At 42.9% G+C, this 569,500-nt stretch overlaps 1 protein-coding gene across 2 annotated transcripts; it reads right to left on the reverse strand.

Moving 5' to 3' along the window:
- Positions 1 to 3,109: 3,109 nt before the first annotated feature.
- Positions 3,110 to 482,820, reverse strand: SLC35F1 (solute carrier family 35 member F1). Of its 2 annotated transcripts, none has more exons than XM_033939223.1 (8): positions 482,257 to 482,820; positions 199,641 to 199,816; positions 100,550 to 100,677; positions 80,116 to 80,275; positions 75,533 to 75,692; positions 72,863 to 72,915; positions 51,121 to 51,275; positions 3,110 to 3,933 (listed from the first exon to the last, which is right to left on the reverse strand). In XM_033939223.1, the coding sequence occupies exons 1-8, from the start codon at positions 482,364 to 482,366 to the stop codon at positions 3,709 to 3,711; spliced, it is 1,167 nt and encodes a 388-aa protein (XP_033795114.1). In that variant the 5' UTR covers positions 482,367 to 482,820; the 3' UTR covers positions 3,110 to 3,708. The 2 variants fall into 2 exon arrangements, with proteins under 2 accessions (XP_033795114.1, XP_033795115.1); XM_033939224.1 differs by lacking the exon at positions 3,110 to 3,933 and adding an exon at positions 31,148 to 31,275.
- Positions 482,821 to 569,500: the final 86,680 nt, after the last annotated feature.

Consider the following 569,500-nt stretch of genomic DNA (forward strand, 5'->3'; position numbering starts at 1 on the left):
ACCTAGAAACAGGGCTGAAGTGGGAAGTTATAAAATTCGCTGACAACACAAAACTTTTTAGTGGGGTTAGAAATAAAGAGGACTGTGAAGATTTACAAAGGGACCTGAACAAACTGGGAGAGTGGGCAAATAAATGGCAGATGAAGTTTAATGTAGAGAAATGTAAAGTCTTGCATGTAGGAAACAGAAACCCGACGTACTGCTATACGATGGGAGGGCTAGTAATGGGTGAAAGTAGCCTAGAGAAGGACTTAGGGGTACTGGTAGACAAAACAATGAAGCCGTCGGCACAGTACGCAGTGGCCTCTAAGAAGGTGAACAGAATGCCAGGTATTATTATTATTGTTGGGAGAAAGCAATCTTGAGAGAGACTTGGGTGTGCTGGTGGATGCATCACTGAAGCCATCTGCACAGTGCGCAGCGGCCTCAAAAAAAGCCAACAGAATGCTGGGCATCATAAAGAGGGGCATAACTACCAGGACGCGGGAAGTCATCATGCCACTGTATCGAGCGATGGTGCGTCCGCATCTGGAATACTGCCGTACCTCAAGAAAGACATGGAGGTACTTGAGAGAGTCCAAAGGAGAGCAACGAAACTGGTAAGAGGGCTGGAACACTACCCATATGCTGAGAGGTTGGATAGGCTGGGGCTCTTCTCTCTGGAAAAAAGGAGGCTCAGGGGTGATATGATAGAGACCTTCAAGATCATGAGGGGCATAGAGAGGGTGGATAGGGACAGATTCTTCAGGCTGAAGGGGACAACAGGTACGAGGGGGCATTCGGAGAAACTGAAGGGAGATAGGTTCAAAACGAATGCAAGGAAGTTTTTTTTCACCCAGAGGGTCGTGGACACTTGGAATGCGCTACCGGAGGAAGTGATCAGGCAGAGTACGGTACAGGGATTCAAACAGAGACTGGATGGATTCCTGAGGGATAAAGGGATTGTAGGATACTGAGAAAGCTAACCAGAAAATAAATGTAGAAACCCAACCAGGTCGTGCAGGTGCAAGACCGGAGGGCTAGGACTTTGATAGGAAGATAGGACTCAATTAGGAAACCAAGGAGGCATGGGGGCCCCTTCTGGTGATTAGACAGGTCGTGACCTGTTTGGGCCGCCGCGGGAGCGGACTGCTGGGCAGGATGGACCTATGGTCTGACCCAGCGGAGGCACTGCTTATGTTCTTATGTTCTTAGGTATTACAACCAGAACGAAAGACATTATCCTGCCGTTGTATCAGGTGATGGTGTGCCCGCATCTGTAGTAGTGCGTCCAATATTGGTCGCCATACCTTAAAAAGGATATGGCGATACTCAAGAGGTTTCAGAGGAGAGCGACGTGACTGATAAAGGGTATGAAAAACCTTTCATATGTGGAAAGATTAGAGAAACTGGGGCTCTTTTCCCTGGAAAAGCAGAGGCTTAGAGGGGACTTGATAGAGACTTACAAGATCATGAAGGGCATGGAGAAAGTAGAGAGGGACAGATTTTTCAAACTTTTGAAAATTACAAGAATGAGAGGGCATTTGTAAAAATTAAGAGGAGACAGATTCAGAACCAATGCTAGGAAGTTCTTCTTCACCCAAAGGGTGGTGGACACCTGGAATGCGCTTCTAGAGGGTGTGATAAGACAGAGAACGCTACTGGGTTTCAAGAAGGGATTGGATGATTTCCTGAAGGAAAAGGGGGTTGAAGGGTACAGACAGAGGATACTATACAGGTCCTGCACCTGATGGGCCGCCACATGAGCGGACTGCTGGGCGTGATGGACCCCTGGTCTGACCCAGCAGAGGCACTGCTTATGTTCTAAGTACATAAGAACATAAGACCAATGGTCCATCAAGCCTAGTAGCCCGTTCTCATGGTGGCCAATCCAGATCACTAGTAACTGTCTTTATCTACTAAGTCTAATCCAGAGAGTGAATTACAGATACTTTAAGTGCTGTTCCATGCAGGAACCTAACCCTATTTTCCCAATAGGATCCACTGTTCACTTTCCACGGTTTTGAGGTGGAACATGTACTGCTGGAACCTAACTTCTATTTTCTCATAAACTCAACATTTCATTGTTTGTGATTTCATGGTTCGCAAACATTTTCGGGAACCGTACTACCACGAATAATGAGAATGGACTGTAACACAAAAATATTCAAAATCATTAAAATAGTATATAATTGCAACATTTTTCAGAAGGATCTCGTAAGACTAGTAGACTGGGCATCTAAATGGCAGACGAAGGTTTATCTCAGCAAGTGCAAAGTGTTGCACATAGAGGCAAAGAATTCCAACGACGGGTTCAAAATGCTGTGTTCTGAGTTCATCACCCAAAAAAAGACGTTGTAGTCATTGCAGATTGCATGTTAAATTTTCATCCCAGCATCAGTATAAGGATTATTCAAAATGGATGGAAAGCAAAATTAAAAATATCACTATGCCTCTGTATATAATCACATATTTAATATTGAATACAGTTCTGGTTATCCCATCTCAAAAGGGTTAAATTGGAACTAGAAAAGGTTTATAGCAGTGTTTTCCAAATCAGCCTTGGAGTACCCCCTTGAAAGTCAGGTTTTCAAGGAGATCCACAATAAATATTCATGAAAGACATTTGCATATAATGGAAGAAAGACTAAAAAGGTTAGGGCTCTTCAGCTTGGAAAAGAGAGGGCTGAGGGGAGATATGATTGAAGTCTATCAAATCCTGAGTGGAGTAGAATGGGTAGAAGTGGATCAATTTTTTACTCCGTCAAAAATTACAAAGACTAGAGGACACTTGATGAAGTTACAGGGAAATACTTTTAAAACCAATAGGAAGAAATTTTTTTTCACTCAGAGAATAGTTTCATGGCTCCACATCATTCTCTTCTTCACCATCTGAGGGCTTTTCAGCGACCCCTCATAAAAGAAGGAAATGGATTTGGTGGTAGAATATAAAAAATTAAATTATTTCTCTATACATGATGAGGGGTTAAAGAAGTCACTATGCTGTAAAACCTTCAGAAAACCAAGGGTACATGCAATAAAATTAATGAAGAAAGCTAATAGGATCATAATTGTTACTTATAAGAAAAAACAAAATAGCTTACTATATATCAATTATGCCTACAATAGAGAACTGATAACTACAACTTTTATCCTTCCACTCCCCATTCTGCTTTACAGTAAGGAATGCTTTTGAGGCGGTGATCAATTACTACAGTTGAATGTGTCATTTTCAGAACAAGATGATGACCAAAAGAGGTAATTTTGGAAGACAAGTGTAGAAAAGACAAGATATCTGTGAGCAAAGAAATTGTTCTGTGTGATCAAATAAATCAGTGGGACCGTCCAGGAGGACGTACTTTGAACATAAAACAAACATGCATAATGTACTGGAAAAATATTGCATGGTAAATGCAAAATTAAGCTTTGGAGGTAATTTCAGCTTCTTTTGAATATATCATTGCATCTACTTTGAGAGCGTTTCATACGGGGTGCAACTTACTAAACACGCCAACACATTTCCAAGATGTAAGATGGAGGACTGACAGCTTTCTGACATCTCTTTCCAAGGGCTTCAAGGCTTGTGTGCACCCAGCTTCGTATATTTTGTTCCCTTCCATTTGCTAGAGTACTTGATAAATACCTTTCCTTGTGTACAGTACAGTACAATACAGAGATAACAGACACACAAACACCACTGCATCCTCAGTAGATGGAAGATGACTCCATTTAGGCAACTCGGACATGAGGCTCCTCTTCTGTCTCCTGGCCAAGGCTGGTGTATGTTACTGAGGGTTCCAGCTGTCCTGAGGCTGGCAAGTCTGCAATAGGTCCTGATGGATTGCGAAACTGCTTGTATACACGAGGATCCTGGGCGACGTACGTAGAAGTGGAGAAATAGAGGACTAGTCCAACAAGGATAGTGAAGAATGACAGCAGATAAAGACCTGAAAACTAAGCACATCCAAAATAAAAATTATTAAGCTCACCAGACTTAGATGATTATTTTTTGATCACACGAATCAGTACATTTAAGCATACAGAATTTGTTTTACGCCCGCTGTGGTGCATGAAAATTTTTATAACTCCCATTTTTTAACACTTCCATCAATTCTTTGGTCATTAATTAGCTGGTTATGTGCTAAGGGATGAAGATAAAGTCAAAATTCCAGGTCCTGTCATAGTTTATTTGTAAAAAAGCGCATTTGGCCATTTCAGAGCAAAAACTAGTCTCCTTTCAGCCCCATAAAAACAAAGACTTTTGGATCAATGTTCTGCCACAATGGTGAGCATTTTTTTTTTTAATGTTAGCCACAGTAGTATAAAAATATCCAGATATTTAGCATGACTATGTGGATTATGGTCAACACTGAATATTCAGATAAAGCAGTCCAATAAATATTCAAATAATACAGTCAGCGCTGAAACTTACCTGAATAGTGGCAATATTTGGTCCCTTATCTAGAAAACTTATCTGGAAACTTTGTAGCCTTTTCTGTCCTAAGTTATCTGGATGCATTATCTAGATATCCCCCCTCATTCGATAAAAGGATGCCTAGAGTTAGATGCCAGTTGTGCATGTATGTTACAGAACAAAAAGCATGTATGTACATATTCCCCTGGATTCTATAAAGAGTGCTCAAATTTGCTTGCCCAAATTTACCCTGAGAAAGCCACACAACTAAGTTGGGTAACGAGCCAATTAACATCACTACGAGTGCTAATCTTCAATTATTGATGTCAATTGGCATCAGTTTAGATTTGCACACACATCTTGGTACATGCTATTCTATAAAACTGATTGTCCAGATCCCATAGTGTGCAACCCACAATGGGGCGTGGCCGTGGGAGGGGCATGGTGTTCTGAAAATTTATACTCAGTACTACAGAATATCATAGATGTGCACCCAAACTGGGCACCTGGTTTCAGCAGATATAAGTTCTGGTGCCCAAATCTGGAACTGGGAATTGGCATTATGTGCTAATCTATAAAGAGTGTTCAACCTGGAGGACCCTTTATAGAACAATGCTGGGGTCAATTTTTTCAAGCACCCAAATTTGGGTGCCATTTAGTAAATCTGATCCATAAAGTACACTTATGCATCTGGATGTGAGCTGTGTGCTCAGTGGTATTCTTTAAGATACACATACAGATGTTTTAAGGGGGGATTCAACAAAGAGCACTAAGGGCTCCTTTTATGAAGGTGCGCTAGTGTTTTTAGCACCTGCTCAAGAGGAGGTGGAAGCGGCTAGCGCGCGAGGCATTTTAGCATGCGCTATTTCGAATGTTAAGGCCCTAATGCGCCTTCGTAAAAGGAGCCCTAAGTGCATTAGCACACGTTAGCCACTAAAGACACCCATTATTTTCCTATAGGCATCTTTTGTGGTTAGCATGTGCTAATGTGATTGTACCCGCTAATGCGTTAGTGCATGCAAATGTGCTTAGCGCTCTTTGTTAAATTGACCCCTTGGTGCATCAATGTAAGGGTGCATTCACGAGGATGGGCATAAGTAGGGCCATAGTTTATGTATATAACTTAGAAAATACTAAGACCTCCTTTAACAAAACTGCGACATCAGTTTCTAGTGTGGGGAGCAGTGCTGAATGGCCCGCACTGCTCCCGATACTCATTGAGTTCCTATGAGCGTTGGGAGAAGCGCAGGCCATTCAGTGCGGCTCCCTGTGCTAGAATCTGCTATCGCAGTTTCGTAAAAGAGGGGGTAAGTTTCCCACTAAAGAGCCACATTTAGGCACTAACATTTTTGCCAGCCATACACTTGGGGCTCCTTTTACTAAGGTGTGCTAGCATTTTTAGCGCACGCACAAAATTACCGCATGCTACACCGTGTGGTACGCTTCTAGAATAATGCCAGCTCAATGTTGGCGTTAAGGTCTAGCATGAGCTATTCCGCACATTAAGGCCCTAAAGCACCTTAGTAAAAGGAGCCCTTGGTGTAAGTAGGCACACCTAAATGTAGGCATATTGTTGCTGATTTATACGAGAATTCTAGAACAGAAATCATGTACACAATGACCATTATTCTGTAGAATAGGCACACTATCCACTTACTTTTGGAGCCTCATTCTGGTGCCCACTTATAGAATTGCCCCCATAGTGGACTGGATATTACCACTATCTGGATTAATTCCCTGGCTCTGCCCCAGCACTCTTTGGATAGTGCCAAGGAGTAAGGACATTCAGAGGCACTATCCAAATATTGCCTCTGAATATATCAGTCAGTAGCTCTTCTTTGGACAGCAGACGCCCTAAATGGATAAGTTCTTTTGATTACTGGATCCTAGAGCAATGGAGCACTTTTTTGTTGCAGGTGCCAAATAAATCAACCTTTGGCCCCACCCACTAGCTTTCTAGATACTGATGCTTTGTTGGACAAAATGCTGGTGGGGACATGGCCCCAGTGGCTCACCCATTCTGCTGCCTATAGCCCATTTCAGTTTACATTCATCAGTATCTGCAATGTCTTTATCTAATTAATTATGCCGTCAAGTATTCATTTGTGGTCTAAAATTCTGTGTTCCGATTTCACGCACATCTTAAAACTTTAAAGAAAGACAAAAGCTGGTTAGTTTATACTGTGCTACACAATGTAACATGCACTTCAGCACACAAGGCATGTCAGGTTTCAAATCATACTGAGAAAAAGCATATTTTAGTATTCAGCTTAACATTAGAAAGCAGATCACATTCTAAAATTAAGTGATCAATTCTTTGATATCTCTCTTGCTTTGTCAGAATTTGTTCTTTGGAAATCCGATTCCAAAAGCCTAGCATCTCTTGACACCCCTAAGGGCATCTCTCTGCTTTGAATAAGAAAGAGGAAGCGTGAATCAAACCTTTCTGGAAGATACTGCTTTCCTGTGCTATCCCGCTGTAGCTCTTTCTTCTTAAAGTATGAAGATTAATACAGTTAAAACAAAAAATCTGTCTGGCTATATTATCTGTTTTTACACTTTTGTAACCCTTGTTCTTCTAACTAAAAGACCTCTTGGGGCTTTCTTTCTAAGCGGGGCTGACACTGTTGTTTTCAGAAGCCTATGCAAACATAGCTTCAGAAGTAGGCAGTGGCTCAAGGTCATCTGATGCCTGAGGCAAGGGTTGAGGTGGTATACCCCCAAAGGAGTAGGAGCTGGGTTCATATTACCTAAAATTCATAAGAATGCTGAACGCCCTCCAGGGCGTCCTATTTGTGTCCTCAAGAAATTCTCTTTCAGAAAGGATTTGTAAATATATGGATGGTTGTCTACGGCCTCTGGTACCCCTTGCTACCTCCTACATTAGAGATACGACCCAATTTCTGAATATGTTGGATCACTGGCAAGGGATTTTGAAAGATACTTTGCTGGTAACACTGGATGTGCAATCTTTATATACCTCGATCCCATTAGATGAAGCCTATACAACAGTAGAGGCAGCTCTTGAAAATCGTAGGCGCCCCATGGCAGTACCTAAGGAATTTTTGATGCAGTTGGTTGATTAGTCCTTCACAACAATTCTTTCATTTTTGATGACAAATGGTTTCTTCAATTAAGAGGAGTCGCGATGGGTGCGTCGTTTGCCCCTTCAATAGCTAACATCTTTATGACGGCGTTTGAGACCAGATTTGTGTACACCAGCAGCAAATTTCAGGCTGTACGTCGCTGGGTGAGGTACATAGATGACATTTTTGTCATTTGGTCTGGCAACCAGTAAGAACTATGTGAGTTTGTACAGGAATTGAACAGTTAACACCCTACTATTAGATTTGATTATACTATGGATAAACACTGTATAACATTTCCGGATGTAAAAGTGACCGTAGGCGAAGAAGGTTTTTTGCCCTCCATATTTGTAAAACCCACTGACCGTAATACTCTGTTGTCTTTTGAGAGTATGTATCCGAGTCATGTGAAGACAAGTATCCCTTTTTCTCAATTTATGTTACCGTCGGATATGTGACTCCACTGAAACATATAAAAATGCTTCTGTGAATTTGAAGAGTAAGCTGGAAGAGTGGGGCTTTCCAAAATCCGCTGTATATAAAGCATATATAAGAGCCTTATACAATGACCGTGATGCTTTACTACGTGAAAAGTGGAGGTGGAAAATACTGCTCAGTGTATCTTGAAATTCAGCAGCTCCTCTAACTTGCTGGCTGAAACAATACATAAACATCTGTCTTTGTTTGAAGTCCACCCGGTGCTTTTGCAAATTCAATGCCAGATGGTTTTTTTCAAGAAATAAGAATATCGCTGATATGGTCAGCAAATCTGACGTGTGGTCTCTTCACATAACTAATATTCAAGAAAGAGGGCATAAAAAATGTTTCGTTTGCGGGGTGATGAAAGAAAGCAAAGAGTTCTACTGGGCTAGAACTGGGTTCCGTTGGAAACTGAATAAGAGCACCTCATGTGAGTCAATGGGGTAATTTATATTGTGAGATGCCCCTGTGATAGGATCTATGTGGGGCAAACATCAAGAGTTTTTAAAACCCACTTGATAGAACATCGGTCATGCATTAAAAATAAAAAAGTGAAGCTCCAATGGTACAATACTGTATGAATGTAGGGCATGCTTTTGAAGACCTAAAATGTCTGGTTCTAGAACATCTATCTATGGGTATGAGAGGGGGGATCTGAAGAAAAAGTTGAGACAAAGGGAGCAATTCTGGATATATACTATGCTGTGTATGGTATGTGTGTATTAAGTCCTTTTCTCCTGAAGAAACGGAATGGAGTGAAACAAGGCTCTTATGGAGGAAGGGACTTGTTTTGAATATTTTGGCTTCTTGCCAGAAGTACAGATGGAAGCTGCACATGAGCCTGGGGACTGAGGGTTTTGTTTAAGAAGATGTGTTCCCTCGGTGGTTTGAAGCCTTCTAGGGATTTGTGAACTTTGAATTTGTTTGTTTAAAGAGAGACGCTGGAGATTTGCTGTGTGAAAACTTTGTTTCTATTGAGGTCCCGGGACTGAGCAGCTAAGTACTTGGATTGTCTGTGTGTTTGTTTTGTTAAATGTTTGTTCTTTGTATTACCACACCCTTAGACACTGGGAGTTTACTGCTTTTGGTTTGATTTTGTCTCTAAAGCTAGCAAAACCTTGGGGTGGAATTTTTTTCCTGGGTAAGTGCTGGCTGTAAGAGGAGCCGATGATTATAGCTGGGCCTGTAGCTCTGAGGCTCGTTTTGGATAAAAGGATTGTTTAACTTGGGTGAAGTCTACTCTCCAGAGTGTCTAAGTTATTTTGTCAGAGTAGGTTTTTGAAGAAATATTTTCTTACATTACTCCTGAGCCTATCACCTCTTAACATCACCCTATTCCCTTTTCTTCAGGAGTTTTCCTTCATTTGAAAAGACTCACTTCAGAGTTATTTTCGAAGAATTCTAATGTAAATGAGTTGATTTTTTCAACAGTTTCTTCATCCAAGAGTAAGGCGTTGTTTAGTCGCCAAGAAGGAGATTCATTACGTGGAGCCGAAATAGAAATATATAAAGAAATGGCAGCATGGTCCGTAAGGGAGATTGGATGTATACTAGTATTAGTAAGGTCATGAATGAGAGAGGAGGATATAAGAAAGAAATCAATTCTCGAGTATGTATTATGTGGTGGTGAAAAATGTGAATATTCTAAACTAAACTAAACTAAACTAAACCTTAGGTTTGTATACCGCACCATCTCCGCGTGCGCAGAGCTCGGCACGGTTTACAGAGGTTGAAAGGAAAGGAACTACAAAGAAAGGATATAGGAGAGGGACTGAGGAGATAGAGGGGGACAGGATACTAGAGCACGGGAGGTGATTAGATTTTTGAAAAGAGCCAAGTTTTCAAGTGTTTGCGGAAGGATTGGAAGGAGCTAGAATTTCTGAGCGGGGATGAAAGGTTGTTCCAGAGTTCTGTGGTTCTAAAGGGGAGGGATGTTCCAAGTTTTCCTGCGCGGGATATACCTTTTATAGAAGGGAAAGATAGTTTCAGTTTTTGGGAGGATCTAGTCGAGAGCGGGTTTGAGGAATTCCAGAAGAGTGGGATAACGGGAGGGAGGACGCCATGTAGAATCTTGAAGGCTATGCAGGCACATTTATAGAGGACTCTGGAGTATACTGGGAGCCAATGAAGCTTGAAGAGGAGTGGGGAAACGTGGTCGAACTTGCCTTTTGCGAAAATAAGCTTGGCTGCGGCGTTCTGAATTAGCTGAAGTCTATGGAGGTTTTTCTTAGTTAGGCTTATATAGATGGAGTTGCAGTAGTCCAGTCTAGAGAGGATGGTGGATTGGACGAGAATGGCGAAATGAGAATGATGAAAGCAGGATCTTACTTTCCTCAACATATGGAGGCTAAAGAAGCATTTTTTTACCAGGGAGTTGAGGTGATCGTTGAAGGAGAGAGAGGAATCTAAGATGATGCCTAGGACTTTGCTTGAAAACTCAAGCTGAAGAGTGGGGCCGGAAGGTAGAGGGATGGAGGTGGGTAAATGGTCTGAGATTGGGCCGAGCCAAAGTAGTTTGGTTTTGGACTCATTCAGTTTCATTTGTACAGATTGGGCCCAGGATTGGAGGTTCGTAATACATGTGGAGATGTTCTCAGCGAGGTTCGAGAGGTTCGAGTCGGTTTCGAGGAGGATGAGGATGTCATCAGCGTAGGAGTAGAGAGTTTCTAGGGGGGATAAATGAAGGAGTTTCAGAGAGGACATGTAGATGTTGAAAAGGATAGGGGAGAGGGGTGAGCCTTGCGGGACTCCACATTTTGGCTTCACCTTTCGGGTGAAGTAGTCGCCAAGGATCTACAAGGGAGAAAGCATCTTTTAGGGCCTGTAGAGCTGTGAAAGACTTGGTCTTGGATGGTTTACAGGAAGAAGATCTATCAATATACAAGTCTTGGATTTGGTTAAAATCTCCACCCAATATCAGAGAACAAGAACTGAATTCAATTAGCGCTAGTTGAATGTCTCTAAAAAAATCCGGGTGATCTTTAACCGGGCCATAAATATTGAGAAGAACAAAGTCTATTGAGTGCAACGCAGCATGTACCAGACACCATCTTCCCTCCGTGTCTGTTTTAATTGAATGAATAATGGGAGAGAGTTTATCTTTAAGAAAAATTGAAACACCATTTTTCTTTTGATAAGTCGCAGGGGAGTATATATGAGCAGAGTATCCCTTTAGTTGAAATTTCGTGGCGGCAGCAGATGGGAGGTGGGTTTCTTGTAATAAAATTACGTCTGGATGTTTATTGGACACATAATTGGATATCTTTTTTCTTTTAATGGGATGATTCAGGCCATTCACATTAAAGGAAAAAACATGTAGGTCAGCCATAATATATGATTTGCGTTGGAGAGATATGCAGTATATCACATTTGTCGAGAGAAGATAACTGATATATTAGTAAGATAAGGTAGACACTCCTGTCTAATAAGATCTAAAGATCCTGAAGTTTGTCCTTCCATAATCTGGGAAGCTTATAAAGCAACCCTTAGAGGTGAATTGATAAAAATTGCCTCTTGGAAAAAAAAACAGTCCATGAAAAAAGAAAAAGAATTAGAAAACGCTATTAAAACATTAGAAATACAACATATGTCTAATCACTTACATGACCCAACTATTCTCCAACATATCCAAAAACTTAAATATAATACTTTAGTTTCATGCACAGCCAGACGAGATATCTTCATTTCCAATTCTGGTCACTATATGGGGGATAATCTTATGGGTCGTCCACTGGCCAGATACCTTAAAATTAAATCCAAAAGATTACATATCACATCTATCCAAAATTCATTAGGACAATTAGTCAAAACCAGATCTTCAATTTCTTCTCAATTTGAAAATTTTTATACTTCATTATATAAATCTGAAGTTGCGGCTCCTGAATCAGATATAGACTCTTTTCTTTCCTCCTTATCTCACCCGACCATATCGGAGCCTGTTAAATTGGAACTAGATTCTCCGATAACCATAACAGAAATAGAAACTGCTATATCTTCCCTACCGACTGGAAAAGCCCCAGGTCCGGATGGTTTTACTAACGAATTTTATAAACTATTTCGAAACATCTTAGCTGCTCATCTCCTTACATACTATGATTTCCTCCACTCCTCTCCAGATAAACAATTTAATTTCACAGAAGCCACCATCGTTGTAATCCCTAAACCTGACAGAGACGCTACCTTGGTCAAAAACTTCCGTCCCATCTCTCTCCTTAACTTAGATTATAAAATAATGGCAAAGTTACTTGCATTAAGACTCACCAAAGTGATTCCACATCTTATACACAAAGACCAAACGGGATTTATTAAACAAAGATATATAGGAGATAACCTACGACTTTTTCACCACATCAATGCTCATGCTAAAACATTGACAGACCCAATAATAGGCCTAGCTATAGACGCTGAAAAAGCCTTTGATCGAGTGGAGTGGTCTTTTCTTTTCAGTGTCCTAAAATGGTATAACTTTGGATCATTTTTCATGAAATGGATAAAAACATTATATCATAGTCCTAATGCTCGTATTCTAATTAATAACTCTTTATCCAATAAATTTCCCCTTCACAGAGGCACTAGACAGGGCTGTCCTCTCTCACCACTATTGTTCAATTTAGTGTTGGAGCCTCTTCTCTCTGCTATTCGACAATGCCCGCTAATTAATGGTATTCCCTCCTCTGATCGAGACTTCAAACTAGCAGCATATGCTGATGATGTATTAATTTTTCTAAGGAACCCTCAATCTTCTCTCCCTCATCTTATACATATCATCAAACAATATTCTAACTTCTCAGGATATTCTGTAAATTGGGAGAAATCAGAAATCTTTCCTCTGAACAATAACATTCTTCAATCAGACTTGGCTAATTTTCCATTCACATGGTCAAATGAAGCTGTGAAATATTTAGGGATTTTAATACACAAAGATCCAGTCTTTGCTCAAGATCTTAATATATCCAAAATCAAAAATTTAGTTCTTAACACTACATCTAGGTGGTCTCCACTTTATTTGTCTTGGTGGGGTAGAATAGCATCCATCAAAATGACCCTAGCACCTCAAATTAATTACATCCTCTCAATGCTTCCTCTTTTATGCCAGAAATCATTTTTCCATTGGCTAAATAAGAAGCTATCTGAATTTATATGGAACAAGAAAAAACCTCGAATTGCTCTAGCCAAGCTGAAGGCCTCTAAAATTAATGGTGGTCTTAACTTTCCAGATTTCTACCACTACTATATTGCTTCATTAACTAAATATGGAGCTTACTGGGTCAATGACTCCTTCTCTCAAGACCCTCCTAATTGGTATGAAATGGAATGTTTTCTATGCAAACCTTTACACATCTCTTGCCTATTAACGATATCAATACCCAGACATTTGAGAAAATACTCTCTTTTGAATTCAATGTAGCATGCTCTCCATCATTTAGATAAAATAGCTGATATCTCAATTAGTGTTAGCCCACTCATGTCCCTTTGGAATAATCCCAATATCTAAAACCAAGGCAAATCCCTTTCATGGAAACGGTGGCAACGGACAGGTATATGGTTTGTTCATCAATTATATACTCTTAATAAACTAATCCCTTTTGATATACTTTGCTCCACATACCTACTAACATCCTCTGCTTATTCACAATGGATCATACTCAGTGAAATACTGTCTTCTGTACAGATACAATATGACTTCATATCTTCTAAAAATACTATTTACCATTGGTCTTTACGGTCTCTATCAAAAGGGAAAGCGATATCTTTTTTTTATAATATTCTAAGAGACCAATCCTTCACTTTCTCATATCATGCTATGAAACACTGGGATAATATAATAACCATTCCACTTTCTGACATTGACTGGGAACTCTTTTGGTCTTCAACAAACCGCCCACTTTTATCTTCTAGAGTTTCACAATCAATGCTCTTTGTAATGTGGAATGCAATATGGACCCCATTTCGTATGTGGAAAGCCAAATTAAAACAAGATTCTATCTGCTGGAACTGTTTGAAAGAGGAAGGAACTCTTGATCATATGTTCTTCCATTGTACTCTGGTCCGTTCTTTTTGGTCCAAAATCTGGAATACCATACAATCTATCACCAACTGCTCAGAAGAGATTTCTATGGACATTATAATCCTTCGATCTCAACACCCCTGTTTCGCGCAATCAAATTGTCCTCCTAAACTCATTGATACCATGTTTGTGACTGCTCTCATGCATATTCTGAAAAATTGGAAATTATCTTCGTTATTAGATTATACTTTTTGGTGGAACTCTCTATGTATGTACCACAGATTTGAATCATATGCATATGAAAATAAAATTTCACTCCGTAAATCCATGAATTGGAAAAACAAAAAATCACCCTGGTCATTTTTAGATTCATATGTACATTCTACTATGTAGACACTCCTGTCTTCTCCTCTCTTTAAAAATTTTTTTTTTTTTTCTTTCTCTTCTTTTTTCCTCTCTCTTTCAATTTTTACTTTGTCCTATTTCACTTTCTATTGTCATACATCACCACAAACAAATCCAATACTCTGAGCTTTTCTTAATAATATGGGCCTTTATAAATAACTGTATATTAATGCAAAATGTTATACTACTTTTATGTATTTGAATTGCTCCTTGTATTTTTTAAAATACTGAATAAAAAATTTATTGAACTAAAAAAAAAAAAATAAAAAAATGAAAAGACTCACTTCCTATATATTAACGGCACAGAGATATTTAAACATCTCTATCATATCTCCCCTCTCCCACCATTCCTCCAAAGTATACAGATTGAGATCTTTAAGTCTGTCTCCCATATGATTTATGACAAAGGCCACTAACCAATTCTGTAGCAGCCCTCTGGACCGATTCCATCCTATTTATATCTTTTTGCAGTCTCCAAAATTGCACACAGTATTCCAAACGGAGCATCACCAGAGACTTATACAATGCAATTATCACCTCTCTTTTTCTACTGGCCATTCCTCTCCTTTTGCACCCAAGCATCTTCCTGGTTTTGACCTATTTAGGCAGCTTATGCCTGCCATTGACCTCACTTAAACTGCCACATCTAAATTTTGGCATGCTAAAGTGGCTTTGTGCTTGTATTCTATAATGGGTTAGGTGTGCCTTAATGCCATTATAGAATTAGTGATAAGCTCACTTCTTTACTGTGCCTACATTTAGGTGCCACTTTTGAGAATTGTCCTTATGTACTTGGGGTGGGGGAGAGGGAGGGAAGTTCAGAGAAATGGCTAAAATAAACGTAACTGCTTCATGGCCTAATTGGGTGATTGTACAAATCTGTGTGATACAGTCATCCTCACAGGTTCGGAAGGTCACCTGCTGATAAAGTCTTTAGTCAAAATGCGATTATGCAAATCAATCACAAAGTGCCAGTGATTTTCTGTGTCTTCCCTGGTGAGTTACTTTACTGAATGGCTCATTGTGCTGGGTGAAAAGAGGAAATCTGATGAGGAAGTGAATAAGCGGTACACTGGTCTTATTGTTCTGTGAAGGGGTCTGGAGCCAGTGTTTCTGCCTGTTATCAGCATCACCACTGAGGGTCAAATTGCTCAGTATTCAAGGCAAGATGGAACAAAACTGACAATTCCATTCAAAGAAAGAAACTTATTCACGAGCTTTCACTGGAATTATACAGAAAAGAAACTGAGAAATCACAAAATGTGGTTTTGTATAATCTTTTAATGATATTATTTTGAAAAATGATAATTTTTTTAAGATTGTGTTTGTTCATTTTGAAAACTAGAAAAATCAAAGAGATACTATGCAGGAGTAAAGAAATGAACTAAAAATTAATGCAAAGCCTATGATTAAAGAGCATTTAACTTGCTTTATACTTTACAAAGGGCTGAAGCATATCACTTTAGCGACATAATTGCATGATGATTATGGTTATATCCACGTTTGAATTAATTTACAAATTTGCATTTTGAAATAAGGCTGTTCAAAATTGATATTCTTTCATTTAAAGTTACAAGACAAATATCAATCACAAATAGCTCCAATCTTTTATCTCCCTTATAACATAGAATAACTTTGTTTAAGTCATTTTAGGTGGGGATATAGACATTTAAGTCTACCTGTTTACAACTACAGAGATATTTTATAAAAGGCTGGGAAAGAATTGAGTCTTGTATAAAATATACAGAATGATGCTGAAGATATATATCATCTGGTATAAAGGCTTTTTATTTTAGAAACACAGGTTGAAAAAAGGAATGCACAAGGAGGGATTGGGGGAGGATATGCATTTCCTCTCCCTCCTCCCCACATTAGGCATCACACCTTTGCTGGTGGGGATGCCAAAGACCTGCCAGTCAAAGAGATCCAGTCCCAAAGCTGCCTCCTTCCTCCATGTGCTGCCTCAAGACCGAGAAAATCAGTGAAGTAGGTGCCTCTAGCTGCTAATGGGAACAGGGCTTTTACCCATTGAGCCACAGCAGCTTCCACTAATGTCTTTCTTCTCCACATATGATATGATAGCTTAGGGATCTGCTAAACTATGATCTTCTCAGGTATTTTCACCTTCACATGGCTAGGATCACTAAGCTCTCATGGTAGGAACCCACATAACTGAAAGGAAGCAACTGTGGCTTAATGGGTAAAAGCCCTGTGTTCATGTTCCAGAGATCATGGGTTTAAATCACAGCTCCTACCCCCTCACTGTGCTGGATCAGGAACATGCGGCTGGTCCGTTGAACCTTTTAAAGGTTCAGAAAAGGGGAGGGGCTTACCACTGAAGAGAGTATGGGTATGTCCAGATCACCTCTTTTGTAATCTGCCTAGAACCACAAGGTATTGGCAGAATAAAAGACACTAAGACACTAAGTCAAGCTGATGCCGTACTCATCATTTCTTTCTCCTCCAGATCATATACCTTTGATTAAACATGTATCTTGTAATACTCCTGGAAATGTCCGGATTACATTTTATGTAATCTGCCTAGAACTGCAAGGTAATGGTGGAATAAAAACCACTAATGTAATGCTCCTAGATTCAGAGTCTGTATCCTTTCTACCACAAAAGGATACAGGATGGAATTGGTGTGCACTAAATGCTATTGTACCCATTTTATATCAACAGGCTTCTTAGCCTTCAGTGCCCAATAAGCTTTACTAAACGGACCCCACAGTTTCTTTATTTTATTTTTTTTTTTAATCTTTATTGATTTTCCAAACCAACAACACTGCAACAAACAATTAGATGTACATATAATAAATCCAGATAAAACACCTTCATCTTTCATCAACCATGAGCAATCACTTTTACCCCCTCCCACCCACCCAAATGACTAAATAAGAAAACATAAATATATATATATATATATATATTTCTTCAATAACATCTATAAAAGTCAAAGATATCTCCAGCCCTCCCACCTAACCCTTGGATGTGTAAGTTATACCCAGTCAATTATTGTTGATAAAGTTAGTCAATGGACCCCATGTTAGCTGAAATAACTTAGTAATACCCCTTTGATCAGTAATCATTTTTTACAACCTATAACAAAGGCATAATGAGTGCCACCAAAAACTAAAATTCAAGCGATCAAAGTTTTTCCAATTTTTTGTGATCATTTGGATGGCTATCCCAGTCATAATTCCTAACAATCTATTTTTATGTCTATCTATTGGTGGCTTAGGGGATAATAGTGTCCCACAGATTACTGTTACATAAGATAACAGAATCATAGTCTCACAAATCAAATTAATGTGTCCCCATATTGACTTCCAAAAATTGAGTATCAAAGGACAATAGAACAGCAGATGATCCAGCGTCCCTATATCAAGATGACAGTGCCAACATCTATTAGATTTTGAACTATCTAGCTTTTGAAATCTTACCGGGGTCCAAAAATTCCTATGTAACTAAAACAATCCAAGTTTGTCTCATAGATGCTGATGCCATACATCTCATCCTCCAAGTCCAAATCCGTGGCCACTGAGACATAGAAATCTTCTGCTTTATCTCAATGCTCCAAATGTCTTTAAGACTAGTTTTTGGTTTCTTATTCATATATCCAGATATTGATTTATACCACTGGGTGGCCTGATGTCCTAGGAAATCCGTCTGGAAGCATAGAACCCGCAAACTATACTGATTTTTTAGATTTCGCCAGTCAGGGAACCCCTTCTGAATGGCTTGCTTCAACTGCAACCACTTATATACTTGAGACTTTTTGATACAAAATGTTTGTTGCAGTTGTGAAAAATCAAGCATTTTCCCATTTGATACAACATCATCTAGTGTGCGTATACCTGCCTGCATCCAGTCTTTCCAGAAGAGCCTAGACTCGCCAATTTGAAGCTTGGAGTTTAGCCATAAGGATTGATAAGTGGATTTCTCTACTGGAATATCTGTTAAGTTGTTAATAAATTTCAAGGTTTTCCAGGTGTCCAATAAAATACTGTTGTCCTTAACATAACTGGGTAACTTGATACTCAACACATGAAACAACCGTAATGGGGACATAAGTTGCCACTCTAGGTATAGCGAATCAGGGAGATGTTACATGAGCTCAGGAAGGATCCAATACATACCCTGATGTAGTATATAGGCCTGATGGTACCTATACAAATTTGAGAAATGTACTCCACCCACCACAATTGTTTTTTGTAAAGATACTAAAGCAATTCGAGCAGTTTTACCCAGCCAAATAAATTTAGGAAGAATACTATTTAATCTCTTATAAAAGGACCCCTGAAAATAAACTGGCAACATATCCATTTGGTAGCAAACTACCGGCAAAATCATCATCTTAACTATTTGGACTCTCCCCCACCAAGAAAGATGTAATGGGTTCCATTGCTCACACATTTCTGAGACCTTTTGCAATAAGGATTTTTCATTTACTCTCATTGTGTCTTTCAGCGTTTTTTGAATCCAAATACCTAAATATTTTATACCCTCATTTTTCCAAAGAAAAGGGAATGAATCATAAAGCCCTTTTGCGCAATGTACGTTTAAAGAAAGAACCTGAGATTTACTCCAATTTATTTTATATCCAGAAAATTTCCCAAATCTGTCAATCAAATCTAGTAAATGTGGAATGGTAGATTCAGGATTCCTCAAATGAAGCAAAATATCATCTGCATAAGCAGAGACCTTATATTCCCGACCTGCATAAGGAATACCCTGTAACTCCTTTGCCTGTTGAATAGCCAATAGCAAGGGTTCCAGAACAATATCAAACAGCAAGAGAGATAATGGACACCCTTGTCTAACTCCCCTCTCCAGACAAAAATATTCAGAGAAAGTATTATTAATGTACAATCTGGCAGAAGAGGAACTATACAAGGTTTGAGTCGGGCAGACTGCAGAGGGTCGGAGTAAAGGGTCAATATTCTGACTGGCGGGGAGTCACGAGCAGTGTACCACAGGGGTCGGTGCTGGGGCCATTACTCTTTAACATATTTATCAATGACCTGGAAAAGGAGGCAAAGTGCGAGGTTATAAAATTTGCAGACGATACCAAACTGTGCGGCAGAGTTAGGACCAGGGAGGAGTGTGAGGACCTACAAAGAGACCTGGACAAGTTAGAAGACTGGGCAAACAAATGGCAAATGCGCTTTAACGTGGACAAATGCAAGGTCATGCATATAGGGAAAAAGAACCCGTTGTTCAACTACAAATTGGGGGGGGGTATTGTTGGGAGACAGCAGACTTGAGAGAGACTTGGGTGTGCTGGTGGATGCATCACTGAAGCCATCTGCACAGTGCGCAGCAGCCTCGAAAAAAGCCAACAGGATGCTGGGCATCATAAAGAGGGGCATAACAACCAGAACACGGGAAGTCATCATGCCATTGTATCGAGCGATGGTGCGTCCACATCTGGAATACTGCGTTCAGTATTGGTCGCCGCACCTCAAGAAGGACATGGCGGTACTTGAGAGAGTCCAGAGGAGAGCAACGAAAATGGTAAAAGGGCTGGAACACTGCCCATACGCCGAGAGGTTGGATAGGCTGGGGCTCTTCTCTCTGGAAAAGAGGAGGCTCAGGGGAGATATGATAGAGACCTTCAAGATCATGAGGGGCATAGAGAGGGTGGATAGGGACAGATTCTTCAGACTGAAGGGGACAACAGGTACGAGGGGGCATTCGGAGAAACTGAAGGGAGATAGATTCAAAACAAACGCAAGGAAGTTTTTTTTCACCCAAAGGGTCGTGGACACTTGGAATGCGCTACCAGAGGAAGTGATCAGGCAGAGTACGGTACAGGGATTCAAACAAGGATTGGACGGATTCCTGAAGGATAAAGGGATCATGGGATACTGAGGGAGGAGCTGGGATGTAACACAAGTATAGAAAGCTAATCAGGTAATGAGTATAGAAACCAAACCAGGTCATGCATGTGCAAGACCGGAGGGTTAGGACTTCGATAGGAAGACAGGACTTAAATGAGAAACCAAGGTGGCAAGGGAGCCCCTTCTGGTGATACAGACAGGTTGTGACCTGATTGGGCCGCCGCGGGAGCGGACTGCTGGGCAGGATGGACCTGTGGTCTGACCCGGCAGAGGCACTGCTTATGTTCTTATGTTCTTATGAGTCATTTGTATAAATCCGGAACCAATACCAAACCAATCCATTGCTTGATACATAAAGGTCCATTCTACACAATCAAAGGCCTTCTCTGCATCTAAAGATACAAGAGAAGGCTGGATCTTCCATGGCTTTTGTTAAATATAATATATGAAGAGCCAGTCTAGTGTTGTTTGAAGAATGTCTTTGAGCAATGAACCCCGTTTGGTGCATACCAATCATATAAGGGAGGGCCTTGGCTAAGCGTAAAGCCAATAACTTAGCCAGGAGTTTACCATCTACATCAGGGGTGTCAAAGTCCCTCCTCGAGGGCTGCAATCCAGTCGGGTTTTCAGGATTTCCCCAATGAATATGCATGAGATCTATTTGCATGCATTGCTTTCATTGTATGCTAATAGATCTCATGCATATTCATTGGGGAAATCCTGAAAACCTGACTGGATTGCGGCCCTCGAGGAAGGACTTTGACACCCCTGATCTACATCAATCAAAGAAATAGGCCTGTAATTTGAAATCAACATGGGATCTTTATTTGGCTTTGGTAAAACAATCGTTAGAGATTCTGCCATAGTACCTGAAATGCAACCTTTAGTTAGTTGAGCCTGATATAAATTAAAAGATGAGTTAATAGGATATTTTGGAATGATTTGTAAAACTCTACAGTGAAACCATCACCACCTGGAGCGGATCCAACTCCAAGGCACTTCAATGCTGTTTGAAACTCTTTCAATGATATAGGCGCCTCAAGATTTCCTTTTATATGCACAGGAATTTTTGGTCCAACCTTTTGGCTTCCCTGGGCCTCATTGGTTGAAAATTTTTTTTCTGGGGCTGCACAAACACTAACATTAGACAATGAGGAAAAAAAAAGGTTGAGCAGGTCCCAAATCTGCAATCACTAATATAGAAGATGTATGTACCTAATAATAAACCTTCATTAAAGGGACACTGTGGAGAGGAACCCCAAAAAGCAGTAATACCCTGACTGAGTGAACCTCCACGTACACTGCTGACAGTGGGAGCAGCCACAAGCTTCCGCATCCCCACTCTGATGAGCAAGGATACGCGCTCCTGGTTCTCCCATTCACTTCTATTACAGCTACAGTGAGCCTCTTCAGAGGTGAGCCTCATCAGAGCGGGGATGCTGGAACAGCTGTCAGCAGCGCACGTGGAGGATCGTTTAATCAGGGTAAATATTACTGATTTTTTGGGCCTCCCACTTTGAGCTTAGATTCCCTCAAAATGAATATCTCCCCTGCTGTAGCTAGTAGGGATCCCCAAACCTCACCAACTGACAGCCACCTCCTCCCCGTCCAACTTCCCAAGTTCTGCAGCTGGTAGCAATATTGCAGAGTTGTTGCCTTCCCTCCCTCCCCCTCATCTTGGCTTTCATGCATGCATGAAAGCAGGGGCAGCCTGAGGATATTGCCATTGGCTTCAAAGCTTGGAGATTTTGAGTTGCCAGACTGGAGGAAAATGTCTTCAGTTGGCAGGGCTTGGGAATCCCTGCTAGCTCAAGTATTTATAAATTGCACTCAGGCAGGGAAAAAGTTTGGTGCCCATCCACTAATTTTGGGCTCCAGCCCCTCCCCCAAATCAGCTATATATTACTACGCCACTGAATACAAAAATAATTGTGATGCACATATCCCAAAGCTAACATATTCCAATTAATTAATTCAAAATAAAACAATTTTTTCTACCATGTTGTCTGGATGTTTTGTTTTTCCATCATCTTGGTCCCAGTTTCTCTTTCTGATTTTCTTCATCTTCAACTAATTCTCTTTCCAATGTCTGCTGTCCATTTTTTTCTCCTCTTCTGTCGTTCTATTTCTTTCTTATGCCTATCTCCAAAGTATTAATTTTTCCCTTTCAGCTTTCTTAACTTTTTCTTTTCTTTTTTGCCTCTGTTCACTCAAATCTTGCCTTCTTTCTCACCCTTCTTCTTTTTAAATGTTCAGCTACCTCTCAATTCTCCATCTTCTCTCAGTCCCTAGCTCTTCCATTTCCCAGCCTCCTATTTCCTGCTATCTACTCCCCATTACCACATTTCTACCACTGTACTCACTGCTCTCTCACTCATATTGTCATCTTCATTTTGACCTCGTCCACATGGTTCACCACTTTCAGAATCCTCTCCCTCTCTCCACTGGTCAGGCTATAATTCCCTGTCCCTTTCTTTCCATCCCCTAGCATCATCTTATCCCAGCTCTCTTCTCTCCTGCCCTCCCATAGTTCCATCTCTCCTCCTCTATCTTCATGGTCCAACATTTTGCTCCCTCTCTTTTCTGTTTTTCTTCTTCTCTCCCCCTTGATGCTGAACAATGAAATGGAGAAAAAAAAGAGAGATGCTGCATCTCTCTGCCTTCCATCCACAGGCCTAATATTTTCCTTCTCTTTCATCCCTAGATCCAACTTCTCTTTCTTTCTCTTCCCAACTGCCCCCATCCCATCTCTCCCCCTGCCTGCCTGCCTCCCTTCCCCAGGTCCACTATTTATTCTTTTAATACACTCCCCCCCAAAAAAACATCCAGGAGGCTTCCTCGGCCCAGCATGTTCTCCCTCTTCTTTCTGCGCCCATGCATCTCTACCTCACTCCTCTCCCACCACCATGTCCAATAATTCTCTCTCTGTCTCCGTCCCTCCTCTCTCTGCCCAACAGTTCTCTGCTTTCTTTATCTCCCCAATTGCACCATCTCTTTCCCTCTCTCAGACACCCAATTCTCCCTTTCTGTTCTCTCTCTCACCTCTGCATCTCTTTCCCTCACTCCCTCCATTCTTCCATCTTGTGGCTCATGCTTCCCTCTATCTTTCCCTTCATGCTGTGTCCTAAGTTCATGCCCCTCCCTCCTTCCTTCCATCATTTTTTCTAAGTTTGTGCTCCCTCCCTCTCAAGTCTTCTCAAGTCTCAAGCCTTTCTCCCTTCTGGGCAGGTCAATATTAATTCTTCGAGGGCCCCTAGGCACACAAGTACACTGGGCCCCCTGGCCCCGTTCCCTCTTTTCAGTGTCTACTCACAGCTTGCCACCCCTTTCCTTCACTCCTCCACTATCTCATTAACTCTATCTTCTTCCCCAATCCAGCATATGCCACCCCCCCATCCAGCATGTGGGAAAGCAGCAGTGGTGAGGAGGTGAGGGCCCCTCACCTCCTCACCGCTACTTTCCCATATGTGCCTGATGCTGACGGCAGAAGTTCTCCCCACTTCCATCATTTGCCCCCTTCTCTCTCTCTTCTCTCCATTTCCATCATGTGCACCCTTCTCCAATCCCCCCTTCCATCATCTGCTCCCTTCTCTCTCCCTTCTCCTTGTGGGGCCTGGTACCCCTGATAGATGGTGAGAATGGTGTAGGATGGTGGTAGTTCTCTGGGATTCCCAGTGGTCCGAGGCCATGCCCAAGGGTTCAGCAGGAGGTGGAGTACAGTCAGAGCCCAGCAGCCAAGGAGCGACAGTCGGACAAAAGCCCAGGAGGACAAACCCCAACAACCCTAGTAAGTGAGGAACCCTGCTTCCTACAGCTTTCCTAATGCAGAAAATACAAAACATCTTAATACCTCACCCACTGCCAAACCTTAACTGTCTCCCTCAACACACTGCCAACACCTATCAGGCCTCTACCCCCCACCCCCCTCACAGGCAGACAGAGAACAAAAAAGATCACTGAGCAGCTCCAGAGTCCAGAGCAATTCATCTTCTACTCCCAAAAGTTATCCAACTTTCACTCTGCAAAAGCATCTCTTATCTTACCGGCTCCCTGTCTCTCTGCCTTCATCTTTCTCCTCCTGGGTAAGAGCTTTCGACAATTCATTTTTGAAGGCTCCAGTGGCTGCAGACACTCTCTCATCCCAAGGCCCCTCCCATGGGGACTTCACTGATTAAATTCCTGTTCTTTTATTATGTTCAGCCCTGTCATTTCACAAGTCAAATTACTTCTTTCTCTCCCTTTATTTTTCTTTCTTTCTTCCTCTTTTTTTTTTCCTTTTAAGAAAAGCAGTAACATGCAGGCCTGAAGGGAGGATACAAGAGTTTAAGCACAGATAATGCAGTAGGCTACGATGAGCCGATCCCGCACTGCGCCGGGCCCGTAGACCCTGCGAGGGTTCCCAAATCTGAATTCACAGCGTATTAACAGGGCTCATTTGCTCCGGCTAGATCCAAGCCACACGAGGATCCATGTGTCCCAGGAAGGAGAGAGAAAAGAAGTGGGGGTGGGACAGACCCCCGCATTCCCTCCATTAGAACTCACACCCTAAGTGGCAGCCAGAGTAGTTTTTCTTTTCATGTGCTCTCAGTAAGAGCCATAATCGGCAGACACTACTTGCGGAAACGAGGAATAATGCCAGACTATATTTTCAGGGAAGTGGGCAAAGGAACAAGAGAAAGGGGTAGTGCTGGACAAGAATGATGGACTAGACTAGGGAAAGTGCTGGATCGGGGAGAGGACAGGAGAAAGAGAAGGAAACTAATTCTGTCAGAAGATAGATTAAGAAAGAGTCTGATGCTACAAATGGGAAAAGGGGGCTAATATTGAGGCTGGATGTTGAGTCGGGAGAAAGGTCTCATGACTTAGCTAGAAGGATGAGAGAAGGGGGCTGATTCTGGCAGATGGAGAAGGAGGAGATGAAGAAGAAGGAGATGGGAGAAGAGGGCTGGGGCATGGAGAAGAGGGTCTGATGGTGGCAGATGCTGGGACTGGTGGTTGAGCTGGAAGAAGGGTCTAATCAGGGCACAAGTCCACTGGGTCCCCTGCCATACGGTAGTTCTGGGCCACGGGTGTTTACCGTCTTACCGGTTCACTCCTCCGTCTTGCAGTGTTTGCTCAAAGCCGCGGGCAGCAGCTCCCACGCGCCTCCCGTGGCTGATCTGGAAGTGTTCCCTCCCCCCCCTTACAACACCACTGCTTGTAGCCTCAAACCAGACCTCAGACCTCTACTTCTAGAGCTTCCTCTCTTTTGAAAAAAAGGCTTGTTTGCTTTGTAAGAGTTTGTATCATATCTCCTCTACCCCTCCTGTCACCCCATCAAAGAAATCAGTCAGATTCATTTGGTACACTCTGCCTCTGGTAAAACCCTGTTGCTTTGGATCTTGCAACTCACTAGACTTTGAAAAGCAACTCCCTATCCTTTCCTTCAGTAGCCTGGATAGTGGACTTTGTTATACTTGAGACATGGTGGGACTGGTGCAACACAGCAGAAAGAGAGTTTGCATAGAGGTGGGGCCTTGAGAGCTAGCTCTCTCTTCACCCAATAAAGTCAGTATCTCACACTGTGGCCCGGATTCTGTATAGGATGCCTGGGAAGGGCGTCCTAAACAAAATCGGGCCTAGGCCCACCAAAAATCAACCCGATTCTATAACCGACGTCCATGTTACAGACGCCGGTTATAGAACCGGGTTACTTTAAATGCGGACACTATACTTATCACGGCAAAGGATCTCCCTGCTGTGATAAGTATAGCGGCTATGGCTGCCAGTGCCCCAAGCCCCATACAATTGTGGTAGGAGGTGAGCCCAACCCATCCTGCCTGATGACCGCCCCCCACGTACGATCACGGCAGGACGGAGCCCAACCCCTCCTCCCAATGACCACCCACCCTTTCCCGAAGATCGCTGGCAGGAGGGTGCCCAATCCCTCCTGCCAGACCCCCCCAATGAACCCTCCATCCCTGAACCCCCCCAATGAAATGCCCCAACCCCTCTCCCTGGACCCCACAATGAAACCTCCCACTCCCCCTCCCCTGAACCCCTCTGGGCTCACCGAGCAAGTTGGCTGGCCAGTTGGGTCCTTGCACTGGCCGGCAAGCCCACCTCTCCCCTGCCCAACCCACAGGAGCCTAGGGACTAATTGACCCAGGTGCCTAAGGCCCCTCTTATGGGCATGACCTTAGGTACATGGGCCGACATGGTAAGCGTAGGGCTGCCTAGGTTTGCCTAAGGCTACCGCCTAGCCTTAGGCGAGCTTAGGCAGGCTTGCGGGCCTCCCTAGTCTCCCGGAGGCACCTTCAATATAGGTGGCATACTTGGGAAGCATTTAAAAAAAAAAAAAAATGTGTCCCGATTGGCTGATGCCTACAGCTGCCTACAATCAGGATGCAGTTTACAGAATCCGGGCCTGTATGCCTATGTATGTCTAGTGTGTGCGGATCCCTCCAGTTGCCAGTGCTACAATGATAATTGTAATAATAATAATTTCATTCTTATTGCACACCTCACCAACCACTTTGCCCAGTTTTGATAAATGCAGTTGAAAGTTGCTATGTCTTATTAGTTTACACAACAGCCAACAAAGAGAGAGAGGTACAAACAGAACAAAAAAAGGCAACAGAGATGTCCTAATCACATGCAAGCTTTATTGTTAAAAAGTCCCAACAAGGATCCAAGTTTCGGCATCAATGATGCCTTCATCAGGGGACACTAAAAACATAAGATCAATGAACATATATAAACATGGCATGAACATAAATAAACATGGCAATAAGGAGACAGTTAATAAGACACAAAAGATAAAATGTTACAATACAAAAACATAAAGGAAATGTAAAACAAAGGACCAAAGGGAACCTTATGAGCATGTTATCTCCCTCTACCTTTCCCCCAACCCTGCCTAAGCAGCTTACAAAAATATCTATGGGTGTCTGTGTGCTAAAGGATTTATTTTAAAAGGACTCTGTACAAAAATCCCTTATTTATCAATGAAAGTAGCTCCCTGTTTCCAGTGGTAAAATACCAAACACAAAATTGTAACAAGCCTTGGACAAGCAAAGAACATTGATAAATGCCTCCCTTTTCCTTAAAAGGCTATGTTTATGTCAGAAAACCTATTACAACACATATTATTAGGAGCAATATTCATTACAGCAACATATTGAAAGAAATCCACCATCCCCCAACGTATGATGAATGGCTACAACAAATACAGTATATAAAATATTGCTATGGTGAAACTTACTTGGACTTAGCAATGATACTTTATTATATTTAATTTTATATTTGCCTCTTTCTTCAGTACTTAGAAAGATAAAGGTCAGCTCTATTAATATGGCCTACATTTTTATTTAGTTAATTCGATTTATATCCCGTCCTCCCCAAGGAGCTCAGAAGAGGTTACATGGTAACATACAGTACATAACAGTTAGCAAACGAGACATGTAACAATTAACAGCAAGAAACGGAAGACTAAGGCAATATGGGTACAGAGAGATGCATCTAGTTCAATTGTTCTGGATTAGCATCAGTAGTGGTGTGCTGGCAGTAGTTACACTTCTCCCTCCATATTCGCGGTTTCAGCAATCGCGGTTTCAATTATTCGTGGTTTTTAGCTTGCTGGCTCCTCCCCCAAATTACATTAGCTTGCATAGAGAAATCGCTGATTCCCAGCACTTTCTTCACCAGGCCAGATCTCCCACCATGTTATTCGCAGTTTCACCATATTCACGATGGTTTTTTTAAAAACAGAAAACAGCGAATAACACGCAGCTCCTGATTGGATAAGGCCCGACTTAGTGCAGGAAGAGGCGGTCGGAGCATACCGAGAGTGATTTCCTGCACTTGCGGCGCTCTGACTGCTCTCCTTCTGCCCTCTCCCTCTTCAGGCTCCCCCATGAAAAACCGTATTCGCGGTTTTTCGAGATTCGCAGGGATTCCTGGAACAGAACCCCCCCCCCCCCGAATATCGGGGGAGTACTGTATTATAATTTGTGCACAGGTGGGGCCCATGATGGTGCACAGCAAGGCTTGAGAGAGAGCCCGCTTTAATATGTTAAGCCAGGAACACTGGTAGTCAGTGTACCACAGCTTTCACTATCGCACTGAGGCCTCACATTTATATATATATTTATATATTATTGTTCCCCTTATTTGGGGGTTTCAGTAGTTTTTTTGCAGTGCTACCTCCTTTTTTCAGTTTATATCTGGAGATTTTTGTGTTTTCCTTAGTTCCTTAGTACCCCTTTGGGTACTTGATATTTAGTTTCCACAAATATTCAGCCCCACTTGATATCTGTCAATGGAATATATTTAAATGATGACATAGTGTTTGTATACTGATCCTATCATACCCTGCTTCTCTGCCAGAAATGTAATGTAACAATTATTATCAGGGTGAGGTGAGGAGTGGGGTTAAGGGAACCTGAGACTGCAACTGGGATTAGGTTGTCAAGTGGCTCCAAATGTGCTGGATAGGGATGATTTAATCCTGGGTTTACCCCACTATGGACAGACTTCTATGGTTTCAAACAGACTTCTATGGTCTCTGTCCCGCAAATGGCGAGAGACTGAAAGAAGATTAGCGAAATTTAGCATAGGGAACTGAGGCCGATGCCGGACAGACTCCCACAATCTGTATCCTGCAAAAGGTGTGAGAATGAAAGAAGATTAGCCAAATCCAGCATGAGGGAACTGAGGCTAATGCAAGACAGACCTCTATGGTCTGTGTCTAACAAAAGGCGAGAGACAGGTCAAGTTTTGACAACTCTAGTGTGTTAGATCATTTTATTGTCACATAATGCGAGTGGAGGTGCTGTGCATTTTAGGGGGGAGGGGAGACATCTCAACTAGTAAGTTGAATACTTGGGGTCTTCGTTATAAGCAAGTATCATCCCCATCATGTCTGGTTGCCTAAATGGTTGGCATGGTGGTGACTGGGGCCTGCACAGTGGCAGGCACGGCTCTGGCCACCTTTTTGGGCAGACCGGATGGACTATGCAGGTCTTTCTCTGCCATCATTTACTTTGTTACTTGCATGGACCTATCATCTGGAATTTAACTGAGAAATCAAACCTGCAAGTTCCTGAATGCAGTGGGTCAGCCTAAGATTAGATCAACCCTGCTGAGCCAATCTAGATCCTATTGGCAAGCCTATGTGCATTCCTCACTTGAAAGAACCCATACGCATTTGGTATGTGTATCATTGCCACAGCAGCAGACACACACATGCATGTGCACATGCTGTTCTCAATCCTACAAGGGATTTATAATGCTCTTTTTAATATATTGTAATAAAAAATGTAGAATCGTTGTGGCATAATTTTGAAAGCTTTTAAATTTTTTTTTGTGTGTACAATTTTCATTTTTTGGTGAATAATTCCCATGGGTTGAGAGTGCATGTCCAGGAAGTAATCTTCACTTTTCTGCTATGTGCAGAAACATAAAATCCAACTTTCATTACTTTAAAACTGTAATCCGCATAAGAAGAACCAGCATGAAGAGATGCTGACAATGGGGGAGAGATAAATGTTACAGGGCCTGCAATATGGGGGGGGGGGGGTGGGGAGGGGAGACTGGGAACTGAATGGCATGTTTTTTTCCAGGCAAAAGTAATTATACAGAGGTAGCAGGATATTTGACAAGAATGAATAGGTCAGAAACATCCTTCCCAGGTAGTTATCAGTAAATTTAAGCTCTATCTTTTTTTGCAAGTCTAGTTGAGAACAAACGGGGAGCCAGAAACCAGAGCTTGTGCTGGTTTGATCTGTCTTGCAACAAGAGTATACAGTATTGCAAATACATATAATTTCTGACTTGGGTGGGCAACAGAGAAACGGACGAAAACCGGTGCTTAACACAGTAATGGAGGAGTTACATTTCCTGGGTCAGAGACCTCTGGCATGGGATGTACTTCTCCTGTCTGTGTCTTGTACACCTTGTGTGTTATGTCTTTTGTGTGCTGCCTGTAAGTTTGTGCCTCATATTAGAACAGTAGTTTAAATTTGTCTCTTCTTCTTTTTTATATAACTTTCTCTAACTTTTCTTAGTTTGTATGAGTGTGCCAACTGAATAAAGTGGAATACTAGCTATAATATCATGGTATGGTGTGAGTGTTCTTTCCTTGGTATTACTGGTCAGGGGTAAGTAAGCATGTAGGGAAGGTAGCCCCCATAACTGCAAGTCCTCTGGGGCCTGCCTAAGTCCCTTACAGGGTGCACCTATAGATTAAGAAAGGGTTGCATGAGAAAAAGAGGGAGAAAATGGACAGGAAGAACTAGTGAGCAATAGGATATTGCTAAAAAAAAAATCCCACTCTATCTGAAAATCCTACAAAACATGCTACTAGCCTATTAATTATAGACAAAATGGAGGGGGAGGAAAAGCCTCAGAAAAACACTGGGGTTACAAAATAGTTCATATCCAGTACCTTTGTTTTCAGTCATAGGCATAAAAACCTCCTTCCTCCAAATTTTGAATACTTTAAATTTTTTCAATTTTTTTTCTTAAAAAAATCCTCTTAAAATACTAAATATTACATCATTGTTCTTATGCATAGTTTTTTCTTTTCAAAGTATCTCAACGTCTCTTTAATAATTAAGCTGTAGAATCCCAGTTTCTTTCAAGTCAACTTTCTCAAATTCACTCAAAAAAAATAGGTGAAAAGTTATCTGGAATCTGATGTGTTCATAGAATCAAATCTGTTGATCAGATGACAACAGTTTGCATATTTGTACTTAAAAATAATTTATTTGTCTTTGTTCCCTATTTACTCAATCTTAAACGCAATTATTTCTGTTAACCATTTACTCAATCTTAATCTCAACGTCTTTCTAATATTTAAGCTATAACGTCCCAATCTTTTTTAGTCAACTTTCTCAAATCAGCTTAAAAACAGTGAGAACTTATCTGAAATCTGCTGTATTTGTAGAGTTAGGTCTGTCGATCAGATGACATCTATCAAATCGATCGCAGAAAGACCATCAGCACTTCTGTGACCTTAGTTGTCCTTAAGCGCCTCTGTAGTTGGAAGAATGGCACCATTGCTGGAGGCGCCTCCATTTTCTTTAATGAGAAAATAATTGATTTTAAATGATGTGCCAATTACCATGCCGATTAAAATCAATTAAGCCAATTAAGTTAGGCAGCGGTTAGGCTCCTACTGCCACTTAACTTAGTATGCCATTTGTAGATCTGGGCCTATGTGTATTGCCTCAAATGTGGGAGACTGAGTGTGTGATAAATCCCAGAAACAAAAAGCTTTTTTTTCTTACGGAACCGTACTAATTGCATGAAAAGTCAAGTGATTTATAGGATTTGATGCCCATGCCAGTTGTGGTACATAGGGCAAACTAAGAGACAAATTAAATTACGAATAGCAGAACATTTAAGCAATATTCGCAACAATCATTTGCAAGCTCCATTGATGGAACATTGGGAATAAGCTCACCATGGTATTCAGGATCTCACGTTTGTGGTATTATTACAAGTAAATACCCCCAGAGGGGGTGACATCTCCAAGATCCTTTGGAGAAAAGAATAGAGGTTCATCTATGAATGGAATATGGTCACTTCCAATGGACTGAATAGAGAAGTTGAATGGGGCAACATTCATTAACATTTTGAGTATGACGTCAAGCTGTTCTTGACGTAGGGGCTACATTTTAAATTGCAGGTCTAGTCCATATGTGTTGGCGTTTTACACACAGTGAAAGCCCGTTAGATCTTGGAGAGGAGTCCCATCAACTGCTGCTATAAGCATTTTTCAAGTAAGAGTATGAGACTGTATTTATATTTGTACATTTAAATGCTTTGATTTTTGATTAGAATAAGAGTTTGGTTATAGTCACATTTTTAAAGATTTTTAATATGAGGCTGAAAAAGTTTGCACAATTCAGATTTTTGAACAGCTGGGAAACAGGTTTTTGAGTACTTTGACATGGACCTTAAGACAATTTCTGGTCTATGCATCCTGTGACATTAAGAAGAAATCTGCATCCATGATAGTACCTGGTCTCTAATATTCAGATACGTGATTTTTGCATGTTTATCATGTAATATTTTGAGAAGATTTTGATGACTCAATATGACACATAAGTGATGTTAACATAAGGCTTGGTGCAATAATAAGATCATAAGTTTCATTGTGTGGTTAGAATGACTAAATTCTGAGCATCGTATATTCACTTTTATATAGTGATTAAGTTATTGTCATCGCCAAGATTTTTTTTTTTTTTAAATTTTCATATATTAGGGAGATATTTTACATTATTTTGTGACCCTTATTGTGTGTTTTGGTCCAAAACACACAATAAGGGTCACAAAATAATGTAAAATATCTCCCTAATATATGAAAATTTTAAAAAAGAACATATAAACTGACTAATTTAAGGAGTAGAGATTACACTGTTTGAAGGATGCTTAATAAGTTGCTTACCAAATATATTTCATAAAGTTAATGCTCTACTGTTCTAATATAAGTTGTAAACTGTTGAATGGCTTAGCCAGTCTTGCTAATAGAGATTTAAAAAAAAAAATTTGGGGAGAGGAAAATCCCACTTACTACCACATTTTTTCCCCAGGTGGAGGTAATGGGCACCAAGCATACAAGGGACCAATGGAGTCTGCCTGAGGGAGACTCCTGCCATGTTGGACCCAGACCTAGGGATGCTCACAAGGGGGCATTATAGAAGGATTTTAGAGAAGATACATAGCTAAGGCAAGGAATTCAGTGAAAAGCAGAAGAGCGAAAGTGCATGTATGTGAGTTGGAGAAGCTCCGAACTGCATGATTAAATTTAAGGTTGCATGCTAAATTTAGACAAAGGCAGAAAAGAGCTGAGAGAGCAAACAGCATGAAAAAGATGAAAAAATCAGAGACAAAAAAAGAGGTCAAAATGTTGCTTTACCAAAGAGAATGTTGGCTTGCAATCTAATAAATGCCAGAAGTAGGAGTGCACCTTTTTGCTCAGGCTTGTTCTCATTTGCTTTGATCATTCACATTTTGGGTCCCTTCATCGAGTGGCACCCCTGTTATTATGTATACAATGTTCTATTCTCTAATGCTTCCATTTCTGAAATGTCAATAACGTGCTACTACAGGGCTGTTTCCATGCATCTTAAATATGCAAATCCACCAAAATTGCCAAATCAGTGTACACCAGGGCACCAACAGCTACAAACATCCAGCATTGTCTTTTACTTATAATCAGATCTATTCTAATCAACAATTCAGGTACTCAACTCTAATTTCACTCTGTTCACTTTTTATTGTACTGGTATATTTACCTTTGAACATTGATTCAACCAGCACCATGTCTTCTATTAATAATATTCCTGTGTGCTGGGGCAATCGTCCCCCTAAATATAATTCTTTAACATATCGACAACCGTGCCTGTTGGAAATTCCTACCTCATTCTCTCCCTCTAACCCTGCTACACTAAACACCACTTCAATTAATTCTTCAAATCTGCTCTTAAGAAACAAAAATTTATAGCTCGGCCTTATTAATGCAAGATCTCTTAAGAATAAGTACCACCTTTTAAAAGACTCAATTCTTCAACAGGGTCTACACATACTTTTTATTACCGAAACTTGGCTTTCCGAAGGCGAAGAAGCTTATCTCTCTTATTGCTGTCCTGATAACTATGATTATCCCTGTAACCATCGCATAAATCGTAAAGGCGGTGGTCTAGCTGCCATATTTAATACTAATCTCATTAATCTTATTGATCATTCAAAAGGAAACAATATTATCGAATATCTTCACCTTAAACTAAACGCAAAAATTGACCTTAACTTCTTATTACTATACGTCCCTCCACCAGTAGGGCAAAATAAAATAACGTTACTTCAGGATTTAATTTTTGACTTCTGCTCAACTTCATCGTTTCCTCTGATCTTAGGTGATTTCAATATTCATTTTGATAAGCATTCTGATACTAACACCCAGGATTTATTAAGCATTCTTCAACCTTTAAACTTGCATCCCATTATAGCTGGTCCGACTCATTCGGCTAATCACACTTTAGACATGATATTCTCTCCCAAATCTCATTACTTTGAATGTTCTGTTCCAATAGTCACGCCAGTTCCTTGGTCCGATCACTATTTTAGATCTGTTATTCTTCAGTTTTCTAAATCAATAACGCACAAAACTCAACCAGAATCCAAGCTTATTTCATACCGTGATTTTTCCAAATTAGATTCCAATGATATCTTACCATTTTTTGATTTACCCTCTATCAACGCTACATCTAATTCAATTGAGGACCAATTGCGCATTTGGAATTCTTCTCTTCAACTTCTTTTAGACTGTAAAGTTCCCTCAATTTCTAAATCCATATCTTTACGTAGAACTACCAATCCATGGTATACAGCTGAACTCCACCTCATTAAAAAGCAGCTTCGCTCCCTTGAAAGAAAATGGCGACACACTAAATCTTCAATAAGCCTCCAAAATTTTAAAGAAAAGGCAGCTATTTACAAAACAAAAATCAATCAGGCAAAAACTCAATTTTATTCAGATAAAATTGACAAAGCAAGAAACCCTGCCACCTTGTACAATATTTTAAAGTCCATCTCACCACAGAATAAAAATAAAAATATGACATCTCCTCAGACAATTTCTCTGAACGCACAAGACATAGCCGATGCCCTTAATCAAAAAATCAAAAACATCCGAAACACATTTCTCCCCAATACAACTAACAGCGCCACTAGTATACACCACACTGAACTCGTTCCAACAGCTAAATGTTCAAACTTTAAACTCCCTTCTCTGAATGACATCGAAACACTTTTCTCTCAAATTAACTTAAAAAGCTCTGGATCTGAAATTTTTCCTCCCTTTTACATAAAATTTTTTTTCCAACAGTTAGGACCCATTATCCACTCAATCATCTTAAAGAGCTTGGTTACTTCTTCAGTCCCTACATCGTGGAAAACTGCTGTCATTACTCCTTTACTTAAAGATTATAAAATCAGTAATAGTGACCCCACTAACTACCGACCAATTGCAAACATCCCTTTTTTAGCCAAATTGACTGAAAAATTAATATTTAACCAAGTATCTGATTTCATCGAAACAACAAACGTCCTGCACCCTAACCAAACAGGCTTCCGTAAATGTCATAATACTGAATATTCCATGATTGGTTTAACAAATAATATCCATTACTTTCTAGATCATCACAAATCAGTCGCTCTTTTCTCATTAGATATATCTGCTGCATTTGATACAGTTGATCATGATCTCCTACTTAGTCGACTTGAATCAATAGGCATTTGTGATCAAGTCCTCGGCTGGTTCACTTCATACCTTACTAATCGTATTTCTTTAGTTAGATTCAATAATGAATACTCCAATCCTTATTCCACATCCTTTGGTATCCCTCAAGGATCAATTTTATCGCCACTTTTATTTAATATTTTTCTCTCTCCATTGTTGAGTCTCTGTCAGTCAGTCGGTTTCACCTCTTTTTCATACGCAGATGATATCCAACTAATGCACCCCTTTGACCCCGAAAACCAGGAAGACATATTGTCTATAAATAAAAAACTTGATCTAGTACATAATTGGCTTAACATGAATAAATTAGCATTAAATATCAAGAAAACAAAAATCCTAATTTTTAACTGGAAAAACGACATAACTCTTAAAATGCCATTCGTCCTTAATAACAATACTATAGAAATTGTCCACAATCTAAAAATTTTGGGAGTTATAATCGATGATAAATTGATTTTTCACGAACATATCAATAATATAGTTAAATCTTGCTTTTATAAACTGCGGCTAATAAGATCAATCACCAAATTTTTGGAGCCTAAATCACACAATATTCTGATCCATTCATTAGTCATAACTAAAATCGATTATTGTAATTCCCTATTACTTAACATCTCTCAAAAAGAAAAGCGACGTCTTCAAATTATTCAAAACACCGCCATTAAATTGATTTATAATGCAAAGAAATTTGATCACGTTACGCCCCTATTTATCGATGCTCACTGGCTTCCTATAAGCCACCGTATTTTATACAAGGTATTGCTGCTTATTTTTAAAACTTTAGTTCATAACGAGCCTCAGTTTATATCAAGAATGTTAATTCCTTACAATCTCATTCATTCACTGAGATCATCCTCCCAAAACTTATTAGTTATACCCTCCCTTAAAACAATAGGAATAAGAAGAGCAGACATGTTTTCTGTCATGGGCCCACAATGGTAGAACTCTCTACTACAACATATTACAATTGAAAGAGATTTGCATTCTTTTAAAAAATCTTTGAAAACTCACCTTTTTAAAGACGCTTTTAATACTCAATATTAAATAATCTTTTCTTAGTATTTTAATTTTTTAACTAAACCCTTTCCCTTATGTTTTTTCCCGTATTTGTTTTTCTATTTAAAACAGATATAATCTTTGCCCTTTTTTCCCTCCATTTCAAGTTTGTCTTGTCTTAAAACTGATGTTACTGAGTTTTAATTTGTATCTCCATATTTTATGTTTTTTACTTATGTACATCGCTTTGTAAACAGATTTAGCGATAAATCAAATATTAATAAACCTTGAACCTTGAACCTTACATGGAACGATGGCTTCTCCTGCAGCCTGCCGGATCATTCTGGTTCACAAATGAACCAAAGCTATGTTAAAACGTACTATGCATGTTCATAAAAGCAATTAATAAATCCCAATAAATAAGCAAATTAAAATCCCCAAAACTATTACAATATTTTTTAAACAAAGAATTATAAACCTATATAAGGTTTTAAGCTACTGATGAATCTCTGCATGAATGGTATCTTTAACATAGCTTTGGATACCATCTAGAGCAGAGGTAGGGAACTCCGGTCCTCGAGAGCTGTATTCCAGTCAGGTTTTCAGGATTTCCCAATGAATATGCATTGAAAGCAGTGCATGCAAATAGATCTCATGCATATTCACTGGGGAAATCCTGAAAACCCGACTGGAATACGGCTCTCGAGGACTGGAGTTCCCTACCCCTGATCTAGAGAGTGTGGTGCAGTGTTACAGTTACAGCTCAGCACTCCGAGGTTGTGGGTTCAAACCCCATGCTGCTTCTTGTGACCCTGGGCAAGTCACATAATCCTCCACTGCCCCAGATATATTAGATAGATTGTGAGCCTACTGGGACAGATAAGAAAAATTGCTTGAGTACCTGTATGTAAACTGCTTTGAATGTGGTTGTGTAACTACAAAAAGGCAACATACAAGTCTCTATCCCCTATTTGTCAGATGCTCATCATTCAACACAGCAGCAGTTCCTACATAAATATATAAAAAAATCTAATTTTGAAGTATGTAGCAGCTGAGAACTGGAACTAATTCCCCTATTGGTTTTTTTTTGTTTTTTAAAAGTCTGTTAAATGCAAAATTGAAGCACCAGGTGTATCTCTCTCTCTTCTCATTGCTTACAGAGGTTGTGCTACCACCTGGGAAACAAACCTAACAGGAAAGGCTGTGAACAAAGAGGAGAAACTGCTGCAGCTGTGAGTTGTGCATTCTCAGAGCTTGTTGTAACTGAAACTTGACCCATTCTTTAATTTAAAAAAAAAACAAAAAAAAACCAAACAGAGAGAAAATGTTTCATTTCCATTTCTCCTCTTGCTAGTTTATAGGCATTTATTTTATACAAGACATTTTGCAAGCGTTTTGTGGGCCTCTGAGAAGTCAATCCTTAGTTTAACTCTTGATTGAGTTTGAAGAATTCCTCCTTCTAAATCAGGATTTCACATATTCAATAGGCCCGATTACAAGGTACTGACTCTGGGTATCTAATGGTAAGCTGCTATATTTATATCTCCAAAGAGACCTATAGTAGCAAATTATGGCAGTGTAACTGCATTACGTTTTATCCATTTTTCCTCATTCCATGTTTTTGTTTTTAGGGGGTACTTATCAAGGAAGGCAGGCTTGTATCATATCTTGAGTTACCACAGGAGTTACCAACCTGTAGTACCTCAATACTGCATATTGACCCCCTCCCAAATCAAATGCCCCAATAGCTCCTCTATTCATAACACTCTCAACCTGAAGGGCTCCCAAGTGATGAACCTTCCCTTGGAAGCTTCCCTCCTACATCAGACGACACCCCCCCACCCTGCCGAACCCTTACCCTTTTGAAGGCACCCTCCAGGCCTATGTTTATAAAATTCCTGGTCCCTAGTGGCTCAGGCAGTATCAATCTCCATTGCTTCTGTTCTTACAGGTGCCATCATCCAAAGTGGAGCCAGTGCCCTCCAGTAGTAGTCTCATAGTACTACTGCTTGGAATTAGAGAGTTGCGCGGGGACAGAAATCCCATCCGTCCCTGTCAGAATCTCCTCTGTCCCCTCCTGTCCCCACGAGGAATCGCTTCCATCCCTGCCCGTTCCTATGAGGAATTCCCTCCATCCCCACCCGATCCCGTGAGGAATCTCCTCTGTCCCCGCCCATCCCCCCATAAAAGTTATCTGTCCCCATAAAAAGCAGCGATTACGTCTGACAGTTTTTATATATATATTCTTTTAAGTCTTAGTTTATTTAAACCAACAACAACAAAAAAAATACAATATAAACAAATAACAGTGAAAAGAAATAAGAGATGCATACATCATCAGAAATAATTAGAATAGACATTAGGTCATGTGACTGTAGGGTCGACCATTTCTTGTTAAAATAAATAAGAGAGTTGGATTTTTTGGCAATATAAAGCTCATATCTGTAGAACAAACAAATCTGGTTCCACCATCTAGCATATGTAACTTGTGAGAGGTCCTTCTAAGATCCACAAATGGTTTTTAATGCAGCAATGAGTAAAGAATCAAAACCATTTAATGCAGAATTGAGAGAGGCACTTTTCAGGACAATGGTTGCATAAGAGAAATGTGCCAAAACTGAACTGGAAACCTCAAAACAAACTCAGCAAGTACTTAATTTTTGTACTAAACATAATGGGTGGTATAACCATGAGACAGGGCTGGGCCTCCCACTTTGAGCTTAGCCCCCCTCAAAATGAACATTTCCCTTGCTGTAGCTGTTGGGACATTTTGGCTTTCTATCACCTTGGTCCCAGTTTCTGCTTTTGTCTATCTTCTACTAATTCTCTTTCCAGGTCTTGGGAATCCAGGTTCCATCTCTGTGGGAGTCCCGTGAGTCTGGGGGGATCCCCAAGGGAGTCCCATGAGCCTGGGGGGGATCTCCGCGGGAGTCCCGTAGACCTGGGGGGATCCCCACGGGAGTCCTGCAATCCCCGTTCCCGTGCAGACCTCTACTTGGAATCATGTTTCTATAGATGTCCTTGTACTTTTTCCTGCTGGTTCCATGCAGAGCCCTGTTTGTGTACTTGTGTTCCTTTTAAACTGCTGGTGGTCAGGCTCCAGGGTATATGAATACTGTAGTACCTTGTATGGGCCAGCATGTCTATCATATCTAGTGGGTATGCTTAGAATAGTACTGCCTGGCCAAAGACCATCAGAGAAAGGGATCCAGAATCTTGGAATGCTCCTTTATTGGACATGGGTCAAAGTTCTTCATATGCATAGGTGATAGCAATGCCTATTCCCCTCCCATGTGAATGCATCCTTGCATTACACGCTATGCCACTTACACACATCCTTGTAGAATAGCAGGCAGTCACTTTGCTACCACTTAACGTTGTGTAAATGTACATTTACCCCCAAAAGTGCAGGTGGTCTGTACATTGTGTAAATAGGGAACCTAGTTATACAACTCTAAAGATGGAAGTCTTTTGAACCCAAACTGAAGCCGAGGAACAGTTAGAGATGAAAGCCTCTGTATCCCTACAGAAATCCACATGGACATCCTGTGCTTCCACTGTGCTTTTCTTTCAATACTGCATAATTGTAAAGATATCATGACAGGTTCTTTACATACACTTAGGAATCACTGCACGCGGTAACTGATGCCCTACAGAAAGAAAACTCAAAACACATATACAAAGGCCAGTCAATTACTGACTGATCTAAGAAAGGTGGATGCTTGAGGCCCTGTCCTTCAATGTACTGAGCTTATATTTTAACCTGATTTACTGGTTTATAAGTGAGAATTTAGGGCTGTTGCCCAGGCAAAGGCATGCTATTAGCCAGACTATGAAAATTAAAAACTTTTTATAAAGTGCAAGGATACTCAATGCTCGTAAGATCTCAGAAAGCAGAACGTGTACTTTCCACTATAGCATATCATTTAAAATGCTTAGCTAGTGTCATAGGTGAAAACTTAATAAAGCCGTGACTGGGTTTCCTGGTGCCAAATTTAATAAGTATGCAGAGAATAGCAAAGAACCAGGGACTGCTGTAAAGTTCTCAGCCCAACCAACAAAGCTGGAAAGTCTCCATCGAGGTGGCGTGGTAAGTGTCATAGAGAGGGGGGGGGGGGTTGTGGACTGCCCCAAGCACTATCTTCAAGGGGGCACTGGCACCGGTGCATCTCCTCCTCTCCTCCCATCCCCCATGTATTTCATTAAATGTTCGCTGGTGCAAGCAGTATCTTCCACCCAGTATCGGCACTCTTTTGATATCACATCCTGGTCACAGGACCAGAATGTGACGGCAGAAGGGAGCTAATGCCGGTGCAAGCAGTGGGTGGAATATGCTGCTCGTGCTGGCGAACATTTCAAAAGGTACGTGGGGGTGGAAGCGCCCAAGCAGTGGGGAAGAGTGGGTAGGCTCTTAAGTGGAGGGCAAGAGTAGGTGGAGGGGGCAAAGGGCACCACTGCCCCGGGAACCAACTCCCTTGCTACGCCACTGCCCTTAGTCATTCTGCATTTTTCCAACAGAACCAAAAAAAGTGGAAAATCACTGGACCAAGTCTATAGCCCTCGATGGAGACTGCCCCAACTTTGTTGGTTGGGCTGAGAACTTTTTAGCGGCTCCTAGACCTTGGATATTTAATACTGGGCCATTTCAGGTTTGGCATCTTGGCGCACAGATAGAACTGGCGCTCAGTGCATGTCAATGATGCATCACAGAGATACCAAGAATTGCCCCCTAAGTTTGTACCTGAGGCAAATGAGGATTAAGTGAAACCCTGAATGAGAAACACGGCTAAAAACACAATCTGCATTTCAGTAAATGAGAACGAGGCCTCTAACTTGGACTGGTTTTACGAACTAAAGATGCTCTTCTTCCTGTATCGTGACACTTAACAACTGTGACAATTCACACACTGCCTTCACCGTTCATCTTTGCAGGACTATACCTGGTGGTTTCAAATTAAAGGAGCCGGGATGGAAGATGGCATGCCACACTTTCTTAACAGAATAAGGCGACTACTTGATAACAAGACATTATATTCAGATTCTGGCTTCCTACCAAAAGAGGGATCAGTCCTGCCAATTTTGTAGAGCAATAGAGGCATATGCTGGAGATGCCAAGCTGGTGGCTTGTTTATAATGCTGGCAGCAATGAACAGCAAAATAGTATATGTTGTTGCTGCTATCAAAGATGAAAAATTGATAAAAACACTATAAATGCAGATCCATCCATCTGGAAATACAATATGATGAATTTCTTGCACGTGAAGCTGAAAAAGCATGTTTAACTTATGATCCATGGTTTTCTTCTTCTTCTTTTTGTTTTTAATCATAATTGACCGGAGAATTGAGCTGCAAATGAAATGAATCGGTATGTTTGAAGGCTGTGAATGATCGTATGGTAGATCACAAATTGGTATTAAATCTTGCTAAAACAGATATGATGTTGATTGGAAGGAGTGCAGATCTGTTGTGACCCCAAAATATTGTAGTAAATTATAAGAATCTTTTGATACGTAAAAAAAATGAAAATTATAGGGGTCTGTTAGATTCAACCTTGAGCACGAAAGATCAGATATTGGCAGTGATTAAATTGCTTTTTATCACATGCTTTTATTGAATAGACTTTGCGAAGACGCCTTAAGAAAGAGACACGAAGGAAGGACAACAACTTAATTTAACTTAATTTAACAAACTCAGACGGTTGGTAGGGACAAAGGCAAGGAAACTAATTGGAGGAGGACTTGCTGATACTTATTGGTGCAGAGGGACAATACATATAGCACATATACAGCAGGCAGCTTCGTGGAGGAACAGGTTATGAGCAACCACGGAAACCAGAAGATGTGCTTTCCGGTCTTCTGCACCGGCTGCAGTATATATGAGTACCTCCCCTTGGGGACTTCGGCATACATTTGCAGCCAGTGCAGGGAGCTGGAAAGCCTGAAACAGCAAGTCTGGCTGCTGGAGGGAACAGTGAAGGAACTGGAAGAACTGCTCAACAATAAAGAGGCAAATCACGCACAGGGGAGGTCGATTGAGGAGTCTAGCAATAGTGTGGTGATTCAAGAATTGGAGAGATACATCGAAGAAGCCCACCATCAGATTGTGGAGACCTTGGGGCTTGAGAGCAGCATCCGAATAACCCAAGATGGAGGAGGATTTGAAGAAGAAAGGGGAATCAATCCAATCGGCACAGAAGACAGACCATCTGAGGATATGATGCAGATGACAGAAGATATGACTTACGCCGAGGATACAGACTTAAGACCCCCAAGGAACCTCCAACTAAAGAAGGTTGGGATTATAATCGGAGATTCTATAATAAGAAATGTGGACAGCCACATTGCGGGAGGAAGAGAAGATAGAATGGTTACCTGCCTGCCTGGAGCAAGAGTGAAGGATGTGGCCAGCAGGATCACCAGGATTTTAGATGGAGCAGGAGGAAAGGATACAGCTGTGCTTATCCATGTAGGAACCAACGATGTTTGCAGGCGGAAGTATGACAGGGAAGATATGAAAGACCAGCTTCGCTCACTGGGACGGAAGCTGAAGGTTAGGGAGGTGAAGGTGGCTTTCTCGGAAATTCTTCCGGTTCCGAGAGCGGACGAAAGGAGACAGGATGAACTGAGAGCTGTGAACGTCTGGATGAGGCATTGGTGTAAGGAGGAGGGATTCGACTTCGTGCGAAACTGGACAACATTCTGGGGAAAAAGCAGGCTCTATAGAAAGGATGGGCTACACCTCGCAAAGCAGGGAGCGAGGGTCCTGGCTGAGAATATAAAGAAGTCCATTGAGAAGGCTTTAAACTAAAGTTCGGGGGAGAGCCGACAGTCGACAACCGGTCGATGGCACGGACACCAGGATATCCTGTTGAGGTAACTCCAAGCAATCACTCTGATATACGGCAAGAACCGGAGGATACTTCAAAAACCGATGAAGAAGATCAAATGGATACAAAAAAGGATGTGAGGGCATGTAAATCCAGTAAATTAGTGCAGTTTAAATGTATGTACACCAATGCCAGAAGCTTAGGAAACAAAATGGGCGAGCTGGAAGAATTAGCAAGTAGAGAACAACTCGATATCATAGGAATAACAGAAACATGGTGGAATGAAGAGAATAAATGGGACACGGCATTGAAAGGATATAAACTATATAGAAAAGATAGGATTGGGCAAAAAAGGGGGGGGGGTATTGCCCTGTATGTCCAAGAAGACATAGAGTTGGTTAGTGAAGGAGATACAGAAGTAAATGGTAAACTAGAATCACTCTGGATAAAGATTCCAGGACGAAAAGAAGCAGATACACGAATTGGTCTTTATTATAGACCTCCGGGACAGACCGAGGAAACAGACATTGAAATGATGGAGGAAATTACTCAGAGAAGTAAATCGGGAAATACAACGATCATGGGGGACTTCAACTTTCCGGGGATTAACTGGGAATTGGCAACGTCAAACTGCGGTAGGGAGTTAAAATTCCTTGAAATGTTAAGTGATTGCTTCCTTGAACAAATGGTAAGAGATTCGACAAGAGGAAATGCAATCCTGGATTTGGTCATAAATGGCATTGCTGGAAGAGCAGCAAATGTAGAAGTTACGGCCCCTCTAGGGACTAGCGATCACAATATGATCAATTTTACCATTGGCAACGGAAAAGAGAAACCAATCAAGACTAAAACCACGACCTTCAACTACAAAAAAGGAAATTATAACAGCATGAGAACCTTGGTTAGAAAATGGCTAAAGAAGGGCATAGCAGACATCCAAACAGTTGAACAAGCATGGTCTCTACTGAAGAACACCATCATAGAAGCACAGAATCTATACATTCCAAAAATAACCAAAGGAAGGAGTAAAAAGAAAAATGGTGAACCAGCTTGGTTATCCAAAGAGGTAAAAGATGCAGTGAGGGAGAAGAGGAACTCGTTTAAAATATGGAAACAAGAAAAAACGATGGAAGCCTGGAACTGTCACAAAATTGACCAAAAAAAGTGTCACAAAGTGGTAAGAGACGCTAAAAAAGTCTACGAGGAGAAGATAGCGCAAGAGGACAAAAACTTCAAGCCCTTTTTTAGATATATAAAGGGAAAGAAACCAGCTAGAGAGGCGGTAGGACCTCTCGATGATCATGGAAAGAAAGGGTCAATTAAAGATGATAAACAGGTTGTTGACAGGTTAAACACATTCTTTGCCTCAGTCTTCACCGAGGAGGACACTTCAATAATGCCGGCCATAGGGAAGATATTCACAGGGGCTACAGAGGAAAACCTAACAACAGTGAAGGTGACGTTGGACATGATTTACTCCCAGATTGACAAATTAAAAAGCGACAAATCCCCTGGACCGGATGGAATTCACCCGAGAGTATTAAAAGAACTTAAGGAGGAAATTGGCGAACTATTACTAATAGTGGCTAACATGTCAATTAGAACTGGACAAATACCAGAAGACTGGAGGATAGCAAATGTCATCCCAATTTTCAAAAAGGGATCAAGAGGGGATCCAGGAAACTACTGACCTGTGAGCCTCACATCGGTTCCAGGGAAAATAGTTGAAAGAGAACATCGTATATCCGGGTCTCCAAAAAGGAGTACCTAAATGGGCCGCCGCGTGTGCGGATCGCCGGACTAGATGGACCTCGGTCTGATCCGGTGAGGGCGTTTCTTATGTTCTTATTTTTGGGTGGTGGTACAGACCACCAAAGTTGGATTATTGCAATGCACCTTACTTGGGAATAGCATCCTCACATAGTAAAGCTCTACAGATGATTCAAAATGCTGTTTCGCTACTTGTTCTGTTTTTCTGCTTTCTTCCCTACTGGTTGTATGTTCAATTCGCAATTGCTAATAAAGACATATATAAAAAATAAATAAATAAAAAATATGCTGCGGCATGTTTGATATGGAGCGGGAATAAATTTGAGTATGTACAGTAACTTCTTGGTTGGAAAAACTTCATTGGTTGCCTGTAAAAGTTCAAATTGTTTTAAAAATTCTTGTGTTGGTCTTTAAAGTGATTCACTATAACATTCCTTGGTATTTGACCCAAGTGATGACACTCTATCAGCCTCTCAAAGCTTTGAGGTCAGAGGGAGTAATGCCATTATCAACAAATGAGATTTTACATGAAAACACGAGAGCATCTGTAGTCTTAATAGCAGGGGTGTCATTATGGGGGAAGGGGTAAAACACGGACCTTACGGACATCGTGGATCTAAAACTGCACGTCCTTAAAAATCCGAGGTCCGTGCATTGACAAGTCCGCCTTCGCTTTCCCTGCAGCTCAGCTCAGGCCCCCGGCTCCCTCGCGGACCTCACAGATCTGAACTGCATGTCACATCCTTAAAAATCCGAGGTCCGCGCCACTTTTAGTCTCTGGCTCTGACAGAGCTCTATGACAATTTAACTCTGACGGATCCTAGCATAGGGAGGGAAAAGCATTAGGATCCGTCAGAGTTAAATTGTCATAGAGCTCTGTCAGAGCCAGAGACTAAAAGTTGTGCGGACCTCGGATTTTTAAGGATGTGACGTGCAGTTCAAATCCGCAAGGTCCGTGAGGTCCACGTTTTACCCCTTCCCTCATTATGGAATCAATTGACAGGACCATTAAGAGTACTTTCGGATCTCCAGAAATTGAAGAAGATATTGAAAACTTCTTTGTTCATGGAGGCTTTTAACTGAATGAATAGCAATATTTTAATGAGGACATGAGACTAGTTTATATTGCATGTATGTTTTTATTATTATGATTCTATCCTGTAAACTGCTTAGGTTTAAGCTGGCCATTTATATAATAAATAAATATTTGCAACAGTAATTCAAGAACAGTTATATTCAGGTACAGTAGGTATTTCCCTGTCTCCAGAGAACTTGCAGTCTAGTTATGTACCTCGGACAATGACTTGCCCAAGGTCACCAGAAGTAATAATGAGATTGAATCCTGGCTTCCCTGGTTCTCAGTCCAGTGGCATAGTAAGGGGAAGGGCAGTCCGCCCTGGGCACCGTCTTCGTGAGGGCACAGGCACCCGTCCTCCTCTCCACCCCCTTGCTCCTCCCCCGCCCCCTCACTTCCACACATGCACGCCCACTTCCCTTCCTCCGTAACGCTCCTGGTGTGAGCAGCAACCTCCAACCTGCTGTCACGCCAGCGTCAGCTCTTCCTCTGACCTCACTTCCTGGGGACCTGCGCCTAGGAAATGACGTCGGAGGAAGAGCTGACGGTGGCATGACAGCAGGTTGGGGGTTGCCAGGAACATTACAGATGCATGGGGAAAGGGAAGCGGCGCACGTGCGGCAGGAGGGAGCGGAGAAGAAGGCAGGGGAGGGGCGCCACCGCCTCAGGTGCCTCTCACCCTCGCTACACCACTGTCTCAGTCCACTGCTCTAAACACTAGTCTACTCCTCCGCTTGTGTTAGCTACTACATTGTTGGGAAGTAAATTCATTCAGAAATGTGGTGCAGTGGTGGGGAGAGTGTGGCGCAGTGGTTAAAGCTGCAGCCTCAGCACCCTGGGGTTGTGGGTTCAAACCCAAGCTGCTCTTTGTGACCCTGGGCAAGTCACTTAATCCCCCATTGCCCCAGGTACATTAGATAGAGTGTGAGCCCGCAGGGACAGACAGGTTAAAATGCTTGAGTACCTGAATAAATTCATGTAAACCGTTCTGAGCTCTCCTGGGAGAACGGTATAGAAAATTGAATAAATACAAAATAAAATGTACAAAGGAAACTAATAGTGACAATGCTAAATAATTTAGGGCCCCCCTTTTACTAAGCTACATTAGGTGCTAACATGGCCTAACAGAGCTTGAAATGGCATACCACTGGACAAGCTCAGGGGTTCTGCGGCAACAGCCAAATCTGCATGAACTAACTCGCATGTTATTTTTTGGGGAAGGGGTGTGTCTAGGGGGTGAAGAGTGGGCATTCCTGTGCTAACCAGTTAGCACAGCTACATTAGTGCATGCTAACTGGTTAGTGCATGAGCATTACCATCTACAAAATAAAAAACGCTGTAATTTTTTAAATAATATTAGTGCATGGCCATTAATACAAAAAAAAAAAATACCAAAAGGCCATTTTTGTGGCTGTGATAAAAATGGTCTTAGTGCACAGGAAAGGACCATATAAAGGTGCATTAAGGCCACTTTTTACTCAGTTTCATGCTGATTTCTTCCAGGAGTTCAATGCATGGCACATATGAGGATTCATGCTCCTACATTTGGGGTCCTTTTAACTAAGCTACAGTATGAAATGGCCTTAGCGCATCCCTAGAAATAAATTATTCAGAATGGGAGAGCCAGGATTAACAATCAAGTTCTGATAGTTGGTGGAAATGCCCATATCAAATCACAAAACAATAGAGTAAAGGGATAATGGAAATGCAACACACCAGAATATATAACAAAATCTGAATAGAAATCTGTAATGTAATGTAATGGCCAATCTTCTGAACACGTGATTGCCCTACTGAATAGACCAATCTCAGCTCATTGCTTTCATTCTCAAGACTGGACGTTACATAGGGCCCCCTTTACAAAGCTGCAGTAGTGTGTCTTGGCTAATGTGACCATATGTTCCGTTTTGAACGGGACCATCCCGTTTTTAGATAGATAGTCCCGTTGTCCTCAAGCACAGCTTCGGGACGCCAAAATGTTCAGTTTTCAGAAAGAAAGCAGGACTGAGCACCCTTCCTGCTCCCAACTTTTTGGTGCCGAGGGGTGTGGGCCACGCCAGGAGGGGGGCGAGGGCGAGGGAGGGCCGTGCCGGTTGGGGGATGGGGTGGCCCGTGCTGCATGCATGCAGCATTTTTTTTATCACTGATGGCAGGAGGGAGTTGGTATCCCTCCTGCTTTTTTCTCTGGGGTGGGGTTGGGGGGTAGGTGCGGCAGAGCAGAGTAGGCAGGAGAGATCGGGGCTTTTGGGGGGGGTGTCGGGCAGATATCTCTTGCCTGCTCATGGACTCTCCTGCTCTCTGCCGTCGTTCCCTGCAGTACAAGCCCGCTTTAAAACCACAGGCTTGCGCTGCAGGGAACGGTGGCAGAGAGCAGGAGAGTCCGGGGGCAGGCAAGAGAGATCTGAGCTGGGCTGAGCCCTGAGAGCAGTGACAGGAGGCTGCTTCTCCTGTCATTACTGTCAGGGTGTGCACATGAGCGGGGATCGCTCTGGCCGTGGGTAGGGGGCGTGCTAACGACCGTCCCCATTTGCATGGAGGCCTTTACTGAATCAGTCGGCAAGCATGCAAACAGAAACGGATCGCACACGGTTTAGAGGTTTAGTGAATTCTGGCCTTAGTATGTCCATTTAAGCACACCAATGCCATGTGCTGAGTGTCAATTCTATCACAGCATCTGTGCACCAAGAAGCCATTATAGTATGCTAGTATAAGCCTGAATTGGCACACTAAACTAAACTAAAGCTTAACTTTGTATACCAAGTCATCATTCTGAGAAAGCTCGACTTGGTTTACAGCAGCTAAATAAACAGAGAATGATTTACAAATGATAAATAGAAGATAATAGCAAAATTTCAAAAGAATTAATTTTCAAAATGTTTGGCAAATAGAGTAGTTTTAAAAAATTTACAGAAAAATTGAAATGAACTGGAACTACTTAAAAAAGGGGAGAGTTTAAAGACCAAAGATTGACTGAAGATCTTGACACACTTAAATGTAGGTGTCTGTTCTGTTTCCATATTGATGGAAGCAGGTTGCTTGAAAGTTTTGTGCAAAGTATAAATTGCCTGTGTCTTTAAAAAATGAGATTTTGCCCTTGGACTACAAGATTTGTGTAATATTGTAGTTCTCTGTAATATGCTCCTTCAGAGCACATGTACAGCTCCCTATGGATTATGGGATGCTTCCTTTTGGTTGCTTGCCTTCTAAGCATGCTGGGCTAGCAGCCTCCCTGCATCATTTCTTCACTGAGATCATGGCAGAAGTAGATCTCTGATTTAGCCAGTGCATGCCTGCCAAACCCACTGCCATCCCATTAAGTCTTTTCCCATTTTCCTTCCTATTCCTATTGTAAACCACAGCATTACCTCCCAGTTCCCTGAACCCAGAGTACGCTGGTTGAGAGAGGACCCCTGTAGCAGATGCTACAATACTTTCCAAACAGCAGAACTGTTATACTCTCCTTGTTCTCAGTTACTATATTAAAGAAGATTTGCTTAAGAACTGAAAGGCCATTCTGGTGATTTTATATGCCTGGAGCACTGGGTTTAACCTGCCTAATAATCCCATGGGTAAATTCAGAAAGGAGATAAGACTTGCTAAAACATTACCGCTCTAAATGTGCATGCCAAGGTGAACCATGCAAAGCACATAACTAATAATATTATATAAGCTAAATGCGTCAGTTGGAGACATGCTCATAGCCCGCCCATGCATATCCCCCTTGCAGCTACACCCTAAAGCACAAGCTTAACCTTATACAATAGTGCATGGTACACTTACTCATTGGCATCTCTGATGCACATACATGGCATGTAAATGTAGGTGCCATGTCATACATCCACTGTAGTACATAGATCTCACTTAAAGATTGTCAAGCTAATCAAGTCTGGTGTCCCTTACCAAAGGTATTAAAAACTTTGAATTCCTATTATTCTTTTCAGAAACGTTTGAAGACATATTTGTTTAAAAATATTTACTGTATATACTCAAATATAAACAATGATTTTTGGGCCAAAAAAAATGGCCCAAAAATGGTAGTCTCGGTTTATATTCAAGTCAGAGCTGACCCGTTCCCCTTCCCAAATCTCCCTCCCCCTCTCTGGTGTACCTTTTAAATCCCTGGTAGTCCAGTGGTGGGCCGAAACAGCAGGGATTCCTCCCACCTCCTGTCCCAGCCAATTCTAAGAATTTTTATCTCTTTCCCACCTCCCCACATATCTTTAGAATCCCTGATGGTCCAGCGGTGAACCCCGGCCGTGAACTTGCAGCAGCAAATCAGCTAGCAGCTCTGCATGGGCAGGAGCGAAGGAAGGTCGCTCATGCCGTGGTTCACCGCTGGACCACCAGGGATTCTAAAGGTATGCGGGGGAGACGGGAGGGAGGTAAAAATTCTTAGAATCGGCTGGGACATGAGGTGGGAAGGATCCCCGCAGTTCCGACCTACCACTGGACCACCAGGGATTTAAAAGGTACACCAGCTGTTCTGGCTCACCGCTGGGCCATCAAGACTGGCCCAGTGGAGGCATTGGGAGGGAGGGGGTACAGGCTACAGAAGGCATTGGGAGGGAGGGGGGACAGGGGACAGAACTTGGCAGGGCAGGGTGCAGAGACTGGTAGGGCAGGCAAGGGAGTGAGGTGGCTGGATGCAGAGCCTGGCAGAGCAGGGAAGTAGTGGGAACAGGGTGAAGAGCCTGGCAGAGCAAGGCAAGGCACGGTACTTGAATATTAACTCCCCGGTTTATATTCAAGCCAACCTTTATTCCTCCTTTTTTTTGGGGGGGGAAGGTTACCTCGGTTTATATTCGGGCCGGTTTATATTCGAGTATATATGGTACTGTAATTTAGTTTTTATTTTATATATATATAGCATTTCTTTTTGTACATTCATTCATTTTGTGATTTGCTTTGAAACTTATAGGGAGTTGTTAGCTACAAATGATCATCTTATCCTACCTTGTAATGGAAGAGCAGTAGCCCGCAGAATATGACATAGAGGTCTGCTGTTAGCAGGGAGAGGATGACCGCTGTGGCGCTGGTTTTCTTGATGACTACTGGTGCAAAGCTGTAGAGGCCAAACATACAGGCACAGGAGCCAACATAAAGCAACCCTGAAGGAAGAGAAGAAAAGAATGAGAGGACAATAGAGAAGAAGGTTGAAGGATGCGGATTTAGCTCACATTTTTTCAGTAGTAGTTCAAGGTGAGTTACTAGGCTTCTGCTAGGTACTTGTGGTCTGAATTGGCCACTGTGGAAACAAGATACTGGTAGATTGGTAGATTTTCTGCATAATATCCGTGGGACTTGACACTGGGGCATAGTTGTTTTGAATCAAATCTTTTTCTGTTGACTCTTGCTATGCTATTGCTAAACCTTAATGTTAAATGTTCTTTTTATCATTTGGGCTATGCTTTATTCCAGTGTCTCCAAACTTTTTCAAGCCCCGGTACACTACACTCGTGGCCACGTCTGCAGGGCCTCCTTGGATGTGCAGATGTTGACTCAATGATGTAATGTGCATATGTGATGTCATCATGTCAACATTTATGCATGAGCGGAGGCCCTCCAGACGAGACCTTGAGCTTGCTGACCCTGAAATTACTATGCCAGTGGGGAGAAGGGGGGTTGGTTGAGGAGAGGCACTGGCAAGGTGGAGGGTTGGACAATTTACCTCACCAGCCCGTGCTAAAAACCTCTAGCGTCATTTAGTAAAACCCAGCATTAGTTCTGTATGATAAATAAACTGTTAAACTCATATCCAATACTGAGCCATTTACATTTCTATTGTCGAATTTGAGAATTAATGAGATAAGGCTCAGCATGAAGTCCAATGTATCATACATTTCAGGTTCTAATATTCTAAATAATCATAATAGCTCACTACCATAATCAACTATCACCACCATAATGACCACAATTGATTTTTGAAACAAAGTCCTCAGTGAATTGTAATTTATGAATCAAAGACGAAAGTAACATACAGTACACAATACAAGTTGATGACTAAGGACCAGTTAGCTCAACCTGTCTGCTCAATTTTCCCCATCTATTTTCTTTAGCTAGGAATATCTGCCAGTTGCCAATGGTACAAATTTCACTATCTACAGGATGTCACTCTATCCAAATCAATTTTACTGTAACCCTACTTGAAACGTCTCCCATTTTTTGGTATAAAACATTTATCATGCAAAGATACCTTTAACTTGCCAACATGCAAAATTTATTGAAGGAAGCAGGAATAAGATTAAAGAGAATCCATTGAATATGATTTGAAAGAATACATGAATGATCATTACGAAGGGTGACAATGAAAGCAATGTTAAGTATATTCCTTCCCATTCTATTTCTCTTTTATTGGGATTTAATATTGTTTCTTTTTTTCCTCACCATTCTTGGAATTTTGTTATTTAATAAAAATATAATTGTTTACTCAGGTAATTTAGCTAGATTGTGAGCCTTAGGGACAGATAGGGAAGTCTTAGATCTGTAATATGCTTAAGCGGTATATCAAATATTAATAAAACATAAACATATATTTAAAAGTCACCTTTGGAAACACATACTGATAAAATGGCAACTGGGCTATGGATAGCAGTAAATGATTTTTCAAGATAAAGTGTGTGCAATTCCTACCTTCTTAAAATATACCATGATACATAAAAGGGCATTTTTGATAGGATGTCTAAATCCGACTTTGAATGTTTCCACAAGGCCATCCAAAAGTCAGGTTGGGAAAACAATCATTTTCAAAACCGCAAGACATCTATCTTTGGTTTTGTTTTTTGTTTTTTTATTCTTTATTCATTTTCAAATTTACTATAAGTGTAACAATATATCCAAACAAATTAACAATAAATATAACACTTAATAATCATCAATGGTACAAATAATATGCTTTTATCTCCCACCCTTCCCACCCTTTCTTATCATATAATCAATAGCTTATACAATATGTAACAATAAATTTACCCTCCCCTCCCCCCCAATCAAACTTGTAAATTTAAGGGAAAAAAAATATAATGAATGTGCATGAGAGAGATTTGCCTGCACTGCCTTCTTGGTATGCAAATCTCTCTCATGCATGTTCATTGCGGATATCCAGAAAACCTGGCCTGCCAGTAGGGCAGCCCTGTCTTAGGACATCTATCTTTTTCATACATTTTCGAAAATCAAAATGTTCCAATGAAAAACATACAAAATGAGCCCATTTGGATGTGAGAGGGGCCAGCATTTGAATTGACTGGCCACACAGACATGCCAACATAGCAGTGGGGCATCTTAGGGGGCACTGCTGTGAATTTTACATAAAGGGTCACAGAAGGAACAGAAGACAATGCCTTTGCAAGTCCAAAGCAAGAAACACTAACACCGGGAGTAACAAAGAGACAAGGCAGACCACGATTCTTAATGGGCTGAATTTATTAAATGATGACTCAACAAAAATTGCATTTCGGCCGAAAGGCCTGCATCAGGAGCCTAAACACATAAAATCAAACATAATAATAAAAAAATATATTAATAAAATAATAACAGAAATATCTAATCAAACATAGTAAAAGGCAAGTAACCTAAGAGAAGAATGGTATATCTTAGCAAAAACACATAAAAACAAATTATCTTTAAACATATAAAAATAGAAACTAGTAAAAATAAGTGTCTTATATGAAAATGTGACTGACTGCACACAGTACGTCTTAATACATAATACAAAATAATAATGATATAAGGAAAGATTATACATTAAAAATATGGCTGTATATAAAAAATATGGCCTAAGGTCAGTTAAAAAAAAAGAAGAAAAATGATATCACAAATACTAGTATCTGGTACACTATGGGCTCCTTTTACAAAGGTGCGCTAGCGTTTTTAGCGCAAGCACAAGATTGGCACGCGCTAGCAAAAAAATTACTGCCTGCTTAAAAGGTGGTGGCTAGCGCGCGTGGCATTTTAGCGTGCTCTAAGCTCGCGCTAAAACCGCTAGTGCACCTTTGTAAAAGGAGCCCTATAATTGAGATCAAACTATAGCACTGTGCGATACCATTGAATCTAATGTGAAAATAGAAAAGTATATAAAATCCATAGAGAAAAAAGTGGTAAATACAAATTAATACCCACAAACAGGAAAATAGAAAGGGAAGAGTGAAATTAGGCAACAAATATGAGGGATAACCAGAGTAAGAGGAACTTGCAAAATCATCCAAACAACGGAATGACAAAAGAAAAAGTTATTATGCAGATAAAAAAATGTTATTCGTATAAAATGAATTGTGTACAAGAGCATTGGTATATATGGGGTCATGGTTTTGCCAGGTGCAAACAGAAGTGAATATTAAAATATGAATACAGAAAATGAAACTAATAGTATCAGCATGCCTACCAACAAGAAATTACTGCCTTGCTTACCTCTAGAAACAACTTATGAAAAATATGTGTGCACCATAAGCTCAAACATTAAACACAGCACTGCTATAAACAAAGTGCTAAAAGTTGTTTTGGAGGCGGGGAAAAACTTGTTGAAATGACGTCATTGTTAACAACTTTATACATACACGACAACAAACAATAACCCTGGATATGAAATGAAAATAAATCGTGGTCATACGCTAGCTTCTTGTGGTGTATGACAACAAGGAAGGTTAAGGCAAGGAGGAAAAAATGGAAAAGGTACCTGGTGCATTGTTATAGAAGTCAAACTAGAGTAGTTTGTGAAATCATGAAACACATGGGTGTGTTGTGTAAATGACCAAACTTACAAACCCCTTTATCAAGACAAGTCAGAGGCCCCCAGCGCAGGCCAGCATGGTAAACACCATGCATCGGAACCCCCACCCTGACATCTAGGGGGCGGGAGGGGGTCAGTGACCACTGGGGGAATGCGGTGGAGTAATGCCTTCATGTATCCAGTGGTCATCTGGTCAATTTGGGTATCTTTTTGACCCTTATGTGCTTTTAAAAGAGGTCTAACTCCGAACATCCTAATGACACCCTGGATGTCTTCAAAAAGGTTTCATTATCCCTGCAAGATGTCCAAGTCCCAAGGCCGCCATAATCCCACCCAAAACACGCCTCTAACACGTTCTCTTAGGATTTAGATGCACTGGATAATGCCATCTTTTAGACTTTTTCTTTTTTGAAAATAAGCCCCATAATTACTAAAGGGGTCACACAGCTAACACTTATTATTTGTCATAGATTAGATCGTAAACTCTATCGAGAAGTGATTGTCTCTTACATGTTTAATATACAGTGCTGTGTACGCTTGTCCCCCTGTTTTACTGTATTGACAATTTTAAATTCCAGTTGCATTTTCACTTTTCTGACTACTTTCCCAGTATCTCTTAGCTTTCCCAAATATTATTGCCCATCTTCCTCTCTTTGTGATACATTTATTCATTTTTCAGGGTACCTTACTGTGTTATTTAAGGAGGCATGGGCTACGTACATATTTATATCTGTGAATGACCATTTTCTATACAATTAAGTGACATCCTTTATTTCAATTATCTCTTCGTTTTGTTTAAATTCCCTTCCACTTGACATTTTTGTGTATTTGGTATTGCAAAGTTTGCAGTTTGATGACTTATTAATGGATAAATTTAGCTACTGGCTTTCTATTGTTACAAAAGAAGCATAAACTGTCAGGCTTTTCACGGCTTTAAAGCAATCTTGTGCTGAAGATCTGATTTGTAAGTGCTGACCAAATAATAAACACTGACATCCTTCTGCTCTTTTAAAGCTATCCTATGTTTTAAACACAGCAGTCTCATATTAATGTCCAGGCTCACTGACAGGGAGCATTCACTCGAATATATCTTGCCCGCAGCTGACAAAGAAAAATAGGATTGGAAATTGGTATAAGGATCTCTGTGGTCTTTCCGTTAGTTATTACTCCGTAAGTTTTAATTTCCCAGCTGGAGACATATGTAACAGCTTTCATTTGGGGTTTTCTTTGTGTAAAGCCTGTTTCACTTTATATTATTTTGTCACCATGGGAAGCTCCAGATGACTTACAAAGATTAGTAACCAATGAAATTGCATTTAAAATTTACCTCCCCTCCAATACCACTGTGTTCTATTTCTTTCTACACATTTACTTAAAGATGTCCTTAAAAAAATTCAAGTGTGCAATTGTTTCTTAAATGGCCCAAAGCTGTTGTTGTTCTAATGGAAAAGTATTCCATAATTTAGTCCCTAAACAGCAAAGCATTTGCAAATCAGTTCATGTAGATTTTAGTTTTTTGCTGGTACTCTTAAAAACTCCTGTTGTGAAGAACTTAATTTTCTCAGCGGCATATAAGTTACCAATCCTCTTAATTCCTATTTAATCAGTTAGCAATAAACACAGGACGCAAGATCTTAAATGTTACTCTTTGTTCAATCGGCTACCAATTAAAATCTATTAAAATAGACGGAATATTGCCATAGCTGTTTTTATTCATTAACAAGTGAACTGCTGTATTTTGTGCAAATTAATGTTTCTTTATTTGATACTTAGGAAGTCCATAGTATAAAGCTGTACAATAATCTTACCTTAACCTTAATATAATACAAGTGGAAAAGGGCTTTTATAGAAATTTCTTGCCTGTACACATGTGTAAGTATATGCTCCAAAAACATCACACAAATTTGACATATTCTATGTGGTGATGGCTCAGAGGACGTAGTTTGGAAGGAGCAGGGGCAGAGTTGTGATATACTTTACAAAATATGTGAATACATAGACAGTTTTTCCTATTGAAAATAATAGAAACTGGATTAATCCATTCCTGGGTCCCACAAACTCAAATTTTAACAGTAAATACACTGGATTTTAAGGTAAAATATTAACAAATATTCCAAAGCAGCATTCAGATTCTGGGACAGAAACACACACATACAATGTGCAGGGTGTTTGGATTCCAAAGCAAAGTTCGGATTCTGGGACAGAAACACACACATACAATGTGCAGGGCAATCGGATTCCAAAGCAGAGTTCGGACTCTGGGGCAAAATTTACTACAAAAAAAGTTCTGATTCCAAAGCATTCAAGTTCTGGGGTGTTCAGATTCCGAGGTACCACTGTATGTGCACACACATTTACATCTTCTTCAGAGCAGAAGTAAATTTGTGCACTGCTGGCCTAGTTTTGGGTCCTCATTTTATAAAGATGCCCTGGTGTCTATGTTGTCTTTATGAGGGTCTGCTGAAAAGTTCTCAGCCCAACTAACAAAGTTGAGGCAGTCTCCATTGAGGGCTATACACTTAGGGCAAGATTCTCAAAAGTTTAATGCCGTCGCTAAACTGTTTTCTGGCGATTTAGTCAGTATGCAGTTTAGCGGCAGATTATCAAAAGGGATTAAGAACATAAGAACATAAGCAGTGCCTCCGCCGGGTCAGACCATAGGTCCATCCTGCCCGGCAGTCCGCTCCCGCAGCGGCCCAAACAGGTCACGACCTGTCTGAATCACCAGAAGGGGCTCCCTTGCTACCTTGGTTTCTCATTGAAGTCCTATCTTCCCATCGAAGTCCTAACCCTCCGGTCTTGCACATACACGACCTGGTTGGGTTTCGATACTTATTACCTGGTTAGCTTTCTATACTTGTGTTACATCCCAGCTCCTCCCTCAGTATCCCACGATCCTTTTATCCCTCAGGAATCCGTCCAATCCCTGTTTGAATCCCTGTACCGTACTCTGCCTGATCACTTCCTCCGGTAGCGCATTCCAAGTGTCCACGACCCTTTGGGTGAAAAAAAACTTCCTTGCATTTGTTTTGAACCTATCTCCCTTCAGTTTCTCCGAATGCCCCCTCGTACTTGTTGTCCCCTTCAGTCTGAAGAATCTGTCCCTATCCACCCTCTCTATGCCCCTCATGATCTTGAAGGTCTCTATCATATCTCCCCTGAGCCTCCTTTTTTCCAGAGAGAAGAGCCCCAGCCTATCCAACCTCTCGGCGTATGGGCAGTGTTCCAGCCCTTTTACCAGTTTCGTTGCTCTCCTTTGGACTCTCTCAAGTACCGCCATGTCCTTCTTGAGGTGCGGCGACCAATACTGAACGCAGTATTCCAGATGTGGACGCACCATCGCTCGATACAATGGCATGATGACTTCCCGCGTCCTGGTTGTTATGCCCCTCTTTATGATGCCCAGCATCCTGTTGGCTTTTTTCGAGGCTGCTGCGCACTGTGCAGATGGCTTCAGTGATGCATCCACCAGCACACCCAAGTCTCTCTCAAGTCTGCTGTCTCCCAACAATGCCCCCCCCAATTTGTAGTTGAACAACGGGTTCTTTTTCTCTATATGCATGACCTTGCATTTTTCCACGTTAAAGCGCATTTGCCATTTGTTTGCCCAGTCTTCCAGCTTGTCCAGGTCCCTTTGCAGGTCCTCACACTCCTCCCTGGACCTAACTCTGCCGCACAGTTTGGTATCGTCTGCAAATTTTATAACCTCGCACTTTGCCTCCTTTTCCAGGTCATTGATAAATATGTTGAAGAGTAACGGCCCCAGCACCGATCCCTGTGGCACACCGCTTGTGACTCCCCGCCAGTCAGAATATTGGCCCTTCACTCTGACCCTCTGCAGTCTACCCGACAACCAGTGCTTGATCCATCTGTGTACATCCCCTCCCACCCCGTGGTTCCACATCTTTCTAAGCAGCCTTTCATGTGGCACCTTGTAGAAAGCCTTTTGAAAATCGAGGTAAATGATGTCTATGGGTTCCCCATTGTCCACCCAACTGCTTATTCCCTCAAAGAAGTACAGAAGGTTCGTTAGGCACGACCTTCCCTTACAGAATCCATGCTGGCTTGTTCTCAGTAGGCCATTCCTCTCGATGTGCTCGCAAATGCCGTCCTTGATCATAGCTTCCACCATCTTCCCTATAATTGAAGTCAGGCTCACCGGCCTGTAGTTCCCGGGGTCACCCCTCGATCCCTTCTTGAAGATAGGTGTGACATTCGCCAATTTCCAGTCCTCTGGTACCTCACCAGTTTTCAAGGATAGGTTGCAAACATGCTGGATTGTGCCTGCTATTTCTTGTCTTAGTTCCTTCAGAACCCTTGGGTGGATCCCGTCCGGGCCCGGTGATTTACCGCATTTTAACCTATCTGTTTGAGGACATCCTCCTTACTTAACTCTATGTGCTCCAATTTTTCGGCCTGTTCCCCACTCATGAGCTCCTCTGAGTCCGGTATATTAGATGTGTCTTCGCTTGTGAAAACCGACGAGAAGAACGTGTTCAACCTCTCAGCTACCTCTTTATCCTCCTTAATCACTCCCTTCCTATCCCCATCGTCCAACGGCCCCACCTCCTCTCTCGCTGGTCGCTTCCCCTTTACGTAACTGAAGAATGCCTTGAAGTTTTTTGCCTCCCTGGCCAGCCCCTCTTCGTATTCCCCTTTTGCTTTTCTAACCTCTCGGTGGCATTCCTTTTGGCATTTCCTGTGCGCCTGGTGATTTTCCTCTGTTGGGTCCTTTTTCCATCTCCGGAAGAATACTTTTTTGTCATTTATTGACCTCTTTACTTCAGTTGACATCCAAACCGGGTCCTTTGATCGCTTGTTCTTGCAGCCTTTCCTGAAACTGGGGACGTACATTCTTTGTGCTTCCTGCAGGGTGACCCTGAATAGGGTCCAGGCGCTTCCCACAGTCTCCATCCTAAAGATGTTTCTGAGCTTCCTCCCCACCATTTCCCTCATAGCAACATAGTTCCCTTTCTTGAAGTTGAGCGCGTTGTGATCACTGTTGCCTAGTGGTCCTCCCACTTCTACCCCTCTTGCAGGCCCCCCTAATCCGTTTAGGATGAGGTCAAGAGTAGCACCCCCTCGCGTCGGTTCTTTGACTAGTTGCTCCATGAAGCAGTCCCTCACAGCTTCTACAAATCCTGTTTCCCTAGTGCAGTTGGAGTAACCCGTACTCCAGTCTATTCCCAGGTAGTTGAAGTCCCCCATCACTGTTACACTTCCAGTCCTGCATTCCTGTCTCAGTTCCACTTCCAAGTCGTGTCCGACTCCTTCTGGCGTACCAGGTGGGCGATAGTACAGCCCCAGTTTTATGCCTGCACCCTTGTTTCCCGGCAATTTGACCCATAGCGATTCCAGCCCCTCTGCCTTCGTTGCCATATCCATCCCGACCGAGTGGATAGAGTCCTTTATATATAGTGCTATGCCTCCCCCCTTCTTGTGTGTCCTGTCCCTCCTGTAGAGCTTGTACCCCGGCAGCGCCACATCCCAATGATTTTCCTCTGTCCACCAGGTTTCTGCAATTCCAATTATATCTAGGTCCTCCCCCTTGGCCACGACTTCTAGTTCACCCATCTTGGCCATGAGGCTTCTTGCATTTGCGTATAAGCACAGCAGGTCCCGTAGGTCCCGTCGTTTTTCCTCCACCTCTGCATTTACCTGGGCCACCTGCCCTTGGATTTCGGGCAGTTCTCCCGTTCCCTGTGCTTCTGCTTTGCCCTCAGCCTTTACCCTCTTAGCTTTCAGCTTCCCCACATTCCCGCCACCCCACTTCCCCGCTTTTCCTCTGGGTTTTCTAGCCCTACCGGCCCCCTCATGGGCTATCATCCCTTGAGCCTCTGTTTGATCCCCCTCGCCTTGTGGTACCTCTATATTGCCCTCAGCTTTTGCCCTCGTGTCACCCAGTCCCCCTGTGTCTCCATGCCCCTTAGTCTTCTCCCAGCAAGCTCCCTTTACCTGATGTTTCCCTCGCTGTCTGATCATAAGATCCTCCGGTCCCTCTGCTTCCTCCCTGCAGTCAGCCCGTTCAGCATCTGTTCTGGATACTGTTGTCCGAAGCGTCAACATCAGATCAGCTGTCGGCTTTCCCCCTCTCCTCAGTTTAAAGCCCTCTCGATCTCCTTCCTCACATTGGCTGCCAGTAGTCTAGTTCCCGCTGTGCTCAGGTGCAGGCCGTCCCGCTGGTAGAGCTTGCTCTTTCCCCAGAAGGACGTCCAGTTCCTCACAAAGTGGAAGCCCTCCTCCTGGCACCATCTCCTCAACCATGCATTCACAGCCTGGAGGTCTGCCTGCCTCTTTGCATCTGCTCTCGGTACAGGCAGGATCTCCGAGAATGCTATCCTCCGTGTGCTCCGCTTCAGCTTTCGTCCCAGGACCCTGAACTGGTCAGTCAGTGTGGCCATGCTGAAGTTCCTCCGGCTCACATCATTCGTTCCGACGTAGATTATTACCGCAGTCTCCTCTGTCTCTGCTCCGTCCAGGATCCTCTCGATCCTATCAGTGATGTCTCGTGTCTTGGCCCCTGGGAGACAAGTCACTAGCCGGTCCTCCCTTCCTCCAGCTACGTGACTGTCTACCTCTCTCAAGATCGAGTCTCCCACCACAATAGCAGATTTCCCTTTCCTCAGCAACCTCCTCTGCCTCAGGTCCGTATCCTTGGTGTAGTGCGGTGTCTCTCCCTCGGGGTCCCGGTGAGTTGCGGTCTCCTCCTCTTGCGTGGTTCCTCTGCTAGGTCCTTCCCCGGTGTCGCCTTGTGGATCCTGGGTCTCGTCTGCCGACATCCGTCTGTGCAGCTGCTGGTCCCATTCCTCCACCTTCATATAGGCTTCCTCGATGAATCTCTCGAGGTCCCTCACCTGGTCCACAATCGGGCCTGCTCCGTCTGTGTTCTGGGTTGACCAGCTCATCTCCTCTGTGGTGCGCAGTCCCTCCAGTCCCTCCAGTTCCTGGACCCTGACCCTCAATCTGCCGACCTCCATCCTCAGGCTTTCCAGTTCCTGACACCAACTGCATATGTACTCCCGCCTTCCCAAGGGGAGGTAGTCGTACATATTGCACTCTGTGCAGTATACCAGAAAGTACCTCTGGGATCCTGGGTCCTCCATCGTTCTCGTAAAGTGCTGGTGTGCTCCTGCTGATTGGAGCCTGTTATTTTGTTAGCTTCAGAATCCAACTGTCGTCACTGCAGGCGCTTCACAAAGGCGCGCCTTTGTCACGCGCCTTCGTTGGCGCGCCGAACGGCTGAGCACCGTTGGCGCTGTGCTCTTTTAAATGTTCCCTTTTGGTCAGGGAGAGGGGCGGAGCAGGGCTCCCACGCTGCCTCTCTTCGGGAACAATCTGGATACGCTGTCTCCCGCTGGTGGCCTGAAAGGGGGCCCGGCTGGCTGCTGTGCTCTTTTAAATGTTCCCTTTCGGTCAGGGAGAGGGGCGGAGCAGGGCTCCCACGCTGCCTCTCTTCGGGAACAATCTGGACACGCTGTCTCCCGCTGGTGGCCTGAAAGGGGGCCCGGCTGGCTGCTGTGCTCTTTTAGATGTTCCCTTTCAGTCAGGGAGAGGGGCGGAGCAGGGATCCCACGCTGCCTCTCTTTGGGAACAATCTGGATACGCTGTCTCCCGCTGGTGGCCTGAAAGGGGGCCCGGCTGGCTGCTGTGCTCTTTTAGATGTTCCCTTTCGGTCAGGGAGAGGGGCGGAGCAGGGCTCCCATGCTGCCTCTCTTCGGGAACAATCTGGATACGCTGTCTCCCGCTGGTGGCCTGAAAGGGGGCCCGGCTGGCTGCTGTGCTCTTTTAAATGTTCCCTTTCGGTCAGGGAGAGGGGCGGAGCAGGGCTCCCATGCTGCCTCTCTTCGGGAACAATCTGGATACGCTGTCTCCCGCTGGTGGCCTGAAAGGGGGCCCGGCTGGCTGCTGTGCTCTTTTAAATGTTCCCTTTCGGCCAGGGAGAGGGGCGGAGCAGGGCTCCCACGCTGCCTCTCTTCGGGAACAATCTGGATACGCTGTCTCCCGCTTCGTCTTTAGCGAGGTTTCTAGCAGTCTCTGACGCTGACATGCAAATGGGCTCTTCAACATTGAAATGTGGCCTCTGAATTCTTTTTAACAAATGCCAAGCCATTTTCAAAAAGCGGTATCGGCTTTTGGCGACAAACAAATGGAGTGACGGTCAGTGTCAGAGACTGCTAGAAAGCCCTGTGTTGTGATTCAGCGGAGAGATGCCCATTCTCTCTGCCGCATCACAACACCCCTTCCCCAAAATCCTGGCTGTGACCTCCTCCCCCTACAGCAAGAGAGATGCCCACTCTCTCCTGCTGCACTAAATTTATGAAATCATGCCGCGATCTGATCTGAATGCCCCCCCTCCCGGCAGCTGGAGAGACGCCCACTCTTTCCTGCTGTACTAAACTACCCTTCCACTCCCCCACTAGTAATGACCCCTCCCCCTTCTCTGCCACACCTCTTCCCTTACCTGGAAGGGGCCTTAAACAACTTGGTCCAATCAGAGCCTCAGACCCCTCCACAGATACATCGAAAAGGGTCTTAGGGTTCTGATTGGCCTGAATGCCTAAGGCCCCACCTATGAGGTGTCTGGGCCAATCAGAGCCTCAGGCCCTTCCCTGGTGCATCCCAAAATGCATTGGGGAGGGGAATACACATTTTAGATGATGCAGATGTCCACCTCCATCCGGCTCATCTGTTCAGGTAAGGGGGAGGGATGCGCAGAAGAGGGGGAAGGGGGATCACTACTAGTGGGAGAGTGGGAGGGTAGTTTAGTACAGCAGGAGAGAGTGGGCATCTCTCCTGCTGTCGGGAGGGGGGGGAGGGTTGTTAGTCAAGCCATGGCAGGATTTCTTTTATTTAGTGCAGCAGGATAGAGTATGCCTCTCTCCTGCTACAGGGGGGGGGGGGAGGAGGGGGCCCAGCCAGGATTTTAGGGTAGGGGTGTTGTGATGCAATGGAGAGAATGGGCATCTCTCCTGCTGCATCACAACACTGGGGCAGTGGGAGAGTGTGTTTTTGTTTTGTTTTTTTATGGGTTTTTTTCTGCATATGCGCCCATCAGCAATGGGCACATGCAAATGAAGGAAATCTTCACTGCTGTCTGCTGATCTTATTTATATGCTCCATTTTTAAAGAATGTCTCGGGTTTTTAGATTCAGTATCAAAATGGCTGCGTTAGCAGACCATCGCTTTTTAATGTGGGTTTTTGAAAATCCTGACCTTAGTCCAGCAATTTTCCACTTTTTTCGTTCTATATTTTTCCAACAGAATGAAAAAAGTGGAAAATTACTGGACTAATGGCCTCTTTTAGAAAGCCGCGCTAGCGGCTGCACTGTGCTAAAGGCCCCAAAGCCCACACAGATTTAAAGGGCTTTGGGGCTGTTGCCGCGTGGCAGCCGCTAGCACGGCTTTGTAAAAGAGGCCGTAAATGTATAGCCCTCAATGGAAACTGCACCAGCTTTGTCGGTTGGGCTGAGAACTTCTCAGCAACCCCTCATATAAACCAATCCACTTCATTCCCTACTATAAATAATGGAGACTTTCACAACAGGCCTAGAAATTATTTCAAATACCTGCAAGTTTTTACACACCAGCTTCTGTAAATATATTCATAAAGTACCCTATAATTGTGAAGCATATCAACACACAATCATTATAAAAATAAAACTTCACACTTTCATTTTAACTGAGGGATTTCCAAACCTGTCCTTAGGAACCTCAACCAGTCAGGTTTTTAGAATATCCACAATGAATATTCATGAGATTGATTTGCAAACCTATCCTGAAAACCAGGCTAGCTGGGGTTCCCCCAGAACAGGTTTGGGAATCCCTGTTTTAACTCCATACTTATTGTATTATATTGTTTTCCTTTTCTTTTGTCTTTTTTTTCTTTTGAAGAGAGAGCTGTAGTATTTCAAACTATTTGGATAGCAGACTGGAAGGCCAAAGCAGAAAGCCACGGGTAGTCCATGCATGAAGGTTAGCTTCTACAGTGAGCCTTATACCATGGCTTGCAGAAAGCTAAAGTATGTTTTATGCACACAGAACCTGCATGAAAATTGGGAGGAGCCTGCTGGATGCACGTGCACAAAGGTTTTGTGGTAAGCGCAGCTTCTTGTGTGCAAGTTGGAACAACAAAAGATATATCATGCATACATTGGTGCCTGATAATCTGCATATAAATAACAGACTCATAAAAATTTCTAGCACATAAAAATTTAGTGAGGTTCATATTTTTGCACAGGATAAATGCCGATGTGAGCTGATACTTTCATTTTTGTTCCGACATGCGCACAACCTCCATTACCTCCCATCTGCCTGCAGAGGAAGACAAAACTGGCAGTTCAATCGTAAAACCTGGCATTAAATCCTCTCCGCTAATCCATTTATGCTGTACCAGACCTGGCCAAAAAATTCTTGTATTGTCCAAACAGGAAAAGCTATTGTTTATATTTATTTGTGGGAAATTATAGAATTGTTTTTATTATGTTATGCTGTATTAGTTTATTTTTAAGTGTAAACCACTATGACATGATTTTATTTAGCAGTACATCAAACAATTTAGGGTCCCTTTTACTAAGGCGCGCTAGTGCGTCTTAGCGCGTGCTAAATGCTAACGCATCCATTATATCCTATGGATGTGTTAGCATGCATTAGCATTTAGCGCACACTAATTTTTAGCACGCGCTAAGATGCACTAGTGCGCCTTAGTAAAAGGGCCCCTAAATCAAATTAAACATTGAAACATGATGGCAGATAAAGGCCATATGGCCCATCCAGTCTGCCCATCCGCAGTAACTGTAATATAAACTGCAGTCATTTCTCTCCCGGAAGGTAGCACCTGTACCCAACCCCTCTGTACATTTCTGAACCATTAACAAATGTGTACAACCTCACAGATAAACTTGCTGAGGCTTTCTACATCGTACCCTGAATACTGCCACTATCTAAATTAGTTCTGAGACTGTCCTGATTCCACCCATTATCTGCACTGACACTATTTCCATAGTACTGAGGTGGTTTCTCTTGGGGTTAATTTCTCCAAATGGCTTAGTTTTACACATGTCATGACAGGAATGAATTTCATTTCTAAGCTAGGGCATGTGGAGTATGGTCATAGTCACTCAAATTTACTGCTGATGCTCATTGCACTGTGCCAAAGAGAGTTTGTTTCTTTAGTTCATAAGATGTAACAAGTATAGGTAACTTTGACAGGTGCACTTGGAAGTTGTTTTTGATCAAGACCGTGGCATCCAAAACGATGGGAAATATTTCTGTATCTTTCTGCCACATTTTCTTGGTCTTGGACTGCATTTCATGGTACTTGAGGATCTCTCCATGCGATTCACTGAATAATCACCTTTATACTCTATGCTGTTCTGGTGTTTTGCTCTTTTACCTCTATATCCGGTTTCTGACATCCAACTTTTTAACAGTTGGGACGGGGATGTCCCAGGTGATCATGACAGGTGATCAAGCTCTGAGAAAATACAGTGCTTGAAACAGAGAAAGTATTTATACTGATTATTTCCTTTCAAAGATTACCTAACCCCCAGTCACAGCCACTTGTGTTTTAAATCATTCAGATTGTTGTTAACCCCTGATGCGGGCACTTAAGTTAATTGATGAAAGGTGATAGAAACAGCAATAAACGGCGAGGTAGAAGCACCTACTGGTGTCTACTGGAATTGTGCCTACGTAGGCACTTTAGCCTGCCGAACACTAAAGTAGACATAGCCAACGCCGGAAGTGGCATTAGGCAGCTTAAAGCACCTACATATGTGCGATTCACACAATAATAATAATAATTTATTGTTTATATACCGCCAAAGCCAAGTTAGTTCGAGGTTTACAATAAAGAAGAGCTGGACATACAGCGAAAAAAAACAATGAAGTCTTTGAGTACAATTCAGTGCAGTGCAAAATAGAAGAGCTGGAACATACAGCGAAAAAACAGAAACAAGAAGGCTTTGTGTGCATGACTGTTTGTATAGAGTAAGGTAACATTGTAGGGACAGTTTGCAATAAGAGTGAATCAATAGGGAGCAGGTCGTACAGTGTGGGGTAAGTAGTGAAGGCTTTGGGAGATTTTGGTCAAAAGGGAGTAGGTCGAGGAGATTTACAAAGAAGGGTAGGTCATACAGTGTGGGAAAGCAGTGAAGACTTTAGGCATTCCTGGTCAAGAATCGGTTGAACAGGTTGGTTTTGATTAGTTTTCTGAAGTTGAGGTAGGATGAGAGTGTAGGATAAGATAAGCGCCAGAAATGTAGGCCCAGAAAACCCCACGCAATAACCATGCGCGTAATATCCGTGAGCGTGTTATACAATTTTTTTTACATTACCGATACCACATTCGGCGACACCCATACGGCAGAGACAGCATTTGCCGCCCCAATAATGCCGCCCCTGCCGTATGGGTAATGTTAAATGCCGCCCGACTTTTAGTTTTAAAGGATATTTTCACAGCAATGACTGTTTTCACCTTTACCCCAGTGACATTGGTAGAAATAAAACATTGCTGTACGCCAAAAGTATTCTGATAACAAGCGGTCATCATAAACGATGTTATAATATACAGTTGTGGGGTGCAGTAAATCTACGTACGCCAGTTTGCAGTAAAGACACCCTATTACATTTATTCCTTTAGCCCTTAGTTCTTTAGGCCGAAGTCGACCGGTCTTTCCATTCATCCCGGGTCTTTGTTAATCCTTCTACTGGTTTGGTCAGTGGGCCGACTTTATGAATGTAAGCGGCCCTATTCACCCGGTCGAACTCAAATTGCCCTGCTAGGATAGAGTTGAGACTAAGTTTTTCAATTCAGAAGTTTTTATTTGGCAGATTTTAATATTTAATCAGCGGTCCAGCGGGTTACTTATAGAACATTCAAATCCCCTTCACACAAATGGGGTGGCGGGAGGAGTTTCTAGTTAAATGAGGAGCATGCGTGGGTGCGCTACAAGGAAATTTTTTAATATAAATGCTTTGTTCCTGCGCGCTATACGTGTGGGCGCGTTATACACGTATTCGCGTTATATGCCTAAAAATACGGTACTCTACTTCCAAAAGTATCAAGCCTATAGAGTATTAAAACGCTGTAGTTGTGACTGCCTCTTCACTTGACAACAGTTTGGCCAGGGTGTTCATTTAAACTAAAGCCATCTCCAAATTTTTTAAATAAAATAAACTGCTATAAAAAGCAAATCTGACACTGTTGACCATATCTTATTCCAGTATGAGGCAACTAAAGAAAGAAGTTCTCTTTTTTGGCACAGTGCAATGAACATTAGCAGTAAATTTAAGCGACTAAGATCATACTCCACATGCCCTAGCTTAGAAATGAAATTCATGCCTGTGCAAAACTAGCCCATTTGGATAAATTACCCCCAAGAGAAACCACCTCGGTACTATGGAAATAACATAGGCTCTAAAGTTCCAATTCCTATTTTACATGACAAACAAATATTTCCTTTAGAGTTATCTAATATAGCTAATTTAACTGGAGTCCAATATGCCTTGTGCAATAAAAGGAAGGAAGATTGCATAAGATTAATTGTATAATGATGATATAGCTGATTGCCAAACTACTTTCATTCAATTTGGTATTTAATTCAGACTCACAAGAACACTAATTGTAATAACAAAATATAAATTCAAAATACAATCAAAATGTTATTAGCCAAGTGATGGGAATACCACATGAAAAACCATTTATATTCAGTGGAGAAAAAGACTCAACCATCAGCAATCATTTTGATTGTATTTTGAATTTATATTTTGTTATTACAATTAGTGTTCTTGTAGGTGGTTTTTTTCCTATTTTGAAAAACTACATTTGAAAATTTGTGGAGTTTTTTTGCCTATGATACAGAACAGGACTGGCTAAAAAAAACTCATTGGGTTGCCGTCCGTAGATTGCTGATGGTTGAGGCTTTTTCTTCACTGAATATAAATGGTTTTTCATGTGGTATTCCCACCACTTGGCTAATAATATTTTGATTGTATATTGAATTTAATTCAGACTCCCATATATCTTGAGTCCTTCTAGGCAATCCACATCTATTTAACTTAAACTGTTTGTACCACTTAGCTGCTGCACATTTACAGTTCACTAAAGAGGACCCTAGTGATATAAGCTCTGGTTGCACATCCTCAACCTTATTTTGCAGATGAGCAGATTTTATACAGTGTAACAGCTGAATCCGTCTAAATTGTTGTTGGATAGGAAGTTTATATTCCTCCACCAGATCAGAAAAGGGCACCCATTCTTGTTGATGTCTCAGTTGTCTAACTTGCCAAATTACCGCTCTATTCCATATTTTCCAGTCAATAGTTGCTCCTTGAATTTTATATACATAAGAACATAAGAAGTGCCATCCCCGGAACAGACCCAAGGTCCATCAAGTCCGGCGATCCACAAACGCGGAGGCCCCGCCATGTATATCCTGGCATAGTTTTAGTCCCCATATCACTCTGAGCTTCTCATAAGGAGAAGTGCATCTAGATTACCCTTACCCATGTCACTTTATGCCTCTCATAAGGAGATGTACATCTAACTTATCCTTAAATCCTAGAACGGTGGATTCCGCAATTACCTCTTCAGGGAGAGCATTCCAAGTGTCCACCACTCATTGCGTGAAGCAGAACTTCCTAATATTTGTCCTAAACTTGTCCCCCTTAGCTTCAGTCCATGTCCGTGTCACATTGGACATTGTAAATAATGCTTTTTCCTGCTCTATTTTGTTGATTCCTTTCAGTATTTTGAAATTATATCTTGAATTATTCAAAATTGGAGCCCATATAGAATCATTCCACTTAATATCAACAGTCTTTTCTATTTTGCGAATTGCTTCTCTGGTAGCTATTAACACAGGATTACTACTCATATCTCCTTTGACCACAACGAATGGTAATGTCCAAAGTGGGGTTCCAAAAGTTGCTTCTTCAAATTTAATCCGAGCCAGGATAGGATCCTGACACTACCCATTTAAAGCTTTGTCTAAGAATAAATGCCATATATTCATAGAAATTGGGAAGTTTACCCCTCTACTACCTTATCAGATAATTATTTTAGGTGAATATGGTCTTAAATCGACATTAAACCCGTATAATAAACAGCTACTTAAGAATTTAATTGTGATTGCCATCAAAACAATTCTAATTAATTGGAAAGACTCCTCTAAATTGGATTATAACATATGGTGGAATACGGTTTGTTTATATAGTAAATATGAGAAAATATATGCAATTAACCCCCTCTTCTACAAAGCCGTGTTAGCGGCTGCCGCACGAAAACAGCCCCGAAGGCCTTTAAATCTCTATGGGCTTCAGGGCTGTTACCGTGTGGCAGCCGCTAGCGCGGCTTTGTAGAAGAGGGGGTAAGTGTAGCAATATGAAGAAATTTAAAAAGATTTGGAAATGTTTATTGAATATGAAGGAGTAAAGTTTGTAATTTATTATTTTTTCATTATGTTATGACAACCCTGATATTTAGCTTATTTATATAGTCACTTTCTTAATTAGTTAGTTTGTATTAGTATTTTTATTATCATTTTATGATTCCATTTGTAATGATTGTATTAAACTCAATATATTTTGGAAAAATAAAATAAACTAAGAAAGGATTTGTGTTTCCCTTTTAAATAGTAGATACCAGATGATGTGAAACTGGTTAACTTTTTAATTAATGGCTTCTTTTATCGAGCAGCGATAGAACCTTTTACCACAGGCCAGTGAGGTAAATGCTCCAACGCTCATAGAAATTGAATGAGTGTTGGAGCATTTACCTCGTCGGCCCACAGTAAAAGGTTCTACCGCTGCTTGATAAAAGGAGTCCTATATTCCTAAATTTCAAACATTTCTGGTCTCAACAATAAGTCTAAGATTTAAATTAGATGAGTGACTGTGGGATCCTTTGAGATGTGCTTGCACAGTTTGCAGCTTGTCACACTGCAAAGATATGTGCCATTCTCTTCTTTATAGGTTTGTGTAGGAAGTTTCCTTTTTACCAGTTTCTGTTTTAGATTAGGTGGCTGATGGAAGGCTAGCACAGGTGGAAATGGGAATGAATCTACAAAAAACACCTTTTAGGTAAGGGGTCTTTTTTCATGGTTGAGAAAGAGAAGACTGAACTCAAACCATACAAGACTTCATGCTTGAGGCCTCAAATCCTCTAAACAATAAGACTGATGCTGGTCATATTGGAAATGAATTAGGGGCCCTTTTACTAAGCAGTGCTAAAAAGTGGCCTGTGCTATTCCTAGTATTCCTAGTGTGGGTCCTTCCCATGCACTAAAGCCTCTTTTAGTGTTGCTGAGAAATGGATGAATTTTCAATTTTGGCGATAACGACCACATGCTAATTTTCCCATTAGCACATGGCCATTAGCTTTTTTATAGGTGGTAAAGGTTCATGCAAAAGTCAAAGCTGAAAATCATAACATGGGATTAGAACTGACCACAAACAAGACAAAGTTCATGAACATGAAAAATGATGAAAATTTTGAGCTTGAAGGCAAAAGTTGTAAAGGATTCCAATCTCCTGGGTTCTTTTGTAAACAAAGAAACTGACAGGGAAGAAATACTCTGCAGAATAGCACTTGGTTTCTCATCAATGAAAGCTCTTGACAAAGTATTCAAAGGCAACGAAATAACACTCCAAACGAACATCAGATATGTCCACACACTCATTTTCTCAGTAGTCAATTACGGATACGAAAACTGGACATATTTGAGCTTTGGTGCTAAAGAAGGATTTTGTGTGCCATGGACTGCCAAAAGAACTAACAAATTGATTCCTGAAGAGATCAAAACGATTATGTCCTTGAAGCCCAAGTGACATCATCTTGTCGACATCCGTGCATGCGCAGAGGCCCATCTGGCTGCGTCCCGCCAGTGGAGGGATTTGGGAGGTGCGGGGAAAGGAGGAGAGACGTTGGCCAGGAGGGGAGTCATCTGCACTGGCTGACTTCTACAGCCTACTCTGCATCCCTGGACACACCCACATTGTGGATTTTATAGCATGTGGGTAGTGCTTGCACATGCAAAGCTACCATGGGATGCAAGAGTGTGCCCACAGTAGTGAATTTTAGTGTGTTATTGCTTACTGTACATTATTAAAGGGCCCTTTAGTTATTTCAGTTTGCCTATAGGTATTAGTCTCCTTTCATATGTTTTTGTTGGTCCTGTGACATCCACATCTTTTTTTTAAAAAAATCTGTATTAATTTTCAAAGCTAATAAAAAGTGCCATGAATTACATATACATTCATAACAAAATAAGCACTAAAATTCCATTAATAACAATGCGGAAAATAAATCTCTCTCCCCTCTCATCCATAAATTTAATCAAGAAATGAACCAGAAAGATATCCCACCCACCCCGTCCTGGATATGTATAAAATTAAACAACAAAAAAAAATTAAACAAAGACAACTATGTAAAATTAACAAAGGATGTCAACGGGCCCCAAACCAATTTAAATAATTTGCTATTCCCTAACATCTCTGCATTCATCTTTTCGTATTTGTAGCCTAAACAGAAACTGACCCCCCAAAATGGAAAGTTGAGGCGATCACAATTTTTCCAACTGTGACATCCACATCAAGCTGGGGGTTTTTTTTTCTCTTTTATGATTATACGAGCAACATTATGAGCAACAGTGTCTCTGTTTTGCACAGGATGCTTGCCTTAATATCTACTCCAGTCCCTTCTGTTAGTGCTAAAAAAATATTTATCCTTTAAGGCATTCCCTTGAAAGAATGAGCATGTTATTGTAATATATGTGGATAGCCCATTAATGCAAGAAATATGTATTAAGGCAGTAGGCGAACAACTAATGTAAGAAAGGTTATGAAGCATGCAATGTCGGTCCGTGATAGCCTGTAAAACTATAATTAACATGTGTTCAGTTAGCTGCTCCTTCTACGATGTCTACTTTGCAGGGTAGAGCCACAACATGTAACATTTGATATTAATACAAATCTTACCTATTTGCCAATCCCAAGGTACTCTTAGGAGCTCCTTGTGTTCCATTATGGCACTGGGGAAAAAAATGAAAAGACTGATAGGAAGGAATAAATGAAATGTCATTTCATGCACTGTTGCTTGTGAGGTAATATTCAATATTGACAGGCTACACAGTACCACATAGGGCCTGCAATTATTGATGTTCTTTGCAATAGGTGAAATGTCAAACCAAGACTCACCATGCAAATGCCAAATTATTATCCTGGATTTTTGTATTTATAGAATAAAGAGAAATAAAGAATATTTATTTTAAAAATGTATTCATACACCACCTAAACCTAAGCGGTTTACAAATGACCGTACATAATAAAAATCACAGATACAACAGAACACACAAAGAAATGTCTCTGTGACGTCATAAGCAATTAAACATCATTCTATCTCAAGATTACATAGGTAACAAAATCCTGGATCATTTTTTTTTTTTTAATTCAGTCTGTTAGCATGCAGAAAGACCATTCTACAACTTCACTCTTGCAAAAGCAACAGTAGAAGCACTGGTTACTATTGACATAACAGCATTTCTTTGACCAATATTTGCTATTAAGTAAAGGAAGTATTACTTAGATGGTGTATGATGCATTGTTAATGTTAAGGCACTACAATTGTTGTTTTTGTGCAAATCCAGACTGTGAAACCGTGGAAATGCGCATGTTAATTTCATGTTATGTAGTTATGTCATTAACCCCCTCTTTAAAAAAGCCATGGTAGAGGTTTCTACAGGGGGCCTGAGCACTACGGGTCGAATTCGGTATAGGATGCCCAGTCTCAGAAGCTGCCTAAGTGGCTTTTGAGAATCGCACATGGGCGTCCTAAAGAGAATCGCGTCTCTCCTCCATTTCACAGGTGCCGGTTAGAGAATTGGGTTGCCGCTGAGCTTATCATGGCAAGGGATCTCCCTGCTGCGATAAATTTAGCAGCAACCCATCCCCTCCACTGAAAACTACCGGCAGGAGGGATGCCCACATCTCCTGCTAGAACATCCCCCGAACATCGCCGGCAAGAGGGATGCCCATTGCCTCCTGCCAGAACCCCCCCCCCCGAACATCATGGGCATCCCCCCTGCCGGACCCTCCTCCACCCTCCCGGACCCCCCAGCACCTCTACCTTAAAATGTTGGCTGGCTGGACACATTCTTTCTGCCTCCAGCTGGCTGGCCCATCTTTTCACGAATGGCGGGCCTGCCCCTGCCCGGTGCATTGCGGGATGCAACGGAGAGGGGCCTTAGGCCCTGATTGGCCCAGGTGCTTAAGGCCTCTCCCATAGGAGGGGCCTTAGGCACCTGGGCCAACCGGAATCTTAGGCCCCATTTGCAGTGCATTCTAATATTCCAATTGGCCAGATCCCTTAGGGGAGGAGTTCAGAATTTTAAAGTGACACCCTTCTGCTGATTCATGACTAATGGGAAGAAACAGCTACTATACAGAATCCTATGTCTTTTATCTGAAAGAAGATTAACAAGGTAAGAACCTAATCTTTCATTATGGGTAAGTGTAAACCTCTATGCATACATACTATTACTATTCTATACATTTACACATATAAGGACACATGCAAATGGGGGTCACCTAATTTATATAATTTCCCATTTTATGTCATCAACATTAAAACCCCTGGAGAAAGCAATGAGAGATATGAGAAGGCATGTTTAACATCTGTGAGCTGTTAAAATTCTCCATGCTAACGGGTCCAAAATGAAAGAGCTGCTTAACAGGAAGGATTGCCTCCCTTCAACCTGCGTCCTAAGGCGATCCATATAGGACAACTGCACTCCTTCTCTCTCTACCTGAAGAAAAGACATTAAGGGAATCCCTCCCATCCTCAAACTCAAGAGTTCCCTCTGTAGTATCCCCATTCTTTTTACCTTCCCTCACATCTGACAGAGATCCCCTTGATCTTCCCTTTCTTTCCATCCTCTGCTACACAAAAGGTATTAAACCCACTATCCCCACTTCCTTTTATCCCAGACCCCCCTCAAAGGGTCCCAATGATCTATCTGACCCATTCTCCCTCCAATGTGGCTAATATCTATTCCACTGAATCCCCTTCTTCACTGAAAGAAGGGACCATGAAGCCCTCCCACCACCATTGCTGGCAGAAATGGTCACCCAGTTGGAAATGAAAGTGCCGTTGATTAATATGCTTGATATAAGGAGGGCTCCACAATCCATTCTGCTGGTGAAAAAGGATCTTTGGAGTGATGAGGGTCTATTCTTAAGAGGTATCACCTACAACTTGATTAGTGGCTCATATTTTCATCTAGAGCAGGGGTGTCAAAGTCCCTCCTCTAGGGCCGGAATCCAGTCGGGTTTTCTGGATTTCCCCAATGAATATGCATTGAAAGCAGTGCATGCAAATAGATCTCATGCAGATTCATTGGGGAAATCCTGAAAACCTGACTGGATTCTGGCCCTCGAGGACCGACTTTGACACCTGTGATCTAGAGATTAGCAAAAATACTATGAAATATTGAAAAGGACGTATTCATGAATTCAAAAGGACTGCTAGAGAGACTGTGACTCAAGATGGAAGCTTTACAAAGGCGTTTAGCAGGTTTATGGTGCCTGCAGAATGCAGGGTGACAGTGTTGTTGGAGAATGGGACTGAAAGTCACAGTTTCCTCAACTTACAGTTGGATCCCACTGAAGAAGGAGCCGAACAGTCCAATCATTCCCAAGAATTCCACCCGGCTCAGGTTCCTGACAATGTATTCTTCACAAACATTGCCAATGCCATACAGCGCGACTCGTGCCAGCATCAGCACATCCCCTATCACCTTTTTATTTGTTTCTGGGAACAAGGAAATTGGAAAAAAAAAATCAGAAACACAGTAAATGCTTCGTTATATGTCTGCTAGCCAAGAACCTGGAAACATGCCATCCTCGCTCTCTTTTTTTCCAAATTCTTAAGGCCTCTGTATGGTGAAAAACATACTATTGGATATATAAGCAATATTAGAGAGAAAATAGAGCTCAGAGGAACTGTAAATAGTCTGAAGACCAGAGTTTCAAGTGAAATGAGTTTAGTGTCTGAGGGAGGGAGTTAGCAAGGTGTGGTAAAAGGCAAGCTTTTACCACACCTGATTAACTCTGGGAGTCACCAATCTATAGTATAACACTGCTGCAGGTTGCTGACTACCATGGTAAATGAATAACACTGTTTTTGAGCCACCCTGCAAGCAGCATAATTATAACAGCCTGGACCCCAACCCCATGTAAAGCCCTCATAATCCCTAAAAATTAGACCCCCCCTCTTTCCAGAGACCCTTGTCAGTTCTTCCTGTGCCATCTGTCAAAATGGCATTCTTAGTGGTAGTCTCATGTAACTATCACTAAGGGTCATGTTTCCTTATAATGAAACCCCTAGACCACCAAGGAATGACAGTAATGGCACGAGGGTGTGGGGGGATCTTATGGAGGCTCTAAATGGAGAGGTCTGGATCAGGAAGGATTTTTAGCAAGGAGGAAACTGTTGATTGGAGGCAGAATCCTGGAGGTCATAGTTGTGAACATGAGGCCTAAAGTGCTGCACAGTAACAGGGCTTTCAGAAATCCCGCAGAGTCTATGGGGATCTCACGGGAATCTCCTCCAGACTCACAGGGATCCTGCGAGGATGGAAGGAGTTCCCCTGGGGCTCCCAGGGAAACCTATCTGCCTTTGTCCTCCTGAGCCCTGAACTCTCCTTTAAAATAGTAGTAGCAGCAGTACCGTATTTTCACGCATATAACGCGTGCGTTATACACGATTTTTACAAACCGTGCATAACCTTGCGCGTTATACGCGTGAGCGCATTTTACAATGTTTTTTTTACATAGTTCCCCCCCCCCCGACGTCTGATTCACCCCCCACGCAGGACCGATCGCACCCCCACCCCGAAGGACCGCTCGCACCCCCACAGCCTCCTCACCCCTCACCCCCATCATGGAGAAGCTCCTACCGTTCTCCTGCTGCTTCCTCTGCCGGCGATCCCGGCCCTTCTGTGAGCCCTGCTCTGAAATGCTTCCTCTTCCGGCGGTCCCGGCCCTTCTGTGAGCCCTGCGTCTGCGCTGACGTCAGAGAAAGGGCGGGACTGCTGGAAGAGGAAGCAGCGCAGACGCAGGGCTCACAGAAGGGCCGGGACCGCCAGAAGAGGAAGCATTTCAGAGCAGGGCTCACAGAAGGGCCGGGACCGCCGGCAGAGGAAGCAGCAGGAGAACGGTAGTAGCTTCTCCATGATGGGGGTGGGGTGGGGAGGCTGTGGGGGTGCGAGTGGTCCTTCGGGGTGGGGGTGCGAGCGGTCCTGCGGGGGGGGGGGTATGAATCGGACGTCGGGGGGTGGTGCGAGCGGTCCTGCAGGGTGAATCGGATGTCGGGGGGGGGGGCATCAGGCTTTCAGGGTGGGGACAGGACTTCAAGGGGGAGAGGAGAGTCGGGGCGGGCCAGAGGAGAGTCGGGGCGGCCAGAGGAAAGTTGGGGCGGGCGAAAGGAGAGTCGGGGGCGGGCGAAAGGAGAGTCGGGGTGGCCAGAGGAGAGTCGGGGCGGCCGAAAGGAGAGTCGGGCGGCAACAGGAGAGTCGGGGCGGCATGCGCGGTATACGGGTGTGCGCGGTATATAAAAATTTCTTTACATAAATTACAGTTTCCCGCGTGCTATACCCATGTGCGCGTTTTACACGGGTGTGCGGTATATGAGTGAAAATACGGTAGTTCCTCTTATATGTTTCCGGCAGCTACCCAAGGCTTCCCTCTGATGCAAAATGCATCAGAGGGAAGTCTTCCAAGTCAGTAGCAGGCTGCACGTTAGATGAACCACTGTCAGAAGCAAACAGACAGACATATTGTTTGGGCTTGGGGTGGGAGGGAAACAGAGATGCTGCACAGGCTGGAGCTGGAGCTAAGGGGGCAAATAATGCATCTTAAAGCCCTAATGCTGCTTCAAAACTTGTCCCCTGAGTCCTTAGTAGGAATCATACTTCATCCCAGAGCTCCTCTGATATGGCATGTACTAACCCACGAGAATGTTTGCAATTGTGTAATTTAGCTATAGGATGCAAATAATCTCATGGCTCATCTGCATTCTGTAGCTGGGTTGTGCAGAATTTTTTGTATATTGTCACAATAAGGAATTTCACAAGTTTCCAGGAGCTGCAAAGTATAAAACAAATGAGGAAAGACCTATTTGGCCCAAATTCAATGCCCTTCCCCAGGGTTTCACACATTCTGGTGAGCCAGAACCTCCCAGCCCAGTTATGGAGTATAGTGTAATAAAGTAAAAGGATCCCCCATGGCTGTATTGGGGGACCGCTGGTGGTTTTAGATTACCAATCCTGGCCCGATACTGGGCATAAATAGAAATGCTAACTCCAGAAGTTCTGTCCCACCCTTTAAAACAACAAAAACTCAGTTAGTCCCACCATCCATCCTCTCCCTCTCCCTACTACATTAGACCTGAATTCATCCAAGGGATCCAGGGGAGATTGCCGTGACAGTTCCCTCTATCAAAATGGCTGTTGCTTGTTCCTAGCTATTGCCTTTTGGTACTACCATGAGAAGTCAGACTAACAAATAAGGGAGCTCTCTTATTTGGCAATCCGACCTCTAGTGTTAGTCTAGTGATAGTACTATAAGATTACCACTAGGGATTAGCACACCCATTTTGACAGAGGGCTTGCCAAGGTAGGAGTAAGTGGAACTGTTCCTGGCCTTGCTTCTTCTGGACTCGGGTGAATTGGAAATCTGTGAATGTATAGTGGTGAGGCGTTCCTTCACCTTTTGTTGTGCTAATCTAAGGGGAGAAAATAGGAGTGGGATATCTGTTATAGATTTTTCCACTTATGATGTGCTAGGGCTAGGAAAGAGACTTTGTGGAGGCTGCTAAAGGGCGAAACAAAGGATTCTCTGCATTCTTATTTTCATAATTTTTTGCACTGATGCACTGCTTTACAAGAGTTTTCATCACAGCCTCTTATTAATGCTGGATGTAAATAACTTTCAAGTGAGGTGGATTTTGCACAAAGCATTACTATAAAGTGACTTCATAAATATGCCTCTCATGTGAGACCGACAAAAATGTCTGAAATTTCCAGTCATTTACTTTTTATACAGAGGCATTATTGTAAATTCACATTGCACTTTGGCACACAAGGCCTTAGAGTTCTTTGCTTTCATAAATTTTAAATTTTACCTATTTCCCTCATGAGAAGTAGGGTGGCAATTATGACTGAAGTGAACTTGTCCAGTCCATTTTCGCAGAAAAATTTTTAAAAAGTATTTTTGCCCATAACAGTTGGTAGTCAATAGCACTATCCATTGATAGATATTACTAGAATTATCTGAAATTGGGTTTTAGGCAGGATGTATATGTCTATTAAATAATTAAATACATAATTTCCCACCAAAAATCCTTTGATACAGCGTTTCATCATCGTGTCATGAGATGGTTTGTTTAATGCTCTTCATGTTTTACATCTCAAGTTGTTCATTGGGATATACTGATTATAACATACACTGCTTTAGGCATATTGCATTAGTGGCTTGTAGACAAATTTTGATTAGATTAGACATTATTTTTAAAGTTGCTGCATTGTAAATAGTCTTCTCCTTTCATAGGTACTGCAGCTGAAACTTGGGAATATTTTCAAACTGTTATATTGTCAATTTTGAATGTATTCTCAGTATTTTACAAATTTTGAATGATTCTTTATAAGTCATGATATGCAGAGCTGCCAAGGGGCTGACTGCCTATGTGGGAGATTTAGGGCCCACCTCACCTACAACTCCACCCAACTCCATCTAACCCCGCCTACAACTCCACTCAGCCCTGCCCACAGTGGCACAAGCGGTAGTCTCTCCTTCCGGCGGCAGCAGGAGATGACATTTTAGGAAGACCTGCCCCTGCTGCCCCTGGAAGGGGAATCTGCTTGGTGGGAGATCCTGACTCCTTGGTGGGAGCATGGGAGATGGCCCACAAAAGTGAGAGTCTCCCACTGAAAATGGGAGTTTTGGCAAGTTTAGATATGCTTAACTGAATCTGTGTGTGAGAATAATTCAGAAATGTTGCTGCACATGAGATTTTCAGATCACAGAGGTGTTTATTACAAAAGGGTGAATCCATGCAGTATCAAAAGCTTATGGTTGGATTATGCACAGATGAGTCGGATGAGAGGTAGCACAAATTTCATGAGATTCATTACCTGCAGGACCAGAAACTGCAGCACCAGCCTCAGAAGACTCACCCATTCCTTGCTGCCTTTCCATGAGGACATCAGCTCCTGTCATGCAGAAGACCCCCAAAATGCAGATCACAACTCCAATGAAGTGTACTGCCTTGTATCGCACCAGAAGGCAGAACCAGGATAGTATTATCACCACTGGGATAACAAAGCAGCCCAGGAGCTGGTGGGAGGGAAAAGCAGCATGCAAAATCAGTTGCATTGAAAACGATGTTTCTATTCAAAAAGGATGAGCCTAAAAACAGGAAAAATGTAGTTATTGTAGATTACTATTAGACATAGGCAGCGGAACGCTGCTTGGTTTGGGGGGGGGGTCCCAGGAGCTCCGCCCTAGCCCCGCTGAATCCTATGGTGCGGCCTCTCCCCAGCTCCCGACTCCTCCCGGCATTGTACTTTTAAACCTTCAGGCAGCATCAGTGAGCAGGCCTATCCCCGAAAGTAGAATGAAGTGCTCTGGGGAAGCTTGCTCACTGATGCTGTGTGGCAGCTGCCAGAAGATTTAAATTTAGAACACCAGGAAGCGGGTGGGAAGGCAGGCACCAATCGAGAGACCACCAATCTTTGGGGAGGCCCATCCAATTTTCTTTGCATCACTAGGCCCATTAGTGGGTGCTTTCAGTTTCTGGAAAACTTCCTTTCAAGTGAAATTGATTAAGCATACAGCATGAGGTGATAAGTATGGCAGCGTTTTTGGCATGTCAAATTTCTGCATCAATTTTTTGGCATGGAAAAGTGCTCTATCAGTTGCAAGGTGCCAAAATGGGGCAAATATGGCAGATCTGTGCAAAAATACACTTATGCACTCATTTAAAGAATAGTGCCTAAATGTTTCTGTATGGATATGCAAAGGGGGCATAGCCATGGGAAGGGTGTGGGTGGGTCTGGGGCGTTCCATTAAAATGCACACAGTGTTATGAAACAGCATGGATCCACACCCACTTACAGTTGGTGTAACTCCTCGCACCCAAAGTTGAGTGTGGATCTCAGCACTATACACTATAAAGAGATCCAATCCTGGAACACTCATCATAGAACACCCATCATAGAATACCATTCAGCACAGATTTTTCTCAGCAATGAATTTTGATCACAGTTTACTGAATCCAGCCCATTTATGTGCAATTTTTTGCTCCCTGCTGTTGCCCCAGGTCCACAGTATTTTTCTTCATTAAAAAAACCTGATTCTATTGCCAACTGGCTCTTTGATATATATTTAAACTGAGCCACTTTAAGTCTGAAGCCATTGTTTTGGGGGGGAATTGCATTCTATCATCCTCCTGCTCTCCAATTATCCTAATAGAATGGGCCGAAGGTTCACCAGCAGGAGGATGCTCAGTCTCTCTTGCTGATACTCCCCACCCCAACAAAGATTACACCCCAAACCCCCCAAGGCCACTACCACCAGGACCCCCCCATCCCCACCCAGACCCCCTAACCTGTTTTAGATGGCTGGCCTGAATGCTCCTGCCTGTGTCTGGCTGGCAGGCCCGCCTTCACTGGAATTGCAGGCTTGGCTCTTCCTGGTGCATCTTGGGATGTACCAGGGAGGGGCCTAAGGCCCCTGAATGGCCCAGGTGCTTAAGGCCCCTCCTGTTGGAAGGGCCTTAAGCACCTGGGCCAACCAGAATCTTAGGCCCATCTCCCAGTGCATTCTGGAATGCACTGGGAGTTGCCTAAGATTGCGATTGTCCAGATCCCTAAGGCCATCCCCCAATAGGAACCATAAACCAAGTGAAAATTAAATATGAATTTATAAAATAAAAAAGGAACAGTGACGATTGGATACTTAAAGCTCTAGGGCTATGAGAGTAATCGAGCCCTGAGTGGTATCACCAAGGACCTGAAGAATTGTGATTTGAGAGTTTCTACAGTTGAAAAAGTATATAAAGTTGAAGAGCTCTCTAGTAAATTGCTTAATCGGTGGTAAAATTGACTCCAATTATCCTTGGCATCCTGATAGCAATTAAGGAATCAGTACAGGTGTTGGGACTCTCTAATGATTATTAGCTAATTTTCAACATGCAGGTGTCTTAATTAGTGAGGAGCTCCTTAAATGCACTAGGAAAGGTTCACTAGTGCACTCATATGTTCAGCCTAAAGACCTCCACATGAATATCCATGCACTGATCTTAAACCAAATAGACTACTGCAATTCCTTATAAAATTATCTCAATTTAAATTCATTCAACTTATACAAAATACTGCAATCAAACTTCTATGTAGTGCCAAGCAACTCAGCCATGATATCACTCTTATTAGTGAGCAGCATTGGTTGCCAGTTTTATTTCATTCCTATTTTACATTTGTGATCCTTACTTATGGTACCATTTGCCAAACCACCAGTCTTCACTGTGGATCTTCTGACTCACTACACCTCTCCACAGATTCTTAGATTCTCACAGAATAACTTGCTCTTTATTCCTCATTTTTCAACAGCTAGACTAGAATCAACATGGCTTTCTGCCATTTTAATTTTTCTGGTCCTTTCTCTTTAGAAGGCTATGCCTCTGTATCTAAAGCTGGAATCCTCATTTCTACATTTTCAGACAGGTTGTAAAATGTGACTGATCTCATTTTCAGAGATGGAGGCTAATCTGGGAGAGAGTGATAACTTCTTTGTGTAGAACCTCAACTTTCTCTTCCCTCCTTCCTATATATATTCCCTACTTGTTATGGCTTATCTTTTTTTTGTATTATTAATCAGCATACTATAAATTGCCTTGATATGGCTATGTGGATGATATATCAAATTGTAATAAATTAAACTACCGTAAGCCTATCCTAGAGTACCTGCTAGGCAAACTGATTTTTAATATATCCACAATCAATATGCATGAGATAGATTGATCTACTCATAATGAAAGCAGGTCATGCAAATCTACCTCATGCATATTCACTGTGGATATCCTGAAAACGAGACTGGTTCAAGGATATCTCAAAACTGCTCCAAGAAACACTCTGTTTTAGAAAGCACAACAAAGATACCAGTGATTGCCAGATCACTATAACATCTAGAATTACATAGGTCCCAAGCATTCAGTCTGAGCAATAAGTCAAAGACATAGAAACAGAAAAAAAAAATTAAGGCAGATAAAGACCACACCAGTCTTCTTATCCATGTCATCTACTATCCCTTCTTCTCCATTAGAAATCCTATGTACTTATCGTAAGCTTTCTTGAATTTAGATACAGTCTTCAACTCTACCATCTTTACTGGTAGGCCATTCCAAGAATTCACCACCTTTCCAGAGCTTTTTTTTCCAGATGAAAGAAACTAACCTCTCTTGCTTTTCTTCCAAAGTATACCTATTGGGGTGTACATTCATGACTACACATTTTGATAAGTTTGGGATCCTATAAACTGAAGTGCACAAACAATTATATGTGGACTGCAAGAAATTCCTGGAGGATCTTGCAAGACTGGGCATCCAAATGGCAGACAAAACTTAGTGACATCATATGCAAAATGAGTCACCACTCAGGAAAAATATCTAGGTGTCATCATAGACAACACATTGAAATCTTCTGCTCATTGTTTGGCAGCATCCAAAAAGCAAGCAGAATGTTAAGAATTCTTAAGAAAGGAAGAGAGGATAAAATAATGCCATAATGCCCCTGTATTGCTCCATGATACTACTGCACCTTGAGTAGTGTATACAATTCTGGTCATCGCATTTCAAAAAAGATATAGGAGAATTAGAAAAGATACAGAGAAGGATGATTAAAATGATCAAGGGGATGGAAAGGCTAAATAGATTAGGGCTTTCATATTGGAGAAGAGATGGCTGAAGGGGGACATGATAATTCTATACAAAATCCTTAATGGAGTTGAATATGTAAAAGCCAAATTGAATGCTTACTCTTTCAAAAATATAATGACTAGAGTGCATGCTATGAAATTACAGATTTATTGTATTTATTTATTAGGATTTCTTTATCATATGTGTGAAGAAATTTACTCAAGGTAGTATACAGCAAGAAGAATCTGAACATAGGCGATAAGTGATTACAGGAGTACAAAATATTCAAATAGTAGTACACAATATAACATAGTACAGTATACTACTTCCAATGTCAACATAACACACATAACTAAGAGATGAGGTGGCAAGACTAAGGGCTCAGAGACATGAAGCTCTGTGGGGAACTTGTCTGTAGTACCTGAAGACTGGCCAATGTTCCGGGGGGAGGGGGTGTAGTCCTTCGGGGGAGTGTGCAACCTTCTAGTGAGGGTACAGGCCTTCAGAAGGGATAGGCAGGCCTTCAGGGGTGGGGTGTAGGCCTTCAGGGAGGAACATGCAGGCCTTCAGGGGTGGGGTGCAGGCTTTCAGGGGGACAGGCTGGTCTTCAGGGTGCAGGCCTTCAGGGGGGGACATGCAGGCCTTCAGGGGTGGGGTGCAGGCCTTCAGGGGTGGGGGTGTAGGCCTTCAGGGGGGTGCAGATGTTCAGGGAAGGGGGCCCTGGTGTAGAAGTACACGGAGGGAGGGAAGGAAGGGGGGGTCAAAGAGACATGCATATGCCGGACTTTGGGGGGAAGAAATAATGGGTCTAAAAACAGAGGAGAGGGAGAGAGATGGTGGACAATGGGATTTAGGAACAGAAAGGGAGAGATGGTGGACCCTGGGGTGGTGGGGAAGGAGGGAGAGATGCTGGATGAAAGGGTAGTTAAGAAAAGGCAGCTCTGTGGAGGGAGATGAAAAAAAGGAAAGATGCCAGACCTCTGGGGAAGAGAAGGGAAACGGATGGGGAGGACAGAGATGGCAGATGGATGGTTAGCATGGAGAAAGAAGAAAGAAGGAGACCCTGGCAAGCAAGTTATCAGAAGACAACCAGAGCCTGGGATCAACAAGATTTGAATAATGACCAGACAACAAAAGGTAGAAAAACTAATTGTATTTTCTGTTTTGTGATTACAATATGTCAGATTTGAAACGTGTATCCTGCCAGAGCTGGTGTTAGACCGCAAACGTGAGCTAGGATTTAACAGAGAGGAAAAGTCTTTTTTGTTTCTTTATTTTGTTTACACCACGGTGCCAGTGTGGTTAGGAGAGGGCAAAGGGGGTGAAGAGGCTATAAAAGGGGTGAAGAGACTATAAAATAAACCCACCAGGATGTTTTTAAAAAAACACCTAATTGGGCAGGAAAATTGAATCGAATTGAAAAATCAATTCAATAGGCTGAATCGAATCAAAATTTTTTTTACTAAATCGGGCAGCTCTACTCCAGAGCCTGAAAAAAACTGAAATGAATTGACCCCAAAGACAGCATTTCCAAATCATTTCCCTAATTTTTTTTTTTTTTTTCATAAAATGGCTCCATTCTTTTTTGTTCTCCTAAGATGTTATGTCAGATGTGTTACAGCCCCCTTTGCTTCCTTCAGGGCTATGAAAGTTTTCCCTCCAGTTTATCAAACATAACTGTGTTAAGCAAACCAACAGGACTGGCATTCTTTTAATGTTAATGTATCAAGATAGGTTGGAAATGCTTTTGTTTGTGTGTTGAATCCACTGCCCTGGAAGAAGGATTGGTAACTGAATATAATACTCCCCCGAAATTTGTGCGGGTTCCGTTCCAGGAACCCTCGCAAATCTTGAAAAACCGCGAATATGGTTTTTCATGGGGGAGACTGAAGAGGGCAGTGGGAGAGGCAGGAGAGAGCAGCCGGAGCACTGGCGAGTGGCAACACCACAATGTATTCTAGCTGCGGATGTAAGTTAAAAAAGCACAAAGGATATTACAAACAGCCTCTCAGATAGAGGTTATATTTCTCAACATTCTTAATACAGATTTCTAAACAGAGATATCAGACATGGAGTATGTCATATAAAATGAAAAAAAAAAATAAATCACTATGTCAGGCACAGTTTTCCAGCTGACTAGAGAATTGTCATTGTAAAACAAGCAGGGCTATATAGAGAGAGAGAGAGCACTGAAGTGATACACTGGAAAAGGCAGACAATTTGATCAGATATTGTCTATCAAAATGACAGGTCTGTCATGCTAATAATAAAATAGGAAGAATGGTTTACGTTCCCTTTCTCAGTCTTTAGCTCTATATGTAAATCAGCAAATGCCCTAGAAAAATGCACTCAGTCAAGGGGTCCCCTTTGAAATTACCATATTTTCACACATATAACGCGCGCGCTATACATGATTTTACAAACCGAGCATAACCATGCGCGTTATATGCGTGAGCGCGTTTTACAATTTGTTTTTTTACAAATTGTACAAATTTACTGATGTCAGAGAAGGGGCGGGACCGCGGCAGAGGAAGCAGCCCAGAGAAGGGGCGGGACCATGGCAGAGGAAGCAGCGCAGGGCTCACTGGCATTGCGAACCCACGGTAGGCTGCTTCTCCACCGCAAACGGTGCAGGGGGGCTGGGGGATGAATCGGATGTCGGGGGGGTGCGAGCGGTCCTTCAGGGTGGGGGGGCCAGCGGTCCTCCAGGGTGGGGGGCATCAGGCTTTCAGGGTGGGGCGGGCCTTCAAGGGGGGGGGACAGGACTTCAAGGGCAGGGCAGCGAGAGGAGAGTCGGGGCGGCAAGCAGCATGCGCGGTATACGCGTGTGCGCGCTATATGTCAATTTATTTACATAAATGTTGTTTTCCCGCGCGCTATACCCGTGTGCGTGTTTTACACGGGTGTGCATTATATGCGTGAAAATACGGTACATAGGGGAGAATTCACTAAAAATTACTGTTATTCAAGGTAAACCATTTTAAACATACGCAGTTGTGTTCTTTCTACTGACTAGTGTGTGAGAGAAAGCTCCTAATAATGCCAAGTACACAGTAATCTGTAGTGGCAGTGGATGTTAATAATGAAATGCAAATGAAGGATTAATCAACCCCTAACTAGTTATCACCCTGTTCACTAAACCACACACTAATTAGCAATTGCATATTATGGCTAAAAGATTTATCACCCACTCCAGATAGGTACTGATTGCATGCATTATAAAACACCTGCTGGCTGGAGGCAATTTGTGTAAGGAATGGAGGTGTTCTGACAAGGGAAAGACATTGGCACACTAGTATTTTCAAATAATTTTTTTTTTCTGTTATTTCTTTTCTTTTTTTTTTTTTTTTTTAATCTTTATTGATTTTCAAACTTTGACAGTGCAATACAATTAATTGAACATAAAATACTGCATAAAACGCACTATTAACTACACAAGTAATACATAAAACAATCATTTTCTCCCACCCTCCTCCCATTTATTAATACAATATGACATATGATGTGATTACAATATTATAATTAAGTAATTTTAATCCTCAAAATACATTTCCCTCCCCCCACCCACCCACCCTTAGATTTCCTTACACATTCAAATAAAAATTTTAATAAAATAAAATATTATTGAAAGAAACAATTAATGCAATGAAGGAAATGACTTATGAATAGGATTGTCAGTCAAATAAAACAACTCTCTATATCAATAAGATAAGATTTAGGGATCCTTTTATCAAGCCGCCCTAGCGGGGTTAGCCCGTCAGACATTTCATCACGCGCTAACCCCCGCGGCCAACTAAAAAAGTAACACCTGCTCAATGCAGGCGCTAGCGGCTAGCGCGGCAGGCGGTTTAACATGCGTTAAACCCCTACCGCAGCTTGATAAAAGGACCCCTTAATTCTTTCAAAAAGGCACCATTTGATCCCTTAATGTCTAAATATCGTGCGCATAAATTTGTGAAAACAGAGTTCTTGGGACAAGATCAATGACAAACTTGGGTCACCCCGGCACTTTGTCCATAACAATATTTGGTATACAACAGTGCTTATCTTGCCTGCTGCAGTGCATGAATGTTGCTTCTCACTATGGCGTCCTTTTATTAAGGCGCGCTAACCGATTTAGCAAGCGCTAAATGCTAAGGTGCCCATAGAATATAATGGATGCCTTAGCATTTAGCACACCTTAATAAAAGGACCCCTATATCAAACCTGATATCAACAACTGATATCTGCATCAGGTGGGATATATCTGAAGACTTCATTAAAAAGAAAGAGGCACGAGTTCTGGTGGGGGATGTCCGCCTCTTAAAAATGGAACTGAACAATCTCTCAAGAAAATCATCATACGACTGAGAGTCGTCCAAAATGCTGCAGTCCGTCTCATTTATGGCCTCAAGAAATCAGACCATGTAAGCCCATATTACAGAAAACTACACGGGCTGCCTGTGGAAGCAAAGGTCATTTTTAAGTTTGCTTGCCTTGGCTTCAAAACCATGACAGGTTCATCCCCAACCTGGGTTCGAACTCCCAGGCACAACTAATACACGCAGTACCTACTTGTTCGCTTTTCAATCCCTAAAGGGCTATACCTACAAGAGATACCTCAAAAGAACACTATCATTCCAAGCAGGCAAATGGAACAAATGTTTAACCAACTTCATCTCAAATGCACTCTCGTACCAAACGTTTAGGAAGTCAATAAAAACTTATCTCTTTGAGAAATTTCTCTGACCCCACTTCAACATGATGTATCTCGACCTGATGTATTTCCAAAACACTTCCAGATAAACCTGACTAAACTTAACACGCCAATGTAATTTCGAAAGTTCTCTGTAATGTCGCTGTCTGTTTACAGTCTCTTCCCTTATAAACCGCTTAGAACTGTTTGTGGTATGGCAGTATATAAAAATAAAGTTATTATTATTATTATTACTAAACCCTTTTCTGTAGCCAATTTTAAGTTGTTACTCCATTGTCTATAATGCAAATCACTCATTGCCATATCACAACACACATAATTTTAAAAATTGCAAAAAAACATTTCTGCATTTTGATACATGAATACAAAGCAAACTGTTCCAGTCAACTTCATTATTAAACTTGCATATAATTTATATCCAAAATTGTTCACATAAATTAAGATGATATTTATAAGATTACCATCCTATTTTCTCTTCTGAACTTGATTGATGATCCTCCAAATCAAAACTTCAAATGACTGAGTAAAAATTGATACAATGTTCTACCATAGGGCTTGTAGATTCTTGGGGCTTGAAATTCACACGGTTGGCAGCAAACCCGGAAATTCAATACTGGGCTGTATCTACTGAACACCATTGAATTTCCAGTTTGGTTTGGCCACTAGAAATATAGCGAGTTAAGCCGATGTTCATTGGCTGACCAGCTAATTTATAGTGGCCAAAGACAGACTTGCTATTTACATGGGTCTGTCTGGCCACTGAATTTAGCCTGTCAGCCCATGAATATTGACACTAACTGGCTATGTTGCATGACATAGCCAGTGACTGGGCTAGCTGCTGACCATGAATATTTAGCAGCTTTCTTCTAATGAATATTCATGATTAGGTGGTTAGTGCTATTCAATTGGCCAGGAGCTGTTCTTGGCTGGTTAAATAGCACTGAATATAGGGCAGTCAGAATTTAAATGACAGTGAAGTTCCACAGTGATCACTAAGCTAGAAGATTGCCATGCATGTTTTCTTTCATTGATATATGGATTCCTCAGGAAAGCAGATTTTGCCGACACACGGACAGTGTAGGGTTCTAGTGTACACCATTCAACAATGTGATATGCTACTTTACCCTTTTGGAATTTTAATAAATATATATGTTTTAATAATTTTTATGGTAGTTTCCTAGTGTCACCCAGATACTGAGTGACTTTTTCTTTTTAACTTTATTTAGTTTTTAATGCCAACAAAAAGTGCAATACAATTTACATACAAATAATAATAATCAAATAAGCACTTATAAACAATCAGAATCTATACAAAAGATTAAAATTCTCTCCCCCATCCATCGTTACCATCAGGAATAATACCAAAACAAAAGATATACCCCCCTCCCGCTCCCACTCCCCCTGGATGTAACTTTTTCTATCCCCTTTTCTTGAGTGAAGTTTCAGAAGCCATAAATGCATCTTTCTGAAGGTATGCCACACCGAGGTCTTGGTGTATGGACAAATCAGCATATAGATAACTACGAGTATTATTGACTTAGAGGTAGTTGTGCTATGACTTACAAGCGATTTGGTCAATAGGATGATGCCCTACAGATTCCATTTAAGTTTTGGCAAAAACACTACAATATCCTTACAGACCATATTGTGGAGGAGAATCTTCCAGCTTAAATTCAGGATTTTGAAATATTGCATGTAGTAAATAGTCCCAATATAAGAATCTCAAATATTAGCAATAAACTGACTTTCTTGAAAATAGAATGCACTGATAGAATATTGCAAAACTTACGAATTAGGCTTGCGATAGAGTTGCCTAGTGAAAATTGTGAGAAAACACAAATGAGCTTATCCTTCTTAGGAAGGAGCATTTTAATCAAGCAACAATGCATTATTAGCATACAAAGCACATCTATAAACAGTTTTGATCATCTTCAGAGGAAATCCTCTAACTAAAAAGAGTTGTATCAGCGCTATAGATTGCGTAACTGCAAATATTGACTCAAAAGCAAACTCTGTTACAGGCTCTGAGGATGAAGAGATTTAAATTGCAAGTCTCATGAGATTTGGCATCAATAGAGCCTTATGGTAATTAACTTGGGCTTATTTGGGCAGCTGTTTAATTTTATTATAGTGCTATTTCACAGGCTTTAATTTGTGATTAACTTTAATATGAGGTGCTATTAGTGATCAGATGGTGTAGAAGAGGCCTCATTGAATGTTGGTTGAGAGAGAGACAAATAGAAATGTCCAATTTCCTTTACTTTCATCCTTGTCAAGTTGGAAGACACCACTTAAATAATAACAGATGTCACTGTCTATTTATTTATTTAATTACATTTTTTCTATACCGCTTAAGAACTAAACGGTTTACATGAGTTAAAACAAACATAATAAAATCTTAAAATCAATAGGGGAGAAATATCTTTTCTTTTCTAGGGTCTTAGGCCCCCTCCCAAATATCCTGGGATGCACTTGGTGGGGCCTAAGACTCTGATTGGCCCAGGTACCTAAGGCCCTGCCCACAGGATGCACTGGGAAGGGGCCTAAGGCCACTCCTATTGATGAGCTCATTGTAATATGATTATCAAAGGCTGCTACAAACCATGGAAAGGGCCGCAATTTGCTGCTTTGTGCATCTATAGATGCAATACTTTATCACTAAACCTGTTAAAACTGACATCAGAGGAGGGGCGGGACCGCAGCAGAGGGACAACTCAGGAGGCCTATGGTAACCTGCAAGGATCGCTGAAGTACCCGCCATCCTTTCTGCAGGTTGCTTTCAGCAGAAATCAGGTAAAGAGAGGCGAAAGCCTTGGGGTTGGGCCATGAGGTGGGAAGTTCCCGAGCCATGACTCCAAGACCAGGAACACCCCTTTCATGGCTTGCATCCGGGGCGGACCTCCCCCCCCGCCCCCCCTTGGTACGCCGCTGCATCAGACAGCATGAGGGGGAAGGGGGGCGGCGCTCAATGAAGACTTCACTTCCTTTCTATCACATTCTCTTTTCACTAGCACAGAGGTCAAGACCCTTTCCCTGTTCACCTCCATCCACTCTGCAAATACAAAAACCCTTTTCTACTAGCCTCTAGAATCACCATCAACTGACCACAATGTGGTGCACCATGTGATGCACGGGGAGAGGCCCAAGACCCTTATTGGCTCAGGTGCCTCGGGCTCCTCCCTTGGGAGGGGCCCAAGGTGCCTGGACCAATCAGGGACTTCCTTAGGGAGTAGCCTAAGGAAGTCCCTGATTGGCTCAGGTGCCTCAGGCCCTTTCCAAGGGAGGAGCCCAAGGTGCCTGAGCCAGTCAGGGCCTTAGATCCCTCCCTGTGCATCATATAGTACACCAGGGTGGGGCCTAAGGCCCGCATTGTAGCGCAGGAGGCCTACAGAGCAGGCGGCGCTGAGCACCCCTCCTGATCTCAACTTTTTGAGGTATGGGGAGGGGAGGAGATGGTCGGGGAGCAGGGGATCAGGGTTGGTGGCAGAAGGGAGTGGGCATCCTTTCTGCCAGTTTTTTACAGGGGTGGGGGGAGGTATATGCAGGCAACCCTCCTGCTGTTTTGGTGTTTGTTTTTCAGGAAGCCGGCCGATGGCAGGAAGGAGTGGGCATCCCTCCTACCTTCTTTTTTTTTTTGGGGGGGGGCTGGGGGAGTCCGTCGCATTTGTCAGGGGGGCCAACGGTTGTTTGACAGGTCTGCCTGTCTTCATTTTTTTTTTTTATTGGGCAGATATCTTGTGTGTGTAACACACACAAAATATCTGTGCCATGGAAAAAAAAAAAGACAGGCAGACCTGTCAAAAAACCAGCAGACTGCAGCAGTCAGATTTTAAGATAGTAAAATCTGATTCAAAATAGCCAAGCAATTGTTAGTGAATCAATCGCTTGGCTATTTTGCATGGGATTTTACTAATTTTACTAATTTTACTAATTCTGTCTGTCTCTCTCCCTGGCCCCCTTTGTCTGTCTGTCTTTCTTTTTTTTCTGTCTCCCTGCCTGCTGTCTTTCATTCTTATGTGCTGCCTGCCTACCTTTCTGTCACTCTCCATGTCCCCCTTCTGTCTCCCCCAAAGCAAACCAAGATTGCTCCCTGACCCCCTTTCCCTATCCCCCCTCCCCCCACTTCCCTGTGCAGCAACAGCATTCCCCCCCTTCCCTGTGCAGCAGCATTCTTTCCTTTTCCTGTGCAGCAGCAGCATTCCCTCCTTCCCTGTGTAGCAGCAGCATTTCCTCCCCTTCCCTGTGTTGGATCGGATCGGATTGTTAATTGGGCGGTAGGCCGTTTAATGTAGTGAATCAGGTCGGGGTCGGGGAACAATCGAAAAACCAGTAAAACTGGTTTTGCGATCGTCGGTACAGGATCGGCAGGTTTAGTGAATCTAGGCCTTGGTGGTTGAGAAATGTATTAAGTTACTTTTGTTTAATATCAACATGTAAAAATGTATCCTGGAGTCATAAAATGCTCCTGATGTATTCTAGATTTCTCTTCTTCAGACCAAATATTAAGATTTAAAAATTTTTTAACCCTCTTTCCTTTTTTTAAAATATTATGGAGCTGATATTCAAAAGCAATTGACAGTATGCTTCTTAATGGATATGTGTCGGTAAGAAAGGTATTCAGCAGCCCTAACTGGATAGTGCTGCTGAATACTTTCTCTCACACCTCATTTAGCAAAAAGGCTGTCCTAATTTCATCTGGGTAGTTATCCTGTTAGCGGTCTGAATATAATCACTAACCAGATAGCACCACTTGTCAGCACTTATTCTAGGTATTCAGTTCCGTCTACCGTGTTTCCCCCAAAATAAGACAGTGTCATATATTCATTTTGGGCCCCAAAAACACACTAGGTCTTATTTTTTTCCATGTACAATGATCATCTCTCCCTTTCTCTTCTCCACCCCAATTCTTCCTCTTTCCTTTCTCTCCCCCACATGTGCAGCATCTTTCCTCTCCTCTCACCCCTCCCCTTGTGCCTTCCCTCGGCAGAATCTTTCTATCCTTCCCTCCCTCCCATCCCCCTGTGCAGCAGAACTCTTGCACTGTGCACAGCATCTTTCTATCCCTCCCTTCCATGCAGCAGGACCCTCGAGCAGCCCCCACCTCCTTCGCGCCTCCGAACCCCCTCCCATCCTTCCATCTCTCCCTCTCATCTGAATCCCTACATACCTCCCTGCAAAGAGCAGCGTTGGCAGCACTCTAAACAAGCTGCTTTGTGGCCTTCTCACGCCGGGGCCTTCTGTGTGCTGCGTTGCTGATGACATCATCAGTGATGCGGCAGAGGGAATGCCCTGGTGGGAGAAAGCTGCAAAGCAGCCTGTTTAGAGTGCTGCTGATGCTGCTCTTTGTAGGTCTCACGGTCGGAGGGGTTTGGACGAGAGGGAGAGGTGAAAAGATGAGAGGGTCAGCGGGGGTTTGGATGCACAGCGGGGGTGGAGGCAGGGGGAGGGGGGCAGGGTGAATCGTTGCTGCCGGCAAATCCAGGGACTAGGGCTTATTTTGGGGATAGGGCTTATATTAAGACCTAACCTGAAAATCATGCTAGGGCTTATTTTCGGGGTAGGTCTTATTTTCGGGAAAACACGGTATTATCCATATACTTGCACTAAACATCCAGCGGGTGAAATTAAAAACAAAACACTGACTAGCGCAGTGCAGGCTGAATATCAGAGGGATCAATTATGCTTACAGCGGAACAAATCACTACTGTTCCCTCTAAGCTGAGTGAGATTCCTCCACTTACAGTTCTAACAGTGGGGGGTGGGGAGGCACTGTGAGGGACAGGCAATGCCTGCAGGACTCTAGAGGATCTGCCTGTCCCTAGGGATTGAAAACACAATTTTGAAGCACCACTTCCCACTGGCAGAAATGCAGTTGGAGCACTCCTGCTCATCTTAGAGGGAACAGTGCAAACAACCACTTCCTATTCATATACCACCCCCCTTTTACAAAACCGCGATGGCAGTTTTTAGCTCAGGCTGGTGCGCTGAATGCTTTGCACTGCTCTCGACATTCATAGAATTCCTATGAGCGTCGGGAGCAGCGCAGAGCATTCAGTGTGCCGGCCTGCGCTAAAAACCGCTATTACAGTTTTGTAAAAGGGGGGGATAATGTTATATTCTTTGCTATTATTATAGTCATTTGGTATATTAAGGAACTCTTTCTATCTGCAGACACAGGTAATAAAAATTCATAACAATTATATTTCCCTTCAGATATTATTAATTTTTTTGACACGAAGTCTGAGGTATTAGCTTTTACATTTTGTGCGCCTTGCTGAATTTTCATTCCGTATTGGTCAGGATAGACTATTCAATTACAAATAAGAACTTTCAGCCAAATGAAAAAAATCTTGGTGATGCTAAGCTTATAATCTCTAAGCACTACAGGAGGATTAAATATTTAACCTGGTGTATGAGTAATGTAGAGATTCTCAATATTTGCCATTGTTAATTTTTCTACAGATATGACATTGCGGTTTATAACTGATTAATTTTCATTATAACCAAGGAAAGCTTTTAGGACAAGGCATGGCTGAGGGATTAGAATGTGAAGGTGGGACTTAAAAATAAAAATGCGAGTTGGTAAGCATTGACTTGTGAAAAATGAGAGGCAAACCAACATACCGGTAGAAGTATTTAAAGAATGACGGTAGGTGTGGGAGAAAGTGCTTATAAAAGCCTTGTAGAAGTGTCTGTAGAAAGGTACCACCTTAATTTCCTGTTTAGCAAAATATGGACAAAATAAATAAATACTAAAATAATGGAAATGCCCATAACATGTAGACAAAGGAGGTTTAAAAGTTAAAAGGGCAAATTCCATATTTTGTTTTATTTAGCAAAGAATTGAAGACATATTTATTCTCTACCTTTGACCAAGCTGCCTCTGATGGTTTGAATATTGGCCCCATTATGTCCAATATCTTGGTGAATACCCATCTGGGCAATAATGATCATCACATTGTATACGAGGGGTACAGAAAAGTTCTCAGTCCAGCCAAGAAGAGAATGATGCGGATATGGTTCAATCAATAATCTGAAACCATGTCAAAACACACAATTTCGTTTTTGCAAATTGATACTTAATGAAATAAGATAACACTCTTTTCAGCTACAGTGGCAAAATAACGCTCAGAATTTAGGAAGTTGGTTGGTTGAACTGAGAACTTTTCAGCATTCCCTTGCATAATTTGATGTAAGAGTTAAAACGGAGTGCATACATATAAAACTTAATTGTACTAGTACTATTACTACTATTAATTATTTCTATAGCGCTACCAGATGCACGCAACGCTGGAAGAAGAAAACAGTCCCTGCTCAAAAGAGCTTACCATCTAAACAGTCCTGGGTGTTCAGCATGATAACTTTGGTAAAATGGAGGGGCAGCCAAAGAAAGAGCTGATGAGATGGAAGGATATAAGATCAGTGGAGAATCTGTGGTTTAAACTGAAAAGAGCTATAAAATCAGCAACAGATTTTTATGTACAGAATGTAAGCAAGAGCAAGGGGAAAGGAGACCAATATGGTTCGCCAAACAAGTGGCTGACAAAGGCAAAAGAGATGGTGCTCATGAAATATTCAAGAGCAAAAGAAGAGGAACACAGAAGATATTACCTGATATAACTGAGAGAAGCAAAGAGATAAATACGGCTGGTAGATACACAGGCAAAAGAAGAAATGGCTAAAAGCATAAAGAATGGTGAAAATACTTTTTTCATTAATATTGGTGAACTTGATGATGATGATATGACATAAGGAATCGATATAGTGGCTTGCAGATTAATCTGTGGGCGAAGATTGGGTTGGGGGAAAGGGTTAATTAATATTAGCGGGAAGGTAGGAGAATGGATTGTTAGGCAAGTTAGGTAAGGGGAGGGGTGTGGAAGTAAGAGAAGCAGGGATAGGGTAGGTGAGAGAGAGTGAAGATTGGCTGGGGAAGGGGCTCTGGGATTGGATGATTTTGTGAGGAGAATTGGCGGGCAGTGGAGTATTAAGGGTTTGGAGGGAGTGTGGGAAGGTTAGGGTTGGTGAGGGAAAATTGTCCCGCCCTTCCCTTCCTTCCCTCTTTTTGGATCCTCTCTTGTAGGGTTGTTGTTTTTGGAGGGTGGGGTGGGGGAAGTAGGGTTGGTTGCAGTTTTGCTGGTGGAAAAAATTCTATGTTCGGGAAACAATTTTGGATCAGTGTGGCTATGCAACAGATTTGGTGATTAAACTTTGTTAACTGCTCATGTGCAATACCGCCATGGGTGGTGGCTGGACTCTGCGGCACTGCAAGTCTTGCCGAAAGGGAAGTGGGGAATGGGGGAGAATTTTGGAAGAGGAGCTAGTTCGACACCAAGTAATTCCAGAATTTTGAGAATAAGCTACAGTGTATTGGAAAATGTTATAAGTTGTTTTATTAAGGTTTGTTTTTAATGACAATAAAGCTGCGGCCCATTTTTGCCACTATATATGAGTTGGTGTATTTTGTGTGAACAATCTGAGCGAGGTGCGAATTCCAGTGTTAATAGTGCCAGAAGATGGTCCTCTAGTTCGGAAGGCACTCACCATGTTACTAGGGAAGAGCTGATCATCCAGCGTATGCCCGGTGGTTGTGAAGCTGACGGATCAAAGCTGCCAGGACGTCCCGTCGCTGATGTTGCTGGAGATCAGATATTCTCAACATAGGAACATGGAATGTACGAAGCATGAATCAAGGAAAATTGGAAATAGTTAAAGATCATATGAAAAACACAATTGATTTGATAGTGATCAGTGAACTCAAATGGACAGGACAGGGCCATTTTCAATCAACAAGCATTGGATCTGCAAGTTTGGTCATGAAACACACAGGAAAATGGTCATTCTCAATAATAAGCTTTCAAAGACAGAACTAAAGTACAATGTTATACGTGATAGAGTCATGTCAATCTGCTTATAGAAAAAGCCGATCAATGTCACCTTGATCCAAGCATATGCTCCAACAACAGAGGCGGAAGATGGTGATGTAGAATTGTTCTACAAACAACTTCAAAATGAAATAGATCAAATGCTGAAACAAGATCCACTGATCATTATGGGGGACTTCAATACAAAAGTAGGACTTACACCTGAAAAAGAAGTGATTGGAAAGCACAGCATAGGAGAAAGAAATGACACTGGTGATAACTTAGTACAGTTATGCAAAACAAACCAACTGTCAATCATGAATACACATTTCCAACACCACAAATGTAGCCAGTACACATGGACCTCTCCAAATGGCATGTATCGAAATCAAATTGATTACATCTGCATAAGACAGAGATGGAAATCTACACTTTTGACTGCAAGGACTAAACCAGGAGCTGATTGTGGAAGCAACCACGAGCATGCAAGATCAAAGTAAAGCTTTGCAAGAAGATCATTAGAAACTTCCCAAAATATGACATTGAAAATATTCCATCAGACTAGTGAAAAAACTAGACAACAGATTTGCCTGTCTTGATATATGAGATAAAGAGCCTGAAGAGGTATGGAATGACATCAAAACCATAATTAGTGATGAAGCTAAAAAAAAAAAACCTCCAGAAGAGAAAGAAAGCCAAGAAATCAACTTGGATCTCAGAAGAAACCAGAAAAATAGCAGAACAAAGAAGACAAGCAAAACTTTCCAGTGATAGAGAAAAAGTATTACAGATGAACCGAGAGTTTCAATGTCAAGTTTGGCAAGACAAAGAGCAATATCTTAAGGATATTTGTCAGAAAATTGAATTGGAACATGTAAATGGAAAAACCAGATTAGTGTATCAGAAGGTTAAGAGATTGTGGCAGAAATTCCAACCTTGACTAGGGATACTTAAAGATGCCAATGGAATGATATTGGATGATCCAGATAGCATTATAAAGAGATGGAAAGAATATACGGAAAATTTAGACAAAAAAGGCAATGAGGATAACATTGGGGAAATTGAACTGTAAATAGTAGTACTTGCAGGCCGGAAAGGGCCCAAGGCCTGTAGGTTTAAAAACAGCATTGTATGATTTCATGAGGTTTTTTTTTCTCTTTTGACCGTTGCTCTGGCTGACTTACGGCTTTAGCCAGCTCCACCTGAATTCTTATCAGTATTACCTGCTGAAACCTGGTAATGTCCGTTGGATGTTCTCTCTGACCATATTTGAACCTTTGTATGCTGATAACAACAGGCAAATGATTTGTGTTCGGACATGTGCTATCTTGTGTGTGTTTGAAAGATAAACATTGCATGTGAATGTCACTATAAAAGAAGCTATTCAATGTTGTTAAGCTCGTAGCTCGTCTACGGAACGAACACGCGCATTGCTCAGAAGCCCCTCATGTGGAAATGGCTTCATCCTGTTACTCCTAAACCTCTGACCTTTGCATGTCTATTCACTGGTGACCCCAGAGTATCTGCTTCCTTTAAGTCCAGCACTCCTACCTGGGTAACTTTAGCATAAACAACCTGACTCTTACAGTCCATTCCTCATGTTTCCACACAGCATTCTTCTCACTTCTTTTGCTCAGATTGATACATGGGACTCATGACCAGTGTATTACCTATTAATTAAATCAAACAACCCCCCCCCCCATCAATATAAGCCAAAATGACACTGAAGATATTATTTTATCTAAGGAAACAAGCCTCAGATCATGCTCTAAGATAACCAAGGCTGTTGCTTATTACTTTCAATCATCCTAAACACTGTGTTTGCTCTTGATGGATTTAAAGCCTTGACTTTATCTCATATCAGCTTGAGTGTTTTGGTTAGTTACAACAATAATACAGATGCATTAAGAGGGAATAAATGCATAACATTTATGATAATTTGGGCTGTATGATAGGGATGAGCGTACGACAAGAATTTTTGGCTTGCTCTTGGTTTGCTTAAGGTTTTCTTTTTTTGATTTGCAGACTTTGGTTCATTTCACACATTTGTTTTAATAGATTTTTTAAAAAAATGCACATTAAAACTTTTTAACATATGCTATCAATTTAATATTTATCATTTTGGAGCTTAATATACATTATATTGATTAACATGCACTATGGGGGGGTCTTTTTATTGATTGATTGATTTTTGTTATGAATTCATAATCCACATATAACCTAGGTAGCGTACAGGAAAACATACATAACATAATTAAAACATCCAAAAGCACTATATGCAAATCTTTAGTAAATAAAAAAAACCCTACATTTGTTAAGGTCACAGAAGTAATTTTATAACTTGGCACCACAATGGGGCACAATGAGCGCCATTCTATAACAGTACTTAGGTACCTAAGATATTACAAAATGCTAGCGTAAACCCACATTGACACATCAAAAGTCATGCATGATCATTTACACTATCATTTACACTGGTGTAAAACAAGTGCACCATGTAATGTGTGCAATTGATACTATTCTATAAGGTGCACAAATCACTTGGCACCATGCCCATGACCCATCCATGCTCTGCTCATTTCTATGCTCCCATGCAGTTATGTACCATAGCATTTACTCGCTATTTTATTTAATAGCATGTGGTACATTTTGGTGATATCTGAATATCAGGGCAACACTTATACACACAAGATGCGCATAAATGCACATGCAGGTATACAGGAAAAGGGCATATGAGATATCAAAACAGTCCGATCATAAAAGTGTAAATGCCCATGCCCATATATAGAACTGTCTGCCAAATGTGTACCAACAAAAGTTCATTCCTACTGAGTGATACATTTTGGATTCTAGCGCAATGTGATCTAGGTTGTCTTGAAGAGGGCTCATTGCTGCTGCTGGGAGCATCTATTATTTCCAAACACCAGCAGAGCAGCCAGAGGTGCCACAGTCCCACCACAGAGACACATTACTACTATACTGCTCCAATCCCAGTAGAAGTAAATTGGCACGATTAGGTCTAAAGTTGATGCTAGAGTCAGGGAAGCACCGTCAAATGAGTGGACAATCTGGAACCAAAAACAAATTAGAGAAAGTAGATAGACAAGCCAATCAATGAAAATATACAGAGTGCTCACCTGTATACTAGCGAGTGTGGTGTACTGGTAGGCTTTGACTGCCATGTAATTGGCCTCTATATCTGTTATCCCCAATATCAGGTACTTCCACCATCTTCTTTTCAAGATTGCCAACAAATTTTCTTCCCCTATGTTAAATTCAGAATAAAAAGCAAAAAGTCACTTTTAACGCTATCATGCATCGTACCACAGGACCTATACTGAGTACGAGTCACACTACAAAGGACATTTTATTATGTATGTATTTATTGCATATCTAAAATATTGTGTTTATATTTCCCATTTGTCTGTCTTTCCTTATGGCTATGATGCTGACACTGCAGCAAGAAATGAGGCAAGAGGACAAAAGAAGAGAAACAGAGAAAGGAAAGGAGTGGCAATGAAGCTGCTGAGGATACCCAGGCCCCAGTGGTGAAAGACACATAGGAGTTTGTGGCACAAAAAGAAATGTGGCAACCAGCAGAGAAAAAAGACCAGACTCTGCCAGAAGGTGTGCCAAAGGAAACAAGCAGCATGGCTGATGGGGAAGATCCTTTGAATTGATAACTGAAGAAACTAGCAGCCATGCATAAGCAGTCTTTGCATTGCCTATAGCAGCTAGCTTTTCGTGCTGCTGGCTGGCCCTGCACCGCTCCTTGTTAGGCTGCCGCAAGTTTTCACGGGATTCACGGTTCTCACGGCAGCCTATCAAAGGGCCGGCAGGCAGCACGAAAATCTCGCTGCTGCGTGCTGGCCCAGGTGCACCGCTGGCTACTACATTTACAATCTTCGGGAGGATTTCAGCGCGGGATACACGCTGGACCACTAGGGAACAGGTACATGAAGGAGGGAGGGTGGTAATTATTAGCGTCGACTGGGGCAGGGGACAGGAGGGTTTAAGTTAAGGGGAAGGGTTAATCTGCTGGCTGGGTTAGAGGGCAGCGGGGAGTATGGGACAATCAAGCCATTGTGACATCACTGATGAGGTTGGCTCTTTTTAGGGGGAAGAGGGTACAGGGAAGGAAGGTGGGACAGTGTTCAGAGCCTGGTAGGGAGGGGGGCTTGGTTCACAGCCTGGTAGGGAATGGGACTGAGTGCAGGGCAGGGAGGGAAGGGGGCTGGGTGCAGAACTTGGCAGGGAGGGGGGCTGAGTGCAGAAACTGGCAGGGCAGGACACTTGAATATTAAGCCACCCGACTTATATTTGAGTCAACCATTTTTCCTCCTTTTTTGGGGGGATGGGGGTCTCAACTTATATTCAGATCGACTTATATTTGAGTATATACGGTAAGCTGAATTGGAGAAGAGAAGGAGGATTGAGAGGGAGATGGGAGGAAGCTGAAAGTAGTCTAGGTCGGATGAAGAGAATGCCAGGGAGAGAGAGGAAGGAAGGAGAAAGGTCTGTGGAAAGGGAGAGGGAGGAAAGAGAGAGAGACTAGGAGAAATAAAAAAGGGAGGAAGAGAGAATTTGAGGGAGGGGGCGGAGAAAAGAGGAAACATGCAAGGCGTGCATTTCTTTTCACCTCCCCTGCCCAGGGTTACCAGATGTCCAGGAAAACCCAGGCATGTCCTCTTTTTAGAGAATTGTGCGGTGCCCAGAGGGATTTCCAAAACCTGTCAGTTTGTCCGGGTTTTGGAAGTACTCAAGCTTGGAGCTGCATCTGGAGGGCCCTCTGCGTGACATCATCACGTCGACATCTGCACATGTGCAAAGGCGGCCCTGAGCTCAGGGAGGTTCATGTGGGGGCAGGGCTGGGGCAGAACAGGGTGGGGCCAGGTGACCTCTTTTATTAAAGAGGAAATCTGGCAACCCTTGTCCCTACCACACAGACTCCTGAATAACCCCTCCCCACATACATATTCCTTACGAGATACAAGACTTAGATTGTGAGCCCACTAGGGACAGAAAAAGTACTTGCATATAATATATGTAAACTGCTTTGGCTGCACACACAGATAGGTGGTATATCAGATCCATGATCCTTTGCCCTTACCTCCCTCTAACTAACTTCACATATACAATCTTTATTTCTCTTCACACACTACAACCTCACCTGTCCCTTTCCCTCGGCCTTCATGCACATTTCCGAAGTCAAACAGTATATACAAATCATGGGGCTATAGAATGCACTCTTCCAAAGTTGTCGAGCAATTATAGACTTATTTTCAATTTCATTCATGCTACAAAATCTAGGTGATAAGATGGGAGCAGACAAGAGCCAATTATATGGGACATTTCTGATCGTGCAAATTATGAACCAAAAGGTAAAAAGGTCAGGATGAAAAGAGCATTAAAAAAAAGCTAAAAATACAATAGATGAATTTTGAGTATGTCAGCTTGGCTAAGTAATAACTAAAGAAAACCTATGCATATATGACAGGAGGATGTATATATGGGTGAGGTCTGGGTGAAATGTGGGTAGGGCTTACATAGGCATATATAGCTTTTTGGAGAGCTCTAAAAATATAGAGGGCTCATTTTCAAAAAATGCAGACATCCAAAAAACAGGCTCACCATAAATTATAAGGGGGTTATAGTAAGACACTGTATATATCTAGCACCCTTTATGTGAAGTTTACAGCAGTGCCTTTACAGCACTGCTCTGTTGGCATGTATGTGCGGCCAGTTCATTACAATGCTAACCCCTCCCATGTCTAAATGGTCTGGATTTGGACATTTTCAGCTTGGACGTCTTTGTGGTTAAAAATGGCCATAAAAGTTAGGTGTCCTAAGGTTGAACATCCTGATGGCCAAGATGTCCAAATAGGCAATTTTCAGAAAAAAATGTGACTATTCAGTGTTTTGATAATGGACATTTCTCCGCTCCTGACTTTGGACATCTTGCAGAAAACGTCTAAAGTTGGACTTAGATATCCTACCAAAAATCACCCTCTATCTGTTTAGGACTAGTTACACATGTCTTTATTGATTTCTGTTTAATTGTTGAGTAATATGGTATGGTAGCTGTGTTAGTCCACTTTTAAAGGTAATATGTAGAAATAAAGCAAAAAAGAAAACAAGATGATACCTTTTTTATTGAGTTAATATATTTTTTGATTAACTTTCAAAGGTAACCCTGATCTTAAGAAGTCCCTTGCTACAGCTCCATTCCAAAATACCTGGGGATCCCATCTTCTGAAATTTATCTCACACTGCAGACTTTTGGGTATGACTTATGTTCTATTCATCTTGTATTGTACTGATAGGTAATGTCATTCTTCTCTGGTTGGGCACTCCTGACAATCAGGTCTCTGCTGCTCCGATTCACCAAAATTGATTGATCCCTCAGGTCCTTTGGGAGTTGCCAATTCACATCAACAGTCCTAGGACTACAGAGAAGCTTACCAGAGGTTAGGCTAAAGCCAGCATTCCTCCTCCTGAGTATTACTTCTCCCTTAGCCCTTCCAAAGCTCCAGAGGTCACGTAATCAGTACTATAAGGGTTAGAGTGAGGTAAAAATTAATTAAAGTTTTGATAATTCTTTTGTAATTCGCCTTGAACTGCAAGGTACTGGCGGAATAGAAATCCCTAATGTAATGTAATGTAATATATTCAAATAATAAATTGCCATCTCTCACGAGTCCATGTCCCAATAAGTCTGTTCTCAAGCCAATAGTCCTTGGTTTTAGTCCTTTTCTAACTTTGCAAAAACACATATGCAAATTAGTCCATATGTGAATTTTCTCCTAGTTTTACCCCTGAGTTATCCAGGGGTTGTGTAAAGCAAGGCTTTTCATACCGAAAAATGGAACTCTATCACTCTAGTCTTCTTAAATCCTTCTTTGGAACTTCCCAGTTTTTCAACAGGTCCATAGGTACTTCCTTATCCCCTTGTGCTTCTCAGATCATCTTCTCTTCCTCTTTAGGTAATTCACAATGACCCTATCTTCTCTCTCACCCAATACCTCATGTTTCTTGGGCAGATGTTTAAGTGGTCTCTTCTCAAAGGTAAGGAGTCTAAAAGGAACTTAAGGTGGTATATTGAGAGCTGAAAGAGTTCTGGGGGTTATCCTCCCGGTAAGACTGTGACTCCCATCATCATCTTACCATGAGCTAAACCATCCTCATTATAGTACCTAGTAAATAACAGTCTCTTTCCAGTGCAATAGGAATGGTATTCTGAACCTTAGGGTACTCTATCCATTCTCATAAGCATCCCCGGGACCGGACGGCATCCACCTGAGGGTAATCAAGGAACTGAAAGGGGTTATAGCTGAACTGCTCCAACTAATAGCAAATCTGTCGATCAAATCAGGAAAGATTCCGGAAGACTGGAAAGTGGCGAATGTTACGCCGATCTTCAAGAAAGGTTTGAAGGGGGATCTGGGAAACTACAGACCGGTGAGTCTGACTTTGGTACCGGGAAAGATGGTAGAGGCGCTGATAAAGGACCGAATCATCGATCACCTTGACAGACACAAACTGATAAGAACCAGCCAGCACAGCTTTAGCAAAAGAAGATCTTGCTTGACAAACTTACTGCACTTCTTCGAAGGAATAAACAGACAGATAGATAAGGGTGACCCGGTCGACATCATATATCTAGGTTTTCAGAAGGCGTTCAACAAGGTTCCACATGAATGTATACTTCAAAAAATTTCGAGCCATGGAATCGAGGGTGATATACTCACGTGGATTAAAAACTGGTTGGCAGAGAGGAAACAAAGAGTGGGGGTGAATACTTGGACAATACTTGGACTGGAAAAGCATCACGAGTGGAGTGCCGCAGGGTTCGGTGCTTGCGCCTGTGCTCTTCAACATATTTATAAATGACTTAGAAATTGGCACGACGAGTGAGGTGATTAAATTTGCGCATGATACAAAGTTATTCAGAGTAGTGAGGACACAGAAGGATTGTGAAGACCTACAAAGAAACATAAATATGCTCGATGAATGGGCTGCAAAATGGCAAATGAGGTTCAACGTGGATAAGTGCAAAGTGATGCATGTCGGTAACCAAAATCATATGCACGAATACAGGATGTCCAGTGCTATACTCGGAGAGAGCCCCCAGGAAAGAGACTTGGGACTTGTAGACAAGTCAATAAAACCGTCCGCGCAATACGCAGCTGTGGCGAAAAGGGCGAACAGAATGCTAGGAATGATTAAGAAGGGGATCACGAACTGATCTGAAAAGGTTATCATGACGTTATACTGGGCCATGGTACGCCCCCACCTGGAATAATGCATCCAACACTGGTCGCCGTACATGAAAAAGGACATAGTACTACTCAAAAGGGTCCAGAGAAAAGTGATAAAACTGGTTAAGCGGCTGGTAATGCAATACATTGTTGACATACAATGAGAGGCTAGAGAAACTGGGCCTCTTCTTCCTTGAAAAGAGAAGACTGAGAAGGGACATGATCGAAACTTTCAATATATTGAAGGGAATTGACTTAGTAGAGACAGAGAGATTGTTCATCCTCTCCAAGGTGAAGAGAATGAGAGGGCACTCACTAAAGTTGGAAGGGAAAAGATTCTGTACAAACGTAAGGAAGTTCTTCTTCACCCAGAGAGTGGTGGAGGTCTGGAACGCTCTCTCGGTGCCTGTTATAGGGAAAAGCACCCTTCAGGGTTTCAAGACAAGGTTGGATAAATTCCTACTGGAACAGAACATACACAAGTAAGGCTAGACTCAAATAGGGCACTGGTCTTTGACCTAAGGGCCGCTGCATGAGCGGACTGCTGGGCACGATAGACCACTGTTCTGACACAGCAGCGGCAAATCTTTTGTTCTTATGTTCTTTCTGCAGAAAGTTGGATATGGCAGCACATGAGGATTACACTTTTGGATCCTCAGTACTGAAAGCAACTTATCTCTCCCATCCAGCACTTTGAGGACTGCTTAGGTACGTTCCTAAGGTTCAGCATACCATTTCTATTGCACTGGAAAAAGAGATTAAGTGGAGGAGTGTGTGGCGCAGTGGTTGAAGCTACAGCCTCAGCACCCTGGGGTTGTGGGTTCAAATCCAGCGCTGCTCCTTGTGATCCTGGGCAAGTCACTTAATCCTCCATAGCCCCAGGTACGTTAGATAGATTGTGAGCCCACCGGGACAATAGGGAAAATGCTTGAGTACCTGATTGTTAAACTGCTTAGATAACCTTGATAGGCGGTATATAAAAACCTAATAAACTTGAACTTGAAAACTTGAACTTGAATTAAGGTATTCAAAATAATTCTGGGGACCCTCTAGTGCAGGGCTTTTCAAAACTCTCCTTCAAGGAACACCATCCTAGTCGAATTTTCAGGATTACCAGAATGAATATGCATGAGACTGATCTGCATAAAGTGAATTTCTAAGATATGCAAATTAATCTCATGCATATTCTTTATGTTAATCCTGTAAATCAAACTGGTTTGGTATATCTACAGGAGAGTTGAAAAGCACAGCTCTAGTGAACCCCTTTTCTAATCTCTGAAGATTTTCGCCAGGCTTTTCCTCTGGGAAAAAAAAGCTCCTGATTTCACCTCTTTTTGGGAAGACCATCAGTTCTTATTCTCTCTGGTACACATCCTACAGGTTTCTCTGTTTCAATGTTTTACATCTCGCTATTAAATGTTCACCTAATAAGAGACACTTTTAACAATGACCATACTATTTACAGTCCCTGTAGCAGGAAGGCTAGGGGGGTCTCTACAAATGAAATGAGCCTTTTTATATATGAAGATTCTAATTTAAAAAAAAGTAGATGAAATGGTCAGTCTATTTTGTGACGAACTTGTAGTGCATTTCGGAGATTCACTGGTGTGCTACCAAACGCTATTTTTCCAGGCTTCTTTTTGTGATATTTTTCTTTTTACCTTTATTACCATGGACCCCTGATGAAGGTTGTCCGAAACACGGACCGTGTTGGGTCCCCTGTCTGGTAAAAGGTTTTTAGTTAAGATTTATTTGTCAAAATAAAATTTGCCTGCACCGTGTACAAGTCTGCAGTTTTGGTTTGTTTGCTCCAGTCTATTTTGCTTTAAGATAGAGCAAATCTTAATACCACATAAACCAAATTTTTTGAGCTGAAGCATAAAGTAGTGTGCAATCTTTTCACTTTGGGCTTATCTTTTTGCTGACGAGAGAAAGGTCAAGGTTCTTTAACATAAGATATGGATGCAGTTTTTATATTAATACACAAGACTACAATTCTGCAATCAGTCCCTTGCAATAGCTGCTTTTGAATGTGTAATTCTGGTACTCGGGAACAATAAGACTGAGATTGCACATAATTACAACAGGTACATTTTCACAAGGGCAGTCATCAATTTTCAATAGCCATTTTCTCTCTTGAAATATAAAAAGTAACCCAGTGGCTAAAGTATAACTGTAGTATTTGGGAGATTCTAAGTTTTTGCTAAAGAGCAGCTAGGACCATGAACAGACAAAAGGATGAGGTGAGCACTGCAAAGAACCTAGTGAGGTGCAGGGAAGAGACAGTAGGTAAAGGAAAGGGTATAGGTCCTAGGAAAAAATGCTGTGTCATTTGGATGTATTCTGAGCTGGAAATTTGCCTTGTGGGTTACCAGATTTTGCGTCTGGTAAAGGAAGACACGTGGCCCCGCCCTGTTCCGCCCTTAGGCCTGTCCCGTTCCGCCCCTATGTCTGCCTCATTCCACCCCCGGCCTGGCCCCGTTCCACCTCCCAACCCCAGCCCCATGCAAATCTCTTTGGACCGGGTATGGAATGCATCTACGTATGGGCAGATGCGACGTGATGACATTGCACAGATGCGTGCATACATGTGACATCACTGCGTAGCATCTGCGCTTGCGCAGATGCATGCCAGACTCGATCCCGATCTTACCAGCTTTTCAAAACCCGGACAGTCCTCTGAAAAGAGGACATGTTTAGGTAAATCCAGACGTCTGGCAACCCTATTCCTACTCCACCGTTGCATTGCAGCCACTACAAGAGAGACGATAGATGAAGAGTGATTTTTGCACCCCCATCTCCCTTGTGCAGATGCATTGCTCACAGGGCCCTTAGGACAGCCCTGCAGGCTCTGCCCCGACCACTGTTCCCTGTAAGCTGAGCAAGAGTCCTCTACCTACACTCCAGCCAGTGTGTGTATGGGGGGAGGGGGGGTGCTGTTTTACATTTCCCCCTCCGCATTCACAGTGATAGGGGAACAGCATGGCAGTGAATACAGAAAAACTGCGAATAACTTTTCATATCTTATTCACGGTTCTTCTGTAAAAAAAACCCCCACAAAACCGCGAATAACCTGACCTGCACGTGTAGCGATTTCCTCCGTACAATGCTGGGAGCATCGATTTTCCCTGTGAAATGCTGAGAGCAGCGATTTCCTGTGATGTAAATTTGGGGGTAGAGCCTGGGAACCAAAAACCACGAATAACCAAAACCGCAGTTAACGAAACCACGAATACGGAGGGGGAAGTGTACTATCACATTTTCAATAGTAAGGGACAGGCAAGTTCTGGTGGACCCCAAGGAACCTCTGTGTCCCTAATGATTGAAACCACAATATTAAAGCACCATTTGCCACCGGCAGCGATGTAGTTGAAGGATTCCCAATAAGCTTAGAAAGAACGGTGCCCTGACGATGCCCTCTTCTGCCTCAGAGGTGATATCATAGGTCTTCATTACTTATTCAAATGGGCTCTGGTGTTTGCTTTGTGGTGATGTGTGCTATCGCATGTAACTAAGCAGCACACCTTTGGAGCAGGCAGCCCTCCTGCCAATTTTTTTTCCTCACATGGGGGTGGGGGTGGGGTCGGCATCGCCAGAGGAAGTGGCCACAATCTGGTGCTTGATCCAGCTAAGATCATGTGGTATTGCATCCAATGGATGTAGTAAGGGGGGGGCAGGAGGCAGTCCGCCTCGGGAGATGTCTTGGGGGGGGGGGGAGGCACCAGCACTCCCCATTCTGTCCTGACCCCCCTGCTGCACGTGTGCGCCCCTTCTCTTCCCTCGTACCTCTTTAATTTTCCCGGTTTAAGCAGCATCACAAACGTGCTGCCCACATTGGTGTTGGCTCTCTATGAAGAAACCTAGGAAGAAACGTCAGAGGGAGAGCAGACACGACACAGGCAGCATGTTCATGATGCTGCTCAAGCCAGGAAAATTAAAGAGGTACAGGGGAAGGGAAGTGGGGGTGTGTGTACGGCAGAGTGGGTCAGGAAGGAGCGAGGCAGAGAGGGTGTTGGGCACCCTCCTGCCGGCAATCGGACAGGCGGCCACGGCCGCTATACTTATAGCGGCAGAGAAATCTCTTGCCACGATAAATATAGCAGCCGCGTCTACTCTAACCCGATTCTGTAACCGGCGTCTGTAACATGGACGCCGGTTACAGAATCGGGGTTTAGTGTAGGCCCGATTTATAGGACGCCTCTCCTGGGCCGTCCTATACAGAATCCGGGCCAAAAGGCCCATCACAAAGACAGGAATATGGACAGGCCATCTCTTTTGAAATAAATACGTAGAACAATAGAGTGCAATATACCCCCCCACACACCTTTTACAAAACCACGATAGCGGCTTTAGAACAGGCTGAAGCGCTGAATGCTCTGCACTGCTCTTGACACTCAAGTTTCTATGAGTGTCGGGAGCAGCGCAGAGCATTCAGCGTCCCGGCCTGTGTTTAAAATCACTATCGCGGTTTTGTAAAAAGGGAGCGATAGTTTGTGCTGTCCATTTCTTTTATATTTCTCATGATGATAAAAATGTTCAAGGTCGTTGATTGCAGCTGGAATGTCAGGTGGCTTTTGCCAGTAGGGAGTTTGTGTTGAAATTATTTGGCACCTGTTCATTTATTATACTAGGTATCTGTATTAGGAATTAGTGTTAGGGTTTCTTAGAAGTTTTTTTAAAACCTGTACTTTTGTAATACATTATCTGTTTTACTTTGCTGAATAAATATTGCCTTTCACATATTTCTAGCGCTCCATACGTTCTTTCGGTAGGTAACAAGAGAAATTTTGAGCTCTGAGATCAGTGATTAGGTGTGTTATACCTCAAAACAGTGGTCCGCATGGCACCAGGGCCGCATGCGACCACTGAAGTCCTCTATTGTGGCCCTCAAATTGTTGGTTGAAATGTTCTTCATATCTTGTTAATGCATTAATTTAAATCTTACCTACTTGACACAGTAACTGCAAAGAATCTCTTAACTGAAGCCCCCCTTTTATAATAATAATAATAATTTTATTTTTGTATGCCGCCCTACCGCAAAGTTCTAGGTGGTTCACGTACATTACTAACATTATACAATGAATGAATGAAAATACAAAACTCTAAATAGTACTAAAATTATACAGTAAAAGAATAAGATACGATTTGCTAAAATACAATAGAAATCCACAAGAACATTCTGGCTATAAGATCAATATAGAATTTGCCTTTCAATATTCTGGAACATCAGTTTACAAATTTATCAAATAGATCAGTTTTTAGTAATTTCCTAAAGGACATATAAGAGTAGGCATGGGAGATAATAGTACTTAGCCATTGGTCCATTTTATCAAGCTCTGTTAGGTTTTTAAAAAATCTTTAGCAGCTGCAGTAAAAGCTCTGATGCTCATAGAATTCTTATGAGCTTTGGAACTTAAACTGCAGTGGCCCACAATAAAAACAAACCCTAACATGGCTTAATAAAAGGGGGCCTGTGTTACTTAGGTGTCTTATTTATAGAATTTACTACTGTTGACAATCCAAAATAAAGTATTGGTTTTAAAAGTATTACTCTGTAACTTCATCAAGTCTCCCCTAGTCTTTGTAAATCTTGATGCAGTAAAACAATTGATCCACTGGTACCTGCTCTACACCACTTAGGATTTTGTAGACTTCAATCATATCTCGCTTCAGCCATCTCTTTTCCAAGCTGAAGAGCCCTAACCTCTCTAGTCTTTCCTCATTCAAGAGGAGTTCCATCCCCTTGGTCCCTCTTCTTTGAACGTTTTCTAATGCCGCTATATCTTTTTTGAGATAAGGAGACCAGAATTGAATGCAATACTCAAGGTGAAGTCGCATCATTGAGCGATACAGAGGCAATATAACATTCTTCGTCTTGTTAACCATTCCTTTTCTAATAATTCCTAACATCCTGTCTGCCTTCTTGCCTGCCACCATACATTGGGTGGAAGGCTTCAGTGTATTGTCTACAATGACACCCAGATCCTTTTCTTGAGCGGTGACCCCTAGCATCTGATAACTATGATTTGGATTATTCTTCCCATTTGTCCACATTAAATTTCATCTGCCATTTGGATGCCCAGTCTTCCAATTTCCTAAGGTCTTCCTGCAGTTTTTCACAGTCCGCAAATATAATCACTTCGCTTGTAGTTACAATTTCTAGATCATTTATAAATAAGTTAAATAGCACCGGTCTTTACGGCACACTACTATTTACTCTCCTCCATTGAGAAAAATGGCCATTGAACCCTACCCTCTGTTTTCTGTCCAATAACCAGTTCTTAATCCACAATTGAACTTTGCCTCCTATCCAATCACTCTAATTTTCTCAGGAGCCTCTCATGAGGAACTTTGTCAAAAGCCTTCTGAAATCTAGATACACTACATCAACTGGCTCACCTTTATCCACATGTTTATTCACACCTTCAAAGAAGTCAAGCAAATTAGTTAGGCAAGACCTCCCTTGGCTGAACCCATGCTGACTGTCTCATTAAATCATGTTTGTCTACATGCTCCACAATTTTATTTTTTATAATTGTTTCCACTATTTTGCCCGGCACCAAGGTTAGGCATACCAGTCTGTAATTTCCCCAATCTCCCCTGGAACCCTTTTTAAAAACTGGCGTAACATTGGCCACCCTCCAATCTTCAGGTACTACAGATGATTTTTATGACAGGTTACAGATCACTAACAAGAAGTGCCAGTATATGTGGAACAGCTTCCCTCACAAACCAGTGTATGTATGTCTTAAAGGTGAATAGCCCTTTTAACATGATTGCTTTTATGTTATTTTATATATCACTAGCTGATGCCCCGGCGTTGCACGGGTATTTAATTATAGCAATAACACTGTAAATGGATTCAAATAAAGATACTTTATAGTGGTGAATGAAATTATTTTTTTACAGCTTAATAAAAAGTACAATATTCAAATTATAATGTGAAATATTTGACAAAATGAATACAATACAACTAACGCAAAACGTGATTATAAACAACATTTTTAGTTTCACCTCCTGGAGCAAGAACATATAAATTCTTGGGTGAACCCAGCCTGGAGCAAGCAACATAGAGTTGTGGGCCGCGAGACCCCCAGAACATATCACCCCAGGTAGTGAGGGATCTGCATACCAAGTTTCGTTCAAATCAGTCAAGCCGTTTTTGAATTACTGTGAGAATGGCAGCTTTTTACATTTTTTCCATTGACATGAATGGGTGAAATCTGATTTTCTGTTTGTAGCTCCACCCACGTGTGCAGGTGGGCCGTGAGACCCCCAGAACATATCACCCCAGGTAGTGAGGGATCAGCATACCAAGTTTCGTTCAAATCGGTCAAGCCGTTTTTGAATTACAGTGAGAATGGCAGCTTTTTACATTTTTTCCATTGACATGAATGGGTGAAATCTGATTTTCTGTTTGTAGCTCCGCCCACGTGTGCAGGTGGGCTGCGAGACCCCCAGAACATATCACCCCAGGTAGTGAGGGATCTGCATACCAAGTTTCGTTCAAATCGGTCAAGCCGTTTTTGCGTGATCGCGGCACATACACACACACATACATACACACATACATACCTCCGATTTTATATATATAGATAAAACTATTGTTTTATCACTTTAAAAGTGGATTGTGTATTTTATGGGTGTTCTCAATCTCTGATTCCTTTGGTTTTCCTTTTTTCCATTTTCATTGTCTCTCACGATGTTACTTATTTCATGCTTCATATAATTTAAAACTAGTCTTTAAGCCCGTTACATTAACGGGTTCTAGAATAGATGTATCTGTCTGTCTTTATTTCTGTCTCTCTGTCTCCTTAGCCGCTGTCTGTCTGTCTTTCTTTCTGTCTGTCTCTCTCCCTGGCCCTCTGCCTATCTCTCTCTGCCCTCCCCGAGCAAACCAAGATTGCTGCCTGCCCCCCAGCACACCCCTCCCCCCAAAGCAGTCCCTTTTCCCTCTCCCCCCTCCACTTCTTTCTGTCTCTCTGTCTCTCTCCCTGGCCCCCTGCATATCTCTCTCTAGCCCTGTTTGTGGCACGGTGGGACGTATTGGGGGAAAAAGAGGAGCCGCGTTAAAGGGGGTTGGGGCACCGGAGAAGGGGCAGCTGAGGGACTACTTGTGAACAGTTCACAAGCGGTATTACTCCAGCAGCCCGGGAGCATCAGGCCATAAAGCCATGGCTTGATGCCGACTTCCAATCAGAGCTGGGTCCCCCTGTCTTCCAGGCTCCCCCACCCCCACCCCGGGTAAAGCCCCACCCATCCCCCATAAGGTCCAAGCTTTCTCACTTCCCCCAACTCCTATGGCAGCCCTTGCCTTCTCTAAGGGCAACCTTTGAAATAGTGGTAGTCTAGGGGAGTCTTCAGGTGCAAGCAATGCCCAGTCACTTGCGCAGTCTGCCACCAGCTGCAAAATAGTTCCCCTAGCATTAATCTTGCATGACTGCCATTAGGTGTGTTTCATTATATGGAAATATGACACCTAGTGGTAGTCATATGATCCTATTGCAAGGGGTACCATTTTGCAGCCAGCATGGGACTGGGCAAGAGTGGTTGGGCACCATTCCTGGCCCCAAACTTCCCAGACCAACATTGTTTTAAACTTAAGGTAACTCTTAGAGTGGGCAAAGGCTCTCTTAGGAGAGGGGGTGGGAGAGGAGGCTTAGACTTTGTAGGGGGTAGAAGTGGGCAGGATTTTACTTGTATGGAAGAGATTCAGCTGAGGGGGGTCCTTCTCAGTCGGCCCAGGAGTACTGGGCCACTGCTTAGCATGCTGATGCTCCCAAGCAGTGAAGTAACCCTAGCAAAAAGAAGGGGTTATTTTACCATCATATTTTAGACCTCATACAACTTGGATCTCTAATTAGAAAACGAAGGAAGTAAATTAAAGAGCTAAGGCCGGTACTGGATAGACCTGCACGGTCTGTGTCCCATATATGGTTATTTGGTGTAGGATGGGCTGGAGTGGGCATCAATGTGAACATGAGGATGTTGTTGGCAAGACTTTTCAGTAGATATCCTGCAAACAACAGCATCTTAGATAGGCTGAAGTGAGCTTGGACGGCAACTTCTGAATTTGAAACCTAGGACAATACCAGACTTTATACAGTCTACAGCCCAGAAGTATCAAAGAAGAGACAAGTTAATCAAATCATGTATTTTTTAAAATGAGTATCACTAAAGGGCAGACTGGATGAACCGTTCAGATCTTTATCTGCCGTCATTTACTACTTGTGGTGTATCAAGTTGCTTTAGGGTATTTGCATAATAATGCATCTCCTTAATACTTAACCAATCAGGCCCTAGGCTCCTGTGGGTTGGGCATAGGAGGGGTGGGCCCGCTTCATTTGGATGGAGGCGGGCCTGCTGGCTGGCCAACTTGCTCAGTGAGCCCTGGGGGGGGGGTCTGTGGAGGGGGTGGAGGCATTTCACTGGGGGGTTCGGGGATGGGGGTTCATTGGGGGGGGGTTAGGCACCCTCCTGCAGTGATCTTCGAGGGTGGGTGGGGGTCTTTCGGCAGGAGGGACTGGGCATCCCTCCTGCCTCGTTCATTTAGGGGGAGGGGGGGAGACTGGCGGCCGCTATACTAATCACAGCAGGGAGATAGATCTCTTGATGTGATTAAGTATAGTGGCCGCGTCTTCTTAAAATGAGGGCCAGAATTTTTCTGGCCTACATTGTAAGCGTCACCTGCTCTACTAGGGAGACGCATAGGGCTGCCTAGGTTCGCCTTAGGCAACCGCATAGTCTTAGGTGAGCTTAGGCGGACTTGCAGGCCTCCCTAGGCTCCAGGAGATGCCTTCAATATAGGCGGCCTGCTTGGGGAGCATTTTAAAAAAAACGTGCATCCAGATTAGTTGATTAGACAGCTGCAGGACGCCTACAGCTGTCTATAATCGGAACGCAGTTTACATAATCCAGGTCTTAGCGCTTAATGGCACTTATTTATAGAACTGTCTTTTTTATTCCACGATGAACTGCTATCACTCTCTAAAACACAGCAATCTAAGAAAAACAGGAGGATAAAAGTCATGCAAAAAATAAATATTTTCTTTTTCTACTATTATAAGAGTATGCACTTCAAATTCACAGAAAACAGATTTAATAAAAGCAACAGGATATGAGTACCTCCAACCAAAACCAAAGTTAAAGAAAAATATGTAAGATGAACCAGAAATGTGCTGTGGAGAAAGCCCGATACAACAGGAAGCAGGACAATGTGAATGTGAAACAAAATGGAAGGAGAGGTTTTGCTGAAACCATACCCCTGCTGAAAAAGATTTTCAGCACTCTGGACTCCTGAGGGAAGATTCTCAAAACTAAAATGTGCCTTTAACGTGCTCGCTAAACTGGTTCCAGTCGGTTTAGCATTAATGTATTTGAGCAGCAGATTATCAAAATGGCTTTCAGTGGTCTTTTCCGAGTTTCCTGCCATAATACTGCCATAAAAATGTAGAGCAACAAGATCATTAATATTAAAATGAGCACTCTGAGCAATTCTATATCATTGCTGAGTGATTCTCTAATCTCGTTATGCCACATTTGCCGCCAAAATCTGCCGACAGGTCTGAGCTGTCATAGTATTATAAAAACTTTAAAAAGAAAACATTACATTAGTGATTTCTATTCCGCCATTACCTTGTGGTTCAAGGCGGATTACATAGGATGTTAACTGGACATTTCCAGAGGAATTATAGAGTAGAGCAGGTTGCTTCAGGATATTGAGATGATTCCTGTGGTGATTAGTTTGTTTTCAAGGATTTCTTGAAACAGTTAAAAACATACCAAAAAATGACATGACTTTATGAAGAAAATACTCGTTCAAATAGCTTATATTGTCAACATAGCTTTCTGTTGCCCTGAAAGTCTCACCACACTCAGAGATGGCACATCCAAACACAGCTTCTCCATGGACTGTAAACTGCGTGACGACTGATAAAACTCTAACAAGGATTGAAGTATCAAAGGCCCGTCATACTTTAAAAGCTTAAAATTCAAGCACAGAACCTTAAAAATCAAGCATAGAATTGGCTGCAGATGCGTTCCTCTGGATTATTGTGGAGATTACTTTCGGACAACTACAAGATTGAACTTGATGGGCATCAGTTGTTGGGTTTTTTTATCAACCAAATCAATTATACCAAAAAATAAGTTCAGAATCTCCCTAAAGTTTAGTACCTTCAGGGTCAATACAGTGATCCTGTACATGGAACCCGGGGGTAGTCTTGGTGCTCATATAATGTCTAGATTTACAACCAACTTGTCAAATCAGTAATGATGAAAAGAGTGTTAAGAGAAGTTTTGTGACTCCCCCATATGTGACCCAGTGGCAGCACTTTCAGGTAATTTTGAAAGGTCATGACAATTTCACAGCAAACACTTATGAGCTGAAGAGCTGCAATAAAGCACTGCTGGTGTAAGAAAAAAAAAAGTTAAGGAACGTGATCTTTCTACACCAGGGGAGTCCAAACCTGGTCACAGTCAGGTTTTCAGGATTTCTCCAATGAATATGCATAAGAACTATTTGCATGCACTGTCTCCATTATATGTAAATTTATCTCAAGCCGGTACCCAATCCCTTGCAGCCTGCACTGGCTTTAATGCAAATGAAAAGTATGTTCAGGAATCTCAGAATTAAAACCCCACATGTACTACTACTATTAATTATTTCTATAGCGCTACCAGACGCACGCAGCGCTGTACAGAGTCACAAAGAGTAAGAAAACAGTCCCTGCTCAAAAGAGCTTACAATCTAAACAGGCACGACAGACAAATAGGATGTCATGGATGCAGTTAAGGGGAAGGGTTAATTGGCTGGCTGGGTTGGAGGGCAGAGGAGTAGGGTTAAGGATTGAAATCTACCTCCCTGATCTAAACCCATTCACTCTTTACTGTGGATAAAAGCAAACTGCATTTTTACAAAAATACGATACATGTTTACCTGTATAAAATCTTGACTCTGATCCCCCCTGTCGTACTGGTCCCCTTTCCAAAGGCAATCAAACTCAAAAAGAAGAAAGAAGAGAACTTCAGCCAGGCCCTGTTTCGCTCCAGGCTATTTCAAGAGCTCTGGCCTCTTTCCCCAAACAAACAGCGACTAACATTTTCATCCATGTAAGACTCACCAGTACCGTGAGATTGGGAACAGGACTCGCACTGAGCAACAACTGTGCATGAGCAACCTCGAGACATGTCACAACATGCACAGACTTGTTTCAACATGCTTGCTACGCTATTTCATACTCGGGTAGATAAATTATTGAACACCCTTCATATCTCTGAAACTCACTTAGAATATGCAGTACACAGGATTTTTCCATCATGACTTTTTCATAGTGGGTAAAAGTAGATGCCAGGGATATGCATTCATTAACGTACATTTTGTTCATTGGTGTGCCTTACAAATTAGTATGCATTAGGTCTACATTACATACAAGATGTATTAAAAAGTTTAAAATTTAGAGAAAATGTCTGAAAATGACCCAACAGTATTCATCTATGATGGATGAAACAGCTGCACATACACAGGGCAGGATTAATTCGTCGAGGGCCCCTAGGTACACAAGTACACTGGGCCCCCTGCCCTGCCCCGCCCTACCCCACCATGCGCCCAGGCGGAAACAGGAAGCTGCATCAGAGGGAAGCTTTGGGCAAGCAGCACCACTTGCACAATTACAGTTCCAGTTGCCTTTTTTACCTGCGTTGCTTGCTTGTCTTACTTTCTGCCGATGGGGGGGGGGGGCTGTGGGGCCCATGTTGCCGATTGGGGGGGGGGGGCATGTTGCCGATTGATGCTGGAGGGGCCCATCACCGTTTGGAAAAAACAATGTTGATGCCCTCCTTCATCAGGCCCCCCTGACCATTTCGGGCCCTAGGCACGTGCCTACTTGGCCTATTGGTTAATTCTGCCCTGCACATACAGGAGCAGCAGATGGTTTGGGTTAGCTTAGTTTAATCACTTGCTATACTGCCTTTCATTCCACATAGCAAAGTGGCTTACAACCAAATACGATAAAATCAACAATAAAAACAAGCAGCAATTTAGTCAATAATAATTAAAAAGCAACAGTTTGCAATCAAATTAAAAAATTAAAGCAGAGAGACAGAGAGAGAAAAACCAGAAGCAGCTGCTTTGGTCACTGGTAAGAGCGCACTGGTGTGTGCTATAACTATCAACCAATTCAGATCTCTGCTTCCCCCCCCCCCCCCCCCCAAATAACAAACCTGCACCTTACTGTGCTAAGCATGATTTATCGAAGCCTAGTGTTAATGCTGAGCTAATGTAATTCCCACTGCAAGACCTGTCCAAAGTGAAGTAATTTTCCAGACAAAAGCGTCTGTAGAATTCCATTGACCAAACAATGGCTGATTGCATTCCGGATGGGATCTGCCGCCTGTGTATGGCAATGTTTCTTTCATGTCAATAAAAACAAATATGGATTGGCACTTTCTGCACAATTGATCAAATACTGGCAGCCAATCACTATTTTTTCTCTAACTACTGGCCAGCAGAAAATTGGAATAGCGCTTGACAACAGATTATCAATTTTTATTCGGTTGAGTTATGATAAACATGCTTTACAAGGGCACTTAAGATCACTTAAGACGGCTGCAACCTCTGCAACACGCCCTGTTGATATTCCTTGAGATGGACACGGGAGAAGGAGTGTATATAAATGAGTTTTAGGTGTGCATCGATTAGAGCTAACTGGTGTGTGATGTCTTGCTTTGATTCAAAATATTCTGTGTGGTTCAGAAATATGATCCTGTTCCAGGCTCTCTGGACTGATTTGGAAGAAATATATAGGCAAATGAGGCAATAGTGGCTTTGGTCTTGCTGTTCACATAAAATCAAATGGGTTCATTGTGCACAGGCCAAGGCACGGATCAGACTGGGATAATGCAGCTTGCTGTGGGGAGCTGCATCTGCTACAGACTCTACATTCCTACACTGCCTGGCTCCGACATTGTTTTCTTCTGCTCATTAAAAAGAATTCAGTACATCTTTATATCTTTGGAATTTTTGTTTCACATCTTCCATGATGATTAGCTTAGTTTTAATACAGTTTCTAATAAGGACCTGTTTATCATGATAGCTGGCTGGATCTGTACCAGCATACTTGAAATAAATGATGAACAATGCTTTGACGAGACCACACATAGAAACAGTTGCCTAAACGTGGAAGGGTATTTGTTCATGACATCCCAGGGTGCACCGGGAAGGGTCCTAAGGCTCTGATTGCTCCAGGTGTGTGAGGCCCCTCCCATCTGACTCATCAGAGCCTTAGGTCAAGTTTCAAGTTTCAAGTTTATTAGGATTTTATATACCGCCTATCAAGGTTATCTAAGCGGTTTTACAATCAGGTACTCAAGCATTTTCCCTCTCTGTCCCGGTGGGCTCACAATCTAGCTAATGTACCTGGGGCTATGGAGGACTGAGTGACTTGCCCAGGGTCACAAGGAGTAGCACGGGGTTTGAACCCACAACCCCAGGGTGCTGAGGCTGTAGATCCAACCACTGCGCCACACACTCCTCCTGAGGTCCCTCTCAGTGCAGTGAAGAGGTGAGCTTCATGGCAGGACCTTCCGCTCCCAGGATAAAATACGCCTTTCGGCGGCACAGTAAGGGTGAGCGGCACCCGGGTGGCAGCGCCCTTCTCCGCCCTCTTCCCCAACCCCTGCCACGCACAACCAGGGCACACCCAGGGGATTTTTTAAGGCATCATGGGCGTAGTAATGGGGGTGTGGTCCACCCCGAGCATGGTCTTCCTAAGGGCATGGCACCCCTCCTGCCCCCCTTGCTCCTTGCCACACGCGCATGCCCCTTGTCTTCCCCCGTACCTTTTTAAGTTCACCGGCATGAGCAGCATGCCCACATCAGAATCGGCTCTCCCTTTGACATCATTTCCTAGGTACAGGTCCTGGAAGTGACATCACGGAGAGCGCTAATGCTGACACGGGCAGCAACCTCATGTCGGGGAAGTAAAAAAAGTACGGGGGAAGACAAGGGGCATGCGCGTGTGGCAAGGAGCAAGGGAGGCAGGAGGGGTGCCACGCCCTTAGGAAGATCATGCTCGGGGTGGACCGCACCCCCATTACTACACCCATGATGCCTTAAAACATCCCCTGGTTGTGCCCTTCAACTGCAAACCGCCAAACAATGTTCGTACTCCCACTTCATACTCCGCAGATCAGATCCCTTGAAGGACTCCTCAACTTTAGGAAAGCAATAAAAACATACCTCTTCACCTATCCCCCCCCTGCCCATGACCGATGGATTACAAAGAAATGTATACTGGTACTAGATCTTTGGTATGTGTCACATTAGGATAAAAACTTGTGCTGTAACTAAGGCAAATTGTAACCTGTTAATCGTATATTATGTATGTTAACCTGTAACCTGTTCTGAGCTCATTGGGGAGAACAGGGTAGAAAACGAATTAAATAAATAAATATTAAATGAAAAGAAGCAGAAAAACAAAAAAAATATGAAAATTAATGTTTTACTATTTGCAGGTAATAGGGTGTGTTCTGTCAAGAGAGTGCACACAGGGCCTGATTCTATGAATGGTGCGTAGGTTAGGCACCCTAATCATGGACGCCTAGCGGTTATTAGCGCAGGGAGCCATGTTGAATTCTGTGTGCTGCTCCCGACACTCATAGGGCCTCTTCTATTAAACTGCGCTAGCAGTTTCTAGTGCAGGGAGCCACGCTGAGTGGCTCGCGCTGCTCCCAACGTTCATAGAGTTCCTATGAGCGTCGGGAGCAGCATGGGCCATCCAGCGCGGTTCTCTGCACTAAAAACTGCTAGCACAGTTTAATAGAAGAGGGGGTATAGAGTTCCTATGGGCATCGGGAGCTGTGCAGAGCATTCATTGCGGCTCCCTGTGCTAATAACCGCTATCGCGGTTTAGTAAAATGGGGGGAAGGGGTAGTTCCGCACAGAACTAAATTGTTTTTAGTTGGATTAAATGGCATGGTAATTGACCATGCCATTAAAAAAAACATTATTTTAACGATCAGTTTAGGTTTTGTGTGGAATATCAAGCAACACCTAGCAATGGCTGAGTCGAAGCGCCTTGCAACACCTAACAATGCCTACCTGAAAAGTAGGTGTGGTTAGGAGCAGAAAAGAAGCATGGTTGACTTAGGCGCTGCTAGGCATCATAGTTAGGCACCAGTAAATTAAACATGGAAGGAAGGGCTGTGGCTCACTAGTTGAGCTGCTGCCTCTACACCTCATGACTCTGGGCAAGTCACTTAATCCTCAAGTGCCCGCCACTTTGAATGTCAGCTTTGAAATGGTCATTCGCGGTAGGCGGTTCGCGGTCCCGGTCATTCGCTTTGACATGCAGCTCCTGATTGGTAAGGCCCGACTTTAGTGCAGGAAGAGGCGGTCGTAGCATACAGCGAGTGATTTCCTTCACTCGCCGGCGCGCCGGCTGCTTTCTCCACTCTCCCCCACAAAAAACTGTATTCGTGGTTTTTCAAGATTCGCAGGGTTCCTGGAACGGAACCCCTGTGAATATCGGGGGAGTACTGTATACAAGTCCCCATTCCCTTTCCCTAATATACTGATTAGAGAATGACACAGGGACAAATTTTCCCATCCCGTCCCCACAAGTTTTGTCCCTGCCGCATTCCTGTAAGCTCTGCTTAACCGCACAAGCCTCAAACACTTATGATTTTAAAGTGCTTGAGGCTTGTGCAGATGAGGACAGAGCTTGCAGGAATGGGGCAGGGACAGGAAAAGAACTCACAGAGACGGGACAGGAAAATGTGTTCCTGCGGGGATGGGGAAAAATTTGTCCCCGTGACATTTTCTAATACTGGCACCTTACCACAGGGATGCCTAAGCGCTGTTAAGTGTGATTCTATAAGTAGACCAGCACCATTTATAGAATCAGGTCCACTGTCTGCAATGAGGGCAGCCATTGTGCATGTGTATGTAGTGTGCACTTTTTCAGAAAGTGTGCACCCTTTTTGCATCTAGAGTGACCTCTTTCAAAAGCATGCACATTCGACATTGCTCCCATGTCGAAAAAATGGGCACAAGAAAACAAATAAAATGAATATTCCTGGAAATGAAATGAAACAAAACTTTCCTGGCTGCCCATCCATAATGAAGATCAGTAGATATATTTATCGATTTATTTATTAACTTTAATTGCTCAGTGGAGATGAACTACCCCCTAAGGGCTTCTAGAGAGCTACTGATTCACACAGTTATTTTAAGGTCTTTTGCCATCTTTCTATACACTTTAGTTAGAAGATTTTCTTCAATAAACCCTGAACTACCCTACTAACTGGGTGTCAGAGAGTAGATCAGTTACTAGAGTTTTGGCCCAATGATTATTCTCACTCAAAACTACAAATGCTTGCTGAAGCTCCAATACATAATCAAAGCTTACATATAAAAAATTAATAAAACCTCTGCCGGTGACTCGTTTCACACAGAAAATCACAGCCCTGTGACTCAATAAAGTCACCAATGGTTTTATTTATTTTATTTTACCATGTATATCCTGCTATAAGCTAAAGCGGGCCACAATATAACATACATATCATGCAAATAAAACATATAACAAAATCTCATACAGAGGCGTGTCATTTGCTCAAATATCTAACTATCCAGAAAGCACAGTTACTTACCGTAACAGGTGTTATCCAGGGACAGCAGGCATACATTCTCACATGTGGGTGACGTCATCTACGGAGCCCCGATGCGGAAGCATTTTCAAGCAAACTTGATTGAAGATTTAAGTTTGCTCTGCTGCTCCACGCATGCGTGCCTTCCTGCTCCACTAGGGGGCGCATCCCCTCGTGGTCTCCAGTTCACTTAACTAGCCAAGAAGCCAACCTCGGGGAGGTGGGCGGGTTGTGAGAATATATGCCTGCTGTCCCTGGATAACACCTGTTACGGTAAGTAACTGTGCTTTATCCCAGGACAAGCAGGCATGATATTCTCACATGTGGGTGACCTCCAAGCTATCTGAAAAGGGATGGAGGGAAGTTGGCAATTTAAGCAAATAGATTTCGTAGAACCGATTGGCCGAACCGGCCATCGCTCCTGGACAGTGAGTCCAGACAGTAGTGGGAGGTGAAGGTATGAACCGAAGACCACGTGGCAGCCTTGCAGATTTCCTCAATAGGTGTGGACCTGAGGAATGCTACGGAGGCTGCCATCGCTCGGACCTTGTGTCCCATTACTCGACCATGCAGCGCGAGACCAGCCTGAGCGTAGCAAAAGGAGATGCAATCGGCCAACCAGTTGGACAAGGTGCGTTTGGAAACTGGGTGACCTAACCGGTTTGGGTCGAAGGACAAAAACAGTTGTGGGACTTTCCGATGTGACTGAGTGCGTTGGAGGTAAAAGGCCAACGCTCTCTTGCAGTCAAGAGTGTGGAGCGCCACTTCTCTGGGGTGAGAGTGGGGCTTGGGAAAAAACACAGGCAAGACAATGGACTGATTGAGATGAAAATCAGACACTACTTTAGGTAAGAACTTTGGATGGGTGCGGAGTACCACCTTGTCGTGATGGAATACCGTGAAGGGTGGGTCCGCTACCAGAGCTTGTAACTCACTAACCCGCCGGGCGGAAGTGAGCGCGAGCAGGAAAATCACCTTCCAAGTGAGGAGTTTTGGATGGCATTTGTCTAGGGGCTCAAATGGAGGTTACATTAGTTGAGCCAGAACCACGTTAAGGTCCCAAACCACCGGGGGGGGGGGGTTTGAGAGGGGGGGGGACGTTCAGAAGACCCTTCATGAAGCGAGAGACTAAGGGATGGAGCGAGAGGGCTTTCCCTTCCAGGGGCTGATGAAAGGCCGCAATCGCACTGAGGTGTACTCGAATGGAGTTGGTCTTTAGGCCGGAATGAGATAATTGAAGTAAATAGTCAAGGACCAGAGGGACGGGGACCGACACCGGGTCCTGGCTGTGGGAGGAGCACCAGGTTGAGAATCTGGTCCACTTTTGGGAGTAGCAGGTTCTCATCGAGGTCTTTCTAGAGGTCTCCAATATCTCCTTGACTGATTGAGACACAGGGAGAGCAGTCAGGGGGAGAGAAACCAAGCATTCAGATGAAGAGATTGAAGATTGGGATGTAACAGCGAACCCTGACCCTGTGATAGTAGAGAGAGAAACAGAGGCAGAGGCAGTGGATCTCTGACACTGAGTTGAAGTAGAAGGGAAAACCACGGCTGGCGTGGCCAGCGAGGGGCAATCAGGATCAGGGTGGCTTGTACTGTTTTCAGGTGGACAGGTAGGGGAATACCTGGAGGCCCTGGGAGCGTAAGCTTGCTGCGACCCGAGGTGACGATGCTAGGCCGAAGGGGAGGACACGGTATTGTAGGTGCCAGTCCCCTACCTGAAAACGCAAGAACTTGCGGTGAACGGGGTGCACTGGGACATGCATGTACGCCTCCTTCAAATCGAGGGAGCAGAGCCAGTCGCCCTCGTCGATCAGGGGGTAGAGGGTCGGTAGGGAAAGCATCCAAAATTTTTCCTGTACCAGAAATTTGTTGAGGCGTGTCAAGTCTAGTATTGGGCGTAGGTCTCCCGTTTTTTTCGGTACCAGGAAGTAACGGGAGTAGAAGCCCTTCCCCCGTTGGTCGGGGGGAACCTCCTCCACTGCTCTCAGGCGAAGCAGGTCTCGAGCTTCGGAGAGGAGTAGGGGTAGCTGCGTCCGGTTGGGAGGGCAATTCCTTGGGGGGTTGTCCGGAGGAATGGCCCGAAAGTTGAGAGAGTATCCTGATGAGATCACGCCAAGGACCCATGCGTCCGACGTGACTTGTTCCCAGCGAGGGTAAAAGGCTTTGAGGCGACCCCCGATGGGAAGGAGGCCTGGGACTATGGCGGAGGGGGCCCGCCCCCTTTCGCGTATCCCGTCAAAAGGACGGGGATGGTTTGGTAGTCGCAGGCGGTTGGGACTTGGGCATGGCCCGGTGGTGGGCTTGCGGACGCCTGGGTGGAGGCCGCGAGAAGGCAGGGGTGGATTTTTGTGGGTAGCGGTGCGGAGGGGCCCTGTACGGCCTGGACGCGGGCGGTTTAGGCTTTTGCCGGACGAGGGAGGCGAACGAGCGTTCGTGTTCGGAGAGGCGTTTTGTAGCCGCCTCGATAGTGTCATCGAACAGTTCTTTTCCCACGCAGGGGAGGTTAGCCAACCGGTCCTGCAAGTTGGGGTCCATGTCGACCAGGCGCAGCCAAGCTAGTCGGCGCATGGCGATAGCAAAGGCTGCCTCTCTGGAGGAAAGTTCGAAGCCATCGTATGCCGCGTGGAATAGATGGAGGCGCAGGTTGGAGAGGGACTCTAAAAGCAGGCCAAACGCTCCTTGCCGGGAGGCCGGTAGGTCAGTCTCAAAGGCTCTCAATAGTCCAATGAGGTGTTTGAGGTAGGATGTGAAGGTGAAAGTGTAGCTTTGCACCCTAGAGGCCATCATCGCATTTTGATATAGTCTCCTGCCGAACTTGTCCAGGGTTCGGCCTTCTCGGCCTGGGGGGACCGCAGCTGAGACCCGGGATGGGTGAGCCTTTTTCAAGGAGGATTCTACTAGCAGCGACTGGTGAGAGAGCTGTGGTTGTTCGAATCCCGGGTAGGGTACTGTGCGGTACTTGGCCTCCATTTTGGAGGGTACGGCTGTGACCATGTAGGGGGTCTCCAGGTTCCTGAAGAAGGCCTGTTTGAGTACCGGGTTAGGTGGTAAGCGAAGGGACTCTCTGGGCAGTGATGGCATATCCAGCTCCGCTAGGTACTCCTTAGAGTATCTGGAGTCGGACTGGAGGTCTAAGTCCAAAGCGTGGCCCATGTCCTGAACAAAGCGAGTGAAGGATGGGCGGGATGTTCCCGGGGCCCCGTGCGGGGTCGGTGAACGAGACCTCCGTCGGGTGGAGAAGGATGAGGAGGCTTCCCTCGAGTATCGAGGTTCCTGCTCCGATCCACGCTCCGAGACCGGGGAAGCACTGTGAGAGTGTTCCGGGGTCGTCGATCTTCGGCGTCTCGAGGAGCCCCTCGGAGACGATGCCGGGGTTTGGGGTACCGATCGATGTTGAATCGGTGACCTCGACCCGGACTCCCTCGGAGAATACCTGGAACCTCGGGTCGGGGTCCCGGTCCGAGAGGGAGTTCAGAGGATGCGCGGGTTGGAGAGTGATAACTCAGCCACCCTTAGTGGTCCCGTACGAGGTGTAGGAGAACGGCCTCGTAGAGTTGGTGAACCTCGGGCCTTCTTGGAGGTACGGCGGTTCGAGGTTTCTGTCGTTTTAGCACGACGTTTTGCCCCGCGGCGGTCTGTGGAGGGAGAGCGTCTGGGGCGCCTTGGCGAGGAGTCCGAGGAGGATGGGATGCGGCGAAGCTTGCGCACTTTTCCCCGAGGTTGCTCGATGCGAGGCTCAGGCTGGTCTGGCACCTGCGGGGTCGAGGTCGAGGCCGATTGTAACTGGGCCATTGCAGCGGACAGCTCCAACGAGATCATCGCTCGGAGTAGGTCCTGGAAGACGGGCACGGACAGCATCGAAGGCATGTCCACTGCCTCGGTGCACTCCACCGGGGGCGACCTCGTATCAGAGTATTCCCGTGTGGTGGAGGCACGGCCCGAAGGCTTGGAGGGCTTAGCCGAGGCTGTAAGCATGGGGCTTCCGCCATGCGTCGACGGTGTCCCCGAGGCTGGCTTCTTCTATGTTAAGGAACCTGAAGAAGGAAGAGGGGACTTACCCGGGGCCGAGGTTTTCTGCTGTCCCAAGGGCTTCGGATTCGGGTCTCGGGGCGATGCCGAGGTATTCGGGGCCGAGGTCAAGGCCGGGGCCGACCTCGAGGCCGAGGTAGAGGGTTGGTCCGGAGCAAAAAGGTCCGCCATGCGGGCTTTTCTTCGACGGAGGGCCCGGTTCTGAAAAGTAGCGCACTGGGGGCAGGAGTCGGTTGGATGAGCCGCCCCCAGGCAGAGGATGCACCGGCGATGCGGGTCTGTGATGGAAAGAAGCCGCTCACACCGGGTGCACTTTTTAAAGCCGGTCAAAGGCCGGGACATAGAATCGAAAGTAGCTGCGGCTCGAGTAGCCACGCGGCCACGGGGACCCGGAAGCCTCCGGGTCGTCAAAACGAAGCAGGAATCAAGTTGAAAAATAAAGAATTCGCGCACAGCGACTTAATCGAGAAAAAACAAGAAAAAATCGCGGTGCTAGAAGGCAGTTGGGGCAGAGCCTGAAAAACACGACTTCTAGGCTCAGCGGAAAATTTTGAACTGGAGACCACGAGGGGATGCACCCCCTAGTGGAGCAGGAAGGCATGCATGCGTGGAGCAGCAGAGCAAACTTAAATCTTCAATCAAGTTTGCTTGAAAATGCTTCCGCATCGGGGCTCCGTAGATGACATCACCCACATGTGAGAATATCATGCCTGCTTGTCCTGGGATAAAAGCTTTTACAAAGCAATAGGTCTTTGAACTTTTTCTGAACTGTTGAACATTTGAACAGACGCAGATATCCTTTTTTTAACTGAAATTTTATTGAAATTTTACAAATACAAAATTATAAAAATAAAACAAAACAATAAGCTGCAGATACCAAAATATACCTAATAATATGCAAAATATAGTATAGTTAATATACAAGTAAAGTTAATTAGGATTTACATGAGTCCTTAAATATTCATCAAGAGGTGTCCAAATTTTTGTGAATCTGGCTATGTTATTTTGTTTGAATGTTATTATTTCCTCATACTTTCTGATGACACAAAGTTGATTCCACCATTCGTAAAAATTAAGCCTAGAATTGCCTTTCCAATTGGAAACAATATGGTGGCTAGCTAAGGCAATCAGGAAATCAAATATTTTTTTATATAACGGTGGTATTGATATAGCTGACGCAGATATCCTAATAAATCATTCCACATTTTAACACCAGACAGAAACAACACACAGGAACAAGAAACAGAGGAAACATTTAACCACATAGTACTTTGGAACTTTAGCATAAATCCTCTGGTGAATTAGAGTTGAAACCTTAAACTTGACCCTGACCATCGCAGGTTGCTAGTGAAGTCCCTTCAACCCTGGCTTAACATTTCATTTATTCATTTCTTTCTTTGACTCTTCAAAAACCATTTTTCTTCAAAAAGGCATTTTAAAGGACCTGTTGCTGGCCATGTTTCACTGTAACACACGCTGCTTTGGGGTTTGGTCCTGTCAAATATGTGTCTCATAATCATTCTTAACAACTCTACTCCCGTCTTCATTCAAAACTGAATGGAATCAAAGAACCCACGCTTTTTAGATTTGACTACTTTAACTAAAGCGTTTGGGAGCAGGTCCAGAGATCAATTTGTTTGACCCCTTCAATCGGAAAGATGTCTCTCTGCTCCTGAATATCTCAGTACACCTACTGTCACTGCTTAGCAGGTAAAACGGATTTTCATCTGTGTTAACAGATTTTCTTAGCAGCAGAAGAATGCAAGTAAAATGGTAGCATGTAAGCAGCAGTTGTAAAGGAGGCACCTAAATGAGATATATGGGAAAAATGCTTGAGTACCTGAATGAATTCATGTAAACCGTTCTGAGCTCCCTTGGGAGAATGGTATAGAAAATTGAATAAATAAATAGACCTTTGTGTGAGAACAACTGTGCAGCATTAATAGATAAGAAGAAGGAGAAGTACCAATGGGGGAAAGGGGGACATTGACTGACAGGGAAAGAAAGAGAGAACGAGAGAGGTAGGTGGTGGGAGGAGGGGGTTGTTACTGGGGGAAAGGAGAGACAGCTGTGGAGGCAGAAGGGAGATAAAGAGGGCTGGTGGAGACAAAGCTTGAAACTGAGGGAAAGAAAGCCAGGAAGAAATGGTGGGGATGAACTGGGTCCCTGAATTTTGGGGAGATTAAGAAGAGACCTAAACAACCATGAAGACTGGGAACTTCCTTCCTAAGGGTTTATACATAACTGTAGCATTTGGATAAAATATTGAACAGTAATTCTAGTGTAAGAGAAAAGACACCACATAATCCCCCCAAATCTCCCTAAAATTTACCTTGAAGGGTAATCCTTGTTAGAAGGGTTATGGTGGAACTTATACTTTTTTCTGTACTTAGCAAAAGTTCTCTGCTATTCTGCAATACTAGAAGGAAATCACATCATGAATTTGCAAAATTAACAAATGTGGCGCTCCTATAGTGCCCTTCTAACTACACCTTCCTACTGTCACAAGATATAAGGTGACCCATGAGCGGAATCCTTGCCAGAAAAAGTGCGTTGAGGAATGGTTTTTTTTAGCATGTTATGGAAGAGTTTACATGTTACTCTAAGGATAAATATCTAGACTGTTCTATTACATGATGAGGAGAAGACACATAAACTTCATCATTTGGAGTCCCATCACTCACATATCTTAGTATCAACTTATTGTTTATAATAGTACTTCATTAGGTTTGTAGTTGTTCACTGATCTTCCGTAGCCAATAGCCAGTCTTGCCAGTAGGTCATTTGGGACAAATTCTATAAAGGATGCTTAAAGTTAGATGTCCAAAATATGGACATCCAACCACTTAGGCATCTAAATAAATTGAATAATAATCCCAATTAACGACTTTAACAAGCAATAATTGGAACTTAGACACACAAAGGCTGTGCACGATTCACAAAATAGGTATCCAGAATTTCATAGATACCCAGTGGTTAAAGGCACTTCTATCATCCGCAGGTCATGGGTTCAAATCCCCAGTATGGTCAGGTTTTCATGTGCTTTGATTGAGGAAGACAGAGGCCAAAGGTGTTTTTTTTGGAAAACAGCAGAGGAACTGGATAAGTGTTGAAGTTACATGTTTGATATTTATCCTAGAGAAATGACTGCTTATGAATCATGAGGATATAAGCTTGGGTTTTAATGGCTGAGTGTGTGGCACAGTGGTTAGAGCTACAGCCTTAGCACCCTGAGGTTGTGGGTTCAAATTTCTCACTGCTCCTTATGACCCTGGGCAAGTCTTAATCTCCTCATTGCACCCAGGTACACTAGATAAGAGTTTGAGCTCATCAGGGAGAAGGGAAATGTGATAAAGTAGCCAAATGTAAATACCACTTAGGATATAAGTGGTATATAAATAATTAAAAGTTAAATAAATATAATAGTGGTACTTGTTGGGGAGGAAGAGCCTGCCATTTTACTGCATACAATTTTAATGTTAAAAAAACAGCATAAATCACTGTTCTAATAATGTCATAACACTAAAATGCGATAATCTATAGACGTTGTCAGGATGTCTATGCAACACCTAAAAGGTGATTCTATCAAGCACGCCTAACTATATACCAGTAGATGCACTTAAATTCGCTGGACGCTGCTGAGTGCAATTCTCTATTGTGCATCTATGCATAGGAAAATTGAGCTCAGATTGTTCTCCCGGACTTCTAAATGACACCTAACCTTTACAGAATTTGCCCTTTTATGTCTAAGATTTGAGTGAGGGTTTATCAAGCCTTGGGCTTCATATTGGGATTAGACATTGTTCTACAGTATTTATGACTTAGTTCTTTAAGTGTTTAATTACTATTATACCAAATGCATGCCAGAAAGCTTTTCAGCAATGTAGATTTAGGTACACTGGCTATTTTTCTGTCCCTGGGAGGCTTGCAGTTGAAGTGTGTGCCTGAGGCAATGTCCAAGATCACAATGTTGCAGCTGAATTTGAACTAGGCTCCCCTGGTTCTCAGCCTGCTGCACTAACCAAAGCTGATATGCTGAAAGAGCTGCATTTTTACTTGTTTTAATATAATAAAAACTATGAAAGAATTATTCCTTGCACATTTCCCAAGGTGAAATATAGGCGTCATTATGATTGCTTGCTAAGAAAAGACCAGACTTGCTCGGAAACTATTAGCCCACAGATGGTCAACTTATGTCTCTAGTATACAGAAGTCATGTTTAGTCAATGCTGTGGAGTTAAACCTAATGAGATCCTGCTGTTCAAGTAATGGGCACCTGCTCTTTGCTTAATAGACTCCCTCCTTTACAAAGCCGCGCTAGCATTTTTAGTGCTGGCTGCTGCAGTAACAGCCCCGATGCTTATAGCATTCCTATGAGCATTTGAGCTGTTACAGCAGTGGCCAGTGCTAAAAACACTAGCACTTCTCTCAGATCTCTTCATTGGGATTGTCTAAGAGTAATTCTTTGTTACTGCAAAAAGCTTCTTTGTTGGCTAGGAAATGTATACTTTTATTGTGGCGGCAGGCAGAGGTGCCTACCATTACTATGTGGAAAAATGAACTATTTACCTTGTTAAGGTATGACCATTTGGATGTTAAGAATTGTGGGCCTGGTCGTTAAAGAAAGTTCCGGGCAGTTTGGGCTCCTGTCTGGGATAGCTTGTCCCATGGAGCCCGAAGTGCTCTGTTGAATTTTTGATTCTTTTGAGTTTTGAGTGCTGGTGAGATAGGGGGAGGGTGATTGGAGTGGGGGGACGGTTCTTGACCTATTTTTATTGGGTTCTTTTAGTCTCCGTGACTATCTTATCTTCAGTTCTGATAAGGTTGTGTACGTTTTCAGAGTGTTGTACCTTTTACTTTGTATACACATTTGTATTTAAAAAAATTTTTGAAAAAGAAAAAAAAACCCAACCCAAACACTAGCATGGCTGGTGTCAGGTCAAAAGCACGGTGTCAGGTCAAAAGCGCGCCGGGACAAAGGCGCGAGCAGACAACTGAGCGCAGCGCGGAGGCGCGTGCTGAAGAAAAAGACTGTTTTTAGGGGCTACGATGGGGGGGGGGGGAACCCTTCCACTTTACTTTATACAGATCACGCCGCATTGTGGGGGCATTGTGGGGGGTTTGGGGGTTGTAACCCCCCACATTTTACTGAAAACTTAACTTTTTCCCTGTTTTTAGGGAAAAAGTTACGTTTTCACTAAAATGTGGGGGGTTACAACCCCCAAACCCCCCACAACGCCGCCGCGATCTGTATTAAGTAAAGTGGGGGGTCTCCCCAACAAAAACCCCCGTTGCAGCCCCTAAAAACAGTCTTTTTCTTTGGGGCGCGCCTCCATCTTTCGCTCAGTTGTCGGCGCGCGCCTTTGTCTTCTACGTTACTATCTATGAACCAGCATGGCTTTGTAAAGGAGGGGGGAAAGTTAGTATCTTTAAGAGCAGAATTCAGAAGACCTGTATATACAGCAGACTGCCTGTTAGAGGAAGCGATGGAACATTTTTTCTACAATAAGACCTGTTTTAGGAATAATTGTCAATGGACACACGATAGAAAAAGCCTTTTTGGAAAAAAAAAAAGAAGCTTCCAGCCTATATAGTGAATAGAGGACTATGGTTGCTGTACTAGGCAGAACCAAAGGTTAACATTTAGGACTAACTTTTGAGAGCTATGCACCTTTCATTAGCTCAGTGCAAACTAAACTAGAAATTAAACTGCCAGAACACTAAAGTAAATTACAGCCTGTATTTGTTTTTTTGCAGCTGTTTTGAGTTTGCTTGACTGACATTTCAGCCATCTTGCTATGGCTTTCTTTAAGATGACTGAAACGGTCAAACAAACTCAGATGTGGCACCATCCAGTCAGCTGAAATAACCATGACACCAGCTGCAGATGCCTGAGAACCAACACAGCTGGTATTAGCATAGAGCAAACACATCACTAATAGCCTCTCTCCTTCCCATTCTTTGACTTTGCATTTCTTTACAGTTTTGCAAACAACCTTATCAACGTTGTAAGGATAGTCTGTGCTCAAGCCAGTCATGCATATTACAGCTGCTAGCCTCTAAGTCACTGTAAGGGTTAAAAACAAAGAGGAAACAACTGGGAAAATTATAGAAAACACTGAAACTTAAAAAATGATGTCCAGAAGGCCTTTCAGACATTTTAAAGCACATTTTTTCCAATTGGCTTTCTCAACTTAGAACAGAGTTTGGGACTGTGATCTGTGTTCTATTATTTTACTATTAGAATTGTTACTGTTGAGATATTTGCTATGATATTTTATGAAAAAGAAATTAACTTTTGTTCTTAATCTTTCCTTTTCTATTTTGAATGGAGTTCTTTTCTTGATGAATATGAATTGTGTATTGTAAACCGCTTAGATCCTTTTAGGCTGTTATGCGGTATTAAACTTCTTAATAAAATAACTTATCCGGAGGTGAAGATAATCAGTTTGAACAAAGTCAAGAATCAGCTTCTACAGACGGTGAGCATTTTTATACTCAGCAAAGGCTTTTAATTTTGGATAAACCAGCACAAGTGACTCTGGAGTCTTTATGGGACTTAATTACAAACTTTGCAAAGGCTACCAGTCCCAATTTCCAATATGTTGAAGCAAAATTGATTCAACATACTGAAGAGCTTAAGGCTTTAAAAGAGGATCTGACAGTTTCAAAATCCTCAGTTCAAAAGCTTGACCAGGACTTATTAACTAAACAAGTGCAACAGTCCCTTGTTAAGGATCAAGTGAATCTTAGGAAGAAGTTAGAAACACTTGAGAACAATGAGAGGAATACTAATTTGAGATTAATTAATTTCCCAAGATTAACGATGGTACCGTATTTTCTCGCATATAACGCGCACGTTATACGTGGTTTTTACAAACCGTGCATAACCTTGCGCGTTATACGCGTGAGCGCGTTGTACAAATTTTTTTTTACATAGTTCCCCTCCCGACGTCTGATTCACCCCACCCCCGCAGGAACGCTCTCACCCCCACCCCGAAGGACCGCTCGCACGCACCCGCACCCCCACCCCAAAGGACCGCTCGCACGCACTCCCACCCGCACCCCCACCCTGAAGGACCGCTCGCACCCCCACACCCTCCCAACCCCCCCCATCATGTAGAAGCTCCTACCGGTGTCCTGCTGCTTCCTCTTGGCGGTCCCGGCCCTTCTGTGAGCCTTGCGCCTGCGCTGCTTCCTCTTCCGGCGGTTCGCCCTTTCTCTAACGTCAAGACCTCTTGCCCCGCTGACTCCCCGACACGATCGGGGCAAGAGGGAGATCAAGCCCTCTTGCCCCAGCCAACCGCGGCACCCCCGACACGATCGGGGCAAGAGGGAGCTCAAGCCCTCTTGCCCCCCCGACACGATCGGGGCAAAAAGGAGCCCAAGCCCTCTTGCCCCGCCGTCACCCCAACTCCCCAACAATATCGGGCCAGGAGGGAGCCCAAACCCTCCTGGTCACGGCGACCCCCTACCCCCACCCTGCACTACATTACGGGCAGGAGGGATCCCAGGCCCTCCTGCCCTCGAAGCAAACCCCCCTCCCCCCCAATGACCACCCCCCCAAGAACCTCCGACCGCCCCCCCAGCCGACCCGCGACCCCCCTGGCCGACCCCCACGACACCCCCACCCCCCTTCCCCGTACCTTTGTGTAGTTGGCCGGACAGACGGGAGCCAAACCTGGCTGTCTGGCAGGCAGCCAACGACGTAATGAGGCCGGATTGGCCCATCCGACCCAAAGCTCCGCCTACTGGTGGGGCCTAAGGCGCCTGGGCCAATCAGAATAGGCATCAGGGTGGGGACAGGACTTCAAGGGGGAGAGCAGAGTCGGGGCGGGCGAAAGGAGAGTCGGGGTGGCCAGAGGAGAGTCGGGGCGGGCGAAAGGAGAGTCGGGCGGCGACGGGAGAGTCGGGCAGCCGGGCGCAGTATACGGGTGTGTGCGGTATATAAAAATTTCTATACATAAATTTGTGTTTTCCGCGTGCTATACCCGTGTGCGCGTTTTATACGGGTGCGCGTTATCTACATGAAAATACGGTAACTCCTAGGGAGATGCTTAGGAGATACAAGGTGGAAATCCTACAAATTCCAGAGGAAACATTGCCACCTTTTTCCCAAGTGTATTATTTGCCTAACAATGGAGGGAACCAACTACAGATTAAAATAACTGATCAAGCACCATTAAATGTATCAGAAATTTTGGAAACATCAGAGATATTGCTATACCATCTACAATGACATTAACAGTAGCTCTTTCAATTGATAAAATGTGGTTATTGAGGCTTTTCTTAAAAAAACAAACAGAAATAATTTCTTGGATGTAAAATTCAAATGTTTCCTGATCTTTCAAGGGAAACTCAAAAGCGTCGTAGAGAATTTCTTCGCCTGAGACCAGGAGTCACTTCACTGGGGGCAACATTTTATCTGAGACATCCTTGCAAGTGTGTTAAATATGTTTTCTTTGAACCCCAACAATTAAGTGCTTTTTTGGTAATGTCCCGGCTAGATGAAGGAAAATCAAGTGCTCAATAGTTATAGAAGCCGCTCCTACCTCAGCACTATCTGTAGTTTATCTTGCTATATTGTAATATTTTTTCCCTTTATTTTTCTTCTATGTGTAATCTTGGAATCCTAGGTTGAGGACTTGAGTGACTTAGTCAAATTTTTCTTAGTCTGTAATTTTTCTTTGTAAATTGTGTTAAGATGATTTACACTTTACGAAGTACTCAGACTAATTCACTTTCTGTACAAGTGTTTGTTTACTTGGTATGTAATAATAAAAACTTATAAATAAATAAAATAATAATAATAAACATAAACTATCAAGTAGCTTTTTCAAGGCCTGACAAAGAACGAGAGCAGTAGGAAATGGCTTCTGGTATTTTAACAGTCACATGTCCAAATAAACAGACAGGCAAGCTATCTGCAAGATCCAAGATTGGCTTATCACCAATCTGCTGTTTTGCTGCCTGTCCAAATTTATTTATCATATCAAAATATAGTGATAATAAACTTAAACTCCACTCTTTCTAACTGAGAGCACTATCCCCACGAAAGAAAAAGCCTCAGGTTTTGCTTTAGGCAGAGCCTGAATGCTCAAACCACCTCCACCCACATCATCGGCAAAAAAACTTTCGTAGGGGATGTGCAGTGCCACGGACTATATCGGTATAGGACTCAAAACAACTAACCTATGTACGGAACTAAGTGTTAGAAAAATGAAGCCAATGTTTCACTCAATGCCAATGTTGCAACTCAAAAAACAAACTGGAAAGTGAAAATTTACAAGCCCTGAAGAAACGGTCTTCACCGTGAAACGTTGGCCTCATTTTTCTACTCCCCCAGAGAGGGGCCTCTCTCTCTCTCATTCCTCACCCAACCTAGGACCAGCATCTCTCCCTCTTATCCCCTTCCAGTTCAGTCTCTCTCTCTCTCCAGACTGCCCCCTCTTGTAAAACCCACTAATGGTGATGTGATGCAATTATATTACAATCTAATTATTACAATTAAATATATGAGATATTACACTTCCCCCTCCCCATTCACGGTTTCTGCACTCGCGATTTCACATAATCGCAATTTTTTTCTGGGGAGGGGGAAAATTTTAAAAATCCATATTTTTTACCTCCCTGCCGCCTTCCCGGCCTTACCTAGTGGTCTAGCGAGAGACTACGGGAACTCAAAGCAGCCATTTCCTCATGGCGATCTGCACGGGGCAGGAGCGTAGGAAGATCGCTCCTGCCCCGAAAGCCCTCTAGACCACCAGGTAAGGCCGGAAGGCGGCAGGGAGGTGGGGGGTGGGTCAGAGCTGGATAATCGTGGTTTTTCGCCATTCGCGGTCCAGCTCTGCCCGTATCCCCCGCGAATAACGAGGGAGAAGTGTATAATCACGGTCAGGTGTTTCAATAGGTTTCCCCTTCAATACACACCAACATAAAAGTTAAACATTTAAATATCTGTATTTACTGTATTTGTTGCAACTAAAAAATCAATAACAACGAGGGTGAAATAAACTAGGAGTCCGTTTTCTTACAGGCCCAATTCTTGATTTTGCCAGACTTTTAGTTACACCTGATGGATCTTCTCTTCTTTCCATTATTCTGCTCTCAGGAGACCTTTTCCTTTCACTTAAGCATTCTTGACTGTAATGACCCGGTTCATTACACTTAAAGAATATATTGCTTCAGCTCTATTCCTTCTTCCTCACTCAGCTGGAGGTCTTCAGAAAATGAAGTCTGACAAGGAGCCTCACAGCTCTCCATCCTTTCGAGAGACATGGCCACATTCAGCAGTGCTGAAACCACTGGGCTGCTTTGCTCTTCATTATTTATTTATTTTTAGTATTTATATACCACTTATATCCTAAGTGGTTTACATTCAGGTACTGAAGCATTTTTCTCTATCTGACCTGGTGGGCTCACACTCTGTCTAATACACCTGGGGCAATAGGGGATTAAGTGACTTGGCCAGGGTTACAAGGAGCACCGTGGTACGTGGAGGAGCATAATCGAAAGGGACATTTAAGTCCGCTTACGTCCATCTCGCAAGTCGTCCAAAGTTCAAAAGAGCCTAAGACACATTTTCGAAACTTTTTTTTATTTTCCAACTTTTTTTTACTTTCGAAAATCGTCTAATTATACGTCCTGCCGATCTGATCGTCCAAGCTGCTAAATCGTCCATCTTTATACCACATTTCCGTCCAACTTTCCGTCCAAGTCCAAAACGCCTAGAACAAGCCCTGTTGGACGTGGGAGGAGTCTGCAAAGTGATGGACTGCACACCCAGACATGCCACCTAAAGAGTGCAGTACCTTACAGGGCAATGCTGTGAACTTCACAAAAAGGGTGCCATGGCTTCTCCTCACTGCAGCTCCCTTTTAGGTGACGGTGAGCCCCAAACCACCTCCAGAATCCCCTAGACCCACTTATCTACCACCCCAATAGCCCTTATGGCTGCAGGAGCCACTTATATGCCAGTAAAAAAGGGTTTTCGGGGTGTATAGGGGAGTGCACATGTTTAAGTATCAATGCAGTGATTACAGGGGCTTATGGGCATGAGCCCTACTCTCTATGGGTCCCTAACCCACCCCTAAGATGACTTAAGCTGCCTCTGGGCTGGACGAGTAGGCTTTCCTATGCCAGGCGGCCAGGTGATGATGGTCTGGAGGCTGAAATTTAAAGTTGTGAATAAAATTTTTATGGGGTGTGAGGGGGTTGGTGATCACTGGGGTAGTGTGTGGGGGTCTGTGTTATGTGATTGCAGTGCTTATCTGGTGAGTTTAGATGGGTATTTGTGACTTAGACCATGTTTTACATGGTCTATGTCACAACGTCCAAGTTCCGTCTAGGCTCTGTTGTTAAACTTTCGGTTATACATGCTGTACGACTAAGTCTAAGCCGGCCCACGTCCTGCCCAACTCCCGCCTTTGACACGCCTCCCGAAACGCCCCATTTAGCTTTGGATGTTGAGCGGCACTATGAAGGCCTAGGTCGTTTAGAAATACATCCAAAACCCGGTTTTATTATTGGCGCTTGGACGTTTTTGAGAAATGTTCACCCAAGTGCCAACTTAGGCTGGTTTTTGGACGTTTTTCTCTTTCGATTATGAGCCCCTGAGGCTGTAGCTCTAACCACCGCTCCACACTATATGAGGTTCCGGCCACAGGCACATTCACCTCTGATCAACCCCATCTCCTCTCCTCCATTGAAGAACCCTGAGAGGAAACTCCTCTAACACTGGTGCTTCATTCTCTTCTACCCATTTGACTGCAACCTGTAGCAAATCTGGGAAAACTACAGGTGCCTCTTCAATACATTTTTTCATCTTTCATGAGAAGCTCCTGAGAAAATTAAACAGTCATGGGATAGGTGGCAAAGTTCATTTGTGGATTAGGAACTGGTTATTGGATAGAAAACAGAGGATAGAGTTAAATGGTCATTTTTCTCAATGGAGGAGAGTAAACAGTGGAGTGCCGCAGGGATCTGTACTGGAACCGGTGCTATTTAACTTATTTATAAATGATCTGGAAATTGGAATGACGAGTGAGGTGATTAAATTTGCAGGTGACACTAAACTGTTCAAAGTTGTTAAAATGCTTGCAGATTGTGAAAAATTGCAGGCAGACCTTATGCATATCCAGGACGGGGTAGATGGGTGGGGGGATATCTTTTGGGTTTATTTCTTGATTAACTTGTTGGAAGTAAGGGATGGGATATTTTTCTTATGTATTGTTATTGATGGAATTTAAGTGCTTATGTTGATTATTAATGTTTGTAAAATTCATGGCATTTTGTATTCATTTTGAAAATTAATAAAGTTAAAAAAAAAAAAATTGGAACACTAGGCATCCAAGTGGCAAATGAAATTTAGGGCTCCTTTAGCGCACGCACTGGATTAGCACGTGCTATAGTGCGTGCTATCTGAAAATCTACTGCCTGCTCAAAAGGAGCCGGTAGCGGCTAGCGCGTGTGGCAATTTAGCGTGCGCTATTCCGCGCATTAAGGCCCTAGCGCAGCTTTGTAAAAGGAGCCCTTAATGGGGACAAATGCAAAGTGATGCACATTGGGAAGAATACCTCAAATTACAGTTACCAGATGCTAGGGTCTACCTTGGGGATTAGCGCCCAAGGAAAAGATCTGGGCGTCATTGTAGAAAATACGACCAAACCTTCTGCCCAATGTGCTGTGGCAGCCATAAAATGTAATGTAATGTAATGTAATTTATTTCTTATATACCGCTACATCCGTTAGGTTCTAAGCGGTTTACAGAAAATATACATTAAGATTAGAAATAAGAAAGGTACTTGAAAAATTCCCTTACTGTCCCGAAGGCTCACAATCTAACTAAAGTACCTGGAGGGTAATAGAGAAGTGAAAAGTAGAGTTAGAGGAAAAATAAAAATAAAATAAACATTTTAATAAGACAGCATTGATCTAAATACTTTGGAAGGTAGAAGAGAGGAGAGAAAGGAATAGAAGCAGAAGGGGGAGCCGTTGAACAGTAGAATTCTGGAGAAATTTAAATGATAGAAATAGAACAAAACAAAGACAAAAGGCAAAACAATAGATAAGATTAAAGATAAATCATAAGCTGGAAAGAAAAATAAAATAAAACTTTGTCTTCAATCCACGGTTTCAGCGTCAGTGATGAAGTGGAGCAAGTAAATTTAGGAGGAGCGATTGACGTTTCCAGAAAGGGCTTCTTCAGGGAAGAGACTTGGCCGACAGTCCCAGGATGCCTATGTCTCCTCCCCTGCGATGTTCTCCCATCCATGCATGCATCCATGCTAGGAATTATTTTAAAACGGATAATTAACAAGACTAAGATTGTTATAATGCCTCTGTATCGCTCTATGATGTGTCCTCACCTGGTGCTTTGTGCTCAATACTCATCTCCTTATCTCAAGAAAGATATAGCGGCACGAGAAAGGTTCAACAAAGAACAACCAAGATGATAATGGGGATGGAACTCCTCTCGTATCAGGAAAGACTAAAAAGGTTAGGACTCTTCAGCTTGGAAAAGAGAAGTCTGCCAAATCCTGAGTGTAGAATGAGTACAAGTGGATCAGTACTCCGCCCCAAATTCCAAAGACTAGGAGACACTTGATGAAGTTATAGGGTTTAAAACCAATAGGTGGAAATATGTATTTCACTCAGAGAATAGTTAAATTCTGGAACGCATTGCCAGAGGTTGTGGTAAGAGCAGATAGCGTAGTTGGTTTTAAGAAAGGTTTGGAGAATTTCCTGGAGGAAAAGTCCATAGTCTGTTATTGAGACAGACATGAGAGAAGCCATTGCTTGCCCTGGATTAGTAGCATGGAATTAGAGAATGATATGGGGAAAATTTCTGTCCCCGTCACTACCCCGTCCCCGGACCACCTTCCTCTTCACCGCCCTGTCCCCGCCGTCCCCTTCACTGCCCCGTCCCCATCTCTGCCATCCCCTTCACCGCCCCATCTCCGTCCCCACTCTCCCTTCCACCGCCCCGTCCCCGTCTTCAGCGTCTTCTCCTCTCCATCCCCCACCCCCACACCCTTCACGCGGTCCAGCAGCTCCCTCCCACCGGCCAGCCGTGCATTTCTCTCCCTCCCTCCCTCTTACCTTCTCTTGTGGAGAAACTGGCAATTTGTATAAGGCTATGCGCTGTATTACAGCTGAAGCCTTGAAGTCGCGTCGGGTTGCCTGCGAGAAAAGTCTCCTCTGATGCAACTGGAAACAGGAAGTTGCGTCAGAGGAGATTTTTCCAGCAGGCAACGCGACGCAATTTCAAGGCTCCGGCTGTAATACAGCTCATAGCCTTATAGAAATCGCCAGTTTCAACAAGAAAAGGTAAGGGAAAAGGAGGGAGGGAGCGAGATGCATGGCCGGCGGGAGAGAGGGAGTTGCTGGATCGAACGCTCGTTCACCGCGCGTGCTAACCATTCACGGGGCGGTGAATGGCCTTGTCCCCGATCTCGCGGTGACCTTTTTTTTTTTGGTCACCGTTTTGGCGGGTTACCCGCGGCTAGCCACAGGTAACAACCACCGTGTCATTCTCTACATGGAATATTACCACTCTTGGGGTTTTTTTGCCAGGATCGACCACCTTGAGGATGGGCTACTGGGCTTGATGGACCATTGGTCTGATCTAGTAAGGCTATTCTTATATTCTTATGCTACACAAATCCACTTTTCTCAGACCATTCACAACTCTTTTTTCAGGATCTTTTCTGTGTTTCCAGTATAGGAATTGTCACAAGCTACTATTTTGTTAGCTTGCCTTGTAAAGTATATGCACAATCTCTGATGGATTCTTTATATAATTGTTTACCGTCATAGAATTATTTTATCTTTCAGTGATAGGGACTTGATCCCTATATACTCGGGTCAACAATTCAAAGATGTCTTCTACAGCGCCAGAGTCAATGACTAACATAAATTTAACTGTCTCCTTCGCCTGTCCTTTCAAATGATCTTACATGATTTCTACCTAATTTTCAGGTGGAATCCTTAATTTTTAGAGCATCTTTAGTCTGTTTCATCCATTCTTCCACAGTTGGATCACCCTGTTTCACTGGTGTACCTGAAAAATCTGGAATTTTCTTATCTCTGGGTAAATATAAAGTTGCAACTTGTGTTGGAGCCACTGAATCTGAGCTCATCTCAGGTACTCTTACAATCTCCTGTGCTTTTCCAGCTAACTGGACTACCTTTTCCATGGGTTGGGCAAAAGCATACTTCTGCTCCTGGAATCGTTCTTCTTGAATCCTTAGCTTTTCATTTAAAGCTTCTAGTTCTGCTTTCAATTCTTCCACCCTATCTTCAGGGATCAGACCTAGACCAGAGATCGAGTGTTGTGCAAAACCTACAAAAAACTCAATTTAAGAATTCAAATTCCAGTTTGGGACGTAAGAATTCAAATCCTGTCACCGTGATGCCCAAAATGTAGAAACCAGTAGTGGTGATGTGATGCAATTACATTACAATTTAATTATTACAATTAAATGTATGAGATGTTATAATCATGGTCAGATGTTTCAATAGGTTTCCCCTTCAATACACACCAACACAGAGGTTAAATTTTTAAATATTTGTATTTATTTGTTGCAACTAAAAAAAAAACACAATACAATTGAGGGTGAAAGAAAACTAAATAGCTATGGGAAAAGTGGCCATAGTGCAAGGGAAAGACCTGTGTAAGAGGCGCACTAAGGCCCCTTTTTGCTGCAGTTTAGTAAAAGGACCCCTGTATCAGAAAACCATCAGATTATGGGAGCATACTTAGAGCTAGATTTACCCAAAGGAGTGTTGCATTAGTGTGCACCAACATGCATTATTTATGCAATGCAACTTATTTACAAAAAAAAATAAAAATACAATGGGATCCTTTAACAAAGTTGCATCAGGAAATGGGCTTATTGCATCCTGATGTGGGATTTGCTATTTTTAGCACAACCAGCAAAAAGGTCATTTTTGTACTCTGTTTAATTTCCAATCGTATGCTAATGTTTGGATTTTTTATTTTTTAAAAAATTGGAATTTTAATTTAGCCTTCAATCCATAACCCCTGTCCACTGTTTACCGCCCTAGCTAGCAGATTAACCATCTCCCATGACATCCTGTTTGTCTGTTTAGATTGTGAGCTATTTCAAGCAGGGACTGTCTCATTTGTGACTCTGTACAGCGCTGCGTACGTCTGCTAGTGCTCTAGAAATAATTTGTAGTAGTAGTATGTCCAACAATTGTTTTGATTAGATTTTGTTTAGACAAGGTAAATTAAATTAAAATATAAATGAAGAGCAAAGCTAATTTACCATTCATGTGTGATAAAATTTACACTGATTACATCATTATAGTTAGTGATAATATTCAAACCTCAAACAAACATGTTGTGCCTGTCAACTTAATACCAACTTTGTTCCAGGATTTCTAGAACCATAGATAAGTATTTGACACACTTTAGACATGGTCCTTGTGCCAATTCTACAGAAAGATCAATTTCAAATCAAGCCCTGTACGCAACTTCCCTGGTCTGATCACTTCCTTATTTCTTTCTCCCAGTTTATCAGGCCCTACACCAGGTGTGTCCAACCTGCGGCCCAAGGGCCGCATGTGGCCCCGTGAAGTATTCTGTGTGGCCCCGATCAAGGGCGATGCAGTGTTTTTCTCTGCTGCCCCCGGGTGTTTACCGTCTTGCCGGCTCCCTCCTCTGTCTTGCTGTAGTGTTTGCGCGTTTGTGCGGCCCCAGAAACATTTTTTTCGGCCAATGCGGCCCAGGGAAGCCAAAAGGTTGGACACCCCTGTCCTACACATTAAATTTTAGTCCCAAGATAATAAACTCTCCAGATTTTTCTAAATTAGACGATGTATCTATTTCTTCCCATTTTCAGTTAAAATTAGCAGAAATGTCCAAAGTTTCCATTGAGGATAAAGTGGCCGCATGGAATGCCGCCATAACTAGACTTTTAGATACCGTAGTTCCTAATGTTTCTTGCACTATTTCTCCACGTAAACAAAACAAAAATCAAAACCTGGTATAATTCTAACCTAATGCTAATCAAAAGACAACTACGTTCTCTTGAAAGAAAATGGCGACATAACAAAACTCTATATAACCTAAATAAATTCAAGGAACAAGGAAATTACAAATCCGAAATTAACAAATCAAAAAGAGAATTCTATACCAAACAAATAACAAAAGCAAAAAATACCTCTATGTTATATGCAATTGTAAGATCACTTACCACACAGAAGACAGAACAAAACCTGACAGCCTTACTACCTTCAGCTAAAGCTATTGCTTCTCACTTTATCAAAAAAATTCAAAAAATTAGAAGTTCTTTTCCACAAGCAAACATTACTAATACAATATCCACCCTTGTTTGCTCTGGGGAATCAAATAATTCATCCACATTCTTTAATTTTTCTCTATCTAAGGGCTCCTTTTACAAAGCCGTGCTAGCGGTTTTATCGCACGCACTGGATTAGTGCGTGCTAGCCGGAAATCTACTGCCTGCACAAAAGGAGGCAGTAGCGGCTAGCGCGTGCGACAATTTAGTTCGCACTATTCCACGCATTAAGGCCCTAGCGCGGCTTTGTAAAAGGTTTACCTTACCCATTCTTCAAGACCTTCAGAGAGACTTTGAATTCTCTAAATATAAAAGGGGCAAAGTCAGAAATACTTCCACCATCCTTATTGAAACGCTTTTTCTCATTCTATGGTCCAGACATTTTAGATCTGGTCCATACCAGCTTGTCAACAGGAATCGTCCCTAAATATGGAAAGAAGCAACTATTTATCCAATAATCAAAGACCGTAAATTCAGTACACTTGATGCCTCTAACTATCGTCCAATTGCTAATATACTGTTCCTGGCTAAACTCACTGAGAAAATTGTCTTTCGCCAAATATCAGATTTCATCGAACAAACAAATGTCTTGCATCCAAATCAGACTGGATTCCGCCAGCATCACTCCACTGAACTATCACTCATTGGATTGACCACTATGATCCTTTAACATCTTGATCACCATCACTCTGTCATCAGCATTTGATACAATAGATCATAAGCTTCTCCTGTCACGTTTGCAAGACATAGGAATCACAGACCAAGTTTTGGACTGGTTTTCTTCCTTTTTACTGATTGGTCCTCCAAAGTCGTCTTCAACACAACATTCTCAGATTCAATAACAACAGAATATGGAATTCCACAAGGTTCAATTTTGTCTCCTTTACTGTTTAATATTTTCCTAGCCCCTCTTTTAACCTTAGGACAATCTATCAGTTTCACAATGTTTGCGTAGGCAGATGACATTCAATTAGTTCATCCGATTGACTTAAACAATGCAAACAAAATAATTCTTATTAATCAAAAACTAGAAAAAAAATCAATGTTTGACTCGACTCACATATACTCTCTTTGAACGTCGATAAATCCAAACTTATGATTTTCTCCATCAAAGACGGACTCACCCTTCAAACTCCCCTTAAGTTCAAAACTCAATCTATCAAAGTGGTATCTTCATTAAAATTACTAGGAATCACGTTGATAGTAAACTAATATATCATCTACATATCAGCATAGTAGTCCAACTTTGCTTTTATCTATTGCGTATGATAAGATCTCCATCTAAACTATTAGAGCCTGCTTCTCTGAATATTTTGATTCACTCTCTTGTGATCTCATGTATTGATTACTGTAATGCCCTCTTTAAAGGCACAACAAAAAAAGAAATAAGAAGACTCCCAACTAGTACAAAATACTGCAGTGAAAATTTTATTTAATGCAAAATAATACGATCATGTCACCCCGTTTTTACATAAAGCTCACTGGTTGCCTATAGATCATAGAATCACCTATAAAATTCTTTTATTAACATTTAAAACCAGAGAAAATAATCAGCTTGAATTCATTAATAACCTACTTATCCCTTACAATCTTACAAGGACACTGCGATCTACAGTTCAAAACCTTCTTGTTATCCCATCATTGAAACATATAAATACATTAAGGTCCACAATTTTTTCTGTTAGCGCCCCTTCTCTTTGGAACAGTATTCCAAATTACTTACGCAAAAAATTTACACTAACAGACTTTAAGTCAAAATTAAAGACATTTCTCTTTCTCGACGCTTTTGATACCTAACTATCCTTTTAAGGAAAACCTAGCATTTAGAAGGAGTCGTAATACCTGTTCCCCTTCCTATTGTTCTTCTCCTTTACATGCTTTCTTTTTCTTTACATTCCTTCTTGGCTCTGTTTGTTAATTGTTTTGTTAGTTCATTAGTCCTTAAAAGCTAATATTTGCCCTAGTGGTGTTGTGTGTTTTTAAACTGTATTTTAGTTAGTAGATGGTTATAACATTTTTGTGCATTGCCTAGAAGGTTTGATTAGGTGGTATAAGAAATGTTAAATAAACTTGAAACTTTAAAACCAGTGAGTGTTTTTCAGTCCCAAAGTTCAATAAAATACAAAAAGTAGTCCCTCATTGGATTTCTGTTTCTGATGTACCTTAAAAAAAATTGTTACTTTGAGTTTTTGCCTCTTTGGCAAGTTTCTCTTCATATTACAGGGAAATACTTGTAAAACCAATAGGAGGAAATTTTTTTTCACTCAGAGAATAGTTAAGCTCTGGAACGCATTGCCAGAGGTTGTAGTAAGAGCAGATAGCGTAGCTGGTTTAAAGAAAGGTTTGGACAAGTTCCTGGAGGAAAAGTCCATAGCTTTTTGATATTGTTTTGGAACCTTTGTTGTTGGCTATTCAGCAGGCAAAGGAGATACAGGGAATTCCCAATGCAGGTCGAGATTATAAAGTTTAGGCTTATGCTGATGATATTTTGCTTCATTTGAAAAAACATGAAACAAACATTCCTCATTTACTGGAATTGATTGATTGTTTTGGAAAATTTTCCAGAAACAAGATAAATTGGAGTAAATCAGAGATTCTTCCATTGAATGTATATTGTGTAAAAGGTTTATTTGATCCATTCCCATTTCTTTGGAAGAAAGGATATAAAATATCTGGGTATAATGATTCAAAAACACATTGGAGGGCACAATGACAGAAAATGAAAAATCTTTATTGTTGAAAGTCAAAGAAATGTGTGAGCATTGGAACCCATTACATCTTTCTTGGTGGGGGGAGAGTCCAAACCATCAAAATGATGATTTTGCCTGCGGTTTGTTACCAAAAGAGTATGTTACTAATTTATTTTCAAAGTTCCTTTTATAAAAGACTGAATGGGATTCTTACAAAATTCCTTTGGCTGGGTAAAACTGCTAGAATAGCCTTAGTATCTTTGCAAAAATTGCAATTGGCAGGAGGGGTAAATTTTCCAAATTTCTACAGTATCACCAAGCCTTTATTTTGCATCAGGGTATGTATTGGATGCTTCCTGAACTCATGGAGAATCTGCTGGATTGGCTGATACTGGAAAGTCATCTTATGGCCCTATTACGTCTTTGAAATGCACAATATGCCCAAACGCTGAAAATATCTTACACTAATATCCTTATGCATCAAATACTACAACAACAGTCCTTCATGGTGTATTTAATACATTGTGTATCTATATTTAGTGTATAAGAAAGAGCCATTTGGTTACAATTGTCTATTACATCTTTGCCATATTTTGAGTATCAAGCTTCCTAGAAAATACAAGAACAGTAGTATTCTTCTTTCCACCTGGAATACATTAAAATTTCTTAATACTTTAACTCCTACTCCAATACAACAATCCACATGTCCATCCCTATGGTCAAACTCCAAGTTACAAATCGGCGAGTCTAAAATCCTCTGGAAACATTGGTTGCAGGGAGGCATACATACTTTAGATGATATAATTCAGAATGGGAAAATAGTAAATTTATTATAATTGCAACAATCGTTTGGTATTTCAAAATCTCAAGGTTATAAATGGTTGGAGTAGAAGCAGCGTGTCCACATTGTATACACCAGAGAAAATGGAAAAGTTTTGGTGTTCATGAGCGCTAGGAAGACGTGCTCCGTTTAAAGAATTATCTGCGGTAAATAAGTAATAATACTTAATGAAGAGTAATAGGATATATTCCTCTTCTAATCTCCTGATGAAGCTTCCAATAGAGTGAAACGGGGCTGCTCCATTGAGCATAAGAACATTAAGAGTGAATCTTAATAGCTTAAGAATCAGCCGTGACCAGCTAATACTGGTGAAGCTGACATCTGTGGCTTCTTATTGCAGCAATTGCCAGTATCAAAGCTACAAGCATACAGCACAAGCTAAGTACTATGCACCTTATTTAATTAATATTCTTTAAGTGATTGCAATTGTAAGAATATTTATATAGAGAAAAATACAAATTTTTTTTTTTACAAAGATAATAAGTAAGTAGGCAATTAAAGACCAGTGATAGTTTACATTAGGTCGTCTGGGCAAGATCATTCTAGAGCCCAGACAGCTGTGAACACTTGAGGTTTTTCAGCCTTAATAAAAGTATAAACTTGCACACTACATTTAGTTTTACAATGCGGGTTGGATATTTCTTTATATCCATCAATTTAAGGGATATTGGTCTTGACTTTATATCAAGAGGAGTGGTGTGCAGTTGAAACAGGCCGTTCAGAAAGGGTTCCCTGATTGGCGCAACTTAAAAAATCAGTATAGCTTGCCAGGGCTATGTTTCCAGACAGATTTGCAAGGGCACCAGGCCACCAAGTAGTACAAATTAATATCTGAATATTTGAATAAAAAACCTAAATCAAGCTTAAAAGACATTTGGAGCATTGAAATAAAGCAGCATATTTCTGCAAAGAACAGATTTGGACTTGGAGAATGAGATGTACAGCGTCAGCATCTATGAGACAAACTTGAGTTATTTTTGTTATATAGAATTTTTTGGACCCCCGTTCATTTACAAAAGTTGGATAGTTCAAGTCTAATAGATGTTGCCACTGTCATCTTGATGTAGGGACACTGGATCACTTGTTATTCTACTGTTCAAGTTTATCAAGTTTAATATAAATTTGATTGATCGCTTATTCAAAGTTCTAAGCGATGTACAAATCAGTAAAATTACAAAATTTTGGGGCAACAAAACAGACGACACAAACTAAATTTTGTAAGACACATTAAAAACTAATATTACGAACATATTAAAATAAAAGGAAAGAAAGGGAAGAGAAATACAAGTTGTTTGATAGTAAATAAGACATATATGGGAAACTACACTGGGAAGGGAGAGATCATGTACGTCAGAGAAGTAAAGAAATGCAATTGAAATAAGGCTACTAGTCAGGCTTTCTAATTATCAAATGCATCCTTAAAAAGAAAGCTTTTTAATTTGCTCTTAAATCTGTCCAAATCATGTTCTTCCCTTAAATAGATAGGGAGTGAGTTCCATGTTTGGGGGGCTGTGACAGAAAAAATGAATTGCCATACGTGGATACATGGAACGCGCTGCCGGAGGATGTGATAGGCAGAAGTACGCTACAGGGCTTCAAAGAAGGTCTGGACAGGTACCTGGAGGACAAAGGGATTGAGGGGTACAGATAGGAGTAGAGGTAAATTACAAAATTAGTCAGAGACCACTGTTCAGGCAGTGGGCCTGATTGGCCGCCACGGGAGTGGACCGCTGGGCAGGATGGACCTCTGGTCTGCCCCAGCGGAGGCAACTTCTTATGTTCTTAATGATTTTAAGTGAGGGGATTATTAATAAATGTTGATCGTTTGATCTCAATAATCTATTTGAGGTGTAGGGAATCAGTAATTTATAAATAAAAGCAGGAGTTTTGTATAGCAAAGATTTGAAGGTAAGCAAACTTAGTTTATACATTATACGGTGAGCTACTGGGAGCCAATGCGCTTTTTAAGGAGAGATGTCACGTGATCAAATTTCTTAGCTTTCGTTATAAGTTTAATAGAGGCATTTTGAATAATCTGTAAACGTCTGATTTCATTTTGGGCTATTCCCATTTTGGGCTGTCCATTGATACTCAACTTTTGGAAATCAATTTGGGGTAAAATTAACAGGATATTGGAGGCTTCTATGCCACTGTTGTATGACATTGTTTTATTTGGGACTTTATTGCAACCTAAGAGTCCAGTTGATACAAACAAAAACAGACTTCTTCTTATCATGACAGGGGTAGCGATGCAGTTAATAACGAGAAATTGGACTGATTGAACTTTAACTTTTGGTGGGAAACTTTATGTCAATATTATAGATTTGAAAGATGAATTCTGAACAATTGGGACAATAAAAAATGTAAAGATACATGTATTAACTGAATGTATCTTGTTTACCCTTTATATTTGATTTGAAAATTAAAAAAATTTAAACAGTAATACCAATTTTGTTCCATTCATTTTTCATATATAAACACACAATATAATCTTATTAACAACATATAATGGTTAACCACAAAATTAAATTACACAAAGCACACTGTATGCTTCTCAACATTCATTCATACCAGAACACCTGACATTGGTCACACACAACCCCCTATGCAAATTCAGGACCACAAACTAAGGGCTCCTTTTATCAAGGCGCGCTTCGGGGGTTAGCGCGTCGTACATTTCATCACGCGCTAACCCCCGCGGCAGCCTAAAATCCTAACGCCTCATCAATGGAGGCGTTAGGTACTAGAACGGCAGGCGGTTTAACGCGTGGTATTCCGCGTGTTAAACCGCTACCATGCCTTTGTAAAAGGACCCCTAAAAGTACTAATATACACAAATGAAACCCTAAGATGACAGACTCTACATGCAGTACAACAGCAGAGAAACTATTTTGTTCCTGAACAGTGCAAAATATAGACAGCGGATATAAATTCTCAAAACTGACACATTTGTCACTAAATTGAAAATAAAATCATATTCCCTCCCTTTGTTGTCTGGTGATTTTATTTTTCTGATCATCTTTTCCCAGTCTCTGGCTTCACTTCCTTCTCTCTGTGCTCTTAACTGTGTATCCAGGGCCTTCTTATGCATTTGCTGTTTTTCTCTCCTTCACTTTGGCATTAACTTTTAACATTAAACTTTCTTTTATTTTTATGCTTTGTTCTCAAAATCTACTTTTCCATGTCTTCCCTTCCCACCTTTCTGTGTATACCATCTCCTCCTCCTTTCTTCTTCCCTATTCCCAACTGTCCATTCGAAGGATTTCTTCTTTCTCTCTTCATTGCCACACCCATTGCTGTGCACCATCTCCTCTCTCTCTCTCTCTCGCCCCTTCCTCCTCCTATAGTCTACCAGATTTCTCCTTCTCTTCCCCCCTTCCTACTGTCTGGCATATCTCTCTCCCCTCCTTCTCTTCCATTCCCTGTTCTGTCATTACTCTCTCCTTCCCCTTCCAGTAGTCTGACATCTCTCTCTCCCTATTTCCATCACCTTTCTCCAGAATCTGACATCTCTCCCTTCTTTGAGTCATCTCTCCTCCCTCCCAGTGCAACATTTCTCCCTTTGCCCTCTCTACCACTATCATGTCCAACAAATCTCCCTCTTTCTTCCTTTCTCCATGTATACCATGTCTCTTTCCCTCCCTCTTCATGCACCTATGTCCCTCCATACAACTATGTCCAACAATCCTCTTTTTCTCTTTCCTCCCCCACCAGCAGCATCTCTCTTTCCCTCCATTTCTAACAATCCCTTTCTAACCCCCTTTCTATCCCGACCCCCTCCCAGCCCATGCCTCATCTGTCCTTCTCTGCCTTCCCAACCCTCAAGCCCAAGCGGCATCTATCCTTTCTTCCCTTCCAAACCTCCAGCCTGTGCGCATCTGTTCTTCCCTGCCTTCTCAACCCCCCAGCCCATGCAGCCCAGTCCTTCTTGCCTTCACTACCCCACCAGCCCATGCAGCATCTGTCCTTATCCGCCTTCCCAACTCCCTCCCAGCCTGTGCAGCACCTGTGCTTCCCTGTCTTCCCAAGCCCTCTTAGCCCAGGCAGCATATGTTTTTCCCTCCATTCCCAACCCCAATCTCAGTCCCACCCCACCCCTATCAGTGGGATTCTGTGGCACAATCTCTCCAGCTCCCGGCCCCCTCACCTACCACGTCCCTGGTCACCGTAATTTTAAATCTATGGGCAGCCTGCGGTAACAATGAAGTGAGCCTGCCATCATTGGCCTGCCATGGAAGTTGTCATTCTGCAGCATCCCACCTACACCTGAAGAGGAAGTCACTGCAGAATGACGATTTCCAGGGCAGGCTGACGACGGCAGGCTCACTTCGTTGCCACCACCGGCTGCCAGAAGATTTAAAACTATGGCGGCCGGGGAGGTGGTAGGTGGGGGGAGTTGGGAGAGCCATAACTGACTCTTCTAACTGCCAATTTTTGGGGAGGCCATGGCCCCTGTGCACCCCCCCTCTCATTTGGACATCCATGGTGGAAGCCACTGCTTGCCCTGGATTAGTAGCATAGAATATTGCTACTTTTGGGGGTTTTGCCCAGTGTTCCCTCTAAGCTGCGCTGGCATGCGCTGGCGCACAAAATATTACAACGCAGCGCACAAGTTCCTCGTCACAGCGCACACAGTGTAGAGCACAGTTCTTCAACCGCCGGTCCGCAGAAAATTCCTGCCGGTCCGCGCAGGGCCGGCAAGATGGACGTTGTTAAATTTCCTGCCCTGGTGGTTTTCGCGGAAATCTTCTGTTCCTCCCAGCCTCGGGCGATCAAGACAGGCTGCCGACGTCGGGCATTCCCTCTGAGTCTCGCCTATGCGGAAACAGGAAGTTGAAACAAAATAGGCGGGACTCAGAGAGGAAAGATCCCGACGTCTGCAGCCTGTCTTGATCGCTGCCCCTGCCGAGTCGCCGAAGAGGGCTGCGGGGAAGCTGCAAGTAGAAGGGAGATGGTCAGCGTGCGCGGTGGGGGGCAGCGTGTGGATTTGGGCCATCAGCAGCGTCTGTGCTGAAAGCCTGCCCACGTGCAAAATGCGGCGGATAGGGGCCTCCGGCTCGTCTTGGGCGGCAGGGCCTGCAGTGCAAAGCTGTTTTTGCCGGCTTGGGGGGGGGGGGGGTGTCACGAATGTGCAGGGAGCCTTCAACAGTGGCTGTCTCCTCTCCTAGCAGCTCTATACTTACCAGGGCAGTGATTCACTTTGGCAACTTCCCCTTTCCTCAGAGGCGGCAACGGACCCAAGGCTGCCTAAGGAAATCACTTCTGCAGGCAAGTACTGAGAGCTGCTGGAAGGACAGGAAGCCACTGTTGGAGGCTGGAAAGCTGATGGATAAAGGGAGAGCTGCTACTGCACCTGGAGGGAGGTAGAAAGAGAGATGCTGCTGGGAGGGGAAGAGGGAAAGGGATGGGAAGAGAGCTACTGTTGGATAGGGGGGAGGAGGGAAGGGAGAAGGAAGAAAGGAAGGAAACAGCTGGCAGGGAGATTAGAGGAGGGAAAGGGGAGAGACAGGAATGAGAAAGTAGAGAGAGATTGATGCTGGAAAGGGGGTCAGCAGAGAAATGAGAGAGGGATAAAGATGCTAGATCTGGTGTAGGAGAGATAAAAATGAAGAAAGCAGTGAAGCTGGAATGAATGATGTAAAAAGGAGAGAGGAAGCACAGGCTGGATGGAAAGGGGAGAGGGGCATAGAAAGAAGTCAGATACATATGGAAGGGGGAGAGGCCAGACAGTGGATGGAACGGGCAGACGCTGGAAGGAAGAGTGGAAAGAAGATGAAAGCAGAGACCACAAAAGGTAGAAAAAAATCATTTTATTTCTATTTTGTCATTACAATATGTCAGATTTGAAAATATATATCCTGCTAGAGACATAACTGGGGACTGCAAAGCCTAATACTATTCCTGTCATGTGTTGACTGCAGTATTCTGTTAGCATGATATTTCTGTGTAGCATTCTGTAATAATTTGGCTTGTTCAGTTTTCTTGATAGTAGAGGGGATATATGTGAAGGGGAGGGGAGACAGGGGTTTTGTTGGTCCTTGCTCTGAATATTTATATTTATAAAATGACAATTGTACAGAATATTGTTTCTTTTTATACTTTAATAAAATACGTTCAATATAAAATCATAACTGAGGCTTGTGCAGATGGGATCAGATGGTTTGTGGGGACGGAGCTTGCGGAGACTGGGTGAAAATGTGTTTTTATTTCGGTCTTAGTAGTTTGCCGGTCCACAAAATAATTATTTTATTTATGCCGGTCCACGGGTGTAAAAAGGTTGAAGAACACTGGACTAGAGTATGTCCCCATGAACCTACAAATCTTAAATTCAGTTCCATAACTGGCCTGGAACTTAAGCTGGCCTGATGCCTTGACAACATATTTATTTGGCTCATAACTTGCTGGCGCCCGATATTTTTAGCTCACAGTGAAAAAAGTTTGCTCACAACACCCGCCCGCTTAGAGGGAACACTGCGACCTGGGTTGGTCAGCATGAAGATGGGTTATTGGGCTTGACAAACCATCAGTCTGTTCTAATAAGGCTATTATTATGTTCTTCTTGCCACTAGGGATCCTGTATATCCCAAACTTTTTCAAACTCATTTACCATTTTTGCCTTCATCTCTTCCTCCAGGAGAGCATTCCAAGCATCCACCAGCTTTTCTGTGAAAAAATATTGCTATGTTTTGTTTTTGAGCCTAACCCTTTAAAACTTCATATTATGTCCACTAATTCTACAACTTTTTATTTTCCAAAGAGATGTTTCACAGAGCTTGTGTAATTTTATGAGTTTATCAAACTGGATGGTAAATCTCTTTCAATGAGATTCTCATATCCTTAGTCATGATATGATCAGCAATTTCATTTCTGTTATTATAGCTTTCATATCATCGCTTACTTAAGGCTAAGGTAAAGGAGTGAGTGATGCATATATAGTATATGGGAATAATATCACAATAGCTCTGGCATTTATGATTTGGCCATAAGTGACAAAATTCTTTCTTTCCATAAACACTAAAAACAAGGAAAAGCGACTGGGCTGTCACTCATTCAGATTTGAGACTGATCTAAACAGAAAATGACACAAAATATCAGGAAGAACAGACAATCAGAAAATAAATGTTGAATTATTTCACAGTGATGTGACTGTTAAATTGAAGAGAGTGAATTAAGATAGTATATCCTTTACAAGCAAAATCTTCTTCAGATTGAATGTAGGAACCAATTAAGGATGAACCCCTTCTCTTAAAGAAAAATGTTTGAACTACAGTCTACATTTTGGATGCAAAGTGTAAAATTTGCAGTGAGGATGGGATTAACACCCCCCCCCTTTTTTTTTACTGAGTTGAGGTAGAGGTTTCTACCAAGGCCCATAGCTCTAAATGCTCTGACACTCATTGAATTCCTATGAACGTTGTAGCTTAGTAAAAGAGGCCTTAAATGCGACTATGCTATTTTTTTAAGCTTCTACTCATTATGACAGGGGTTGCCATACAGCAGATTACGAATAACTGGAAAAATTAGGAGAGGCTGAATTATAGCTTTTGGTGGAACTCTTTGTGTTATGGATAATTGCCATGCAGCAGGAAAATTTTTTAAAAATTTCAAGTTGAGGGGGGCGCTGCTGAGCCCGCGTGAGGGAAGAGCTCCTGCACCAACATTTTATAACTTTTATTCCACTCGCGTTGAAAATCGATCCGGCTCGCTAAATCAACTGCACTGTGATCCTGCACGCTTCCTGTCTCAATTTCAACTCAGCATCCAAGTCGGCAATGTCGGACAAGAAGATTAACAAGAGACACAAGCCTGAGCCGTCTTCTCCCTCGAAGACGCCGCTCCCGGAAGCGCCGACAGTCAGCAACAGGGAGTTGCTCGACGAAATAAAAGAATTAAAGGGCTTGGTATCTGACACAAAATCAGATACAGAAGAAATTAATGAAAAACTCAGCTCTCTCACATCAGAATTTATGGCGATGCAAACACGTGCCACCTCTCTGGAGAACAAGATGGAGGTGAACACTAATAATATCACTGACCTCAGAAAACAGGCTCAGCGCATCACAGCACTGGAAAGGGAGCTGGAAGACAGCAATAATCGCTCCCGTAGGAGCAACTTTAGAATTCTTGGGCTATCGGAGGAAATCCCTGACCGCGACCTAATTAAGCATCTGACCACATGGATCCCGAAGTTCCTTGACCTTACCTTCACTCAAGATTTTGAAATAGAAAGGGCGCACCGCGTCCCTTCTCATCGCTCCTCCTCGGATCGCTTCCCTCGCCCGGTGGTGGTGAAGCTGCTTCGGTACCAGCAAGTAATCGACATCATGCAGCGTGCCAAGATACGTGCTCCTCTGAAACACGAGGGAGCCGCCATACTTTTCGTCCCCGACCTCAGCAAGACGACGGCCTACAAGCGAAAGCAACTTCTCTCATATCGCCCTCAGCTGAAGCAGCTTGCTGCTAGATATGGGCTCCTCTACCCTGCCAGAATGAGGGTGACCCTTAACAACACTACGAAAGATTTTCTCAACCCTGAGGATCTGGCTGCTTTTATTGAGCAACACTCTCCAACTCCCATCCACCAGGTTTGAAGTGTGCTGTGAATCACTATGCATGTTTTACCACCACTGACTGTAATGCACTACTGAAATCAAATGACACTTTTCGTAGCATGCTAATTCACTGAGTTAGTGCATGTTATGTGTGCTGCATTTCTTGACTCCCATACACCGACTCCTTGCCTGCTATTTTTCTGCTAATTGGACTCACTTTTAGCATGTTATTGCACTCTGCATGATTGTATTATATTGTGTGTTTACTGGCATGTTTCTCCCTCTCTTGTTTGCTGCGCACCTACTATTTTTCTCTTTATATGGCATGCTTATGATTGCATATATTATCACCTTAATAACAGTTACATGTGGTATCAGCTTCATTATTAGATGCCTTAATGTTTTATTTCTCTCAGAGTGGAATATTTCAACCATAAACTCCGTCTTTCTAGGTGCTTTCCCCCCTGCTGTTCTTTGATGTCTTTAAGCTGTTTCTCTCCACAGGTATTTTTAGTTTTGTGATGTCTTCATCACAGCGTCACCGTGTACTATACTACAAGAGGTTTTCTCTCTTCAAGAACATGATCCATATACAGAACTGGCGTAATGTTTCCTTATTTGTACATGGTCTCTATCCTCATGAGACAATATATGTATCTCGGATTGTATTTCTCCAATTCATAACAGCTCATGGCACTTAAAATTCTATCCATGAATGCTAAAGGATTAAATAATCAAATTAAAACAAAGAAATTACTATCATATACAGAAAGATTTAATCCGGACATAATCTTGCTTCAAGAGACCCATCTCGATGAATGTGCCTCTAAGAAATTATACTTACCCTGGGCTTTTCCCCCTTATTTTTCTCCTGCGATTGACAAGAAGGGTGGTGTACTAATTTTTATAAAGAAGCGACAAGGGCTAACTGTGCATTCCTCGTCCTCCGATTTACATGGCAGATGGGTAAGGGTTACCATTACCTGTGGTACAAATGCCTATGTTATATACAATATATATGCTCCCAATTCAGACAGTCCTGAATTCTTCCATGAAATCACAGCCTCTGTCCTTTCACACTCCAATGTACAAATAATCCTTGGGGGTGATTTTAACTTAGTTCCTGATCCTGAAAAAGATCGCAAATCGCAGGTGAGATATAAAAAATCAAGAGCTTGGCTTGCCCTGCAACAATTATATGCGGCATTGAACTTGTCTGATGTCTGGCGACTTCATCACCCTAATCACTCTGCATATACCTTTTTCTCCCATCCCCACTTATCCTATTCACGAATAGACTACTTCCTTATTAGTAATTCTTTAATATCTGAGGTGACGGAATCCACAATACACCCTATTACTATCTCGGATCATGCTGCAATCACCATGACTTTCAACATTTCGTTACCTGCAACAACACAAAAGCAATGGAGATTTAATTCGTCCCTCTTACAAGATTCTGGGTTCACTGAACACGTCAGATCAGCCATTAATGACTACTTTCTCCTTAATCTGCCTGAGCACACCTCGTGGAATTCCTGGTGGGATGCCTTCAAGGCATATATCAGAGGGCATATCATATCATACGCAGCTCATAAACACAAAAAACAGAGAGCTGAAATAAATCAAATGGAATTGGAAATTAAACGTCTGGAAGCTTTACATCAACAAACTCCCTCTGATTTGTCTCTCCTGCAACAGCTTGGCAAACTGAAATACCAGTTTAATACTACTCTGAGCAAATCTGCTGCACACACTGTTTTCCAGAAATCCACATCATACTTTGCTGAAAGTAATAAATGTGGCCATCTCCTAGCTGCTTCTTTGAAAAATAAAACAGAAAAATCGGATATAGCTAGCATTACTCTGGATGACTCGACTGTCCTCACGGATTCAATGGATATATCGCAGGCTTTCATGAAATACTATCGCACCCTATATACTTCAGAACTGGAGAATAATTGTTCTGCTTTCTCCTTTTTAGATGACTTGCCTAGACCCAGGTTAGAGTCAGCGGAGTCTGACACACTAGACTCACCTATCACCCTCGATGAACTCTCCAGAACACTTCATACGACGGCTCTCGGTAAAACCCCTGGCCCAGATGGGCTAACTGTAGAATTCTACAAGGAATTTCAGGATATAATATTACCCCATTACCTCAGGTATCTTGAACACCTACTCGTATCAGGTAACCCAAATGGCTCGTTCACTGAAGCCACCATTATTGTTCTACCAAAACCTGGCAAAGACACACAAAAGATCACCAATTATCGACCACTTTCCTTAATAAATGTGGACGCCAAGCTATATGCCAAACTTTTGGCTAGCAGAATTCAACAAATTATTACCAAACTCATTGACCCTGACCAACGTGGTTTCATCACTGGCCGCAGATCCTCAGATAATACTCATACCTTTACAACTATTATTTCTCTACTACATGGTACAACTTCTCTTTCTGACCATCCACTACTAGCTGTAGGTCTAGATTCTGAAAAGGCATTTGATAGAGTGGAGTGGCCTTTCCTCTTCAAAGTATTGCAATGTTTTGGATTTCCATTCACCTTCATTCAAAAAGTCAGATTGTTATATACGTCTCCCTCGACCAAGACATACATAAATGGTAAATTGTCCTCCTCATTTAATCCTAGCAGAGGAACTAGACAGGGTTGCCCTTTATCCCCTCTCTTATTTGATCTGGCTCTCGAACCTCTCCTTATTGCCATACGACACAACCTTGATATACAAGGTTTTCGTCACTTAAATCATGAAATAAAGATCTCAGCATATGCCGATGATATATTGTTATACATCTCACCCTCATCTCTTCACCCTTTACTGAACACGATTGAGAAATATTCCATGGAGTCTGGGTATAAACTTAATAAGAATAAATCTATAATCATGCCCCTTAACTGCCCAGACGTTAAATATGATGTGAGACAACTAGGTTTCGAATGGTCAGACACACATATGAAATATCTGGGAATCCTTTTTGGACCAACTCTAGAGGAAACTAATCAACTCAATGCTGATTTCCTGATAGCCTCTGTTAAACATCTAACTCAAACATGGTCCCCTCTCTCCCTCTCCTGGTGGGGCAGACTTGAAGCAATACGTATGGTTGTAGCACCTAAAATAATCTACGTCTTAAGTATGCTACCTTTCCTTCTCTCCAAACAAATATATAAACAAGTGGACTCCTTACTCTCTCAATATCTATGGAATAAGAAACACCCCCGGATTGCCTTATCCAAGTTGAAGACAGTTAGAGATAGAGGTGGTGTAAACTTTCCCCATTTTTTACAATATCACCAGGCCTTTTTAATCCAGCAATGGTCTTGTTCCTCTTCTGCTTCACCTCAAACTATTATGCCCGCCTGGGTCAAACTGGAGAGAGCCGTTTATGGGCGAATCAAAATTCAATGTATCGCTTGCCTCTCTCTCTCCAAGACTGAACGGAGGAACCCTATTCTAACTTCATTGAAAGAGGTCATATCCTCAATTGATAAATCCCTTCTTACTCCATGGTCTGCTACCAGCTTGATACCTTTATGGAATAACACTCAGCTAAAAATCCAAGACAAACCTATATCCTGGCCTATATGGCAAAGATGCGGAATTCACTTTATACAAGACATGCTGAACAAGAATGAGTGGCTATCATTCTCGGATCTGACTGATAAATTCCAATTACCTTCAAGCCAATACTTTTCCTGGATACAACTACGACACTGTATTTTGAGTTCCTTTCCTAACGTACTTTCCTTGCAGATGGTTCCAAGCCTCATCTCATACAACAACTCAATATCTGCGATGGGTGGCACAGCTTCACTATGGTACAAATTGCTTCAAACCATGGCCTCTTCTGACATCCCAAGCCCCACTGAGATTAAGTGGACTTATGACCTAAATCTTCCTTCGGATGCGATTGACTGGCGCATTGTGTGGCTTCAATTTTTTAAATCAATTAGGTCTGCATCCTTGCTCCAATCGATATATTTTTTACTCCACAGAGCTACGTGGACTCCTCTTTTATCACACAAAATTGATCCCTCTACATCACCTACCTGCTGGTCGTGTCATTCACAAACTGGCACTTTGTCACATCTCATATTCTTCTGCACATTACTTACTGACTACTGGTCTAGGGTTTGGTCCACGATATCAGATATATTTAGATACGTGAAAGGGAAAAAACCCGCAAAAGAGGCGGTGGGACCCCTGGACGACCAGGGAAGAAAAGGGTACATTAAGGAAGATAAACAAATTGCGGACAAACTAAATTCCTTCTTTGCGTCTGTCTTTACGGAGGAGGATACTGCAAAAATACCAGAGGCAATGAAAGTGTTTAATGGAGTAATAGAAGACAGCCTCACCACAGTTGAAGTGGAGTTGGACCAGATATACTACCAGATCGACAAACTTAAAAGTGACAAATCCCCTGGACCGGATGGAATTCATCCGAGAGTCTTAAAAGAATTGAAGATTGAAATCGGAGAGTTATTGCAAAAACTCACCAATCTGACAATCAGAACTGGACAGATACCAGATGACTGGAAGATAGCGAATGTCACGCCAATTTTCAAAAAAGGATCGAGAGGAGAACCGGGCAACTACAGACCAGTGAGCCTTACGTCTGTCCCTGGAAAGATGGTTGAAGCACTGATCAAGGATAGTATAGTCCGGCACCTAGATACACACGACTTGCTGAAACCCAGTCAACATGGGTTCAGGAAAGGGAAATCATGTTTAACGAATTTGCTTCAATTTTTTGAGACCGTGAACAAGCAAATTGATAGTGGAATGCCGGTGGACATAATTTATTTGGACTTCCAGAAAGCATTCGACAAAGTTCCGCATGAAAGACTTCTCAGGAAACTACAAAGCCATGGAATAGAGGGAGATATACAAAGGTGGATAGGCAAATGGCTGGAAAACAGGAAGCAGAGAGTGGGCATAAATGGGAAGTTCTCAGACTGGGAGAAAGTGACTAGTGGTGTGCCCCAGGGCTCGGTACTTGGGCCGATTCTATTTAATATATATATCAATGACCTGGAAGGCGAAATATCCAGTGAGATCATTAAGTTTGCAGACGACACAAAGCTATGCCGGGAAATCAGATCGCAGGAAGATAGCGAGGAACTCCAGAGCGACTTGTATCAGCTAGAGAAATGGGCAGAGCAATGGCAGATGAAGTTCAACGTGGAGAAATGCAAAGTAATGCATTTAGGTAGTAAGAATAAGGAACACGAGTATAGAATGTCAGGAGCAACTCTGGGTAAGAGCGAACAAGAAAAGGACCTGGGTGTACTGATAGATAGGACCCTGAAGCCGTCGGCACAATGTGCGGCAGCGGCAAAGAAAGCAAACAGAATGTTGGGCATGATAAAGAAAGGAATCACGAGTAGATCGGAGAAAGTCATAATGCCGCTTTATAGAGCAATGGTCAGACCACACTTGGAATACTGTGTACAACATTGGTCTCCCAACCTAAAGAAGGATATAAAACTGCTGGAGAGGGTGCAGAGACGAGCAACGAAACTAATAAGAGGTATGGAGAAATTGGAATATGAGGAACGACTCAAGAAACTAGGATTGTTCTCCCTTGAGAAGAGGAGGCTGCGAGGGGACATGATAGAGACGTTCAAAATACTGAAAGACATCGATAAAATAGAGCAGAAAAACAAATTATTTACATTGTCCAATGTGACACGGACAAGAGGACATGGTTTGAAGCTAAGGGGTGACAAGTCCAGGACAAATGTCAGGAAGTTCTGCTTTACGCAGCGAGTGGTGGACGCATGGAATGCTCTTCCACAGGAGGTTATTAAGGAATCCACTGTGCTAGGATTCAAAGGCAAATTAGATGCACATCTCCTTATGAGAGGCATAGAGGGATATGGGTGATTAGAACAATCAGGTGTATACCTGACTGGGCCTCCGCGTGTGCGGATCGCCGGACTCGATGGACCATGGGTCTGATCCGGAGATGGCAATTCTTATGTTCTTATGTTCTTATATTGGATATAGATGAACCACTTTCTTTCTCAATGATAATATGCATGGCCCAGGGATTACACAATCCATTAGACACACACTCCGCTAAATTGTTCATAATACTCATGGCATTAGCTATTCAAAATGTTCTTTATAATTGGAAAGATTTATCGAGAACTAATTATCACACTTGGTGGAACTCCATTTGCTTGACAGGAAAATATGAAAGGGTACTAGCCGAAAAGAACAACAGTCTGCAAATATATGAACGCATCTGGTCACCTCTTACCCGTTACTGTGAAGCCTCCAAGTAATCCAAATTCTTTAGCTTCAATATCTGATTGTCATTGCCTTTTCTTCTCCAAGATATTTATGTATAATAAACTGTTACTCCTTTATATCCATGTACAAATGACATTTTACATATGATATGTATGTACACGGTGAGATCTTCCCTGTTATCATTGTTCCATACATCTGTATGTTTTTTTCTTAAAACCAATAAAAAAATTTTTGAACATAAAAAAAAAAAAAATTTCAAGTTGTTTGGGAGCCATTAACATGATACTGTAAAAACTGAAATTACTGCATAGAATAAATATTATTTTTTTTTCCTTTTGTTCATACATGTCCAGGGTGGGGTGGGGAATGGGAATATTTTATGATTTCTTTTGCTTATGAGTAACTGTTGGGAATAAGGGAGGGGGGATATTTAATGCGAGTTAGAATTTGAAGATTTATTAAGTGATGTTAAAGTACAAATGATTGTATTATTTGTTACACTTATTGTGAGCTTTAAAAATGAATAAAGATTAATTAAAATATCTATTACAGGTGCCTATCTCTTCTTAATTTTATAGTTGGCATAGCTGCGAAAAACGTAAAAGGACAGGCACTTGTAAACTATCACTGATGCGTTTTATCTCTTCATGCATGTTTTGATGGCTATAATATTTATTTCTGGTTTATGAAACCTGTTTCTGTGCATAAAGAATTGCGTTGCTTGTAGGTGTGGCTCACTTGTAGAGTTGCTGCCTTTGCACCCAGAGGTTGTGAGATCAAATCCCAGTGCTGCTCCTTGTGACCCTGGGCAAGTCACTCAGTCCTCCAGTACCCACCACCTTTAATGTCAGCTTTGAATGCCAAAAATCAGTACAGGTAGTCCCCAAGTTACAGACACCCAACTTAAGTATGACTCATACTTAAGAACGCGGTTGCAGCTTCATTTGATTTCACTGAGCAATGTTTCCAGTGGCTTAGACTCCTACACTTCTACTGCGGTAGATTCAGAAATGATGCATGGCCACATTAAGAACAGTGTGTGGTTGTGCATGCTGTACCTTAGAGGAAACAATGGTAGGGACAGTTGACCCTTTTGTCAACTGGGAGCAGAGGTAAGGAGCAAGAATCTTAAAATCTACAAGTTCTGAGTTACATACGAATCTGACTTAAGAACAGCTTTAAAAATATAACTTGTTCTTAACCCGGGGAATGCCTGTATACAAGTCCCCATTCTCTTTTGGAAATTATTCTCTTAGGCTTGGATTGTGCAAATGGCACCATAAGTTAGTTGCTGGTAGGCATCTTGATCGTGCCTACCAGTGCTTAACTTAATCGACTTTAATTGATGCGGTATGAGTTCAGCAAGTTGTTTAAAACCAGTTAAAAACCCATTTTTAAAAAAGTAGGTGCTGCTAGGTGCCTCCTGGGATAGGTGCAGGAATTTTGTATGCACATAGTGGCGCCTAAGATCAAATTATGTATGATGAGGGGCAGAGATGACCCTAAGCACAGTTATGTGCGATTCTCCATTAAACTTAGGTGCCAAAAATATAGGCATTTAAAACCCTGGCCTACATTACTGGTGCCTAAACTTTTCTTAGGTGCCAATAGCCATGATTCTGCTAACAGTTCCTAAACATGGTTGACATGCAGCCGGCACTGTTTATGTAGGCGCCGGCCGCATAAGACGCCGTTAACAGAATCCAGGCCTTAGTGCTTTTTCTTATTATTACTAATTTTTCTTTTTTTAATAATGTGTTTGTTTTAAAAGAATATTACAAACAACACATTTTAACATCACTAAAGATGCTCATACACATATATGCATTTACACAAGATGCAAAAACATTTCCCATTGTTTTGGGTGTTATAGGTGTGATCAAAAAGAATTTCCAAACACATCTGGATAGGTTGGCTATGCATGTTATATCTTACGAAGTCCAGAAGGAAACTCTCTTTGCATGATGCAAATTTTATAGTGAGCGTACGCAGGAAGTTTGAGAGCCCAAAATCATATCCTGCATGCCCTGGCCTAGGAGTAAGGTTCATTCTTGTTATAGTTTGCACACAAGTAGCCCATTTGGAGAAATTGCCCCCAAGTGAGACTTGATCAAATAGCCAATAAAAAAAACACCCCACTTCCCAGCCTTAAATCCTCCTGAGCCTCAACTTTGTCTCATATTGCTTCTGAGACCTGCTCTTAGGGTACATCATATTTTCCTTATCATTCATAATGATCATAATCCACCAAACCCAACCCTATCTCCCCTTCACTTAACATACCTATCCTCTCTTCTGACTTTCTAACCTATATATTCAGCATCCTCAACTCCTTTTCTGTTTTTTTTCCCAGTATTTGACCTGTTCTTTAGTGACATATTTTTCCCTGAATTTATTTGAATCTGGGTGAGACATAAAACCACCCAATTTCTGATAAGCAGAAGGTGGCTTGTGGATTTTGTCTTAGGCTCAATTTGGATGACAAGAGGGGACATTTTCAATATGTCTAAATTTGAGTTTAGAAATGTTGAGAAAATGAGAAAAATGTCATTTTCAAAACTCACCATTTCCTAGATGTGTTTGCCTTCAGTACATCTATCTTTTTTGAACCATTTTTGAAAAAAAATAAAAAATAAAAAAAAATGCACAAATGAAAAATGCACAAAAAAAACAACCATTGGGAAGTAGGCGAGGCCAGCATTCTTCACTGCGTTGCATCTGCACATGTGCGGATGCCTAAGGTGACCATACGTCCTGTTTTGAACGGGACAGTCCTGTTTTCAGATCTCCTGTCCCGTTGTCCCCACACACAGCTTCAGGACGCCAAAATGTCCCGTTTTCAGGGACAGCGTCCCGAAGCTGTGCGCGGGGACAACGGGACAGGCGATCGCTTCCTGTCCCTCCCTGCCGCACCAAAAAAAAAAGCGTCCCTTCCGGCCCATTTTAAACTCCCCCACCCCCCTGGTCCACCGCCGCTGCTCCTCTGCTTACCTTCCTGCCTAATTGCGCCCAGAAGCCTTCTTCCCGATGTCAATTCTGACGTCGGAGAGGATGTTCAGGGCCAGCCAATCGCTGCTTGGCTGGCCCGAACGTCCTCTCCCACGTTAGAATTGACGTTGGGAAGAAGGCATCTGGGCGCAATTAGGCAGGAAGGTAAGCAGAGGAGCAGCGGCGGTGGACCGTGGGGGGGGGGATGGGGGGAGGGGGGAGAGTTAAAATTGGGGGGCGGGACTGATTATTAATAGATGTCCCGTTTTGATGAAAAAAATAAATGGTCACGTTACGGATGCCTCTTTTGACGTGATTTGCTTTTCAAGACCTGGACAAAGTGCTGGATTTTGGAAAAGCCGTCTGGACGCCCGGACATGCCCTCTAAAAAAGAAGACATGTCCAGGTAAATCTGAACGTCTGGTAATCCCACCTCTGACCTTTCTAGCTCCCTCATGACCTCTCTAGCTCCCAACTCCTCTGCCTACCTCCTCCCTGGGACCGGCTTCTGTAATTTAATCTTTGGCCAGCTGGCAACAGCAACAAGGTGAGCCTGCCATCACCAGCCTGTCCCAGAAGCCACCTCTCTGCAGTGACTTCCTGTTCCTGTGTAGGCATGACCTGCAGAGAGGTAACTTCCAGTTAGGCCGGCAGCAACAGGCTCACCTCGCTGCTGCTGCTGTCTGCCTGAAGATTAAATTACAACAGCTGGGCCCAAGGAGGAGGTAGGTGGGGGAGTCAGGACAGCTGGCTAAACTCTCAGGGCACCCGGACAATCCACTAAAGAAAGGACATGTCTGGATTTTCCCGGATGTCTGGTAAACCTAAACATATGTCAAATAGATGATTCACTCAGAAGAGGGAGAAAATGTTAGCAGGAGATCCTATTACTTATTCATAAAGTACTGTACTTTCTTAGCTTTTTATTCTTTCCAAATCAACATCATGTTGGGAAGAAATTATTCATAAAGAGTTTCAAATTTCTCTTTATCTGGAGTCAAACTTATTCTTTTCTTTCCTATTTTTAAATGGAGTTCTTTTCTTAATGAATGTGAAACCGCTTGGATCCTGTTTAGGCTGTTAAGCGGTATATAAAGTTCTTAATAAACATCAAAGATGTATTGAGTAGGAAAATGAGGCAGATTTGGACTGGAGGTTCCAGAGAAGCAAACTCCCCCCAGAAATTAGAAGAATGTGTTTGCAGGAAGAGGGAATTTCAGTTTCAGCAGCACCTACATGTTGAAACAAAGTAATTGGGGAATTGCTGCTTTCAAACTGCCCCCCCCCCCCACCTTTCTCTATGCTCCTGATTTCAGATACCCAGTGAGACAATAAAGATACATACAGACACACGTGTAAAGGGATGGGACTTGATAGACAGCTTTTCTCTGTGCAGTTACAATCAAAGTAGTTTACATTAGAGAATGACACGGTGACAAAATTCATCACCGTTCCCGTCCCCGCGGGTAACCGCGGGAAACCATCTTCATGTCATTCTTTAAGGAGAGAGGGAAGAATCAGAGTATAATTGGGCACAACCACTGACCCGCAAGCTTTGCTTTGAAGAATGCTAGTGTAGAAGGACTGAGGTTGAAATAGACACTAAAGAATGACAGTCTCCGGTATCCAGAGCAGATATTGTGATGTCATAATGCCTCATTCTACCAGTGCCTAAGAACCAATCACATCAGTGATGTCACAGTGGCTTCATTATCCTTGGCTCACATAAGAATCAGAGTATGAATGGGCTCAGCCACTGACCCACAAGCTTTGCTTTGAAGAACGCTGGTGTAGAAGGACTGAGGTTGAGATAGACACTAAAGAATGACAGTCTCTGGTATCCAGAGCAGATGTTGTGATGTCATAATGCCTCATTCTACCAGTGCCTAAGAACCAATCACATCAGTGATGTCACAGTGGCTTCATTCTCCTTGGCTCACATAAGAATCAGAGTATGAATGGGCTCAGCCACTGACCCGCAAGCTTTGCTTTGAAGAATGCTGGTGTAGAAGGACCGAGGTTGAAATAGACACTAGAAAATGACATGGGATTATTTCCTGCGGATATCTGTGGGGACGGGAATGGTGATGAATTTTGTCACCGTGTCATTCTCTAGTTTACATATTTTAGACATGTGCTTATTTTATACCTGGGACAATGAAGTGCTAAGTGACATGCCCAGAGTCACTGGGAGCTGCAGTGGGAGTCAAACTCACGATGGGCTAGATTCACTAAAGTCTACAAATCTATCCTATTCGTATCCTATCCGTTTCCAAGTCATTCTGGCTGACCGATTCAGTAAAGCTTGTCCGTGCAAATGATCAAATCATATACACGCCCCCATTTGCGCACACGTCTCGCTATAAAATCGACCGACACGTGTGCGCACTGTATCCTTGTTGGTTTTGAAGCACATAACGCATGCGCAAGCTCTTTAGGATTTCACTGTGTAGAAATGGGGCGGGGTTTAATCGCAGATGTCATTGGCGGGCTCCGAATGTGCCTACCGCAAATCATTGTTGTCGTAAAAAAGGTAATATAAGAAGTATTTTTTACTTTTCTTAAGTGCTGTTGCAAGCTGTATAAGCTGTGACCGTAGCATTTAGAAAAATTTGTTGGAGAGGTTTAAGGAGAAATAGCATCGGAGGTTTGTGAGCGAGCTGTGGAATTCAGGGTGCTAAGGCAGCTGCTTTAACTCTACCACTCCTAGAAACATAAGAGTGGTGCGCACACAGAATTATACACAGACAAATGGAATATGGAAATAGACATACAGAAACACAAACAATCTTATATAATTTCCTACTTACCACAAATCTAAATTTAGCAGCAAGGGTGCTAACTGCCAATAAAGGTACTTACTTTATTGGATTTTCTGATTATGTAATAGCTAACTGCTCAAATGTTTTGCTTTCATCCTGCCTTGATGTATTGCTGTATTACCGGTGCCTTTCATGTCATTTCAGGCCTTGTTCACATTTCTTCAATACTGCTAGGCTTAGGTAGTATAAATAGCTCTTCACTAATTACAGTGCTGTATAAGGCTTATGGTGATATCGATTTGAGCATTACAGCTGTCTTGTTCTGCTACTGGCACAATCTTAAAGATATATCAAAAAGGGAGATTTACGTCGCTCTGTCTTTTAATGATTATCTATTGTCTGATATGGAAAGGAATTAATTAAATATCAATCCTTACATTTTCTCTAGCACAGCCCAGGCTGGTATTACTGGCTTTTGAGACATGGAGCAGTGGGATGGCTGGTGTTGGGGGAAAGGAAGAAAATTAATTTAATAGTGAGAAGCCACCTCCCACTCTGCTGCTGACCAGGGGGTTAATTACACAAGGAGCAGCCTAGTTTTACAAAGGACCAACCTACTCAATGGGAGATTCAGAGTCGTCCCTCAGCCCGCCATGCCCATTGCTTTGCCCCAATCCACTCATTGCTCGTCCCCAACCCACCCATTGGTCCTACCCTGGCACAGCCGATTGGTGGCCAAAGGCAAACGGAGTTGCTTCCCCAAGCTGCGGCAGCAACTCAGGAAGACAACTCGGTGAGAGATCCCGGCCCATCGGCAGGAGGGCAGGAGAAGACCCGCAAAAGCAGAAGTCATCTCTGAAAACAGGGAACATGGTAGATCTAGTTTTAGGGGGAAGGAATACATGTAAATAGTGGTTTTCTAATCATGTTTGCCTGAGTAGCTGAAAAGTACACACCAAGTTTTGATGACTTGTACTTTGCCAGTGTGTATGTACATGGATAGAATTTGGGCAAAGCATATACCTGCATAAGTCACAGTATTCTATAATTAATGCACATGCCAGTTAGCATTGAGGCATGAGTATTTATAACAGCTATAGGGCAGGTGTAGGTGATCACACCTTAAATGTAGACAAAAAACAAAGGCACTGGTAATGTAAGTCAGGGATTTAAAGGCCTACATTGCTAGTGCCAAAGGGCATCAGAGATTCGTGTCTAGCGGCACCTAGTAACACCTAAGTCCATCACCACCGCTAAACAAGATTACTTCCTCATTAGCTGGTCCTGAAAGGAGCCTAGCGCTGCCTAATTTAATTTTATTTTTTTAAATCTTTATTGATTTTCAAACTTTGATAGTGCAATACAATTGGTAAATCATAAATACTGCATAGAACGCACTAATAACTATACAATTATTACATTAAACAATCATTTACTCCCATCCTCATCTTAATTATTAATACAATAATACATATGATGTGATTTCAATATTATAATGAAATAATTTAACTCCTCAATGTACATTTCCCTCCCCCCCCCCCACCCTCCCTGGATGTGTAAAGAATCTAATGAAAAGAGAAGAAACATGACCCTTGCTGTAATGCAACAAAAGTAGACTCTGGCTCGATTCACTAACTTTCTTCCAGACTCCATCTGCACCCAATCCAATCTGCGCATGCAAATGAGTAAAAAGGCATGTAAATTTCTTAAAGCATCAATTCATGAAACCATTTCGTCCAAACTAACTGGTCTTTCCAATCCAAAAAGTTTCGACTGCTGAGGACTAGTCGCTTTATATCCTCGTCGACTATTCCTGCCTAGCAACTGCCGCGTACATGTTAAGAACCCCATTAAAAATATATATCTACCCCGCAAAAAATCCAAAATATATCTAAACTTTAAATATATGTAAACTTTCATGTACATAAGCGTTAGAAATATTTTTTTATTTTTTTGGAATGCGCATAGCGAGTGCGGGAATGAATCTCGGATTTGTAATGTGCATGGCGAGAAAATCGCGGATTAACCCCGTGCTCTCCTTGCGCATTGTACATTTTATATATCAATGCCAAATTAAAAAAAAAAAATCAAAAATAACTTTTAAGGGCCAGATATCCCTCCCCCTTTCCTTCCAGCTAGATTGTTGCGTGCATCTGACGTCACGGGGTCACCTTTGGTTGCTTCGTGCTTCACGGCAGAAAGAGACGCACAGCCTTTTTAAAATGTAGAGATATCTTTTTCAATTCTAATGTAATGTGGTAGGGCGTTCCACCATTGAGGTCCCATCACAGTGAACATGTCTGATCTATGTGTTCCAATAATTTTTAGAGAAGGTACAGTAAGTAAATTTTGTCCAGATGAGCGAAGTGGTCATTGTGTATTGTGTGGGATTAAGTATCTAGATATAAATAAAGGTTCATTTGATTCTAGTGTTTTAAAAATGAGTAATATAATTTTGAATGTAATCCTGTGACCGATTGGTAGCCAGTGAGCATCCATTAGCAAAGGTGTAACATGGTCATATTTTCTTGCGTTAAATATTAGAACATAAGAACATAAGCAATGCCTCTGCTGGGTCAGACCAGAGGTCCATCGTGCCCAGCAGTCCGCACACGCGGTGGCCCAACAGGTCCAGGACCTGTGCAGTAATCCTCTATCTATACCCTTCTATCCCCTTTTCCAGCAGGAAATTGTCCAATCCTTTCTTAAACCCCTGTACTGTACTCTGCCCTATTACGCCCTCTGGAAGCGCATTCCAGGTGTCCACCACTCGTTGGGTAAAGAAGAACTTCCTAGCATTCGTTTTAAATCTGTCCCCTTTCAACTTTTCCAAGTGTCCTCTTGTTCTTTTATTTTTCAAAAGTTTGAAGAATCTGTCCTTCTCTACTCTCTCTATGCCCTTCATGATCTTATAAGTCTCTATCATATCCCCTCTAAGTCTCCTCTTCTCCAGGGAAAAAAGACCCAGTTTCTCCAATCTCTCAGCGTATGAGAGGTTTTCCATCCCTTTTATCAAGCGTGTCGCTCTCCTCTGAACCCTCTCGAGTAACGCCATATCCTTCCTAAGGTACGGAGACCAATATTGGACGCAGTATTCCAGATGCAGGCGCACCATCGCCCGATACAATGGCAGGATAACTTCTTTTGTCCTTGTTGTAATACCCTTCTTGATTATGCCTAGCATTCTATTTGCTTTCTTAGCGGCTGTTGCGCACTGTGCCGTCGGCTTCATTGTCATGTCCACCATTACCCCCAAGTCCCTTTCTTGGTTACTCTCATTCAATAATATCCCTCCCATCGTATAGTTGTACCTCGGGTTTCTGTTTCCAACATGCAATACTTTACATTTCTCAACGTTGAACTTCATCTGCCATCTCGCCGCCCATTCCCTCAATTTGTTCAAGTCCCTTTGCAATTCTTCACATTCCTCTTTAGTCCCAGCTCCACTAAATAGTTTTGTATCGTCCGCAAATTTTATTATCTCACACTTCGTGCCTGTTTCTAGATCATTTATGAATATATTAAATAGCAGCGGCCCGAGCCCTGAGCCCTGCGGAACACCACTCGTGACCCTCATCCAGTCCGAGTAGTGGCCTTTCACCCCCTACCCTCTGTTTCCTACCCGCCAACCAGTTTCTGATCCATCTATGTACGTCTCCATCCACTCCATGGTTCTTCAGTTTCCGGAGTAGACGTTCGTGAGGCACCTTGTCAAAGGCTTTTTGGAAATCAAGGTATATGATGTCTATGGGGTCTCCTCTGTCCATCCGTTTGTTAATTCCTTCGAAGAAGTGCAATAAATTCGTTAGGCACGATCTCCCCCTGCAGAAACCATGTTGGGTTGTTTTCAAAAGTTCGTTTCTTTCCAGATGTTCATCGATGTGTTCTTTAATCAGTGCTTCCGCCAGTTTCCCCGGAACCGAGGTCAAACTCACTGGTCTGTAGTTTCCCGGGTCACCTCTTGATCCCTTTTTAAAGATGGGCGTGACATTGGCTATCTTCCAATCCTCCGGGATCATGCCTGTTTTCAAGGATAGGTTGCAAATTTGATGGCCGTATTTTGTATTAGTTGTAATCTCCTTTTTTCTTTCTGTGTGATATTGAGAAGAAGGGCGTTACAGTAGTCAAGTGTAGATATTACTAATGAATGTATAAGTATCTTGATTGATGTTAAGCTGAGAAATTTGGCAATTGAGCGAATCATTCTTAATTTATAATAACACTTTTTAACTGTAATAGAAATGTGTTCATGATAATCCAATTTGTCGTCTATTGTTACTCCAAGGATTTTAACAGAGGAGACTAAGTTAAGTGGGATATTGTTAAGGATAAAAGGATTTGATAGAGTTAAGTCTTTTTTTCCAGGAAAATAACATTGATTTAGTTTTATTTATGTTTAGTGCTAATTTATTTGTATTAAGCCAGTTTTGTACTATTTCCAATTTATGATTAATGGATGTGATTTCAGTGTTATTTTCCGGATCCAAAGGATGAATAAGTTGAATATCGTCTGCATAGGAATATGGAATAAAACCTATGGACTGGCAGATAACTAATAAAGGAGAAAGAAAAATATTGAAAAGCAAAGGTGACAGTATAGATCCTTGGGGAATGCCGAATGAGGAGGAATAAGTTGCGGATTCATCGTTATTAAACCTGACTAAGGAATTACGGTTTGCAAGATATGAAGTGAACCAGGAAAGAACGTTCTCTGTTATACCTATTTCTTCTAGCCTATTTAAAAGCAAGTTGTGATCAATGGTATCAAAAGCAGCAGAGATGTCTAAAGAGAAAAGAATGACAGATTTATGGTGGTCTAAGAAGTATTGAATGTTTGTTGTTAGACCTATTAAAGAATACTCTGTGCTATGAAATTTTCGAAATCCTGTTTGATTAGGATGGAGTACGTTTGTGTTTTCTATAAAATCGGAAAGTTGATTAAAAACCAATTTTTCTGTTAATTTAGCTAAAAAAGGTATGTTGGCTATCGGACTATAATTGGATAATTCATTAATGCTAATTTTATGTTTTTTAAGTATGGGGGTGATGATTGCTGTCTTCCATTGAGATGGGACTGTGGCAGTAAGTAGACTAGTCTGAATAAGAGAATGACTGAAAGGTCCAAAATGTGAAAAATGTTTTTTTAGATAAAAAGGGGGAATGCTATTGGAACGAGAATTTTTTAGGTTAACTTTTTAAGAAGGAGTTCTATGTCTTGAATTGAAGGGGTTTTTAAGTTTGAACATTTTGCTATTGGTATAGATTTAATTTGATCAGAACCTAAAGAGTTGTTTGTTGTATTTGAAAGAAAAGAATTACGAATGTTGTTGATCTTTTGAACAAAAGTATCAGCTAGTTCTTGGGCTTTTAATGTAGATTTTTGGGTAGAATTGTTTATGTTGCTTTTTGGATCTATTGATTTTAAAATTTTATATAATGCGGAAGAGTTTTTAGCTTTATCAATTCTTTTGGAATAATAAGTTTTTTTTGCCTGATTAATTTTTATTTTATACAGTGTGACGTTATCCCTGTAGGTTTGAAGATTAACTGGTGTTTTATTATGTCGCCATTTCCGCTCCAAAGAACGCAATTGTTGTTTTATCAAATGGAGTTCTGCTGTGTACCAAGGGTTTATAATTTTACGAACAGAAACGGTTTTAGTTATTGGTGGGGTTTTATTATCTAGAAGAGATGAGAGAGATGTGTTCCAGGTACACAAACCGATGCCGGTCCACAAAATAATTCTTTTATTTCTGCCAGTCCATAGGTGTATAAAGGTTGAAGAACACTGGTCTAAGCGGTGTACAAAGTCAGGCCAATTAAAATCAAAAGGGAAGACAGACCAGTGTTTTTCAACTTTTTTACACCTATGGACTGGCAGAAATAAAATAATTATTCTGTGGACCAGCATCGGTCCGTGGACAGGCGGTTAAATAACACTGGGCTAAGTCGTGGGCCGAACCCCACCCATCTCTACCCAATCTCCCCCCCAGACCCCGCCCCCATAATAATACTAATTGCACCTTGCACGTCCCATGCCTCATCTGGAAGCCTTCCCTCTGACGTTGCAACATCAGAGAGAAGGCTTCTGGTTCAGGCACAGGATGCCCGTAGGAGCCACTGTCCGTGGCTTTGTGCACTGAATCAGTTAGGAAGAGGGAGCTGGCTCGAAGATAACACCGCATCGATTGCACCGTGGACCGGCGGTTGAAGAACACTGTTTTGGGCCTGATGCACATGTGGCCCTGTGGACCGGCAGGAAATTTCTGTGGACCGACACTGGTCCATGGACCAGTGGTTGAAGAACACTGCATTAGACAATAAGACTTAGATGACATAGAGGTTTAGGGGAGATGCCCTCCTGATGTAGCTCTGAGCAGAAGAACAGATTGAGAGAGCGAGGCTGGGGCATAACGGAGCAAGGCTGGGTGGAAATGGGTGGGTCCGGATTTTACAATAGTAAAATCTGGTAATCCTAACATTGACACCTGTATAGGAGCAGCTGCATTTCAGCCACAATTCCAGCTGCTTTTGTTCTGGTATTTTATTTTTTTTAAAGGCACCTACTTGGCCTCTTGACCTAGATGACCTATTAAGAAATTATTCTCCAAGGGGTCCTTTTATTTAGCTGCAGTAAGCGCTAGCACAAGCTTCTCGCATATTTAAAAAAGGCTTACCATAGGATATGCACTGGCATCTCGTGGTAAAACAAGCAATTTGTGCATGCACACCGGGTGCTAATTTTTTTTTTTTTTACTTTTTCTTAAAAAGGGCATGTTAGAGGTGGAGATTGGGCATGACAGTGCTAATCAGTTCGAGAGATACTGATTAATTAGTGTGGGGTTATTGCAGGGCCTTCAAAATTGGTAGCAGTAAGGTTGTTTAATGGCTGTGTGCTAATAACAAAATTAGCGCATGGCTATTAATTCAGAAACGGAGAAAAAAAATCAGCCATTTTCTTGCCATGGCAAATGTGGTCTTAGTGCACGGGAAAGACGCATAAGGAGTGTTCTAAGGCCATTTTGCTATAGCTTCAGTAAAAGGGCCCCCAATTGCATAATTTACTTTCTTTTTTTAAAGGACTTATTGAGTTAATTCCTAATTTTATGCACCAATCAACTAAGCTCCTCTGGGAAAGTCATAAATCAAGCCAGTCACATTTTGACTGCTGAAAACCTAGCTACTGAGGATCAGTTGCGGAATTCTGCTAAAGATAACCAGTTAAAATTAGGCAGATATCTTCCCCATTCAGCAGATTTCTGAAGAAAGACCCCTGTATGTAGAACATAATTGTGGATGAAACTGAAAGGAAAACCATCAGTGAACAATTTCAAAAGAAACAAAAGTCACAACAAAGAAGGCTGATATTTAAGACAAATGTAGCATCTGGTGTTGAACAACACTGAAGTGTTATAATGACATAATGATAAGACAGCAGCAGTCCTTTCTGAATCATTAAAGGGAACGCTTTGAAAGTATTTTCTATGTTTTTCTCCCCCACTTTATTTTTATGGAGATAGAGAAGTCATTACACAGAGATTCAGAGAATAGAAACAAAATTCAACTGCTTGGATTTCTTAGTCAAGAGAAGTTATGTTCTGCTTGTCTATCAATGTATGACAATAACTTAGGGGTTTATTTTTGTATTTTTTAAAATTCTTTATTAAATTGTCAAGGCTAATACAGAGTGCAGAAAATTATACATACATTAATAATCAGAATCAGCACTACAATCAATCAATAACAATACAAAATGAATTACCCCCTCCCTTCCAGTACATTCAATCAAGAAATAAAACAAAATAGATAACCCCCATCCTACCCTCCCACCCTTCCCTGGATGTGTGTATAGATCTAAAGAAAATTAAAGGTAAAAGACAACTATACTGAAGTAACAAAAGTCATTAATGGATCCCAAACTAATCTAAATAAATTATTATGCCACAACCTATCAGCGTTCATTTTCTCATACTTGTAACATGAACATAAATTCGCCCACCAAAAGGTAAAACTAAGCTGATCCCCCAATTTTTCCAATTGCGAGTAACAATTTGCATGGCAATCCCGGTCATGATAATGAAAAGTCGGCATTTATACCAGTCCAATAGGGGTTAGTGTGCAATAGTGTCCCACAGACGACTACATCATAGGTTAGTGGAATCAATGATTCCAATATGTTATTAATATGTCCCCATATCGATTTCCAAAAGTTGAGTATCAAAGGACAATAGAACAACAAATGATCCAGTGTCCCTATTTCAAGATGACAGTGACAGCATCTATTAGATTTTGAACTATCTAACTTTTTCAATCGAACTGGGGTCCAAAAAATTCAGTGTGACAAAAAAAAACAAAAACAGGTTTGTCTCATAGATGCTGACGCTGTACATCTCATCCTCCAAGTCCAAATCCGTGGCCATTGAGTAACTTAGGGGTATATTGATAACTGGATCCAGCACGATAGCTGAGTTAGGCAGTGAGATCCTAAGGATTGAAAATTTCTCTGCTGAGCCTCTAAGTTTAACTGCTCGCAGAGTGGATACTACAATAGGACAAATAGAAATTCCCCGTTTACCAGTATATTCAGGGTTCTGGAACCCTGACCCCCCTGAGCTATATATAGAGAGGTAGCCAGCTGCTTAGAGAAATTTTTTGCCAGCTCCCACCAACCTATTAACAAGAGAGAGACAGTCTCCTTACTCCATACTGGTTTTTTCCCCCCCCTTCTCGCTTCAACTGCTTTCTGTCTCCCTTTACACTGTTTCTCAAGCTGACAAAAAAACCAAACCTCTGAATCTTTCAAAACAGCCAATATAGTAGCTCTCTGCTCTTGGAAGTGGGAGGAGTTTACATAATGTACACACAGTTTCCATGGGAAAGTGTGGCTCACTGGTAGAGCTGCTTATGCACGTAGAGGTTGTGAGATCAAATCCCAGTGCTGCTCCTTGTAACCCTAGGTAAGTCACTTAATCCTCCAGTCTAGAGGTCTGGATTTTCCAGATGAAAAATCTGGTAACCCCACTCTAAGAGATCCCACATGCCTATCCCAGGCTTTCTTGAAATTAGACACAGCCTCTGTCTCTACCACCTCTACCGGGAGACTGTTCCATGCATCTACCACCCTTTCTGTACAAAAGTATTTCCTTAGATTGCTCCTGAGCCTATCCACCTCTTAACTTCATCCTGTGCCCTCTCATTCCAGAGCTTCCTTTCAAATAAAAGAGACTCGACTCATGTGCATTTACGCAATGTAGGTATTTAAACGTCTCTATCATATCTCCCCTCTCACACTTTTCCTCCAAAGTATACAGATTGAGATCTTTAAGTCTGTCCCAAAACGCCTTATGACGAAGACCACGCACCATTTTAGTAGCCTTCCTCTGGAAAAAAAACTCCATCCTTTTAATATCTTTTTGAAGGTGCGGCCTCCAAAATTGTACACAATATTCTAAATGAGGTCTCACCAGAGTCTTATACAGGAGCATCAATACCTCCTTTTTTCTACTAGCCATGCCTCTCCCTAGCATAAGTCTAGCTTTCGCTGTTACCTTTTCAACTTGTTTGGCCACCTTAAGATCATCACATACAATCACACCCAAGTCCCGCTCTTCCGTCATGCACATAAGTTCTTCACCCCCTAAACTGTACCGTTCCCAGGGCAGGATTAATTTGTTAAGGGCCCCTAGGCACACAGGTACACTGGGCCCCCTGCCCTGCCCCGCCCCACCATGTGCCCAGGCAGAACCAGGAAGCTGCATCAGAGGGAAGCTTTGGGCAAGCAGCACCACTTGCACAATTACAGTTCCCGTTGCCTTTCTTACCCACGTTGCTTGCTTGTCTTACTTTCCGTCGATGGGGGGGCTGTGTTGCCGATTGAGGTGGGGCCTGCATTGCCGATCGGGGGAGCCCGCGTTGCCGATCGATGCTGGAGGAGCACATTGCCGTTTCGAAAAAACAATGTTGATGCCCTCCTTCATCGGGCTCCCCTGACCATTTCGGGCCCTATGCACGTGCCTACTTGGCCTATTGGTTAATCCTGCCCTGACCATGCCCAAATGCATGACCTTGTACTCTTAGCATTAAATTTTAGCTGCCAAATTTCAGACCATTCTTCAAGCTTCGCCAGGTCTTTCTTCATGTTATTCACAGCATCCTGGGTGTGTACTCTATTGCAGATTATGGTATCATCCGCAAAGGAGCAAATCTTACCCGAAAGCCCTGCAGCAATATTGTTTATAAAAATGACGAGGCACACCACTAGTAACATCCCTTTCCTCAGAATGATCTCCATTGATCACTACCCTCTATCACCTTCCACTCAACCAGTTCTTGACCCAGCCTGTCATTTTGCGACCCATCCTGAGGGTACTAAGTTTATTTATTAGACGTCTGTGTAGAACACTGTCCAAGGCTTTGCTAAAATCTAAGTACACCATATCTAGCGCATTGGAAAGTTGGTCCTCAACCTGGCAGCTAGGCTTCAATGCTAAGAAATGTAAGGTCATGCACCTCGGAAGCAGAAATCCATGTAGGACGTACTTCTTGAACGGAGAAACTTTAACTAGGACTTCAGCAGAACGAGATTTAGGAGTAATCATCAGTGCAGACATGAAAATTGCCAATCAAGTGGAGAAGGCTTCATCTAAGGCAAGGCAGATATTGGGTTGTATCAATAGAAGTTTCGTCAGCCGAAAGCCTGAAGTCATAATGCCATTGTACAGGGCCATGGTGAGACCTCATCTGGAGTACTGTGTGCAATTCTGGAGGCCACATTACAGTAAAGCTGTGTGCAGAATTGAATTGGTTCAGCGGATGGCCACCAGGATGATCTCGGGGCTCAAGGGTCTCTCGTACGAAGAGAGACTGAACAAATTGCAGCTCTACACTCTCGAGGAATGTAGGGAGAGGGGAGACATGATCGAAACATTTAAGTACCTCACAGGACGTGTCAAAGTGGAAGATGATATTTTCTTTCTCAAGGGACCCTCGGCCACAAGAGGGCACCTGCTCAAACTCAGGGGTGGAAAATTTCATGGCGACACCAGAAAGTATTTCTTCACAGAGAGAGTGGTTGATCATTGGAACAAGCTTCCAGTGCAGGTGATCGAGGCAGACAGCGTGCCAGACTTTAAGAATAAATGGGATACCCATGTGGGATCCCTACGAGGGTCAAGATAAGAAAATTGAGTCATTAGGGCATAGACAGGGGGTGGGTAAGCAGAGTGGGCCGACTTGATGGGCTGTAGCCCTTTTCTGCCGTCATCTTCTATGTTTCTATATCCTCTATCCACTTCTCTGGTCACCCAGTCAAATAAATTGATCAGATTTGTCTGACAAGACCTACTGCTAGAGAATCCATGTTGCCTTTGGTCCTGTAATCCACATGATTCCAAAAACCTTACCATTCTCTATTTTAAAAGCGTTTCTATTAATTTGCTTACCACAGAAGTCAGACTTACCAGCCTGTAAATTCCCTAGTTCTTCCTTACTTCCACTTTTGTGAAAGGGGACCACATCCGCTGTTCAGGAAGAAAATGGTTTTTTTTCTATTTCTCTGGTGTTGTTCTGCTTTTATAGAGTCTAGCATTTTAGAGTTTCATTTGTTTAAATTAGTACTGTTAGTTTGTGATCCTGTATTTGTATAGGACTTATCTGTGTTCTACATGTGTGACCAAGGCCAGGTGTTCTGGTAGGAATGAATGTTGAGAAGCATACAGTGTAGTTTAATTTTGTGGTTAACCATTATGTATTGTTAATAAGTTTACATTGTGTGCATATATGAAAAAATGAATGGTAAAAATGGCATCACAATTAGTACTATTAGTATTATGGGACAGGGTCTGGGGCGGGGCTTTTGATCACCCCCAATCATTTTAAAAAGTTGGCTTCTATGGTGATACATCTGTCTCTTAGAGGCTTCTTTTGAGACCTAGAAGAGACATGGTCTCAGTTAATTTTCCATCACTTCTTTCTCTTTGGCCCACATTTCTCTTCTAGATTATGAACTCCCATCTACCTATCTTGACAGTTTCATAAGTCCCTCATCCATAGGCACAAAACATTTCCTTATATCCACATCATATACCCTTTTGTTCTGTTTCCTTCCTGAATCCCTTTTTTCTTTCTCTTTTATTCTATAGAGGTTATTATCCCTTTAGAAGGTAATATTATAACAAGGCACCACAAGTAGAAGCCTACAGAAGTGTTATGTTATAAAGAAAAGTAGATACTTATGTAAGTTGCCTAATATGCTTATACTGCAGGTGTAGACATTCACACCTCCCAGAGCAAGTGTTAATGTCCATGTCTACATTTTTGTAAGTTTGGGTGCAAATTATGGTGTTTTATAAGCCATGTCCCAAATTGTATATAAGGCGCCTAAAGTTATGCTTGGACATCGGTGAGTGTAGCCGATGTAACTTAATTAACTGCTTGGGCTAATCAGTGCCAATAATTGGCAATTAACCTCATAATTGATGATAAATGGGACTAATTAAAAGTTATATGTACAAATTAGAACGCGTGATTCTATAAAATGTATTCACCAGTTGCTGTGCATGAATTGAAAAGGGGAAATGGCCAGGGTGGCTCAGGAGTGTTCATAAAAGTTAGCTGCATTGTTATAGAATACACCTAATGCACATATAACTTAGATACAGTCATTTAGGCCTGGTTTTAACTGGCCTAAATGCCTACAGTAAATTATCTGTCACACACTGGCGCTAAGCACAGTTCTATAAAAGGTACCCGTAGCTCGTAGAATCGCACTAAGTGCCATTCTAGTCGGTGCTGTTTTAGGCGCCATATATAGAATATGGACCTATGAGGGCATTTGTGCATTCTGTTCATGCTCCACCCAAATTCCACTCATGTACATACCCACCAACAAAGTGTACGCCTTGATACCAAAGTGCATACTTTTTACTCAGAATTCTACAGTATAAGAGGTCATTTATGTGCGTGTATGACTATATACATTTAAGACTACCTCCTGACCCCCTCACAGATTAAATGCATAAAGCCAGATACTATGAAACACACTTGAGTATCTCGGTGGCATTTCTGAGGGTCTGGGTGACTAAAAATACTGTGAGGAGGTCAGGAGGTAGTCAGAGACGGACTACTTTCGAAGTATTAGATTCTATACTCTCTCATTATTATTGAAACACACTGTCCATTTAATTTATATACATTTAAGAACACAAGAACATAAGAATTGCCGCTGCTGGGTAAGACCAGTGGTCCATCGTGCCCAGCAGTCCGCTCCCGCGGTGGCCCTTAGGTCAAAGACCAGTGCCCTAACTGAGACTAGTCTTGCCTGCGTACGTTCCAGTTTAGCAGGAACTTGTCCAACTTTGTCTTGAATCTATGGAGGGTGTTTTCCTCTATAACAGCCTCTGGAAGAGCGTTCCAGTGTCCCACCACTCTCTGGGTGAAGAATAACTTCCTTACGTTTGGACGGAATCTATCCCCTTTCAACTTTAGAGAGTGCCCTCTCGTTCTCCCTACTTTGGAGAGGGTGAACAACCTCTCATTATCTGCTAAGTCTATTCCCTTCATTATCTTGAATGTTTTGATCATGTCCCCTCTCAGTGTCCTTTTTTCATCTTTTCTTTGGGGAAAGATTTTGTAGAATTACCTCTTTGTGTGTATATGCCTAGCACTAACTATCGTTATTAAGAGGGAATGACATTAGTGATGGATTTCTGTGACTCTGCCTCATGCATGCACCGACTATCTGTTCTCAGCCTAACTATTTTCTTTTTTCAGTGTTCTCAGCCCAACTATTTTCTTTTTTCAATGTGATGTTGCTTTTTATGGCAGTCAGTTCAGCAATTATTTGTTCTTTAACCAGCAGAGGCTATTGAATAAAGCCCTCTGTGATGAAATGAAATGATATTTTTAATACAATTTCAACATTCAAATGTATGAATTCCACAAATATAAAGTGTTTTACATGCTTAAACTTGAGTAACCAAACAAAGCAGGAATCAGAGCTTTACAAATAATCTACACTTCTCCCTCTGTATTCACGGTTTCAGCATTCGCGGTTTTGATTATTCACAGTTTTTAGCCTGCTGGCTCCTCCTCAAATTACATCAGCTTGCGTAGAGAAATTGCTGATTCCAAGGATTTACAAAAAAACCCCCACTGATTCCCAGCACTTTCTTCACCGTGTTTTGCCTCTCCTTCAGGAACAGGCCAGGTCTCCCACCATGTTATTCGCGGTTTCACCATATTCACGATAATTTTTAGTAGAAAACAGAGAATAACATATGAAAAAGTTATTCACAGTTTTTCTGTATTTGCGGTTCTGTTAATTCTCTATCATAGCGAATACGGAGGGAGATGTGTATTCCACAAAACTTACAGACAGCATCCTAACTGATGACCCACCTTAAAAAGCTTCCCTTAATACATAGGATCCCGTATAAGAAACTATTATACAGGGGAAAAAATTACAAATTGTGTTGTTAAACTTAATAGAGAGAAAGAATGGGACAAGTCTGTGCAAGACTTCTGTGGCAGGTGAAATATCATAATGCAGACAAATTACATTGCTGCTTCTCTAATGATCTCCGCATGAGCTCTCTGCTTTTGGCTATGGTCACATGAACACAGCCAGTGAAGCACTGAATACAATGGGGGCATTTTGGTATTTTTATCATCCTTAAGATGGTAATGAAGTAAATTGGAATAAAAGCAAGCATAAACTGCTGGTTTTGCAAACTGTTGATTACCAAGGAAACAGGACTTAGAAAAGCTCAAATATGACTATCCTTGTGAATAAGAGAAAATTAATAGGTGAAGATAATCAGTTATTTTAAGGACTTTTAACTTTTTATGCATCCTTTCTGATCAAAGTAAAAATTGCATTAAGTGATAAGACATGCAAAAGTGGCATTGTGAGACTTCTTTTCAGCCGAGGAACAAGTGCTCTGATATTGCAACTTGATCTGAGTAGTGCATTTGATTTGGTTGACCATGCTATTCTGCTGGAATGTTTGACATCCATCAGAATCTTAGGCCATGTTCTCAATTGGTTCCATGGGTTTCTGGGAAATAGATCTTATAAGGTGTTTAAGGACGATACCATCTCTTACGGTTGGGACAACCCCTGTGGGGTCCCACAGGGCTCCCCTTTGTCCCCTACCCTGTTCAACATCTACCTTGCCTCCCTAGGAAACCTCTTGCAGAGTCTAGGGCTCAAATTCTTCATCTACGTGGACGATATCACTATAGTCATTCCTCTATCCTGCTTTACATCAGAGCTGCTAAACTCTCTATCATCTATTGTAAATCAGGTCGAACTTTGGATGTCAGCGTTTCGTTTAAAGTTAAACCCAGAAAAAACTAAATTCTTCTTGGCAGCCCCAAATGACAAAATCAAGGAAACTACGCTACATATGAATGAGCTGGACTACTGTATTGAGCAATCCTTAAAAACACTAGGCGTCACTTTAGATAAGCATCTCACTTTGGAGAAACACTCCGACCTAGTATTTAAGAAAAGCATCTCGGTGCTCTGGAAACTCCGCACCATAAAAAAATACTTTGATGACGCCTCCTTTCGTCTGCTGGTACAATCTTCTATTCTGAGTGTCCTGGACTACTGTAATATCATATACTTAGGCGCCTTCAAGAAAATCACCAGGAAGTTGAGGTTGGTCCAAAATACTGCCGTCCATCTCATCTTTGGCTTGAAGAAATGGGAACACATAACCCCTTTCTACCACAAGCTGCACTGGCTGCCGTTTGAATCCAGAGTTCTATTTAAGTTCTCATGCATATGCTACAAAACAGTATTTGGATTATCTTTACCCTCACTTCAACCTGAGCCACAACAATAAGAGCTCCCGCAGAATAAACCTGTTCGCTTTTCCCTCACTAAAATCGTGCCACCTGAAAAGATTCTTTGAAAGAACCTTCTCCTTTCAAGCAGCTAAACTAAATTCATGGCTCGCCCAAATTATACTTGATGCCCCTTCATATCTCAGTTTTAGAAAGCACTTTAAAACTCAGCTATTCAACAGACCGAATCCTTAATCATCCCCCATGACCTCCCCCTCTCACCCTTCTAAGATTGTGGCTTGTTTACTTTCTCCTTATAGGCTCCTTCCTTATGGCGTGTATGCAGTTCTCCTTCTCTTAAACTGTATGCATGTACTTATTGTATCTTTTGCATGTATTTTGTTGCATGTACTTTCTGGTGCATGTACTACTGCATATACTTATGCATGTCCTTATTCCTTGTACTTATTGTACTCTTTGTACATATTGCATGTATTTTTTGCTCCCTTCACTTAAATTGTAGACGTATAACCAGCATGTTACTTTTATAATTGCTTTGCTCATTTTTGTTGTCAACTTCAACTGCACTGCTTCTACTGAATCTATCTGCTGTGAACCGCCTAGAACTCCCTGGGAATGGCGGTATACAAAATAAAAATTATTATTATTATTATGTAGAAGCTGATGAAGAAAAGGCCAAATTGCTTAACAAATATTTCTGTTCTGTGTTCACGGCTGAAGCGCCAGGAGTGGGACCGCAGAAGACAAACATGAATAGGGATGGAGGAGTAATAGACCCTGATCAATTTTCAGAGTGTTGTGTTCGTGAGGAGCTAGCTAAAATAAAGGTAGACAAAGCAATGGGGCTGGATGGTGTATATCCGAGGGTGCTGAAGAAACTTAGGGAAGTTCTGGTAGCTCAGCTGACTGACCTTTTCTTTGAGTCTCTAGAGTCGGGAGTGGTACCTAAGAAATGCAAGGTCATGCATTTGGGCTGCAAAAACCAGAGGGAACGGTACAGTTTAGGGGATGAAGAATTTATGTTCACGAAGGAAGAGCGGGACTTGGGTGTGATTGTATGGGATGATCTTAAGGTGGCCAAACAGGTTGACAAGGTGGCGGTGAAAGCTAGAAGGATACTAGGTTGCATAGGGAGAGGTGACCAAAGTGACAGGCTGGATCAGGAACTGGTTGAGTGGAAAGCGACAGAGGGTAGTGATCAATGGAGATCGCTTTGAGGAAAGGAATGTTACCAGTGGTGTGCCTCAAGCTTCTGTTCTTGGGCCTGTTCTTTTTAACATTTTTATAAATGATATTGCTGAAGGGTTGTCGGGTAAGATTTGCCTTTTTGTGGATGATACCAAAATCTGCAATAAAGTAGACACACCGGATGGTGTGAATAACATGAAGAAAGACCTGGTGAAGCTTGAAGAATGGTCTGAAATTTGGCAGCTAAAATTTAATGCTAAGAAATACAAGGTCATGCATTTAGGTTGCAAAAACCAGAAGGAATGGTTCAGTTAGGGGTGAAGAACTTATGTGCATGACGAAAGAGCGGGACTTGGGTGTGATTGTATGTGATGATCTTAAGGTGGCCAAACAGGTTGAAAAGGTGATGGCGAAAGCTAGAAGTTTGCTAGTTTGCATAGGGAGAGGTAGGGCCAGTAGGAAAAAGGAGGTATTGATGCCTCTGTATAAGACTCTGGTGAGACCTCATTTAGAATATTGTGTACAATTCTGGAGGCCGCACCTTCAAAAAAATATGAAAAGGTTGGAGTTGGTCCAGAAGAAGGCTACCAAAATGGTGTGTGGTCTTTGTGATAAGGTGTATGGGGACAGACTTAAAGATCTCAATCTGTATACTTTGGAGGAAAGGTGTGAGAGGGGAGATATGATAGAAACGTTTAATCGTTTAACATTTTTAATCTTGAGAAATGTTTAAATACCTATGTAATATAAATGTGTTTGAGTCGAGTCTCTTTCATTTGAAAGGAAACTCTGCAATGAAAAGGCATGGGATGAAGTTAAGAGGTGATAGGCTCTGGAGTAATCTGAGGAAATACTTTTTATGGAAAGGGTTGTAGATTCGTGGAAGAGACTCCCAGAAGAGGTGGTGGAAACGGAGACTGTACCTGAATTCAAGAGGGCCAGGGATAGACACGTGGGATCTCTCAGAGAGAGAAAGAAATAATGGTTACTGCGGATGGCAGACTAGATGGGCCATCATGTTTCTATGGAGATTGCAGTCAAGGAAGATCAAAATTAATCAATTCCTAAACCCCACCAATTTATATACCAATAATTCTCAAATTGTAAGTCGCCTTGAATCTTTTTTGGACAGAAATTTCAGTTTAGATTAGACTTACCAATGAATACATACCAGCAGAGTACAGAACCTGCTTGGCACAAGTTGAGAGCAAAACAGCCCTTGAGTAACCTTGTGTGCTGTTCTACTCACACACAGTGCATTGGGCAAGTCTGGTCACTCTAAAAGGTATAACCCTTTCCCAACTTACTGTGTTACATGCTATGAATGGCAATGTATTTTGTAACTTACCATAAACAATAATGTGTATAATTGTGAAACTGCAGCTGTGTTGATCCTGATACTGTAGTTGTGTAGAGGAGTGTGTGGCGCAGTGGTTGGATCTACAGCCTCAGCACCCTGGGGTTGTGGGTTCAAACCCCACGCTGCTCCTTGTGACCCTGGGCAAGTCACTTAATCCTCCATAGCCCCAGGTACGTTAGATAGATTGTGAGCCCACCGGGACAGAGAGGGAAAATGCTTGAGTACCTGATTGTAAAAACCGCTTAGATAACCTTGATAGGCGGTATATAAAATCCTAATAAACTTGAAACTTAAACTTGGAATACAGAATGTGTATCAGCTTTATCTCTTTCATCATCCCTGAAAATCCATACTATTTCTTCTTTTCTCTCTCTTCCTTCATCTATCCAGGGATGACACAAGAACTCTCTGCCTTACCCCAGGCTCTTCCCCCTCTAAGCACTATTCTCTTTCTCCCCTCCTTCACTCCTACAATCCCTTCAGATGAGTCCTGAGTCCTTGGATCACAGAGAGCCTCAAGCAAAGCTATGCCCAATTTAGCCAACCTCCTCCTATCTCATCCCAGATGTTGGATTGAAGATGGACAGGATTAGGTGGGTGAGGCTGGAGCAGATCCTGTAATACAAAGAATAATTCAGTTGTTCTGCTTCCTTCTCCAGTCATCATAATCTCTTAAAGCTGCCTGAAGGTAAGAGGCTGAATAAGTAATCAGTGAGGTCCCTACCCAGAGCCTTCCAGAATTTCCCTACAAGACCAACAATTAATACAAATTCCTGGTGTCTCTAGGTGAAACTAGGTGAGTTCCTAAGGACGATAAAGGGGAAAAAAAAATTATAATTAGTGCTCCACTTGAGGCCTCATCATAAGTTAGTTATTTTGTCCAAGCATGCTTAATACTGGTTTGGTACAAGTTTTATCCGGTAGTGAGGATTGATGCCCACTCTGCTTCTTTCTGTTCTAAGCTTCTCCTTCATCCTTTTTCAAGCATAATCATAGGTTGTTTGTGCATTACTAATAGTATTTATTACTGTATAGCACTACTAGACATACACAGCACTGTACAAGTCTCTGCTCAACAGACATACAGGAAAAATAAGGGATTATGGAGTTACATTTATTATGGGAATGATAAAAATAGCATGGGTTATAAACAGGTGAATAAGGAGTTAAAAACAACCTCAAAAGGTTAGCCTGGATTTGAATAGGACCAGGAAACAGAGCATTATATACCAACTCAGGAAATCTATTCCAGGTATATGGCAGCAGCACGATTGATGGAACAGAATCTTTAGAGGAGGGATAGATTCTGTACGAACGTAAGGAAGTTCTTCTTCATCCAGAGAGTGGTAGAAAACTGGAACGCTCTTCCGGAGTCTTTCATAGGGGAAAACACCCTCCAGGGATTCAAGATAAAGTTAGACAAGTTCCTGCTGAACCAGAATGTACACAGGTAAGGCTAGTCTCAGGGCGCTGGTCTTTGACCAGAGGGCCACTGCATGAGCGGACTGCTGGGCACGAAGGACCACGGGTCTGACCCAGCAGCGGTAATTCTTATGTTCTTATGAATGGGTTCTCTGGGAAGGGCTTAGAGAGAGATAGTGAGGAACTGCAAAATAAATGCACTTGTAATTCAGAAACAGAAGTTTGGCCTGTAAGTACAAATGGATAGGGAGTTGGATAGTCTTCTATTGTCCTATAAATTACAAAAGACTGAAAGATTTGCCAAATCCAGCATGGGAGAAGTAAGGCCAATGCCAGCAGACTTCTACGGTCTGTGTCCCACAAATGTCTACAGACAGTTGAAGCTTTGGTAACTCTAGTATTGTAGATCAGCTTATTGTCACTTGCTGTGAGTGACGATGCTGTGCAACTCAGGGGGAAGGAAAGACATATTGACATGGTTGGCCTGATGGAGACTTGATAACCAGTGTTTATGCATGAGTGACTAGGACATCGCACAGAGTTGCTGGCGTGGCTCTGCAACCCTGTTGGGCAGACTGGATGGAACATGCAGGTCTTTATCTGCCATAATTTACTGTGTTACTGTGTAGATGATCTTTTGTATCGTGAGCTGGAATGTATTCTTGACATCTCAAAAAAGATATAGTGGAAGTAGAAAAGGTTCAAAGAAGAGCAACCAAGATGATAAAAGGGATGGAACTCCTCTCATATGAAGAAAGACTAAAGAGGTTAGGATTCTTCAGCTTGGAAAAGAGATGGCTGATAGGAGATATGATTGAAGTCTACAAAATCCTGAAGGTGTAGAATGGGTACAAGTCGATCGACTTTTTACTCAATCAAAAATTATAAAGACTAGGGGACACTCGAAGTTACAGGGAAATATTTTTAAAACCAATAAGAGGAAATATTTTTTTCACTCAGAAGATAGTTACCTTATGTACCCAAATATTAACTGATATTTATGGGCCAAAAAAATGGCCCCAAAATGGGGGCCTCAGTTTATATTTGAGCCTCCTTTTTGATTATGGTGCTGTTTTCTTCCCCTCACCACCTGATGACCAGCACACTATTTTCCACCCCACCCCCAATGACCAGCACTGCTCTCCTCCACCCCCCTCCGATGACCAGCACTGTTGTCTCCCCCTCCGATGATTAGTACTGCTGCCTCCCTCCGATGACCAGTACTACTATCCCCCCCTGATGACTGGCATTGCTATCTTTCACCCCCCACCCCAATGACCAGCACTCCTATCCTCCACCCACTCCCCCTGACCTAGACCGACATCACACAGTTCCAGAATTCAGGAAACCAATGCTGACATTCTGTGCTGGTGAAGGACCTTGAGTGACTGTGTGTGTTCAAGGCCTGCTGGCTCCTGCCCTCTTTGGGATTCTCAAAGGGAGTCCAGCAAGCCTTGAGCATGCACAGATTCTCAAGGCTCTTCACTAACACGGAGCTTCGGCGTCGGCTTCCTGAGTCCCGGAACTGTGAGTGCGAAGTCGGTCTGGGGCAGGGAGGAGTGGGTAGTGAAGGACAAAAGTACCTAAGCTACTGTTCTTTGATTCTATAGCACTGCTGTGTCCTCCTCTGTACTGTGCTTTTGACGCGATCCACCCCCCCTTTAAAGCAACTTCCTGTTCCTGCTTGGGCGGACCACAGCAAAGGAATGATGCAGAGGAGGCCGTGGGCAGCACAAGAGAATTGCTCCCATGCCGGCAACCTCCTTTTAGTTTTCGTGGGAAGGGGTGCTCCAGAACTGTGTGTGTGTGGGGGGGGGGGGAACATTTGGTAGAAGCAGGGGGTGGGGAAGAAGGGAAAAAGAAGTGAGAGATGCTGAATGGAAAGGGCAGAGGAGAAGAAAGAGATGGTGCACATGGATGGAGGGAAGAGGGTGCATATGGATGGAGGGAAAGGGAAGAGATGGTGTACATGAATGGAAGGAAAGGGAAGAGATGGTACACAAGGATGGAGGGAAGGGGAAAAGAGGAAAGAGATGTTGCAAATGGAGCTTAACTATTCTCTAAGTGAAAAATATTTCCTCCTATTTCCTCCTATTGTAATTTCATCGAGTGTCCCCTAGTCTTTGTAAATCTTGATGCAGTAAAAATCCACTTGTACCCATTCTACACCACTCAGGATTTTGTAGAATTTGATCATATCTCCCCTCAGTCGTCTCTTTTCCAAGCTGAAGAGCCCTAACCTCTTTAGTCTTTCCTCATACGAGAGGAGTTCTATCCCCTTTATCTTCTTTGAACTTTTTCTAGTGCCGCTATGTCTTTTTGGAGATAAGGAGACCAGAACTGAATGCAATACTCAAGGTGAGGTCATACCATTGAGCGATACAGAGGCATTATAGCATTCTTAGTCTTGTCTTCTAATAATTCCTAGCATCTTATTTGCTTTCTTGGCCATCACCGCACATTGTGCGGGAGGTTTCAGCGTATTGTCCAAGATGACACCCAGATCTTTTTCTTGAGTGCTTATCCCCCAAGGTTGACCCTAGCATCCGGTAACTATGATTTGGATTATTCTTCCCAATGTGCACCGCTTTGCATTTGTCCACATTAAATTTCATCTGCCATTTGAACGCCTTGGATGCCCAGTCTTCCAATTTCCTAAAGTCTTCCTGCAGTTTTCACAGTACACATGCGTTTTAACAACTTTGAACAGACAGCTGCCTATCTCCCACTGAATATCAGCAGATAGCTGACTATGTGCAATTTGGCTGGCCAGAAACCATTCCTGGCCAGCCAAATACCACTAAATATTGGCCAGTTAAGATTTTGTACCTGAAGCAACAGAAGCTAAAGTGACTTCCCAATGTCAGAAGGACAAAGGTGTGAAGAACTGCAAGTTTAACTCTGGTTCTTCTAGTCCTCTGTCATTTGCTTTAACCACTAGACTACACCTCCTTCTGATGTGGTCATGAGTTCCATTATAAAAGATAACATCTCTCTCTTTCTGACTCAAGAAGTCATGCTGTGTCCAATCTATTCTACAGTTTGCAGGGGAGGGGGGTTGCTATTAGTGGAGCTCTGTAAGTGCCAACTGTGTGAATGGCATTGATGTGAATGGCATCTAACAATGGAAAGCTACAATGCTTAATGATTTACCTGTGGAAAAAAACAGTTCCAGAGATCCTGCTAATTAAAAATAAAATGGATTGCTGTCACTTCTTTCAGTTATAGGAGGCATGAACATTCATTCAGTGAGACTGCTTAAGTGATGAGTGATCAATACAATCCTATTGGAAACAACTAAGGCTGACTGTATAATGTAAATAATGCCATTCTCGCCATTTCTTGAAAATATATAGTAGCTAGACATGCCACAAATCATTAGAAAAGTAATCTAGGGTTTAAATCAAGGGGCAGGTGCTATACTAAAGCAACCAAAGCCCCCAACATTGGACCTCCCCGATTGCATGAATAATCCTCCACCCCAGTCCTGGAACCCCCTAGCAGCAACATTAACATCCCTATCCCTAGGGTTACAAGACGTCTGGATTTTCCCAGACATGTCCTCCTTTTCGAGGACATGTCCGGGGGTCTGGATGGCTTTTCAAAATCTGGCACTTTCTCCAGGTTTTGAAAAACTTTGCGTTAGGAAGGGGCATCCGTGCATGCGTGTACGCAATGTAGTGACATCACACGTGTGCGGATGCCCCTTCTTTCTGTCTGGGGGTGGGGTTGGGGGCGGGCCTGGGGGCATGGCCATGGGTCCAGATTTTCCTTCAGGAAAATCTGGTAACCCTAAATAGCCTATCCCTATATTTTTCCTGGTTCATCCCAGGGGTTTCCCTAGTGTCTAGTTGGTGCAATTCCTAGTCACTCTTGCCTGGTTACTGCCTGGGATCAAAATGGCACTTCTTGAGGAGTGGCCTAGTGGTTAGAGCAACTGCTGGACTCGGAGTTAGGGTTACCAGATGTCCGGATTCACCTGGACATGTCCTCTTTGTAGAGGTAACTTAAAGGACAAGCAAGTATTGAATGCATCTACCCTTGGGGGTGCATCTATCATATGTATGGACCTTCAGGCAGCAATCGGGTATATAACCAGTTGCTTAATGCTTCGTCGGTCCAACCTTTATTAGTTCAATGAATCACTCTCCTATTAATCTAAGTGCCATTTTTTTAGTGATGTATTTTTTTATATATATAAAACCTATCATTTTTTCAATAACAGACCTCTCCCGACATGCATGTTTCAAAAAAGAAACCTTTCTTCAGGGTCAAGGGAAATTGCAGCTCCCTCAAACCGTTTCCCTTGACCCTGAAGAAAGGTTTCATTTTTGAAACATGCATGTCGGGAGAAGTGAAGACAGCACAGGCTCACTATAAGCTAAGTGATGGTCTGTTATTGAAAAAATGATAGGTTTTATATATATAAAAAAATACATCACTAAAAAAATGGCACTTAGATTAATAGGAGAGTGATTCATTGAACTAATAAAGGTTGGACCGACGAAGCATTAAGCAACTGGTTATATACCCGATTGCTGCCTGAAGGTCCATACATATGATAGATGCACCCCCAAGGGTAGATGCATTCAATACTTGCTTGTCCTTTAAGTTAGTTGTATTAGACAAACCAGTATATGACTTGTTAAACTGAACAACAGTGGCTTGTTGATTACTCTTTGTAGAGGACCATCTGGTTGTCCGGATGTCTTTCTAACCTGTAAACAGTTTGTCCGGGTTTTCGGCTCGGGGCTGTATCTGGGAGGGCCTCCAAGCATGCGCAGATGTGATGCAATGACATCACATGCATGCATGCATACATGTATCATCATAGCGTTGCATCTGCGCATGCTCAGAAGCCCTCCCAGACACAGCCACAAACTTAAGAGGTGGGGCTGGAGCGGAACAGGGTGGGGCTGGGGTGGAATGGGGTGATGCTGGGGCGGGGGTCACATGTCCAGGTTTTTACTTCATGAAATCTGTTAACCCTACTGGAGGTGGAGTTGCCAGATGCATGCATATGCTATTAAAGTGTGTATGCTATTTGTGCCTGTGTCAGAGCAGGTGTAAATGTCTGCACCTAGTTTATAACATAGGTGCAACATATGTCCCAGTGTGCATTTGCCACCTATGAACCAGGAATGGAGGAGGAGTCCAATGGCTAGTGCAGTGAGCTGAGAGTCTGGGTAAATGGGTTCAATTCCCACTTCAACTTCTTGTGACCCCAGACAAGTCACTAAAACATCCTAATACGTTCTCTTGCTATTTCAAAGCTTGACTATTGCAATTCACTTTATAAAGATATTACACAAAAAGAAATGAGAAGCCTGCAAATTGTGCAAAATGCGGCAATTAAACTGATTGCAAAAGCAAAGAAATTCGACCGCGCAACACCACTCCTGATTAATGTACACTGCTTTTCAACTTCGTACAGGTTTACTTACAAGATACTTCTAACCTTTAAAGTGCGAGCATCCAATGACCCTGAATTTATAGATAGGCTTCTCATTCCTTATGCCCCATAAGATCACTGCAATCTAACATGCAACATCTGTTATCGATCCCTTCTTGAAGAAATATTAATACAATGCGCTCGAATATCTTTTCTGTAACAGCACCACAACTTTGGAACTCTATGCTGATTCATTTATGGGAAGAAAAATCTCTAGACCATTTCAAAGCTAATTTGATAAGTTTCTTATTGAAGGATACCTTTGACTTATAATGTTTAAATAGTGGATTTCTGTGCCTTCCTTCTATTCTTACTATAATTTTTTTCATTTACTTACCTTTATTGTTCTTCTGTCCTATAACTGATGTAGTTCCCCCTCTTTCGCTTTTTGTCCTTCAAGTCTGTGTGTTTGATTCATTTTAGTTTTTTTGTATGGGGACAAATGCAAAGTGATGCACATTGGGAAGAATAACCTGAATCACAATTACTGGATGCTAGGGTCCACCTTGGGGATTAGCGCCCAAGAAAAGGATCTGGGTATCATCGTAGCCAATACGATGAAACCTTCTGCCCAATGTGCGATGGTGGCCATAAAAGCAAAAAGGATGCTAGGAATTATTAAAAAAGGGATAGTTAACAAGACTAAGAATGTTATAATGCTGAAATTGGAAGAACTACGACCACCTAAATTTTCCTTTCTGGTGGGCAAATTTGTGCTTTAGCTATAGATATGAAAAAATGAATGCCGACAGTTTGGGGCACAGTAATTTATTTAAGCTGGTTTGGGGGCTTTTGACATCATATATTACTTCACTATAGTAGGACTTTGATTATGAGTCAGTTTTTATTTATTTTCATACACATCCAGGAAAGGGTGAGTGTGTGTGTGTGTGTGTGTGTGTGTGAGTGGCTATTTCTGTCCTAATTTGACTTTTGAGTTTGTCCATTAGGGGTGGGAGGAGGGTGGAAGGATAATTTTAATCTGAATAGGGTAAGGTTATTGGAATACATTACATTGCATTACATTAGTGATTTCTATTCCACCATTACCTTGAGGTTCAAGGCGGATTACACAAGAGTTGTCAGGTTACAAGAATTGTAACATTACATAAGAATTGTCGTAAGAATTACATAAGAATTGTCGAGAAGTTAAGAACATACATGTTGGGTAATTAGAAACATTTTAGATTAGATATGGGTGGAGTGTGTGGTAGGTGGAGTTTGAGAAGGAACTGTTCGTATTATGTATTTTTTGAAGAGTAGGGTTTTGGTTTCTTTTTTGAAGGTTTTGTAGTCTGTGGTTGAAGACAACAGATTGGTGATTTGTCTGTCTAGTTTAGCTGCTTTGGTGGCCATTAGGTTATCATATAATTTTCCTCGCTTAACATTTTTGGTTGGTGGGTATGTGAATAGTGAGTGGGTTCTCCTGTCCTGTTCTGTGTTTTATTGAATAATCATTGGTCGGGGGGGGAGAAAATGGTTGGTTATTCATATTTGTAAATTGAATGTGCTTTTATTGCTTATATTAACTTATTATATGATATATATTTGTGTACTGCACTTTTGAAGTTTAGAAAATCAATAAAGAATAAAAATTTTAAAATAAATGTTATAATGCCCCTGTATCACTCCAAGGTGTGACCTCATCTGGAGTATTGCATTCAATTTTGGTCTCCTTATCTCAAGAAAGATATAGCAGCACTAGAAAAGGTTCAAAGAAGAGCAACCAAGATGATAAGGGGATGGAACTCTTCTCGTATGAGGAAATAGTTAGGGCTCTTCAGCTTGGAAAAGAGACGGCTGAGGGAAGATATGACTGAAATCTACAAAATCCTGAGTGGAGTAGAACAGGTACAAGTGGATCAATTTTTCGCTCCATCAAAAATTACAAAAACTAGGGGACCCTCGATGAAGTTTGGCTGAACCTATTTAAAATGATTAGATACTTCTTCGACACTACAATCCATGTAGTTTTTACTTCATAGAGCACTATGGACGCCAATGTTATCTACTACAATTACAGTAACCCTACATTATCTAATTGTTGCTGGCCATGCAATGCACATCAAGGTACCTTAAAACTTATGCTATTTATTTGCCCCCAAGTCAATGATTATTTTTTTAGTTCAAAGAGTTTTATTGATTTTAACATACAGCAAAAATATAAATGTTAACAAGGCAAGATACAGACAAGCTGCAAAAAGAACAGATCATAGAATAATAATTATCAATGCAGTACAACAGACTTCAAAGACTTCAGCGGATCCAGAACACTGCGGCTAAGTTGATCTTCGCAAAAATCAAATTCGATCATGTTTCCCTGCTTCTGTCAAAACTTCACTGGCTTCCGGTGATTTCTAGGATTCACTTTAAATGTACCTGCCTAATTTTCAAGATCCTACATGGCATTCTTCCTCCCCTAATCCCACTATCCTGGAATTCTTCGAGACCTGACACTACCAGATCCTCCCACATACTTAAACTATCTTTCCCCTCGTTAAAAGGCGTCATGTATGCAGGTAAATTAGGGAAATCCCTTTTCTTCAAATTCACTGAGCTTTGGAATAACCTCCCTATCCCGCTGCGGAACCTAGGCTCATTCCAATTTTTCCGAAAGCTTCTGAAAACCTGGCTTTTCTCCAAAACGTAAAACTATCTATTTAAAATGTAAAGCTAGCTATCCTCTTCATAACCTTTAATTTCTTATTATGTTCTTCTCTCATTTATTGAATTACCTGTAAACCGTGTTGAGCTCTATCTTTATACAAACTTAAGGTTTAGTTTAGTTTAGGCCTATCAGGCAGGAGAGTATCAACACAACTCGCAGCCAACATCAGGCACAGTATCCAAAGCACAGAGTGACACTGGAGCTATACACCTAAAGGATGTAAGAGATGAGCCATAATGTGATGTATGACATTTGTTAATGATAGCTATAGTCCAAAAAAGTAGCTGAATGTCATCAGACCGTGTTACAACAAGATATAACTGGACTCCAGATTTTGGGGTAAGAGCTTATAGACTTGTGTTTGTTTTTTTTTGCAATGACCCTTTCATATTTTACTGTAAGGCACAGCATATTCCACCAGGTGATGTAGTGCACCTTAGATAAATCTTTCCAACAATGGAGGATATTTTTAAGGGCCAGGAAAATCTGGAATATAATATGTGACATCTTAAACATCCATGAACAACTTAATTTTACTATCATTATCACAGCATAGCAAGGGATTAGGGGGTGTTTTTACTAAGGCGTGCTAGTGCATCTTAGCACACGCTAAATGCTGACGCATGCTAACACGTCCATTATATCCCATGGACACATTGCCACGCGTTATCACTTAGAGCGTGTTAAAATGCACTAGTGCATCTTAGTAAAAGGACCCCTAAATCTCATATTAACATATACAAAGTTAAACTTCTTCATATTTTCCTTACGTTAGCAATCAAAACATTCTTCATTGCTGGAAAGATCTGTCAAAAGTCGAACGTAATTCTTGGTGAAATATCCTAAGCTTAACAGTCAAATACGAAAGAGTCATAGCTGAAAAATATAATGCTTTATTCTCTTTTCACAAAATATGGTCATCAATCCAGAACTACTGTGATTCAACATTTTCATTTATTTATACTGTCCATTCCAGGATTATTGAAGCGTACATCAAACTTTACTCTATTTTTCCTGTACAGCTTCACTGATTATATAGAAGTTATACTAATAATTTGATGTACATCTGTGTATGTTACTGTTAATGTTATTATTCATTGTTATTATAATTGCAAACTTTCAATAAAACTCATTGAACAGAAAAAAAAGAGAGATCCAGGAACATACCTGGATAATAATCATAAAATCAAAATCTTAGAACATAAACTCAACCTTGTTACCTGTTAAATCTAAAACAAAAAGATAACCTTTAATTGCCCTCCAAAATGCTTGATAGCACTTAATAGAAACATATAGAAACATAGAAGATGACAGCAGAAAAGGGCTATAGCCCATCAAGTCTGCCCACTCTACTGTCCCACCCCATTAAGTCAGAGTGTTGCTCGACCCACGTAGAGATCCCACGTGGATGTCCCATTTATTCTTAAAGTCGAGCACGCTAATGGCCTTGATCACCTGCACCGGTAGTTTGTTCCAGTGATCCACCACCCTTTCTGTAAAGAAATACTTCCTGGTGTCACCACCAAATCTCCCTCCTCTGAGCTTGAGCGGGTGCCCCCTTGTGACTGAAGGACCCTTAGGAAAGAATATGTCGTTTTCCACCTCGACGCGACCTGTGACGTACTTAAATGTCTCAATCATGTCACCCCTCTCCCTGCGCTCCTCTAGAGAGTAGAGCTGCAACTTGCCCAGTCTTTCCTCGTATGAGAGACCCTTGAGTCCGGAGACCATCCTAGTGGCCATTCGCTGGACTGACTCAGCTCGAAGTATATCTTTAAGGTAATGTGGCCTCCAGAATTGCACACAGTACTCCAGATGAGGTCTCACCATGGTTCTGTACAGTGGCATTATGACTTCAGGTTTACGGCTGACGAAGCTTCTATTGATACATCCCATCATACGCCTTGCCTTGGATGAGGCCTTCTCTACTTATTTGGCAGCCTTCATGTCCGCACTGATGATTACTCCCAAGTCCCGTTCTTCTGAGGTCGTAGCTAGTGTTTCTCCATTCAAGGTGTATGTTCTGCATGGATTTCTGCTGCCGAGATGCATCACCTTACACTTCTTTGCATTGAAGCCCAGCTGCCATGTTGAGGACCAGTTTTCCAACTTGATCAGATCCTGCGCCATACCAGGATACCCCATATGCTACGTGACAGATTATTCCATAGCTCAGGACCATACCCAATTATCATTCTCCATCTAGTAACCAGTTTTTGACAATTTGTTTTAGACAGTATCTTCAATTAAAGGACTAATTGATCAAAACCAGATAAGAAATTCCCCAGAAAATGACAAATCTTATCAAGCTCTTACCATATCATATTTATTTGTGGTTCAAACCAGCAAAAGTAAGTGAAAATACACATTTTGCAAAGGAAGGCAGCCTTAAAGTAATCTACTGTAAGGAAAATAAAACTGGCTTTTTGATTTTGTAGGTTTTCAAAATAAGTCATAGCATATTTTTCAAAGCCTTTTATTTACAAAAGCATGTATATACATACTAATTGTCTGAAAATTGCCCTCCCTCAATGTTTTCAAAGTTATGCTGTGTTTTACTAAGCTACGGTGGAAGTTTGTACCACGGCCCGGTGAGGTAACTGCTCTGATGCTCATAGTATGAGTGTCAGAGCAGTTACCTTGCCAGACTGTGGTAGAAACCTCTATCGCGGCTTAATAAAAGGAGCCCTTAATGTTAAATGCAAGAACCTCTAATACAGAGACAAAATTACTATGTAACTATTAGATACAGGTCACTAACAAGGGTGCTAATGCCATTAAAAATGTGATTTAATACTCCAAATCAATATACAAATTTCAGTAGTCTTCTAGTATTAACACGTACTAAAAATGGTTGATGGTTGACTAGGTTGACTATTTTTCCCTGTATACATCACAACTAGTTTCTAAGAAAAATGATATTTTCAAAACTTTCATGGCTTACCTTGCCTCACTGCCAGTGTGGTAGTGTAGACCAAAAATAAGAGGATATAGTTCAGGAAACCTTGAAAGAGAGGTGTGTTGGCCTGAAAATCCACTGTTAAATATTTGCTGGTAAGACTGATTCCACAGATAAGAAGAGACAGCACCTGGCCAAGAGCCACGGATAACAGCAGCTCCCTGAAAACAGAGAACAGAAAAATATTTTATTTCGTAGTTGGCCTCTAAAATAGAGCACTATATATTGAAAACATGTTCCTAATTATGCCATTCTCTGTATCTTTTATTGGGGGGGGGGGGAGGGGGGAAACACTACTAACGTACATGAATGTCTCTTGCTGTGCACTTGTCCTACATTAATATTCTTTTCTACACAGTTATCAGTTTTAACAAAATTAAGTACTCCAGCCAGAACATCTTATTGCCCCTTCCTAGGAATGACTGTACATTTTATTAGCAGCTCAATAATGCATAGATTCTCTGACATTTAGAGATACATCTGGGCACCCTCTTTTGAAAAACAAACACCCTGCTTAGAATATCTAATCTACCGTATTTTCACGCAAATAACGCGCACCCGTATAAAACACGCACACGGGTATAGCGCGCAGAAATCACGATGATATGTACAAAAACTTTGGTATACCGCGCTCACGGATATACCGCGCATGCTGCCCGACGCTCCTTTCGCCCGCCCTGACTTTCCGACTCTCCGTTCCCCCCCCCTGACTTCCGTGCACTGTCCCCCCTTGAAGGTCTGTCCCCATCCTGAAAGCCTGATGCCCCCCCCCCGACGTCCGATACATCCCTCCCCCCGAAGGACCGCCGACTCCCCAACAATATCGGGCCAAGAGGGAGCCCAAATCCTCCTGGCCACGGCGACCCCCTAACCCCACCCCGCACTACATTACGGGCAGGAGGGATCCCAGGCCCTCCTGCCCTCGACGCAAACCCCCCTCCCCCCAACGACTGCCCCCCCCAAGAACCCCCGACCGCCCCCCCAGCCGACCCGCGACCCCCCCTGGCGACCCCCACGACCCCCCCACCCCCCTTCCCCGTACCTTTGGTAGTTGGGCCAGAAGGGAGCCCAAACCCTCCTGGCCACGGCGACCCCCTAACCCCACCCCGCACTACATTACGGGCAGGAGGGATCCCAGGCCCTCCTGCCCTCGACGCAAACCCCCCTCCCCCCCAACGACCGCCCCCCCCAAGAACCTCCGACCGCTCCCCCAGCCGACCCGTGACCCCCCTGGCGACCCCCACGACCCCCCCACCCCCCTTCCCCGTACCTTTGGTAGTTGGCCGGACAGACGGGAGCCAAACCCGCCTGTCCGGCAGGCAGCCAACGAAGGAATGAGGCCGGATTGGCCCATCCATCCTAAAGCTCCGCCTACTGGTGGGGCCTAAGGCGCGTGGGCCAATCAGAATAGGCCCTGGAGCCTTAGGTCCCACCTGGGGGCGCGGCCTGAGGCACATGGTCGGGTTGGGCCCATGTGCCTCAGGCCGCGCCCCCAGGTGGGACCTAAGGCTCCAGGGCCTATTCTGATTGGCCCACGCGCCTTAGGCCCCACCAGTAGGCGGAGCTTTAGGATGGATGGGCCAATCCGGCCTCATTCCTTCGTTGGCTGCCTGCCGGACAGGCGGGTTTGGCTCCCGTCTGTCCGGCCAACTACCAAAGGTACGGAGAAGGGGGGTGGGGGGGTCGTGGGGGTCGCCAGGGGGATCGCGGGTCGGCTGGGGGGCGGTCGGAGGTTCTTGGGGGGGGGCGGTCGTTGGGGGGGAGGGGGGGTTGCGTCGAGGGCAGGAGGGCCTGGGATCCCTCCTGCCCGTAATGTAGTGCGGGGTGGGGTTAGGGGGTCGCCGTGGCCAGGAGGGTTTGGGCTCCCTTCTGGCCCGATATTGTCGGGAAGTCGGCGGTCCTTCGGGGTGGGGGTGCGAGTGGTCCTGCCGGGGGGGGGATGTATCGGCTGTCGGGGAGTCGGCCGGGCAAGAGGGCTTGGGCTCCCTCTTGCTCCGATCGTGGATGCGGGTGCGGGTGGGAGCGCGTGCGAGTGGTCGTTCGGGGTGGGGGTGCGAGTGGTCCTGCCGGGGGGGGGGGGATGTATCGGACGTCGGGGAGTCGGCCGGGCAAGAGGGCTTGGGCTCCCTCTTGCTCCGATCGTGGATGCGGGTGCGGGTGGGAGCGCGTGCGAGCGGTCGTTCGGGGTGGGGGTGCGAGCGGTCCTGCTGGGGGGGGTGAATCGGGCGTCGGGCGGGGTGGGAACTATGTTTTAAAACTTTTGTATACCGCGCTCACGCATATAACGCGCGAGGGGTATGCGTGGTAGGTAAAAACGCGTATAACGCGCGCGTTATATGCGTGAAAATACGGTAATCTAATCTTCTATTTCTGCGTTGCTCATAACTAGGTAGGCTCAAGGCGACTTATAGAGAGGGATGAGGAATGAGGGGGGGAGGGGAGGAAGAAGAGGAGGGGAGGAGTGGGGGAGAGAGAAGGGGAGGATACAGGTGATTAAGTGTCAAATAGCTGAGTTTTCAATTCCTTCTGGAATATGGTGTGGTTAGGTTCCGTTCTGATCGCTTCAGTAAGGTCATTCCAAGTTTTTACTCCAAGAAAGGTGAGCATGGAGTGGAAAATACGTTTGTATTGAAGATTTTTTGTGGAGGGGAGATTTAGAAGTATTCTGCTGAGGGTTCTCCGAGAGGTAGACCATACTTTGGAGAGGAGATGGCTGAGAGGAGCCGCAGAGTTTCCATAAAGTATACGGTGAATGATACATGAAGTTTTGAAGGTTATTCGTGATGGGATGGGTAGCCAGTGCAGTTGCCTGGTGAAGGCTGTAATCGAGTCATATTTTCGCAGGTTGAAGATTAATCTGACCGCTGTGTTTTGGATGAGTTGCATTTTGTGGATTAAAGCGGTGTTGAGTCCTATGTAGATGGAGTTGCAGTATTTTAAAATCAATCATCCTTATTCAGTCTGACACTGAAAGCTCTCCTTTGCATCTTATTCAAATCTTTGCAAAAGTAATCCTTGCAATGCATTGTTTCATTTTGAAATCTTACTACTTCCTCTTTATTATCCATTACTTCTTCACCTTTGCTCTTTACCATTTATCATATATGTAGAAATGTGATGAATAAAGGCAGTGAGGCACAGCAGTGAATGCTACAGCTCCTTTCATTACTGACTACTAGAGGAATTCCTCCCTGTAAGGAAAAGAACATTTAGAAATGAACTACTTTTGTAGTGGAAATGCACTGGCATGGCTTTTAGTATTATAGTTTGGTTATCCACATGGGTTGAAGACTTTTAAACAAAAAAAAAAAAATGAGAAGACAGCCTGTTTTGATCATTTAGCGTGAATGAAGATGGTGTTGATGTAAGGGAGAACCACAAAAAACTAGGAGAAACAACCCCATGCAGAGCAAAACTAAAAAAGAAATCAAGTGGGGAGTGGGACAGTACACACCAGAAACAAGAGGAAAGAACCCTGAAATGACAAGTTTCTTTACAGTGTTATTAATTTCAGTATTCCCCACCCATTGTTAACAGCTATCAGGCGCCAGCCAACCTTGAACCTCTGAGCTTCAAGTCGGAATGCATCTATCTTGCAGTCAAAGATATTCTGACTCTTTCAAGTCTGCTATCTTCTTGGTGGAGTCAGTGGTTTACCAAGGGAATGGCAGAGGGGGCAGTCTACCCCGGGTGCAGATCATAAGGGGATACTTTGGTCCCTTCCTCACACTACAGCAATCTTTGGCCTCCGGCAGTGTCAATCAGTTAAACACACTACCTTCAGCGGCCTGGAAGCTTTCCCTCTGCAGCATCCTGCCTCGGCAGGGACAGGAGGTTGAAGCAGAAGGAAAGTTTCCAGGGCCACAAAAGGTAGTGTGTTCTAACACCAAACTGGGGAAGGGAAGAAAAGAAAAAGGAAGAGAGAGATGTCAAAGCCATGTGGGGGGTGGGGGAGGGAAGAGAGAAGGGAGGGAGAGATGGAAGTGAAGGAAGCATAGATGCCAGACCTGAGGGGAAGAAATGAGAGGAGAGAGATGTTAAACCATGAGGGGGGGGGGAGGAAGAAGGAAGGGAGAAATGGAAGAGAAGGAGATAAAGATGACTAAGCATGGGGTAGGATGGGGTGGGAAGGAAGGAGTGGAGAGAGATGCCAGAGCATGACGAAGGGGGTAGAGACAGAGAAAGGAAAGAAGAGAGAAAAATGGACAGAGGGCTGAAGCTGGAATGAATCATATAAAAAGGAGAGAAGGGACACAGACTGGATTGATGGGGGCAGGTGGTAGATGGAAGGGGAAAAGGACAGACAATTTATTGAAAGCATAGAAAGAGGGCAGATGTCATAGGAAAGGGAGAGAGGGCAGACACAGGATGGAAAGGAGAGAGAGGGCAGATGCTGGATGGAAGGGGTAGAGAGAAAGGCTGAATAGTGAATGGAAGGGGTAGAGAAAGAGGGCAGATGCTGGATGGAAGGAAGAATATGAAGAGAAGATGAGGAAAGTAGAAATCAGAGATGACAAAGGCAGAAAAAAAAAATTTTTCTTTTTCCCTCTCCTTGCTTTAGTATAAAGTAGTATTGTAGCTATGTTTATAAAAAGAAAACAGGAATAAGGTAATCTTTTTATTGGACTAATTTCTTTATTAGAGATTTGGAAGAAAGTCCCCTTGAAGACAGATTCCATCTTGGAGACTAGCTTTAGATTCTGAGATTTTACTTCAGAGTCTGTTGAGATGATGGGTGAACAGCAAAATGCTCAACTCAATTTAAGTTGGGTTTGGGGGTTATTAATAATCAGGTTGCAACCTTGTAGGGCGTGGCTGCAGCTTATGTTAAATTCTTTGCTAATACATAAGAAATTTAAAGCTTTATAGGTCCAGGCTACGGTTTGCAACCTGAGGTTATTATATTTTCCTCAGTGCCATTTGCTATCCCCTAGAGAACTATTTTAAATGTACATTAAAGATGTTTTGAAGTAAGTTAATTGGAGAGATATTGGCATCTCTAAGATTTATTATATACCTAGAAATATTATTGTGGAGTCTGTGCAGGAGGAAGCGTTAGATGTATTGGCATCTAGGAGTGATTTTGATTTATCTGCATTTTTGGAATCGTCTGAAGATCTTATTACTTGCAGAATCAAGGGAAATAGCTTTTCCTACAGTGGGACCAACTGAGTAGTATCAGCTGCCTCTGTTTTTGAGAATGATGACTGGCACTGTGAATGTTAAGAAAAAATAGCTAAAAACTTATCTGTTCTGTCAGGCTTTTTCACATGTTTATGTTTATTAATACAGTCAAACCTCGGTTTCTGAGTAACGCGGTTGCAAGTCTTTTGCAAGACAAGCAAAACATTCTTGCAAATTGTGACTCGCAAACCGAGCGTTGACTCAATTTGGGAGCTACCCACCTCCCGAGAACCGGCATCACTTCCCCCCCCCACTCGTGAACGCCTCCCGTGTGAACTGGCACCCCCCACCTGCCTGAACAGAAGCCTTACCCCATCTGGCACCAGCATGCAGCCCACAGGACATGCCAGTGAATGAAGATCCTTGCTGTTGCCTGGGCCTTGAGCATCTGCGCATGCTCAAGGCCTTCTGGCTCTCGCTCTCTCTGAGAATCTCGGAGAGAGCGAGAGCCAGAAAGCCTTGAGCATGTGCAGATAATCAAGGCCCAGGCAACAGCAAGGATCTTCGTTTACCGGCACCGGCACGTCCTGGGGCTGCGTGCTGGTGCCAGATGGGGTAAAGCTTCTGTTTGGGCTGACAGGGGATGCCGTTTCTCAGGGGGGAGGAGAGGTGGAGCAGCGCCGCTGGCCTCGGGGAGTGGGGGTTGGTGGGAACGAATCAATCGAGTTTCCCTTACTTCCTACGGGGAAACTCGCTTTGATATACGAGTACAGTAATTTGGTTTATGAGAATGCTTCTGGAACGAATTATGCTCGTAAACCAAGGTTCCACTGTATTTGATATCCCGCTCCAGCATATCACAGATCTAAGTGGTTACAAACAAAATTAGGTATTATCTGTCCCGAAGGCTCGCAATCCAATACCTGAGTAACAACTATTGAAATAGTAAAGATCTAACAAAAGTCCTAGAATAGTGAGGGAAGGGTGTAATTTACATAGTACCATAAGAAATGAAAATAATAACAAAACAAATATAAGAAGAATAAAAGAAATAAAACAGGTGGATAAAATAAATGCCTGAGAAGAAAGAGGGATAATAGGTTAACAGAGGCGAGTAATGCAAAATTCAACATAAATAAACAAATATGATATTTTAAACTCAAAAATAAAATATAGTGTAGACAAAGAGCAAATGTAAAGGCTCAGTTCAATCCAGTAGAGAGACAATCATCCAATCTCCGAAGATGGGAGATCAGGCCGGCCAAAGATGATCATCTGATGCCAAGTCGTAGACTTCAGTGAACCGTCTAAGCTCCCAACAGACAGAATGGCGCACATCGGACCCTGAATTTTTCGATGTAAGCTGCATCCCAGGATGTATCATGCGGGACAAAGCGTTGTCATTTTAAAGAGGACTTCATCAGAGGTAAAAGTGAGTGGGCATTGCCGTTATGGAAATCGCATATGAGGGGATGCTGAAAAGTTCTCAGCCCAACCAAGAAGAGAATGACGTGGACATGGTTCAATCAATGATCTGAAACAATGTCAAAACATAGAATTTTGTTTCTGCAAATTGACACTTAACAAAATAACACTCTTTTCAGCTACAGTGGCAAAATGCTCAGAATTTAGGAAGTTGGTTGGGTGGGCTAAGAACTTTTCAGCACCCCCTCATAAGTAATAATTATCAGTTTATATACCCCAAGGCCGTAAATTTCTATGCGGTTTACAATAGTTTTTTTTTTTTTAAAAACCAATAAAAGAAGTTGAATAGAACTAAAAAAGTTAAAAGCTAATAATTAGAGATGCTATAATGATCAAAATAGTGCATAATAACATTTTTACGAATTAGTTGCCTAAATACTTTGAAAACTGATATGTTTTTAGATGTCTCCTATATTCCCCATAAGTGTCAGTAAGCAAAAGCAATTGTTCTAAATCCTTACCCCATAACGCTGCTTAATATGATAAAAGATTTTGATGATGTTATTTAAGTTTACATCCTCTAACAGGCAGAAAACCAAAATTCAGATGTGAGTTTCTCTTATGTCTGTTGGTTGCAAAAGAGAAAAGCTTAATTATATATTTGGGAGCTAAACCAAACAAAGCCTTAAAACAGAAGCAACCAAACTTAAATTTCACCCGCGCCTCCATTGGCAGCCAATGCAGTACTCGATAGGAGGGTGTTACGTAATCATATTTCTTCAACCTAAAAATCATCCTGACTACCGCATTTTGTACTATTCGCAATCGTTGCATATTCTTCTGGGAAATTGCCAAATAGGAAATATTGCAGTAATCAAGCTGGCTTAGTATAAGAGACTATACCAAAACTAAATGATGAAACATCAAAATACGTCCTAACGGACCAAAGCTTCCAAAGAGTAAAGAAACCCTTTCTGACCAAAAAGTCCACCTGGTTCTTCATAGTCAAACCCTGGTCCAGTATTATTCCTCAAACCTTAATGGTAGCTGAATTTATTTATATGCAATCATGTTTTAGTATCAAATGGGCACAGTGGAAGCTACAAAAAACTTCGTTTTTCTGAGTTAAGCTTCAGTCTAAGTTCAGTCATCCGGTTTTGTGACTTTGGCACAAACACTTATGTTATGTCAAAGGCTGATGTAAGTGCTCGCTTCTAACCATTGGCACTTAGGCACGTAACCCCTAGTATTCTAGAACATACACACCTAACTCCTAGGCATTGCCTGATCCATCCATATCCCTCCCGTATCCATGCCCACCTAGAAGTTGTGCACAATGGAATTGGCATGCACAACTTTTAGAATAGTGACTAAAAGCAGTTGCATGCAATTAATACCAGTTTAAACTAATAATTGGCTGTTAATCCAATTTAAAACCAATTATTACATTAAGTTCTGCAAGCAACTGCCCTTATTCAATAACTTGTGCACACAAATTCCAGCACTAGGGAAAGGCTGTGGCTCACCGGTTGAGCTGCTGTCTCTGCACCCAGAGGTTGTAAGATCAAATACTGGTGCTCCTAGTGATCCTAAGCAAGTCACTTAATTCTCCAGTGCCAAAAGCCACAAAAAGGTGGTATACAATTCCCTCATTTCCTAAATTTTGGCATGCATGATTATAGAATCTGGGATTTCTTAGATTTCATATAATGAGGACTGCCATGTTAGGGCCCAATAAGCATTTTGGGGAAAGTACGATATAATCAAAATCTATTTAGCCCACACTTTTTCAGCTTTAGCTCAAGATGAGTTACAATTATGTACATTAGATACTTTCCAGTCTCCACAAACCACAGGGTTTGTATCTGAAGCAATGGAAGATTAAGAAGCAGCAGTGGGACTGGAACCCTGCTGTTTAATCAGTGGCTGAGTGAGAGTAGGAGGCACCTGAGGCGGTGGCATCCCCCCATACCCTCCTCTCCACCCACTCCCCTGCACCCTCCTCTCTGCCCCCCTGCTCCTTCTGTGCCCCATGTCACACTCATGCCCTCACTTCTCACCCCTGTACCTCTTTAGATCTTCGTCAGTGTGAGCAGCTTCTCAAGCCTGCCACTCATGCTGGTTTTCCCTCTGATGTCACTTCCTGGTCCCGCGACCCAGAAGTGATTTCAGAGGGAGCCAGGCCATGCGAGCAGCAGGCTAGAGTAATTGCTCGTGCTGGCCAAGATTTTAGAGAGGTATTGGGGGGGAAGGGAGGGAGCTTCTCTACTCCTGTTTGTAGAAACAGAAACCTCTCAGATGCTACAACAACATAAGAACATAAGGATAGCCTTACTGGGTCAGACCAATGGTCCATCAAGCCCAGTAGCCCATTCTCACAGTGGCCAATCCAGGTCCCTAGTACCTGGTCCAAACCCAAGGAGTAGCAACATTCCATGCTACCGATCCAGGGCAAGCTGTGGCTTCCCCCATGTCTTTCTCAATTGCAGACTATGGACTTTTCCTCCAGGAATTTGTCCAAACCTTTCTTAAAAGCAGCTACGTTATCCGCTCTTACCACAACCTGGCAAAGCTCTCCCACATTTTGTGACAAAGGACTTTCAGATTTCTACTCACTAGAAGGTAAGAATATGCGGAGTCTGCTTTTCTGTTTTTGTTTTAAGTGTTGAGTCAAGTCTCCTTTCTTCATGCTTCTCTGATCAGGCATTTCATTGAGACAGCTTGTCAACTGCTGACAGCAGTGCAAATTTATTGCAGGCTTCAGCACTGACTGATAGAACTGACCAGGTGAGAAAATAAAAGGCTGTTCTTTTCATTTTGTTTGATTTAATAGAGTTGAAAAGTGCAACTTTTTTCAAACCTGTTTAATTTTATTTTGTATAAATAGAAACTTGGACGAAAGTGCTAGCTTCCACCTCATTTTGAAAGATCAAAGGGGGCACGTCCCTCTGCAGTGGCATTGCTGCTGTAGTGATAAGTGCCTCAAGACTCTGGATAGCCCAAAAGATTTGAGGGTCTCTTGAGAAATAATAGTGTTGATGCTTGGTTTAAATCTTTATTTAACAGTGAGGTCAAGCCTGGAAACCATAAACACTGAGTCTGTGTTATATTCTACATCAAGGCTATTTATTACTGCTACTACTATTTATTATTTCTATAGCGCTACCAGACGCACGCAACACTGAATATTAAACACGCAAGAGATGGTCCCTACTCTAAAGAGCTAATTATGACAGATACACTGGACAAAAAATGTGAATAGATAAAAGCAGTTTGGAAATAATGGAAGCGTTGCTGAAAGAAAGGATAGTGAAGAGAGGAAGTGACGTCATCTTGAAGTATGGCAGCTTAATTTTCGAGCTCTGTTGGGGCTTGAACTTTGCAATAATGAAATTATCTTCCGAGGCAGTTGGGGGACGCTCAAACGGCACTGCTCGATCATGAAGTGCATGGTGAGCAAGAAAAAACTTGAAAAGTTCCAGTTTCCAGGCACTGTGAGTGTGAAAACACGATCGCATGTGAGCAGCTCCCCGGTGGGCCCAGCCAAAATGGCACAGCAAACCTTGGCGGCTCAGGCCAGACAATCCACAGCACCTCCATCAGAGGGTGAGTTGCTTGCTGCAGGGAATGTGGAGCAGTGGTTCCGGGAGTTGAAAGTTGAGATGGTGGGAGTGAGAGCGGATGTAAAGGCAACACTAGCCGAGATTCAGGTGGAGGTGGGTGAGCTGGGGGGTTGTGTGGCGGCCTCTGAAGATCACATAGAGCACATGGCGACGACAGTGCAGGAGACAAACTGTGGTTGAATTGGCAGTAGCACAACTAGAGGATTTTCAATGCCAAGTAGAGGACAATCGTAAGGTGGACTCGGTGGCAGACGCATGGATGGCCATGAAAGACTTGGGCTGTGGAACAATACCAGATCAGAATGTGCAGCACTTACCAGCTACGGGTGCAGAGAAAGGTGGACAGTGGCAAAAAGTTTCCAGTGTGGCGAGTTTGAAGCCCGCACAGGCAGTCTGATCTGGTATGGTGTCTCTTGTCATCCTGCTGAATGTTTTACAGTTTATTTACATGGGTTACTTAGCAGCCTAGGAGGATCGAGTGTGGGTATTTTATTTTTGGTTTTTTGAGGGTGATGGGGAGGGTTGTGTGCTTGGAGTGAATGTGCTAGGGGGGGGGAGTGTGTGGAGGAACTGGTGGGGGGTACATGAGATGGGTTGGGAATGGTCTGCTAAGTACAGATGTGTTGTATTTATGCATATTTTATACCATGCTTTCTTTTTTAAAAGTGTTATTATGGGGTTTGATAGGAGAGCTGCTATGTGTGTTGGGGAGGGTAGCAGTGGTGGGTTTTGAGTGATTATGTGGATTAGTGGGTAATGAGCGTATGTTACATTTGGGGGTCAAGGGGTTTTGGGTGAATGTGGGGAAGGAGACTAAGGCTGACCCGAAAATGTCTGGATCAGTTTCATGGGGGGGGGGAGGGGGCAGAGAGGATGGGATAGATTCTGGGGACAGCAGAGGATGGGGTAGGGTGGGCGAGAGGTCGGGGAATTAGAGGTGATCATAGGTTCTTGGAATGTTAATGGGTTAAATAGTCTGTGCAAGAGGCGCATGGTTTTTCGGGAAATAATGCATATGAAATGGGATATTTGTCTATCACAAGAGATGCGGCCTTGTTGCAAAAGCCACAAATCTGACCATGCCTCCCCACTCCTTGCCAAACTTCACTGGCTCCCAATAATCTCCAGAATCCATTTCAAATGTTCCTGCCTGGCTTTCAAGATCATTCACGGAATCCTCCCTCCTCTTATACCACTGTCTTTCAACTCCTCCAGTCCCGACTCATCCAGAACTGCCCAAAGGCATAAACTAGCCTTCCCCTCTCCACGCGGCATCCACTATGCAGACAAATTGGGAAAATCCCTTCTCTTTAAAATCACAGGTCTTTGGAACGACCTCACCACCCCGTTGCGGAACCTGAGCTCCCTTCAGTTATTCCACAAACAACTGAAAACCTGGCTTTTCAGCAAATTGTAACTCTATCCTTTCCCCCTTTCTCTCCCCCCTTCTACACATAAGTTCATGTAATCCTTTTTCTTCTTCTCTGCCCACTATTTTAAGTTCTTGTAAACCGTGTCGAGCTCCATACTAGAGAATGACACGGTGACGGTTTACCCGCGGCCACCGCATTTAAGCCGCGGGTCACCGCCGAAAACGGGGAAGAAAACTAGCAGTCGCTGCGGTGACGGGGACAAGGCCATTCACCGACCGCGGAAACGGTGAACAGGTTTGTCCCCGCGGGCCAATGTACCCCCTTCTAGGAACCGCTATTTACCGCCCGACGCCCGATTCACCCCCCCTGCAGGACCGCTCGCACCCCCACCCCGAACGACCGCTCGCACGCGCTCCCACCCGCACCCGCGATCGGAGCAAGAGGGAGCCCAAGCCCTCTTGCCCGGCCGACTCCCCGACGTCCGATACATCCCCCCCCCGGCAGGACCACTCGCACCCCCACCCCGAAGGACCGCCGACTTCCCGACAATATCGGGCCAGAAGGGAGCCCAAACCCTCCTGGCCACGGCGACCCCCTAACCCCACCCCGCACTACATTACGGGCAGGAGGGATCCCAGGCCCTCCTGCCCTCGACGCAAACCCCCCCCCCCCCCAACGACCGCCCCCCCCAAGAACCTCCGACCGCCCCCCCCGCCGACCCGCGACCCCCCTGGCGACCCCCACGACCCCCCCCCCCCCCTTCCCCGTACCTTTGGTAGTTGGCCGGACAGACGGGAGCCAAACCCGCCTGTCCGGCAGGCAGCCAACGAAGGAATGAGGCCGGATTGGCCCATCCATCCTAAAGCTCCGCCTACTGGTGGGGCCTAAGGCGCGTGGGCCAATCAGAATAGGCCCTGGAGCCTTAGGTCCCACCTGGGGGCGCGGCCTGAGGCACATGGGCCCAACCCGACCATGTGCCTTAGGCCGCGCCCCCAGGTGGGACCTAAGGCTCCAGGGCCTATTCTGATTGGCCTACGCGCCTTAGGCCCCACCAGTAGGCGGAGCTTTAGGATGGATGGGCCAATCCGGCCTCATTCCTTCGTTGGCTGCCTGCCGGACAGGCGGTTTTGGCTCCCGTCTGTCCGGCCAACTACCAAAGGTACGGGGAAGGGGGGTGGGGGGGTCGTGGGGGTCGCCAGGGGGGTCGCGGGTCGGCTGGGGGGGGCGGTCGTTGGGGGGAGGGGGGTTTGTGTCGAGGGCAGGAGGGCTGCAGTGCAGAACATAAGCTTTTCATTAAGACAATCCTGGTTCGCTTTTCCAAGTTAAAACAATTAGAAAAATATTTCTGGAGTGCTGTAATAAATTAAAATTAATAGTGCTCAGAACCCCCAAGGTAACTTCAGGCATCATTTTGAAGCTGGGGGGGCGGTCGTTGGGGGGAGGGGGGTTTGCGTCGAGGGCAGGGGGGCCTGGGATCCCTCCTGCCCGTAATGTAGTGCGGGGTGGGGTTAGGGGGTCGCCGTGGCCAGGAGGATTTGGGCTCCCTCCTGGCCCGATATTGTTGGGGAGTCGGCGGTCCTTCGGGGGGAGGGATGTATCGGACGTCGGGGGGGGGGGGCATCAGGCTTTCAGGATGGGGACAGACCTTCAAGGGGGGACAGTGCAGGGAAGTCAGGGAATTTATATTAATTAATTTTTTCTCTGCGTGTTTTGTTTTTGTATAGTTATTAACTAATATTTAACTAAGTTTTAAAGTTTTAAAGAATGTTTCCTTTATACGTAAATAAAGAAAAGTGAATGGGATTGCAGTGGCGGTGACGGGGCGGTGAATGGGGTGGCAGTGGCGGTGACGGGGCGGTGAAGAGGATGGTGAGACGGGGACGGGGCGGTGACGGGGATGGTGAGACGGGGACGGGGCGGTGACGGGGATGGTGAGACGGGGACGGGGCGGTGACGGGGACCAATTTTTTCACCGTGTCATTCTCTACTCCATACTCATGGAGATGATGCGGTATATAAACTTAAGGTTTAGATTAGATTAGATTAGATGTAGGGCAGGGGTGCCCAACACGTCGATCGCGATCGACCGGTAGCTCAGGAAGGCAACGTGAGTCGATCGCAGAGCCCATCCCGGGCTCCTTGATAGACTCGTGTTGCCATCCCGAACTACCGGGCCTATCAGCCTTCCTCTCCCCGATGTCAAAGATGCCGACGCCGGGCATTAGGCTATTTTTGTCATTTGGGGGGGGGGGGGGGGAGCGTGGCAGCGGCAGCAGCAGCCTGAAAAAGAAATTATCCTGGCCGGGGTCGGTGTCATGCTCCGGAGCTTCTACAGCCTTCCTATCTCCCTCTCCCTTCTACCTGCTTCCGGCCACACCCCGGCTCTCTTCGGCAACTCAGCAGCAGCGATCGACACAAGCTTCTGACGTCGAGGCCTACCTTCTGCGAGTCCCGCTTGTTTCAACTTCCTTTTTCCACAAAGGCGGGACTCATAGAGGGAAGGCCTCGATGTTGGCAGCTTGTCTTGATCACTGCTGCTGACGAGTTGCTGAAGAGAGCCGCGGAGCAGGGGGGTGTTGCCAGATGCAGGAAGAAGGGAGAGGGCCAGATGCAGGACTCGTGGGTGAGGGAGGAGAAGAGAGAGAGAAAGAGAGAGGGGAGGGAAACAAAAGGAAATATTTCATACTGGGCTGGGCCAGAGTGGAGGGAGGGTGGAAAGATTCTGGCTACAGGGTGCAGTAACAAAGGAAAAGGGGGGAAAGCTGAAAATGGAGATAGTGACACAAAGAAGAGAGAGGGTAAGCAGGACCTACTGAATAAGGATAGATTTACAGAGGGGACATGAAGAGGAGGTGAAATAGAGACATAGAAGTAATGCTGAAAAAGTGTGTGTGTGGGGGGGGAGATAAAGACATTGAAAGGGCAAATGGTGAACATGGGGTAAAGACAAGCACAGAGACAAATGAAGATTCTGAAAAAGTGGTGAGAAAGGGATATAGTGAGATGGACACAAAGAAGGGTGATGCTGGAAAATAGGTGGAATGGTAATTCTGACAGACACAGAAGGGAAATGCTGGATCAAGGAGAGATGGGGCTCAGGCTGGATGGAATGAGGAGAAATGCCTTGTTTTCCCGGAACTTCCTCTCCTACGTCAGAATTGATGTCAGGGAGCAGAATGCTGGTCAGCGCAACGCTTCTGCAGGGAAAGCTTGGGACGGCGGTGGCTTGGGGGCTGTTCCCCGATGGCGGTGGCAGCAAACCGAGTGGCTTTGGGGAGGGCACGGAGAAAGAAAGAAAGAGGGCAGACAGGGAGACAGAAAGAAGGGGGAACAGGGAGACAGAAAGAAAAAGTTGGGGGAGAGAATGAGGTCTGGAGAAGAGGAAACATACAGGAGGCTGAAAGAAAGGAAGAAAGATTGGATGCACAGTCAGAAGAAGAAAGTGCAACCAGTGACTCATGAAATCACCAAACAGCAAAGGTAGGAAAAATGATTTTATTTTCAATTTAGTGATCAAAATGTGTCTGTTTTGAGAATTTATATCTGCTGTCTATATTTTGCACTATGGCTCCCTTTTACTAAACCGCAATAGCGTTTTTTAGCGCAGGGAGCCTATGAGCATTGAGAGCAGCACGAGGCATTCAGCTTAACTCCCTGTGCTAAAACCTACTATTGTGGTTTAGTAAAAAGGGAGGGGGTGTATTTGTCTATTTTTGTATTTTGTTACTGAGGTGACATTGCATAGAGTAATCTGCCGTGACCTCTTTGAAAAAACCCGGAATATGAATAATTAACATTTTCTCTGCCTTTCAGTGTGCTTTGTGTTTTTTTTTAATTTTATTGTTGGTAGATCATTTTGACTTACCGTATTTTCACGCAAATAACACGCACCCGTATAAAACGCGCACACGTGTATAGCGCGCAGAAATCACGATGATAAGCACAAAAACTTTGGTATAACGCGCTCACGATTATACCGCGCATGCTGCCCGACTCTCCGTTCACCCCCCTGACTTCCGTGCACTGCCCCGCCTCTCCGTGCGCTGTCCCGACTCTCCGTTCACCCCCCCTGACTTCCGTGCACTGCCCCGACTTTCCGTGCGCTGTCCCGACTCTCCGTTCACCCCCCCCTGACTTCCGTGCACTGCCCCGCCTCTCCGTGCGCTGTCCCGACTCTCCGTTCACCCCCCCTGACTTCCGTGCACTGCCCCGCCTCTCCGTGCGCGGTCCCGACTCTCCGTTCACCCCCCCCTGACTTCCGTGCACTGCCCCGACTTTCCGTGCGCTGTCCCGACTCTCCGTTCACCCCCCCTGACTTCCGTGCACTGCCCCGCCTCTCCGTGCGCTGTCCCGACTCTCCGTTCACCCCCCCTGACTTCCGTGCACTGCCCCGCCTCTCCGTGCGCTGTCCCGACTCTCCGTTCACCCCCCCCGACGTCCGATTCATCCCCCCCCCCCGGCAGGACCATTCGCACCCCCACCCCGAAGGACCGCCGACTCCCCGACAATATCGGGCCAGGAGGGAGCCCAAACCCTCCTGGCCACGGCGACCCCCTAACCCCACCCCGCACTACATTACGGGCAGGAGGGATCCCAGGCCCTCCTGCCCTCGACGCAAACCCCCCTCCCCCCCAACGACCGCCCCCCCCAAGAACCTCCGACCGCCCCCCCAGCCGACCCGCGACCCCCCTGGCGACCCCCACGACCCCCCCACCCCCCACCTTTGGTAGTTGGGCCAGAAGGGAGCCCAAACCCTCCTGGCCACGGCGACCCCCTAACCCCACCCCGCACTACATTACGGGCAGGAGGGATCCCAGGCCCTCCTGCCCTCGACGCAAACCCCCCTCCCCCCCAACGACCGTCCCCCCCCCCAAGAACCTCCGACCGCCCCCCCAGCCGACCCGCGACCCCCCTGGCGACCCCCACGACCCCCCCACCCCCCTTCCCCGTACCTTTGGAAGTTGGCCGGACAGACGGGAGCCAAACCCGCCTGTCCGGCAGGCAGCCAACGAAGGAATGAGGCCGGATTGGCCCATCCGTCCTAAAGCTCCGCCTACTGGTGGGGCCTAAGGCGCGTGGGCCAATCAGAATAGGCCCTGGAGCCTTAGGTCCCACCTGGGGGCGCGGCCTGAGGCACATGGTCGGGTTGGGCCCATGTGCCTCAGGCCGCGCCCCCAGGTGGGACCTAAGGCTCCAGGGCCTATTCTGATTGGCCCACGCGCCTTAGGCCCCACCAGTAGGCGGAGCTTTAGGACGGATGGGCCAATCCGGCCTCATTCCTTCGTTGGCTGCCTGCCGGACAGGCGGGTTTGGCTCCCGTCTGTCCGGCCAACTTCCAAAGGTACGGGGAAGGGGGGTGGGGGGGTCGTGGGGGTCGGCCAGGGGGGTCGCGGGTCGGCTGGGGGGGCGGTCGGAGGTTCTTGGGGGGGGGGGACGGTCGTTGGGGGGGAGGGGGGTTTGCGTCGAGGGCAGGAGGGCCTGGGATCCCTCCTGCCCGTAATGTAGTGCGGGGTGGGGTTAGGGGGTCGCCGTGGCCAGGAGGGTTTGGGCTCCCTTCTGGCCCGATATTGTCGGGAAGTCGGCGGTCCTTCGGGGTGGGGGTGCGAGTGGTCCTGCCGGGGGGGGGGGGATGTATCGGACGTCGGGGAGTCGGCCGGGCAAGAGGGCTTGGGCTCCCTCTTGCTCCGATCGTGGATGCGGGTGCGGGTGGGAGCGCGTGCGAGTGGTCGTTCGGGGTGGGGGTGCGAGTGGTCCTGCTGGGGGGGTGAATCGGGCGTCGGGCGGGGTGGGAACTATGTTTGAAAACTTTCGTATACCGCGCTCACGCATATAACGCGCGAGGGGTATGCGCGGTAGGTAAAAACGCGTATAACGCGCGCGTTATATGCGTGAAAATACGGTAGTCATTATAAAAGTAGCTCTCAAGCCCATAAAGTGTGGGCACCCCTGATGTAGGGAATTGCAAAGGGATAAAGAGGTAGAGAAGGTCAGGGACTACAGAGGAGATGACAGATAAATATTTCATGTTTTACAAATCGGTGTTGTTAAGATTTAAATGCAGGCAACATTTGAAAGGAGAGCTACACATTTCTAGTAATTATAAGTGCAACCTTATCTGATTTTTGTTTTTACACTTTCTGTGAGATCTTTTCATTCTGGATTGCATTTTCCTTAACCATCAATGAGGGGTAAAAAGAGAATGAAATATATGGAATTGTTATTTTCTTATCAGGCTACAAGAAAAGAAAAAGATTTGTATTATGTTATTATAGATTGATGATGATAACATCAGTTAAAGACATGTTTAGGAAATGTTTGCTGGAAAATGAATAGGTACTGGTGACTGCATTGCTAATATTAGCTGTTGTGAATTTTAGTTTTCATATTTGCAATTCCTGGTCTGTAACCAGCTTTCTTTATTGTTATCTAAAAGTTGATGGCTCAAAACTGAAGGGATTTCTAGTAACCATATTTTCGAGTTTCCCCAGTGGTCTCCTCCAAATAGGATCATTTTAAATAGTCTATTCAGCAGTCATGGCTTTGTTTCTGTGTTATACTGTCACAACACTGACATGTTGGCCTAGGGTCAATTAAGGCCTGAAGGGAAGCAGAGGTACATAGCTACTCAGGAACCTGATGAATAAAATTAATCACTATTCCAAGTTGGAACAAAGGTTACACAAGGTACCGAATAGGGATGAAATGAAGATTAAGAAAGAAATTTTCAAAATTGTATGGGCGGGGCAAAGAACGAGTCCTCAAATGGAAAGTGAACATATGTTTTTCTTTGAAAATTTTATCATGAAAAAGTACCTACAGAGATCTGCATCTTATTTTTCTGTAGATATGTTTCAGGCCAAAACAATTTGTGAAGTTTGGACATACATAAATATAAAACTATGGTCTGGAGCAATTAAAGAGGTAGTTCATTTGCAAATGCTGATACCATTAAGGGGGGAATTCATCAAGCAGCATTAGGGCCTTACCACATGCTAAGTGAATTAGCATGTGCTAAGTGCTATAAGCCTATTTTATACCTGTGGGCTTTTAGCATTTACACGTTACGGTGCTTAAAGGACCTAGGGCTAGATTCACTAATCTGCCCGATCGTGACTAATCCGTGTCCGATCCGGACAGGTCCGATGGATTCGTCAACCTTTAATAGTCAAATGGGGGCAATTGGAGGAACGCACGGATTGCTAGTGTGCAATCCTGACACATGCGCAGACCATCTAAGACCTGTCTGAGCCGTGACTTTTTTTTTTTAAACTTTACTTTTTAGCCCAGCGAGCCTGTGGTTTTAACACGCTTTAAACCCGTGGGTTAAAACTATGGGCTCGCTGTGTGGGGGAGGGTAGGAGAGATTTGGGGAGGGGGGACAGGCAGGAGAGATACAGGGATGAGCAGAGTGGCGATTCGGGAAAGAGCAGGGCGGAGATTCGGGGCAGAGCAGGCAGGAGAGACTTGGAGAGAGTAGGGCGGCGATTCAGGGTAGAGCAGGCAGGAGAGATCGGGGAAGAGCAGGGCAGTGATTCGGGGAAGAGCAGGCAAGAGAGATCAGGGAAGAGTATCAGGGCTGCAGGCAGCAGAGAGCAGGGTTTCAATGGAGCTGGAGAGTCAGAAAGACTTTTGCGACTGGTCCCCAACAGTCGCTTCTTGGTTTGATCGGCCAGCCCAGTCAGATCACGAAATTTGTTTTGTGAATTGGGTCCCTGTCTACTTTGCATGCGCGGATCAGAAGCGGATCACAGGAGAGGTTAGTGAATCAGGCCGGAGGGAAATTGGGTCGCAAAGGGGTTGCAAACTGAATGGTACATGATCGGTTTGCTTAGTGAATCTAGCCCCTAATGCTGCTTAATGAATCCCTACTCCCACACCTAATCCACATTATTTTACCATAGTATAATGGGACCTATTCACTAATAATCCATGTTAATGTCATTAATTCCTGTTATTTTACTGCAGGTCACATATTACACAGTAGAACTTAAATGTTAAAACTGTTAACATGAATTATTAGCAAATAGGTCTATTGTAATGGTTTTAATCCATATTAATTATGATAAATTGCATTTCAAACAGTGGAATTTATATGCTAATAATCCATATTAACACTGTTACAATGGACTTGTTTACTAATAACACTTATTCAGTGGTGTAGTAAGGAGGCTGGGGGCAGAGCACCCTGGGCACCATCTTGGTGGGGGTGCCAGCACCTCCCCACCCACTCATGCAACACTCGCACCCCCCATTCCCCACCCCACCTCTTTAAATCTTCACCAGCGCAAACAAATTTTCCAGCCTGCTGCGCACGCCAGCCTGGCTTCCCTCTGAGATCACTTCCATGTCACGGGCCAGGAAGTGATGTCAGAGGGAAAGCTAATGCTGGCGCAAGCAGGAGACCAGAGCAGCTGCTTGCGCTGGTGAAGATTTAAAAAGGTACCGGGGGATGGGAAGGAAGGAGGGTACAGTGCGGGAGGGTGTGGCATGGGAACAGGGAAGGAGTGGGGGGAAAAAAGGAGGTTATGGGGGACGCCACCACCCCGTGCACCTCCTACCCTACGCCAATGCCCATATTAATCCATGCTATTTTATTGCAGACTGGATGGGCCATTTGGCCTTTATCTGCCATCATGTTTCTATGTTCCTATGCTTCTAGGTCACATTTCACACAGGGGTCCTTTTACTAAACTACAGCAAGCACTAACATGTACTTACCGCAAGCTAAAGATCCCTACTGTGGGATGTGCTGAGGTGTCCTCCAGTAAATTTGCTAATTTGCGCATGCATACTAAATAATATAAAATAGCACAGACATTTTATGAAAATAAGACTTCATAATTATAATTTTTTCCTCCGCCGAGGACACAGAAACCAATACAGTTGATCTCTTAGTTATAGAATCCTGAGATGTTTCTATAAATTTTGCAAGATGAAGGTTATCTGGCGAGTTTATATTATCTATCCCATCTTCTTGAACTTTACTAGTGCCATGTGGAATATAATAAGCATGAAGGAATATAATAAGCATGAACAATATCCTTATCATCTAAAACCAAATGTAGCACATCTTTTACATATATTTTTTTTTAATTCCCTAGGAGAAAGAAAAAGAGTCACAGGACAATTTAGTAATCTCAAATTGATTGCCCTAGAAGCATTCTCAAGTGCCTCCAGTTGTAAATGAATCATCAAATTATCCTTCATAGAAGACACCTGTGCTAACTGACAATATTTAATTTGAGATTCTATTTTCCCAAGATTCTTCTCCACTTTAGTTATCCTGTATCCTGCTCAGTGAATTTAATTGAAGCTTCCTCTATAAATTTACTATAACATGATAAATGCTCTTATAATGTCTTATCTAACTTAGCTATAGCAATCATTATGTCTTTTAAAGAGATATTCTGTTCGCTTGAGGAAAGTTCATTAAAAAAATTATGTGAAAGAAACATGTGCCAGTACCTTAACTGTCCCGCTTACAGAAGTTTCCAACTGTTGAGATAAACCAGAAAAATGTTGATATTTTAATTGTTCATGTGAAGAAATTTGTTTCTCAGATCTTGTACTAGAAAGATTCAGTCTCTCACAAACAAGTTTCAGGGGTGGGGTAGGCCCCCCTGATGATAGGGAAGTTTTGGGGGAGGGGAGGACCCAGCTATCAATGGAACAATAGTAGAACTTAAATGTTTATCCATTGGTCTTTCAATCACCATCAGGGTCACCTTCCCCTTTAATATTCCCTTTCTTTTCCCCATTTATACTAAACGGAGTAGAGTCCCACGCTCCACCCTCTCAAGTGGCTCCGAAGGAGCTCCAAAGGGGAAGGTGTACTCTTAATGATATTGATCTAGTAATGACAAAATGGCCAGAAAAAACTGAATAAAATGAACATTTCTGGAAACAACACAGGAAATAAACAATTTCCAGCTCCCCAACCCCAATGGTAAATGAGTTTTGAAAACTGAAATGATAGCAAGCTCCAAGCCATGGAATGCATTAAGTTTTATTAATTAACAAAATATTGTACAGATTAGTTGAAATTGTTTCCCTTAAATTTATCAGTTTAATTGGGTAGGGTGGGGGGTATTTTATATGATAATGGAATATATGGTAGGGAGGGGTGGGAAGGGGGAGGGATAAGAATTTATGTAATATACAAATGATAGCCTGTAAGTGATGTATTTATTGTTAATGTGATTGAATATATATATACACTTAATGTAATTTTGAAAATGAATAAAGAATTAAAAAAAAAAAGTTTTATTAATATTTTGATATACTCTGTGTAAGTGGTGTACAATAAAACTATTTGAAGGAATTTCGGAAAAGAACTACAATATAGACAGGATAGGAAAGAAATCAAGGGGACGGGAGAAGAAGAAGCAAGGCAATAGGGTATGAGAAAACTCGAGGAAATCTTTAGCTGCCTCCTTTCCCTGTCGCTATGCTTCACTATTCCTGTTCAGAAATCCAAGGTTGCTTGCATCAGTTCCGCACAGAAAAAGGCAAGGAAACCAACGCTGAGCATGATCAGGCCAAGATGTAAGTGCAAACTGTGAGCATAAAGCCCAAAACTTCTGTCTTCATATTTGCTTCATTTGCAGAGTCTCTGAATCAGTTTATTTGCCCAGGCCTCCTAAGATCGAACGGAAAAAGTTCCAGCAGCCACACACAGAAACAATAACAACAATTTATTCTTTCCATAGAGCTACCAGGCGCACGCAGCTCTGTACATTGTACATGCAAGAGACGGTCCCTGCTCAGAAGAGCTTACAATCTAATTATGACAGACACACAGAGGGGGCTAAAAGGTGATAGGGGATTATTAAGGGAATGACAGATATGTTGGTTGGGTTAGCGTTTAAACGCAGCTTCAAATAAGTGGTTTTTTTTAGTCTGGCTTTGACATAGCAGTGGGAAAACATCGCCAATAGTAGCTTAGGAAGCTATGCTGCAACTCATGTGGCACTCCTTACCAGCATATATAAAGAACCCAGAAAAAATAAACGTAATTGTACTTGCAAATAGCACTCGTCTTTTAGATCGTCCAAGTGCCGATTTAGGCTGGTTTTTATACTTTTTTTATTTTTTTTTTTTTAATGAGCCCCATATTGTCTTCTTTTCTTTGTTTTCTTTTTATTACCTGGAAAATATGCCAAAAAATCACACAATTCTCATAGGTATCTGTTATAATGTAAGAATGCAGTCTGCCACCTTCACTATCTCATCAGTACATCATTGACTACTGAATTCATATTACCAGTCCTAGTTTTCCCTATTTTCAAGAGCCAATTAAAATGATATTGAACTGTTCTGTTCTGACTTGAGAACAAACAAACTCATTATCAGGTAGAAAAATGGTTTATACCAGTAATTACAATCTGAAAATGAATTGCTTTGGTTTGATAGGAATGGTAAGGATGGAACTAGGTTTCCCAGCCAAATAAATAAATAAAGCTCTGCTGGCTTTTTACATTTTTTTTCCTCTTTCCAGCTTCAACTCACTGAAGGTCTGAAACATCAGATTTGTAGTTGCTGACTTGAATGTAAATGGAAGCCCTCAGGAGTACATGAAAGTCAATGAGTTTGTACTAATGGCAGTACCTTTCCCTCCTCGCAGCAAATGCACTATTTTTTCAAGCCTGTCAAGAATCAGAACTTGACTGTCAGGACTGAGATTCAGGTTCAGAATCTGCTCTGGAGCAGCAGGTCTCAATCCAGTCCTGGAGGACAATCTAGACCAGGGATTGGCAACCTTTTTACAGCACAGAGTCAATTTATCCAAAATGTTTGACCCAAGATTTACAAAGAGCCACAAGGTGTAGCTTCTCTCCCCTCCACCCTTTCGGAGGTTTCTGCATCTCTCAATCCTTCCTCCCCTGCCCCCCTCCCCAACCCAAAGCCAAAGTTCTCTCCTTTCTCCAGACCCCAACCATTTAATCTCCCTCCCAACCCCATGGTCCCCCCCCCCACCCCGAACAAGGTATCTGGTGGTCCTGCAGGAGCCTTCTAAAATGGCTGCTCGTGGTACTACAGGAAATAACATGAACAGCTGCAAGAAGTCATGGAAGCTATTTTAGAAAGCCGCCGTGAGGAGGTAGGAGCGAGAGGGCCACACTCCTGCTACAAAGATCCCCGCTGGACCACCAGGTACCTCAGTAGGCCTGGGGGGATTGTGGTGTTGGGAGGGAGTTTAAAGGGTCAGGGCCTGGAAAGCTGCAGCCACATGCAAGATGAGCAGCAGGTTGCCAACCCCTGATCTAGATCTAGACAGTCGAGTTTTAGGAAAATCCACAGTGACTATGCATGAACTGCTTTTATGTACATTGAGAGCAATGCCTATAAATTAGGGGCTCTCAACCCAATCCTCAGGGCACACCTAGCCAGTCAGGTTTTCAGGATATCCACAATGACTATGCATGAGATAGATTTGCATACAATAGAATGTGTGCAGGCAGATTTATCAGATGCATATTCATTATGGATATCATGAAAACCAGGATAGACCGGTGTGTCTCGAGGACTACTACTACTATTGCTTATCACTTATATAGCGCTGAAAGGCGTATGCTGCTCTGTACATTTTGACATTTATAGACGGTCCCTGTTCGGAAGAGCTTCCAATCTAACTTGGACAGACAGATATGACATATAGGGTAGGGGAAGCAGAACCCAAAGGTAAGAGGCGTTGAGAACCTCTGCTGTAGACAGATCTTCAGGGCTGGATTAATGAATAGGCCCAGTAAGCATGTGTCTACGGCCCGAAATAGTCAGGGGGCCCGCTGAAAGATGACTTACCAATATGCCAATTTTTTTTTCAGATGGCAACGGGTCCCCACCCGACAACGACATCGGCCGCCCCCACCCCCACCCCCGGTATCGACAGATGGCAATGTGGCCTTCCGCCGACATCAAAGGCAACACGGCCAACGCAGTTCCAAGAAGGTTCCGTGATGAATGCATCTGCCGGTCCATCCCCCTCCTACGTCACTTCTTCTGGCAGATGCAGTCATTGTGGGATCTTCGTGGAGCTGAGCCGGCCATGTTTATCCAAGTTTTATCCAAGTTTATTAAATGATTTGATTAATCGCCTACTCTACATTCAAGGCGATGTACAAGATAAAACAAATAATTACAAACAAAGGTAAAATATTATATAAACATAGGTAAAATATTATATAAATGGACAATATTACAAAAAACAAACACAATTAAAAAAATTAAGTTGGTACTAATTATATCGAAACAATGGGAAAATTCATTAATGGTTACATTCTATATTAAATTCAAGATACAAAGGTAAACACATAAGGGGGGAGAAAAACAATTAAAAAAATAGATAAAAATAATAAAAGATCACAATGTTGCCATTGATGCAGGCGAAAGGCCGCGTTGCTGTCCGTTGATGCCGGGGGGGGGGACCGGCCAGCCGGTGTTGTCGTCATTGTTGGGTGGGGGCCCATTACCTGGGGGGCCCATTACCATTACTAGGGGGGCATTTCTGTTGCTGTGTGGAAAGGGTGGTAGAGGGAAAGAAAGGGGGCAGATGCTGATGGAATTGGTGTGCAGGGAATGGGGGAAGGATACTTGATGGAATTGGGTTGGAGGGAAAGAAAGGGGGCTGATGCTGATGGAATTGGTGTGCAGGGAAAGGGGGAAGACATAAGGGGGAAGGATACTAGATGGAATTGGGTTGGAGGGAATGAAAGGGGGCTGATGCTGATGGAAGGGGGGGAAGGGAGAGGAGAGAGTGAAATGCCAGACCATGGGGGTGTGGGTGTGAGAGAGGGAAGGGAAGAAGAGGAGAGGAGAGAGATGCCAGACCATTGAAGGAAGGAATGGAAGAAGATGGATGCCAAACCAAAGGGGGTGAAGGGAAAGATGGAAGGGCACAGTTTCTGGAAGTGGCACAGAAGGACAGAAGATGAAAGGAAGAGAGTGACAAGAAGATGAGGAGAGCAGAAACCAGAGAAGACAAAGGTAGAAAAAAAATTTCTATATATTTATTTTCTTGCTTTAGGGGACATTTATCGCTGTTTCTGTGGTGTTGCATTGTATGCAGAGTCCAGCTTCTTGGTTTTATTTAACCTTTGTCTACGTGTTTCTATTTTATCTCCCCTTTTATAAAACTGTAGAGCATTTTTAGTGCTAGCCGTGGCTAAAAACCATACCAGTTTTGTAAAAGGGGGAGAGGTTAGTTTGTGATTACATATTCCATACTAGGTGAAGGTGTTTTCTGTGTTCTGTTTGTATGAAAGACATGGTTTTTTGTTAGCGTTGACTAGCCTTGTTTGGAGAAATGCATCAGGCATGGTTCTTGGGAGCACCTTGAATTAATCTGATTTGAATCTCCTTATTTTCTGCCAATCTTCTTTTGTTTCATGTTGGATTCTTTGGTAGACTGCTTGCCTTGTTGTTTTGTTGCAAGTTAACATACATGGAGTGGAACGTACTAGAGGAGTTACAGATTTGGTTGTTTATACATATGGGTTACAGTTGGTTGATATAGAGTGAGGCAGTTGAGAGGTGTTGTAAACTTGGTTATTAATACAGACATATTTTGGATAGTATTACTGCTTTACAAATATTTGAACACTTTTATATATGCATGGAAAGGGTTCAGAGTTAAAGTCCTAGGTAAGTAGGTGGGAAGGGAAGGAAGGGGGATTTGTTCAGAGATGTTTGGGGGTTGCATAGAAGAAAAACTGTACACTGGTATGCTAATCTTTGTTTTGAATTTTTTTTTTTTTAAAAGAAATACAAGTGGGAATAAAGAAGTAAATAGATAAATGGGGGCAAGACATGGGCGGGGTAGGGGGCGGGGCATGGGCAGGGTAGGGGCGGGGAAGGGCCCGGGGGCCCAGTGTACTTGTGTGCCTAGGTGCCTTGGAAGAATTAATCCTGCCCTGCAGATCTTGGCACATTCTTTGTGGATATTGTGAAAAACAAGCTGGCTGAAGGATCCCCAAGGATCCATTGAGAGCTCCTGCCATATAACATCTTGCTGATATACTTGGTTTTTCTTACAGTGTAAGCAAGATGCAGTTCCCTCTCTATTTTTCATTCATTTATTTAATATAATGTCAGAAAATGTGTGCATGTACATTCACAGTTGGTACAACATATGGCATAGTGTTTTGTTCAGTTATGCCGGTGATTTTAAGCTGAGCTCAGAGTCCCCTGAGAAGGGAACATGTGCATCCTGAAGAATCTAAAATTTAGCACCTTTGGCAAAATATTCGAAGTTCATTTCATGAAAGATGTGATTTGCGTGTTCTCTTCAACCCTCCTTGGAATATTTTCTCTAATAGAAATGAAATCCTAAAGCAAAAGATATGTTATTTTAAAACTGCACAAGCAAACTGATTTGTAAGCTTTATGTAACTTTCTTACCCTTGTTACGCCTGACACTTAAATCTTATGCTGCTCATGGCTGGTACACATTTGAAGTTTCATGTGCAAGAAGGTAAAGTTAAATGTCACCATTTTAATGGATTTATACTGAAGCCATGGATCAAATCAATGTTAAATATATTTCTAGCTATATCACATTATTTGCTTCAGCTTCCCATATTTCAAGTGATAAAGGTCTGACAGTAGTTTTTCTCAAACTGAGGCATAGACCCTGTCAGCTGAGAGAACACAGGAAATGCCTCACACATACTAAGGAATAGCCTACTGGTTAGTGCATGGGGAAAGCAATCATCCACATCCCTTGACTTTGGGCAGGTCCATAAACCTTCCTTTGCCTCAGATACAAGAAGTAGTACATGCTTCTTAGCATTTAGCACACACTAATTCTGTTAATGCATGATAAGCTTTAGTATAAGGGCCCCCTTAGACTAAAATACATTAAAAATACAATAACAAAAGGTACAATCTATTAAAATCTCACAAAATTCTAGTTATTAATATAAAATAAAAGTAACCAGTCCTTTTACTAAGCTGCAGTAAAAAGTGGCCTTAGCAAGCCCTTCTGTGTTATTTTTCCTGTACATTTTGGGCCAAAATCTATAAATGGCGTCCCGATTGTAAGTGGCGATATGTGTCCTACTGCTGTCTAACCAGCTAATCAGTACGCATGTTGTTTGGTTTTTTTTTTAAACCCCGAGGCAGGTCACCTACACTGTAGGCATTTTCGCAAGCCTAGGGAGATGCGTAGAACCGTTTAAGCTCACCCAAGGAGGGTGGCCTAAGGGATCTGGCCAATTAGAGTCTTAGAGAACTCCCAGTGCATCCCAGAATGCACTGGGAGGCCTAAGATTCTGACTGGCCCAGTGGCGTAGCGATAGTGAGAAGCGCCTGTGGTGGTGGTGCCCCTCCCCCACCCTCTTCTCCATTCCCCCACTTCTTCCCCACCCCCTGCCATGAACACGCATCCCTTCCCTACCCATACCTCTTTTAATTTCCCAGGCATGAAATTTCAGCTCTCCCTCTGCCGTCACTTCCTAGGTGCGGGACCCGTAAGTAACATCAGAAGGAGAGCTGATGTTGGCGCGAGCAGAAGTTTGGAGTTGATGCTCGCACTGATGAAGAGATAGAGGTATGTGGGGGGAGTGAAGGTGCGCACACAGCAGGGGGGATGAATGGGAAGGAGCAGGGGAGCGGAGAGGAGGAGGAATTCAAGCACCCTCACCAAGATGGCGCCCAGGGCAGGCCGCCCCGCCCCCCCACCCCCTTACTACGCCACTGGTTCAGACTTTGTACATTCAAATAAATATTACTTATCTCTCCTTTTATCAAGCTGCGCTAGAGGTTTTTACAGCACCGGCTCATGCTAAAAATCTCTAGCTTGATAAAAGGGGCCCTTAATTTCTACATATCTTAACTGAGATTTGATGTAGGTAAGACTCGCTTTCAGCAGTTTCTGAAGATAGCTTTAGATTTAGCATGCAACGCTGCATAATTTGGTTACTTGTAGTTTGTAAAGTTTGAAAACATAATAATCTACCCCTAAAGTTAACATCTCTACCACAGCACTGTCACTAGCCAAATTTTCATCTGTCTGGAATCAAATTTTGCTCTCACTTTTTTAAACCACTGAAGAAAAAGAAAAATACAGCACGATCATGTTCTATGCTTCAAGGAAAGAACCTCTTCTTGAAGGTTTATTTTCTCATTAAGTGGGTTTTCCCCCCTTTTTTGTATGAGCAAATTGCTCGGCAATTAATAACTTCCAATGGTATTATCAAAGGGCATTGGATTAAAGGGGAGTTGTCCTGTTCAAAATTCAAAGCAGTATGTAGTCTGGGTAGATGAATGCTTCGTCTAGACCTAAAGCTACTCCTGAAATATTTCCAAACAAAATGAATTAATCCTTGCCCTTTTTCATGAAAGATAACTCACTAACATTTACTGATATTGGTACAAGTCTGAGGTAGAAAATGCCCTAAATTACATAATTAAGTTGAAAGATGACCAGAGGTCTGCTGGGTTCAGCTCAGTGGTTGTCTCTTAAGGGACTAGAGAGTAATTTGAATTAAAAGTAGCTGGTTAATATGTGTATCTTGACATTTTTAATGCCAGTGATAATCTTCTATTGAAAGCCCTAAGTGCTAAACTAATGAAATATAAATTAGAGCAGCATTACGGTGACTTCATTAAAATGAGTGTAGTCACTTACTATGTATCTTATTATTCCTTACACCATCAAGCCCAGACTATTTTTTTTTAATTTAAGTTTTTTATATACTGCCTATCAATGGAGGTTGTCTAAGTGGTTTACATTCAGGTACTCAAGCATTTTTTTTTTCCTATCTATCCCAGCAGGCTCACAATCTAGAAACAGAGAAATATAGAAACATGATGGCAGATAAAGGCCAAATGGCCCATCGTCTCCCCATCCGCAGTAACCATTACCTCTTTATCTCTCTAAGAAATCCCATGTGCTTATCCCACATCTTCTTGAATTCAGACACAGCCTCTGTCTCCACCACTTTTTCTGGGAGACTGTTCCAAGCATCTACCACCCTTTCTGTAAAAAAGTATTTCCTTAAATTACTCCAGAGCCTATCACCTCTTAACTTCATCCTATGCCCTCTCATTCCAGAGCTTCCTTTCAAATGAAAGAGACTCAACTCATGAGCATTTATGCTACATAGGTAATTAAATGTCTCTATCATATCTTTCCACTCCCATATTTCCTCTAAAGTATACATATTGAGATCTTTAAGTCTGTCCCTATATGCCTTATGATGAAGTCCATGCAACATTTTAGTAGCCTTCCTCTGGACGACTCCATCCTTTTTATATCTTTTTGAAGATGCGGCCTCCAGAATTGTACACAATATTCTAAATGAGGTCTCACCAGAGTCTTATACAGGGGCATCAATACCTCCTTTTTCCTACTGGCCATACCTCTCCGAATGCACCCTAGCATCCTTCTAGCTTTTGCCGTCATCTTTCCAACCTGTTTGGCCACCTTAAGATCATCACATACAATCATACTCAAGTCCCGTTCTTCTGTTGTGCACATAAGTTCTTCACTCCCTAAACTCTACCGTTCCTTCGGGTTTTTGCTGCCCAAATGCATAACCTTGCATTTCTTAGCATTAAATTTTAGCTGCCAAATTTCACACCATTATTTAAGCTTTCCCAGTTCTTTCTTCATGTTACTCACACCATCCAAAGTGCCTACTCTATTGCAGATTTTGGTATCATCCGCAACAAGGGATATCCTCTACCTGACAGCCCTTTAGCAATATTGCTGATAAAAATGATAAAAAGAACAGGCACAAGAACAGAACCTTGAGGCACACCACTGGTAACATCCCTTTCCTCAGAGCGATCTCCATTGACCACTACCCACTGTCATCTTTTACTTAACCAGTTCCTGACCCAGCACGTCACTTTGGGGCAGATACCAAGAGCAGTCAGTTTATTTATTAGATGTCTGTGTGCAACACTGTCAAAGGCTTTGCTAAAATCTAAATACACCTCATCTAGCGCACTCCCTCTACCCAATTCTCTGGTCACCCAGTCAACAAAATTGATCAGATTTGTCTGACAAGACCTACCTCTAATGAATCCATGTTGCCTCTGGTCCTGTAATCCACCAGATTCTAGAAACTTCACCATTATCTGTTTTAAAAGCATTTCCATTAATTTGCATACCACAGAAGTCAGACTTAAGAACATAAGAACATAAGAAATGCCATCTCCGGATCAGACCTTCGGTCCATCAAGTCCGGCGATCCGCACACGCGGAGGCCCTGGCAGGTGTACACCTGTCGTAATTTATAGTCCACCATATCCTTACATGCCTCTCTTAAGGAGATATGCATCTAGTTTGCTCTTGAAGCCTAGGACGGTCGATTCCGCAATAATCTCATCTGGGAGGGCATTCCAGGTGTCAACCACTCTCTGAGTGAAGCAGAACTTCCTGACATTAGTCCTGAACCTGTCCCCCCTTAGCTTCATTTCATGTCCTCTAGTCCGTGTCAAATTGGACAATGTAAATAATCTTCTCTGCTCTATTTTGTCGATTCCTTTCAGTATTTTGAAGGTCTCGATCATATCCCCACGCAGTCTCCTTTTCTCAAGGGAGAACAATCCTAGTGTTATAAGTCTGTCCTCGTATTCCAGTTTCTCCATACCCTTCACCAGTTTTGTTGCTCGTCTCTGCACCCTCTCCAGCAGTTTTATATCCTTCTTTAGGTAGGGAGACCAATGTTGGACGCAGTATTCCAAGTGTGGTCTGACCATTGCCCTATAAAGCGGCATTATAACTTTCTCCGATCTACTCGAGATTCCTTTCTTTATCATGCCCAACATTCTATTTGCCTTCTTTGCCGCTGCCGCGCATTGTGCTGACGGCTTCAGGGTCCTATCTATCATTACACCCAGGTCCTTTTCTTGTTCACTCTTCCCCAGAGTTGCACCTGACATTGTATACTCGTATTCCTTATTCTTATTGCCTAAATGCATTACCTTGCATTTCTCCACATTGAACTTCATCTGCCATTTCTCCGCCCATGTTTCTAACCGACACAAGTCGCTCTGGAGTTTCTCTCTATCCTCCTGCGATCTGATCGCCCGGCATAGTTTTGTATCGTCTGCAAACTTGATGATCTCACTGGATGTTCCTTCCTCCAGGTCATTGATATAAATATTAAAAAGGATCGGCCCAAGTACCGAGCCCTGGGGTACACCACTAGTCACTTTCTCCCAGTCGGAGAACTTCCCATTTATGCCCACTCTCTGCTTTCGGTTTTCCAGCCATTTGCCTATCCATCTTTGTATATCCCCCTCTATGCCATGGCTTTGTAGTTTCCTGAGAAGTCTTTCGTGTGGAACTTTGTCGAACGCTTTCTGGAAGTCCAAGTATATTATGTCCACCGGCTTCCCACTATCAATTTGCTCGTTCACGGTCTCAAAAAATTGGAGTAAATTCGTCAAACATGATTTCCCTTTCCTGAATCCATGTTGACTGGGTTTCATCAAGTCGTGTGCGTCCAAGTGCCGGACCATGCTATCCTTGATCAGTGCTTCAACCATCTTGCCGGGGACAGACGTAAGACTCACAGGTCTATAGTTGCCCGGTTCCCCTCTCGATCCTTTTTTGAAAATTGGGGTGACGTTCGCTATCCTCCAGTCATCCGGTATCTGTCCAGTTCTGATTGTCAGGTTTGCAAGTTTTTGCAATAACTCTCCGATTTCAACCTTCAATTCCTTTAAGACTCTCGGGTGAATTCCATCCGGTCCAGGGGATTTGTCACTTTTAAGTTTGTCGATCTGATAGTATATCTGGTCTAAGTCCACTTCAACTGTGGTGAGGCTGTCTTCTATTTCTCCTGCAAACACTTTCTCCGCTTCAGGTATTGTTGAGGTGTCCTCCTTCGTAAAGACGGACGCAAAGAAAGAATTTAGTTTGTCTGCGATTTGTTTATCTTCCTTGATGTACCCTTTTCTTCCCTGGTCGTCCAAGGGTCCGACTGCCTCTTTTGCAGGTTTTTTCCCTTTCACGTATCTAAAGAAGGGCTTGAAGTTTTTGGCCTCCTGGGCTATTTTTTCCTCATATTCCTGTTTTGCATCCCTCACCGCCTTGTGACATTTCTTCTGATCATCTTTATGTTTGTTCCAGGCTTCGGTTGTCTTTATGTATTTCCATTTTTTGAAAGAGTCCTTCTTTTCTTTTATGGCTTCCTTCACCTGTTTGGTAAGCCATGCCGGTTCTCTTTTGCTCTTTGATCTCCGATCTTTGGAAATCCTCGGAATGTAGAGATCTTGTGCTTCTGTGATAGTATTTTTCAGTAGGGACCATGCCTGATCTACCGTTTCAAGTTTGTCCACCTTCTTTTCGAGTCGTTTTTCTACCATGGCTCTCATGTGATCGTATTTACCCTTTTTAAAGTTCAAGGTGGTGGTTAAGGTTTTGGCATGTTTCCCTTTCCCGATGTCAAGTTTAAAGTTAATTACATTGTGATCACTCGTTCCCAGTGGAACCATGACTTCCACTTCTGTTATCGGTCCCGTGAGGCCATTTAGGACCAAGTCCAAGGTGGCGTTGCCTCTTGTCGGCTCTTTTACCATTTGTTCCAGGAAGCAATCCCCTAGCACCTCCAGGAACTTGGCCTCCTTGCCGCAGTTGGAGGTTGCTAGTTTCCAGTCTATCCCTGGGAAATTGAAGTCTCCCAATATAATTATATTGCCTGTCTTGCATTCTTGTTTGATTTCCTCCATCATTTCTGAGTCAGTTTCCTCCGCCTGTCCTGGGGGACGATAGTAAAGGCCAATTTTCGTATCTGCGCCATATTGACCAGGAATCTTGATCCAGAGTGACTCAAGCTTCTCTTTCATTTCTGTTGTAACCATTTCAACAGACTCTATTCCCTCCTTAACATATAGAGCAATACCTCCACCTTTCTGCCCTACTCGATCTCTTCTATACAGCTTGTATCCCTGTAGTACTGTGTCCCATTTGTTTTCTTCATTCCACCATGTTTCTGTTATGCGGATGATATCCAATATGTCATGTCTTGCTATTGTCTCTAGTTCCCCCATTTTGTTACCTAGACTTCTAGCATTCGTATACATACATCTAAGTTCCCTTCGCGTTACCTTTTTGGACCTTCTACTCTTGGCCGTCCCTGTAGTTTCAATTACGGTATCCTTTACTGCTCCTGTGTTATCACCCTTGTTTGCTGTGTGGTCGTCCCCTCCTGTGTCTGAATTGTCCCTTCCTGCTTTTTCTCCCTTATTTGCCATGAGGTCGTCTTCTCTTGTGTAGGAGTAGTTTTCCTTGGCTTCTTCGTCGGGGCATCCTGCTATCCGTGCCATCGACCGGTGGTCGACTGTCGGCTTTCCCCTATCTTTCAGTTTAAAGCCTTCTCGATTGCCTTCTTCATGTTGCCTGCCAAAACTCTTGCTCCTTCTTTGTTGAGGTGTAGTCCGTCCCTTCTGTAGTACTTGCTTTTTCCCCAGAACGCCGTCCAGTTGCGCACGAAGTCGAAGCCTTCTTCTTCGCACCATCGTCTCATCCAGGCGTTGATTACTTGCAATTCCCCTTGTCTCTTTCCATCCGCTCTTGGTACTGGGAGGATCTCAGAGAAGGCCACCTTCACCTCCCTGATCTTCAGTTTTCTTCCGAGTGAGCGGAGCTGGCCCTTCAGCTCTTCCCTGTCATACTTCCGCCCGCTCACATCATTTGTTCCCACGTGGATAAGCACAGCGGTGTCCTCTCCCCGTGCGCCATCTATGATCCTGGAGATCCTGTTTGTCACATCCTTCACTCTTGCTCCAGGCAGACAGGTGACGACTCTGTCCTCTCTTCCTCCTGCGGTGTGGCTGTCCACATGTCGTATAATGGAGTCGCCTACGATGATCCCCATCTTCTTTATTCGGGGATTCCTTGGGGGGCGTAGGTCCACGTCCTTGGAGTAGAGCCAGTCTTCTTCCTCCAATGATACTCTTGAAATTGTTTCCTGTTCTTTGGGTGGGGCGATGTCTTCCTGTGCTCTCACTATTCCAACTAATGTGCGGTTGTCTCCTACCTCGTCTTCGGTTTCTTCTGTGTTTGCATGGGTGTCTTCTCTCCTCACATCGGTTTCCTGAGTACAGTTTTCCAGCCCTGGGATCTCTACGTGGTGCTGATGAGCTTCCTCTATGAACATTTCTAGTTCCTTGACCTCGTCGTTTGGGCTGTACTCCACTAGCATCTTCTCCTGTGCTCGGATTCTGTCTTCGAGTTCCATCACTGTTCCTTCCAATAGTCTTACCTGACATTTCAAGCTATCCATCTCCATGCATCGATTGCAAATGTATGCCTGGATCCCCGAAGGGAGGTAGTCATACATATTGCAGCCGATACAGCTCACCTTCTGACTTCCTTGGGCTTCCATTTCTTGCTTCCCTTGTGTGTGCTTGTGTCCCTTTCCTGCTGCTTCCTTATGTTGCTTGCCTTGCTGTCTCTTTTGTGTGTGCTGTCTCCGCTCTACCTCACCTTGATTGTATGTGTGGGTTTGTTCCCTTGGCGTCTGTCTCTTCCTTACCTTTTGTGTTTGTCGCTTTCTTACCGTTCAGTCCTCCTCGGTGTTCTTGATAGTAGGTACTCGTCCCTTGCAAGGCCCTTCGCAAAGGCGCTCTCGCTAAGGCGAGCGCCTTTACCGCTCGCCTTCGCCGCGCGCCGAACGGCTGGGCGCCGTTGGCTCCGCCCCTATCAAGGGGGAGTCCGGCGCAGCCTCTGACGCGGTGGGGGTGGGCGGAGCGAACTCTCGCCGCTTCCCCGAGCCTACTGCTTCGTTTCTCGCCGCTTCCCCTGCTGTGCCTGGCCCGACGCTGCTCCTCTCTTTGGCCGGGACAACGGGAACCCTGGCGCTGGTCTCTTCCTCTCCTCTGCTCTCTTCTGCCGCGTGTGCCGCGCTGGCTCCTCCCCTATCAAGGGGGAGTCCGGCGCAGCCTCTGACACGGTGGGGGTGGGCGGAGCGAACTCTCGCCGCTTCCCCGAGCCTACTGCTTCGTTTCTCGCCGCTTCCCCTGCTGTGCCTGGCCCGACGCTGCTCCTCTCTTTGGCCGGGACAACGGGAACCCTGGCGCTGGTCTCTTCCTCTCCTCTGCTCTCTTCTGGCCTGTAATTCCCTATTTCTTCCTTACTTCCACTTTTGTGGAGAGGGGCCACATCCACCCTTCTCCAGTCCTCCAGTACCACTCCTGACTCTAGAGAAGCATTGAAAAGGTCAGACAGCGGAGCCACCAGAACTTCCCTAAGTTCCTTCAGCAACCTCAGATGTACACCATCCGGCCCCATCACTTTGTCTATCTTTAATTTAGTTAGCTCCTCATGAACACAATCCTCTGAAAATTGATTGAGGTCTAACACTTCACCATCCCTATTTGCACAAGCCTGTTACCTCACAGGTTCAGAGAACAGTTCCACTTTTTAAGGCACAAAGGAAAATACAGTTCTGTGTTACAGCTCTTCTCCTTCTTGTTTCACAATTGCCCTGTCCCAAACATAGGGTTAGGCGAGCCCACTGAGCTTATGGTCCAGCCTAACCAGATAGGGAACAATAGTCCACAAGTTCAATGTATTAGTGGCTTACTTCAGCCAAGCAGAGAACAATTCTCTTACTTAACAGTCTCTCTTCCACTCACTTGAACCACTCTGTTTCACTCAGCTTCCCAGGGCTCTGCCTTAGCACACAGCCAGGGAAAGCTGGAAGTCTCTCTCCCAGGGATATCTCTCTTGAGGAATGCTACGCTTCTGGGACCTCCCAAATGAATCACTCTAAGCTAGGCATATATCCTTCTCCCTGACTGAGTCCTGCCTCTCTGACTCAGCAGGGTGTTTGAATTAATTCTTTAATGAGTCTCAGCACTGAGCTGCAAAACTCAGTGCATTATGTGACAAGTAGTTCCCCCCACATCTGTCTATCACCCCCTGCAGCCCAGCAGGACAACTGCAGCCTTAGTAAGGTAAAACTCCTTAATCTTTCACACTCTGTTAGAGCAGTGGTTCTCAACCCTGTCCTGGAGGACCACCAGCCAGTTTGGTTTTCAGGATAGCACTAATGACTATACATGAGAAAGATTTCTATATAATGGAGGTGACAGGCATGCAAATCTGCCCTATGCATAGTCAGCATAGGGCTATCCTGAAAACCTGACTGGCTGGTGGTCCTCCAGGATTGGGAACCACTGTGTTAAAGAACAATCATCTCTCAGGCTAACATTCAACTTCAAAATTAGGCTATTCCTCCATATTATATGAGCAGTAGTATGACACCATGGGCCAGACTATTAGATTTAATGTTGTTCAATGTGTATAAATGATCTGCTCCATTAGCTAACATATCTAGGTGTCGGTCAACTTGAAAACAATAGTTTTCTACATTAGAACATAAGAATAGCCTTACTGGGTCAGACCAATGGTCCATCAAGCCCAGTAGCCTGTTTTCACGGTGGCCAATCCAGGTCACTAGTACCTGGCCAAAATCCAAGGAGTAGTAATATTCCATGCTACCGATACAGGGCAAGCAGTGGCTTCCCCCATGTCTTTCTCAATAACAGACTATGGACTTTTCCTCCAAAAACTTGTCCAAACCTTTCTTAAAACCAGCTACATTATCTGCACTTACTACATACTCTGGCACAATGATTAGACTTCAAAGATATTATTTATTTTCTCCGCCTCCTGACGCCCCTTGCAGCACCAACTTTTGTTTTATTACATCTCTCAGGGTGGCTCCATTGTTGCCAGGAGCCACCCCAGCTCAACCCAGACCAGTGGCTACAGGGGGGGGGGGCAGAAGGGAAGAGCATGGGAGATGAACTCTGCCTCCTGACGCCACTTGCAGTGCCAACTTTTGACTTCCTACTTTCTTCAGGGCAGTTCCGCTGCTGCAGTGAGTTACCCCAGCCCATCACTGTCCAGCTACTGCAGGGAAGGCAGAAGGGAAGAGCATAGGAGACGAACTCCGATGTCCTTTGCAGTGCTAACTTTTTGATTTGCATCATTCTTCTGGGCAGCTCCGTCATTGCCGGGAGCCGCCTCATCCCAATCTAGCCAAGCGCCTGCAGGGAGGCAGAAAGGAAGAGCGTGGGAGACAAGCTCCGCACCCCAACGCCCCCTTTGACGAACAAAACCAAATAGAGCTCAAACAGTCAGGAATTATAGGCAGCAACACAGACAAAACAACAAACAGACAATATACTCAGTCAAGACAACCCTCATGATGAAGCCCCCTCTTATTCTTATACTTCCTCTCCTATGCCTCTCCACCCTCACAGCCTTACACAACTTATTCCCCAACAATAACACCAATCCCCCATGGAACCACAAGCAACGAAGACCCAGTCCACCAGAAACTCAAAACCATTCGACGAAATACATTGGACAATCTCGGCATATTCTTCCCATACTCTGGAACAAACACAATCACAACAAACACCGAAAACAAACGAATCCTAAACCCCTCAACAACCCATTACCTACAAAATGCTCAACAAAACCTAAAAAAATCACCATCCCCTGCATATACATTAATGCTAGATCAGTGGTAAACAAGCTTTTCATCCTAAATGACCTTATCACATTCAATGACATTGCTCTGACATTCATCACAGAAACATGGCTGAAAGACCTCGAAAGCCCTGAACTCCCACACCTCTGCCCACAAGGTCACAACATTCTTCATCTTCCCAGAAAGCTCAAACGAGGAGGTGGCCTGGCAATAATCTACAAAAACCCATACACCATCGCTGAGACAGACTCAAGCTCCTAACCCGACCTAGAATACATCACCTGCAAGCTCGTAAGCAAGCATAACCTCGCACACAAGAACATCGGAATCCTCCTACTCTACAGACCCCCTAGCACCAATTCAGACTCCATCACAAAAACGATGGAAATAATAACAAACCTCACTTGCCAACATGACAAACTAATCATACTCGGTGACATCAACCTAACCCTTGAATCTTCAGAAAATAAAGAAGTCACTAAACACAAGTCTCTTATCGAGGACTGCCAAATCACAATCATACCTTCAGGCCCCACCCATGAAAAAGGCCATTCCCTTGACCTGTTTGCATCCTCTCCCCCTAACCTAGTCAGCAGGGCCAAGTGGTCCCCTGTCCCATGGACTGATCACTTTCTCCTAGAATTCTGCCTAAACCTAACTGACATAGACCTGAACTCCAAAGCCGCCAAAGACACAAGATGTGTCTGCAGGAAAACAAGACCTGATATCTTCTGGAACTTAGGGTCAAAATCACTCCCTCCTCCCACAAATAACACCATCTCAATGATAACCATCTGGAACAAAATCATAACCAAAACCCTGGATACTGTATCACCCCTCCACCCACGCATAATAAAATCAAACCGAACTTCACCCTGGTTTACGGAGTCCTTAAGACTAGACAAACAACTATGCAGATGTCTAGAGAGGAAATGGAGGAAAAACAAGACACCAGAACACAGAACATAGAACACAATGGAGAACAGCCATAAATAAATATAAGGACAATATATCTGAAACAAAGAAAAACTACTACGTCAGTAAAATAGGAGGCAAAACAACCGACAGCAAAAAATTGTTCCACCTAGTACAACAACTGACATCCTCCCTAACCAAGAATCTGCAACCCTCTCCAATAAAATTTCAGCCCAAGAACTAGCAGATTTCTTCCTCAACAAAGTCAAATTGGTCCAATCGGAAGTTGCTAAGACAGCCACAACAAACACTTCCCAACCCAACTATAGGTAATACACTGAACCCATAAAAGCTGACCAGATCTGGTCTTCATTCACCAACCTTTACATCCCCGACACCAATAGACTATTATCAAAACTAGCCTTACAAAGCAGCCCCCTTGAAAACTGTTCTCCATACCTTCTTTCTGCAGCTCCGCATCATATTATTAACTGGCTCACCAATCTACTAAATAGTTCCCTAAACCAAGGGCATCTACCCACAGAAATGGGCAAAATAGCCTTAAGCCCTATACCGAAAACAGCCCAAGCAGACCTCTCTATAGCATCCAACTACAGACCGATTGCTGGCATACCGATCCTCACTAAAATCCTTGAGTCCTGTGTCAGCAAGCAGCTAGGCTCATATATAGAGCAACACTTATGCCTCCATACATCCCAATATGGCTTCCGGAAAAAGCACAGCACCGAGCTCCTCATCATCACTCTAACCCAGGGGTCCCCAAAGTCCCTCCTTGAGGGCCGAATCCAGTCAGGTTTTCAGGATTTCCCCAATGAATATGCATTTAAAGCAGTGCATGCACATAGATCTCATGTATATTCATTGGGGAAATCCTGAAAACCCAACTGGATTCGGCCCTCAAGGAGGGACTTTGGGGACCCCTGCTCTAACCACTAAAATCAAACAGTTGCTAAGCTCGGGTCATCAGGCAATACTGCTTCAATTTGATATCCCTGCAGTCTTTGACTTAGTGGACCACCAATTACTCCTAACCAAACTCTCGGAAATCGGAATAACAGGTACTGTACTAAAATGGTTCGCCGACTTCCTACAAAATCGCGAATACCTGGTGAAAAGGCAACAATCATACTCCAACCTTTGGAAAGCCATTTGTTGCATCCCACAAGGCTCTCCATTATCCCCAATCCTACTCAATTTATTCATGAGCTCACTGGAACACATCAAAATGAAAGAAAAAACTGTACTATCATATGCCGATGACATTATCCTCCTCATCCCCATAATAAAAAACTATCCTAATATTGCTGAAAAAATCTCAAACAATATAGATAAAATTCAAACCTGGCAATGAACAACAAGCTGAAACTGACCACCAAGACCAAAGCCATTGGTTTCCGCACCGCACAACAGAATGTCATTTCTAAACTCATTCTTCCATCAGGCATCACTCTCATCATGGAAAAATCCACCAAGGTACTAGGCTGCATCTTAGACGATACTCTTACATTGGAACCACAGATTTCTAACCTTCGGAAAAGACCATCTATACTATGCGTCAACTGCGACTCACAAGACCATAATTCCACCCACACCATTTTGCTCTGATCATTCAGATAATGCTCCTACCTCAACTGGACTATTGCAACTCCGCCTACCTTGGCATCAACACTACTCTCATCTGCAAACTGCAACTCATCCAGAACACAGCCGTTAGACTAATCTACAAATTAAAGAAATTTGATTCATTCACAACGTTCATCAGGCAACTACATTGGCTCCCAATTTCATCCCGGATAATTTTCAAATCGTCATGAATCCTACACCAGATTCTATATGGAAACTCAGCAGCCCCTCTCATTCAACTATTCTCTACTGCTTGGTCGACATCAAAAAGAATCCTTAACAGAATCCAATTAAACCTTCCATATACAAAATACCTCCACTACAAACAAATTTTCCACTCTATGCTAACTTATCTGGGTGTAAAAATCTGGAATGACTTACCAGAAACCATCAGGAAAACAAACTACACTACTTTCAGAAAAAACCTGAAGACTCACCTCTTTGACAATTAACTGTCTTCAATTCTATATAGCACCCCCTACTTCTAGGTCCCTCCTTTATCTTCTCCATGCCCCCTTCCTCTTTGATCTGTCACCTTGAGCCTGTATAGGTATGCGCGACTCACAAATGGAAGATTAGATTAGATTAGATTAGAAATATTCAGATAGTGAATGGGAAAAGAATAAAATGTTTTTAGAAAAAAAGAGATGATGACAGGCCTACATGTGTGCTTCCTTATTCATCTAAATTGTATCATATTAGTAAAATAATTAGAAAGTACTGGCATATAGTGGGCATCCATCCACAACTAAACCAGTTACTGAGATTTACATTAGAGAATGATATGGTGACAAAATTCATCACCGTCCCCGTCCCTGCGGATAACAGCAGGAAAGAATCCCATGTCATTTTTTGTATCTATTTCAACCTCAGGTTGTTCTGCTCCAGCATTCTTCAAAGCAAAGCTTGAGGGTCATTGGTTGTGGCCATTCATACTCTGATTCTTCCCTCTCTCCTTAAAGAATAACATGAAGATGGTTTCCCGCGGTTATCCGTGGGGACAGGAACGGTGATGAATTTTGTCACCGTGTCATTCTCTAATTTACATATAAAAAGTGTTGCAATCTTAGAGAAATGTTAAAGGATTCAAAATATCAGTATGCATAATTCCCAGGTCACCACCAATGTGAGAGGTGTTTATTGTAAATATGCATTAGAAACTGCACTTCTTCTTATTCCAAATAATGATTAAATATTTCATTTGAAGGCTCGAACAGTTTGCAATAGTTCTGCGGTGGTATATTGCATAATATGCCTATGTGGGAACTATTATATTGGTCAAACGCAACACAAGATAAAAACTTGAATTGCTGAACATTTAAGCAACATTAGAACATGCAAAATAGATGCTCCATTGAGCCAGCATTGAATTTAACAAGGCCATTCATTATCAAAAATGAGTTTTGTGATATTACTACAGGTTAATTTGTTTGGGGAGAGATTAAGCATGTGTTTTGGTTTATACTTCAGTCATGGTGCATAGGCTTGTCATGCCGCTGGGGCTTGGGTGCAACTGTGAAGCTGAAAGCTATGCCGTCAGTAGTTTCACTACCAGCAAGGCCTCCCAAAGTGGACAGGTTCTGGACATGTCCGCTTTTTAGAGGGCATGTCCGGGTGTCCGGATGGCTTTTCAAAACCCGGCACTTTGTCTGGGTTTTGAAAAGCAGATCACATCAGATAACTCTGCCTTCAGAATCTTGGTACAATCCCTCGTATTAAGTCAACTCGACTACTGTAACATCGCCTACTTAGCAATCCCCCAAAAGAATATGCGACGATTACAACTAATGCAAAACACTGCGGTCAGACTAATCTTTGGTCTAAAGAAGTTCGATCACGTGACACCATACTTCAAACAGCTACACTGGCTGCCGATGGAAGCTCGTGTAAAGTTTAAGTTCGCCTGCCTCTGTTTTAAAGTTTTCTACGGTCTAACCCCTAAATACATCACTGACCTATTCTCCTTCTCAGCCAACAAACACAAGAGAAGCTCCCACTCGCACTTTGTTTCTCCCCCGGTTAGAGGATGCAAACTAAAAAAACACCAAGAGCATCTTCTCTCACATCAGGTTGCTCTATGGGGTAAAGACCTAGAACAACTCCTATTGCCCACCACTTATGAGGTATTCAGGAAACGCCTCAAAACTCACCTATTCCTGAAATACCTAGACAGCTGACCCACTTCCCTCCTTCCCCTCTCTTGCCCTTTCTCCCCATTGTTCCCACATCCCTTAAGTTAACTCAACTTGTACGTCAACTCAACTTGTACTCCACTAATCTTCTGTAAACCGCATAGAACTTAACGGTATTGTGGTATATAAACTGTTATTATTATTATTATCAGGAGGGGCATCCGCGCATGCATGGATGCAACATGGTGACATCACACACATGTGCGCGTACATGTGAAATCATTGTGTCGCATCCGCACTTGCGCAGATGCCCTCTCAACTGATGAGAACAGGCTGAGGGGGGCTAGGGGCGAGGCTGGAGCATGGTGTGGGCATAACAGGGCGGGGATTAATAGATTTAGGCAGGCTTGAAGCCCAACCTACTGGAATAACTGACTAACTCAATCCTCCTCATCCAGGCATAGGAGAACCCACTCACTTTTCACACACCCACCATCCAAAAATGTCAAACGAAAAAAACTATATGACAACCTAATAGCCACCAGAGTGCTAAACTGGACAGACAAATCACCATTCTGTTGTCATCGACCACAGACTACAAAACCTTCAAGAAAGATACTATAACCCTACTCTTCAAAAAATACATAACACGACCAGTTCCTACCTACACCCCACTTCTAATTACCCAACTAATGCTAAAATGCCTCTATTTACCCATCACTTACCACCTTAAGATCTTGACAACTCTTTGGTAATTCTTATTACCCAACATTTATCACCTTAAGATAACGACAATTCTTTGGTAATTCTTATGTGACTCTTATGACATCTCTTATGCTATTCCTGTAAATTTTTATGTAAACTTTTTATGTAATCTCTGAAAACATTTATATAATCCTCCTTGAACCACAAGGTATTGGCGGAATAGAAATCACTAATGTAATGTAATGTTTAAGGGTCTGGATTTTATGTAAGTAAAATCTGGTAACTCAATATTATCAAGTCACTAGGACTCGAACATGAGTCAATGGCACCTAACCTAACCTTTGGTTTATAAAGAACAACATTATAGTTATATGTGGAAGACAGTGTATCTGGATGGTCTAAATACATTACATTAAATTACATTACATTAGAGATTTCTATTCCGTCATTACCTTGCGGTTCAAGGCGGATTACAAAAGAGATAAAAAATGGTGGGTTACAATGGAAGAACATTTGTCCTTTCTAGAGAGGTAAAGAGTAAGTTATGTAGTTTCTGTGTGATGGGAAGAAGGAGGGAGGAAGGACGGTAAGTTTGAAGTTATGGCTGTTTCAGAAATTTCTTGAAGAGTATAGTTTTTATTTCTTTTCTAAATAGAGAAACTGAATGGCCCATTGTATGATATTATGCATTTGGATATCTTAGAAAATTTTAATGATTGTGAAGAGGGCTGTTCAATAGTTTTACCACATGGGGGCGATAAATCCTTTAAATTGAAAAATGTCACTGTGAGGAGTGTTATTTATTATGTTTGCCACTTGAGGGCGCTGAATCTGTTACTATATACCCTTTAAATCAGGGGTGTCCAACTTTTTGGTTTCCCTAGGCCGCATTGGCCGCAAAAAAATTTTCTGGGGCCGCACAAATGCGCAAACGCTGCAGTAAGACAGAGGAGAGAGCTGGCAAGACGGTAAACACCCGGGAGCAGCAGAGGAAAACACTACATCGCTCTCGACCGGGGCCGCAAAAAAATACTTCACGGGGCCACATGCGGCTCTGGGGCTGCAGGTTGGACACCCCTGCTTTAAATTATATTGAACTACTGTAGTATTGAAGTTTAGGCCCTCATTTACTATGCCGTGGTAGAGGTTTCTACCACAGCATGGGGTGCTAAATGCTCCAACGCTACTCGGAGCAGCTTCAGAGCATTTAGTGCTCCGGGCCATGGTAGATACCTCTACCGCGGCTCAGTAAAAGGGGGGTTAGTGAGTTGCAAGTAAAGAAACAGTTGCCTCTAGAGGCAGAAGAGTAAGAAAAATAAGCCACTGTGGGCTTTTATTGGCAGTTGGAGAAGATTTGAGGAGTTTGCAACCGATATGAAGCCTATATCTATATTTATACAATATTCACAATTATATTGAAGTTTATGTTTGGAATTTTGAGAGAGTAGATTAAATAAATAAAAAATGTAGGGTTAATAAATGCTATTTTAGAAAGTTTGGTCACAGTTTAAATGAACTCAGAACAATTGGGACACTATAAAAAATTTAATGAGACTTGGGGTCCATTAGCGAAATTTGTAAAAACTGATCAATAGTATAAGCCTTTAATTTCAGAATGAGTTTCACACACATCCAGGAAGGGTTGAAGGGAGGGAAGGGGGGGTGATATGTTCTTATATTATTATTTGTTAGATATAAGTGCTGTATATTGTACCAATTGTTTGTATATTCTATTGCACTTTCTTTTTTTTTTTTAAATTAATAAAGATATAAAAAAAAAAAAAATGTTTTAAATACTTTAGACATTACACCGCCTGATGAAGATTTTTGAAACTTGTGCTGAGTTGAGGAGGGAGAGAGTTTTAAAGAGGAGATTAACTATTTCAACTGATTAAAGAAGGATTTTAAAGTGTTTCAAGTGACCAGTTCACCATTTGATCATGGGTTTGGACATATCACAGCAACAGACATACAATATAAGTTTAATGGACAACTATAATTTTATCAAGGACAGCATTAATAAGTGAACTACAGGATAATGAAGGAATAATGCAGTGCCACTTACCCCCTCTTCTACGAAACCGCGCTAGCAGTTTTTAGTGCAGAGAGCCATGCTGAATGGCCTGCGCTGCTCCCGCTGCTCATAGGAACTCAATGAGCGTAGGGAGCAGTGCGGGCCATTCAGCGTGGCTCTCTGCGCTAAAAACTGCCAGCGCGGTTTCGTAGAAAAGGGGGTTAGTGTTTGGTAGGGTTATAAAAAAAGTATTGGTGCAAAATTACATAACCACTTTAAAATAATTGAAATACTGATGAATTTTATGTATGAAATATTTCTTGGGTGAGAATTCAAATAGTATATTTATTGAACACATGATTTATGGTTTTAAAACAAGAGGCATATGTATGAAAAGAGTAGTGTGATTGGATTTTAAAAGGTTGGTTATTTATTTGAATGTATTTTCATATATTTATATATATAAGTACCTTTATTTTTTATATACAAATTAAACTTATGTCATCAAGATAAAGGGCATTTTTATTTATTTATCATTTCAATACATCCAATATACATAGATGATAAAAAATACAAAATATAACATAACTTAGGGCTCCTTTTACTAAGGTGCGCTAGCGTTTTTAGCACACGCAGGAAATTACCTCGCGCTATGCTTCTAGAACTAACGCCAGCTCAATGGCAATGTAGCACGCGCTATTCCGCATGTTAAAGCCCTAACGCGGCTTAGTAAAAAGAGCCCTTACTCAATCAAGCTAAGCACAAAAGAACAGTATTATGCAATATATATCTTGTATAGTCCACAATCTGATGAGAAGGAAGCAAAAATAAAGAAACCCCTTGGGAAAAAGGGATTCAAATACAATGATAAAATAATAAATGAAGAAATAGAGCAGTCAATTAGATGTTTAACCTACTCATTTAATTAAACACCACACTAAATAACATGTTTCATTCTGGCTACGTCGAGAGTCCTTTACCCTCTAAGAAGAAACCTAATTGGGCAGGTTCAAAAAATATATATTTATTCCCTTGATATGAAACAAAACATTTACAAGGAAATCTCAATTGAAAAACTGCCCCCATGGAAATCACTTTTGGACGAAATAATACAAATTCTTTCCTTCTGGCTTGTGTCCATTTTGAGACATCTGGGAATATAAATAGATGACTTGTTTTAAATCCTATATAATAAAGCGCAAGCCGCGCATGCGCACTCAGACCTGCGTGATCTGTAATCCCTGATCCGTGATCTGTAAGTCCGTGGCCAGAGTGCGTATGCGGCGGCTAGACAAAGCAGGAGAAACAGTCTCGAGCGCTGTGGCCGACTCAGGATGGGAGGATGCGCCGCAGCAAAGTGCTGCACAGGTACTGGAGGGGGAGAGACATATCGCTTCTGCACATACCGGTACAAACCTCCCTCCAGCGTTGGCAGCCGCAGCACGTTAAACAGGCTGCTTCGTGACTTTCTCCTGCAGTTGAGTCCCTCTGCTGCATCACTAATGATGTCATCAATGACTCAACAGAGAGATTCAACGGCAGAAGAAAGCCGCGAACCAGCCTGTTTAGCACGCTGCGGCTGCCAACACTGGAGGGAGGTTTGTTATTAAAGTCATCTCGCCGGGAGGGTCGCAGAGTCAGCGGAGTTTGGGCTGGGAGGGGAGAGAAGTGTCTGCCTCGGGTGCTTCAGGCAGCAGCAGTGTTTACAATTCGCTGCTGTTGCGGCTTCAGGCCTTCCTCTCTGGCTGGTCCTGCCTACTTCCTGTTTTCATGAACACAGGACCAGCCAGAGAGGAATACCTGAAGCCAGCAACAGCAATGAATTGTGAATGCTGCTGTTGCCCGATGAAGTAGTTGAAGGAGGAAAGTGAGCAGAGGGGGAGAGAATGGCTTGGAGGGAAGAACAGATGGCAGGGCATGGAGGGAAGGAGGAACGTATACCAGACCAAGGGAAAAGGAAAGAGGAGATGGAGAGAGGCCATATGGGACAGAGAGAGAGGGGGCGGACACTGGATGGAAAGAGAAGAGAGGGCAGTGAATGGAAGGGGCAACATAGAGGGTGAAAAGTATTCTAGCACCCATTAATGTAACGGGCTTAATGATTAGTTATAATATAATTTCAACAGCATTTCTTTATCCTGTAGAAATACAAGAGAGACTAACAATGTCGCCCGCCCCTGTATTTCAATATCAGAAGATTGCAATATAGCAGAAACATCCAATTGTGTACTTTCAGCTACTAAAGCTTTTGCATTTGTTTTAAATAGTAAATTCTCTGTATTGGGGGGAGACTTGATTCCGAAACCTTTAAGACTGTTAACATAAAGTTCTTTAAAAGTTCCTGTGGAGACATAAACCTAGCTATCAGAAAATTAAGAATCCTCAAATTCAAATTTTTTGTTGGTTTTCTAGGTTTTCAATCTTCCTTAAGAACATCATTTTATCAGTCATTTGTTTAGTAACCAAGTTTTTTGTCTCAGTTGTTAGCTTCTCTAATTTATTCAAATCCACCTTCTGCTGTTGAACAGAAGTCTTTAAAAGACTTATCCTAGAGGTTGAGTTTAAGGTAATAGTAACAAAGTTTGTGCATACTGAGTGTAAGTTCTCAATCGCAGACCAGATAGAATCCAAGGTTACTGCCTGTGGTCTCACAAGCAGCTTGAGGGGGGAGATAGTTGCCAGATTTTCTTTGGCTTCTTCACCGGAGAGTGAACTCCGGGCTCCAACGACCTCACCACCGCTGGTTCCCACTGGCTCCATGGTCCCAAAATGCAACGGCTCCAACTCAGGAGTTGACGTTGTTGAAATCACTTCCGGGTCTACTTCAGCTGCAGGGATCTGGAATTCATTGATTCTTTTTGTAATGGTCAATCCTATTTTGCCTTTAAAAATCTCCTTAAAATAACTTTATTTCAACAGCATTATGGACTGATCAGTTGATTTGCTGCTCTATTGTAAGGAAGCTATCTTAAAATAACTCTATGGACTGATGAATTGATCATAAACTAATGATAGACAATTGGTTATCAAAGTTTAATTTAATGTAGGCATCCTACCACCGTCTGGCAGCCAATTGGGTAGCATATTTTAAAAAATAAAAATAAATCCCTGAGGCAGGACACCTACACTGTAAGCATTTGTCGGGGGTCTAGGGAGATAAGTAGGGACACATAAGCTCACCCAAGACTGTGCGTGGGCATGGTTTTGCTCCGAAGTGGTCTTGGATGAGTGTAAGGGGACCTAGGTGTCTCCCTAAGGCCACAACACAAACCTGAAATGTAGGCCAGCAAAATGCTGACCTACATTTCAAAAGTTAAAAGTAGACACAGCCGGCTGAGCTGATCATAGTAAGGGAATCCCTGATCAGCTGAACTGGCAGGACTTCCCGAAGCCGCACTTCAGAGAGTCCTGCCAACTCAGTTGATCGGGGGAAAATACCCCTGCCGCAATCAGCTGAACCGGCTACAGCAGAAGACCCCCCCAACATGTACCCCCAAAATCAGCAGGAGGGATGCCAACCCTCATGAACCCCTGATACCCCCTTAATTGTAGCCCGGAAGGATGGACGCCCACTCCCTCCTGCCGCCAGACCCTTTAATTCCCTGAACCCTCCAAAGACTGGCAGGAGAGATACCCACTCCCTCCTGCTGACACGCTCCCTGCACCTCTGACACCATCTCCTGAATCCCCAACACCCCCTCAACTGCCGACAGCCCCCAAGTCCCCAACAACCCCCAACCACTAACAGCCCCCAAACCTCAACACCCCTGACATCCCCAAACCTCAACATCCTCCTAACACCCCTAAGCCACCCCCAACAACCCCCACCCCCATACCTTTTTGAAGAAAGTCTGGCTGGAGGGATGCCTACTCTTCAAAATGGCAGGCCTTCCTCTTCCTGGTGCATCCTGGGATGCACAGAAGGTTAATCTACTGAAACAAACAACCATCTAATTCAATGGTAATAATTCAAAATGAAGGAAAATATCTCAGAATTGCCACTCCCAGGATAATAATGATATTGTCCAAAAGGGAATTGTGGCATGTGGTATCTTTCATTGATCAAAAAACCTTCATTATTATTTATATATATGTGTTTGACTTAATTCGTCACTAATCACAAAAATTTATTAAATGTTACCATTCCAATGATAGCAAATATATATTTGAAACAGAAATAAATTATTTTTGTATTTTTTAATTACATAGAACTGTGCAAAAAAGCCTAAAGTGCAAACATGCCTCACTCAAAACTATGCCAATAGCATTTTTATAAAGTGGCTAGTGCAAACCTAGCCTACTTATGCAAACAGGCTGTGCAAAAATGCAAGATGAAACATCAAAGAGAGCCTAATGATGGCACTTATCTTTAAAACTTGATGTAACATGCAACGGCAGATAAATTTCACCGTGGTGTCCCGTGTATCATGTCCAACGGGAACCCGTTTTGCCACGGTCAAGCGGCTTCTTCAGGGTTTCTTTGATAAACGGGTTATATCGTAAACATTCCAGGCTGTTGTTTCAGTAGATTAACCTTCTGCGGATCTAGTTTATAGTGGTTAATCTTTTCTCCTGTTTTCGTACTATTTTTGATGCAGCCTAAGGCCCTGATGTGTTCAGATGCCTAAGACTCCTTCCATAGAAGGGGTCTTAGGCACATGGGCCTATCAGAGCCATAGCCTACTTCCTGGTGCATCTTGGGATGCAATGGGCGTGGTCTAAGACTCCAATTGGTATGATAAAAAAATACAGTGAATATTTAAATTTTAAAAATGTATTACAATAAAAGACACATTGCCATTAATCCCCTTCAAAATACTCCCCCTCACTTTAAACACACTTATCCCATTATTCTTGCCACTTTCTGAAGCAGTTCTGGAAGTCCTTTCGTATCTTTAGTTGCGCTGTTGTGGCTGCCTCAGTGTCCTGAATCAAATCAAAATGTTTACCTTTCATGGTCATTTTGACTTTGAAGAAGAGCCAGAAGCCGCACGATGCCAGATCCAGTGAATACAGTGGATGAGGACACACCATAATGTTTTCATTTGACTGAATTTGCTATACCAGAAGCGATGTGTGACACAGTATATTATCATGATGGAGATGAAACCGTTTGTCCATTTCTCAGATTGCACTCACTCACCTTGTGTTCAAATCTGTTGTTAAAATATTTTGAACTGAACCATAACAGATGTTCAGATCCTCAAAAGTTTCCCTAATGGTCAATCACCCGTTTGATCAAATCATTTTGCTTACTTTTCCAACATTCTTTTGATTTTATGATGTTGAAGGACATCCAGAACTCTCCTCGTCTTCAATCGATTCACAACCATTACGAAATCGCTCAAACCACTTGTAAACCATCTTCTTGGTCACTGCAAATCATTTTGCTTACTTTTCCAACATTCTTTTGATTTTATGATGTTGAAGGACATCCAGAACTCTCCTCGTCTTCAATCGATTCACAACCATTACGAAATCGCTCAAACCACTTGTAAACCATCTTCTTGGTCACTGCAGCGTCACCATAAACTAATTTTAACATTTTGTGTGTTTCTTTAGCACTTTGTTGCATTTGAAACAAAATTTCATGTTTGTGGTCCATGATTTACGGCACACTTTAAAACATACCTTCTCTCAACTGTAGCTCACAACTGACTGACTCGACCAAACAAGTTGGAACTTGTCACACACACACTTACTAAGGTTTGAAGATCCCTGCCTTTCCATTGGATGGCGCTCGGCAGCAGCATTCACAGTATTTTTTTTTATCACACCTTGTATGTTGACTATAAAATCTTTCAATAGTTTTGTGTCATCTGCAATTTAATCACCTCACTCAGTGATCCCATTTCCAGGTTATATACTGTATAAATATGTTAAGCCCTGATCCCAGTACAGATTCTAGAAAAATTAGACACACTATATAGAATCATGCTTAGTGTCACCTAAGTGACATTAGTCATCTTAGGTGGCCTAACTTTTAGGTACACTTCTCCCTCCGTATTAAGAAAACCGCAAATACAGAAAAACCGTGAATAACTTTTTCATATGTTATTCGCTGTTTTCTATTAAAAACCATTGTGAATATGGTGAAACCGCGAATAACATGGTGGGAGACCTAACCTGTTCCTGAAGGAAAGGCCAAACACGGTGAAGAAAGTGCTGGGAATCAGCGATTTTCTCTGTAAATGCTTAGAATCAGCAATTTCTCTATGCAAGCTGATGGAATTTGGTGGGAGGAGCCAGCAAGCTAAAAACCGTGAATAATCGAAACCGCAAATGCTGAAACCGTGAATATGGAGGGAGAAGTGTATACCCTACTTATGGCAGGATTTTACATTACATTACATTAGGGATTTCTATTCCGCCTGTGCCTTGCGGTTCTAGGCGGATTACAATATAGAAGATATCTGGGCAATTCCAGTAGAATTACATTTCAGGATAAGAGTAAGTTACAGGAACAGTAAAGAATTATGATACTTCAATTTCACAGAAGATAATACATATCACAGAAGGTAATACATATCAACTGAATCAAGTTAAATCGGGTGTAGTGTAAAAGAGTTACAGTACATTCTAGATCACAGACAAAGAGATACTATAAGTGGGTGTTTCCAAAGGCGTTGATTGGGAACTCATTGGGTGGTGGTTAGAGTGATGGGAGATATTTTTTGAACAGTAGTGTTTTTATTACTTTACGGAACTCTTTTATGTCTGTTGTTTTGGTCAGTAGTTTTGAGATGTCAGAGTATATTTTAGCTGCCTGTGTCCCCAGAAGGTTGTCGTAAAGTTTCTTACGACGAGTACCGTTGAGAGGTGGGTAGGTGACAAGGTTCTGTGTTCTCCTTCTTCTGGGTGAGAGGTAGTAGTGAAAACGGTTGTTTAGGTAACTGGGTGCCGTGCCGTGGGTTACTTTGAAAATGAGACAGTAGAGTTTGAATTGTGTTCTTGCTTTTATTGGTAGCCAGTGAGATTCTAAGTATGCATTGGTAATGTGGTCGTGTTTGCTGAGTGAGTATATGAGTCTGAGGGCTGTGTTCTGGATGGTCTGTAGTTTTTTTATTGTGTTGGTAGGGCAAGGTAAGTAAAGGCTGTTGCAGTAGTCTACAATACTTAGCACAAGGGATTGGACAATGATCCTGAATTGGTCTTTATTAAAGAATTTTCTGATTTTTCTTAGATTTCGCATTGTGAAGAATGCTTTTTGGGTGATTTTATGGATTTGTGTTTGCATTGTGCAGCATCTGTCTAAATGTATACCTAGGATTTTGAGGGAGCTCTGTATTGGGTACTTGATTGAGTTTACTTCCAGTTCTGTTAGGGATGGTTTTTTGTCCTTCTCTAGTAGTAGGAATTTAGTTTTGTCTGAGTTCAGCTTCAACTTATGATTTGTCATCCATTTTTCTACTGTTTCCAATGTAGTTTTCAGGCGTCCTGTGGAGATTGGGTTGTGGATGTCGAATGGAAGGAGGATGGTTATGTCGTCCGCATAGCTGAAAGAAGTAATGTTTAGGGCGTCCAGGGTGGTGCCTAGGGAAGCTATGAATAGGTTGAAAAGTGTGGGAGAGAGGGGAGAGCCTTGTGGTACTCCGCATGGGTTGGTCCATGGTTCAGATAGAATGTCTTTTGATTTGACTCTGTATGTTCTAGTTTTAAGGAAGCCTTGGAACCAGTTGTGAACTTTACCTGAAATTCCTATTGCGTCTAGTATCTGGAGAAGTATGGAGTGGTCCACTAGATCGAATGCAGCTGAGAGATCAAATTGGATGATTAGCAGTCTGTTTCCTTGGCTGAGGTGTCTTCGAGCTATGTCTAGTAAAGATACCAGGAGAGTTTCTGTACTGTGGTTGGTTCTGAATCCGGATTGGGATGGATGTAGGATGTTGTGGGCTTCTAGGTACATGGACAGTTGTTGTGCTACTAGCCCTTCTATTATTTTGACGTATGTTGGGATAGAGGCGATTGGTCTGTAATTTGATGGGTTATTTATTAGACCTTTGGGGTCTTTCAGTATAGGCGTAATTATGATTTCACAGAGGTCTGGTGGGAACTGGCCTTCCCTGAGTGTGGTTTGCAGCCATAGCGTGTAGCTAGCTTTGAAGTTGGTGGAAGCTGTTGCTAGTAGGTATGGTGGGCAGTTGTTCAGATCACATGAGGATTTGCAATATTTTTTGTAGAGCCTGTCCAGTTCAGACCACTGGGTTGTAGGGAAGTCGGTCCAGGACCTGTCTGCTGATATGGCTTCATCTGTTGTGGGTTTTATTAGAATCTCGTCTATGTTGTTTTGTGAGTTATTGAATGTTGTTCTGATTGAGATGATTTTATTTTTGAAGTGGTCTGCTAATTGAGAGGCTGTAGGTGTTGGGTTTCCCTGGGTGGCTAGACATGGTTTGGTGTCAGTAAGGTTTCTTACTAGGTTGAAAAGTTTTTTTGTGTCTGGTTTGTCGGTGCCTATGAGGTTGGAGTAATAGTCTTGGCCTAAATGTGTGTGTCTAAGTTGTGCACATGATGCATTAAAAACAGGTACCTAACCCAAAAGCACACCACGATCTGCCCCCTAACCACGCCTACTTTTAGGCCGGCACTTTAGACTAGGTGCCTACCAAGAATTGTGTGCCTACTATTCAATTAACTTCAATTGTTAATTGATGCTAATTGTCAATGATCTGCATTGATTTGGCCTATTAATTAAGTTAGGTGCCTACATCAGCTAGGCATGCCAATGTAGGCATCTAATTTTAGGCAGAGTTTATAGAATTTGAGGATCAGTGAATAGCTACGATCCAAAACTTGTTGCTGGAGAATGTGGTAAAAGCAGTTAGTGTATCTGGATTTAATAAAGGTTGGAACAAGTTCCTACTACTACTAATCATTTGCTAGATGTACGCAGCAGTGTACATTAAAACATTCAAGAGACAGCTCTTGCTCAGTAGAGCTTACAATCTAAACAAACAGACAAACAGGACAAGTAGAGGGTTAGGGAGTTTCTCAGCCAAAGTTACTTTACAGTGAGTAGGGATTAGGAGTTAAATGGAGCCTTCAAAAGGTGAGCTTTTAGACTGGATTAGAATGTATTTATTTGCTCAATTATTTAGCCCGTCCTCCCAAAGGAGCCCAGAACAGGTTATAAAGTACATCCACAATATAATCAAGAAGAACAAAGATTACATAATATGCAATATAGACATGACAAAAAACATATCCACTAAGCAGCTCTGGTGAGAGTAGGTGACGTCGGTGCGATTACTCTGAATGGCATTTCTGGGTGCATGTCCTTAAGGTTTGTGAAGAGGAAGGTTTTCACAGCCTTCCTGAATAATGCCAGGGACGGAGCTTGACGTATTGACTCGGGCAGTCTGTTCCAGGCATATGATGCAGCAAGGGAGAAGAAACGTAGTCTGGAGCTGGCAGTAGAAGAGAAGGGTACAGATCAGAGAGCCTTGCCCAATGAACAGAGGTCCCAAGGAGGGGTATAAGGAGACATAAGAGAGGAGAGATATAGAAGAGCTACAGTAGGAGGAGTTTGAACTGTATGCGGAAATGGATAGGGAGCCAATGAAGTGACTTAAGGAGGGGTGATGTTTGCATGGCAACTCTGGCAGAATATACATAAGTCCTGCAGTAGAATTTTGAATGGATTGAAGGAGGGGGGAGATGGTTACTTGGAAGACATGAGAAGCACATTGAAATAGTCTAGGCAAGAGGTGATAAGGATGTGTATAAGGGTTTTGGTAGTGTTCATGGAGAGGAAGGGTCGGATTTTGGAGGTGTTGTAGAAAAAGACAATAAAGGTTTGGGTGATATGTTGGATTTGTGCTGTGAAAGATGTAGAGGAGTCAAAGATGACTCCAAGGTTGTGAGCTGGTAAAACAGGGAGGCTGAGAGTATTACCCACTGAGATGGAGGGGGAGGTAGGTTTAGGAGGAAGGATAAGTAGCTCAGTCTTGGTTATGTTCAGTTTTAAGAGGGGGGCGGGACATCCAGGCAGCAATGTTGGAGTTTGGAAGTGCAATGTCTCCCGAATTTTCACCCAGATTTGTTGCCTAAAACCTCAAATTATATTACAAAAAAATAATAAATGGTCCAGCATATCAATCAGATATGGAAATCCAGCTCAGATTGTGAGGCTACAACATCAACACAGGAGATTAGGATTCCATGGAGTGTGTCGAGGAAAAATGTATCTGGCCAATGGCTTATAAATGATAACCCTTCATGAGCAGAACAAGGAATGTGTAGTTGAAAAATGGTGATTTTTTTTTATTTTTTTAGTTCTTAAATATCAGCATTCATCCTGCACTGCGACTTACTAAGCTAATCACTATATCTCTCTCTCTGAAATAAGTGGATTGCTCCATCTATGTGAGTTCTCTGATTTTCCCCATCAGTTCCTATGGAATGGGGCCAAATAAGTACTGCAGAAAATATACAAGTAAAACTGGTTAGAAACAAAGTAAGGTTTTTGCATTCTTGCCCTTACTTTATGCTGATGTCATGACACATGCATGATTGAAACCATTTCCCACCCTTCTCTATAGGGTACCAATGGCACTGGGATGATTTTGTATATCAGAAAATAAAGATAATAAGGGCTTATGCATGTATGCCATTAGGCTGCTAATCCATTCCATAGTTGAGAGCTGACAAGGCCCCCTGTGCCTCATTATTTGCTCATTATCGACCAAATTGCCACCATTCAGCCTTCCACACAGCCTCTAGGGAAACATTGAACTGCATTTTGTAATACACTGTACTATGCATTTCAAATTTCCACCCTTAAACTGGGAGACTCAAGCCCATAGCTTTCTTTTTGATGTAAATTATTAACTAGTGGGTGAAGACATTTTTCTAATTGTCAAAAGGTATTTTTTTCAAGATAAAGAGTAGTAACACATGCTTGAATTTTTAGATAGTATTTATATAAATAACACATTAAATTTAGAAAGAATAGATAATAATAATCCCCTCTACCCAAATAAATAAGAATTTAGTAGGTATAAGGAAAGCATATAGTATAACTTCTGAAATATTAAGGCAGGTATTCCTTACAATTATTTTTTTATGCAATTCAAAATTTTTAATTTGGGGTCAAACCATTCTCCTAAATAAAAAATAAGTAGCAGATGCAGGATCTTAGACATTCATATAAAAGACACAGGGAGTCTTTTACTAAGGCACGCTAGCCGATTTAGCACGTGCTAAATACTAACGCGTCAATAGAATATAATTGTTATCTGCTTTGAAGTCCAAGGGGAACAACAGCTTATCAAGTTTAGTTAAATAAATACATTTATTTATTTTGAAAATTTGATATACTACCTTTCATACAAAAATATAAACAGAGGCGGTTTACAATTTAGAAAACATATTCATTCTAAGCAAATACAAATAAAATCAATAAACTAATCAAGACAACACAAGCCACATAAGAGTATGTTAATAGCAGAACAGTCAATAACTATGGAAGATACACTACGTGGTGACACAGAAGGAATGAAAAAAAAATACAAATACTGATCATCCTGAAGTACTACTCTCACCAATGTTAATTTGCCCCTCCCCCTTTTACAAAGCTGCAGTAGAAAGGAGCAGAGAGGCGAGGGAGAGGAAGGAGGCACGAGGGAGAGCGAGGAGAAGCGCAAGGGAGGCAGAGAAGCGCGAGGAGGAGAAGGGAACATCGGGGTAGCGGCGAGAGTAGCCCACCCCCACCGCATCAGCAGTAAGAGTCCGGGCTCTTCCATAAAAGGAGGCAAGCCAAGGGCATGCAGCCATTTGGCACGTGGCAAAGGCGCTCGCCTTAGCGAGAGCGCCTTAAGAAGGGCCAAGTCGTCAACACAAGGACACCTAGGAGGCAGCAAGGTAAGAACAAAGTAACACAACTGAATGAACAAACTAGAAGGCAGACCAACTAGCACACTGCCAGTGACAGAAAGCACCCAGCACATAGTTAGCTAGCAACAGATAGTACCCAATAGAGACACCTAGCCAGCACCACCAGACAGGCCCAACAGACACAGCCAGGAGTTGCATAAACAGACAACTAGTGCGTAGTTAGCAACAGAAAGCACCCAGCAGAGACACATAGCCAGTAACAGACAGCGTAGTTAGCAACAAAAGCACCCAGCAGAAACACATAGCCAGCAACAGACAGCGCCCAGCAGAAACATACAACTAGTGTGTAGTTAGCAACAGAAAGCACCCAGCAGAGACACATAGCCAGACCACCAAAGACAAGATCAGGAATGGCAGGGAAGACTAGAAGCACCAAGAGTGCAATCAAAATCAGCGCTCCGGCTGCCGAACAGATCCAGATGAAGACCAGTCTCCATGCAGATTGAAGAGGACCCCCCCCCTCCCCGATGGATGACAGAGGTCTCTGTGCAGACCGAAGCTGAGCCCCAGCTGAAGACTTCAGTCTCTGTGCAGACAGAAGAGGACACCCAGCAACAGCCCAACGGAGACATCCTGCAAGAACTGACGGGTTTGAGGGAAGAAGTGCAGCGGCTAAGAAGTATCCGGGAGGGCGAGGCGTTCATTGATGAAGTCCTCCAAGAACTGTCTCAAGTCTCCGAACAAGTGCATGAAGACAGGTCCATCTTCGAGACACCCGAACCGACCAGACTTGCAGCTTTGGAAGTAACGACTGGGGTACAAGAAGAGACTTGTACCAACTAGTCACCTCTGCAAGCAAACACAGAAGGCAGTCCTCCTCTTCGTTATCTTCATGCAAGCACAGCAACCTCATATCGACACCACAAATCATCCTGAGCAACAGATTTCAGCTCTTATAAGAAAGACCCGCCAGCGAAACTCAGGAGGATATTCAGGAGGACATCCAGGAATGTAATCTTGAAAACCAGCAGACGACCTCAACTCAAGAAGCAACGAATCAGCACCCCCCCCCCCCAAGAAGTGCAGAGTGGTTGTCATTGGGGACTCTCTGCTGCGGGGAACCGAGGGACCGGTATGCAGACCAGAACTTCAATCAAGAGAGGTTTGCTGTCTACCAGGAGCCAGGACGCGGGATGTGTCTACCTGCGTAGGAAAAATAATCAAGCCCCAAGACCACTACCCGATGCTCCTCATCCACATTGGGACAAATGACACTGCCAGGAACTCATCGGAGGAGATACCGGAAGACTTTAGAACCCTAGGTGAAAAGCTGAAGCAGATGGAAGCGCAGGTGGTTTTCTCATCCATCCTACCAGTAAGAGACAAGGGGAGAGCTAGAGAAGAACAGATCCAGAGGACAAACAAATGGTTACGGGGATGGTGCAAAGAGATGAACTTCGGCTTCCTGGACCACGGAGAGGCACTTCAGGGACTGCAGGGACCAGATGGGCTACACCTAACCACAAGAGGGAAGAACGTCCTGGCTCACCTGCTCCGGAAGGCTTTAAACTAGGTGAGCCAGGGGAGGGGACCCACTCTCACACTAGTAGGGTAAATAACTCTATCTTGGAGCCTGAGGTAAGTAATCGTGCATATACTGAAGGGGACAGAGGCAATACCAAAGGGGACAAAGGCAAGATCGAGGAGGACAAAACATCTTGCGTCAATAAAGAAGGAGACAGAGGGAGAGACGGAGACTTCATCTTGGAGTCTGGGGTAAGTAATCGCGTGAATACTGAAGGGGACAGAGGCAATACAAAAGGCAACAAAGGCAAGATTGGGGGGACAAACTATCTCAGACAGAAAACACTCCATGCAAACAGAAAGAATGGACAGCCATGTATGCTAATGACTGTAGCTTGGGCAATAAAATTCTGGAACTGGAAACAGAATGAGAAACGCCGACCTTGATGCAGTGGTGATATCAGAAAAGTGGCTCTCTCATAGTCCCACGGATGGGATATGGTCATATCAGGATATAACTTACTCCGTCACGACAGAGAAGGCAAATCAGGAGGAGGAGAAGCTCTATACATTAAAGAGGACATCAAAGTTACTAAAATCACAGACATCAAGTATACGGGAGAATTCCTCTGGGTAAACCTTGCCAGGGGCAATAACAATTGCCTGTATCTTGGTGTTGTATACAGACCGCCAAGACAAAATAACGATACAGACAAAGAACTAATTGAAGACATTGAGACCATCACACTGCGAGGAGACACAGTGCTGTTGGGAGACTTCAATATGCCTGATGTGGACTGGAACAAACTTTCCTCTACAACCAGCGGGGCTACTAACCTCCATACAAGGAGCACGCCTCAAACAGATGGTATTAGAACCCACCAGGGATCAGGCGATCTTGGACCTGCTACTCACCAACGGGGACAGTGTCACAGAGGTATCGGTGGGAGAATCTTTGGCCTCCAACGACCACAACATGGTGTGGTTCCACCTGAAGAAAGGAATCACTAGGTCAAATACATCAACTAAGGTCCTAAATTTTAAAGGAACTAACTTTCAGTGCATGGGGGACTACAGAGCCCGACGGACAGTATGGAGGTACTATAGTCGACTCTGAAATCAACCCTGCAAGAAGCAACCAACATATACATAAAAACCGTGAGCAAACGGCGCAGAAAAAATAGACCACAGTGGTTCTGTGTGGAGATCTCAGAACTAGTAAAGCAAAAGAAAAAAGCATTTGTAACCTACAAACAATCACAACGACCGGAAGCTAAAGAAACCTATCAGGCAAAATCTACAAATGTTAAAACGGCAGTCAGGGAGGCCAAACTCCGGATGGAAGAAAATATAGCAAGACAGGTTAAAAAAGGGGATAAATCCTTTTTTAAGTACGTTAGCGACAGGAAGAAGAACACAAGCGGTATTGCACGCCTAAAGAAACCTGACGGTAACTTCGTAGACTTGGACACAGACAAAGCAGAACTACTCAATAACTACTTCTGCTCAGTCTTCACCTGCGAAGCGCCAAGATCCGGACCTCAGCTACAGACAAAGGGGTGCTCAGAGGACCCATTCTGGGACTTTAAATTTACCGTGAGCAATGTCTACCATGAGCTATCAAAGCTAATAGTGAACAAAGCTATGGGCCCAGATAATCTACACCCTAGAGTACTTCGGGAATTGAGAGATGTCCTGGCGGAACCGTTGGCTGAGCTTTTCAATCTTTCCCTAAGCAAGGGAAAAGTTCCCTTGGACTGGAAAACTGCCAGCGTTATTCCGCTCCACAAAAAGGGATGCAGGTCAGAGGCCGAAAATTACAGACCGGTGAGTCTCACATCAATAGTATATAAACTTATGGAAACATTGATTAAAAACAGATTGGACACGATTCTGGATGACGAAAGACCAAGGGATCCCCACCAACTTGGCTTTACGAAGGGAAGGTCTTGTCAATCCAATCTGATAAACTTCTTTGACTGGGTAACAAAAAAACTGGATGGGGGAGAGTCCCTGGATATCGTGTATTTAAACTTCAGTAAGGCTTTTGATAGTGTCCCACACCGTAGGTTATTGAACAAGATAAACACGATGGGAGATACACTGACTGCATGGGTAGAAGACTGGCTTAGCGGCATACTTCAAAGGGTGATGGTAAACAGTATTCCCTCAAAAACGTCGGAAGTGACCAGTGGAGTACTGCAGGGCTCGGTCCTGGGCCTGATACTATTTAATATCTTTGTAAGGGATCTGGCTCAGGGACTTCGAGGCAAAATTACATTATTTGCCGATGACGCTAAACTATGCAACGTTGTGGGCAGCGAAGCAAAACCTGAGAGCGCAACCATGCCCAACACTATGGAGCAGGACCTACTTTTACTGGAACAATGGTCCAGTACTTGGCAACTGAATTTTAATGCCAAAAAATGTAAGGTAATGCACCTTGGTAGTGGAAATCCATGCAGAACATACACCCTGAATGGTGAAAACCTAACAAGAACTGTAGCAGAACGGGGCTTGGGAGTAATCATCCGGGAAGATATGAAAGCTGCCAATCAGGTGGAGAAAGCTTCAACAAAGGCTAGACAAATGCTGGGTTGCATCAGAAGGAGCTTCATCAGCTGAAAGCCTGAAGTCATACTGCCGTTATATAGATCCATGGTGAGACCTCACCTGGAGTACTGTGTTCAGTTTTGGAGGCCACATTATCAAAAAGATGTGAAGAGAATGGAGTCGATTCAGCGAATGGCCACTAGAATGGTCTCAGGACTTAAAGATCTCCCATATGAGGAACGTCTGAGCAGGCTGCGATTATATTCTCTCGAAGAGCACAGAGAAAGGGGGGACATGATAGAAACATTTAAAACATCACGGGCCGCATTGAGGTCGAGGGAAAAACTTTTTTCTTACGGGTCCCACGGCGACAAGAGGGCATCCGCTAAAACTCAGAGGAGGAAGATTTCATGGGGACACCAGGAAATACTTCTTCACCGAAAGGGTAATTGATCGATGGAATGGTCTTCCACGTCAGGTAGTTGAGGCCAGTAACATGCTTGACTTCAAGGGACGATGGGACAGACAGGTGGGGGTCGCTCCAAAGGGATGCTTAAAAGATGGATTCTCGAGGGAGGGAGGGTTCTTGAGTGGGCAGACTTGTTGGGCCATCAGCCCTTTTCTGCCGTAATACTCTATGTTTCTATGTTAGTAGCTACCATGCGGCAAACACTCTAAAGCCTATTAAATCCCTATGGGCTTCAGAAGAATTACAACAGCGGCAGCCACTACTGTAGCTTTGTAAAAGAAGCCCTTAATCAAGTCTCAATCAAGGGTCCATCTCACATCAACGGTGGGCAGCGTTTCGCCAAAAATGGCTGCCTCAGGATGAGGAGAAAATTATGAAATCCTGGAAAGCATAGAACAATCATTTTGCCTCTTCAAATCACTTTCAAAATTTATCAAACACAGGTTTGTTAAGTTTATTTATTTTGTCAAACTCAAATGTTGGTGTGAGATGGATCCTTGATTGAGACCGTTATAAGTCATTCACATCACTTAGTTTCTATTTTCCCTGTAACATTGGACTAGGATTTGAATGTATTTCACTTGTCCTCTGCATTGCACAAGGCTTATTTAGAAGCAGTCCAGTTGAGGAGGTTTTTTTATGCCAATGAGATAACGCTTACCCTTGTAAGATATTTCCACACTTGATTGACTTAGTTGGTGTAAGAGCTCTGAGGCTTTTTCCTACCTCTTGGGTGTTTTTTGCTCTAAGGTCTGAGCACTAACAGAGGCCTGAGTTGAATAGTTGTTACATAGTAGTAATGCATTCTAGCTGATTTTGCCTGTTTAGCATGTGCCATTAACAGTATAAATGGGTTGTTATTGTATATCGGGTTTGATCCATATGAACTTTTGTTAGTAGAACTATTCGTCTACTATGCTACCATGTTCACCACAATGACAATAAACTGTTTAGCCGCTTTCCTCAAAGAATCACTTTTCATGCCTTTTTATTTTTAAAGGACTGACTGTCTTTGCTTTCAATCATGCAATAAAACCAGTGGAACAGAAAGAAGCCCTTTAGAGTTATTTATTTGGCTTTGAATCCTTTCAAGACACCAGTTAATGGGTGGCAAGTTATTCAGCTGCTCAATTCTACACAGTGGAGCCAGATTTCAAACTGGCTGCCAGTGGTAAGACAAATGCACAAGAAATGGAGGGAATAAATCTTAAAACATTGTACATTTTAGTTAAAGTACCAATAATAGATTGTAAAGTTAATAAAACATTTACTAAGGGGATGATGAGGATCATATTTAAGCTTTGGGGAAATGTAGTGGAAAAAGCCTGCAAGGCAGTTCACATGCACAAGTTCTATGAGTATTCATTCATTTATTTTCTCCCCCTTTATAATTATAAATTGTAAAACGCTTACAAGTTTTGATTTGCATTTCATCAAAATTTTAACAAACTTGGAAACTTAGATAAGGAAGGATGCAATGTCCTGCAGCTGTTGGAAAAGTAAAAATACCATACACAAAATGCAAGCAAATTCTAATTCACAAGATAGCAGGAAGGCGATACTACAGGGTGAAGCAAAAAAAAAAAAAAAAAAAAAAGTAACTTCCTATAATTGTTAGCTATTTTCTCAGCAACTGCTTTGAATTTCAATGACTATTTTTATTTTTTTATTTATGAAATTTTACCATAATCACCTCAAGTTCCCACTTGCTAACAGAAATATTGGAAAAAGTCAAGGAAAGAATCATTCAAACAGAAAAAACGTTGAGATCCACATCCTTGAAATTTCCCTCTTTGGACCACTTATTTTAAACAGGGCAGAGCAATCGCATTGTTGGAGACCAATACTACTACCACTATTCTTTAACATATCTGTAGCGCTGATATGCATATGCAGCGCTGTACACAGACACATTTAAGAGTGGGTCCCTGCTTAGTAGAGCTTAACATCTAATTAACAGACAACAGGACAAGTAGGGACTAAGGGGGTTTCTCAGGGTGCTATGGTGAGCGGGTTATAAGTTAAATACATTCTTAAAGACGTAGGCTTTTTTAGTCTGGATTTGAATAGTTCCAGGGACTAAGCTTGGCTTACTGACTCGGGCAGTTTGTTCCAGTTGTATGGTGCAGCAAGAGAGAAGAGATGTAGACTAGAGATGGCAGTAGAGGAGGAGGATACAAATAAGAGATTTCCCCGATGAACGGAGTACAAATGATTACTACTACTGTATATCACTTCTATAGCACTGAAAGGCATACGCAGCACTGTACATTATAACATTTAATAGATGTTCCCTGCTTTGAAGAGCTTACAGTCTAACACGGTCAACCCTGAAATCTACCCTACGCGAAGCAACAAAACGCTATATAAAAACAGTATGCAAACGACGGAGAAACGGACCTTGTTAAAATAAAGAAAAAAGCATTTATTTCCTACAAACAATCAGGAAAGGGAGAGGTAAAAGAAGACTATCTGGCCAGGTCTAAAGCTGTCAAAATGGCAGTCAGAGAGGCCAAGCTTCAATTAGAAGAGAATCTAGTAAAGGACATTAAGAAGGGGAATAAATCCTTCTTCAGGTACATCAGGGATAGAAAAAGAAACACAGATGGGATACTACGCCTTAGGAAAGCAGACGGGAATTATGCAGAATCGGATTCTGATAAAGCCGAACTACTAAATGAATACTTCTGTTCAGTCTTTACCTGTGAGGCACCGGGGTCCGGTCCACAGTTGAAAGCAAGGGAAAGGTCGGAAGACCCATTTTGAAATTTCAAGTTTGCACCCAGCAGCGTCTACTGTGAACTATCAAGACTCAAAGTGAACAAAGCCATGGGACCGGACAATCTACACCCCAGGGTGCTTAGAGAGTTGTGTGATGTCCTGGCAGAGCCGTTATACGTGCTCTTCAATCTTTCCCTGAGTACGGGAAGAGTCCCCTTGGACTGGAAAACAGCTAATGTCATCCCACTCCACAAAAAGGGCTGCAGGACAGAGGCTGCGAATTACAGACCGGTGAGTCTCACATCCATAGTGAGTAAACTCATGGAAACACTAATCAAGCATAAATTAGATACGATCCTGTACGAGGAGAATCTACGGGATCCCCACCAGCATGGATTTACCAAGGGAAGGTCTAGCCAATCCAATCTAATTAGCTTCTTTGACTGGGTAACAAGAAAGCTGGATGCGGGGGAGTCCCTAGACATCGTATACTTGGACTTCAGTAAAGCTTTTGATAGCGTCCCACACTGCCGGTTATTGAGCAAGATGAAATCGTTGGGTTTGGGAAAAACATTAACTGTATGGGTCAAGGATTAGCTAAACGGCAGACTTCAGAGAGCGGTAGTGAATGGTACCCTTTCCAAAACGGCGGAGGTAACCAGTGGAGTGCCGCAGGGTTCGGTCTTGGGCCCGATCCTGTTCAACATATTTGTAGGAGACCTGACTCAGGGGCTTCAAGGTAAAATCACATTATTCGCCAATGACGCCAAACTATGCAACATAGTAAGTAAGAGCACTTTGCCCGACAGTATGACGCAGGACCTGCTTCTATTGGAGCATTGGTCCATGACTTGGCAGCTAAGCTTCAATGTTAAAAAATGTAAGGTAATGCACCTTGGCAGCAGAAATCCATGCAGAACTTACACACTAAATGGTGAGACCTTAGCTAGGACTAAGGCAGAATGTGACTTGGGGATAATCATTAGCGAAGACATGAAAACTGCCAATCAAGTGGAGAAGGCTTCATCAAAGGCAAGACAAATGATGGGTTGTATCCGTAGGAGTTTTGTCAGCTGGAAGCACGAGGTCATAATGCCGTTGTACAGATCCATGGTGAGACCTCATCTGGAATATTGTGTACAATTCTGGAGACCACATTACCAAAAAGATGCTGAGAGTTGAGTCGGTTCAACAAATGGCCACCAGGATGGTCTCGGGGCTCAAAGATCTCCCGTATGAGGAAAGGCTGAACAGACTGCAGCTATACTCACTCGAGGAACGTAGAGAGAGAGGAGACATGATTGAAACGTTTAAATATATCACAGGCCGTATCGAGGTGGAAGATGATGTTTGGAAACCATTAACAAAGTATTGTAAAGATTAATTTGAAATTGTTTCCCTTATACTTATCGATTTAAGGGGTAGGGAGGGGGGAATTTTATTATTACATGTTTTATATGATAATGGAATATAAGGGTGGGTGGGGTGGGAAAAGGGAAGGAATATGTTTTTATGTAATATATCAATGATTGTTTGTAAGTGATGTAGTTAATGTTAATCTGAATGAATATATTTAACATTTAATGTAATTTTGAAAATGAATAAAGAATATAAAAAAAAAAAAAAGAGGTGGAAGATGATATCTTCTTTCTTAAAGGACCCTCGGCCACAAGAGGACACCCGCTGAAAATCAGGGGTGGGAAATTTCATGGCGACACCAGGAAGTATTTCTTCACCGAAAGGGTGGTTGATAATGGAATATAAGGGTGGGTGGGGTGGGAAAAGGGAAGGAATATGTTTTTATGTAATATATCAATGATTGTTTGTAAGTGATGTAGTTAATGTTAATCTGAATGAATATATTTAACATTTAATGTAATTTTGAAAATGAGTAAAGAATATTAAAAAAAAAAAAAAGAGGTGGAAGATGATATCTTCTTTCTTAAAGGACCCTCGGCCACAAGAGGGCACCCGCTGAAAATCAGGGGTGGGAAATTTCATGGCGACACCAGGAAGTATTTCTTCACCGAAAGGGTGGTTGATTATTGGAATGAACTTCCACTTCAGGTGATTGAGGCCAGCAGCATGCCAGATTTTAAAAGGAAATGGGATACACATGTGGGATCTCTATGGGGGTAAAATCAATGGGGGTGGGTCATTAGAGTGGGTAGACTTGATGGGCTATGGCCCTTTTCTGCCGTCATCTTCTATGTTTCTATGTTTGTATGTGACATGACATATGGGGCTCCTTTTACTAAGCTGCGTTAGCGTTTTTAGCAATATGCAGCTAGAACTAACTCCAGCTCAATGCTGGCGTTAGCATCTAGTGCGCGGCAATTTATACATCTCACTATAACCCCCTCACACTTGAATTTTGTATCTCCACTAGTTAAAGGATGTAAATTCAAAAGTCACCACCAACATCTTCTCTCATATCAAGCACCATTATGGGGTAAAGATCTGGAACAATTACTTATGCTAGTTAATACTTACGGGGAATTTAGGAAACACCTAAAAACATATCTGTTCCTGAATTACCTCGGCAACTGATTTGTACAATCTTTCCCACTTAACTGATCCCTAGAACCACGATTCACTAGTATTAACTTGTCAATTCCACTCAATTTGTACTATTTTTAATCAATGTAGACCGCATAGAACTTCACAGTCCTGTGGTATATAAACTGTTATTATTATTATTGTATGGTGAGCCCTCCCAAAACCCACTGTACCTGACTGTACACCACACCCATAGCACTTATGCCTGCAAGTGACACCTATATGTGGGTATAGTGTAGGTTGCCAGATTTTCCAAGCGGAAAATCTGACCCCCCCCTAAACCCCGCCCAGGTCAGCACAGTTCCACCATTTCCTATCCTGTAATGCCCTAATCCCACCCCCAGTCCCGCCCTAGCATGTATGGATTTCTTCCCTGCCCGACGCGATTTGAGGAGGCTTTTCAAAACCTGAACAAAGTGTCAGGTTTTGAAAAGCCATCCAGCCCCCGGACATGTCCGGGGAAATCCAGACATCTGGTAACCCTAGCACAGTGTGATTAGGATGGGGTTTGGAAGGATCACAAATTCCACTGTAAGTGCAGAGGTTAGAGTGGACTATGGGCCTGAGTCCCCTTCTCTATGGTTGACTACACCACCCACCAGACTACTCCAAGAATCTGCTTGCTGCTCTACTAGGCCTGGCCATAGCACCTGAAGCTATCATACAAGCAGGTATGTACTGTTTTATTCACATCTGGGGGGGGGAAAGGGGGTTGAAGGGGGGTCCGTGACTACTGGGAGAATGGGGAGGGGTCATGCCTTCATCCCTACAGTGGTCATCTAGTCAGTATAGGTATCTTTTGGAACTTATGTTTTGTTAAAACAGGTCTAGCTCCATACATCTAAATTGTGCCATGGATGTTTTCTAAAATGTTCGATTATTGCAGTCAAACATCCAAATCATAAGTCCACCTAGTTTCACCTATAGAGTGATGCGGGGACAAAGATTCATCCTCGTCACCTCAACGTTCCTGCATTTTCATCCCCGTCCCCTCACCATCCCCATGGTCTACATTTTCTTCCCCGCATCTCCCTGCTCATAGAAGAGAGATGATTTTATACAATTTTATGGGTCTAAGCCATTGTAAATAAACATTTTAAGCATATAGTGGATTTTTTCTAACTTTTATTTTGATAGAACATCAATAAAAGTACAACATGCTGGGTTTTTCAAATTTACACATGGACTCTCTAGCTAACCTGTGGTATTCCCCTCCACAAAGAAAACTAAAGAGCCCAATGAATCATTACAGGAAATTATCTGTTCATTTTTTCAATCCATGAAGAAAGAGTAAATCATCCACTGTCTCCATGTTTAATTGAGTCTGTTGATCCTCAATTATACGACCAGCAAATGAGAAGACACGTTCAGAAGATGTTTCTGTGGCTGGAACAGCCAAGATAATTTTGGCAAAAGTTGAAAGCTTTGGCTATACATCAGATTTCATATGCCAATAGCTTAATATGTCATCTGAAGAATTTGTGGAAGCCAAATACAAGTCCAACTTATCAGATTCAGGATCCACAGAAGCAAAAAAAAAAGTCACTAAGAAAATCGGCATTTGACTTCAGTTTTTTGGAAGGAGATGGCCCGACTTCATCAGCAGTTGAGGAGTTATCCATCAAATTAGGGGTGATCATCAGAGAGAACATGAAGACTGCCAATCAAGTGGAGCAAGCTTCATCCAAGGCAAATCACAGATTGCATACGCAGGAGTTTCGTCAGCCGTAAGCCTGAAGTCATTATGCCATTGTATAGATTCATGGTGAGGTCCCACCTGGAATACTGTGTGCAATTCTGGAGGCCGCATTACCGTAAGGATGTTCTGAGACTGGAGTCGGTCCAGAGAATGGCCACCCGGATGGCCTCGGGACTCAAGGATCTCCTGTACGAGGAATGGCTGGATAAGTTGCAGCTGTACTCAAGAAACGCAGAGAGAGGGGTGACATGATCGAGACATTCAAGTATCTCACGGGCCGCATCGAGGTGGAAGAAGATATCTTCTTTTTCAAGGGTCCCGCGGCAACAAGGGGGCATCCGTGGAAAATCAGGGGTGGGAAACTGCACGGGGACACCAGAAAATTCTTTTTCACTGAAAGGGTGGTTGATCGCTAGAATAGTCTTCCACTTCAGGTGATTGAGGCCAGCAGTGTGCCTGATTTTAAGGCCAAATGGGATAGACACATGGGATCTATTCACAGAGAAAGGTAGGGGAGGGTCATTGGGGTGGGCAGACTAGATGGGCCGTGGCCCTTATCTGCCATCTATTTCTATGTTTCTATGTTTCAAATTAGTCACAGGATGATCAGGAATGTCTGAGAGCATCTTAAGAATGCCTTCAATGCCAGCCTCTGGCTTCTCAGTTTGCATGAGGCTAGTATTACGCTTTAAATGGGGATCCATAAGGGCAGCTATGTAATAAAGTTCATACAAAGAGAAATTACTGTCAAGAAAATGATGCAGTTTCAGTTTAAGATGCTGAATTGGTTCAACTTCATCACCAAGAATAAAAAAGATTTTTTGCTAGCTTCACACAAAACAGCGATTACTAGATGTAATGTTGGTATCTGATCAGATGAAATGAGTTTTGTTGCATCTTCAAATGGTTCAAGTGTTTTAATTCCATCTGAAAGAAGGTCCTCATCCAAGAGAAGCTTGGTAAGTGTGCGGTCTTTTGCACTGTCAGTAAGTAACCTCAAGTGTTCCAGATTGTCGGAGACAGATTTTAGCATTGTTAGTGTGCTGTTCCATCTGGTAGAAACAACCTGCTTTAATGTTTTTTTCAATTTGTGTTGTATACAGGTATGCTTAACCTTAGTGATAGTTTCTTTGCAGGATGTAATCAGCTCAATAACTTGTCAAAATGATGAACTATCCGCAATGTGCTTAGGATCCAATGCATTAGATACAACCAAATTGATATTGTGTCTAGTGCATGTGAGTCAGACCTGGTTGTGAAATGCAGCCTTTACATTTGCTCCATTATCTGTATCAAAACAATTGTTTTGACAATTCACATCAAAATCACTCAGTATTTTATGTAGAGAGTTGCGCGGGGACAGAAATCCCACCCGTCCCCGCCAAAGTCCCACCCGTCCCCACCCGTCCCCGTGAGGAATCCCACCCGTCCCCACCCGTCCCCGTGAGGATTCCCTCCGTCCCCACCCGTCCCCGCGAGGAATCCCCTCCGTCCCCACCCGTCCCCGCAAGGAATCCCCTCCGTCCCCGCCCGTCCCTATAAACTTCAGAAATAGTTATTTCATTTAATTATGCTACTGAATTAAAGGCTCTGGTAGAAACCCATTTACAAATAAGCAAAAAGACTTTATTAATTTGAAAATATTAATTGGGAAGAATACATACTTTGCAAATGGGTTTCTACCAGAGCCTCTAATGTTTATAAATTTTTATCAACACAACTAATATACTACTTTATCCTGAAGCAAAATAAAAAAAAAGAAATATAATTCTTTTCCTACCTTTGTTGCCTGGTTTCTGCTTTCCTCATGTTCTCATTCAATTCCTTCCATCCACTGTCTCTCTTCCTTCTGCATCTTCCATTTGCTCTGTTACTGTGCCTCTCCTTTTCTTCCCCCTTCCAAATTGGTCTGGCACCCATCTTCTTCTCTCCGCTCCCCCCATAGTCTGGCATATGTCTTCTTCCCTGCCAGCGTCTTCTCCCTACTCTCTCTTCCCCATTTCCTTTCAGCGTCCTTCTCCCCCCATCTTCCCCATGTCCTGTCAGCGTCCTTCTCCCCCCTCTGTCTTCCCCATGGCCTTTCAGCGTCCTTCTCCACCCCCCCCCGTCTTCCCCATGTCCTTTCAGCGTCCTTCTCCACCCCTTTGTCTTCCCCATGTGCTTTCAGCATCCTTCTCCCCCCTCTGTCTTCCACAAGTGCTTTCAGAGTCCTTCCCCCCCCCCGCCCTTCCCATGGCCTTTCAGCGTCCTTCTCCACCCCTTTGTATTCCCCATGTGCTTTCAGCGTCCTTCTCCCTCCTCTGTCTTCAAGTGCTTTCAGAGTCCTTCCCCCCCCTCCCGTCTTCCCCATGGCCTTTCAGCGTCCTTCTCCCCACTCCTTCTCTACCGCCCCGGGTGCAGCACAGCCGGCCAGGTCCCCTTACTTTTGTGGCACTTCCCCGACCGACTGACAACAGCCCCGGTCCGACAAACCTCCCTGCCCTTAACTGCGAATCTAAATTACCTTATTACAGCTGCTGTAAGAAGATAATTTAGATTCGCGGCTACAGGGCAGGGAGGATTGTCGGACCGGGGCTGTTGTCGGTCGGTCGGGGAAGTGCCACAAAAGTAAGGGGACCTGGCCGGCTGTGCTGCAACCGGGGCGGGGTGTGGCGGGGCGGACCGCCCCCTCCCTTGGTAGCCACTCGAACCGCGAGGCTACTCTCCTCCTTACCTGCACTGCCTGCAGCACAGAGCCAAACGGAAGTCTTCACGACGTCAGCGCTGACGTCGGAAGGAGGGAGGGCTTTGTTTAAGCCCTCCCTCCCCTCCGACGTCAGCGCTGACGTCGGGAAGACTTCCGTTCGGCTCTGTGCTGCAAGCAGAGAAGGTAGGGAGAAGAGCCGCGCGACTGAGTACATCCAGCCCCGCAGGAACCCCGCGACCCTCGGAGGAGTCCCCACGGGATCCCCGTGACCCTAGGGGGCGTCCCCACGGGATCCCCTCGACCCTAGGGGCGTCCCCACGGGATCCCCGTGACCCAAAGGGGGAACCCGCGGGATGCCCGCGGGTCCCGCGGGATTCCCGTCGTCCCCGTTCCCGTGCAGCTCTCTAATTTTATGTATGACTGACCTGATGTTGTCAGCTGTCTTTGCTTCCTCCATGTATTTTGTAGCCAAGATGTTTGCTGAAAGTTCCCAGTTTGAATTTACATAGGGGGTCTTTTACTAAGGTGCGCTAGCTGATTTAGCACACGCTAAATACTAACGCATCCATAGAATAATGGGCACGTTAGCATTTAGCGTGCACTAAATCAGCTAGTGCACCTTAGTAAAAGACCCTCCATAATATCCAGTTACAGTAATGTAGCTAGCGGTCAATTCATTGGTCCAAGGATCTGTTGTCACTGCTAATCTGCTGAGTCTAGACAATTGCTCCTTTACCTTAATTTTCTCATTGTCAGCCAAGATGGATAAATGACGAGACAGTTTGAGCACTGGGAAGGACGTCATCAATTTCCATATTTCGCCCTTAATGAAATCAGCTCTGATGCCAAAGCTTTAAAACCTGTGCCTTTGATAATGGTGACTGGCCTAATAACTTTGGCGCACATTTCAGCCCAGGCATCAACAATAGCATTCTTAGCTGAAGTGGAAGGCTTCGGTCGATCTGCCACGTTTTGAAAGCCTGGCATTGAAATAATGGTCTGTATCCCTTTGATCTTGTTCTTTTGTATGCGGCATGACTTCAGATGAGCTTTTAGACCACTTAGGCCATCCTGCGACTTCTTTTTCAGCACAGCACAGAATTGCACACAGCCAGACCATGTAATAACAAAATTTGCCATACAAGATGATCTTTTCATGATGAGGCCTTCACATTTTGTAAATTAGATGCTTTAATAATTTTTCGCCATCACATTTTTTCCCCACAAATTTTGTCGCCTGCTTCACAGCTAGTGTTCCAATATACAAAGAGACCTAAAACACATTGTTGAGAATGCATTTCACAAATTTATATGATGCAATGGGCTGAAAGTTATCAACAAGAAAAGCATGTCATGTCTTCTCTCAGCTTTGAAAATGCTACATGATTGTCTGAGTGAAATAACATAAAAGTTTGTTGAACAAGTTTTGCACCAGGCTATAATTTCAGAAGACCTATAAGCATAACTGTTCATTACATGATGAAAGTTCGATGGCACAGAAAAGAGAATCTTAAGATTTCAGATCTTATGAGTAACATCAATGGCTCACAATAAAATCAAATCTAAATCAGAATATGCATCCCAATAATATTCAACATTCATAAGTAGACTCGAAGGGGCATGTTCAGTAAATACTGTCCTCAAATCCATCTTTCATACAACTCTTGTAGCTGAAACAAATTATGATCAGCTAGTTCAAATAAGGTAAAATGATTTAGGGTGCATTGTGCATCAATTCTAAAAAGGATAATAGTGAAAGCCCCTCACACAGTATAGCATAACTAACCACAAATTAAAAATAGAAACTAGTGCTGTCCAATTCAGGGAAAAAATTTTCAATTCGATTCGATTCAGCCTATTGAATTGATTTTTTAAATACAATTCAATTTTCCTGTGGCACTCCACTATATACTCTCCTCCATTGATAAAAATGACCATTTAGCCCTACATTCTGTTTTCTATCTGATAACCAATTCCTAATTCACCACTGATCTTTACTTCCTATCTCTTCCTCTCCTCCACCCCATGTCCAACAATTCTTCCTCTCTCCCCACATGTGCAGCAGCTTTCCATCTCTCCCTCCTATCTCCTGTGCAGCAGCTTTCCATCCCTCCCTCCTATCTCCTGTGTAGTAGCTTTCCATTCCTCCCTTCTATCTCCCTGTACAGCAGCTTCTCAAGTTTCAAGTTTATTTAAGGTTTCATATACTGCCTAATCAGCCTTCTAGGCGGTGTATAATCCCTCCCTCCCATCCGCCTCTGCAATAGCTTTCCATCCTATCCATCTCCCTTTGCAGCACTTCCCAACTGACCCCCCCCCCCATGCAATCTAAACACCATCGGGCTTCCTAAAGCAGCAGCAGTACAATTGGCTGTGAACAGGCAGTTCACGGCCTGCCCTGCCATAACTTCCCTCTGTCAAGTCATCAGTGACGTGGCAGAGGGAAGGCCCTGATGGGGCAGGCCACAAGCAACCTGTTCAGAGCGCTGCCTCTGTTTGCTGTCCACTATCATTGCTGCTGCTGGTTTAGAATGCCCGGAGGTATGCCAATTTCACCGGGTAGGAGGGTTGGTTACTGAATCGGTGAGTACGATTTGGGGGGGCGGGGGGGGGGGAACAAATCGATTCGAATCGATTCACCAAAGTGAATCAGTGAATCAATTCAAATTGGTGAATCAGGCAGCACTAACAGAAACATGTAGAAAAATATTAAATTGTTGCTTGCAACACCAGAGAAAGCGAAAAAGTGATATCCCCCTGTACTATACAAAATGTAAAGATAGTAGATGCAAATTTCTAAATCTAACATATCACTAGGGTTACCAGATTTTAGTTAAATAAAATCCGGACCTATAGCCCTGCCCCCAGGCCCACCCAGTTCTGTCCATTTCGCCCATATCATGCCCCAGCCCTGCCCCCTGTACCTGTTCTCTTTGGTCGGGAGGGCATCCACGCATGTGTGGATGCAGCACAATGATGTTATGCATGCATGCATGCGCGCGTACACATGACATCAACATGTTGCATCCATACATGCACGGATGGCCTCCTGACGCGGTCCCAAAGAAGGAGCTTTTCAAAGGATATTGCTAGTCATTTATCCCCTGGGCAAGTCTTAATAAGTTTCCTTGAATAAGTTGATCTTTATCTGATTCCAAATTCTCCAAATAAATTAAAATAATTTTAAAATGGGTCACTTTGGTGCATATTCACGGCCTATTTTATAAAGACATATGGGTGCTTATTTGCATTTCTCAGCTAAAGTGAAGCCACAAATGTTTGTTTGCTTAACTCTTTAATTGGCAGATGGTGAAAACGGCTGCTTTACGTAACTTGATGTCAAATGAGAGCAACAGTGCCAAGTAATAGGCATTTGGAGATACAGATCTCCCATAAGAACCATAGAAATGCATGTTGCCTCTGAGTAACAATGCCAAATAAAGGGTTAAGATCAGTATGTGAATATGTATTTTATAAAGTATGCACTTAGGCCCTTTTTTATTAAGCTGCGGTAGAGGTTTCTACCATGGCCCGGAATGCTAAATGTTCCAACGCTGCTCCGATGCTCATAGGAATTCTATGAGCGTTGGAGCATTAAGCGCTTTGGGCCATGGTAGAAACCTATACCATGGCTTAGTAAAAGAAAGGGGTTAAACAGCAACTCTGCCCACCAATATTAAAGCAGCAGTAAAGCAACAAGAAAGGAAAGAAAAAAAGAAATTCTATAAACTGATGTCCTAAGATAGGTGCCAACCCCTGAATTCTATAAAGAGCGCTAAAAATAGCACACACAAATTTGCATGTGTAATCTAATTGAATAACAAGTTAATTAACACCAATAATTGGGATTTTAACAAAAAATTACCCCCCCCCCTCTCTTTTACAAAACCACGATAGTTTTTAGCACAGGTCGGTGCACTGAATGCTCTGCGCTGCTCCCGATGCTCATTGGAACTCTCTGAGTGTCGGGAGCAGCGCAGAGCATTCAGCGTGCTGCCTGCGCTAAAAACCCGCTATCGCAGTTTTGTAAAATAAAGGGGGGGTTATTGGCGCTAATTGGTGTTATTAAAAGTTACGTGCGTAAATTTAGGTGCAGTATCCACACCTAAATTTGGGGTGCATCTTATAGTGAGGTGCGTCTTATGGAGCGAAAAATATGATAACTAATTTCAATGGCATGGTCAATTACCACGCCATTTAAGCTAATTTACATAATATGCATTGTACGTGGATTTTAGTTAGGTGCTATTAGGCATCCGTAGGAGGGATCTTAGGCCCCTTGGCCAGAGTCTTAGGCCCCTCCACGGTGCATCCCAGAATGCACATGGGAGGGGTCTAGCGGATGCCTAGTGTAGATGCCATTTATAGAATCTGACCCTTAGTGCCAATAGTTGGGTGCTAATAATCAATTATTGGCACTAATTAGCATTAATTAAAATTGGCATGCACATCTTTAGGTGTCGGGATTCATGCAAAAAAATTTACGTGCGGATCTGAAAAGTGGTCAAGGGCATGGGCTGATTAGGGGTGTGCAATATTATAGAATTAGAGGATCCATGCCTAATTTAGGTGTGAGAATTTACACGATGTTTCAGTTGGTACAAATCCCTGTGCCAAAAATTGGGTGTGGATCCTGGTGCCAGTTGCTATTCTATAAACAGCACCCAACTTTGAACACCATTTTTAGAATATTCATAACGCTTAGTGCTAACTTTTATCGGCACACAAATTTGGGTTCCATTTACAGAACTGAGGGGCCCTTTTATTAAGAAGCACTAAGCGATTTAGCGCAATTAGCGTGCACTAAATGCTAAGGCACCCATAGCATATAATGGGCGCCTTAGCATTTAGCGTGCACTAAATCGATTAGCGCCATAGTAAATGGACCCCTGAGTCCTATGGTTACATAATTTTTATGTACATATATGACTGACTTTGGAAAAAAGTGACTGAAGTCTCAAATCTTTAAGGTTTAGAATGGCTAACTTTTTATGTTATAGGACCATAAGGGAAAGGGGAAGGGACTTATATATTACCTTTTGTGGTTACACATTTAAAGTGGTTTACATATACTATATACAGGTACTTATTTTGAACCTGGGGCAATGGAGGATTAAGGCCATCTTTTCTAAGGTGCGCTAAGTGTTTTAGCGCATGATTAGCATGTACTAAATCAATGCGTGCACTAATGCTAATGCTCGCGTTAGCAGTAAAAAGCATAGAGCACCTTAGTAAAAGAGGGGGGAAGCGGCTTGGTCAGGGTCACAAGGATGTGCTTGGATTTGATCTCACAACCTCAGGGTACTGAGGTAGTAGCTCTGCCACTCGGCCACTCCTCACTTCCACAAGCAGTCTGAAAAAGTTGTATGTTTGAACTTCTGTAACTTTTTTTTTTTTTTCACATAAAAGGATGGGGTTTGGACTGTTCTATTACATATTGCTCTAACAGAATTAATTAAGGGCTCCTTTTACAAAACTCTGGTAGCAAGTCCCCTATGGCAAATGCACTGAAGCCCATTCAGTTCCTATGAGCTTCGATGCACTTGCTGCGGGAGAATCACTACTGCAACTTTGTAAAAGGGGCCCTAAAACTTTTTTTTTTTCTGGAGACTTTAGTCACTTTTTCCAGAGATGGTCACATATGGTTTCACAATTTACAAAAGTCTCTTTCGTTCAGCTCCCAACAGCCACTACATTCCAGAGGCATTCATAAATATAAACTTGCCTTCCTTTCTATTAAGGCACAGGTGTCAAACTCAAGGCCTGCAGGGCAAATATGGCCCGCCTGGCCATTTTATGCGGCCCACGGTGTGATGCCCCCGGTGTTATCTTCTAGCCAGCTCCCTCCTCCTCCTTTTCTCTGGGGTTGTACTGCATGCAGAGTCTTGGAGCTTAGGGTTTCATTTGCATATATTAGTACTTTTAGTTTTTGGTTCCGTATTTGCATAGGGATTATCTGTGTTTTGGTAGGAATGAATGTTGAGAAGCATACCGTGTGCTTTGTGTAGTTTAATTTTGTGGTTAATCATTACGTGTTGTTAATAAGATTATATTGTATGTGTATATACGAAAAATGAATGGAAAAAACGATGCTACAATTAGTACTATTAGGGGGGCGGAGTCTCGGGCGGAGATTGGGCGGGGTCTGGCCCACGACTTAGCCTGTGTTTTGGATTGCAGCCCCTTAATGTAATTGAGTTTGACTCCCCTGTATTAAGGGAATTAAAGGTTTAGGCAAGATATGCCAATCTTTTGCTTTTTCTTTTGCAAAAATTTGGAATGAACTTCCTATAGAAGTTAGATTTCGGAGCCGGGGGCAAGATGGTGACTGAGCAAGATGTGTGAGTCCAGGCTCCAGCTCCTGTGTTATAATTTTTCCTTATAAACTTAAGAACATATAAGAACATAAGAGTTGCCTCCGCTGAGGCAGACCATAGGTCCATCCCGCCCAGTGGTCCGCACCCGCGGCGGCCCATCAGGCCCACTGCCTGAGCAGTGGTCCCTGACTAATTTTATAGCTTACCATTTAAATCTATCCCTATAATCTACCTCTATTCTTATCTATACCCTTCTATCCCTTTGTCCTCCAAGTACCTATCCAAGGCTTCTTTGAAGCCCTGTAGCGTGCTCCTGCTTATCACATCCTCCGGCAGCGCATTCCATGTATCCACCGCCCTCTGTGTGAAGAAGAACTTCCTGGCGTTTGTTCTAAACCTCTCCCCTTTCAATTTCTCTGAGTGCCCCCTTGTACTTGTGGTCCCCCTTAATTTGAAAAATCTGTCCCTGTCTATTTTTTCTATACCTTTCATGATTTTGAAGGTTTCTATCATGTCTCCTCTAAGTCTCCGCTTTTCCAGGGAGAAGAGCCCCAGCTTTTTCAGTCTGTCAGTATATGAGAGATCCTCCATGCCCTTATTTTCTTGATGCCTCTTTCCTGCCATATCAACACCACGTCAAACTTCAATAACTTCTTTTACAGTACCTTCAGCGATGTCGGGTGTATCCACTGCTGTACCGCAGGGAGGACACAGCTTGGAAAGTGATTTTTCGCTTAGACCATTGGGACCTGAGCCTCCCCCAGCTCCCGGATAGGCGGCATAGGTGTACCTTTGAATGGAAGACTCTCGCAATCTTGCGAGAGGGAAGGGAAAGCTCCCAGTGGCAAACCCGGAAGGAGAGACTTCGATGCTCATAGAAGCATCGCTGCTTAGCGGGGGAGATGACCCAAGGAGAAGTGGTGGTGAGTACAGTGGAGATAAGAGCCTAGGAAGTTTCCTATAGCTCGAACAAGAGCAATTTCGAATGCCTGACCTCAAGCCACTTTCAAAGCCCTCGGTGATTACACTGGATTCCTTGTGGGCTGCCATTGAAAATTGCCATATTGTATGTACCAACTTTATTTCAGTAACTTTGAATATTCCAACAAAAATTGCACAACTTAAAATGGGAACTCAGAAACAGAATGAGAAGATTGGAGAAGTGGAGAAAACTACTAATGAAATAAAAACTGTGATTAAACAACAGACTATGGATAAAGTTTTACTTCTAAGGAAAATCAAGAACTTAGAAAATCAAAATAGGAGTTTGAACTTGAGATTTCTGAATTTTCCATTTCCTAAATTTATGTCTCCGAGGGAAATTTTCAATAATTTCCTGATTACTATATTGAAAGTTCCTGAGTCCAGTTTTCCTCCAGTACAAAAATTATACTTTTTGAAAGGGACTTTTAAAGATAAGAATGAAGTTGGAGAAGAGCAAGATGTAACAGCTTTACTGGAATCCTCAAGTATTGAGTTACTGGTCATGCAACATTTTTGGTTACCTTTTGTCTTTTACCAAGATAGAGAGATGGTTCTAAAGTTGTACTATAGCTTGAAGCAAATTTCCTATTTAGGTGAAAGAATATTTTTCTGGACGTTTCTAAGTGGACTCAAGCTAGGAGAAAGGAATTTCTAGCCTATCGGGATAAAGTGCTCTCCTTAGGTGCTTTCTTCCAATTGAGATTTCCATGTAAATGTTTTATCTCATATCAGGATGTTAGATATATATTTTATGATCCAGTTCAGCTTTGTTTCTTTCTAGAGGGGAAGGGGATTTCATTTTCAGCCTAGGGGAAAAGTGTAAAAATCAAGTCAGTTAGAAAGCTGAAAGGATTTGCTCAATTTCTTGTTTAGTATTTTTTTTGTCTTAATTTCCTCTCCCTGGAGGATTAATATCTTTGCCCCCCCCCCCTACTCAGTTTGAGGACTATATTTTGTATTATATTTTTGTATTTATATTGTATAACTTTAATTCCCAATGGGGAAACTGGGAGTATCTTATTCTGTTTTGTTTCTTTCAAAGTTTATGCTTTGTATTTAATTTGAAAATTATAAATTAAAAAAAAAAAGAAGTTAGATTTCTCCCTTCCCTATCAACTTTTCGGAAAGCTTTAAGAACTTATCTGTTTCAGAAATTCTTAATTAACTCTTTAATTTAAACTAATGATTATAAACGATGATGCTTGTATTTTAATATTTCTTTTTCCCTTGTCCTATAATCTATTTCTGTAAACCGAGTTGAGCTCTATTGCAGGGATGAATCGGTATATAAGACCAAGGATAGGATTGGATTGGAAAATCTCTTCTATGTTATGCTATGCATATATTCTAATTAGAGAAAGTCAAAAGCTCCCAATCTCACCTTATATCTAATAGTACTGCCAGTACAATATCATGACAGAAATAATGTTATACAGCTTTAGAAATATAAGAAGTAGACAAACATATTATGATAGGAGATGTTGATGATATCAAAGAACAATGATACTATTATGTGGTATCCCATTGGAATCCCTTAATGGAATCAGAACCCTGTGAACCATCAGGGTCTACATCGTGTGTCTGATTAATGTTTTAAATTTTGCTTCTCAAGTACTCTTTGCCTAACAAATGCAGAGGGTTTATTTGGATTTAAGAAGAATCCCAAAGGCAAATGTGGAATTAGCAATGGTTCTCTTTTTATTGAGAGATAATTAAAAATGACAGATTTGTCATATGAAATGCAGTAGCCACACATTTATTCCATCACAGAAGCTCCACTAAGTTCTGCCTTTGTCAGATAAATGGCTGCCTCTAGATAGTATTCTCTCTTCATTACTTTTACGAGCGATATATTCCCTTAGAACTGTCCTGTCTGTATCAGACAACTCTTTTTCTTTCACCCTAATAAAATCAAAAAGAAATAAAACTGACACGAGAAAATGGGCATAGAAATATTCATGGATCAGCCTTTTCTGTAAATATTTTCAAGCTGACTTCCCAAATACTTTCCCTGAAACGTCAGGTTAATTAACTCATGTACATGTACATAAAAGCTGAATACTGTCAGTAACCACAGTATCAAAAACTGGATCTGCCAAGAAGAAAAATAGGACCATTTTTCCAATGAATGACTATTGTTAGATGGTTCTGATTCTATTACAGAAAGAATTTGCAGCAATTCAATGTGTGAAAATGAGATGTGCATTGTACTAGAAAACTGTGGGTTAGCCCCTTGTTCCATTTATCAGCTTCAGTTGTGACTGTGGGGTGGCCAATCCAGCCTAGAACCTCTTAGAGATACGTGACAAAATGCCTGATTTTTTTCCTCTTACTATAAAGCAGCACAGCTTAATGGTTTGTTTGAGTGGGCAGCTTTTCCAGGAAAGCGATGGGTTCAACTGGAGCAAGCAATGCTTGGCTCTCTTTCACTCCAATACTTGCCCTGGATGCCTCTAAATACTTTAAGATTAAAACAGCAAAAGGTACCCTATAGAGCAGTGGTCTCAAACTCAAACCCTTTGCAGGGCCACATTTTGGATTTGTAGGTACTTGGAGGGACGCAGAAAAAATAGTTAATGTCTTATTAAAGAAATGACAATTTTGCATGAGGTAAAACTCTTTATAGTTCATAAATCTTTCCTTTTGGCTAAGTCTTAATAATAATATTGTCATTTATAGCTAAAGACTATCTCCTTACAAACAAAACGCTGTCACACAAGTCAATACTCACTACTTTAAAGAGAAGAACAGGGGTCTCAAGTGCTCCCACTCAAAGGCCCGAGATATACTTCAAGGCCAAATGAATGATAGCTCAATATATCATTCATTTGGCCTTGAAGTATATCTCGGGCCTTTGAGTGGGAGCACTTGAGACCCCTGTTCTTCTCTTTAAAGTAGTGAGTATTGACTTGTGTGACAGCGTTTTGTTTGTAAGGAGATAGTGTTATTCACAATACGAATTAAGAGGATTTATAGCTAAAGAGACATATGATCAAGAAACTGTTTTATTTTACTTTTGTGATTATGATAAACATACCGAGGGCCTCAAAATAGTACCTGGCAGGCCGCATGTGGCCCCCGAGCCGCGAGTTTGAGACCACTGCTCTAGAGCGACTTGTATTCTTAAACTGTGGTGTGCAGTGCGGATGTTCCTTCTTCCTCACCAACAATATTTTTTTATGACATTCCTATAGTGAATGCACCTGGGACAACACAGCCATCTTTGCTAGTTGGGTGGGGAAAGGATTGAAGATACTAGGACAGCTGATGGGGCAGGACTCCTTTCTCCCCTTTGATGCACTTTGCAATGAATATAGAACTGACTGTCACTTGATAGATTTTATGAATAAAAGAATGACTCCTGATTGGAGGATCAGTCCATGGTAAAAGAATCTTTTTGCTGTGGAGTAGGTGTGGTCCTTATCTCCTGAATTTACAGGGGATTACTACATAGCTATGAACAAAAATGGGAAGACCTGTTGGGTTATCAAATACAGCGTAGCGAGTGGGAAGATTTGTATGTGAAATTATTTAAGATTTCTATTGTGACTAATTATGTTGAGCATGGATATACAAAAAATGTTATTTCAGGAGTTTTACACATCAGCTTGCCTTAAACAAATTTTTGGACATGGTACATGCCTTTGCTGGAGAGGTTGCGAACTGGAGGGCACTTTGAACATACGAGGGTGAATCAAAAATTAAAGGCACGTGTTAAATTACACAATAACTTGAACAGAGTTAACAAAATGCAACATATGTACTCATACATTGCCTGTTGGATAGTTTGTCCATGCAAAGTGCAGTGCATGGTCTTTAGTCGTGTGGCAGCCACAAGGTCAGAAACAGGGATGCTCTATTGCAAAATTGCACCATTAAAGAGCAACGTGCAGTAGTGTGCTTTTCTTGAACAGAGGAAGTGAAACTTGTGGCAATTTCCATCGTATATTGACTCAGTATGGACATAGCACCACGAATCAATGAAAGGTTTATGAGTGGGTAAAAAGGTTTAAAGTTTGAAGAACAGGTGTAACTGAAAAAGGTTGTTCTGGTCGCCCATCAATATCATGCACATAAGAGCACATTGACAAGGCAGACACCTTGATTAAAGAAGATTGACGGATAACAAATAAAGATAAAGGTATTTGAATTTAAAACACTCTTTGGTCTAATACGAATAATGTACAGTCAAACCTCGGTTTGCGAGTAACCCGGTTTGCGAGTGTTTTGCAAGACGAGCAAAATATTCTCACAAAACTTATCTCGCAAACCGAGTGTTGACTCGATTTGTGAGCACCCCCGATAACCGGCAACGCTCCCCCCCTTTCGCAAAGGCCCCCCTGCTTGAACCGGCACCCCCCCCGAACAACTTGAACTTACCCCCCCCCCCCCGTCTGGCACCGGCACGCAGCCCACAGGACGTGCCGGTGCCGCTAGAAGATCTTCCTGCCTCTGCCGGCCTTGAATCTCAGCAAGAGGGAGAATTAGAAGGCCTTGAGCATGCACAGATGCATGCTCAAGGCCGGCAGAGGCAGGAAGATCTTCTAGCGGCATCGGCACTTCCTGTGGACTGCGTGCCGGTGCCAGACGGGGGGGTAAGTTCAAGTTGTTCGGGCAGGGGGGTGCCGGTTCGAGCGGGGGGGGGGGGGAACGTATCAAAGCGAGTTTCCATTATTTCCTATGGGGAAACTCGCTTTGATATACGAGTATTTTGGTTTATGAGCATGCTTCTGGAATGAATTATGCTCATAAATCAAGGTACCACTGTATTTGGGGCCAAATCACATTGAATATAAATATTCATTAAAGCCCAACATTTTAATGCAGTTTGGTAAAAGATCTCCCAACTGTGGAATAAAATCTCAGTCTTTCAAATGTATTGTTGACACTTGTAATAAGACTTGTGCTGTGCCAAAGAGGACTTCTGTCTGGAATTCATAACATGTAACTTGCACAGACAATCAAGGTGTGCTTGAAGAATTCCTTTTAATCAAGCCCTTGACATCCAAATAATGGGAAACAGTTCTGCATTTTGCTGCCACTATTTCTTGGTCTCTGACTACATTTCTTAGTACTTGAGGATCAACTTTCTTTCCACATAATTCAAGTAAAAATCACTTGAAACCGACATCTCGGTGATCAGTGCTACTCTGGTCTAATTTTCCTTGCATCCAGCTTTTGACAGTCAGAGTGGGAATGTACCAGGTAATCATGATCTCTTTATTTTTCAAAATTCTCTTAGTGTCATGGTCCTAGTGCTTTTCTGATACAGTAATGTAATGTATACAGTTTCCAATTGATATGATATGCCACATTATTTTTTCTGTAGAGAATTTTTCTTCCATCAGAACTTTGCAGCCAGCTATGAAATGAGAAACCATTTCTAGACAGTGTTCCCTCTAAGCGGGCGGGTGTTGTGAGCAAACTTTTTTCACTGTGAGCTAAAAATATCGGGCGCCAGCAAGTTATGAGCCAAATAAATATGTTGTCAAGGCATCAGGCCAGCTTAAGTTCCAGGCCAGTTATGGAACTGAATTTAAGATTTGTAGGTTCATGGGGACATACTCTAGTCCAGTGTTCTTCAACCTTTTTACACCCGTGGACCGGCATAAATAAAATAATTATTTTGTGGACCGGCAAACTACTAAGACCGAAATAAAAACACATTTTCACCCAGTCTCCGCAAGCTCGGTCCCCACAAACCATCTGATCCCATCTGCACAAGCCTCAGTTATGATTTTATATTGAACGTATTTTATTAAAGTATAAAAAGAAACAATATTCTGTACAATTGTCATTTTATAAATATAAATATTCAGAGCAAGGACCAACAAAACCCCTGTCTCCCCTCCCCTTCACATATATCCCCTCTACTATCAAGAAAACTGAACAAGCCAAATTATTACAGAATGCTACACAGAAATATCATGCTAACAGAATACTGCAGTCAACACATGACAGGAATAGTATTAGGCTTTGCAGTCCCCAGTTATGTCTCTAGCAGGATATATATTTCAAATCTGACATATTGTAATGACAAAATAGAAATAAAATGATTTTTTTCTACCTTTTGTGGTCTCTGCTTTCATCTTCTTTCCACTCTTCCTTCCAGCGTCTGCCCGTTCCATCCACTGTCTGGCCTCTCCCCCTTCCATATGTATCTGACTTCTTTCTATGCCCCTCTCCCCTTTCCATCCAGCCTGTGCTTCCTCTCTCCTTTTTACATCATTCATTCCAGCTTCACTGCTTTCTTCATTTTTATCTCTCCTACACCAGATCTAGCATCTTTATCCCTCTCTCATTTCTCTGCTGACCCCCTTTCCAGCATCAATCTCTCTCTACTTTCTCATTCCTGTCTCTCCCCTTTCCCTCCTCTAATCTCCCTGCCAGCTGTTTCCTTCCTTTCTTCCTTCTCCCTTCCCTCCTCCCCCCTATCCAACAGTAGCTCTCTTCCCATCCCTTTCCCTCTTCCCCTCCCAGCAGCATCTCTCTTTCTACCTCCCTCCAGGTGCAGTAGCAGCTCTCCCTTTATCCATCAGCTTTCCAGCCTCCAACAGTGGCTTCCTGTCCTTCCAGCAGCTCTCAGTACTTGCCTGCAGAAGTGATTTCCTTAGGCAGCCTTGGGTCCGTTGCCGCCTCTGAGGAAAGGGGAAGTTGCCAAAGTGAATCACTGCCCTGGTAAGTATAGAGCTGCTAGGAGAGGAGACAGCCACTGTTGAAGGCTCCCTGCACATTCGTGACACCCCCCCCCCCCAAGCCGGCAAAAACAGCTTTGCACTGCAGGCCCTGCCGCCCAAGACGAGCCGGAGGCCCCTATCCGCCGCATTCTGCACGTGGGCAGGCTTTCAGCACAGACGCTGCTGATGGCCCCAATCCACACGCTGCCCCCCACCGCGCACGCTGACCATCTCCCTTCTACTTGCAGCTTCCCCGCAGCCCTCTTCGGCGACTCGGCAGGGGCAGCGATCAAGACAGGCTGCAGACGTCGGGATCTTTCCTCTCTGAGTCCCGCCTATTTTGTTTCAACTTCCTGTTTCCGCATAGGCGAGACTCAGAGGGAATGCCCGACGTCGGCAGCCTGTCTTGATCGCCCGAGGCTGGGAGGAACAGAAGATTTCCGCGAAAACCACCAGGGCAGGAAATTTAACAACGTCCATCTTGCCGGCCCTGCGCGGACCGGCAGGAATTTTCTGCGGACCGGCGGTTGAAGAACTGTGCTCTACACTGTGTGCGCTGTGACGAGGAACTTGTGCGCTGCGTTGTAATATTTTGTGCGCCAGCGCATGCCAGCACAGCTTAGAGGGAACACTTCTTTCTTACAGAATCAACAGGTAATTTGCTATCCTGGACTGCAACTATCAGTTGTTCATCCTTAAGTTTCCACTCATAACATAACATAAAATTGACTTATAGACTGCATAACCGTGAGGATCTATGCAGTTTACAACAGATTAATTTATATCAGAAATAGAACAAAGAAGAAAATTAATTATCCAAAACTCGTGAAAATAAATAAGTCTTCAAATACCTTCTGAACTCCAAGTATGACATAGATACAAACAGTGTTCCCGCTAAGCTGCGTTGGCCTGCGCTCACGCACAAAATATTACATCGCAGCGCAAAGTTTCTCTTCACAGCGCACACACGCGTCGGTAAGGTAAGGGGACGCATTGGGGGGATTGCACTTCCCCACAATTGCCATGCTTCGGTTCCTCTTCTTCCTTCCTTCCTCCCCCCCCCCCCCCCGCGGGACCCTGCGGCACCATCAACTCTTACTCCATCTAATGTCGGCCCTGCAGCTCCAGACTTCCTCGCACCTTCTCCCCTCCCCCTTTGGATCGCTATTATTTTAAATGTTATAGCCGCGGAGCTGTATCCATCAGTGGAGATGTCTAACCTCGGCCTGCCCCGGAACTCTTACTGCAGCAGCCGCCCGTCTAGGCAGGAACAGGAAGTCACTGTTGCAGTAAGAGTTCCGGGGCAGGCCGAGGTTAGACATCTCCACTGATGGATACAGCTCCGCGGCTATAACATTTAAAATAATAGCGATCCAAAGGGGGAGGGGAGAAGGTGCGAGGAAGTCTGGAGCTGCAGGGCCGACATTAGAGGGAGTAAGAGTTGATGGTGCCGCAGGGTCCCGCGGGGGGGGGGGGGAAGAAGGAAGGAAGAAGAGGAACCGAAGCATGGCAATTGTGGGGAAGTGCAGAGCTGCAGGGAAGAGTGTTGCGGTACCCAGCTGGAGGGAGAAGGAAGATGAGGGAGGGAATTAAAGGAGATGCCAGGGCTTGGAGCGTAGGAGGAAGGTATGCCAGTCTAAGGGAAAAGGAAGGGGGAGATGTGAGAGCATGGAGGGGGAGCGAAAGATGGAGAAAAGGAAAGGAGAGAGATGCCAGAGAATCAGGGAAGGGGAGATACCAGACTATGAGGAGAGGTGTGGGAGAGGGAAGGCGAGGAGAGAGATGCCAGACCAATGGGGTGAAAGGAGAGATGGAAGGGGGAGGCATACAGTTTCTGGAAGGGGCATAGAAGGAGAGAAGATGCCATATAGGGGAAGAGAGACGGCAGACAGTGGATGGAAGGAAGAGAGTTACAAGAAGATGAGGAAAGGAGAAACCACAGAAGACAAAGGTAGAAAAAAATTTCTATTTATTTATTGCTTTAGGAGACATGTGTCACTGTTTCTGTGAAGCATTGTATGCAGAGTCCAGCTTCTTGCTGGTTCAATTTAACCTTTGTCTATGTATTTTTATTTTATCCCCCCTTTTACAAAACTGTGAAGCGTTTTTAGCACCAGCCTTGGTGGTAGCAGCTCTGATGCTCAGAATTTTATGAGCATCAGAGCTGTTACCTCCGTAGCTAAAATCCACACTACAGTTTTGTAAAAGAGGGAGGGGTTAGTTTGTGATTACATATTCCTTACTAGGCGAAGGTGTTTTCTGTGTTCTGTGTGTTCGAAAGACATGGTTTTCTGTTAGGATTGACGGTGTAGGATTGATCTGTGCTGGTCTGGCTTGTTTAGTTTTACAATGGGTGTATTGATGTACTGCTCACTGCAATATGTAAGATGCTGCCTTTTCCTAGGTACTCATGTGTGACGTGTGGTTTGTTACTAAAAATCATGTTTTTCTTACAGATGGGGGGGGGTGCCAAAAAATGATGGGCCCCGGATGTTACATATGCTAGGTACGCCACTGTATGTAAAGATACCAGAAAGCTGGCGTAGCAAAAACTTCTAAGTTTTGAGTATTTAACCCTCCCACAATCTCACGGGCACTCGTTTCAAGTTTATTGAGATTTTGATTTAAACGCAATATCAAATATTTTCAATGCGTATAACAAAAATAAATTTGGGGAAATAAATAAAACCATTTGAACCAGTGTTCCCGCTAAGCTGCGCTGGCGTGCGCTGGCGCACAAAATATTACATCGCAGCGCACACGTTTCTCGTCACAGCGCAAGATCGGAAGAGGCGTACGGCAGATGGCAGGGCGGCGAGAGGAGAATCGGGCGAGTTGGCTCATAACTTGCTGGCGCCCGATATTTTTGGCTCACGGTGAAAAAAGTTTGCTCACAACACCCGCCCGCTTAGAGGGAACACTGGATACAAAGAATAGTTGCCTAAAATCTTTATCCCAAAGAGCAGCCTGATATGACAGTGCATGTTCATGATATCTTTTAAATTTGTAACCCTTCACTGACGGGTAAATGAAAAAAGCACGAGCTTTGCCAAGAATATTTTGGATTAGGGACTGTAAATACATCTAACAGATAAGAGGGTGTCTGGCCTATTATGATTCTATAGTAAATACAACCAAACTTAAAAATGATTAACGTAGAACAAAATCTTTTCCAGAGAAAGGAAAATGGTAAAACCAGAGGACATAATTTGAGGTTGAGGGGTGGTAGATTCAGGGGCAATGTTAGGAAATTCTACTTTACGGAGAGGTTGGTGGATGCCTGGAATGCACTCCCGAGAGAGATGGTGGAGAGTAAAACTGTGACTGAGTTCAAAGAAGCGTGGGATGAACACAGAAGATTTAGAATCAGAAAATAATATTAAAGATTGAACTAGGCCAGTTACTGGGCAGACTTGTACGGTCTGTGTCTGTGCATGGCCGTTTGGAGGAGGATGGGCAGGGGAGGGCTTCAATGGCTGGGAGGGTGTAGATGGGCTGGAGTAAGTCTTAACAGAGATTTCGGCAGTTGGAACCCAAGCACAGTACCGGGTAAAGCTTTGGATTCTCGCCCAGAAATAGCTAAGAAGAAAAAAAAAAAAAAAAATTTAAATTGAATCAGGTTGGGCAGACTGGATGGACCATTCGGGTCTTTATCTGCCGTCATCTACTATGTTACTATGATTCGGGCTTCCATGGGCAGCCAATGCAATTTGCGATAAAAGGGAGATATGTGATCATATTTTTTTCAAACCACAAATTAGTCTTACCACTGTGTTCTGTATGAGTCGTAGTCTGAAAATTCACCTATCCTTAATCATGCATGTGTCTAATTTTGATTTTAAAAAATGGTTCATAAAGTAACATATAAACATAAAAGTTGCCCTACTGGGTCAGACTAAGGTCCATTTAGCCCAGTAGCTTGTTTCCAAAGGTGGTCAGTTCAGGGCACAAATGCCTGGCAAAGTTCCAAAAAGAAAACAAGATTCCATGCTACTTAACCTCAGGGATAAGCAGTGACTTCCTTTAATAATGATTAATGGACTTTTCCTCCAGAAATTTATCCATACTTCTTCTAGCTGCTTTTACCACTTGCTCCAGCAATGAATTCCAGAGTTTAACCATATGTTGAGTGAAAAAATATTTTCTCCTATTTGTTTCAAATGGGCTACTATGTAAGCATCATAGAGTGCTCCCTAAGGACCAAATTTTCAATAGTGCATCGTAAGTTAGGTGGCAGAAGGCACTTTACTGACACCTAACGTAATTGGTTTTCATTAGCTTAATCGGCACACTAATTGGTTGTGCCGATAAAAAAACCCAATTAACTGCGATTTAAAGGAGGTGTCTAAGGGCGCCTTCTAAAAGGAATTATTTTGTAACCACATCATCCGAGTACAAGGAAAAGAATAAGTTAACCAAATAAAATCCTGCTTCATTTGCCTAATTAAATCAATCTTGCTCACCCGGCATAAATCATTGGCCCCCAAATGTACTAAAATTAAACCAGGATAAGAAAAACATTGAGCATAATGCATAGTTGACAGTAATTGGTCCCAGCACATTCCATGAATTCCCAGCCACTGAACTATGATGCCCAAATGAAAAAGGCCATGATTGGACCTCATCGGGATTCTGCTGCGTACTTTCCAGCCCAAAATATGAAGGAGTGACCACAAAGCCAGATGCAGATCTCCAGAGGCAAACTGTGAATCACAGAAACTAATAAGAAATTAGCAAGGTACATTCCTATCATAGCCCAAATACCTATTGGAAACCCAACACCCCAGAAGGTGAATAAATGCTGAAGGACCCATCCCGGACCTCTGTAAAAGATGCTGCGCCAATGTGGAAAAAGTGAGTCCCAAATAAGGATGGATCTAATTTCCATGAGATGGCACTACAGTCCATTTAGTCATCAATGTTGCCAATCAGTATTTTGCAGTCTGACAAAACCTATTTTTTTGACAGGATGAAAAAACTGGAAATTCGCTGGACTAAGGGCCAGATTCTCAAAACGTCAACGTCATCAAATACAATTATATAATAATAGACATTTACAAATAAAACATAACAGCAAACTAACTCTTCTTCACTACTGCATATGGCGAGCAAGGGAGAAAAGGCATCCCCAGGCCCTTGACTCTTATGAACCTAGAGAATGACATTCAAACCCCCGCCCACCAAACCCCACTTAATCTATATATGACTATATGTTCAAACCTTTCAATACCCTCTGCCTTCCCTCCCCAAGTCCCCCCCTTCCCCTCCCTTCCCAATGGTACTCTCTATCCTGTCTCATCAAGACACAATCCGACTAAATGAGAGCCCAATGAAGACACCCATCTTAAAACCGCACTTTGGAATGTAAAGCTTGCAAATATGGATCCCAGATTTGCATAAACAACATCTTTCGTTTCCTAGCCCCTCCAGCATCTCTCGCTTCCCAAATGGCCAACTGATGTAATTGGTTCCACCAATGCCAAAACTTTGGACGATCAGGGATCGTCCAATATTGAAGAATACATTTTTTGGCCAATAGACTCATCTTCCTACATAGCACCCTATGCCCCTTTGCCGAGCCATTTTCTATAAGTGGCATCAGCTTTTACCTAAAAAAAACCCAAGTGGTCCAGGGGTGCCAGTCAGTGTCGAGACTACTAGAAATCCCCTGTGTTGTGATGCAGCGGGAGAGATGCCCATCCGCTGCATCACAACACAGCACAAAACACAGCTCAACCCAACCTCCCCCCCACCCCTGCAGCGGGAGAGATACCCACACTCTCACGCTGTACAAAAAACCCTACCCCTGCCCCCCCCCCCGCAACAGGAGAGATGCCTACTCTCTCCCGCTGCACTACAACCTAACATGACTGATGACACCCCCACACACACATAGGGGGGAGGGAGTGCCATGGGAACATACAAATATGGTTAGTCTATTATGTTGGCCATCCAGTGACAGTTGGCAACCATAGATATATGCTGGTAGACAGAGTGTGAACCCACCATGACAGATAGGGAAAAATGCTTGAGTACATGAATGTAAACCACATGGAGGGGCATAATCAAAAAATACGTCTAAGTCCGATTTGGACTTAGGGCACTAGTTGCCCAAAGTCAGCAGCGGTATAATGTCCATTCTTGAAAAATACATCTAAAGTACGGTATACCTTTTTTTGAAAATCATCTACCTGTATGTCCAGGTGTTTGATTGTACAGACCACCACTACATCTATCTTTATACCATATTTTTGACCAACAATACGTCCAAGTCAGAAACATCCAGAACAAGACCATTTGAACAGGGAGGGTCCAGAATTGTGATGGACTGGCCACCCAGACATAACAAGAGAGCAGTGGGGCACCTTACAGGGCACAGCTGTGAACTTCACAAAAAGGGTGCACATAAACATCTCACCAGAACTTCCTTATAGGTCACGGTGAGCCCTCTAAAACACCACCAAAATCCACTATACCCACCTGCCTACAACTCCAGTAGCCCTTATGGCTGCAGCTAGCACCTATATGCAGTACAATAGGGTTTGGATTTTTTTTCGTTGGCTCACATTTTGCACCATTAATGTAGTGGCTAAAGTAGCTTATGGGGCTGGGTCCTCCTCTCTATGGTTCACTAGCCCACCCCCAGACTACTTAAGCCACCTCTGTGTAGCTCTACTAAGCTTTCCTATGCCAGGTGCTGATGTTCCAGAGACAGGTATGTACGTTTTTATTCTGATTTTTGTGGCGGTGTGAGGGGGTCAGTGAATATAGGGGGAGTGTGTGTGGGGGTGTCTTATTTTGTCCCTGCAGTGGTTATCTGGTCACTTTGAATACCTTTTGGGCACTTATACCTGTTTTTAGATCACCTAAGTCACAACGTATAAGTTCCGTCCAGGCAGCCTCGTCAAACTTTCATTTATCGCTGCAGGACGACTAAGTCTAGGTCAGCCCACATCCCATTCTAACCACTCCTCCAAAAACGATCCTTTCTACCCTGGGTGCACAGCAGGATTCTGAGGCTTTAAAAATCCTTTGACACGTCTAAAAAATACTTGAAAGATATTAACATAGAACAAAATCTTTTCCAGAGAAAAGAAAATGGTAAAACGAGAGGACATAATTTGAGGTTGAGGGGTGGGAGACTCAAGAGCAATGTAAGGAAATTCTTCTTTAAAGAGAGGGTGGTGGATGCCTGGAATGCGCTCCTGAGATAGGTGGTGGAGAGGAAAACGGTGATGGAGTTAAAAAAAGCATGGGATGAACATAGAAGATCTAGAATCAGAAAATAATAGTAAATATTGAAGAACTATGGCCAGTACTGGGCAGACTTGCATGGTCTGTGTCTGTATATGGCTGTTTGGGGGAGGATGAGTTGGGGAGGGTTTCAATGGCTGGGAGGGTGTAGATGGACTGGAGTGAGCTTTGATGGAGACTTCAGTAGTTGGAACCTAAGAACAGTACCAGGCAGAGCTTTAAATCCTTGCCCAGAAATAGCTAAGGAGAAGAAGAACCCCCCCAAAAAAAATTTTTTAGATTGAATCAGGTTGAGCAGACTAGCTGGACCATTCGGGTCTTTATCTGCCATCATCCACTATGTTACTATGAGGGAGAGCATTCGGAATTTCTCCCTGACTATAAATTTGTTGAGATCTCTGAGATCTACAATGGGTCGCAGAACTCCCGTCTTTTTTGGGACTAAGAAATAGCGACAGTTAAATCCCTGGTGTTGCTGAGAAAGAGGAACCTCTTCGATGGCATTCAGAAGGAGAAGGGATTGAACCTCCTGAAGAAGAATAGAGGACTTTTCAGAATCTGAAATACACTTCTCCCTCCGCATTCTCGGTTTCAGCAATCGCGGTTTTGATTATTTGTGGTTTTTAGCTTGCTGGCTCCTTCCCCCAAATTACATCAGCTTACATAGAGAAATCGCCGATTCCAAGCATTTACAGAGAAAATTGCTGATTCCAAGCACTTTCTTCACCGTGTTTTGCCTCTCCTTCAGGAACAGGCCAGGTCTCCCACCATGTTATTCACAGTGTCACCATATTCACGATGGTTTTTAATAGAAAACAGCGAATAATATATGAAAAAGTTATTCACGGTTTCTATGTATTCGCAGGTCTGTTAATCCCCTAGCACAGTGAATATGGAGGGAGAAGTGTAGACTCTCTTGGAGGATGATCTGGAGGCAGGATGTGAAAATGGAGAGTGTAACCCTGACGCATGATGGTCAATACCCATAGATTTGTGGTTATGAGCTCCCAATGATTGATGTAATGTTGAAGCCGCCCTCCGATTGGCTGAGGCAGATGTTGTAGAATGGGAACTATGGCAATGCTCAGAAGGAACACGTCAAAAAGGCTGGGTAGGTTTCTGTTAAGCATCCTGTTCTTTAGGTTGCTGATGTGGTTGCTGCTTTTGCTTTCTAGGTTGAGGCTGAGTATGGGCAGCAGCTTTAGCAGTAAACCTGCGTTGATAAGAAGGAGCCAGCCGGAAAGCATAAGGAGCTTGAGGCTTCTTTGTTGGTTGACCAAAGTGTCCCAGGGGGGTCTCATGAGCAGACATCAAGCTTGGGTACACAGAGCCATGCAAGTCGCCTCATAGCCACTGACATGGCTGCAGCTCGTGAGGTAAGTTCAAACGAACTATATACTTCCTCAATTGCAAGACCGTAGCAATAAGATTTTGGAAAGCCTGAATCTTGCGTATAGGGATGTATTTCTGAAAAACTGAAAACTGCTTGACCAGATGTTTCAGGTAAAAGGAAAAATGAAAATTATAATTTCCAGCTCGGTTCACCAACATTGCATTTTGATAAAGGCGTTTACCGAATTTGTCCATCACTTTACCCTCTCTGCCAGGAGGTACAGAAGCATAAACATTAGGCCCTGCAGACTTCTTCAAGGCTGATTTCACCACTAGAGACTCATGAAAAAGTTGAGGAATAGGAACCACTCTGTATAAGGACTTAAGCTTCCTAGGAGCCACAAGAATGGATAAGGGAGTTTCCAGAGTTTTGTAGAAAGTCTCCTACAAAATGTCATGAAGTGGGAGCTTCAACAATTCCTTTGGTCATAGTCTAAAGCCTCCAAGAACTGTTTACTATGTTTGGAGTCCACTTCTAGCAGAATGGCAAGGTCTTCAGACATTTGACGAAGAAATCTTGAAAAAGTGGACCGCTCAGAAAATATAGCAGGTCCATGAGAAGAATGTTGAGGTGAATCTGACCCAGAAGAATCCTCATCATCAGTGGAGAATGGTTCTTGGTCAGAATCTCCCAATAAGTCTGAATCCTGAATGGAATAGGGATGGTGTCGAAGACTCAGTGTCGAAGTCTCGAGGTGCTTGATCTTATGAGAGGCCTTCCAGGACTGCACCGGAGTCACCTCTCCAGATGTTTGCATCGAGGACGACTGGTGCTATGGAGATGGATCCAACAACTCCCATGTCGAGTGTCTCTGCACCGGTGGAGCATCAGTTTGAGGTGCGGTCAGTGTCGTGGATTGCTCAGGCTGGACCGGCACCGGGAGAGTCAGTGTCGACATGGGCATATGCTGCGTCGGCACCAACATTTGAAAATGCTCACCCAATTCCTCCTGAAGAAATTGTCAATCTTTAGCTTAAGGGAGAGCACCAGTACCATTTGTTTTTTTGCCGGTATCACTGGTGCAGCACTCGAGGCCGATGTCACGGCACTCACCGAGATCGGAACCAGGCGCTTATGGGATTTCTTGGAGGTTGACATGACTTGACTCAATGCCATTTTGACCTGAGTCCCAGATGATGTAAGGGAAGGCTTCTTAGCTGGCTTACTTATAGAGACAGTATGGTGCGACACCGAAGGCAGGTCAGATGTTACTGGCAGTGTCAATATGTATGGTGTCATCTTGGTCAGTGCCCTCTGGTGTCAGTAGCGCTGTCAGTTCCCCTGCCATAGCAACACCAAAAAGTTTCTGTTATTGAAGAATGCGGTTTTTCAAAGTCCTCTTCTGAAGGGAAGAACAGCGCGTGCAGGTTTCAGGATGGTGCTCGGGCTCCAAACACTGGCGACACCAGCGATGCAGGTCAGTCACAGAAATGGGCCAAGCACAGTGACCGCACTTCTTAAATCCCATCAGCGGACATGACATGGATGGGAAGACCGCCTTGGCATAATTGAAACCAGTGGCCAAATGCGGATGAACAGGCCCCACCGGGCCCAACCCGCGAGGGAGAAAAAAAATAAAGATTTTTCCTCTTTTTTTTTTTTTTATTGCAGGAAAAAAATGAAAATGAAAGGAAAGAAAAAATGACTAAAAGTCACAAACGTAAGAGCGAGAAGGCAAGGAAAAATTTTCAACGGCCACTGAAATACATCTTCTTAGCTCCGCGGACACTAAGAAACTGAGGGACTGCATGCCTACGTCAGGCGGGAAGATACTCATGCATGCGCGGTGCGGGCTATCACAAACTTTCTAAAATCTTAAAGTGGCGATGCACTTTTAAAGTGTCTGTACTGAGGCTCCGTTGGTGACGTCACCCATTTGTGAGAATAAGATGCCTGCTTGTCCTGGGATAATGTATTTTATTAATTGATCATTTCACATTGCATGCATAGAAGAAGTCATAAACCAGAACCTAGAACCTGTGGCACTTGCGAAGAGATGGGTGAGGGGGTAATACTTATCCCACATGTAATATGATTTCATCTGTTTTGGAAACTTCAGAATATTCTGATTGGTTGGGTAAATATCTTCTTTTTATCTGAGTTTGACACACATATTGCTATCTTTAGAAATGAAAGGGAAAATTGATAAAGTGTGTGCTTCTGTGCCTGTCTCTACCTTGGTGATGTTCTTCTAGAAGGTCTTGTAGCACAATACCTCTCCAACTACCTAGAAAGCCACAACATACTACATTCATCACAATCAGGATTCAGAAAAAACCACAGTACAGAGACACTGCTTGTATCTCTAATGGATATAGCCCGACAACACCTCAGTAAAGGAAACAGGATACTAATCATCCAACTAGATCTCTCAGCAGCATTCGACCTAGTTGATCACTCCATACTACTCCAGATACTAGACGCCATAGGGATCTCAGGTATGGTACTCAACTGGTTTCAAGGCTTCCTTAAAACTAGAACATATAAAGTAAAAACAAAAGAACTCATATCGGACCCTTGGTCAAACCCCTGCGGAGTACCGCAAGGATCACCATTATCTCCCATACTTTTCAACCTCTTCGTATCCTCACTCGGCACCACCCTAGACACCCTAAATATAGTATCATTCAGCTACGCAGATGACATAACAATCCTTCTCCCCTTCAATATTCAAGACCCCAATTCATCAGGACGACTGAAAACAACATTGGAAACGGTAGAAACATGGATGACGAACCACAAACTGAAATTGAACACGGATAAAACCAAATTCCTTCTGCTAGAAAAAGACAAAGAACCAACCCTAACTGAATTGGTGGCAAATGCGATCAAATACCCAATACAGCCCGCGCTCAAAATTCTGGGAGTAACGATAGACAGGAGCTGCACAATGCAGATTCATATCAACAAAACTATCCAAAAAAGCTTTCTACACTATGCGCAACCTGCGGAAAATAAGAAAATTCTTTGACAAAGTACATTACAGGATCATAGTCCAATCACTTGTGCTAGGACTTGTAGACTACTGCAATAGCCTTTATCTACCATGCCCCACTTACATGATCAAACGATTACAGACAGTACAGAACACAGCTCTTAGACTCATCTATTCGCTAGGAAAATATGATCACATCACTAATGCCTATCTCGACTCGCACTGGCTACCGATACGAGCAAGGACCCAATTCAAATTATACTGTTTATTATTCAAAGCATTAAACGGAACAGCACCTCTCTACTTAAACAGCCGCCTAAACCGAAACCTCTCATCCAGAGTAAGGAGAACCCAGATCCCATTCACTTACCCCCCACTCAAAGGCACAAGACGCAAAAAACTATATGACAACCTACTTGCTACCCAGGCCGCGAAAATCGACCCCACCATATCCAAGTTGCTGATCACAACTTCTGACTATAAAGCGTTTCGAAAAGATATCAAAACCATTCTATTAAAAAACACATCCCAACAATATAATCTACCATCATCCTCTCACCCCTCGCAACCTCCTGCAATTCCTCTCCACAGGCAACATCTAATCTAGTCGCAATGGACGATAAGTCAATTCATATCTGGAAACACTGTTTCCTCCGAATATCTCAAAACGTTCAAATATAACAACTTAAAACAGATTCTTGCTTGTCTGTAATATAAAGTTATGCTATGTAAAATAATATAATGTAAGTTATGCAAGTACTGGAAAGATAATGTAAAGTAATGCAAAGAAATTCCACGTAAAGTTTTGTAAAGTTATGTATGATAAGTTATGTAAAGTTAATGCAAGTTATGCAAGTACTATAAAGATAATGTAAAGTAATGCAAAGTAATTTCCACGTAAAGTTTGGTAAAGTTATGTACGAAAAGTTATGTAAAGTTAGGTATGCAAAGTTTGTAAAGTAATGTAAAGAATTGTATTGTCATCGCCTGGAAATGACCAGCCATCTTCTAATGTAATCCGCTTAGAACCGCAAGGCACAAGCGGAATAGAAATCACTAATGTAATGTAATGTTCCCAGGATGAAAGGAAAACAATTCAGAGGATCTGGGAGGCAAAGCCATCACTCATCATTCTCAGTGACTTCCTTTATCTGAATCTATTGCTGTTTTCCCAAGTGACTCCTGCTTCAATTTCTGTCCAATTTATTTTCAAAATTCCAACATAATAAAAGAAAGAAAAACCCTTTGGGTCAAATTTTAAAGCTGGCTGTGAGTGCATTTCTTTAAACGCTGACTGCCATATTAAAAAAAAATAAGTATACCCAATGCCACTATCCCCCTAATTGTATAAAAAGCACTAGAAATTGTGCACACAGTTTAATTGAATAACAAGCTTATTAGCACTGATACTTGGCATTTTAACAAGCGATTATTAAGACTAATTAGAATTAATTACAAGTTCTGTGCATAGATTTAGGTGCAAGATCCATGCCTAAATTTTACTTGTGAGTCAGGGGACGTAGAAATGGGCAGATTGGGGCGTTCCTTTAAGTCAGTGTATCACAAACTGTGCACCGCAGCAGATTCCAGGTGTGCCGTGAGATGCCGGCAAGGAGGAGAGGTGCTGGCACCAGCCGACTGCTTACAGGACATCCTGTAGGCAGTCAGCCAGCGAACTCTCCTCCTCACCGGCGTCTCTCCTCTTCTCCTCGCACCTCCCTTCCTCCAGGATCTCCCACCGGCGAAGTTCACAGGTTCAGGGTCATAGACAGAGGGCCTCCGCGCGCGGGTTTAGTGTGCCACGGTGCTGAAAAGTTTGCAGGACACTGCTTTAAGTTATTCATGTAGTTATAGAATAAGAGCATCTGTACTTACATTTAGGCATGAGCATTTTCCATATTCCAGCTTTTGTCCCTTCTATCATGCTATGCTTTATGCATGGAACAAACTGCCTGAGTCTTTACATCAGGCATCATCTCTAGCAGTATTCGCCATACCATGCTTTGTCATATTATGTTTTTACCATACTTTGTTAGCTATGTTATGTCATTTTTGTCAGACAATATTTACCATGCTATCTTTTATTATACTATGGCACACTAAATGGAGCAAATGTTTTTCATAGCACACTAAACATAGCAAATGTTTTTTCGCGTCACATAATAACTGAAATTATAAAATTGCAAAACCAACAACAAATTAAATTTGAGTTATTTATTTAAATTTCTTTAAGCTATATATAATTAATTGTAGCAACGGTGAAACTAAAGCAGATAGAATTGTTAATCAATGCGATGGATGTGCTTGGTTTTGAGTGCAAAGTAACTCAAAACGCAGCTCGCTAGTCGAGAACAAACACGCATTTTTCATTATCCACCATCTGCAGTCTTTCTCTTTTTTAAAAAAATTTCTGTCAGAAATGAAAATCCATGTTCATAAAGATAAGAAGATCAAAACAGTAATAAAGCCTTGATTGCTTTGTTGCTCAAGTTAGGATAATCCACTGCACAAAAAAATAAAATGAAAATTACTTGCCGTTAGTATTCAAGGACTAATCGCTTCAAAGAATGATGTTTGTCTGGCCGGTTGTGTCTTTTCACACACAGACGCTCATAACATTGACTCTTGTGTATGTAACGTACATGTCATCTATTCTAGTGTACGATGAGCATCGGAGCATTTATCTTGCCAGCCCGCAGTAGAAATCTCTACCACGGCATTGTAAAAGGAGCCCTTTAAGTGAGGTTTATAAAATAGCACCAAGGGAGGTTCATTGATGGATCAGGGACATTCATGGAATTCGCGTGTAGGTTTAGGGCTCCTTTTACGAAGGTGCGCTAAGCGTTTTAGCGCACGCACCAGATTAGCACTTGCTATAGCGTGTGCTAGCCAAAAAACTACCGCCTGCTCAAGAGGAGGCGGTAGCGGCTAGCACGCATAGCATTTTAATGCACGCTTTTCTGCGTGTTAAGGCCCAAGCGCACCTTCGTAAAAGGAGGCCTTCATTTCAATTTTCATTAGCCTTGGGATGCGGAAAAAGGTTTATGCATGGTTTCAGGGATTTCTTTCCTCTCGTACTTATAAAGTAAGGATGAATAATGATTATTGTCATGAGTGGCAAAATCCTTGTGGTGTGCCCAGGGCTCACCACTTTCCCCTTTGTTGTTCAATGTGTACCTTTCGTCTTTGGGTACCAAATTAGGTAGTCTCGGTATCACGTTATTTAGCTATAACTAGCCCATAATACCTAGCCCTTCCTCTGTTGCTAATATTAAACAAGTAATTGAGGAAGTTTTTGATTTGATTGAGGGATGGATGTCAGAATTTAGACTTAAGCTTAATTTTGAAAAAATAAATTCTTCTTTGCTTCATCTTGTCAGGACATTCCAAAAACTTCTATTGTGCTAAAGACGGTTCAATACTCGATTCATTCCACCGTTAAGAGTCTGGGGGTCACTATTGATCAAAATCTGACTATGGGTAATCAAGCATCTCAGGTGGTTCATAAAAGATTTCATATTCTTTGGAAACTGCACACTCTCAGGGCTTATTTTGATTTTTCAGCCTTTAAATTTCTGGTACAATCATTGGTGCTGAGCCATTTGGACTATTGTAATATAGTCTATTTAGCTGAAAGTAAGAAAAATCTTTCAAGATTGAAAATTATTCAAAACTCTGCAGTAAGACTTATTTATGGCCTTAAAAAATATGATCATGTATCTCAATTCTATCGAGAATTACACTGGCTGCCAGTGGAGGCACGGGTTATTTTTAATTTGGGTTGTATATATTACAAAGTTCTAGCTGGTGATGCTCCTTCTTACCTGATTGAATTATTCTGTTTTACTACTCAAAAATCCTCTCAAAGTTCTAAAGCCCTTCTGATTTTTCCATTATTATATATGAGGGGGCCGGTGAAATGGTCTCAGTTCAACCAAGAAGAGAATGATGTGGAGCCGTGAAACCTACAAGTTATTCCAAAGGAAATTAAGCTGCAAATGTAAATTCTAATTTTGTAGAACTTGGCTATTTTCCCTTAGGATTAAAATTGTAGCCAATGGCTCCAATAGAGTAGTAAGGGGGGGGGGGCGGTCCACCCCAGGTGCCATCATGGTGGGGGCGCCAATACCTCTCCTCCTATCCACCCCCTGCCTTTTTCCACTCCTCCCCTTGCCCCACGTGCACTTCCTTCCCTTCTCTTCTCCCAAGCCTCTAGTTGTTCACTACTGCGAGTAACAATTCAACGTGCTTCTCACGACCGCATCGGCTCCTGCTGATGTCACTTCCAGGTGCTGCACATAGGAAGTGATGTCAGAGGGAGAGGATGTGGTTGGGAGGAGCATGTTGAAGTTGTTGGTCGTGGCGGTAAACAACTACAGGTACGGAGAAGGGGGTGTGTGTGCGGCAGGGGGTGGCGGGGAAGGAGCAGGAACGGATATGAGGGAAGGGGAGGGGGACCATCACCCCGGGCGCCTCTTACCCTCGCTATGCCACTGAATGACTCTGATGTTCAGAAAGTCCTAATTACACAATGTGAACTAATGGTCTCAAACTCGCAGCACAGGGGCCAGATACTATTATGAGGCCCTCGGTATGTTTATCATAATCACAAAAGTAAAATAAAACATCTTATGTCTCTTTAGCTATAAATTATAATATTATTATTAAGACTTAGCCAAAAGGAAAGATTTATAAACTATAAAGAGTTTTACCTCATGCAAAATTGTCATTTCTTTAATAAGACATTAACTGTTTTTCTGAGGCTCTCCAAGTACCTACAAATCCAAAATGTGGCCCTGCAAAGGGTTTGAGTTTGAGACCACTGAACTAGATGCTTTTAAGCCGGGAAGCAATGCTGGGATAGCTTGTTGCATTCCTTACATTCAGTGCAAACTACAGACAGTGAGATAAAGCAATAACGCACATAAAGAATTTAATTATGAAGAAGAGAAAACTCTTTAGATTTCTCTTAAGGAAATCAGTTCTTGAAATATTTAATCACCACGGCAAACCAAAGTCCTTTAACTGCTGACTCAATTTCTCTTATTCTCCAGTGGCGCCAAAGCTGGGTCTGGCAGCTTCTGCAATTTCAAGGTTTTTTGTCAAATTATTTTAAAATTCTGTGTCAAAAACAGAAGAATTTCATTATGAAGCACATACTTATAAATATTTAGTGAAGGGCCCTGGCATCTTTTTTCCTCAAGGAGCAGATGAGGACACGTGGGGAATAAATTACTGTGCTGTTGCTCATCTGGGCAAGGAGACCTGGCCACGATCATTTGTTATCTGCATTTTATGATGCCATTATTGCTTATGTATTAGGCATCACTTAGGGGGACCTGTACAATCTTAGTCCACAATATCTGATCTCTAGAGCTGTTTATCAATAATAGCTCTTAACTTTATTAATTCTACTCAATCTGTAGCATCTTTTAATCATTGTAAACCACATAGAACTTCACGGTCCTGCAGTATATAAATTGTTATTATTATCAAAGGGCGCTAAGCACGTTAGAAAGGCACCAGTAGGCGCTCTACCGGCACCTAATTGGTTGTTTTGTTTTTTTCCAATTCTTTATTCATTTTAAAAGCCAACACAAAGTGCAACGGATTAACCAACAATTGGTACAAAAAACAGCACTCATTACAATCAAATAATAAGATAAGTACTTATCCCACCCTTCCTGGATGAGCATAACACTCATTCAGAAATCAAAGGGAAATAATTTAATTGTTTTAATTGGCTATTAACAGCCTGATAATTGACCACACCATTAAAAACAATTAAAAGAAAAAAAAAGGAGGTGCCACAAGGTGCCTACAAAACACGGCACCAGAATTGTGCCTACAAAGGGCTAGATTCACACAGCAAACCGATCGTGTACCGATCGGTTTGCGACCCCTTAGCGACCAAATTCCCCTCCGGCCTGATTCACTTACCTCTCTGCCAACCATCCTCCGATCTGCGCATGCAAATGAGGGGAGGGGCATTCAAAAGTAGGGAAGGCAGCGATTCATAACACAATCAATCCGATCCGACTGGGCTGGCCGATCAACTCCAAAAGCGACTGCTGGGAGACCCGTCGTTCAGTGGTTTCCGACTGCATATCCTGCTCTCTGCCCCAACTCAAGCACAAATCTCCTGCTCTCTGCCCTGAAGTCCTGCCGCCCTGCACTGCTCCGAATCTCCTGCTCTCTTCCCTGAAGTCCTGCCACCCTGCACTGCCCTTCCCCGCCCTGCGAGCCCATTGTTTTAACCTACGGGTTTAAGATGGTTTGCGCATGCGCACGGATTGCACATGCATGATCCATGCAGGCATATGGGGGCGTTCCTCCGATCGCCCCCATCTTCATATTTTACTTTCGTGAATTTGTCGGACCTGCCCAGGTCGGGCCTGAATCGGGCCCAATCGGGCAGGTTAGTGAGTCCGGCCCATAGATTTTTAATGGTGCCAAACATCAAAAGAGGCATGGTTATGGGTGGGGTTAATGTTCAGCACCGCTAAGCATTATTCTATATCAAAGGTAGGCACTGGAAATGTAAACCTACATTTCTGGTGCCTATTTTCAATGCAGGCCACAATTCTTAAAGCACCACCATAATCGGAGTGACACGCGACCGGTGCTATTTTTTTCAGATGCCTGCTGATTATGGTGCCATTTTTAGAATCTGAGCCTTAGTGATCTTTGATGAAGATGAATTCCCCCCTCCCCCCTTTTAAGGACCTGTTTACTAAAGAGAAGTAGAGTTTTGCACTTGCACTTCTATAAAGGAGGCACCTATATTTAGGCACCTATGTGTAGGCACCTATTTTCATTCACAGAATATTAGCATAACCAGATAAGTACACACATATGTGGTTAGGCAAAGAGATTCAGAAGATAACATTGGTAACTTCAGTCTGAGTCCTGCCCACGTGCCTCTCAGATTCTGCCCATTTGACCTTTATCTACCATCATGTTTCTGTGTTACATGCACACCTATAAAATGCACACTATTCAATAAATGGGTGCATATATGTTTTATTAAATCTGATATCCCGCCCTACTTTTCAGAACAATGCAGCTTACAATTTTTAAATCTACCTTTAAGAAAAAAAAAGGGAAATATAAAACGAACTCCATTAATTACAAGAAAGCCTATCCCCCACACAAAAAAGAAGCATACACACTATCCACTCCTTAATATCATCTATCTTATGTTGTTATATTTTCAGATTAATGTGTAGCAGGACATTTATGGAGCAGAAATTGAGCTAGCGCTGGGGAGCAGCTTTCTTAGCTGTCACCAGCGTTATTCCTGGATATTGAACACTGGGCGACGTCTGGACACCAGCACTGAATATCTGAGTTTATGCGGCTGGCTAGTTCTTATGCTGTTAACCACCTAAGTAACACTGTATAAACATAGGATTGACTTTTATGTGATCTGATATGGCCATTAAACTTAGGTGGTTACGTGCCAAATATTGGCACTTAACCACTTGTGCTGATTCCACTCCTAGACTACAAAGCAGCTGGCTTACAATTTAGCAGTCTGTGGTGATATTCAGCAGCATTATCAGTGGCATGGCAAGGGAGAGAGGTGCCCACCCTTACACCCATCCCTAACCCTAATCCCCACCCCTAGATTAAATTAGATTTATAAATAGCCCCTGACATATGCAGTCGAACGCTGCTTCGTTTGGAGGGGTCCAGGAGTCTCCCACCCACCTCCTCCCGGCATCATGCAGCTTCCACAAGCAGGCCTGCCCCCGGAAGTAGAATGAAGGGTTCCGGGGCAGGTCTGCTGCCTGACGCTGTGAGGTAGACTCCCAACGGGATTTAAACAAGTCATCCGGGAGAAGGGCGGGAGGGGAGGGCAAAAACTGAAGAAGAAGAAAACAACAACAAAAAAAACAACCGAGAATTTTTGGGGAGGCCATGGACCCTGTGGCCTTCCCCGTTCCGACATCTATGGCCCCTGACGCAGCCATGGCAAAGGCTGAAACATGCCGAGCCAAGCTTTTAACGACTGGGGTTTTTTTTTTGTTTTCTTTCTTTCTTTCTTTCTTTCATTCATTCATTTAACTGAAGCTGAACACTGGTCTGTTCCATTTTGTTGCTATCCAAAAAATTAGAGGAACCTGGTTCAAATCCCATTGGAGCTCCTTGTGACTCTGGGCAAGTCTCTTAACCCTCCATTGTCCCAGGTACAATATTTAGATGACCCCAATAGGGACAGAGAAAGTGCCTGCATATAATAAATCTAAACTACTTTGATTATACCACAGAAATGGGGTACAGTGTTCCCCCGCGAATTCACAGTTCGCGGACTCACTATTTCGCGGTATTCTCTGACTGCCTCTTCCTGTACTAAAGTCGGGCTACACCAATGATTGGTGTAGCCTTACTTTAGTAACAGGAAGAGGTGGTTGGAGCATGCAGATGAAAAACTGTATTCACGGGGGTTGTTTTTTTATTGTTTTTTTTTTATCTTTATTAATTTTTTAAAACTAATACAAAGTGCCAGGAATTATACAGACATTAATAATCAAAACAAGCACTTATATTTAATCAATAACAATGCAGAAGAAAAATATCCCTCCCCTCCGATCCAATACATTTAATCAAAGAATAAACCAACAAGATATCCCCCCACCCATCCACCCTGTCCTGAATATGTATGGAAATAAACAAAAATTAAAAACAAAAGATACCTATAATGAAGTTACAAAGGATGTCAACGGGCCCCAAACCAGTTTGAATAAATTGCTATGCCCTAACATATCAACATTCATCTTCTCATATCTGTAACATAAACATAAACCCGAAAGGCACAGGCGGAATAAAAATCTCTAATGTAATGTAATGTAATGTAAACTCGCCCACCAAAAAGGAAAATTAAGGCGATCGTAATTTTTCCAATTGCAAGTTACCATTTGCATGGCTATCCCTGTTATAATTAGGAAAAGCCTGCATTTATAGCGGTCCATGGGGGGCTTAATATGCAGTAATGTTCCACATAAGACTACCTCATATGTCAATGGAATTGTTGATTCCAATATGAGATTAATCTGTCCCCATATTGACTTCCAAAAGTTGAGTATGAAAGGACAATAGAACAAGGATGATCCAGTGTCCCAATGTCTAGATGACAGTGCCAGCACTGACAGTGCCAGAACTGTCTAGCCTGTGTAACCTAACAGGGGTCCAAAAAGATCTATTCGTATTCGCGGTTTTTTTTAAATTCATGGGGGTTCATGGAATGGAACCCCCGCGAATATCGGGGAAGTACTGTATATCAAATCCCATTATCCTTATCCCTTTACTGCACCTGAAAGGTACACTGACAGGCATTATATCCTATATAATAAAAGACTAAGCGCATATGCGCACCTAGGATTTTGTGTTGCCTGCCGCTGTGGTGTGTGTTCCGTGGCAGCTAACCCAGTGGCAGGGAACATTCTGGCCACTCCCCTCCTCCCGCCCTCACTCACCCTGGAAGCCAGGCAAGCTCTCTCCCTGCCCGCGTCCTCGGCAGGGAACACACCTCGGCCCTCACTCGCCACCGCCACTGCTGCTGATCCTCCTGTAAAGAGCAGCCTGCGATGGTGGCCGGCTTTAGCGAACCTCGCAGGCTGTTCTCCAACTCGGTAGCACGTTCCCTCTGACGCACGGGATCGCGTCAGAGGGAATGTGCTACCGAGTTGGAGAGCGGCCTGCGAGGTTCGCTAAAGCCGGCCACCATCGCAGGCTGCTCTTTACAGGAGGATCAGCAGCTGTGAGAGGAGCCGCCGCCGGCACTTTTAAAACTTAAAACAAAAACCTTCGGCCGCAGCAGGCCAGCCCGCGGGAAGGGAAGGGGGAGGGGCCGAACTGAGCAGGCCACATCGCAGGGAGGGGCCGAACGGAGCAGGACAGCTCAGGTAAGAGAAGGGAATTGCTTCAGCAGGGACCTGGAGGGAAGGGAAATATCACTGCTGCTTCTGCAAAGGAAAGTGGGGGGGGGAGAGAAGGGAATGGGGGGTGGGGGAAAATGCTGCTACTACTTCACAGGGATCTGGAGGGGAAGGGAAATATCACTGCTGCTTCTGCAAAGGAAAGTGGGGAGGGGAGAGAAGCAAATTGGGGGGGGGGAAATGCTGCTACTACTTCACAGGGACCTAGAGGGGAAGGGAAATACCGCTGCTGCTTCTGTAAAGGAAAGTGTGTGTGTGGGGGGAGAGAGACAGAAAGAAATACAGACAGACAAAGGAGGCCAGGGAGAGAGACAGACAGAAATAAAGACAGACAGGGGACCAGAGAGATAGACAGAAAGAAAGACAGACAGACAAAGGGTGCCAGGGAGAGAGAGAGATAAATAGCAGGAGGGAGAGAGACAGAAAGAAAGGAAGAAAGAGACAGGAGCAGGGAGAGAGACATAAATAAAGAAAGACAGACAGGCATATATTCTAGCACCCGTTAATGTAACCGGCTTAAACACTAGTATGAAATAAAACTAGAAAACAAGATAAAAATAAACTGTGGTCTAAGACCCAAAGTAGAGACCAAGGACAAACAAGTTGATATTTGAAAGGAAGGCTTAAGATCTTCTGAGTACAGTATAACTATATACCATATTTGCCAGTCAGGAAGCCGCTCAGCGCTGAGCAGAAGTGCTAAAGTGCACTTTTGCTCGGTGCAGCTCAGCGGCTGAAGAAACCCAATCTCACAGCAGCAGTGGGGCAGGAGCGCGGAAAGCTTGCTCCTGATTGCCGCACCTCTGGACCACCAGGGATTCTAGCGGCTGAGGAGGTAGGACAGATGGACAGGGCAGGGAGGAGGGACAGGATGGAAAGCCTGGGAGGGAAGGGGACTTTAAGCAGTGCCTGGAAGGGAGGGGGCTGGGTGCAGTCAGAGCATGACTGGAGAGGGGGCACTGTACAGGCGCACAAGTATTTTTTTTCTTTAAAAAACTGTTTTAAAGAAGGGGGTGCATCTTATACACCGGTGCGTTCTATACTCTGGCAAATACGGTAACGACCTCCCCGCCTTTTACAAAGCTGCGGTAACACCGCTGTGCAACAAACATTCGGAAGCCCATTAAATTCCTATGGGCGTCGGAGGATTACAATAGCAGCATCCACTACTACGACTTTGTAAAAGGAGCCCTATATTAGATAAATGCTAGCTTATGTTCCCTGGAGGCATCTACTCATCAGCTTTTTCATAATTTCACAGACATCTCAATCAACAACACCAATGAGCATTCAGTCTGACTTTATAGCAATAAAACCAAGTAATTTTTTTTTCTTATTGATCAATTTCTTGACCTTTACATTACTGATTCTTTTCTGACAATTTGTCTTGTCTTGTTAATTATAATCTTATTGTTTTTTCCATTTGGTGAAAATCATCACACTACATCCAGCTGTAATATTAACAATGGCAGTCTGTCTCTCAGAACAGTGTCACTCATCCTTTTCCGGAGGCACACCTAGCCAGCTGGGTTTCCTGGATTACTTCAATGAATACGTATGAGATAGATTTACATACATTTGGAGACTGCATGCAAATCCATTTTGTTAATATTCATTGACTGAGAGGGTCTGGAAACACACACTGCCTATTAATGCATAATTAAATTTTAAAACCACCTAGCATATTGATAAAAGATACCATAAATTGGGGGGGTCATACAAAACATAGACTGGTTGATATTCAAAATGATTTATCCAGCCAGAAAAAGCCACTGACTGATTAATCCCCCCCCCCTTTTTTTTCTAAGCTGTGGTAGAGGTTTTTTTTACCGTGGCCCAGAGTGCTAAATGCTCTGACGCTGCTCCAATGCTCATAGGAATTCTATAAGCGTCAGAGCATTTAGCGTTCCAGGCCAAAGTAGAAACTTCTACCATGGCTTAATAAAGGGGGGGGGGGGAGTTAATTACTTGTTTGGAGCTATCTGGTAATTTTCAGTATCACTTATCTATTTATTTATTTTATTTATTTTTAAAATTTATATACCGTTTTATTCCAAAATGGTTTACAAATAGTTACATACATAAAATATTATAAAATTCAGAACAAGGTTAAACCAAAACAAACAGATTCAATCCTTACATAAAATCAATTTTTCAAAGAAATGCATCTACAAGTAATTGTGTTTTCAGCATTTTCCCAAATGAGCTCTTATCTCTACATTTTCGGATTTGACCAACCAGGCTATTCCACAACTTAACCACTGCACATGTAAAAGTCATGGCATCCATTTCCACATATTTAGGGTTAACCTTCATTTTCAGCAAAGCTGAACTTTCAGAGTGCAATGATCTTAATGGTTGATACTCCAAGTGAAAAACGGCTATTTGGGGGAGGGCATCCTCAGGCCAGAGTCAGTACTTGGCCGATGAAGTGCTGATAGTCTGTGCTGATAGACTGATATTGTCCAAGTTTTGAAAACAGATGGGAGCTCAGGGTGCACCTGGAGGGCATCTGTGCATACGCAAATGTGACGTGATGACATCTCACACATGTGCGTATGCACATGACATCGAGTTGCACCCACGCATGCGCAGATGCCATCTAGACAAGGCCCCAAAGAGATGAGGTTGGTGTGGGGCTAGGGTTGGGGGGAGGAATGGGGCATGGATGTGGGTTAAACGGGATGGGCTGTGGGCGGGACGTGCTGAAGGCGGAACAAGGCAGGGCCACTCGTATTCTTTTTTTTTGGACATAAAAATCTGGTAACCCTATCAAATCCTCACTGAAAACCTGGCTCTTTTGTACAGCTTTTCACTCTACTTAAGATAATAATAATAATAACTTTATTTTTCTATACCGCCATAATCTTACAACTTCGAGGCGATTCACAATGAAGAAAAGCTGTACAAACAGCGAATTACAGGGTAAGGTAGATAAGAGTACATTGGACGGTCAATGAGAGTACAAGGTGAGATACAGGGTCAGTGAATTACAAGAATCACATGACAATTACCCCAGTTTTTCCCCTGACCCACCTTACTCCTCCCCTCAGTACCACTCCCCAGTTCAGAGTTACCCTTTGTGCAACTTTTTGGAATGCCTCTAACATGCTCCTCCCATAGCCACACCCCTTTTAGATATACAGTACATGTTATGGGAGAGAGATGCCCTGCCTTATTGAATAGCACACATCCAAATGCATGTGCAAATTTTAATAGGTGCTAATTAATATCAATAATTGACTGCTAGCACCCAATTCTTAATCTTTTTGAGCTCATTATTCAATTAAATTGCATGCACATCTTGAGCACACACATGGGGCTCCTTTTACTAAGCTGTGAGAGCGTTTTTAGCACGCGCAGAATTGCCCCGTGCGCTACACGGCTAGAACTAACGCCAGCTCAATGCTGGCGTTAGAGTGCGCTAAAACCGCTACCGCAGCTTAGTAAAATGAGCCCATAAATTTGGGTAAAAAAAATCTGGTAGCGACAGCGAAGGAGGTGAAGAGACATAGTAATAGAATAAAGTTATTATCATTATGATTGTTATAATACATCTATTAAACATCTATTAAACGAGACGACTCAACATGATTTGGGTTTTATCCATGAGGCCTGCATCAAGACTGGTGCATTGTTAGAAAACCATGATCACAACTTAAAACACTGGTCTTTATAAAAACACTGAAATCTCTAAAGAATCTCTTGAAACAAATGTTTACATATTCATAGGGTTATTTTCAGTTCCTCTTCTGAAAATCCCTTAATTCTGGGCGATTTCAACTTTCATTTTGATGAACTCACTAATCCTTTCACTAAGGAACTCCTAACCTACACTGACGCTCTTAACTTTTCACCTCTTATTCATGAGGCTTCACATTTGGCTGGTCATATCTTGGATATGATTTTCATTGCAAAAACGGAATTTCTTTCTTACTCTAACATTCTTAATACTTCAGTCCCCTGGTCAGACCATCATCTTATCTCATTTAATCTATTGTTAAAAAAGAGAATATCTTCGATCTTCTTACCCAAACAAATAACATATCGCGATTACACAAATTTAGACCCATCGTCAGTTGCTTCTTTCCTTCTCTCAAGGCCTTCAATCCTTGAGACAGATCCTCTTGAAGATCAACTTAACTCATGGAATGACACAATTCACACCCTTCTTGACAAAGAAGTCCCCCTCATCACTAAAACACTATCTAATAAAAAAGTCCAAAACCCTTGGCATACACCAGAACTTACACTAATTAAAAGGCAACTTAGATCCCTTGAAAGAAAATGGCGTAAAAATAAGACCATTAATAATACGAAAACTTTCAAAGAATTTTCTCAATATTACAAAATCAAAATAAATGAAGCTAAATGCAACTATTATTCCAATAAAATTAAGACAGCTAAAAACTCATCCATTTTATTTTCTATTATAAAATCCTTTAACCCAACCTCAAAACAAGAAAATAAAAAATCAATCCTTTCAGCTCAACTTCTCGCTGATACTTTCTGCAATAAAATTACTAAAATACGTACCAAATTTGCAACCACTTCAACTATTGCCCCTACTGAAACAAACAATAACTATATCCTTCCCTGTTCCAAATGTTCCAATTTTAAAATTCCAACTTTAACAGAAATCAAATCAATCATTCTAAAAACTAATCTAAAGAGCTCCCCTTCAGAGATTATTCCTCCAGTTATCTTAAAGAAATATTTTTCCTGCTTTGGACCACTCATACAAACTCTTATCAAAACAAGTCTCTCTACCGGAACTGTACCTAAGACCTGGAAAACATCTATAATTTCTCCTATATTAAAGGATCATAAAATCAGCCCAGATGACCCAACCAATTACCGTCCTATCGCCAACATACCGTTCTTAGCAAAAATCACTGAGAAGGTGATATTCAACCAGTTAGCAGATTTTGTCCAATCTACTAACATACTTCACCCCAACCAAACGGGTTTTAGGAAACACCACAGCACAGAATATTCCTTAATCGGACTAACAACAAATATCATCTACAATCTAGACCACCATAACTCAGTTATCCTTTTCTCCCTCGACCTCTCAGCGGCATTCGACACCATAGATCACTTCCTCCTCTTAGATAGGCTGCAATCAATAGGTGTCAGTGACTCAGCACTACACTGGTTTTCTTCCTTTCTAACTGACCGGACCTCGACGGTACGCTTTAATAACTCATCCTCTACACCATTCTCACATAATTATGGAATCCCTCAGGATTCAACCTTGTCTCCATTGCTGTTTAATATTTTCTTATCTCCATTACTCAGCCTTAGTCAATCTATAGGCTTCACGACGTACGCCTATGCTGATGATATTCAATTGATTCATCCAGTCAATTCGGAAAACTCCAACGAAATAATACAAATCATTCAAAAATTAGAAAAAATCAAAAATTGGCTTACTCAGAATAAGCTTGCGTTAAACATAACAAAAACAAAGGCGTTGTTCTTTCCGTTTAAACAGGGCTTAAATCTCTCTATGCCTTTTTCTATTGATAATACAGCAATTGAACTCGTCGCATCCCTTAAGATATTAGGAGTAACAATCGACGACAAATTCTCTTATCAAGAGCACATCAACAACACAGTCAAAAGTTGTTTTTACCGTTTACGTTTAATCCGCTCAATGTCGAAATATCTGGAATCAAAATCCCTAAATATCTTAATACATTCCCTTATAATATCCAGACTCGATTATTGTAACTCACTCTTCATGAACATCACCCAGAAGGATCAAAGACGATTACAAATAATACAAAATATCGCCATTAAAATAATTCACCATGGGAAAAAATACGATCACGTAACTCCCTATCTCATAGAATCTCATTGGCTGCCCATCAACCAACGTACAACATATAAAATAGCATTACTGGTATTTAAAACACTAGATACTAATGAACCACAGTTTATAGATCGGCTCCTAATTCCTCATACTTCAAAACGTTCACTTCGGTCCAATACTCAAGGTCTATTAATGGTCCCCTCATTGAAAATAATAGGAACTAGACGCCATGACATCTTCTCAGTTATGGCACCTCTTATCTGGAATACCCTCCCCCTATATATCAGAAACATCAAAGATCTTAACTTATTTAAAATTAATCTAAAAACATATCTCTTCAAATCCTCATTTAACCTTTAGAATAACTTTTCTGCGTACATCTAAACAATTAATACGTCCTCACACATTTTCCCCAACCCAATCGTTTGGTCCTACCCATATCATACCCCTTTCTTCCCTTGAGGAAACAACAATTTGTAACTTTTATTCCCTAATGTCCTCTCCTAATGTTTCTTAGTTCGTCTGTATTGTCAATCTGTCATAGCCCTTTGAAAATTGTTAATGTAAAATAACTTGTTTTACTGTTTTATACTACTATCCTTTTTATTATGTAATTCGCTTAGATTTAATAGGCGAACCATCAAATTTTATTAAACTTGTAAACTTGTAAACTTGTTATAAAACCAAAATCACTGACACAAGCATAAATACAAAACACAAATCGTGTTGAGTCATGTCATTTAATAAGTCTATCACAATACAGCACCATAGACTGTTTTGTTTCTTCATCTCCTCCACTGCTGCTGTTGCTTGTTCTGGCTTTGCAGTGGAATTGTCTTCTGGTATTTTGTGTGTGTGTTAACAAATCTGGTAATAAATACAATCGAGAAAAAAAAAATTTTAACTAAATATATAAGGGACTTAAGCAAACTGGAAGAGTGGGCAAATAAATGGCAAATGCGCTTTAACATAGAGAAATGCAAGGTCATGCATATAGGGAAAATGAACCCGATGTTCAGCTACAAAATGGGGGGGTGCATTGCTGGGGGAAAGTAATCTTGAAAAAGACTTGGGTGTGCTGGTGGATACAACAATGAAATCAACGGCACAATGTGCAACGGCCTCAAAGAAAGCAAACAGAATGCTGGGCATCATTAAGAAGGGTATCACAACCAGGACGAAGGAAGCCATCATGCCGCTGTATCGTGCGATGGTGCGCCCGCATCTGGAATACTGTGTCCAATATTGGTCGCCGTACCTCAAGAAGGACATGGCGATACTTGAGAGGGTCCAGAAAAGGTATGGAAGACTGTTCATACACTGACAGGCTGGACAAGCTGGGGCTCTTCTCCCTGGAGGAGACTTAGAGGAGACATGATAGAAACTTTCAAGATCATGAAGGGCATAGAGAAGATAGACAAGGATAGATTCTTCAGACCACGGGGAACCACAAGTACGAGAGGGCACTCGGAGAAACTGGAAGGGGACAAGTTTAGAACCAATGCCAGGAGGTTTTTCTTCACTCAGAGGGTTGTGGACACAAGGAACGCGCTTCCAGAGGAGGTGGTCGAGCAGAGTACACTACGGGGATTCAAAGAGGGATTGGATAGATTCCTGAAGGATAGGGGGATTGAGGGGTACAGAGAGAGGTAGATAGGGTATAGAAAGAGTATAGATAGAAAAATAAGGGGGCTATAGGGCTAAATCAAGAAAACCTGACAGGTCATGGACCTGATGGGCCGCCTCGGGTGCGGACTGCTGGGCGCAATAGACCTCTGGTCTGATCCAGCGGAGGCAACTTCTTATGTTCTTATGTAATTCAATTCTCAAAACAATATAATCACAAAACAAGAGAATTCAAGTAGATTCAAAAACACATACAGCAAAATGATGACCCGTGCTCTTCAACATCTTTATAAACGATCTGGACATTGGTACAACGAGTGAAGTGATTAAATTTGCAGACGATACGAAGTTATTCAGAGTAGTGAAGACACAGGGGGATTGCAAAGACATAATCAGGCTCGGGGAATGGCCATCAACATGGCAAATGAGGTTCAACATGGATAAGTGTAAAATGATGCATGTAGGTAACAAAAATCTCATGCACGAATACAGGATGTCCGGGGCGGTACTTGGAGAAATCTCCCAGGAAAGGGACTTGGGAGTTCTGATTGGCAAGTCGATGAAGCCGTCCGCGCAATGTGCAGCGGTGGCAAAAAGGGTGAACAGAATGCTAGGAATGATAAAGAAGGGGATCACGAAAAGATCGGAGAGGGTTATCATGCCGCTGTACTGGGCTATGGTGCGCCCTCATCTGGAGTACTGCGTCCAGCACTGGTTGTCGTACATGAAGAAGGACACAGTACTACTCGAAAGGGTCCAAAGAAGAGCGACTAAGATGGTTAAGGGGCTGGAGGAGTTGCCATACAGCGAAAGATTAGAAAAACTGGGCCTCTTCTCCCTCGAACAGAGGAGATTGAGAGGAGACATGATCGAAACATTCAAGGTACTGAAGGGAATAGACTTAGTAGATAAGGGCTGGTTGTTTACCCTCTCCAAAGTAGGGAGAACGAGAGGGCAATCTCTAAAGTTGAAAGGGGATAGATTCTGTACAAACGTAAGGAAGTTCTTCTTCACCGAGAGAGTGGTAGGAAAATGGAACACTCTTCCTGAGTCTCTCATAGGGGAAAACACCTCCAGAGATTCAAGACAAAGTTAGACAAGTTCCTGCAGAACCAGAACGTACATAGGTAGGGCTAGTCTCAATAGGGCGCTGGTCTTTGACCTGAGGGCAGCCACGTGAGTGGACTGCTGGGCACAATGGACCATGGGTCTGACCTAGCAGCAGTAATTCTTATGTTCTTAAGACCACTGGTCTATGCACACAGATCCTGATTCTATAAACAATGCCCAGCAGGTGCCATCTGTAGAATTACGCCTAGTGGCACCTAACTCAACTTAGGCACCAGTAGGTATCATAATGTTAGGCACCGGTATAAACATGATACCAAGTAGCACTCTCTTAACTTATGGCATTTCCTTCAAATTTCAGTTAAAAGCAATATCTTTTTAAGCTATTAAGGTTGAATTTATTTTAATTAACCCCCTCTTTTACTAAGGTGCTCTAACCGATTAGCGCATGCTAATTTGATTAGTGCATGCTAAATGCTAATTTGATTAGTGCATGCTAAATGTCCATAAACTAACATGCATGCATTAGCGCAATTAGCATGGTGCAATTAGCGCACCATAGTAAAAGAAGGCCTAAGTTTCTGTATTGTAAAATAAAAGTTTTTATAATTTTTAAAAAAGAAGCGATACCTCTTGCAAGCGGTTTATTTGTAGATGTTTGTGGAACAACAGTAAACAGCAATTTTGAAAACAGTGGGAAATATTTTGGATATTATTGAGTTAAAAGTGGTCTGTTTGCTAATTGGAATTTAACAAATTGATAACATTGTCTAACTATTTTGACTGGATAGTTTCTCCAATAGAGAAAATATTTGGTACAGTAAAAATTACAGATGATTGGAGTGACTTTCAGTATCCTTTCAGTAATTGGCTATAAGTGTAATATTTTACAAAAAATTCATTCATGAATTACTCCTGTTTTCATAATGCAGTTTATCATAGTTAACGTTTGTTATTTACTATTCTTCCATCTTTAGTTTAAGAATTCTGTTTAAGGAAAGACTATATCCTTTGTATTAATACATCTGAATTATGTATCCTTTCCTCATCCCAAGTTAAATGGGGAATAGTCAGATCATTGCACATATGATTTCCTACTCAGTTTGATAATAGAAAGCATGAGAATTTCATTGCTATTTGATGTTTCAGGTATGGCCTACCCCTGTATCTACATCAGGCCTGCTCCTATTACAGCTTCCAGAGATTAAAGACATCTCTTCTCCCTATAATGAATGATCTCTAGTCAATACACTCTAGAATCTAATTGCTAATTGTAATAGTGTAATAATCATTCCCAATCTTCTCCTTATAGTTGACAAATTTCTATCCAATACACTCTCTAGAACCTAATTCTTATTTTTTAAATAGATTTTTTTAAATAGATTTTATTTTCAAAGTTAACATTAAAACACTGAAAGCACATAAACAAGCAATATATATATCAATCACATATTTATAAAGACAAATAATTGAATATGTAGTCAAGCTGTAGACTATACAAAAAAAAAAGATAAAATCTCAAAAGCGATTACAATAGGTGTCAAAAGATGCCCAAGTTTTACAAAAGTGTGTTATTGTACAAGATTTTATAGCAATGACATTTTTATGTTTGCATATAGAACATACATAACTCCACCACTTACTAAAATTTAACATAGGATCTTCAGGCACCGGCACATCCTGTGGGTTAATTAGTTCTGCGTGTCGGTGCCATTTCCGACTAAGGGTTTGGGTGGGCGGACGATGCCGGTTCTCGTGGGGGGGGAGGGGGGAGGGACGTTCGCAGGCAGGCGATGCCGGTTTGCATGCGGGGGGGCTCATGGGCGGGGGGGCAATGCTGGTTCTCGGGGGGGAGCTCGCAAATCGAATCAACGCTCGGTTTGCGAGGCACGATTTGCTTGAGTGTTTTTCTCATCATTCAAAACACTTGCAAACCGCATTATTCGCAAACCGAGGTTTGACTGTATATGGTATGGTGTTAGGCCAGGGTTTCCTTGGCCTAATTTACCGGCACCTAACATCGACGCCTACTGGCACCTAAGGCAATCCACACACCATCTCCACCACTTAACCATGCCCACTTTTCAGAAAGGTGCCTTATTGTACACACCATAGTGCCTACTATATTAGCTGCCTATCTGAAAATTAATTTTTTTTAAATTTGGTTTTTAATGCTGCTGTTAAATTAACAGTGCCAAGTGGACTTAATAAAAAATTAAGTTAACTGCTTAGATCAGCTAGGAGTGCCAATCTAGGAACTTATATTCATGTCCAGCAGGCACTTTTTATAGAATCACGGTCACAATGCCTGCATATCTATTGGGAAAGAGCATTCACTTTGTGCAAATAGTGATCACTCTTTAAAGAGAGTGGTGGTCTTAAACACCCCCAATCTGCCTGTGATTCTTTCATTTCCCCTTCTTGCACTCATGCATATAATTTAGGCACAGATCCCATGTCTAAATTTACATGTGTAACATTTAATTAAATCCTATTAGTGCTAATAATTTCATGTTAGGATGCCAATAATCAGTGCTAATGACATCGTTATTTAGTTAAGTTGAATTTACAAATTGGGCAAATGCTCAGATTTACAATTGCAACTCAAAGCAACATATATAGAATCCAGGGAGTATATGTTTATCATAGCTCTGTAATTGAGTTTAATTCTTTTTTTTTTGTGTGTGTGCTCCTATTGTTTTCCATCTTTTCTTCCTAACTGTTCTTTTTTGTATTTTTTTATATTTATCATTCTATCCCTTTTTTAAAATATTTTGCTAACTGCATATACATATATAAAAAATAAACTGAAACTTGAAAAGAATAGACAGCAGCCACTGGAAAGAGAATTAGCAGAAGACAGATAGGAAAATCAGAAAAGAGAAACTGAGACCAACAAGATGCAAAACTAAAAGGTCTATTCTTAAAAGATTTATTCTATTCAAATATTCTATACGCCATCTTATACATGAAGTTTAAGAGGTAAAAGGTAGAAAAAGGTTTTGTTTTAAATTTATTAACAGAAATACATTAGCTCCAGGATACATCACAGATGTCTTTTTATTGTGTTCAATATAAAAGGAAGTGCATTTCTGTTTTTATTTCTCCTGTGTACAGCTCTTGGGCCCAGATTCTGTAAACGACACCTAAATCAGCTAACGCTTAGAAAAATGGTGCCAGCCATATGTCAATCATACACAGGCACCATTTACAGAACTGCACCTAGTGGCGCCTATGTAAAAACTTAGGCACCAGAAGTATAGGCCAGGATTTTAAAGGCCCACATTTCAGGTGCCTAGGTTTGAGAATCGTGCTTAGCAGTGCCTAAGTCATACTCTGCCCATACAAATGCCCACTTAGGCATTAGGCGCTGCTAAGCGCCATGCGATAGGTGCCTACCTTTTATAAAATTGGTAAGGCGCCTATCGCCCAATTAATTTTTTTCAATTATTGAAGCCATTAAGGGAATTTTTCCAATTAGGCGCCCAAATTTAGGTGCTCTTTAGAGAATCTGGCCCTTGCTGTATATAGACATTGTTATAACAGAGTCGTAAATCTTATACTTACAGTGCGTAATAGTGAATCTGCATTCAAAAAGGATTTGAATTTGTGTTTTTATCCAAACACAGTTTCAATATGGTAACTTTAGGTTAATGGGTTGGTTGCTTTTACAGTTAGTCAACTATGCCACCCACAGCATATGCAGCACTATCAGAAAAGCAGTCTTTGATGGCTTTGGCCGGTTCATATTGTCTAAGAGACTGGCTCCATATGTGCTGTTTGGAGGACTTCCCACTACTTTATTTGGGCTATTCAGCTAGTTGTCAGCTAGATATACATTCTGTATCAAAACGTGAACCGTCTGCTCTTCTATGCATACTGCTGGTGGACCAGATATCACTTCACATAACAGCTATCTAACAGTTCTAGCATATAACAAAGCAACAGTCTGCCAAGAAGAATTAGAAGTGAGGAAGGAGATAAATCAATAAGGTAATGAATAAAAATAGGAATAGAATTTCTTATGATGTGTTTTATAAAATCTCTTGAAAATATACAGGTAACATACCCATCTGATAACAAACCACAGGCAAAATTATCATCTTAATAGTTTGGACTCTCCCCCACCATGAAAGATGTAAAGGATTCCATTGCTCACACATTTCCGTAACCTTCTGCAATAACAATTTTTCATTTATTTTCATTGTTTCGTCCAATGTATTTTTAATCCAAATGCCTAAATATTTTATTCCATCTTCCTTCCAGAGAAAAGGAAATGAATCAAACAAACCTTTTGTACAATGTACATTGAGTGGAAGAACTTCTGATTTAGACCAATTTATCTTATAACCTCTCTAGATTTATCTTTGACATATAGAAAATTCCAGAAGCTTATATCTGGACCAGGCCTTGTTCACATTCGTGATCACATTCACCGTATGTGATACACTGCCTATGCTAACGGTCTAAGCAGTTTACAATTAAATAAAATTGCAGAGAGGAAGGAGGAGATGATCACTCTATTAGCTAAAAAACATTGTGTAGGTTTGCAGTTCTTAAGTGGCCCATTTTCATGAAGGGGTTGGCTGAGTCATTCCTGAAGTGCAACTTACCAGGTGATGCTGAAACTTTCTCAGCCCAACAAAGAAGAGAATTACATGGAGCCATGAAACATACAAGTCATTCCACATATTCACCCCTAAGTTCAAAACACTTGACATATTGTATCTGAGGCTTCTGTAACCCTTCCAAAAACTACTCTGTCTGGTCACTAAAATACTACTCCACTGCTGCAATCACCTCCGAATCACTCAAAAATTGTCACCCTGTCAAACTCCTATTTAGGTCTGAAACAGAAAATAGTCAGATGGAGCAAGATCTGTTGAGTAGGGTGGATGGTCTATGCACCGAAACCCCAATTGGGTCAAAACATCCTTTGTTTTGCCAGCCTTGTGAGCCATTGTCTTGCAAAAACGAGAACTCCTTTCCACAGCTTCTCTCCTTTTTTATTTCAATGCCTCCTTTGATCGAAACAGTAAGTTACAGAAGCATTCTGCATTAACATCCAGATATCTGCATTAAAATCCAGATATCTTATAATTTATAATCCTCTACCACACCATGTAAAGTACATGAATCACTGTTATGTAATTCTCTCGGTAATCATTGTTACGTAATTCTCTCGGTAATGTCCAGATCTCTTCTAATTTGTAATCCGCCTAGAACCGCAAGGCACAGGCGGAATAGAAATCACTAATGTAATGTAATGTAATGTAATGTAATTAACTGTTTGGTCCCTTGGAAGATAGTCAGTAATTATAATACCTTCCTGATCCGAAAACACTGTAGCCATTACCTTTCCTCCTGAGTTTTGGGTCTTGACTTTCCTTGGCCTTGGAGAACATGAGTGTGCTATTGCATGGACTGTTGTTTTGTCTCAGGATCATAGTAGCGTAACCATGTTTCATCAACAGTACTAGTCATTCCAAAAACTTGGCACCAGCTCACTGAAAATGCTGCAAAATCAACGTGGAAGTGTCCACTCAAGTTTGCTGGAAAAAATTGGCTCTGCACTTGAAGCTGGAGTGGAACTAATTTCTCCTAAATTAACTGACTTGGATTCAACCTCGATGTCAGCTGGGAAATCTAATATGGTGTTAACTCCTGTTCAAATGCCTGTAACCCCCTTAGATGGGGGAGATAAAGTTATCACACTACAAGACGTTTGAGCAGTGGTTAACAGAATAGAGAGCTCATTACAGAATACAGTCGTTCAGCTTTGCCAATTTTCTACTGAAATTACAAAGAAGGTGACTGAACAGGGAACTCAGTTAGAGTTAATGGAGAAAAGAATTGATAAAGTAGAAACATCTGTATCTGTGATTCAATCTTGTGTTACTTCTAATGTGAAAGATAATTCTTTGATACATGCACAGTTGGAAAAAATGGAAAATGCTATGAGATCAAGGAATCGTTATCTCATTATTTGTCTCCAGTGGAGCTTCTAAGGGTGCATTTAAAAGATATTCTTCACTATACTCAGGCAGAAGGTTTTCTCCCAGATAATTTGTATTATATCCCTAGAAGCTCCAAGGTTCTATCAGAGGAGGGAGGAATGGATCAGCTTGTATCCTCAGATAGTTTGAATATATCACAATTCTTGGAGTCATCAAATGACTATGGGCTAGATTCACTAAGAAAACCGATCATGTACCGATCGGTTTGCGACCCGATTTTCCTCTGACCCAATTCACTAACCTCTGTGACGATCATCCTCCAATCCATGCATGCAAATGGGGGGAAATGGCATACAAAGTAGGAAGGACGCGATTCACTAACAAAATGCAGGCACACCAACTGGGCTGGCCGATCCAAAAAGAAGCAACCGCTGAGGACCAGTCACTCACGTCCTTTCCGACTGTCCTTGCAGCCCTGAAATAAACCTGCCCTCTGCCTCCCCAGCTCTCCTGCTTTCTGTCGTGACCTGCTCTCTGCCTCCCCGAACTGGGTCTCTGCCTCCCCAACTCTTCTGCCCTTCCCCCGCAGTGCAAACCCATGGTTTTAACCCGCGGGTTTAAAGCGGGTTAAAACCACAGGCTTGCGAAGTATAAAAAGTTAAAAAACTGAAAAAAAGCAGAAAAGTAGCTCACAGCTTTGTAAGCATGCGCAGACCATCTACAGACAAAGAAGATGGTCTGCGCATGCTTCTGGATTGCTCACTAGCAATCCATGTGGTCGGTGGGGGGTGTTCCTCCGATCGCCCACATTAGCATGCTGCTGACCCTCTGTGAATTTGTTGGCCTGCCGCAGATCGGCCACGGATCTGGCACGATCGGGCAGGTTAGTGAATCTAGCCCTTAATTGCTAAACGAGCAATTCTGCTGGTCACCTTCAAAACAGAATTGGAGAAGCAAGCTGTTCTTAAACTTTATTTTCTAAATAAATAGGCCTTGTTCTGTGGGCAAAATATAAATGTGTTCCCAGATGTCTCCAAACAAACACAATAAACACAGTTTCTACAGCTCAAGACTCGTGTCCTGGCTGTGGGGGCTTTATTTTTTCTTACATTTCCCTGCAACTGTTTGGTGACATATGAGAACAATAAATATATTTTCGTTGCTCCATCATAGTTGGAGATATTTTTACAAGATAAGCCTAAATTGGATAATTTGCCTCAGACTACCGCAGAGGTTTGAAAAGAGAAGTTATTATAAGAAAGAAAGAATAATTACCTGCCTGTAGATATGGGTACTATATATTTTCTTTTTTTTCTTTATTTTTATTTATGTGTTCTCCACTGGGTTAACAGCACCCCCAATGATGTGGGCTGAGATAATTTAAGTTGCTGTATGATTCTCTTTTTTCTTGGAATTTTGTGTAATTGCTTACAGCTTTTATTTGTTATAATAAATGAATTCTTCTATTTTTTTAAAAAAAGGAAGTAGCCACTCAATATTGTTTCTCGTCAGCATTCAAACATTTGGGCACCCACTTGGCTGACAGCTTCCGCATTCCCGGTTGCTCGTGGATCATTTATTTATTTATTTATACCCAACACTTTGGGCTCCTTTTACAAAGGTGCGTTAGGGCCTTAACACGCGGAATAGCTTGTGCTAAAATGCCGCGCACGCTAGCCGCTACCACCTCCTCTTGAGCAGGCAGTAGTTTTTCAGGTAGCGCATGCTATAGCGTGCGCTAATCCGGTGCTTGCCCTAAAAACGCTATCTCATCTTTGTAAAAGGAGCCCTTTATCTGGATGTCTGTAGTATCTCAGCAAATGTTTTAGCCAATAATTGCCTATCTTTCAAAATCAGATCATGGACATAGTTAACAATTTCAGGAATTGACACTGTCTGAGGCCTCCCAGACCTTGCTGTATCTTTGGTCTCAAAATCTCCACGCTGAAAGTTTGCACACTACTTCTTCACTGTGGCGTACGATAGGCATTTTTCACTTAATGTTTGCATCATACATTCATGAATTTCCTTTGGAGCTTTCTTCTGCAGGAATTGTTTCCATGACGACTCGAAGTTCCGCCCTTGAAAGTTCCACATTTTTCATTGACAGGGTTCAATCAATGATCTGAAACAATGTCAAAAAACATAGCGTTAAGATTTAGCAAATTGGCGCTTTGCAAAATAAAAACACTCTTTTCAGCTACAGTGGCAAAATAATGTTGAATTTAGGAAGTTGGTTGGGGCTGAGAACTTTTCAGCACCCCCTCATATGTGGTAAGCAAAGAAGAAAGCAAATGTTACATAAAGATGAAAAAATTACACAGTGACAGATTTCAGCTGTTCTGTTGTATGTGAATTGCCTCACATATAACTGTGACATTTCATTTGCTTCTTTTATATTCTGCCTGTCGTCACTTGAATATTTAAGTCTGGAAAATATATGCAGCTTTGTGTAGAATTCTGCACTCAGCTTGAGGGAGCTGGCAAGATGATGTCAACTAATGGTGTTCAATCTTTACTACTCAATGATCTACAGGAAACCTAGTCTCAAAGCAGCATAGTTTAATACCTGGCAACCTCCCAGGTTTCAGGACAAATTCATCTCATGTATATTCATTGTGGATGCCCTGAAATTCAGATAACTGTGGTGTCGCCTGAATAGATTTGAGAAACATTGATCTGACGCTATCTTCCTTTAATCCTTAGAGTAAAGCTTCTTTATATAGTAGCTAATATAATACAGTTTCAATATTCAGAAGACTTGTAGCTTCATTAGACTAACAACTAATTGAATGTCTTCCTTAGAACAGGATAGGATGGTATGTTCCAGAATATACCTGATGACGGGCAAAAGACGCACATAAGTCAGTAAAGAAAGCAATTGGAAGACAAACTGAATACAGGATGAGGTAAAAAGAAGAGCAAAGGTCAAATATCTTTTTCTGAGGACATATAGGCATAATATTCTCACATGTGGGTGACATCATTCTTGGAACCCAGTAGGGACACTACCAAGTGCAGTGGCACATTACATTTTTTGGCAGCGCCCATACCGCTCATGTGCCAGTGCATTCCCACCTGTTGTTGGCTCGTGAGACCTGCAGTTCTTCATTTTTCGCCAGACTGAGAATCTGTGTCTCCAGTGTTCTCTTCAGTACATCAAACATTTTGATTTTTTAGTGCCTTCCCATCTTTATTTTTCATAGTTAAGCCATATGTAATTCCTTGTTTTTTTTTCTGTGCTCCTATATTCTTATCAAGTTTGGCTTATGTTTATCAATTTTGAGAGATAAACTTATCTGGTAGCATTTGGACAGGAGAGATGTAACCTCCATTAAACCATCTTGAAAGGAGATGAGAAGCCTTGTGGAGAGTGCCAACATCAGGACCATCAGGCACTGTGGCAGCCTGCCTTTATGTCATTGGGGCCTTCCTTTGGCACATAAGATACCGGCACCACAGGCACACAACCACAGGGCATGGCTGAAGGGGCATGCCCTAAGGGGCACTCTCTATCCCTTGGGAGCCCCTTGGAGCTCCAAGGTGTGTTTCTTTGGATTTTCCTTTGTTTGTAATTATTAGTATGAGGAAACTCAATGGAACTGTTAAACTGAAAGTATCTACACCAACTGTGACAGAACCTATGGACAAGCATATGATTCCTGTTGGAACAAGAGTTGCATCTGGAATGTAGGTACTTTCTTCTTTTGAAGTCTCCTTGACTCTTCCTGATACAACCCATTGCCTTCCATTAGTTCTTCCAAAGAGAGGGATTTCCAAAGAGGTTTCCCTGTCTCCCCAGGGGGGCAACACTGAGCTCAGGGACTCAATCCCAGATTATTTCCTTATTGAAAAATCCTGATATAACTTTTGTCCCAGTTACTCAAGTGGAACTCTCATGTTTGGAGATTACCAAGGAAGTTACCTTGAAGGATTTATGGCAATTGAATTTGTCTATAGAAGGGATGCTTAAGTCAGTAATTTCTCAGACTGTAGCTTTCTCCAAACAAGTGACAGACAAGTTTGAAAATGTGGACTCTAATTTGGTGTTATATAAACATGTTTCAGGTTTGAAGGTGCATTTAAAATTGGAAATGGTGGAAAATGTTTGCAGGTCTTGCAACCTGTGCCTGCTTAATTTTCCCTCAACTTACTTATTAGGCCCTGAGATACGTTTTAGAAAGTTTCTCAAGGAAATTGTGGGGCTAGTTAATTCTGAAACTATACTATTGAGTAATTGTTATTATGTACCTTTTTAAGAGAACACTCCAGAGCAATCAAGTTGGTGACTCCTGAGGTGGACTTAACTGCTTTTCTGGAAGATTTGCAAGATATTATTGCCACTATAACAACTCTTCTTGTTACTTTGATAAATCACTAATAATAAAAGCCTATTTTGGGAATAATGGTGATAATGGTGGGACAATTAACATTTCCTGATGTATCCAGGGCTACTCAACTCAGCCATAAGGCTTCTTTGGCCTTCAGCCTCAAGACAAATTTGAAGACAAAAGCACCTGCAACAGTCCATGCCTTTGTTAACTGATGCTGCTCAATCCTGCAGGATTCCAGACAAATTCCTACTATTCTTGTTGTTGAATTTCATCAAACTCAGCTATTTTGTGCATCCAGAGACAACAAATGAAAATGAAGCAATTGCAAGATTTGCTGAATCATCACACCCCAAAAAAAGCAGCTGCAACAGGAAGCTCAAAAGAACGCATGTACAGCTACAAGGGGCCGATGCGTTTAGGGAGCTTTTTATTCAAGATCTAGATTATTTCTGGGTTTGGTTATAGACATGACTCAAGGGTTAATCAGATTGCTGCAGTGACATATGATAGATTTTACTGAATAGATACACTTCAGCGTGTTTGGTACAGTGCAATTAAAGTACACTTGCTTTGTCCAATATCTACTAAACAGAATTTACTAAGGAAAACACCAGAGAATTGAAATGAAGTGGTATAACAGTTTCCCTGGGGTCCTTCTGGCTTCACCTCACAAGATAAATGCTCATCTACATTTGAACTCCCAGGGCTCCCTTCGAGTACCTGATGCTGAACTTGGCCCCTTATGTCCCCATTAAAAATGAACTACTAATATACAGGCATTCCCTGGGTTAAGAACAAGTTACGTTTTTAAAGCTGTTCTTAAGTTGGATTTGTATGTAACTCAGAACTTGTAGATTTTAAGATTCTTGCTCCTTACCTCTGCTCCCAGCTGACAAAAGGGCCAACTGTCGTTCCCTCTAAGGTACAGCATGCACAACCACATACTGTTCTTAATATGGCCATGCACCATTCGTAAATCTGCCGCAGTAGAAGTGTAGGAGTCTAAGCCACTAGAAATACTGCTCAGTGAAATCAAATGAAGCTATGACCACGTTCTTAAGTAGGAGTCATACTTATGTTGTGCGTCTGTAACTCGGGGACTGCATGTACTTCTTTGGTGTCCTCTTTTCTGCTTTCCAGATATCTGTGCTCTTCCCCTAAACTCTTCTATTGCCATGATGCCAACAAATGTCATAATATCCCATAGGGTTAAGAACATAAGAAGTTGCCTCCGCTGAGGCAGACCAGAGGTCCATCTTGCCCAGCGGTCCGCACCCGCGGCGGCCCATCAGGCCTAATTGCCTGAACAGTGTCCCTGACTAATTATGTAACTGCCTCTAGTCCTCTAATCCTATCCCTATAACTTGCCTCTACTCCTATCTGTACCCCTCAATCCCTTTGTCCTCCAGGTACCTATCCAATCCTTCTTTGAAGCCCTGTAGCGTGCTCCTGCTTATCACATCCTCCGGTAGCGCGTTCCATGTATCCACCACCCTCTGGGTGAAAAAGAACTTCCTGGCGTTTGTTCTAAACCTTCCCCCTTTCAATTTCTCTGAGTGCCCCCTAGTACTTGTGGTTCCCCATAATTTAAAAAATCTGTCCCTTGTTCTTTGTTTTATAATATAGTGCCCTACATTCCAGTGCAGGAATTCCTCTTATTCCTTGACATTACCCATGGCTACTGAACAACTTGAGGGCCAGATGAAAGCTCCCCAGCCCTAGTAGATTCTCACATACTTACAAACCTCATGTGCCTCCTTAAGAATGCAGATACCTGTCCCTATTCTCTCAAACTCTTGACTAACACCTGTCCCCAGCCCTCATAGATTATCTCATACCTACAAACCCCAGGTGCCTCCTTAAGAATGCAGATACCTCTCCCTATTCCATCATACCTCTCCCTATCCGCTCATATCCTTGACTAACACCTGTTTGTGGTTATAGCTAAAGCTGTCCTTCCCTTATCTATAGGTGTTTAGAATACTGTAGTGGCGCTGAAGATGCCTCACGCTCACTGACACCATCACTGCGCACTCAGGTTGATCCATTTTCTTTCCAAAGGAGCTAGGGACAGACGTGCCTCTTGGTCCTGACTGCACTGACCAGCCTGCATCTACTTTTTCACTGAGTACTGTCAGAAGTACGAGAGGGCATTCGGAAAAGTTGAAAGGGGACAGATTCAAAACCAATGCTAGGAAGTTTTTCTTCACCCAACGGGTGATGGACACCTGGAATGCGCTTCCAGAGGGCGTGATTGAACAGAGTACGGTATTAGGGTTCAAGAAGGGATTGGACAATTTTCTGAAGGAAAAGGGGATAGAGGGGTATAGATAGAGGACTACTACACAGGTCCTGGACCTGTTGGGCCGCCGCGCGAGCAGACTGCTGGGCATGATGGACCTCTGGTCTGACCCAGCAGAGGCACTTCTTATGTTCTTATGTTCTTAAGGCTTTCTTACTCGTCCCCTGAAATTCACTTGGATCTCTATCAACTGGAAATTTATGGAAATATATTTATGAGTATGAATGTTTCTAGAATACCTTGGAGCCCTTTCAATAAAGTGCATTACACAGGGGGAAATTCTATAAGAGGCGCCTAAATAAATAGGCGCTTACAGTTAGGTGCCTAACTTAGGCCCCCATTTATGAAGCTGCGTTAGCATTTTTTATCACCGGTCGCGGCAGTATTAGCTCTGATGCCTACAGAAATTCTATGAGCATCAGAGCTTTTACCTCCACAACTGGCGATAAAAAAACGCTAGCACAGCTTCATAAAAAGGGGGTTAATTAGTACATTGGCTTAAATAATGAGCGTTAACAAACTCAATTGAAAAAAATAAAAATTTAATTGAGAGATCGGTGCCTATCTTCTTAGGCATGAGCCTACAAAAAATAGGCGCCTATTGCATGGCACCTAGTGGCACCCAACACCAAAGTAGGCCTGTTTAGGGGTGAATAAAAACTTAGCCACCGCTAGGCGTGATTCTCTAAAGGACTTAGGCACCTATGATGTAGGCCTTTAAAATCCTGGCCTATATTACAGACGCCTAAATTTTAAGTTAGGCCCTGTTAAGCGCAATTTCGTATAGGGTGCCTAAGTGTGATTGACATACAATAGGCACCTACAGAATCTGGCCCTTAATGCTCAATTAATACCCAGAAGCAGGCTACTGCACAACTGTGTTAAGAGGATTTGCAGTAGTTTGCCTTTTTACACTTTTTTAAGTTTCAAGTTTATTAAAAGTTTGTTATACACGCAATGTCAAGTACTTCAATGCGTATAACAGTTTTTATATATTTTTCTGTCAGAGGTTGTGGCATGGGCACGGAAGCATTATCCAGGTAGTGTACAGCACTTACTGCATAACAGAGGCAGCGGAATGCTGTCTTGTTTGGGGGGGGCCAAGGCGCTCCGCCCTAGCCCCGGTGAAATCGTGCGGCGGCTTCAATTTTAGATGATCGGGCAGCCGCTGCACAGCATCAAGAAGAAGGCCTGTCCCCGGAAGTCTTCATTCTACTTCCAGGGGCAGGCCTGCTCCTTGATGCTGCATGGCGGCAGCTGCCCGATCATTTTAAGTTAAACCCTGGGAATTGGGAGGGCGGGCACCAGTTTTTTGGGAGGCCATGGCCCCTATGGCCTCCCCTGTTCTGACGCCTATGCTGCATACTAAGAGGATAACACACTGTTAATGCGGTAACCTGATCCTAGGGTCCACCTTAGGAGTTGGCACCCAAGAAAAAGATCTGGGTATCATGTGTGGCACAGGAGTTAGAGCTATAGCCTCAGCACCCTGAGGCTGTGGGTTTAAATCCCTCGCTGCTCCTTATGACCCTGAGCAAGTCACTTAATCCCCTCATTGCCCCAGGTACACTAGACAGAGTTTGAGCCCACCAGGACAGATAGGGAAATATGATAAACGTGCCTGAATGTAAACCACTTAGGGTATTTACACTCGGGGTGGGTGGGAGGTTGGGAGGATTTATTAAATTGTTTAGAGTAAGATTATTGGGGAACTCTATGTTTTATGGTATAATTATTGAATGGGTGGGTGAAAATGAGTGCTTAAGTATAATTGTAAGTTGAAGGTGCTTATGTTGATATATTATATGTTATAATTTCATGTATTGCACTATTAAATTATGAAAATCAATAAAGATTTATAAAAAAACAAACAAACAACCACTTAGGATATAAGTGGCATAAAATAATAAACTAAATATATAATTAGTTTTCTTTTTTTTTTTTTTTTTTTTCTAATTGTCTTTATTAGCAATTGCAAAGGGAACATACAACCAGGAGCGGGGCAAGCATAGAAACATAACAGTCAGAGAAAACAACAAATGAAAACTATGACAGCAGATGGTTCATAGTACAGGAACCCTGTGGCTGGATGCCCAACACAATTGACATTTTTAAGTGCAAAAACCCTCCAAGCATAGTTCCCAAAGAGCTCAAAATGACTTAAGGGTTAAACATACATATTATATAGCTGACAGGTTACAATTTGACATAATTACAGAACAAGCTTACTATACAAGGTTGTGTCCTAACTTGATACAAACTAGGGATCTAGTACAAAGAATTTGATTTTCCAGGTTACATTTTGCATAGTTAACCTTGGCAGTGCATGTTTTTTCAATACAAGTTTTTAACCTAATGTGACACATTGAGATTGAATACCAATACATATTTCTTTACAATCCTTTGGCATGGGCAGGTAATGGCTGCTACGCCTTTGTGTGTATGGGAGCCTGCTAAAATGTGACATATACCTGATGTAACTATCATTGTCTTTGAGCCAGGTTTTAGTAGTCAAGAATTGTAGACACTTCTATTACTATTTATTAGACACTGTGCTGGAATCTTCTGCCCATTGTGCAGCGGTACCAAAAAAACAAATAAGAGGCCTGGAATTATTAGAAAAGGAATGGCAAATAAGACCGAGAATTTTATAATGCCATGGTGCAACTTCACCTAGAGCAGGAGCAGGGGTAGGCAATTCCGGTCCTCGAGAGCCGGAGCCAGGCCAGGTTTTCAGGATATCCACCATGAATATGTACAAGATGGATTTGCATGCACTGCCTCCTTGAGATGCAAATCTATCTCATGCATATTTATTGTGGATATCCTGAAAACTTGACCTGGCTCCGGTTCTCGAAGACTGGAATTGCCTACCCCTGACCTAGAGTATTGCGTTTAATTTTGGTAAAAAAAGATATAGTGGAATTAGAAAAGGTTCAAAGAAGAGTGACCAAGATGATAAAGGGAATTGAACACCTCTCGTATAAGAAAAGGCTAAAGAAGTTAGGGCTCTTCAGCTTGAAAAAGATAAGGTGATATGATCAAGGTCTATAAAATCTTGAGCTGTGTAGAATGTGTAAAAGTGAACTGATTTTTCACTCTTTCAAAATATCTAAAGATCAGGGGGCACTTAATGAAATTACATGGAAATGCTTATAAAATGAATAGGAGGAAATTTTTTTTTTTTTTTTCATTTAAAGAATTGTTAAGCTCTGGAGGTCATTGCCAGAGAATGTGGTTAGCATGTCTGGTTTAAAAAAAATGGTATAGAAATGTTCCTGTAGGAAAAGTCCATAGCCTGCTATTGAGACAGACATAGGGGAAGCCACTGCTTGCCCTGGGATTGGTAGCATGGAATGGTGCTGCTACTTGGGTTTCTGCCAGGTTGTGACTTGGATTTGCCACTGTGGAAACAGGTCACTGGGCTAGATGGACCATTGATAAGATTCACTATGGCTCTTCTTATGATTTACTGCCTCTTAAATTGGAGATGGTAAGTATCCCGTGTGAAGTTCAAATTGGGAATACTCTGTTATAAAACCTTATATGGTCAAGCACCTGAGTACCTGTTAGAACTATTTACTTAGTCACAACAAACCGTCCACTGTATAATACTGTTTTATTTGTTTCCCCCCTCCCCCCCCACCGGTTCGAGGTTGTATTTATAAGAAGTTCCAGCAACGGTTAATTGCTTTTCACACAGCCAGCTAGGATAGGGAGTTACATTCTTTATTTAGCAGATCCTGTTCTTATGTACATTACAGAAAGTTACTGAAATCAGTCTTGTTTGTAAAATTTTTAGAGAATTGAATTGATTGATGTCTACTTTGTAGTTCACTAGGAATTCCCAGTTTTATATTTTTGTGAACTGCATTGATCCACGAGGTTTTGTGGTCTAGAAATGTAATGTAACGTAATGTAATGCAGGTACTGCATTCTAATGGCAACATTAACATATGACCTACAATAAAAATGGTGGGTACCCCTCCAAAAAGTGCTGCATAAAATTTGCAACTACCAAGTGGTAAAATCCTACATCATGGCAAAGTAGTTGCAAATTTTACAATGGATTAGTAAAAGGATTCCCTTCTTACTTCTCTTTTCATATGCATATTCTTAATAACATTACATAGAAAAAGAATTATCCCACAGACATTTTCAATAGGACGTCTAAGTCTGACTTCAGATGTTTCCTGGAAAATGTCTAAATATTGGGTGGAGAAAATGACCATTTTTGAACCAGCAAGATGTCCAACTCTTTTTTGGCCCTTAGGACAGCTAAAATTTTAGGCCATTGTTGAAAATTTTCAAGTTTTTATTTATTTACTATTCCACCCACTGAGGATCCTTCTAAGTGGTTTACAATCTAGAAACATGAAGGCAGATAAAGGCCAAATGGCCCATCTAGTCTGCCCACCCGCAATAACCATTATCTGCTTCTCTCTCTGAGAAATAATTAGATACATAAAAGGACAGGGATTAAAGAAAGACATGATATTTAGGGGGATATTTAGGAGGGAGGAACTACAATAAAAAATAGAAAAATAGGGGAGATTATACAATAAGGGGTGCTGCTATGTCCATACTTGCTTCAATCTCATTAAGTCTAACATTTCTGGTGAAGAATGTTTAGTTCAGGAGTATGCATCACGGAAGTCCAAATTAAAAACATCCAAAACAAGCTCTTTGCATGTAGGAGGGGCCATCATTTTTAATGGACTGGCCACAAAGACATGCCAGCAGAGCAGTGGGGCACTCTAGTGAACGTTACATAAAGGTTGCCAGGTACACATCTCACCATAACTCCCATACATTACATGATGAGCTCCCAAAACTCCACCAAAACCTACTGTACCCTCCTGTCTACCACTCCAATAGCCTTATACATGCAGGTGTCACCTATATATAGATACAGTGGATTTTGGGTGGGTTGGGTGGGTTTTGGTGACTTACTCTTTCCTCCCACTTCCCCCCCCCCCCACAAGTGTAATAGTTAGGGTGGAATATGGGTCTGGATTCCCTTCTCTAGAATCCATTGTATTGACCACCATCTCTGCTAGGACTGGCCATAGTATCTGCAGCTGACATAGAGACAGATATGTACTGATCTTTGGGGGGTGGGAGGTGGTCAGTGACCACTGAGGGAGTTTGGGGGGGACAATATTTTTTATCCCTTTAGTGGTCATCTGGTCAGCTTGGGGAACCTTTTATTTATTTATTTTTGATTTAAAAACAGGGCTAGCCCAAAATGTCCAAATAGTGCCCTGGATGTTTTGTAAAATGTTTATAGCTGCAAAAATGTCCAAGTCCTAAATCCACCCTAATCACACCCAAAATATGCCTCTAACATGCCCCCTTATGATTTAGATGTACTGGAGGAAAAATGACCTGCAAGATGTCTATAAAGTCAATTTTGAAAATCAGAATTTGGATGTTTTGGCGATTTATGCCGACTTTTGGACATTTTTCTTTTTTGAAAATGAGCCCCAAAGTGCTCGGATTTGTGCACTCAAATTTCTGCATGTGACAAAGATGTGCGTGCAATTTAAGCGAATAAGGGGCTCAAAAACATCAATAATCGGGTGCTAACAACCAAATATTGATGTTAATTGGTGCCCATTAACATTTTCACATGCATCTGCCTGCGCACTGTTTTATAAGGCAGGATGCCAATGTCACATAGCACATATTTCTAAAGGGAGTGGGGCACAGACCTGTCAGGGGTGTTCTGAAAAGTTGTGTGCATAGGAAAGGAATATTTATTTAATTTGATTACTGGTTCAATGTGCCTTATTTGGGTGCCAACATTTACATCAGGTTCAGCAGTGCCTAATGTTAGGTTGTGGGACTCGGCACTAAAGGGGAAAGGGGATGAGACTTGATAGGCTGCCTTTCTGTGGTCATAATCGAAGAGATTTACATATACGAGGGGCTGCTGAAAAGTTCTCAGCCCAACCAAGAAGAGAATGATGTGAAACTATGAAACTTACAAATTATTCCACATTTTCCTTGACTCTTTTTCATTTCATTCCTTACCATTGAAATGAAAGGTGTCAAGAAAAGTGTGGAATAACTTGTAAGTTTCATGGCTCCACATAATTCTCTTCTTGGCTGGTCAGAGAGCTTTTCAGTGGCCCCTCGTATTGTGATGTCATAATGCCTCATTCCACCAATGCTTAAGACCCAACCTCATTGGTGATGTCGCAATGGCTTGGTTTCTAAACTAAACTAAACTAAACCTTAGGTTTGTATACCGCGCCATCTCCGCAAGAGCAGAGCTCGGTACGGTTTACAGAATTAAGAAGAAAGGAACTACAATGAAAGGATAAAGGAAAGGGACTAAAAGGATAGAGAGGGACAGAATACTAGAGAATGGGAGGTGATTAGATTTTTGCAAAGAGCCAAGTTTTCAAGTGTTTGCGGAAGGATTGGAAGGAGCTTGAATTTCTGAGTGGGGATGAGAGGTTGTTTCAGAGTTCTGTGGTTCTAAAGGGGAGAGATGTTCCAAGTTTTCCTGCGCGGGATATACCTTTTATAGAGGGGAATGATAGTTTCAGTTTTTGGGAGGGTCTGGTGGAGTGTGGATTTGAGGAATTCCAAAAGAATGGGATAACGGGAGGAAGGACGCCATGTAGGATCTTGAAGGCTAAGCAGGCACATTTAAAGAGGACTCTGGAGTATACTGGGAGCCAGTGAAGCTTGTAGAGGAGTGGGGAGACGTGATCGAACTTGCCTTTTGCGAAAATAAGCTTAGCCGCGGCGTTCTGAATTAGCTGGAGTCTATGGAGGTTTTTCTTAGTTAGGCTTATATAGATGGAGTTGCAGTAGTCCAGTCTAGAGAGGATGGTAGATTGAACGAGGACGGTGAAGTGAGAATGATGAAAGCAGGATCTCACTTTCCTCAACATATGAAGGCAAAAGAAGCATTTTTTTATCAAGGAGTTGAGGTGGTCATTGAAGGGGAGAGAGAGGAGTCTATGACGATGCCTAGGACTTTGCTTGAAAACTCAAGCTGAAGGGTGGGGCCAGAAGGTAATGGGATGGAAGTGATGGGATGGAAATGATCTAATGTTGGGCCGAGCCAAAGTAGTTTTGTTTTGGACTCATTCAGTTTCATTTGTACAGATTGGGCCCTATACTTGTGCCCATTTGCTAGATGCATTGAAATGAAAAGTGTCAAGAAATGTGTGGAATAGCTTTGTAAGTTTCATGGCTCCATATCATTCTCTTCTTGGTTGGGCTATTGTATCTGGGGCAAAGGTTGGTTAAATGACTTGCCAGTGGCACAAGGAGCTGCAGCTCTCCAGGTTCTCAGGCCACTGCACTGACCACTAGGCCAGGGGTAGACAACTCCGGTCCTCGAGGGCCAGAATCCAATCAAGTTTTCAGTATTTCCCCAATGAATATGCATTGAAAGCAGCGCATGCAAATAGATCTCAAGAATATTCATTGGGTAAATCCTGAAAACATGATTGGAGTCTGGCCCTCGAGGACCGGAGTTGCCCATGTCTGCATTAGGCTATTCCACTACTCCAAAATTTATTGCCAATAGACGGAATATGGTTCTCCATACTTATATCCACTACTACTTTATAGAATAGTGCTTAGTGTTGATTTTTTTCAGTATCCATTGGTGAGCACCATTTATGGAATTCCACTCAATATGCCAGGGCTGTGCATTCATTTGAAACAACAGTAAAAAAAAAAAACAAAAAAAAAACCCATGACATTTTCAATATTTTTATGTGTAGTTAATAGTATACACTATTTAGAAAGAGTTTGCACTGTTCACAGTGAAAAGTGCACATTATTTCAGAAAGAGGGCACATGCATCATTGCTGTTATTTGATTACACTATTCTTTTACTGTTGTTATTTCTTGGTTGTTGATGTTGTTGTTAAATTGTACAGCTTTATTAACAAGTAAAGATTATTTGCACAATAGAAAAGAGGGCCCACTTTTCCTATAGGGTGTACATGCCTTGAGAATAGTGTACCCTCTTTCTGAAAGAGAGTGCACTCTTCCAAAAGATGATGCACTCGTTCTGAAAAACAATATTGCACTCACTATGAAAAAAAAATGGAAGACAACCCCCCCAAACAAAATTCAGGTTCTCACAAATGACATGCAATCTTTTATTTATATAAACTCTATCACCTGTTTTTAGCAAAACTTCAAGTAATTATATTACAGAATATGTATCGAGAGTCTAGTGGGAAATGCAAACATGACATTTATGTTTCAGAGAAGTAATACTATGCATTTATTTCATGACAGGTTCAATCTTGACTTTAAAAATCCTTCATTAATGGCAGGATATAGATTAAGTCATTTATAAGCAGCTCTAGTCTACCTGCTCACATCTTTTCTATTGCTTTTGACAGTCAAGCCGAAGGGACATTCCAGCACATCTGTACCCATTTACTTAATATAGGGCACATTACAAATCTTAACATTAGAATTCTTCCTAAAGGGGAAAAATCATTTAAAATTCATTCAGCCACTCTAGCAAGAGTAATTCATTACACCTTCAGTCTGATACCAGGTTAGTAATATAAATGTTTTTTTTAGACTTCAGAAATCCATTTCTGAAAAGCATTTCTTCTTGAGTGTCTCCTAAATTCACTTTTCTCTCCTTTCTGACTTTATAGATTGTCTTATCTTCAAGCAGGGAAACAAAGAAGGACCCAAGAATATTGTACAAGAGCTTTCAAATCACATTGGTTCATTCTTTTTTTCGGTCCTGGATATTTCCTCTTGCTTCTCTTGGAGTTCCAGCTCACTCAGAAACATGTCTGCAATCTGATGTCATGACCCTTCATTTGCAACGACCCAGGATTTTTTTTTTTTTTAACTACATTTTATATTCCCTTCCTACTCACCTAGTCCACTTGCTCATGTAACACAGTAACATACAAGGGGTACTGAAATGTTCTCAGTCCAACCAAGAAGAGAATGATCAATAAATGATCTGAAACAATGTCAAAACAAAGAATTTTGTTTCTGCAAAATGGCACTTAATGAAATAAGATAACATTCTTTTCAGCTACAGTGGCAAAATAACGCTCGAAACTTTGGAAGTTGGTTGGGATGAGAACTTTTCAGCACCCCTTTGTAGTACTATAGTAAATGATGGCAGATAAAGACCTAAATGGTGTATCCAGTCTGCTCAAAAGACACATTCATGGTCAATTCATGAGCATTTCTGGGACATAGACTGTGGAAGTCTGCCCTCATGCTCCAAATTACTTGAGCTTCTTCCAAAGCCCTCTCCAGCCCTACCTATACCAAATTGCCATCTACAGGACATAGACTGTGCAAGTCTGCCCAGTACCGGCCTTAGTTCTTCACAGCCAGAGTTGCTATCTGAGCACCACTGAACACATCAAACAAACATGCAACCATTTAAGTTTTTTTTGTTTTTTTTTTTGGGGGGGGGTTTGTACCATTAGAGATTCTCTGTGTTTATCCCATCCTTTTTTGAATTCCATCACTGTTTTCATCTCTACCACCTTTTGAGTCCTCTAATTTTACTATTTTCCCTTCTCTGAAAAAGATTTATTTCTATATTAATACCTTGCAAATATTTAAATGTCTGTATCATATCTCCCTGCCCTTCCTCTCCTCTAGAGCAGTGTTTCTCAATCTTTTCAAGCCAAGTACTCCCTAAGCCTAACAAATACCAACCAAGTACCCTGCCCAAGCTCCACCCCAGACCCGCCCAAACTCCGCTCCTGACTCCAGCCCCATAATAATAGTACTAATTATAATGCAATTTCTTCCATCCATTTTTCATGTACACACAATATCTTATTAATACATAATGGTAACCACAAAATTAAAAAAACACAAAGCACACTAAAGCACACTATATGCACAAAAAATGTTAATTATCATTTATATTCTGGTGTTATTTTTCAAAGAAGTCAAGGCAGATGACTTTAAAATATGCAATCAGTAACAACTATAGAAAAATAGACAAATATAAAGTAAAATATAGACAGCAGATATAAATTCACAAAACTGACACATTTTGATCACTAAATTGAAAATAAAATGATTTTTCCTACCTCTGTTGTCTGGTTGCATTTCCAATATTTCTTCCTGTCTACCTCCTGCACTCTTCCAGACCCCATTCACTTCCCCAACCAACATCTCTCTCTCTGTTCCTCCATAAGTCCAACTTTTCTTCCTCTCTCCTCCACCCCTATTGGCAACATTTCTCCTTCTCTCATCCCCCGGATCAAGTGCAGCATTTTTCACCACTGCCCACCAGCCCCATGCCCGTTTCTCCTTCTATCACCCCTCTCCAGCACAATGCCACATTTCTCCCACAATCACTATGTCCAACATTCCTCCCCCTTGCATCCCCTTCAATCTGCCCTCTCCACCACCATATCCAACATTTCTCCCTCTCATTGTTCTGTTCCCCATGCATCTCTACCTCACTCCTCTCTCTATGCCCAATTTTCCTTTCTTCCTTTTCCCATGTGCACCATCTTTCACTCACACACTTAAGCCTATCAATTCTCCCTTTCTATTCCCTCCCTCCTATATCCCAAGTTAGTGCCCTCATGTGTCGAGTTTGTGCCCCTCCCCCCCCCCCAAAGCTCATCCATCCACAGAAGCCTCCCGCCGGGATCCCTACCTGCCCCCCCCCAGCTGAAGCTGCCATCATCGGGATGCCTCCCTGCCTCTGTCTGCACGCCCCCTCCCCCGAAGCCGGCCCATCCACATAAGCCTCTCGCTGGGAAGGGAAGGGTTCTTCAGCTTGGAAAAGAGATGGCTGAGGGGAAATATGACTGAAGTCTACAAAATCCTGAGTGGTATGGAATGGGTATAAGTAGATCAATTTTTTACTCCATCAAAAATTACAAAGACTAGAAAATATCAATGAAGTTAAATGGAAATACTTTTAAAACCAATAGGAAGAAATCAATTTTTCACTCAAAGAATAGTTAAGCTCTGAAACTTGTTGCCAGAAGATGTGATAACAGTGGTTAACGTAGCTGGGTTTAAAAACATTTTGGACAGATTCCTGGAGGAAAAGTCCATAGTCTGCTATTGACACAGATGAACTTCCTCTCCAGTGGAATTGTGAATCGACCCAATATGGTGGAATGATCCTGGTTTGGATGCCTTACCATTTGAAGCTGCTTTTGTAAATGCTATGATGAATTAGGAGAATGTATAACAAACGTCGAGTCCCTCCATCCTAAGCTCCTGAAGACGCCTATTGGTAAATTTTGATGATTGCAACCTTCATACGGAACACTCATTGGAGTTATAAGAAGTCTTTGAACATATGCAATGTACATAAAGAAAGAGTGGATTACACGATAAGAACAGTTTGCTGTTCATATGTGACCCGTTGGTATGAGTCTTGCACAACAAAAAAAATTTTTTTAATCAATATTGTGTTGGTGCTATGTATATATTACTATGTAATAATGTGGGTTGGGAAGGTTTGTGTATGAATGAGGTATGAATGATTTTATTGATGTTTAAATTATTGATGAGATTTGAATTTAATAGTGGTAAAGCGTATTTATATATGAAAATAGTGAAGTTAGAAATAAAATACTGCTGAAGTTTAATAGTGTTTGTAATTTTAGCTCTCTTTTTATGATGTTATTTAAGCAATAATTGGAGCTATTAAAGTTTAATAATAAATCCCGAGATAGTTTATTGTTTGGTTTTCAATGAATATACATGAGATAGATTTGCATGTACTGCCTCCTTGGTATGCAAATCTATCTCATGCATACGTATTGTGCCCTAAGGAGCAGACTGAGAAACACAGCCATATAGGATAACTAATAATGAAATAAACAGATACATGAAAGCGATCTGAATTCAAGAAAGCATGGGACAGACATGTGGGATCTCTTAGGTAGAGTAGGAGATAGTGGATGAGCAGATTGGTTGTCAATTTGCATTCGTGTTTCTATGTTTCTATCTGAAAATGAAGGAAATCCATAAATCTTGATCAGTACTAATATTATCCATGCTATTCTTTAGTTTCCATTCTCAATAAAGTAAAAACAATTCATATAATGATTATCAATTTCGTACCACCTCTTGAGATATTTCCAAAATGCCTTCAACAAAGGTGTTTGAAGTCTTTCACAAGAAATGAATGCTATGAGCAAGTGAGCAATGCTTTATTATATATACTGACGTATTTCTTCCAAATTAATTTCCTCTTTAGCATTACTTGCCCTGATATGAACAAATGTAATTATATGCGAGGGCTGCCAAAGGGCACTAGAAACTTTGGAAAGCACTGGAACATGAGAAAATGAACTATGGTAGTAGGCAAAGAGCAGGCAAGGCCAAAAATGCCATTATAGAGTGATAAAAATAAATGCTTGCATTGTGCAGATTCCGGCAGCTTTTGTGAGGTAACGAGAAGCTTTTGAGTTCTCTGCATTCTTCTCCTGATCTTGGAACCTTTTAAAAGAACAAGAGAGCTGTATGAGGCTGCCAACAACATGCCCCTAGCTAGTTCAGTGATATCGCTTGTGTAGACTCTAGAGTTCCACGCTTGGCTGACTCCTGTACTAGAAGACGATACAGCAGAGCAATAATTCTCCTTTTGCCCTTTTATTTAGGGTTTATTTGCATTTGCTGAGAAGAAAACCCTAAATAAAAGTGTGAAATATACTATTTAATCTTAAGGATCTTTATAATAGTCTAATATCCCTGCTATCTTAAGAAGTTTTAAATAAACGACTCATTAATACCAAGATGCAGAAGACAACAGCCCAATAGCGAGACAGGTGCACTGAGGCCCAAATTCCCTATAAACGGCGCTGCTAGTTAAGTGCTGTTAGGTGCCCTAACAGCACCATTTCTTATTGGTTTAATTGCCTTTAATCGACATGATAATTGATCGTCTCATTTAAAAGCAATTAAAATTACATTTTTTTTAAAAAGACAGTGCTTCCATAACCGGCACGGGAATCGCGACTACGGAGGCACTTACCAGCACCTAAATATAAAATAGGGGTGTTAATGCCGAAAGTACCCACAGGCATTGGTAGGCGCCTCCATAGTCACGATTCTCATGTAGGCCTTGAAAACTCTGGCCTGCATTTCCAGTGCCTATCTGTGATGTAGCTGCAATTCTATAAACGGCAACATCGTATGATTGACACGTGATTGGTGCTGCTTTTGTGGGTGGCTGCCGATCATGCTGCCGTTTATAGAATCCGTGCCAGAGTGTCACATGTCTGATTATCTTCCAGTTGCTGAGAGGTGATATATGTGCCCTTGGAGCAAAGAGCTCTTGGGCAGGATCTTTGAAGGGTTCAAATATTCTGCATGTAGAATTGAATTAGGTGCATTAGTGAACAAGATCATCAGGTCAGTTAACTATTTGCTAAACCTAGCTCTTTTTCAGGGACACCTGTCATAGCTCATCTTTTTTACAATATATGCCTATGCAGTGGCAAGCTAATTACCAGCATTAATCGAAGTGTTGAACTTTACCTCAGTATAGTATTACGTGCTTTATTTGAAAGGTGCACTAAGTTTTACCTCTCTTCTCCTCAAGTGGCATTTTCCCTGTCATTTGCCTGGTGTTAATTAATGGTGTTGACTTAGATGTAATAGCCTGAGTAGTACTTGTGCACAATGGTGTAGTGACGGTGAGAGGAACCCACCCTTCATCTTTGTCCTCTCCCCACTCCGACGCTTAAAGAACTCATAAGAACATAAGAAGCGCCATCTCCGGATCAGACCTTCGGTCCATCTAGTCCGGCGATCCTCACATGTGGAGGCCCTACCAGGTGTACACCTGGCGTAATTTTTAGTCACCTATATCCTTCTATGCCTCATAAGAACATAAGACATAAGAAGTTGCCTCCGCTGGGTCAGACCAGAGGTCCATCGCATCCAGCAGTCCGCACTCGCGGCGGCCCAGCAGGTCTATGACCTATCCGGTGTTCCTTGACATAGCCCTATGATCCCCCCTTTTCTTCTATCTATACTCTTCCTAACCTATCTCTACTTTTATCTGTACCCCTCTACTTTTATCTGTACCCCTCTTCCTAACCTATCTCTACTTTTATCTGTACCCCTCAATCCCCCTATTGTTCAGGAATTTATCCAATCCTTCTTTGAATCCCTGTAGCGTGCTCTGCCCTATCACAACCTCCGGGAGCGCGTTCCATGTGCCAACCACTCTCTGGGTGAAGAAGAACTTACTGGCATTGGTTCTAAACTTGTCCCCTTTCAGTTTCTCCGAGTGCCCCCTTGTGAAGAAGAACTTCCTGCCATTGGTTCTATGAGCTTTGGAACTTTTACCACAGTGGCTGGCGATAAAAACTCTAAAGTGGCTTGATAAAAGGGGGCCATATTGAAAATACCAAGAAATTTGCTCCATTAAGCAAAAATAGCAGCAAATTTTAAGAAAAAACTGAGCTTTATGTAATCTGTGGCTTTGAGGGACCCCCATATGGGCTTTAAAACAATTTTTTTTTAATTATTTTCTGATCAAGCACAATCAAATTCATGGGAAAAACTTCAATTCCCACAATTTTTCCAACTTAGGCTTTTCAGGACAACCCTAATGTGCATGTGTAGTTCTATGTATGTGCATCTGAACTGTTTCTCAGAATTAAAGTGACGTTCAGGTAAGAGCTCACTCTCAAGGGAATGCATGCACTTCAGGGACAATGGGCTAGATTCACAATGCAAACCGATCGTGTACCATTCGGTTTGCAACACCCCTTTACCATCAAGTTTCCATCCGGCCTGATTCACTTACCTCTCCTGCGATCCGCTTCGAATCCATGCATGCAAATGACGTGAAACGCATGCAAATTGGACAGCGACCCGATTCACTACACCAAATTTCTGATCCAACTGGGCTGGCCGATCACCTGAAGAAGTGACTGCTGGAGACCAGTCGAAAATGTCTTTCCGACTGGAAGCCCTGCTCTCTGCCCTGCAATCTCTCCTGCCTGCTCGCCCCGAATGCTGCTCTGCTTCTTGTCTCCTGCTGCTTGTCTTTCCGATGCTCTTCTCCTGCCTGCCCAAATTGCTGCCTGCCCCGAACTGCCATGATTTCCTGCCTGCCTGGACTCTCCCACCCTTCCCCTTAGTGCAAGCCCATGGTTTTAACCCGCGGGCTCTAAGTGGTTTAAAACCACGGGCTCCATTTATCTTTTTATTATTAATGAGGGTGGCGGCTGGCAAGAGCGGGGTCAGCTTTCTGGGAGCCACATGGGTTGAGGTCAGTGGAGGTGGTGGCGTTTGGTTCAGTTTCCCCGAAGTTCTGCTGCCCAAAGTACAAAAAAGTTTTTTTTAAAAAAAAGAAGATCGCTGCTCCTATGGTCTGCGCATGCGCGATCCATGCAGGCAGATGGGGCGTTCCTCCGATCGCCCCATCTGCATATTTTTGGTTTCTGAATTCTGATCGGGCCCGATCTGACAGGTTAGTGAATCCTGGCCAATATTTGTTAACATCATGTATTGAAATAATTCAATGAGACCAGCTAATTGATCCTACCAGTAATCCAGAGCCCTGTATTTAATGAAAAGAACCATACCCCAGGGCTACAGATTGCATCAAACATAGTTTAATTTTGATAGCAAACCTCCTATGGTTGTACAGCTAACAGTCTCAAGCAAGAATTGTCACCAATATATGAGGGAGTGCTGAAAAGTTCTCAGACCAACTTCCTAAAGCCTAAGCTTATTTTGCCACTGTAGCCGAAAAGAGTGTTATCTTAATTTGTTAAGTGCCAGTTCACAGAAACAAAATTCTATGTTTTGACATTGTTTCAGATCATTGATTGAACCATATCCACGTCATTCTTTTCTTGGTTAGGTTGAGAGCTTTTCAGCATCCCCTTGTACAGTGTGCCTCACTTTTATAGAATCACACTTATCATCAGTCAACACTGATTTATTAGGCGGACTATATAGACTCTGCCCCTGGGTGCATATAATTCAGATTATTTTTCCCTATGAACATCATTTTCCATGCGTCCATATTAAATTTGAGTTGTCACCTAACAAACCCCCTCTTTTACTAAGGCGCGCTAGCCAATTTAGGGTGCGCTAAACGCTAACATGCCCAAAGAATATAATGAGAAAAGAGAATATAATAAGAAAAGCCATGCTGAGTCAGACCTCAAGCCCTTCATCCTGTTTCTGAAGTAGCCATGTCAGGTCATATGTACCCAGAGGATCCAAAAATGTAGATCTGTTTCTCATTGCTTATTTCTAAGATGAACTTATAAAATCATGAAAGGCATAGAGAAGGTGGAGAGGGACAGATTCTTTAGACTAGCAGGGACAACTAAAACAAGAGGTCATTCAGAAAAACTGAGAGGAGACAGATTCATAACGAATGCAAGGAAGTTCTTCTTCACTCAACGGGTGGTAGTCACCTGGAACGCGCTTCCCAGAGAGGTGTAAAGACAGAGTACAATTCTGGGGTTCAAAAAGGGACTGGATGACTTCCTGGAAGCGAAGGGGATAACAGATAGAGGTTTACCTTACAGGACATTGAGCGAATAGGGTATGGACATTTTTAGGTTAGGTAGGGAACACTTTCAGGTCATGGACCTGGAGGGCTGCCGCGGGAGCGGACTGCCAGGCACGATGGACCCCTGGTCTGACCCGGCAGAGGCAATGCTTATGTTCTTATGTTCTAACAATGATTCTTTCAAGTCTACCTCGATGAAGCTACAGGGAAATACTTTTAAAACCAACAGGAGGAAATATTTTTTCACTCAGAGAACAGTTAAGCTCAGGAACACGTTGCCAGTGAATGTGGTTATCATAATTGGTTTTAAAAAAGGTTTGGACAAGTTCCTGGAGGAAAAGTCCATAGTCTCCTATTGAGATAGACATGGCAGAAGCCATTGCTTGCTCTGGGGTTGGTAGCATTGAATGCTGCTACTATTTGGGTTTTTGCCAGGTACTTGTGACCTGGATCGGCCACTGTGGAAACAGGATACTGGGCTAGATGGACCATTCTTATGTTCTTATGTTACCTGGTTAACAGTTTTTTTAATTAATTTTTTTTTTCCAGTAATTTGTTCAAACTTCTTTTGAATGCCTTTAGAATACTTCAAGTACCTGTATGTAAACCGCTTTGAATGTGGTTGGAAAACTACAAAAAGGCAGTATACAAGTCCCAATCCTTTTTCCTTTCTATGCTAGTCGCCTTGATCACATCTTCCAGCATCAAGATTCCACAGCTTAATTTGGAGTTGCAAGAAAAAAATCTTTCTGTCACTTGTTTTCAATATGCTAATAATGTCCTCTTGCTTTTGTTTTGTTTGGAAGGTTAAATAACTATTCCATACCATTTCAGATTTTATAAGTTTCTATTATGTCCCCTTTCAGTTGTATTTTCTCAAAGCTAAAGAGCCCTAACCCATTTACCCCCTCCTTTACTAAAGCGTTGCGTAGGTTTTAGTGCCAGCAGTGGTGGTAACTCCTCTGATACTCGTCGGAGCAGTTACCACTGCTGCCAGTGCTACACATTAGATGAAGAGAACGAGAGGGCACTCGCTAAAGTTAGAAGGGAAAAGATTCCGTACAAACGTAAGGAAGCTCTTCTTCACCCAGAGAGTGGTATAAATCTGGAATGCTCTTCCGGAGGCTGTTATAGGGGAAAGCACCCTTCAGGGATTCAAGACAAGGATGGATAAGTTCCTACTGGAACAGAACATACGCAAGTAAGGCTAGACTCAAATAGGGCACTGGTCTTTGACCTAAGGGCCGCCACCTGAGCGGACTGCTGGGCACGATGGACCCAGCATCGGAAAATCTTATGTTCTTAAAGGAGGGAGTTAGTCTCTTTTCATAAGGAAGGTGCATCCACTTTACTATTTTTTTGCTCTTCTATGAGTCCTTTCTAATTCTGCTTTATCTTTTTGAGATGGGACAACCATAATACTGAAGTTATGGTCACATAATGATATTTTCGGGGGGGGGGGGGGAATTCTCATTCCTTTTGAATATTCTCTAACATTTGCTTATCTTTTTTTAGCAACTGTGGCAACTGAGCTGAAAATTTCTATGAATTGGTCCATAATGATTCCAAGATTTTTTAGCCTGGGTGCATGCATAGATCATCCTGAATTAATTAGTGTTAAAGGGGTGAAGTTTTCAACCTTAGGCTATTCCATTTCATTGAAGTCTGTGTAAAAGTGACTGACCCAAACTGTATTTTTATCCATTCTGTTTGCTATTATTTGATCATACAATATTTATATTGTACATTCTTTTGTTCAAGACTCTGAGGAAGGCCTAGAGGCTGAAACATAAAAATTTAACATTAAAGTGATTATGTAGCCTTCAGCATCTCTACTTTGTTTGGTGACTACTCAGAATCTAGCATTTTGTACCTGTACTTGGAATCAGTGTCTCATGTGCATCACATTGTCAGTTATCTGTCCCAAGGTCCCTCCTACTGATGAAAATTGTCATACATACAGAGGGGCTGATGCAGTGAGTATGCTGCTCACTTCCGATGCAGGCACATGAGAATTTTTCTGCTAGGGCCAAGGGTAGGGTTACCAAACATCCAGGAAAACCCGGACATGCAAAAATCTGGCAGTTTGTCCAAGTTTTGTTGCAGGTTTGCTGTACATAAAATTTGCATACAATTAGCTTTTTGCATTCCATGGTATTACGCTCACGGTAGAAGCCACACACTCAGACATTCGCATGCAGCTCTACCACAAGCCTTTCTGCATCAGCACCAGAGTCAAATGGTACTGCAAGCAGGTGTTAATCCTTTGCAGTCTGGTTCATAGGATGACTTTCTATCGATTTTCCAACAGAATGAGTTAAAGACATAAATCTAATAAGAACTCTTATTTTCCCACACTTCTGTGGCTAAAGCAAGAGTCACAAAAAATGGTACTTGCCAAATAACTGCTGGATTCCTTGTGCAACTCCAAGAAACATAGGAACATGATGGCAGATAAAGGCCAAATGGCCCAATGGATGGCAGATAAACAAACAAGTGTGGTTGCAAGAAACAAGAGTGGGTGTACTTCTTTTACCCACTGTACCATCTATGATCCTCCACTACCTGCCGCGGTCTGCCCAAGCAGAAACAGGAAGTTGTGTCAGAGGGGGCGGATCATGGCCGAGGAACAGCAATGAAGAAGCTGTGAGCGGCTCTAGAGAATTGCTGCCACACCAGAGACCCCTTTGCATTTTAAAAGGTAAGGGGGGCTTCAGAACACAGTGGGGAGAAGGGAAGGATATACTAGCCCAAAGGAAGCAGCTGATTTTAAAATAAAAAGAGAGGGATGCTACTGTAGATGAGAGGGTATGTGGTGGACCCTGGGTGTTGTGGGAAGGAAGGGTGGGAAGGCGGAAGATGGGAGAGATGTTGGATGGGAGATCATTTTGTAGATGGGGAAATTGGGGGAGGGGCAAAGAGGAGAGGGATTGGGGGTCCCCCTTCTTAGTTTCTGCCCTGGGCCCCAGCATGTCTAACACCAGCCCTAGATAAAGGTGAGCCAGTTGATGTGTGTATCTAGATGTTCAGAAAGCTTTTGACAAAGTTCTTTATGAGAGACTTCTGAGGAAATTATAAAGTCATAAGGGAGGCAATGTTCTGTTGTGTATTAGGAACTGGTTAATAGATAGAAAACTGAGGATAGGATTAAATAGACATTTCTCTCAAAGGGGAAAGTGCCCCGGGGATCTGTACTGGGACCAGTGCTATTTAACATATTTATAAATTACCTAGAATGGGAACGAGTGAGAATGGCTGGCCGGCTCTCCTCTGACGCAGCTTCCTGTTTCCGCCTGGGCAGATTGCATCAGAGGAAATGCTTTGGGCTGGGCGGCCACCTGCAACTTATGAAAACGGAAGCTGCGCTGAGGCCCCGCTGAAAAAGAAAACTATGATTTGGAAAGGCGACCGTGAAGGTAAGGAGAAGAGTGGAGATGCGGCAACAAGGGGAACAGATGCCTGTTTGCTACCCCCTAATGCCGGCCCTGATAAGAAAGCCCAATATCCTGATTCCAACAGAGGCCAAGTACCTGGCAGATTCCCAATATTCCATGAAAACTATGATTGGGAAAGGCGACTGCGAAAGAGAGGGGAAGGGGGAGATGCGAAGGGGAGGAGAAGGTCAAGGGGAAGGATGGGGGAGAGATGTGTCATCAAAAGGAAGAGGTTGAGTGGCACTTGAGCTTTATTATGTTCCATCAGGTGCGTGTGGGAAAGCAGCAGCAGTGGTGAGGGGGCAGGATACTCAATAGAATTGGCGTGCAGGGAGAGGGAGGCAGGATACTCAATGGAACTGGGGTGGAGGGAGAGAGAGGGGGCAGGATATTCGACGGCATTGAGGTGGAAGGAGATGGGGTAGATGGAGGAAGTGGAGTAAAGGGAGAGAGAGAAGAGGGCAGACATTGGATGCAGACATTGGATGTCAGTGGGGAGGGGAGAGCAGATGCTGAATGGAAGTGGAGAAAGAGGGCATTTACTGGATGGCAGGAATGGATAAAGAAAAAAGGCAACATGTTGGATGGGAGTTGGGGGGGAAGAGGATAGAGTTAGTGAAATACTGGAGGAGGTGAAGAAAAGGGATGGAAAGCTGTAGGTAGACACAGTGAAAAGAGGGAAATTGAAGACTGGATAGTAAGACAGAATTTAATCTAGACAGAGGCAGAAAATAAATTGAGAAGGAAGACCAAGGAAGAAAATGAAAGGAAAGAGACAGAGATACCAGATCTGAAGTGAGGAAATCAGAAGAGAGACACACTAAAAACCACAGGTGGGGGAGGAGATAGAGATGCCAGACTATGGGAAGTACGGAGAGAAGAAGATGGATGCCAGACCAGTTTTGGGTGGGAGGGAAGGAGAGATTCCAGGGGGGGAGTGGAGGAAAAAAGATGAATGCCAGACCAATGTTGGGGAGGGGAAGATGGGAGGGGGAGGCAGACAGTTTCTAGAAGGGGTATAGAAATAGAGCAGATGCCAAATGAAGAGGCAGAGAGAGGGCAGACAGTGGATGAAAGAAAGAGAATGACGAGATGTGGAAAGCAGAAACTAAACGACATAAGGTAGAAAAAAAATTTAAATTTATTTGTTTGTATTTTTTTGCTTTAGGATAAAGTACTATTATAGCTGTGTTGATAAACGTTTATAAACAGAAACGGAGATCTTTTTATTGGCCTAATTTTAATGCAATTTTGAATAGCTTTCAGAGATCAAATCCCCCTTGTTCAGGTCAGGACATGATACTGTAAGAGCAGTATACTTTACTGACCCGAGGAAAGAGATTTTGACCTCTGAAAGCTAATTGAAAAATGTATTACCTGTAGTCCAATAAAATGACATTATCTTATTTTCTATTTTTTGTTTTATTTTTATTTGTTAATTTGTAATGTGATTTGTTATTTCTCTTTTCTCAAATATACATCTGCTGTCTTTATATTTTGTACAATATTAGGGGACATGCATCACTGTTTCTGTAGTGTTACATTATATACAGAGTCCGGCTTCTTGGTGGCTCAGTTTAACTTTTGTCTACATAGTTCTATCTTTCGTTTGTGATTACTTATTCCATATTGGGCGAGGGTGTTTCTGTGTTCTGTGTGTACGAAAGATATGGTTTTTTTTTGTTAACATTGATTGTGCAGAGTTGATCTGTTCAATCAGACCTAAAGTACATGTGCTATGAAATTTTGGGCATATGTTTAGTAAGACTGGGTGGGGGCAATTTTTAAAGAGCCATTTTACCCAGGATAGTTGCCATCTAAATCGCCTGATGTACTTTAACTCTTCCTTTGACTTACAATATATGTTGCAGCTGGCATCTTGAAATGTAATCAAAATACCTTGAATGTGCGGACGGGGGCGAGACCATCACATCATGGAGAAAACTCGTCTTTGTTCAGAGAATCACGTCTTCCAGTAACAGGAGATCATTCTTTCACAATCACCACCATTCATCTACATTGAACAACTCCTTATTGAGAGTCTCATAAAACAGGGAAATAACTGCAGAGTTCTCTCAGTTACACTATTGATAAGTACGATACTGTTCTCTGGGAGAACTTAACAGCTTAATTCCAAAAGGACTCTGACCTATTTTTGTGATTACTTCTGCATGCCAGAAGCATCACAAAAGTTTCCGGAATGACTGAGGCCACTAAGAAGCAGAAGTTCTAGTTCACAAGGTCATTTCTGTAACAACTCATTGAAAGAAACGTCTCAACCAGTGTATGCCTCTTACTGTTCTGTTGGCCCTTCACAACAATTTTCCAGAAATATCATCTGAGTTTTCAACTTCTGTTTAATATTTCATAGATGTTTATTCTTCAACTCTCGGACAAGACGAGTATGCAAGTTTGAGATGAAATATGATTATGAATCATCACAAATTTGTTAGATATTCTTGACTCATCTTGACTAGGAATGTTCTTTTAGTGGTGTACATTTGGTTCATTAGCATGCACAAAATTGATTTCATGCAAGTTAACCTGTGAATTATTGTGTGCTCAGCTGAACATGCATGAACCAAAGAACAGGCCAAACAAGCCAAAAAGTAAACTGATATGGCTATTCTTAAGTTCATATAGTCTGCTGTTTGAGACAGACATGAGACAGTAGCATGGAATGCTGCTACTATTTGGATTTTTGCCAGGTACTTGTGACTTGGATTGGCCTCCACAAAGACAGGATTCTGGGCTAGATGGACCACTGGTCTGACCCAGTAAGGCTATTCTTATTCTTATGTTGCCCTATTCATACCTCTAATTTTGAAGCCTATTTATTTCAGTTCTAACATGCATGAACCAATGCAAAAGTCCAAAAAAGGCTAAACTGAAAAAGTAAACCAAACATTTTTGCCCTGTGAAACCCCTAATTCTTGATGCCTGTTCACTTCCAATGACAAAACCTGTAGATCTGAATGCTGAAGTACCCAACTATGTAATAATATGAGTGATACCCTGTGAAACATATTTCTTAAAGCCACTGAGATCCACTTTATAGAAACTGAATTTTTTTTTTTTTTACAGCTTTTGTGCTCTCTACCTCTGTCAGCTGGAGCAATTTCTATTTCAGGCATCATGGGGATCAAAGAAAAAGCATGAGCCATTAAAATTATCTAAGAAGCTGCTAAAGTCAAGGATCCTGTTGTTGCAATACATCAGTGGTTCTTTCCACTTTTTACTTTAATCACTCTAATGCATTCTTTTGGTAAAGTTTTCATTCTAATAAAATTATCTGAAACCAATTATTAACCCAAGTTTCCAGCATATCTGCATTATAAAAGTGTTAAATACAAGAGGCCACTGAAAAGTTCGCAGCCCAACTAAGAGAATGGCGTGGAACCATGAAACGTAAGTTATTCCACACTTTTCTTGACACTTTCATTTCAATGCTTCTAGCAAATGGTCACAAGTATAGGGAAACCAAGCCATAATGACATCACCAATAAGGTTGGGTCTTAGGCATTGGTGGAATGAGGCATTATGACATCACAATACGAGGGGCCACTGAAAAGTTCTCAGCCCAACCAAGAAGAGAATGATGTGGAGCCATTAAACTTACAAGTTATTCCACATTTTTCTGGATGCTTTTTGTTTCATTTCATATCATTGAAATGAAAACTGTCAAGAAAAGTGTGGAACAACTTGTAAGTTTCATGGCTCCGCATCATTCTCTTCTTAGTTGGGCTAAGAAATTTTCAGCAGCCCCTTGTACAGTGGAAGCAATACTTGCAAATCTATCTCACACATCTCTGTAGCAAATATCCTGAAAATCAGACTCACTAAGGGGTACTTAAAGATAGAATGCAGAGAGATGACTGTGTATCCCCCCAGGAAGGTCTCTCCTGATGGAAACTGCCTGCAAATGCTCCTATAGCCACTTCATCCCACAGCTCTGGAACCAACTCCCCCCACAAATCAGATCACAGAACTCATTAATGACCTTCCAAAGAGCTATGAAGACCTTTCTCTTCAACTAAAGGTCCTACCGCAAACAATCCCCTCAAGTCTCTCACCATCCTCTGGTCCAATCTACTGTATTACCTCCCCAAGAATATCCTATGAATGTCCCCTCCCAAGCTGTCTTACAAGTAAGTTACTGTACTGTCCAGCATTGTCATCATGCTACTGTATTGTATGGTATTGTATTGTATTGTACTGAACTAACCAAACGTACTGTTCAATGTAACATACTGTGAATGTTGATTTGTAATCCGTTCTCAGCTCCCGGGAGGATGGGATAGGAACTGAATTAATTAAATAAATAAATAAATAAATAAATAAAAAGTCCACAGCCTTGTGCATTAGACCAGTAGTTCTCAAACTTTTTAAGTTCATGGCACACTGTAAAACATATGAAAAATTATCCGGCGCACTTGAGCACAAAATATTAACTAAACTATGAATAAAAGTAACAAACTTCAGAATGCTATTAGTAATCTTGCTTTAATAAATTAAGCATGGTTGTGTGAAACATAAGCTTGATGTTTTTTGGTGACATTTTCAATGTTGGGCCGTGTATGAGGCAAACATACCCTCATTTCATCTTCAATGCATTGAAATCATTCACCGTGAAACACTTACAGAAAGGAAAAAAAAAAACCAACACAGGTGTTTCCTGTTAGTGAATAAGAAAACAATGAACTACAACCTGCTATTCTAAAAATATTTCCCTATTTCTTGGTATGAAATTGTTATATTTCACTGTTGAATGTTTGTCAGCAAGATGTTTTTTTCTTTTTTTTGACTTGTAAGATTGTCGAAATGTAAAATTAAATAATGAATTATAAAGATTAAGAAAACAATGTCTGGGAAAAACACTTAGGGCTCCTTTTACAAAGGTGCGCTAGCGTTTTTAGCACATTCACAGATTAGCGCGCGCTATAGCGCACGCTACCCGAAAAACTACTGCCTGTTCAAGAGGAGGCGGTAGCGGCTAGCACGCGCGGCATTTTAGTGTGTGCTATTTCGTGCGTTAAGGCCTAACGCACCTTTGTAAAAGGAGCCCTTAGTCAGGAAATAGAGAGTGACCAGCCCAGCGAGTCTCCCTGTCACAGAAAGCCTGGGGAAAGCAGGCCCAGATCCCTGTTCCTGGGTGTGACTACCATGCATTGCGCAGTCCCCTCTCTGGCCCTGCCAGCAGCAGAAAGGGCAACCTAGAACCAACTGGTGATGCTTGGACGTGTGCTGTGCCACATTCCTACCTACAACTTTGCCTTTCATGAGCTCCCTCCCCTAGCTTCTCTGCTTCTCTTGCATGTGCTCCCCAGCCTCGTCACTCTTTCACTCAAGCATTCCTGAGCATCGCCACACCTCTCTCACACCCTCCCTAAGCCTTGCCTCTAAAATACTTACTCACAACAGTTTGCAGTAGGACATCAACATGGAAACTATAAGTGCTTTTTAATCTTAATCCTCTTTTTTTCTCTTCTTTCAAAACATCATTAATATTAATCTGGATCTTTATACATTCTTCATATTAAAAATTATCTACTTTTAAACTGATTAATTATTCCTAACATTACCTCTTTCCTTGAATCATTTTAAAATAATTGAAGCTTTTTCTATCAATTAATTTTCTTCATATTTTTTCTAAATTGACCCTATCCTTATGTGCAAACCTTAAATGTTCCTTTTTTTTTTTTTTTAAATTAATTTTATAAATTGTATAAATTGTATTTCTGCCTTTTACCTACTTGTTCCAGTTTGTATTAATAGAACATAATGATTAGTCTGTATAATTTTGTCTCATTTGTATTTGTATTTGTCATCCCTGGCTTTTATTGTACATTACAATTATGTAATACGCATTGAAATATTGGATATTGCGAAAATCAAAATTTAATAAACTTGAAACTTGAGTACACCCAACCACATCTTGTAGCGCGCTAGCGTGCCATGGCATCCCATATGAGAACCACTGCACTAGACCCTGGAGGTTGGCAGCTGAGTCACAGAGACTGCTTATACAACTTATCTTCAAAGAAACATGGATTGCAGTGGTAAAAAGCTATGCCCCTCCCTATACCAGTGGCAAAAATTGCAGCACTGTCTGCTGCTATGCCTGGTAGAAATTCTCAACCACTGTCAGCAGAACAGAGCCTTCATGGGCATCCTGACTGCTACCACACTGACTCCTCACGCATGCATGAAAACTAAATATACAGGGGAGGCCCAGCGCTATGGTGGCCCATGGAAAATGTTGCCGATTGCCAGGCTGCAGGTGGGAGAACTGTTCTGTTGGCAGGGCTTGGTGATCCTTCGTAGCTCAAGTATTTGAAGGTTGGGGAAGGTATACAGACAGCAGGATGGGGGCAGAAAGTGAGAAGCAGGGCAAAATTTTCTACCCTACTCTACAATTGGCTGGCTAAACAACTGACTTCAGAGGAGTTCACTGGACCAGCAAGAGGTGTGTCTAAGGAGAGCTAGGCAGATACAACCTTGCAGGTACAAGAGTTCTCAGGGTGCCCTTGGACTTGTGGGTCCTAAGTTGGGGATCCCATCTCCAGGAATTCCCAACCTGGAGATCTAGCACCAATTTTTATACCTCTCATATACTTCTATTTCACATGCTAAACTGGAAGTAAACCACTGTGCTGAATTTAACACAATTTATTACACTATGGTCTTAGTGTAGTACACATATATGACTAACATTATCCTCCAAGTTAAAGAACGGTGTGGGGTCAACTCCAGGTATTTCTTTAATCTACACGATAATGTTAACTGTATATGATGCCATGAAGAGAATCTGGGTGGGATTCCTACTGTGTTTCCCCAAAAATAAGACAGTGTCATATATTAATTTTGGGCCCAAAAAACGCACTAGGTCTTATTTTTTGGGTATGCACATGATCATCTCTCCCTTCCTCTCCTTTACCCCAATTCTTTCCTTTCTCTCCCCCACATGTGCAGCATCTTTCCTCCCCTCCCTCCCATCCCCCTGTGCAGCAGAAGTTTACCCAGCTTCTATCCTTCCCTCCCTCCCATCCCTCATGCAGCATAACCCTTGTCCAGCTTCTATCCTTCCCTCCCTATCCCTTGTGCAGCAGAACTCTTGAGCACCCCCGCGCCCCCACCGCGCAGCCGAACCCCTGCTGACCCTCCATCCTTCCCTCCCTGCTGCCCATGAGCGAGCCCTACCTTCATCCAAAGCAGCATTGGGCCATCAGCACTTTAAACAGGCTGCTATGGCCTTGTCCGTTGGCAATGGACAAGGCCAAAGCAGCCTGTTTAGAGTGCTGATGGCCCGACGCTGCTGGATGAAGACTATTCTTATGTTCTTAACAGAAGAAATATTAATCCTCAGTTTGGTGCTGTATGTAAATGGATGTTTTAAAAAAACTACTTTATATATTTATGTATTTTGGTACAAAAGAAACATAAAAAGTGATATTACAAAAAAATGTCAACGAGTAAGCTGCCTCCAAGTTTCCAAGTTTATTAATTATTTATATACTGCCTATCAATGGAGGTTTTCTAAGCTGTTTTACATTCAGGTACTTTAGCATTTTCTCCCTATCTGTCCCAGCAGGCTCACAATCTACCTAGCCTCTGTTATTCTGTCTGCAATATTTTTTCAGCAGCTACATGAGAGGAGAAATTGTTATCCCCTGAGTTACGTGAGCTCTTTCCTGTAACAGTTTAAATTTATTTTTTTAAAACTGACTGCAATCCCCCATCAGCCATGTGACAGAATGCAAGAGGCAGCTGGGAGAGAGTCTAGGTGATAGCCTGGTGGGAGGCAGACCCCTGGAGGGAAAAAGCAGATGGTAGATGACAGCAGCAGGAGACAGGCCTGCTGCTAGAGGGAGATGAGGAAAGCTATGGGGTGTGCAACTGACTGGCATATGGCAAATATACTAGAACAGTGTGTCGCAAACTTTTTTGAACTGCTGGTGCATTAATCTAGGGCAGGGGTAGGGAACTCCGGTCCTCGAGAGCCGTATTCCAGTCGGGTTTTCAGGATTTCCCCAATGAATATGCATGAGATCTATTTGCATGCACTGCTTTCAATACATATTCATTGGGGAAATCCTGAAAACCCGATTGGAATACGGCTCTCGAGGACCAGAGTTCCCTACCCCTGATTTAGGGGTTGCAACTGGAAGACACCCAGAAATGCATGGACATCGACGTGATGATGGCACGCACATACGTGACATCATTGAGTCAATGTCTGCGTATGTGCAGATGTCCTCTAGCCGCAGCCCTGAGCCTCCTGAGCCTCTAGCTGCAGCCCTGAGCTAGTGGGGGTTGCAGCAGAAGGAGAGGTGAGGAGAAGGAGAAGTAGCGCCGGTGAGGAGAGGCGCAGGCGCCGGCTGACTGACTACAGCACGTGCCTCTCGCAGTCAGCCGGTGCTGGTGCCTCTCCTCTTCCTCAGCAACTCGGGGTACACAGTTTGTGATATACTGGTCTAAAGCAACACTTCTATACATGCACACTCAGTGGGATAGCAACCATGAAATTGTTAATTTTAAACCCAAACTATTTCAGGAAATTAAGATTTAGTGGGAAACATTTTGAATCAAAAATTTATTAACTCATTGGTTGGCCCCATTTTTCTTCCTACCCCGATTCTCACATAGAAACAGAGAAAATAACAGTAGATAAAGCATCCATATTATCTGCTATTTCTTCCTACCCCTAAGAGATCTCATATTGTTGCTGGCTAAAAGCAGCAAACTTGGTCCCAGTAAGCACTATGGGGCTCATAATCGAAAGAGAAAAACGTCCAAAAACCGGCCTAAGTCGGCACTTGGACAAACATTGTCCAAATACGTCCAAGTGCCGATAATAAAAATGGGTTTTGCCCACCAGAATGTGTAATTAAGTCTGTCACAACATTTCCAATTTCTTGTGATCATTTGAAAGGCTATTGCTGTCAAAATCAATACATATAAATATGAAAGAATGAATGCGGAATCCTTAAGGTTTGAGTAATGCATTTAACAAAATATGGAGCCCATTGACTGCATTTGTTAACAAACAATAAGGATAATGTAATTTTTGTTTTTCTTTCTCGTGTTTCTTTACACATCCAGGGTGGGGGGGGGGGGAGGGGAGGGAGGGATACTTTGAGGGGTAAAAATATATGAGTATATTATTGTAATAAAAATTATTTAATGTATGTATTGGATGATAGGGGGGGAAATGGTTGTTTCATTTATATTTTGTGTATTAAGGTGCATTTTATGCAAGCTTTTAATGTTATATTATTTGTAATGCATTGCTGAAAATTCAATAAAATTTCTTACATAAAAACGGGTTTTGGAAGTATTTCTAAACGACCTAGGCCTTCATAGTGCCGCTGAACGACCAAAGCTAAACGGGGCGTTTCAGGAGGAGTGTTGAAGGCGGGAATTGGGCGGGATGTGGGCCGGCTTAGACTTAGTCGTACAGCATGTATATCCAAAAGTTATATAGCCCAGGATCGACGGAACTTGGACGTTGTGACTTAGACCATGTAAAACATGGTCTAAGTTACAAAAACCCATCTAAAGTCACCAGATAAGCACTGCAAACACATAAAACAGACCCCCCCACATATACTACCCCAGTGAACACCCCCCCATCCCCATAAAAATATTAATCATACCTTTAAAATTCAGCCTCCAAACCATGATCCCCTGGCAGCCTGGCATAGGAAAGCCTAGTCGTCCAGCACTGAGGGCGGGTTAGGGACTCATGGAGAGGAGGACCCATGCCCATAAGCCCCTGTAATCACTGCATTGATACTTAAACATGTGCACTACCCTATACACCCCAAAATCCTTTTTTACAGGCATATAAGTGGCTCCTGCAGCCATAAGGGCTATTAGGGTGGAAGATAAGTAGGTCTAGGGGATTCTGGAGGTGTTTGGGGGCTCACCATGACCTATAAGGGAGCTGTAGTGAGATGAAGACATGGCACTCTTTTTGTGACGTTCACAGCAGTGCCCTGTAAGGTACCCCACTATTTAGGTGCCATGTCTGGGTGTTCAGTCCATCACTTTGCAGACCCCTCCCACGTCCAACAGGGCTTGTTATAGGCATTTTTGACTTGGACAAAAAGTTGGATGAAAATGTGGTATAAAGATGGACAATTTAGCGACTTGAACGATCAGATCGGCAGGACGTATAGTTAAACGATTTTCAAAACAAAAATAATTTTGGACGTATTTTTCGAAAATATGTCCTAGGCTGTTTTTTTACTTTGGACGACTTGCAACTTAGACTAAAATGGACTTAGACGTCCCTTTCGATTATGCCCCTCCACGGTAGCGACATCCAGAGGGAATACCTCTTTGCTATATAGAAGTTGATGTGTTCAGGTCTATATGAGTTCTGGCCAGTCTGAATAGTGCACCACAGGAACAGAAGAGCAGATGGACCCAATGGCAAAAAATATCCATAGATGAAGCATAAATGAAGAGTCTGTCTTGGGTTTATTGTAACAACAGTGAAATTAAAGTAGATAGAATAGAATTGTTAATCAATGCGATGGATGAGCTTGTTTTTGAGTGCAAATTAACTCAAAACGTGGCTCGTGCAAGCACGTATTTCATCATCCACCAACTGCAGTCATTCTTTTCTTTTTTTAAATTTAATTTCTGTCAGTGCTGAAAATCCAAGTTCACAAAGAGAAGAAGATCCAAACGGTAACAAAGCCTTGATTGCTTTGTTGCTCAAGTTAGGGTAACTACTGCATAAAAAATAAAAATAAAGTTACTTGATGTTAGTTATCAAGGACCAATCACATCAAAGAATTATGCTTGTCTGGAGGTTGAATCCTTACGCACACAGATGCTCATAAAATTGACAGACTCTTGCGTGCGCAACGTACATGTCATCTATTCTACTGTACACTTAAGAAGGAAATTTTAAAAAATAAAATAAAATTCTGGAATCTCTCGGGGCACATCCGGAATCTCTTCAGGGCACACCACTGTGCCATGGCACACAGTTTGAGAAACATTGATATAAACTCAATAAAGTGAGTCTGATGATATAAACCCAATAATGGCTCCTTATTTATGCTTCATCTCTGGACAATTTTTGATATTGGTTCCGTCTACCCTGCTGCTCCTGTGGTGTGAAGAGTTAAGAACATAAGAATTTGCCTCCGCTGGGTCAGACCAGAGGTCCATCGCGCCCAGCAGTCTGCACCCGCGGTGGCCCATCAGGCCCACGACCTGTCAGGTTATCTTGATTTAGCCCTATAGCCCATCAGGTCCATGACCTGTCAGGTTATCTTGCTTTAGCCCTATAGCACCCTTGTTTTTATCTATACTCTTTCCATTCTCATATCTACCCCTATCTGTATCCCTCAATCCCCCTATCCTTCAGGAATCCATCCAATCCCTCTTTGAATCCCCGTAGTGTACTCTGCCCGACCACTTCCTCCAGGAGCGCGTTCCATGTGTCCACAACCCTCTGTGTGAAGAAGAACCTCCTGGCATTGGTTCTAAACGTGTCCCCTTCCAGTTTCTCTGAGTGCCCTCTTGTGCTTGTGGTTCCCCGTAGCTTGAAGAATCTACCTTTGTCTACCTTCTCCATGCCCTTCATGATCTTGAAAGTTTCTATCATGTCTCCCCTAAGCCTCCTCTTTTCCAGGGAGAAGAGCTCCAGCTTGTCCAGCCTGTCAGCATATGAATAGTCCTCCATACCATTTATCATTTTCGTAGCTCTTCTCTGGACCTTCTCAAGTATCGCCATGTCTTTCTTGAGGTACGGAGACCAATATTGGACGCAGATGCGGGCGCACCATTGCACGATACAGCAGCATGATGACTTCCTTCGTCCTGGTTGTAATTCCCTTCTTAATGATGCCCTGCATTCTGTTAGCGTTCTTCGAGGCCGCTGCACATTGCGCTGATGATTTAATTGTTGTATCCACCAGCACACCCAAGTCTCTCCCCCAGCAATGTTCCCCCGATTTTGTAGCTGTACCTCGGGTTCCTTTTCCCTATATGCATGATCTGTTCTTCTGTTTGTTCTCTAGTTCTTCTGTTTGTCTATTATAGAGTATGGTCCATATAGTGTTACCCCAGTCAACTATTACCTAGCTATGCCAAAGATAACGTAATTTTATTGGACACATGGAAAACAATTAAATTTATTGATAAATTAACAGATATTCCCTATAATGAAATCTACTTTGCAGTCCTTATGGTTAAACTCCAAGATTCAAATAGGCGGTGCTGGGATTGCTTGGAAGAACTGGATGCAGGCAAATATTAGGACATTCGATGATGTTATGGCTAATGGAAAACTGCTTGATTTTTCACAGCTGCAACAAACATTTCGCATTTTAAAGTCTCAACAATATAGGTGATTGCAGTTGAAGCAGGCTATTCAGAGTGGGTTCCCTGAATAGAAAAATTTAAAAACTTATTTTAGCTTGCAGATCCTTTGCTACCAAACAGATCTAGTAGGACATCAGGCTCTGATTAAAAATAGTCTTAGAGACATTTGGAGTATCAAGATAAAACAGTATATTTCTGTGTCTCGTTAGCCACGAATTTGGACTTGGAGATTGAAATGCACAGTGTCAGCATCTATGAGACAAACATGGTTATTTTTATTGCATAGGATTTTCTGGACCACAGTTCATTTAAATAAAATAGATGGCTCTAATAGATGCTGGCATTGTCATATTAATGTAGGGACTTTGGATCATCTGTTATATTTTTGCTCTTTGATGTTTATATTTTGGAAATCAATCTGGGGACAAATAAATCTTGTTCTTGAATCAAATGTTCCACTAACATATGAAGTCATGATATATGGAACGATACTACATGTTAAACCCACTTTAGATAAATATAAGAGCCGTCTTTTTATGATTATGACAGGTATAGCTATCCAACTGATTACAAGTAATTGGAAAAAACCATGACAGATTAAGTTACACTTTTTGGTGGGTGAATATGTGTACTATGTACAGATATGAAAGAATGAACGCGGAATGTAGGGGATTTAGTAGTGTATTTAATAAAGTGTGGGGCCCATTGGCTAAATTTGTAAAATTATAATAATGTTTAATTATCTTTTCTTTTCTTTTGTTCATTTACCTTTACACATCCAAGGGGGGGGGAGGGGTGGGAGGGAGGGAAATAAATCTTGATGGTTATTCTTGGGTAATTAATTTATCATTACATATTATGTTCTATGTTATGTTACTAATGAAAGTAGGAAAAATGGGAAAATTTTGAATGTTTTATATGTTACCTATACTGTTAATAGTGCAATGTATGTAGTAATTATTGTTCTTTTATTTTTACTGCACTGTTCTAGTTTAAAAAACAATAAAAATTTACATAAAAAATAAAATAAAATTTTATTTGTTGGCTTAGAATGAGAGGGCACTCTCTAAAGTTGAAAGGGGATAGATTCCGTACAAACTTAAGGAAGTTCTTCTTCACTCAGAGAGCGGTAGAAAACTGGAACGCTCTTCCGGAGTCTGTTATAGGGGAAAACACCCTCCAGGGATTCAAGACAAAGTTGGACAAGTTCCTGCTAAACTGGAACGTACGCAGGTGAGGCTGGAATCATTTAGAGCACTGGTCTTTGACCTGGAGGCTACCGCATGAGCGGACTGCTGGGCACGATGGACCTCTGGTCTGACCAGCAGCGGCAATTCTTATGTTTATTTCAAAAGCCTTGACATCTCACCTCCCACTGAAAGCCTCATCAAAGCAATTATAATAAAACTAATTAATCCCACCTTTTACTAAGCCGCGGCAGAGATGTCTACCACAGCCCAGGGTGCTAAATGCTCCAATGCTGCTCTGATGCTCACAGAATTGCTATGAGCGTTAGAGCATTTAGCGTCCTGGTTGCGGTAGAAACCTTTACTACAGCTTAGTAAAAGAGGGACTAAAGTAGCTTAAATGCAAAACAAAGATCAAATAGCAAAAATGTACAATCTGTTTGCTCTACTCAAATGAATCCAGCAGCTCATTAGGCTCATTGCAACATAATTGATCTTTTTCCTCTTTTCCTGCAATTCTTACTTTGTGTAGAAAACCTGAGAAAGAAGTCTTCACTAGTTTATGAAACTCCAGGTAAGATATCTGCACGAAGATACACTAGCAATGTATTCCATAAATATTGACCAAAAACCTGAATGGTCTTCTATGGGTGCATTCTTCCTGAATTTTATAAATTTTTAGACAGCCCAGTACTGAAGTCAGGCTTACCAGTTTGCAATTTCCTAGATCCTACTCCCCCTACCCTCCCCCCCAATCCGGAACCCTTTTTTAAAAAATCAGCATAACATTAGCCACCCTTCAATCTTCAGTTACTACAGATGATTTTAGTGACAAGTTATAGATCACTAACAGCAGATCAGCAATTTTATGTATGAATTCTTTCAGTACCCTGAGATGTATACCATCCAGTCTAGGTGATTTATCACCCTTTAACTCATCAATTTGGCTTAGTACTTCATCCAGGTTCACTGAGAATTCTTTCTGTTCCTCTGTGTCATCACCCTTGAAAACCAATTCCAGTTCAGGTAGATCTTTTACATCTTCTTCTGTAAAGACTGAAGAAAAGAATTCATTCAATTTCTCCACTACAGCCTTATCCTCCCTGAGCATCCCTTTTTCTCCAACAGTCCCACAGATTCCCTCACAGGTCCATATTAAATAATGGCTCATGGGTTTTTATTTTAGGAAGTTATCCAAATCTGCTAAACTGATTTCACCACATTCTTAGTAGCTTCATTGCATGCCCCCCTAGTCCTAGTATTTTTGGAAAGAGTAAACAAGTGATTCACATTCACATTTACCCTATCCACTCCACTCTTCTGCCCAATGTGTAACTGGCTGCTGTGAGTTCCCGTTGTAGTCTCGAGACTACAACGGGAATTAATGGCAACCATTTTGATGTTGGCTTTGCACGGGGCGGGAGCGTAGGACGATCGATCCTGCCCCATGTCGCTGCTAGGCCACCAGGTAAGGTCCGGGATGCAGCATTAAAAAAAAAAAAAAAATTGCAAATAACCAAATCCACGGGTACTGAAACCGCAGATTCGGAGGGGATACTGTAGTGAAATTTGAAAAAGTTGAAAGAAAAGTGGCCAAAATGATAGAGGGTGGAATTCCTCTCATATGAAAAAAGATTAAAGAGACTAGGGCTCTTCATCTTGGAAAAGAGATGGTTAAGGGAGGATATGATTGAGGTCTACAAAATCCTGAGTGATGTAGAACAGGTTATATTGAATCAATTTTCCACCCTTCCCAAAAGTATAAAAACCAGGGAACATTCAATTAGATTACATGGGAATACTTTTAAAACAAACAGGGGAAAACATTTTATTTACTCATAGAATAGTTAAGCTCTGGTTTAAGAACGGTTTGGTGAAATTCCTGGAGGAAAAGTCCATAGTCTGTTATTGAGACAGACATGGGATATGCCACCTTAAACAATAAAATTACTATTCAATAAGCAAATGTTCAAAGTAGAATAATAAAAAAATATAACGTGAAGCAGCAGAATAAAAACAAAAATTGAAAGACAAAAAGGAATCATAAACAATAAAGTGGTTGTTATACATTGGAGCATTTAGTTCTCTGGGCCACGGTAGAAACTTCTACCATGGCTTAGTAAAGAAGGAAGGTAACAAAAACCTGAAGTATACATCCAAACAGCAAAACACCAGAAGAAGGCCAGAAATGACATCTTTTGCCTACTGCATCTTCAAAATGCTATTTTAAAATAGTTCTCACTGTGGAAAATTATTACAATGATGACCAATGTGGTATGCAAGAGACTTTGAAGAATGATGGCTACCATTATTGTGCTCTTTAAGGGGAAAGAGCCAACAGGCAAACAAATGTTATTCATTTCTGGTGCCCTAGCTTCAAGCCTCACGCCTTCTAGTTCGACTGTACATATTCTTGAAAAGAAAAATACTAGCCCTTTCTATAGTAGATTCATAATTCTCAATGGTAGATTGGGAGTATGCAGAGGAAGGATGGCTGATATGGAGAAGGGGCGTCAAGGGGACAGAAGACCCTATAAAGAGATTTAAAAAAAAAAAAAACCCCAAAAGAAAGAAAAAACATAGGTAGACTTTGTGCTTTCCACTATATAAGCACTAAACTCTGGAATGAGCTCCCTCTCCACATCAGAAACCAGTCTACCCTCTCTGAATTTAAGAAATCGCTCAAAACCCACCTATTTCTACAGTCATTTGGTTGATAGTTTAAATGTCTGTACTTTTGTTTAAACTGTATTTGTATTTGTCCTGCATATACGAGGGACCACTGAAAAGTTCTCAGCCCAACCAACAAAGCTGAGGCAGCCTCCATCGAGGGCTATATACTTAGTCCAGTGATTTTCCATTTTTTTCATTCCATCAGAAAAATATGGAACAAAAAAAGTGGAAAATCACTGGACTAGATATATAGCCCTCAATGAAGACTGCCCCAACTTTGTTGGCTGGGCTTAGAACTTTTCAGTGGACCCTCATATGATGTATATTACCCTATGTATATGTTTATTAGGATGTAAACTTACTCCCAGCAACTACTAAAGTCTCCAAACAGATCAAGAAACCTATTTACACTGACAAAGAGATTTTTCACCTCATCCCAATTAAACTATTAAATATTAAACACCAACCTGGACAGTGAAACACTCTACCTTCTTCGCAGACAAATTTGATAAAATATGCTCCAAACAACACACTCCTCAGCCTTACATCGACCCCCCTTACCCACCAAAACACCACTAGCAATAACAGAAACTCTAACCAGCTTCAGATACTATCTCCCATGAAGAACTCAGCGAAATTGCAGACAAATCCGGCCCTCAAACTCCATCTACCCATTGCATCTCCTAATGTCATTCAAAGAGTCCTTTATAAACTCTATCCTTCCACTCATCAACATCGCGCTACAAACAGGACAAGTGCCCAAAAGTTGGAAATCAGCAATCATAAGGCCAATCTTAAAATAAACATCCCTCAGCCCAAACACCAACCAACTTCAGGCCTGTCTCCAGCCTGCCCTACATATCTAAGATACTAGAAAAGGCAGCACTATCCCAGCTACAAATATTCATCAACAAACGGGAGGCCCTTTCCACATTCCACATAACACCCAAATACTTCTCAGACAAACTTCCTCTCTACACCCCAAAGAGAACACCACGCTCCCAAGATGAAATATGCCTATATACACCATCATAAGAACATAATAGCCTTACTGGGTCAGACCAATGGTCCATCAAGCCCAGTAGCCCGTTCTCACGGTGGCCAATCCAGGTCACTAGTAGCTAAACTAAACCTTAGGTTTGTATACTGCATCATCTCTACATTCGCAAAGCTCGACACGGTGAACAGGAATTAGGGTAGAAAGGAACTCCAGAGGAGGGAAGGATGAAGAAGAAATTTAGAGGACTAGAATAATCAGAGAGGGAGGAAGAGTTACATTTTTGAGAATAACTAGGTTTTCAGATGTTTACGGAAGAGTTGAAGGGAGCGCAGATTCCTAAGAGGGGAGGTAAGGTTGTTCCAGAGCTCAGTGATTCTAAAAGGGAGGGAGGAACCTAGTTTTCCTCCTTTTAGAGAGGGAAAGGAGAGTTTCAGTTTTTGGGTGGATCTGGTGGAATTGGGGTTAGAGGAATTCCAAGAAAGAGGAATAAAGGGGGGGGGAGAGAGAATGCTGTGTAGGATCTTGAAAGTAAGGCAGGCAAATTTGAAGTGGACTCTGGAGATTATCGGAAGCCAGTGGAGCTTGGACAAAAGCGGTGAGATGTGGTCGAATTTGCTTTTTGCGAAGATAAGCTTGGCCAAAACCCAAGGAGTAGCAATATTCCATGCTCACTCTAACTCCAGACAGCCTGGAAATGATCCAATTCCCATTTTTTACCAAACCTCTGGAACAGCCTACCTCCTCATATCAGAGCCCTTAAAGGACTTCTTAACTTTAGAAAAGTTGTAAAAACCTACCATTTTGCCTAATCACTCCCTCAACCCTTCACCAGCGTCAGTAAGTAATCCTATATGAAGATATATTGTAATACTGTGAATATAAACTATAACCCATTTTCAGCTCTTTGGGGAGGACAGGCTATAAATCTAAATAAATAAATAAACCACTGTGAAGCCTTATATAGGGTTACCATATTTGGAGCTAAAAAATCCCAGACACATGGCACCACCCTGTTCCACCCCAGCCCTGCCCCATTCTACCCCAAACTCCGCCCTGTTCCACCTCCATCCACCCCCCAGCCTCATCTCTTTTTTCCCTCCAGGTCTGGACGGCCTCCGAGCATTTGTAGATGCATATGACAACATTCGCGCATGCTCAGAGGCCCTCCAGATGTGGCGGGGCTTTCCAAAACTTGGACAAACTACAGGTTTTGGAAAGTCCGTCCAGGCACCCGGACACGTCCGGGTTTTCACAGACGTCTGGTAACCCTAGCCTTATAGGATACATAGCAGGATATCAAGCATCAATAAAGATAAGATTATCAAGCAGGGATTTGAAATTAGATTACAGACGTTTCAAAGGCACACATCAATGGATTTCTAATGACACTGAAAACACCTCCTGTAGTCAGAAACCATGCAGGCCTCCTCCTGCTTTTAGCTTCAATTGAAAGAATAAATAAGAAATCTGTGCTGCCCAGCTTTTCATCACTGTACTGCTCACTAATCTCTGCTTCCTGTTCCATGATGAATCTGTGATAAAGAGTGCATCTGACAGCAGAGGAGGAAGAGTTTACCAGGCGCCTCTGTTCAGAAGTTCAATGCCAATGAATAGCTGGTGTACAATGATTTAAGTCCTACTCTCCTCCCCCACCCCCATTTGTTTCAACTCATGAAATAAAGAAATTTTCTGTCCGTGTCAGTTCAGCACTTTCTAGCTCTCTTTGACTATCCCAACTTTTTAAAAATGGATCTGAAATACACATAAAAACTTCAGTGTCAATTAGAGCCAACATATATCTGTTTTAAAAGCACAGAAAATGTAGAGAACAATGTTTGCTGTAGAATACATTTTATCTCCTATAAAACCGTTATGGCCATTCAGCTATTCACAGAGTATATTTTTCTAGAGAATATGTTAAGGATATTTAAAGATATATCAAAGTCAAATTTCTTCCTATGTGGTAAACCTTTGCACACTTACCCTAACTGCATGCTAAGCAGGTATTAAGGGACACTTCAAATACTAGGGGGGGGGGGATAGGGACTTGTGGCTTTGGCAATTCAAAGCAGTGGGCGCTGGAGGATTAAGTGACTTGCCCAGGGTTTATTTATACTAGAGAATTTTTAGATGAATGTAAATGATCAGGTGTTGTATTGTCTGTTTGAATATTGTGTATATATTTTGTGACCCGCTTAGGTTTAAGCGGGTTATACATTTTTAAATAAATAAAGAGCAGCACTGGGATTTGATCTCACAATCTCTGGGTGCAGAGACAGGAATTCAATCAGTGAGCCACACACTGCTTTATAGAGCACAAAAATATGACTTCTCTCCCATGAACATCAGAAAATGTCTACAGACATGTAAGTAGAACCAGTGGCGTACCTAGGGGGGGGCGGGCCGCCCCGGGTACCAGCCCTAAGGGGGTGTTCCCGGCCTTGCCGTTCAGTCCCCCGCCACCCCCGAAGGACCGCTCGCCCCCCTGGCCTCCCCGCACCACCTATGAACAGCCGCAGCAGGATCGCGAAGTCAGCGTCAGCATCCCTGCGCTGCTTCCTACGACGCGATCCCGCCCCTCCTCTGACGTCAGAGGAGGGGCGGGACCGTGGCGCAGGAAGCAGCAGGGATCGCTGACGCTGACTTCGCGATCCTGCTGCGGCTGTTCATAGGTGGTGCGGGGAGGCCAGGGGGGCGAGCGGTCCTTCGGGGGTGGCGGGGGACTGAACGGCAAGGCCGGGAACACCCCCTTAGGGCTGGTACCCGACGCTGACTCCGCGATCCTGCTGCGGCTGTTCATAGGTGGTGCGGGGAGGCCAGGGGGGCGAGCGGTCCTTCGGGGTGGGTCGGGGCATCAGGCCTTCAGGGTGGGGCGGGCGGGCAGGCAAGCAGGCTTTCAAGGGGGAGGGGGTGACAGGCAGGCAGGCAGGCCTTCAAGGGGGGACAGGCCTTCGGGGGGGGGTGCAGACATTCAAGGGGTGCAGGCCTTCAAGGGGGGCAGGCAGGCCTTCAGGGGGGTGCAGACCTTCGGGGGGGGGGGTAGGCCTTTGGGGGGGTGCAGACCTTCAAGGGGGTGCAGGCCTTCAAGGGGGGGAAAGGCAGGCAGGCCTTCAAGGGGGGGACAGGCCTACAAGGGGGGGGGACAGGCCTACAAGGGGGGGGACAGGCCTACAAGGGGGGGTGCAGGCCTTCAAGGGGGGGTGCAGGCCTTCAAGGGGGGGTGCAGGCCTTCAAGGGGGGAAAGGCAGGCAGGCCTTCAAGGGGGGGACAGGCCGACAAGGGGGGGGGGACAGGCCTACAAGGGGGGGGGACAGGCCTACAAGGGGGTGACAGGCCTTCAAGGGGGGGTGCAGGCCTTCAAGGGGGGGTGCAGGCCTTCAAGGGGGGTGCAGGCCTTCAAGGGGGAGACAGGCCTTCAAGGGGGGGAAAGGCAGGCAGGCAGGCCTTAAAGGGGGGACAGGCCTACAAGGGGGTGGGACAGGCCTTCAAGGGGGGGGACAGGCCTTCGGGGGGGTGCAGACCTTCAAGGGAGTGCAGGCCTTCGGGGGGGGGGGTGTGCAGTCCTTCAGGGGTGGGGTTTAGGCCTTCAGAGGGGGACAGACCTTCGGGTGGGAGGTAAAGTCCTTCGGGGGGTGCAGGTCTTCAGGGGTGGGGTGTAGCCCTTCGGAGGGGGGACAGACCTTCGGGGGAGGGGGGTCCTGGTGTAAAAGTACACAGAGGGAGAGAGGGAAGGGGGGGTTCAAAGATACATGCATATGCCAGACTTTGGGGGTTAGAAATAATGGGTCTAAAAACAGAGGAGTGGGAGAGAGATGGTGCATAATGGGATTTAGGGAGGGAAGGAACAGAAAGGGAGAGAACTTGGAAACAGGGGATGGTGTGGAGGGGGGATAGAGATACTGGATAGGAGGATAGTTGGGAACAGAAAGGGAGAGATGGTGGATCCTGGGGTGGTGGGGAGTTGAGAAAAGGTGAATCTGTGGATGGAGACAAAAAAAAGGAAAGATGCCAGATCTCCGGGAGAGGGAAGGGAAACGGAAGGGGAGAACAGAGATGGCAGACGGATGGTTAGCACGGAGAAAGGAGACCCTGGCAAGCAAGACAACAAGAGCCTGGGACCAACAAGATTTGAATATTGATCAGAGAACAAAAGGTAGAAAAAATAATTTTATTTTCTGTTTTGTGATTACAATATGTTAGATTTGAAAAGTGTACATGAGACAGCTTGAAATGGGAACTTTTCTATTTTTGTGAATGGCAAGGCTGAGTTCAGTTAAAATATATGCTTTATAAGAAAATATAATAATGTGTTTTATAAAGTTTATAAGCATTGCTGGCATACTCGGTGAGGTGTTCCTAGTGTTGGTGGTGGTGGTAGCATGTCAGTGTGTTGAGAGGAAGAGGTAGTCTGGGAAATTCTGCTGAGCAAACTCTGGGCCCATTTCCACCCCCAGTTAGTCCACTCCACTCAACTGGTTCACACACTGAGTGGGTCTTTGGGTGTTATTTCTGGGTAGTTGTTTTAGAATCTCTTCCAGTGGTTTGTCAGTATCTCCTTCTGGTCCAAGGAAGGAAACTTTGTCAACCTTAGCATTGACCTTCAGAATATGTTTGTAACAGCGCTGCTTGTGTGGCATTAGGCTATGTAGTGATCGAAAGAAAAAAACAGACCTTTGCACATTTTTGCACTATATGGTGGGTGTATGAGGAGATTCATTTCCTGCACAGTTAAGTCCATTTTTTCTACTGAATAATAGTATAGGTACAATGAAAGTAAATAGCAAAAATGTTTGAGTAGATAATTAAGGAAATCTTTTTCATATTGCTTGCTTATGGACTGGGAAAAAAGACTGTTCAAGCAAATGTCTCCAGAACTGCTTTAATGGAAAAATGTGATTTTTTTTTTTTTTAAGTACTTTGTGAAATTTATTGTTGTTGTGAAATTTATTGTTATACTTTGTTTAAACTTAAAAAGCGGTGTCATTAACAGTGAATCTAATCGAAAAATCGATTCAACAGGGTGAATCGGATCGAATGAAATATTTTTCTCTGAATCGGGCAGCACTATTGGCTACCATGAGAATGGGCTACTGGGCATGATGGACCATTGGTGTGACCCAGTTAGGCTATTCTTATGTTATGTTCTCATCTGTAGGGGCCTTTGTTTTCACTTCTTATTTTAATGTATTTTTTTCCTGGGAACTTATCAGTGTTTTTTTATAATGGGAACAAAAATGGAAGAGAATTAATGTGTGTGGAATGGGGGGGGGGGGTAACTAATTTCTTCAGCTAAATAATTCAATCCACTTCAAACAGACATAGGAGAACTCACGCACCATTCACACACCCTCCAACCAAAAACGTCAAAAGAAAAAAACTGTTCGACAACCTCCTAGCCATTCGAGCTGCAACACTTGACCCCCAACTCTACAACCTATTGACCTCGACCACAAACTACAAAACCTTAAAAAAGAAATAAAAACCCTTCTATTAAAAAAACACATAAAACCAAACTAACATAATCAGAACTGTCCCAAGCATCACCTGCAACTACTCCATATGTACTTCTGATGTCATGACAATTCAGACATAATTTATGTTATGTTATGTTTGGAATAATGGTTACATAAATGAGGTTCAATAAAAGAAAATTTTCTGTGGGAGCATTTGTTGGAACTTCTGTTATCCTGATTTCTTCTATCTGTGGGCTTTCTTTAGCTAACCTACTTATCTGGGGCTTTCCACTTCTGCAGCTGCCCTTTTCACGGTCCACTTTGCGCTTGCACTCTCTGGGGAGGGGGGGTTGGGTCTGGGCTTGGTGGGGTAGGTGTGTCTGGTAGTTTTGTCTGGGTGGTGGCTGGGTGTTTCTTGGGTGCTTGTTGTGCGGATTGGTGTGTCTGGTGAGCGGTCTGGGTGTTGTTGCTTGTGGGGGTTTTTTTTCATTATAAAATATGGCTGAGGGTCTAGTCCGGCTTATTATTCTTGTGGGTTCTGGGGTGGGATTTGTTTGCTTGCCCCAAGTTTTGGCCTTTTGTTGTGTATTGCTATGCCTCTCATTGGCAATTTTCTCTTGGGAGAGGCTTGTTCATGCTTGTTGTTGCTGTTACTCTCATTCTGTGTTCTTTTTGATAATGTATAAGTTTCTGTACAGACCATGGTTGCTTGTCTGGACCTTTTGCCATTCTCAATAAAAATACTTTGGAAAAAAAAAAAAAAAAAAAAAGAAAATTTTCACTGCCTGTTTCTATTCTGACCATTTATTCCATTTCATGGTTATTGCAAAAAAAAAAAAAAAAAAAAATTTTACATGAGGGGGGGGGGGGGGGTGTCAAAAAATGATGGGCCCCGGGTGCCACATACCCTAGGTACGCCACTGAGTAGAACCAGTGTGTTGTTTAGGGCTACCATCTTCTGTTGTAGGATAGGTTTGGGATAAGGCTAAAATACAACTCAAACATAGAACATAATATAAAAATTTATTTCTATATCACAAATATCTTGCGGTTCGATGCAGTGGCACCCCCACCCCCCCATCTGTACGAAAAACATGATTTTTACTAACAAGCCACACGTCACACATGAGTACCTAGGAAAAGGCAGCATCTTACATATTGCACTGAGCAGTACAATATCAGTACACCCATTGTAAAACTAAACAAGCCAGACTAGTACAGGTCAATCCTGCAGTCAATCCTAACAGAAAACCATGTCTTTCAAACACAGAAAACACCTTCGCCTAGTATAAGAACATAAGAACATTAGAAATGCCTCTGCTGGGTCAGACCCGAGGTCCATCGTGCCCAGCAGTCCGTTCACGCAGTGGCCCAGCAGGTCCAGGACCTGTGCAGTAATCTTCTATCTATACCCCTCTATCCTCTTTTCCAGTAGGAATTTGTCTAATCCTTTCTTGAATCCCAGTACCGTACTCTGCCCAATCACGTCCTCTGGAAGTGCATTCCAGGTGTCCACCACACGTTGGGTAAAAAAGAACTTCCTAGTATTTGTTTTGAATCTGTCTCCTATCAACTTTTCCGAGTGCCCTCTTGTTCTTTTATTATTCGAAAGTTTGAAGAATCTGTCCCTCTCTACTCTCTCTATGCCCTTCATGATCTTATAAGTCTCTATCATATCCCCTCTAAGTCTCCTCTTCTCCAGGGAAAAGAGACCCAGCTTCTCCAATCTCTCAGCATATGACAGGTTTTCCATACCTTTTATCAGACGCGTCGCTCTCCTCTGAACCCTCTCGACTAACGCCATATCCTTCTTAAGGTACGGCGACCAATATTGGACGCAGTACTCCAAATGCGGGCGCACCATTGCCCGATACAACGGCAGGATAACCTCTTTCGTTCTGGCTGTAATGCCCTTTTTGATTATACCAAGCATTCTATTTGCTCTCTTAGCTGCCGCTGCACACTGTCCACCAATACCCCCAAGTCCCTTTCCTGGGTACTCTTATTCAATAATATCCCTCCCATTGTATAGTTGTACCTCGAGTTTCTGCTCCCCACATGTAATACCTTACATTTCTCAACGTTGAACTTCATCTGCCATCTCGTCGCCCAATCTTCTAGTTTGTTCAAGTCCCTTTGCAATTCTTCACATTCCTCTGTAGTCCGAGCTCCATTAAATAGTTTAGTGTCGTCCGCAAATTTTATTATCTCGCACTTCGTCCCTGTTTCTAGATCATTTATGAAGATATTAAATAGTAGCGGCCCGAGCACCGAGCCCTGCGGGACACCACTCGTGACCCTCCTCCAGTCGGAGTAGTGGCCCTTCACTCCTACCCTTTGTTTTCTACCCTCCAACCAGTTTCTGAGCCATCTATGTACGTCTCCTTCCACCCCATGGTTCTTCATTTTCCGGAGTAGACGTTTATGGGGCACCTTGTCAAAGGCTTTTTGGAAATCTAGATATATGATGTCAATGGGGTCTCCTTTGTCCATCTGTTTGTTAATCCCTTCGAAGAAGTGCAATAAGTTTGTTTGGCACGATCGTCCCTTGCAGAAATCATGCTGGCTGGCTATCAGAAGTTCGTGCTTTTCAAAATGTTGATCAATGCTTTCTTTTATCAGTGCTTCTGCCATTTTCCCAGGAACTGAAGTCAGGCTCACTGGCCTGTAGTTTCCCGGATCACCTTTTGATCCCTTTTTAAAGTTGGGCGTAACGTTGGCTATCTTCCAATCCTCCGGGATCTCGCCTGTTTTCAGGGATAAGTTGCAAATTTGCTGCAGTAGTTCCGCTATCTCCTCCTTTAATTCCTTCAGAACCCTTGGATGTATGCCATCCGGACCCGGGGACTTGTCAGTTTTTAGTTTTTCTATCTGCCTGCGAACGTCCTCAATGCTCACTTCTATGAATGTTAATTTTTCTGCTTGACTTCCGTTGAAGAATTGCTCAGGTTCCGGCATGTTGGACGTGTTTTCGTTAGTAAATACAGACGAGAAGAACATGTTAAGCTTTTCTGCCACTAGCTTCTCCTCCTTCACCACTCCCTTCCTGTCTCCGTCGTCTAGCGGTCCCACTTCCTCTCTAGCTGGCTGCTTCCCTTTAACATATCTGAAGAACGGTTTGAAATTTCTTGCTTCCCTGGCTAGCCTTTCTTCATACTCTCTTTTAGCTTCATACTCTGTATGGAATATGTCATCACAAACTAACCCTTCCCCCTGTAGTGTGGATTTTAGCGACGGTGGTAGCAGCTCTGACACTCATAGCATTCTGAGCATCAGAGCTGCTACCACCACGGCTGGTGCTAAAAAACGCTCCACAGTTTTGTAAAAGGGGGAATAAAATAGAAATACATAGACAAAGGTTAAATTGAACCAGCAAGAAGCTGGACTCTGTATAAAATGCAACACCATAGAAACAGTGACACATATCTCCTAAAGCAATAAATAAATAGAAAATTTTTTGTTCTACCTTTGTCTTCTCTGGTTTCTGCTTTCCTCATCTTCTTGTTACTGTCTTACTTCCATCCACTGTCTGCCATCTCTCTACCCCTCCCTATATGGCATCTTCTCTCCTTCTATGCCCCTTCCAAAAACTGTATGCCTCCCCCTTCCATCTCTCCTTTCACCCCCATTGGTCTGGCATCTCTCTCCTCTCCTTCCCTCTCCCATACCTCTCTTCTGCAATCCCTTTCTTCCCTCATTTTCCTTTTCAATTTATTTTCTGCATCCATCTAGATAACGTTCTTACTCCCTCTCATCAATTTCCTTTTTTACTGTCTACCTCGAAGTACAACTATACAATGGGAGGGATGTTATTGAATAAGAGTTCCCAGGAAAGGGACTTGGGGGTAATGGTGGACATGACAATGAAGCCGTCGGCACAGTGTGCAGCGGCCGCTAAGAGAGCAAATAGAATGCTTGGTATAATCAAAAAGGGTATTACAGCCAGAACGAAAGAAGTTATCCTGCCGTTGTATCGGGCGATGGTGCGCCCGCATTTGGAGTACTGCGTCCAATATTGGTTGCCGTATCTTAAGAAGGATATGGCGTTAGTCGAGAGGGTTCAAAGGAGAGCAACACGTCTGATAATAGGTATGGAAAACCTGTCATATTCTGAGAGATTGGAGAAGCTGGGTCTCTTTTCCCTGGAGAAGAGGAGACTTAGAGGGGATATGATAGAGACTTACAAGATCATGAAGGGCATAGAGAGAGTAGAGAGGGACAGATTCTTCAAACTTTCGAAAAATAAGAGAACAAGAGGGCATTCGGAAAAGTTGAAAGGGGACAGATTCAAAACAAATGCTAGGAAGTTCTTCTTTACCCAACGTGTGGTGGACACCTGGAATGCGCTTCCAGAGGACGTTATAAGGCAGAGTACGGTACTGGGGTTCAAGAAAGGATTGGACAAATTCCTACTGGAAATGGGGATAGAGGGGTATAGATAGAAGATTACTGCACAGGTCCTGGACCTGTTGGGCCGCCGCATGAGCGGACTGCTGGGCACGATGGACCTCGGGTCTGACCCAGCAGAGGCATTTCTTATGTTCTTATGTTACCTACAGCTCGCCACCTCTTTCCCTCACCCCCTCCAGTATTTCCCTAACTCAATCCTTTTCCCCCATCATCTGCCCTCTTCTCTCTCCCCTCTTCCATCATCTGCCCCTTCTACCTACTTCCATCATCTACCTCCTTCTCTCAATCTCTCCATCCACCTCAGGCCCATCTTTCTCCCTTCCTCACCTTTCTGATTTTGGCAACAAGAACTGCAAACCACCTCCCCCTCGCGATGACACTTAAAATCGGCAACTGGCCTCCTTCTACCCCTGGTATCAACAGAACTTCAGATCGGCAACGCGTTGCTCAGTCAAAAGCGGAAACAGGAAGCTGAGTCAGAGGGAAACTTTTGATGTGAGCACTAGAGAATGACACTGGGAAAAAATCTGTCCCCGTCACTGCACCATCCCCATCGCCGCCATCCCATTCACCACCCCGTCACCGTCCCCGCAGCATCCATACAAGCCTCAGTACTGCAATATTTAGCTTATTCCTTACTTATAAATCAAAGTTCTGGCTGCTGAACTGGAGAAAGATATGTTCAGCTGGCAGGGCGTTGTTTATAAATTTTTTATCAACACAACTAATATACTACTTTATCCTGAAGCAAAAAAAAAAGAAATAGAATTTTTTTTCTACCTTTGTTGCCTGGTTTCTGCTTTCCTCGTGTTCTCACTCAATTCCTTCCATCCACTGTCTCTCTTCTCTCTGCGTCTTCCATTTGCTCTGTTACTGTGCCTCTCCCTTCCTCCCCCCTTCCAAATTGGTCTGGCACCCATCTTCTTCCCTACGCTCCCCCCATAGTCTGGCATCTCTGTCTTCTTCCCTGCCAGCGTCTTCTTCCCACTCTCTCTTCCCCATTTCCCCTCAGCGTCTTCTCCTCACTCTCTCTTCCCCATTTCCCTTCAGCAACTTCTCCCCACTCTCTCTTCCCCATTTCCTTTCAGCGTCCTTCTCCCCCCCTCCGTCTTCCCCATGTCCTTTCAGCGTCCTTCTCCCCCCATCTTCCCCCATGTCCTTTCAGCGTCCTTCTCCCCCCGTCTTCCCCATGTCCTTTCAGTGTCCTTCTCCCCCCATCTTCCCCATGTGCTTTCAGCGTCCTTCTCCCCCCTCTGTTTTACCCATTTCCCTTAAGCATCTTTTCCTCTCCACTCCACCTTTCCTCCCTTTCTCCTTCCCTGCCCCTTACCTTCGTGGTGCTTCCCCGCCCACCCGACCGACCAACAACAGGCCCGGTCCGACAAACCTCCCTGCCCTGTGGCCCCGAGTCTAAATTACCTTCTTACAGCAGCCGAGCGTTGTAGTTGTATATGGCTGCCTTAAAGGTAGTCTCTGATGCAACTTCCGGTTGTGTCAGAGATGACCTTTACGGCAGCCACATGCAGCTTCAATACTCTAGCTGCTGTAAGAAGGTAATTTAGACTCGCGGCCACAGGGCAGGGAAGTTTGTCGGACCAGGCCTGTTGTCGGTCGGGCGGGCGGGCAGGGAAGCGCCACGAAGGTAAGGGGCAGGGAGGGAGAAAGGGAGCTGTTTCAACACCATTCACTGCTGAATTTTCCGGACCTGGCCGGTTGTGCACCCCCCCTAAGGCTGTACCCGGGGCGGACTGCCCCCCTGCCCCCTCCTTGGTACGCCACTGGTTCGATGCGATGTACAAAAGAATAAAACTGAACAGTGAATTACATTTTGATCAATTACAGTAACACAGCAAATACCCCCTCCTTTACTAACATGTAGCATGGGTTTTAGCGCCGGCAGCGGCGGTAACTGCTCTGATGCTGATAGGAATTCTATGAGCGTCAGAGCAGTTACCATCACTGCTGGTGCTAAAACCCAAGCTACATGTTAGTAAAGGAGGGGTTAATAAATAAATACAAAATGATTCATCAAATATCTTGGTAATAAACCAAAACATTGCCTATCCTTGCAAACTTCATGGTTACGCAGACTAAAATCAGATGAGTGATCCAGCGCATAAAATATAATAAGTGCTATACAACTATGGTATGTTGCTCATTTTTCATGTTTATTTAATGCTTTCTGCCCCGCCCATCAGTCAAGCCATCTGAGCAGTTTACAGTCTAAAAAAAAGGAGGTGATTGGTCAGACATAGCTTAAAAGAAGGGAGGGAGGAACTATAACATATTGATAGTATACACAGTTGGAGGCAAATACATGAGATTAAAAGGCTGTGTGCTCCAAATTTGCATCCAAATGTCTCCAGAGAAAAGGATAATAACAGACAAGTAAAATGTGCTCTTGAATAAAAAAGTTAAGTTAATTTTCTCATCACAAAGAAAGACTGGTTTTTGTTGATTGTACGTGGCTTTTCAAGAATAGGTAGTTATCAATGTCAACTCCTAAGATTCAGGATTGTAGTTCTAATGAAAAGTCTGTAAGGTCTACTGTGATCCTTAGAGTGTAGCGTGTGTCAGTCGAATGTCCTAGCCAATTTGATTTTGCTCTTATTTAGTTTGAGGCGGGGGTTAAGATCCCGTTTTCTAGGATGTGGATACATTTTTTGACAGTTTATCACTTGTCTGGAGCGATGGCAAGGTGCGTTGTCATCTTGAAACAGGAACTGGCCTGGCAACAGCTGCTGAGCTGATGGCACTATGCACTTTTGCAGTATTGTGATGTACTTGGTCTTATTGACTATTCCATCAACAATGTGCAGATGTCCGACGCCACTGGCAGCCATGCAGCCTCAGACCATGACCTTCAAAGGATGCTTCACAGTGACGTTGAGGTATTCAGACATGAACTCCTCTCCAGTGGTGTACCTAGCTTATGTGACACCCAGGGCCCATCATTTATTGACACCCCCTCCCATCTGTACAAAAAACATGATTTTTAGTAACAATCCACATGAGTACCTAGGAAAACGCAGCATCTTACATACTGCAGTGAGCAGTACAACATCAATACACCCATTGTAAAACTAAACAAGCCAGACTAGTACAGATCAATCCTGCAGTTAATCCTAACAGAAAATCATGTCTTTCGAACACAGAAAACACCTTTGCCTAGTATGGAATATGTAATCACAAACAAACCTCTCCCCCTTTTACAAAACTGTAGTGTGGTTTTTAACCACGGTGGTAACAGCTCAGATGCTCATAAAATTCTGAGCATCAGAGTTGTTACCAGCACAGCCGGCACTAAAAAACGCTCTGCAGTTTTGTAAAAGGGGAATAAAATAGAAATATATAGACAAAGGTTAAATTAAACCACCAAGAAGCTGGACTCTGCATACAATGCAACACCACAGAAAGAATGATGCATCTCCCTTAAAGCAAAAAATAAAATATAATTTTTTTCTACCTTGTCCTCTCTGGTTTCTGCTTTCCTCATCTTCTCGTCACTCTCTTCCTTTCATCCACCAACTACCCTCTCTCTCTGCCCCTTCTATAGGCCATCTTCTCTCCTTCTATTCCCCTTCTAGAAACTTTATGCCTCCCCCTTCCATTTCTTCCTTCACCCTTATTGGTATGGCATCCATCTCCTTCCCTACCCCCCAAGCCCTGGCATCTCTCCCTCCCCCTCCATTGTCTGGTATCTCCTTTCCTTTCCCTCCTTCCCATGGACTTGGCATCTCTGGTTCCTTCTCCCGCCTTCCCTCTGTCTCCCCAATTGGATGCTACAGAAGCAGCATTTCTCTCTCCCCCTTCCCTGTGCAGCAGCAGCAGCATTTCTCCCCACCACTTCCCTGTGCAGCAGCATTTCTCCCCACCACTTCCCTGTGCAGCAGCATTTCTCTCCCCTTCCCTGAATATCAGCAGCATTTCTATCCCCCCCCTCCCTTCCCTGTGCAGCAACAACATTTCTCTTCTCTGTCCTGTGCAGCAACAGTGTTTCTGGCCGGTTCCTTGCTGCAGCCGGTTTTCCATTCAAAGCAGTGGGTGTTGATACCTCGTGCGATCCGCGGCTACGTCGTGACATAAGAGGGAAAGCTTCCGACATAGCCGCGGATCGCACAAGGAGGCGACGGCTGTGTCTTTGAGCAGAAAAACTGCTGCAGGGGAGCCGGCCAGAAACTAAACACCCGCCGGAGGGAGCACAAGCTGGGCAGCAGACACCCCTGATTTGAAGTTTACTGCCGCTGCTGCTGGTTAAGGAAAGCAGCAACCCCTTGGAGCGTGCACCCGGGGCGAACCATCTCCCCCCCCCCTCCCCTTGGTACGCTACTGCTTCTCTCCAGTAATTCTCCTCACATGGGTGTGGGCCTAGTTAGCAAACAGGAAGAAGGTGCTTGCCTCGCTGAAAAGCACCTTTCCCCACATTTCACATGGCCAGCTTGAGTACTTTCGTGCCCAATCAATACGATTGTGCCTTTGGATGGCAGTCATCAGTGGCTTGTTGTATGCTTTGCAGCCCTGCAGGCCAAACTGCAGGCACTGGTGACAAACTGTTGATGAGCTAACCTGCCCACTTTCAAACTGGGTGGTCAGAGAACATATTCAGTGGCAATGCCTAGTTTAGTACAAATGAATATTAGCAGTTGGGCAGCTCAATGTGATTTAAGCGGGCAGGAGAACACTTTGAACATTGGACCCTACACTTTAAACATTATTCATTCAGCCACTGGCAATCAGTTAAGTCACATATATATAGGAGTAATGCAATCAAATCTTTTTATGCTACACCTTGTAACAATATATGTATAATAACAACAACAGGAACAACAGCAGGAACAACTTCATTTTTGGATAGTTCTACACCAAGCAGGATTTTGCATTTTGACACAAAGCATCGTGAAATGAAAAGGAAATTTAGATTGCACTGACTACATATCAGCCTAGGGTTACCAAACATTCGGATTTCCCCGGAGATATCCGGACAGCTTTTCAAAACCTGGCATTCTGACCGGGTTTTGAAAAGCAGTGAGATCAAAACCGGGGCTATAGTGCATCTGCACATGAATAGGTGTGATGTGATGACATTGCACACATGCGTGCAACATCATCACGTCACATCTGGACATGCACAGATGCACTTCAGCTCCCTGGGTTTGGGAGGCAGAGCTGTAGGTGCGGAACAGGGCGGGGCCACGTGTCCTCTTTTACCAGATGGGAAATCTGGTACCCCTATATCAGCCCAACAATCTACAAAATGGCTCACAGTCCATTTTCTGCTACCTCACATCCAAAAAATGCACAAGAGCAAGGCAAGCAAATGAAATAGCATGGTGGCTGACTGGTTCTGTTGCTGTGGAATTTCAGTAGCAAGAAGATCTGAAGTAAAGAAAACCTCTAGTGAACCGTTGAGATAAGCAAGACTTTCTGCACATGAATGGCTTCATTGTGTGCAGATGTTCGTGTGCACTTCAACAGGCTTGTATGGATGAACAAGTTCCATCGTTACTGAGTTATCTGACCACACACCAAAAACTAGGATAATGCCATCTGCAAGTATGTCATCTTGGTCTGCAATCAAAGGCAGGTGTTCAGGAGGAAACAAAATGAGTCATATTATTCCCAACATACTTAAAACAGGGTGAAAAATACTAACAACTTACTGTAATGCTTCATTATATGACTTTCAGATAATATTTACTTCTACTAAGCCTTGGTAGAGGTTTCTACCGTGGCCTGGGGCACTAAATACTCCAACGCTCATAGGAATTCTATGAGTAGCAGAGCATTTAGCACTCCAGGCTGCAGTAGAAACCTCTACAGAGGCTTGGTTAAAAAAAAAGGAGGGGGTGGTAGTTAGTAAGCCAATTGACTCATTAGGCTAAAAGGCAATAGCCTAGAATGGCAGCTTCTGGGGATGGCAAAGAACAGCTGAAGTCAATGCAAAGCAACAGGTCCCGGCAACCACAGAAACCCAAACAGTTCATTTTCCCACATAAATGGTTTCTGGAAATTGCCCTCATTATGTACATACATAAAAGCAAAGTTTGATAATTGAAAGGGTGAAGTTCATCTATGCACTTTCTACAGGATTATTCTGGAACGGATGGTGTGATAATCATGATTGTTTGGTTTATTTATGAAAAGTTCAGGAGGGGGAGCCTAGGAACATTAAATATAACTGAGGAGGGGGCAAGGCTGAAAGTTTGCCTAGGGCAACTAATACCCTATGCCAGCTTTGTGCCAGTTAGCAATTACCTGAATTTTCGCTCCATAAGACACATTTTTTCCCACAAAAAAGTAGGTAGAGAAGTGGGTGCGTCTTATAACGCAAATACAATTTTTTAAACACCTCCCCCCACCCCCGGTACCTTTTTATAAATGCCAGTGGTCCAGCATGGTCTCGCCAGGAGCTTTCCATGCTCCTGCTGGACAGCTGCCTCCTTTCTTGCTGCAGAGTGGTGCATAAGGCAGGATCGCGAGAACTGATGGAAGCCATTCAGAAGAGGCACGCGGGACCAGGCAGGAAGCGAAAAGCTCGCATTCATGCCTTATGCATCGCTCTGCAGCAAGAAAGGAGGCAGCCATCCAGCAGGAGCGTGGAAGGCTCCTAGTGAGACCACACTGGACCATCAGCATTTACAAAAAGGTACCGGGGGGTGGAGGTCTGCAGGCTGCCTACCACCAGATGTGTAGAGGAGGAAAATCCAAGAAAAAAATTCTGAACCAAAATTTTTTTTCTTAGTTTTTCCTCCTCTACACGTATGTGCGTCTTATGGTCAGGTGTGTCTTATAGACCAAAAAATCCGGTACTTCAAAAACATAAACTTCTACAAAGACCTTACAAAAACTGCCACAGAAGGGGAGGGGAAAGAAGTTCAGGAAAGAAACAATACTGCTGTGTTCTCCCAGAATTAAAAGTCGGACAGTTTGTAGAAAACTGAACAGAAGAGTAATTAGGTACAGAAGGCGGCAAAAGATAAGTCTAGTTGTTTTCCCCCATACAGCTTTAGAGAAGGATACATACTTGTCTCTCATTCTCCTCTATTTTCATACATCATATCCTTCCATATAATTGTTTAAATTGTGGAAACTTTTCTGCCATTGGAAAAGCAATGTCATTTCCACACTTGAAACTGGATTTTATGCAGAGAAACAAGGCTTTGGAGTAGTGGCGTACCTAGCATCATTTTTTGACAACCCCCATCTGTATGAAAAGCATGATTTTTAGTAACAATCCACACAACACACAAGAGTGTACCTAGGAAAAGGCAGCATCTTACATATTGCAGTGAGCAGGAGAACATCAATACACCCATTGTAAAACTAAACAAGCCAGACTAGTACAGATCAATCTTGCACAGTCAATCCTAACAAACCATGTCTTTTGAACACACAGAACACAGAAAACACATTTGCCTTGTATGGAATATGTAATCACAAACTAACTCCTCCCCCTTTTACAAAACTGTAGTGTGGTTTTTAGCCATGGTGGTAACAGCTCAGATGCTCATAGAATTCTGAGCATCAGAGTTGTTACCACCATAGCCAGCACTAAAAAACGCTTTGCAGTTTTTAAAAGGGGAATAAAATAGAAATACATAGACAAAGGTTAAATTGAACCACCAAGAAGCTGGACTCTGCATACAATGCAACACCACAGAAAGAGTGATTCATCTCCCTTAAAGCAAAAAATAAAATATAATTTTTTTTCTACCTTGTCTTCTCTGGTTTCTGCTTTCCTCATCTTCTTGTCACTCTCTTCCTTTTATCCACTGTCTACCCTCTCTCTTCCCCTTCTATATGGCATCTTCTCACCTTCTATTTCCCTTCCATCTCTCCCTTCACCCCCATTAGTATGGTATCCATCTTTTTCCCTTCCCTCCTCCAATAGTCTGGCATCTCTCTCCTCTCCTCTTCTTCCCTTCCCTCTCCCATGGTGTGGCATTTCACTCTCTCCTCTCCCTTCCCCCCCCCCCCACTTCCATCAGCATCTGTCCCCTTTCTTTCCCTCCAACCCAATTCTATCCAGTATCCTTTCCATGCACACCAATTCCATCAGCATCTGCCCCCTTTCTTTCCCTCCAACTCAATTCCATCCAGTATCCTTCCCCCTTGTGGAAGGACTGGCCTAGAGAGTATTCAAGGGATGGACATGACTGAATGGATAGTAGTAGCAGTAGTCTTCTACTGTATATTTTGCACTGTTCAGAAAGAAATGCATTTCTATTTCTCTGGTGTTGTAATGCATGCAGAGCCTGGCATCTTAGGGTTTCATTTGTGTATATCAGGACTTTTAGTTTGTGGTCCTGTATTTGCAGAAAGTTTATCTGTGTTCTGCACGTGTGACCAAGGCCAGGTGTTTTGGTAGGAATGAATGTCGAGAAGCATTATTGGTGTCAAGGGCCCAAGTAGAAAGATAATTGTCAGCTCTTCTTCAGCCCTTTTGGACTCTAAACAGCCCTCACTTCAGAGTTCTTCATGAGGAGAAAGCTTCAGCCATCAAAACCTGCAGGTAAGGGGTAATCAGTTGAGACTTGTAGGAAAAGATTTTCCGTTTCTTCTTACTCACTTCCTATTTGGCAGGAGAGAATCACTGAAGCTATTTTTAGCAGATACTGCTACACAGGAAGCATGGTGGAGATTCCCAGACTGGGCAGGAGGCAAGGGAGGAGGGAGGGAGGACACAGCCTTCCAGATGAGGTGAAAGGGAGGGAGAAAGAGGTGCTGGTCTGAGTAGGGTTGCATAGATAAGACAACCCTTGCTTTTCTGGTGCTTTTTGGGGCCCAACATTTTTTTTTACTTTATATATGGTACATGTTTTGTATCTTCTTGAGACCTATTGACAGAATTAAATTCAACCATTGATTTGTTAATAGAAGCCACATGATTTGTAAAGAACAATTTCAATCTATATACCAACTTAGAAATCTTCTTTAATATGATAGCCTGGGATAGGGGAACTTGGAATTTGAAAGCCACAAACCAGGCAGTTTTTCAGTATTCCCCCAGTAAATATGCATGATCTCCATTTGTATGCAATAAAAGCAGTGTAAACAAGAAATACCATGCATATTCATTGTGAAAATCTGTAAAACCTAACACAGTTGCAGCCCTCAAAAACTGTTTGGGGACCCATAGTGTGAGGCATTGGTATGATTACAGTCTGCTCTACTCCATCAGCTCCAAGTAGAGGGTAATAGGACTTTGGATCTCCATCTAACCTCCACGTCCTTCAGGTATTGCCATCACTATGTTTCCAAACCCAGCACTGGTCCAATCATACTTAAGGCTGTCCATGTTCCTACTGGCAGATGAAGTTACAGGGAAATACTTTTAAAACAAATAGGAGGAAATATTTTTTCACACAGAGAATAATTAAGCTCTGGAACATATTGCCAGAGGTTGTGGTAAGAGCAGATAGCGTAGCTGGTTTTAAGAAAGGTTTGGACAATTTCCTGAAGGAAAAGTCCATAATTTGTTATTGAGAAAGACATGGGGGAAGCCACTGCTTGCCCTGGACTGGTAGCATGGAATGTTGCTACTCCTTTGGTTTTTGCCAGGTACTAGTGACCTGGATTGGCCACCGTGAGAATGAGGTACTGGGCTTGATGGACCATTGGTATGACCAAGTAAGGCTATTCTTATGTTCTTGACATTTCTGTTTGCTGTGTTACCTTATATGGAGGCTGGGCAAGTGCCCCTTTAGTTGCTGACAGCTCCGGCATCAGATATCAGTGATGGATTATTGGGATTATTTGCTGCTCCAACAACAAAGTTAGATAGAGGTTCAGGAGTGAGGAAGCGGGGGAAAAGTGAGCGCTTTTTGGGGCCCAACATTTTTTTTACTTTATATACGGTATATGTTTTGTATCTTCTTGATAGAATTAAATTCAACCATTGATTTGTCAATAGAAGCCACATGATTTGTAAAGAACAATTTCAATCTATATACCTATATACATATACATATATATATATATATATTTTTTTTTTTTTTTTTTTTTCTATATTCTCTCTCTCTCTTCCCAAGCAAACATCAGAGCTGAAAAAGCCAGATGCTGGAATAGCAGTCATAGAGGGATAGGAACATCCACTGTCATTTCTCTTTTTCTTTAAGTACGAAGCAAAGGAATATAGGAATGTCTAACAGCACTAAAAATCTGCAAAACTTGGAATGTTCATGGAGGTTGACCGAATAGTATTAGCACAGTGCCATCTTGGAACTTCAATACTTTTCTTTAAATAAGGACTGTTCGCCCCAGAACAAGCTTATTTTGACTACAGTGACAGTGGACAAACCCAGATATGTCAAAAGGGCCATTGTTCTGCATATAAATGAGCTGACACCATGTTTAATTCAGCTACCAAACTGTGCTGTCATTTAATATAACCTGAAATGTGTACTGAATTATAATGCAAAGTAAATCTTCCATAAGCGTGAAAGCATGTTCCAGACAATAAAAATAGCTATGTTGTTAAAAATAGCATCTGACTAATGAAGGCTTCATCCAAGCAAAGCTAAAGCATTATTTTTTTCCCAAATTCATAGAACTTTTTTTTTTTTTACCTTCAAAGCTTCTTATCTAGAGCTAGCAACAGCATGGAGATGATCTAGTTATCTGGGGTGAGTGGCAGGACTACCAAGTGCTTCCGGTGTAACATTGGGAAAAAAAAAAAGAAGAAGTGGGACCTCTTTAGTTTGTTTTCCTCAGCCCAAATGAGGACAATATGCATACAGTATAGCAGGACACCAAATATACCTTCCTATGCAGTTCTGGGTCCCTTTGCCAATCAAACCTGAAAGGTAGAAGGTCTATTCTGATAAATAGGTCCAATAACATTATAGCTTGAGATTTTGGAGGGAAGTTTAAAAATCTAAGTAAAAAGAAGGAGCAAGGTCTTCCTCCCTCAGAGATATCCAACAAGAAGAATGCTTATTTATTTATTTAAAACATTTACATCCCGCATATCACAAAAATCTATGCGGGTTACAATACACACACAAATGCATTAATAGACAAACAACACATCATCACTCTCAAATCAAAAAATTAAAACTATTAATATAACAATCTACATACAAATACAACAACCACAACTTCCTCCCTTTATAAATTGCCAAAAGCTTCCTGGAAAAAGTAAACCTTCAAAGACTTACAAAAAGAAAGAAACAAAGGAATCTGATGAATGTCATCAGGAAGTGAATTCCACAACCATGGGCCGCTACTCAAAAGACCCTAGAACAAATTGTGGCTTTAGCAAAGGACTGCAATGGAGGCACTTCCAACAAATGCTGAGACTTAGACCACAGAGTACAAGTGGGTACATACGGTACTATTAAAGTAGCCACTGTTTTTGGCAGTGCATGCTGTATGGCCTTGAACAGTAACACCAGGATTTTGAACTGAAGGTTAGATTCTCAAAAACCGATGGGCTGCTATCGCAGCCGTTATTGTACCGATATCAAAAAGGCGAGTGATTCTCAAAAAACCATGCATGCAAATGAGGTTGACAGAAAGTAGAGAAAGTTCACTAAATTTACATGAGATGATGACATTTTCAAGATGGCGCCGGGTTAGGTTGCTGTTATAGTACCTCCTGCCGTTTTCTTTGTTTATGTTTGTTTTTTGTTTGTTTTTTATTTAATTTGGTTTTATTATCTACATTTACACTCCTGTAATATTTTTTTCTAATTTTTTATTGATCTTAATTGTTTTAAATTTGGAGCCTACTGTCTTTTCTTGGCTGCTTGGCCCGCATGCAACGGTCTTGATGGCCTTCTCTAGTGGTCGAGGTCGGAGGTCGGCAGCGACTGAGGTTTAGCGGCAAGTCGTCTCCGCAGCAACAGCAGTCACCTGAACCCGAAGTACCTGTCGCCCAAACCCAAATACAACGGCGAGCTGAGGCTGAACAGCCCCGACAAGATGCTGTCGCACACGGCCGACGAGCTCTCCGGCACGGAAGCCATTGTGGCGTCGCCGCCGGCGTCGTCCGCCGCCGTTGCCTATCTGCAGGCCACAGCCAAGATTGCTCTGAAGCCCCCCCGGGAATCACCTGCTGAGATGCGGCGGCGGGGGCTTAGGAAGCGTCAGCTTCAGCGGACTGCCAAGACAAAAGATGGCCGGTCCCCCGGCCCTGGGAGGCTCCGCCTCACCCCCTATGTCTGGCTTCAGCACCCCGTGGTCGGTGCAGACCTCTTCGCCGCCTCTGCCTGTCTCCGGCGCACCTAACCCCGGTGGCAGCGGCCAGATCAACGCTTTGCCGGGCCCGGAAACTGAGAACTTCTACCCCGGGATCCCATCATCCATTAGCCCGGCTTTTTTCCAGAGCTTCTCGCCGGTGTCGCACAAGCCGTATGCTGCGATGAACGTGCCCGGCTTCAGTAGCCCCTTTTCGACTCTGATCTCGCTACCTCAGCAGCAGCAGCAAATCAGGGGACTCCTGTCAGCCCCCAGCTTCAGCAACACCAACACCAGCACCAGGCGGCTTTTCCGCAGCAGAGAAATTCCTACAATCACCATCAACCTCTTCTGAAGCAGTCTCCTTGGAGCAGCCATCAGGGTAGCGGATGGAGCACAAGCAATATGTCGTGGGGAGGAATGCATGGAAGAGACCATTGCAGAGCAGGAAACTTGGGCATCCCTGGGACTATCAACCAAATCTCTCCCCTGAAGAAGCCCTTTTTCTGGGAACGTCATCGCTCCTCCAAAAACTTACTTGCTCCACTCCATCACTGACGCTGAAACCGTGGATTGAAGACAATGTTTTGATTTTATTTTTATTTTTCTTTCCAGTTTATGAATTATTTTAATCTCATTCATTGTTTTGCCACATGTTTTGTTTTATTTTATTTTTATCATTTAAATTTCCCCAGAATTCTATTGTTCAACGGTTTCTCCCTTCTGCATCTATTCCTATCTCTCCTCTCTTCAACCTTTCAAAGTCAGAGCTATTGGATGAAGAAAAGGGAGGGAAGAAGCAACTTCAGCTTTCAACAAGCACACATAAGACATGCCTTTTCTCCCCACTAAACTGCTATACCGTATTTCGCCATATATATATGGGTTTTGCAAGCCGGCACAGTGGGTGCGGCTTGCAAAACTGGGGCGGCCTATACAATTTTTTAAAATCATCCCCTCCCCCTTTACCTCCCTCGCTGGACTCGCTGCTCCTCAAATCGCGTCGGTGCAGGGCAGGAGAGATCTTTTCAATCTCCAGACCGGCCCCGCGCACATTTGCCATCAGTTCTCGTGGGACTCACGAGACTCACGAGTCCTGCGAGAACTGATGGCAAAGGCACGCAGGAAGCAGTGCAGGGTGGGGCTGGAGATCAAAAAGATCTCTCCTGCCCTGCACCACCACGATTTGAAGAGCAGCGAGTCCAGCGAGGGAGGTAAGGAGGGGGGATGATTTTTTTAAATTGTATAGGCTGCCCCAGTTTTACGCCATCCCAGTTACTGGTAGATAAGCCGCGGCTAATACAATGGGGGCGACTTATCTACCAGGTTTAAAACATGTACAGTCAAACCTCGGTTTGTGAGTGCACCGGTTTGCGAGTGTTTTGCAAGACGAACAAAACATTCCCGCAAATCATGCCTCGCAAACCGAGCGTTGGCTCAATTTGTGAGTGCCCCCTGTGATCCGGCATCCCCCCCGCTCGTGTCGCCCCCACCCCCCGTGATCCGGCATCCCCCGCCAAGAATCTCAGAGAGAGCGAGACCAGAAGGCCTTGAGCATGCGCAGATGGTCAAGGCTCAGCCCAGCCCAGCCGAGAGGGAGGATCTTCGGGCACCGGCACCGGCATATCCTGTGAGTTGGTGCTGGTGCTGGTGCACATGAGCGCGGCCTGGGCTGGGCGGTGCGTCGGAGATCCTCCCTCTTCTGGGCTGGGCTGGGCTGGACTGGCTTTGAGCATTTGCGCATGCTCAAAGCCTTCTGGTCTCGCTCTCTCTGAGATTGAGAGCGAGACCAGAAGGCTTTGAGCATGCGCAAATGCTCAAAGCCAGTCCAGCCCAGCCCAGACCAGAAGAGGGAGGATCTCCGACGCACCGCCCAGCCCAGGCCGCGCCAGAAGAGGGAGGATCTTCGGGCACCGGCACTGGTGCCAAGACAGGGTAAAGTTAGTGTCATTGACGTGCTCGAGGGGGGGAAAGTAGGATCGCGGTGGAGGGGGGCAACGTGAGCGGGGGGGGGATGCCGGATTGCTGGGGGGATGCCGGATTGCGGGGAGGGGGGTGCTCATACAGCGAGGCAAGCTCGGTTTACGAGGCACCAAGTTTGCAAATGTTTTGCTCATCTTGCAAAACACTCGCAAACCGGTGCACTCATAAACAGAGGTACTACTGTACAAGCAATTTAGTTTACGAGCATACTTCTGGAATGAATTATGCTCGTAAATCAAGGTTCCACTGTATAGGCATTTTTTTGCAGCCTATACACTGGGGCGGCTTATATGCAAGGAAATACGATAATTCTTGTAATTTGTTTTTAATGTCAAATTTTATCATGAACCACAGCCAGAAACACATAAGACATGGCTATAATACACACACTCAAGAAGCATGCTTTTGTCCCCCTCCCCCTCCAAAAAATACTATAATTTATGTGAATCATGTAATTTTTATTTTTTTCCATGAGTCACAGTCAAAACACACGCCAGAAATGCACTTTTCACAGTACCGCCACCCCTGGAACAGTCGCTGATTTTAGGTCGCCAAAAGCTGACACCGCGCTTGGAGAATCACTCGGCGATGATGAAGAATCGACCAGAGTGCTGATTTAAATATTTATGAGCTCACTGAATGAAAGAATCGGAGACTGCTAGGAAGCTTGGAAACAACCACGGTAAGCCGTTTTGATAATCTGCCGCTAAAACACATGCACGCTAAACCAGCTGGAACCGGTTTAGCAACCGCGTTAAAGGCAACCTTAAGTTTTGAGAATCTGGCCCTGAATTCTCCAAGGAACTGAGAGCCAATGCAACTTAGCCAACAGAATTGCTGTAAAGGGCAATAGTTCAGAGGTCTTCTTTCCTCACTGCATTTTTAATACATATTTTGTATGCGCTTCTGAAGCAAATAGTTGATTTATAATTGATCTCATGGTCCAGGAAAATGTCATGGGAAGTCTGAAGTAGGAGAGCCTGCAGAGCCCCAGCAGACAACCAACCTGACCCTGTAAATTGTGGCAGAATCAAGAGAGAAATTCTTTCAGCCAGAAATACCATCTAAAGATGTCTTTCCCTTCCCCCAACTCACACCCCCACAGTTTTTCTTCATCCCCTTCTCCTGGATCTGAAGAGAATAAGTGTTCCAGACTGAAAAACTGGTTGCTTAAATCTTTAAACACAATGCTGGCTGAATTACCTCAGACAATAATCCTGTTCTCAAATGATATTGCTACCATTTAGTTGATTCTAATTACTTACTTTACAGTTACTGTTAATTGCACAGTTGTACTGACTAGTATGTAATTAATGGAAGCTAAATGCAATTAAAGTTTTTAAAGAGACACAATAAAATAATGCTCATTGTCGGTATCACAGCAGTGCACAAAACACACAAAAGCATGGCAAGCCAATCGATCTCTGCATGTACAGCCAATGAACACCTAATAAGTGAACTGGCCTAAACACTTTTCAGCTGCAGACTCCATCCATTTTAAGGAAAAAAAAAACTCTTGTGTCTCTAGACTTCAAGAAAGGGCTTCCTTAGTCCATATGAAATTGAATGCTTCTAAAACCAGACTGTTATGGTTTGGTTATGGGTGGAGGGGGGGGGCGTTCTATGAAAATTTGGGGGGAGAGGAGTTGGAGGCCCTAAGTCTGGAAATTTCCTTCCAGCTTCTGTTTGCCTATGGCAGGGGTGTCCAATGTCGGTCCTCGAGGGCCGCAATCCAGTCGGGTTTTCAGGATTTCCCCAATGAATATGCATGAGATCTATTAGCATACAATGAAAGCAGTGCATGCAAATAGATCTCATGAATATTCATTGGGGAAATCTTGAAAACCCGACTGGACTGCGGCCCTCGAGGACCGACATTGGACACCCCTGGCCTATGGCATCATGAGCCTTCACTCCCAACTATTAAGGGATACTTGTAATTTATTTTTTTCCTTCCCATCTCACTTAGAGATCTATTTCTTAATCATCAATAACATATTTGCAAGCAGCAGAAACTTTCGTCTAAAAAAACAAGGCAAATTTGTGATTCTCACAACATTTATGTAAAATTATTTGCCGTTCTCCAAATTAGGTGCAACATGGCGATAGTAATGAGCTGCACACAAATATGGCAATAAATGGTTCACTTTCCACCGCAGCTTCTTGTGACTCTGGACAAGTCACTTAACCATCCATTGTCCCAGGTACAAAATAATACCTGTACAAGGGGCCACAAAAAAGGTCTCAGTCCAACCAACAAAATTGAGGCAGTTTCTACCAAGGGCTATACACATAGGGCTCCTTTTACAAAGCCGTGTTAGCGGTTTAACGCGTAAAAGGAGCCCATAGTCCAGCAATTTTCCACTTTTTGCATTCCATATTTTTCCAACAGAATGAAAAAAGTGGAAAATCACTGGACTAAGTGCATAGCCCTAGGTGGACTCTGCCCCAACTTTGTTGGTTGGGCTGAGTCCAGTGATTTTCCACTTTTTTCATTCTGTATATATCCGACAGAACAAAAAAAGTGGAAAATCATTGGACTAAGGGCTCCTTTTATGAAGCCACGTTAGCGGCTTTATCGCACGCGCTAACCCCTGCGCTAGCCGAAAAACTACCGCCTGATCAAGAGGAGGCGGTAGCGGCTAGGGCAGCCGGCACATTAGCGCGCGCTATTATGCACATTAAACTGCTAACGCGGCTTCGTAAAAGGAGCACTAAGTGTATAGCCTTTGATGGAGACTTCCCCAACTTTGTTGATTGGGCTGAGAACTTTTTAGCGACCCCTCATATATATGTAAACTGCTTTGATTGTAACCTGAAAAAGGTGATATATCAAGCCCCGTCCCCTTTCTCTTCCCTTTCCTCAAATAGCACAGCTTTTAAACAACCTGCACGATTGTGGGAAAGTTAGCTATATCTCAAGAGGTATAATTACATTCGCCTCAGGAGCATCTCTAGGCTAAGGTGACTAGAGGTAATCCCAGGATACCAACTTAAAGGGTCCACCAGAACCTGTAGGAGACCCCTTTAGAATTCCTTTTAAAGATTGCTTGGTAGATAAGAACATAACATAAGAACATAAGCAGTGCCTCTGCCGGGTCAGACCAGAGGTCCATCCCGCCCAGCAGTCCGCCCCCGCGGCGGCCCAACAGGTCATGACCTGCCTTAATCACCAGAAGGGGCTCCCTTGCCCCCTAGGTTTCTCATCGAAGTCCTATCTTCCCATCAATGTCCTAACCCTCCGGCCTTGCACCTGCACGACCTGGTGAGCTGTCTATACTTATGCAACACCCCAGCACCTCCCTCAGTACCCCAAGATCCCCTTTTCCCTCAGGAATCTGTCCAATCCCTGTTTGAATCCCTGTACTGTACTCTGCCGGATCACTTCCTCCGGGAGCGCATTCCATTTGTCCACGATCCTTTGGGTGAAGAAAAACTTCCTTGCATTTGATTTGAACCTATCTCCCTTCAGTTTCTCTGAGTGCTCCCTCGTACCTGTCGTCCCTTTTAGTCTGAAGAACCTGTCCCTGTCCACCCTCTCTATGCCCCTAAGTATTTTGAAGGTCTCTATCATATCCCCCCTGAGCCTCCTTTTTTCCAGAGAGAAGAGCCCCAGTTTATCCAGCCTCTCAGCATATGGGAAGTTTTCCAGCCCTCTTACCAGTTTCGTTGCCCTCCTTTGGACTCTCTCAAGAACTGCCATGTCCTTCTTGAGGTGCGGCGACCAATATTGAACGCAGTATTCCAGATGTGGGCGCACCATCGCTCGATACAGTGGCATGATGACTTCCCGCGTCCTGGTTGATATGCCCCTCTTGATGATGCCCAGCATCCTGTTGGCTTTCTTCGAGGCTGCTGCACACTGTGCGGATGGTTTCATGGATGGATCCACTAGCACACCCAAGTCTCTCTCAAGTCCGGTGTCTTCCAGCAATCTCCCCCCCATTTTATACTCGAACAACGGGTTCTTTTTCCCTATGTGCATGACCTTGCATTTATCTACGTTAAAGCGCATTTGCCATTTGTTTGCCCAGTCCTCCAGCTTATCGAGGTCCCTTTGCAGTTCCTCACACTCCTCCCTGGAGATAACTCCACCACCATCACCACCAACGTACTCCTATTTGCCCCACAACCTACTCCTATATTCTCAGGATCTTGACAAGACAGCAGTTCTTACTCTCTAACACAGTGTCTCACAAACTTTGTCAAACCTCAGCACACTAAATGTGTGGACATTGACGCAATCATCACATTGAGGTCCACGCATGCACGAAGGCCCTCCAGCTGCAAGAAGCACGTCCTGTAGACAGTCAGCCAGCGCTGGCGCCTCTCTTCCTCCCCAGCGTCTTGTGGTACATCTGAAATCTCGGAAGGCACACTAGTGTGCCACGGCAAACAATTTGCAATACACTGCTCTAACATCTCAGTGGTTCTGTCATTTGACGTGATTTGGCTGACCTCAGGTATTGTGTTGCTTTCACATATAGGGCAAAGGAGCACCTGGGGTCAGTTGTCGTTAGTTTGAAAAATGGTGATGGAGGAACAGGAGTTTAATAGTAAAAACATATCTCGCTAAGATATAATTTTATTTGCTGCGACTGTATTATTAGGTATTACTTAAGATGTTTACAGAATTTATGTATGTAAACTAGGAAGGATTGTTTCCTTCTACTTAACTTTATTGTAATCTGCCCTAATGTCTTTTGACAATGTAGTGGATGCTCTGATGCTCATAGGAATTCCTATGAACATTGGAACTCTTACCGCCACGGCCGGCGCTAAAAACCACACTACGGTTTTGTAAAAGAGAGGGGAGGGGTTAAATATCTTCTGCCATTTGGTCTTGAGGGAACAATACAATAAAATACAATATAAAAATTTATATTACATTACATTAGAGATTTCTATTCCGCCATTAACTTGCGATTCAAGGCGGATTACAAAAGAGTTATAGAAGGAGGGTTACAAAGTAAGATCACAGGTCATTTCTTGTGAAGGTAAAGAGTAGATCAGGTAGTATCAGTGAGTTAGGGAGAAGATGGGAAGAAGGAAGGTACTCATGGTATTAAGCCTTTTTCATTGTCACCATTCTTCAAAAAAGAGCCAATCCAACTCAAAACTGTTCCTCCCACACCACCCTTCTGCAGTTTACCTAACAAGTACTACTACTATTAATTATTTCTATAGCGCTACCAGACAATACAGGATCCAACAGATCAAAAGCCTGGTTGATATTCAGGGAGGGAGGGTGGACGGGAGGGATTATAAGATAGAAGGTTTATTGTAATCAATATTTATTATATAAGTGCTTCTATGAGATTAGTTTATTGTATTTGATTGCACTTTCTGTATGTATGTTTTTCAAAATCAATAAAAATAGAATTTTCAAACAGAAAATAATTTATGCAGGTTCTGGAGGAATATTATCCAGGACCTGCATAAGTGCCAACAGCCAGCGCATATGTGGCAATGTCCAGGTATTCAATGCTGGTATCCAGCATGGTCCAGCATCAAATATCCAAGTCTAATTTAGCTGGCAGTCAGCACCTGACTACTAACAACTGAATATTGGCTAGATGCATATACATATACAAATATGAAGAACTCTTGGTAAACATTTCCATTATTTTGCATGGAAAATCATGTTCATTTTATAAGAGTATAAAATAATGTAATTTTCCAACTTTGCTCACGTTAGTTTGTACTGGCTGAGAAAAAGGGATCATTAGCAGCAAAACGGAAGGGATTTGGGGATGATGAGGAGAGGAGAAGGGTCAGAAATAAAGAGAAGAGGATTCTGATTGGAGAAGAAGAAAGGTGAAGAGGATCAGAGAGGGTAAAGATGGAATATCTGAGAAAACAGGAAGAAGGGGAAGATTAAAAGCCTGAAATTTGGGAAAAATAAGGAAATAGGTTCTGAGCTTGGGGAAGAGGAGGAGAAAAAGACTTACCCCAGAGAAGGGAGGACTAAGGCTGGTAGTGGTGGGGGAGGGGGGAAGAAAGGGGAAAGGTTCTATCAAGGGGATAGAATTCCAGATGCTACCACAAATACACACTCATATGCACCTCATTCTTTTCCTCACATACAAACACTGTTACTCTTTTAACACTATTATCTGTTCTCACACACATAGGAGGGAATTCTATAAATGGTGCTCAAAATTCAGCGCTGAAAAAATGGCACTAAGTGCAATTCTATCAGAGGAACATGGATTAGTCAAAAGAAATCTTGCTGCACCAATCTACTACATTTCTTTAAAGGGGTGAATAAACATGTGGATAAAAGTGTATTGTGGATTTGGATTTTTGACAGAGTACCTCATGAAAGACTTCTGAGGAAATTAGAAAGTCATGGGATAGGAGGTAATGTCCTATTATAGATTAAGAACTGGAAGCTGAGAGTAGGGTTAAATGGTCAATATTCTCAGTAGAGAAGGGTAAATAGTGGGGTTCCCCATGGGGGACTACTGCTTTTAAACACATTTATCAATCATCTAGTGATGTGAATAACTAGTGAGATAATTAAATTTGCTGATGACACAAAGTTGTTCAAAGTTCTTAAATCACAAGAAGATTGTGAAAAATTGCAAGAGGGCCTTACAAGACTGAGAGACTGGGTATCAAATTGGCAAATGATATTTAATGTGAGCAAGCTCGAACTGATGCATGTGGAAAAGAGGAACCCAAATTATAGCTATGTGATTCAAGATTCCACATTAGGAGTCACCATTCAGGAAAAACATCTACAAGGTGTCATCATTGACAATACATTTAAACCCTCAGTGTACAGCAGCAGCTAAGAAAGCAAATAGAATGTTAGGAATTATTAGGAAAGAAATGGAAAACAAAAATTAAAATTTTATAATGCATTTGTATCACTCCATGGCACAACATTGGAATTGCCTCCAATACTGGGGCAATTCTAGTCACTGCATCTCAAAAAAGATGTAGTGGAATTTGAAAAGGTGCAGAGAAGAGTGACAAAAATAACAAAGGGGATGGTATGACTTCCCTATGAGGAAAGGCTACACATCTAGGGCTCTTCACCTTGTAGAAGAGATAGCTGAGGGGCGATATGACAGAGTTCTCTAAAATGCTGAGTGAAGTGGAATGGAACAGGTAGATATGAATCACTTGTTTACCCATTCCAACAATACTAAGACTAGAAGGCATGCAATGATTCTACTAGGAAGACATTTTAAAATACAATGGAGAAAATATTATTCTCTCAATGTGTAATTAAACTCTGAAATTCTTTGCCAGAGAATGTGGTAAAGTAGTTAGCTTAGCAGGATTTTAAAAAGGTTTGGATAATTTCCTAAAAGTTCATAAATCATGGACTTGGGAAAATTCACTCGTATTGCTAGGATAGGCAGCACAAAATCTGTTTCAACCTGTTGGGATCTTGCCAGTTATTTAAGGCTTGGATTAGGAAACAGGATGCTAGGATTGATGGACCTTTGGTCTGTCCTAATATAGCAATGCTTATGTTCTTAGAACATAAGAACATAAGAATTGACAATGCTAGGTTAGACCAGTGGTCCATCGTGGCCAGCAGTCTGCTCACGCAGCGGCCCTTAGGTCAAAGACCAGTGCCCTGAGACTAGCTTTACCAGCAGGAACTTGTCTAACTTTATCTTGAATCCCTGGAGGATGTTTTCCCCTATAACATCCTCCAGAAGAGCGTTCCAGTTTTCTGAGTGAAGAAGAACTTCCTTACGTTTGTACGGAATCTATCCCTTTTTAACTTTAGAGAGTGCCCTCTCATTCTACCTTGGAGAGGGTGAACAACCTGTCTCTATCTACTAAGTCTATTCCCTTCATTATTTTGAATGTTTTGAACATGTCTCCTCTCAGCCTCCTCTTTTCAAGGGAGGTGAGGCCCAGTTTCTCTAACCTCTCACTGTATGGCAACTCCTCCAGCCCCTTAACCATTTTAGTCGCTCTTCTCTGGACCCTTTTGAGTAGTACCGTGTCTTTCTTCATGTATGGCGACCAGTGCTGGATGCAGTATTCCAGGTGGGGGCGTACCATGGCCCAGTACAGCGGCATGATAACTTTCTCCGATCTGCTCATGATCCCCTTCTTAATCATTCCTAACATTATGTTCGCCCTTTTCGAAGCCGCCGCACATTGCACAGATGGCTTCATCAACTTGTCAACCAGTACTCCCAGGTCACTTTCCTAGGGGGTCTCTCTGAGTATTCGTGTATAAGATTTTTGTTACCAACGTGCATCACCTTACATTTATCTACGTTAAACCTCATTTGCCATGTCGCGGCCCATTTCTCATGCATGTTTATGTCACGTTGCAAGTCTTTGCAATCCTTCTGCGTCTTCACCACTGAATAACTTTGTATCATCTGCATATTTAATCACTTTGCTCATCGTACCAATTTCCAGGTCGTTTATAAATATGTTGAAGAGCACGGGTCTAAGCACCGAACCCTGCGGCACTCCATTTGTGATGCATTTCCAGTCCGAGTATTGTCTATTTACCCCCACTCTCTGTTTCCTATCCACCAACCAGTTTTTAATCCACATGAGTATTTCACCCTCGATTCCATGGCTCACAATTTTTTGAAGTAGTCGTTCACGCGGGACCTTGTCAAACCCCTTCTGAAAATCCAGACTGGCTCGCCCTTATCTATCTGCCTGTTTACTCCCTCGAAGAAGTGTAGCAAGTTCGTCAAGCAAGATCTTCCCTTGCTGAAGCCGTGCTGGCTGGTCCTCATCACATTCTGTCCATCAAGGTGATCAATGATGCAGTCTTTTATCAGCGCCTCTACCATCTTTCCCAGTACTGAGGTCAGACTCACCGGTATGTAGTTTCCAGGATCGCTCCTTGAACTTTTCTTGAAGATCGGTGTGATATTCGCCACTTTCCAGTCTTCCGGAATCCTTCCCGATTTGATCGACAGATTGGCTATTAGTTGAAGCAGTTCAGCTATAGCTCCTTTAGGTTCCTTGATTACCCTTGGATGGATGCCATCCGGTCCCGTGGATTTATCGTTTTTAAGCCTATCAATCTGCCTGCATATCTCTTCTAGGCTGACCATCAATCCTGTCAGTTTCCCATCCTCGTTTCCTGCGTATAGCCTGTCGGCTTCCGGTATGTTGTGTATATTCTCTTCGGTAAATACAGACGCCAAAAATGTGTTCAGTTTGTCAGCGATGGCTTTGTCCTCCTTTAGCACTCCCTTTATTCCATGGTCATCCAATGGCCCCACCACTTCCTTCGCAGGTAGTTTCCCCTTAATGTATCGAAAGAACGGCTTGAAGTTTTTCACCTCCTTGGCTATTTTTTCCTCATAGTCTCTTTTGGCCCTTCTTACTGCCTTGTGGCACCTGCTTTGATGTTGTTTATGCTTTTTCCAATTTTCGTCCGTTTTTGACCTTTTCCATTCCTTAAACAAAGTCTTCTTGTCTCTGATCACTTCCTTCACCGCTATAGTGAGCCATGCTGGTTCCTTGTTCTTTTTCCTCTTGGATCCCTTGTTGATATGTGGTATATATAGATTTTGCGCCTTGGTGACTGTGTCCTTTAGAGCCTTGGTGACTGTGTCCTTTAGCACCTGTGTGCTTTAGCATTTTTATGGTGCTTATCCTCTTCTTAATCTTCTTCCCCACCATGCGTCTCATCCCTTCATAATTCCCTTTTCAAAAGTTCAGTGCCGTGGTCGACTTTCTGGATCGATGCTTTGTCCCCGTGTCCAGGTCGAAGCAGATCATATTGTGATCACTGCTTCCCAGCGTCCCTTCTACTTCTACACCTTGCGCCGGGCCCCCTAGTCCATTTAAAATTAAGTCCAGAATTGCATTTCCTCTTGTATTTTCCTTGACAAGTTGTTCCAGGAAGCAATCGCCTACAGCAGGGCTGCCCAAGTCCAGTCCTCGAGATCTACTGGCAGGCCAGGTTTTCAGGATATCCGCAATTAATATGCATGAGAGATATTTGCCTGCACTGCCTTCTTGGTATGCAAATCTCTCTCATGCATGTTCATTGTGGATATCCTGGAAACCTGGCCTGCCAGTAGATATCGAGGACCGGACTTGGGCAGCCCTGACCTACAGCATCCATAAAATTGGTCTCCCTACTGCATCCGGAGGTGCCTAGGTTCCAGTCTATCCCCAGATAATTGAAGTCGCCCATGATAACTGCATTGCCTCACTTGCAGTTGCGTTTAATCTCATCCGTCATCTCTCCATCAATTTCTTCGGACTGACCTGGGGGTCGGTAGTAGATGCCGATCTTCGCTTCCATTCCTTTTGCCCCGGAATTTTGGCCCATAGAGATTCTACCTTATTTTTCGTTTCCAGCGTGTTCTCTCTGGTAGACTAAATTCCTTCTTTGATGTATAGGGCAATACCCCCACCTTTTTGACCTACTCTGTCGCTGCGGTATAGCTTATATCCCAGTAGCACAGTGTTCCAGGCGTTTTCCTCATTCCACCATGTTTCCGTGAAGCTGATAATGTCAAGGTTATCTTTTTGTGCCATAGCTTCCAAATCCACCATCTTGTTTCTTAGGCTTCTTGCATTTGTGTACATACATTTGAGTTTGCCGCCTGTTACTTTCTTGCAAATTCTTCCCTCTTGTGTCCTTTTCGATCCGTCAGGATTTCTATTTTGCCTATGATCCGGTGAGTCTTTCCCGCTGTCTTCCTGCACGGTATCCTCTGGGTATACCGGTTCCCGAACCATCGACTCCTGGTCGACTGTCGGCTTTCCCCTTCTTCTTAGTTTAAAAACTTCTCAATTTCTCTCTTGATGTTGCTTGCAAGTAGCCTCGTTCCATCTCTGCTGAGGTGTAGTCCATCCTTCCTGAATAGCTTGCTCTTCCCCCAGGTTATGTTCTTATGTAGAAGGCAGATAGGACCACTACATATGCAAATGGATGTCCTGTTTAACCTCACTAGCGTAATGGAATTGAAGAGGGGCTGAACTTTATATACTATGGGTTCATAATCAAAACTTTTAAACATCCAAAAACCAGCCTAAGTCGGCACTTGGATGTCCTAATAGCAGGGACGTCCAAGTACCAATAATCAAAACCAACTTTCTAAATGTGCAGCAGCAAAGGGGTGTGTTATGGGCGGGAATTGGTAGAGCTTCAACCCGGATGTACCCCAGACATAATCAAAGCTTTCCTAGAAGGAATTTAGATGCCGGCAGTTAGAACTGTTTGAGTTGTGTCTAAGTTCCACAAAGGTGCCCAAACTGACAAGAAGACCACTGGAGGATTTAAGGCATGACCTCCCCCCTTACTCCCCCAGTGATCACGACCCCTTCCCACCACCCAAAGAGTGAAAAAAATGTAGGCTTCCCATCAGCTGATCATGGTAGAACGAATCCCCATCAACTGAGCCAGTTTAGGGGATTCCTGGCGGCTCAGCTAATGGGGATTCCCCCTGCCAGGATCAGCTGAGTCACGGAGCCCTACACCTCTCTCCCTGACATCCCCCTGACATCCCAAAATCTCCCTGACATCCCAACATCCCCCTCACATCCCCTTGATATCCTGTACCTCCCTGACATCTCTGCCCCCCTCCCCACATCCCCCCTACATTCCTGGATATCCCTCCCACAACCCCGGACCTCCTCCCATACCTTCAGAAGAGCAAATGGCAGGTGGGAAGCTCACTCCCTCCTGCCTACAGGGCCGTGTACGGCAAATGATGGGGTTTCCCCCTCCCAATGCATCTTGGGGGTCAAAATAATAATAATAATAATAATTTTATTCTTATATACCGCCATGCCCATCGAGTTCTAGGCGGTTCACAACAATTACATTAGGATCCGCATTGACATGCCGATTTACAAACAATGTATGCATCCTAAGAGGATCCTCAATTGCTGCAAGTACTCTGGAACCCCCCCCCAAAAAAAAATAAAAGAAAAATGAAGGACTATTGCAAAAAAAAAAAAATATATATATATATATATATATATATATATATATTAATATATAGTATATAACCTCCACCTCATATGAATTTCTATTTAAAGAGATGAAAAAGCCTCAGAATCCATTTGTAGCACTCATTGTTCTTTTCTACTTCCTCATGTTCAGTTACGGACATAAAAAAACTCCTGGTAGATTTATCCTTATTTATTTTACTATTTTTATAAATCTATCTTTAAATAAAGAACTTATCTGCTAATGTGATCCGTAAATCCACCTGACGATGGCCTGCGTTTTGTAGTTAGCCACCCTTCAGCAATTTGAAAAGAGACCATTATCTCTGGCTTCCTCTTTCAGCTTGTCCTGAGTCTCTGCAATGAACCCGCAGAGCTATTCAGAGCCACAGACAAGCAACTGGGCAAGTGAGACCTAGGCCCAATCAGCAGCTTTTGTAAAATTAATATTCCCTTAAATAAATGAGTAATGCAGCAGCTATTTATCTAGGTTCATTAATTATAGCAAAATGTCATTTGCAAATAGGTATATTTTATGTAAAATCCATGGAAAGAGAAGCCATCACAGGGTTGTACAGATGCATTGGATCAATAACCATGTCAAACGGCAAAGACAACAATGGGTATCCCTGCCTATTACCCTTCTGTATATCTACAGAGGCTGGATGGAGATCTCATGCAGGAACTAATGAGCCTCAGGGAGGAGGTAATACGCCTGAGAAGCATCCGAGAGGACGAGGCCTACATCGACGGAGCCGTCCAGGAGCTTTCCCAAATCACCGAGCAGGCCCATGACAAGTCCATCCTCGAGACACCCAAATCATCAGCTTTGAAACCAACAATTGGGATACAGGAAATGGCTAGCGGCACTGACTCCTGGCAGCTGGTGACCTCCTCCACGGGCAAACATAGGAGACCCCTCCCCCCTTTTTCAATCTCTTCATCTTCTCCTTCTTCTTACAAACAGGGCAGCTATACATCAACCCATCAACTCGCCCTGCGGAACAGATTCCAGATTCTTCAGGAAGGAACTGCCGTTGAGGAACAGGAGCAGGAACAGGAGCAGGCCCAACACACAGCTCCATCTCCAGGGACAACTGACCGGCTCCCCCCAAAGAAGCGCAGAGTAATAGTCATCGGGGATTCCATGCTGAGGGGCACAGAGGGACCAATTTGCAGACCGGATATGCAATCTAGGGAGGTCTGCTGTCTGCCTGGAGCCAGGATACGAGATGTCACCGCCAGTCTGGATAGACTACTCACGCCCCAAGACCACTTTCCTATGCTTCTTGTCCACATAGGAACCAACGACACTGCCAGGAACACACCGGAGACCATCACCAGAGACTTTGGAGCACTGGGTGAGAGGCTGAAGCAGACAGGAGCGCAGGTGGTTTTCTCATCGATCCTCCCAGTTAGAGGCAAGGGAAGAGCCAGAGATGAACGTATCCTGAGGACGAACGAGTGGCTACAGGGATGGTGCCGGGATATGAACTTCGGATTCCTAAACCATGGGGAAGCGCTACAAGGACTTCAGGGACCAGACGGACTCCATCTGACCAGTAGGGGTAAGAACGTCTTCGGACACCGACTAGCCCACCTGCTTCACAGGGCTTTAAACTAGGTAAGTCGGGGGAGGGTACCCATTCACATATTAGTGCAGAAAGGAATTATCCTGATGAGGTGAGTCGAAACTCCGCTTCCATGTCCAAGGTAAGTACCCACATTGCAAACAGTTCTTTGGGAGTCACACCGACTCGGGTAGGATACGCCTCACAGGGACTTAGCAAACACAAGATATGGAGGGCCATGTATGTCAATGCACACAGTTTAGGTAACAAAATTCTAGAATTGGAGGCTGAAATAAGGAATGCCGACCTAGATGTGGTGGCAATATCTGAAACTTGGTTCACGGACTCACATGGGTGGGATATGGCTATACCGGGCTACAATCTACTTCGTCAGGACAGAGAGGGCAGGTTAGGAGGGGGGGTAGCTCTATACATTAAAGAGGACATCAAAACCACCAGGATCACAGATGTCAAGTACACCGGGGAGTCCCTCTGGGTAAACCTGGCAAGAGGCAGAGAAAAATGCCTGTATCTAGGTGTGGTATACAGACCCCCAAGACAACTGGAAGACATGGACGCAGAATTAATTGAAGACATAGAGAATATCACTCTACGAGGAGAAGCTGTACTGCTAGGGGACTTCAATATGCCTGATGCAGACTGGAACTCATTTTCAGCGACAACCAGCGGTAGCAGGAGGCTCTTAACCTCCATAAAGGGAACACGTCTCAAACAAATGGTAACGGAGCCCACTAGGGCCCAGGCGATCCTCGACCTGGTACTCACCAACGGGGAAAGCGTCTCAGAGGTCTCAGTAGGAGATACGCTAGCCTCCAGCGACCACAACATAGTATGGTTCAACCTTAGGAAAGGCTTCCCTAGATCAAACACGAAAACAAAGGTACTCAATTTCCGGGGCACAGACTTCGCACGCATGGGAGATTTCGTCCATCAGACGCTGCAGGACCAAGTGGAGACCGATGATGTAGAAGCTAAGTGGTTAACACTGAAATCAACCATACATGAAGCAACTAGCCGCTTCATAAAATCAGTAAATAAACGACAAAGAAACAATAAACCCCAATGGTTCACCGCAGAGATCTCGCACCTCATTAAGGAGAAGAAAAAAGCGTTTCTCTCCTACAAGCACACGGAGAAAAGAGAGGCAAAAGTAGAATATAGGACCAGGTCTACAGCGGTCAAAATGGCAGTTAGGGAGGCAAAACTTCGAGTGGAAGAAATTCTGGCAAAAAACATTAAAAAGGGGGACAAATCCTTCTTCAGGTATATCAGTGACAGAAAAAGGAACACAGGCGGGATAGTACGCCTTAGAAGACCGGACGGAAGTTACGTGGAAGCAGATTCCGATAAAGCCGAACTACTGAATGAATACTTCTGCTCAGTATTCACCTGTAAGGCACCGGGACACGGTCCGCAGTTGAAGGCAACACAAAGCACAGAAGACCCGTTTCAGAATTTTGAGTTCACACCAGGTGAAGTTTACAGTGAACTGGCAAGACTCAAGGTGAACAAAGCCATGGGACCAGACAATTTGCACCCAAGAGTGCTCAGAGAATTGAGCGATGTCCTGGCGAAACCGTTGGCTGAGCTATTCAATCTCTCCCTAAGTAAGGGGAAAGTTCCCCTGGACTGGAAATTAGCTAATGTCGTTCCTCTGCATAAAAAGGGTTGCAGGGCAGAGGCTGCGAATTATAGACCGGTGAGTCTCACATCAATAGTGTGCAAACTCATGGAAACATTAATTAAAAGCAAATTGGACACAATCTTGAATGAAGGGAATCTTCGGGATCCCAGTCAGCATGGATTCACCAAGGGTAGGTCCTGCCAATCCAATCTCATCAGCTTCTTTGACTGGGTAACAAGAAAGTTGGACTTGGGAGAGTCTTTGGACGTCGTGTACCTGGACTTCAGTAAAGCTTTTGACAGTGTCCCACACCACAGGCTGCTAAGCAAGATGGAATCGATGGGGTTAGGAGAGACACTAACTGCATGGGTCAATGATTGGCTGAGTGGCAGACTTCAGAGGGTGGTGGTTAATGGTACCCTCTCTAAAACATCGGAGGTGACCAGTGGAGTGCCGCAGGGCTCGGTCCTGGGTCCACTCCTTTTTAACATATTCATAGGGGATCTGACTCAAGGGCTTCAAGGTAAAATAACACTATTCGCCGATGACGCCAAACTATGTAATATAGTAAGTGAATGCAGTTTACAGAATTATATGGTGCAGGACCTGCTTACATTGGAAAGTTGGTCCTCAACCTGGCAGCTAGGCTTCAATGCTAAGAAATGTAAGGTCATGCACCTCGGAAGCGGAAATTCATGCAGGACGTACTTCTTGAACGGAGAAACTTTAACTAGGACTTCAGCAGAACGAGATTTAGGAGTAATCATCAGTGCAGACATGAAAACTGCCAATCAAGTGGAGAAGGCTTCATCTAAGGCAAGGCAGATATTGGGTTGTATCAATAGAAGTTTCGTCAGCCGAAAGCCTGAAGTCATAATGCCGTTGTACAGGGCCATGGTGAGACCTCATCTGGAGTACTGTGTGCAATTCTGGAGGCCACATTACAGTAAAGATGTGCGCAGAATTGAATCGGTTCAACGGACGGCCACCAGGATGATCTCGGGGCTCAAGGGTCTCTCGTACGAAGAGAGACTGAACAAATTGCAGCTCTACACTCTTGAGGAACGTAGGGAGAGGGGAGACATGATCGAAACATTTAAGTACCTCACGGGACGTGTCGAAGTGGAAGATGATATTTTCTTTCTCAAGGGACCCTCGGCCACAAGAGGGCACCCGCTCAAACTCAGGGGCGGAAAATTTCATGGCGACACCAGAAAGTATTTCTTCACAGAGAGAGTGGTTGATCATTGGAACAAGCTTCCAGTGCAGGTGATCGAGGCAGACAGCGTGCCAGACTTTAAGAATAAATGGGATACCCATGTGGGATCCCTACGAGGTTCAAGATAAGAAAATTGAGTCATTAGGGCATAGACAGGGGGTGGGTAAGCAGAGTGGGCCGACTTGATGGGCTGTAGCCCTTTTCTGCCGTCATCTTCTATGTTTCTATGTTTCATTTAACAAGATTAGGCCTTAGACCCTGCATATAGAAAGTGAATTGTTTCAATTGTACTACTCGATAGGTTTCAGAGTAGAGCAACTAAAATGGTTAAGGGGCTGGAAGAGTTGCCGTACAGTGAGAGATTAGAGAAACTGGGCCTTTTCTCCCTTGAAAAGAGGAGACTGAGAGGGGACATGATCGAAACATTCAAGATAATGAAGGGAATAGACTTAGTAGATAAAAACAGGTTGTTCACCCTCTCCAAGGTGGAGAGAACGAGAGGGCACTTTCTAAAGTTAAAAGGGGATAGATTCCGTACAAACATAAGGAAGTTCTTCTTTACCCAAAGAGTGGTAGAAATCTGGAATGCTCTTCCGGAGGCTGTTATAGGGGAAAACACCCTCCAGGGATTCAAGACAAAGTTAGACAAGTTCCTGCTGAACCAGAACATACGCAGGTAAGGCTAGACTCAAATAAGGCACTGGTCTTTGACCTAAGGGCCGCCACTGGAGTGGACTGCTGGGCACAATGGACCACTAGTCTGACCCAGCAGCGGCAATTCTTATGTTCTTACATGCTGGCAGGTGGTATCCAAGTTTCCATGGGCCAAGGCAAATACAGTTATTTCCACCTTTCTGTGCTGGTCTCAAGTGTTATCTGATGCCCAATGATGCTGTACAAATGTCCTCAAGCACTTACTCTGAAATTGCCCCATCTGTGGCTTTGGAAACTGCCAGTAAGAGTGTTTGAAGTTTGCAGATGCACAGAGTCCATGTTGTGCATAGTTTCGACGGTTTTATGCTTGGCCTGCTTTTCCTTGCTTTACCAGGGAATTTAGGGTCCAATGCTGGAGGGTCTCACATCTGCATCCCATAGCTGGTCCACCCCAGCCTTTCTGATATAACTTTCTTTCCATGTAACATCTTGCAAATTGTTCTGTTTCTTGTGTGCTTGCTTATCTCAATGGCCCGTCCAGTCTGTAGGAAATTGGCACATAATTCAGAGAAACAGCATATCTGAGCTTTGAAGTTTCACAGTGCTTGAGAGATGGCCTGTTAAAACTGAAGTTACACAGAAACCATTTTAGCTCAGCTTGGCCTGTTTTCTGTTCTTATAGCCAGGGGTCTGATGAGAGGGGGGGTCTCATAGGGGTCTTCCTCAGACCCTTATTGAGAGCCTTCTCCATTTCCAGAGGTACGCTCTTGTGGCCATGTGGAGTATATTGAACAATCTCTGAGTATTAGCTAAGGAGGAACAGATAAAGCTATACTAGAAGGGGCAGCACCTACTTCAGCCTGAGCTGCAAAACCTTCCTGGGAGCTAAATTTCACATCTAAGTTTTCAGCTCAGCTCATTTGCATGGGTAGCAAACCTGCACATGAATCAAGTCGCTAACCTGCCAGAAATCCTATGGATTAGTACAACAGCCTATTAAAGAGAAATAAAACCTACTTAGAGACAAGAAAAGTAAACAGGAAAAGAATATCTTTAATAAATATGTCCATAGCAATGGGACTTGTTCAGGCATCTTTCAAGGACTAATTAATACGGGTAATACAAAGGGAATAAAATTAACATGTAGTACACAAAAGCACAGATCCTTAGTGCAGGCATCAGAAATCAAAGGACTCATACAAAATAAATAAATACAACTTTCACTGACTTGCTAACTAACCCCACTTTTTACGAAACCACAAAAATAGTTTTTTAGCGCCAGCCGGCGCCCTGAATGCTGTGCGCTGCTCAGATGAGTGTTGGAGAAGTGCACAGTATTCAACACCACTTTTGCGGTTTTGTAAAAGGAAGGATAAAGTTTCAAATTTATTTAAGATTTCATATACCACCCAATCAGCCTTCTAGGTGGTGTACAAAGTCATAAAAACATGTATTGTCTAAAAAACATATTTAAGATAACAGCACCTCGTTAAAAACAATAATAATTATTAAAACATTTAAAAACACACAGGAATAAAAGGGAAAAGGGCTAGAACTACAATGATCAAGTAGAGAGAAAAACATATAGTGAAGAAAACAAAAGGAAGGGTGGCAAAAAAATAAAATAAAACTATGTAGCCCTGAAAAGGACATTTAAGTCTCAAAAGCGTCAAGGAAAATAAATGTTTTTAGCTTCATCTTAAAATGGTGAAGAATTGATTCTTCCCATAAGTGGGCCGGAATATTATCCCAAAGAGATGGAGAACTGACAGAGAAAATGATAGACCTCATTGTGTTGATATACTTTAGAGATGATAGAAGATTTTTGGCAAACGATCTTAGAGTCTTAGAAGGACTATAGGGGATAAGAAGATTATTAATAAATTTGGGTTGGCTATTTTACTATATGCAGACTATAGATAGTTGGTTCACTAATGGCCCTGAGGATCATTTTGTAACTTGCCAGTCAAGTCTAAAGGAGGTGAAGCTCATGCATCACACAGAGACAATTTTTAGAGAATGGATGAACATTTTGGAAGTCAAATGCAGGATTTTAAAAAGGAAATTGAAATCCAAAACCTCCAGGGAAATATCCTCAAAATTCTAGAGACAAGCTGAGTTCTGGAGTCTCAATACATAATGAGACAATGATGAAGGAAACAGAACTTTGGATTTCTTTGAAACTGGGGAATAATTTGGAGAAGGGGGAGCTTATTCGAAAAAGTTCGTAAAACTACTAGTGCTAACATGTAAAAAAGAGATAAAGTACTTTTAAACTGGACTGGGGAAAAGCCTTCACTCACAGAGGAGCCCATGGTTCCCACTTGGGTATTTTCAAAGGATAGCATACATCTCAAAAAAGTGGTTGTTGTAAAGCTTGAAGGAGTGTTCAAATAAAGAGTAAAGCAATATGAATGGTTCCAAATTAACCCTATAAACTGCTAAGCAGGTTAGGAATACAAATTTTAAAATGCCTATGAACTCCTATATGCAAATGCCAGAAGAAAATAAGATTGAGGGGTTAGATTGTATGACACTAAGGGGAGTAGTTTTCAAATTGTATTATAGCAATAATCCATTTTATTTGCACCTTAACTTGTGTTAAAGGGCTCTAACATAGGTTTTGCTGTCATAATGCAGGCATAATTAGGTTGCACTGTGGTAAATAGTAATGAGATGCAAAGCAGACAAACGCATGCAAAATACTTTGCCCCAGATTCTCTAAATGGTGCCGTTTAGAGAATCACACCTTTTTTTTATTATGCTCCTCCACGCTCCTTCAGTTGATATTCACACCTTAATTTCTATGTAAAATGAAAAACGTGCTTGCAGTAAAACCTGCAAGCTGTATTGTAGCCAGAAAAATAACACCAACAGAAAGCTAGGCTTATCAGCAGGGTATACCTGGCTTGGCCTCCGCAAGTGCGGGTCGCCGGACTGAATGGACCTAGGGTCTGATCCGGCGAAGCCATTTCCTATGTTCTTATTTTGCTATCCTATAACCCTGACTGCAAAGCCGTAGCCCATAGATGCATCTTAAAAGCAAATAAAACAACAAAGTGGAATAAAAAAATTTGGATGAACATACTGTAAGTTTATTGAACAATCAGTATTAACAATCCCAAATAAAATGTGATGTGGTCAAAGAAGAGGACCCAACACAGTCTGTGTTTCGGCACTTTAGGGGAAATTCTATAAACAGCGCCAATAAGGTTATAAAGTCAGTACTGGGTACTGCAACAAAACCACATAACAATTATCCAAATGTACTTAGCTTTAGAGCAGTTGTGCAGTTCTCCCAAGCTCCATCAATTGCTGGTCAAACGATGATTGTAATCCAAATGTTTGTATAAATGTAGACCATTCGTGATCCAATATTTAAACTCAACAAGAATCCATGCAAGACCTTGTTTTGCAGAACACTGCCTCAGGAGAAAGAACCTCTCTCAGTTTCCAAATTGCACCTCTTATAACCCCTTAGGCATTTTTGTAACCTTTTTGAGTGGAGTGGCCTTTACAAGCTTTACAAGAAGGACATGGCGATGCTTGAGAGGGTCCAGAGAAGAGCGACGAAAATGATAAAAGGCATGGAAAACCTTTCATATGCAGACAGGTTAGAAAGGCTGGGGCTCTTCTCCCTGGAAAAGCGGAGACTCAGAGGAGACATGATAGTGACTTTCAAGATCATGAGAGGTATCGAGAAGGTAGACAGAAATAGATTCTTCAGACTAATGGGGCCCACAAGTACAAGGGGGCACTCGGAGAAGCTGAAAGGGGACAGGTTTAGAACCAATGCTAGGAAGTTCTTTTTCACTCAGAGGGTAGTGGACACATGGAACACACTGCCGGAGGCTGTGATAGGACAGAGTACACTCCAGGGTTTTAAAGAAGGATTAGATAAATTCCTGAAAGATAGGGGGATTGAGGGATACAGATAGAGGTAGAGATGGGATATAGAGAGAGTTTAGATAGAGACCAAGGGGATTTAAGGGTTCAGACAATGATCACCGTACAGGTCATGGGCCTGATGGGCCACCGCAGGTGCGGACTGCTGGGCGCGATGGACTTCTGGTCTGACTCAGCAGAGGCAACTTCTTATGTTCTTATGTTCTTAAGCTAGTTGATAGTACCTGGTTTGAACACTGCCTCAGGAGAAAGAACCTCTCTCAGTTTCCAAACTGCACCTCTTATAACCCCTTAGGCATTTTTGTAACCTTTTTGAGTGGAGTGGCCTTTACAAGCTAGTTGATAGTACCTGGTTTTTTGGCCAGAGACTTTTTCTTCCCTAGTTTTAGAGGAGTTTTTTTCTCTCTGGTCTATTTCTGGAGCGGATGGAAAAATTATGTTCTTACCTGTTAATTTTCTTTCCTTAAGACGCAGCAGATGAATCCAGAGACTAGTGGGAATAGCACACATCTACCAGCAGGTGGAGATAGAGAGACTGATTAACAGGTGGTCCTATTGGCTAGCACACCTCCTGCATCTTCAGTATTGCTCCTTGCCCAAGCATCCGGAACCAGTAATATGCTTAGCATGTAAAAAACTTCTTTCTCGTAACAAATTTCAAAGATAATAATACAGAATACAACTACCAACCATAAGAAAACTTCTGAAATCTTGAAACACAAACTGACAGAAATATCCAGAAAGGTTGGATTCATTTACTGCGTCTAAAGGAAAGAAAATTAGCAGGTAAAAACATAATTTTTCCTTCCTTAGCAACAGCAGCAAATGAATCCAGAGACTAGTGATATGTAGCAAAGCAATCCTCAATCTGGGTGGGAAGCAAACGCCACCTCCGAAATAACCGTAGCACCAAACACAGCCTCCACATGCACAACCACATCCAACCTGTAAGGCTTAGAGAACGTATTCTTGGAAGACCAAGTAGCCGCATGAAAAATCTCCTGCAAGGAAAAAACATCTGGACTGAGTCCAAGAAGTAGCCATTGTTCTGGCTGAAAGGTGAAGAAATTCTTCCATCAACCACTTCCCTGCCATCAAGTAAGTGGAAAGAATGTCCTCCATAAGCCCTTGAGCGATGGAGGCTTTGGACACTATTATACCTTTGTCGCATCCCTTGAATAATACAAAGAGGTGATCTAAATGACTAAAGTCATTAGAAACCTACAGATAGTGTAGAAGCATTCTACGTACTTATAAGAAACGCAGTGAAGAAAAGCTTGCCTCCCCATTCTGCCTCTCAGAAAGAAGGACGGAAAAGTGAGAATGGTAAAAAAGAAAGGATGACACCACCTTAGGAAGAAACTGTGGGACTGTCCAAACTGACACCCCAGAATTTGTAATTCACAAAAAAGAATCCCTGCAGGACAAGGCCTGCAACTCAGAAAACCGTCAAGATGAAGGTATGTCCCCAAGAAACACCTTCTTCAACTTGACATCCTTTAGAGCCTCATTAAAGTTCAAATGGAACCTTCTGTAAACTGTCAAGAACTCTCTTAAGACTCAAGTCCGAATAGGATTTCTTAACAGATGGACAAATATACAGGAATCAAACTACAGCAGACTGAGAATCCAGCGAAAAATGAGACACTTGGCCCCTGTAACAATCAATGGTTGCCACTTGAAGCTGAAGTGAAGTATATGCTAAGACCGTAGCCACCCCTCTTGGAGAACAGCAAGAATACAGGACAGATGCTAACGTAAGCCGTAAATGTAGATGTCTAAGTTGCCTGGAGAAGAGTAGAAATAACCTACTATGAATAAGCCACTTAGCTCAGCCGTGACTTTTCAATAGCTAGGCCTTAATACAAAGTGGGAGAAAGTTCTATGTTGATCAACCCCTGGGTGAACAATTCCAGAGGTACCAGGAATCACAGCGGCTCCTCCCCCTCCCCCCCCGACCTACTACTCAGATCCGCATACCATGGATGGCATTGCAACAGGAGCTACCAGAATCATCATGCCGTGAAAGCGAGCCATGAGATGTAACACACACCCAATCATCGGCCAATGGGAAACACTTAAAGAAGACGACTCAGAGGCCAGTAAAGAGCGAACGCGTCTACTCCCTCTGACTCCTACTCCCTGCATCTGCTGAAGAATGGAGGAAGCTTGCAATTTTGAAACTAGACCATGAAGTCTAAGTCTAGGAGATATTGCCTCTACACAATGCGCTGGAAGAGCTGAGCTGACAGTTCCCAATTTCCGAGATGTATAAGATTTTTGCTGAATAAATCTGTTTACACACTTCTCCTGTCCCGAAAGTGAGCCGCTGATTGAAGATGAGCTACCGTTTACCGAAGCAGGACTATTGCCTTGCTAGACAACCACGGACTTCATATAGCTCCCTGGCTATTGAGAAATGCCAACTCCGTGACACCATCCTAAAAGACCTTCATCGGCAAGCCCTGAAGCATAGCCTGAAACGCCTGAAGTGCTAGCTTGACTGTAGCCTTATTGTCACAACTCCAGAAGATTGAGCAAGCACTGAATCTCCTCCTGAGTCTAGACAACTCCAGAAGATTGAGCAAGCACTGAGTCGCCTCCTGATACTAGACTCCATTCGCTGAAGACTGAAGGCACTAAGCCCCCCAACCCAACAGACGGGCATTCTTAGAAACTATGAGCTAGAGCAGCTTGCATGCCTTTGAACAGAATAATCTTGCTGAGTCACCAATTCATGCTGATCAAGGCTTGAGGAGACCACTGGATACTACGATTACAGCCTTGAGATAGCGGAAACCACTGGAACAGAAGTAAATGCTGCCGCGATCCCACTTCCAGAGTCGCCACCCTTGATTCTAGATCCAGTAGATAATCCCATACTATCTGTCTGGGTGACTGATAGAGAAGAAGGCGAACCTGAAATTGGAACTTATTGCCCCTATATCTGGGAAGAAACACATGCCCCACCTTCGTGTCGAACACCTCCCCCAGATGTTCCAATGATTGTGTTGGGATAAGAGAACTCTTTGGAAATTTGAAGATTCAGCCCAAAGATTGAAGAAAAGTCACCCATGTGTGTCACTTTGAAACTGCCTGTCTGTAAAACTTTCAAATCAAACAGTCGTCCAAGGAATGATGTACCCGAATCCTCTCTTTGCGACGAAATAGCATCACTACTATCATTACCTTCTAGAACAAGTGCTGAAAGGAACTCCCCCGGCTGAACCGCTGTAATGACCAATATCACGGTTTTCTTACTGAAACAACTGATTTTGAGAAAGTGATTGATCCATATAAGATCCAGCACCAACCTGACCAATCCTCTCTTCTTGGGTACCATAAAGGAAATAGAATAACTTCCCTTGCTCCTTTGTTCCAGAGGGACTGGAACTACTGCCCCGAGTTTCATTAACACCTTAAGGGGTGTAGCACCAACATCACCTTTGGCTGCTCAATACACGGTGACCCCAAGAAAGAATCTGAAATAGGAGAGAAGGATTGAAAGTTTCCATCATCTAAATAATGACAAAAACCAATTGACCATACATCGTCATGCAACCCCCTTCGCAAGAAAGCCTGATGAGCTATCAGAAAGAGCCAAGACCCCGTGAAAGGAAGTGTGGGAGGACGTGGTACGGTCTAAATGAGAGTTGTAAGTTCTGGATGGAATAAAGGAACTGTGCTATGAAAAAATCCAGTTTGCGATGAAAGAAGGAACATAAGAAGGAGAATAAAACAGCCAGCCTATATTACACCTCTTGGAATACTGAAAACAGGGCCTCGACAGGAAGGATTCAAAAGAACTCCTAGGATTAACCTATGGCAAACTCAGTTAGCTATAACTCCTAAAAACCACTACCGAGTCCACGCAAACTTCTCCAAAACCCAACTGCCCTTAAAGGGAAGACGCCTCGACAGGAAGGATTCATAAGAACTCCTAGGATTAACCTACGGCAAACTCAGTTAGCCATAACTCCTAAAAACCACTACCGAGTCCACGCAAACTTCTCCAAAACCCAACTGCCCTTAAAGGGAAGACGCACTAGGTGAATCCTATAAGCTGTATCCACTGCCTCATGGCAAACTATCTGAAAGACAACCACCATATTTTGAGGTTTACTTTATAGTTTTTTGACACAAAAAGTGGGAGACATTTTGGTATTTTTGTCTTTACTATTAAGGCCTAAAATAAAACCATGCTACTTAAAATAGAGGCTCTGCAGGCACCCATACTCTACAATTAGACTAGCAGACACCCCATAAACCAATAAATAGCACAATTAAAGCAAGGAACATATTTATAAGCTGTGGAAGTTGTTGCTGGAAGATGTGGTTAAAGTAGTTAGCATAGATAGATTTAAAAAGATTTTAGATAAGTTCCAGTAGAAATGTTTCATGGATGTTATTAGTCATGTAGACTTGAGAAAGCCATCAATCTTTCCTGGGAGTAAGCTATAAGAAATGGATCTAGGTTGGAAAATTTATTTGGATGAATATATAAATCTGAGTTTTTACATAGCAGGTCCCAGGTTATTGAACTCAACCTCTCACTGGGGGCAGACTGGACACGAAATTCGCTGTGCCGGAAAGGCTCTGGACACAAGCTGGGAGGAGGACTGGTGGCTGCTGAGGCTGCGGCTGCCCGGAGACTGCGCTCGGCTGCCCAGGAACCCCGTTACACTCTCAGTGTACCTGAGTGATGGCGGAGCCGGCACCAAGCTGCACCTGTGCCTCCGGGTACACGTGCATAGCCCACACTGCACACTCCAAGGAGGGGAGCAGAAGAAATGGCGGCGGCGACATCAGTTTGTTTGGCGGGGCAGAAGGGGAGAATCACCGGCGTGTTCCCTGCCTCCGTGTTCCAAAATGGAATACAGCCAGGGAAGGACAAAGCACGCCGCAGGAATCACAAAATCCTAAGTGCGCATGCGCGTTTAGGGTTTTATTATAGAGGATGCCACATTGTGTAGTCTCACTTTGGATTCCATATCAGTCATGCAGTTAACTCAGATCCTATGGGATCAACCATCTGGTCATTTGGGCCCAGATTCTATAAATGGCACCTACAATTAGGCACCTAGATTGTGATGCCTACCAATGTAGCTACCTAACTTTTTTTAATTGGTTCAATCGGCACTGTTAATTGAGCAGCACTATTAATAACCAATTAAAAAACAATTTGAAACATTAGTTTTCAGGTAGGCGCCTACATTGGTAGGTGCCATGTAGACATCTACACTGAGAAAAGTAGGCAGAATTTGGGCAGAGTTTGGGTGTGGATAGAGTTAGGTATCGCTAGGTATCTACCTTAGGTGCCAGTGTGTTAGGCCAAGAAAACCCTGCAACTAAGCTGTAGTACCACCTAACTCAATTTAGGTCCCTAGAATTTAAATATACAAAAAAACCTGGTTCCATATACAAACTACAAAATAACATATATGTACTCAAATAACCATGCTAAGGTATGGAACACACGAATAAACAAGCCACTCACAAAAGAAAATTTCAGAAGACATAAAGCAGGCCCTTGTCTGTATTCAACAAGAGTGTGTGACTGATTGATTATTCTGCTAATCTATATTGACAACCCGGTGATATATTTTGAACGAGAAAGGGATTACTGTAGTATAGTAAGAGCATTAATTTCTCTGGCAAAGAGATTACAAGAAATAATTGAGAGTTTGGAGATGGAAGATCTGAAGGCAGTAACTACTCCCATAGAAACCACCTACCTAGAAGAGGCCGTGGGGCAAAGCACATTACTACCAGATAATCAACAATATGGAAATGCAATAGGAAAAATGCTACAGTGATTATTTTAGAAGCTCTATTTGTGATTTACATATATAAATATTGACATTTACATGTGTATGTTAGACATATATGCAAAACCCTATTTTAGAAAACTGGGTTTACTTGTGTAAGGCTGTATGTTGTGCACATGGCAAGGGGGTGTGGTTTGGACAGGGCTTAGGCAAAACCAAAATCTAAATGTATTTCCCATGTCAGAAGGGGAATGTACTTAGATGTCAAAATATATAGGGGTTACCAGATTTCCTCTTAAAAATTGAGGACACCTTCATACCCTGAAGAAAGCCACAGTGTGATGGCAGAAACGTTGGTTCTACCTACCCAAACATGGAGAGATCTGGAAAACAGCAACAATCATGGCACCAGCTATGGAGGCCTAAGAGAACATAAGGTAGGACAAACTCACTCTTTTACCCTCAAACATATTCTTTAAATGCAATATTGTCTATAAATGGAATGATTACATCAGACTCATCAAGTTTTTTAGTTAATTTTTTCTCAGGCAAGCAAGTTTGTACCTGGCACTGTCACTTTTCTGATATACTTTGAGGCTGATGACTTTAAGACTACTTGTTGGCAACATCCAGTTGCTGAGCTATAGTACATTAATTCCTTAACACTTGGCCTTTCTGCTCTGTGAATTGCTAACTCTACTGAACTTCTTTTTTTCTGGTTTTACTTTACTTGGTCCTATGTTTTCTCTTTTTCTGAAAGTTGCTGAATATTTTGTAATATGTCTGTTATACTATGGCACAGGTTTTCAAATGAATACTTAAAATGTTTTTTTGGGGGGGAGGGGTTAAATCAGGACTAGGAGAGAAAAGTTCACCTCTACTTTCTGAAGTCCTATTTCTCTCAGAGCTGTTTCTTAGCTAAGGGCCCCTTTCACTAAAGTGCAGTAAACATTTGCAGCCACTGCACATTAATGGGCAAAATCAATGCGCAATAAATGCAAAATATCTGCACTGACTATATTGGAGGGGTGTTCAGTATTTTCCCATACATTTAACACAGAGACAATACACTCGCTGTGCATTAACACAGATAACATGGAAATACATAACCCAACCTACTAAATTAGCATTAACTTTTGTGTATTATCTGTCAAGTTAACAGTTAGGATTAGATTCAGTAACTGGCACTGAAAAACACTGCCAAAAAATCCCAAGCAGAGTGCTATTCTATAAATGGTGCTATGTGTTGTGCACAGTACACAGAATAGCATTTGAGTTGATTTCCTCACCAAATTTTGGCTGCAAGGATTCACACCCACTGAAACTTGGTATAAATCATGGCATGTAAGCTAGGCACGGATTTTCGGTATTCAGTAATACTGCGCACATCTTTAGTACACGCCCTTGACCCGCCTATGCCCTCTTTCATGGCCACGCCCCCTTTTGAGTTACATGCTAAAAGATTTGTGACGTTACCACATCAACATCTTATAGAATCACATTGGATCTTTACAGAATAGCGCTAGCAAGATGCACAAATCCAAACTGTTGCCAATTAATGCCAATAATTGATTGTTTACTTAGAGACCCAGGGATCAAAAATTTTGAAAAAGAAGTCAGAATATATATATACAATATATATATTCAAGCAGACTGACTTACAATGAAAAAGTTCTGTCTACGGAGAGTGATCAATACATGTATACTCCGTTCAGAGATATGAAACTCAAAAAGAAGGCAAAAGAGCCACCTTTAAATTGATTGTTAGCAGTCAATTGGTGCTAATTGGCTCATCTAATTTGCTAGTGTAAATATATAGCCAACTATTATTCAAAATGCTGTCAATATTTCACATAAACAAAAACAAAAAAACAGCACTTAACATTTTTTAGGAATTTTTTTGTGTGTACATTTTTGGGTTTGTTTGTTTTTTTTAAATCTTCAGAACATGCAACCACCAGCCAAACTATTCTTAGGCTTATTTTTCAATTGGCTTATGTCTCTTCATCAGATTTAAGTTATATTTTTCTTGTAGAGTGCTCTGTGCAATTCATGTGTGAAATCACTTCCAAACTTATAAATAATTCGTATATCTTTAAAAACTTTGTACTTAGCTTCGGTAGTAGTTTTATCTGCTAAATCATTGAACGTTGGGTAGGCCTTGTCAGCTCGACATGTTTCGCACAAAAGCTTTCTGAAGAATGAGTCTCCCTTTTTGTTTTGCTCCGCTACATCCTGACAGAATATTTAATTTGGTTGCACGCACATCCCAGGATAGGGCACCATTTTGCGCATGTAAATTTACCCATTTATAGAATCAGGGGGGAGGGGGTAATGTGAAGTATTGTGCTGAACATCCATTTTAAAACACAGCGGTTGCCCAGTTTCTACTCATTCCCCGTTCCATTCCACATTTGTCAGTTAATATTGGAATTAGCATGCACTAATTTTATAAAGTTAATCTATGTATATGTGGCCACATATGTGTGAGAGAAACCAACTGTTTCTTGAATGGCTTTCCATTGGTCCTTGACCAGCTGCTCCATGATTGCTATAAATCTCTTATTTGAATTTTTTTTCATATATTTCATTAGATTAATTTTCTTTTTTGACTCCACTGTGGTGGGCCAAAGTTAGATTAACTAAATTTCCTTTAACATTATTCTTAAATTGTTATTATGTCATTCATCATTGAATGTGATAATTGGAATTAACACAAATAACAAAAAGAAACCTATAGACATAAAAGTATGATGCTTCATATTTTGCTGGTGGGGTGTGCTTGGGAGCAGAGTTTGGGCGGAGCATGGACAGAGTTCACAAGTATGTGCATAAATTATGAAATACCATATAGAATCACTTCACGTCATATACATACAAAAAATGCATGCCTTCACTTATACCAGCTCTGGAGCAGATGTAAGTGATTGAATATACATTCCAGACATGTTCTCTGCCAGGTATGCCAATATTTTATAAAGATGAGTAGCCACCTACCCTTGGTGCTAACATTGGCATGCCCATTGCTTATGTAAATGTGTAGAATAATGGCATTGACTTATATAGTGTATATTTCCAAGGTGGCTGACACATAACATAGCATGGGTAAGGCTCATATTTGTGTGTGTAAATTATATAATACCATAATTTATGGGCATATTTCATAAGAACATAAGAATTGCCATACTGGGCAGACCAAAGGTCCATCAAACCCAGTATCCAGTTTCCAACAGTGGCCAACCCAGGGCCCAAGTATCTGACAACATCCCAAGTGGTAAAACAGATTTTATGCTGCTTATCCTAGGAATAAGCAGTGGATTTCCCCAAGACATCTCAATAATGCCTATGGACTTCTCTTTTAGGAAATTATCCAAGCCTTCTTTAAACCCCACCAAGCTAACTGATTTCACCACATTCTTCGGAGTTTAATTACACGTTGTGTGAAGAAATATTTTCTCTGGTTTGTTTTAAATCTACTGCCTACTAGCTTCATCGCATGTCCCTAAGTCCTAGTATTTTTGGAAAGAGTAAACAAGCGATTCACATCTACCCTTTCCATCCCACTAAGCATTTTATAGAACTGCCATCTCTTCTCCAAGCTGAAGAGCCATAGATGCTTTAGCTACCAGCTCTAAGCTGGAATAAGAGCTCATAACTGAATGTTATACGTACATATACTCGACTAAATAAACTAGGCAAATGTAGGGGTATTTCCTTCTTCATACCTGAAGGTTAGGCTTCTCTGACGTCATAAAGCCTGAACCATTGTCTGCAAGAAATCATTCCAGCATGAACCATGCAAGAAGAGAAAGAAGAAAACATCTTTGCTGTTTATGCCTGCCAGATGCATTCTGGGTTTGTACCAGAACTGTATTCTAGTCAAGGACATCCAGCTATGCCTACATGCTCAGCCTGTGTGAATCTTGGGGGAGGCATTGCTCCTGTGCTGTTCTTATCTAACGAAGGTACCTCTGTTTCACAGCCTGTGCGAGACTTTACATCTGACGAGAACCATGACGAGAACAAGGCGCCTCACGAACGTCTACTCCGGAAACTGAAGAACCATGGAGTGGACGGAGACGTACATAGATGGATCAGAAACTGGTTGGCGGGTAGGAAACAGAGGGTAGGGGTGAAAGGCCACTACTCGGACTGGATGAGGGTCACGAGTGGTGTTCCGCAGGGCTCAGTGCTCGGGCCGCTGCTATTTAATATATTCATAAATGATCTAGAAACAGGCACGAAGTGTGAGATAATAAAATTTGCGGACGATACAAAACTATTTAGTGGAGCTGGGACTAAAGAGGAATGTGAAGAATTGCAAAGGGACTTGAACAAATTGGGGGAATGGGCGGCGAGATGGCAGATGAAGTTCAACGTTGAGAAATGTAAAGTATTGCATGTTGGAAACAGAAACCCGAGGTACAACTATACGATGGGAGGGATATTATTGAATGAGAGTAACCAAGAAAGGGACTTGGGGGTAATGGTGGACATGACAATGAAGCCGACGGCACAGTGCGCAACAGCCGCTAAGAAAGCAAATAGAATGCTAGGCATAATCAAGAAGGGTATTACAACAAGGACAAAAGAAGTTATCCTGCCATTGTATCGGGCGATGGTGCGCCCGCATCTGGAATACTGCGTCCAATATTGGTCTCCGTACCTTAGGAAGGATATGGCGTTACTCGAGAGGGTTCAGAGGAGAGCGACACGCTTGATAAAAGGGATGGAAAACCTCTCATACGCTGAGAGATTGGAGAAACTGGGTCTCTTTTCCCTGGAGAAGAGGAGACTTAGAGGGGATATGATAGAGACTTATAAGATCATGAAGGGCATAGAGAGAGTAGAGAAGGACAGATTCTTCAAACTTTCGAAAAATAAAAGAACAAGAGGACACTTGGAAAAGTTGAAAGGGGACAGATTTAAAACGAATGCTAGGAAGTTCTTCTTTACCCAACGAGTGGTGGACACCTGGAATGCGCTTCCAGAGGGCGTAATAGGGCAGAGTACAGTACAGGGGTTTAAGAAAGGATTGGACAATTTCCTGCTGGAAAAGGGGATAGAAGGGTATAGATAGAGGATTACTGCACAGGTCCTGGACCTGTTGGGCCACCGCGTGTGCGGACTGCTGGGCACGATGGACCTCTGGTCTGACCCAGCAGAGGCATTGCTTATGTGCTTATGTAGAAGGTGCCTAATTAATTGATCAGTCTATGCTGAGGTGTGAGTGAACTTGCATCTTAACATATGTTTCTCTGCACATCTTCTATAATAATTAAGACCTGAAAAGTTACCTCTTGTGACTCTCGACCTGAGAGAGAGAAACCGGACTTTTATACAGATCTGGATTCCATCACATAAAGGAAACCTTTGCTGCCAACCTAATTTACAGCTGTTCCAGTGACTACCAGACTTTGTCCCTGATCAGAGAATTCATATCTTCCGTTCTGAGTAGAAGACGACTTCCCTTTCCCATGATTTTGTGCAAAGGCCTAATCAGATGGTGAGAAAAGGAAATTTATCTATCTTATCAGCTGGGGTTAGATAGAAAAATTATATTATGGTATGGGACAAGGAAGTGAAGTTACTCTTGGTGATAAGCTATTTTTAGAGTTGCTGCTAATCAGGAATTATTATAAGGAATTATTTAGTGTGTAAGAATTAGTTTTACTCATTTATCTAGCAGGTGTGGTGTGATAATTATGTACTGAGTTTCATATATGTATTCGGATATTTTGTGAACAATAATTAGTTATTATTTACAGCTGGCTTATGAATTATATTTTTATATTTCTATAATAAAGTATTTCACATAGCCTTGGTCTCTGTGTCGTGTAAGTAGGCAAAGCTTGCTGAACCTGGAAGATGTATTATGGTTTCCCCTAGCACCTGACTAAGATATGCACGTAACTTGTTTATGTAACTGATTAGTTATCCATAAATCTACCTACACATCTAGGGTACTTTTTAGAATATGGTCCTACCTGTTGGCCTCTTGGTGCCTAATTTTAGTTGCCCTGTTAATTGCCCTGTTAATTGCACTTACCTTGTCGGCCCATGCTAAAAAACCTATAGCGCAGCTTGATAAAAGGGGGGGGTATTAATTGTTAGTGCCTGCTAAGTCCTGTGTTAACTGCTTAACACACTGTAGTAAAAGGATCCTTAAGCTTCTTTACATTTGGGTACCTCAGGTGAGTGGAACTTTAGCCAAGTTTCCTCATGGATATGTCTTGATTGTTTCCTGTTGCTTTCTATTTGCAACTTCTTGCCAGTATAACTCTCTGTGGGTCTATTCACCTCATCACAATAACCAATTCATATGCTCTGATTTATTTATTAACTTCATTATTGTATATATGGTACGCTATTATGCTTCATTATATCTTTCATAATTTAATAATTCACAGTGACACTCACTACATTAAAGGCACCATCTAATCAATAAACATCTTAGCTCTCAAAGCTGAAAAACAATTCCTATCACATATAGCCAAAACCAATATTAAACTTGCTGCACTCTATCCTTTACTCACATTCCTTCTTTCCATAGAGTATTTCATCCCATTACTTTAGTGACTTTTATTCTGCCTTAACCTTGCAGTTCTAGGCGGATTACAAAAAGAGGTGAGCCTAGACATTTCCAGGAGAATTACAGGTTCAGGTACTTGTTACATGACTATGACATTGTCCGAGATATGAGATACTTGGTATGGCATTAACTTGTCTTTATACAGTTCTTGAACAGCAGAGTCTTTATTTCCCTTCGGAGGGTTTTGTAGTCAGGTGATGTTAACAGAGTGTGGGTGATATGGTGGTCTAGTTTTGTTGTCTGAGTCGATAGTAATTTGTCATACAACCTCTTGCACTACGTGCCTTTGATTGGGGGGTGGGGATAAATGGATTTTGTGTTCTCCTTGGTCTGCTTGAGCTGTTTCGGATAAGGCGATCATTCAGGTAGGTGGGGGCAGTTCCATTCAGGGCTTTGTATAGTAGACAGTAGAATTTGAATAATATTTGTACTTGCATTGGAAGCCAGTGCGTGTCTAGGTATGCTGGAGTGATGTGATCATATTTGCTTAGAGATGAGTCTGAGGGCCATGTTTTGTATAGTCTGTAATTGTTTTTATCATGCTTGCAGGCAGGGCAGGATTAACCAATAGGCCAAGTAGGCACGTGCCTAGGGCCCAAAATGATCAGGGGGGCCCGATGAAGGAGGGCATCAACATTGTTTTTTCCAAACGGCGATGGGCCCCTCCAGCATCGATCGGCAACACGAGCCCCCATGATCGGCAACGCAGGCCCCACCCCAATCAGCAATGCAGCCCTCCCCCATCGACAGAAAGTAAGACGAGCAAGCAATGCAGGTAAGAAAGGCAATGGGAACTGTAATTGTGCAAGCGGTGCTGCTTGCCCAAAGCTTCCCTCTGACACAGCTTCCTGTTTCTGCCTGGGTGCATGGTGGGGTGGGGCAGGGCAGGGGGCCCAGTGTACTTGTGTGCCTCGACAAGTTCAATATTCTTCATGACTCCCAGTCCGGTTTCCGCCCAAACCACAGCACCGAAACCGTCCTAGCTGCTCTGACAAATTACCTCCTCCACCTGTTCTCGCTGGGTAAAAGCGCCCTGATACTTCAATTCGATCTGAGCAGCGCCTTCGACCTGGTCGACCACGACATTATGCTCAACTGCCTTGACTCCATCGGCATCTCCGGACAGGTAATAGATTGGTTCACAGGCTTCCTAACCAACCGTACCTACCAGGTCCACAGTAATGGAGCCTTCTCCCACCACTGGCGTAACCCTTGTGGAGTCCCACAAGGCTCTCCCCTATCCCCCTCCCTATTCAATATTTACTTGACCCCTCTGGCACGAAGCCTAGCAAACTCAAACCTAAAATCGTTCATATATGCAGATGACATCACCATCATTGTTCCCATTACCTCACTCACTCTAGAAACAGAAAAACTCATCGCATCTATCCTCACCAAGTTAGAACTGTGGACCTCAAAACTCAAATTAAAGTTGAACTCTGAAAAAACCAAAATCTTCCTAGCAAGTCCCAACCATAAAATAACAAACACTTCCCTCAGACTGAATGGGCTAGATTACCCCATCCTACCCACCATAAAAATCCTTGGAGTCATCCTGGACCGCACTCTAACCTTCGATGACCATACCAGTGCCCAGGTGAAAAAATGTTTCTGTACCCTCTGGAAACTGCGCACCATCAAACGTTACTTCGACCACCAAGCCTTTCGTCTACTCGTTCAATCTCTGGTATTAAGCATATTAGACTACTGCAACATTATTTACCTGGGATCCTATAAAAATACCATCAAACGTCTTAGAACAGTCCAAAATGCTGCCGTCCGCCTCATCTATGATCTCAAAAAATACGACCATGTTAGCCCCTACTACACCAAACTCCATTGGCTTCCAGTAGAGGCAAGGATCATCTTTAAGTTCGTCTGCCTCTGTTTCAAAACTCTAACAGGATCTTCCCCAATCTACTTGTCTGAGCACCTTGAAATAGCAGGCCCCTCTCGCACACGAAACGCCCACCTATTCACCTTTCCCTCCCTAAAAGGCTGCCTCTACAAGAGATTCATTGATAGAACCCTAGCATTCCAAGCGGGCAAATGGAACAATTGCCTTACTGCCCTCATTTCCAACTCCCCGCCCTACCACCTGTTCAGGAAGTCACTAAAAACCTACCTCTTCGACAAATTCCGCTAACGCTGCCTTCCCCCCTTCCCTGCACCCTCCTGACCTCGATATGCCTCCATGCCCTCCGACTACGCCCCCCTCCCAAGCCACTATGGCCTCTCTTACTCAATCTCTGCTTTATCTAATTGCCCTGCCTTATCATTGCCTCTCATTTAACATCACCGTAAATGTATCACCGCTATAACATGTAACATCGCTGTATACGCACAGCCTCCTCTTTAGTATATGCCTTTTTACTACTGCTATTCATGTAACATCTCTGTAAATGTAACAACACTATAATATGTATCATCGCTGTAAATGTACAGTCTCTTCTATTGTTAACCGCATTGAACTTCCATGGTATTGCGGTATACAAGAATAAAGTTATTATTATTATTATTATTATTAATCCTGCCCTGCAGGATATTGCAGTAGTCCAGTAGTCTGAGAACTAGGGACTGTACCAGGAGTCAGAATTGCTTGGTATTGAAGAATTTTCATATTTGTCAAAGGTTCCGCATGACTGCAAAGGATTTCTGAATTGTCTTGTTGATTTGTAGGTACATGGTACAGCATCTGTCTATCATCACCCCAAGAAGTTTTAGGACGGGTTGAATGGGATATATAGTGGATTTTATCTTTATTTCTGTGATGGATGGAGTTTTTTCTTTATCAAGCAGTAGGCATTTTGGAGGTTTTTTCCGTATTCAGCTTTACCCTGTGGTTTGTAATGCAGGGGAGCATTTTATCACAGGTCTTATTTTATGCAATGAAACTTTGTGTTAAAATAGCATGACTTGTGGTATAATAACCCAACTTAGCAGAAGCTCATGTTGATAATTCCCCCCCCCCCCTAAACCAGCTCCCAAGTAAGCCTACATTTTCTTGTGATCACAATCTAGACTATTTTTGCAGGATTCATGCTACTATTGTATATATAGTAGATACAGAAACACATACATGTTCATAGTCTTAGAAAAGTACCTTATGATTTAAAAAAAAAAGTGATTGTGGTGGTTATTATTTAAAGGTACTACACAGCCAATATAACAGGCACCCCCTCCTCCATAGCATGAAATGAGCCAGTAGTCTCCATGCATCCCTCAACACACATCCAAAATCATGTCTCAGGAAAAGTCCTATCTACTTGTTAACCCCTCCCCATGGTGGTTCAAATAAGACAAGAGCAAACGAGTATAGTTCTTGCCTGCTAGAAGTAATACACAAAAATAAATCAGAATGATACCATTCCTGTTGGACTAACTTAATACATCTTTGGCCAGATTACAAAAGCAGAATCTTTTTTTCTCAGGTCAGAAACTTCTAGAAGGAAGATCAGCATTTGAGGTCAGCTTTGTGGGGCCAGAATGGGACAATTCATCACAGTCAGTTCATTGCAGGATGTTTCATCGCAGCCACATCAAAGTGGCCATGATGATTCATCCCGTTCTGCAGAACTCAACCTCAGACTTCCGAGTCCCAACTCGTGCAGTTCTCTTCCCACAGAATGTGTGGCTGAACACTCCCAATGGCAGGACACAGGGAGTGGCATCTTCTGCAAGGTCCTGGGCTCCAGTCTTGGCTGGGGGACAGTGGGACTTAAGAATTGATTCAGGTGTTGGGGGGGGTGGGCATTTCCCCCAAAACTAGGCATGAATCATCTTATTCTATGCTGGGATGTAGCACAAGTCATTGCAGCCAATGAACGCTCTCAACAGCAGGATACAGGGAATGGCATCTTTTGCAAGGTCCTGGGCTCTGATTCTGGTTGGGGGGGTCAGTGGAGCTTAAGATTTGATTTAAGAACATAAGAATTGCCATCTCCGGATCAGACCCTGGGTCTATCAAGTCTGGTGATCCGCACATGTGGAGGCCCCGCCAGGTGTACCCTGGCATAGTTTTAGTCCCCATATCACTGTATGCTTCTCGAGGGAGATGTGCATCTAATATACACTTACCCGTATCACTCTATGCCACTCTTAAGGAGATGTGCATCTAGTTTACCCTTAAATCCTAGAACAGTGGATTCTGCAATTACTTCCTCTGGGAGAGCATTCCAGGTGTCCACCACTCGCTCCGTGAAACAGAACTTCCTGATATTCGTCCTGGACCTGTCCCCCTTCAGCTTCAGTCTATGTCCTCTTGCCCGTGTCATGTTGGACATTGTAAATAACTGCTTTCCCTGCTCCATTTTGTCGAATCCTTTCAGTATTTTGAAAGTCTCAATCAGATCCCCTCACAGTCTCCTCTTCTCAAGGGAGAACATTCCCAGTCTCTTAAGTCGTTCCTCATAGTCCAGGTTCTCCATACCTTTTGCTAGCTTTGTTGAGGGGGTGGGGGGCATTATCCACCACCAAAGAAGGTATGAATCGTTCCATTCCGTGCTGGGGTGTAGGATGAGCCATTGCAGCCAATTTGACGCTGAAAACTGGCTGCGATGAAATCATGCGGCCATCTTAGCGGCATGGCGGCAGCCTGTGTAGTTGGATAAACTTTCAGTTACGGTAAGAATGTCAGCTTATTTTGATAGCCAAGTAGAGTTGCATCTAAAAAACTGACATGTATTTTTTTCTTTATAGTAATCCCCGTCCTTGAAAAAGAAGTTCGAAATGCATCAGCAAGGGGATAAAATTAAAAGCTAAGTAACATCAATATTTTCTATGAAACATATAAGAAAAATGTATAAGAAACACGCACAAGTAAATAATATTTAAAGCACAATTTATATTTTTCAAATTACATTGTTGGGATCGATGAGGATTGATACCGCCTTGAGTTATATTATTTGAGGGATGGTCTGAGGATCCCTACAAATATCAATAGCTTTTTGCACTCTGAATTCTCCCCTCACATTGAAATATTGGGAGTAAGTGAAGACTGTTAAGTGAATAATACTGAGACACTTTATCAGAGTATGTTCAGCATGATATAATAAATTTCAACACATAAAAGAGGACACGTGGTCCCGCCCAGTTATGCCCACAGTCCCATCCCGCTCTACCCCCCAGGTCCGTCCACACACGAACCTCGTCTCATCTTCCCTGAGCTTGGGGCCGTATCTAGAGGGCTTCTGAGCATGTGCAGATGTTGATGTGATGATGTCACATGCATGCATTTGGCGCCATTACATCAATGTCCGCACATGCTCAAAGGCCCTCCAGCCATGGCCCCCAGCTCTCCTTCTGACAGACATTTACAGAGGTATGCTGGAGGCAGAGAGGAGAATAGGTACTGGTGTCAGCAGTGACAGACTCACATACACGTCCCTGGTGGCACATTCAGAATCTCTTTGTGGCACACTATTGTGCCATGGCACAAAGTTTGCGATATACTAGGCTAGACACTAGGTTATTTATTCATTCTGAAAAGATATCTCTGTGGCTATAGTTTTGAAAACGATGCCTCTCACCTTGGATTCTGCATCCCCAACCCTATATGTCATGTCTGTCTGTTCAAGTTAGATTGTAAACTCTTCCAAGCTGGGACAGTCTATAAATGTCAAAATGTACAGCACTGCGTACACCTTTCAGCGCTACATATGTGATAAGTAGTAGTAGTAGTTCATATCCCTGTTATTTTTGTCATTCACTTTGGAAAATGGCTATTCATTTTGGACATTTTCAGTGCAAAAAAACATCCATCTCAAAGCCATAATCAATCAGCCTCATTTAACTTACATCTAACACAACAAACCAACAATATTAATTTAACCAAAGGGGAAAAGCCACTGCCAAAAAAACATAAATCAGAGCAGAAATGAAAATTTTTTTAAAACTAATTTTACTTCCACAAATGCCCCACAAAATAGGATCTCTTCCATTTGCTCCTAAGAGAGCAACTAACTACCCTTTGGTTCACGAGTGGGCTTATCAATAAGCAGGTTCTTGGATCATTCCAGCATTACACAGCTATGGGGAGGAAACACAGGACCCAGTGAACCACCAAAGGGTGGATAATTTGGAAGGGGGAACCTATAATATGAGCTATGGAGCCCATTTATTGCCAGTGTGCATGAAAAGGAACATGTTCTTTTTTTTTTTTTTTTTTTTAATTCCAAAATTAATTTTTTGTATCCCAGCATGAATGTGTTTCAGAAAATCTAGAAACGCATTCATGTGTAGCAGATCATATACAAAGGTTTTCTATTGCAAAATCCACTTTTGTTACTTTGATGTTGGAAAAAAAAAATGGAAGTTCATGCAGTAGGACATGCAAAATGCTCTGATTTTGATATGTTTGTGTGATTTGAGTTTTTCACCTTGTGAACTCCACTTTTGCAATCTGTTTTCATGCTTCACTAGATCAGTTCCTTGGGATTTTATTCTTCTATTTCATGCATTGCTGAGCTGCAGTATAGGAGGTGAATTTGCTTCATTCAGATAAAAAGGATTATCTCAGAGTTGCTAACTTTCCTATTTATTTGTAAATATTTGCACCTTATGTTCAAAAAAAAAAAAAGTAATAAAAATCTCTGATTCTTTAGTACTGCCCAAATTATACCTCCTTCTCTCAGATACTTTCAAAATGTTAGTAAGTAGGTGAGCTGAACTCTTGAAGCATGAAAATAATTCTGTGTTTCAAGGTAAAAGAAGTTTAAAATAGATCATAAACTCTCTCAGGCTGAAAGTAAGGAATGATCAAAGTGAAATCAATGTAAATGGAGAAGGCTTCAAATGCCCAATAAGGGTGAAAATCTAGAAACCCCACAAGCACCTGTTGATTAACTTATGCCATCTAAAATGCCAAAAAACGGCACCGTTAAAGCATCTGATGGCGCCTAAATAATAGGTGCCAGAATCGTGCCTATGTAGGCGCTTTAGGCCGCCAAATGCCACTCTGGGTGTGGCTAATGCTGGGGTCGCGAGGAGCATCTTGTTGACCGTCGCCAGCAACATTTCAAGTAGAGATGCAGGGGAAGGGAAGGGGGCCAATGCGGCAGGCGGGATTGGGAAATGCGCAGAGGTGGGAGCGGGGGTGGAGATGAGGGCGGGGGAGGGGCACCACTGCCCCGGACGCCTCTCACCCTCGCTATGCCACTGGTGACTGTAACTTCAAAGTAGCTGCCACAGCTTCTAGTGGCAGCCTTGTAACAGTTCAGTAATACAATGAGGCTGCTACAAGAGATTGTGGTAGCCACTTTGGAATCCGTGAGAGTCTTAACCAACCTGTGCAAATCCTCACCAAAAAAGAAAGACCTCTTAAAAGGGAACTTTGTCAACTTAGCTTTGGACGCCAAATCCGCTGACCAAGTGCAAAGCCACAAGGTACGGCGTGCTGCCACTCCAAGAGCCAAACACTTGGCAGAAGTTCACAAGTGGTCATACATGGCATCCAAGAGATAAGAAGCACCCAATTCAATTTTGGTCACTTCTTGCTTTAGCAAGTTCCACTTCACCTCTTTACTGTCAAGAACATGCTGGGCCCAAAGAAAACAAGCCCGAGCCACTAGCCCACCACACAACATCGCCTGGACCGACAGAGCAGTCACATCAAAACTCTATTTAAGGAGGGACTCCAACTTATGTTCCTCCGGGTCCTTCAAGGCCGTACCACCCTCAACAGGCACGGTATACCGCTTAGAAATGGCCGAGACCACTGCATCCACCACGGGTAACTTCAAAGTATCCCTATCCCCCTCAGGCATGGGATACAGGCGGGCTATGGAGCGTGCAAAATGAAAAGGGGCTTCCGGCACCTGCCACTGAGTGAGCATAACATCCCAAATATCCTGATGCATAGGAAAAGAGCAGGAAGCAGAGCAAATTCCCTTAAGCAAGGGGTCTACCGTACACGGGGGCTCCGACACAGGGTCCTTAAAGTGCAAAACTGAGGAGACCTGCATAATTAACTCATGAAGCTCTTCCTGCTGAAAAATTTGCACCACAGATGCATCTTCACCTGCTTGGGGATGCTCGAACCCCTCGCTGACAGAATCTGACCCCCCAAGAGGCCTAGAATTCTCCCCAAGGGTCCAGGTACTCATCAATCACATCCTGCTCCTCTGGGAAAAATTCCTCATCCCAAGAGACCCTAGGACATTGGGATGAGAGAGGAGTAGACAGGGGCAAAACCGCCACTCTGTGGAGCCGCGCCGGGGAAGACATCGAAGGAACCCCCCCTCCCTGAGACCCTGGAGTAGACACGGAACCTCCTGCCATCAGCACATAAGCTTTACAAAGTGCCATTAAAAAGTCAAGGGGAAAAAACCCCGGTGGCCCCAAGGGACTCCCTGCCACAACAGGGGACCCTACCATACCTTGCCCCTGTATTTCCAAAAGAGGGGGAAGGTCACCTGAGGTCACTGAAATGAAGGAGGAGGTTCCCACCGAAACTGGACCTGAAACCGTCAAAATCGGAGCTCCTGCAGCCTGTCGCGTCTGAAAAACCTGGAACTTTCCTGACACTGAGGCCGAGGAACTGACCAATGTGAAAAGGGAATCCCCATCCGTTCCGGCGGCAAGGAAATCCATTTCTCCCTGACCATCGATGGCTAGGGAATCCTCCAAATGGGCATCGGGGGAGCCCGGGCTTCCCTGCAATCCGAATTCGACTCACGAGGTATCTTCAGTGGGGTGCCCTGGCCGCCGGCATCCGCTGCCAATGAGGCTTCCCCATTGTTCTGGCCTGCACAACGCTTGCACAGGCCGGCCGCGGTTGCCTCGCATCTGGAGCACAATGAGCACTTTTTCCCTTTAAAAGTGCTCATCGTGCTGAAAACACTCTAGCTGCAAAGAAAGTGCAGGTTAGATGAGAAAAAACAGAAAAAAGGCAGTTATAAAGGGAAATGAGCCCTTTAGACTGGCACACCTCAGGATTTTTTTTTACTTACAGAACAGACTCCATAGCTCTCAAGCTGGAGGGCTTACCAACCAGGGGGCCAGGCCGCCGGCTGAGGCTCCTCTACAAAAATATGGGGAGGTGGAAGAAGGTGGGGAAAGGGACCCAGCATGAGACCCGCCGGGTTTAACACCCCTGAGGTCAGACGGATCCCCAAACAGGACCCACCCAAGCTCTATCTGAAACAAAAGGGGAACCAGGAGTCCAAACACAAAAATCCAACAGGGCTAAGAGGGGAGCCAAAATTAGCCTACCACTCTGCTACCGGAGACTAGATTAGTAGAGGGGATGCTATGCTGATTTACAAGTTTGATCTCAGTCTCCACCTGCTGGTAGCAGTGAGGTATAACGCTCATCCATAAGGAACTATACCGGTCTATCAAGCGATACAGAAATAAGAGTTGCCATACTGAGACAGACTGAAGGTCCATCGAATCTACTATCCTTTTTCCAACAGTGGCCAACCTAGGTCACAAATACCTGGCAAGATTCCAAGAACTAAAACAGTTTATATGCTGATTATCCTATTAATAAGCAGTGGATTTCCCCAAACTATCTCAATAATGGCTTTTTTAAACCCTGCTAACCTTACTGCTTTCACCACATTCTCCAGCAACTAATTCCAGAGTTTAATTACACGTTAAATGAAGAAATATTTTCTCTGGTTTGTTGGGTTTTTTTTAAGTTCAATAAGTTTTTGCTGAAGTTTTAAAAAAATAAACAGATCTATACAAAAAAAAAAACAAGACATCATAGTGCAAGTAAGCATAATCACAGGATGCCATACAATGCATGAATAACAAATCAATTAACAATTAGTAAATTGAAGTGATTTAAGAAAGTACAATAACACATAAGCATCAAGTAACTCTAAGAAGAAGTAGAAGAAAATAAAAAGAATAAATAACAAGTCATTGGGTAATAGATATGAAAATCAGTATCAGGAATTATAATTAAATATACCCAAAGAGAAGAAGAAGAAGGTTCACCTGGATGTCAAGGTCATGAGATACATGTATATAAACGAGCAGAACTATGTGGTGTACTATAGTGTCCATAGGAATTTTATGGCTATTTATTCCAGTCCCTAAATTCAGTTCATGGAATGATATGGAGATTGAGTGTGAGGCAATAAGGGTGCCCACATCCTATCAAATCTGCGTATAGCATGAGATCGTTCAGCAGCAATGCATTCATATTTGGCTACCAGACAGACTGTATTCCACCAAGTATTATATTCGGCCGCAGCCAAGTTCTTCCAGTTGGTTAGGATTATTTTGATGGCTATTAGTATTAGCAGACGGAGTAGATCATTTTCATCTTGGGATAAGGGCAATTGTCCTTGTCACACTTGCTAAAATAAGAATGTTGAAGGAGAGTGATTGTGTGATATGAAATATTGAACAAATATTGTTCCATATACATCTCCAATAATCAGATAGTAAAGGACAATCATAAATCATATGTTTTAAAGAGCCAACATTGCTTCCACATGACCAGCATTTATCATCGGTTTTGGTATTGAGTTTAGATAATCTTTGTGGGGCCCAGTAAGCTCTGTGCAGTAAGAAGAATGAGATTTGACGGTATGCAGCAGATCGGCATATTTTAGAAGCTCTAGACCACATATTTCTCCAAATATCTGACACAATCACCATGTCCAGGTCTTGATTCCATTTATGTTCAAGATTGATTAACCTCTGTGTCTTTTTTGACCTAATCAATTTATACCATTGAGCCACTTCTTTATGATTAGTAGTCAAGGTTGAACATATAGTTATGATGTCAGGAGTATCATTGGTTAACTGTGATACTTTCATCATAGATTGTATTGAGTGAGTTAGCTGAAGCCAAGGGTAGAAACAACTGGGAGTAAGATCATAGCATGCTGCAAGTTTGTTGTATGATAACCAATTATCCCCATCTTTCAGATGTCTAATCTGCCAAATACCAGCGCATTGCCAATTTTTCCAGTTGATCATAGTATTTTGGATCTTGATACATGGATTTCTCCATATTGGAGTATAAGTGGTCGTTAACTACGGAATTTTCAATAGCGACTCCACCTCATGCATTACTTGTTTCATCAAAGAAAGTATGGGATCCATTGACTTCTCCGTTTTACTGAGTGACATGAATGGTAAGGAAGAGAAAAAACAACCCATATCTTTACTCCTCAAATCTACGCCAGTTTCCATTAGACTCAAATCCTTCTCTATTTAGAAGCCAACGAGCGCCTTGTCTCATCAAGAAAGCACAGTGGTAGTCGTAGAAGCAAGGGAAGTTTACTCCCCCATCTAGTTTTGATGCCTTCAATTTTTTAAGAGTACCCCTTTATTCCACAGATATTGTGTTAATGCATTGTCAAATTTTTTATAGAAGGAAGGTGATAGAAAGAACGGCAACATACTCAGAACGTAATTAATTTTCGGAGTTATTATCATTTTTATAGACTCTAATCTCCCCCACCATGACAGTTTTAGTGGAGTCCATTGAAGAATTAGAGAGGATATGTTTTGCGTTATTTGGGATGAGCACAATTCTATTGTCTGAGCTATGGTATTACCAAAACTTATGCCTAGATACTTTAATTTCTTAGGAGACCATTGAAAGCTATAGTTCTCAACATCCGCTTTCTGCACCATGTTCAGTGGCATTAATTCAGTCTTACTTGTGTTCAGTTTATATCTAGACACCTTGGCATATGTTTCAATAATCTCTGTCAAAGATTGCAACAAATCAGGAGTCGTGTATATCAAGACATCAGCAGCATAAGCTGAAAATTTCACTTCGACTTGTCCCCGTTTAACTCCAACAATGTTAGTATTGTTGCGTATGGATATCAATAATGGTTCTAAGGCGAGGTTAAAGAGAAGTGGCGATAGTGGGCATCCTTGTCTCATTCCTCTTGTAGGATGGAACGAAGGTGAGGACAAATCATTACTACGCACGTTTGTAGTGGGAGCAGTGTATAGTATTTTGATCATGTCAATTAATTCCTTGCCAATTCCAAACCAGCGCAATGTGTCAAAGATGAAGTTCCATTCAACACGGTCAAATGCTTTTTCAGCATCTAGCGCCAGAGCTAGCAGTGAAGTTTGACATTGATTGGCGTGATGTATCACATTTGTGAACATTCTAGCATTGTCACTGGAAAGTCTACCCGTCATGAATCCATTCTGTTCTGTTCCTATGAGCTTTGGTAGTATTCTCTGTAAACGAGAAGCAAGGATCTTTGCATATATTTTTGCATCCACATTAATTAGCGAAAGTGGTCTGTAGTTAGGAATATGCAGAGGGTCCTTACCCAGCTTAGGTAAAACTATGATGCTCGCCTCTGTGAAAGAGCCTGCCACTTGTCCAGATTCAATCAAGTGATTAAAGAAAGTAGATCCTGAAAAGTACTATAAAATTTGGATGTTAGGCCATCTGGACCCGGTGATTTCTTCTTTGCCATTTCATTCAGAGTCATTTGAATATCCTCCAAAGAGCACAGTTACTTACCGTAACAGGTGTTATCCAGGGAAAGCAGGCAGATATTCTTAACGCATGGGTGACGTCACCGACAGAGCCCCGGTACGGACACTTTTAACTAGAAAGTTCTAGTTGGCCTCACCGCGCATGCGCGGGTGCCTTCCCGCTCGACGGAGGAGAGCGTGGTCCCCAGTTAAGATAAGCCAGCTAAGAAGCCAACCCGGGGAGGAGGGTGGGTCGTAAGAATATCTGCCTGCTGTCCCTGGATAACACCTGTTACGGTAAGTAACTGTGCTTTATCCCAGGACAAGCAGGCAGCATATTCTTAACGCATGGGTGACCTCCAAGCTAACAGAGAGGGAGGAGGGATGGTTGGCCATTAGGAAAACAAATTTTGTAACACAGATTGGCCGAAGTGCCCATCCCGTCTGGAGAAGGCATCCAGACAGTAGTGAGAAGTGAATGTGTGAACTGAGGACCAAGTGGCAGCTTTGCAGATCTCCTCGATGGGCGTGGAGCGGAGGAAAGCCACAGAAGCAGCCATAGCTCTGACCCTGTGGGCCGTGACAGCACCTTCCAGTGAGAGACCGGCCCGAGCATAACAGAACGCAATGCAGGCAGCAAGCCAGTTAGAAAGCGTCCGTTTAGAGACAGGGCGACCTAGACTGTTAGGGTCGAAGGACAAAAAGAGCTGAGGGGACGAGCGGTGAGCCCTGGTACGGTCAAGGTAGTATGCAAGGGCACACTTACAGTTCAGCGTGTGTAATGCCTGTTCCCCAGGATGAGAATGGGGCTTAGGGAAAAAGACAGGTAACACAATGGATTGGTTGAGGTGGAAGTCCGAGACCACCTTGGGAAGAAATTTAGGATGGGTACGCAGAACTACCTTGTCATGGTGAAAAACCGTGAAAGGTGGGTCAGCGACCAGTGCATGTAGCTCACTAACCCTCCTGGCAGAGGTGATGGCAATGAGGAAAAGCACCTTCCATGTCAGAAATTTGAGTGAAGTTGTGGCAAGAGGCTCAAATGGAGGTTTCATGAGGGCTGAGAGAACCACGTTCAGGTCCCAGACGACTGGAGGAGGCTTCAGCGGTGGTTTGACATTGAAGAGGTCTCTCATGAACCGGGAAACCAGGGGATGAGCCGTGAGAGGTTTTCCAAGGATAGGCTCATGAAACGCAGTGATGGCACTGAGGTGGACTCTGATTGAGGTAGATTTGAGGCTAGCGTCGGAGAGAGAAAGCAAATAGTCCAGTATAGTTTCTACCGCCAATGAGGCGGGATCGTGATGATGAAGTAGACACCAAGAGGAGAACCGGGTCCATTTCTGATGGTAACATTGGAGGGTGGCCGGTTTCCTGGAGGCATCCAAAATACGACGGACAGGCTGAGACAGGTTCTCTGGAGAGGTCAGCCCGAGAGAAACCAAGCTGTCAGGTGGAGCGAGGACAGATTGGGATGCAGTAGAGACTGATGCTGCTGTGTAAGTAGAGTAGGAAACACAAGAAGAGGAATGGGCTTCCTGGAGCTGAGCTGGAGCAGGAGGGAGAACCAGTGTTGGCGAGGCCACCGAGGAGCGATGAGAATCATGGTGGCTCTGTCCCTGCGGAGTTTGAACAATGTCCGCAACATCAGAGGTAGTGGAGGAAAGGCATAGAGGAACCGATCCGTCCAGTCGAGCAGGAATGCATCCGGGGCCAGACGGTGAGGAGAGAAGAGTCTGGAACAGAACTGGGCAGCTGATGGTTGTGAGGAGCTGCAAAGAGGTCCACTTGCGGAGTGCCCCAGCGCGCAAAGATGGAGCGGAGTGTGGGAGGATCCAGAGTCCACTCGTGAGGTTGAAGGATGTGGCTGAGATTGTCGGCCAGGGAGTTCTGTTCGCCCTGGATATATACAGCCTTGAGGAAGAGACTGTGGGCCGTGGCCCAGGACCAGATGCGGATGGCCTCCTGACAGAGGAGGGGAGATCCGGTGCCACCTTGCTTGTTTATGTAGTACATGGCGACCTGGTTGTCTGTGCACAGAAGAAGGACCTGAGGATAGAGAAGGTGCTGGAAGGCTTTGAGAGCATAGAACATGGCTCTGAGTTCCAGGAAATTGATGTGATGTAGACGATCCTGAGGGGTCCAGAGACCCTGAGTGCGAAGATCTCCCAGGTGAGCTCCCCACGCATAGGGGGAGGCATCCGTGGTGATGGTCATGGAGTGAGGGGGCAGATGAAAGAGTAGACCCCTGGAAAGATTTGAGGAGTTCAACCACCATTGAAGAGATTGCTGAAGAGACGATGTCACAGAGATGGGATGAGAAAGAGGATCCGAGGTCTGTGACCATTGGTTGGCTAGAGTCCACTGAGGTGTCCTGAGGTGGAGTCATGCCAGAGGAAGTACATGGACCGTCGAGGCCATGTGGCCTAGGAGGACCATCATCTGCCGAGCTGGGATGGAGTGATGAAGGAGCACCTGACGACAGAGATGGAGCAGGGTCCGTTGTCGGTCGGCGGGAAGAAACGCCCTCATCAGAGTGGTGTCCAGAACTGCTCCAATGAATTGAAGTCGCTGTGTGGGAAGCAGATGCGACTTGGGGTAGTTGATCTCGAACCCCAGGAGATGGAGGAAAGAGATGGTGTGTTGTGTGGCTTGCAGCACAAGCGGAGACGTAGGAGCTTTCACCAACCAATCGTCCAAGTACGGGAACACCTGGAGGTTGTGAGATCTGAGGAAGGCCGCCACCACAATAAGGCACTTGGTGAACACCCTGGGTGATGATGCGAGGCCAAAGGGTAGCACTTTGTACTGATAGTGGCGGTGCTGTACCTGAAATCGGAGGTAGCGACGTGAAGTCAGATGGATTGGAATGTGAGTGTAGGCCTCTTTGAGGTCTAGGGAACATAGCCAGTCGTGTTGAGAGAGAAGCGGGTAAAGCGTGGCAAGGGAGAGCATTCTGAACTTTTCCTTGACCAGACACTTGTTGAGGTTCCGGAGATCGAGGATGGGACGGAGGTCTCCTGTCTTCTTGGGAACCAGGAAGTAGCGGGAGTAGAATCCCCGACCCCTTTGGTCTGGGGGTACCTCTTCGATGGCATTGAGAAGAAGGAGAGATTGGACCTCCCTCAGGAGGAGGGGGATTGAGAGGAGTGAGAAACACTCTATGGGAGGATTGTCCGGTGGAAGAGTCTGGAAATTGAGAGAGTAGCCGTGGCGAATGATGTTGAGAACCCACAGGTCTGATGTGATGACCTCCCAATGGTTGAGGAAGAGTTGAAGACGTCCTCCTATCGGCTGAGGAAGAGGCAAGGATGATGGGAGACTGGCTATGCCCTGGAGAAAAGAGTCAAAAGGGCTGAGATGGTTTTGACTGCGGGAGAGGCTTGGTCGGTGGGTGAGACTGTGAACGTGCCTGAGTCTGGTGCTGCTGACGAGGCCGGCGAGACTGTTGTTGTTGAGGCGGGTTGAGAGGTCTGGCCGAGAACCTGCGTTGATAGGAAGACTGCTGTTTGTAGGGGCGAGCAGGAGGAGTTTTCTTCTTAGGTTTGATCAGGGTATCCCACCTGGTCTCGTGTGCCGAGAGTTTCTGGGTAGTTGAGTCCAGGGACTTCCCAAAGAGTTCATCAACAAGACAAGGTGCGTTGGCTAGGCGGTCTTGGTGATTAATATCGAGGTCAGAAACTCTCAGCCAGGCCAAGCGCCTCATGGCAACAGCCATGGCAGATGCTCGAGAGGTCAGCTCAAAAGAGTCATAAATGGAGCGCACCATAAATTTCCTGAGTTGGAGCAAACTGGAAAGTTGTTGTTGAAAAACCGGGACCTTGCGTTCAGGGATGTACTTTTGTAAGGAGGAGAGTTGTTGCACCAAATGCTTCATATAGAAGGAGAAGTGGAAGGTGTAATTATTAGCTCTGTTGGCAAGCATGGAATTCTGATAAAGGCGCTTGCCAAATTTATCCATCGTTCTGCCCTCTCTGCCAGGAGGAGTAGAGGCATAAACACTGGAGCCCTGGGTTTTCTTTAAAGTGGACTCCACTAGAAGGGATTCATGGGGTAGTTGAGGTTTGTCGAACCCCGGGATAGGAATGACCCTATATAAACTATCCAGTTTTCGAGGTGCACCCGGTACCGTGAGAGGGTTTTCCCAATTTTTGTAAAAGGTTTCCCGTAAGATGTCGTGGACGGGTAACTTTAAAAATTCTTTGGGGGGTTGTTCAAAGTCCAGGGCGTCAAGGAAAGCCTGGGACTTCTTAGAGTCGGACTCCAAAGGGATAGACAGAGCTGCCGACATTTCTCGTAGAAATTTTGTGAATGAGGACTGTTCAGGTTTGGAACTGGTATCGACCATCGATGGTTCCTCGTCCGTTGATGAAGCCTCATCCTCGGTACCGGGTGGGGATTCTTCCCATAAGTCCGGGTCCCTGACGTCGGTATGCGCGGGACGGGACGGTGGTGCGGATGGCTCAGTATGGCGAGTCTTAGAGAGGAATTTGCCAGAGCGCATCGAGACGGTACCGGGGGAGGAAGATCGGTGCCGGTCCTGGTCTCGGGGGGACTGGTGTCGGTCTCGATGTCGGGGAGGGTCGGCATCAGAGCGTGGTTGCACCGGAGGATGAAGTGGTTCAGGCCCGAGTACCGGCATGGAGGTGTTCAACGGTACCGATGGTATCGACACCAGTGGTGTGGTGCGAGGCTCGGGCCGGTCCGGCACCGAAAGCAGTGGGGCCAACAGTGTGGGCAACAAGTGCTGGAGTTGTTGTTGTAGTTGCTCCTGCAGTTGGGTTTGGAGTATGGCCGCAATGCGGTCGTCCAGAGGGGGCACCGGTACCGCTTTTTTCTTTTTTGGTACCATAGGTGCCGCTCCATGCCCCGGCGATGAGGAGGCCGATGACGAGGCACTCACCGAAATCAGGGCGGAGCGTTTGCGGGGTCGGCGTGATGCCGGGAGGACCGGCATCGCCGGTGTGGCAGGAGGGCGCTCAAGGGAAGTGGAAGGCTTCTTAGCCGGCTTACCTGGTGCCAGCGACCCCAAGGAAGGATCAGGCGGTGTCGAAGTAGTCGGTGCCGACTTTTGCGATGCCGTTGACGGCGCGGCTGATTCCATGGCAGATCCGGTGCCGAAAAGAATATTTTGTTGGATCTGTCTATTTTTTAATGTACGTTTTTTAAGAGTAGCACAGCGGGTGCAGGTGTCAGCCCGATGCTCTGGACCCAGGCACTGTAGGCACCAATTGTGCGGGTCAGTGAGAGATATCGGGCGTGCACACCGCTGGCACTTTTTAAAGCCCAGCTGAGGGGGCATGAAGGGAAACACAGCCTCCGCAAAATCAAAACCGGAGGCCTGTATGGTGACAACAGGCCCCGCCGGGGCCGGTTCGAAAAATAAAGAGAAAACAAAGTTGGTTTTTTGGGGGGAATTTAAAACGAAAAAGAAACCCGAAGGTAAAAGAAGAAAAAGGAAGACAAAAACGCGAGCGGGAAGGCAAAATCCGATATTTCAACGGCCGTTGAAAAATACATGCGTTTTCTTCGCTCCACGGAAACGAAGAAACTGGGGACCACGCTCTCCTCCGTCGAGCGGGAAGGCACCCGCGCATGCGCGGTGCGGCCAACTAGAACTTTCTAGTTAAAAGTGTCCGTACCGGGGCTCCGTCGATGACGTCACCCATGCGTTAAGAATATGCTGCCTGCTTGTCCTGGGATAATGATAGGTGTTGACAAGAGTTTATTATCATCTTCTGTTATTTTACAGTGTCGTATTTGGTCTTGGCGAATCGTTTCCGTTGATGATGACTTAGTTTCAGATGTATACAAGTTTTCACAGAATTCCTGAAAGCATTGTGAAATCATCTGTGGGTCAGACGTAGAGTTACCGTCTGCACCAATGATAGTATATATATTGAGTCTTTTTTTCTCTAACTTTTAAATAGATGGCTATGGTATGTCCACTCTTATTGTTGTCACTGTAATAATTGGCTGATTGCATAAAGATAGCATTGCCAGCCTTCCTGCTGAGAAGTTTCAAGTTTCAAGTTTTATTTTGATTTGATAAATTGCTTATTCAAATTACTAAGCGAGTTACAGAAGAATAAAATAAATATACATTTAGACATACTATTTAAAATTAACAATAATAGGTTGGACCGACAAGTTTACAGACTGATTGATACACAGGGAGTGGAGGGGTAAAGTTACAAGCAGGTTATATTCCATTCTAGATTGATGAAGTTTTTTAATGTAATCATATCGTTAGAGTTTGCTTGGTGGCTGGCCTCCAACGTTTTTATTGATTTAACATATTCCAAAAGAGTTTTGTTAAGCTCTTTCTTTTTCCGAGCTTGGAAAGATAGTGTAACTCCTCTAAAATAAGCCTTAAAAGTGTCCCATAAACATATCCAGCCCGTATCTTCAGGTTTGTTGAACAAAAAATATTTTTGAATTGCAGACCGTGTATGTTGTACAAATTCAGGGTCTTGTAATAAAGAATTATTAAATCTCCAGTTGGAAGTTTTTGTGCCCACAGTGAGATCAGTTAGTGTTAATTCTATGGAAGCATGATCTGAAATTGATATTTCGTTTATGTCTGCGTGAGATAGATTGTTAACAAGATTGTTGCTCACCAGGAAGAAATCAATTCTAGAATAGGAATTATGAGGAGGAGAGTAAAAAGAGTATTGTCTATCATCACCATGCATTATTCTCCATGCATCAACTAATTTTAACTGCATAATCATATTATGTAGGCTATGCCATGAGTTAGTAGGTTTATGTACAGCCAGTGATTTTCGATCACTTACAGGGTCTAATACTAAGTTAAAGTCCCCAACTACTATATGTGCTTGAGATTTATCTTCTAAAAGCGTCTGCATAATGTCGTTGAAGAACTCAGGCTTATCTGCAGTAGGTGCATACACATTGATTAGGGTTAGCGAGGTGTGCCCTATCTTAAAATTGACTTTGTTCCATCGACCTTCGGCATCATTAGCTTGGGACAGTAGCTGGATATCATTTCTGGATCTGATTAGAATTGCCGTGCCATTCTTCTTTTGCAAGGCCGGAGAAGCAAGTACTGGCAAAGACCATTTAGTTTTCAATTTAGAGGATTCAAAAGCATTGAGGTGGGTTTCTTGAAAACACACGATGTCAGGGGATTTCTTCGTTACATAGTCCAATATTTTCTTCCTTTTAATAGGATTGTGAAATCCCTTGACATTTAATGAAACTATTTTTAGCATCGGAATTTCCAGTGATTCGATTTCAAATAGGGACAATGTTGAGTGAAGGATTGATAGATATGTATCTCTGCTTGAGGACTGAGGAACATAAAAGTATTATTGAGCGAAGTAAAGAAAAACATGACATCCAGGTGACCTATACCAGTGTTTTTCAACCTTTTTACACCTATGGACCAGCAGAAATAAAAGAATTATTCTGTGGACCAGCATCGGTCCATGGACCGTCGGTTGAGGAACACGGGGTTAAGTCATGGGTCAGACTCCACCCATCTCTACCCCAGACCCCGCCCCCATAATAGTACTAATTGCACCTTGCACATCCCGTGCCTTATCTGGAAGCCTTCCCTCTGACGTTGCAATGTCAGAGAGAAGGCTTCCGGTTCAAGCGCAGGATGCCTGTAGGAGCCACTGCCCATGGCTTTGTGCACTGAATCAGTTAGAAAGAGGGAGCTGGCTCGAATATAACGCTGCATCGATCGCACCATGGACTGGCGGTTGAAGAACACTGTTTTGGGCCTGATGCACGTGCTGGCTCTGTGGACCGGCAGGAAATTTCTGTGAACCGGCACTGGTCCATGGACCGGTGGTTGAAGAACACTGACCTATATCACTAATCAGCATTAAAAAAAGCTGATAGTAGAAAAACTCCATGGTTAGAAAGCGTGAGAGTGCTGCTCAATCGCTACCACGATAAAAGAATAGAGGCTAATTATAACAATCATCCAAGGTGCTTTAGTATAGCTGATTATTAGTAGTACTAATAAACATGGGATTAGGGAAATGATCTAAGCCATAAAAAGAGGTTAAAGAATAATAGTATGTTCAGAGGCTAACAAGTATGTAGTATCATTAAGCACATATAATAGCAATTATAATTTAATATAGAACATCAGAATATATGTCAAGTCCAAAGATGACCAAGAGCAATTCTAAGAGTGTAGTGCTAGCAAAGAGGAAAGAGAAGTATAATAGTTACTAGCACAAGTTAGATTTTAAATATCAATACTGAATATTACTAACTCTCACAAAAATTAAGTAGTACAGTAGTAATCAATAGGCTGAATTAATAGAGTATTATAACAATAACAACATATCTGAAGAAGAAGTAAATGTTGGAACATTTCAGTATCGCATAGAATAATCTCATAGTGACAAGATCATTTTGTAATAAAAATACATTTAAGACATTACACTTTAGGATTGGTTATAACAGGATCAAGAATTATGAAATAATATTAAATTACAACTACCTGATAAATAAATATGATACCATACAGGAAGTAATGATATGATATTATGAAAGTTTAGAGTATGATCTAACGCCAGCATTTAATTAGTTTGACAGCCTAATATGATATAGTCAATATGATTGATTCTGTATAGCAAAATAATTTAATTAAGCAAGATTAATAAAGGAAGGAGAAAATTAATATCAGTGAACCTTGTGATGAATCAAGTATATATGGAAATTAATTAAGTAAACAGAAGAGTTCATTTCACCTATCATGAAATCTAGCATCAATTATATCTCAGTTGAACAGAATTTGAACAGGTATATATTTATGAATATATAAGTTAAAGCTTTTAGCTAAAATGTATTAATTAAAAAACCTAGTATGACTAATATAGAATTGATTATGTATAGTTAGACCCAATTAATGAGAGAATGTGTACGTTAATATGAATGAGGATTTACATCAGGATAAAATAACATAAATTATAACACATAAAAATTGAGGTGGATAAAAATAGATTACATTGATTATTACAAAACAAGGATTCATAAGGAAGAATATAATATTAATGCTCAACAAAATAATTCATTGTAAGCTGAGTTAATTGTGTCGTCAGATAGTACTTGAATATGAATACATCTTATCTAATTATATTAAAGGCTATACTGACGAACAGGAGATCAAGACAATAAAACTGTAAGGAAATTGTTTAAGAGAACCAGTTAACCACAACAGCATTAACGTTGAACCGTTATGCAATAGTAAAACAGCGCGTTTCTTATTTCTGGCAACACAGCTTGTAAGGCGAGGTTATCGCCACGTGGCAAGAAGCTGTTCATGAGAGCCAGGTAACATACTTGGTTTCGTTTAATAACCTGTATCCTTTTGAGTAAATGGCAGTCAGACTCTATCAATATTTGTTGGTTGGTGTTCCTCCAAGTAATCGGCCAGTTGTTTTGGATCAGTGAAATTCTTCATAGAATTATTCAAAGTGACCCGCATGGTGGCCGGGTACATCAAGCCAAATTGTGCTTTCAGCTCTCGAAAGGAAGCTGTGGCCGAAAGGAAAAGAGCTGCTTATGTTGTTGTGCCGTGTTCTTACTCAAGTCGGGCACTATCAGGATATTATGAGTGTCCAACTTGAGCGGCACTTTGGACTTCGCCTTTTGCATGACCTCAGTAAGTTGGCTGTATCTCAGGAAGCGAATGATGATCGGCCTAGGATAGCTTGCTTTGGTCGGCCTGAATGACGGGACTCGGTGGGCTCTGTCGAGCTCATATTCCCTCGAGAATTGTAAATCCAGTAGCTTTGGAATAAATGTTTCCATGAATTTGAGAGTACACTAAGGACCCGTAAGTTGTTCCTACGGGATCTCAAATTAGTCTCCTCGAGTTCTTTTTCAAGTAATGCCACGCGCTTGATTTGGTGTTGCAACGTGGAAACGGCAGCTTGAGTGCCTGTATGTTTGGCTTCTATCTCATCAACCCGTAGCCTGATTTGTGCAAAGTCCGCTCTTAGTGAGGTCAGATCAGAGCGCATTTCAGTAATTTCTACTCTGGTTTCGTTAAGAGTATCACGCATGGCGCGAATTTCGGTGAGGACCGTGTGGATGGTATTGGCCTCGTCTTTATCCTCCGTTTTTTTGCTAGGAGAAGCAGGTTCTGGCTTATTTGCTAGGAGAAGCAGGTTCTGGTTGATTTTGGTTGCAGACATTCTAGGAATATTCCCATGAGAAAGTTAGTGTAATTATGCAATTTAATCGCTAATGAAAATATGATTATATGCCTATTTTTGCCAGAGCGAAGCAATCAAGCTGCCATGTCTCTCTGCGCCCTCTAGCGCCCTCTCTGGTTTGTTTTAAACTACTTAGTAGCTTCATCATATGCTCCCTAGTCCTAGTATTTTTGGAAATAATAAACAAGCTCATTCCACTCTATCAGGCCGCGAGCAGTGTGAATGAAGTTAAAATGTTGCCATCAACGGCCCTGGAAGCTTTCCCTCTTCTACAGCTTCCTGTCCCCATGGTAGGAAGCTGTAGCTGAGGGAAAGCTACTGGAGCTGCCCGCGGTCCAAAGAGTGCAGGACTGCATGGCTGGAAACAAAAAGTGTTGGATACTGACCGAGGGGGGGGGGAAGGGAAAGGGGAAAAATATGCCAGATCTCTGTGGGAAGAAAGATGGGGGGAAGGGGAAAGGACAGAGAGGAGATGGTGCACATGGATGGAGAGGAGGGAAAGACATGGAAATGTGGACAGTTAGGAAGCAGAAAAACAAAAGAAAAATTCAACTTAATCTGCAGTAAAGTAAAAGCAACACAAAGAAGAACTGCAGACAAACGTACAAGCTGCAGGCTATGTTTATTATACCACCTTTACACAAACCTAGGGACCCGACACGGTCCGTGTTTCGGTTAACATGCCTTCATCAGGGGTCCTAGGTTGGCACAGTATCTCATTAAACTGCAAACAGAAAAAGAACAAAAACCTATATCGATTGAAGGTAAACACTGTTTGCGGTTTAATGAGATACCGTGCCAACCTAGGACCCCTGATGAAGGCATGTTAACCGAAACACGGACCGTGTCGGGTCCCTAGGTTTGTGTAAAGGTGGTAACATTAATCGCAATCAGTTAGGAAGCAGAAAATGGAAGAAAGCTGAATGTTAAATGTTAATGCCAAAGATGGATGTTAGGGCAGAAAGTGAAGGAGAGAAAAATAACAAATGAATAAGAAGGTCCTGGAAACAGTTAAGAGCACAGACAGAAGGAAGTGCAGCCAGAGCCTGGGAAAAGATGATTAGAAAAAATAAAATCACCAGACAACAAAGGTAAGAAAAATGATTTTACATCTGCTGTCTATATTTTGTTGTTTACCTACAATTACATCACTTTCTTTTCCAGAGATTTTTTTTTTAAGAAAGAGAGATTTGACATCGATATGCGAACATTTCTTAAGTAACAATTGAATATTTCATGGGGTGTCCTAATTTTTTCACATGACTGTACATGAGTGGAGCATGAGTGGGCCATTGGCATGTCTTCAAGTGATGTGCATAACTTATAGAATAATATCGGTTATATGTGTCATTTGGCACATGTACATGTAGCCATTTTACAACTGTCATTGACATGGCATACATGGTCACATTCAAACTTAGGTGCACCCTACCCACTTACGTCTTTCCATGTTCACTGGTGCAAACAGTATCTTCCACTTGTTGCTCGCACTGGCCTCAGCTCCTTTCTGATGTCACATCCTGGTCGCAGCGTGAGTGGCAGGTGAAAGATGCTTCTTGCACTGGCAAATATTTCAAAAGGTATGTGATGACGGTGGTGGTGGTAGGGGTGTGCTGAAGTGGTGGGGAAGATTAGGGGGTGCCCAGGTGATGAGGAAGAGCAGGGGGGGGCAAATGGCACAACAATTCCAGGTGCCACTGCCTCGGGTGCCAATCTCTCTCGTTACACCACTGGGTGCACCCGCGCCATTACATAATTGGCACTCTACGCTCAGCATCAACACACTGAATTGGAGGCACCAGTTCATAGAATTGCTCTACAACAGTGGTTTCAAACTTGCGGCCCGGGGGGGGGCACATGAAGCCTGCCAGGTACTATTTTGAGGCCCTCAATATCTTTATCATAATCTCAAAAATAAAATAAAACAGTTTCTTGATCATATGTCTCTTTAGCTATAAATGACATTATTATTATTAAGACTTAGCCAAAAGGAAAGATTTATAAACTATAAAGAGTTTTACCTCATGCAAAATTGTCATTTCTTTAATAAGACATTAACTGTTTTTTCTGAGGCCCTCTAAGCACCTACAAATCCAAAATGTGGCCCTGCAAAGGGTTTGAGTTTGAGACCACTGCTCTACAATGTTGCTTTACATGCACACAAAAGCTTATAAGATTACTCCCATAGTAATTAGAGTAATAAAAATTGATGGCATCTTTACCTGTCAACAAATGATCCCCTCCGTGTCAACTGGAGTGTACAACCATTTAATATATCACACAAACCGTGGATTGAAGACAAAGTTTTATTTTATTTTTCTTTCCAGCTTATGATTTATCTTTAATCTTATCTATTGTTTTGCCTTTTGTCTTTGTTTTGTTCTATTTCTATCATTTAAATTTCTCCAGAATTCTACTGTTCAACGGCTCCCCCTTCTGCTTCTATTCCTTTCTCTCCTCTCTTCTACCTTCCAAAGTATTTAGATCAATGCTGTCTTGTTAAAATGTTTATTTTATTTTTATTTTTCCTCTAACTCTACTTTTCACTTCTCTATTACCCTCCAGGTACTTTAGTTAGATTGTGAGCCTTCGGGACAGTAAGGGAATTTTTCAAGTACCTTTCTTATTTCTAATCTTAATGTATATTTTCATATACATTAACGGATGTAGCGGTATATAAGAAATAAATTACATTACATTACAAAGGAAAGAATTTTAACATTCCTGTAAAGCTCTGCTGTGGTTCTCTTCCACTACACACCGATTTGAAGCCTAAAATTATAGCCATTGTCATTGTACCAAGAGTCTAGCTATTCATCAAAATGACTGGCTCGCTTGTGGTTTATGGAGAAAGGGTATTAATCAGATGCATAGCGTGCAACACAAAACAAAAACAAAAATTTAAAAAAAGAAAACCACCTGAGAAATCACTCTGAGGAAGGACTACTCTTCCTGAAAATGTTCAAAAGATGCAGACAGAGACAGATCTGCCATCAGTTTGCCATCAAAGGCAGTTTCTCCTATTGTGTTCCTTTATTGAAAAACACATTCAGGGCAGAGCCCAACTTTTTAGCCTGGAGGAAATTCAAGTGTTCCCCGCAGAGGTCAGTGAGAAGGGTAAACATGCCTGATCCAAATTCATTTGCTGTGGTGCCATCAAAGGCAGCAGGTTAATTGTGCTGCTACTGAGCAGAGAGAGGCCCTGGCAAAAATGAATAGAATTTTCAGGAGAGCATGGAGCACACTGTCCCACTTTAATGACTATGCAGCAATTACCACAGAATACACTCAGCCGGTACAGAAGTCTTAATAGGCATGCCAATTATAAAGCTATAAATTTGGTAAAGCAGCACCTTTCTGGTCTTCAGCCAGCTACTTCTGATAAAGGGGCTCTGATCTTGTTAAACAAATGTAACAGAAGGTTTCCCTAACAGTGTGACGGTTGTACAAAAACCAATACAAGCAGGATCCTTAAAGAACATGAAATGCACGGTAGGGTGAATTGCTTTAACTGAATGAATCCAGCCCTTTCCAGAAAGGAATGTGACGTCCTGCTTTGCCAAAGCTTTTCTTTTAGGAAAGGAAGTGCATGTTGGTCTGACAGGAGCACAGAGGGGACACCTATAAACAGGGCTGGTGTTAGAAATGCTTGGGACCAGGGCAGAAATTAAGGAGAGAGCCCCCCAATTCCTCTCCTCCCTCCCCCCTCCCCCAATTTCCTTACCCCCATCAAATGCCCTCTCATCCAACGTCCCTCCCTTCATTTAAAAATAATCTGCTCTAGGGGGTCACCATGGGCCATGATGTCCTTCCTTTTTCCCTACCTGGTTACAAAGATCCCCTCACCTGTAAAAATGCAAGGAGGTTGCTGCTGTGGTGGCGATGTTCCTTTGCCGCAGTCTGTCATAAGAACATAAGAACAGCTGCTGCTGGGTCAGACCAGTGGTCCATCGCGCCCAGCAGTCCGCTCACGCGGCAGCCCTTACGTCAAAGACTAGTGCCCTAACTGAGATCAGCCCTACCTGCATTCGTTCTGGTTCAGCAGGAACTCGTCCAACCTTGTCTTCAATCCCTGGAGGGGGTTTTCCCTTATAAAAACTCTGGAAGAGCATTCCAGTTCTCTACCACACTCTGGGTGAAGAAGAACTTCCTTACGTTTGTACGGAATCTATCCCCTTTTAACTTTAGAGAGTGCTCTCTCATTCTCTCTACCTTGGAGAGGGTGAACAATCTGTCTTTATCTACTAAGTCTATTCCCTTCATCATCTTGAATATTTCAATCATGTCCCCTCTCAGTCTCCTCTGACATGACTTCCTGTTTCTTCTTGGGCAGACCGTGGCAGAGGAATAGTGCCAAGGAGGCCATGGCAGCACTAGAGATCTGCTGCCATGCTGCTGCATTTGTATGGGTGATGAGGGCTTCAGAGTTGGGTGGGAGGAGAAGGGAAGGACAACCCGGCCCACTACAGCTGTGGGGTCCAGGACAATTACCGTCTTTGCCTCCCCTTAACGCCGATCCTGCCCATAATACTCCAGCCTGTAGAAGATATAGGTACAATATTTAAACTCCACAGGTGGCATGTGTGGTAGACACAAGCTGCTGCATTTAAACTGCTCAGAGATATCTGGAATGCAAGCAGCACAAATATCTGTGTAGAGCAGAATGTACCTCAGTTATCTGGACAGGGGAGTTGTTCATACATAAAGCAGTATATTCCTCCTTTCCAGATAACTACCAGCTGCACCCTCATTCCATCCTGGCAATTCTATAACCAAGTGCCTATAATTAGGGACACATAGGTCACCTGGTAGGAGCCTAATTTATAAGGGCTTAAATATTATTATTTATCAATTATTATTTGATATATTTATATTTGTACAAGGATTTTATCTTTGGTATCCGCTTCAGTCAGGCTTTCACCTGCTGCATTCCACGGAAACTGCCCTTACTAAATTTTCCAATGGCTTGTTCTTGGCCAGATCCAAAGGCCTCTACTCTATCCTCATCTTTCACGATATGTCTGCTGCCTTTGATACTGGGGTTTTTGGGGGTTTTTTTTCCAATTCTTTATTCATTTTCATATCTCATAACAAGTATACAATAATCATTCAATATTCATACAATTCACTTGTATACTTCATATAATATTAAATCTTATATTATCCCCCCTCCCCCCTTCCCTTCCACACATATCAACATTTTATTTGAATCTCACACATTATACCCTCCCAATCCCATATCATATTATTCTTCTTGATACCCTGTCCTTGTTGGGAATCCAGGGTTCTGCCCTCTCCTGGTTTTCTTCCTATTCTCCCATTACACCTTCAGCCTTCCCACTATTGATTGGTGTACCCCAAGGCTCTGTCCTGGGATCACTCCTTTTCTCAATCTACACTTACTCACTTGGAGCACTGATCTCCTCTCATGGCTTCCAGTATCACCTCTATGCTGACGACTCCCAGATATGCCGCTCTGCGTCAAATATCTCTACTGAAACCCAGACCAGAGTCTAGATGTCTCACCACCGTCTAAAATTGAATATGGCTAAAACAGAGCTGCTCATCTTCCAGCTTAACTCCACCTTTCTGCTTCCCTCGTTCTCCATCTCTGTGAACAACACTCTCATCCTTCTTGTTTTGTCTGCTCGTAATCTTGGGATCATCTTTGACTCCTCTCTCTCCTTCACCACCCAGATACAACATATCACTAAAACCTGCCACTTCTTCCTCTATAATATTATCAAAATCCGACCCTTCCTCTCTGCGCACACTACCAAACACTTATCCATGCCTTCATCACCTCACGTTTAGACTATTGCAACTCACTAATAATAATAATAATAACTTTATTCTTCTATACCGCCACAAGCTGACGACTTCTCGGCGGTTTACATCAAAGAGAGCTGGACAATCAGCGAAATATAAAATACAATAGCAAAAGTACAATATATTTCTTAAGGATAATCAGAGTAGAATTATTGCAATTAATGTAATTTCTATTTAGGAAATGAATCTATCAAATAGTACAGTTTTAATTTCTTTCCGAAAAGCGCTGTAGGTCAACCTGGCTACACTAATGTAATTACCAAACCAGGACTGCTGTTTACTTGCTTGAAAAATAAAAGTCCTATCCAAAAATGACCTGTATCTATAACCAGTAATCTATGGATAGGCAAATAAATTACAAATTTCTAGTTCTCCTCGTGGGGGTTGTATAGCACAAAATGAAATAAAAGATAGGTAGGGGCCAGTCCCCAAATCAACTTAAAACAAATATAAGAGAATTTGAATATTACTCGTGCCTCCACCGGTAACCAGTGCAGCAATCTATAGTAGGGACTAACATGATCTCTTTTCTTCAGTCCGAATATTAGACGGACAGCCGTGTTCTGTACTATTCTCAATTTTCTCATTGTTTTTTTAGGTATACCCAAATAAATGATACTGCAATAATCCAATAGAGATAGAACCAATGCTTGTACCAAGTCTTGCTCCCCTCCAATCCGTCCAGAATTCGGTTGCATGACTCATATTCCAGGAGAGCTGCTATGCTCACATTACCCCTCTCCTAAAGTCACTTCATTGGCTTCCCATCCATTTCCGAATACTTTTCAAACTCCTCTTATTGACCTACAACTACACCCACTCAGCTGCTCCACACTATCTCTGTTCACTTATCTCCTCCTTTGTTCCCCCCTCCCCCGTGAGCTCCACTCAGCTGGTAAGTCCCTCCTACCTGTGCCCTTCTCTTCAACTGCCAACTCCAGACTCCGTCCCTTCTACCTTGCTGCGCCGTAGGCTTGGAACAAGGTGCCCAATCCCTATGGCGGGCTCCATCTCTGGCAGTGTTCAAGGCCCAGTTAAAATCCCCACCTCTTCGAGAGTGCTTTAAACTCCTAACTCCTCTCACCTTGGGTTCAGCGTCCCCCAACTCTATATGTCATGTCTGTCTATCCAAATTAGATTGTAAGCTCTTCCGAGAAGGGACCATCTATAAATGTTAAAATGTACAGCGCTGTGTGTGCCTTTCAGCGCTATATAAGTGATTTGTAGTAGTAGTGGTATTGTTGTTATTTATTATGTTTCTATTTTTAGACCCCTGACACAGGCTATCAGCTGAAACACATGGTGGGTCATGTAATAAAACCATTCTATGGGGCTCATAATCGAAACGGAAATACGTCTAAAAATCGGCCTAAATCAGCACTTAGATGATCAGTGAGACAAGTCATCCAAGTGCCGATAATCGAACCTGGTTTTAGACATATCTAAAAATGACTTAGGTCTTCACAGTGCTGCAGTATGCCCAGAGCTAAAAGGGGCATTTTAGGAGGAGTGGTGAGGGCAGTATTTGGGCAGGACGTGGGCCATCCTAGACTTAGTCGTACTGCATGTATAACCGAAAGTTTTACCCAAAAGGACTCAGATATTGTGAAAACCAACAGTAATTAATAAAACTCTTCCACGACAGTAAGATGAACTATGTCAGATGGTGTGTTAATAATACAGTGCAGGCTGAATGACCGTTTTCAAATGGAGGAAAAAGCCTCAGACAAGGGCCCTCCCACCTCCACAATGGTGGAATAGTGGTGGTGGAGCATTCACCTCACTGGCAAAAAAACCTCCTTTAAATGAAATAAGTGCTGTGTTGTGTTATGCTTAGCTTGGAAGACATTTCAAGATACATGAAAAAACATCTTCTGTTGATTGGTACATCAACGGTGGCCAGCGTTTCACAAGTCTGCTGCCTCAGGGTGTAACGTATCCGATCAAACTCTAATTCGGACGCTGAACGCGTCTCCTACATCCGAAGATTTTTAGGGACAGTGTCCCAAATCTGTGTGTGGAGACAATGGGATAGGCAATCACTTCCCCTTCCTCCCTGCCACGTCAAAGCTAGCCTCCCTCCAGCATCAATTCAAACTTATCCTGCCCCCCTGACCCAGCAACATCAAGGCGCGTGCAGCGACTGCACAAGTGCCAGGCCTACAAGTCTTTTGCTCGCCCCCCCCCCCCATCAATTCTGACGTTGGTGAGGAAGTTCCGGGCCAGCCAATCACTGCCTGGCTGTCCCGGAACTTCCTCTCCGACGTTAGGAAGAAGGCTTCTAGGCAGCAAGCAGAGGCAGCGGTGGACCGGGGGCAGTCCGCCACTGCTGCTGCTTGCCACCCAAAAGCCTTCTTCCTAATGTCGGAGAGGAAGTTCTGGGACAGCCAGGCAGCCACTACAGCTCCCTTATAGGTCACAGTGAGCCCCCCAAACCACCTCCAGAATCCCCTAGACCCACTTATCTACCACCCCAATAGCCCTTATGGTTGCAGGAGCCACTTATATGCCAGTACAAAAGGGTTTTGGGGGTGTATAGGGCAGTGCACATGTTTAAGTATCAATGCAGTGATTACAGGGGCTTATGGGCATGGATCCTCCTCTCTATGGGTCCCTAACCCATCCCCAAGACGGCTTAAGCCGCCTCTGTGCTGGACGACTAGGCTTTCCTATGCCAGGCAGCCAGGTGACAATGGTCTGGAGGCTGAATTTTAAAGGTGTGATTAATATTTTTAGGGGGGAGGTCGGTGATCACTGGGGTAGTGTGTGGGGGTCTGTTTTATGTGTTTGCAGTGCTTTAGGTGGGTTTTATGTGTAAAACATGGTCTAAGTCACAATGTCCAAGTTCTGTCGATCCCGCCCAACTCCCTCCCTCGACACTCCTCCTGAAACACCCCATTTCGCTTTGGTCGTTCAGCGGCACTATGAAGGCCTAGGTCGTTTAGAAATACGTCCAAAAACCCATTTTTATTAACGGCGCTTGGAAGTATTTCGGAAATGTTTGTCCAAGTGCCGACTTAGGCCAGTTTTTGGACGTTTTTCTCTTTCGTTTATGAGCCCCTTACTGTATAACATGAATGGTTTTCATCACATAGGATTTGCACCATGCTCAAGGTGAAATACACAAATGCATTTGAACATACTACGGCTGATACTTGACTGCAGGATACAGGTTGGCTAACTCCTGCGGATATTCAGTGCTAGGCTGTTTCCGGTGACCAGCATTGAATATCCGGGGGGGGGGGAGGGGAGGAGGTTTGGCCAGCGTAAATTTAACTGGCTAGGTCAATATTCAGTGCTGGCTGGCTGGTTAAGTGTATAGCAGTCAAAGATAGAACTGTTTGGCTAATTGCTTGGGCCAACTTGGCTGCTAAACTTAGTCGGTCATCCCACAATATAGCCATTTAAATTTTAGCTGCTAGTCAGGAATATTCAGCAGAGATAACTGGTTATCTCATGCTGAATATTCACTTTTAGCAGGTTAACCACTATTTAAATGATCAACGCCATTTCTGGATGGTTAAATAGCACCGACTATAGGCTAGACTGTATGTACTGTAATGGGTAACAAACACTGTACATGCACCAGAAAAACTGATTTTCAGTTGTAATTTCTAGAGACAAAAAGGGCCTTTTTTATTCTCCGTGACATTTCCAGCATGACAGTTCTCTGTTTGCTTAAACAAGTTCAGTCTGTGTAAATGAAAACTGTCTGCAAGAATAAAATGCTACCTCCACTATGAGCTTCAATTTTAGTTTCACTGGAGACAATTCCAGCTGTCTCTCGATTGCTGCAGATTAGGTAGTGACTGGACCAGATGCTGGAGTATCGAGGAAGCCCATTAAGAAAGCTTAGATACACTTACACAAAAGAATGGACAAGCTTTCAGCCTCAAGTTTTATCAATGAACTGACCAGATTCCAGCTATTGTCCTTCTGTTGCCTAGTGAAGAATGGGCTGAAGCTTTATTCACAGTCTACATAGCACAAAGTGAGGAGGCAGGATACTAGGCTGCACAAAATAATTGAACAGCACATCAAAGCAAGCAAAGCCAGTGTGTTCCCCAATTGTATACGCAATAAAATCTTTTTGTTTCCTCAAGTTGCCAAGAACGGTGTTTTCCTCATGGGAAATCCATGTGCACCCGCCTCACACAACTGGTTGATGTCCATTTCGCCATGAGCTACTACTCATTAAGACTCTGACTGGAAGTACATCAGTTCTTGGCATTACTGGACATGCAGAGTTTTGGATCAGTTTTTTCTGCCACCACTGAAGTAATTGGCCATGCTCCTGTGTACTGGAAGTGATGTCAGGGGTCTCCAAAGTCCCTCCTTGAGGGCCGAATCCAGTCAGGTTTTCAGAATTTCCCCAATGAATATGCATTGAAAGCAGTGCATGCACATAGATCTCATGCATATTCATTGGGGAAATCCTGAAAACCCGACTGGATTCGGCCCTCAAGGAGGGACTTTGGAGACCCCTGGTATGGAGGCTTATTCTATACGCTCTAGGACAGGAGTGTCAAAGTCCCTCCTGGAGGGCCGCAATCCAGTCAGGTTTTCAGGATTTCCCTAATGAATATGCATGAGATCTATGTGCATGCACTGCTTTCATTGTATGCTAATAGATTTCATGCATATTCATTGGGGAAATCCTGAAAACCCGACTGGATTCGGCCCTCAAGGAAGGACTTTGGAGACCCCTGCTCTACACCTTAATGCAGCTTTGATTCAGTGCTGCAGTTGGTGTTTTGTGTCCCTTGACTGCACTCTGCTCTGCTTATAGTGTTCTTTCTTTTTCTGCATTTGCAATGCCCTGCTAGAAGTCAGTTGGCACCATTTTGAATGACAGCAGAGCTGGAAGTAGGTGTAGTGGGCATTTCTCCTATCTTTCAGCTTTTTAAGGTGGATGATGAAGAACAGGAGGGGAGAGGCGTACACTAGAATACCAGGAATTTTTTAAAGTCTGGATAGGAAATTTTTTAAACTCAGAGGCTTTGGGGGTCAGGGTAAGGAAGGAAACAGGACACAATTACCAGGGATTTTATGTCAGTGAAAGGGGGACCACTAAACTTTTTGTGTGTATCAGGAAGAGGGAGGGAAGGGTGTGCATATTAATGTATACAGTAAAGTTCATGAGTGCACTTTAGTAAACATATCTGTTGATGGATTCAGCCTTGTGTCTAGTATAATTTAAAGCAAAAGGCATCAGTCTACAGAACTCTAAGCAGCTATATGTAGTGATACTAGTTGTACCTACTAACCAATATAGGCACCAGAGCTCTGATATTGGGAACAAGAGAATTTATCTCAATAAAATAATCATCAAACCTGAAGGTATACCAGTGCCCACCTCCTGCATTGCATATTCAGTTACAAGACCAAAAGAGGGCCCTGGGTCTACACTAATATTACACAACATATTCACACCTGTTCATTCCATCTTCCATCTCTTTCTTCCCTCACATATGAACACCCAAAAAGGGGAAGTGGGATAAAGATAAGAGAGCAACTCAGTCAAAGACAATGAAGGTGCCCGTTTACTAAGCAGTGCTAAAGAGTAAGAACATAAGAACATAAGAACATAAGCGTTGCCTCTGCCGGGTCAGACCAGGGGTCCATCGTGCCCGGCAGCCCGCTCCCGTGGCGGCCCCCCAGGTCCATGACCTGAAAGTGTTCCCTTCCTAACCTAAAATATCCATACCCTATTCGCTCAATGTCCTGTACGGTAATCCTCTATCTGTACCCTGTTATCCCCTTCGCTTCCAGGAAGTCATCCAGTCCCTTTTTGAACCCCAGAATTGTACTCTGTCTTATTACCTCTCCGGGAAGCGCGTTCCAGGTGTCCACCACCCTCTGAGTGAAGAAGAACCTCCTTGCATTCGTTATGAATCTGTCTCCTCTCAGTTTTTCTGAATGACCTCTTGTTTTAGTTGTCCCTGCTAGTCTAAAGAATCTGTCCCTCTCCACCTTCTCTATGCCTTTCATGATTTTATAAGTTTCTATCATGTCCCCTCTCAGTCTCCGCTTCTCCAGGGTAAAGAGCCCCAGCCTGTCTAACCGTTCGGCATATGAAAGGTTCTCCATACCCTTTATCATCCTCGTTGCCCTCCTCTGGACCCTTTCGAGTATTGCCATGTCCTTCTTGAGGTATGGCGACCAGTATTGGACGCAGTATTCCAGATGTGGGCGCACCATTGCTCGATACAGTGGCAGAATAACTTCTTTTGGATACCTTTTTTGATAATGCCCAACATTCTGTTCGCTTTTTTTGAGGCCGCTGCACATTGTGCCGCCGGCTTCATTGTGTTATCTACCAATACCCCCAGATCTTTTTCTTGGCTGCCTTCCCCGAGTACCCTCCCTCCCATCGTATAGCTGTACATGGAGTTCCCCTTCCCTATGTGCAAGACCTTACATTTCTCCACATTGAAGCTCATCTGCCATTTTTTTGCCCACTCACTCAGTTTGTTCAGGTCGCTTTGCAATTCTTTGCATTCCTCAACAGTTTTGGCCCTGCTGGAGAGTTTTGTGTCATCCGCGAACTTGATAACTTCGCACTTTGTCCCCGTTTCTAGATCATTAATAAATATATTGAACAGCAATGGTCCCAGCACTGACCCTTGCGGAACACCACTTGTGACCCCTATCCAGTCAGAGTAGTGCCCCTTTACTCCTACCCTCTGTTTCCTGTCCGCCAGCCAATTTTTGATCCATCTGTACACGTCCCCTTCCACCCCGTGACTCCACAGTTTCTTCAGTAAGCGTTCATGGGGCAAAGCCTTGTCAAAGGCTTTTTGGAAATCTAGATATATAATGTCTACTGGGTCACCTTGGTCCAATTGCTTACTTATCCCCTCAAAGAAATGCAGTAGATTTGTCTGGCATGATCGGCCTTTACAGAAACCATGCTGGCTCGATCTCATCAGATTATTTTTTTCTATATGCTCATTGATACCTTCCCTGATCATTGATTCGACCATCTCCCCGGAACGGAGGTTAAGCTCACCGGTCTGTAGTTTCCTGGGTCGCCTCTCGATCCTTTTTTGAAGATCGGTGTAACATTCGCTATCTTCCAGTCCTCCGGGATTACCCCTGTTCTCAAGGACAGGTTGCAAATATGCTGCAGTAACTCTGCTGTTTCATCTCTGAGCTCTTTCAGTATTCTCGGGTGGATCCCGTCTGGGCCCGGAGCTTTGTCCGTTCTTAATCTATCTACCTGCCTAAGAACGTCTTCGAGGCTTACCTCCATGCATGATAATTTCCCCTCTTGATCTCCCCTGAAGATTTTTTCCGGTTCTGGCACACTGGATGTGTCCTCTATTGTAAAGACCGACGAGAAGAACTTGTTTAGCCTACCAGCCACCTCTTTTTCCTCTTTCACCACTCCCTTCTGGTCACCCTCATCCAGGGGCCCCACCTCCTCCCTCGCTGGCTGTTTCCCTTTCACATATCGGAAAAATGGTTTGAAATTTCTTGCTTCCTTGGCTAGTCTCTCCTCATACTCTTTCTTGGCTTTCCTGACTACTCGGTGACATTCTTTTTGTTGCTTCCTGTGCTCTCTCCAGTTTCCTTCAGTTTTGTCCTTTTTCCACTTCCGAAATGATTTTTTCTTGTCTCCTATCACTTTCTTTACTTCACTGGTTATCCATGCAGTGTCCTTTGTCTGATTCTTCTTGGAACCTTTCCTAAATCTTGGTATATATAGGTTTTGCGCCTTGTTTACTGTGTCCTTGAAAAGGGACCAGGCTTGCTCCACAGTCCGAGTTTCCTTGGAGCTGTTTCTGAGCTTCTTTCTCACCATTTGTCTCATGGCATCATAGTTCCCTTTCTTGAAGTTAAATGTTATTGCCTTGGTTCTCTTTCCCATAGGTAGTCCTACTTGCACTTTGAACTGAATCATGTTGTGGTCACTGGTTCCTAGTGGTCCTATGATCTCCACATCCTTCGCGGGGCCTTTCAGCCCATTGAGGATCAGATCCAGAGTCGCTGATCCTCTCGTTGGTGCCTCGACTAGTTGTTCCATGAAGCAGTCCTGGATTGCTTCCAGGAACTCCATTTCCTTTGCACATTTTGAATTTCCAAGACACCAGTCTATCCCAGGGTAGTTGAAATCTCCCATAACTATGGTGTTTGGGTTCTTGCATTCCCTTCTCAGCTCGGCTACCATTTCTGTATCTTCAGCTTCAGTTTGCCCAGGTGGACGGTAGAACAATCCCATCTTTATCTCAGATCCGTTGCTTCCTGGTACTTTGATCCACAATGACTCCAGTTGGGCATTTGTCTCTGCTGTGTCCACAGTGGTTGAGTGAATGGTATCCCTTATGTATAGTGCTATTCCTCCCCCCTTCTGGTAAGTCCTGTCTTTTCGGTAGAGTTTGTATCCTGGCAGTACTATGTCCCATTTGTTTTCCTCGTTCCACCATGTTTCCGTGATCCATTATAATGGCCTGCCTCTACATTCAGCTATTTAAACGCCCAGACCACCACTACATCTACACTTATACCCCCACGACGTCTACACTTATACCCCATAATGAACCAAAAAAATGCCTAAGCCACAAACGTCCAACACTAGGACTTTTAGGCGAAGGAGGAGCCAGTCCTTCGCCTAAAAGCTGGATTCTGTAACCGGTGTCTGTCAAAAACAACACCGGTTACAGAATCCACACCAAACCCCCCCCCCCCCCCAACGACATCAGGGCAAGAGGGAACCCAAGCCCTCCTGCCCAGGCGGACCCCCTACCCCCACCCCCCACTACAATACGGACAGGAGGGATCCCAGGCCCTCCCCCCAACGACCGCCCCCCCGAACCCCCGATCGCCCCCCCCCCCCGCCGACCCGTGACCCCCCATCGACCCCATGACCTCCCACCCCCAATCCCCATACCTATAAAATGTTGGCCGGACAGACGGGTGCCAAACCCGCCCGTCCGGCAGGCCAGCCGGCTGCAGAATGGTGCCGGATTGGCCCAGGCGTCTGAAACCCCGCCCACAGGCAGAAAAGGCCCTAATTCTATAAATGACGACAAAAGTTAGGTGCCTAGGCACACCTAACTTCATTTTTTTTAAATTGGCGCTGGTAATTGAATGTGCCATTAAACAAAAACAATTTAAAAACCATTTTAAAATTTAGTTAGCTGGTAGGCGCCCACTCCGAGGCACCTAGGATTGACAATTGCACTCAATGGCACCTAGAAGTTAGGTACCATTTATAGAATCAGGGCCTAAGGGCTCACATGCTAATCTTGTATGACAATGCTCATGCGCCAACCAATTGGCATAGCCATGCCTACTCACTGCCCCCAAACATGGTCCTAGCACTAAATATTGTTTTTTTAAAAAAAAGAATAGTCCTGAGCTTAGTGCAGAGATCTAAAATGAGTTTAAGAAGAAAGGGAAGAAGTGTCTTCAGGAGCAGACTGGCTAAACTGCTGAAGAGGGCTTTAAACTAGAATTGTTGGGGCAGGGTGATCAAAGCCCCCCAGGCAAGTACAAGCCCTTAGGTAAGTGAATCACTAAATACCTCTACACAAATGGGAAAGAAGGTTCTGGATCTAGAGGCTATGATGGAAGAGGCTGAGTTGGATCTAGTGGCGATCACAGAGACGTGGTTCATGGAGAACCATGATTGGGATATACAGTGGTGCCTCGCATAACGGCCGCCTCGCACAGCGAACGCTGCGCACAACGAACTTCTTGTCTTGATTCGTACAACGGACTTCGTTTCACACAACGAAGTCGCCCGAGCTGCATCGCAAACCTCCCCCCGCCGCCACCGCATATTGTTAAACCTCCCCCCGCCGCCACCGCATATTGTTAAACCTCCCCCCGCCGCCACCGCATATTTTTAAACCTCCCCCCGCCGCCACCGCATATTGTTAAACCTCCCCCCGCCGCCACCGCATATTTTTAACCTCCCCCCGCCGCCTGGGCCTGCGCTGATCTCTGAATGGCTGCAGTCAGCTCTCGCGGGACTCACAAGAACTAACTGCAGCCAGCTCTCGCGGGACTCACAAGAACTAACTGCAGCCATTCGGAGATCGGCATGGGCCCACACAGGCGTGCAGAGGAATTGCTCCTGATCTCTGCGCTTCTGGCCTGTACGCCACTGGCTGGGAAAGATGGGAGGAATTAAAAAAGGTACTGGGGAGTATGTGGGGGGTGATTATAATACACAGCAAGGATCAACAAAACCCCTGTCTCCCCTCCCCTTCACATATATCCCCTCTATATCATGCTAACAGCTCTAACAAGATAAATTTATCTTTTTTTATGTCATCTTAGCATATTTTATGCTACAGAACGAATTATTTTTTTTTACATGTATTGTTATGGGAAAACGCGTTTCACATAACGAACTTTTCGCATAACAAACTTGCTCCTGGAACCAATTAAGTTCGTTGTGTGAGGCACCACTGTAGTTATACCAGGCTATAATCTGTTCAGGAAAGACTGGGTAGGAAGAAAAGAAGGAGGAGTAGCGTTATATGTTAAAGTACGAAGCAGAACAAAGTTTGCGTTGTTTGCACATTGATGGATTACTTGAACTTTGGAAGTTTTTGTATAGACATTGGTATTTTTATCTTCACTTTTTTGATTTTGGATTCTATCATGGACTTTTGGATAATTGTTTTGCCAGCTGGTGAAGCTCGTCATGGCACTTTAAGATTTCAGCGCCTCCCTGACTGGAACATTGCAGCATTGTGGTCGAAATAAGTAAATTGTTATCTTTTTGATGTTTTAAAAATTCTCATGTCATTTTGGAGGTAGGGAGGGCTTGTGCTATGATGTAAGAAGTTGAACATCTTTTCAGCCTTCCAGCTGCATATATGTATGTTCACATCACTGAGCACATATCTATTTGATTATTTATAGATTATTTGTTTAATGTATCTAACTTATGTGAATTCTCTTTGGATATTTTGAATTTTTGGAGAATTTAGTGATATTTATTATTCTCTCATTTTTCAATTTTATGTTATATGTTAAAGATCAAATTGGGTCAATCTGGAAAGAGAGAATGGAAAATGTGTTTACACTGGTGTGATATACAGGCCTCCTTCACAGACAGAAGAAGTAAACAGAGATTTCATAGAATCTTGGAGAGGGTGAGGGCCAGAAGGCCTTGAGAATACGCAGATGCTGAAGGCCCTGCAGCAACCCAGCATAGAATTCACTGCAGGCTCTTTAAGCACCGGCACACATATGTCCTGTGGGTTGGTGCATGCCGGTGTCCGCTATGGGTAAGGGTTTGGGGGTGGGCCGCGGGAGGAGAGAAGCCAGTTCCCGGGTGGGGTGACACGCTCGCTTATCGAGTCAATGCTCGGCTTGTGAGTTAAAGTTTGCTTGAGTGTTTTGCTTGGTATACCTCCGGCCGGCCTTGCTTATAAAGGTATGGGGGTCAGGGTGGGCTTTGGGGAGTCGGGGGAAGGGGTTTTGGGGGGATAGGGGATCATGTGGGGTTCTGGCAGAAGGGAGTGGGCATCCCTCCAGCTGGAAATTGTTTCAGGATTTGCAGCAAGAAAGATTGGGCTCAGAGAATGACATGGGGAAAAAATTTGACCCTGTCTCTATACCCACAAGCTCAGTCCCTGTTCTCGCCCTGTCCCTGCAAACTGTCTGATCCCATCCACACAAACTTCAAATAGTTATGATTTTATATTGAACTTATTCTATTAAAATATAAAAAGAAACAATATTCTGTACAATTGTCATTTTATAAACACAAATAATACAAAGCAAGCATCAATAAAACACCTGTCTCCCCTCCCCTCCACAAATATCCCTGCACTATTGAGAAAACTGAATAAACCAAATTATTACAGATTGCTACACAGAAAAAAATCATGCTAATAGAATACTGCAGTCACATATGACAGGAACAGTGTTAGGGGAGTGAAAATAGAGCAACTGCCCCCTGGTCAGAGAGAGCCCTAAGCCAGCTGGAAGCTAAAGAAGCATGGTCTGGGCTTTGCAGTCCCCAGTTATGTCTAACAGCAGCTCTAGCAGGATACATATTTCAAATATGATACTGTAAATTCTAATCACAAAATAGAAAATAAATTGGTTTTTTCTACCTTTTCTTGTCTCTTCATTTTATTCTTCAAATCATGTTGGCCTCAGGTGCTGGCCTCTGCTTTCTTTTGTCTTCTCTTAACTCATTTGCCAGGATCTCCCGACCATCTGACATTTCTTCTTTCTCCATGCTCACCATCCATCTTCTATCTCTGTATATATCGTTCCCCACATTCAGCATCTCCCTTCTCTATGTCTCCTATAAGTCCCTTTCTAGTATTTCCCCTTTCTCTAATGCCCATCTCCCTGCCTTTATCATCTCACCATTCTATGAACCTCCTCCTGTGTACAGTATCACTCCTTTATATTCCTATGCTCCCATTCAGCATCTTCCTTCTACATACTTTTTTCCCTCATGTCTACCCATCTTCTCTCAGTGTCCATATTGTATACCCTCCCATGTCTAGCATTACTCCTCTGTGTCCATATACCACCCCATGCAGCATTCCCCTTTTTGTCCCTGTTCTATGTGCCCATCCATGCTCACCATCTGCCCTCCTTTTGTACATTTCTCTGTATCCAGCTTCTCCCCTCTATTATTCTCTTTCACCAATGTGTCTCTCACACTCTCTCTTTCATCCCTCTACTATGTTCAATATTTCAATGACTCTTCCTTCATCCCCCTTGGATCAGCTTTTCATTTTCCCTTTTCTTTTCTCTCTTCCTCCCTGCAGGTCCTGTATCTCTCTCACATTCCTCTAGCCCCCTTCCCATGGGTCCAACAGCTCTATCCCCTCCCTTCAGCACCCAGGTGTGGGTATGGCACCTCTCCCTTCTCTCCAGCCCCACTCCACCCACCATATGGGCCCAGCACCTGTTTCCCTTCTCCCCCCAATCCCCAGACCAGATCCAGCAACTGTCTCCTTTCCCTTCAGTTCCAGCCGGTCCAGCAGCCCAAGCAATCCCCTCCCTCCTTCGCGGGTGCAGCAGCTGTCCCCTCACAAGTCCAGAAGCCCCCCTCCCTCGTACCCTCTCTCTCATGCTCCCGATCGCGGCTACCAGCAAAAGAAAAAAACCAACAACCTGCAACTCCCCTGTCGGCCCCTTTGCGTCTCCCGGGGCAGTACTCTTAGAAGCGTTTGTAGAATGAAGAGGCAACATCGCACACAGGCTTGCTACGGAACCTACTTCCCGCCGAGTCCCTCTTTCCGATGTATTGAAATTAATGGGATGCTTTCAGAAAGAAACAGAAAGTCTAGGGCCGCAGCCAGTTATTCCCAATGCACACTTGAACCCATCTCGTCACCAGAAAAATAGGATTGAAACAATATTATTAGATAATAATAATAATAATAACTTTATTTTGTATACCGCCATACCCAGAGAGTTCTAGGCGGTTCACAGCAATTAATTAAGATTACAGACAATGAAAAACATTGGAATTAGCATATTTTGAAGCGTACAGGTCATTGGAGTTGACAGGAATATACAAGAGTGTACAATAGGAAAGTAAAAAAAATTTTTACAGAAACTTCAAACAACTAATTTTTACCCCCACCCCCTTTTTACAAAACCATGAAAGCAATTTTTAGTGCAGAGCATTCAGTGCACAAGCCAGCACTACAAACCACTTTTTCAGAATTGTAAAAAGGGGTGGGGTTAGTTTAGTCCTTTCAGCAATCTCACTAGTTTCCAGTGCAATTTTTCTAACAATTTAACCAAAATATCAACAAAGTATTACATGTCTTTCTTTTCCACTCAGATAAGTCTGCACACATATAAGCGACCTTTTCTCTAAGACACAGTGTGTCTTCTTCACCCAGCAGTTTCTTTCAAAAGATCTCTTGCTGCGTGCTCTAAGTACCTTAACCATTTACAATTTGCTTGTGTGCCAAACAGGGCTTTGATAGAAAGGACATTCCCATGGCGCCTGTTTTTCCTATAATTCTTGCCCAATGAATTTTTTTTAGCTCTTTCAAAAAGAAAAAAAAATGTCAATAAGCTTGTTTTGTAGAAAGATCTTAGCAATTTTGTAAATTAAAAAGAAAGGAAAACTAAAAAAAAAAAAAAAAATGTTATTTTTAAATCAATGAAATCAAAGAAAGCACTGAAAACATTGTTCTGAGCCTATGTATGCATGCCCCTATGTGTGACACACTTTCTCAGACCAAATGGCTCTGAATGTGAACATTTTAAATGTTTTACTTCAGTCAGCAGATAATGTTAGCTTGTAGACTGCAATTAACTTGGGGATTGACGAAACAATAATTGTAGACCTGTGTTATTGGACACAAATGAGTCCATTTATCAGCATTCAGGCACCCCACTTGTAAAGCTGAAAGCTGATGCATGAGAGCAACACCTCACTAGCCATCCAGTGTTTCTGGCTGTCAGCTCCAACAGCAGGGGCCAAGCGACAGAAATCCCAAGCATCTGAAAAGACAGACTCACAAAGACCTCTTCAGATCACTTCTGGCATCTGAGTTTCCCCTCATTAGCACTTTAAAGCTGCCCTGTCCTTTCCTCAGAGTCGCTCTGTCCACTGCTCCTGAGTTCTCCACAGAACCGCTTGGGCTGCCGCTCTTTTGAAACTTTGCCCTGGGAGCGTATAGGAGCTATCTTCTCTTACTGGGTTTTTCTTTAAGCATTGCCACAGCAGAGTGTCACAGGGAAATGATGGAAAATGCACAACCTGTCTTGCCAAAATGCTCTTTTTAGTCAAGGTCTTGAAGTCAACAAATCGTGAAGGTTCTTTGTGAGAGCACAGGAGTAAAGAGACATATTTCTACCTTAATAAAACCTGCCTGATGAGGCAGGTTAACTATATATTCAAATGCTGACCAGGAAACTGGGTGGAAAGGGTCATACCATTTAGGTATCAAGTTTACTGGTGTTTATTAATTAATCAATTGATTAATTTTGTCTAGATACTCTACTTATTATGATATAACGTGCTTTAATGGCCTAATTAATATAATACTAAATCACCTGCTATTAGGCCCACTTTGTTTAAGAGTGGAAACAGTCAGTGTTCACTACACAGAGATAACAGATCTCAAGTGTCTGCAGTCAGACCTCAGGGCCCTGAGAAGGAAATCATGGAGAAGGACTGTGATTGGTTAGCAAAGTTACACCTGAAAATGGAGTGGATACTGCATCATTCATGGAAGAAAGTGTTTATGAACAAATTGAAAAACTGAAGGTGGACAAAGCTATGGGACCGGATGGGATCCATCCCAGGATATTGAGCGAGCTCTGAGAGGTTCTGGTGGGTCCTCTTAAAGATTTGTTCAATATATATATTTAGAGATAGGAGAGTTTCCATGGGACTGAAGAAGAGCAGATGTGGTCCCTCTTCACAAAAATGGTTGCAGAGATGAAGCAGGAAACTACTGGCCAGTAAGCCTCACTTCAGTCTTTGGAAAAATAATGGAAATGCTGCTGAAGGAATGGATAGTGAAATTCTTAAAATCTAATGGATTACAAGATCTGAGGCAACATGTGTTTACTAAAGGTAAATCGTGCCAAATGAATTCTTTGACTGCGTGACCAGAGAATTGGATCAAAGATGTGCGCAAGATGTAATTTATTTAAATTTCAGCAAAGCCATTGACATGGTTCCTCACTGGAGGCTCTTAAACAAACTCCATGGGCTGAAGCTAGGGCCCAAAGTGGTAAACTGGATTAGAAGCTGGTTGACGGAGAGTGGTGGTTAATGGAATTCGCTCATTGCTGAAGGGTTAGAACAGTGTTTCTCAAACTTTCTTGAGCCAGGGTACACTAAAGGTGGTGGCCACAGCTCGAGAAACCTGGAAGTGCGCAGACATCATTGTGATGACATCATGTGCATGTGTGACATCATCATGTTGACATCCACATGTGCGCACAGGCCCTCCAGACAGGTCCTGAAATGCCAGTAGGGCATGCCAGCAGGGAAGTCTAACAAATATCAACTGAGTACCCCAACCATAGACTTCCCAAGCTCCACTCTACACCAACCCAAGCTCTTCCCCAGATCCCGCCCCCTTTACTAATTGTAATGCAATTTTTTCCATTCATTTTTCATATATACACAGCAGATATAAATTCTCAAAACTGACACATTTCTATCACTATATTGAAAATAAAATCATTTTCCTTACCTTTATTGTCTGTTGACTATTTTTCTGTGCTTTTAACTATGTTTCCAGTGCCTTCTTATCAACTGACTGTTTTTCTCTCCTTCTTCACTTTCTGCCTTGCATCCATCTTTGGCATTAACTTAACATGTGGGATCTCTTCATGGAGGAAGTTAGGGGATAGGTCATTAGTGTGGGCAGACTAAATGGGCCATGGCCCTTTTCTGCCGTCATTTTTCTATGTTTCATTTTTTTTTTTTTCTAACATTCAATTTTTCCATTTTTCTGCTTTCTTCTCAAAATCTACTTTTCCATGTCTTACCTTCCCTTCCTCTCTCTCTCTCTTCCCTTTCCTCACCGTTTCCATGGTCTGACATCTCTCTCCTTCCCTCCTTTCCCCTCAGTAGTCCGACATCTCTCTCCTTCCCTCCCTCCTCCCAGTGGTCCAACATCTTTCTCCTTCCTTTCCCCCTTCCCAGTCAGTACACCAGCCTCCATCTCAGGTGGTACTGAAATCCAGACACAAAGCCCGCTTTTTCAAAGCTGCGTTTAGGTCCTAGTCCTTCCAAATTGTAATACATTGTAACTGTTTCTCATTCCCTCTGCAGCCCCTACACTCTCTGCCTCTTCATCCTTTTATATTTCCCTTCATGAGCAACATATATTGATTCACCCTTTGTCCTGTGTCCTCCTGTGTGTCTGTCATAATTAGATTGTAAGCTCTTTTGAGCAAGAGCCATCTCTTGTGTGTTTAATGTACAGTGCTGCATGCATCTGGTAGTGCTATAGAAACAATAAGTTGTAGTAGTAGATTACTAGTAGCCTAATAAGACTAAGGGGATGGAGAAAATGATGATAAGTTTGGGGGGGGGGAGGTCCAGTGAATGAGATATAGCATCTTGTCCTGGACAATGTATCAACTGGAAGAGGCATAGCTTCCTCAAAATAGCAGGAGGATTGTGGGGCCCAGGGTCAAAACATATTGACAGAATTAAAACTGGTGTGGAAGGGGAATTATTTTGTGTAATTTTAGATTGGAAATGGCACAAAATGAAATAAGGCATTGTTGGCTTTCCCCTATTATTTTTAAATGACACCACATCCCTAACTTACAGCCCCAGAGGAAGAAGGACATGAGGTCTTTTTTTTTTTTTTTTTAATAATATCTTTATTAAGGCAAGCAATAAAGCCACAACACATTGTACTTTGAGGTCTCTTAATGACTACCCAAGGGCAGTCATTTCAAGGTCTTGTCTTGTTTTTGGGGGTTTATTTTTTTTGGGGGGGGTTGAGAGGAGGAAGAAGGGGCTGTCAAATAGGTGAAAAACTCTGAGTAGTGTACCATAAGCTCAATGGAGCAGAAAGCTTTCTGTGCATATATAGGGAAGGAACTCATTTCTCAGTGGCTTGCCTTACCTTTGTTGCCTCCCTGCCCATTTTCTCCCATCTTTGAAAGATAATCCTGCATCCAGTGATCAAAATCTTGCTATCATAACTAAAGAGAGAAAATAGATTCTTTCTATCAAAGCCTGGCAGCCCTGACAAACCTAGCTGTTGGACTGTAGACGCTGAGGAATGCGTACCTTAATTAGCATTTGATAAAAGCTATGAATATTTCATCAGTGATACTCCTGTTTGAAAAGGGGATGAAATTTCAATCATCGCATTAATGTATTTTTTTCAGTGATGATATCCTAAGGGTTTTAGTTAAATTATGCACTTTTGTGTATTCCAGTTCTGTTTTCCAGCTTTAAGCATATAAAAGAAACTTGAAAAGGCACCATGAGGAAATGTCTACTTTAATAAACATCAGCACAATTAAGTAATTCTAAACAAATGGTGGCAGAATAAATCAAATGTGCATTCATGTTTTAGCAGATTGTTTAAGCTAGACGGATTGGTACTGAGAGAGATGTACTTCCTACAAGCATAAATCAGTAGAAAAATAAAAATCTGAGACATCTCAAAAACAGGAAGCCAGTTTTCTTTAAAGAAATAGGAACAACTTCTCTATAAATGAAAAATATCTTACAGTCAAGATGAGAGCTTCATTAGATGATACTTTTAAATTAGTCCAGCATAAGATCACGGAGATGATACACTTTGGAGCAGTGTAGCTACTGTAAGTTCTGTATGAGTATCAAAATTGATCCAGTATTCAGAACAAATCTGTGATTAGTTTGAAGACAAAAACCAAAAAGCCTGATTTATAGATATCAATCTCTTATAACCTGTTAGAAAGATATGTACAAACTTCTTATGGTATGTAGCAGTGGTGTTAAGTGAGGGCTTTCAGGGGATTCAGTGGGAGTTGGTAGCCTGCTTAATCAATTAAACTGCATCAAACAAAAAGTAAACAAACAAAAAAAGCAGGGCTCTTGAGCTGGAGATTCTCTGAACCCCCTGAAGGCCCTGACAGTACTGATCTGAATTGGCTGAGCAGCTTCTGCCTGTTGCCTGCTCAACCAATAAAATTCAGAGCTTTTAGTGGGTGGGGCTTTTAGGGGGTGGGGTGAATCCCCTGAAGGCTCTGACTGCACGCCACTAGTATGTAGCTTAATGCTAATGTTCCCACAGACAAGCTAAATTATGATGTTTTGATTCCTGGGTTCCCAGCTAGCTGATTGTCAGTATGCATAAGTCTGAGAAACCTTTGTTTTCACTTTGGTTTGGGTTGGGTTGTTTTGTTGGGTCTTTTTATTTTTTTTAACAAATCAGTTGATGAATGATAAACTTGTGAAAAGGTGATGAATTTGCAAGGGTGAAAGGGGGGGCGGGGAGAAGCAGCTCATGAAATTTTGCCTTGCTGTGCTTGAGGTTCCATTAAATTCCTTTAGAATTAATAGGAATAACAGATTAGATTAGATTATAATTGGATTTTTAAGCGGTTTAAAGAGCAGTGTCCAGCTCTTAAAAGACGACTTTTACTTTTGGTCTTGAGTCTTCAGTTAATAAGCACCCATTCCCAAAGAAGGTATAAAAATCAAGCCAATAAAACAGGAATAAAATCAAGTCAATAAGCAATCTTCAGAGGATAGTGACAGGATGTCTGTCAAGGGGGATTCCTGCAGTTGCCTTACTTGGCATATATAACACAGCTAATATGGACAAGTGTTTCATTCTGCCTGTGCACAGCAAGGCAACCCTCCCTTTTGTCTAAATGATTGTAATCTCAGCATCTAATATAATAAAATGGTAGGACGCGCATGCGCACTAAAAAAAACGTGTTCCCTGATCCGTCGTGTTTTTTTTAGTGCGCATGCGCGGGTTTACATCACCAAACTCGGCAACTTGGACAACAATTGCGCTTATGCTCAAGCCGCCACCACGAATCCTCTCTCGAACCGCACCAGGATCGAGAGAGGAGCTGCGGCGGGGGCTTGAGCATAAGCGCCATTGTTGTCCCCCTACCTAGCTTCGAGGCTGCGGCGGCCTTCCTCACGGTTTCACAGTGTTTGGTCCGCCAAACAATTCCTGCCGTTGACCAAATTTGCCCCACCGTTCCTTCCCTTCCTCCATCAGGTACAGTTCAGCTCCGCCTATGTTAAAAAGCAGCTGCTTTGAAATTGGAGCCCTGCCGCCACCGTAACACGTTCCCTCTGCCGCGGTCCCATATGTCAGAGAAGGGGCGGGACAAGGCAGAGGGGAAAGTGCTACGGCAGTGGCAGGGCTCCGATTTCGACGCGGCTGCTTTTAACATTGGTGGAGCTGCACTGCACCTGATGGAGGGAGAGAAGGAAAGGTGGTTGTGCGCTGTTGAGCCCCTCTGCACGGGCCCAAACCAAAAAAGGAGCCAGGACTCTTCCCAACCCGGCGCCACCAGACCCGACAAAACGGCCCTACACTCACAGACCCGCGAGCAGGGTTGCCATGGAAACCTAACCGGAATTACATGCAGTCGCGCAAGGGTCAGTGAGAGGGGATCAGGAGCTAAAGAGAGATTGAAAAAAACAAACAAACAACAGTGCACAAGTAGAGAGAGACACACAGACAGTCACAGAAGGACAGGGGGCTAAAGACACAGATTGAAAAAATAACAAAACACAGAGGACAAGGAGAGAGAGACACAGGAAAAAAAATGACAAACAGACATACAGCAGCCAAGGAGACAGACATACTTACATACAGCGTCCAAGTAGACAGACAGAGAGACAGCAAAAAAATACAAACAGCCAAGGAGACAAACAGAAAAAAATAAAAATTACAATGCCCAAGGATAAATTCAGGAAAAAAAACCTTCCAGACATACAGTGGCCAAGGAGTTAGACTGAAAAAAAGGCATACAGACATACAGCAGCCAATGAGACAGAGAGACTGACAGCGACCAAGTAGACAATCAGCAAAAAAACACAAACAAACACACAAAGCAAAAAATTAGAAACATACAGCGGCCAAGGAGACAGGCATGCAACAAATAGGAAAAATAAAAAAACTTTTAATAAATCAACCATACATGAAGAAGGAATAAAAAAAAAAAAAAAAAAAGGGAAAAGACACCTACAGGGAAACACAGGATTAAGAGCATACAGAGAAAACAGAAGTTTGCAGGAATCAGGAACATATAGAGAAAGGAGAGCAGAGACCCCTGCAAGAAGAGAAAAATAGCAAAGAGACTGGGGATGAGAAAGAGAGCAGAGATGCTTGCAGGGAGAAAAAGCTAAACAGTAATGTTACAGCTTGAGAGTGCAGACTGAGGAAGAAAGCAGAGACAGCGCTACACAGGGAAATGGAGGGAGGAAAGAGACAGAAAGAAAAATACAGACAGACATAAATTCTAGCACCCGTTAATGTAACGGGCTTAACGACTAGTTCTATTAATAATAAGCACAAAATCATGGCTGTACCAGCAAGTCAAAACTAATGGACAGCTCCTTTTATTAACTTTTAAAAATCACATCTAGAAACTTATTCACAAACCAAAATGAAAAACTTGGTTCTGATGCTAGTAACATAGTAGATTTATTGTGCTGTAAATTGGTCATCTGAAATATCTGTATACAGAGACATTGCTAAGTACAGAAAAAATCCAGCACTCTGGCCTATATACCCTCTACATTCCATTACTCCTAGAAATTTAGATAATTAAACAATAATCAGGATATCCATTAAAAAAAAAAAAACTATCTGCAGAAACATACAGTTGGACATCAACTTTGAATTTTAAACTGTTCAAATTCTGGTCTTACCTCAGTAACTGCAACACAAATTAAGCACATAAGAATTGCCACTGCTGGGTCGGACCAGCGCCCTAACTGAGATTAGCCCTACCTGCGTACGTTCTGGTTCAACTTGTCTAACTTTGTCTTGAATCCTTGGAGGGTGTTTTCCCCAATGACAGACTCCGGAAGAGCGTTCCAGTATTCTACCACTCTCTGGATGAAGAAGAACCTCCTTATGTTTGTACGGAATCTATCCCATTTTAACTTTAGAGAGTGCCCTCTCGTTCTCTCTAGCTTGGAGAAGGTAAACAACCTGTCTTTATCTACTAAGTCTATTCCCTTCATTATCTTGAATGTTTCGATCATGTCCCCTCTCAGTCTCCTCTTTTCAAGGGCGAAGAGGCCCAGTTTATTCAATCTCTCACTGTACGGCAACTCCTCCAGCCCCTTAACCATTTTAGTCACTCTTCTCTGGACCCTTTCGAGCAGTACTGTGTCCTTCTTCAAGTACGGCGACCAGTACTGGACGCAGTACTCCAGGTGAGGGCGCGCCATGGCCCAGTACAGCGGCATGATAACCTTCTCCGATCTGTTTGTGATCCCCTTCTTTATCATTCCTAGCATTCTGTTTGCCCTTTTAGCCACCGCCACACATTGCGTGGACGGCTTCATCGACTTGTCGATCATAACTCCCAAGTCTCTTTCCTGGGAGGTCTCTCCAAGTATCGTCCCGGACATCCTGTATTCGTGCATGAGATTTTTGTTACCTACATGCATCACTTTACACTTATCCACGTTGAACCTCATCTGCCATGTTTATTTTTTTTTAATTCTTTATTCAGTTTTTAAACTAGAGAAGTGCACATTAATTAATACACTTACATATAATATTAAAATTAAAGCACATTAAACTTATAAAAAGGAAAATTATTTCCCCCCACCCTTCCACCTATTAAACAATAAATAAATACCTTCAAGAACAATCAATATATACCCTTTAAAACAAAGTTGGGAAAATTTACCCCACCCTCCACAATTGAACTTTGTAAAGACAGTAGAGCAACTCTCGTAGTTTGTCCTAGCCAAATAAATTTGGTGAGAATGCTATTTAACTTTTTATAAAAGGACCCCTGAAAAAACACTGGTAACATAACTGTTTGGACTCTCCCCCACCAAGACAGATGTAAGGGTTTCCATTGCTCACACATCTCCGTGACCTTTAGCAATAAAGATTTTTCATTTACTTTCATCGTTTCCTCCAGCGTTTTATAAATCCAAATTCCTAAATACTTTATCTCATCTGCCATGCTGATGCCCATTCCTCGAGCATGATTATTTCACATTGCAGATCTTCGCAATCCCTCTGTGCCTTCACTACTCTGAATAACTTCGTATCATCTGCAAATTTAATCACCTCACTCGTCGTACCAATGTCCAGATCGTTTATAAAGATGTTGAAGAGCACGGGGCCAAGCACTGAGCCCTGCAGCACCCCACTGGTGACACTCTTCCAGTCCGAGTATTGTCCATTTACCCCCACTCTCTGTTTCCTATGATCCAGCCAGTTTTTAATCCACGTGAGTATTTCACCCTCGATTCCATGGCTCGCAATTTTCCGAAGTAGTCATTCATGCGGAACCTTGTTAAACACCTTCTGAAAATCCAGATATACAATGTCGACCGGGTCACCCTTGTTTATCTGTATGTTTACTCCCTCAAAGAAATGCAGCAAGTTCGTCAAACCTGATCTGCCTTTGCTAAAACCGTGATGACTGTTATCATGCAATATAAAACTCTTCAAAAGTGCATTCAGAACCTATTAGTCAAACTTGGTAAAGAAAGCCAAAAAGGCAAAGGGAACACCCCCAAGCAGGGACTGGACCAAGTCAAACAAAAGTAGGGGTCAGAAAAATAGCTTTTCCAACCAGTAAACTTTTATTCAAAGGAGACACCTCTTTGACTCGACACAGAACCAATGAGAAGCTGATGATTTGGTTAACTGTGTAGAAAATTATCCAGAACTGATATTGATTCCTGCACACAAAGTATACATTAGCACAGTGTATCGCAAACTGTGTACCACAGCAAATTCCAGGCAAGGAGAGGCACCAGTGCAAGCTGACTGCTTACAGGACGTGCCTCTCGCAGCAAGAGGCAAATCCTGTAAGCAGCCAGCCAGCTCTGGCGCCTCTCTTTCTCCCTGCACCTCTCCTTCTCCAGCACCCCATCACCGGCGGTAATAGGAGAGCATCCGTGTATACGCAGATGTCGATGTGATGACATCATTCATGCATGTGACATCATCCCATCAACAGCCACGCATTTCCAGATGCCCTCCAACCATAGCCCCGCATTTAGTGTGCCGCGGCTTGAAAAAGTTTGCGGCACACTGCAATAGCATAATCCTCATTTTAAAAAACACAGAGCACAAAATACCCTTACCTAAATACAAATTAGAAATGTATACATAAAAACTGAAATGAAGGCACTGAGCTATCATTCTGTGGGCACTGTTACACTGGAGAAAAAGAAGCAGATATGCATTTCCTCCTATACTAGACACAACGCAGAGAGATAGGAGAGAAGCACATTTAAAACACTGACAATGCAGTCACTAAACTAAAACTAAAATGCTTTTTCACATTATGGTTATATGAACATTTTATTTTTCTAATCATGTTGGTCCTAGTTTCCCTTTACTCTGTCTATCTTCTAACTGTTTTTTCCAGGGTCTCCTTTCCATTTTCTGTTTATTCTATCTACAGTCTTCTTCATTTTTTCTCATACCTCTGCTTGTAACTTTAATCTTTCCCTTTCATCTCATTTCTCTATTTTCTATTTCGCTACATTTCACCCTTTCTTTCCTCTTTCTCCAGTCCTTAATCCCTCTCTTTTTTTACCTCTCACCTATTTACAATTTTCCACCTCCAAACAATTTTCCAGCTCATCTCCTTGCCCTGTCACTCAACCAGTTATCCCATTATTCCCTTTTCAGCCTATTTCTTCTGGCTTTGCCCACTTCCTACTCCTCTTTCCAGCCTCCTCATTCTCCCCTTCCCCAATCCTTCTCTATTTCTAGCCAAGTTCCTTTTTTTTTATTCATCTTCACTGACTCTATCTGCTATTTTCTGTATTTTATCCCTACCAACTTCCCATTACCTCTCTTTCACCTCTTTCCAGTCCTATTTCCATCATCCCACCACTTAGACTATCCTTTGCCTCCTTCCCATTCCTTTCAGGGCCTCTTACATACTCCTCAGCCTTACAGGTTCTCCACACTGTATCTTAACCCCTGTATCTTAACCTCATCTACACTACCTTTCACTCTCCCTTCACTGATTCTCTAAATCCCTGTTCTCTCCTCACCCCTACTCTTCAATCCATCTGGTAATCTCCTATCCCCCACTCATTCAGGAATTCTCTACTTTCTTCTGCTCCATTCATTACTCTGGGAGTCTCTGTTCTCTCCTGATCTTTTCCTGTACACTCCCATCCCATGTCTCAGAGAACTTGTACTTACCCCCATCCTTGGGTTTCTGTTTTTCCTAGTAGATTCCCTCTAAGCTTTAACTGTGTTTCTTCTCCAGCAGCTTGCCTCTTCCCCCTTCCATCACATCCCTGGGTTATCTTTTATAAATCAGTCCTGGACTCCCCTCACATACCTACTCCATAAAATGAACACTCTTCCTGCAGCAGTGTTGGCATTTTTCCATTTTATCTCATGCTGATATAGTTCATATATTAGTGGTTCGAACCACGTGACCCAATGTAGTTCACACAGTTGACGTAATACTTATTATTTATTTTAATACAAGTTATTAAAGATTAGTGCATGTTATCTGCTTCAGGCCCATAGAAATAAAATGGATCCTGTGACAGATAACGTGTACTAATCTTTAGTTAAGGGCCCTCTAAATCAATGAATCAGCAAATATACTGTACTGTCTATCTAAATACATGTATATAGAAACTGGCTGATGTGTGGTGAAATTTACTGGAGCACTCGTAGTTTATTATTATAGCTCATTATTTCCATTTCGCTTTTATCCAAAGCGGATTAGAAGTAATACACACATATTAAAACACTTAACAAGTTACAACATATAAAGTCTTTCATTAACAAACTACAAAGACAAACTCACAGCGTGCTGTAAAAAATAAAATCAATACTTCAATCAAAGTAATTACCAAGTAACATGTTTCATCTGACAGAAAAGATGTTTCTTCATCATTTTCTTAAACTGATACAAATCTGTCTGTCACCGACAATATACAGGCAACCTATTCCTTTCAGATTGTCCTGCACATGAAAACACACTTTTCCTTTTTTTTTTTTTTTAGTTCAAATTTTTTATTGTGGATTTTGAGTAATACAAAGAAAACCAAAACACAACCATGGATACAAAAAAATATACAGTGGGCATTGCATAACATAAGAGGCAGATGACATATTATATTATCCCAAGAAGGAGGATACTGATAAAGATAAATGAAGGAGAGTTGCAAACAGAAAGAAAGAGAACAAAAAGAGGAAAGGGAGATCATAAGATAGATTGAGAGATGACAATGGAATGGTCAGTGGGGTGGATTATTGGAATCTTTCAAGAAAAGTCCAAGGTGATAAAGGTAAAACAGAAGGCAGTTTAGATATATGACGTTTTTCAACAGCATATTGTTCATGTTTATTATACAAATATAATGAATTCCACAGAAAGTATAGTCTAATTGTGAGGCCGATTTCCAATTCTTGAGGATATGCATAATGGCAATGGCGAACATAGTGCCTATCAGCTTTGGAGGACAGTCCGTATCAGCAAAGCAGGGATGCTGGGAACGTAATATAACAGTATCAAATATAATATCCGAAATGACAGTTGGTAATAGTTTTGATGGTCTTCCAGATACTAGTCCAGAATAGACGAATTGTAGTGCAGTGGAACAACATATGATCCAAAGTGCCATCAGAAGACCGACAGTGCCAACATGTAGGGTTGGGGCTCAGTCTAGCTTTCCACTTGCGATGAGGAGTCCAAATTGCCTGCCACATAACAAAATACAAGGATTGGGATATTCTGGAGGACAATAGCGGGTGATTAGTCTTCGTCCAATAGAGGCTCCAATTAATTTCAGAGATGGGAGATGTCAGCATAGATTTCCATTGTGTCAGGTCATGAGGAGAGAACGTAAACTTGTAGTCGCGCATAATTTTATAGAATACTGACACAGCCTTCCCTTGGGAAATAACCATGGCACTCCACTGATGGAAAGAAATCACTGTTGCTTAAGGAGCGAGGGACGGTAGTATAGATGATATGGACGAGGACAATAGTAGCCATTGAGAACACGAGTTCGCAAGTGGGGGGAATTGGGTACTTAGAGAGGCAAAAGGAATTAATTTGTTGTCACCCAATAAATGTTCCACTGACCAAATCCCGGCATTTTGCCATTTTTTTCCAGAAAAACATTTTACCATTATATTTCAATCTCACGTTATTCCAAATAGACATTCTAACATTATTGTACAACGAGTATTCTGTCATAGAAAACACACTTTTCCTTACTGAGTCATAGTGCACACATTTCTTTTTTTTTTTTTTTTCATAAATCTTTATTAATTTTCAAATGTTAACAGTGCCATGCAATGAATTTAAACATAAACACTACACAGAATGCACTTTAAATACATAAATAATTCAAAAAACAATCATTTTCTCCCACCTCCTCCCCATAATTAATAGAAGTACATATTTCATTTCAATAATATAGATAATTAAGTATAGCAAACAATAATACATTCCCCTCCCCCACCCACCCACCCTGGATATGTAAGGAAGTCAAATAAAAGGAAAGGTAAATGACAGTTATTGTGACTCAATAAATGCAGTCAATGGGCTCCACACCATTTTGAATGTGTTACTATATCCCAAACATTCCACGTTCATTCTTTCATGCTTGTAACTGGAACATAGGTTTGCCCACCAGAAAGTGTAATTCAGTCGACCTTAACTCTTCCAGTTACGTGTAACCATTTCTGAGTAGGAACAACCAAACCAGATTGAGCTGAGGAACGCAAAGTCCTTGAAGGTGCATAAGGCATCAAACATTCTTGGAACCTGGGTTGGCCACTGTTGGAAACAGGATACTGGACTTGATAGACCTTCGGTCTGTCCCAATATGGCAATTCTTATGTTCTTAACTTGGGTGACATTTGATTGAGGCTCAAATAAACCATTAATAGCAGTTTGTACTTAACACGGAACTCCATAGATAACCAATATATTGCTATAAGGTGTCTGGTGACATGTTCAAATCTGTCGATCCCACATAACAATCGTATTATGGAGTCCTGTGTTACCTGTAATGTAGCTTGCAATCCCAAAAACACAAATTTTGCAATAGTCCAGCCCTGCTAGTGCAATAGATTGAACAACTTTTAGGCAAGTACAATTGAAGCTTACTTAACATTCACAATTTAAAATAAGTTTTCCTAATAATACACTGTACATAATTCACCTTCCTCACCTCAACCCCTTATCTCTACAGTAGCATGGTTCCCTCCCAGCTCTGCCAAACTACCATTCATTCTTGCCCGCTCTACACTAACATCATCCCATAGCCATGTCCCTTCCCAGAGTCACAAAGGACAATGGAGTGGTCATAGGCCCTTGCTCAGCCTAGGGGCTTGCATGGTTTGCTATAATGTGAAACTAATAGCATGCCCGCCAGAGGGTCATGCTGAGAAGCAAATATGTGTTGCCACCTATGTTCCCTCTAAGCCAGGGGTATCAAACTCAATCACATAAGGGGCCAAAATCTGGAAAAAAGGCTAAGTTACGGGCCAAATTTAAAAAAAAAAAAAAAATACTTAGGGGTCCTTTTATTAAGGTACGCTAACCGATTTAGCGCGCGCTAAATGCGAACCTTAATAAAAGGACCCCTTAGTCTTAGTAGAAGTATAGGGTTAAAACCTCTCCAACCCCATGCCGGCTCTGTGATGTAAACAAAATTTTTTTTAAAAAGACTTTTCCTTTCTCTTTTAGGTCCTAGTTCATGCTTGCTGTCTAACACCAGCTCTGGCGGAATACACATTTCAAATCTGACATATTGTAATCACAAAATAGAAAATAAAATTACAAATAGAATCTGAGACACCAATTCTCTCTTTGTGGGCCTCCTTTATCTCTCTCCTTCCCTTTAGGAAAGCCCCAAAATACCTTTCCTCAGCCGCAGGTCTGCTTGGGACCTGACTCTGAAAGTTCACGCTGCATCATCTGTAGGTTTACGAGGCCTGCAGAGAATCGCTGGTCAGCAGTAGCGATCCTAGCAGGCCACCGTAGCCTCAGTTGCCCGTTTCATCTGGCGCGATCCCGTACATCAGAGGAGGGGCGGGACTGAGCCAGAGGGAACGTGCAGCTGAGGCTACGGTGGCCTGCTGGGATCGCTACTGCTGACCAGCAATCCACTGCAGGCTGTGTGAACCTACAAATGATTTGACGTGAACCTACAAATGATGCGGCGCTTATACCATGGGCTAGCTTTAAGGGAAAATTGAAATTGTCTGGTGGGCCAAATTTCAGTACCCCACAGACCAGATTTGGCCCGCGGGTCAGAGTTTGACATGTCTGCTCTAAGCTGAGCATGTGAACAATCACTCATACATTCTAGAAGCGTCACATGGTCACACACAACAATACTTGCAAATCTGGAAAATTATTGGTTTCTAGAACTTGTTGTTCATAAGAAAACTTTTTTTTTTTTTTAGAACTTGTCACTCACATGAGAAAAAAATTGAATGCACTCTCCCAATACTTAGAGGGAGCACTGTTTGCCACGTGCATGTTTTCCAGCAGACAGACACCTTTAAGGAACTCATAGGAGTTCCGATGAGCATCGGGAGCAGCGCAAAGCATTCAACATGACTCCCTGTGCTAATAACCGCTATCGCAGTTTAGTAAAAGGGGGGGTTGTAAGTGTATTATATAAAGATAGATGCCAGTAGGGATGGTAAACTCCCCTCCTTGAGTACTTCAAACGGCTCCAGATCTCTGTTTTACAAAGTATCCATGACATTATTAAACCTGTTTAATTTGCATAATTAGACTAACCTGAAAATTGGATCTGTTGGGACACTCGAGGATTGGAGTTTGGAGCACCTGGGTGAGAAAAAGTGAAGCAGTAGTTCCCAAACCTGATCCCAAGAACCCCCAAATGGAGGGATTTAAAGGAGATCCAAGGATAGATAGATAAATAGATGGATATGTACTACAAATATTCTGGGCATATTCACTTTGGATCACCAAAGAACCGCAAGCATGGGAAGTACTAGAGGACAGTTTTGAGAACCACTGAACTATGAAATTCCTCGCTCTAATGTGTATGGGAAAACGCTTAGCATACAGTGTGTGTCCCTGCTCTGAAGACTGTGGACTCCTTTTACAAAGGTGCATGAGGGCTCTAACGCGCGGAATAGTGCACGCTGAATTGCCGTGCGCGCTAGACCTTAACGCCAGTATTGAGCTGGTGTTAGTTCTAGAAGCACAGTGTGCAGTAATTTCCCACGTGCGCTAAAAACGTTGGCGCACCTCAGTAAAAGGAGCCCTGCGTTCCGAGAAGGTTTATTCTGCTGAGAAGTAAATGATTCTTTGCTGTACAAATGGCTTCCGTTGGTGGAATTGGTGGAATTGGAGGAGGCTAGTAAGAGGGGGGGGGAGAAGTTAGAGGAATTTGTCAAAAAGGTAGGTTTTGATTGACTTCCTGAACATTTGGTAGGGGGGGAATTGGAGATGAGGGTTGTGAAGTGGGCAAATGGAACAAATGCCTCACAACCCTCATCTCCAATTCCCCCCCCCCCCACCAAATGTTCAGGAAGTCAATCAAAAACTACCTTTTTGACAAATTCCTCTAACTTCTCCCCCCCCCTCTTACTAGCCTCCTCCTCCAATTCCGATTTACCTCCAGACTCTCCGACTCCTCCAATCCTGTTAGCCACTAAATGACTTAACAAAATGGATCACTCAATCTAACTAATTATCCCTTCTTCATTACTCCCCATACTAAATGCCTCTGCTTTGCCTTATCGAACACTGCAGTATGTATCACCGCCGTATGTAACACTGCTGTATGTAATATCGCTGTATGTAACTTACAGCAAATGTAACTTCATTGCAAATGTAACCTAGCTGTAAAAATTAACTTCACTGTAAATGCAGCGTCGCCGAAAATGTAACTTCGCTGTAAATGTACAGTCTCTTCATCTGTTAGCCGCATAGAACTTCCATGGTAATGCGGTATACAAGAATAAAGTTATTATTATTATTATTATTATTACCACCACTGTGATTTAACTGCTTGGAAACAGAACGTTCCCTAATGTTAAGAATTGCAAAATGACTTCTGTTCATCTGAAGGATTGGGAAAAGGCTAGCTGGCACCAGAAGAACATTTACACATACATGCAAATGATGCAAAAAAAAAAAAAAAAATCACCCGATTATGATAAGTTTACCATTCTTCAGTTGTAAACACATCTGCCTACCTGTGAGAGCTCAAGTCTGCTCAAATGGTTTCCTGCCAAACTCTTGCGCTGAACAGCAAGCTTGGAATAATTTCATAATTCCTATACTTATACACTTATATAAATTCATATAGTTCACTTTTATTTTACAAACAGCCCAACTGCTTGGAGGCAGTCCGTACATCACAATAGCAATGCCCTTAACCAACAATATTTCATCAACATTTTCAAAACATTTACAACTGACCTGCCTTACTGTAATAAGAGTCCTGTGTCCTTAATTCACCATGCACAGCTAATGGATACTGCTGGTTTATGCTAAGTCTCAACGAGAAAGACCCTGCCACACATATTTTCTTTAATTTGACAGCAAAATTTTTATTTTATTTTTTTTTTTAATAACAGCTGGAAAGCAAGCATCCTTCGGGAGGAACGAATGCAAATTCCTCAAAGCTCTGCCAGCCGAGCAATCAGATAGAAACTGAGCTTAAAGGACACCACATGGGTGCAGGGTCAAGCAACAAAGTGCATGCAAGAAGACAAGAAAGGGAATTTCCCAAATGTGGTTAGCCATCATTATCTTCATTAACAATCCCAACAGCGCTTTCCCTTTTTGGAAAAGCAAGAAGCCTCTCCCAATTATTTCAGCAGTGATCATGCCCCTCGTCTCCTCTGCCTCGGGTGCAAGAGGGGGCACCTCACCAGCCCCGATCAATCCAACCCGGCATTAAAAGTTTCCTTAGCAAATCCTAGAAACAAAGAAGCGCTGCATCGCAACTGGGAATGGAGGATGCCCTGCCCCCCCCCCTCCCCCTGCCCGAGCTGCGCTCACCTGTTAAACACCTTCTTCATCCTCTGCAGCACAGTAGGGGAGACGGAGATGCTTTCAGCAGGAAGGTTCTCAATGGTCGAGACGACGTGGTTTGGCTGCTCGGGAATCATGGCTGGTCCTGGGATCAGAAAGTATGGCACATCGTGCGCTGCCCGGGGAGGGAGGCGAGAAACCCAGGGAAGAGGGGGGAGGGCGCCCGAGCCGCTGCAGGAAGAAGAGCAAGAATCGCATCCACCGGGAAGAAAAAAAAATAAAACTACGGGGTTGACAGCCAGGACCAACAGGCATGAACGGGACACCAGAGCTCTCAGCGGCTTCCCTCTCCCATGCCACCGGCAGCAGCAATGGCTTCACCCCCGTCCCTTTTTTTGCACGGCCGGGGCCGGGGAGTTTGCTCCCTCTGCTTTGCTTTTCACCTCTCTATGCACAAAAGGCTGGCAGGTGCTTTCTTTTTACCCCCCCAGCCCCGAGGCAGTGCAGAGTGAATGGGCGCGCGGGGCTGTGAGAGGGAGACACGCGCGCGCGCGCACTCACATACGCACGGGACAGTGAATGAATGCCGGGCAAGGGACAGCCCGGGGAGCCGGCGCAGGAATGCAGAGCCCGTGGGAATAAGAAGCCTTAGCTCCGGTTTTCCAGGATGCTTCCCGGCACCCCCGCCAGGGGTCGCAGAGGAGGGTGATCCCACCGCATTGCCTACCGGGAGTTGTAGTTGTTTAGAGGGTTGGCTTGAAAGGACATTTTTCTGCTTCTGTACTACCCTCCGGTGGACAGCAGCGAGTGTAACATCCGTCGGGTTGTTTTTTTTTTGGGGGGGGGTCAGTTTGCAGAGAGAGCTGACCAGGTTCATACCGGCAGATGCTAAGTGATGACTACTGCACCCTTCAAAGCTACTAGAATCGTGTGTGCTATTTAATACTTTTTTAAAAATCTGAAACCCTGAAGATTTAGGGATGTTAAAACCGGGAGAGCTGGATCTGGGACAGCAGATTCTGGTTAAGGGGATGTCAGTAGATGGGGAAGGAACAAGCAAGAGATTTATGGATACGAGTAGATAGGGAACTGATCAGGGGTTCCCAACTCTGTGGTATTTACCTAGTTCAGCCGTTGTTAGAAAGATTTTACTGACAAGAGTGCATGCTTTTGTAACTTAGCTGGGCTTCTGAAAGACTCCACTGTGTGGAATTTCTCAACAAGGTATTAAAGTCTGCAGTTGGTGCAAAGTTTGGATGACAACATTCTTAAAGCATAGTTTTGTTTTTATGATACTTTGCTTGTGCTACAAGGGTGCAGAAAAAGTGGGTACTGGACATTTGAGCCACTTTCTACAGTGGTATCAGCTGGGGTGAGATTTTCGGTCGTCACAGAAAGTTGTTTTAAAGGTGTCCCTAGACATCCGTTAAAATGTCCATGGCTGAAACTGAAAAGTAGTTTTCCCCAAAATAGCTGGTAAATGGATATCTGGAGTATGGGTAGAAGCTTATAGAGCTTTTATTTCAGCCAGCATTTGGCCCAATAAAGGAAGAAAGCTGGGGCTGATTCCTGTAGAAAGGAACTTGAAACTGAATTTTTACTTGTATTACTCCTATATAAAATGCTGCATGTGGTGTGTTACATAAGAATTTGTGTATTATATTAATTCTGCATTTCTTCTATGCCAGATCTTCATAAAACATTTCCTGCACACCTTTCCAGTGAGCAATGTAGTAAAATGATTTCTATCTAAGAAAACATCAGAGGATGCCCTGACATTTACAGTAGGAGATTCAGTAAATCTGCCAAACAACAAGAGCGTCTCAATAGCAGCAACACAGTGCCTCCCACCCGCACAAAAAAATAACAAGATGGGCTTGGCATCCCCTATACCAGGGGTAAAGAACTACAGTCCTCGAGAGCCGTATTCCAGTCGGGTTTTCAGGATTTCCCCAATGACTATGCATGAGATCTATTTGTATGCACTGCTTTCAATGCATGTTCATTGGGGAAATCCTGAAAACCCGACTGGAATACGGCTCTCAAGGACCGGAGTTCCCTACCCCTGCGGCCTATACAATCTTTCACTTCAGCAAGAACACAAAGAGGGGTTTGGTGGGCCCAACATAACAGTTCTCATCCCCAGCAGAGATAATGGGACTCACCCACATCACTTCCCTATCCTCCCCCCTCATAAACTGTACTCGACAGCTTCTTCCTGTCTCTTGCCGCTAGGACCAGGGATAGGGAACTCCGGTCCTCAAGAGCTGTATTCCAGTCGGGTGTTCAGGATTTCCCCAATGAATATGCATTGAAAGCCGTGTATGCAACTAGATCTCGTGCATATTCATTGGAGAAATCCTGAAAACCCGATTGGAATATGGCTCTCGAGGACTGGAATTCCCTACCCCTGTGCTAGGCATTGCTATGGGATGGCAAATGCCAACCACAGTGTCCTCCAGTGTTTCTGTGAGCTACCAGAAGCATCATTAAGAAAAGCAAGCTGCTTCTGGCTGGCTCCAGAAGCATTCCCTCTGCTGTGTTCCACCTCTAACACAAATTCCTGTGTCCGCATAGGTGGAACAAAGCAGAGAGAATGCTTCTGGTGCCAGCTGGAGACAGCTTGCTGTTCATGATGATGGTGCCAGCAGCTCACAGAACACTGGAAGATTGTTGAAGGACATAGAAACATAGAACATGAACTGTCATCTTTTACTCATCTTCCCCCCTCTCTCCCTCCCCATGCGTCTCTCTCCCTCATGAGCTCTATTTCCCTTCCTCTCCCTCGCCAGTTTACCATTCTTCCTTCCCTAGCAGGACAGGAGGGAAGGATGAGAGTGGTATTGTACCATGGGCAGTAGGAAGAAGGATATAAGATGACAAACAGTGTGCTAGGGAAGAAAGAATGCTGAACTGGCGAGGGAGAGGAAGGGAAATAGAGCTCATGAGGGAGAGAGACGCAGCCACCCTTGGGGAGGGAGAGAGGGGGAAGATGGGTAAAAGATGACAGTGTGCCAGAAAAGAGAAGGGAGGGAGAGAGATGGCAGACTGGGGGGGTAGACTGCTTCACTGGAGAGGGAGAGATGGCATGAGGGGTAGAGAGAGAGAGGGAGAGAGATGTAACATCTTGTAGACAGAATAGGGAAGAGAGAGGGAGAGATGCTGGCCCTCGGGTGGGGTGCACAAGAAAGGTACGAGAAGGGACAAGGGCAAGAGGGATGATGCTGAACATGGGGAGGGGAACAATGAACCAGAGGGGAGATGCTTTATAGGAAAGGTAAGGCCACAGAGGCAATGAGGATGGATTATTTGATCTTAGTAGCGCCTTTGACTTGGTGGATCATGAGATTCTATTGGGTTGCTTGGATGCTATGGGAATTTCTGGAAAAGTTTGAGATTGTTTCCAGGGTTTCTTGGAAAAAAGATCATATCAAGTTTTTAGCAATGGTCAGTACTCCAATTCCTGGAGTAACCCTTGTAGAGTACCTCAAGGTTCACCACTATCACCCACTTTGTTCAACATCTGTGTTACTTCCTTGGCCAATCTTTTACAAAGCTTAAATGTAATTTTTCACATTTATGCTGATGACATCACAATACTGATCTGATAAATCCAAATGCCTTTATTCATCCAAAATTCATATAATGACTCAGCGACCCGACATGCACATGTTTCAGCCTACTCGGCCTGCCTCAGGAGCCTACAAATACATACATGGGCATAAATAAATCAATAACATACAAAGTGTTCATATAAAAATATATTTTAAAAAAGGATATATTAAAAAACAGCAAAGAATAAAAACAGTATGTAAGCATTATAATTGAGACAAAAGAATTCATCATACGTCTCATATATAATCAAAACATAGACATAAAAATCATCATACAGAACCAATATTAAAACATTGAAAATTATGATTAACAATTAATATAAATACCCTATATGTCATGCACTACTGCTAAGAATTATATATATATTAATGAGTACACTAGACTTTTTATTATTAAAAACATATAAAAATCCACATAAACAATGCATAATGGGCTGTTTGTGTCAACCAAACAAACACATATATTCTATAACACATAAATATAAAGATATATTAAAAACAATTTAAAACCTTAAAAGATATATCATTAAAAATCAAGAGATTTTATGTGAAGTCTAATATATGAATGACTTGATCGATCATTGGCTTATCAAGCAGGTAAAGTTCAAATATGGTTAGACGATCTGATTCAACAATCTGCATCTTATTGCACTTTTAGAAAACTGGTTAAGACCTATTTGTTCAAAAAATTTGTTACTTGATTCATGATTATGTCATAGTTTCTTACTGTATTTTTTATTATGGAAATATTGTACTGCCTTTCTGTGTGTTTTATATCATCACTGGAATGTCCAGTCCTTTTTATTCTGTGAACCGCCTGGAACTTTTTGGGTGTTGGCGATATAGAAAAATAAAGTTATTATTATTATTATTATTATTATTATGGAGAGAGAGAGAGATTGAGAATGTCAGAAGGGCAGGATATCCTATAAAGAGTAAAAGATGAATGGCATGGTTGGGGGGTAAACAGAGAAAAGATGGATGTCACTCAGAAGAAGGAGGAGAATGGGAACAGAACTAAAGATGGGGTTGGGGAGGGGAATAGAGCACAAGATGAATGGGACTAGGGAATGGGGGAAGGGAGTAGAAAACGACTAGGACTTGATTGAGTGGGAAAATGTTGGGGAGTCAGAATAAAGAATTATGGATGGTAGAGTTGTAGTAGGAATTTTGAAGGGATATTGAAGACTTGGGAATGGTAGTTATGAATAGAGGTGTGTTGGTGGGTTGAGAAAATGAATAAGGGTGTGAAATGGGGTGTAAGTGAAAGGAATGAAGTAGGGGAAAAGATTGAGATGCTGTGAATGACCTGGAAGATTGTGGACATAAGAACATAAGAAATGCCTCCGCTGGGTCAGACCTGAGGTCCATCGCGCCCAGCAGTCCGCTCACGCGGCGGCCCATCAGGTCCAGGACCTTTTATCTATACCCCTCTATCCCCTTTTCCAGCAGGAAATTGTCCAATCCTTTCTTAAACCCCAGTACCGTTCGCTGCCCTATAACGTCCTCTGGAAGCGCATTCCAGGTGTCCACCACACGTTGGGTAAAGAAGAACTTCCTAGCATTCGTTTTGAATCTGTCCCCTTTCAACTTTTCCGAATGCCCTCTTGTTTTTTTATGTTCTGAAAGTTTGAAGAATCTGTCCCTCTCTACTCTCTCTATGCCCTTCATGATCTTGTAAGTCTCTATCATATCCCCTCTAAGTCTTCTCTTCTCCAGGGAAAAGAGACCCAGTTTCTCCAATCTCTCAGCGTATGAAAGGCTTTCCATCCCCTTAATCAGTCGTGTCGCTCTCCTCTGAACTCTCTCGAGTAACACCATATCCTTCTTAAGGTATGGTGACCAATACTGGACGCAGTACTCAAGATGCGGACGCACCATTGCCGGTACAGCGGCAGGATAACTTCTTTCGTTCTTGTTGTAATACCCTTCTTGATTATCCCCAGCATTTTATTCGCTCTCTTGGCGGCCGCTGCGCACTGTGCCGTCGGCTTCATTGTCATGTCCACCATTACCCCCAAGTCCCTTTCTTGGGTACTCTCAGAAGTGCAATAAGTTGGTCTGAAGGGGGAGATTGTGTCTGACCAACTTATTGCACTTCTTCCAGGGAATTAACAAACAGATGGACAAAGGAGACCCCATAGACATCATATACCTAGATTTCCAGAAAGCCTTTGACAAGGTGCCTCATGAACGTCTACTCCGGAAACTGAAGAACCATGGGGTGGACGGAGACGTGCATAGATGGATCAGAAACTGGTTAGCGGGTAGGAAACAGAGGGTAGGGGTGAAGGGACACTACTCAGACTGGAGGAAGGTCACGAGTGGTGTTCCGCAGGGCTCAGTGCTCGGGCCGCTGCTATTTAATATATTCATAAATGATCTAGAAACAGGAACAAAGAGTGAGATAATAAAATTTGCGGACGACACCAAACTATTTAGTGGAGCTCGGACAAAGGAGGACTGTGAAAAATTGCAAAGGGACTTGGACAAATTGGGGGAATGGGCAGAGAGATGGCAGATGAAGTTCAATGTTGAGAAATGTAAAGTATTGCATGTGGGAATCAGAAACCCGAGGCACAGCTATACGATGGGAGGGATGTTATTGAATGAGAGTACCCAAGAAAGGGACTTGGAGAGGATGAGAAGCATTGAAAAGGAATAGGGATATGGGGAGGGGTATGAGAGGAAGGGGATGGGTCTCTGAAGGGGTTGAGTGAGGATAGAAATGATGTTAAAATGACAGTGGAAGAGAGACAATAGGAGAGACAATAGGTCAATTGCGATCAACTAGTTGATTGCAAAGGCAAAGCAAGTTGATCGCGGAGCCCATTCCGGGCGTTGCCTTCGCATTCTACCTGCATCCCGACATAGTAACCAGAATGCAGAAGCTCCGGGCCTATCAGCCTTCCTCTCCCCGACATCAATTCTGACATCGGAGAGGAAGTTCTGGGCCAGCCAATCGCTGCCTGGCTGGCCCGGAACTTCCTCTCCAATGTTAGAATTGATGTCGGGGAGAGGAATGCTGGTCAGCCTGACGCTTCTGCATCGGGAAGCAGGGAGAGCTTGGGGGCCTGTTCCCTGATGGCAGCGGCAGTGGTTTGGGGGAGGGCAGGGACAAAGAAAGAAAGCAGCAGGCAGGGAGACAGAAAGAAGGGGGGCAGGGAGACAGAAAGAAATAAGGGAAACAGAAAGAAAGACAGGGAGACAGAAAGAAAGAAAGGGGGCATGGAGAGAGAAAGAAAGAAAGGGGGGGCAGGGAGAAAGAAAGAAAGAGGAGGGAGCAAGGAGAGAGGAAGAAAAAGTTGGGGGAGGAAATGAGGTCTGGAGGAGAGGAAGCATACAGTAGGCTGAAAGAAGGGAAGAAATATTTGATGCACAGTCTGAAGAAGAAAGTGCAACCAGAGCCTCATGAAATCACAGACAACAAAGTTAGGAGAAATTATTTTATTTTCAATATAGTGATCAAAGCATGTCCATTTTGCACTATGGCCCCCTTTTACTAAACCACAATAGCGGTTTTTAGCGCAAGGAGCCTATGAGTGTCGAGAGCAGCGCGGGGCATTCAGCACAGCTCCCTGCACTAAAAACTGCTATTGCAGTTTAGTAAAAAGGGAGGGGGGTATATTTGTCTATTTTTTGTATGCTTGTTACTGAGGTGAGAATGCATAGAGTCATCTGCCTTGACCTCTTTGACAAAAAACCCTGAATATAAATGATAATAAACATTTTCTCTGCGTACAGTGTGCTTTGTGGTTTTTTTAAATTTTATTTTATTGTTGGTAGATCATTTTGATTTAGTCATTTTAAAAGTAGCTCGCAAGCCCAAAAAGTGTGGACACCCCTGGGTTAGAGAGTAAGAGATAGAAGAATGGCCTGGAGGCAAGGGAAGAAGAGTGACAGAAATGGAGTCAGGGATGGTGAGGAGATGAAAAGTAGTGGAGGGTAGGTAAGGCTGAGAGGATGAATATAGAGGATGGAAATGGGTGGGGGCTAGGGAAGGGAGGAAAGATGAAGTGGGTCATTGGAGAGAAATGGGAGACAATGGGAATGAGGAAGAGGGGATGAGAGGGAGATAGGAAAAACTGGTAGGTAGATGAGAGGTGAAAAGGAGACTAAGGACTAGAAGGTTGAAAGGAAGGGAGAATGAAGGTAAAAATATATGGGCAGATATACCAAGAGAAAAGTAAAAAAGAAAATAAAAAGAAAGCAGTGACAGACAGATGTAGAGAAGGAAAAGATGAAAAGAGGAGAATGAAGAAATGGAAAGGCAAATTTGGAAAAGAATGCAAGAGAAGACTAACACAAGGAAAGTGGGAAGAGACTGGAACCAGCACAATTAGAAAAAATAAAATGCCCAGGCAACAAAGGTAGAGATGTATATGTACTTTTTTTTTCTGTTTTGCAGAGCACAGGAGAAAATACATTTCTGTTTTGGTTTGATTTTTTTTAACCAGTTTTTGCACTGCTTATAGAGTGTGGCTTTCATGAGCAGAGGGGAAGAAGGTTCTCAATTTCAGTTTTGTTGGTCTCCTTTTTCTTATCAGGTGAGGATCTGTTTGTGCTCTGCATGTGTGACATGAGCTGAAGGATTTTGCTAGCAGAGGTAGGCAAGGAAAAGGGAATTGGTGCTTTTTGTAGTTACACATTTAAAATGGTTTACATATATACAGTTACTTATTTTGTACCTAGGGCAATGGAGGATTAGGCGACTTGCCCAGGGTCACAAGGAGCAGCACTGGAATTTTACCCAACATCCTCTGGGGGCAAAGGCAGCAGCTCTACCACTAGGCCACTCCTCACCTCTAATCTAATCTGAGACTTTTTAAAAACTTTTTAGACTTCCTTGCTTTTTTTAGTACTGTGTTATAGAACTTGATATTGCCCCTCCAGGACTGTCTGTCTGCACGGGATTTAGATATTTTTTTTCCATTTACGCTCCAGTACTCGACATTTCTGCTTCAGTTCTCTCTGGTACAGAAGATACCAAGGGGCCTTACAGGAGTAGGAAATAGATTTAGTAGATAAAGGGGCAAGAGTATAATAGGTAGTCTCGGAGAGGTTTACCCAGTTGTGCCAGTTGGTTTCTGGGTCAAAAGGCTTAGGACAGGAGGGAAGCTGGTTGAGAAATTGGGTCCAGAACAGTTTGCTCACTATTTTTTTGCGAAAGGTAATAGAATTTGTGGCACGGAGTGGAGATCCAAGGTGAGACATGAAAATGGGGAGACAGAATGAACCTAAAAAGTGATCGGACCAAGGGACATGATCTTAACGAGCATCTTTGGCAGAAGGTTTGTGATCGGTAAGGTCGAGGAAACTGATGATATCTAGTGTGTGCCCGTTTTCGTGGGTTGGAGAGGACACAGGAGAGGGGAAATCTAGAGAAGTGAGAAAGTTGTTGAATTCAGTTGCATCCTTGCTGGTGTTGTCATTTAGGTGGAGATTAATATCGCCAATGATCAGTAATTTCTGAAATTTTAGGAAGGCGCTTGTTATGGTCTCTAGGACGAATTCGGAGGATTTATTCCAAGGGGTTGGTGGCCGGTATAGTAACAAGATACCCAATGGGTGGGGGTGGAGTTTGTCGTTGACTGAAGCTAACATATATTCTAGTGAAGTGTAGCTACCCTTTTCGAGGAGCTGAACGTCGAAAAATGATTTGTAGAGGACTGCCAGGCTTCCTCCTTTCCGGTTAATTCTGGGAGAGAAGAGGACATGGTAACCATGGGAGCAGAGTTCATTTTGTGTGAATACCTGCATAAATGTAAACTGCTTTAAGTGTGATTGTTTAACTACAAAAAGGCAGTATACATCTCCCAATCCATTTCCATAAAGAGCATTTCTAGCCACATAGGAGCTTAGAAAACTCTTTTTTTTAGTCATTTATAAAAATGTGTCTTGCATGCAAGGAAAAAAATGGTTTAGAAATGTCTCCTAAGCAAGCATTCATCTGAGTAAGAAGGATCATCCTTTTAATATGTATCCTGCTGAGCAACCAGTCAGATACCCATTGAAACCTTTGAGGAGATTCAATGCCAGGACTGAATAAAATGTTATAAAGAAGAGGAGACAATGCAGAGACTTTTATTAATAACACAACTGAGTTAAGTATTCCATTTTCTAAATAAAAGGCTAATAGAAGGATGAGAGTTGCTCTTGATTTTTAGCTGTTCTGTAGTGGACAATAATAGGTCTCCTAGGGAAAATGAATGAATGACAAATTTTCTATTCTTTCCAGCGTCAGTCAACGAACCTAGAAATAAACTAAATGAAAGTTCCATTAAGCTGTACTGCACGTAGAACGGTTTCAATGATGGTAAAGCAAGGCCATTTGGTAATTTAGAAATACAAGGTAGTTTTATTTGGACCTTAGGTCATTTATCTTTCTAGATAGAAAAGTTGACATCTGTACTGATTTTCCACAAAACTGTGTCTCAATGTAGGGCAAGGGATCAGGTGAAATAGGTGTGATATTCTTCAAGGTTGCAAAACTTCTTTGCCTTACTTAAAATTAATCCATATCTTCATCTTATGTACCCAACAGGATCTGCAGTGGGTATATACCATCAGCAAGATTCTGAAAGTAGCACAGCAATGTTTTCAGAAGAGGGAGATATATATGCTGTAGTCCTTTACTGTTGGCCAGATGCCTGCAGAATCTAGGGATTTGAGGGGGGGGGATTCTCAGATCAGCCTCTCTCTTCCCATTTTCTAGGCAAGAACTTACCATGGTCTGTAGTTCTAAGCTCCAGGGCTGGCAGCTGGAGCATTCCAGAAGATCAAACTCACTGGTACATGGATCTAGTGCTTCTTGCTTCTGTGAGAAATGAGAGTAGATTCCACCTCATTCCCAGCTTTTCTCATCTACCTATGATAATGCTTGAGGAAAGGAAAAAGGTCCATGTTAGGACCAGAGAGCAAATGAAAAAGATGCCCTTCATACTCTGGTACTAGAAGTCCAAAATTTGGAAAGTATACTTTGAAGTACAAAGAATCGGTGGGAGAGAAATAGCATATTTGCTCCATTCAATCAAGCATAGGTTTACCAGATTTTACTTTAATATAATCCGGACCCCTAGACTTGACCCCCCCCCCCCAGGCCCACCCAGTTCCAGATTCAACCCACGCTGCTCCTTGTGATCCTAGGCAAGTCACTTAATCCACCCATTACTATACCCTGTTATGTTTATGTATGTAAACTTGTAACCCGTTCTGAGCTCTTCTGGAAGGATGGGATATAAATACAAATAAATAAATAAACTAGCAGTTTGCAATTACCGCATTTTTCGCTCCATAAGACGCACTTTTATTCCACCCAAAAGTGGGTGGAAATCTCGGTGCGTCTTATGAAGTGAAGGTACAAATTTTGTTACCCCCTCCCCCCGTACCATTGTAAAACCCGCCCTCTGCTGCACCACCTTTCTAAACCCACCTGCCCGCTGTTGCTGCACCTCCTTTTTAAACTAACCCAACCAACAGCTACTGCCACACCACCTTTCTAAACCCACCCGCCCGCTGCTGCCGCACCTCCTTTTTAAACCAACCCATCCACCCGCTACCGCCGTTCCACCTTTCTAAACCCACCCGCCCGCTGCTGCCGCATCTCCTTTTTAAACCCACCCACCTGCCTGCTGCCGCCACACCATCTTTTGTTTTAACCCCCCTTCCCGGTCTGTCCATCCGTCTGCAGTCACCATTCCCCCTTTTTTACTTGGTGGTCCAGCGTCCAGCCAGCAACTCATTTCCTGGCCAGCGGCGAAACATAAGAACATAAGCATTGCCTCTGCCGGGTCAGACCAGGGGTCCATCGTGCCCGGCAGTCCGCTCCCGCGGCGGCCCTCCAGGTCCATGACCTGAAAGTGTTCCCTACCTAACCTAAAATGTCCATACCCTATTCACTCAATGTCCTGTAAGGTAAACCTCTATCCGTACCCTGTTATCCCCTTCGCTTTCAGGAAGTCATCCAGTCCCTTTTTGAACCCCAGAATTGTACTCTGTCTTATCACCTCTCCGGGAAGCGCGTTCCAGGTGTCTACCACCCGTTGAGTGAAGAAGAACTTCCTTGCATTCGTTATGAATCTGTCTCCTCTCAGTTTTTCTGAATGACCTCTTGTTTTAGTTGTCCCTGCTAGTCTAAAGAATCTGCCCCTCTCCACCTTCTCTAAGCCCTTCATGATTTTATAAGTCTGTATCATGTCCCCTCTCAGTCTCCACTTTTCCAGGGTAAAGAGCCCCAGCCTGTCTAACCGTTTGGCATATGAAAGGTTCTCCATACCCTTTATCATCCTCGTTGCTCTCCTCTGGACCCTCTAGAGTATTGCCATGTCCTTCTTGAGGTATGGCAACCAGTATTGGACGCAGTATTCCAGATGTGGGCGCACCATTGCTCGATACAGTGGCAGGATAACTTCCTTCGTTCTGGTAGTGATACCTTTTTTGATAATGCCCAACATTCTGCTCGCTTTTTTTGAGGCCGCTGCACATTGCGCTGCCGGCTTCATTGTGTTATCCACCAATACCCCCAGATCTTTTTCTTGGCTGCCTTCCCCGAGTACCCTCCCTCCCATCGTATAGCTGTACATGGAGTTCCCCTTCCCTATGTGCAAGACCTTACATTTCTCTACATTGAAGCAAATCAGCAGCACGGCCATCAGTGGCAAGCTTTATGCTCTCTCGCTCGGCCCCGAGCTGCTTTCAGAGTGGCTGTTGTAGGTTCTCGTGGGACTCACGAGAACTTACGGCAGCCATTTGGAAAGCAGTGCTGGGAAGAGCGGGACAGCGTAAAGCTTGCTCCTGATGGCCAGGCAGCCACGGCAGGCAGGAAGCGAAGCTGGTTGGAGCTGATGGCAGAGTTAAAAAAGGTACGGGGGGGAGGGCGGCGGCGGGGCTTGCCTGGGGCTGGCTGGTTTGGGGCTGGTGGGCCTGGAGCTGGCTGGTTTAGTGCTAGAGGGCTGGCTTGGGGCTGCCTACCATTAGACGTGCCCACCACTAGATATGCCCTGTACCCTGTCCCTGCCTACCAGTAGACCACCAGAGGAGGACAGGGCACACCATTTGGTTCACACCATTATTTTTCATCGGTTTTCCTCATCTAGAGGTGGGTGCGTCTTATGGAGCAAAAAATATTGAACTGAAAAAGTGGCAGAAGGCAAGAATATTGATTGGACCTGAAAACCTCCAGAATTCAAGGAATCTATGATTTATTTATTGAACTGTTATGCAGCTTTTCCCCTTAGGCTCTGAAATTGTTCACAACAAATTAAAATATCCAAACAAAAGCATCATCATCATAAAACGTACTCTAGTAAAAGAAGCGCACACAGGAAAATGCATCAATCAAATGTTTCAACAAATAAATCCTTTCCTTACAGGGGTTGTTGGGTTTTTTCCATGTGATGTCAGCTGTTCAAATCAATAGATTTTGGTTGCGCTCTGCTGGTTCATTTAGTCAGAGCTGGAGGAGTAGCATCACATGCATTCAGCAAAGTCAATGAGTAAGCAATATATGATTCAGTCGTCAAACCTCTTCTCTCCTCGTGGTCTGGCTTTGTCTTTCTAGGTCTTTACAGATCCTCTGGGAAGTGTCTGGTCAGCTGAAAAAAATAAATACAGGCACCACTGTTTCTATATAACCTTCTTGCAACAGATGAATGGCCAGAACTGTTTAGGATTACAAGATGGCTTAACATGCCTGCTTGGTCTGCTCATCACTATTGAGAACACAGTTACTGGAGGATGTTCCTTCTTGTCTGAGATGTAAGTTATCTATGAGCTACAGGAAAAGAAAAGAGTGAAGTAACTCTCCAGTGACCTTGTGCTGCCTGTTACCCTTGGTTAAGTCATCTGGTCCTTTAAAGTTCACAGCCCATTTGAAAGAGTGAGATCTCTCTGTTTTGCATTTTTCCCTGTCTCTCTTTTTTCTAATCCAGCTTTCCGTTTATCTGTGACCAAATTCTCATTCAGTATATTTTAGTCAGACTTGTCTTTTGGTTCCCGAGTTATATTTCTTCTGTCTTCTAGCCCTCTCTCATCCTGAAAGATGTAGGGCCTTTCATAATTTGAAATGATCTATTCAGATTTATTTTATTACCTTGTTGAAGAAATTCCTCAAAGGTACCATTCTGAAACAATTTCTCCCTTGTAGGCATGCATTAGATGAAAAACACTGGTGCTGCATGGTTTCCCACATTCCCCAATGAAAAAAAAGACTGATCCACACCATAATATCCCTGCTGTGCTCTGTTTCAGTGGTCCCCAATCCTGTCCTGGAGGACCACCAGGCCAATCGGGTTTTCAGGCTAGCACTAATGAATATGCATGGAGCAGATTTGCATGCCTGTCACTTCCATTATATGCAAATCTCTCTCATGCATATTCATTAGGGCTAGCCTGAAAACCCGATTGGCTTGGTGGTCCTCCAGGACAGGGTTGGGGACCACTGCTCTATTTAATCTTACCAGGAACATATGGGGACACTAGAGAGAAGTCTTACTGCAATTACTGCTGTGGGAGTGTGTGGCACAGTGGTTAGAGCTACTCAGTGGCGTATCGAGGGTGAGAGGCGCCCAGGGAGGTGGCACCTCTCCCTCACCCTCTTTTCTGCCCCAACCCCTATCTGCTCCTTCCATGCCCCCTCCTGCCGCATGCCCCTTCCTTTCCCCGTACCTCTTTAACGTTCCCAGTGCGAGCAGCAACCCCAACCTGCTGCTCGCACCAGCGTCGGCTCTTCCTCTGACATCACTTCCTAGGCGTGGGTCCAGGAAGTGACATCAGAGGAAGAACTTATGCTTGCGTGAGCAGCAGGTTGGGATTGCTGCTCACACCTGGAATGTTAAAGAGGTACAGAGAAGGGGTGTGCAAGCATGGTAGATGGGGGTGGCGGGTGGGGAAGGAGCAGGGGAGGAGAGGAGGATGGGTGCTGGCGCTCCCACCAAGACGGCACCTGGGGTGGACCACCCTCCCTTACTATGCTACTGGAGATACTTGTGACCCTGAGCAAGTCACTTAGGGCTAGATTCTCAAAAATGTGCATTAAAAACCACTGGGCCACTCTCGTAGCTGTTATTGTAGCGATTTTAAAAATGTTATTCTCCCAAAAACGCTCCTGTAAATGAGGTTGGCAGAGAGTAGTGAAGGTTCGTTAAATTTGCATGTGCCCATCGCTGGTGATAGTGATAAGCACAGAATAAACACATTAAAAAAATTGAGCCGCTGAAGTCATGCAACCCTGACCCGAAACCTCCCCTAACAGTGGGAGAGATGCCCACTTCCTTCCGTCAACAAACAATACCCCCATAACACTCCCCCCCTGGCAGCAGGAGAGATGTCCACTATCTCCTGCTGTCAAGCAACGCACCTCCCCCCGCCCCCGAAACCCCCTCGGCAGCGGGAGAGATGCCCACTCCTTCTAGCCACCGCCATCAAGTGACCCCCCCCCCCCAACCCGACTGCCCATGGACAGTGGCCTAAGGGACCTGGCCAATTGGAGTCTTAGGCTACTCCCAGTGCATCCCAGAATGTACTAGTAGGGAAGCCTAAGAATGCAGTTGGGAGGTGCCAGGATACACCGGGAAGGGAAATGCCTGCCATTCTGTGGAGGTGGGCCTGCCGGCTGGAGTAAGCATCCCTCTAGCTGGCCTGCAAGAAAAAGATATGGGGGGATCTGGGTGGGCTTGGGGGGTGATGGCATGGGGGCATTTTTTTGGGGGGCGGGTTCCAGCAGGAGGGAGTGGGCATCCCTCCTGTTGATATTCAGGGGGGTTTCTGGCAGGAGGAACTGGGCATCCCTCCTGCTATTAATCTTTATGGGGGGGGATTTATGGCAGGAGGGACTGGGGATCTTCAGGGGTGGCAACAGGAGTAATTGGGCCCTCCTCCTGCTGCAGATATTCGGAAAGGGGGTTTCAGGGGTTCGGGCAGGAAGTACTAAGCATCCCTTCTGCAGGCTGACTTTGCGATGGAATGGGTTCCCTGCTGTGGCTGCTAAACTCATTGAGGAAGGGAGATTCCCTTGCCACAATCAGTTCAGAGGTCACATCAATTTGAAATGTAGACCTGCGTTTTGCTGGCCTACATTTTAGGCACCTATCGCAGCCCTGGTGAGATGTCTAGGGCTGCCTAAGGCCACATCTGGGTGAAACCAAGCCCACGCCTAGCCTTGGGTGAGCTTAAGCAGCCCTACTCCCCCCCCCCCCCTAGGCTCGCGAAAGCACCTACAATGTAGGCAGCCTGCCTCGGGGATTTTTTTTTTTTAAACATGCATCCCAGTTGTCTGGTTAGACAGCTGTAGGACGCCTACCTCTGCTTACAATCAGAATGCCATTTGTAGAATTTGGCCCAGTATGTCCAGTATAGTGGAAGAGGTTTCCAGATGTAATTTGACTGAAAAATAACTATCTGCATTTTCTCAAAATGGTACAAATTTGACTTTGGCAACTGGCTTTTGGGGAGGTGAAGGTATGAGATTTTTTTTTTTTTACTATAAGCACATAAGCATTGCCTCTGCTGAGTCAGACCATAGGTCCATCACGCCCAGCAGTCTTCTGTACTGTATAGTAACCCTCTAATTGTACCCTTGGATCCCCTTTTCCTTCATGAACTTGTCCAATCCCCTTTTGAACCCCAAAGTTGTACTCTGCTCTACCACCTCCTCTGGAAGCGTATTCCAGGTGTTCACCACCCTCTGCGTGAAGAAGAACTTCCTAGCATTTGTTCTGAACCTATCTCCCTTCAATTTTTTGGGGAATTTTTGACAGGATGGATTATAGGAATGCTTTTCATGGGTGGATTGATTATAATAATTGTGCTCCAATTTTTGTTGTAAATCACTACATGGCATTGTGATTAATCACTCGGAGCAGATAGCCATTTTTTCTTCATTATGAATAAAAAAATAATCAATCACATGTATCACGTATTTTGCCCTAACCTGACGTATTCCTGGGGTTACTTTTAAAATTTCATTTCAGTTTTTCACTGCTTGTTTGGTAACAGTTTCTAATGACAGAGTAGGCAGCACAAAAGGTTTAAAAGAAAGTTACCTGGCTTAACAACATTACAGATGCTATTGCTTACTGTTATTTAAAAGCATGTGGGAGGCTTAAGGAATCCAAATGAATAAAAAAGTTGCAATAAGTACATTATGAAAAATGGACACAACAAAGCTGAATTCTCAGACATGCTCTATGTTCCTGTAGACATTGCAGGGATAATACAAATTGAAACCGAAGGAAGTCAGAAAATGCTGATATCAAAAGAAGAAGAACTGACCTCACTTAAAAGCCTGTCTATGGAGAGTGATCAAAAGGTTTGTTAGTTGCTCAGAGGCCTGAAACTCTGCAAGGAAGGTTTGAACCCTCCTAGTGTTGATATAGAGTTTACTTTCCAGTCAATGCAGCTTTTTTTTTTAAAACAATGATCAGGCTCCAAGACAGGGTTGAAAAAGTAAATAAAGAAAGTGTCACAGTCCTTCACAAACACTTTAAAAGATAATAGTTGTTTCTTCTTATACTTCTTCTTCAAAATACACATCGCTCAAAATAAGTAGGTTGTAACACTATTACTTAGCTTTGTAAAGGATTAGGGGTCTCAACTTGGCCCCGTTTCTGTATCCTTCTTCAGGAGACCCAATTAGTAATATGAATGAGAATCCTGAAGAAGAAGTATAAGAAGAAACAACGTTATCTTTTAAAGTGTTTGTGAAGGACTGTGACACTTTCTTTATTTACTTTTTCAACCCTGTCTTGGAGCGTGATCATTGTTTTAAAAAAAAAGCTGCAATAACTGGAAAGTAAACTCTATATCAACACTAGGAGGGTGCAAAACCTTCCTTGCAGAGTTTCACGCCTCTGAGCAACTTTAAAACCTTTTGATCACTCTCCATAGACAGACTTTTAAGTGAGGTCAGTTCTTCTTTTGATTCTTGCTATGTTCCTGTAGGGCTATTCCTGCACTCCATTTAGGCCTGTGGCTTGTCTCAGGCCAAAGAACCATTTTCTTTCCTTCATGCAATTTGGAATTTTACAAGCTATGTGTATATCAGTCAAGGCCATCTTTGCCAGTCCTGGGCCCAGTGGTGTACCAAGGGTGGGGTGGGAGGGGAAATCTGCCTCGGGTGCACGCTCTAAGGGGGTGCACAGTTGGCACACCGAGTCCAGAACCTCTCGCCCTACTCTGTCGCTGCTGCTTTCCTGAACCAGCAGCAGCCACAGCAAACTTTAAATTCAGTCATCGCTGGACTTTCCTGCACCTCTCCCTTCTTCTGAAGTAGAGCCGGCAGTCGCTGAAAGGTGCAGGAAGGTCCTGCCCTACTCTGCCGCTGCTGCTTTCCTGAACCAGCAGCAGCAGTTAACTTTAAATTCAGTCATCACGGGACCTTCCTGCACCTCTCTGTGGCTGCTGGTCCACTCCCTCTGAAGTCACTTCCTTGTTCCAGAGCAGAGCCATCAGTCATGGAAAGGTGCAGGAAGGTCCCATGGTGACTGGATTTAAGTTTACAGCTGCTGGGGTGCACAGTAAGCACACCGGATCTGGAACCTCCTACCCTACTCTGCCACTGCTGCTTTCCTGAACCAGCAGCAGCAATAAAATTTAAATTGGGTCATCACGGAACCTTCCTGCACCTCTCCATGGCTGCCAGTCCACCCCCTCCATCATTTCCATGTTCCGGAGCAGAGCCTGCAGCGTGGGGAGGCGCAGGAAAATCCTGCGATTGATGATTGCGTTTAAGTTTACAGCCACTGTTGCTGGTTTAGGAAAGCATACAGCAGCGGTGGAGAGGTGAGGGGGCAAGATACTTGATGGCACTGGGATGGAGGGAGGGAGAAGGTAGCAGGAGACTGGTATGGAAGGGTGGGGGAAAGAAAGTGGGCATATGCTGATGGAAGTGGGGTAAAGGGAGAGAGAAGGGACAGATTCTGAAGGAAGACAGGTGGATGGAGAAAGAGAAAGGGCAGACACTGGATGTTAGTGGGGAGGAGGAGTCTATGCTGTTTGGAAGTGGGGATGGGAGAGAGAAGGGAGCAGATGCTGGGTGGGGAGGAAAGAAAGTGGGGAGCAGACAACGGAAGTGGAGAGAGGGGTCAGACGCTAGATGGAAGTGAACAGAAGAGAAGATGCTGGATGGAAGGAGGGGGTAAATAAAAAAGGGCACATGCTGGATGGGGAAGAGGATAAAGTTAGTGAAATACTGGAGGGGGTGAGGAAAAAAGGTGGCAAGCTATAGGTAGATACAGCGAAAAGGGAAATTGAGAACTGGGTAATAAGAATTTAATCTAGACAGATGCAAAAAATAAATTGAGAAGGAAGACGAGGGAAGAAAAGGAGAGAGTGAAATGCCAGACCATGGGGGTATGGGAGAAGGAAGGGAAGATGAGTAGAGAGATGCCAGACCATTGGGGAGGGGAGGAAAGGGAAGAAGATGGATGCCAGACCAATGGGGGTGGAGGGAGAGGTGGAAGGGGGAGGCAGACAGTTTCTGGAAGGAGCATAGAAGGAAATAAAATGCCATATAAAGGGGCAGAGAGAGGAAATACAGTGGATGTAAGGAAGAGAGTGAAGAAATGAAAAGACTGTCTGCATTCAGAGAACTGGACTTTGCCTCCGGATAACCAAGAAAGACTGATAGCTAGAGCTGAACCTATTATCATCCCTATGCACCCAAGCATCCTTCTCGATTTCACTGTTGCCTTTTCAACCTGTTTGGCCAACTTAAGTTGATCACATATTATCACACCTAAGTCGCACATGGATTAAAATGTTTGTTTCAGTATTGTTTCCATGCTCTGCTCTTTTCCTTTGGACTTATTACAGTATTGTTTCCAGTCAGAGAGCCCTACAAAGCATCTGAAACAGTATATTTTTACAGCAGTGTCAGGACACTGGACACTGAGTCATAGACCATTTCTATGTCTTATCTATTTATACTGTGACCATGGCAAAGTGAATGGAAATTCAATCTTAACATTCCAACAAATGTCAATTTCAGAATTCAAGTTTCAAGTTTAACAAGTGTTTGATTAATCGCTTATCTTTTTTACTAAGTGATAGACAATATATAAATTGATAAAAACAAATTAAAAATACAAGAAACCAAACAATGACAAACTGAGAAATGAGAGGGAGAAGGGGAGAACTACAATAACATCAAGCAAAAGAAGGGGAAGGGGAAAAACAAAAGGGAAGGAGAATCTCTCTTTCTTTCTCAAACTGAAGTCATGTCACCTAATTTTATTATCATTTAAAATGTCAAAATAGTGGGGTTTTATTACTGCCTATCCCTGAATTCCTCATAAATTAGTGACCCAATGTTTTCTTCCTAGTTGACCATGTGTTCTGACTCAGGGGTACATATGACAAGAAGACAGTAGGAGTATAAGGTGCTGTAGGGGCCTGAGAATTTCAGGAGTAACAAAAAGTGAAACTAAAAATAACATGGTGCAATGTTTTTTTAATAATTTATATTCTGCATATGTGGATTACAAATTATTCAGGTACTCATGCATTATTCCCTAACTGTCCTGGTGGCCTCCCACTCTATCTAATGTATCTGGGGCAATGGGGATTAAGGGCTAGATTCACAAAGCAAACCGATCGTGTACCAATCGGTTTGCGAGCCCTTTGCGACCCGATTTCCCTCCAACCCTGTGTAGTGATCCCATCCTGATCCATGCATGCAAATGAGGGGAATTGGCATGCAAAGCAGGAAGGAAGCAATTTACTAAAATTAAAAAAAAACACCGACTGGGCTGGCTGATCCAAAGAAAGCGACTGCTGTCTTTTCTGATTGCCCTGCCTTCTGCCGCCCTGCTTCTCTGCCCCTATCTGCTCTCTGGCCCATCTCAGCCCTGATCTCCTGCCCTTCCCCTGATCTGCTCTCTTCCCCGTCTCAGCCCTGATCTCCTGCCCTTCCCCAAGGGCTTGCTGTGCTGTTTAAAAGTAAAAGTTTTTTTAAAAAAAAGTTGTGGGTCTTAGACGCATGCGCAGACCATCTGTCTAGCGATCTGTGTGGTGGCCTTTTGTAAATTCGTCAGCCTGCATGCAATCAGGGACGCAATCGGGGGTTAGTGAATCTAGTCCTATGTGACTTGCCCAGGGTCACAAGGAGCAGTGCAAGTTTTGAGCCCACAAAACCTGTAGCTCTAACCACTGCACCACACACTCCCATGTTCTGACTCCTCAATGACATTCCATTTAAACACCGGCCGTGATATCTGCAATTGTACCTAAAAATGCTGGCAGCTTTGTGGTTATCAGTACTGTACATTCAGGTATCCAGATATAACGAACAGAACCATGATTATCCAGGTGACTGAAATATTCAGATCCATTAATCCGGATAATAACCATCCCTATAATTTAGGAGAATTGTTTTGCTGTTCTAAATTATCTGGATGCTGGTACTGAATATTGTTGGTCTTTGGATGACTCTGGCACTGCTGAAACTGAGGGAATTGCAGTGCCATTAAATGGATAATGTTGCTGAAAATCCAGGTAAAGTTATGATCAACAACACTTATGCAAATAGCAGCACCTGCTACCTTGATAAGTGCCGCTATCAGGTGGAATGTTCTGGGCGTTTTTGAGGTTGGATCCCATGATTCCTCAAAAGAGCCACTGGGTTCAATTTGGATTCACTTTCAGAAGCTCATAAGGAGGATGGTAGACTGGAGATTCCTTACCTGCTAAAGACTGTTTTTTTCATTCTAGCAGTTTGTGGAAGTTGAAGACACACAAGTAGGTCTCCTTTTCTGACTTTAGATGAGTGGTACTGACATGATCATACTTCTGTTGGGAATTCACCCACAAAAGTACATTTTTTAAATGTTACTATTCTTCAATGTTTTTGATTTGGATACTCTTTTGTAAGTTGCTCTGGATCTTTTTAAGTGTGTAGGACTTCTTTTACAACGCTGTGCTAGCAGCTGCCATGCAGCAAACACTCCGACGTCCATTAATTCCCTGTGGATGTCGGAATGATTATCGCAGCTGCAGCCACTAGCGCGGCTTTGTAAAAGGGGGTGGGGGTGGGGGTTAGTGACTCAACAAGTCTCCTGTTGTTGAGTCACTAACCCCCACCCCCACTCCGTGCCACAAATTCTATTACCTTTCACAAAAAAATAGCGAGCAAACTGTTCTGGACCCAATTTCTCAACCAGCTTCCCTCCTGTCCTAAGCCTTTTGACCCAGAAACCAACTGGCACAACTGGGTAAACCTCTCCGAGACTACCTATTATACTCTTGCCCCTTTATCTACTAAATCTATCTCCTACTCCTGTAAGGCCCCTTGGTATCTTCCGTACCAGAGAGAACTGAAGCAGAAATGTCGAGCACTGGAGCGTAAATGGAAAAAAAAATCTAAATCCCCTGCAGACAGACAGTCCTGGAGGGACAATATCAAGTTCTATAACACAGTACTAAAAAAAGCAAGGAAGAACTTCTATGGTGATAAAATCTCCAGATTCAACAACCAGCGTAGTACATAGTTTAACATCTGGCGTTCCTTAATCTCTAAAAACGATTCCACCATTTCCCCCTCCTCCCCATCAGCAGACGATCTAGCAAAATTCTTCAATGAAAAGATCACTACCATAAGAAGCTTCTTCCCACCAGCAGTCTCTTACAATTCTCTGGTTCCCAGTGACTCTAACCCTTTCCCAGCCGACTCTAACCCTATCCCAGCAGACAGATCCTGGACTATCTTTGAGCACGTATCTGAATCCCAGATCTCTAAACTCTGCCTCAAGCTGAAATCCTGCAAATGTGCCCTGGATCCATTCCCTTCCTACCTATACAAGAAAATTCCCGCGCAAGCCATCTCATCTCTCACCAGACTAATAAACTCTGCTTTACTATCGGGCCTATTTTCAGCAGAAATTAATAGAAACATAGAAAAAGACGGCAGATAAGGGCCGCGGCCCATCTAGGCTGCCCACCCTAATAACCCTCCCCTATTTAACTCTGTGCAGAGATCCCACGTGACGATCCCATTTCTTCTTAAAATCAGGCACGCTGCTTGCCTCGATCACCTGAAGTGGAAGTCTATTCCAGCGATCAACCACTCTTTCGGTGAAAAAGTATTTCCTGGTGTCGCCGTGCAATTTCCCCCCCCCCCCCCTGATCTTCCATGGATGTCCTCTTGTCGCCGTCGGACCTTTGAAGAAGAAGATATCTTCTTCTACCTCGATACGGCCCGTGAGGTATTTGAACGTCTCGATCATGTCTCCCCTCTCTCTGCGTTCCTCGAGTGAGTATAGCCGTAATTTGTCCAGCCGTTCCTCTTACGGGAGATCCTTGAGTCCCGAGACCATCCGGGTGGCCATTCGCTGGACTGACTCAAGCCTCAGTACATCCTTGCGATAATGAGGCCTCCAGAATTGCACGCAATATTCCAGATGGGGCCTCACCATAGATCTATACAATTGCATAATGACTTCAGGCTTACGGCTGATGAAACTCCTACGTATACATCCTATGATCTGCCTAGCCTTAGATGAAGCCCGCTCCACTTGATTGGCAGTCTTCATGTCTTCACTGATGATAACCCCTAGGTCCCGTTCTGCAACCATCCTTGCTAGGATCTCGCCATTTAGGGTGTAAGTCTCGCATGGATTTTGACTGCCAAGGTGCATGACTTTGCATTTCTTGGCATTAAAACTCAGTTGCCAGGTCTTTGACCATTGCTCCAATAGGAATAGGTTGTGTTTCATATTGTCCGTTGTGCTCTTGCTTGTTATATTACACAGTTTGGCGTCATCGGCGAATAACGTTATTTTACTGCGAAGCCCCTCAGCCAGGTCCCTTATAAAGATATTGAAAAGGATCGGGCCTAAGACCGAGCCCTGTGGCACCCCGCTGATCACTGCCGTCGTTACGGAGGGGGTGCCGTTCACCACCACCCTCTGAAGCCTACCACCAAGCCAGTCCCCAACCCATTTTGTCAAAGTGTCACCTAATCCTATAGAACTCATTTTGCACAACAACCTGCGGTGTGGGACACTATCAAATGCTTTGCTGAAATCCAAGTATACAATGTCCAAGGACTCTCCAATATCAAGCTTCCCCGTCACCCAGTCAAAGAAGCTGATCAAGTTGGATTGGCAGGATTTCCCCTTGGTAAATCCATGTTGATGGGGATCCCGTAGATTCTCCTCATCCAGGATCTTATCTAATTGGTGTTTGATTAGGGTTTCCATTAGTTTGCTCACTATAGATGTGAGACTCACTGGTCTGTAGTTCTCAGCCTCTGTTCTGCAACCTTTTTTGTGGAGTGGACATATTGCCTTTATCCCATTGCTGAAAAAAGCTGATCTTGACCCTTCCTCACCATCTAACTATTATCCCATAGCAAATATCCCTCTCCTGACTAAAATGCTAGAGGCCATCATATCTACCCAACTCTCATCTTACATAGAGAGATTCTCCATTCTCTTACCTTACCAATATGGCTTCAGACCCAACTTCAGCACCGAATCCCTACTGGCCTTATTAATTTCAAAGGTGCAAAACTACATTCTCGTAATAAGTTTGTTGTCCTATTACAATTCAATCTTTCTGCAGCTTTTGATGTTATCCACCACAATATTCTAATTTATCAACTTTCTGAGATAGGCATTGACTCCACAGTTTTAGAGTGGTTCTCAAAATTCTTACGATCCTGCTCCTACACTGTTAACACAAATGGCACCACGTCCTCTCCTTGGAAACCGACTTGCAGAGTCCTGCAGGGATCACCTCTATCCCCTATTCTCTTCAACATCTATATGTCTTCCCTGAAACTCTTCCATCTATCTTCCCTTGAAACACTCTATACATATGCTGATGATATCCTTGTCCTTCTAGAGACAGACTCGAACCTTACCAACCTCTCTGAGAACATAACAGCATGCATAACAAAACTCCAATCCTGGTCCCTCACAGTACAAATGAAACTGAACAAGTCCAAAATGAAACTACTCTGGCTCGGCCCAAAATTAGAACAGCTACCCACCCTCATCTCTCTGCCTTCTGGTGCCATACTGTAGCTTGAGTTCTCAAGCAAAGTTCTAGGCATCATTATAGACTCTTCTCTTTCCTTCAATGACCATCTTAACTCCTTGGTAAAGTCATGCTTTTTTAGCCTCCACATGCTGAGGAAAGTGAGATCCTGCTTCCACCAACAACATTTTGCCATCCTTGTACAATCTATCATCCTCTCCATACTAGACTACTGTAACTCCATCTATTTAAGTCTAACCAAAAAAAGTCTTCAAAGACTTCAGCAAATTCAGAACACTGCAGCCAAGCTGATCTTCGCAAAAAGCAATTTTGATTATGTTTCCCCACTTTTGTCCATACTTCACTGGCTTCCAGCAATTTCCAGGGTTCATTTTAAATGCACCTGCCTAGCTTTTAAGATCCTACATGGCATCCTCCCTCCCCTAATTCCACTATCTTGGAATTCCTTGAGTCCCGACACCACCAGGTCCACCCAAAAACTTAAACTATCCTTCCCCTCGCTAAAAGATATCCTCTATGCGGGAAAATTAGGGAAATCTCTCATCTTCAGAATCACAGGGCTTTGGAATAACCTTACTTCCCCACTACGGAATCTGGGCTCCTTCCAACTATTGCAAAGGCACCTGAAAACTAGGCTATTCTCAAAAATGTAATGCTCTCTTCCCCCCATACTCAACCTCCAACCCCATTATGCTTCCTTCATTATATTATGCTTCCTTCTTTATATTAAGCTCTTGTAAACCATGCCGAGCTCTATAATTGTAGAGAGGATGTGGTATATAAACTGTTTAATTTACTTATTATGTACCCATGACAATGGAGGATTAAGGTCACAAGGAGCAATCCTAGGATTTGATCTGAAAACCTCTGGGTACAGAGGCAGCAGCTCTACCACTAGGCCACTCCTCACCACCTTTATTATGCATGGGTCCACTCTGAGGTCTATTCCACAACTGGGCTTCTCCATTTAGACGCCCTGAGAAAGTGCCACCTGGGCGCATAAATGCTTTTATAGATCACTAGCCCACAGTTACACCAGCCATAAACCCAGTGTAGTTGCCATTTCATAAATGCAGCAAGTACCCATGGAAGTTACATGTGTAACTGGAAAACTCACTCCTTTCCCATTGAGGTATATACCCATCTCCCCTTTGTATTTATATGCTGTGTCACTTACATGCACTCTTACAAAATAGCACTTAAGTGCCATACTGGCACTTTCATGGGTAAGTATACACTTATGCACATAAATGCTAGCATTCTGTACACTTACTTGTGCAAGGTGTAATTAAACTCTGGAATTCTTAATTGGAGAATGTGGTGAAATCAGCTTAGCAGGGTTAAAAAAAAGAAAAAAACCGGCCTTGGATAATTTCCTAAAAGAGAAGTTCATAAGCCATTATCGAGATGGCTTGGAGAAGTCCACTGCTTATTCCTAGGATAAGCAGCATAAAATCTGTTTTACTACTTGGGATCTATCTACTTGGGACCTGGGTTGGCCACTGTTGGAAGCAGGATACTGGGCTTGATGGGCCTTTGGTCTGTCCCAGTATGGCAATTCTTATGCTCTTAAGGGACTCATAAATGCTGGTACCCAGTTATTCTTCATGAACTTTCAGAATATATTGGCATATGTGTGCTAAAGTAAAAAAAAGTTTACTGCTCAATATTTAAACCCCATGGCCGTTGTTTTTTTCTTTTAATGTCAGCCATGGCATTTAAATCATTCAATCTCAATACCATTGGAAGGAATGGAGGAACCAAACAACATCCATTTAACTTTTATAAACTCTCCATTAAAAAGGACTCTGTCAAGTTAGCTAGGCAGGTGAAGGAAAAAGCCTCAGATCACAAGCTTGGCACTATTACAGTGCTTTATTGACACCATCCATCATTGGCATAAAAATACCTTCATGCTCCAGTTATCTCAGTGACTGATAATCGTCAATGTTACATTAAATTATTTATTTATTTAAAAAATTTCTTCCCCGATTAACACCTAAGCGGGTTACAATAGAAAACACACACATGCTCAAATATACCACAACATATACTTCCCATACTATTCTTTACATATAGTAACTAAAACTAGCATCATGTTTTGACATATAATCACTAAAAGCAGCATAATGCTCATAAAAATGCTCATCCTCTATGAGCTATAAAATACAGATTGGCAAATCATCTGATTTGGGGCTGGATCACCACATGGATCATTCACCTACCCACTACATCATCCCCGCACTGAACCCTCCTCCCAACCCCCCAATATCGTCTGAATTTTGGGGGGGGGGGGCATTGCCTCCCCACCCACTCACTGGATCATCTGATTTGAGAGATGTGGGGGGGCATTGTCTCCCACCCATCCATTCGCTGCATCATCCCTATACTGAACTCAGTTGGGGCCAAGGAGCTGGAGTTGAGCTGCAGCCTGGTGCAATTATGGCAAGCGGGAGTAGCAGGTGGGGGCTGCGCTAAACCCATCCCACGTCGACTAGTCTCATGATGAAAGGGCCCTGCTGAACTGGTAGCTCTTAAATAGCAACGATGGATCATCCTAGACCCATCTCCTTAATCTCCCAAAAGTTGCTGTCCCCTCTCTCTTCCCTAAAAGTGAAACTGAAAAGGGATACCAGGCTCTATGGCAGCTTCAGGTATTATAGGCATTCTTAACAAAACAAGAAACAAGTCTGAGGAGCAGCCTAGTGGTTGGTGCAGTGGACTTTAACCCTACAGACCCAGGTTCATATCCTATTTGGACTCTTATTTTTATTTTTTATTGTGAGTCCTCCAGAAACAGAAAAATACCTACTGTACTTAAATATATGAGCCACCTGCAAGCTTGAAGACTATAGAAGTAGTGTACTATGAGATATGAGGGGTCACTGAAAAGTTCTCAGCCCAACCAACAAAGTTGGGACAGTCTCCAGTGAGGACTATACACTTAGAGGGAAATTCTGTATAGGACGCCTGTTTCTGAAGCCACCTAAGAAGCAACTGAGAATCGCACACCTATACAGAATCACACAACCCCACCTAACTGGCTCAATTCTCTAATCGGTCACAGGTGCTGGTTAGAGAATCACACCTGATCCCTTCCCTGTAACCAGTCACAGGTTACCGGTTAGAGATCACACCTGATCGCAGCAAGGGAATCCCTCTGCCACGATCAGCTGAGCAGCTGCAGCAGGGAACCCTTGAACCTCCCCCCCCCCCCCCCGCAAACTTGGGGCTAGATTCACTAAGCAAAATGAGTCGTCACGGGAGGCTTTGGAGCAGGAGGGGTTGAGCACCCCTCCTACTCCGTTAAAAGTACAGAGAGGGGGAGGTGGAATGGGGAGGGGGTGTCCGGAGGGGTGGCAGGAGGGAGTTGGCATCCATCCTGCAGTTTGTTTTTTGGTGGGTGGGGATGGGTGGGCCAGCCGGCCAGACTAGATTTTGCCACAGGGAGGGAGGTGGGCCCGGCCAGGCCAGGAGGGATTTGGCATCCCTCCTGCCTTTTGTGGGGCATCGGCACACGAGGGTGTCTGAGCCGCAACTTTTTTTTTTTTCTTTTTTTCCCTTTTTTGTAGGCCAGGGATCCCGTGGTTTTAACCCACTTTAACCCGTGGGTTAAAACCACAGGCTCCCAGTTCAGGGAAGGGCAGGAGAGATTTGGGGCGAGAGCGGTGTAGCAGGAGAGATTCGGGGCAAGAGCAGGAGAGTCAGCGCAGGCAGATTCGGGGCAAAAAATGGAAAATAATACCATTTTATTGGACTAATACATTTTAAAATTAGATTTCAGAGGTCAAACCCTCTTTCCTTAGGTCAGTAAAGTATACTGCTGTTACAGTAGCCTGTCCTGACCTGATGAAGAATTTGGCCTCTGAAAGTTAATCAAACGTGTAAAAATCACTATTTCTATTTCTAAACATTTATCAGCACAACTATAATACTACTTTATCCTAAAGCAAAAAAATAAAAAATAGAATTTTTTTTCTACCTTTGTCATGTAGTTTCTGCTTTCCTCATCTTCTTGTCATTCTCTTCCTTCCATCCATAGTCTGCCCCTTCCAGAAAATGTCTGTCTCCCTCTGCCATCCCTCCTCCTGCCCTCCCTGCCCCCCCCTGGTCTGGCAACTTTCTCCTTCCATCTTTCCTTCCCTCCCCCCTGTGGGTTTTAGCATCTCTCTCTCTCTTCTCATTTCCTCCACTCAGATATGATATCTCTGTCTCCTTCCCCGTTCTTTGGCATCTCCCTCCTCTCTCTTCCCTTTCCTTTTCTTCTCTGGTCTTCCTTCTATCTCACTAACTATCTTCTTCACCCCATCCAGCATGTGGGAAAGCAGCAGCAGCAGTGGTGAGGAGGTTAGGGCTGGGCACAAGTTCTCCCCACAGCCATCATCTGTCCTTCTCTGCCCCCTTCTCTCTCTTCCTCCACCCAAGGCTCATCTCATCACTCACCTTTCACTCCGCTTTTTTTATTTTTTTTTTCAAACAGTGACACCCCCCAGCATCGATCGGCAGTGTGCCCCCCCCCCATCGACGGACCGATCGGCAATGGACCCCCCCCCATCGATGGAAAATAAGATGAGCAAGGAACGCGGGTAAGAAAGGCAACAGCAACTGTAATTTTCCAAGCGGTGCTTTAGGAGATGGCCGGCAAGATGGATGCCCATTCTCCCTGGCCGGAAGGCCCACCTCTTCTAAAATGGCAGGTCTTCCCCATCCCAGTGCATTCTGGGATGCATCAGGGAGGGGCATAAGGCTCCGATTGGCCCAGGTGCCTAAGGCACAAGTTGCAAATGGTCACGCCTAAAGTTGGTGCAAATGGTCATGCCTAAAGCTAGGCATTGCTCCTGGGCATAAGACTTTAATACTTTGCACATACACTAGGCTGCCATACCAATTACTTGAGGTTCCCCTTTCCTCCAGGAGCTAGGCTGTTTCTGAATGCTTCTCTCCCAGTTTTGACTCAGGTAGCTCTCTAGTTCTGGTTTCCTGAGTCACTGAGTTTACACACAGCACAGTCTTTATACAAAGTCCTCTCTGAGAACAGCTAATCAACTCTATACAGTCACATGGGGTTTCTCTTCCTCTTTGCCAAGGTCTAGTACTGCCCAGCTCTGCCTTCCTTATTAGGTTCCCCTTCTTTAAAGCTGCAATTCAAGTTTTATTCATTTAATCAATTTTCTATACTGTTCTCCCAGGAGAGCTCAGAATGGTATACATGAGTTTGTTTAGGTACTCAAGCATTTTTCTCTGTCTGTTTTGGTGGGCTCACAATCTGTCTAATGTACCAGGGGCAATGGGGGGGGGGGGGAGTAACTTACCCAGGGTCACAACCTCAGGGTGCTAAGGCTGTAGCTTTAACCACTGCACCACACTCTTTATGGGTCTACCTCCATATTAGTTTCTGTCCACCCACCTTTTGTTTTGTTCAAGTTTTGTGTAGTCAACTGTCTTTATGAAAGAAAGCAAATTCAGTTATGGCCAACTTTTCTCCAAGAGATGTACGTGTATGATTGCATTAATTGGCTAGCTGGAGGCTTGTATCTATGACGAGTACTCTCAGTTGATTATCTGCGATGTTGAATTAATCCTTGAATACCACAAATGGGCCTTGTTTAAGGATAATTATAATACACCAGAGCAGACATGTGCAGATAAATCTCATGAATATGCATGGAATCCATCCTAAAAATAGATCTACAGACAGCATTTTTAATTCTCTGACAGAAAAATATTGCTTATGAAATGGTTCAAAATGTAGTGATACATAACGAGTCAGACCAGGCTACATGGTCAAGTGGTAACATTTAATTTAGAGCACGCAAACAGTTCATATCAGGGGAAATCTAGATTTGCAGCTTTCAACGATATATATGCAAGTTTTTTTCTGTGTGAAACAAATCGAAAGGAATTATCAGTAACATTACTTCTGAAGCAAACAGCTTAGATTTCTAATGACTCTTGTATCCAGTAGAGCTGCAATTCCCCAGGTAGGGGGGATTCAAAATCTCATGTTCTGGTTCAGTGTTTTAAGTATAAGCAAAATTATTGCAATTATAATTTCTTGGGGCGAACCTAGTAATTAAAGCAGCTGGTTGAGGGCTCAGGAAGTCAAGACTCAGCTACTGCTGATGCCCCAAATCACATCACTCTGTCTTGTCTCAGATACAAACATTAGAGTATGGACCTCTTCACTATTGGGGCAATTCTATCAACTTATGCCTAGAGCTATGCACCACTTACACACATCAAAGGCACCTTAAATTGGAGGTTTTGTGCATAAATGCACTAGGTGCTGTTCTGTAAAGTAGTGCCTAAATGTTATAGCATGAAACTCCAAAGTGGGAATAAATGTGAGAACAACATAGGTGGATCATGGATGTGGCTGCAAGTGACACATAATTTATGGAACACTATGGGCTAGATTCACTAATCTCCGATCCGTGTCTGTTTGCATGCAGGCCGACGAATTCACTAAGGCCTGCATGCAAATGGAGATGATCGTTGGCAAACCCCCAACTGACTGCACGGATTGCTAGAGCCCTGACAGTAGTGACAGGAGAAGCATCATCCTGTCATTGTTGTCAGGGCTTCTGCCGGCTTTTTAATTTTTTTTTTTTTAATCGTGCAGATATTTTACATGGCAGATATTTTCCTGAGGTACACACTAAGGAAGTCCATGATTGGTTGAGGCGCCTCAGGCCCCTTCCAAGGGAGGAGCCCGAGGCGCCTGAGCCAATCAGGGCCTTAGGCTCTGCCCCATGCATCACATGATGCACCAGGGTGGGGCCTAAGACCTCAGACTCATTGCGGGAGGCATTGGAGCAGGAGGGATTGAGCACCCCTCCTGCTCCGTTAAAGGTACCGGGAGGGGACCGGGAATGGGGAGGGGGCATCCGGTTGGTAGCAGGAGGAAGTTGGCATCCCCCCTACCATTTGTTTTTTGATTGGTGGGTGGGAAGGCATTGGAGCAGGAGGGATTGAGCACCCTTTCTACTCCATTAAAGGTACGGGGAGGAGGGTGGTAGGGGACCGGGAATGGGGAGGAGGCATCCAGTGGGTGGCAGGAGGGAGTTGGCATTCCTCTTGCCATTTGTTTTTTGGTTGGTGGGTGGGTGGGGAGTTAGGAGGTATGGGAGCAGGAAGGATTGAGCACCCTACCTGCTCCACGGGGAAGGGCAGGAGAGTCAGCGCAGAGAGCAGGAGATCGGGGCTGAGAGCAGAGTTTTCAGGGTTTTTGCACAAGCGACTGGTCCTCACCTGTCGCTTGTTTTTGGATTGGCCAGCCAGTCGGTGTGTCAGGAAAAAAATAGAGAATCGCGTCCTTCCTGCTTTGCATGCCATTTCTCCTCATTTGCATGCACAGATTGGAATCGGATCGGAGAGGTTAGTGAATCGGGTCGGAGGGAAATTGGGTCGCAAAGGGCTTGAAAACTGATTGGTTTGCAGAGTGAATCTAGCCTTATGAGTTGAATACATCGCTTGGTGCACTTAGGCGTAACCATTTAGACCTGCTATTGACATGGTGTAAGGCAGGGGTCTCAAAGTCCCTCCTTGAGGGCCGCAATCCAGTCGGGTTTCAGGATTTCCGCAATGAATATGCATTGAAAGCAGTGCATACACATAGATCTCATGCATATTCATTGGGGAAATCCTGAAAACTCGACTGGATTGCGGCCCTCAAGGAGGGACTTTGAGACCCCTGGTGTAAGGGGTTGCACTTTAGTATTAGCATGCTGATGTGGGGTTGTTATAGAAATGGGATAATCACATCCCAATGTAGCATCTAAATCAAGACATCAAGTTATAGAGTTGCCTTCTTAAAGTTTTCATCCTTATTGGCCTGATTCTATAAATGGTGCCTAAATCATAGGCACCTAGGAATGCTTGTTATCTGAGATGAATAAGCTTTTTAAATAATTAACGCTGGCTTTTACAAAGCCACGGTAGAGGTTTCTACCATGGGCCGGCAAGGTAAATACTCCAATGCTCCTAGAATTCTTAAGAGCAACAGAGCATTTACCTCATCAGCCCATGGTAGAAACCTCAACCGCGACATTGTAAAAGGAGTCCTAAGTTAGGCACTTAGATTGGCTAGGCACGCTGATATCGTCGCCTAACTTTAGGCATTTTTTAATAGGATTAGGGCCTTTGTGTCTAAAGAAACTACCATATATACTCGAATATAGGATGAGATTTTGGGGCCAAAAAAATGGCCCAAAAATGGGGGGTCTCATCCTATATTCAAGTCATCCCACAGTGAGCACCCGAAACCCTCCCGGACTTCCTGCAGGCCTGCCTTAGGCTGGGACAGGAAGGATCCCTTCCGTCTCCTGCCCTGGCTGACACTAACAATTACTACCCTCCCTCCTTCCCTCCCTCACATACCTTTTCCCTGGCGGTCCAGCATGTATCCCGCCCTGAAATCCTCCTGCAGACTGTGAAGGTAGTAACCAGCGGCGCACTCGGGCCGGCACGCAAGAGCAAGCTTTTCGTGGTGTTGGCCAGCCCTGCTCCACTCCTTGATAGGCTGCTGCCAGTTCTCGCGGCAGCCTATCAAGGAGAAGTGCAGGGCCAGCTGGGAGCACAAAAAGCTTGCTCCTGCGTGCTGGCCCAGGTGCACTGCTGGCTACTACCTTTACAATCTGCAGGAGGATTTCAGCGTGGGATACACGCTGGACCACCAGGGAAAAGGTACGAGAAGGAGGGAAGGAGGGAGAATGGTAATTGTTAGTGTCGGCCTGGGTAGGAGATGGGAGGGATCCCTCCTGTTCCGGCCTACTACTAGGTGGTTTAAGTTAAGGGAAAGGGTTAATCTGCTGGCTGGGTTGCAGGGCAGAGGGGAGTATGGGACAATCAAGTCATTGTGACATCACTGATGAGGTTGTCTCTTTTTAGGGGGAAGAGGATACAGGGAAGGAAGGTGGGACAGTTTTCAGAGCCTGGCAGGGAAGGGGGCTTGATTTAAAGCCTGGTAGGGAATGGAACTGAGTGCAGGGCAGGGAGGGAAGGGGGCTGGGTGCAGAACCTGGCAGGGAGGGCATGAGGGAGGGGACACTGGGTGCAGATCCTGGCAGGGCATGGCACTTGAATATTAAGCCCTCTTCTTATATTCGAGTCAACCATTTTTCCTCCTTTTTGGGGGGAAAAAATGGGGGTCTCGACTTATATTCGGATTGACATATATTAGAGTATATACAGTACTCTGAAAACAGGGCATTAGATTGTTAGCCTTCTGGGGACAGCAAAATACCTTCTGTACCTTATTGTAACTCACCTCGAACCACGAAGGAAAAGGGTCATTGTATAAAATATTAATGAGCTATATTTTATTGGGAAAGGATAATTCATTAACCCCCTTTTACAAAACCAGTGTGGTTTTTTAGCATCAGCTGTGACAGTAATATCTCCGATGCTCATAGAGCTAAAACCCACGCTACAGTTTTGTGAAAGGAGGAGTAAGTTAATGAGTACTCTATAATACGATTGTTATTTGGGGTTCATAGATTTGAGCACGTCACAGAACATCTTATAGCAAGATATTGGTTCTATGGAGTATCATGTCAAGTACAAGTTGCTTCTAATGGTTTACTTAAATCTTAATCAAATGACACCCAAGTACCTACAAGACTGTTTGGTGCCTTATATACATTCAAGGACTTTGCATTCCTCAGCTCAGTCTGGTTTGCTTGTTCCTACACAGAAATGTTTGCACTGCGAATCAGTAAGGAAACGTGTGTTTTCATGTGCTGGACCCTCTGAATGGAATAGGTTGCTTATATATCTTCGACAACAGACAGATTTATATCAGTTTAAGAAATTACTGAAGAAACATCTTTTCTGTCAGATGAAATATGCTACATCTTAATAGCTTTGATTGAAATATTGATTTGTTTTATTAACAGCACCTTGTGAGTCTATTTTCGTAGTGTGCTGATGAAAGAGTTATGTTTTGATTTGTCAAGTATTTTAATATGTAATGCTCGTAATCCTTGTTGGATAAAAGCAGAATAGAAATAATAAACTTATTATTCATTCTTGCTTTAACTTTACAACCCTTTTCATAAAGATAGTAAGTACCTCCTAGGTGAGTAGTAAGACAGGCCTGATGTCCCTCCTTGTTGGGATAAGATGCTCTGTCTCTTCACCAAGTCCCTTACATCTATCCATGACATACATCTTGACAATTTTTGTGCATTCACATGTACCTTAGTGCCCAGCAAAGCAAAGTTAGAAAGATACACAACTATTTCTACCATTATTCCATTCTGAACATGAAGTGTTTTGCCAACTTGCTTATAAATTTCCTCTTATAACATTGTAGGTGTGCATATTGATAGGGTTGATAGATGTCTGGAAAAACCCGGAAATGTCCTCTTTTTAAAGGACTGTCTGGGTGCCTGTACAGACTTTCCAAAACCCAGCAGTTGTCTGGATTTTGGAAAGCTCTGGCCATGTGTGGAGGTCCTCTGAGCGAGCGATGATGACATCACATGAGTCCGCGCATATTCAGAGGCCCCCCGGACACAGCCTGGAGGTCAGGAATAATGAGCCAAGGCTTTCAGGGGTTGGGGCTTGGGGCAGAAGGCAGGACAGGGTAGGGCTTGGGGCAAAATGGGGCATGCCAAAGGCAGAGCAGGGCATGACTGGGGTGGAATGGGGTGGGGACAGGCATCCGGGATTTAGCTGAGAAAAATATGGTAACCCTACATATTGATCATGTGGGTCTTTCTGTTTTGCCTATTTACTTTGGAAATGCAACAAGAGCCACTGACTGCATGGCTTCTAATGTGAGGTTCCTACCAAAAATTAGTTGTAGCAATCAAGGAGCATGCAAATCGGAATAGTAATCTGCAGTTCGTTGTGAAATATCTCTCTTCCTGTCAGTGCTTGAGTAGTGATTGGCTCATGCACTGATAGAAGGGAGACATTAAAAAAAAAAAAAAAAAGCAAACCGCTATCAGAGTTTTCCCTATTAGTCCTTTAAAATTCTTGATAGTTTAACAACCTCCTCTCTCTTTCAGCTTAAAAGAACAATCTCTGGTGGATAAAGGTGAGCTGCAGTCATGTTCTGAAGCTAAATTTAACTTTAAATTAAATTATCTAAGTTATTATTAAATTCTTTAAGGTGTAAACACTGTCACTTTAAAACAAAGAAAAAGATAGAAGGAAAAAAGTTTTAAGAAAAGAAAAAAAGTTAAAAATAATACACGCCAATAAAAAAAGGGTTCCAGTGAGGAGTGCTATCACACTATTGAAATGATTTAGTGTGGCGTTCTTGAGGACTTTCGGTGTGATATAATTATTATATGAGATAATGATTTAGTACTAAAGTACTATTCTGTGTTTGCCGCTTTTTGATACTTAAGGTTCCTTTTACTAAGGTGCGTTAGGGCATTAAGACGCAGAATAGCACACGCTAAATTGCCATACACGCTAGACCTTAACGCCAGCATTGAGCTGGCGTTATTCTAGAAGCGTACCGCGCGGTGTAGCGCACGGTAATTTAGTGCGTGCGCTAAAAACGCTAGCGCACCTTAGTAAAATGAGCCCTAAGATTATTTGTGCCCTGTATTGTTACATACCTACGTGGCATAAAGCAAGTTTCCGGGTCTCGCTGCAACAAGCACAATGCCAGCTGCGGAAACCCTGAGAGAACATCGAACAGGAAGAAAGTATCTTTTGTATGAAAAGAAGCTCCGGAATGAGAAGGCATAGCATGAAGTTAAGAGATAATAAGCTCAAGAGTAATCTATGGAAATACTTTTTTTTTACAGAAATGATGGTAGATTGATGTAATAGGTTCCCAGTAGAGGTGGTAGAGACACAGACTGTGTCTAAATTCAGGAAAGCTTGGGACAGGCACGTGGGATCTCTTAGAGAGAGGAGGAGATAGTGGTTGCTGTGGATGGGCAGACTGGATGGGCCATTTTGCCTTTATCTGCCATCATGTTTCTATAGTGAAATTAAAAAAAGGTTCATTTCAGAAGGATGTGGTAAAAACAGTTAGCGTATCTGGGTTTTTAAAAAATGTGTGAAAAGGTCCATAGTCTGCTACTGAGATATAAATGGGGAAAAAACACTAATTATCAATGGAATTGGTACTATGGAATCCTGCAACTCTTTGGGATTCTGCCAGGTACTTGTGATCTGGATTGGCCATCGTTGGAAGCAGGATACTGGGTTAGATGGACCTTCAGTCTGCTCCAGTCTGCCTATTTTTATGTTCTTATGGAATTTATCCTGAAAATGGCAAAAGTGTTAATGTCTGGCTTAGCTCTTATAGCTTCATGAATACCAGTATTTGTTTTCTCTATTAATGCTTATTTAACAGCTTCCTGGTTCTATGATCAGCAGTGCTTTGTCACATCCATTTATGTGTCTCTCTAAAGAATTTTAAAAAGTCAAGAAGCTCCACCATCATATATATCCCAGTGCTTAGGGCTAGATTCACTAAGCAAACCGATCGTGTACCGCTCGGTTTGCGCTCACTTTCCTACGATGGCTCGATTCACTAACCTTCCTCCAGACCCCATCCGCACCCAATCCGATCTGCGCATGCAAATGAGTAAAAAGGCATGTAAATTTCTTAAGGCATCGATTCATGAAACCATTTCATCCAAACCGACTGGCCTTTCCGATCCAAAAAGTTTCAACTGCTCGCTGACTATTCCTGTCTAGCAACTGCCGCGTGCATGTTAAGAACCCCATTAAAAATCCAAAATATATCTAAACTTTAAATATATGTAAACTTTCATGTACATAAGCGTTACAAATATTTTTTTGATTTTTTGGGGAATGCGCATAGCGAGCGCGGGAGTAAATCTCAAATTTGTAATGCGCATAGCAAGAAAATTGTGGATTAACCCCGTGCTCTCCTTGCGCGTTGTACATTTCATATATCAATGCCAAATTTTTTAAAAAATCAAAAATCAAAAATAACTTTTAAGGGCCAAATATCCCTCCCCCTTCCTTCCAGCTAGATTGTCGCGTGCATCTGACATCACAGGGTTGCTTTTGGTTGCTTTGTGCTTCACGGCAGAAAGAGCCGCACAGCCTCCTGGGATTCGTAGGCTGTGTCTAACAGCACGTGATCCCAGCGCCTTCAACTGCTGTTAACTGTTGTGCCTTCTAGCAACTTAACAAAAAGAGAAGAGTTGTTAAGTTGTTTGGAAGCGCTCAGTAAACTTCGAGATCGATCCGTAAAAAAAGGACGAACTCGAAGAATTCCACAGCTCGCTCACAAACCTCAGATGCTACTTCTCCTTAAACCTCTCCAACAAATTTTTCAAAAAGCTACGGTCACAGCTTGCAACAGCACTTAAAAAAAATAGAGGTTGGTAAAAAATAGTTCTTATATTGCTTTTTTTTATGACAACAATGCTTTGAGGTAGGCGCATTCGGAGCCCGCCAATGACATTCATGATTAAACCCCGCTCCATTTCTATGCAGTGACGTGCTAAAGAGCTAGTGCATGTGTTATGTGCTTCAAAACCAACAAGGATACATTGCGCACGCGCGTCGATCGATGTTACAGCGAGACGTGTGCGCGAATGGGGGCATGTTTACAATTTGGTCATTCGCATGGACAAGCTTTACTGAATCGATCGGCCAGAATGACTCGGAAATGGATAGGACACGGATAGGATCGATTTGTGGACTTTAGTGAATCTAGCCCTTAGTTCATGAACAGAAGGAAAAGAGAAATGTTCTCTATAATTCACACTATAAAGCACAGTACCGGGTAAAGCTTTGGATTCTCGCCCAGAAATAGCTAAGAAGAAAAAAAAAAAAAAAAAAAAAAAAAATTTTAAATTGAATCAGGTTGGGCAGACTGGATGGACCATTCGGGTCTTTATCTGCCGTCATCTACTATGTTACTATGTTATGTTACTTAATACATAGGCTGCTATTCTCATTTGAATAAACATATGTTGTGGTTAATTAAAGCTCTACTGTCAGACTTGTTAACATGAGAATCTGAAAATCTCTTAAAAGATAAATCTTCTTATAATGCTGTTACCCACTAATTGGATATGCCTTGCACTGCTGTCAGCCTTTTGGCTGCTGTATAGAATATTTTTCATGAATAGTAGAACATCGTGGGACCACTGTACACAGTAACTCAATGGCTGATATTTGTTGTACTCCTGGTGGAATTCTGTCCCAAAAAATTTAAAAATTCTGCAAAATTTAGCACATTTTATTTGTAATTTTCTTTTGCAGGAGTCCTCCATTATAAGGGCTGCATCTCTTTCAGAATACACATTCACCAAGCACCTTTTTCTAGCCCTCCACCCCATGATACATATACACTATCCACCTTTTTCCAGCCTTCCCTTATCCAATCATGACACACACACATACCATCCACTTTTCTCCAGCCTCCCCCCTCCATGACACATATCACCCCATCCACCTTGCTTTATCTCTCTCCCCCCATGGCATACCACACCCCATCTACTTAATTCAGCCCCCCATAGCATATCCCACCTCTCCACCTTGCTTCATCTTCCTCCCCCATAACATCCACCACCCCATCCACCTTGCTTGAGTCCCCGTCCATGGCATACACCCCACTCATGGTATACACAACCCCATACAAATTCTTGCAGTCCTCTCCTCTTCCCATGGCACACACACATACACCAAATACCCTATATAGGCATGATGGCTGGGACGTCAGTTCTGCCTGCAAGGGGCAGCAAGACCTGGAAACATGGAACAAACATTGTAATGCAATGTATCATGGCCCCCTTCGAATCCCTGCACATGCCCAATGGTTTTAAATAATTTGCTTTTAATTGATTTCTTCCACATCTTTCGCTCTCTCTTCCTTTCTTCCTATACTGCCCCTAGAATTGTACCTTTTTCTCAATCCCAATCTCCAAAGCAGTGCCCCCTCTCTCATTCCCTACCCTCAAATTTATTACTTCCCAGCTAGCTCTACCACTCAGCTCCCTCACCAGGTAATTAGCAGCCCATTTAATTAACCTGAACTAATCAGCCCCTTCCTCTTTCTATTGAGACAGATGAGGGGGAGTGGGTGGAGCCACTGATTGTCTTGGGATCGGTAGCATGGAATTTTGCTACTATTTGGATTTCTGCAAGGTATTTATGAACTGGATTGCCCACTGTGGAAACAGGATACTGGGCTAGATGGACCATTGGTCTGACCCAGCATGGCTATATTTAATAGCACCTAGGATAGGCACCATTAGGCATCCTAATCGCAGATGCCTAGCTACGCCTAACTAAATTCCGCATGCAACCCAAATTGAATTAACAAGCTTAATTGGCGTGATAATTGCACCATCATCTTTAATTTTATAGAAATTTTTAAAAAATCAATCAATTTAAAGTTGTGCATAGTGGCGCCTAGTAACACCTAAGTTGAGGCACCCTCCAATACCTAAAGATGAAGCCCAATGTGCAGCTAAGCAGCTCCTCCCTCCTGCCGTGCTGTAGTGATGCATGTGCAGAGAGGAAGGGAGGCAGCCAACCAACCAGAAATAGAGCATATTCTATAGAGCAAATTAAAACTATCCTTCCCCTCGCTAAAAGGCATTTCCCACACAGGAAAGCTAGGGACCTCCCTCCACTTCAAAATCACTGAGTTCTGGAACAACCTTACCTCTCCTCTTCGGAACTTGAGCTCTCTCCAAGTTTTCCGCAAACATCTGAAAACCTGGCTTTTCTCAAAAAATGTAAGTCTCCCTCCAACTTAGGAATCAAGGAAACTCTTATATCTTGGCATCCCAAGTCCACTAAATTTTCTTCACACTTCTACCTCTAACCCTCTGTTGTAGTTCCTTCCTATTTCTCCTACTGTAAACCGCGTCGAGCTCTACGAACGTGGAGATGATGCGGTATACAAACCTAAGGATTAGATTAGATTAGATATTCTGTGCCATGCTCCACAACAGCAGATTGCACAAAATTCTGCATGGGAAGGGGAATTCTGCACTGCACAATATCACAGAATTCCCCCTGGAATAAAACATGGAATGCAGCAGAACATATCTGCGGACTGAAGCAAAAGATTTAAGAGTCTCTGTACTCAGTGTTAATGCTCACATTATATATGTTTAATAAGACCTTTAGGTAAGGGCCATGCCCTAAAAAGGCAATTCTATAATCTAGGTGCCTGCATTTATATGCTTCTCGGATGTATACATGTCTGAAATATTAGCACTTTCATGGGTATATTCACCATATATATGTAATTACCTGCAGGACGCTTAAGTGCGCTTCTGAAAACCCCTGCATAACTTACATACTGTGTATGGGCCAGGGAAATGTATATATGGGCAGAGAATGGGTGGGATTAAGGCATAACCATGGGTGGGCCCAAGAGGGCCTGAACCATGCAGGATTAAATAAGTGATGGATTTTTGAAGTTTCCTTCCAAATGATTAATCAATCAATTAGAAAGACTAATATTAGATAGGGAAGAAAATGTATAATCAGGTGTGGATTAGTTTTGCCATAGAATTAAATAATAGAATGTGACCAGTTCTTATACTCCGCCCCAGCAACTCCGTTCATCAAGTGAGTCTCTCTCTTGTTGGTCCCCTTCTCCTCTACTGCCAACTCCCGACTGTCCCTTCTACCTTGCTGCGCTGTATGTCAAGAACAACCTGCCTGGCTCGGTTCATAGACAACTCGGCGAAAGACAAAGGCACGCGCCGACAACTGAGCGCAAGATGGAGGCACGCGCCAAAGAAAATTACAGTTTTTAGGGGCTCCGACAGGGGGTTTTGTTGGGGAGCCCCCTTAGTTTACTTAATAGAGATCGTGCTGGCGTTGTGGGAGGTTTGGGGGGTTGTAACCCTCCACATTTTACTGTAAACTTAACTTTTTCCCTAAAAACAGGGAAAAAGTGAAGTTTTCAGTAAAATGTGGGGGGTTACAACCCCCCACACCCCCCACAATGCCCCCACAATGCAGCGCGATCTCTATTAAGTAAATTGGGGGGGGGGTTCCCCCCCCACACCCCCCCGTCGGAGCCGGAAAAACAGTAATTTTCTGCGGTGCGCGCCTCCACGCTGCGCTCAATTGTCTGCACGCGCCTTTGTCCCGGCGCGCTTTTGACCTGACACCGACTGGCTCAGTGATTCGAGCCCTGTTTCTGGTAGTCTTGAAGTCCAGGCTGAAAGTCCAGTTTTTGAAAGCTGTGTTTAAGTCCTACCCTACCCAATTTGTAAAGCACCCATATCTGTTGTCATTCCCTCTTACTACCCTACCCTCTCCACCTCTTAAGTCCCTTGTAATTCCCCCCTAATTATCATGTATAAATTTACCTTTGTCCTCTATGTCTGTCATAATTAGATTGTAAGCTCTTTCGAGCAGGAACCTTCTCTTGCGTGTTTAATGTACAGTACTGCATGTGTCTGGTAGTGCCTTAGAAATAATAAACAGTAGTAGTAGTTCTTGATTTCCTGTATTAAACTAATTGGTTCCTTTCTTTCTCCCTTGATGTGAACTATGTTGATTTCACAAATGAGTGCTTTATTGTACTTGTTTAAAAACATGATGGATTAAAAATTTTTTTTTTTAAGTGATGGATTTTTAAAAGTTACTACTGATTAACTTTAGGAGTTAGCTGTCTAAAATTGGCCCCTCTGATCAAATTTAACCAGCTATGCAAAGCTGCTTGAAATTTTGCTGCTTAAAAATGGCTGCCCAGAGGATGGAGTTAGGCATTTATACCTGCAGGATGAGCTTGTGTGAATAGCTAGTGTCATTTATGCTATGAACAAGCTGGACAGAGTAGAAATGACTCCTCCTCAGAAGATTGTTGGACATTTTTCAAAAGGGGAATAAGTCTAAAAATTAATGAAGGAAAATAAGGTGAAGCTGTTTGATTGAACTAAATACAAGGGAAGGTTAGCTCTTGGGATTTTATAACTCTGTTCTTTTGTCTCTTTTGAAAAGACTTTTAGCTCAGGCTAATCACATTCCCTGGCAGAGCTTTCAGGGGGAATTGTCTACTCTGTCTGTATCAAGGTAATAACCAGGGCCAGATTAGTTCAACCAATGCCCTAAGCATAGTTCAACGATGGTGCCCCTTGGCCCTTCCATTTCTGAACTGAAAATACATTAAGACTCAATAACTACTGAGAAATAACATTATTGTACAAAACCAAAACATCACATATATTTATAATGATTAGAAAAACACTGAAATTCATGTGGTGTGGCATATGGCAGTGAAAGAGATAAGAACAGAATTGCTAGAAGAAAAAACTCTGGTGACCCTGTTTCCTTGGTATCCTAAGCATTGCTTATTTTGTTCAGTGGTTAATCCAGGGGCTGGCGGTAACTTTCAACCTTCTTGCTAATATCTATACCATTTTACTCCAACAGGATGAATGCTTCCTACAAATATTCACAAAAGGAGGGGTAAGTCTCATCTCCCTTCTAAAGCTACAACTTTGCTGCTCTTCCAGTGGCTCTTTTTCCTGGATTTTCATGCTTTTGGTATCCTGGGCAGTATTGTACTGATTTTCTTCATTCAGCCTGGACTCTTACAGGCCAATGTTCAGAGCCTTTTACCTACACACAGGCTAAGGGAATTTTATGCAAGAGTTGGAAGCGGGAAGATGATAGGGACGGCTATTGAAGGAGAATTCTTTGAAAAGTGTGTGGTGAAACAAAATTCCTTGAAAAAGCATGTGGTGATACAAAGGCTATGTTAGAGAGTCTTCCCCTAGACATTTAAGAAGATTTAAAGATGAGTATATTTTAAATAATTTTTATAAGTTATTTAACTATTAAGACTTTTGATAAAAAAAAGTGGATATAAAGTGGTTATGGGCTGACCAGTGATGACTTTGGTGCATTGTGTCTATCTGATAAGAGCTATCTACTAAGCAGCGGCACCGCTGAGGTCTTCAGACCTCTTTATTCTTCAGAGTGATTTATGTATACATATTTATTAGTTAATGATAGAACTCTGATGCTATAATCTTTGTGTGCTTGGTGAACATCAGAAGGGCACATTCATGGCCAGTCATACCCTGATATTCTATGCTGATGCCTGGATAAGGCCCAGCCATGGATATCAGGACCTAATTCTGCCCATAGCAGTCAGCATTAAAAAACAAACAAACAACAAAACACTGACCATAACTAGCTGAATATTGACCTGGCAATCTTGATTTTTCCATTTTGCACATTTCAGAAGTTCACTTCTTATTTTCCCGGCATGTTTCCAAAACCTGTGGGAAATTTATCAACCAGGCCATAAGTTACAATCTGAGGGTGGGATGAGGTTAATTAACTATAAGGAGAAAAAAAAAATTCATTACATGAGATCAAGGGATTCCATGCTTTCTATAGTGGGTGTAAAACATTGGAATTCGCTTCCTAGGGTTATGAGACTATGTAAAGATCAATTATTTGTAGACGCCTTCATGTGATATGTAAAGAGGGTTCATTGGCTTCGTTTGGGCCATGCTTCATCCCTTAGGGCTGAGAGATGTTAAATGTGGTGGGAGTTGTAAGATGATGTAGCAATATCAACATTAGATTACTGCAAAATGTAAATAATATATTTAGTCTATTCTTAGGGCTTTTGGTCTGTTTTAATATTATGTATATTATTGTGTACAGATTTCAAGTGGTTTATACATTTTTTAAATAAATACATGAGTCATTTTTTACCTATCAGTTATTTCTGTTAGCTCAAATCCTGCTGCAGTTTGGTTTTCTCCTTTTCGTTCCATTTATTTTGCCCTCTCTCTCTTCTGCTCATTGTATTTCTGTAACAAAATACTGATTAACAAAGATATAACTTAAAGTGATTAGATACATTATAATTAACACAAAGAGCAGTTCCACCACATTACAGTCATTAAAATAGCATCAGATACATTACAATTATAAAAATGGATCAATTACACAACTGTTAGAACTGGCAGACACTGTAAAATATTTGTGTATTCAATAGTTGAACATGTTAAGCTTCTGTAAGCATTCAATATCAAGTATATTCCACTTTAGAAAATCAATTATGTCTATTCTTTTTTGGCAGGTAATATGAAACACAATGACAAAGAAAGTGCCAACTTTTCAGTACTGTCTCAGTTGGTGTTTGGAGAATTATAGTCTATGGATACGAGGGATTCATTAGCACCTTAAATGAATTAGTGCAGGCAAAATTGATTTACCTTGCATGAATCTACAAATTAACTTATGTATAATCCATCTGCTTGTATTAAAAAGTTCTGACATGCATTAAAATAGTTTTATTAAAATGTCTAAAACCGAAATAAAAGGCCAACAAATTAGGAAAAATCTAAAAATGAACTGAAATATTTTTTACCTATTCATATCCCTAATCCTAATGGATACCAATCCAGCAGTATTTTAAATTGCAATAGTTGTAAAGGTTACATTTTTCATCTTGCTCTGTGGCTTCACCGATCATGGCATAGTCCCGGTGCAAGATGTGGATGAATAAGCTTGTGGGACACCCAGCAGAGTGCCAACTCGGAATAGAACCCTTTGTGATATGCCCCCTGGCACCCCTACTGCACTCACTGTGCTGAGCAAAGAGGAGGAGGCAATGGATGGTGCCCCCTCCCCCCCCTTGTTCCCTGTACAGCTACACTGCTTGCACAGCCCTCAGTACGGCCCTGTGGACAACATCTATGCTGGTATATAATGTGATTGTCAGCTAATAATGCACTATTTAACATTGCCAATGAGAAATCTTAGTAATATCTTCACTTGACTTTATTTTCACTACACAAGGTTTGTGTCTCAGTACTTGGCCTTTTCATCTTACTTCCAAGAACCTACAAGTAGCTTCCTTCATTTTTTAAATAAAGATTTGTTTTGACTCTATGTGGGTGCTGATTAGAGAGTTGCGTGGGGACAGAAATCCCACCCGTCCCCACCCATCCCCGCCAAAGTCCCACCTGTCCCCATGAGGAATCCCACCCGTCCCTGCGAGGAATCCCTCCGTCCCCACCCGTCCCCGTGAGGAATCCTCTCCGTCCCCACCCGTCCCTGCGAGGAATCCCCTCCGTCCCAACCCGTCCCTATTAACTACAGAAATAGTTATTTAATTTAATTATGCTACTGAATTAAAGGCTCTGGTAGAAACCCATTTACAAATAAGCAAAAAGACTTTATTAATTTGGAAATATTAATTGGGAAGAATACATACTTTGTAAACGGGTTTCTACCAGAGCCTCTAATGTTTATAAATTTTTATCAACACAACTAATATACTACTTTATCCTAAAGCAAAAAAAAAAAAAAAGAAATAGAATTTTTTTCCTACCTTTGTTGCCTGGTTTCTGCTTTCCTCATGTTCTCATTCAATTCCTTCCATCCACTGTCTCTCTTCTCTCTGCATCTTCCATTTGCTCTGTTTCTGTGCCTCCCTTTCTCCCCCCTTCCAAATTGGTCTGGCACCCGTCTTCTTCCCTCCGCTCCCCCCATAGTCTGGCATCTCTGACTTCTTCCCTGCCAGCGTCTTCTCCCCACTCACTCTTCCCCATTTCCTTTCAGCGTCCTTCTCCCCCCTCTGTCTTCCCCATGTGTTTTCAGTGTCCTTCTCCGCCCTCTGTCTTCCCCATGTCCTTTCAGCGTCCTTTTCCCCCGTCTTCCCCATGTCCTTTCAGTGTCCTTCTCCCCCGTCTTCCCCATGTCCTTTCAGCGTCTTTCTCCACCCCTTTGTCTTTCCCATGTGCTTTCAGCGTCCTTCTACCCCTGTCTTCCCCATGTCCTTTCAGCGTCCTTCTCCCCCCATCTTCCCCATGTCCTTTCAGCGTCCTTCTCCCCCCCATCTTCCCCATGTCCTTTCAGCGTCCTTCTCTACCCCTTTGTCTTCCCCAGTGCTCTCAGCGTCCTTGTCTCGCCTAAGTTTTACCTTAAGCGTCTTTTCCTCTCCACTCAACCTTTCCTCCCTTTCTCCCTCCCTGCCCCTTACCTTTGTGGTGCTTACCCGCCCAACTGACAACAGAACAGGCCCGGTCCAACAAACCTCCCTGCCCTGTAGCCACGAATCTAAATTACCTTCTTACAGCAGCTGGAGTATTGAAGCTGCTGTAAGAAAGTAATTTAGATTCACGGCTACAGGGCAGGGAGGTTTGTCGGACCGGGCCTGTTGTCTGTCAGTCAGTCAGGGGACCTGGCTGGCTGTGCTGCACCCGGGATGGACCGCCCGCCCGCCTTGTAACACTGCCTTTTCCCTCCCTGCCCTGCTGCAGCACACAGCCGAACGGAAGTCTTCCTGATGTCAGCGCTGATGTCGGAGAGAGGGAGGGCTTTGCTTAAGCCCTCCCTCCAACGTCAGCGCTGACATCAGGAAGACTTTCATTCGGCTGTGTGCTGCGGCAGGGCAGGTAGGGAGACGAGCCTCGCGGCTGAGTACATCCAGCCCCGCAGGAACCCCGCAACCCTCGGAGGCGTCTCCACGGGATCCCCGCGACCCTAGGGGGCGTCCCCACGGGATCCCCGTGACCCAAAGGGGGAACCCGCGGGATCCCCGTGGGTCCCACGGGATTCCCGTCGTCCCCGTTCCCGTGCAGCTCTCTAGTGCTGATATCAGGTGCCTTTGTGCCTAGTATATATGTTTGGTCTGGATGTGCCAAAACCAGGTATAACCTGAAGCTTCCAGGCCAAACCTGTAACGTAGATGTATAGGGCTCAATATTCAAAGCAAATGATGATATACACTAATTCACACACTTGGGGAGGGAGGGAGTTTTGAGGAGAGGGAGGTAATGCTATAAGGAGCTGTCTCATTTTGGCAGCAAGAACACATGTAAATGGCAGAGTTATCATCATTTATGCACATATAAGGAACCAAACAAAAACCAAAAGGAATTGACCCCAAAATATCCACAAAGAAGAAAATCCAGAGAAAACCATTTTCTGGCTATGTGGTATTCTGTAGTATGTAATCTCCAATATTCAATGATGTGCATTTTGCAGGTAGTCAAATGGGTCTTATAGAAAGAAGGGGATAATGTGCGTCACTGAAAATAGGGGCTTATTCCACAAGCATAGTTACATGCCTATGTAATCCAAGGGAGGTTTATAACACTTAAGAGAAACATGTTCTTTTTAACACCCTTGATAAGACTTATTGAAGTACTTCTCTTTAGATCATGTGTACTGTAATGTGGAGACAGTGTTAGTCTATTGCTATTAAGATGTGTATATGTGCTTTATAATCAAAGCGCTTTTTACATTTTGGCCCTTATTTTTTTTTTTAATTGGCTTAATTGGCACTGCTAATTGAAAGCACCATTAAAAACCAATTTAAAAATGATAAAGAAAAATTAGCTTGCTAATAGGCACCTACCACTTTGATGTAGGCGTCTATACCAAGGTGCCTACCAGCGCCCACTGGCAAGGAGGCAGGGTTAGGAGTGCATTTGGGTAAAGTTTGGGCATGGATTGAATTAGGCACTGGTATATTAGACCAAGAAAACTTTAATATATCAGTTCCTAATGTGTTAACGCTTACTGGTGCCTAAGATGATTTAGACACTGCTAGGTGCGATTCTACAAGTGGCGCCTAAATTTGACTACTAAGTACATGCTCTCTTCACAGTTTGGCTATGTGTTTTTCATGTTTTGTACATCTTACATATATTTTTTTTGCCATGCTTATATACTATGTTTTTATTTTTATTGTGTATTTCAAATGTGACCCCTGAGGCAGGTGTATTTTATGCCAAAACACATTGTTGTGTCAGGTCCAGACCACTGTGGATGGATATAATAAACATTTTGATATAATCCTTATGGCTCCTTTCACTGTGGAAAGTCTATTCTCCCATCCCACTCTCTGCTCGGTGCCTAACTTTGACATGAATACTGAATGTCCGGTGCTGTACTTGGAGAAAGCCCCCAGGAAAGAAACTTGGGAGTACTTGTAGACAAGTCAATGAAGCCGTCCACGCACTGTGCGGTGGCGGCAAAAAGGGCGAACAGAATGCTAGGAACGATCAAGAAGGGGATCATGAACAGATCGGAGAAGGTTATCATGCCACTGTACCGGGCCATGGTGCACCCCCACCTGGAATACTGCGTCCAACACTTGTCACCGTACATGAAAAAGCACATAGTACTACTCGAAAGGGTTCAGAGAAGTGCAACAAAAATTGTTAAGAGACTAGAGGAGATGCCGTACAATGAGAGGCTAGAGAAACTGGGCCTCTTCTCCCTTGAAAAGAGGAGACTGAGAGGGGACATGATTGAAACATTCAAGATATTGAAGGGAATTGACTTAGTAGAGAAAGAGAGATTGTTCACCCTCTCCAAGATGTAGAGAACGAGAGGGCACTCACTAAAGTTAGAAGGGAAAAGATTCCATACAAACGTAAGGAAATTCTTCTTCACCCAGCGAGTGGTAGAAATCTGGAACGCTCTTCCGGAGGCTGTTATAGGGGAAAACACCTCCAGGGATTCAAGACAAGGTTAGACAAGTTCCTGCTCAACCAGAACGTACCCAGGTAAGGCTAGACTCAAATATGGCACTGGTCTTTGACCTAAGGGCCGCCGCATGAGCGGACTGCTGGGCACGATGGACCACTGGTCTGACCCAGCAGCGGAAAATCTTATGTTCTTATGGTAGGTGCTATTTTCCTGGGCGCCTACTGAGGTAGGCACTGTTTATAGAATCTGGCCCTTTGTGTCTGTAGGAAATTTGTTTCAGCTCTGCTGTGCACTGATTAATCTTTGCCTTGACCATAATGGTAAGCTTTCCTCAAACTTTCTTCTACCATGTTCCTGAACCTGGTATCCCATACCCTGCCAGTTGGGTTAAATGTGGTGACCGTTATCATCATCACCAGTGGTTCCCCGACTTTAAAAAAATTTTGTAATTCTTGCCAAATCTCAGAGGAATACAAAGCTTAGATCAACGGCTTAATCGTATCATCCTGTTTCTTCTTTGGGAGCACTAATCCTTTTACTAAGAAAACAACATTTAAAATTTTTGTGAAGTCAATGGTGCATCAGTATAATCTGAGCCAAGCATGGATGCAGGTCTTATACAGTAGTTTTTATGGGAGCAGGATATGGTTAAAATAAATTATTTGCTGCCCTGAAATGTTCATAAACGTGTGCATAGGAAGGGACAGTTGATGGGATTAAGTGTGCATTGACTATATAGTGACTCATTAGCATAGTGGAAGTGGCCCAGTACTCTAAACCTACAAAATACCCAAACTAAAGAAAGAAAGCAATGCACTCTAGCAGTCTGCAGTTATTACGCCCTCCTCTCTCCTCCTTCTCACATGCAGCATACAGTTCCTGCTCCCTGGTGTGCGGACCTCTCATTAATGCTGCAAAATGCCCTTCTCTCCTAGGACCACCCCTCTCCTTGGACACCTGAGACTTCGAAAACCTCTATGGCAGCTGATTTGAATCCATGCCCCCTGATGACATACCTCTGCCCTACCATGTTCATGTGTGGCCCACGATCATTTCAGGAGAACAGCATCACTGAATCTGTAGTCTATTGGCGTTTGCAGGCCAAGTGAATGGGAAACACATGCAGACTACTGATTCCTCTTTCAACAGTGAAGCGAGGAGGCAACAGAGCAGCTGCTCACATGCAGTGCCTTGAGCCTTGCCACTGCTTCTGTTTGGGTGGCTTTATCTCCCTTTATATCACTTTGCCCTAGTTGAAAATGGGAAATAACAATTATGATAATTGCAAGCACAAGCTGTTAGCAGGAATCATGTTTATAAATGAGAAATATTAATACTGCTGTAAAAACACAGCTGCCTTTTTCTACATAAAGGGGTTTAAGATGTGTCTAGAGATGCCAGGATCTAAGCTAGTGGCTACATTTGCATCTGTAAGGACAGCATTAGTACAGCAGGGCTCTGTTAAATGCACATCAATGATGTAGCCAGTGTGTTTTTAGGTTTCAGGTTTATTTAAAATTTGATACACCACCTTATCAAATATCAAAGCGGTTTTACATAGTATATATAAAAAACAAGAAGTTATAAAAACAAATTTCAATACAATAACACTAACAGTCTGACACAATGACAAACAATGACACACCGACACGAGAGGCAACTGGGCAGAAGTACAAGGGTAAAAACAAGAGGAAGAGAAACACATGTAAATAATCTAAAATACGAGTCTAATGGCAGGAACCATTACCGTCCTTAAAAGGGCTATCATACATCATATGCATCTTTAAAAAGAAAGGCCTTTAAGCTACTTTTAAATTTATTGAGGGATGTAATTTCTCTTATGTGATTTGGTGCTGAATTCCAGATAGTTGGGGCCATAACTGAAAAAATGCTTCTACGCATGGTGTTAGAAACATAGAACATAGAAACACAGAAAATGATGGCAGAAAAGGGCCACGGCCCACCAAATCTGCCCACTCTAATGACCTACCCCCCTAATTTCTTCCATGAAGAGATCCCACATGCTTATCCCATTTTTTTTTAAAATCTGGCACGCTGCTGGCCTCGATTACTTGCAGTGGAAGATCATTCCAATGATCAACCACCCTTTCGGTGAAGAAATATTTCCTGGTGTCGCAATGAAGTTTCCCACCCCTGATTTTCAACAGATGCCCTCTTGTTGCTGTGGGTCCTTTATGAAAAAAGATATCTTCTTCCACCTCGATACGGCCCGTAACATATTTGAACGTCTCAATCATGTCTCCCCTCTCTCTGCGCTCCTTGAGTGAATATAGCTGCAACTTACCCAGCCGTTCCTCATACGGAAGATCCTTGAGTCCTGAGACCATCCCGGTGGCCATTCGCTGAACCGACTCAACTCTCAGCACATCTTTTTGGTAATGTGGCCTCCAGAATTTTACACAATATTCCAGATGAGGTCTCACCATGGATCTGTACAATGGCATTATGACTTCCGGCTTTCGGCTGACGAAACTTCTACGGATACAACCCATCATTTGTCTAGCCTTAGATGAAGCTTTCTCCACTTGATTGGCCGTCTTCATGTCTTCACTAATGATTACCCCCAAGTCTCGTTCTGCTGTAGTCCTTGCTAAGGTCTCACCATTTAGGGTGTAAGATCTGCATGGATTTCTGCTGCTAAGGTGCATGACCTTACACTTTTTGGCATTGAAACTTAGTTGCCAAGTCGTGGACCAATGTTCCAGTAAGAGTAGGTCCTGCGTCATACTGTCTGGCACTGTGCTATTGCCCACTATGTTGCATAGTTTGGCGTCATCGGCGAATAATGTAATTTTACCTCGAAGCCCCTGAGTCAGGTCGCTTACGAAGATGTTAAATAGGATCGGGCCCAAGACTGAGTCCTGCGGCACTCCACTGATCACCTCTGACGTTTTGAAGAGGGTACCGTTCACCACCACCCTCTGAAGTTAATGTATCTTAGTGAAGGGATAGATAGTAAGTTTTGATTAGAGGAACATAAAGTATGATGGGTAGTGTGAAGGATTAATAGCCTATTGATGAATTCTGGTTGGCCGGCTATTTTTGTCTTAAAGGTCAATAACATTATTTTGTATGTGATTCGGTGCTCAATGGGAAGCCAGTGAGCTTTGAGCAGAAGGAGTGTGACATGATCGTATTTACTTGCTTTTGAGATAATTTTTATAGCAGTGTTTTGGATAATTTGATGATGTCTTATGTCTTTCTTTGTGATTCCTTTGTATAATGTATGTGTAGCTTTTTTTGCCTGAGTGGGTTCAAGAGCCTACCAGGTTTATGTAGATTTTTATTCAATGAATTTAAACCTCTTGGTCACAAGACTACCATGGGAAATCCCAGCAATCATTTTGATAGAGGACCCAGCCTGCAAGAAGCGACTGTGGGTAATTTCTGCTCCGACTAGATACTAGATCACCAAGATATGGCAGGACCAAGGGAAGAGAGGAGCCTATGTGTGGGTTCAGGAGGGGGCTTGTGTTCAAGAAAGGAGTGAGGGCTACAGAGCACAGTTTTAGTTTCATCCAAAACTGCACCAGCAATTTCATGCTGAAATCGAAACAACGCTGAATCCTAATTGTGTCCCTATTTTGGTGCCAAAACGATGTCGGAGAAAACTCGGACATGTCCTCTTTTTATAGGACTGTCCAGGTGCCTAGACAGACTTTCCAAAACCCGGCAGTTCATCCGGGTTTTGGAAAGCCCTGAGCTCTGGCTGCATCCGGAAGGTCTCTGAACATGTGCGGATGGCGTCACATTCATCCATGCATGCTCAGAGGCTTTCCAGATGAAGCCCAGAGGTCGGAAAAGAAGAAATGAGGCTTTGTGGGGGTGGAGCTAGAGGTGGAACAAGGCAGAACAGGGCAGGGCAATGTGTCTGGGATTTTACATCACTAAAAAACAGTAACCTTAGCCATAACCTAAACCAAAAGTGAAATTTGGGTGGCCTCTGACCATTACATATTCACGTATTTATAATTTAGCTTTATGATAAGCACTGTACTGCGCTCTTGAACCAATACAAGGTGCAGTTACTTCTGTGTGTTAAGGAATAATGCATGATTTTTTTCCAATAACACACATTAAATGGCAAAATAGTGTGCTATTTAATCTTAATATTAACATAATATAAAAATTATGTTAGAGGTCTCTTCCTATCTTGATTTTAGAAAATTGTTAAAGACTCAACACTTTGATGCATTCTGCTTCATTTTTTCAGTCAAGTTCCTTATATTCAACTTGATGTATTTTATCTGTTCTATGTATTACTTCTTTCCCTAAGATAAGAAAAAGAAATCCCTAAGGGTATATACCACAGAAAAATACTATAATATCAGAGCAATGTACTCAAATTACAAAGTTAGAAATATTGTACATATTTATTAATTTAAAATTTGCAAAAATATCACAAAATTTTCATAGAATAGCATACACAGAACACCATACAAACACTACAAACAAACCAGACAAGATATAACAACATATAACATATAATAAGCACTATAAAACCAGGCTGGAAAAGGCCACACAAAAAATCATACAATGATATATAAATATAGCTGTGTTCAAAAGTTCATAAATCACTTAGCTTGAAAATTCGAAGTCTTCCTGGAACAATGTCCACGAGGAATAAAGCAAGCAAGATGATTGTGGGCCATCCAGAAAGGAAAAAAAAATAAAAAAAAACAACATCCCAAACAGATTAGAGTTCAAATCCAAACTCCATATCACAAAGTGCAGGGGCAAGTGCAAACGTGCTGTCAGTAAACAGTATAATAAGTTAGATAATCAAAAAAGTCTCAAACCAAGAGGTGAAATGCCATAACAGGCAACCAATCTTCTAACATCTCCTCACACTTCCTCAACACAGGCCGTGTTTCGATGAAATCTTTGTCAAGAGGAAGAAAGCAACTAAAATAAAATAAAACAAAAACAAATGTACACTACACTGACATGAGCAGAAACAAAAGCATATCACAAAACACAAAATATAAACTGACTAATGGCAATCATACCAGGCAGGGAGCCAAAACCAAATGCAAAGAGCAACGCTGAGTACACAGCTGAGTACTTTCTCAGTGCTCATTAGATTTGATGTTGTTGACCATTGATCACTTGAATTCCATCATCGCAGATATTGACAGTGAATTAATCACGCGACTTGGACAGCTAAAGACGGCTGATGATATGTCTGAATTTGATACACAATATACTGAACATATGAAACAAATGGAATTATATAAACAAGATATCCGTAAGCAAAAGATTAGTAAATTTAAACGGGATGAGGCTGATTACACATGTGGTTATGTCTACCCCTGGATGGACAAGGGCAGGAAATCTAGACATAATCGCCCTAATTCTAAGAAAAGGATAGCTTTTATTAATACCTCCAGTGATTCTTCCATTGATAGTTTTCATACCTCATCCGTTTCGGGATCCTCTCTTTCTAAGAACATTGATGTTAATTTACCTTCTTCTTTTTTACGCTTACCAACTCCAGTGGGACCTTCAGCCAACTAAGTGAACATGTCCAACAAAACCAGAATTTGCCGGGTGGCGAAGAATTAGATCATGTGGTCTTTAATCTTTCTGCTAAACATCTTTCTGCTACTGAATTGTCTGTTTTACCAATCAATAATAACCACTGTTGAAGTCAATAATATTATATACTCTTTGTGTCTTTCTGACTTTAAATACAAGGACTACGGTAATCATCAGCATCATTACCTAAAGTTTGTAGTCACTTCATATAATTTCTATAATGTTTTATTCTTTTTGTATGGACCTTCAGATAGCCCTGGGCACTAAACACCCAGCTGCTATTCCTCTTCGTTGGCCCAGCCTTTATTAATTTTTAATTTTTTCATACACAGCTCATATTGTACTTTTGTGATTTTTTCTTTATAATTTTGTGAAAGTAAACTTTTTAAAACTCAAAAGACCGTCACTTAGCTTATAGTGATCTTGTCTATATCCTGCATTCGCCTCTCCCGACATGCATGTTTCAGATTGAAACTTTTCATCAGGGTCGAGGGAAACTATAATATAATAGCCGTCCTTATTTTCTCATACATCAAGCACATAATAGCAACAGCTAGGCCTCTCCTGCACTTTAAAATATTGTCTTGTAAAAGAAAGCAAACCAGCGCTTACCATTTCACGGAGCTATATCGGGCATTTTAACATGGCCGCGGTTTGTTAATCAGGGACGTTAAATACAGTTGGCACTACGCACGTATGATGATGTCATCATCAAAACAGTGCGGGGCCAGAGGAGTGGGTCTACAGGATCGATAGCCATTCAATCTCCTCGTTTAGAGCATTAGAAGCCAGAGATTTTAACTTATAAATCCATTTTTGTTCTTTAACAGCCAGAGCCTTCTGAATGTTCCCTCCCTCCCACCCTACAGTGATCGAATCTATGATTCTCCATTTAATGTCCCCCATATTCAGTATTCACTCTTGGGGGCAAATTCTATAAATGGCGTCCCGTCATCTGACATTTTATGGGCTCGCTGACCTCAATATCATCATGTAGTTGTTTAACTCAGCTTTAAAATCTTATGCAATTTAGGACGGTACAGTTGTGCAATATTTGGAGCAAAGATCAGGGAATCTTGTAACCTCCAGTGTGCATAACCTTAAGGAGCTCAGATGTATATTTTTTCTAAAGTGCTGTGTCTATGGCGAGATCATGCAGATGAATTTTTAAAAAGGTAGTATTTTCATTTTTAAAACACTGGGGCTGACATATTAAAGTAGAACACTAAAAGCAACATACCACAGTTATTGTGCAATTAAAAATAAACCACTATTTTCCCATTGCTATTTATAATGTGATATATGTAGTAGTTCTCCATAAGTATCACAGCAGATTGCAATAAATGAGCACCCCTCCCCCCAAGTCCCATAAGGAATCTGAACCAAGAACATAAAATTTTAAATGCAAATAAAGATAAATGTACTTGATTCAATTAACAATACAATGAGTAACTTAATACTGTAATTATAGCCTAAAGCAATATAACCATATTGGTCCATGTATTACAATAATGAAATGCAAAAGTACTGTTTAGTATTCTTACTGCATTCATGTGAGATTACCCACCAACCAAGCAGAAAATTTGTATTGCAAAGGAAATTAAAAACAACAAGTGTAGGGGCCCTTTTACTAAAGCCACAGCAAAAGTGGCCTTAACATGGCTCATACGCAGGTCTTTCCTGCAATTTAAGGCTACATGTGCCACTGGCAGAAAATGGCACATTTTCCCAGTTTCTGAATTAATGGCCATCTGTTAATTTTTCCATTAGCACGTCGCCATTAAAAATATTACTGCATGAGCCCCTACCTCCATCTATTTGGTAGGTGGTAAGGGCCCCGCGGTACCCCCTGCTAATTAATTAATGTGGAGTGTATAAGGTTATCAGACATCCGGATTTCCCCAGACAAGTCCTTTTCGAGGACATGTCCAGAGGTCCAGATGGCTTTTCAAAACCCAGCACTGTGCCCAGTTTTTGAAAAGCTTCTATCGAAATTGCAAAATTGCAAATTTTCCTATTCAGGCAAAAATAATTGAAATCGCGTCAGGCAGGATACCCTCCTGCCCGATGAGAGCAGGCAGCATATTGGGGGGTAGGGACGGGGCTAAGGCAGGATTGGAGGTGGGGGTGGGACTGGGGCGTAATGGGGTGGGGATGGGTGGAACTTGGCAGGCCTGGGGGCAGGGCTAGGGGGTCCAGATTTTACTAAAGTAAATTCTGATAGATAGAGGAGAAGGAATCAAGATGGCGTCGGAGTGAGTCGAGTTATTAAGTGGCTCCTGCTCTGTTCGGCATTTTTTCAACTTTTCCTCATAGAAATTTACCTGCTATGCCCAAGCGCAGAGGTAAGCAGAGGAGTGTGCTTCCTGCCTCCTCTTCCACTTCACTGACTCGGCAAGCGGCAATAACATCTTACGTTGTCCCAGTTGGAGAGGGCGCATCCGCTGACCGAGGAGGGCAGACCTTGGTCCTGGAAGGCGATGTTTCGCTTAGCCCTTTCGGGCCCGGAGTTCCTCCACGTCCCGGGATGATGTCGGGGACGCCCTCAGACGCACAGGAAGCGCCGGAATTGATGTCTCCGGCGGCGCTGCAGGTCTCACCCCTGACTCCGGATGGAAATCACAGCTTGCTGACTTCTTTACAGTCAGCATTGGAAACCAGAGGATCTGAAAGTCAGCAGGAAGCGGGGAAGTGGAGATGGATCCTATGGTGGAGTTCCCCGAAATAGCTACCCCTGCTCCCCTGATTAAACCAGCGGTGATCGACATGGAGGCATTATGGAGCGCTATGGAGACTTTACATAAGGTATGCTCCCAAATTGTATTTTCCACACAAAATACCTTTAGTAAATTTAAAACTTTTGAAGAGAAACTCCAGCAACAGTCTCTTAGAATGGACAAATTGGAGAAATCTGTGGCAGATGGGAAGATTACTACTAATTTACAACTTAAGGAGAAAGTTTTACTTGCTAGGAAAATTGAAAACCTGGAAAATGCTAATAGGAACTTGAATTTGAGATTTTTAAACTTTCCTGTTTCCAAGTTTCAATCTCCTAGGGACCTATTTCAGTCTTTTTTGAGCACTGTTTTGAAATTTCCTGAAAATAACATGCCACCATTACAAAAGATATATTACTTAAATTTACCAAAGGAGGATAAAGATAAAGGGAATACCATACCGGGAGAATTGGATCTCACTGGTATGCTGGAGACATCTCAAGAAGATATAATGACTAGAGCTACTTTATTGGTAACTTTTGTCTTTCTTCAAGATAAAGAAGCAATTCTTCGTCTATTCTGATAAGGTGGAATTTCATGGATTCAAAATTTCTATATTTCCAGAGGAACACGGATAAAACCAAATTCCTTCTGCTAGAAAAAGACAAAGAACCAACCTTAATTGAATTGGTGGCAAATGCAATCAAATACCCAATACAGCCCGCGCTCAAAATTCTGGGAGTAACGATAGACAGGAGCTGCACAATGCAGATTCATACCAACAAAACTATCCAAAAAGCTTTCTACACCATGCGCAACCTGCGGAAAATAAGAAAATTCTTTGACAAAGTACATTACAGGATCATAGTCCAATCACTTGTGCTAGGACTTGTAGACTACTGCAATAGCCTTTATCTACCATGCCCCACTTACATGATCAAACAATTACAGACAGTACAGAACACAGCTCTCAGACTCATCTATTCGCTAGGAAAATATGATCACATCACTAATGCCTATCTCGACTCGCACTGGCTACCGATACGAGCAAGAACCCAATTCAAACTATACTGTCTATTATTCAAAGCACTAAACGGAACAGCACCTCTCTACCTAAACAGCCGCCTAAACCGAAACCTCTCATCCAGAGTAAGGAGAACCCAGATCCCATTCACCTACCCCCCACTCAAAGGCACAAGACGCAAAAAACTATATGACAACCTACTTGCTACACAGGCCGTGAAAATTGACCCCACCATATCCAAGTTGCTGATCACAACTGCTGACTATAAAGCGTTTCGAAAAGATATCAAAACCATTCTATTCAAAAAACACATCCCAACAATATAATCTACCATCATCCTCTCACCCTTCGCAACCTCCTGCAATTCCTCTCCACAGGCAACATCTAATCTAGTCGCAATGGACGATAAGTCAATTCATATCTGGAAACACTATTTCCTCCAAATATCTCAAAACGTCAGATATAACAACTTAAAAACAGATTCTAGCTTTTCTGTAATATAAAGTTATGCTATGTAAAATAATGTAATGTAAGTTATGCAAGTACTGGAAAGATAATGTAAAGTAATGCAAAGTAATTCCACATAAAGTTTTGTAAAGTTATGTACGAAAAGTTATGTAAAGTTAGGTATGCAAAGTTTGTAAAGTAATGTAAAGAACTGTATTGTCATCGCCTGGAAATGACCTGCCATCTTCTAATGTAATCCGCTTAGAACCGCAAGGCACAAGCGGAATAGAAATCACTAATGTAATGTAATGTAATGTATCTAAGTGGACACAAGCCAGACGTAAGAAGTTTTTGGCTTGTTGTCAGTCTGTTTTGAGTTTAGGGGCAATTTTTCAATTACGTTTTCCCTGTAAATGCTGCATTACTTATCAGAGTAATAGATATATTTTTTATGAACCCGATCAATTGCAGTTTTTTCTTGAAGGTAAAGTAACCACAAGAATTCCAGACATCACCATGGAATCAGCCCAGCAGGCCATTAATGAAATAACTCCAACTGCACTCTGTTATTTGTATTAATTTAGTTTATTTCTTGAAACCAACTACCCTTGGAAGTGACTGGTTCCTTCTCCTCTCAGATTGTGGACTTTACTCATAGTTACTATGTGACATTATTTTATAATTAATATTTGTTTTTCCTATTGGATTGTTATATTTCTTTCAAGTATTGATTGATATGTTAATTTGTAAAAGCATAAATAAATAATAATTTAAAAAAAAAAGTAAATTCTGATAACCCTAGGTGTGTGTATTAGATAGATTCAAGAGTTCCTTGCAAACATTTCTGTACAAGGATGCATTTGAAACCTAAAACCATTAGGCTCGGTTTGTCCAATCATTAGAACGCTTAATCATCGAGTCTTATTTACTCTACATATGACCTGTTGCTCTTGTCCTTCCCCTATCCTATGATTTTACCCCTCATTGTTTTCTGTTCTTAAAACCATTGTATTTCTACCCCCTTTCCCTTCATCTCTGTTCGTCCGCTGTTTAAGTTTGTCCTTGTTTGTATTTTTATAACATTCTTGTTCCCCCCTAATATATTATGTACATCGCTTAGAAATTGTTATAAGCGTTTGTATCAAATTTTAAATAAAACTTGAAACCTGGCAAAGCCTCACTTGCTGCTTAATGCTGTCATGCTCACTCTCCACCCCCTAACATGTCCTCGTAGAAGAAAATATATATTATATATATATTTTTTACCATGAAATTTTATTGAGTTTTCAGAAAGAAATACATAAAAGTAATGAAAAGCATGCGCAAAAGGCAAATTTACCGTGGGATAATAGTGCATGTCCCGCGGTAAGCCTTTTCCCCCACGGATCAAGAATAAAAGCTTGGCCCTGACAGAAGGAAGAAGTCAGTTACAGAGGAAAAGGAGAACGGTGCTATATTTTTAAAGCTTTTCGGAAAACATGACTGATATTGAAGAACAAAATCTCATCACCGGTACTAAAATACAGGAAATATTCTGGTTTTCTTTCCTCCTGTGGATGTGAAAGATGGACAATTAGTAAAACTATACGAAGAAACAGACACAGAAAATTTGATGGCTGATAAAGAGTATAAAGCTTATCCAGTCTGCCCATCCATGTTATTGTTAGGTGACATTGACTCATGTTCAAGTCCTAGCGATTTGATTAATTGCGAATCTAAAAAGAAATTGGCTTTGTGCTAGTCTGGAAAGGCCTTCAGTGCCATCCCCATGGTTGTTTTCAATGTATCCAGTCATCCTGCCCATCCATACCATCTACTAATCTCTACTATCCCTTGCTCTCACTTAGAGATCCTCTGTGCTTATCTCAATATCCCATGCTTTCTTGAATTCAGACTATAATAAACAATTGCCACACTCACTATCAAGGTCAATAAATAAATGTCTTCTTTGTTAATCATTCTTCATTCAATTGTTCATCATCATTTTCACACCTCAAGAAATAAATAAATAAATATTTTATAGTGACCTCAGCGGCTACACTCAAGAGTCATATTTCATGTAAAGCTTGAGTCATATCGTAGCCAGCCTCCTCATCGGCCACAGTATCTACGTTTTCATAATAAGCTTATTCAATAAAGTTTAAAGCCTAAGTTGACCAATCTTAATAATCGTATAGTACTCGTGGCTCCGACATGAATTTAGCGTTTCGCCACATCGGGGCCCCGAGTACTATATGATTATGATTTCTTTCGCTTATGAATAACTGTTGGGTATAAGGGAGGGGGGATATTTAATGCAAGTTAGAATTTGATGATATATTAAGTGATGTTAAAGTATAAAATGATTGTATTATATGTTACACTTATTGTGAGTTTTTAAAAATGAATAAAGATTAATAAAATAAAAAAAGATAAGTCAACTTGGGCTTTAAAATTTTATTGAATAAGCTTATCATGAAAGATGGACGATTTAGCGGCTTGGACGATCAGGTCGGCAGGACGTATAATTAGACAATTTTCGAAAGTAAAAAAAAGTTGGACGTATCTTTCGAAAATGTGTCTTAGGCTCTTTTTAACTTTGGACGACTTGCGAGATGGATGTAAACAGACTTAGACGTCCCTTTCGATTATGCCCCTCCACGTGTTATTTTGCCACTGTACTTGAAAAGAGTGCTATCTTATTTCATTAAGTGCCAATTTGAAGAAAAAAATTCTATGGGGTCCTTTTACAAAGGCGTGCTAAGCATTTTAGTGCATGCTAACCACACGCTGAACACTAATGCATGCATGTTAGTCCATGGACACATTAGTATTTAGCATGTGTGTAGATTTAGCACACGCTAAAAATGCTTAGCGTGCCTTTGTATAAGAGGGGGTTTGTCTTTGACAACAAAGGTAGGAAAAATGATTTAATTTTCAATTTAGTGATCAAAATGTGTCCATTTTGAGAATTTATATCTGCTGTCTATATTTTGCACTATGGCTCCCTTTCACTAAACCGCAATAGTGGTTTTTAGCGGAGGTAGCCTATGAGTGTCAGGAGCAGCGCAGGGCATTCAGCACAACTCCCTGCGCTAAAACTGCTATTGCGGTTTAGTAACAGAGGAGGGGGTATATTTGTCTATTTTTATATAGTTGTTACTGAGATGACATTGCATATTTTAAAGTCATCTGCCTTGACCTCTTTGAAGAAAAAAACCTGAATATAAATTATAATTAACATTTTCTCTGTGTACAATGTGCTTTGTGTTTTTTAAAATGTTATTGTTGATAGATCGTTTTGACTCGGTCATTTTAAAAGTAGCTTGCAAGCCAAAAAAGTGTGGGCACCCCCGGTCTAGATACACTGGAAGTATTTTTTTATCTGGCTGAGGGCTTAAAGAAATAGGTGAAGAATAGGTAAAGAAATAGGTACCTTGTGTGCTGCAGTATTCAATGTGGGAACCTGTTTTTGAGCTGTGCCAAAGAAAGCACAAAGGGTGACAGTTGTGTTGAGAGAAGAGAGGACCTGTTGGAAAGTGTGTGGTTTAAACTAAGGGCTGTGAAAGGGGAAAAATGTAAATTATTTGATTTATATTTGAAAAAAAAAAATAGTGAAAGCACATGAAAGAGAAACCCTAGATAGTGGTTTAATACTGTTTTGAGTAGAATTTTGAAGCACAGAAAAATAGAACTTAGAGGAAGGGAAGTTAAGTTGGGACTATAACCAATTGGAAGATATTTTCAGTAAAAAATTTTAAATGAGAGAATTGATATTTTTGACAGAGTGCATTTGAGACAGACAGATTGTGTGACTATGTAGGTGTCAGTCATAAATGTATGACTTGAAGCTAATGAATATCAGCATCATTAAATGTGAAAATGAAATGACTTCTGTATGAAGATTTTCAATTTCTGGGAAAATTGTTAGGACATGAATGTTTTATATCCTTTGAATTCTGATAAGTAAATGTGTCTTAATTAAACTATTTGGTCAAATTCATTAATCAAATTAAAATACTATCTGCTAGGAAAGAGCCATTAAAAAGTTCTCAGCCCAACCTAGAAGAGAATTATGAGGAGGCATGAAATGTACAAGTTATTCCACATTTTTCTTAACACTTTTAATTTCATTTCATATCATTAAAATGAAAAGTGTCAACATAAATGTGTGGAATAACTTCTAAGTTTCATGACCATATCATTCTCTGTTTGATTGGGCTGAGAACTTTTCAGCGGCCCCTCATAAAAACATAGAAACTAGAGTGACACGGGGCCCATTTACCACGGTAAACCATAGGTCACCGCAGTAAATCCGCAGGAATGGAGACATTTGCAACTGGTTTACCACAGGAATGAGGACAAGACCTTTCACCGCCCCACAGGAATGGGGACAAGACCTTTTACTGTCCCGTGGGAACAGTGAAAAGTCTTATTCCTGTGTTAAAAAAAATTGCGCCCGTGTCAGACTCGTGTCAGACTTCTCCCCAGCTCCTCTTGCGCCTATTTTACTTTCAGGAGCCCGCCATGCCACAATGAAGACAGAAGGAACCTAAAACCAAAGCCTGAGACCAATGTGATTTGAAGAATACAATTAACAGACAATAAAAAGAAAAAAAAAAATTGATTTTATATTTTGTGATTAGAATATTTCAGATTTGAAATATGTATCCTGTTAGAGCTTGTATTCTATATAACTGGGGACTGCAAAGTCCAGGTTGTGCTTCTTTAGCTTCCAGCTGGCTTAGGGCTCTCTCTGTGACCAGAGGGCAGTTGCCCTAGTTGCACTCCCCTAACATTATTCTTGTCATGTGTGACTAAAGTATTCTGTTAGCTTGATTTTTCTACATAGCATTCTGTACTAATTTGGTTTGTTCAGTTTTCACAATAGTGAAGAGGATATATGTGAAAAGGAGGAGGAATGGGTTTTGTTGATCCTTGCTCTGTATTATTTGTATATAAAATGACAATTGTACAGAATATTGTCTCTTTTTATACTTTAATAAAATAAGTTCAGTATAAAATCATAATTATTCGAGGCTTATGCGAATGGGATCTGACAGTTTGCAGGGTGGGGACGGGGACTGAGCTCGCGGGGACGGGGCAGGGATGGGGACTGAGCTTGCGGGGACAGGGCAAGGTTGGGGACGAGTTCATGGGGATGGGGCAGGAACGGTGATACATTTTTCCCCGTGTCATTCTCTAATAGACCCAATTGATTGACTCACAAATTCTTATCAAAATTTTCCTGAACAAACAATTTCGCTCAGAACATAGTAAACAGGGAATTCTGATTCCACTTCCTCAATACGAGTTGGTGGATAAAGTGTTCTTCATTATTCCCCACACTTGGATAGTATTGAATTTATAGTTTTTAACTTTTTCTTTTCTTTTCTTTTAGTATAAATAGCTTAATAATTTAACTTATATGTGGATTAAGAAGTGCATCACTTATCTTAAGTCCTTATCGGTTCCCCTTCCCGACGCGTTTCGGAACTCTTTTTCAAGGTCGGGGGAACAAGGGATAAGGGTTATCCTAAACCGAAACGCGTCGGGAAGGGGAACCGATAAGGACTTAAGATAAGTGATGCACTTCTTAATCCACATATAAGTTAAATTATTAAGCTATTTATACTAAAAGAAAAGAAAAAGTTAAAAACTATAAATTCAATACTATCCAAGTGTGGGGAATAATGAAGAACACTTTATCCACCAACTCGTATTGAGGAAGTGGAATCAGAATTCCCTGTTTACTATGTTCTGAGCGAAATTGTTTGTTCAGGAAAATTCTCTAATAGAAACATGACGGCAGATAAAGGCCAAATGGCCAATCTAGTCTGCCCATCCACAGTAACCATTATCTCTCCCTTTCTCTCTCTGAGATCCCAATGTCTATCCCATACCTTCTTGAATTCAGACAATATGTCTCCACCACTTCCACAAGGAGACTGTTCCACATATCTACCACCCTTTCTGCAGAAACGTATTTCCTTAGATTACTCCAGAATCTCTAAAGAAAGGGAATGACATTTTTAATATTTTTTTGTTAAATTTGAAATAAAGTGCTACCTTAAAGATTGAAAAGCCTGTGAGGTTTTACTGAAGAACTGCAGGCTACTGTTAGATATTTAGACAGTGATGTCTCTAGACAGATATATTTGGGGTGACAAGCCAAAATAAAATTTCCACACATCACAGTGGTGTACCTAGCATTTGTGACACCCGGGGCCTATCATTTTTTGGCACCCCCATCTATATCAAAAATATGATTTTTAGTAACAATCCACATATCATACAACAAGAGTGTACCTAAGAAAAGGCAGCATCTTAAACACTGCAGTGAGCACTAGAACACCAACATTGTAAAACTAAACAAGCCAGATCCCGCACAGTCAATTGATCCTGTAGTCAATGCCAACTGAAAACTTTGTCCTTTTCATACACACAGAACAGAGATACACCCTCGCCCAATATGGAATAATCACAAACTAAAAATAGAAATACGTAGACAAAAGTTAAATGGAACCGTCAAGAAACCAGATTCTGCATACAATGCAACACCACAACACCACAAAAACAGTGCACATGTCCCTTAATACTGTGCAAAATATAAAGACAGTAGATGTAAATTTGAAAAAACTGATACATAACAATCACCACTATACAAATTAACAAATAAAAATAAAACAAATAATGAGAATTAAGAAAATACCATTTTATTGGACTAATTCATTTTTCAATTAGCTTTCAGAGGCCAAATCTTTCTTCAGAACAGTACAGTATACTGCTGTTATGGTATCCTGTCCTGAGGAAAGGGGTTTAGTCCAAAAAATTGCCTTATTTCCATTTCCTATTTATAAACTTTTATCAATACAGTTACAATACTACTTGATTCTATGTAAAGCAATAAAAAAAATCTTTCTACCTTTTGTCGTTTCTGCTTTAATCATCTTCTCTTTGCTCTCTTCTTTCTATACAGCGTTTGTCCTCTCTCCCTTCCATGCAACATCTGCCCTCTCTTTGCCCCTTCCAGCCAGCTTCTGCCCTCTCTCCCTACCCCTTCCATCTACTGCCCACACTCTCTCTGCCCCTTCCATCTACTGTCCACCCTCTCTCTCTTCCATATGGCATCTTCCCTCTTTCTATGTCCCTTCAATAAACTGTATATCTGGGGTCCCTTCTCTCCTTTGCACACGATTCATTTCAGCTTCACACCCTCTCCATTTTTCTGTCTCCACCTCCTCCCCTATGCGTTGGCATCTCTCTCTTTCTCTTCTCCTTGCTGATTATACAACTGGATCTCACTGCAGCATTTGACCTGGTGGACCACAACATTCTACTACAAATACTAGAAATAATAGGAATCACAGACAAGGTACACACATGGTTTCAAGGATTCCTACAATCCAGAACTTACAAAGTAAAGTTGAACAAAGAAAATTCAGAACCATGATCCATTCCCTGCGGCGTACCCCAAAGATCGCCACTATCCCCAATTCTCTTCAATCTCTACATCGCATCCCTCAGCACCTACCTGGACAATTTAGGATTAACCTCCTATAGCTATGCAGATAACATCACCATTGTTCTTCCTTTTGATCAACCAACGTCCTCCATGACACACACTACATAGGACACTTGTAGCAGTAGCAACATGGATAAAAAATCACAAACTGAAACTGAACCCAGACAAGACAAAATTCATTCTCCTCGAAAATAATAAAACCCCAACCATAACAAATCTAGTAATAAACTCTATCACATATCCCTTACAATCCACTCTAAAACTTCTAGGAATGATGATAGACAGATACTGTACTATGCAACCCATAATCAACAAAACAATACAAAAATCATTCGCGGTCATGAGAAACTTGATGCAAGTTCGAAAATTCTTTGACAGAACACAATTCCAGCTCTTGGTCCAGTCCCTAGTCCTAGGTTTTCTAGACTACTGCAACATACACTATCTCCCCTGCCCAGCAACCATGATAAAACAACTACAAACAGTTCAAAACACAGCGCTAAGACTTATCTATTCACTGAGGAAGCACGACCACATCACGGCGGCATACCTCGACTCACACTGGCTCCCAATACAAGCAAGAGTACAATTCATATTCTACTGCCTATTATTTAAAACCATAAACGGAGACAGCCCAGCCTACCTTAACAACCACCTAATCCAAACTACCTCAACCAGACACAGGAAAACCCACAAACCATTCACGCATACCCCAATCAGAGACTTCAAATGAAAATAACTGTACGATGGCCTTCTAGCCCCACAAGCAGCAAAACTGGACCACCAACTCTCCAATTTACTGATAACGACCCCAGACTACAAATCATTCAGAAAAGAAATAAAAACCATGCTATTCAAGAAATCCTTGAAGACAAACTAACACCACAAGATTCTTCCCAATTCTCTGAAACAACTCGCTCTTCTCTTCAATTCTTCTGGAAATGGCCAGATAACTTCTTTTGTAATCTGCCTTGACCCGCAAGGTATTGGCGGAATAGAAATCACTAATGTAATATAATGTAATTTATATAGTGGGTTCTCTATCCTGATTGGCTGGGGTTTGAGGCGATTGAGGCAGGAAAGTCCATTAGCCATGAATTTGAATTTTGGCGAGAAAGTTTGTTGGTCACAAATTTGAATTGTGGAAAGTCCATTGGTCACAGATTTGAATTTTTGAATTTTGGCAGGAAAGTGGATTGGTACACAAATTTTAATTGTGGCGGGAAAGTCCATCAAACACAGTTTTAGAATTCTGGCAGGAAAGTCTGTTGGTCACATTTTTAGATTCTATCAGCATAAAGACTGGAAACTATGAGATGGCAGAAGAGGGTGTTTGTCCTAGACCCCAATCCTTTTCGCGTTAAATTTTTTTGGGATGAGCAGTTGCTGAGAAGACTCAAAGAGGCAACAGAGATAGCAAGACACCCCAATAACTTCAATGGAGATAAAGGGCTCACCATAAACAAAGCATAGCAATCGCTCATATCAATGTTTTACGTGTGGCAAGAGACAGAGTAGAAAAATAAAAACACAGAGAAGGCAGTCAGCAATGGATATATTGTTTGTTTCATTTTTTTCATAAATGTATCTTTGCCCCTAATGCTGGATATCCACATATTAAAATTGCCATGCAAAATTTCTCATCTCCGGGTTTAATTACAGCTATTATAAACATGCATGTGAACCATGTATGAATTATTAAACAGTCTCAGAAAAATCATTAGTGTTCAAGTGGAAGTTAAAAATAAAGGGAAGGAATTAACTCTGCCTCATCAGAATTTTTTCCACTTGAAGTGTGCAGACCATTAGCTGCCACATGGCATGTTAATTTGTGTGGGTGAGGCTAGCAGTATCTGGCATTACAGAAGTCTCATGCATCCTGGCATAAAAATAGCTCATTGTGCAACCTCATTACATTATATTCAGTTCTTAGGGCATAGATTTAAAGAACTTCAGTCTTTACACTGCAGGGAACCATAAAGGTTTTCAAGCTTACTTTTTTCATACAAAAATAAGTTATTTTAGAGGTAAATGCAAGGTCAAGGTGAATTGCAAATTTTGGTACAGTGGATATTTCCTTGCCCAAGTGGGCTTATAATTTGTCAGTGTTTCTCAACCCAGCCCTTGAGACACACCCAGCCATCAGGTTTTCAGGATATCCACAATGAAAATACGTGAGGAAGAGCTGTATGCATGTACTGCCTCCATTGTATTGAAAGCTCTCCAATGAATATTCGTCATAGAAATCCCAGGCAGAACAGATGTTAGACCATGCTGGGGGAAAGGGGGAGATGGGGAGAGGGAAAGAGAGAGGGGAGATGCTGGACTCAAGGAGGTGGTAATAGGAAGAAGAAATGACTGGATTGTGGAGAACAAGGAGGATAATGCTGGCAGAAGGAAGGTGTGAGAAGGGGTCATTAAGTTAAGATGGGCCTGATGCTGCAGCCAGAAGAAGAGGCCTGGGGGGTTAAAGAAGGGGATGAAAATGGGAGAAGGTGGATGACTTGCAGATCCTGGCATTAGCAATTGAGTTGAGAGAAGGCTCTGATGCCACAATGAGAAGAGCAAACACCAAGCGAAGGGGAAAAAGGACCAATGCTCCACAATAATAGAGATAAATCCAGAAGCTACCCGAGTGTCCAGGAACTTTTGTTCCATCTTTGTGTTTTTGGTTTTCTGATGCCGCAATACCACCTACATCCTTGGCGACCTCAATCTACACCTAGACTAAACATCTAATACAGAACAAAAAAAAATGATACGACTTCATAAATGAGTTAAACCTCACATTCTCATTCTATTTCATGCATATTCATTGTCATTCACTCTTAGCAGTTCCCTAGAAAATCACTGCTTGTGTGCAGAAACTTTCCACCAAAAAACACAAGTCCACTCCTCATTCAAAATAGTATTTTGAAAAAAATAAAAAAATGATGTGCTCCGACCCATAACCAAAATGCAACAGGGTAGGCAAGGGTTACCACATCAATGTCCTAACTGCCTATATATATATCTTGTCACACTTTTACAATCTTTTCATGACCATCTCTGTATATCTAACGTTACTGTATACATGTAAATTCATAATTTATTGGTCTGTGCATTATGTATATCAACCTTGTTACCCATTCTGAGCTTGTTGGGGAGGATCCAATATAAAACTAACCAAAATGAAATAAAAATAAAGTAATGGTTGATACAGTGGATTGAGAACAGGGGAACCAAATTCAGTTCACACTGTGGCTCTTTGTGATCCTAGATAAATCACTTAACCCTCCATTGTCCCAGGTACAAAACTTAAGATTGTGGGCCCTCTAGGGACAGAGAATTTACCTGAATGTAATATGTAAACCACTATGGGCCCTCATTGCACAAATGGACTCATGGGACCAGATGCGCTGGAATCTTTCTGAGAAGTGCCATCAAGCATACTTGAACTGCTTGGGTGTTTTCCAGTAGAACGCATGAGTTCCAAAGGGGGATGAGGGGGAGGGGAAAGAATTTGTTCTTTGTTTGTATATAAAAAAAAGAGTGGCAGACCATTTATATTTAGCCATCGTATGTCTTTAAATTCCCTGATGAAGAAGTTGGCTAGCCTTTTGTAACCTTATTTGACATAAAATTTGTTTTTGTATTTTAATTTGTCTTACTATTTGCTCACATATGTCTGTATATCAGTAACTGTGTACAGCTAGGAGTGGTATTGATGTATTAAGGATATTAATATTTTGGTGATCTCTGCATGATATTTGCCTCTCAAACAGATTTACAAAAACAAGCAAAACTTGACTGGCTAGGAACGTTATAAGCAAAGAGTTGAGAACTACTTCCCTAAGTTGAATTGCAGTACTGGTAGTCCTCGGTTTAAAAATGCCTGACTTATGGTAGACTCGTTCTTACAAACCGGGTTCCTGTTTCTCCCTTCCTGTCCCAATGCGCTCCTTGTTCTACTTCTCACTTGCCTCCCTCCCACAGGTGTTTTCTCCTCTGGCCGGCTCCCTCCTCCCTTCTGGAGCCATCCAGAGGAGGTAACAGGAAGGAAAGGCTTCTGAGTCAGCGGCAGGCGCCGACACCCGTCCTCCTTGGAAAAGAGGCGGCTGAGGGGAGATATGATTGAAGTCTACAAAATCCTGAGTGGAGTAGAACGGGTGCAAATGGATCGATTTTTCACTCTGTCAAAAATTACAAAGACTAGGGGACACTTGATGAAGTTATAGGGAAATACTTTTAAAACAAATAGGAGGAAATATTTTTTCATTCAGAGAATAGTTAAGCTTCGGAACGCGTTGCCAGAGGTTGTGGTAAGAGCAGATAGTGTAGCTAGTTTTAAGAAAAGTTTGGACAAGTTCCTGGAGGAAAAGTTCATAGTCTGTTATTGAAAAAGACATGGGGGAAGCCACTGCTTGCCCTGTATTGATAGCATGGAATATTGCTACACCTTGGGTTTTGGCCAAGTCCTAGTGACTTGGATTGGCCACTGTGAGAACGGGCTACTGGGCTTGATGGACCATTGGTCTGACCCAGTAAGGCTATTCTTATGTTCCTCTCTGCCCCCCACTTCTTCCCAACCCCCCCCCCCTACTGTGCACATGCCCATACCTCTTCAATTTTCCCAGGGTGAGCAGCATTATGAACTTGCTGCCCACATGCAACAGGTTTTTAGCGCCGGCATACTGAATGCTCTGCGCTGCTCCAATGCTCGTAGCATATTTATGACTATCAGAGCAGCACAGAACATTCAGCACGCAAGCCAGTGCTAAAAACCTCTTGCGTGGTTTTGTAAAAGAGGGGGTTAATTGGCCAAATACTCTTAATAGCCTCAATAATTGGTTAAAAAAATTTAATTGGGCAATAGGCATCTGATTCTATAAAAGATAGGCACCTATCGCATGACATTTAGCGATGCCTAACACCTAAATGGGCTTTTCTATGGGCGGAGCATGACTTAGGCGCTACTAAGTGTGCTTCTCCAAAAAATTAAGGGGCTCATAATAATAATAATTTTTTTTAAACGTCTAAGAACCCACCTAAATCAGTACTTGGACGATCTAAAAGACAGGTCAGCCAAGTGCCGATAAACAAAACAGGTTTTAGACTTATCTAAAAACAGCTTAGGCCTTACTCTCCCAGTGATCAATGACCCCCCACACCGCCATAAAAATCAGAATAAAAAACGTACATACCTGCCTCCAGAACATCAGCACCTGGCATAGGAAAGCCTAGTAGAGCTGCACAGAGGTGGCTTAAGTAGTCTGGGGGGGGAGGCTAGTGAACCACAGAGAGGATGACCCAGGCCCATAAGCCACTTCAACCACTGCATTCGTGGTGAAATATGTGCACCCACCTAAACCTCCCAAAACCCTATTGTACTGCCATATGAGTGGCACCCGCAGCCTTATGAGCTATTGGGGTGGTAGACAGATGAGTATAGTAGGTTTTTGGGGGATCACCATGATCTATAAGGGAGTTGTGGTGAGATGTTTATGTGGCACCCTTTTTGTGAAGTTAACAGCAATGCCCTGTTGTCACAACCACCCTCTGGCCGCAGCTGGTCCGAGTGGCACGTGACAGGGGTTAACATGCGCTTCTAGAGGTCGCACAGGTTTTAGGAGACTGAGTACTGGTGGGGAGGGTTATTTATTCAATTTTCCAAAATACATTTCCAAGCATAATCATCTTGAACACAAAGAAACAGAAATAAAATCATAAATCTAAGGAAAACACCAAATCATATTTCAGGAAATCAAATAATTCTATCATTTTCAAGTCCTCAAAATCTAGAGATACCAAGATTCATTAAGTGACTAAACATAATATAGGAAACTTATGTTAAAAAGAAGAAAAAGACAGCCTATAATGGTAGGAGATTAATTCTACTTTTAGAGGTTGTTATATCTTATTCTCTATCAAGGCGTTTTAGAGACAAAAACCCAGTCAGCTGGGATGGATCAAAGAAAACATATTTATAGGATTTATATCTAATTATGCATTTGCACGGGTAGCACAGGAAAAAAATCTCATCAACAGACATTCTCTCCTTCTTCTCTGAGTATCTTTGGAGACATCAGGAAACATTAATATTTGAGTACTGGTGTTTAACCATTAAGACACCACACACCATCTGTAACTGAAATATGAACTATGCTTTATTATAACTAAGTTCAAAAAGGTATCTGGCTTTTCCCAGCCTCAAAAGAAAGTCCAAACAGAACAATTCAAAATACAGTTCACAGTGTCAGAATTAGTGCTCCCCGATTCACGATTTGAATCGGTTCACCGATTCACTTCGGGTGAATCGATTCGAATCGGTTCAAAACAAAACAAAAAACCGGCTTCCCGATTCGCCTGACCCTCCCCCCTCGCCCCCTAAAGCAGGAGCAGCAGCTGCCGCACCTGCTTTAGAAGGCGAGGGGGGAGGGTCAGTCGGGAAGTGCTGCTGTCGGCTTCCCCCCCCCCCCGGTGTCTGGCTTCCACCCCCTTAGCCTTCCGCTTCCCCTCCTGGCCTCCCCGCACTGTTTATCTTCCAGCCGGAACAGCCTGCAAACAAGATCAGGGTGTTAGCGATCTTAGTACCGTTGTTTCCTCTGTCGCAGTCCCACCCCTCCTCCTCTCTTAGCAGTGCAGCTAGCATTTAATAGGCAAGGGCCCCACCCCCAACCACCAGGTGAAGGAGTTCCATAGCACTCTGCAGCTGCCTGCTTCCTGATTAAAACTATTTAGTTTTAGTTCAATGAGAATTGTACTTCAGCCCCCATCTGCTCTCTTGCTCCCTCTGGTGCTTCTGGAGAAAACAACACCAGTTTCAGGATTTTCTGTTTTTCTCCCAGCTGGAATGTCTCTAACAGCCTCAACTGGCTCTGCTACCTTAGGGACACTCCTAGCAGGCATACCCTGCATACTACTCTGTTGCCATGTCTGGGTGTCCAGTCCATCAGTTTGCTGACTCCTCCCACGTCCAAAAGGTCTTGTTCTAGGTGTTTTTGACTTGGATAATTTTATTGGACGAGAATGGGATATAAAGATAGACGACTTAGCGGTCTGGACGATCAAATGGCTGGACGTACAGGTAGACGATTCTTGAAAAAAAAAATAAAAAAATTGGGGGACATATTTTTTGAGAATGGACTTTAAATGCTGCCGACTTTGGGCGACTAACAACTTTGGCCCAAAACGGATTTAGACATATTTTTTTATATATGCCCCTCTAGGTGCCTCAAATGTAGGCCTTTAAAACCCTGGCCTACATTTCAGGCACCTAAGTTTTTACATAAGCACCGCTAGCCGCGATTCTGTAAATGGTGCCTAAGTGTGATTGACACAAGGCCAGCGCCACTTTTCTAGTCACCGGCCAATTTAGGCGCTGTTTGCAGAATCAGCCCCCTAGACCAGTGTTTTCAACTCGGTCATGGAGTACCCCCTTGCCAGTCAGGTTTTCAAGATATCCGCAAGGAATATGCATGAAAGACGTTTGCATATAATGGAGGCAGTGTATGCAAATCAAATTTATGCAAATTCATTGTGGATATCCTGAAACCTGTACTCCAGGACCGAGTTGAGAAACACTGCCCTAGCCTATAGAATATGGCATAGTGGTTAAAGCTACAGCCTCAGCTGTTCCTTGTGACCCTGGGCAAGTCACTTAATCAGGTACATTAACTAGATTGTGAGCCCGCCAGGACAGACAGGGAAAAATGCTTGAGTACCTGAATAAATTCATGTAAACCGTACTGAGCTCTCCTGGGAGAACAGTATAGAAAATTGAATAAATAAATAAAATAAAAGATGGCTGCACTTACGCTCTTTATCTGCTGTGCATCTCTCATCTACTAAAAACAAACAGTGTATTCTGTTATCAGGGGAAGACATTATTGAATTCACTCTCACAGAACTTAAACAATGAAATAAGCTACCGCCACGTTCAGAAGTGTCTTAAAGCCTGGCTTTTTACACAGACTTTGGGGAACTGTGATTGAAATTTCTGTCTGACTGTGCAAAGATTGAGTATTGATTTCTATGTTATGCTTTATATGGCACATTGTGTTATTGTTTACCATAAATTGTTTAGTAGCTAGGAATGAAGGCAGTATCAACATCTCAAGGATGTTCCAGGAAATTGGATTATTGCTGGGGGGGGGGGGGGATAGGGTATTGACTGATGAGAAACTACAGTACATAACTTAAAAATGAAACAGTGTATTAGCATAATAATTTGATTTGTTAAAAGCGATTCTAGATCACTGATCAGCCGCCAGGTGATCAACAATGGAAACAAATGTTGGACAAAATGATTTCAAGTTAATATCCATTAAAGAGAGTTAAAAAAAAAAATCTGAATGGCTTTTTAAAGAAATAATTACCCCATAAACTCAGGCAAAAGAATTCAAGTAAAAAAAAACCCAAAACACACACACATACAGAAGCAGTGCTTTCTTAAATGTTTGTTGTTATGATGACTATATGCAATTCTCTTTTTTTTGTAGAGAGCATGCTGTGGAATTAGAGAGACACATTCAGAGGCTACAGCAAAATAAAAAATTCACCAACCGCACTGTCTGAGAAACAGGTTCTTGAGAATTGACCAGCTAAAATTGAGAGAACCTAGGCGTATGGATCATACATCACTTGGCACTGCAGTAAATGACAGTCCCCAGCCCAGGTACCTCTTCCAAACCAGAAAAATTCACTGATAATAACCAAATAAGGATCACTTTTGTAGGAGGAATGGTATAGAAAAACCAACATCCATACAACCGCCAGTTTTCAGTCCTCATCAATGTTTTCAGTAGGAAAAACCAATCCAGATGTCCACATACACAATCCAAGCACAAGCTTCTTTAACACTCATTTGAATGAGACTTGGGCCACCGTTCCCTCTGGAGTTTTGCTTCTCTGCTGCCCCAATTAAATAGCAGAAGGTCCCAACGTTCTGCTTCAAATACAAAAAATATTTCATTAGCTGCCTGGCTGGCCTGGAACTTCCTCTCCGACGTTAGAATTGACATCAGAGGTGAAGTCTTGTAAGTCCAGCGCTTGTACGTGCCTGGCCTGGCTCGTGGAAGCAGCAGGGAGAAATCGGCGTAGTGGCTTAGGGGGTAGGGAAAGAATTGTGGAAGTGGTGAAATCGGCGCGATGGCTTGGGGGGGCAGGGGGGAAAGAGAAAGACAGACAGGCAGGGGGAAGAGAGAAAGAAAGAGAGACAGAAAGAAAAGGGGAGGGGCAGAAAGAAAAAAATATTGGATTTACAGTCAAAAGAAGGAAGTGGCAACCACAGACTCATGAAATCACCAGACAAAAAGGTAGGAAAAATGATTTTATTTTCAGTTTAGTGATCAAAATGTGTCTTTTTTGAGAATTTATATCCGCTGTCTATATTTTGCACTATGGCAATAGCGGTTTTTAGTGCAGGGAGCTTATGAGCATCAGGAGCAGCGCAGGGCATTCAGCGCATCTCCCTGCGCTAAAAAACGCTGTTGCGATTTAGTAAAAAGGGAGGGGGTATATTTGTCTATTTTTGTACAGTTGTTACTGAGGTGACATTGCATAGAATCATCTGCCTTGACCTCTTTGAAAACCTGAGGAATATAAATGATAATTAACATTTTCTCTGCGTACAGTGTGCTTTGTGTTTTTTAAAGATTTTAATGTTGGTAGATCATTTTGACTTGGTCATTTTAAAAGTAGCTCGCAAGCCCAAAAAGTGTGGCCACCCCTGCTGTAGAGCCATTTCTTGTATGACTGGATGAACTATATTTATCTTTTTTTTTTAGTTGTTTAAATTTATGCAGAAATAAATGGCTAGATTGAACCTAATGACTTCATTAATGCCTTTCCCTTTTTTTAACCTCTATACCATTTGAAAGAGGGTAAATACTTCTTAAATTTAGTCAAACCTTAAAAAAGGAAGTCATATTGAGCATTGGAAAATAATAATAATAATTAACTAATAAAAATAGTACACATTAAGGGCTCCTTTTACTAAGTTACGATAGTGGTTTTAGCGTGCGCTTAGCACGCGGAGAATTGCCACGTGTGCTAGATGCTAACGCCAGCATTGAGCTGGCGTTAGTTTTCCCACGTAGCGCAGGGGTTTGCGTGTGCTAAAAATTCTAGCACACCTTAATAAAAGAGGGGGTTAATTTTCCCCACCACTAAATTTTCCCATCCGCCCCACCCGGCTACTTTTTCATGCCACCCGGCTGGAAAAAATTTCTGGGGAGAACACTGTATATATATATTTTAGAAGGAAGTACTGGCATTACTAACCTTCCTTTTATCAAGCTGCGCTAGAGGTTTTTAGCGTGGGCCGGCAAGGTAAGTGCTCCAATGCCCATAGGAATTCTGTGAATATCAGAGCATTTACCATGCCGGATCACGCTAAAAACCTCTAGCCCAGTTTGATAAAAGGGGCTTTAACTGCAGCACTATAAACTGTGAAATCTCTGTGGTCCCTACTGTTAGATTTTTCTTTCATCCTGCTTTAGGGCTCTTTTTACTAAACTGGGGGCCATTTTTAGCACAGCCAGAAAATGGTTGATTTTCCATTTTGTGAATTAATGGCCATAAACTAATGTTTCCATTAGCACATGGCCATTAATAAAAAAAATTAGCATGTGAGCACTTACTGACACCTATTTTGTAGGTGTTTAAAGGTTTGTAAACCTGTGCTAACAAGTTAGCGCATGGTAACTGTATTAACTGATTAGCATAGAAATGCTTGTCTCTACCCCCAGATATGCCCCCTGTGCAGAAAACAACACATTTTTTTTAGCACAGTTTGTGCACAAACACTGCAAAATTACTGTGGGACCCCTTAGCACATCCCACAATAAGACCTTTTAAGCTTCAATAAGCCCAGGGATGGATTAATGGGTAGGCCCAGTAGGCACGTGCCTAGTGCTCAAAATTGTCAGGGGGGCTCACTGAAGGAGGACAAACAGACGAGTGACTCACCTTGCCAAATTTTTTTTCAAACGGCAGTCCCCCCCCCCCCAGCTTCGATGGCAATGGCAATGGCGGAGGCCCCCCCCCCCCATTGGCATCAACAGCAATGCGGCCAGAAGGTCCCGCAATGACTGCTTCTGCCGGTCCATCACCCTCCGACATCACTAGTTTCTTCCAGAGCAGAGCCGACAGACGCAGTCATTATGGAACCTTCCTGCAGTCTTTGACAGTGCTCCACACAGGCATCTAATAAATAAACCAAGTGCCCTCGGGATGGGTCCCAAAGTAACAGACTGGGTCAGGAACTGGTTGAGTGGAAGATGACAGAGGGTAATGGTTAATGGAGATTTCTCTGAGGAAAGGGATGTTACCAGTGGTGTGCCTCAAGGTTCGGATCTTGGGCCTGTTCTTTTTAATGTTTTTGTAAGCGATATTGTTGAAGGGCAATCAGGTAAGATTTGCCTCTTTGCAGATGATACCAAAATCTGCAATAGAGTAGACACACCTGATGGTGTGAATAACACGAGGAAGGACCTAGCGAAGCTAGAATAATGATTTGCAATTTGGCAGCTAAGATTTAATGCTAAGAAATGCAAGATCATGCATTGGGCTGCAAAACCCAGAGGGGTCAGTACAGTTTAGGGGTGAAGAACTTTTGTGCCCAGAACAGACACAGTAGGCTTTGGGGGTCTATAAATTTTTTTAAGTACAAGTATATCAGTTCTTGGTTCTACCTCTTCTTGTAGAGAAAAAAAAGGAACTGCTTGGGACATGCATTAAAGAAATGAGGTGGAAAATGTCAAGGAAAGTAAAACTAAGCAAATGAGGAAGGGCCAGGATGCACAATTCACCAACAACATGGTAAAAATTTGCATGTTGGGAACAATGTTTTTTATGGGGCTATGCACAAATAGTATGCTAAGCATATGCATGTTATTTGTGCGGAATAGTCCCATAAAAGAGGGGAGGAACGGTGCTCGTACCTGCTCAGAAGAACAATCACTAGACACATCTCCTTCTACCTGCAGCAGCTATTCTGCTCCTCTACCCAACTGATGGTAGCTCTAGAGCAGGGGTGTCAAAGTCCCTCCTCGAGGGCCGTAATCCAGTTGGGTTTTCAGGATTTCCCCAATGAATATGCATTGAAAGCAGTGCATGCACATAGATCTCATGCATATTCATTGGGGAAATCCTGAAAACCCGACTGGATTCCGGCCCTCGAGGACCGACTTTGACACCTGTGCTCTAGAGCCATGATCAGCTGAGAGCCAGCAGAGGGGAGAGAGGTGGCTGCTGGCTCTGGAGCTTCAACTGCTTGGGGCCTCCCCTACTGGCTAGCCATGATCAGCTGATTAGGGCTTCCCCTGACAGCTAGCCATGATCAGCTGATTGGAGCCAGTAGGGGAAGCCCCAATCAGCTGATTGTGGCTAGCCAGCAAGAGAAGCCACAGACGAAATCCCCAAATCAGCTAAGGGGAGCCAGCAGACGAAATCCCCAAATCAGCTAAGCTTTCAGCCACTGCTCTCTCATCTGCTCTCAGCTGATCGTGGCTCTAGAGCAGGGGTATCAAAATCCCTCCTCGAGGGCCTCAATCCAGTCAGGTTTTCAGGATTTCCCTAATGAATATGCATGAGATCTATTTGCATGCACTGCTTTCATTGTATGCTAATAGATCTCATGCATATTCATTGGGGAAATCCTGAAAACCCGACTGGATTGTGGCCCTCGAGGAGGGACTTTGACACCGCTGCTCTAGAGCTACCATCAGTTGGGCAGAGGAGCAAAATGGCTGCTGCAGGCAAAAGGAGCTGTGTCTAATGATTGTTCTTCTGAGCATATCGCAATAATAAGTTCTGCCACATTACAACTCAGACCAATAGACGGACAGTTGAAATTCACCAATCACTTAAATATCATGGCAAAATTAAAGTTTTGCCTATGACCAGAAGAATCAGTCTATGCAACTGCAAGACTGAATATATACTCCTAATCTGAAGGTTACATGAATTTTCTGGAATGCAAAAGGGAGTATGTTCCACAGCACTGGCAAAAGTCACCAAAAAAGGTGTGCAATCTAGTTTCTCTGTAGCTCTATATGCACTATCCATCTGCCTACTCTTGCTAGATCTTAATGTCCTAGATGGCAGATAAAGCTAATCTAAGGTACACAGGTTTATATGTACTCAGCACTTCAAAGAGCAAAATCAATAGCTTAAAATAAGCTCTCTCTGATTGAAAGCCAGTGCAGTTCAACCCATGATGAGCAGGCACTTTCTCTGTATCCTAAACCAAGGACATTTGGAGTTGCTATGGTCTGAACTACTTACAGTCACCTAAGAATCTTACACCAAAAGCCTCACACAATAAATTGCAATAATCTAAAGATATTGATCACCACAAAACACAATGCATTGTTGCTCAAAACCTTTTTCAGTCTGAAAATTTATATTCATGAATTTAGAACCCTGAAGTGTACAGTCTCATCAAGGGGATTTACTATCTTTTAGTTTGTCAATTTACTCTATTTTATCTTTCAGAATCATCTGATTTACTTCAAAACTGTTTGACATATATCATCAACACAGGGACAAAGCAATACAAAAACCACCCTGCAGTAGCTTCTTCACTTTGCTTCCTGGCAAAAGGCTATGGGGCTCATAATAAAAAAAAAAAAAAGTTGCCTAAATGGCTACTTGGATGATCAAAAAGCCTGATCGTCCAAGTACCCATAATCAAAGCTGGTTTTAGACGTATCTAAAACCAGCTTAGGCCTTTCTCCTGCCTCTAAACGCACAAAGAGATAAGAGGCGTTTTTAGAGGAGGGGAAAGGGCGGGCGGGCGGTGGGCCGACCTAGACCTAGGTGTGCAGCAGGTATAACCAAAACTTTAGGCAGGTTGCCTAGTCAGCACTTAAATATTTTGACTTAGACCAAGTCAAAACAGGTATAAGTGCTGAAAAGGGGCCGCTGAGCTGATCGTGGCTGCTGCGATCAGCTCAGCAGCCCCAGCAACCTGCCTACCCCCTACAGCAATGATCACGGCAGGAGAGATGGCTCATCTCCCCTGCCGCAATCCACCCTTCCCACCCCCCGACGATCAGGGCAGGAGGGAGCCCAAGCCCTCCCGCCCCACGACACTCCCGACACTATTGGGGCAGGAGGGAGCCCAAGCCTTCCTGCCCCGCTGCACCCCCGATGAAGATTGGGGCAAGAGGGAGCCCAAGCCCTCTTGCCCAATGATCCCCAACCCCCCCCCCCCCCCCGCCGAGTACGATGGGGCTAGGAGGGAGCCCAAGCCCTCCTGGCCCAGCGACACTCCCTAACCCCCACCCCCCACTAAAATACAGGCAGGAGGTATCCCAGGCCCTCCTGTCCTCGACACAACTCCCCCACGATGGGCCCCCCAATCGCCCCCCCACCGACCCCACAACCCCCCCCACCCCAATCCCACTCCCCATACCTTGAAATCATTGGCCGGACAGGTGCAGAGCCCTCCCGTCCGGCAGGCCAGTCAGCTCAGGAATGGGGCCGGATTGGCCCAGGTTGCTCAAACCTCGCCCACAGGTGGGGACTGAGGCGCCTGGGCCAACCAGAATAGGCCCAGGAGCCTTAGGCCCCTCCTTTGGGAAGGGCCTTAGGCACATGGATCCAACCTGGCCCTTGTGCTTAAGGTCCCACCCGTGGGCAGGGTTTGAGCCACCTGGGCCAATCCGGCCCCATTCCTGAACTGGCTGGCCTTCTGGATGGGCAGGCTTAGCACCCGTCCATCCGACAATTTCAAGGTATGGGGGGTGGGATTGGGGGGTTGTGGGTCGGCAGGGGGGTGATCGGGGTTTGTGGGGCAGTCGTGGGGGATTGCGTCGAGGGCAGGAGGGCCTGGGATCCCTCCTGCCTGTATTTTAGTGGGGGGGGGGGGGGGTTAGGGGGTGTCACGGGGCCAGGAAGGCTGGCCCCATCAGACTCGGTGGGTGGGGGTTGTGAATTGTGGGGCAAGAGGGCTTGGACTCCCTCTTGCCCCGATCTTCATCGGGAGTTCGGGGATGCCGCGGGGCAGGAAGGTTTGGGCTCCCTCCTGCCCCGATAGTGTCAGGGAGGTCGGGGGTGCTGCAGGGCAAGAGGGCTTGGACTCCCTCTTGCCCTGTCGTCGGGGGGGGGGGGGGGTTGGGGATCACAGGGCAAGAGGGCTTGGGCTCCCTTTTGCCCCGATGTCGTCGGGGGGTGGGGGGTGGATTCTGTAACCGGTGTTGTTTTTGACAGACACCATTTACAGAATCCAGCTTTTAGGCGAAGGACTGGCTCCTCCTTCACCTAAAAGCCCTTGTTTTGGACGTTTGGGGCTTAGGCTTTTTTTGGTTGATTATATGGTATAAGTTTAGACATAGTGGTGGTCTGGGCGTTTAAACAGCTGAACGTAGAGGCAGGCCATTATAAAAAAAAAAACCCTCCTTTTGCACATTTTTTTTGATAATGAACATTTTCTCTGCTTCTACTTTCAACGTTTAAGACCTTAGGCCAAAAGGGGTCTTACACTTTTTTTTAATTATGCCCCTCCACGCTTTCTTCCTCCTCCAGACAGGGACCAAGGAACAGGACTGCAAAAGCTCCAACAAATACCATAGTGAGAGTACTACTATTATTTATTTCATTACATTAGTGATTTCTATTCCGCCATTACCTTGCAGTTCAAGGTGGATTACAAAAGAAGTTATCTGGCCATTTCCAGAGGAATTGAAGAGTAGAGCAGGTTGCTTCAAAGAGTTGAGACAAGTCTTGTGGTGTTAGTTTGTCTTCGAGGATTTCTTGAATAGCATGGTTTTTATTTCTTTTCTGAACGATTTGTAGTCTGGGGTAGTTATCAGTAAATTGGAGAGTTGGTAGTCTAGTTTTGCTGCTTGTGTGGCTAGAAGGCCATCGTACAATTTTTTTCAGTTGATGTCTCTGATTGGGGATGCGTGAACGGTTTGTGGACTCTCCTATGTCCGGTTGAGGTAGTTTGGATTAGGCAGTTGTTTAGGTAGGCTGGACTGTCTCCGTTTATGGTTTTAAATAGTTGGCAGTAGAATTTGAATAGTATTCTTGCTTGTATTATCACTTCTATAGTGCTGAAAGGTGTACACAGCATTGTACATTTTGACATTTAATAGATGGTCCCTGTTTGTTAAAACTTACAGTCTTAGATAGACAGACATGACATATAGGGTTGGAGATGCAGAACAGGTGAGAGGAGTTAGGAGTTGAAAGCAGTTTCAAAGCTGTGGGCTTTTAACTTGAACACTGCCAGTGATAGAGCCCGCTATAGGGATTTGGGCAGTTTATTCCAGACATACAGCACAGCAAGACATAAGGGACGGAATCTGGAGTGGGCAGTGGAGAAGGGCAAAGATAAGAGGGACCTACCAGCTGAGTGAAGCTCAGAGGAGAAACATAGGTGAAAATAAGTGAAGAGAGATAATGAGGGGCTGCTGAGTGAATGCATTTGTAGGTTAGTAAGAGGAGCTTGAATTGTATTCGGAAATAGCTGGGGAGCCAATGAAGTGACATTAGGAGAGGGTTATAGCCACCAAAAGATATTCATAGAATAAAGCCAAATATCAGAGACTTAGTAATTACAGAGAAAAGACCTCAGTGTTTCCTGAGAACAAACTCAGGAAACTATTATGACAAGTGCATGATTGTCATAGAAAACACATCCTTGGTCTAAGAAAAACTCAGTTTAAAGTTCAATATATAATATTTCACAAAAATAAATACTTCAGTCATCTAAATAAAGTAGGAGACCAGCACTTATTAATCTTTGTATCCTCTGGTACCGCAGTGCAGTTGAAAAAAACTACCCCGTGCTACTCAATCCAATTTAGCAATGCACGGGGGGTGATCATAGAATTCCCAACAGGCCCTGTTTCGCAATCATGCTGCATCAGGAGAATTTATTGAAAAACGAGCTACCACTTAATCTCACTATTGGGATGCTCCTTCTACCCTTTTATGATGATAGCTTGTCCCAAACCATGCCCTTTTAAGCGACTGTCGACCTTCTCCCAGTTTCTAGTTTAAAAGCTGCTCCATCTCCTTTTTAAATGTTGACACCAGCCTGTTTCCACCCTGGTTAAGGTGGAGCCCATCTGTGCAGAATAGGCTCCCCCTTCCCCAGTATATCACCCAGTTCTCAACAAATCTAAAACCCTCCTCCCTGCACCATCACCTCATCCACACATTGAGACTCCAGAGCTTAGCCCGTCTCTTGTGTCATGCCCATGGCACAGGGAACACTTCTGAAAATGCTACCCTGGATTGGTTTTGTACGTAAATGTGCAGTAAATGTGTGTAGGGGGAGGGGGGAAGAAGAACAACATCCAAACACACCCACAACTTAGCACACTTTTCAAAATAGGGCCCAGTATCCTAAAATGACTGCTTTCAAACTCAAAACACCATGGTTAGAACAGTGCTTGCAAACAATTAACACTGGCAATGCTTTTAACAAATGACATCACTGAAAAGCACACTCCCAGTTTCTGCCCCAAAACTACAGATGTTTGGTCTTTTACCCCACGACCCTTTAGTTTCCAGTTATCAGACTTGCCTCTTAGCTGCAACACAATTCACAGTTTAAACAAAATAAAACCACATAAAACAAAACAAAAAACAGTCCCAGCCCTGCTGGTAAATAAAGACTCTGCATGTTTTCTTGGCTCTGGTTTGCTGCTGCTTCTCCACAGCCGTTGAGGGAAATGTAAGCCTCTCCTTCCCCAAATAAACCAGTTGTATAAAGTGCTGTTACTCATGCTGCCCATCGCACCAGCTGCTTTCCACTCCAAGTCAAGATCTTAGGACAACTCAAAGTACAGATTTACCCTTGTTGGAATTGTCAGTAGGAACCCTCTATCCCAGTGGTTCCCAAACCTGTCCTGGGGGACTCCCAGCCAGTCAGGTTTTCAAGATATCCCTAATGAATATGCATGAGAGAGATTTGCATATAATGGAAGTGACAGGTATGCAAATCTCTCTCATGCATATTCATTAGGGATATCCTGAAAACCTGACCGGCTGGGGGTCCCCCAGGACAGGTTTGGGAACCAGTGCTCTATCCCCTCAACTTTCCATGGCTTTAAGTAAGGATCAGCCCAGAGTGGACTGTTGAACTTGCCCTGATTTCTGGGCAACACCCAAGAATATCCTAGGTCAGGAGTAGGCAATTCCAGTCCTAGAGAGCCGGAGCCAGGTCAGGTTTTCAGGATATCCACAATGAATATGTATGAGATGGATTTGCATGCACTGCCTCCTTGAAATGCAAATCTATCTCATGCATATTTATTGTGGATATCCTGAAAATCTGACCTGGCTCTCGAGGACCGGAATTGCCTACCCCTGTCCTAGGTCCTTAGCCTTGGGACGTGTCAGGTCCTAAACTAGGGACTACCTCCAAATAGCAATCCCCAGGTCACACCTCACTCTTCAGTAAGGAGAGCCACTTGGAATTTGCCAAGGAAAAATAAGCAGCCTGAGCCTTGGTGTACTGGGAGTATTCTGGTTAGATGTTTCTTTCCTCTGGATTTCATCCCAGTCTACTTTTGGAAGCCTATTCTTGCCAGGATATACACTTTATATATACATATAAATGATACAAATTCAGTCAAAATGAAGCCACAGGACACAAGAATGAAATATGATCATGGGTATAAGTCTGGTTGCTCTCAGATGAGGCTTTCATTTTGGCCTGCAGCATTAAAAAAATGTAACATTACTAGAACAAATTGTAAAGTAGAACAAATTGTAAAGTAGAACAATAGAACACACATACAGAGCTCATCTCAACTGGTAAAAGCTTCTGTGCAAACAAAAAATCTTATTTGCAACAATCAGTGAAACAAGGTCTGTTGTATTTGTGAAACTGAATACATGATAAAAAAAATTTTGAGAACAACAACTAAAGAGCTGTGACTGATTATACTACTTTATAAGTTTCTGCACTATTACAAACTGAACACAAGATTATTTTTCAGTGGCAAATCAGCTCGCTCTAAAAAAAAGGAAAAAAAAAAGAAGCAAAACTCAAATGAAGTCATTTCAACTAAACAAGATCAGTCAAAAGAAGTATGAATTTCAGATTTCATAGAACATAAATTTCAAGATACTGTACATTTCAACCTGATCATTCTAACACAAAATATACCCCTTCAATTAATATGCCCCATTATGGGGTTAAGAAGTCAACACATAGCATTTTAAAAAAGTATTTGCTGAATTCTACTAAAAGATGGTAGAACTGTTTCTGATTCATTACCCTGTGGCTTTTGATGATAAAGCATCGTTCTCACTAAAGAGCTCACTTTTCTCTGGAAATATTGGGAAAGGGATTATTGAACAGCTCTTTTAAATCCATACGCTATAGAAGTATACATTTCCAGCATTCAAATGGGTTTGTTTCTTGTGTGTATATAATGTGATACATTACAAATCACTTTTTTGATCCTCTGTTCTTACCATAAATGTACTGGCATATGTACAAAAGTGGTTGATGCCTCAAACAAAGAAAATTAAGGCAGGCAGACCCTATGTTATATTGCCAACATTCAGAAACCAGGGAAAAAGTTTAAAGTACCCTAGTGGAATAACCTAACAATGAAAAAAAGAAACAAGGAAGAGAGGGATTCAAACTGTATCTTACCCCATAAACAGCCTGTCACCTTGGCTAAGTCCCTTTTCCAGTCACTGTCTCAGGTTTCCCATTTAGACTGTAGCAGAGTTGAAATTATAAGCTAGTGTTTCTCAGCACGTGATACCTTGGGGGACTGAATGCCCGCCATACCACCCCCAAAGCCACCCGTGTTACTGCATTAGAACCGGATTTGCTCCCTCTTCCTACAGGCAGCACTCTGTGCAAGGACATAGGCTGACCCGCAACCTTCTTTCCTCTGATGTCAATTCTGATGTTGGAGAGGATTGTGGGCCAGTCACATGCAGCATGTGAATGGATGCACGCACTGCCCCTGCACGGAGTTGTTGCTGGGGGAGCATGGAACGAGTCCAGTTCCGACAAAGTAATAGGGACGGCTTTGGGGGTGGGGGTGGTATGACGAGCAAGAAGTTAGGCAGGCAGGGATCCCTGGCGGTGCCTGCAGTTTCTGTGGATGGGGCAGCTTTGGGGGAGGGAAAGGGAGTGCAGGCGGCGCAGGCAGGGATCCCCAGCCGTGCAACTTAATTTTGGGACAAAGGCTGGAAGGCAGTAAGGGGGAGGGGGCACAAACTCGATACAGAAAGGAAGCATGAACATGGGACACAGTATGGAGAGAGGAAGGGGGCACTAACTTGGGACATAGGGGGAGGAAATAGAAAGGGAGAATTGTTGGGCATGAGTGTAAGTCAGAGATGGTGCACATGGGGAAAGGAAAATTGGGCATGGGGAGAGAGAGAGGAATGAGGTAGAGATGCATGGGGAATAGAAGGATGAGAGGGAGAAATGTTGGCTATGGTGGTGGAGAAGGCCCAGAGGAATAGATTGAAGGGAAGGAATGTTGGACACTGTGCTGGAGGTGATAGGAGAAATGGGAATGGGGCTGGTGGGCAGTGGTGAAAAATGCTGCACATGATCCGGGGGATGAGAGAAAAATTTTGGATGTGACAGTGCAAACAGTGTGCTTTGTTTTTGTTTTTTTTAATTTTGTGGTTGCCATTATGTATTAAGATTATATTGTATGTATATGGAAAATCGATGGAAGAAATTGCATTACAATTAGTACTATTATTATGGGGGTGGGGTCTGGGGCAGAGCCTGGACAGGGGTACTCTGTTGATATTTATTAGACTTAGGGAGTACTTGACTTGAAGTTGAGAAGCTCTGTTATAAGCCATATTTCAAAAACAGATTAATGTTTGTTTTTAAACAATGAACATAAATTAAATCGTCTCCTGAGGAAGCACTTTGCCTTTTCCCAAACAGATTAAGTACACAATCATGATATAGTTACCATAGCTGTAGATTCAGATTTACAAGGGAGGCTGATTTGCATTGCAACTTTATGTGACCTGTTACACTGTGGGTGTATCCCCCAAATTCTATGCACAATGAATCAAG

Source organism: Geotrypetes seraphini, chromosome 3 (assembly GCF_902459505.1).
Source record: "Geotrypetes seraphini chromosome 3, aGeoSer1.1, whole genome shotgun sequence".
NCBI lineage: Eukaryota > Metazoa > Chordata > Amphibia > Gymnophiona > Dermophiidae > Geotrypetes > Geotrypetes seraphini.

Bases quoted from the DNA above. Each gene is read 5' to 3' on its own strand.
- SLC35F1 (XM_033939223.1), bottom strand. From the start codon at position 482,366: ATGATTCCCGAGCAGCCAAACCACGTCGTCTCGACCATTGAGAACCTT. The intron at 51,276-72,862 runs GTAAGATTTGTA...CTCTTCCTTCAG, and splicing joins ACCTTGGGATTGGCAAATAG to GGTTGCTTTATGTTGGCTCC. The intron at 3,934-51,120 runs GTAGGATAAGAT...GGATGTGCTTAG, and splicing joins TACTGCTCTTCCATTACAAG to TTTTCAGGTCTTTATCTGCT.